This window comes from Agelaius phoeniceus, chromosome 4 (genome assembly GCF_051311805.1).
Source record: "Agelaius phoeniceus isolate bAgePho1 chromosome 4, bAgePho1.hap1, whole genome shotgun sequence".
Classification (NCBI taxonomy): Eukaryota; Metazoa; Chordata; class Aves; order Passeriformes; family Icteridae; genus Agelaius; species Agelaius phoeniceus.
Genome location: NC_135268.1, coordinates 27,498,926 through 28,044,711, shown reverse-complemented (window position 1 = coordinate 28,044,711; position 545,786 = coordinate 27,498,926). Strand labels below are relative to the sequence as shown.

At 40.7% G+C, this 545,786-nt stretch overlaps 7 protein-coding genes and 1 long non-coding RNA gene across 14 annotated transcripts; 6 read left to right on the top strand and 2 right to left on the bottom strand.

Moving 5' to 3' along the window:
- Window positions 1-121,458: 121,458 nt before the first annotated feature.
- On the bottom strand, window positions 121,459-161,359 carry PAPSS1 (3'-phosphoadenosine 5'-phosphosulfate synthase 1). Its single transcript, XM_054632762.2, has 12 exons — window positions 161,047-161,359; window positions 153,560-153,674; window positions 151,155-151,390; window positions 149,628-149,766; window positions 147,404-147,522; window positions 142,851-142,964; window positions 140,834-140,945; window positions 137,691-137,896; window positions 135,420-135,555; window positions 133,231-133,499; window positions 131,211-131,440; window positions 121,459-122,491 (listed from the first exon to the last, which is right to left on the bottom strand). Exons 1-12 carry the CDS (start codon window positions 161,104-161,106, stop codon window positions 122,353-122,355), a joined length of 1,875 nt encoding a protein of 624 aa, XP_054488737.1. The 5' UTR covers window positions 161,107-161,359; the 3' UTR covers window positions 121,459-122,352.
- A 37,267-nt stretch (window positions 161,360-198,626) lies between these two features.
- SGMS2 (sphingomyelin synthase 2) lies at window positions 198,627-229,805 on the top strand. The gene is made up of 6 exons (XM_054633670.2): window positions 198,627-199,138; window positions 220,727-221,361; window positions 222,074-222,191; window positions 223,944-224,097; window positions 226,714-226,880; window positions 227,872-229,805. Exons 2-6 carry the CDS (start codon window positions 220,907-220,909, stop codon window positions 228,073-228,075), a joined length of 1,098 nt encoding a protein of 365 aa, XP_054489645.1. The 5' UTR covers window positions 198,627-199,138; window positions 220,727-220,906; the 3' UTR covers window positions 228,076-229,805.
- A 9,420-nt stretch (window positions 229,806-239,225) lies between these two features.
- Window positions 239,226-253,785, top strand: CYP2U1 (cytochrome P450 family 2 subfamily U member 1). The gene is made up of 5 exons (XM_054633210.2): window positions 239,226-240,112; window positions 245,318-245,950; window positions 249,141-249,302; window positions 250,252-250,419; window positions 250,836-253,785. The coding sequence occupies exons 1-5, from the start codon at window positions 239,674-239,676 to the stop codon at window positions 251,012-251,014; spliced, it is 1,581 nt and encodes a 526-aa protein (XP_054489185.1). The 5' UTR covers window positions 239,226-239,673; the 3' UTR covers window positions 251,015-253,785.
- A 1,849-nt stretch (window positions 253,786-255,634) lies between these two features.
- Window positions 255,635-273,717, top strand: HADH (hydroxyacyl-CoA dehydrogenase). The gene is made up of 8 exons (XM_054633547.2): window positions 255,635-255,827; window positions 258,955-259,083; window positions 260,386-260,543; window positions 265,201-265,327; window positions 266,559-266,648; window positions 268,162-268,234; window positions 271,322-271,438; window positions 272,477-273,717. Exons 1-8 carry the CDS (start codon window positions 255,699-255,701, stop codon window positions 272,593-272,595), a joined length of 942 nt encoding a protein of 313 aa, XP_054489522.1. The 5' UTR covers window positions 255,635-255,698; the 3' UTR covers window positions 272,596-273,717.
- An 11,776-nt stretch (window positions 273,718-285,493) lies between these two features.
- LEF1 (lymphoid enhancer binding factor 1) lies at window positions 285,494-356,606 on the bottom strand. 6 transcript variants are annotated; one of them, XM_054632653.2, is made up of 13 exons: window positions 356,305-356,606; window positions 355,556-355,784; window positions 354,674-354,737; window positions 353,068-353,201; window positions 315,224-315,356; window positions 311,161-311,251; window positions 308,890-308,973; window positions 306,945-307,067; window positions 306,093-306,255; window positions 303,308-303,415; window positions 299,634-299,682; window positions 298,940-298,980; window positions 285,494-286,607 (listed from the first exon to the last, which is right to left on the bottom strand). In XM_054632653.2, the coding sequence occupies exons 2-12, from the start codon at window positions 355,763-355,765 to the stop codon at window positions 298,946-298,948; spliced, it is 1,194 nt and encodes a 397-aa protein (XP_054488628.1). In that variant the 5' UTR covers window positions 355,766-355,784; window positions 356,305-356,606; the 3' UTR covers window positions 285,494-286,607; window positions 298,940-298,945. The 6 variants fall into 6 exon arrangements, with proteins under 6 accessions (XP_054488628.1, XP_077033279.1, XP_054488626.1 ...); XM_077177164.1 differs by lacking the exon at window positions 298,940-298,980 and having other exon boundaries at window positions 355,556-355,787; window positions 356,305-356,605; XM_054632651.2 differs by lacking the exon at window positions 298,940-298,980 and having other exon boundaries at window positions 356,305-356,605.
- On the top strand, window positions 355,881-524,069 carry LOC129120148 (uncharacterized). The gene is made up of 7 exons (XR_013182051.1): window positions 355,881-355,978; window positions 366,510-366,956; window positions 374,181-374,565; window positions 375,381-375,527; window positions 495,988-496,121; window positions 518,076-518,189; window positions 524,048-524,069. It is a non-coding gene; the product is annotated as an uncharacterized LOC129120148 (long non-coding RNA).
- Window positions 524,070-526,579: 2,510 nt separating this feature from the next.
- Window positions 526,580-530,102, top strand: RPL34 (ribosomal protein L34). 2 transcript variants are annotated; one of them, XM_054633578.2, is made up of 5 exons: window positions 526,580-526,685; window positions 527,250-527,323; window positions 527,420-527,519; window positions 528,274-528,377; window positions 529,976-530,102. In XM_054633578.2, the coding sequence occupies exons 2-5, from the start codon at window positions 527,259-527,261 to the stop codon at window positions 530,058-530,060; spliced, it is 354 nt and encodes a 117-aa protein (XP_054489553.1). In that variant the 5' UTR covers window positions 526,580-526,685; window positions 527,250-527,258; the 3' UTR covers window positions 530,061-530,102. The 2 variants fall into 2 exon arrangements, with proteins under 2 accessions (XP_054489553.1, XP_077033281.1); XM_077177166.1 differs by having other exon boundaries at window positions 526,682-526,710.
- A 2,586-nt stretch (window positions 530,103-532,688) lies between these two features.
- Window positions 532,689-537,000, top strand: OSTC (oligosaccharyltransferase complex non-catalytic subunit). Its single transcript, XM_054633413.2, has 5 exons — window positions 532,689-532,734; window positions 532,897-533,159; window positions 533,372-533,465; window positions 535,062-535,259; window positions 536,340-537,000. Exons 2-5 carry the CDS (start codon window positions 533,021-533,023, stop codon window positions 536,356-536,358), a joined length of 450 nt encoding a protein of 149 aa, XP_054489388.1. The 5' UTR covers window positions 532,689-532,734; window positions 532,897-533,020; the 3' UTR covers window positions 536,359-537,000.
- Window positions 537,001-545,786: the final 8,786 nt, after the last annotated feature.

The window sequence follows — 545,786 nt, the reverse complement described above, 5'->3', positions numbered from 1 at the left end:
TCCTTGTACATCCACAACACTTAGAAATTTGAAGAAAACTGGGAAGGAATGATCAAAGCTTTTCAGCTATCTCAGAACAGGTGCCCCAAACTAATTTTGTCAATCAGTCTGGATTCATTGAAGTATGAAGTTCATCAGTCAGTTGTATTCAACTAAGTTTCTGGGCATTAATTTAAATTTAGTGGGAATAGAAATGGGTAACCTTACAACAGGGCAAGACCTATCTTGTGACTCACTGCTCTGAAGGGAAGATATTCTGCAGCATCTCAGAGGGACTGGGAACAGGTATTGCTTTATTAGCCTGACAGACATTTCCCTCCAGAGGAAGCAACAACCCACTTCACTGCAGGGCAGCTGCTGCCAGGCCAACAGGATGCTCAAGACCACAGAAAGCAGAAGTAGATGGGCAGGACACCAAATCTCTGCTAGGGAGGAGCTTTTGTTTTTCTCCCCTTAACAAAAGCTTGTACTTGTAGAGAAATACCTGTAGAGAAACTAGCTATTTGGTAGTTTGATGGGGAATTTTTTGTTTTGTTTTTTTCCCCCACTTTTAACTAGCATTCAACCCCTGCCTTTGCTCCTTCAAACTGGTCAAATACAGGCTTCCAAACTGACACGTAAATTACCTGTGCTCCTCACTTCAGCAGCCCTGATGCACCTCAGTGTCTATATGCAGACTTATTTCACAATATCCACTTAAATAAGGTAGTGTGGAAGCAAAAATATCAAGAAGCATCTCTGTTTTCAGATTTATGACTGTGCCACTGCAACTTAGATTTTGAGAAACATCAAGAACTTCTAAAACATAAAAATGCCCCAGGGGACATTGTGTTTCACCATGGGGCTCCTCTACCAGAGAGCCAAGTGCATGGAGTGCACTAAGCAGAGGTGGTCACACTACAGATCATGCAGAAACACAGTCTACCTCTAAGTTCTCCACTAAGTTTGATGCCTATTCTGGAGAAGCTAAGGCCCACATACTTCGTGTGTGGTTAGTCACACTACCCAGAGCAATTCAGTATTTTGTGTCCAAAAGGACACTTTGCAAGTAACCATACAGAATAATGGAAGCAGCACTACCCAAAAAAAACCAAAACCAGTGAATGGCAAATCCTACAGCACATGTGGGAAAGTCACAAGAAATCTCTCACCAAGTTCCATCCTGAATCTGCTCCTCACCATTGCATACATAACCACAAATCTTCCTGGGATGCTCAAGAGGTGGGACTTATCCCTTGACTCTGGGTACATTCCACATTAACTGCTGTTTCTTCCTGAAGAATTCCAGTAGGCAGAAGGAGAGGCTGAGCTGGTTACAGCCCAGGCACAGAAGCCTGACAGCCAAGAGGGCCACGCTCATTAAATGCCAGTGAGACCTCCAGTGCAAACACTGAGAACTACATCAGCAGGCCACAAGTGTTCAGCTCTCCTTTCATCATAAAAACCATATATATTGCAATACAGAAGTCTGCATTTGTATCTCTTTGGAGCTAAACTAGCATGCTTTCTGTAAGCAACACAGAGTTTTTCATTTGTCTCACTTGCACCCATGGAGAGGAGACACGCCACAGAGATTCTCTTTATTTCTAAAGCCGGTATTCATTCCCTGAACAAATGTTGGAGGTTTAAATGGTTCAAACACATACTTCTATTTCACAAATGCTTTGGTTCTTTTAATTAAACTTGTTTATAAATTTAATGAGACAATTGAGTGGCCTTAAGCAAACAGAAGTTTTACAGAATTTTTCCAGAATTTTTCTTATTCTTGACAAAAAAAGGCATAAAATTTATTTAAATTTGGGGTATTTTCATTCACAGATATCAATATTTTAATGCCTTTTCTACTGTCTCTTTGTTTTTCTTTGCCAGGGAGTTCCATTAAGTTAATTGTCAGCCTTTTTTCATTTTTCTTGGGAGGAGAATAGGATTTGGTGGGGGAGGGTGTCAGGAGAGACATGGGAAAAAGAAGCAACCATTTGTCCTCTTGTTTCCCCCTCCTTTGACTGAAAGTTTTAAAAGACTAAATATTTGGAAAGAGCAGAATCTAGCAGAAGTCAAGACAAAAGCAAGAAATGAAGGAACACAAGAAATTAATAAACCAAATTTAAAGGCAAAAGAGAAATAGGATGTAATGAAGAGATCCTTTACCTGACCTCCTCCAAAGGGGCAAAATTACACACTGTAAATGTAAAATATTACGGGCACAATTACGATCCTGTGTATTTTACAGCATCTATATTTTAAGCCATGTGACTTTAGTTGAACCCTTTTTGATTTACACCAGCTTTAGTTAACTCTAATGTCCTATGTTTTCCTTTCCCTTAAACAAACAAAATTACCTGTTCTTCAAATTAAATCTGTTTTTAATTCTATATAAAGCATTTAGGAATACTTGTCATCCAAAAGACATTCTATTACATAGAGGTGCATTGTTTTTTGTTATTATTTTTTAGGTTTACCAGCTGCAATGAATTTCCATTGCCCCTCACATTAACAATTTGGATATGGCCAAATCTCTCCTAGCATTGCTCTTGGGGCCTATTATGTCTTTTATTATATTTTTGACTAAAAAATTAAATCAGGACCATCAAACAATAAGTTGCTTTTGCTAAGGCTATAGCACAACAATGTTATTTTTTTTAAAGTACATTTAAGGATCTCCTCCTTCCTTTTTTCACCATTTCTATAATTAGCTCACAACCAAACCCTCTCAACAGAAAAGGCTTTGCACAGCAGTAGACAGGCAAGAGTGTGCAGGCACTGCTGGTGGAATGGGGACCAAGGGCAACAGGACGCCCCCACTCCAGCACTTCCAGCAAATGTCTCATGGCTTGGGACTGTGGCCCTAGCAAAGCCCTTGGAGGACAATCTGGGGCCTGAAGCCATGACATGGGTGTCCAGAAATCCACAGTAATGCAACCCATGGCCAGCACAAACCTCTTCTTCACGGGCAACATTTCTATATTACCACCCCTCATTAGAGCTTATGCCACGTTGCACTGAAGTCCATAGGTGGGACTGCTCCTGCCCCAGGAACTGTCCCCCTGCTCCTCTTCCTCTTTCCCACTTGACAGATGGTGCGTGAAAGCCGCTGCCATAACCCTTCGAGCCAAGAGCGCCACGGAAACCCTGCTGTAGATGCTGGGACAGACGGCCAGAGGAGTAAAATTCATCCTCCTCCTCCTCCTCCTCTGCTTTCATCCCTTACTATTCAGTGTGGTGGGACAGGCTGTCGGTGCCCTGCAGGGTGGTGCAGGGAGATGCTGGCAGCGGTGGCACTGCCAGCAGTGGCATTGCCAGCGCTCGCTGGCTGCCACCACAACACGCCTGGCAGGAGCTCGGTGCCGGCTGCGGAGCATCCCCCGGCTGACGTCGTGCCCGGCCACATCAAGCAGCCCCGGCTCACCTCTTCCTCCCCAAAGGTTCCCCTTGCCCCAAAACTGTCAGCAAGCACAGCCACTGCTGTAATTGCTGCCTGACCCGGCTGAGTCGTGACGGGAGGCTCCAGCTGCAGCCCGAGCAGGAGGCACAACCACAGCCTGGAGAGCGGCAGGCTCACAGCGTGCAACCCCGGGCACGGAAACAGGAGGAGAAATATCACGTCCTTTGATTTCTGTATTTTTGGGTCTAATTCCTAGCACCATGCTCCTCTTGAGCAGAAAGGCAAATGATGCAATAAAACTGTTTTGAAATCCTTATTTATATTTTTTTCTCCCACTGATATTTTTTGAAAAATATGAGTACTGAATGTTACAGTTATTCCTCATAAATAACTCATTTTCCTGATTAAAACAGGCCAGGATGGTGTCAGAGTTAATTCACAACACAGTGTGCTGTGACTAGCTTGGTTGCTCGCAGTCCAGGATTTCAATCAGCCTCTCTGACAACAATTAACCCTTTGGAGCAGGAATAACCAACTTCTTGGAAGGATGGCAAAGCACTCCCAGCCCATCAAAATTAATAACCATTGATAAACATTGCTTCAAAAGCCAATGCAATAATAGGTCATCTTAAATTATTTCAAGCCATTTCACTTTTTCTCTGAAACTCCTTTACTATGTCAGTGAACTAAATGCCACCTGACCACATTCCCAAAGCCACCTGTATTTTAGCACTGATCAGACAAAGTTCTTTCCAAAAGGAAAGTCTCAGCCAAACACAATGAAGGGGCAGGTCCCACCCCTGGGAGACCACAAGCTAAACCCCCCAGCCACCTCCACAATCTCCCTGGGGGCCAGCCACACATGCAGCACAATGGCCAGGCAGCACTCCCCGTGTTCCTGCCGTGTGTGTGTGTGAGCAGGAATGCTGCTGGCCCCACCAGAGCTTTCCCCAGCACCAAGAGCCGTGGGGAGGATGTCTGTGAGCGACACTGGGAACGCTCAGCACGTGGTTTTCCAGAAGATCACAACTCACAAACCAAAACATGAATCCGCGGTAGCTCAGAAAGGCGGCTGGCTTGATATGGAAATAGCTGAAATTTCAGCCTCTCTCCCTCCCCCAGCTGCATATGTTGAAGAGTTGTTAAAACAAGAAAAATATCTATAATTAGCAAGCCTACATTCACCCATTTTCTTTGCAATATTTTTAGCAATATTGAGCCAAGTTACTCAAACTTTCCGAAGAAAAATAACCGTAAGGAAAATTCCCTTCTCTGAAATGAAAGCAGTAGAAAATTACAAGGTTAAAAAGAGTTAGAACAGAAACCGTTGTGCAACCTTAGCTATAATAAGTACTGAAAAAACTGATTGTTGTTTCTTACATTTATTTCATGTTGTCTGATAAACAGATTTCATGTAGTCTTCAGCAGTCACAACTGAATACTGTATAAAAGACCAAAAGTAAAAATATGTGCATATTTTGTGCATATGCTTTGGCTTTCAAACCTACCTTATATATGGTTTTGGAGTTAGGATGGTGTATCTAGTGGCTGTAGATATCCCACTGTCAGGGCAACACCAGACCCTCTGCTTTATAAATAACTGTGGTTTCTTCCTTCTCTGTATGACTGTTCAATTTATGGCCTGTCTTTATTTTCAAAAAATAACTAAAATATAAAGAGATAAATATTTTAAAATAAGCTTCTTTACAGCCCCCTTCCATCCTCCCACCCCCCCAGTTTGTGTACCACAAGTATATTGCTTTAGAATCTGGAGATAATATGACAGAAATAATTCCTTGCCCACAATAAAAGAATTTATGCTTAATGGCTAGTTCATTAAACAGACTCAAAATCTGTCCTACTAACAGGTTAATAGAACTGTATTTTATTTTTCTGCTTGCATATCAGAGAAAAAAGAACCTCAAGGCAGCACTAAAGATACCATAGCTCTTTGATCTATCTGTCACTGAAAGTGGACAGCAATAAGACAAGGAGTTCAGTCCATATTGTTTTGAAGACATTGTCTACGCATCTTCTAAACAGAGTAGGAGCAAAGTGCAGGACTATGGTACATTTTTCTCCCTAAAATCTTTGAAGAAGGTAAAATTAGGATAGCCATTTAGTGAACTGTGCAGGCTTCATTCCTGGCTTAATGCACAGGTGATGGAGAGCAACTGTGAAGCTCAATGGTTACAGGTCAGAACAAGGTGCTGCAGTTTTCCTCTGGCCAGTGTATATTTATACACAGCTCCCTGGCTGTAGATATTTCCCCATTTTATTCTTGGTGTAGGAAAATGACAAATAAAGGTGAGGAGAAGAAAAGGGAGGCTCTCCTCTTTGGTGTGCAGCCCAGTTTGCTAGTGAGAAGGGAGCTTGCTTCACTGCTCAAAGCCCAAATAATCCTGGGAGCATCTAAATTTACTCCCATTCTGGCATTGGGTAAGCCAGCTTCACTCACAGCCTTTGGTAATTCAAAGACAATGACTGTGTAAACCTCAGCCTCAGCTTCCTTCCCAAGGCTTGGCTCCATCTATCACTGTGCTCCAGAGCCTGCTCTGTCCCAGAGTTTTCCAGCTGAAAGGGTTAATTGCACCTTTTTGCCAGCCTTACTCAGCTTAACTTCTCTGGGTCTTAGAAGAAGTTAGCACTGGAACCTCAGCTGGTGACTCAGAGACCCCTGCTAAATGAATTCCTGGTTTAAGTGCACTGACACTGATGGAGTTACAAGAGGAACAAAACCGGTCCTTTGCCTTATTTGCTGTTATCCACAATAGGCAGCTCTATTTTTCTACATAACAAGTACCAGAATACTGAATATATTAGCTGCCAAGAAATGCAGAACAAACAGACTTACATGTTTTTCCCTTTATTTCCATCATCTGACCTTTGCTTTTTATGTCTTAGGAGCAAGCTGCAACTTTATTTATATGTATAATCTAGATGAAATGCTAGTTTGTGTGTAGAAAGCTATGTGGACTTTGGTCTTTGAATTTGACTTTCCTTTTTTCAGAGCATAACATAACAAATTAATGGAAACATGGAAATGTGAGGTTTTTGAATGATTCTCATTTCAAGTTTCTGATTCTTTCAGCCCAGACTTGATCCTTTATTCTTCCCTAGAGGTTTGAAGCATTAGTTCATAGTCTAAAATATAAACTTGTGTCCTGACACAAAAGGTACTAAAATCACTCATATTGCCCAGTTCAATAATAATAGCTTTGGAATCCCCATGAAAAGATTGACTGTAACAAAAGGTGCAACTAGCCATCTCAATTTTGCATAAAGTATCAGTAGAGAGAAAACTAATTATTAAAACAGTGGAATTAAAATTATTAGGAAGAGAGAAAAATCTAAGAAACAGAGTAAATATTAAGAGATTTAACATAAAAAGTGAACCAGATAATAATCTAGGTATGACTTATGGGGGATGAGAAGAGTTTAAATGGAATCATACAATCACAGACTGGTTTGAGCTGAGCAATCCCAATTCCCTCATCCTTTCCTCACACAAGAGGTGCTCCATCCCTCCCAATCAACTTGGTGGCCCCTCCTTTGGACTTGCTCCAACAGGTCTATGTCCTTCCTGTGGTGGGGACCCCAGAGATGGACACAGCTCTGCAGGTGGTGTCCCCAAGGTTTCAAACCTGCAGCTGAATACATTGACTCTGGTTTTCTTCACCAGTCTGATCAACTTTGGACATTTAACTTATATTTTCCAAACCTCCAATTTTTTACTTCTGTGTATCTGTGTAGACTTGGCTCTGATTGCTAGTGAGAAAGAATATCTCACTTCTACCCCATACTCTATGTCCAGGCTATGCAGTCTTCCCAATTTTACATACCAAATGAAAAACAATATGGTACCGAGACATGCTAAATCTTAGTCTTTCTTGGTTAGGAATTTTTCACAAAACAACAGTAAGTAGCCCACAACATTGAAACAAGGGGAATGATGAATAAAAAAATAAAGTGCTAATTTCTACTTATAGTTCTTATTAAAGCAAAGCATCAATTCTGACAGAAATATTTAAATTCTGTATATGTTTACTGAAAAAATCCTTTATATCCATGCCTCTATACCTCAAAAGAACACTACTATGATAAAATCACTTTATCTAAAACTGAACAAGAGAAGGTTCTTCACAGGGATTCTGTGCATAATCAAAGAAAAAATAATTTAGGTTAACTGATGTACCTGTTTTATTAGTGTTTTTTTACCATTCACATGGTTTTATTATGTGAGTTTTTTGTCATCTCTGCTCCTACCAGTTTACAGATGATCATCAACTCAGTATGTCCGTGGCAGGAGCCGGGAGCTTCTCTGTGGAAAAAAACACCCTTCCAAATTGTATGGTACTATTTATTAATCAGTGGCTAAGACACTGGTTTTTTTAATTTGCTACCACACACAACCACACACATGGTCAGCAACAAACCATCAAAGCAGTCCAGATGGTTATTCCCAGAGTTAGGTATTTTTCAGACAGGAATGTAAAAAATCTAACAAACCAAAGGAGGAAGAACTAAGGCACTTTTTGAGGGGACACCATTTACAACTCAAGAGCAACAGTGACATTAACTGTAAGGCACAAGCTCAGCACGAAGCATCTGGGTGGTAGAATTCTGCTGCTTCAATGAAAGCCACTGTTACACTGCATTCATTATCAAAGAGAGAAAAATACCTCTCAAAAAAACCCAATAAAATCAATCAAGATGATTAAAACTTACTCACATGCAGTGTCTCTCTGACTTTAACATTATTATCTCTCAGCTCCTAAACACTGAATTTACAGGTGACCAGCTAATCACAGCACCTTTTGATAGCTTTTTCATTCTCAAGCAACAATGCCACCCAAGTTTTGACTTGAAGATTGTATTAGTTTTTGATTGCAGTGATTGAAATTGAAATGAGAAGAAACTTAATCGACTCTAGTTCTAATTCTTTATATGATCATAGGAAATAGGAGTACATTTTCAATAGCTCCAGAAAACATTCATTCCCATAGGCCCAGGGCTTTTCTCAAGGTGGAAAAGATTAATACTACTTCCAGAAGACAAGTACAGTAGCTGGAGATGTGGTACAGCAAACTTGGTTAAAGTCAGTTAAATTCTCAAGTTCAGAAAATTTTGTTTCAAAATACTCCTGGGAGGAGGAACATGGTCTCAAAAAGCAGCTCCCCATCAAACTGGCACATTAAAGCCTCTAGGAACTGTTGAGCAGACCTCCCATCAGCCTGTCAGATACTGAACTTCCCAAGACAAATGAAACTATCTCGGTTTCATAAGACTTGTAAAGCAAGAACGTATGTAACCTGCTTTTTCAAAATACACGTGCTGCAAATACAAATACTGACTGTACTGACATTTCTCCATTACAGCTTAAAATAACATCCTGTGTGATGCCTATATGCTGAGCTGTTAGCTCAGTTTTGCATTTTCTAAACACTGGGTTTGCTTTCAAAGAACAACACTCCAGTTTCTGTACAATACATGAGAGCACACTGGCTCTTCAGCTGGGAAACAAAGTTAAGAATGTGTGGGCTTTGGCTTCAAAATTAACCATGCTTTAGTAATCTAGTATACTAAACTGTTTCTTATTAATGTATCATGCAAATACTCTCCAGTCCTCCCACAAGTCTGACACTTTCCCAACATATCAATAGCAAATGTTCTGTGAAATGCAACTTTTCTGATGTAGGCCACCCTGACTTTCAGTGTGATCTCAACCCACCATCCAAATCTTCATGGCAGATGCAGAATGGGTTCTTTAGTAAGGGAAACAATATAGGGGGAAAAAAAACTTTTGTTGCTACTTTGATACATCAAATTAATTTTCTTCATCAGAGAGACTGCTTTTGTTTACTCTTTTTTTCTTAATTATGGCTGAACAGCATCAGGTTTTTAGTGTTTTCAGAGTCAGAATGTAAAGTAATGTCAGGAGATGGTCGGTACCAGCCCTTCATTAGTGTAACTAGCTGATTTTACATACAATTTTGAAGTGCCTCAGCTTAACCCCAGCTGTTTTCTGTCTTAATGCAGAGGAGATGGAGAATATAACCAAGGAATTTTGTTACATGACAAATACGCTCTGCAGAGGCTGTGCCACCACTGTCCCATCTCCCAGAGCAGATTTTTATGTGACATTGCTGTTGCCAGTGCACCCGCCAGCTTCACATCCCTTCTCCAGGTGGCAGATGTGACAAGGAGAGCACAGGGCAATGTCTCATTAACCAACAAGAGCTATTTGTGTGCAGGCTGGCTGCAGCAGAAAGCAGGGGGACCTGCCCTGCTAGCCAAGAGCCTCGTGGTTTGCCCCAACAGCTGCCCCACCTCGGCTGCTAGCAGCACCAGCGTGACCCTTAGCCTCGCTGCTTCAAATCCACCAGCCTGCAGTCCAGGGCTCACCACAGGTTGTGGCCCAAACAGGAGGCCATTCAAAATGAAGGGTGTGAGAGTGGTATATAGCCACTGATATTTGGTTTTCATATGTTTGTGCTTTGCATCTTTTTATGCTACAATTAAAGCCACAGTGTGAGCTACTCTCCTCTGACTCAGCCACGGCATCTTTCAGGAGCTTTCTGTAGGCACTGCTGAAATAGAGAACCTTGAGAAATTATAAAGGAGGGTAAGATATTCTAAATTTTCACTTTTTCTCTCTCTTCTGCTTTTAACATTCTCTGTTCAGATGCACTATGGTTTTTCCCCATGAAATTCAGAGCTATCCCTTCACAAAGGCTACACTAACAGTGCAGGAGACAAAGCCATGTGAGCTGTGCAAAGGCAGATCTGGGGTGATGCAGTGGCTGAGCAGAGGAGTGAGCTCAGAAAAATAACAGTGCACGCATCTGGGGTGGAAGGCAAATTAAGAGTTTTGGAAGCTTAGGTGGGGCTGGATGCTAACCAGACACTGGTACCCAGAGTACAGAAAAAACAGACAGAAGTGCCATGATAGTGACACGGGTCAAGGAGAAAAAATTAGCAGCTGTGTTCCAACTGAACTGCATTTCAGAGGGCAGCTGACAGGCTCCAGTGGCCACTCATGGACCACATAAACATTTCACCACTTGCCTCCTTAGAAATGGACAGGAGATGCAACAAAAAACCTCAGCAAACAAAGTTAGAGTCCTTCTGCAATGCTTTTCACTTCCTAGTCCTATAGAATTCCTATACTTTTTTTTCTTTGTTTGCCCCTTTCTAGATCCCGGTCTTAGAGCTGGAAGATGATGAGGAACGATGTTTTGGCAAAACACAGGCCACTGCTCAATGAAGTTCTGTTTGTACTAGTAAGAGTTTCAGCTAAAACAAAAAGCTAAGTGAAGCAGTCCAGAATTTGGCCCAGGGGTCCCAAAGAAATGTCCTCAGTCATATTTCATTCTGCATCCATACTTAACTGACAGGTGCTATACCTGTGTCCTCTTACTTCAGCAAATGCAAACTCGCCACACTTGTAAAGGACAAAGAGCTTTGCACTCTTTGAGACACAACAGAAAAATGAAGGGGGAACTGGTTTTGCTAGACTTATTTGGATTATGACTTTTTTACCCCCAAAACTGAAAACAACTGGAAATACATAGGAAATTCAGGAGATTTAGGGGTTGTTTATACAGCAAATGAAAACAACTGACCCAAATGCCTCTATATTTTAAAGCTCCAAGGTAGGGGCATATTAAAAATAACCAGGTCCTCTAGTTTCTATTGCCTAAAGAAAACTTAAATCTAAAATAATTGTTTTTAAAAATTGATTTCCTTTAACATGTGTACAAGATTAAGTGGTTACAAATAGAAATGCTAGATATTCTGAAATATTTATGGCAAATATCTGAGTTGCTTATTCTGGCAGCTTCCATAAGAAGGGATCATTATGGCATCTACATTTTTTTCTCCCAGAGAAACAGCAGGAAAAACAGCAAGGAAAAGAATAGCATAAAATGAATTCAGAGTAAATTGCAGCACATACCTCCGCTTCCGTTCCCTGGTAAAGAAAAGCCATTATATGCATACTGTAAGACTAATCTAAACTTCTTTTCCAAACAATGGACTCGAATGAGCAATTGAAATGAGTGCAATTCTTAACATTTTCTGCTTTCAGTGAAGCAATATCTGGTTCATACATTTTTTTCTCCCCCCGTCCCACCCTACTTAATAAGAATTTCTTTATCTTCAGGATTATAAAGCACGGCCACATGCCCTCTAGTGAGCTACACAGCAAGTGCATCTCGGTAGGTGGAGAGTGGTCACCTCGTTTTAGAGATGCTTCTTTACACTACCATGTGCTGTTTTCCTCACAAAGGTGAGGAAATATGTTTTATGCTTATGTTTTATGCTGTCTCGTGTTTTATGCTTAAGTCTTCTGCACCTTCTGAGAGTTCCTTTTTTGAGTCCAGGAAAGAAAATGTTCTGAATTAGGGAATAGAAATACTTAGTCCAGTGAGCAGCATTTAAAGCAAAGCTAGACTTGGAAACTACTAAAGCCCTGTTGCTTCAGCTAAGTATCAAAGGCTCAGCGTATCAAGAACATTTTCCTAAGTGTTTTCAGATTTCTTTGGGAAAAAAAAAAAAAAAAGATTTCTAACCTAATAAATAAATGCCCAGAAGCTGCAAGAAATGTACTAATATACACAGTACCATCATGGCTTGGCCATGCTCTCCCCTGTTTTGGAAAGAATCTCTCCCTCCTTACACACTGCTGAGTGAAGTGGATGGAGGCATATCTCCTCCAGCATGAGGACCTGGGAAAGGATCTTCTGTATCACGTCCTTCTAGGAGGGCTCATCTGTCCCCTTTTAGGCAGCAGCCATTTGGAAATGGAGCCCTGCTGGTGTTGAGGAAATGGTGCTTGCAGCAAGCAGGTTTGTCCCATGCTAACCCTTGACCGGAGGATACTCCATCACTTCTTCAGGGGGCTCTCAGATATGTGGAGATATTTCACAGGTCACATGTGCCTCCTATGCCACAGACTGGCAGCTCCCCCTTAAAACCATGCTCTTGTTCTAGATAGATAATTCAGCTTTTAGCCATCAGCTGCACCACTCATATGAGCAAAGTTTAACATGTGCTGGAAACTTTACAGGATTCGATTAAAACACAGGGTAACGCAAAGTTTCCTGCAGTTTCTTTTTTGCTTATTTGTGACCCTGCAATTACCCACATGCTTAAAGAGTCTTACTCTGTCATAATCCATAATATTTGGCCTGATGCTAATAAAGCCTGATTCATATAAAGAGAATAAGATTTGCTGTTGCAACTGCCAATGGTAATAATGAAGTTTCCTATTCCCATGATACAAATTAGAGATGCACGGAACATGGGATTCCTGTTTTATGATCATCATTCTCCATAATTAAGAAAAAATGCAGTATAGTTATACCAAAAGCAGCAAGAAATAAAAAGATAGAGGGAAATTTCAAATTAATCCTATTTCTCTAGACATGCTCAAAAATTACATAATATATCATAAAAATGAACTTCTGATTTGCAGATTATATATGACATTTGGAATCCCAGTCTCATCTGAAAAGTATAAAATGCCTTTTTGAAATGTTAATTTAATTTTTCATGTGACAAATGAGGAACTGTTGTATCCAGTTACACAACACAAGTAACTGTCACTCCCTCCTTTGCCATTTTACCAGCTTCATACCAAAAAGCAGCATAGCAAATGCCCTCTCCAATTGTTAGACTTTGGCATATTTTCCAGCTGTTAACTTGTGACCCATTCATTTACCCCAAGTCCTCCTTCAGCTGTGTTAGGTTCAGCTGTGCACTTAGCAGGTGGCTTGAATGTATTTCAGCCTGACATTATGGGCTCACCAACCCAAAGAGATGCATCAGTCCTAAAATCCCCTTTCCATAGGGAATATCTGCAGATTATAAATATGATTTTAATATGAGTCTGTATCCTTTCTGTAAGAGTTTACTTAGAAGTTACTACTGCTGTCTGAAAATCTTGTCATCCTAACTGGAATAGGAGCTGGAATTTCTCCATATTGGGCAACAATAAATGTTCTTCATATGAAGATGTTTATCTGGATGCAGCAAGGCAGTTATTCCAAGGGAAATTATGGTTGACAGCATAAAAAAGTCTGGTTAGTAATCCAAGTGACATCTTGGGATATGTAAAAGATTAAGTAACAATGTCTGGAATGGACTAGATCAAGACAAATCCAAGTTCAATGGGAACTTAAGCAACTAAAAGAGCACTAAATAATCTCAGGAATCCATCTAAAGATTCAAGATGAAAACAACCCCATTCCTTTGCTTATATTCCCTTGGTCTGGTTCACAGTTTTGTTGTTGATGGATGCCTATCTCTTTAGTCAATGTCTAGCCTGTCTCTTGAGCCAATACCTTATAGCAATAAGACACATTATTTATATGAATAAAATTTGCTAGCAACAAAATCTGATCCTTACCAAATATGGTCTACTTTCTTTTTGTAGCCCACCATGGTTCATAACCAAAGGGATAAAAACCCACAAAGTTTTACTCTTCACATTAGAAGCCTTCAGAAGAGATGAGTGTTTATTTCCAAAGCTTTCACCCAGAAGCAGAGATCAGAATGAGTTCAGGGGAAAGTACAACTCCTCTTATACCTGATAGGAAAGAAAAGCTTCTTTCTTGTATTAAAAATGGTCTGTTAAATTTTCCTATCTACCATATATCCCTACTAAACTACAAAGTTCATGATCCTGAGGTAACCCAGGGACCTGGAAATCTGCTCAAGAGAGCCCTGACCTAGTGTTTTCACATGTAATTTTCACAAGTACATTTTTATTTTTAATATCAGTTTTATTGTCTCACCTTCCTTACCTAAGCAAGAAGCAGGATTTTGGAATTTGATACTGCCTGCCTATTAAATTTCTGTGAAAATGTTATTTTCACACTTAAAATTTCACCTGAACCTGCAGACAGGCAACATAATATGGCAAAATAATTAATTTATAAACTGCTAAATAATACAGCCCAACAAGTACCATTCATCCCTCCCCATCTGAAACCTTGTATCCCTTCTCATAATTTCAATATTTAGTTATCTTCTAGAACCATCTCCCCACAGCTGTAAAACACTTATGGGGATGATAATTAAAACAACCTGAGCCTATTAAGCATAATCAATTTGGTAACTGAGATAACTCAGTCTCAACTTCTAAAATAAACCAGCCAGGCAGTTGTATTTGGAATCCCAGAAGAAGACATGAATTACAGCTCATCCTCTCATCCCAAGAGGACTAAATTATGTTACTCCCTGTGTTCAAGTGTGTATATAATTTAACTGCTTGAAGGTAAAGAGAAGTTTGGGGGTCTTGTGGACATCACCTGGTCCATAAAAGAGATATTTTCTGAAAAACTGTGAGCAATGTTAGAACATTTCTTGTATCCACCAAGTGTTTCAGGAACTGTTGAGCTGATTAGAGATGATGCTGGCACAGGCTTACATGGTGCCCTCTAGATAGGAGAGATCATAAGAGCAGATCCTGTACATTTCCTTGTTACATCCCAATAGCATTCCTGCCTAAGTCTTATGGTGTAGGGCAGGAAAATCTCTAAAAACACCCTCCCAGGCAATAAAGGATAATGAAACCTGCTTCAAAAGAAGTTAAGCAGAGCTCTGAAGATGGAAGAAGAAAGCAGTCTGCATACACAGAACTTGCACTGTGTCATAAATCTCATGCATGTCTCTCATTCCTCTCATGAACTGCCACGCTCTTGCTCTAATGAAGTACAAGGCCAACCTATTGTACCCACCTTCACTAAAGCCAGCAATAAAGCTCTGTGTGTGTCTCTGGGCAGCATCAAAACAGATTTCACATTATTGTTTTAAATGGCAAGAGAACTGCATGGAAAGATGTCTGTATTTTCTTAATAGCTGTAACCGCAGTACATAGCACATGTCAAAATTTTGAAAAGAGAACAGATTCCCAACGCTTTGTACAATGTATACGGTTTCCTTGCTTTGATGTCTTTGCTTCTTTATTGTATTAAATTATCTGGATTAAAAAAAAAGAAAAAAAAAAAAAAAAGAAGGTTGTCTTTTGTCTTGTTTCTGAACTGTCAAACATTATTTGAGCTAAGAGAACAGCCAGAGCCTCCGTAACAGTTTTGGGGAGGGGAGGAAGGAAGAAGGAAAATTATTAAGTATCCTGCCTATTTGCATAGTTCAGTATTTCAGCCATGAGAACTACAGTGGGACAGCATTGTTCCAAGTTACTGTAGGTGACTTTTAAAACCCACATGAAAAGGGACCTACCCTATGACTCCCTAGGGAAGTCCTGCATCCCTTCACACCACCATTGTCTGCAGTTCTCCTACCTGTCCTACATTTCTCAGAGGGACAGGATGGAGGATGATGGCAAGTGTCTTTGGTCACTACTTTGGGGATGCAGGTGATATTTTTTGCATGCTTTTTCTTCTAACAAACAAGCATGACAGAGAGAAAAGATCCATTTCTCTTTTTTTAATATCATGGGGAAGATGCCTGCCAACAGGAATTACATTGCTCTGCTGGTGGTTTTTCTTTACCTGAAGCATCCTTGAAATCAGTACCAGCTGTTGCAGAGAAGGATTTTGCTGCCCTAAACAGAGATTTATAACTTCAGGAGAAGGAATAAGTGAGGGGAGCACAGAAACCTCATAGAGAAAAGATTTTGCTGCTATGGTGGAGAGCTGTACATCAAAAAGACCTGTCTGCACAGAGGAGCTGTAAAAGAGTTCCTTCAAATCACTCAGCAACCATAGAACTGGATAAAAAGTGTGGCCCTTTGAAGTCAAAGGCAAAACTCCAGGTGACTTTAGGCTGGCCACAGTTTCAGCTTTGAACTCAAATTTGAATGCAAATTTAACAAATCACCAGGCACAATATGATTCAGGTTCTTAAAAAACAGTCAAGGCACTGGAGCAGAGGTCTCCCCGGTCCTTTGCTCTGGCTTATTCAATGGGAGTTTCCACATGCTCTGCTTGTTACACAGCTCAGTACAGGCACACATTTCAGCCTGTAACCCTGAAAGTAGAGTCAGCTGTCATTGAAATTAGTGTTTCTTTTTGTAAAAACAGTCCCCAAAGTTTACATTAACAGATCTGCAATCTGCCGGTCTGGCTTGAGATCCTCTAGGCCCTGGACACCCACAAATCTCTGTCTATAACATCAGAAATGTCCAAATGCTAGCAGATTGTGATAAATTCCCATTTTGAGGTCACAAGAGGGAGAATTAAGAGTTTAAATGGAAAAATGCTAGTGGAAGTGATGTGAACTTACTTGTCTGCAATTGATCATGTTCAATAAACGTTGATCACATATTTCTTGATTTAGACTCAATGGCTAATACAAGCAGGAAAAAATGCATGCTTCTCTACCCTCCATGTGCTGCTTCTGAGCCATAAACAAAGTGTGACAAAGAGAGGAAATGAAGAAGGTCAATATTTAGTCCTGAATTACAAGCAAAGCACAGGCTGCAGGCAAAAGAGTGCAAATTTGCATTGCAATGTAAATGAATTCCCAGAGGGCTCCATGCAGCAATGGCTGAGGTCCAGTCTGCTGCTCTCCTCAGTGCACAAAGGATTCATTTGTTTTGTAGTTTCTTACATAAAATCACCGATATGTAAAATAAACAAAGCTAGAAGGATGATCACCAGACACATAACATCCAGAGAGCTCTAGTACTTCTCCCCTTCAATACCAGTATTTAGAAAATTCTCATTTTAGACAAAGAATTCACACATGAAGACTCAAAGGAATCCAGACCAATTTCATGTATGCTCTGTATTGAAGTCCACAAGCACAGTAGTTAGTAATGACTAACTCCAGGAAAATAGCTCAGTTGGCACCTGAGATAGGGTGAGTCTCAAAATGCTGGTGGGGCACAGCAGGAACAGGGAAATTGGCTTTGCCAGCTAAGCCACCATGCTATTGACCTATACACTGAAGCACCAGTCCCAGATTTTTGATTTTTAGCATCAGGGCCAGTTAAGGCAACTCCTTCCTCATACTCCCTTCTTCCCATGCCATCTTTCAGCTGAGCTGGTTCTGTTTTCCATAGGACCATGAGAAAAACCAGGAAAAGAAAACAATTTTACACAAACAAAAATGTTTACAAAATTAATCTTACACAAATGAAAGCAGAAAAAGGACTATTTTAGGCCAGGGCTGGCCAATAATGTCACTTGTTCTGCCACATGGCAGCAGCATCAGCAGCACTGGGGGCTAGCATGGGAGCAGAAGAAACTGCTGGAGTCAGAAGGCCAAGCAATGGGTGGTAGAGGGAAGGCTAGCTGTGATCACAGGCTCTCAGCTACACTAATGCTTGTAACCATTGATAAATCAAATCCCAAGAATACCACTGAAAGCAGAGCTGGGAGTGCTGTGAAGATGTTTATCACTGCTAAGGAAAAACTCAAGATGAAAATTTGTAGCTCTAGCTTTGAGAGATGATGGTTCCTCACCCTGGCAGCAATTTTGAGTACACCTGATTATATGCTTTGCTATGTCAGCTGCCACCTATAGCTGGATGTACAGACGAAAAAAAAAAAAAAAGGCTTAAATGCATTTCTAAAGGTGTGTCAGACTGGTGTGCCAGAACTGACCATACCTGAGTGCTATAATTTGCAAACAGAAAGCACACTAATTAAAGCACACTAATTTTTTTTTTTCACTTAGCTGCTAAATTAAAATTGCTTCACTAGACTTCTAATGAGGCCAAGAATTATATAACCTCTTCTAGTAAGAAGCCTACTTAAACAAAGGCTTGAAAAAATGGTGTAGGTTTCTTCTAATATTGTTTAAAATGTTTTTCCTTTTGAATGGCAAGAATTTAATTCTGACACCTCTGCAACCTCATATAAAAGAGTCTGGTTTTATGTTTATGGCTAACACTTGAGAGGTCTTGACTTTATTTGTTATTGGAATAAAGTTACCAATACATTAATTCACATGAGGAAGTCATGTAAATACTGCCTTGTAACTTCCCATGTAACTTCATCCTAACAGAGGCACTTAAGGTCTAGCAAGCATTTTATTTGCCATGAAAAACTGAAAAATAGTGTATGGCAGCTCACACAGAGTGTTTTAGTCTCCTGAAGATACATAAGACACAAAAATCCTAAAAACCTCTCAGCAAAAGCCAACAAAGTGAGCAGTTATCATAGAATCACAGAGTTGGACTCACAATCATAGAGTCCAACACTGCACAGCACAGCCCCAAAAATCATGACATGTTTCTAAAAATTTTGACATTTCTTGTCCAAATGCTTTGTGAGCTCTGACGGGCCTGGTGCTCAACCAAATCATGGTACATCATTGCAATGACACAAAGCTGAGTTCACAGCAGCAATGTTCAGCATTTAAAATCAGCTCTTTACAAAAGCAATTGCTGAATTGAATGTTTTCCTGCTGCTATACTTAGAAGATGGACACAACAGCCACGGGGAAATTCCAAGCTGCAAAATCACCCTTGGTGGTTTTGGCCTCAGCCACATCCTGCTCCAAGGTATAGGATGGAAGCTGAGTGCTGCTGTAGTGAGGGAAGCAGGAGACAGCTGGAGAACAAACCATCTTTTCTCACAGCAAGGAACAATACCAGCAGGGACACCACATGGCATGGTCCAGCCTGCATGTAGGTAAACTGGAGGGGTTTTAACACACAAACAGAAAAACAGGGCAGCAGCTGCCTCTGTAATTTCAAATATCAGAAAAGCAACTAAAAGTGAGTATTTGTCTCATGATTTGAGAAATTGCAACACTTGCAATACCAGCAATTTTGCCCAGAGCATATGTAGGGATGTACGCAGCTGTGGGAGCTCATCCCTTGAGGACTTGGAGGTAAAATGCCTGAGCCATCATTTTGACCAAACAAAGCAACACATGACATGTTCCCTTCCTACAATCACTCCCCAAAACTCAGAAACCTGAAAGTACCACACTCTACCATTATGGGGAGAGAAACAAGTAAGACTGGTTTTTACTCTCTGAAACATCCTAGGTTTCACATGATGCCTCATGTTTAATACCTGAGACAAGGAAAACCATTACTGAACCAGCATCATTTAAAGAAACCTCTCACTTACATCTGTCACTTGAAATGAGCCAGCAGTGTCCCTGTGGCCAGGAGGGCTGATGGTATCCTGGGCTGCACGAGAAAGAGTGTGGCCAGCAGGTCAAGGGAGGTGATCTTCTCCTTTACTCAGCCTTGGTGAGGCACATCTGGGGTGCTGTGTCCAGCTCTGGGCTCCTGAGTACAAGAGAGGCAGGGAGATCCTGGAGCACATCCAGCAGAGAGCCACAAAGATATCTGGGGTCTGGAGCATCTCTCTTATGAGGAGAGACTATGGGATCTGCACCTTTTTGGGACCCAGATTTGGGGCCTGGAAAAAAGAAGACAGAGAGGGGATCTCATAAGGGGATATGCTTATAGAGGGCAGGAGTCAAAAGGATGGTGCCAGACTCTTTTCAGTGGTTCACATTGAAAGGACAAAGAGAAACGGCCATAAACTAAAATGCAAGGAATTTCACCTCAATGTGAGGAAAAACTCCTTTACATTGAGGATGTCAGAGCACTGGAACAGGCTGCCCAGGGAGGTTGTGGAGTCCCTCTCTGGAGACATTCAGAACTCAAGTGGTCATGTTCCTGTGTCACCTGCTCTAGGTGCCTTGGCAGGGGTTAAACTAGATGATATCCAGAGATCCCTTCGTAACAACTCTGTGATTGTGTGAAATCTCTCTTTTTTTTATTTTACAGAAAGCACACAGCCTATTTGGAAGTAAGACCTCTCTGTATGGTAAATGTTTATCCTGTCGCTGCTCAGTCATTTCCACTGCCATTGTTCACACTCTGCTACCCTCTTAAATAAATAGCTCCATCACATATGGATAAAATGTATACATTCTTTTTTTAAAGGGAAGTCAGAACAGAGATCATAGGATTTAGAGTGCACACTGAAGTTTTTTCTACTTATTAAGACATTCCCAACTTTGCTTTGTCTTTCCTTACCTATTTGATTCTTCCTGCAGTTGTACTCTTTGAAACAGTGTTAATGTCCTGACTTGTGCTCCTTCTATTTCATCACATTTCTACTGCAAGACACACCTCTCTGGGATTGGTTAACTCTTATTTAGGGTTAGAGCTACCTTACCTCCAGCATGACGGAAAAATTGACATGAAACATGAATGTCAATGTGACAAACTTTCCTTCAGAAAGAAAAGACAGTCTTTAAACTGTATAAATTAAAATCTAATGCTTAGGGCTGTGTACACATTTATCAATAACACACACAGGAGCTATACAGGAGCTCTGCCACAGGAAGAGGGAATCAAACCCAAGATTACATGGATTTCTCAGATTTGCATGGCAGATGTCATTGATAAAAAATTCAAATGAACACCTCAGGTGCACCTCAGGTTTAGTTCTGCATAACATTTCAGACCTGCTTGTGAATATCATATTCTGAAATCAAGGTATTTCTATAAAGTTAGGACTCAACAGCTGAATGTTTGTGGAGATGTTTTCAATTATAACATTGAGTCCAGCAGTTTAAAGCCAAGACTCCTAATTTACAACAGTACTTGTTAATTTACAACACTGAGCTTGTATAACGTTTAAGTAAACACTGCACTTCTGGATGACAGAAAGCTAAACAATGAAATAAAACTTCAGAAACATATCTACTCCTGCAGTTTTCAAAGAGCTTCCAGTTCTCCAAAAACAAACAGCTCCCAGCTGCCTGACATTTATACTCATGCATCCTGTACTGCCACATATGTAGAGGAAGGGAGCAGAAACCTACATGCTTTTCATTCAGAAAAATCCATCAAATCAAATTTTAAGGTAAATTCTGCTTTCATCCAATGTATTTAATTTTGTTTTGTGAAGGGAGGGAAATGTCAAGAAGAAAATAAACACTAAGTATAAACACGAAATGTACTTTAATTTTACTACTGAAGAGCTAACTCAGTCCTCAATTCTTTGTTCGAATTAAGCTAAATCCTTGTCTTTCTCACAAGCATTCCAGCTGAAGACAGCCCCCTCACATTTCAACCTTCTGTGGCTGACACAAGTCAAATTGCCAGCTCTTCCTTCTAACCATCCATTGCCTCAACTCCTTTCCCACTAAAATTTTTTTAAAAGTTTCAGCTATCCAACATTTTCTTCTCTAAAATGCCACTCTCCTCTTCTGACTCTTGCCAACATCTCAATACTAGGGCTAATCAAGTAAGTAGAAGCTGCTCAGAATGTCAGTTTTCCAGAAAAAATATCTTCAATCTATTTTTCTAAAAGCCCAAAATAAGATGACAATGGAAACTGACTATTTGTCACTGAGTTATTGCAATTGTTGCAAGAGGACTACTCTTCATTTAAAACAAATATTAACTGAAAACCTTATTTTTTACAAAAGACTGCTGTTCAAAAAAATCTACAGATGATCCCCTTTAAGGTCCTATTCGGTTTTCCCCTCAAGTCTATAAAATCAGAACTTTCAGAACTTTGGAGCTTTATCCTCAAATACAGTGGTTTGGAGAACATTTCAATATGGAAGCCCTCGAAGGGGTAAGAATGCAGAAAATGTGTTTCACAACAGTCTTCCATGGTACAGAGTATGAAGAAAGGACTCAGAGACTGGAAAAGCTGAGGCATGTTCAAAGAAGCTGAGAGCCTGAGGGCAGGTTTTGAAAAGCCTAAATAATGACTTGAATAGCACTGGTGAGCCACGGAATAGGACCAAGAGCATCAAAGGCCTCTTAGGGAGAAATGGGACAGGACAGTGGCTTCACAACTGTTTTGTGAATATGCACTGCTCAGGATCTATAATACCACAACTAATTAAAAAGGATTTAATAGACATTATTCTCTGGGGTGGTGGGAGGGTGTGTCATGTTACCAACAACATTTTGTCCTTTGGGAATATTTTGCATATTTGCAAGCAGATATTTGAGTAACAGCCTAGGAAAATGCCCTCCAGACTCACTGCCAGGTCTCTGGAGCAATCTAGTTAGAAACATATACAGCCTCATCTAGAGAAAGGGCAAGATCAACAATTCCCTCTCAAATTAATGGGATTTTTGAGTGTTCAGCATCCCACAGCTGGCTAAGCCCTTTATGGAGCAGTAATTGCACACAGTTCTCTGACTTGGGTGGGGAGAGAAACTTGGGATTGGCAACCGGAATAGTACTCTGTCCAAATGCCCATTCAGCTACTGTCTGAAGACAGAAATCCTGACAGTAATTGCATGGTCATTTTTGAAGAGAAAATTCCCAAGGACCCCAGAGGGATTATGCCTTTGTTATCACAGGGTCCAGCCTCTGAATTATTACTGATTATCACTGATAAAAGCACTCAAAAAATCACAAGGATACTCTCCAGCAAGTTTAAGTATCACAAGTATAGCTTTAAATTTAACATGATAAATTCAATTCCTACCAAAACAAATTAACTAACAAACAAACACCACAATCCAGAAACATGAAAGGTGGAATATTACCTCATCACAATACTTGAACAGGAATGAAAAGCTAGCACTGAGACCTAAAAGAACTGCTATGAGACAGCAGTCTGAAGCAGAAGGCTTAAGCTCGAAAAAGGAAGGGTGCATTCCTACTAAATAGAAATGTTAGTATTTTACAGATATAGATTTATCAGACATGAATCCATGTCAAATGAACCAATCTTCTCTCCTGTAACAGGATACATGCCTAGTGGAGATGCACTAGATGCCATACAGTTTTAGCAGAGCAAGTCTTTTAATACTGTCTTCCTTGACATTTTCATAAGCCACCAGGGCAGACAGACTAGAGGAAGCACTGTATTCAAGAAGCTCTTGTTAGAGGCTCACTAACTGGAAATATGCACAAACATGATATATGTGTGTGTGTGTGTGTGTGTGTGTGTGTGTGTGTGTGTGTGTAGATGCAGCCAAGGAACCTGTCCTCAGTTTGGTATTTCCAGCATTTTTACTAATGGCTTGATTTATAACTTCATTAAGTGAATTAAATAAATGCTCTGAGTGGAAGAGGGCTACAAGGACAATGAAGACAACAAAATAAATGCTCTGAGTGGAAAAGGGCTACAAGAACAATGAAGACAACAACTAGTTTTCATAACAATGCTGATAATGTTGAGAAATACTCCCGTTAAAAAAAAAAACCAAAACCAACATCCATCCAGGGTTGTGACTAAAGAGTGGAAAAGGTACTTTTTTATTTAGCAGAAACGGGAAGCACATGAAAGAGCATACAGCTGATAAAGTCTACCATCAGTCAGACACACAAAGCAAGGAGCTTAAAAAAAATTGCCAGGAAAATATATCATCTTCTTAATTAGTGAGAACTTGTAATAACCCATGGGGCTTCAAGCAATACCAGAGCAGCACAACGTGAATGCATAAATGACAGCTAAAATTAAAGAAAGAAAGAGGCATGAAACAGATCTGTGTTGTCCTTCTTGCCTCCTTGTTTTCACACTTGTTATTATGTACTGTAAGCTCAGAAAGAAACTGCATCATCCAGTTCCTTGTATTTTGCCCAGGGGTGACCCAAGGTCACACAGAAGAGGGTGGTGTCAGTGAAGGGCTGGGAACAGCTGATATAATATTGTGTAGGGATGCCACTGGCAAAACAGAGAAGAGGCTCAGTATGAAAGTGTGGCACAGCAAATTCCACCACTCCTACCTCCCGCAGGGAACAGCGTTTCCATCAGCCCGGCCTTCTCCTCACTTGCCCTCCCTTGGGCTCCAAACACACTGCTGGGATGCATATTCCACATTCCTCTGGCATATAAAAGAGATATTAATACATTCCTAGCATGGCATTCAGGGGAAATAGTATGCCCAAGAGAAGAAATTATACTCCCAACTCTATCAAAGTGAATTACAGTTCATCACTATCAGGAGATACAGGCAACACATAGGAAGAAACACTCACAGGTGATAAAGACAAAGTGTGGCTCATGAAAGTGGAATTGAGAATACCTTGTTTGAATGGCTGGTTTTAATTTACACCTCCTGGAAGCACCAATAAACCTTGGAGATATGCACCAGTGCTGAATCCTGGGGATGTCAATGAGGCTGTGAGAGTCTCTGACTTGCTCAGGCTGCATGCTCAGAGATAAAAGAACCCCTAAGTGTCTGCTTGGATCCAGAACCTGTGGACCTTTAACTTCTACAGACTGACAGAAAAATGTCCTCTTGCATTAAATCAAAAGGAGCTTTGTATCACTCTGAGGGATAACTTGCTTATCAAGTATTGGACACAGGCCCAGCCGCTGCGAGGAGAGCAGAGCAGTGCAAGGCTTTGCCATCACACTCCTCAGGGAAGCAAAGAATCTGCAGGATTGCTGTGTGACTCTTGAAACACCAAACTGAACTCCACAGCCCAGCAAAATAAAACATTGCAGGCAGATTACTTTTACAGTTGCCTTACATTAGCCTTTGCACAATAAATATCTCTTTGCTGTTTCGTAGTTACATGAGAAGGTTTGAGGTCATACAGAAATGCATGAAAACTGGTTTAAGGAAGATGATTCATCATCACAGGCTATGAAATAAGGCTCTGATAAGGCCCCTTCCCAATCTGTTGTTATGCTGGAATTTTGCTATTGAGCACAATGCAAATAGGATTTGGATTCAAAGGGTTTTCTATGACACCCAAGACTGCATCTGGCAGTGGTCAGGATTCTTCCTTTCCTGCCTCTCTAGTTTCTTTGGTAGTAACAGCTGAATCTCAGTGACTTTCCATCCTTATTTCCAGGTAACACAGTATGACAGAAGTTCCCACATCAAACACTTCAGGCATCTTTCCCTTCTCCTTTAAAAGGGGTTTTTTCTAGACTGCAGTAACAGACTTTTCCCAACAGAATATAATCTGCCTCTTAAAAAACTCAGGGAAAAGAAAATTAAAACTGATGTAACTACAGTTTATCTTTCATGTTTCAATATTCCATTCAAAACTGATTGGAAAAGCCTGCTCATTAACAGCATTTGTTCTAAAAACAACAGCATTTGCAACTTACAAGCACTCGAGTTAAGGAACTAGAAAATTTTACAAGCAAGCTTTTGACTTTGTGGATTCCTAAGTCGTTTACCATTATTAAAAAAAAAGTCTACTGAGGATTTTTAACTCTTTAAAGAAAACTAACAGTATTCAATGCAAATAAATATCATTTTCATCTCATCTATCAAAACACACAGACAGCAGAGGACAGAGTAGGCATGCATGATATGACCCTAGTTTACTCATTTCCCTAATGCATCCCAGCCTGTGTGAGAAAAGCCTTCTGAGGCCCCACAACAAAAACTCTGTGTGATTTCTCACTCAGAAAACCCTAGCACAACAAAATGAGCCTTCCAATGTGACCCAAAGGACACAACGAAAGTTCTTGGCAAAACGATAAAAGATTGAATTTCCCAAGCTATGGCCCTCTCAACAGCATAGATTAGATTTTTGATTAAACCAACTATGAGATCATCTCCAGCACAGAGCTAACAACTGCTATATTGTCATGCCAGGAGTATGTTGTTATTCACACTAGGGCAGGAAGACTTTCTACTTAACACTTAATTTATTTTTATTTAAACATTACATAGCTGTAACATAAAACAAGAAGAACCTGGTGCTGATGGGTGTGATGATCTCTGCACTCCTGCTCTCTACATCCAAAATGGCTTTTGGTCTTTTCAGGCATACCTAAAAAGCACAGTCACTCCACCAAAAGAATGAGGTGATTTCTGAAGCAACATATTCCCAAAGTATTCAAAACTAGTTGCAGATAAAACTTGCACTTAGTTAAAAAAAATCCTCCATTTTTCATGCTGTTTGTTATCTTAATTAAAACAACCCTTGGGACAGATATTTTTAAATTAAATTGTCTTATTATCTTAACAAAGGGGTTTAAATAGCATATTTTAATTGAAGTTCTCTCTCTGCTAAGACACTGACATAGGCGGTAGTGTAACAGTCCATAGAGAAATCATCAACCAAAGTCAGTTTTATAGATGCAAAGAAAAATATTCTTCACAACCAAAAGTATGGCTGAGGAGGAGAAAGCTAAACAAAACCTTGAAGTCCTAAACTGAATAGAAGATACAATGTGAATGAACCTGGACTAAACTTACTCTCTCACAGTCTTCCAGTGATGTGCATAGAGCAGCTAATCAGATGTGGTATGATCTAAGAAACATAATGATCGTTGATCCTTCTGTTAATTTCCAAGAAATAATGCTACTCTTTCAGAAAATTAGGCAGAAATAATCCAAAGATACAATTTTACATTCAAACACCATAATTTCTTAACTTAGTAGCTGACACTTGATAAAAAAATTGACAAAAGGACTAGAGAATTTGTTTCATGCTAATGTGTTTTCATCCATTTTCATCTCAGATCTTAAAAAAATCCAGGGGTTGTGCAGCTCAAAATATGTTTCAAGTGAAGGCAGAGACATCTGTGAGAGGCAGGGTGATAAATGGTTTTTGAGCAGATAGTCTCAGAATTGCTGCACTCTAACTCCATTGCAAACTTGTGCAAGGTGGCACAAGATTAGGAAATGGAATGGATTTAGCAAACAATGCACACTAACAGACATCTGCACCCTTACTATGGATAAAGAGTCATGAATGATATTTGTCTCCCTCCTCAGTCTTTTTCTGTAAGCTTTCTATAATCATCAGCCACTTCTCTCCTGTGCAAGAAATGCAACTTTGATTAAGAACAAACTAGAAGTTAGAACCTTAAAGAGGACCCAAATCACTGAACCTCTATTACCTCAGCTTCCATGAGATTTAGATTCAGAATCCCATAGCCATGACATCTTTCACTTTGAAGAAGAACACACCAACAATTAAGATTCTGTTCAGATGCACAAAGTCTCCTAAAGCTCTAAAAACTCACTTAATGATCCAATTATGGGCAGGAAATAAAAGATAAACTGCATTTTGTCCAACCAGAGCAGGAATGCAGCAGTATCGAAATAGCTTCCTGGATGTGATCAGGCACCATATCAGGAGCAGTTAATGTCTGGTACCTGTACCCCAAAAAAGGTTTGATTGTCTAAGAGTGACTCACAGGACTTTGGAAACTTGAAATATACACTGCCTCATCAGCATTTAATGCCATTTCCAAATAGTAAAGCAAAAGAGAGTCAAAGCTGACAGAGGAATTGGAAGGGCACTACTGATATCAGCATTGCTAACTGCAGTATCTAAATCAGTTTTATTTGATCCCTTTCCCATAAGTAATCTGGGCTGGCAGAGAAAAGCCCTGTGGTGTTTCAAGCTGTGATACTTCAAAGCTCTGTGCAGTAGCTACCAAAGAGAATAAAAACACAAACTTTGATCAGCAGCTTCAGCTCAGGATGACGAAGGTAGTCACCAGCAAGCATGGATCAGAGACTGACCCTTGTAGCTGCCTCCAGCCTTGCATGGAGAGCCCCTTCCCAGTGGCCAGACTGCCTGCAGAAGGCATCTTTCACAAATTTCCACCAGGACCAAAATTCATTCTAATTCTTGTTCTCGTGGTGCTTTTCCCTGCAGAGAACCTGGTCTCTGGGAAAGACACTGAGTATTTTACTTAATACCCTCCTGTGGAGTGACCACTGAATTAATCACATTCAAATGTGAATTACCATTGCTAAAGCAAAAAGCAAGAGATGGAAGTCTTCAATCAAAGCCTCACAAATCAGTAAAAGAAATAAGCAAACAAAAAAGGTCAGTTGCAAATATTCCTCTTCCAAGTAGGAGCTGCAACTAATTTGAAGTACACATTCAAAAGAAATGTACCATCTTGTTTACTGAGACCAGCAATGCAAATAAAGGGCTTCTGAGAGAGCGCTAGTCACAGATAGCCAATAATTCCCAGTTTTAATCCATCACAAACAGTGACATAAAATGTATCAGAATAGTTTGGTCTCCCTTTTTTCTAATTAAATTTTACTAAATGGATTAAGCATCTTAAAGAAAATATTGTGTTTGTTCATATTAGAAAACTCAAAGCATATCTAAGGATGCTCCTTGCATAAGATTCTATGGCTAATTACAGTTGATTTGTAAGTTGAAAAGTATTTATACCTTTTGAAAGTGTGTCCATTTTGCCCTCAGAAAGAGACTGTAAGACAAATATTTAATATGCCCTTCAGCCAGACCTCTAAATCAATGAATAGGAATTTCAAGCTGACCTTGAAAGCTCAGCCCTGTGGACACTTGTTCTGAAGGACAGCAGATGTCAGGAGAGCACTTGTGTGAAATTCCCACTTGATAATGCTCCCAAGTTGGCTGCAGCTACTGCTTTGTAATTTTATTTTTTTAACCCAGCTGATGAGAGTAACTCGTTGCAGAGGCACCTAGCCTGAGCTGGGACTTTTCACATTTCATACTATTAGCCTATAGGGAGAATAAGGAAGAAGAAATTCCTTTCTTTGTTGGTTTCATGCTGCAATAATATAACTATATCCCAATTTTTTAATCTGTGTTACTTCCAGTAACATTAACAAAATATATTCCAGGAACACTAGCCAAAAAGACACTGGTTATTGTTTGGGGTGGGTTTTCTTTGTTAGATTGGATCTTTTTGGTTTTGTTTTGGGATTTTTGGTTTTTTGTAGGTTTGGGGCCTTTTTGAGGCCTGAGGCTTATTTGCAAAGAAGCTGTACAATTTTGTATCTAACTTTGCATGGAAGATGTCTCCCAAAATACAGGGAAATTGAACAAGGGTTAAAATAATGGATTAAAACCTTCAAGAAAAATGAGTGCCCACAGGTTACTATAATTCAAATGTCAAATGTATTTCTTCTCAATAGAAATAGGTTTCTGCTACATCCCAAAGAAAATCATATAGTAATGTATTTTTCTAAAACAAATAGTAAGCTAACCACCTCCATGGTTAAGTCACTCTTTCTTGATTAGACATACAAGTCATCATAAATGACATTTTATTAATAAAAAGATTGCAAGAGCAAAGATTTTGCTGAAACAATGCTATGATTTTTTTGTACACTGTATACAAATAATTTTTCAACCAAGAAATAAAGGAAATGTGAAAGTCCAAAGTTCACCTGTTAACTCTACATCATAAATTAAAATTCTATGTCTGTGTTGCCACACTTGAGGCAGCAAAGCTACATGTACACACATAACTTCCAAGTGAATATGCTAAAAGTAATTCACGGTTGCTACACTTATATTTTTTTCCCCCTGTAAACACTTATTTGAACACTAAATTTACAATTTTACATCACTCAAAGAAAGCAACACCTCAATTTTATGAGGATATAATCCCTAATTTCCTCATTCTTCACTGATAGAATCATAGAATAACCTGTGCTGGAAGAGAACTACAAGGGTCATCGAGTCCAGCTCCTGCTCCTGCACAGGACACCCCAAGAGTCACACCCTGTGCCTGAGAGCATTGTGCAAACACTTCCTGAGCTCTGTCAGCCTTGGTGCTGTGACATTCCCTGGGAAGCCTATTCCAGTGCCTTACAAACCTCTGGATGAAGAGCCTTTTCCTAACATCAAATCAAATTCCCAATAATCTATGACATTTTATTTTATTTTGTTAGGTTTTTAGTTCTTTAAATAGGAATGGATTATACAGGCCTATACAGGAGTTTGGTTTGAGTTCTGGCACTTCCAGGACTGCGAGGCTTCCTTGCAGCTCTGGCATGTCCCTCGTTGGGTCTGGATTACAGAACAAGGTGAGCTGGAGGGGACCCACAAGGATCACTGAATTCAGCTCCTGGCCCTGCACAGCACATGGCTGACAATCACAGCCTGGAACTGCTCGGACTCTGTCAGGCTGTGCTGTGACCTCTTCCCTGGGGAGCTGTTCCAGTGCCCAGACACCCTCTGGGAGAAGAACCTTGTTCTGACATCCAGCATAAACTGCCCCTGACACAACTTCAGGCCATTCCCTCGAGTACTGCCGCCAGTCACCAGAGAGAAGAGATTACCTTGATCGGCCTGTCCAAGGAACCAGCACACCAGACACCTTCCCTGATTGTCCCCACACCCCTGGGGATCCTGACAACACCGGCGGCTCCCACTGGTTCCATTTGACAAGAATGTAGCTCTCCAACTTTGCTTTAGGGCAGAGGGGGGTCACGGCTGTGGGTCTCACACATCCCGGCCGATCCCGGCCGGGGCCGCCACAGCGCGCAGTGAGCAGCGCCACCTGCTGGCGGCCGCGGGAACGGCAGCGCTGCCTCCCAGCCCCGGGAGCCCCGGGAGCACCGGGATTCCTTCAGAGGGAACGGCAGCTGCGGGGATGGATATCCAGCGGGAAGCCGGGCAAGCCTCCGCTTCTGGCCATCAGCTCGATCAATATCCTTCCAAGACGCTCGCGATAACGTATTTCTTATTCCCGGCGAGAAACTCGAGTCAGTTCAGCAAGTTCCTAGAGCAAATCTGATGTGGACGGTTGGTCTGAACTCCAGGGGACAAATATTAAAGACAGAACAGGTGGACAGAGCTTCTGCATATGGGAGACTGGACGCCAGAAGCTCGATAATGCTGCAGTTTGTTCTAGATTAGTCTTCGACCAAAGACAAGTCATTTGCCTGATTCTGTATCACCAGTATAAAGCTATGTTGTTGGCACAGATTTCGGCTGTAAAGGAATGCTCACAGATTAGCATGTGCCTTTTCAATGAATTTCCAGCTAGCACTTAAAAAAGCTCTGTTTCTGTTTCAGCTCCCTGCCAGCAGAGCACCCAGCCTTGCGAGACATGATGTGGTCTCAAACGCTGATGCTGAACACGGGCGTCAAAAGGACTCAAGCCCTGCACAAAAGGGCCAACTCTCCTTGTTAGGAAGAAACACAAGATTTGTGGGCACAACTGCTGTCATTCCCACCTATTTTTGTTCCCTGTTTCCATATCTTCTCCTGAATCTCTGCTGCAACATTAGGGAGCTTTTCTCGTGCAGAGTCTAGACGGATAGTACATATTTGAATTCGCATGAGGAATTTGGAACGAGGTTTGTTTACCAGCCTGCAGTTCTATGTCCTTATCTGAACCAAGCTGCTCATGCTTCTTAGCATCAGGCATTGCTGCTCATCAGTAAGTTCTCCCTCCAGACAAGGCACATTGCTCTCAATTTAAAAGAGTTACCAAACACATTTTGAAACAGAACAAAATTGGAACACGCTAACAAAAGAAGTACAACAATTATTCAAGGTTTCACAATTTAGCTCACTTGCTTTCTTCAAAAGGAAGGTTAGAGAGGAATACGTTGATGTTCTTGCATGTCTATTTGAGCAGAAGAGGATAAGGGCTATTGGAACCAGATAAAACACAAGATTCAGCAGCTGAATCTGTAAAAATTCAGGTTAGAAATCAGAAGTGTATTTTTTTCTGAGTGAAGGTAAACCATTTAGCCAGCCAATACACAATCACTGACTGTCACTTGAAGCCTTCAATTCAGCATTGGATATTCTTCAAAAATACATTTTCTATGATCCCACACAGATCCTGAAGAACCATACAAAACACAGATTAATGATCTGCAAGCTGAACTGTGCAAAGAACCTGACTAGATAATTTTAACATTTTTGTCCTTCACAATTCAAAAATACTTTGTATTTTAATACTGAGCATGTGAACAATTCCTTTTCTCTTTACTAATTTTATTGACTTCAACAGGAGAACTGAATGGCTTGGATTTGAGCATGGGATTATGTGTTATACTGACACAAGACCACTGTTAGAATTATAGGAGGTTACAGATGTCGTTCTCTAAGTTGATCATACAGCAGCTAAAAACCCTATAGCTTTCTCAAGAAGAACAGGGAACATTGCCCAGCTCTCAATGACTCTCAGGAAACCCTCTTTAGAGATGTGGATCTGCCTAACAGCTGAAAGTAAACCACTCTGTACAGGATCTGTTATAATCAGACATTTTAAATACTTTAAAAATAAAAGAAACTTGGAAAGTTAAATTATGTTTCCATTCATCTGACTTCATTCCAAGCCTGTAATGCCTATTACACATCAGCTGGATTATATTTGAGACTCATTTCAACTAGTTAGCAATGTTTAGAGGTCAATATAATTTTTGACCTGATGCATTAAAAGGGGGAGATTTATAAACAGTATTGACTAGCTCATACCTAAGACATCACATCAAAACTATGCCATGCTTTTTCTCAAATTCTTCCTCGCTTTCTTCAAGTCTTTTAAAGAGTACGTCATTTTATGCTACATAAGTCTCTCATTAAGGGCCTTAGAACTCTTTATAAGTTTTCTGTCTTCTCTACAAAGTTCACCCACAAGTAGGAAATAATCTGCCCCAGGCTGGAGTCCAAGTACCATGTTTTACACCCCACACCTTGCAGGGGAGTCCCACAGTTGCCACAGCCACACTCTCTGTGTGATATCAAAATCCAAATGTCTGCCATCTCAGAGCATTTGCTACTGCAAAACAACTAAACAGCAAAACTAAAAAAAGTCCAAGCACATACTTAGAAGTCACTTCATCAGAAAAACACAGATTTCAAACCTGTATTTCTGTTATTTTAATACTTCTCTATGCAGCTTACAGCACCTTTGAGGAGGCATAGAAAAAGCAGCAAGGCATGAGTGTAAATATGAGGGGGTGTGCATGTATTTAAATACATAAAAGCCCCATGTCAAAAATCTCAGGAAGGCTGAGGAGGAAGGCCTTCTAGTCTTCCTTGTAAGAGAAGTGTGAAGAATAGATTCCAGTCAGAAAGAAATAGATTTGCAGAAAGATCCTGCCTAGTACTGCAGTTTCTGAGGTGGATTTCATACTGAAAGCAAGAATTCAAATCCTTTGCCTGACATATGTACACACATGTATGTAACACACACACACCACATGTGCACTTCTTTTGCATTCACAGGGTGTTCTGCATGGATTTTCTGCTCTCCTTGCCTGAAAGCTGACCAGACACCTGGGAATATCTACACACTGACCTCAGCAGTCTTTGCACAGGTCTCTCAAAAAGCACTGTGGGACAATCTAAATTCCAGAATTACATTGCTTTGAGCGGTTTCCAAGAAGGCAAACGAGAAATGGGTTTTTTTCTTTCCTTGATCACAGAGAATTCTGAACCTTTTGGGAAAGTCTTTGAACTTCCATTAAATGTGATCTGTTTAATGTTTGGATCTGTCGAAGGAGAGGCAGTCAGATAAACTGGGCCAATGTTGAAATGGACTTGCTTCCAACACCTCTGCAGTGTAATCACATCTCCCTGAGCACCTCTGTAGATAATTATTGGATTAGACATTCAAAGAGGTGATTGACAAACAGAAATCAGGCAAATAAAGATAATCTACCATTTTTTCTACCCTTTTCATCCAAAGGGATTTAGACCTACAACAAAGGAGCTTTATGTGCTCCACTGCCTACCGTAAGGATTAAACTCTTCATGGCTGACATCTTTGGAGTTGGAAACTGTTGGTAAAACATTTCTCATCTGTGTCTCAGCCTAGAATAATGAGATATTTTTTCTGTATTCAAGTACTCTGAAATGAGTCACCTAAAGCAGCCTAACCTGCCATCTCCATTTGGTTACAATAGAGCATACATCAATTTTCAATCTTATCAGGAGTCACCAGTCCCTAAGTATTAGTGGCGCCTACTGAATTTTATCCAGGGACCTAACAAAAAACATCTGTTCTTGTACTTCACAGCAAATCAATAGATTAAATCAACCTTCTCTTTTCTCCTTTATTCTGTTCATTAAAGGCATAGGTTTTCTTTCATTTTTCTTCTATTTCTTTTAATAACTCACTTCTCCTTGCAAGTCAAATCCTACTATATTATAGAGATTTCTATGTCTCTTTCTGGGCTTACTTGGGGAGACATGTATCTCTGCTCTAGCAAAAGACAAGCAGTAGAGATTATTTTTGAGGGACATATTTACAAAGACCTTGGTTAAGTTATACTTAGTATTTGGACCAAGGCCCAGCAATACTTAAAAATGGAACCCCAAATATTATTTACTGCCTTTTCTACCTTTTTCCAAGTCCAATTCATGCTGCAAAATGTGATGTGGTAACTAAAAAATCCACCTCTAACCTCATACATTTCACCAAATGTGCCAAAGCATCACAACTGTCAAGTAAGATGTGCTTTGTGGAGTCACCCACGTGACAACACTTACTTAACTCAGTTTTGAATCTGGTAATGAATTGTCAGTGTTTGCACACATCATCCCATCAGTTTGCATCATCCCACCAGTACTGTACATCAAGTTTGCACCAGAACATTCTAACATTCTAACAATGCAGCCCAATATCCTGCATGCTTATAAATGAAAAGCACTCTTCACCTAAATAGTAGGCAAAATGAGGCACTTCTGGACTAAGAGGGAGAGAGACATTAAGGCAGAAGTGATCAAAAAAACAGGGCTGAAAAATGTCATTCTGCTATAAATATATAAATAAATAAATGTATGTATAAATACAGGAGTATTAATATTAGAAATTTTCACCAAGATAGCAGAACTGAGATTTTTTTCCACTTGCGCTAATTTTAAAAATGTCTAAGTATCGTCAAAGTATTATACTTTTTTTTTCCTGAATAAACATCTGCAGGTAAAAATCTTCAACATTGAAACCGGGGGAAAACCCCTAACATGCAGAGTTTTCTCCTTTTCTCTTATCTGTGGAGATTTCACATTTTTTATGCAGTCTAATATGAAGCCAAAATATGATGAAGTGTAAATGAACATACCTTACTTTTACTCCAATAGGTAGATGTAAATAAAACACTGGAAGGCCAGGTTTGAGTTGAGTTGAAATCATATTATATTCCTGATATGTATTGCAAAGGTGTTATGAGAAGTGCATGAGAGTTTTATTTCTTTGTGTATGAGAAACTGATAAACAGAGCTGGTGCACAATAAAGCAATATATAGAATATATGAAATGCTTTAAATCACCCAGCAAGGATAAATCCCTGCCTGATCTAGATAACCAGGGTTCCACTGGAACACTCCATAGCACATTGTGCATGTAGTGCAACCTGGCAGCAGCTCCTGCATAAAACCTGAAACGTGGCAGGGAGGCAGAATTGCATCCAGGGCCTTCCAACAATTGGAATCAAGCTTTTTGCCCCATGTCATGACTGAACTCAGTCACAGTAAATCAAAACTCCTTTTTTGGGTCTGTAACAAACACAAAATGTAGCAACCTCAGAACCACCTCCTTTAGGACTTTTCTGTCCATTTAGTGCAGCACGATGAGAACTTTGTCACTGGGACTATTGGCTGTCAGTAGGCTGCAGCTTGAGGGGACTTCTCCCCACAGTTTGAGGCAAGGATTAGGAAAATTTTCTCTGGGGAAAAGAAAATTATTACTGGAAATTAATTTTAAATGGTGTCAAGGTAAAAAGAGATGGAGATAAAGAAGCACCTCTTAGGATAAGAAAGAAGAAGAAAAAGAAAGAAGCAGTGAGAGTAAAAAAATTAGACAAGTGGCAGCCCACAGCCAAGCAAAATTTAGTCTAGAATGGTGCAATGGCTGAACACCCCAGACTTGGGAAACCTTGTCAGTCAGGAAGAGAACTGATTTGACTGTCCTTTGATGAATGACAGAACAGCCAAGTTGCTCAAAAAGTGAGATATTGTCACTTTCTCAGTTCCTATGAAGAAAGCAGTTGGGCTTTTTATGAGATTTCTCTTTGTTAGCTATTAAAAAACTATAGCTCACTTGCTACTGAATAAAAATCATAAGAGGTGTGGGGACCAAAAACCAACGGATACAGAACTCCATAAAATAATTAAACTTCAGACCTACCCAAATGCTGACATCAAGTGTGTAAAAGTCATTGATAGTTCTCTGTCTCATGGGAAACAGAGATTGATGAAACACAGCTGTGTTCACAGCAATTGATGGCATACATCATCATTTCCACAGCATTCACATTAAATTACTTAGCAGCTATAGTGCCAGCATAGATTATGGGATAACCCAGTTCTTTCTTTTAATCTCAGGCATCTGGAATTTCAGGGTCAGAGGAACCTTTCTTCCTTCCCCCTTATTTTTTTTTCAAGTCAGGATAGATAAAGTAGTAATACCAAAGGCATGAGAATACCAAGTCTCCTCTAAGCAATATTTATTCACATTGCATTCAAAAATAACTTTTAGAGTAATCCTAAATTTTAATATATATTAATATCCAACCACTGGAGCACAGGAAAAGGGAGAGAAGCTTAGACTAACAAGAAGTTCAAAAAACATCCTGTAAAAGTATTGGCAATGCAGCATCCTTCTATATGAACCACAGCTGTGCAACTTGCCCTATTTTCATTGCATTAGCAGAGCCAGGAGCCTCATACTCTCAGACAACCAGCTGAAGTGACAGAAGGTCCAAATGATCCCTTTTAACCAGAACTAGAAGGTACTTAAATGCAAGAATATTCTGGACCATATGAAGTTGATCCTGGAATCACAACTGAGATGCTTAAACACAGGAACTCTAAGCTCAAAGAGATTTGGCTGAAGTCCAGCTGATGTGATTAAAACTGGGCAAGTGCTGTGCTTGCCAGTTCAAGGATTCAAAGGTAGCCTCTGTAGCTAAAGAGCTTTTACTTTGAAATCAGATGCCACCACTAATAAGCGCTATGATTCAACTATGTTAAAAAAAAAGTGAGTAAAAAGCTACTGAATGTTCATTTAAACAGGAGGCCAGGGACAGACTAAGAAAAAGAAAATGCTGTGTTTGCAGGTTATTGTTCTCAAAAATTGAACTCACCATGGTATCTAATAGAATAATAATATGAGGAAGCATCAAGAAAGTAAAGAGAATGTCTTCCAAAACTGGCAAGGGGTAGTTTAATCTAAACCACGGTGTAAAGTGTGAATAATAAAAATAAAAAACTTGGAATATTCCCTGGCCTAATCTCTATAAACTAGAAGTGGCCCCAGGAAACCATAAGAGTAAAACCACTTGACCATATTATTGGTTTTATGAAAATATATTCCAGAAAATCCACAAGTCAAATCTATACATATTTCCATGACATAGAGATCCCTTTATGTTCTGTAAAATTTGAGTTTCTCACCATTTTATTTTGCTAAACTTTGAAATGATTGTTACATTACAGGGTTTTTTCTTTCCCTGATGCAGGTTGTTGAGATTTTTTTGCTTGTTATCAGCTCCATTTGCAATAACATTTTTGAAAACTATTTAGGAAAGGTCATAAATAAACTACTTGCTGGTTCAGTAATCAAGAAAGTAAATAATTCCACCTAAAGTGAATGAAAATTCAAGATCACTAAAGACTCTTATCACTCAAAGCACATTCTGGTTTGTTGTTTGGTCATCCTATTTGTGTAAAGGGAGTTCACATTTATGAGTTTATTTATGAGTTTCATCACAGTCTCAAGCTACAGCTCACTGTCCTGAGCCTAACAATTTAAAAATATTCCATATCAAATAAGTAAATACTCTGAAGTCTCATTCAGCATCACGTGTTTAAAGCCCTCAGTCATTTGAACAAAAGGAAATAAATAAAACCACCAGAATATATTGTATTTCTTGCAACTTTGTTTCAAGATGTTGTTGATGTCACCCAATGTCTGTGGCCTCACCGGTTGTGTTATCTTTATTTCCAGAAGAAAAAAAAAAGTAAAAAACTACATAGCACAGCTACAATTTAACCTGAGATCTGACAACATCCTGCTCAACTTTTCATTCTGAGCTGAGAAGTACATCAGTTAGGAAGCTGCAATAACTAATCCAGCACCAGCATATCTCAACAAAGAGCCCTTCCAGCCAAGGATGACTAGATACTTTGCACAGTTCATCACCTACTGCAGTCAGTCTGCTTGTAACAAGACAGAACCAGGTAACAAAATAAGAAGAGAGGAAAGAGGATGACTTCTGGGATGTCTCAGAGAGAAACAAATACAACTATTGAACACATGCCATTTCTTCCCCTTAGTCAACATCACACAGGAAAATACTGCAAAAGAGCACGACTACTGAGGGAGGAAACACAAGCAATTCCTTCAGGCCAGCTGAGATATTCTCCAAATGGGAAGGCAGGGCCTACCCGGAAAGTAGGCACTTTCTCTGAATGTTGGGGTTTTTCCAGTCTTAATCATCTGAATAAAATCATATACTGCAACTCATCAATTCCAGGCAATGCTTCAGCTGCCTTAGCCTGTTTCAATTGTCCCAGAGCACTCAGGAACCCAAATGGTCTAGAGGAGCCAGAACACATTCCATCAGCCCATGAGAACAAAATAAACTCATTGAACTATTGTATCTGTTTGCACACATACAAAAATGCAGCTCTGCACAGCTTTCCTCAGAGAGAGAGGAAGCAGCCTGGACCATTTTCCAGGCTGGGTGGTAAGATTTCACACTCTCCACTTTAGCCAGGTTTCAATGTGTCACAAGGACATTTCTGTTTTCTGTCAAGGCCAGATGTCTTTTCTTTTTTTCTTTATTGTCAATATTTGGGGAAACATCTCTCTTTCCTAGGAACTTGTGCAAATTTTTTCCCACCTAAAATATTTGTCCTGTGTGAAAAGAAATTTTTCAAGTCCCTAAGTCCCTGCTCTAATCAGGGGTCCCAAAGTTTGGTTTGTGCAAGTGATAATGGAGCCTTATTGCACTGTGATAAAGCCATTCAGTAGTCATCCAATGCCATAGCAGCCTTGTTTATGGCTGGTTTTAAGTGTGACTCTTCATTCTGTTGGTCAGATGCAATGGCAGAGCTAGGGGAAAAGTGATGTATAGCAGTAGGCTGCATTTTTACTTCTAATTAATTTCTGATCCTCTAGTGAGCTGAAGCAGAATGTGCATTTGCTGTTTTAGCTAGGCTGGGCTGGACTCTAACATTAGAGATATTGATAAAAAAGAGAAAATTATTTTCTGCATCCATTTTTTATGTGTTTCCATGTGCTGTTGGAAACAACAGGAAAAAATTAAGCATAATTGACTGACAGTTCACACCTATGAGTAATTTCTCTATGCCTTCAGCATCTCTATGCTAACAATTAATTTCAATTTCTCTATGCTATCATCATCTTCAGTGCCGTTATTCAGAGGACTCACCACAACTAAATCTATGTTTGACCACCGTGGCAGAAAACTCCTTTAAAGATCTTTGCAAAAGGTGCTAGAAAATTGCAAAGACCATTTCCCTTTCATCTCTTTTCACATCAAGAACAGTGCCTGTCCCTGCTCCACAGGATCAAGTACTTGCTGAAGAAGTTACTGTACTCTCAAACAGCCATAGCTCTAGCTTCATCTGCTCCACTGTGTGCCTTCTGTGTCATGTGCCTACGTGCCTCAGATGAGCCCAGGAGTCATAACACCTCCTCACCTCCTGCTGGAACAAGTACACAACTTGTTCAACCCCAGAACATAAAAAAGGGAAGCCAAAGTTGAGCACCACTGCTGTGAGTGAGCACCAGCAGCACTCTTGGTGTGTTCTCTCCTCACCTTGTATCTTGCATACCTTAAGCCGCACCTTTGAGAAACAAGTATTCAGTGGTTCCATCTATTTTATGCTCCCTTCTTGAAAAGGAAGTATGGGAGCAGGTGACACTCTTTGAGAGTATTTTTGATAGGCAATTGTCTTCAGGAGCAGCTGACTTGGGTGGGCTGTCTCCAAGATGGGAAAATCCCCAAGATCAGCTCTGGAGAGGCCAGCAGTGCTTACACAGGGAGCAAGACAGCAGCAATGGATATTACAGAAACTGCACTGGAAAATTCCCCCTCCTCCCCTGAGCATCTGTTCTGCATGTGCTGAACAGATCTTCTTTGTCTCTTGTCCAGCAACATGTGAACGAACTCGAGTTCCCTCCGGGAATGAAGGGATACGAGAGAAGTCAGCATAAAGATTTGTGCTGGAAGGATAAAAGATAACAGCCTGTCAAACTGCAGACCTTTAAAGCTTAACACTTTCTTTCAAATTTGCTCTCACACTGCTATCTACTGCCAAAATATTACAAGTTTGTGACCCCAACTTACATTTACTGCTTCTTATCAAGACATTTCAGATGAAAACAGAGTAGAAAAAGTACAATGTATAAACAGAAATATTTAATTGGTTAGTTTGTATCATAAAATATCATGAGATCTGCTCAGTTTTTATCAATCAGAGCTGTGCAAGACAGCCTGTGGTCTCAGGCAAGTATTTCCTTTGGTCACTTCTTTGCAGAAGTGATTTTATTACTTCCCACACATGCAAACCTTCCTCAGCCCCCCCCCCCCCCAAAGTTTTCATTCACAGTTTAACCCTGATATATTCAAAATGCCAAGACATCAGATCTTGTGTAGTTGAATGTTCCAGCCACCTAATCATGTAAACTTAATATAATTTCATGTAGAATCAAAGAGTAATCCAAGATCACTTAAAAAACCACGAACTAAAATGTTTGAGGTTTATTTAGCTCAGGGTGTTCCCACAGAAGTGCTGTGCAAATTTTCCCAAGTTTCCTGTAACAGAGTTGGCTTTAGTAAAGTACATTTAAGTCAGAGCAAGACAACCATTGAAAAAAAAGAACTTCTACTGACACCTAAAACATATCAGCACAGTATTGTAACAAGACCATGTTGGTTTAAGACCCCAAGTCCTTAATAAGTCCTTAAATAAGATATTTGGTTGGTAGCATTTGTTTATATTGTCCTCCTGGAGTCAGCCTCATGCTTCAAATTTCCAGTGCAGACAAATTTACCCATTTTCAGATTATAGCACATGTTAAAGCATTAGCATTTCAGACTTTGATTTGATTATTTCACACAGTTTCTGTGAGCAGTTTTAAACAGGGGAAGAAAAATGGCCTGAAAACTCTTTTTGTCACTCTCTGAAAAGAAAGGAGGCAAATGCACATCCTCAGGAATTTGAACCATGTACTGAAGCGAAAATACTCAGCTACTTCACCAAAGAATTGGGAAAACTGAGATGTAAAAATGATGGCACAAATTTTTAAAATTACCAGCTATTTGAATTAATGAAAATGCTTGAGTTAAACTCTATAGCACAGTTGTATTTAAATGTCTGTCCAGTCACTTCTCAGCTGCCAACTTAACTGAGACAGGTGATACATTTCAGAGCCTGAAAGGCATCTTGCTTCAGTGAAGTGGTATTTAATTAAGGTAGTGCAAATTATCAGTATGAGAAGCACTAAAGAGGGAACAGTCAAGACAAAGGGGTAATTTGTGAGAAAGACAACTTGGAGAGATGAGATGGCAAATCAAGGAAGGGCTGCTCCCTCCATGCCCTTATTTCTAGCTGCACCCTGCATTATTTGGCTTCCCACACAGGATTTCCATGGGATGGTCCTGGCAAATAAGACACACTGGTGTTGCTGGGAATCATCCCTCTGCTTGCACCTGGACCCTGCAGCTGCTGTATGGGAGACTACAAGGTTGGCTGCTCCTCACACACAGTTTCTGGCGAAGGTGGGTGTAGGAGAGCAGTCCCAGTTCCTGCAGAACCACCTGTGGCCCTCCTGGTGCCCCCACAGAGGAGTGTCCAGCATGTCTCTGGGATCATCTGCACCCTCCATCCCTCAACCTGCCTCTTTCCTCAGTGCAACTCTCTCCTCACAAAGGCCACCCAGGAGCTAACAGGAAAATCTATTAGCTGCTGCTCACCTGGTCTGGATTTTGAAAGGTGAACAAGAGGGTACATTTCCCTTTATGAATCCCCCATGCTCCCCAGCCCCACGGGCTGTTCCATTATTGCATTTCTTGTTGAGTATAGATCCACATTTTGATATTGTGCACGATGGAAACTCTCTTGGCTTTCTGGAATTCATTACAACCTTGATCCACTTCAAGCATACTGGTAAGCATGAAACAATAGAAAGAGTCTTCCAACTGTCACCTTGGATTTGTCATCAAATGTGGAATATTATGGGAAAATTGTCAAGAGGTGAAATAGATACCTTCCAAACTGGCAAAATAAGCAAAGCATCACTTCATCATGTTTAACTAACTCTCAGGTGTCTCCCTACTCCATTTTTACTGACTTGCAGCTAGCCACAGTGATCCTGTCAGAATCTTCATCAAGGGTCAAAACCATTCAACAAAAAAATCCAGGAATTTTGATATTATTAGAGTTGCAGATAATATATTTTATCACACTGTGATAAAGCATGATCTTAGCAGTGTGTATGCCATCCACTTAGCCTGCAGTGCATCTTTCAGTACAGTGTGGATGGTTAAATGTAGCAAATTGTACCAGCTCACTGAAGTCTACCCAATGGAAGTTCTGAGGAACTTACAAGGGAAGTTCTGTTATACCCCCTATGCAAAAATCTGCTTTATTTCTGCTGCAATATGATCAGGACTGCTCTCTGAATACTTGAAACACAGCCATTGGCTCATGGTCTGAAGTAAAATATAGGCATTGCTGTAATTTAAAATGTGCTAATTGGAATATATTTCTAAGTTTAATATGTGTTAGTTATGATATTAATCTGTGTTGTAATGCAGTGGAGCAAGCATTGGCAGAAACCCAGCATGGAATTTTTGACAACTCCTGAACAGCTAAAATCACCAAAACAACTTTAAGTGATCTGCATGGTCAGTTAGGTAAAATTTGTAATGCAGTAGCCATATAAAAATGGTAAACAATTGATTCAGCAACTATTCCTCATGCAATCATTTTTGTTATTAAAAACAAAAGTATAGCTGCAAGCCTTCTTTTGTTGGCCATTTTTCTGTGGTATGGAAGCACTAAAATCAACAATCTCTGCCCCTCAGTAATAAAAGTATGGCCCTATGTATCCACATATCAATACTGTAACACTTGAAGGTTCTGAGTCTTGGCTAAAATGAGTCCATCTGTTGTGCTTCAAGTAAGATATTCCCATAAAATACAGATGCAATAAGAGATGTACACTTGCAGTCTCATGGCTTGGGGTTTAAGTAAAAAAGTTAAACCTTCTGCCTTGAAGAAAAAAAAAATCTGAGGCAAACGAACGAAGCACAAATGGCTTCATCTTTTGATGTTGCTGGATCAAGCATGCTTTGCTGGCATGTTCAGAATCAAAAGAAACATCCTGATAATGAGACATAGTGTTTTTGTGATCTTTTTTGATTTCCTGTATTAACATTAATGAAATAAAGAAGGCAACATCTGAAGTCTAAGGTCTTCATTCTTGCATAGCACATAAAAAAATCCTTTGTGGTCAAAAGGAAACTTTAAAAAAGCAGAGATGTTTCTTGTACATCCCTCAGACAATAACCCTATAAACTTGTTTTGTGATATGCAAACCTATTTCTCATTAAGTTTACTGTTTTCTACTTGCTTTCCTCATCTGTTTACTGATGTTCCATTTATGGGAAAAGTCACATTAATGGTCAGGCCATTTGCATTGCTCACATCCTCAGAACCTGAAGCTGACATGACACACAGGTATATACTGAGCAATACACAATAGGATTTTCACCTGTTTGTACATTTATGATCCTTCCTTAGAAGGAAGTCTTAACAACTCTCTAACTCCTTCACCTCCTGGAAAAATTGTTTTGGGAAAAATAAAATCTCATTATCCATCCGTATCAGATGTGGTTTTCTTTTCCTGAGTATCAACAGTGAAAACTGTCTTCCCCTCAAGTAGAGTCAGAATATGACTTTGGCAAGTCCCACTGCTCTGTATATCACCCCTGAACTAATTTCAGAGGAGTCATTATTTCTGGTTTCTGTTCATTCCTGCCATGATGAAAATACAATTGTTCCAATTTTAAGAACAGAAACTAAACACGGCAATTTAAAAATTCCAACTAAATGTTTTTAGAAATGCTGAAAGTTTTCAGTGCGCTGAAGCACTTAGACATGTGCATAACTTTAAAGACAGGATTTGATTGCATTGGTTTAAAACAGAACTATTCCCAAACTGGAACTTTAGGTATATGTAAGTTTCCTCTGATGTGAGTCAGAAAAACACCTTCTTTGACTTCAATTCAATAAGATACAGGAAATATGTGCTTAAGGGTGGTACCTTCTGAGTTGGCCAAAAAAGGCAGCCAGTCCTGGCACAGCAGCATTCCTCATTGTTTAATGAGTTCATCTATGCTGGAGAAAGAAATCACTGCTCTGTGTGCAGCTTTGAGAGAAAGGGTTCTGAGCACTACCATGGTCTGGAGGAAGTGTGTGAGCCTCCTGTTAGCCGTCCAGGATGTCACAGAAAAAAATGGAGCCACAGGCAGTTTTCAGTCCTGAGCTCTCTTTGAACACACAAGTCAGCAATACCAGGCCCAAAGAACCTGTGATCTCTCCTATGCTGCCAGGAAATTAAACCCACCAGGGCAAAGTTACCCTCTTCAAGCACATTTCAACGAGTAGAACTATTCTGGGTCAGTATGATCCATTATAATGCCTACCAACAACATATTTGAGCCTATACTGGGGACCCTAAAATTGGATTTAGCATCTTGTTTAACCACTCCTCATTTTTACTTCTTGGTCTCCAACACCTATCAGCTTTGAAGTCAGATATGATTCTGAGCAGAGTACAGACTTTGCAATGCTCTAATTGGAAAAAGAAATCTTCTTGAATTTGTTTTATGATTATGTAAATTATCCCCACATGGGTTTGTATATCCTTATGAAGCATAAGACACGTGAGATATGAGAACAGAGGCCAGTTACAACCGCCTCACTAAACTTAAAAAACAAGTCAAAGGACTTCTAGGGAATTTTCAAATTTTTCATGTTATGCTCTCTAAGAAAAGTATTTTTCACTTAGGTATTAAATAGTTACAGTAGTGATAAATGTTAGATGAGCACTGACTGGACCAGAACATGTTGAAAAAGGAGCATCTCTCTTCATACTTCCAGTTTAGTTACTTCATCCTTCCTATTAAAGTCTTATTATTGAGTATCTAATTTCTCAAAGCTCATGCCTGCATAAACATTTCAGCTTCTTATTAATATAGCTGAGCTTATTTCTTTTTATCTTAATATATTCAGTACCTCAGAAGGCGCCACAGCTGGAATGCAGCTCTTGGATGTGATCTTAAGTGCTTCAAAGGGAATGAGAGAGGTCAGCATGCCTGAAAGAAAAGATATCGCCACTGTCAAGGACCAAAGAGATTGTGACAAGATGGGAATACAAAAGTTAATATAGAAAACCAGGGACAGAACCATAGAGGTTCTAGTGGCAGAACAGTTAAAATTCTTTGCTTTTCAAAAAAAGAACCATGGAGCATAATCAAAAACCAGAAAAAGCCTTCCCAAGAGGCAAATGAAGTCTGATAACTCACTGCAAGGCTGGAGCAAAGAGATTCCTTACAGAAATACAAAGGAGCTTAGGTAAAATAAAAGCACTTTGTAAATCAATGTTTTTTCTGAGAAATATCCCAGACTTTTTTTGTGAAGCCAAAACATCAGGTTTTGGCATATTTGAATAGCTAATTGGGCTGCTGCTGTGTGTGTATTCAGCCACTTTGGAAGTAGTGAAGCACCATAGGAAAATGCTTCTTGCAAAAGAAACGTAAGACATCAGTCTTTTGAAAGTAATATTAGTAAAGCAGTGTAAATGAAATCAGCATTTGGCCCCAGTTGGCTCAGAGGAAACAAAATTCTAAACTTATTAAGGAAGTTCAAAGGAAATATGGAAAGGAAAAGTCTAATGAAAAGGAATGTTTATATGGAGTTTCAAGTAGTTTGAGTCCATATACAAATATTTGTTCAGGGATTACTGTTAATAAAAGTTCTTCTTATGGAGTTCAGTCTTCATAACATTTTTCAATTTTCCTGAAGTTAGTCACATCCAGAAAAACAAGCATTCCAGATGTTTTTATGATGCAGACAGACATCTTACAGGTAAGATCACCTCATCCATTTCAGTTCTGTATGTTGTGAGTTGCATTGCTCTTCTCCCAGTCATTTCCCTACACACAAGTTTAGCACTTTCCAGGTAAATAGTAAAAAGCAATGAAGAAGATCTCAAACTTCACACATTAATTTTTTATATAGTCCAAATAACCACGTACTCACACATAAACTCACCATCCCAGCATGTGCAACAAAATTTCACATACCTCTGTGAAAACATTGTGTAAAAAATGCTGAATTTGATAGGCAAGGGTGAGGACAGGCTGACAAAGATTGGTCAAGGACAGACAAGACAGAAGAATCATTTTGTCACTGAATGAATCAAGGGAACATCAGTCATGAGGACTTAGCACATGCAGGAACCTGCAACTGGTACCAGCACCAATTCAGCAATTGCAGCAATAGATTCCTTGGGTTAGAGACCTCAGTAGCAACATAAAAATCCATATATTCAAAATATCTCTTTTACAACAGGTACTATTAGTTATCAAGTACTATTTTTTGGGGGGAGGTCCTTCTCCATTAGTGATGCATTGGTGCTAAAGCACTGCAACCCACAATCCAGATGCAGAACACATCCAAAATTTCCGTCAAGGCACTTTGCCTCATGACAAATCAATATTTGCTTCTCACATGATGACTCAAGAGCTACTGAATGGACACACTTGTTTTACCCTCTATCCTCTCTCCTTCTGAGGGAGAGTAACTGAAGGCTGAGCAAATCACCAACACAGCCAGGTGGTGAATGAAGACTGCAAAGCCCATGACAGAAAATACAGAAATTACCAGCAATGGTTACTCAGGCCTCAGTGCTGCTTGCAGAGGGTGGGAACTATTGGAACTGGCACAGAACCATCAGAACAGAGGAAACCTGGAAACAGCTCCATAAGTAACCTTTTGTGAAGCCTTGCAGAGCCCCCTCCTGCAAGCAATTTCTATGAGCAGAACATTCCAAGTGCTGCAAATTCCTGGGCCAGGTCCTTCTGAATGGTGTGACTGCTAAAATGAATCTGATTTTTTCACCATAGCCCATTTAATCTCTTTTCTTCTTCGTCAGATCCTGAACCTCAAGATAACTAGAAAATGCAAATATCACTTTTCATGTATGCCAGAGACAGAACCTTTCCTTCAACATATTTTCACTTGTGTTTTTTTAAAAAAACAGCTCTAAAGACTGAGGGTTAAAAACCAGTATTACTAAAAGTCACAAAATTTAGCATCGAAATTGCAAGGGTTCCTAATCCTTGTTTTCAACAAATTTGGACAAACTCATTTAGGTTTGATATTACAGTGTTTACAGGTTAGGTTTTACAGATTTTCATAAGCTCTTGAAAAATATTTCAGTTCTTGATTTTACTTCAGTTAATTGCAACCTTGAAGTCTATATTAATTTGGGAGGGCCACAGAGAGTAAAACCCCTCCAAGCCTCTAGTGCTCACACTGAGAATCAATGCATCTATGCTTTTTCCTGACTGACATCAGTCAGGAAAACATTACAATTACACATTACAATTACTGTCATAGTTTTGAAGGCAGTGTTTGTAAATAAACAGACTGCTGCAAACAAATTCACGTTTTCTAGTTGCAAGCATCACAGTCATTTCATGAAAAGAGGAGCAGAGTGCTTTCTAGCACAACAGTGGTGCAAAGGTTGAATAACAGATGGCCAAATTCCTCCACCAGTTCATTTAAAATAATATTTTTGCAGCATTTCAGTTTTGCTTGTTGACTTTACACTTGAGTATTGATCACAGTTGATTGCACTTAGTTCATAGTAGGTTGATCATCTCCTGCACTCAGGCTGTCCCTCTGCAGTGCAACACACAGAACAATAATCCATTTGAATTGATGAGTCCTTTGTAAATGGAGCCAAACCACAAGATCAGAACACTGTGATTGCATAGAAGGGCAACGAGTGACATGGGTTATTTACTGATTGATACTTCCCTATAGTAATAACACAGCTTCTATTGGAAAACATCTGGAAACATTACAGTACAATAGTTCTTTTAAAATAATGAGGTCTATCAATCATTTGTATGACCAATGAATGTGAAAGATCTTCATGTTGTCCATAAAACAACCAGAACTGAAGCTGCTCACTCATGACTGGTGATTTTGCTTTGGCCAGGGCAAACAGGTATCTGCAGAGCAGCTGCTGTAATCATAACAGAGAGTATCTTCTCCAAATGGATGCATGTGCCAAGACTAGGAAGTGCACAATGTGGAAAATAGCTCACCAAAGAAGAGAACAAAGCCACAACTACAAAGGTAAATAAGTCAAAGAGACTTAGCTCAGTAAGATTTACAGATCTTGAGCATGACTTCAACCCTAAATGCTAACAAAAATCAGTCATTGGTTGTTTAATTATTTCTTTTTTAGTTATGCCATTTCAAAGAATACAGGTAAGCCATGGTATTATTAATTCTCTCTCCGCATAAACCAGGTAATAGTAATGTGTAAGAAGGAAATGTTGCCATATAAGATAAGTAAAGACAGACCTGGAATAATAGAAGTGGAATTCAGCTTTTTAAGAACCTACTGCTCAGCAGAGGCAGCGAGATTTCAGTAAAACAAGCCCAAATGCTTGCACTATTCATTATAGTAATGCTTCATTCTGCAAAGAGGAGGCAAGAGATCTATCAAGTCCTGCCAGCTGTTTCTACTCTCCACTGCTGCTGAACTGGTCAGCCTCACACCTCCTGCTCACATTGCAGTGCATTCTGGTGAGCCTGAGCAGTGCAAGAATGAGAAGCTAGAGAAAGGGAGGAGAGGAGGAAATGGTGCAGATAACAAGGGGGAGAAAATGACAGTGAGAAATTCTTACAGTTGCAGAAAGGGACAGAAAAATTAGAGTCTGATGTGGCTCTGCATTGCTTGGGGCAAATCAAATACACCTAGGTTTTTAGTTGGAGAATTTTCCAATGTCTGCCAAAAATATGGGATTCAATCTCAGATGTCACAAATTAGACCCCTTATCCAAACTACTCAGACCTGTGCAACATTAGAAACTTCTACTCATATGAAGGCATCAAATCAAAGGTCTGAATTTCCTTTGCATCTTCTACCAAGTGCAATTATTCCAAATTCCTGGGATTAAACATATGTAGAAAAGCAGTTACTTGGATCCAAAATATGGTCAGCTGCCTCTTTCCATAAATTTTTCCAGGAAAACTGAAATATGGGAAGTATTTCTCATTTACTACCCAAAATAGCATTTCAAGATATCCTTTTGCCTAGAACCTTGAGTTTAGGCAACTTTTAAGTTTGGTTCAGAGTCCTTTACTACTTCATTATTATTTCCTCTACTGTTCTGCCTCGACTTTTCTCATTAGCTTTCCTTTTCTTTGTCTGGGTGTGGAGAAAACAATTGATTGGCCAGAGTAATCAAAGCTACATGAGAAATGCACTGACTTCTATCAAGCTCCAATCCACCATTTCAGCAACATTTTTGTAACACTATATTGCTCACTATTCCAATAATTTAGTCTCTCCTATCAAAAAGTTTCGTGGAAGAAAATGATGGAGTTTGATAGAACAGTGCAAATTACAAATGCTGAGCAAAAATGTACAGAGCACAGAATACTGCCAGGCATACAGAAGACCAAGAGTAAACAATGTCTGATCATCAGTTTCTCTATTTTATCACCCAGTTTGGGGAGAAAGAAAGATCTGCCATCAGCCATTTATATTAATAATATATAACATTATCACAAACAGCAGGAGTCTGCAAAAGGAGGGTCGGTAATGAATCTGTTTCTTAAGCAGGCAACTGCCTATACAAGTACATGCACTACAAACTAGTACTTTAAAAGTAGCTATTTATAAGCAGAGAGATTAATTAGGTTAAATTCTCACATACATTACGAGACAGTTTCCCAAGCCCAGACTGAGGAAAGGGGTGAAGGCTGAGTCTGAGGCCAGATGGAATATTACCCTTTCAGATCAATGCAAAAAAAGTGTCTTTTGCCATATAAATAGACAGTGAAAAAGAAAGCAAGCCTAATTATACCAACCTTTCTAAGAAATATTTCCAAAAATACTCATTGGCCTTATCCGGAGTGGAAAGTTTCAGAGGGAGAACCAGAGGTGTTTTATTTTAGCTTGGCATAAGTAGGGAAATTATTAGCAAAGATTTCTAAGTGTGGCAAATGCAGCTGCTTCTCAAAGACAGAGTTTAAGGGTTCTACATAAAGCCATAAACCCTCAGAGAGACTCGTAAGAGCTGGCATGGTTTCATTTGAATTTAAGACCTTTTTTTTCTAAAGAGTCATTCTGATACTGTTGTAACAGAGCTCAAGACAACATCATTAAGATAATAATGGGAATACAGTGATCACTTGCTTCCAAGTTTCACCATGTTCAAGGGTAGGCCCTCTAAGACTCCTGTTATGATTGCACCAATCCAAAGATTTCAACCAACCAGAGCAGAAATCTTCCCAAGGATTATAAACTCCCCAAGTTCTAGCAAATGTATTTTCTGTATATTATCTGTTCAGCAACAGGCAGAAACATTTCAGAAGAATAAAAAGGTTTAATACCTCATTAAATCTTACCAGACTTATTTTGCAACTACAGGAAACATCCCTGATGTTTATGAACGTTGGGTGGGGACTGAGAGAGATAAAAAAGGTGGTGGGTCAGCCACAAAGAGCTCTTTGGACTAGACAGAAGCAACTTTTCCTTTTAGGGGAGTCCCACTGGCCAGCACAGAGATGGAAGAAAAAGCCAATACATAAGCAGAAATTTTCTCAATTTTCAGCGGGAAATTCTCCAAGTATAAACAAGGAGAAATGATAAATTGAAAACTCTGTTGCTGAAAATATGTTGGCCATTTGTGGTGTTGAAACAACTGAAGATGCTCCAGGAAGTACAGCTCAGGTCTGTTCTGCAAATCCACAGGGCACCTTGCACCTAGGGTAACAGATTAGTATTTAATATTTGAGAGACTATTGATGAACATGGGACTTAACCAACACCATCCCACATGCATCAAAAATCCTAATTCCTCTCCTTTAAAATTTCCAGCACATATTTTAAGCTTCTTTTCCAGTGCACACACACACACAGTGTTTATGGATTACTAGGAAAATTCCTATGTGGCAGTCAGCAACAGTGCTGCTTTCTGTCACATTTATAAATCCTTTGAAACCTTGCTTATTATACCTGCATTTTCCAAGACTGCAGGAACTATTTAATACACTGCTAATATAAACTCAAAAATACAGTTCATCAAGAAAATAAAAGCAGGCGTTCCATACATTTCAGAGATTTATCCCAATCCAGCACTGCTGCACAATGCAGTAGAACCATTCATCCTCATATTTCACAGAAAGATGAAAGATTGTGGTTTCCACAAAGTGAAGATGTCAACAAATGTCATCTCTGGCAAGCAGGAAGGAAATCATAGCACCTGGACATAAAGTGTTTTGCTGAAAATACCCTCTCTTTTATAAAGTAAGGCAATTTTAGTTCAAATATGTCAAAGAGCACTAAAATTGTTGCCCAAAGGGTGTAAATGACCAATATTACTAAGCACGTTCATCCAGTAAATATTAAAAGAACTTCAGAGAAGATCACATGCAGAAACAAAGAGAGCCCTTATCTGTAGGAAACATCAAGATGAGGAATAAATATTTTATAGTTATATTTTCAGGTACATTTTAAGTACATCTCATTTTGCATCAGATCATTAGGCAAGGAGCATGCTGTTTTAAAACCAGGTTCCCAACATTTTTCTTCAGGTAATTTTGAATATTGAATTTTGAACAGTTCAAATCTTCCTGTGTGATAACATAAGAACAGAAGTATGCTTAGAGTATTACAACTCTGTCATTTCCCCCTATTTGCAGTTCTTCCTTTGGTTTCAGCAAGCAATGGAACTGGCCTGAAGATATGGGGTGTCACTGGTTTTTCTCTCTTTAAGAAAGTCTAGAATTTCCTTACTCTACTGGAATACTATATAATGATTTAAAGAATAATCTGCATATTGCTTCTTTTTTTTTTTTTCTTAAAAGCAGAGAGAAAAAAAGAAATTAACCATTAATAAAGGTAAAAGCATATATTTCACTGAGTGTCCCTTTGATGTTAAGGATGAGGATTGACTAAGATTAGGCATATCAGCTGCTGAACTTCTCTACTGTGACCCCAATGCCCATGCTGAACTTCCTAAGGCTAATTACAAGTCTGTGATTTTCCTCTCAAAATTATGTTTCTCCAAAAAGAGAAAAAGCAGCCTGGCTATATTTTATGCTAGCACTCAATCCCCAAGTCACTGGTTTTATTTTCAGACTATTGGTTAGAGAATTAACCTGCCCCTGTTTTTCTTCAGGACAGATAATAAGTAACTGTTCATACAATGGTGGTAATAATAACCAATTTCTCTGGCTCTGCCAAAATGAAATATGTCTGTAATTTCCTATTTTCTGAGTCCTCTTTTTCTCCTGTCTATCCAAAGCATCAGCATCAGCTTTCTTCACTGCTTTGTTTCACAGTTGAGACTCTGCCAAGATTCATCATTTCCTGCTTACACTGCAATCTAAACCAGACCTTTTAATCAGATTCTCTGTTATGAATATCTTTCCTTTTCACTTTTACCTAAGACTCATGAGCCCAGAGAATTAGAGAAGTGATGGTTTGTTTCCCTCTTCTCCTCTCATTTCCTTTCTTTTATCACATATTCAAACATGATTTAAAGGTGAATATAAACAAAAATATAGAGAGTGTATCTGAATTCATATCATTTTTATACAAGTTGAGGGCACTGACTTAAGTCAGTTTCTTTCCAGAAATTTCTAGCAAGGATCAGTTGAAGCCATCAGTTCAATATAGAACCTATCAGCTACAGACCTCAAACCAAGAGATCAAGATTTCACATAAAAGGATTTTTAAAAGTAGGCTGGTATTTTTTAGGAAACATTTTTCCCAAATTCTTGGCTAGTAGCAAAAGAGTGAGAAATATGATTTCACCATCATTTCATTGATCCAAGAATTATCAAGTAAGATAGGAAAATAAATGTACCTATTACAAGCTCCAAGCAGCCGATTTTCTTATAATATTAATTATTTTTCATGGAACAGAAGGAAATAAATTTTCTGTATTTCACATACATCAGTTTTAGTATAAACAAAAAATTATATAACCATTGGGATAAATTTCTCCTATATAGGAGATTCTGTTATCCTCAGTAAAACATGATAATAGTTCTGTTGTGAGCTTATGTCTTGTATTACTGGTTAATAAATATACACTAAAATAATATTGTTAACACAACACATATCATAGTGGTGGATTTTTTAAAAAGCATAAACTGGCCTATCTGTCATTGGCCCAACAGGAATGGCAGATGGGATTTTCCATTGCACAAGTTTATAAACTGTCATGCAATTAACTGCAGACAAGATGGGGTTAACAGAAAAGAAGTCCTCTAACATTGTTCATCTTATTAAGTCACATGTGAGCAGCTCTGTCTCCTATTAACTTCCCAAAATTAGTAATAATTTCCAGGAGTCTTTCATTAATGATATTAGAGATTGAATGGCTTAGGAGATTGGCTGGAGCTCAGTGTACACAGCCCTTTCCATCCAGAACAAGCCCACCTTGTCACTCAGAGCCATGGTTATGAGTGACATGACACTCAGAGTCAAGTTAACTTCTTTGTGCATGGCGGGGACCCAAAGACCTAGATGAAATGGGATGAGAGGAAATCCATACTGCTTTGGAGAATCAGACTCCATTCCATGTACAAGCCATCTGTTCTTACAGCTGCAGAGTCAGAAGCAGAGTGTTATTCCCAACCAACAAGCCGGACAATTTGAGATACATCTCAGACTGCTACACTGGTAAATCCTGAGCTCACACATTGCTGTTGCTGCCTTTATCCCATGTCATAAAGCAAAACTTTACAATTCCTTACATATTTTATTCTTGTTAATACAATTGCGGCTATTTATGTTCACTGTGGAAATGTTTCACACTTCTGTTTTTATTGCTTTAAGAATATGGTGTCTCTATCCTTCACTTGCAAGTTTCACAGATTTTTTTTTCAACTTTGCTACAGGAGGAACTCTACAGTCAGAAGATGAGTATTTGAGAGGAGCTGGAGCCTAAATAATTTCTTTGCTTCTCACAGCTCAAGTTTCCAGAGGAAGCTGGAAGAGGTGGTGGTTGCTGAATGCTGCAGAGAAAGACTCAAGGACGTTCTCCCTGGCACCAGAGTAATTTCTAAACACAAAATCATTGTGTATCACAGACTCGGTTCTCTATTCTCAGTTTGTTGTCTAGCTCCCTAGAGAAAGACAATAACTGTATGTTTAAAAGAACAATTTTTCTGAATAAGCAACAGAATTTGCATTGAAACATCTCATGGTTATTTTGCATTGAAACATCTCAAGGTTACATTCCAAGTCTACCGAATGCTCTTTGAACTGCAGCCCTCTTGCTTGTAACAATTTTGGAAAAGCACAAAATACTAACCTTGAGGTTTCTCCTCACCCCATTCATAAGAGATTATTAGCAGTTAGTACTTTAAACAGTTCACAACTTTATGGCACGTTGTAGAAACATTCTGCATCTGACCCCATGATCAATGTGCAGTAGGCAGTGTGTTATCAGGGGCCTGGAAGGGACATGAGACCAAAAAGTGAGAGCTTGGTCTCTGGAAAGCTGATACTACTAGCAAATGTCAATAAAATAGACAAACGATATGGATTTAAAGTTCTTCTTAAGGATGCAAAGTCCCTTGATGTTTTAAAAACACCCAGACTCCTCAAGACTTGCTTAAAAGGGAGAAAAGAAATAATGTTTTTCTAAGAAGTCTGGCTTTCCCAGCTGTTTATATGAATTCACCTGTTTCTACTGTGCATTCACCCTTGTGTTCAGCACTTGTTGGTCATAAAAAATGGAAATGCACTACTTTGTAAGAAAGAAAAATGTGATAGGATGGGAGCAGTTAAGCTAAAAGTTCTTCCCTACATCAAGAAATTACTTTTGTAGGAAAAAGGAGATTTCAAATTATTATTGTCAAACTCAATTATTTTTCCAAGTTTCTTTAAAGAGACATGGTTTTTTAAGTGGTTAGAGTATTAAACAGTTCAGATTATAATAAACAATATATCCTGACACTAAAGAAATGTATCACATAGTAAAGAGAGCAAATTACATAAAAAGATGAATGGTTGTTTGAAAACTCTTCCTTTTCACATCAATGCCAAAATAAATGCCTGAAAGAAGCATTTTCATCTTCTGCAAAGTGCATGAGAAAACCATTCATGTACTTAAAACACATGTAAAAAGTACAGCATTCACAGAGTTCAATACATTAATTAATTCCCACAATTCAATACATTAACATCAGCTGGCAAAAATTCTTTTCATGTTACAATCTGTATAAATACACAGGAGTCCCACAGATACTACTGCTTTATCAGGGAATGATTTAGTCCAGATTTATTTACTTGCTAAATACACCAGAGATTATACCAAAAAGATGGTTAAGTCATGCCATTGCATCGGTCTTTTTATCTTCATTAAGCATCCTCTCAGGTGCTATTCATCCACAAACCTTTACCAGGTTAATCTCATACTCTCCCAAAGCTATCTTATTTTGGTAATTTTGAGAAAAACAAATTACTCAGGCACAAGTTAATTATACAAGCAAATGCTTTTCACCTAATGAAAAGGTTTGGCCAATAGACATGGATTACTTTGACAGTAATAGTTTAATATGTCAAAGTAAAATGTCTTGCAAGATCCATGGCACCTATAATAGATGTTATTGGCTTGCAGTTCCAAAACTGCTTTGTCTTCCCTAAAGAATTATCTAAAATTTATACTCTATTCATGGATGAAACAGCTTCTCTGGCTCAAGCAGACAACAGTTTAAAAAGAGTCTTTTCCATAATTCTAGACTTGTTGTCAACTAAGTATAGAGGTGGAAGATCTTAGTCATACTGTGTTGGTCCCTTGCTGTGTTTAAATGTTTTTGGATAAAAGTGATGAAGAACTGACAATGCTGCAACCTCTGTGACATTAGGCCGATCACCATGCTGCACACAGCTCACCAAACTCTGGTACTTATGAAATGATAAGTATTTCTGGGGCATAGATTCTCTCCTGAGATCTCACCTGAGGAAGGTCTTTGAGGCAACTTCAAAGTTTAAGCTAACGCTTTTCTGTAGTTCTATGCCTGAAGGAGAATCTGAGTTATTCTCCTCTGTTCCACTTACTTTTTTGGAGGACACTGCACACATAGACAGTCAGATATCCAAACAGATATACAAACTGGCTCCACACAAGATTAAAACACCATTTCTCTTAACTCACTATGTTTCAATATGTTTGAGAAAGTCCACCAATGATGTGAAACCATCCCAAATATTTAGAATCAGTTTTCAGAACAAGAGAGTTCAGCCGACTTCAGCTCACTGTCTTTGACCTTGGTCAACAAAACCACCTCCCGTCCTGTAAGCATGCCTAAATCTTCTCTCATTCTGCTGAAAGTATTTTTTGAATCTCCTCTAGTGCCTCTTACAACATCTGGCTTCTTTGTTCTGCCTTTATAAATTTTCCACTACTTCAAAACTCCTGCCTGCAGATAGGAAGCAAAAAAGCCTTGGCTTTCTTAGCCCATTGTCACAAGTTATTTCCATCTTAACAACTGACTTCTACAAGGTATTCTGCAGGGAATGTGGTTAAGCCCTGGTCAGCAGCATCAGAAACACAATCAAAAGAGATTTTTAAAAAATTAAAGTCTTATAACTCCATGAAGTCAACCAGAATGCACTAGATACACACAGATTCTGCAAAGTTATCAAAATCATAAATACCCATATGTGGGAAAGTTCAGCCCAAAAATGGTTGCACACCCTTGAGAAATGCTGTTGATTTCCTTCCCAACATTTTTGAAAGCTTTATCCACGTGGGCATGAATTAACATCAATTCATAAATAATGAATAGTGAAAGACAATTTAAATACATTATTTGGAAACAACTTATATGCCCAAAGTTTTTGCTTGAAACGTCCTTTCAGCAATTTCACCAAAGAAAAAAATGCATAAAAATCCATGCCTTGCACTTAAATAGACTGCAAACTGGAAAAAAGGCAACATTTGCATATTTTTTACTACAAATGGACCACCCTTCTCCTGATGCAGCTCCAGAAAGACTTAGGATAAAGTGAACTATCAGGCATTTTCAGCTTCTTCCTTATGGAACAGGGAGCATTTTTCATATGCTTTAAGCAAAGGTAACTTTGGAAGGATGAAAAACCAGACTGTCTGCATGGAGACAAATACACAAAGAATGTTTTTAAGGTAGACTGCACAACATTCATCCAAGTAGAAAGTGATATGTGCCTGTAGGCACACACCTGTGTTCATGCCAGTGTGACTCCCAGGTGGATATATGTGCACCTCACTCAGCTTCAGCATCATGTACCTATAGGAAACAGCCAAATCAGGCACATGTGCCTGCCTGGGACACTGGAATGTGGATGGAGATGAATCCTGAGGTATAGAGTGTCCATTCAGCTCCTCAAGGATGTATTGGAAAGAAATATGAATTTCTAATGCAATATATTACTGTTGTGTATTAAAAACATATTTCCAGCATTTACAATCTCTTGTAAATATGAGTCCGCCATTTTTAAATAATATGAGTAATGTATTGACAATGCTGAATGACACATGTGCTTCCTATAGACAAAAATAAAACATAGCTGACAAACATTCTCAACTGGCTCCCTAACTCCTCTACAGCTGGCTAAGTAATGATCGCAATTAGTGGAACAGAACTGGACCAAAAATAGCAGTATGTAGATAATTCTAAGGAGGTGTATAGATGTGATACCATGAAAAAATGGACTAACACATTTGCCTCTTTTTGCCAGCTATTGGGTACTCAATAATGTCAGTGTAATTGTCAAAAAGTATGACTACATACATGTATTCTTAATATCTTAATATGAAGCACTCTCTGGAGTGCTTCAATAATGGCAGGGGATAAATTTTAGGAAAAAGAGACTCTGAAAGAAAAAGTTCTGTACTTTTCAAAAACTCCCCTAAAAATACAAAACTTCAGAAACATGATATTCTTATTTTTGTTCTTATGGGAGAGAAAGACAGCCCCAGTGGGAAAAAAAAATGGGTGTTTCTTCTTTTTTTTTTTCTGAACCAGTAAATCTATTTGAGGTAGAGGCAGCTTTTATAAAGACTAATGAAGGAGTGGAGATGGAGGTGTAAAACAAATTAAATGTGTTATAAGGGACCTAAGGCAGACAAAGACATTGAATTATAAAGACAATACAGCTCACCACCAGTTCTTATGGTGCTGAGAGACTATTTGAAGAAGGAAAGACTGGGAATCATGTCACTGAAGTGGTAAATGGTAAACTACACTTCATAATCCACAGTATGAAGTAGGATTAAAAATAAATAAGAAGAGTGAGAGATGAGCACCAATTAAGATGCAGAATTTACACTTCGAGTTTTGCAAGATCCAAGTCTTGCTGTTTAGATGCCAGTTGCAACTGGTTGATTAAAAAAAATAAAAACAGTAAGAATAATTTGCTAAATAATTCTTCTGAAAAGAGATTATTTTCTATGCATTATTTTATGTGCCAAGTTTTATACCACATTCTATATAGTGATATAAAGTGATATAAAGTGCTAGTTAAAAGGAAACAAGAAAAATAAAAAGCCAACCCTCCAAAAAATCAACAACCAAACAGAACAAACAAAGAAAACCTCCAAAACCAACCAGATGAAGAAACACCAACAGGAATACAGGGGGAAAAGTGAAAAACTTTTTTTTTTAGGGGATATGAAAAAAAAGGAGAGTTTTTAGTCAGATGATTAAGTAAAAATAAAATTTAAAAAAGAAAAATTGCTCAACTTTTCTCCTTTGTGAACATACCACTTTCTTTACTAACATTTAAATTTGAAACAGAAATCCAAGATTAACTGGATAATAATCTCATCCTAAAGATAGCATTACTTTATGAAAATTCTGTACCAAAGAGTAAAATTCTGGCATGGGCTTTTTTTTTCCCTACTTCATTTTTTACTGAGCTGATGAGCATTTAGAATCCCTGAAATCTGACTGCAAATGTTGGTCACATGCTCACCCACCCTGCTCCTGATGAACCTGCAATGTGCTCCTGCCCAGACAGAGGCTCACAACATGCTGGTAATTTTGGGTGGTCACAGATAGACACCCAAGCCTATATGAAAAAAAATGATGTATCACACACACCAGGACTGTCCAAATAAAATATCTTAAACTTTCCATTTTATATCTTAAGTGATCATACACTGCTGTGTGCTACATTACTGTACCAATTACATTATGTCAATTCCATTTTTCACATTAACAGTGTTGACAGAAATGTATACTGCAGCCCTGAGGCTGCAGAAATGTGCAAACTCCCAAATGGAGCTTTTATTTTATTCATATTGCTTTTTGATTAATTTGATGTTTGGTTCCTTTTTTTTCTCTCCAGAAAAAAAGTCCAGTATTTTTATTTGTGCTTGAAGTACAAATTCCCAGCCATTAAGGAATTAATATTCCTTACATGAGAAAACAATTAATCCAGGGAGGAAGGTGATTACATAAAAGACATCACTGTTTTAAGCTTAAGTGTTTGATTGAAGGCATTTTGTATCTAGGAGCTATAATCTTCATACTTTAACTAGCTAGCTTTTTAAAATAATAAATGTTCTTTGAAAAGTCAATAAGTTACAGTGAATTGAGATTCTATTCTTTTCATTGCTGTCTTGTTTGTGCTGCACAAAGCCTAACAAGCAAGCATCTATTGAAATCATTCAACTCTATAATCACTTTTGTTACCATGAAATTTAAAAAATGTTGAACTATGGATTTTTATTTATTTTTAATTTGAAAAACATTAGTGTAATTTTTCTCTTACTGCTGTATCTTTAGGTGTACAACAGTCTCTGAAATAAATGAAAGACTGTCAGTAAGTATGTTGCAAGTTGGATGGGATCCCATACCAAGGTCTTCACCTTATTTTGATTTAGAGGAAACAATTGATTTGTGACTTTGGTTTTGTGTGTGGTTTTAGTGTCATAGTACATGAAGAACAAAATGCTACATTCAGTTTTATTGCAGTATATACTCAGCAGGTGACTTTGAAATGGAGGATTGGACCCAAAATCCAGTAGATCTGTATCCCAACATTTACAGTCACCAGCACCTCATAGAGCAGGTTGGTCCAAAATCCTGAGTAAGGTCTATATGGGATAAGTGTGTGCCCACGAGATGGGCAGGTAACAGGTAACAGCTCTGGACACCCACAGGTGGTATCTGCAGCCTCTGCTCCTCTGTCTATGCCCTAAGACAGAATCTAAACTTAGGAAATGTTTACACTCTGATTTCTTTCTTTGTCTCTCGTGCATTGTCTCTTGTTTCTTTCTTTGTCTCAGATATTTGAACCAAAAGAAGAGAGGCCTTCCATTCACAAAACCTTAAGTCCACTCCTGCTGAAGATAGATTTAACAGATTTAAAATATTTTCTAGAGAAGAGGAATGCTTTCTGCCTACTATAAAATAGAAAAGAAGTTAGAGAAATTACCAAAAATATAGGGAAACCTTTCTTAAATCCACTCATTAGACTGGGGAGATTCAAACTTACACTTCCCATCACCCAGCAAAGTGTCAAAACACTTAAATTAGGAGTAAATAGGGGAAAAAAGTTCCATCTAGGCACCCTTTCAATCTGGACCTCAATTTAGTAAAGAACACATCCAGAAGGTTGACAGGCAAAAAGGAAAAACAATAACTGGGCATGCAGATGGCTGTGCTGTGTCCCGGTCAAGGTTCATGCTCCCAGGATCTTTCCATCCATTTACTCTTTCACACAAAATTGCAAATAATCTCTGGAACATGGAACAGAACAAACAGAACTTTTGCAGTTACTAAAACCAGTTCAGAAAATTAATTTTTCATCTATATAAAACATTCCATTCCTTTTTTGACTCTCACTCAATTCTTGCTTTCCTTGACTTATTATGGTGGAGTTTCCAGTCTAACCACACATTCTGTTGCTATTTCTTTTCATCAGTTTTGAATTTGCTTCCTTGAATTGTCATGAATGTGCCCTTGTTGCACTACTCTCTCTGAAACCTTTTTTTACAGTTTTATGGCAGCTTTTCCCCTCTTGTCTAAGGAAGCAATTCTAGCCTTTCCATTTTAATTTCTTTTACTTGCATGAGTAATTTTTTCCACAAGATAACTAGCTCAAAGAATTATTCTAAATGATACAGCATCATATGTTTCTATGAAGGCCTTTAATATTTTCCATATGATACTTCACCCTTATACATTTTACCATATAACTTACATTTTAAAACACAGCTGCACACTAAACTGCCTAGAGTGAAATCTTGATGTCCCTAGACCAAGTAACACAAGCTATTAATATATGTATTGAATGCAGCTATACCTTGTTATAACTCTCTGGGAAATATTCAGTATTTGATCAGATTCATTAATTAATCCATTCATGCCTATATTTCTTGCATGTTTTGTTTTTCTTCATCTCGTCAGAAATTGACTTTTACCACTCTATGGTACAACCACACTTTGCCTGTTGGTCCTGTCATAGAATTCAATTGAAAAAACATAGTGTCAGCTTGTTAAGCTGAATATACATCCATTAGGAAGTGCAAATGGAGAGGGAAGGACAGTCAATTAATCCTTCTTTATGTGTAGGCTGCAAATGCTTAATTAAAAGCAGAAATCTGCTCCAGAATACAGAAAAGAGAATAGTTGAATCCCAGAAGTAATGGAACTGTGTTCCTTGTACACTGGAAACACACAGAGTAGGAGGACTCGGGGGATGAAAGAATGGTTTGTGCCACTCTGGAGCTATTCAATCGTCAAAGAAATTCCTCAGGAGCCATTACAATTGTGTTTGCTGACCCTTTTCCACAGGGCAGCTAAACAAAGAATCAGGCTAATAAATTATGTAAAGCATATTCAGCTGAAATTGCATGTTCAAAGATATGGGGAAAACACAAACATTCAATGGAAAATGGTGAATGACATGAAATCCACTACAAAGAGGGAAGGCCCACTTGTTCCTCAGCTGCTATTAACCAACAAAAATCTTTGCAGAAGGGCATACTAGGAAGTATAACATATTTCTTGAGTTCAGAAAAGATGAAACAGAGGGAATTATTGCCAAGGCTTCCCTTCAGAGCCTTGGAGCACCATGCAGTAAATGTTTTGTACAAAAAGCAAAATGAAGCCTAACTTGCCCTCCCTGCTCGTTCCTAAGTGGAGAACCACGAGAGTTCTGGGCTGAACTGGGAGATAACTGTGTGCATTATTGCAATAGTTGGCTTTGTAAAAGTTTGATGAAAGGCTTAGAAGAAAGTGAGGGATTTTTAATGTCTGATTTCAGCTGCTAATGGCACTTTTCACAAAATCCACCTTGCCAGGAGCCAGAGCTTTACAAGAGGAGCTACCAATTCTAGCCAGAGTAAAAACTGTATGAAGCCTTTAGGTATCTCTCTTGTAACCATACATACTGTTTTATCATGCTCTCAAAAACAAAAATAAATTTTTTGTTTGCGACTCATTTTTGCAACTATCCCATAGTCAAGACAAGCCAGTGCCTCCAAATTCTGTATATTTAGAGTAACCATCATACATGAGAATTTTCTTAACTCTCTGTGAAGGATGAAGTGCCTGACATATCCCTGAGGTACCAGAAGAATTGTGAACATCTATGGGAAAGATGTGTAAAAGAAAATTATCCCATCAACTAGTGGAATTTACAGATCCATATATACAATCAACTTAGTAGAACAAAACCCTCAAGCAGCTACCTTTCAGAACACCACCCATGCTGCTATGGATTCAAGTCAGTGACACAGAATTAGATGAACAGTGAAAACTTTTAGAAGCACATCACTTCGGTAGATTGCTAAAGCCAGATTCTACTTGTGTTATTTTCCTTGTGACATGGTAAGTCATTGGACCTGCAGATAAGTGGAACACAAATTAATAAATCAATCTATTGAAAAGTATCAGTGTAAGAAAAAAAGGTGTAAAGTGACCAAGATAAACTGAAGAGAATGCACTCAGTTAGATTAATGTCTAAAGCGGGTACAAGGCCACGTTCTATTTTACCTGAGCTCCTCAATTACAATTTGGACTATTCTAAAACCATAAGCAGGCAAGACAAGAGGTTTAGTTACAAGCTATTCCGCTGGTACTTTGGTCCTGTGCTCCATTTTATTACTGTACCATAAATACTGAATTATCAGTAAAGTCTCCATTTTCTTCTCTTGTCTAGAGCTCACCCAATCAGGCTTGTGATGCCCTGTGACTTCAGCTTCTTGTGTTAGGACTTGTTTCTGCTACCCAACCCCAACAACTTTCTTGCTTATTTTCCCCTCTGTTGTTCCTCATTAATGGACACTAAGCAGGTCCTTTTTCAAGAAAATGTTACTGCTACAGGCCTGGAACTGACCAAAATGAAGCCATTTATTTCAGAACATAAATCTGAACAAATCATAAAAGTTAGCTTTACAAGAATTTTTTCCAATACATTTGACCAGATGTGGTCCTAAGCACAGAAGCCAAATATCAGCTCTAGCACTTAGGAATACATAAGAGATTTTGGTTTTCAGACCCATCTCTAATAAATTATTTGTTGCACGCATTTCCCTCAAACTTGCATCAAACCCAGGAAGGATCTCCAAAAGCAAAGTAAAATCCCAAAAGCCATGCACAACATAAGCAATCCCCAGTTCAGTTGCTGAACAATTACTGTTGCAATAACCAAAGAGAGGAACACAGATTTGAGAACAATAATATTCAGCTCTCAAGAGATAAAGACAAAGAAAACATCAGTAAGTGTGTTAAACTCATTCTCTTCACTCAGGGAAGCAACCACATTTGTCCATGGCTTTTCATTACTCATATCCTCTGATGTGTACACATCCAAGCAGAATTTTTTTTCTGAAGACAGTATGCTATTTATTAATGGAAAAGCAGAGACTTCTTAGTAAGTGAGGTTGCACTGCTTCCTGAATCTTCCTGAACTGTCATCTTTGCAGACACCATATTCTTTGAAAAAAAGGAAACAGAGTAGAAAAAACAGTTTCAAGGACAATGAAAACCTTTGGACTTAAGCTGTTGGATTGCCTTGATTTTGCTAAACAATTTGATAAATCATTAGTAGTTTTAATTTTTTTCAGTGTGACTGGTAATCAGGTAGATTGAACAGTGAAATGGACCTATAGCTGTTCATCAGGGACCACATATCTTAAGAGAGAGCTAAGGTGTATCCCTTGTGTAAGCTGCTTGTTATAGAACTATAAAGGCATTTGAGGAATACAGGTGATGCTAAGAGAATGGTTGTGAAGAAACTGGAATGTTGCCATTTCCACACATTTGGGGTGGTATTCAAACAAACTGGAACATCAGTTAATCCAAAAGAACCAAATAAATAATTAGAGGTGGTTGTGGATCTTCAATAATTTAGGTTATTTGATGCAGGGATTCTTAAAGAAAGAAAATTATGTACAGATTACTTTTGTCATTGAAAATTATGTCAATCTTCTGTACTGCAGATTACAACAGTTTCTTGAAAAATACAAATAGAATCTCCTTGTTTTATGAAATTATGTATTTTTTTTAAACAAAGGATAAATTATTTAATCAAACTGCAGAAGACAATAATCTGGTAAGAATTTATTAGAATATGATGTGTGTTAGTTATTAGGGCATGGTAAATCCAGAAGTTCCAGGCTGGCTGCTTTGCATTTCATAAATGAGCTACATTTTCAAAAGGATTATTTCTCACCCTAAGCAGGTTGTTTCAAATAAATAGGACTTACAACAGGAAGCAGAATGGATGTGTCAGTCCCTAATCACACTCTTGTGCCCTGAAGAAGGATGGTTGGGAAATGTTTTCTTGGTAATACTTTCCATTCAACCTGCCACTGTTAATTGAAGGACACTCTATTTCATTATGTCTCTCTTCCTGGCAGCCTGCACAGTAATTGCACACAGTAGCTAGAGACAAGTGGAATAAAAATTCTGGAATTGTGAATAGGAAAGATGAACAATTTTTAAACTAATCTCTTCTTCTCATAGTAATGAACAACTGAAGTATTTATGAAAAAAAAAAAAAAGCAGTTTTATACCAGTTCTGTTTCTCTGCATACTGAATAATGTCAACCTATTATGAAAGGTTTTGTACTATTCAAATAGTAAATGAGCTCCAGCTCCTTCCTGGAGTTCATTATTGTATAAACTTGACTTTTAAGGGGGTCCAAAGGAAAATAAAAGGATTTTTGAGGAAGAGATGCCAAATTCATCTGGAGATTAGTGTGCTTTATTCCCCTGTTCCTATTGTACATGACATTGAAGAAGAAACTCCTAGATCAATCCCAAAATGTGGTTTGTTAGTGAGGTTGGACTGCTTACAGCATGTAGCATGAGAGTCATAACTGAGAGAGGAAAAACACAACCCACAGAATGTGGACACAGAAACTGTTTTTTCCTTACTATAAAAGTCAATCTTATTATTGCCATGACAGCTGCTATTTTTTCTTTTGTTTTTCTGAACCAAATCTTCAGAAAGATCATACTAATGTTTAACTGCAGGCAACATTTTTTTTTTTTAATGGAAAAAGGGTTCTTGTTAAAATGCAGGAACATTTTCTCACTTCAACATCTAGATAATTAATACATGTGAGGTGCAGAGTTCTTCAGAAAAGCCATGTCTGAGAGTCAAAACAAAAGTCCTCTTTAGAGACTACATAAGAACGTTATTAATAGTGTACAGCAGGAGCTATGCTCACCTTTCCCAATAACATTAAAGGAGATATTAAAGGAGTGTTCCTGGCTCAAGCACTGAGGCTAATGTTCTGAAAATTAACATTTTTAAATAACATAGCTAATTAACTGTGGCATAAATAAGGCACTTGTAATTTTTGAGCATGTACAATTAGTGAACTCTCAGGAATCTGGTTTGCAAAGTTGTTATAGGTATAAATAACTGCATATTTACTGTGAGAACGATGGCAAGCAACACTGAACAACTGGACCAATCAGCCCAATCTGGAACTCCTAAAAATGTACAAATTAGGTACTAATTCAACTGTTGTTGTTATTTATTTTAATTGGTAATTTTCTAAATTTTATTTAAATAAAGGAAAACCTCTATAACAGAATTTAACCAGGAGAAACTACTCCACAGCATAATATATATCTCATCACTAGGACTTCTTTTTCCCCTACAACTTGGATTCTTTTTGTTTTTCCCAAAAAAATGTTTTGGCTAGAATTTTTCAGTTCCACTTTCCCCAGTTATGGTTCCCTTTTATCCAAGGCTGAGTTTTTCTCCCTCCCTGGAATTGCCATGTAACAAATCCAAATCAGGTTCCAGATGATTCATATGGGAAAGTGGGTGCAAGAAACAGATGGATTCATAGTTCTAATGTGCAGCAATGTGGATTGAGGTTGTGAAACTAACATGAACTTTGTGCCAACAAGAAGATAGAGGAATATTCACATTAAAACTAAGGAATAGCCATTTTGATCTTTATGACAGAAGAGCAAACTGAGGAGTGTGCCCTGCTGGTGCCATGTGTGTTCTCCTAACAGCTGTCCATTTAGACTCAGATCCAGTTCACTTGTGAAAAGCTGCTGTTTCACTCAGTTCCCAATAAAACCACAACACATCCTTTACATGATGGGAGGCACAAGAAACATTCCCATATCCCAGTTAATTTCCTTGAACACGGGGATTTCTACTTCCCACATCTAAATTGATCACAAAATGTTAAGATTACCACAGAGAAAACTGCACTTCATGTATTTTTTGCAGTAATAAATTTGCCAGCGTGGTACAAGACTGTTTTGCAAGTGGGCAGAGTTTAACCCCAGGGTGATGGGCCACATTGCACTGGTAGCCTAAGACAGAGCCAGTGCCTGCAGAACATGACATTTCAACACGAAATACAGTGCATGATGATTCTTATTTTCTTTCCCAGGCTGAAGACTACACTAAAAGTAGTAACCAGAGATAAGAGGACTGTACTTAGCAATATACAATATAATATATATTTTAAAGCAAATTATTTTAGGTACTTTACATCTAATATGACTCTCTCTGAGCACCAATCTCAGACATTCAGCACTGTGTCAAGGGTTATTTATGCTAAAGCAGAAATCCATAAAGATAAGTCAACTTAAAGTACTTTATAAATAATTTTTTGAATGACAGGATCCTGAATTCAATCTATTAATACATTACAGATGCAGCCCCAAAGAGATTAAATGTCATTTACATCTCACCTGGAATAAATTTTAAACATTGTTAGAGTGTGTTAATTCAGTACTTCAGACAATTAAAGCAGGAACAACTGTGCAACAAGAGGAGGAGGAGTCATTTCAATAGATACAAGACATGATCTTCATCTGCCATGAAGCAGTAAAAAACTTTCTGCATTTCCAAACTTAGGACCACCAACAGGATAAACACATGGCATGCAAGTTAGGAACTTAGAGAGCAACTAATATATTAAATACATTCCCATACAGGAACTAACCAGATACACAAATAGAACAGGGGAAATTTTGAAGATCAGACCACAAACAATACTCTTATTTACCAAGAACAAAAAAGACACTTCAGAAGACAATACACTAATAAATAAATAAACACAACCATGGGGATTCTCTGACTTATGACATCTGGTTGTTGCTCTTGAGAGATAAGATGCAGTTCTGTAAATCCATCACAATACTCAAATGCAACCACAGGCAGGACTAGAGGGATTCAGAACATGACCCAGTGCTGAAAAATAGCCTTGTAAATCTACAGAATGCTTTTATCACCTTTTCCCATATTGGCATCATGTACAAGACTGTAGTGTTATGCACAGATCTAAAACTCTTTTTAGTGTCACTCAGAGGTCCTTCTCTCACTGGCTTTAAGGTATTTTACCGATTCTGTCTTGAAGAGCTGTGCAGAAGACAACCTCAAAATCAACTTGTTGGTTTCAACCTTTCTGAAATCAACCTTTTCTACTGTTGGAGTAATTCACAAACCAATATTACAGCATCAAAAAACCTGAAGACCACCCCAATTTTACAACCCAGCAACTTCCCCCTTCTCCTCAAGACCCCCTCAATGTTTGATGGCATATTCAATTACAAGATCAGACAAGACCCATGAAGGATTCATAAAATGAATGTTACATGTCTTACATAGCAGTATGAAGCCATTCAGTAAAAGCAGATGTATCAACAACATAAATGCAGCTGTTTGAAAAAATAACACACATTTTTCTCATTTCTGACCTGTAAGCTTTACCTGCCAAAAGACAAGAGTTGGTAAAGCACCGAAGGAACTAAAGGACACTGCTGATCAAGAGAGTGGTAAAATAAAAGAACAGTAGAAGCTTTCAAGTCATGAGCATGAGCAAGACTTCAAGTGGGAAAACCAGAGATTTTCAGTAGACTTTTCTCAAAACTAAGATAAAGCTGTGATTAGCAAAGCATCGAAGATACACATTAAAGACCCCTTAATATGATTTTTCTGCATTAATAAGATCCAGGTCAACCTCAGCAAAAGTTTTGTTGGTTTTTTTTTTGTTAATGCAACTTTGATTCAAAGCAATTGGAAAAAACACTGTGGTTTCTAGAGCTATTTAGGATCTGCCCAAATGTGGGCAGATCCTGCTGATAATAGAATGATTTAAGTGAAATGAATTTCTATAATCAGAAATAAACTAGGGTAGAGAGCTCTAGACCAGTCTGAATGAAAGAAAACTTTAAAAAACTTCAATTATTTGTTTCAGCATAGTTAAATATTAATGCATCCTCTTTATACTCCTTCCAGTCAATCACTTTTAAAATGTCAAAAGATGGGGTGAGAAAGGAAATAAAGTGTAATGTCTAGCTAACTTCCCCTTTGTGTCATATCCAAACACTGAAAAGGCCCAAATAACTTACACAGATGCAAGAGGACAAAACCTGAACCTCAGAAATGAATAGCAAAATCCAGGTTTAGGCCAGACTTCAGCCCCTCTTTGTGCTGTCCTACTGGAGCAGGTCTTAAGGACAGCTGCTTAACTCAGTTCAGTGGCACAAAGAGAAACAGCCACCTTTCCACCACCCACAGGAATCCCAGGGGAATTAAACAAAAGCAACACTGGAAACCAACAGACCTCACCCAGCACATGGGGGAAGCCTCTCCTCCTCCTCCCAGCTGAACTTCCCACACTGTACAGCACTGCTGCAGCTGGAAGTCCTGAAAGAAGATGGGAAACACCCCTCCCCAGCTGAACCCCATCCAGCCTGACTGCAAGGACACCTGGCTGCTGTCTTGTGAACATTTTAGAGATTCTTTCTGTGCTAAGACTTGGGTATTTTCCCCTCTTCCCCCACCTCTAGACTACTCATCCTAGGAGCTCCCAAGAGAGGGAGAAGATTGAGCAGGAGGGTTTAAGGAGGTCAGTGCAGGATGGTACTCCCTTAGAATTATCTGGTAGGAGGTATCACACCACTCCTACACTTCAGGAAGCCTGACAGTTTCTTGGTGATGTTTGTAAAATGATCAGCCTTCTTCAGCTTGCTGGTTACATCACATTTGCAGGAGACAGCATCTTCAAAGCATTCCTTACCCTGTGAGCTATTTGGCAAAAGGAGAATGATGACAACCCTTCTTCCGCTGGCTAGTTTGAGAAACCTCTGTTTCCTTTGCTCTTTGGATGTTCTGAACAAAATAATAATGAAAAAAGAGTACATTTTAATTGTTCCAATGCTCTTTTCTTCCACCTGCAATATCTGGGCAAAATCTAAAGTCAATTAAGACATTTATAAGGCATTTTCAAATATATATGTTTTGTCATCTATAGTATCCTCTAAATACAAATATTGCACAGATTCGCCTATACTTTCCTCATTTTCATGTTTGGGACTGTGTGCTCCAGCAATGTTCCCAATAACAGCCAGTGCTCCTAAAATCCTTCTACTTGTGGAGCATCCAGCTTGTCCTTCCACAGTCAAGTCACAGGAAGAAGGCACCTGTGACATGAACTTTTTACTTCCCCAGCCATCTCTTGCTTTCAGGAAATTCTCTGTATGTACCTCTGAGGGGTATGTGTAGATAGCAACCCAATTCAGAGGGCATTCTTTTTGTTTAACCAAGAAAAATTCTTCTATTCCAGCCTTCCATTTGTCTCTGGCCACTGGGACAAGCTGCAGCTTTATTCCATGAGGCATTCAGAAGTTGCCTGCAACAATAGTCAGGGATGCCCCTGGAATGGAGACTGAAGTGGAACATAAGAGAATTTTTATTGCACTTTGCCTCCATCTGCTGCCTTCAGCAGCATTGTCCTCACATAAACCACTGCCTATCTCATCTTTTGCTGCCTCACAAAATCAGAGGGGGAAACATCTCCCTGATGGAGGTCTCTGACTGTAGAAGCATCTCCAGGACTCAACTGATGGATTCAAATAAAGGAAAAGATTATTAAAAAGGTTTGCAGAAATACAAATAAATGCAAAAAGAAAGAAAGCAATGAAAACTAGAGATGTTAGAAAGAGGTCCATTTTTCCTCCCTGTGCAGTAATAATGATTAGACTAGACCATTGAAACTTCACCTAGAGTGGAGAAACTCCTCTCTTTTGCCACTAAAGTTTCTTGTACCAGCTTACATATTCATGGCCATTTACAACCAATAAACATCCCCTTAACCTGAAGGATCTTCTGACATAAAAATTACATTTGTTGAGTCTCCACAAACACTGAAAGTGTCTGCCTTCTGGATCACACTGAAATTGCAAATTCCTTTGGTTTAAAATACTGTAATAGTAAAACAGGGCACATTCTTCCTCAATTGTCATTTCTGCAAAATGACAATAAACACACAAATGCTTGAGCAATACTCTCACACTGAGCAGTGAAGGCAAGCTAGGTTCTTATATAGATGCAATTGCTCACTGAGAAAGGAGTCATTGTCTTCTTTCTATGTTTCCAATGTCATTTATCATCCTTAATGGCTTCCTTAAAACCATTTTTGTGCAGACATGACCATTAATAATAAGCATTCTCCTAGCACACCTTACAACACTGCAAAATTATTTAGCTACAGATCATTATTATTAACATCAGACACCACATAAGTGCATAAAATTTGAGCTGAGCTGAGCTTTCTTTGGGCTTTCCATCTTCTCAATGACATTATGCCTGAACCAGACAAAGAAGCATTTTATATTTGCTCCTCTTCTATTTTGAGGATAAAAAAAAGTAGCATTTACATAATGTGCTGTCTCATAATAGACGTTTAACAGTATATTTTGCAGGATACTTTATTCTTTTATAAATTGAAGTTGCAGCCTGTTGTACATACTTTTTCCTGAAATCTTGGTTGTGTTGATTATAATGAAAAAGACTTCCTTTGGGGATTTTGACTTGTTCCTGTTAATTTAATCCAAATTGTTCAAGCCATTTATTTAACACTCTTTGCAAATAACTTTGCAAATGTAAAGCTTTCTCAGCTAGACATGCCAGTGTTTTTCCAATATAGAGACTCCATCTTACACTCAAATCCATGTAACATATAGACAACTTAATCATTTTTGTCTCATTCCTTCAATGTCCAAAGTTCACATCTCGTACATGATGACAGCTGTATTATTCTATTTCTCCACAATCTGTACACATCTCCATAAATACTAACATTCATTCATATAAGATGCAGCAATGCAAATATACACACCTCAATTTGTACCCAGTTTACCATATTCATAAGTCAGAATTGACACAGTCACCATAATCCTAAAATCTAGTAAATGCTTTGAACAAGATAAATTTAGTTCCTGGCCTATCTTCCTGTTGTGGTTTAAGCTTAGTTGGAAATTAAGCACCATGCAGCCACTCACTCAGCCTCACTTTCTTCCTCCCACCTCAGTGAAGTGGGAAGAAGAATCAAAGTGAAACTTGTAGGTTGAGATTAATGGAATAATTGACAATAAAGTAAAATACAGTAATAATGACAAATGATAATAACATTGGTAATGAAATAGGAAAAACCAGTGATGCACAGTGCAATTGCTCACCAGCCACTGAGCAATGCCAGGCCTGCTTCCCAGACCCAGGCTGGCCTCCCTTGCAGGTAACTCCCCCAGCTGATGCTGCCCATGACGTGGTGTGGAACATCCCACTGCTCAGTTTGGGTCACCTCTCCCAGCTCTGCTCCCTCCCAGCTTCTTCTGTGCACCTCCTCACTGACAGAGCATGAGCCAAGGAAAATGTCCTTGACTCGGGATAAACACAACTTAGCAAAACCCCAAAACATCAGTGTTATCAACACCATTCTCATTCCAAATCCTAAACATGTACTGGAACAGCTACTGAAAGGAAATTAACTCTACCCTAGTTGAAACCAGGACACTGCCACAAGTCTTCAGATCAGCTTTTTGTTCTTGTAACCACATCATCATTTTCCAAAGTGTTTTTTCTCTTCTGCTCTAAAGAAGATCCTAACAAGCATCAGTGAAAACTGAGTATTGTTAAATACCTCCCTTTTATGATATGACTATCCCTAAAACTATCCTGTAATTTGTGAACTGCTCCATCATACATGTTTTTAACAGTATCTAGCCCTGAACAATGTTGGACTAGAAACAAGAAATTTCCTGGTTTCTGGAGCAGCAGGAAAAGGAAGGTATACCCTTAACACTTCTCCCTGGAAAGCACAGGTATAAATCACTCCTTGACACAGAAAAGGAAGGAAACTCCTTGCTATTCTAGACATAAGAATGATTATGAAATAGATCCAATCACTAGAGGTTAACTGTAAAACCATAGGGGTAAAAAACCAACAGCATGATTTTCAAATGGACAGCATGAGATAGATGAGGTATTAAAACAAATTCCATAGCTAAACAATTCTTAAGAGGTTTTGTTGCTTGGAAGGCAGGTGGGTTTTTACAGAATACAAGACACCAATTATGGAATATGGATATTTTTGACAGTGAAACTGGAACAGACCCAATTAGAAATAGTTAGCTGGGGTTTTTTTTTAATTTAAAAATCCAGAAGTATTGACATGCACTTCAAAAGGAGAGCAATTTGGAAGGAAATTGTCTTTTTGTAATTGTCGGAATCTCAAGCCCAAAACCTTTAACATGGAAAATCTTAAGGAAATTTACTGGTAATTTTGACCTTAGAATTAGAAATCCTGTTCCCATCTGAAACACACAGGTTCAAGGTCTTCAAGTTCCAAATAATACTGTAATGAAGATAACACTTGAAATGCTTCTAGTAATGAATAAGATTACCAATTATTTCACCTAACTGCCTTAAAAATTCTATTAAAAGATGAAAAGTACTGTCTCTGAGGTAACAAAGATTGCAGGAGGTGAGACAGGACATTCACTGAGAGGCATTAGACAAAGTTCTGTGTCTTCCTTGTAAATCTGATGCTTCTCAAAACCCAGACTTCTCCAGAAACCTCTATCTCACTTTCTGAATCTCTAAACTCCCATTCCCAGGGAACACCACTCAGCCTTCTTCCCACAACCTTCAAGGAGTTTGTAACTTCACTGTCCTAAGTTACATAGTGATATAAATATATGTATTTGGCTAAATATTCCATAGCATAAGGGGTTTTTTTCCATCTTCATCAAAAGCACCAGATGTGGAATACTGCCAGAGACAAGACACTGGGCCAGGTAACCTGATTCCCTGAGGGGAACAGGGAATTTTCTTACTTACATCTCTAGTCTCACTTTCTGTTTCAGAAAAAAAGTACTGGGTGCTGCTCTTCCCAAAGCCCTCAGTGTTAAGCTGTCTGGTTATAATATTGCACCTAGATGAAAGCACTCCAGAGAAGCAGAAGGAAAGTCATAGTCAGAGAATGTTATGCAGGCCAGTCATGCACAGAAGATGTAGAGCCTGTCAAAGAACTCACACCTCCAAAAACTGGGACTGCCTTTAATGGGAGGAATTTCTAAACTGCTTCCTGAGTAAGTTAGAGACAATTTCCTCGCTGAGAGAGAATTGACAGGAGACTGAATGTGCATGATGCCTCTAAATCACTTTCAGAAAAAAATATTGGCTAGGAACTCCATTAGGAAGGGCTCTTTTCTGAGATGAGAGAATTGCTGACTGCCTACATCAATTTCTTCAGATGAAAGAGATGCTTTACAAATTTTATGTTGGTACAAAATACCTGAGATTTTCTTACACTCCTCAACCTACATTTCTAAAAGGCCTTCACACGTATTGTCTCTTTCAAATATTCTGTTTGCATATTACTTCATCACAGTGTGTTAAAGATAATAAGGATAATAATAACAAACCTAACTACTTATTCTTCAGCCAGCAGTATGGCAGGTGTGAAACTGTGTGAATTTGGACCTATTACTAAGTGTTCATCTCCCCTTCACATCATCCTAAGCTGTCCAAAAGCTAGCAGGCTCTAACCAAATAGCATCTGTACTGCCTGATTTTCAAGCTGGTATCCCAAGAATCATGTGCACAAAAAGAATTTCCTAGTGGCCAGCATTAGCCAGGAAAGTCTATGAGCACATGGCAAAGATGTAAAGCACACTTGACCTTACAGACTCAAATGGAAACTTATATCAATTGAATTCTTGGGACCAGGGAAACCACTAAGTTTGATGTCATAAAATTATTCTTCCCCCAGGCTGGACTGCGAAAGACTGTGGGAGAAGTTCTCCTGCCTCACAGATCACTGAGGAATATAGTGCTCACCTGGGTTTCTCTCACCACAGAAGCCTCAAACATTGCTTTCTTTCTGCCATGAATTCATCTCCTGCTTGGTCTGAAGTTCTTTATACAAAGTGGTTGGATTTGAAAAGGGATATTTGAGTGAAGTGCACCTCCTGTGATAAACCACAGATAAGGCACAATATTTTAAAAATTCCTTCTAAGCTGGGATTTCATAAAGTCCAATCTACTCACTATGAATCCATGAGGCTGCAATGTCTCCTCATCTTCCTCTTTCCAGGCTCCTTTCAGCTTGTGATCCTACCTCCATTCACACACAGCATGTACACAGTATCCTTGCTGGGTACTCTGAGAGGGCAGAGAGCCAGATAAATGGCTTGAGGTGTTATTGCTGCAGGTAGTGAGAATTCATGGTCACCAATTGTTTGTAAGTATGGTCTCATTTGGGAATGCAGCCCATGTGACAGCACCTGACATGAATGCATCCTATTTTTCAGCTTATGTTGAAACATTGTACACAATACTGCACAGTTAAAAAAAGAAGCTGTCTTGATGAAACGCTGCTAGCTTAAAAAAAACACAACAAAATAATGGACTTGCTTTCCCAGAGTGTTTGACAATGGAAAAATTTCTGTGGAGTTGATTTCTTAGATAGGGTGGATGCTTTCCATTTCCTCAAAAACCCTAATGGCTTAATGGTTTAAGCATTATTCATTCCTTTCTGGATTGGGCTGGTAACAGCCTAGTAATGTGAGATCTATTAAGATTCTCAAAAAAAAATTCCTGGATTTTGCATTGTTTGAACTCTTAATTATGAATTCATTTGGGCTGAATAATATCCATGATATGCTTGGAGATTTTGATGTGGAAAATCCCATTAATAAAGAACAACATCTGAGACCTTGAAATATACAGGGAGATTTTTTTGCAATCCCCAGAGTACAGAAAGCCTTGAATGCTTACCAAAGAGGGTGATGCACGTCTATTCTGTCTCCTAAAAACACTTCCTCTTTCAGATTTACAGTCACTGAGAACACAGAGCAATTTTGATCAAAAGAAGCAGCAGCAGCAGCTGTAAGGGAAAAGTGTTCATTTCTGATTGCCTCATCTGGACTAGAAGGGGGTAGTAGAATAATTTTATTACACCAGATGCAGTGGAAGGCTTTATTTCATTTAATCTGGAGAACAGAGGAATTTGTCACATAGAGAAAATGAAAATAATCTTGTTCTTCTTGCCACCACCCAGGCATGATGGTTATTGGCTGAGCTCACAGAAGAAGCTGGAGTTTATGATGACTATTTACCAACTTTCTCCTGCATGACTGTCCTAAAGAGCTGGTATTTTTCTACACTCCAGAGACATCTTCTGTTGAAAAGTTATTTTTGTTTGGTATTTGCTGGAGAGCATTTGTTTTGGGAATGTGAGCTTCTGAGATTTGTGGTAGGCTCAAAGTTTCAACTGTACACCATAGAATACTATTTTTTTCCTTAGAACAGACTTAATTATTAACACTTAGAACATTCTGTATGCTGAAGCCTTTCTTGACTGACAATGTGCACTGATAACAAAAAACAGGCACAGATTTTGGGGTCTGCGTGTTTTTTTAAATTCTATATCCTTTTAGCAGTAGAACATGTACAATGCTATTTATTTGTTTGAGTTTACTTTTGAGGGTTGTATATTGTGTAATTGTTTCTACACCATTAATACTATAGCTCTGGGTGAGGTGCTTTTTGAACAGGACCTTTGAGCAAAGTTACTAGAGTCATCCATTATTTATTTTTTTGACAAACAGGTTTTAAGTGTTACTCTTGTGACCTGGTAATATATTGCAGCTTCTCAGGACAAAGGGTAATATCCATACAGAATGGAAAGCAGGGGAGGATCGAGCCTGATACTCACCAATGATGGAGGCCAGAAAAAGGTATTGAGCCCATTCTTTAAAATACAGAAAAGGAAAAGAAAAAGTTATTAATTCCTTTTCCTCTAAAAGGAGAATGATAAGCTATAATTTGTCTTCAATGGACTGGCAAGGTCATTAGGATATATTTGTCAACAATGCAGCCAGGAAATTGGGGTTCAGATCATGTCCCTTCAGGTAGAGTGTCCAACGTCTTGAGACCAGGCTGCCTCCATTCCAAGCCATGAGTGACGACACAGCAGTAAGTATGGCAAAGTTAGACACAAAAAAGTATTGTGTGTCTCCAGTCTAAAAGTACACAGACCAGAAGTACCAGACTAATTAGTTATCAATATGATAACTAATCATATTGTAAAACATACTTGATCATCCACCAGATATCTGATATCTTTCTGGAAAGGAATCAGACTTTATGATGATGACTGTGTAATGACCTTAAGTGGTTCTAAGGAAGTAATTACACAGCACTAAGTGAAAAGAAGAAATATTCTTGCAGAGAGGTTGTATGGAAGTCAGATTCCTGACTGAATTCAGCTCTGTCACCCATCAGTAGAAACTCTCTTACTGCTCTGTATGTTTCTATTACACATTTCTCCTTTTTCTGGTGACTTGACTATAGGTCTAGAAACCAGTACTTGTGACAGAAATTAAATGTAAACCACAGGTTTACAAAAAAAATCCCTTTGACCCTCACACAAAACATGGCTAAACATACTTCTTTCTTAATCTTTTTATATCTCAATTTGCAAGAATAATCCTGCAATGCACTATTATTTTATAGCTGGAATCCTCTTTGTTATTATGGTTAATGTCATAGGAGTCACTTCATTTTTTTGTATCTTTACAGCACTTGCAGTCTGCTCAATTTCCTTATTTTCCAAGGCCACGGAGGTGAAGCCTGACTTCACCTTGGGACAGCACCAGGATGGACATTTGATGGACATTCCTGTCAGTGCTTTTGTCATTGACTCTGCTTGCAAATTATTTTTTTAGACCCAGAAAGACAGATCATCTTCTCTCTTCACCCTTTTTTTACAGAGATGTCTAATTTCATTCTCTTAGGGCTTCTCTATTAGCATTTACTTCTTCCCACCAGTTATTTCAGAACATTTTCATTAAAAAGAAGGGAGGGGATTATCAAGCACTGGGAGGCAGTGAGTGCTAATTCAAAGAACAGAAAACTACTGCCAAAATGATGCTTGTGAAATATGCATTCATGGTGCACAGCATCCTGTGCCTGAGGAATTGCATCTACTTTCTCCATTAACTGCACAGAGAGCCAAAGCCTACCAGATCTGCATTATTAATGCTGCAAATCATTCATTAGGGCCCTAAGTATCTGAGATGCCTAGCCCTGTTTTAGTCACTAGAGGAGGCAGTCAGTACAAAAGCACTGCCAAATTCCTTGTGTTCTGATAAACAGGGTGAAATGAAGTCATGCTGTTGCTAGATTGAACTGAAAAGTGAGCAGCGTGTTCCTGAAAGCCTTTTCTGCTTGGCACAGGAGAACTGGTCGCCTCTCCTGAAGAAAAAAAAAAAAAAAAAAAAAAAGAAGAAGAAAGCAAAGATAAAGAGCATCAAAAAAGCACGCTGTAATTCAGTAATACCATTGGCTTTTGTGTAAAAAGCTACAACTATTACTGCACATCTGTAGCTCAGTTATTTTCTTGTGTGGATTTCCATCACCCCATGTAATTTTTTTTCATTATAATTGAATGTATTTCTTAGGTATGCAGCTCCCTATACTGGAAAGGGCTTCCTGCTAAGAGCAGGACATTAGGAATAGTAATCACATCCTTTCCTGGATCACAGACATTCTAAGTGAATAACCAATCTATACCCAATCTACCTTCACTGATGCCAAGACTTCCTTCCTTTTCATTATTTATTCCCCATCTCTCCCGCTTCGTCATCCGTTTGAGGACACTGACGGTACCCGGGCACGTTCCCCGGCCTGGGCAGAGCCTGAGGTGGAAATCCGCGCTGGGAAAAGGCGAATTCCAGGGGCTGGGGCGCCATCTGCTGCGGCGCGGGGCTACGCGCGCCCTGGGGCCGGGAGAGGGGCAGCGGGCAGGGGCCAATATGGGCGTGCAGCTGGAAAAAGTAACCTTCTGTGTTATAACAGATATAAGGTGGTAAGATGTAACAGTTGTAAGGTTATTAAATAACCTGCACAGCTTTAACTGGTTTGTTCCTTCCAGGGACAAAGCGTCCAAGCAAAGGTACTCCCAACAATGACCAGCGGGTTCAGGAATAAATAGAGCACCTTCAAGGGAAAAAAAAAAACAAACAACTAGTAATTTCTTCAGCTGAAGTTTTTCCATGCTGTGGATGCATTTGGATCCCACCTTCATTTCACCTGAGGACCTGAATGAAGCCACTGAAAAGACTCATTACAGTGTCAGAAAAAGTAACGCTTTTGTGCCTCAATGAAAAAGAGAGGAGCAACAGAGAACTCGTTTAAACAGAGAAATATCGAGCAGAAGGTAAATTCAAGCTAGTGACAACAAGAGGTGCAGTCCTTGCCTTGGGGGGGACTCCACTTAGGTCTCCCTGAGTTGTCATGGGTAGTTCCCATTTCTCTAGTTAGACACATCCCCCATGGAGAGAAAAATGAAACTGATTGACATTAGAACACAAGGGAGACTGGAATGGGATTTCCAGCTCTCCTACAGGCAGAAGAAAGCAGCTGATGATAAATTGTTTTAAGCACTCAGAAAAAGATGGAAGAGACAACCATAGACTCATTTTGAATTAGCTGTCTGACATGCTCATAACACTTTAATCTCTGGTAAACAGGCCTGAGAACAAGCACTGCATCACTGCATCCCACTCAGAGAGTCAGCATTCTGTCCCCTCACTTCATGTTTACACCTCAGACGCTCTCCTGAGGGTGGAGGAATCCCATGTGCCTTGTTCCAGTCCCCTGCCAGTGGAGAAATTTCATTCTGCCCAGCAAATGTGCCTTGTATCCCTAGGCATGGAGCAGCAGCTCCCACAGCTGCCTCAGCAGGAGTTGTTTGTCCTGCTCTTCAGGCTCTGAGGGGAATATTTGTTTGTCTGGGTAGCTCTTCCCCATCCCCAAAAGAGCCACTAGCAATCCTCAGGGGGTGAGCAGCAGTGGCTGTGGTTAATGACACCAGAGCTGAGGAACAGGCTGTCCTACCTGCTGGAGCGGTCATCCAGCAAACCACTCGCGCCTATTGCAGATGCTAAAGCTTTACAGCCGCGTTTGTTCTGCCCTCCCAGCAGCAAGCTCACGCAGCGTGGGGGTCTGGAGAGCCACGGGGGACCGAGGCATGAGCAGTGCAGAGGATACAATGAAGGATGTCCAAGGGATTGCTACTGTGCCACCCGCAGCAGGCTCAGCCCAGCCCTCCGCGCCCGCCCCGGCTCCGCGGCTGCCCTGCAAGGAGGGAAACAAAGCGAAGGGACGCGGCTGGTGCTGCAGCTGCATGCTCCTTGGTGGTGCATTAACCAAGGGACTGGGTTGCTGGTTTTCAGCACTGATGGTGGTTTATGTTTCTGAAAATGCGTTTTAAACCATTGCAAAGTGAGCTCTCGGTACGTATGAGTCTGGTTTATGCTATTTCACACAACTTCACATTTAAAAGCCTTACAAGATAGGCAGGTGGGAGAAAGTCATAAAATGTATACCCTGGTTTGCATTTGCAGGAAAAGAAAGTTCACAATTTCTAATGGTATTTGAGTTGTTTGTTTTAGGTGGATTTATGTCTTACATCTTAGGAAAAACTTTAATGACAGACAAAGACACAAAACAAAGAGTGATAAAAAAGGAGTACAGAAAGTGTGCCTAATCTATTTTAAAGTGTCTGCCCCAAATGTCAGTGCTGATAAAAACACTTTAGAGCTTGGTCTGAATACCACTGAAGTCTATGGAGATCACTATGAAGGGTCTAAAACAAAGCTAAAGGGATATCATAATTCATGCTATTATTAATTTGTATCACAGTAATACTTAGGAGCCTCATTTGTCATCAACAAACTGTTTTAGAGTAAGGAATCATACACAAAGAAACAAACCTGACCCCCATATTAATGACAAATTATCTCTGCTTGAAGTATATGTTGAATACTTGCTACAAATTGCTTCTGAGCAAGCTACTCTGCAGACACTGTTTGGTGAATAATACTGAACAATGAATAAATTCTGGAAAATTGCAAGCAGAAACATACAGCACAAACCAGATAATTTTTTCCTCATGCTTTGTTCATCCATCTCTCCTCAGCAGGTATTTCTGGGGCAGGTTGCCATGGGTGGTGTTGATTTATTTGATTAATAAATGTCCGTTCACTTACTAAGCAACCACTGGAATAAAGTCTCCCTGCAATAAAATTATTTTATATACTATGGTAAATTAAATTGAGTCTTTTAATGCCTCAGGCAGTAATGTCTTTTTTTGTAATCATGTTACCAACACATAATTTTAATGTAACTAGATCCATCTTTAAATAATTTCCAAAATAAGATGAGATAGAATTATAATGGGCTACACTTGGTAAGAGAAAAATTCTTCTTTTCCTTCCATACTAAGACAGTATGTCAGGGCTTCAAGCATGACACAGGGCATACTCCATATCAGCTAAGTATGGCACAGAAGTCAAGCCATAAACCCAGTGCAATAGGTTGTTTTAGCATCAAAAGCACTTGCAGCACTTATTGTCCACCACTCCAAACTTTAGCAAAGTCCCCTCAAAATCTTTTACTTTACAGTGTTTTTCCCATAAAAATGCAGTGGTATATCACAAACTAGAGATAAAAAACACATCAACATTTTAAAACCAAAACATTTTGGAGGAAGAAAGTTGTATTGAAACTAATCTGCTACACATTTTACACATCCAATACAAAACTGAGTTTTCACAACAACATATGGAAAGTATCTAAATCAGTAAGACAATGACTTTCATAAATCACTTCAGGTTCCAGCTTTAAGTTATGTTATGTTCCCTCTCTCATGGGATAGTCACTGCATCTCATACAAACTCGTGGTTATGTGTGCACTGTATTCCTACCTTTATAGGGAATGATGTCATATCAACACATAGAGAATATGTAAAATGAAGAGTAAACACTGCTTTACATGACTCTGACCAGATGAACCCACACACTCCTCATCACTTCCCTTTGGCTTAGGGAATTATTTTTTTTCCTTTTTACATGATTTATTAAATGGATTCACCAAAACTTTGGGGGATTCCTCTTTAGACTATATTTTTGCAGCAGTACACAGCAGGTTGCAGTGTCCAAGAATAATGTGGGTCAGAAATCCCATTTTCCATCTCTGGTACATAAAGGCCTCAGGCTCATACAAGACAAAGCAGAATTGCCAATGAATACAATGAAGATTTATGGGATTTTGATCAAAAGCCTGTTAAAATCCATTTAAGACAGCTGCTTGTGACTAGACCTACCTTTCCTTCAGGTCACAGACAGGTTTACTGGATAAACTCAATTTTTAGTACCAGCCTTTTGTTTTGTCTTCAGAAGCTACATCCATGCATATTTCTCTCCTGAAAAAATGTCAAAAGAGGGTATATGACAAGTAAGTGCTCCAATTTTATCTTCTGTTGTCAATAAATGTCCACATGTTCATACTGTTTGTATGGTCTCAAATTACTATCTCAAACTAACAGAACTTTGCCCAGTGATTTCAGATAATAAAAATGTAGTTTTAATATATTTCTATTAAATCATCCTTTAGTGAAGTTTTAGTGAAGGCAAGATACAACAAAAGCAGAAGTTTTACAGTGCTGGCATTGGAACATACATGTAATTGAATCTCATATGATTCCAGAATTTGTATTCTTGAACACCTAACAAGAATATAATCCTTTGACAGGATGCTGCACCTCCTCCTACTACTACTCCTACTACTACTACTGCTGCTGCTGCTGCTTTAGTTATCTGGGAACTAACTGAGCTCTGGAATACTGTCACATGATAAACACACAATCCTAAACCTCAGCTCACATGAGGATCATACTTCAGTAGGAATCACATATCCATCTGTATAGTTCAGTTGAATGTGGTAAAATAAACATTCTTTCTCCATCTCTCTAATAAGATATTTATTAATTAATGGTGCCACTCATTTGCTTCAACATATATATATGGTTCCACCTTTGACTCTAGCAACCACACATTGCTTAAAGTGGTCAGAACAAAGTGCAGTAAATTTCTACAGGACCATTTTCAGTAAAATATTAACTTGCTTATTTCCAGTGACCTGGATTTCAATCCACTTTTAATTTGAAATTATTATATAGCTGACAGAATTTAAAGAGAAAGAAATGTGCTGTCAGTCTGCATTCTAGAGATGATTCTGGTTTTCAACCTGAGACCACAGATTGTCATAAAATAGCATTTTCCCTCCTTTTCAAATCCTGAGCAAAGTGAAAAACATCAAAGCTCGGGCAAAAAAAACCAAATACTATATTCAGCTTTAATTTAAGATGATATTTGGATATACAGGACCTAGGCATAGCACAGTCACATTGTAATAAAGGCAAATCACTAAACCATAACTATATAAAAAGAGAAAGAAAAAAACCAGCAAAATATGGTATCTTTTACTTTACTCCAATAAAAAAATGCAGGTTCCTCAAAGTTTGACATTATCTGTCTCATACTTTCAGATCAACTTTCTGGAAGCAACCAACAGCTTCACTGGAAGTTTTGTGCCATCTCCCAAGAGGAGTACACAGGTGAGTGGACAAACACTATGTGCAGTTAGTGGACATAAAACCAGCCACTTGAAAATAAAATTTCTTGTTCATGCAGGTGCATATAAATGATGTTCTGAAGCACAGCTTTAAAATTCATGCTACAGACCTGCCTCTCTGGTTTTTGTGTGTAGAGCCAAATTGAATTCCTTGGATAACTTCCTTTGCCCTCATTAAACTGTGTCAGCTTGCACCATAAAGAATGAGGTAAGGAACAATTTTCCCCTTTTTAACCTAACATAGATGAATTTTCCTATATAATATCACTCAAATATATAAACTGATTGAGTAGCTAAAATGTAGATGGTGGCTTTACATGGCTAAAGGGTACATATATAAGCAACATCATATTAATTTTTATTACATTTAAATTAATGGAACTAGAAGATTATTATTTAAGTCATGACAAAATAAAATTGCTCTGCCTTTCTGATGTCTGTTGCCCTTCATTGAGACTAGCCACATGAGTGCTGCCAAATTTATCCCTTATTCCTGGAATGTCTCTTTTGCATCCTTTTCTGCTGATGGATGTGCCAGAACAACTGGATGAGGGCTTTCTCCACCAGCTCCTCCAATGCAGTCAACAAGTTCCCTGAGCAACCTCACTTCCTTCCCTAAAGTGGAGGGACCAGAAAAATTCCTGGATGTAAGAAATGTAAAACCCTTTTCCAACCCTTTATTAGGAGGTCATGCCAATAATTCTATAGTCAAAAGGTAAGGGCTTCCTTTAAACCACAACCCCAACACTGGATTGTTACATTCCTGTAATAGAGGGAAGGAAAGGTGCCTTTCCATTTAAAATATCTCCTGTCTAGCCTGTACCCAGAGGATGATATTTATCACAAAACAATCAGACAAACAAATTTTTAACTCTAGGACACTGAAAAATCTGAAAGTTTCGAGTTGTGGGGGTGCTGTTTCAAAGTTATACTCTCTTTCTTATTTCTCTCCCCTCTTTCCTATTCAAAAGCTAAAGAATTCAGAGATTAAAAAATTCCTGTGCTAATGAGCCCTCAATGGGCATAAAGTGCTATTTCCAAAAAAATTAATTATTTGGATATATGTGAAATGATTGGCACGGAGTTCAAGAACTTCCCTGACTCAACTGGTGAAAATTACAGTCTTTGCCATGCCTTATGAAAAATTTTCATATTGTTGTTAGCTTTTCATTATGGAAGTAAATTATATCATATAACCAGCATCTCAGCTTGTAAACCTGTCACTGATTTTTTCTATTTCCCCTAAGAACCACAGATGATTCAAGTGACCAAAAACAAACATACTGAATGAAGTCTAAGAAATTAGCCCAAGTTCTATAGTTTTTTGACAAACTTGCAGGACAGTTACCACATGTTTAGTAATTATTGAGCAGTGGGTGTGATCAAAAGGTTTTGTACCCATAGACACAAAGGACAAGTTTCAGACAATCATTGCTCATTATCCCAAACAAAATAAAATAAACAAACAAAGCCAAAAAAAAAAACCCCAACCTAACAAACCAATTTTGTTTAAAGACAATAACCCAAAACCATCAGGAGAAAAAGCTGGGGACTTAAAATGCCCTCACACAGTCCATTATCCCTCTTAAAATAAATGTGAAACACAAAATATCTCATTGCACATTCAAAAAGAACCTACTTGACCTTGTACTTCCATGCTACCTTGGGCCATTGATAAGCATCCTCATAAACCACCCCTCATCAGCAACATCTGGCAAGTTTTACAGAGCTCTGTAATAAAAAAAAAAAGGAGGGGTTGATCAATTTATTTGACACTTAAAAATAAATCTTATTCACCCAGGGATTAATGGCAGAATTTTTAGGCCAAAGAATTTTGCCAGCAGAGATATACAAGGTAAATACTGGCAAATCAGATTTCTAATGAACTCTTAGTCCTAATTTTCATTGTAGAGAAACTACCACATTTAAAAACCTCATTTAAAACCCTTGACTATCACAGAACCAAAAAGGGTTTCTTCAATGAATGGTTGGTTTATGTATCCCAGATGAAATATATTTTAGTTTTATTTTAAGTCCAGGTTTTGACAATAAATTAAAACCCTCACAAGTTAGGCATGAAACATGCTCACTGAACTTGTAGGCTCTAGATAGCCTTCTTAGAGAGCTGTCAACCTCATGTGAATTTCTGATGCAATTAAGGTCTCACTACATGTAGAATTGCAAACTTTTCAGTCATTTTTGTCAATTTAGTGTCAAAGTAGAATTTTAGTAAAAATAAAGTCATTTCTTAAAAAGAATACTCAGGTAAAACAGAATTAAAATTAAGAATACATTGTTATTTAAAATACACATCTCTTACATGTCAAAAAATCTGGAAATCTCTAGTTAAGCTCCTTATGTTTCATCCTGTAACTTTGCTGAGTTTCAGACTCCTTATGCCAGCTCTCTACCCCAGCTTCTGGCTTCCACACTGGACAGCAGATTACTCTCCTTTGGTGTCCTCAGACATTGAAGGGAGCTTGATGTCTGGAGCCAGGCTGCTCTAGTGGAAGCAGTATGGATGGGACAGACTAAACTTTGGCATTGGACTCACTCTGAAAATGCAGGCTTCTACTGAACTTCCTTAACTGCAGGCATAAACCATTTTCAAAGAGATGAAGAGTAAATCTCTGCCTAAACTGCTTGGATATCTTCATCTACGTGCCAAGTGATTGCAGAGCCAAGAAGAAAAAACATGCCAGAGTTAAACAGAATGAAACTGGCTACATATCTTGTGTAGTTTTTGCATTTTTCTCTCACTGTCTTTGCCACTGATTGCTACCATTTGGTTTCAGCTGCCTTGCGCACTGCTCCATTCAGTTCCAAATTAATTCTCATAGTGGCCAAAATTTTTCTGTACTGGGGTCCCCTGTTTGTTTTAAGAGATTCAATACATTCAGACCATCATCTGCACTTTTTACAGCTATCCAAACTAGAACAAACCTCTGGATATTTTGAGATTCACTCATCGCCATGTTATTAATTCTCACACACTCAGCATTAGCAGTATAACTAAAACAAACTTTGTTACCTATTGTTATGTGTACCCATGAAATACAAGATAAAGTCAAAAGCAGAGAATACAGCTGCACTCACTTTACTTCTAGGGGTCTATACAGTTTTGTCAGATTTGATGAACTCTAGTTCCATTGAAATATTCTTTCTCTTGTTCATGGTGAGAAACCTTGCCCATGCATTTTTTAAACACACTGCATCAGGGGACAGAAGGTGGATGACAGCTTTATCTTTAAGCTGCCTGTCTGTCCCAAGAGCTGAACAATGGTCCATATCACATTGCAAACAGCAGGTTGATGGAAACAGGGTGATTTCCTAGCCTAGTGGTAACATAACATTTACCTCAGATTTCTCAGCCGTAAGCATTAAATTAAAAAAGTCCAACAACAGTAATTTAATTTTCCACTACTTTGCCATGCTGAGACACATGACACTACATAGCTTCAGCAAGGAATGTTGCACACATAAACCAAAGCTATGTGTGATGGGTAAGTAGGACAACTCCCTGAGAGGTGGCTGTAGTCAGGTGGGGATTGGTCTCTTTCTCCAGGCAGCACTGACAGAATGAGAGGACACAGCCTTAAGCTGTGCCAAGGGAAATATAGGCTGGATATTAGGAAAAAGTTTTCTACAGAAACAGTGGTAAAGTTCTAGAATGGTCTGCCCAGGGAGGTGGTGGAGTCACCATCCTTGGATGTGTTTAAAAAGAGACTGGATGTGGCACATGGTTTAGTTGAGGTGTTCAGGCATAGGTTGGACTCTATGATCTTTAAGGGCTCTTCCAACCTTGAGATTCTGTGATTCTGTAAATCCACAGATTCACAGAATCATGGATCACAGGGAAGCCTGGTCTGGCATGGGGAAAGCCCAGCTGAACAGTCAAACTCGTTTTGTCTCAAAACCAGAACAGGATCCCACATGGGTGTATAGCGATTTATTAACTCACTAAGCCAAGCATGTTGCCTTAAAGCATGATAGGTGGGTCAGCACCCAAAAACCTTAGAATTGTCCTCTCATCTGCTTCTCTCTTGCCTGTGGGAGCAAGATGCACCTGGGGGCAGCAGGAGGGAGTTTGCCCTGGTTCCTGCTGAGGACAGGGCAGTTGTGGCAGGATAGGGCAGCAAGGCTGGGACAGACACACAGACACACCTAGGTCTGAGACCCCCCACAAGCTTGCTCACACATGTGGAGAGCAGCAAGTGCATGGCACTGACCTGAAGAACACTGCACAAGTAAACCAGCAATTTAGAGAGGGCAGGGAGGGAGTTGTTTTGGGATGGAGGTTTTTCTGTGTGTTTAATGGGTTGATGTTTGTTAACTTGTTTGAAAGTGACACTTCATATACAGAAAGCAAGGATTTAATACTCCTGAATGAAGTTAAAAGGTCTAAATCTGTTGACTTCTTAGTAGCAGCATCAATTTACTCTGACCAAGAAGTATATAAATCTATTTTTATTAAAACTGTAGTAGCTTGTGCTATAGGATTCCTCTTGTTCCCTGTGATCTTATTCTAGTTGCTGGGTCACTGCTGGATCATTTAAAGTGTTACCAGCCTAGAGTTTTTTACTCTCCTTCTATTTCTAACCAAGATGATAAAATTAAGCATAGTCAAGGAGAATATTTTTTGTAGTAAGTAAATGTAAAAGGTTCTGAAGGTCTAAAAAAATGTTATAAAAATTAAGACAGACATGCCTATATCATCTAAATTATACATCTTTTTCTACCCTAGCTTATTGGTTCAGACATGGAGGCTGATGTTAAAGAAAGTGGAAGCAGTTTGGAAGAAGGGATGTCATAACTGCAGACACAGAAATTCATTTCAGTCTCACTGAATTTTGTAGTGATTGGTTTGATCTTGAGGTGTTGTGTGTACAGTAAAAGTGGACTGAAAGCAACTGAGGCTGGTTTAGACCTAAAAAAGTTAGGAGATCTTCACACGACCCTAAAAAACAAACAATCAGAAGACTGAGCTTTATTGTGAAAGGAACACAATGCATTTCTCATAACCTTGCTTTAACTTTATGAAGTTTTCACAAACACTTCCTTTCATTTTTCAGCAATATTAAATATGCAATAAATTAAAACAGCTATTTGGAAGTGCTTGCATTATTTCATGAGGGTATGCATTAACAGTATCTTTAAAAACAGGCTATTTCTGGTTGCATTTCATTCTCTTGAAAGAAAGTATCAACATTTTTTAGGCTTAACATAGCTTTTTCTCAACCTCTCATAAGATCAATGATAACGATAATAATAACAGTAATAATAAAGCTTACCCTCATTTTCTCTTGCTCCTCCAAACTAAAAGAAAATATTACATTAGCCTCCTCCTGAACTCTGTGGCTGGTGAAAATAGCCAGGACATGTCTCTAAAATTTTATTTCTTACAACTGGTGCACCAATAGTACTTTTATGGTTGTAATAAATTAAATTATTTTGCCTGACACAGTCTTCATAAGGATAGATCTCCTTCCAATTTGATTGTGGATAGCATAAAAATGTCCTTCATTCTATAAAAATTAGGGGTTTTTACAATTAAGAAACTTAAGACTCCATAACAAAATGAAGATATATTCCTTCACATATTCACAAGACAAATATTTTGGAAGAATATCCAGATAAAACTGGAAACACATCTATTTTTCAAAGTTATTTATAGATACAAATGAATATGCTCCATTTGAATTACTTATGCATTCTGTATGATCTGTGTCTAATTTAAAACATAAAATCACTAGCGTTCCAATCCAGCTCTTTTCCATTCCCTTGAATGCATTCACTCTGCTCAAAAAGTCAGAAACTGAGCAGGAGCAACTGTGACTTACTAGTGATTTCTAAAAGATACCTGGCAGAAAGATTAAAAAACATTTAGAACCATACTCATTGTCACAGATAGATGCAGGAATTTATTCTTCATTGTTTCAGAATATTGTGGTTCATACTTCTTCACCCAGAGATTTTCCTTCTCCACCTTTTCTGGGAAAAACACTCATTAGCACCAATAGTTTTTTTCCTCACTATGTAGTTACATTAAAAAGAAGAAAACAAAAACCCTACAAAATGTATTTTCCTTTCACAAAAAAAGGTGAAAAACTCTTTCCAATTTTAATTTCTTCAGTGTGTTTGCAGTGTGTAACAGAAATTGTATGGACTTGATTGTCCAAAACTGAAAACACACTGGAACTTGCAGACTCTTAGCAAGGCATTCAGAATCACTGTGGGAAACCAAAAGTTGTTACATTCAGCACCTACAAAGTAAAACCAGCAAGACAAGACAGTGCAACTGGAACTAATCTGAGACATCATGATGAGCCTTTTTAAGGTGCAGCCCTTCCATGCAAATTCTGAAGTGGGAATTATTAATGAGGATGGATGCAAAGATTTTCCATTACTGGATTGCAACAACCTGACAAAGACTGCAGGGTGGCTACAGAACCATTCAGAAGCAATAAACTTATCTCTCAGTGTTGTAAAAGACATAACAGACTCACTCACTGGAAGAAAACAGAAATAATTTTTGGCATTTGAATTTGGTTTTTATGTTCAGTTAACAAGGATACTACTTTTTATTTATATATAGATATCACCAGAACAGACATTTAAAAAACAGATGGCCACAAAAAACACTACACTCTGTTTAACCAGTATATTCCAACAAAAAAACCCACAATGTTTAGAGAAACTGCAAACAAAGTCAATGCTTCTTTAATAACTGTATGTGAGATCTGAACTAAAAAGTCACAGTGCTGCCACTATTAACATACCTACTCCAAACAGATTGAATACCAGCAGCAAAAATTTGCCAGAACGGGGGTTTTTCTACCATTCATTGTTGGAATGTTGTTTCACTCTCAGAAAATGGCTCATGGCACCTTTTTGTCTTTGTATTAAACTAAGGACCTACATTTTGGAGTTCATCTCATCTTCTAAAACCATGCTTTTTTGTGCAAACAAAAACCAACTGTATAACATGAACACTGTAGCCAAGAGTGGTAAGGCAACCTCTGGGAGGTCCAAACTATGTAAGGAATGGGACAAGCAAAGCACATCGTTGCTCCACTGCACAAGGAGGCCTCTTTATCTCACCTCTGGCATGTCAGTCTTTATAATTTTTACTTTATCCATGCTTCTATATCTTATCCAATGCTGTATGAACACAGGTCCAAGCAATGTTTTATGCCAGACCCAATTCTAGCCAGACCTAATGAAGGCACACCTGGAGAAGGCATTCAGCTGCCTTGTCCTTCTCACCTTTCTTTTCCCTCTGTCTCTCTCTTAAAGTTCTATTCTTGTCACATCAATCTCCTCTTCCTGGGCTGCACATTACTTCTGCTGTGCTGTCCTTAGCCAAAGAACATTCTATTTTCAGCAGGCCAAACCTCAGCTGAGCACAGGCCCTAAAGAAATTGGAAAGTGCAATTGGTCATGCAATTCACAACCAAGAGTGTGAATCCAAAAGAATAGTTTTCTGGTAGTATAAGGCCAGAAAATAAAGAGGGAGCAAACATTCCTATGAGATGATAAGGATGAGAGAAAGGGCCTGGCAGGGGAAAAAATGAGAAAACACCCCAAATCTACTAATACCTGATCTTACTTCTCTGTCATAATGGGCAAATTTGCCAAGTGTGGTGCTTTTAGTGACTATCCAGACATTGCTGAGCAGCTGAAAATTTAGTATCTGGTTGGATTAAATGGGGGTGGGGAAGTAGAGGGGTATGAGTTCTCAGTTAAATTTTGGCATTTTAACCTAACAAAAAAATTAAGACATATTAATTTAGAAAAGAATAAAACAAGAAATTTGACCATGCAGAAAATCAAAATACTATGTTTTGGGAGTATCTACTAATACTTCCCAACATTTTGCACTATTTACAAAGTCATAAGAAATTAAAACAGGAAATTAAAAGTAAGAAAGGAAAACCAATCATCTTTGACTGAGATTTGAAAGCAAAGAGTATACAAGCAGAAGAAAAATACAGTTGGTAATATTCTATCAAAAGAGTATTACATGTGAAGCTATTCAACCAACATACCATAACTGGGGCTTTTGGAAGCCAAATTGTAAGTATAAACTGAAAAGGATATTCTTCTGCCATGGACAAAGAACAAAATAAAAGAGTGAATTGTTTAAAAGATGGATGCAAAGAAACTATCATCAGATTAGTTGTTGTCTTTTAATCATCCACTACTTAAGAAATCAAGAATAATGTGAAGCAACATTTAAAAATTAAAATGAAACAAATATTTCTAATGTGCCCTTCAAGAGATGGTGAAATTATATATGTGTATATATATTTAATTAATCTTGGGATCTTGATAAGTGTCAAAAAAATCCCTGAAGACTTCATTCACTATGTATTATATAGCAGACAAGATACCAGTAGGCCAGATATCTTGAGAGGACTCCAGGGCATTAAACTTATTTGGATTAACTTAATGGAGAGCTAACAGGAGTCTTCTGCCTTTTCTAATTTTCATATCCAAACATATTTTACAATGACTTTCAGAATCCTTGATAGTGAATCTAAGACCCTAAAAAAGTGCTTAATTTCTTCTTAGTCCCTCTTTTCAGGCTGTCCTAATAAATTTGTGTACAGTTGACATCTACTGAACCTATAAAGGTAACAAATGCCAGTTGATAGTGCTTGAGAAAGGAATACTCTTAACGAAGACACAAAGAATTCTTTCTTATTCCAGAAAATGTAACTGCATGGATGTAACAGATACAGAATTTTATGACATCTCTGATTTCATTCTACATCACATTCAGTTTAAATCTTGAGCAAGAGAAAGGCATCTTAGAAGGCTTAAAATCAGTGTTAGTGTCAGTATTAGAAAAAACATCAAACTGCATTACTCATGTGGGGTTCTGAAGTACTAAATGACACTCAAATAGGCCTTGTCTACACACTCCAGAAGTCCTTAAGGATGATGACAATAGTTATAGTAAAATACAGCAGTTACAAGGATGACAGGCTTTCAAGACAAACAGTCCTGAATTTCCTAGTAACCTGGTAACCTGCCTCCTTTCAGATTCTTTTAATTTCTTTTATGGGAAATATGTACTAATGCATTTGGACTATGACATGCAGGCCATACCTACAAGACAGGGACCAACAATCAGGAGAAAACTGAATTAATGAAAACCAACTTCTCAAAGCTAGGCTATGACTTAAGAAACTGTCATGCCTTTCAGATGTATTAAGAAGGGAATACAGGGGAGAGCCAAGACAGGATCTCAGCTCTGCATGGAACAAAGCACAAGGGAGCACCTCATCCATTTTTGGTATCCATGTTTCCTCTGCATTTTTCAGAATTGTTCATAAAGGCATAAGTACAACTGAAAGCAGATTTTTTGTTTCCTATTCCAAAGTAGAATACAACTAAGAGACGAATCAGTATTTTTGGCCAATTTTAGCACATCATACAGTATTTCTAGGAACTGTTCTCTGGGTTCTCAGTCCATCCTACTCTAAGCTTTTCTCAGTGTTTGAATGCTGCTGACTATGTGAATGACTTACTGACCTTCAATCATGCCCATCCCTGCCACAGATGAAGGATTTTTATGTCCAAGTTTTGCAAAACACTGGGGACAGCTTATCTATATACTCATGTATAGGCACACATTTACATATATTTATATAATTAAAGAAAGTGCCAGAAGGCAATGCTGAAAAATTTCCATCAAACTTTGTTCAGGAATGAAAAGTTCCTTGTTCTAATATGTGTTAAGATAACTAATTAAAAGGTCCAATTTCAAATCCCTGGAGTAAAATAAAAGTAAATTAAAATTAAGTATTTTATTCAGATGCCTGTATCTGTAATAAAATTATTTTGTTTGGAAAAGACTTTTAAGGTCATCAAGTCCAGCTGTAAAACTAACACTGCCAAATCCAGCACTAAACCATTTCTCTAAGTGCCACATTGTTACATCTTTTAAATATCTCCAGAAATGGTGACTCCACCACATCCCTGGGCAGCCTCTTCCGATGCTTGACCACCCTTTCAGTGAAGAAATTTTTCCTAATATCCAATTTAAGCCTTTCCTGGTGCAAGTTGGAGCCATTTCCACTTGTCCTATCCCTTGGCACCTGGGAAAACAGACCAAAACCCACCTGGCTACAGCCTCCTTTCAGGCAGAGGTAGAGAGTAATAAGCTCACCCCTGAGCCTTCTTTTCTCCAGGCTGAATAACCCCTTCTCCCTCAGCTGCTCCTCAGAGGATTTGTGCTCCAGACCCTCCCCCAGCTCTGTGGCCCTTCTCTGGCCACACTCCAGCACCTCAGTATCTTTCTTGAAGTGAGAGAACCAGAACAGGGCACAGCCCTTGGGGTGTGGCCTCACCAGTGCTCATGTATTGTGTGACACCACAGACGCAAGTACACATAGAAAATCCCTTCTGCTATCCACCATTTGCTTCTATTTTCACAGGTAGTCTAGAATATGAACCAGGATAATAATTCACAGGGATCATTTCTCATTCATTGTGCTGAAAATAGCTGGATGGAAGGGGACCAATCACATTACCTCTGCCCTTCATGCAAAAGTCTAATAAGGGAAGAAAAGTGGTTACATTACTGTGCCAAATATTATTTTACCATTTTCTACAAAGGAAAATATAAGAGAACAAATGCATATGCTAGCTAAACAATGCATGATCTCATTTGCAGTTCCAGCAGCATATTGTTTGGACATATGGGTCACATTGACTTCTTGACTGCTTATCAACAAATGACAAACATGGGCCTGCAGAATAACATTTGCTTCTTTCATTCTCCAGCTAATGAAAAGCATTCCCTGTAGGTACTTAAAACATAGGAACCTTAAGGAACACAAAAGGCTTCTCCTACTGCAGGACCTGCTTTTAAAATTTATTTTGTAATCTAAATATCTTGATATCTAACATGCAGAAAACAAAGAAAATATGAATAGAGGTCTCATTTCTGATTAAACATATACCAGCTAAAGAACACCCTAATTAAGGAATTTGTCTGGGGTTTAAGGACATTCCTATTTTCTAGATTATTTTTTTAATCTCCAGAGTGAACAGATTTAACTGCATACAATAGAAAATGTTAGCAGTTTGCAGCTTATATGCATTGTTTGGCACCATTATTTTCTACCTATGGCCTGAGTTGTGTTAGGATGTCAGTGCATTCAAACAAGATTAGTGGGAATCCTTGCAATTTTTCAGCTTCTCTAATGCTCCCTTTTGAGCCTGTTACCTTTTAACTTCATACTCTGTGAACATAAATACATGAGCATAATTCTGGTAGTCTTCCAAAGGATAAAATACATTCATATCTTTCTGATGGTCTTCCAAAGAATATACCCAGTGCTTTTGGCACGTGGCAGATCACAAAGTTGATCAAATGAAGGGAGATATGGTGGCTGCTTTTTTATTCCTGCCTGGGTAAAGTGAAAGAAGTGGTGGCTGGAATCCACTTCTTCATTTTATATATATATTTCTTCTTCTCAGCTCAGTTTCAGATGTTTAAGGAGAATTATTCTTCTCACCATGCCATCATTTATAGAACAGTTCATTTATGGCAGTTTTTCTACATATTATACGGCACCATGTTGGTAAACATATTTATTGTAATAAATTTTTTACAACTAAGAACTTTGTGATACAGTAATAAGACTTCCTTCATTAAAGTACAAACCTTTACTACTCCAGATAATGCAGAATCCCAGGCAGCACGTGACAGCTACACAGTTGTATCCAAGCCCAGCCATAATTTCCTGCTGTTCAACAGAATTTCAGTCTCAAATATGAGTAATGTTGTGCCTTTGTGAACATAATAAATTAGATTTCATTTCTCATATAAAGGAGGAAAGTTTTGTTTGTTTTCTTAACATAAAAAGTAATATTCCAAGGCTGTCTCAGAGCATTTAGTAAGGACCTAAGCAATTAAGTTTGGACCTTTACTGCAGGAAGATCCTGTATTTTTTTTAGATTAATTTGCATTTTCTTTCCAACTGACTTTAGTCAAATTAAACTTTTTATTCCTCAGATCTTGTCTGAGTTTTCTAAGAGCCTGTGGAAAGCAAGACTTACATTAATAGAGCATACCTGGCTAGACATGAAAGCAGGAGGGAGGAAAAACCAGCAAAAACAGCATTGCAGATTTGCATTAAGAAATTTATATCTGCCTTATTCATGTGGTTTCCATTCAGCACTAAAACATAACTCTGCATGGAAAAAAAAAGAGGCTTGTCAGAAAGTTTTGCTGTTGCTAAATAAGGTCTAATTTGCATCTGCTGACAAAAGGTTTTATTAGCATAACACTAGAAAGCCAATGAAACCAACATCAGCAAAATGGCAAACTGTCCAGACAACTTTATTTTTGTTAATGACAAACATTAATATGAAGAAGACAAACATTAATCATGCAGAAATAACGGCATGATTATTGTCAAACTAGCTCTGGGGCTGATTCAATTTTGTCTGATGTCTGCTAAATTTCAGTATTTGACTTCAAGAAGAATGCTATTATGATCCAAGTGTGTTGCATTGGCAAATATTATAATTTTTAAAAATTCTGTCAGAATAGTTGGCTGTGACCTACATTTGGTAAACCCATTTTGTACTTAATTCCATTCTTCACTTACCTTCAAATTATCCTTTCCTTTGGAATGCTGGATTGGGTTTGCATGGCAAGGTTTTGGTAACACAGGGGTAGAGGGAGGTACAGGAGTACAGGGCTGGCTTCTGTGAGAAGCTGCCAGAAGCATCCCCCATGTCTGACAGAGCCACCAGCAGCAGACTCCAAGGCAAACCCACTGCTGGCAAGGCTGGGCCATGCCACTGATGGTGGCAGCAGCTCTGGGATAAGAAGAAGGAAACAAAAGTTATTGCCTAGAAGTTATTGCAGGCAGAGAAGAGATGAGTGAGAGGAGCAGCCCTGCAGACCAAGGTGATGCAGAAGGAGAGGCAGGAGGTGCTCCAGTTGCCAGAGCTGGGATTGCTCTGCAGCCCATGGTGCAGCCCATGGTGAGGCAGCTGTGCCCCTGGAGGTGCATGGGGGAGCACAGACCCACGGACAGTGTGTGGGGCACAAATGTGCTCTGGTAGACTCTGGCAGAGTGCAACAACAGGCACAGGGGGTCACATCAACAGGCCATTGAGCTCCTGTCTCCAAAAGTGGTCAGACATGACAAGGAAACAGTGCAAGAACACAGCAAGCAGCCTGGGACACTGCTCCACAGCATGATTTCAGCTGCTAATGTTCCTCAAGTTTCAGAGATTTCACAGTGCATTTTCATGAGTGACACCATGGTTTACAGCAAATAACAAAGACTCACTGACCCTGTTGACTAATGCAACTGATCTGCTCAGTGGTTATGCTGAGAAAAATTTTGTCCTGTATTATTTGCATAGTACAGACATCACAAGCCTGGATTTTATGCTGTTTCTTCCATTATAAGAGAGTAAGGCTTGTTCTCAGGCACATAACCTCCAATCTAAATGACATTCTAAGCAAGTCTCTATCACTGCAATCAGAAGTTTTCAAGGGAGCAAAGAAACATAGAAACCACAACCACACAAAATATCACAGTAGATAAGAACACTTTATCTCTCAATTTTAAACTTAATAATCAAAATCAACAACAAATATGAAATATTATATTGATCTGGGAAATATTCTGAATATTAAAACCAGAGATATAACTTACAAAAAATAATTTGTAAATTGATTTGTAATAAACATAGAAGGGGAATGGTAGTTGTATAAAATTTAAATTATAACACCAACGATCAACTGGAGGAAGGATTTATCAAATGGAGTTAATGTTATTGTGTAACTATATTGCAACAGTGCCTGGAAGACCTGCTGAGAACATTGCCCTAATGTATTAGGAGTTGTGGAAAAATAAAATAAAACAAAACAAAGCAAAACAAACAGCTTGAGCTTGGTCCCCAAAGACATCTTTCTCTGAGAGCAAAACAGGCAAGAATGGCACAAAGTTACATCAGGTCAAGGACCAAAGAGGTGGTCCTCTGCTGTTAGTTATGTTAAAGTCACAGCTGTTAACAATGTGCTCTTATACTGTGCCCTTTACAGTTAGACTACTGGAAAAATATAATGGATGGAGAGAAATTTAGATATTATAATTACAAAGACGGAAGAGAAATTTAGATATTGTAATTACAAAGAAATCAATAATAATTAAAATATTAAAAGTAGGGCCTGGTTAAAATTAAAAGTAGGGCCTTTTCAATTACTGACAGTGAAAACATGGAAATTGGAACTGAAAGAAATATCAGCAGTATTTTTCCAAGTCAGAGAGAACACAATTATATATTATTAACATGACTGTAATGTCACCTACCCTCAAGGGCAAATATCTACAGTATTAGCACATCATAAAGTGATTGCATTTTTTTTCCTTGTGCAACAAGATCAACTTCTTCATGTCCAAGAGTAGAAAATTATAATCACTTTACCAGATAGGTAACATTTCCTCATATGACTTCATCGCTGGAATAAAGAAGAAAACACCAAAATGTAACAGAATCTGCTTCAATCCACAGAACATCAAGTAGAACTTACATTAATAGAAATTTTCATTTTTCACACACTACCAGAGATTCCTTTCATGTGCCTATGTGTATTAAAGGAGGTATCAAGAAGCTTTGCTTGGTTGTCTGTTATACAAATGACATATAATTATTTAATGCCTAAGCAGTTTTAACTCACTTTGAAAAGAGCCATTTGCTTTTGGAATTTTGTTCATCATAGACTCAGACACTGGTTTACAGAGAGATGTTTATTTTGAGTTTTACTGTCATTGTAGTTTTCACCCCTTTTAAGGCAGGTCCTATTTTTTTCTGCCAGAATGTGCAATTATTTGAAAAGTAGAAGAGGCTGACTTAAACTTGCATCCTCAGTGCTGACCTCCCAAGGGGGGACCATGATTAGACACTGGAGGGCAATTAACCCAACAACATCCCAGCAAGTGCTTGCTTATCCTGTACTTGTCAGAATGTATATAACACAGCTTTCCTGTCTGACAGGAGTCCTTAAAGCTCTGAAAAATTGGAACCTCCTGCTTCAGCTGGTTGTTTGGCAAATTATTCTTGTAAAACATCTGAGTGTAGTTCTTTTGACTGCAGATAGAGATTATTCTTACAATTTTTAAAAACACAAACCACTGACAGATTTTTTTTTTAAATACAGTTTACTGTTGGCTAGTGGAGTGTCTTTATGCAAAGTTCATTCCAGCAAAAAAAGCACAGTTTATTCCAACAGTTTGGATCAAGACTGAGTGAAAATAAAAGATTATTATTTGCTGAATTGCCAGAGATAAAAAACACTTCAGTGAGGTCCATGCTCTGATATAATCTTTCATTAATAGAATGAACTAGCCAGCCAAAGTTGCCATTCTGATGCAAGCATGTTATTAAAAGGAAAACCTGTTGGAAACAACTCTGAAGTCAACATCAAAGATAGTGTTGAGTTTTAGCACAAAAGATGTCCTATCCTCCAGTCTTCACTAAGAGGAACTGCAGTGGAATTTTTTTCTGAGAAAGCAGGACTGTAATTATTACTGCTCTTAGGATCCATAACAAGTTAAAAACTATTAGGGATTATCTGCTTTATCTCAAACACTGACAAGACTATTGATGGCTTTCTGGGGCCATAGGTAGTGTTGTCAAATTTCTGAAGAGCACTTCAGTATCTGATGAATTTTCTGATCCTTTAAACTACTCTTCATGTCCTTCATTAATACTGTGAAGTAATAATTATTAGGCCAACAGATTAGAAAGCAAAGTATCTGGGATTAATTCTGACCTTCAACCTCGCTTGCTGTGCATTGTCAGTAAATGACTTTTTTCCCTGTATTTCTCACTCATTTAGTTCCACCATTGAGGAATGTTTAGAACCATTTACCACTATTAAATGTGTTCGTATGGCAGGGTTTTAGTTTTTCACTGTTCATCCACATTGGATTGTTATGCAGTGACACTTTTGGAGATGGCTCTGAATTTCCATAATGTTGTTTATGATTTTCTCTGCTTAAACATGAGGCCCATATTCCAACATGAGTCAGTGAAGACTAGGTACTGATATGATATTCAATACTACTTCACACTTGGAAATGTAATTAAATAGAGTCTAGAAAAGTTTAAAATTATCCATTGAGGAGTCAGAAATAGTACAGAGAATATTTATTCTCTGCATCAATTTTGACAGAGATGTCTTTTAATTCAACTCCATAAAGACATTATTATTTGCATTATACCATTCACTAACAGCTACAGGGAAGTGGTGTTGGGTTACAATAAAACTTAATATTTAAATAGAAAGGAAGAGATTCCTTCTAGAGAAAAGATCAACAGACAAATAATGCAAGGCTAGGAACAATGAAACCAGAAGGAGCTAGAAGCCTACGAAGGGGTGGATTCACCAACAAGGCAGAAGCAATAGCTGTGGTAGAACAGAGAAGCATGAGGTCTCCAGGGTGTGGGAAAGCTGCAACCCACTCAGCTGGACACCTCTGAACATCAGGTGCAGTTCCTTGCTCCAGATCACAAGGGAAGGAGGCAGCGAAGCCAACGGTGCAGGTGCACCAGTGGCACCATCTTTCTTCCAAGACACCGTCTAGCTCTTAATCGTAAGAGAGCCCTTCTTTTGGAGGGTGAATTTACTAGATTTAGAATAAGAGCAGTGTACAAACAACCTTGAGACAAGAAGCACGAGTGCTAGGACACAGATGCAGCTCCCCCTCTCCTTGCAGTAGTCATCACTGCAGTCAGAAAGTTTGGGCGTCTTTTGTTTTGGGACTTCAGTTTAGTTGGGGAGGGTGGAGGTTGAAGGGGTGGATGTGAGCTGTTAATTTGTTTTTTTAACTAATGCATCTGATCCAGAAGACATCAAGCATTAAAAAGTACAAAACTTCAGTTCCAGATTTCCTATGTCAAAAATAAAAAAATTACACTCACTATCAATTAGTAACCACATCAAGCAAATAAACCACTGTAGAAGGTTACTCCAAGTTTTAAGACAGTCTCAAGTTTGTTAAAAACCAAATTAGTACTATCCATGGTATTTTCTCAATTGCTTTTTTATGTGAATACTTTCCGGGTTCCACCCAACATCGGGATCTGGCAAAGATGTTGAAATAAAGCCAGGACACTTTAATGCTCTTTCCAGCTCCCATTGAGCTTCTGGCATGCAACTTGCTCAGCTGTCTGTGGGATGAGAAGAAGAAAGAGTGGCAATGAAAAGAGCACAGGCATGACAGCAGTTGGTGAAAGACAGCTCAACAAGGAGACCATTTATGGCATTCAAAGCATCAGGCAGAAATGGAAAAGAAAAGCGCATCCTAATCTGGCACAGTCATGCTAGATGTGATCATTCTGATTTTACCTATTGCTCTATAGCATGAACCTGCACAAGACCTAAGCTTTTGGCTGTTCTGTGAAATAAATATGTCCATAATTGACATTCAGAAGACACATTAGCAAAGGTCCATCTTGGATATAATCATAAATCTGAATCTGCGTGGTACTGAGTGCTTTAGCAACCCTTGAGTTCATTGTCAGTCAAAAATCTCCAGTGCTGCTCTGGAGCAGATGCAAGAAGGGCAGAGATTTTGGTTGGAAACTGGTAGTAATGTCACACAGCTGCTATGTAACAGCTCATTAGTGGCTTCTCACTGCTCCAAGGAAAGTTGGTAGATACTTATTTAGAATGAACACATAAGGGAACAACAGAATCATAAAAAAGGCTAAGAGAAAAATAAAATAATAAAACAATATGCATACAGTTGTTCAACACAGTTGAGCCCTGGTACAAAACACACTTGATGTGTCCCTTTCCTGTAAAAATAAGAATACAGATGAAAGGAGTTATCTCTCGAGTACAATGAGCTTATAGTGGAAAAGAAGGAGCAAAATATTCATTCCCTCTTGACTTACAAGTTCAAGAATCTAGAAACTCAGTTGTCCAACAACATAAGTAAACCTTCAAATCCAAACTCCTTCTTCTGCCCACAGATCAAGATGGTAGTTTAATATCCTTTCTCCTTCTCCATGGGCACCATACCATGCCTTCTTACAAGATGTCCTTTACAGAGAAACTCATAACAAGAGAAACTTGATTTATGCCTAAACCTTGTGTGACAGACAAGACCATTATTTTCTTTTATTTTTTCTACATTTCATTGCTCCTCTAAGAAATTAGGTGGACTACATGAAGAGGGGTGTAAAATACCGTGCTTGGCAGACACAAGGCAGGATTAGTGGAGGAAGGCCAGAGGGATTACAAGATGCAGCAGGCCAAAGAGTTGCAGCACAAAACTTCATATAAGGGACAGAGACACTGAATTGACAATGGTAGGGACAAGCCTGTAAAAACAGAACAGACAGAAGAACTAAGAGGGAGTGGGAGCAGGGGAAACCTTTGAACCTGTCATGCCTCTAATTACCAACCATCTTTCATTTATTCAAAAAGTTATTTACTCTATTTTTATTTTTATTACTTGGGGTTTTTTTATTTTATTGTAGCAACACCTTGCCTTGGTCTTAAAAGCATGTGAGTCCATTTTATGGCAATCATAGGAGGTCTAAGGCAATCTTTGGTTACAAAGTATTTTCTTACAATTTGCAAGGACAACTTCCTTAAGTGTGAGAAAGGCTACAATGAGAAAACAATCAAGAAAATGTTATTTTTCCTAGGTTTTTTCTGAAGTTCATTTTTTCTTATCTTTTTTCCCTTTTTTCCCATCTGCAGATATAAATTAATGAAGAGATGGTAACTCCCATTGAACAGATGTTCCCTACAGCTGAGGAAGGTGAAGAAGTACAAAGATAAATAACTCTGTTGAATTGTAGGATGGAGGAAGAGTTCATCTGGATTTTTTTTCCATGACATATCTCTCAAAATGTCCAGATTTTCTTCCATGGGTCAGTTTTAACACTGCAACACACAATTCACATCAGAGTCATAAGATTTCTTTTTTAAAGAAACCCTTTTGTTCTTCCCTTTTCTCCTCCAGGGTTCATAGAATAATTTAGAAAGGATCTCTGAAGTTCATCTGATTCCTTGCTCTTAGCAGGTTACTCAGAACCCTGTCCAGGGGAATTTCTAATATCCCCAAGGATGGATATTTCACCTTCTCTCTGAGCAACTTGTTTAAATATTTGACTACCCCTTGCTGTGAATATGATTTTTGCTAATACCTAACAACTTCATTTGCTGCCACTTGTGTCTGATGCCTCTCAGTTTTTGCTAGGTGCCTGTTTGTCTTCTCTAAACCCTCCCATCAGGTAGCTGTGGACAGACTCAAGGTCTCCCTTTATCTTTCCCAAAGGCTGAACAAAGCCTGCTCTCTACTCTTGTGCTTCATGTGCTACAGTTCTCTGATGATACTGGTGGCTCTCCCATGGGCTCGTTCCAGTGCATGGCCACACTTGCTTCATGTCCTCCTTCATCTTTCCTAGGAATCTCAGGTCCTTTTTTGGAATAGTTGTCACTTAACCTTAAAACAACAACAACAAAATCATCATTTTAGGTAGGCACTCCTATGAAAGATCCTACTGCTTTTCTTTAGCAGGGTCTTAGAATTCTATCAGTTCTCTTCCTGAAAAGCTTGTATCTGGTCTGAAATTGTGGAAAGCTGACTGGGCAAAGATTCAAAGAGTCTCAAAAATGCTCTTAGAATACAAAAACTACAATAACAGCACTCCTGCATGTGTTATTTGGGCTATTCTACCATAAACTTGCACGATGAGTAATGAATCAGGTATCTTTACTTACAGTTCAATACCATGTCTTAATAATCATATTTCTATGGAAAATTGAATTGATTCAATGTGGGTAATAAATAAGTGCAATAATTTCATTTGTTTCATTTACAAATAACTTTGGGCTGAAAAAAAACTACTTAAAATGTTGACTTAAAAGGTCAGCTAACCAATACTTATTATAGCCAAGGGACTTTTATCTTACATAATACGAAGACGCAGGAGGAATTTATAAAGAAATTATTTTGACAGAAAGGCCTTCTGGGGAAAAGATTATGCTATCCTCATCATGCATTGAAAAAAAAAAGTATCTATAATGTATTAAAATATTTGGACAACCTTTACAAAGCAACCTTTACAATTTTTTAAACATTTTCATCTAACATGTTGAACATTTACATTCCTATGTTCACTTATTCAATTTTGCATGTCATAGATAAGTAAGTCTTCCCAGAGTTGACTTGCATAAAAAACTATGATACTTGTAGTAAAACTAATGGGGCCAGGTGGTGTTCATATGAACCTTTGACCTCCTCCCACAACTGTACCTAGCACTGCTTATCAAAATTAATCAAATCACCACCTCAGGCCTTGCTCTGAGGGTAAACAACAGTACAGTTTTCTTTCAGGCATGGAAATAAAATAGAGGAATTCAAGAAGTTTATAAATCAGAAATGTACTCTGCATTTGTTTTTCATCACAGGATGCCTTATTACCATTACATTTTCTTATCTTGCCACGTTTTCTTCTTGTACGATACTTAAAGGCTGAAAGGTCTGGAAGCAGACTGCTTCTCATTTCACTCTAGAGCACAGTGATCATTTCAGTGGGCATGTGCAATGTACACCAGCAATAAAACAGCCCCTGAGATCTCTGAGATTCTTTTCACCCTCAATAATGGAATGAAGTAACAGCACACTTTGGACCATAAGATTTTAAGAAGTTATTTTCATTTCAGTCGATTTAAAGGCATCAATAAGTATGACAACCCATACATCTGAAGGGACTCCCCAGTATACAGAACAGAGAAGAAATATTTTATGTACTTGCACATCAATAATATGCAATAGTTTATCTGGATTTTTAGAGTGATTTTACATATATTTTTCTTATTTTCTATATTTTAGACAGATATATTCTAAGACTCCACATTTTTAAGATTACAGTCTGTGGCAAAATAAGTTTCTTTATCAGGATTAGCAGCACATTTAAACATCCAAAATATTCTATACAGTAGAGTTGGTACCAATTTGTGTGTGACACCACTGTCCAATGGTGACATCAAAATCCATTCTTCAGAGCCCTCAGGATTTTGATCAAGGGCTGAAGTTGGGGATTTATTTAAATTACAGTGTTAGGCTAGCCATGGAAATGCTTCCGTTTCTTGTAAACAATGTTTTCAATGCAAAAAAAAAAAAAAAAAAGCTTTTGGTTTTTGGTTTCATCAATCAGGAAAGGTATTCTGACCATGGCAAGGACAGGAGTTACTTTTTTTACTAATCTCTGTCTTGCACCTACTTTATACTGCTACTGCTCTCTGTAATATCATCACACTGGCATAACAGAGCACATACATCCCAGGATTTTTATATAAATGTTTACTTTCCACTCATTTTCCTACCATCAGATAATAGTGCCCTAGGTAGGGGCTGGACCGTGTGGCTACAGCAACTCTGCTGTTCCAAAAAAACCTCTGGATGTACACACTTGGGTTATTCCTTCTGAAAGAAAAGTAACTTACCACGAGGCAGTAGAGGTAAGAACTTGCACACACACACAGTTTCCAGGGGCCAGCTTGTTCCCTCTGTGATAAAATCACTCTGCTACCAGTCTGTGAGTTTGCACCACTGACCTCTGGGAGTGAATCAACTCTCTCCTTTTGAAAACACTCTGTACACCAGAACCTGTCAAGCAGCAGTTCCGCAGAAAGTCATCAGTAAGAACAGTATGTTAAGAGGGCACTATTTGATATAAAACATTCAAGGATTTTTATATTTTTTTCAGCCACAATGGAGAATCACTTGCAGTTTATGAGCATGGATTTTCCAAAAATGAAGAGTTACAACCCTCTCCAAGCAACAAAACAACACAGCACTCAGGGCTGGCAGCCACCATCATAAATTTCAGCTGGGTAAAATTAGAAATGCCTCACATGTGGGAGCTTTGGAACTGACATTTGCCTGGTAAAAACACTAAAATTCTATGGACTAAAATTCTATATACAAACACTTGTTCTAAGAGGTTTTAAAGTGCCTCACTACCACAGACATTTATTTCCATCTTTGCAAACTACAGTGAACCTGAATTTTTTGTTCAAGGCTTGTATTCATACTGTGTTACAAGAAACACTAATTTTCATAAAGGTGTTTTGGGTTTTTTTTAATTTGCAATTACATTTTCTGTTAGAATTAGATGAACATCCAACCTAGAATTACCTTCCATCTTCATGTATTTCTTGCCGAAAAATCAAAGTGTGTCTCTCCTAGGTTCTCTTGTTTCTCTGATATTCACAGCAAATGGTTGCTGAGAGTAGTCACTGGAAAACAGCAAAAGGTACAGGTGCTAGCTTTCAAACACAAAGCCAAAGCAGTGTATTAGAACCATCCACACACGTGCATTTCACACTTGCCAACCAGAAGTGTAGAACGGATATTACTGTTTAATAATATGCACATTTTCAAACATCTAACAAGCCATTACCAACAACGGTGGGTAACAAAAATTCAAACTTAACAATGGTAAGCAGCATTATCTTTTGAACAAAAACGAGCTAAAACACAGTTTAGCAGTTTTAACCGTGAAATGAGTTCTCACTAGAACAGTCAGTCTGCCTGCCTGCTGTTTATGACTTCCATATTCCAAGAGGTTTTCTGTAATGAAGCCACAAAACCACCAGGCATTTACCCCTATTGGCTTTTCTGGAGTTCATAGATGCATAATCAGGAAACAAATTGTTCCACTTTTTACATCAGTATCCTGCTTATGCTCCCCTCAGCCTTATAGGGAAGAAAAATTTGGTCACATCTCAATGTTGCTGCAAGTCTTGTTCCTTTGTCACTGCAGTCAGAGTGACAAATGCAATCTGTGAACTTCTCATTCAGGACAAATTTTAGCAGAGATGAATATTTTCTGTGGAGTCTTTCCTGTGGATCAGCTCTATGCCATTGTATAGCTGCTCCTCATACCTACACTATTTCACCTGGATTCTCCTACATCAATCCCTGTTTTGTCTAAAGCACCTTTCAAAGGCTTTTGGCCTTCTTGTGAAACAAAAGAAAAAGAAACCATCACATCTCTAGGTAATCTAATTCAACTCATAATCATGCTAACTAAAAAAATGCATTCCTATTTCTCATCTTAATTTCTTTGACCAACACAGCATGCCGGTGCTGTGTTTCTCTCTGTTCCTTCACAATTTTAACATAATTTGGGCATAACTCAGTTTCTTTTTGAATTAATTGAATGAATTACAGAGCATTTAAAATGTACTTCTATATCATGTTTGCCAGTTTTAAATTTATTTTGATCTTATTTTGATATTTTTTTTTAATTTTTCTCTTCTTTGCTAATCCATGATAGAATCTAATTCCAGTCTTCATGGTTCTGTGGAACACCAGAATCCCACCCCTGATCCTAACACTGCTCCTGCTGCCTGTTTATAAAAGTTAAGAACTGAAGCAGCCAATATAGCCACACTGTGAATAAAGTTGCAACATATTTTTCGCAACAACACAATAATAGCTTTTAGTGATCACACTCTACAGCATTTGCATGCTATATTGATCATCCTATTATTTGAACCACAGTGCTTATGAGGCAAAAAAACCAAACAGACAAAAAAATTCCAACAACATAAACCCATAAGATGAGCCTCACTGTGCTTGGTAACAATCAATTATGAAATGCTAAGGACTTCCAAAGAGTTATTTTCTGAAACATAAGAATCTTGCATTTTGTCATTGCTCGGTGGAGAAGGAAGGTCAGCTTTATTTTTCAGAAGGCAAAAATCTAAACCAGGGTTATTAAATAAATTACTAGAACTCACAGTTTTGCATTACGGTAAGACCACCTTCCAAGGCTCACCTTGTACGTTATATTTCATTTATTCTGAGAAACTTATCTCTCCCAAGCTCTTCATGAAGCAACTAATGTCTTGATACTAACATCAGCTAAAAGACAAACTAGAGCAATGGTGTTTAAAAAAGAAACCCAAAACACCACACTCCTCAATTGCCTTCCCGATAATTTTTAGCAATAGATAGAATTAATATCGTATAATCAGCTCCATATTCTGCTGCCTTGAGCAATACAGGTGCCCAAAATGCAGATGAAACTTCAAGTTCATGCATACTTTCAAAGGTCATGTGTTGTGGGGTTGTTCCTTTTTTCTCCTTTCTAGTAATCTAAAAGACCCTTGGCTATAAATTGTTCCTTCTAGCAACCACATGCCAGGATTTTGCTGGCTATTTTTATTCATTAATACCAGCTGCCTCACAGTGCCTGGATGTAACAGCAAAAATATGTATATATGTTTTAACCATATGGCAAAAACTGATGAAGACCTTTCATGTAGGATAATCCATATACCCAGAGTGCATGAATCTCTTGTGCACAGGCCAGACCAAAAGGCCTGTTCTCCACTTGAACCTTCAAGGACTCACATCACTACAAGTTTCTGAGCCAAACCCATAAGTGCCTGTTTGTAATGCTCCCATGAAGTCAGAAGAGCAACTCCAGCTTCCATCAGTGTGTTTTTTCTGCTCAAGTGGTGAGCAGAACCTTCTGTCCAGAGGTAGATTTTACCATTGCACTTAAAGATAAAAAAGCATAGGCTTCCTTCTAATAACCATTTGTCATGCTGCACTTAGGTTCCAAAAGTGTTCTATTGCCATCATTGCTAAATAAATAAGATTCACTTTGACATTATCTAATACCAAAGTTTAACACAGATAAAAATTATAATAGATGAGATAGTTGCCAAAATCCTGTATTCAAAGCACAGGTTCTAATAATCTAACATATTAAATAGAGTCAAGGACATTAAATGCTAGCACATAATCAAGTGCAGAATGCTTTACTTCAGCTCATAATAAGTTTGCACAAAATAACAAGCTCTGTACCTCTTAACCATAATAGTCCTGAACACAGAAGCATAGCTGCACATCAGAACAAAATAAAAGAGGATCAAATTAGAGAAGCAAATGTGACTGACAGAATACTAACAAGAAAAGATGATGAAAAAAAGTCATTGATTGATTTTTCAAAAGGTTACAGACTATTCTACATGACTTTTCTTTCCATTATGATCTTCCCTTTCATTTAATAGATTATTTTCAATTCATGACATTTATATTATGTAACAGTAGATCAGGATTTTTTTTTGTATGCACAAGTGCATATATTCATGAATTTTCTTTTATATCAGTCTCCCATTTCCTCCTTTACTACTGCCTCCAGGTATAAAACATTTCTTGTTAATATACCCAGCATAATCTCTAGCATAGGAGAAAAGGACATTCCAGACTTATGAAGTCTTGAGTATTCATTTTGCTGCAACTTAATTAAAAAAACAGACACTGAGAAAATGCTTGTATCATCTGGGACATAATGTCTTCAAGATTTTCCATTCCTAAGTGTGGGACAAAGCTATACCCACTTGAAAAGTCAATTACAGAATCATTAGATCATTAAGGTAGGAAAAAGTGTCCAAGATCATCGAGTCCAACTTTTGACTGAACACCACCATATCAACTAAACCATAGGACTAAGTGCTGTGTCCAGTTGTTTCCCAAACACTTCCAGGAATGGTGACTCCACAACTTCCCTGGGCAGCCATTCCAATGCTTGACAACTCTTTCAGCAGATAAATTCCTGCAGAACTCCTCTGTCTTATAGACTAGAATTACTCCTTTTAAATGACACCAAACTGAATTGTAACAAATGATTAAATGAAAGTTAACTGTATGCATTTTCCTCACCATACTCTCAGTGAATACTAAGCTAATTCAAACCAGGATTCTTCTGCTCTGTGTAGAAGAGGAAAAAGTGGTAAGAGCTTTGCTTGAAGCATTTCTGAAATCCTGAACAATAATAAAACCCAATAGTGGTGAAAGATTTTTACTTTTGCTTAGCAGGGAAAGCTTTTCTCAGTGGTATTATCTATTCTGTCTGTGTCATTGTACACACATCATGAAGTTAAAACTATTGCAAACCCACATTGAGTGTGCTTCTCTGAGCTGGGATAATGCTATCTTGAATTCTAAAAATTTTCCTTTGTGTGTCAAATCTTGGCTTTGCTCTGTAGTGGCCATATTAAGAGGCCTACGAGGTTTGTCAAGGTAACTTTGACAACTGAATTGAGTAACCTGAAAGTGCTTAAAATAATATTATGCATAATCCCTTAATATCCAAGGAACATTCCAACTCTGGAAAAGATACTGTTTGCCCTTCCTTCACTGATTTTCATTCTACTGGTTTGCAATAGTCCAAGTTTCAAGCTTAGTTGCCTAGCAAGTATCTTTTTCCCAACTGTTAGCAAAGAATGACAGAATCTGAAAATTCATGTTATACTGTTTCTGCCAGAGACTATGGCATCTGTCCTCTGCACAAAATAACAGACTAACCAACCACTTGGCTAATTAAGCAATATGGCATCCAGCTCATTCTTCCATAGCTGTGTTAGCCTGCAATCCCAACAGGGATAATCAAGTGGCTTTGTCACTGAAGAAAACAGATGAATTTCCAGAGAAACATATGTTGTGGTTAAGACGCTTTCTCTCTTTTCCCAATCTCTCTCTCTCTCCTTCTATCTCTACATGGATAAACAAACATTTAAAAAATACCTTGGTATTCCTTGAATGGGAACAACATTGAAGAAAAAAAATGCTGCTCAGTCATCACTCCATGTAAAAAAAAAAATTATAAAAAGGCAGAGCTTTATTTTAAAAGGTCCCTTGTATTTCTCAATATGTGATTTCTTCTAAATAACACTTTGCACTAGAACTCTACAGAACTAATTCTGCAAGCCAAAAAACATCAGTAACAAACTCACCTCTTGGGCCTAAATTAGGAGAAAACTCACCTAGTAACATGATTTCACCACACTGAGTACATCTTACTCACCCATCAGGCATATTGTCCAGTGGAAACAGACCAGCATATCTAGTGCACTTTTCTAATAAATGAGAAAAACATCACAACATTAAAAAATTCATGCAAAACTAGTTCGAAAAATAAATTGCTTCTAAAAATGGCTGAATTTTTATGTTTATGGTTTTAACATTAATTGAAATGGTTAAGCCACAAGTAAAATAGTTTGGTTCATGGGTGACAACTATGGTTTAGTAGAAATCCAGAGAAACCAATAAACCAAAATTGACAGAAGTTAGATTCGACAAGTTCTCCTGAGAAGCAATAAAAAGCCCTATCAAATTTTAGAAAGATTAATCTAGTCTGATATTACCCCCCTCATGTTCTGATGAAATAGAACCCTAAAAAATTACATACCCTAAAAATGAAAATGCAAATTTTTTTGCTTAGGACTTACAATGAGAAAAAAATTATTCATTTAATGCACTATTTTCTTTATGACAGAAGTACCCTAATTTCATTACACTAAATGTATGTGTATGAAACAAAACACAAAAAAGCACACATCAGATATCTCCTTCTGCAGAAGATAAAATGGAGAGAGTAGAAAGGACGTTTCATAAGTTCTACTCTGATAAATATGACACTTCATGATTGTCTCCATAAAACAAAGCTCAAATAAGCCTGTAATTAAATCCTATTCAGTTCCTGCTTTTTTATTTGGGCAAAAGATCAGAGAAAATGCAAATAAGCATGTCACATATGAACAGCAGGTCTGGCTGGTATTTCATTTTGAGGAAGATTGATACAGTCCTGCTTATTCAGCAGAACTTTGCAAAGAGAAGATTTTTATAAACAGAGAATGTTCAATTTTACTAAGACAGAAAGGGAAAAAGAAATCCCTCATCAACCACTAAGTTTTCAACAATATTCTATTCCTCCAATTAAGTCAGTCTAATATACAAGACAGCAAGGCTTGTTCAGCAGTGTCAGGAAAACACCAAGTACTGACTCCTGCAGTGAAACCACAATGCACTTTCTTTGCACTTACAGAATTACTTTTCCAGGGACAAGATTCACCTCTGAACATAAGAGGGCATCTGCCAGCACTGGCTGCCACAGAAAGTCCAAATGGCTTGAAAGCCTCCCAAAGCAAGAACATGCTTAAACAGCTGTTCCCATAGTAGCCTGTTTTCACAGAAATCTATGTAGCATTTTGCACTTCACCCATTAAATTAATCCCAGAGCACGAGTGCTAAGGGCAGATCTGCTGCTAGCCCACTGGGAATGACATCTTCTAATTAGTGCAAGGTCAACAGCCCTCAGAGAGGCTCTGACAGAGCCCAGAGACATGCTCATGTGTAATAACCATCAATGTGCAGATTAAGTGTTGTGTTTTCAGGCTGGGTTGAAAACAGTCATGGTACCAGAGACAAAGGAAAAATCTGAAGCATTAAGAAATTTATCACTTTACAAATGCATTTTTCTGTCCCCCTACAAGTTAAAAGTGTTATTAATTAAAACAAATGTAGTAGCTCTTGGATAACTGAAAATCAGTTTAAAAACAAAAAATGGTGATACTCAGTTCTTTAAGCAAGCTTAATCTTTCCACTTTTATGCAATCATCTCTTTAATAAAGAAATCTGATTAAGAAAAGTATCACTGAAAATACTAAATTCTTTTAGTGTTTTGTCTGTATTGATTTGAAATTTTTATGTTCTCCCATCCTCTCCACTTACTGCAGGATTGGCATGTTTCAACTTGGAAAAGAGTGGGCTTCTCTTTTGCTCTTTGTTTCCAGTGAAGCCTGTAAAAAACAAAGACTTTTTGACTATTCCCCAGGTTTTGCATCAGTTCCACAGATGGTGTTAGAACAGTTCTGTGAACACTTTGCAAATTAATTACTACTAGATGCAGGTTAATTATGTCCTACTGCAAACAAAAAGGCTCTCCTCATTACCATGGTTATTTATCATTTTACCTTGAAGTACTGACGAATCACAGCCTTTGTGTCAGATTAGTAGCACACAAGGTTTAATCTCTTTGATCTATGTTGCTCGTCAGAGAAGCATTAGAGAGAGCAAAATATAGAACAATAAAGAGGTCAAAAGAGGAGGTATGTATTATTTAGAGACATTAAGAGAAAAAGGCAATTCAGAGCTCCTTCCTTCAGTTCAACTGCTTCCATATCACTTGAACTTGTAGTGTGTTTCCTCATTTTTGAGGAGAAACCACTCTCATTGTTGTACCAACAAAAGGAATGGCAAGAATAAAAAAACTACAAATAAATGCAGTGTTCTGCTTCCAGATCTGGCACAAGTTCTTTCAGCAGGCTGCACCCATGCCTTGCCACTAGGTGTTCCACAGATAGAATCTTTCATAAACAGAGCTAGAAGCAATGGAATTAGACCAGTCACAAGTATTGCAACTGCCTTTACTATGTGGCTACATCAAAAGAGCAGTTTCTGCCAAATATGGAAATATCCCAGGATATCTGGAGCTAAAGCTGTTCCAACATTCACAGCTCTTGTGAAGAAACAAAGGTTTACTGGGTTTGTTTGGGAGGGAAATACCTTTCTTTACACTAGCTCCTATGACACTGTATTTTGTATTTGTAACTTAATCAGCATTGTAGCACACCAGTACTATCCAGCTGCTGCTGGATAATGTGTGCATTCGCTGTTTCTCAGCAAGTAGGCCGTTGACTGGAAGCTGCGACATAAAAAAGAGCAGCAGAGGCAGAGAGAGATGGTAAATAAGGACATTTTGGTTTATACTACAGTATCTTGTTTTCAGCTTCACATGTATGATGAAGGAGAGGGGGAACCACATGCCCAAAACCACAGACCACAAAAATATGCTCCAGAAATAATAAAAATAGCAAAGCTCACTGAAAAGCATGCTCAGGAAACCCAAAAATTCTGGCTGTGAGAGGGCCTCAGCAACTGCCACAGTTAGGAAGCAGATGAGTCCAAAGAGAAGCTCCTGGAGCCCCTTCAGTCCAGGTAAAGCCAAAGTATGAAAGGTCAAGGGAATCAGGTCCAAGACCAATAATCTCAAAGCAGCCATGATTAATGTGCAACCACACAGCAGACAATGCTTGCTTTTCTAGAGAAAAGCAAATAGAACAACATGAATACTCTACATTTTCTTCTTACAATGACAAGGCTCAACACATTGTGTAGACAAGACTATTCTAGATGAATATTCTACCAGAGCAATAGTGGTATTTGCTTTGGCTCCAACGCAGTAGGTAGTGCACAAGAGATCCAATTCCAGAGTTCAGGGTCTCAGTTCCTCTTTACAAACATGCTAACCCTTCAAATGCTGCCTACTCAATTTATTTTTTTTTTTTCTTTCTCTTTGTTCTTGTTTCTTTGACATTTGTACTTTGTAATTTTACATAGGCAAAATTAATGACAACTTGTTAACTTTTCTTGTAGAGCAATGGTTTAAAACTTGTGAGCTGCACTTCCCCGAAGGGCTCATAGACTACCATTAAAAGATGACAGGCTGACTGATGCTTACTAAAAGAAACAGAAACTCCCAAACAAACAAAAAAATCCCAACATAGCTGTAATAGACTGTAAAAAACCAGACTGTATGTTCCTTTTATATTGACCCTGACCAACATCAGAAACTCCATTGTCACAGAACACTCTCCAGTTCTTTCTCAGTTTGTACAGCTGACCGATGAAACTGCATGAGTTCCCTTTTAAACTGTGATGTTTCCCTCAGAACATCTGAGCTGAGAAAATTTTCAGCCAGAAACAATGATAGTATCTTATGAGAGAAGGAAGAAAAGAATTCAAGAGGGGAATGTACGCTGTTACAATATCTCTGAATGTACGACGTTTCGTTAAAATCGCACGCAGAGATGGAGCAGACATTGAAAATTCCACAGGAATCATGAAATCCATAATAAATTCATACTGCAAAAGATCCTCTTCAACGCTGGAATTCTTGACATTAGCGGTAGTCTCCCTGGGGAGCATACAGTCACAAAACTCTGGGGTTTAGTGGGCAGACCTTCTTTAATTTGTACTGATCATTTTGTAAGCTGCATTTTTGTCTTTATTTGGCTTGTTAAGATAAGTCTGTTTCTTTGGAAAATGCAATTGTGTCTCATTTTTAAAAAACCAGTGGCTAACTCCTTGTCTGTCAAAATAAAAGCTCTATGTAGGCCAACATTCTGTCGCAGCCTGAAAAAGAGAAGCTCAGGAAGCTCTCAATACAGTCAGATGAATTTTTTCACAGGCAGACAGATCTTTCTTCAGCTTCACATTGATGAACATCAAACATGTCTTCCAGATTTAAAGTCAGAAAGTGAACATGGAAAATAACCTACTTCCTTAGCACTAGCTTCAGGGGCCACAGACATGTAGGATAATAATCAAACCAAGAGTGCATAGAGAGGCTGAATTTTCTTTCAGTACTTACATGGTTACATAGGAAAATCTCAAATGAGGAATTACTGCATACAGGTGAAAAAATTCAATTATTTATTTGTTTGCTTGTTTGAAACTGTCCAGTGCAGGATTGGTCTAGATTGACCAGGATTTTCAGTCCTTTGCCAATTCTCATTCAGCAAGTTCTCAAACTGAAGACTATGCAAATGGTTGAATAAGAGAGAGAAAATACATTGGTCCCCTATCAAGAGGGGACACTTGCATAAATCAGAATTTCTATGTTTAAATTTTCAAGCACATGAAAAACGTGCACATGTTTTAGGTAGAACATGCTGCTTTAAATTTTCATTTGAACCTTAATTGTGATTATAGGAACAGCACTATATTATTTTGAAGTTGTGCTGGTTGCTATCAGCCCACCAGTGGGGAGGTTAGGGGTGCACAAAAAGCTGTGAGCAGACACAGCCAGGACATCTGACCCCAGCTGATCCAAGGAAGATCCCATACCATATGGCAGCATGCTCAGCATAAAAAGCTGAGGGGAGAGAAAGGAAGGAGGCTTACATTTGCAGTGATGGTGGTTTTCTTCCCAAGAACCCATTACACAGGATGGAGCCCTGCTTTCCTGGGAATGGCTGAACACCTGCCTGCCCATAAGAAGCAGTGAATGAATTCCTTGTTTTCTTTGCTTTTGTGTGTGGCTTTTGCTTTAGCTATTAAACTGTCTTTACCTCAACACACAAATTTTCTCACTTTTACCCTTCTGATTCTCTCCTCCATCCAGACATGGGGGGAGTGAGTGAGCAGCTGTGTGGGGCTTAGTTGCCAGCTGGGGTTAAACCACATGTTACAAGATGTGGGTTTTTATTGTCAGTGCTTGAATAAGGTTATCCTGGAATTCTCCACCACCAAATCACCGTCTTTAAATATACTTTTCTCCAGCCCATAAAGTATTTGACAAGAAATCCTCATGAAACGAATGAATCCCTGAACAAAAGGCTAATATGAAAAAGGAAAGGGTTAGAGTTGCTTTGATAGTTGATGAAAATTCACCAATCTCTACATGAGATTGATGTTTAGAAGACAACTTTGTACAGAAGGGAAAATTATCAACTACAAAAGCAAAATAGCCAAGAATAATTACTAAGAAAAACTTTAAAACCTAAATGTTCTTTGCAAATCCATTTCATGGTAGAGCTCAGAAGTATCCATATATTTAAAAATACTTGCAGCAAATCAGAAAAACTACAAAGAACCACTGCTATTCTGAGTGTCTCTAACTACCAAGTAAGGAATACCCGTTTTCTGTTTTCAGGAAGAGGGAGTATTTTTCCTTGAAGAAATGAGGAACAAAGGAGTTATAAATAACTGTCTCTAATGAAGAAGTGTCAATAATACTTACCATTTTGCACTGTACTTACGATGTTGGCTCTGATGGTATGTTTATTGCTCTGCTGTCACATAGTATGATTGATAGGAAATTTTTGCTCATATAACTGCAACACTCTATCTTTCAGACAGTTTATATTTAAACTAGGATGCAGTAATAACACTAAACACTTTTTCCTAGTGGAAAGTTAAACATGAACTTGCCTCATAATTGTCTTCATTGTCTGGAAACAATTGAATCAAATCATTAAAATATTGTTTTTCACAGGTCGTAGATGAACTATAAACAAGGCAGAACTCAATAACACATGAGCAATCCTGCAAATAACCTTCCATTGACTAATCAACTACAGTTTTCCATTCTACAGCAGGCAGCCCATTTGAACCCAATCTTTAAGGGTAAAGGAGTTTCTTCTGCTTCCACTTAAGTCCTTGAGAGAGCTGTCGATGAAATCAAATTAATAAAACAAAGCCTAAATAATTTTGCATTCTCTAAGGAGCACTATTGAAATCAGAGAAATGTTTCCGTGTTAAGGGTAGGTTTGTCCTGAAAAAACTGCCATGTTTTATAACAAATAAAATGTATCAACAATGTTCAGGGAACATTAACACATGGATACTGCTGTCTCTCATCTGTCTCATGCAATTTTTGCAATGAATTTCAATATCAAGCATTACAAAAATAATTGATTTAGATCACAACAATTCAAGCACAAGTCATCTGGGTAGAAAGCCTGGAGATCTGCAGGTGCTCAGTAAAATATAAAAACTCACAGCTTAGACTGAAAGGGTTTTTTTTACATGCACCATAACTGCTGCTATGAGATGAAAATAAATGGATATGGCCAAAATATTTGTATTCCTCTCATATGATGGAATTTATAGTGATGAATGTAGGACTCCACAGAAAAAAACAGCTTTGCTTGCAGAGGATAAAAGCAAGATTTGGGCACTATTTTCAGCCCTGTAAAGTTATACTGAAACTGATATTTTTTCCTCATTTTATACATAGACAGGTATCACTCTTCAAAGCATTGTGTAGATGAATTTTAACATGACAGTCGGGTGACTACTCTTATACTGGATCCAAGGCTACTTGAGTTTTATGGCATATAAAATCTCTGTACTCTCTGCTTAAAGTTGGAGCCACTAACAGTCTAAGAATTCCAGATGTGGCTTTAAAGCTGTGTTTTCTAGCTTTCAGTGTAGTTGCCTTTCCCCCTCAACTTCAAAATTATATCAAGATGGGGTTTCTAGGGCAAACAGTTCTGGAAATACTGAATGCATGATTCTGGCTCATGAGCATATATAACCTCCATAGAGAAGAAAAAAGTGATTTTAATAAAGACTAAATAATGAAAAGGGATACAGGTAAAAAAAAAAATTAATACCACAAGAACAGACACAGAGCTTGAAGGAGAAACAAAGAAACCCCTTCAATGGACACTTCAAAAGCCTAGTAAAAATCCAGCTATATTCATAATCAAAAAGTTTTTTGTGAATGAAAAGGCTAATTTAAAAGAGGCGCTGGTATTCCAGCCCTCAGGCTTTCTTCAAGGTAAAAACAACACAAATGAGCAGAAACCTCTGCACAGTCACCCTTTAAATCACATGTTTACCTGGCACTTGTTTAGCTGCTATCAAGGAACTCTCATATCCATTAAACTGGAAATTTAATTTTCCTCTTTGCAGTCTAGCGTCTCAGCTCCATCTGTAAAAACCCAAGCATGGGAAAAAAAAAAAAATGGAACCAGAGTCACTCTTCTTTTTAATAGCATTTAAATCAAGAATTTTGGTAAGTAAGTTTCAAAGACCAATTCAAAAAGACAAACAAAATGCTTAATCTGAGCTGTCAGTTGCTTTTATTGCAGTGTTTAATTTGGCCAGCTCATTCCAGGCTGAAGTGCCTGGCTTTTGGTGATGGTGAAGGGATTCTATGTCAGGTTTGAGTAGAATGCCACCTCTACACATTTCTTACAAACATTCTAACATCAAAAATGTTAGAATCTAAATCTATCATTCCTATAGACATACATGCAAACTTAGATGAAGATCCAGTTTCCATCTTCTTTCTTCCCTATCCATTCTCCCATATTAAGCGAAGGATTAGTTTTACCTTTCCCTGTTTTTGGAGATGGTGCCATAGATGGAAGTAACAGATCTTCCGACTCTCAGGAAAGCAGAGTTGAGAGGTTTTTTCTGGGTTCCTACAATCCCTAGCACAATAACTTTAAGGTTCATGACTAGAGATAAAAGGAATGTTGAAAGTAATACACACACCCACTTGTTGAAGCTGTCAACATTTATAGGGAAAGGCTGTAATACACTGGTTAGCACCTTTAAACTGTTGGGAAGGAAAAATAATCTTTTAAAAATCTATTAATATTTGTTTGGGATGCTCAGAGTAACTTTTATTCTCTGTCTAGCATGGAAAGACAGGAAGTTTAATGCTTTGAATGACCCACTTATGAAACTTTTTAAAATTACAGAAATTTGAAATGCAAGAGAGGGTTAAATTCAGGCAAATTAGAGTATTGACTGCCCTTGTCTATTTCCACAACCACAATGCCAGGACAGCCTCTCATTTCCTTCCCCTTCTGATTTCTACTGCATTCCAGATGAAGAAGCTTGATTGGCTCCAAACTGCATCTGAAAAACAACTTGGGACCTAGTCTGCATTCTCCATTTTGCATCTCTAATGCACTACTGAATTGCTAGTGCTCAGATTCCCTATTGAAAGAAAAAAATCAGAAATCAGCATCCTCAGCATTTATCTACTATTTTTACATCACAACCTGTAGATCCTTAGGTGAAAAGTTACCCTGAATATTCATGCCAGTCAAAAAAAGGCATAAAAGAACTCACAAAGGAAAAAAAATGAATTCTCAGTCATAAGGTCCTTTAGAAAAAGTTTCCGTTTTCTTTAGTTGCTTATGGGTACTGCAGGAATTACTTCACCTAGGAGATGCAGTAATTTTGTACCATTTATTTTAAGGTTTAGGGTTTGGCAATCTCCACCTACCTTGCTCATCTTGTAATTTGAAAAGTTGACTGTGTTTGTATTGGCCATACGGATCAAGAGAGTTACTACTTTCATAGATCACTTGCCCAATACATCAGAATGATCCTCTGGAAAAGAATAATTACCTCAAGACTGTACAAAAAGTACAGGATAATTGCCATAAAGTATCCTGTACAACAGTAGCAGGTAAAGAACCATTTATAAGGTAAATCAATGTAGAGGCAGAAAATATCAGGAAGGGGGAACACTTTTTGACATTTGTCATCTTCATGACAACAGGGTAAAATTCCTCTTGACTGCTAAATAACCTTTAGAAAGATGGCATGCTTGGAAGTTTGATTTTGTTGCTCTTTGTAGCAACACACCTATACAACTGCTTAGATACATGATTCCCATACATACCATAATTTTTCCAGTTTAAAAAAAAAAATTATTTTAGGAAATGAAGAAGGGAGACAATGTAGCTTTTTAATTTTCCAGCTGCAAAATTAGGTCCTGCTTACATTGATCAAATGTAATCCTATCAAATGTAGTCCTACCATCATATGGGATAGGATTACATAGTGATCCATGGATCACATTATTGCTTTTGCATGAAATGTCCTGAGGCCACAGCTCTTTGGTGCCCGAGCAGGTGGGAAGGCACATGTTTGGTGCAATAACCCTCACCTCATTAGTCCTGCTGCTGCCTCTGGAGAACCCCAACTGCTGTCTCAGAAGAACCTCAAATGCCATAGCACCCTTAATGAAGCTGAGCCTACTGTTGAAAGCAGAATGTGAGGACTTGTCAAGTGATAATGCTATCCACTGAGAGAAGACAGGCAACAGCTAGAGACACTGGCAAAAGAATAGTTTCTGGTAGGATAGCCCTTTCTTGTAAGTATGGCTTCCTTAAATGTGGAAGCTGCAGACAGGAGGAAAAATTTGAACTCTACAGTGAAAATTCCTATAATACAGGAAAATATTATTGTATAGAGCAAGTCCTGCCTACAAATTGATCAGATGCTCCTGTTCCCAATAGCATTATGCTGGAATGCTGTGGCTTTAGGTTCACAAAATACTGCAGCTTCTTTAACACAGAGCCCTCCAAGAAATGCTTTGCAGAGGCAGTGTAACAACAACATGGGCTACATCTAGAAAACGAGATCTGCTTGTTATCACTGTTTTAATCTGCTTGAAGGCATTTCTGCTTCTAAATTCACTTCACAGGATGATTCAAATTCATGTTCATCACTCCCATTTATTTTCCAGGCTTCATATAGCATTTTAAAAACATAAACTTCTGTAGACATTCACCTGTGTTTGCTATTCTGTTAAAATATTATCTTTCATCACAGCTAGCAAAAGAATCAAACCTGACAGCAAGAGCCCAAACTGCAACTTCCAACAGCAAATCCCATTTTAGCAGCTGACAACTCTAGTTCACCTTCATGGTTAAACTTGAAGTTTTCCATGAACAGCTGCACATGGATGAATGGACTCTTTCTTCTGGATTTTATACATCCTATATATTGATACAACCTAAAAAGAAAGCCAAGTTTGAAGAAAATCTGTTCAGTCATTCTGAAGAAATAAGCTTGACACTACTAAAACAGTCTCAAGCAATTGTTGTGGTTTGCTAATAAACAAGCCTCTTGTTTTTCCCAATTCCACCTTACTGTCCATCAAAGTAAAGATTCCACTAAAAAATACATTCTACATCTCTTCAGAGACAGAGGAAGAAAAGAGGAGGTCAGTCTCAAAGAATTTGTCTTAAATGCTACTGGGAACAAGTAAGCAAACACTGCAAGTAGCATTCATCCAATTCATTACACAGATGCCCTCATCACAACCTTCCTGGCATAAAAAAATTAATCTAGATGAACACATGCTTCATCCAGTATCAACATTCTAACAACAGTTTTGAGCTGGTTCTTCCTATATACACTGTTCAACAAGAAAAGTTTCTGTGACAAGGATATGAGGTAGTTTCTAGCTAAGAGAGGTTATGACTGCTCCACTGGTTACCTGCAAATGCTTGAAAAGACACCTAAAGACACCAGTGTTTCTTACTACACATGAAGAAATGTTTTACTTTTCATTTCTTATGTTTCTTCTTTAGGATTTTTGAAAAATCCTAAAAGAACATGTGCTTTGCTTTAAAGCAAGCAAAGCTGACTCACAAGATTACTCTTTGGAGACCTTGAAAAATAGACAGAAAATTAATATCTGAACAAAGCATATTTACCACAGGAAATACCAAAATCTAAGGATTTTCTTTATTTTTCTTGCAATTATTAAACATGAAATTAAGTTTGGGCTATCATGCTTTTTAAAAAGTTGTAGTAGGCTGATTAAGTATATCTGGACTCAAAAACCAGTAAGTTACATCAAATGAAATAAAACATACCCTACTGAGACCTATGGCAGCAAGCATATACAAAAACAATATGTGAATTTGTTAACAATTGAAACTGAAAACTAGGTATTTTCTTTTATTCATTACTTGGCCATCTTTACAGGTCCACAGCAGAAGAGAATCAACGTACAACTAAATAAACTCCAAAATTAAACAAAGAAAGCAAAATTTTCATTATGCTACATAAAAAAAACCTTCTGCTTTTTGATTACATAGTCAGAAACAAATTTTAAGTGCTTCTGGAGATGATAATAATGAGATAAAGATGAAGACACTTTTACAGATATTTTGAAACATTCTTTACTTTTTTGATTTTTAGATAATCTATCCATAGTTAAAGGATTAACTCTTACATTTTCTCCTACAAACTACTAAAACTAGACACTACCCAGCAGCTTAAATAACATATGAAAAAGCTGCATCTATTTAACAGCTGCAGAACTCAGGACAGAGGCAGTAAAATATAAAAAAAATACAGGAGTTAAAAATCCTACTGCAAGAATATTAACTGTAATAAAAGAGAAGACATTAAAACCAGCAGCTAGTTAGGTGCCAGGACATAATAGAACCCATAAGGGCAGGCAAAGAATGATGCTAAGTTAGGAAGAAAGAGTCTGTTTTCAGAGAACTTCCTGACAGACACCACAACAAAGCAACATGAATGGTGACTGTGTGGTCCCCTTCTCGTAAATAAATCAGGCGTCAAAGGTTGATCTGCAGTTAATAAGAGGCCTAAGCCTTCTCCAAGGATTTGTAGTATTCTGTCAGCACAGTCCAAGCCTTGGGAGCCATGAAGCCTTCCGGCGGGTTTTGTCCTTCCCGAGCCAGCCTGCGCATGCGGGTCCCCGATATAAAATCAAAGTCTTCATGGCTGACAGGGTAGAGGTGGAGGAAAAGGGAAGAAAAAAAAAGAACATACATTAAAGGCAGGCAAAGTTGCTCATATTCCTTCTACTTTCTTGATACTTTACACATTTTTTTCTTGGGAGTATAATGCTGTATAGCAGCTGCCATTTCAAGGCCAGCAATGCCAGTAAATCTCAGGAATATACATCCTCTACAATATTCAGCTTTGGTAACTCCTGAGGTTTTAGCAGTGTAGCCCCATTTCTCTTCACAGAGAAAAGCAAGGCACAATTCTTCCCAAGAATATTTCTGGGTTTCACATTCTCTGAACCTCAGAGAAAGAAAAAACAGCTCTTATCTCATTTACTGCTCCCGTGTTTGTTCACAAGTGGAATGCATCGTGGAAGATTGTTTACCTGAAGGGAATTGATAATTGGATTCTGGTGTGAGTGCTTTGATTCACTGACCAATTGGATCCAGGGGTGTGTATTGGGACTCTTGGCTGACAGTCACAAGATTCAGTGCAGTGGAGTGCTTGGCTGATTCAGTTTAGATGTAATGTAACATAGTGTAATATAATATGGAATAATATAGTATAATAAAGTAATTAATTAGCCTTCTGATAAGATGGGAGTCCTCCTCATCATTCCTTTCCCTCATCAGGGGCAAACATCTACAATACAGCAGCATGGTGCAACTGAACCCCTGTGGACTGAATTCAGTCTGTGCTTCCATTGAGCCTGGCTTGCTCTCTGTGAGGAAAAAAACTCCTGTTGAAGGAGTACCATCTACTCTACCTACTGTCTGAGCCCTCTGCCAAGGCAACAGCAGCCATCCTGATTTACACCTTGCCTTGCCAGGGCAGGAGACCAGCCTGATGAGCTGGCTGAATATTTCTGTGCTGGTTCAAGAAGGTCATTTCAGTGTCACTAGAGAACGTGTAAAAAAAAATTGTACATCTTAGGGAGGCACTGTTTGGAGAACAGAGAAGGTAAAAGCCTCAGTAGTATCTAGAGGCAAGCTTCTCAGCTGTGCCTCTGCAAGACACTGAGCACACATACACATATTTATGCATATTGACAACGTGGCATATACAGTTCAAAATAAAGAGAAAAGCAATGGAATAATAAAAATACCTTCCCCTAAAGACACCTTTCCCCTAAAAAACAAAATTCTGTTGGACAAATGAAAAACTGAAGACAGACTAGGATTGTTTACCATTGTTTACATAAGATTCTAAATTATTATTAACTTCTCAGGTATGTAGTCATAAGCAGCAAAAACTCCACAAATTAAATTACTCCTCACAGGACTGAAAGTAAAAGCAAGACAGGAATGCCAGAGTTCTATCAAATGTTCCAAAGGAAAAAAATATGTATTTCTAAATTAAATATGCAATTTTACTTATGCCATTTGCTCAATTTGCAACATGTATGCATTACTCATTCTTTACTTGTCTGTTTGAAATAAAAACCAAGTATTGATCTCAGATGTACATGCCTTAGACAGAGACAGGAGCCAAGTGTGCACATCAGAGGGCAGAACTTGGCTCTAAGTGCTGGTCTATGCTCAGTGGGGTATGGAAGTTAGCAAGATGCAGAAAGCATTCCACAGTTTCCTTTCACAATAACACTAGCCCCATAACTTTTTGATTTGGACTGTATACATTTACACACCAGCACTGTCATACATGCTCTTTTCTTGTTGCTCTAAATTTGGGACTGTGGGTTCCTGAAGTGTCACAAGACAAAAAAACCCTACTGTGCTTTAGTCCTACAAAATAAAAATCACATAAAAATGAAAAATTAAACTTGGTGTAGCTCCATGGGAGAAAAAGTTGGCACTGCTATTTATAACATCTGAAAATTTTATGCCTTAGCAGAGAGATGTCTGCTGTTCACTAATGCTGCCTGAAGGTAACTTGAGTGCTTTGCAAAGAACTATTTATATAAAATATATGTGGGGAAGTGATAAATCTGGTTAATTCTGTCAAAATTCTGTCAAAAAAATACCAAGTCTTCATATGATCAGGAAGAGAAGAGTAAAGCAAGTACTATGAAGTTACTCCATGTGTGGTTTCTCCACACTAAAGTTGAAGCATTTAAAAAAAAAAGGTGTTTTATTTCCACTTGTTTCTTAAGTTTTCAGAAAAGCACTCAACTTTATCCCATCCCCTGCAAGTGAAATAATGCTACCAAACTACTACATTTAGATATGTCATAGAAGTTTGCATCAATAACACATACAACTCCTTTAGCTGCTTCTCATCTCTAGTAGCACAAAAAGCAGGTAAGAAGCAGAGATACCAAGGAAGAAAGAAACATGACACTAAAGAGATCTACAGAAATTATAAAAAATGAAAGGAAAAAAGTGAGTGAGCTTCATATCAGAAACATAGTACATTCAGCATGTCATAATATTTCTAGAAATATTTCCAAAACGTTATTAAAAATTAAAAATGTACTAATGATGCCCACACATTATCCTAAAGGTCTATTTTGAAAGGGTTTTTCTTTAAAAAAAAATTACTCAAATTAGTAATTGCTAAAGTAACTCACATGGAGCCTTGGCAATATATAAGCAGCAAAGACAAGTATTTTTTGCCTTTTTAAAAAATTACTGCATTTACAAATTTCAATAAAATTTGAGAAACTGAAATTCTTGCTAAGGAGAAAAACCTTATCAGTACTGTGACCACTGTGGCATGATGTGACCCACAAGTATTTTGAAATAAAACATATCAGTATGAGTAATTTGCTTTAGTAGAAGGAAATAGTAAAAGGAGACACCAAGAAATTTCGTTCAGAGTGAATTTTGAGGACATTAAGAGTTACTCTATATAAGGTGGATTTGAGTGGAACATGAGAGGAGGAAACACTTCACCATTAAAGATGCTATAAAAAAAGTCATTCAAATTCCATTCTTGTCAGATTTGAAATGACCCTCAATGAAACTTAACACAAGCCTTTTCTGCATATGGCATTTAAGTGCCCTTGAAAATTTTACTCAGTAGCTGCTGGAATCAGCTTTCTTTTAGCCACACTGGATGCTACTAAATACTTATAACATTGACTTGACTTTTTACTGCCAATTGAGTTTGACTGATACTAACTTTAGTGCCAATTGAGTTTGACTGGTACTAACACAATACTTTGTGCCACTGCAATTAAAAGCATTCTCCAAAAAGAAAGAGGAAAAGAAGGCAGAAATAGAACCACAACAAAAATTTGTCAACAGAAGAACAGTCCTGGAACATTTCACACTGAGGATTGGTATTTGCTTTGTGGCATAGCATCCTAGAACTCTACTACACTCAGAGTATGGAAAAACCCATACCTACACACAATGTGAAATCTTCTTACTGATGGAGGACAGGGACTACAGAGACCTTACAGGTCCTGGGACAAAACAAGGACAACATTAGTTTGCAAGGAGGAAGTGACTGCCACGGGCCTACAGGGAACCTCCTGTGCTGGACCTCTGAGGTGTCAATACAGTGCATTAACACAGTAACTGGAGAGAACATTTCTTCTGCTTCAGTATTCTCTACAAATTTAATCTAGGTATAGGCCACATTACAGAGTCGACTTTTCATCTGGGAGATAGACTAAAGATGACTAAAGATCAGTCATAATCTTGGGAACCCCGACCTTCTCTCAGGTATGTGCAAATGATCTTCTAGGAATTCCCATTCTCTGTGGAGGCAAAGTCTGGTGCTCTCAAGGTCCTGAAGAATTACACTTAAATACAAGACTCATGATAAAAATAGACCATTCATTCACAGTTTTGCCTTTTGCTTTTTTAGGTAAATAGAACAATAGGGAAATAAAACGATAACATGACTTATTCACCCTGGTCTGCCTTCAAAACAACTGTGATATTCTACTCAGGTACTAGACTTAAGGCTAATTTCTGGGACAATTCACAGCCTCTCTTTCCGGGGTCTAATTCTAACCTTAAACTTCTTCCAGAAGGACTTTCTCTGAATTTAAACTTGCCCTTGCAGCATCAAGTCATGACACCATAACTCTTACAGGAAGTCTACACTGTGCCTTGGGAATCAATGTCCCATGATGCTGAATGAACCAGCTAGTGCCAGCTAGGTTCAAACCCCAACCAGCTTGGAACAAACTGTTTGTGAAATTAGAACACAATATTGTGATTAATATCAACATATGAAAGCAAATCCTTTGCTAATTCCTTTCTGACTGGCTGGGTTTAAGTCTCGTGGCCTGATGCAGAGTTTCAGTGTATCCTAGGTTATGTACTAATGGTAATTGAAAAACCATATTTTACTTAACTAAATTAAGGAGAACAGTCAAGTGAGCTTATTGCAGCCTCTTACTACCACTTTAAAAAACAAATTTGAGAACAGTATGTACTTAGTTGGAACAGCTCCCCCATAAGTATGATTTTATAGGATTAAAGCAGTAATGGCAACCATATTAAAGGTCCAGGGAAAAAAGATATAAAGTTAAAAAATCTTCTTCACAGATACCCATGCTTCATTTATATTTTATAGATAGCATGAACAATCTGCTCCAGTCACCTAACTTATGGGTTTCTTCTAGCCAAAATGTTCTCTTTGGTTTTCTTTCAGGAAAAAAAAAAGTAATTTAATTCCAGACAGTGTTGTGGCTTTTTTAATTGCCAGACTAATTTCCTTTCTTAATTGAGTTTTTTCTCAGCAGCAGTCTGTGGCTGCATTTTATAGGACTGATCTTCCATAAAGAATTGGGAATCTCTGCTCACAAAACCAACTTCTATTATTAAGCCACCAATACCAAATTACACTTGTCTGTGGTAACTGTTTGTGAGGCCTTTTTGGCTGAAGAAGCACACTAACTGATTTTCTGAAGGAATTTCAGCATTGGGTAAGCTTTTTTTTAGGGGAGGTGGCTGGGTAGGGGTGTTATTTGTTGGCTTTGGTTGTTTTCTTTACACTTCACTCTACCAGTTGTTTACAGGTCAGACATTCAATTTAATTACTCCATTATAACTAGAGTTTTTCCTATAAGCTTTTCTAAAACACATTTGTATATATTCAATTACAGATAAAAAAATTTATGAAATATAATAGTGCAAAAACTTTGATAAGGACCATAATAATATTCCTGCTAGCTTTTATATGCATTAATTCAGAATTCTATGCAAGTGGAAACGCTCAAGCTTCCCACACAGAAAGTTAGATTAGGCTTTCTATCTGACTTGAGCAACAGCAAAAATGGCAATTTTATTTTTATCATCCTCATTTTGACCAAAGGGAATAGAAAATTAAATTAGTTCTACCTGTGCTGCTATACATCACTTCAAATGCATTCCTCAAATCACTCTCCTAGATCTAAGTTTCAGACAAATTGTTTTTCAAAAAATAAGTTTCAAGAGTTCAGTTTCATGAGGTGCTAAACCTAGTTCTAAGATGTCCAAGAAACAAATTTAAAATTGTGCTGGCTTCATGAAGTAAAACATTAATATAATTCCAAGTCATTGGTTGTTCATCTCTTAATGTTCTAAAGGGTAACTTTATTTAAACAATTTATAAAAGTTAAGCTTTGTGCATCTCTTTGCAACTACACTTGCTGTGCAGCTGTTATAAAGGCTTTCAGGTCAGTCTTTCCTTACTCCCTTTCCTCACAGACAATGCTGTTATCCTGAATACAACCAGGATATTTCTGCCTTTCCTTACTGACAGGGGCCAAGTGACTTCAGCTCCCACACAGCAGCTCAGCACTGCTAAGCAGCAGCATGAGGTCCTGACACACCAAGTCAGCAGTCTCCAGACTGGTCCCAAGCAGCCACTGGATCAACTGAAGCTCGAAGGACAGCCCATGTTCTGGAGGGTACTAACAGAAGTGAGAAACAAACTGACCTTCTACACCAATTCCACAAAACTGTGCTTGCATGGTCACCTCTGGGAGCAGAAGACTTTAAGCACAATAACCTCTTGGAATCACAGGCAGCACACCAGAGCAGTGAGGGCCTCTGGCACTGATTTGGAGGCAGGGCCAGTGTAGGCTTTTTGGTGCTTCCCAAGGTCATGAGCAGCTCAGGCACAGCCAGGTCTCACACAGTTGCTCAGCACCTTACTGGAGGCAGCTGACCAGTGGTGACACAGCCTCTGAACCCATCCCCACAGGCATACAAGGATTGCTATCAGCAAGTGTTACACCTTTCTCAAAAAAGCTGAGCAAAGCAACTCTCTGCCACCGTTAATTCTGCAGCCACAGCTTTTCAGACATCCCTCTGGCAGCTGGACCAAGCTTTTGGTAACCTCGCACCATGAGCCAAAGATTCATCTCCCACCATCCTCATGTTAGGACTTCCTCAGAAGCCAAATGTATTTCACTAATGGCAGCAAAGAGCCCAGCTGCAATAACCTCTGCATGTCTTTGCTGCCAAGCTAGTGTGGGTGTGACTCTACCAAATTACAGACACACTCAAGGTAGCAGATGGGGTCTACTATGGTCTTCTCACAAGCACCTTCCCAGACAGAGGAGTCCAGGAGGCCTGAAAGAACAGAAGAGATGACCACATGGGGAAAGAATAACTACACCCAGCAGCTAAGACACATGGCCAGCTATAGCTCAGTCTGAGGGAAACCACTTTGCCATAAGCTTCCACACATTCATTAGTGATGTAAATTCTGGAATTGTCTAGCTGGCTGTCAAATGTCCAAGCCTCAAAAAACTGAGAAAGGTGCAAGAGATAACCAAATTACCCTTTTCTGATACAAGTCACAGCAATGCTTCTATGCATACAACCCTCCTTCCACATTTTCATGTTGTGTTTTTCACCTAGTGAGCTCGGGAAATATTTCCACAAACATCACTATTTCACATCCAAGGGTCTTCCACGAGTACTGATCATCTCATGTTTCCAGGCAATCCTCTCTTCCCTGCCATCCTTCTTGCAGAGTCAAACACCACATGGTCCAGGAGTCTGCCACATTTTCAGCATTACACAGACTATCTTGAAAGGCAGCCAGCTGCACCCACCCAGGCTCTAACTCTGTCTGGAGCCTACCACAGTGCTCCGTCTGGCAGGCAGGAGCAGAGGACCCTGCACGTGTCCGCATTGCCACCTAGAGGATTGCTGCACACACCAGCCCATCTACAAACAGCATCCAGGGAGAGACAAAACAAATGGGCAGCACCAAGGCAGAACTGCACATTAGTGGCAGCATGGCCTTTTTTCCATGACCGTTATAGAACCATGGAAAAAAATGCCCCAAACCAAGGCTTCATAGACACAGTGAAAGGATAAAAGGGTGTTCATGATGTGCAGTCTGTGACAGAAGGCAAAATCTGTTCCCACCGCTTTTCATAAAAAAATCTCCAAGAGTTGTTTGGGTTCTCCTTAATCTCTTTAATTTGCTACAGATAATGACAGAGGTATAATTTTACTAATTTTACTTGATTCAAATTACTATCCTGCTAAGAGTGCAGTATTGATGATCAGAGAATCAATATTCTGAATTTTGGCCTGTCACATACTCCCTTACTATTCTAATTTAGTAAGAATTGATATACCAATAAAACTACTTCACTTTGATCTTTCTGTATTGAAGCATGACCAGCAAGTCCAGGAAGGTGATGTTTCCCCTCTACCTCACTCTTGTGACAGCCCACCTGGAGTACCGCATCCAGACCCTAGGGACCTCAACACAGAAAGTCCTTGGATCTGATAGAGTCCAGAGGAGGGCAAAAAATTTTATTAGAGAGCTGGAGCACCTCTCCTCTGCAGACAGGCTGGGTGTTGCAGTAGTTTAGTCGGTAGAAGAGAAGGCTCCAAGGCAACTTTATAGCAACTTCATGTTCCTAAAGAAAGTTACAAGAGAGCTGGAGAGGAACTTTTTGCAAGGGCATGTGGTGATAGGAGAAGGAGGAATGACTTCAAACTGAAAGAATGTAGGTTTAGATTAGATATTAGGAAGAAATTAATTCCTGTGAAGGTGGTGAGGCACTGGAACAGGTTGCCCAGAGAAGTTTGCATTTCAGTACCAATTTCAACTGCAGTTTGATGTAAAACAAAAGTACATGTCAATAATCTGAATAAAGAGAGTTAAATTAAAATGACAAGTCATCTTCCCAGTATTATTCATTGTCACCAGAGCAACACATACACAAAGTTTTGAACACTGCTATCCCACACAAGGGAAAAATAACATTGAAGCATGCATACAAAAGATTAAATGAACTGTTCTGTAACTGGATTAAAAATAAAAAAAACAACAAAACAGCTGAAAACCCTGGGACACAGAATATTCTTAGGGCATCATTGTCCTTTATTACTAATAGCTATTTGTCACCCCATCTTGTCCCCTTTCTTTTCCATGCTGCACACTCTCACTGTGTCTCTTCCCTCTTATCTGATGCACACCTGACACCTGAGAAGCTTATTTAGAAAGACAAAGCAGCAGAGAGCTAATTTTACCATTATAATAAATAATAATATCTTTCTCTGGATTTACCAATCTGTGCCATTATGTTCCAGAATCAGAGAAACCCCAGTACCTGGGGAGCCTTCATGTGGCAGCTGAAGTTAGATCAGGTAGCTGCACTGTGAACCAAATCATGCTGAAATCAAGCTACATTTGTCTAAAAGCTACATTGATCTAAAATCACATCTTCAACACTGCCCTATTTGAGCAATATAAATTTAATTATAAACACTTTTTTTTAATGTGGGCAGGGGTAAGAGGCCGCTATTGCTCAAAATTTTCTTAAAATGAAAATACAACTTACTGATCAGAGTCATAATAATCCATGCACTTCTTCTTTTTATTATAGGCTGCAACCCTGAAGGGTACAATTTCCAGTGCTCGGAGGCCTGGAGCCATTGTGAGCACTTTGGCACCATGGGTTGGTTCATACAGGTCTTTCCCAGTGTCAGGGTGTGGCATCCCTGCTGGATCTCGCCCTACAATGTAGAAGTTAGCTCCTGCAACCATCCGGGATCTGCAGTGCCACTGAACCTACAACAGAGACAGGAAAAACAATTAACAGAAGAAAAGGCTCCAAAACTGCAGCTCTCAAAATGGGCATGCACTCTGTAACTACTACATTTTCCTTAATCAGGTGTGATTTTTGCTATGGAGCCACAACATAATAAAGAACCAGTTAAGTTGATCACCATCAAACTTACAGCTAAAACATACTGTCGCCTTTTTATCTGCACAGTAGGTACTCAGAAAGTTACTTCAGCACCATCTACACATTCAGAATGAAAAACCACCCATGTTCAGCATTTTCAACTTGTACATGTGGCAAGGATATTGTTCAAGGTAGAACTAACACTTTGTCTGCATGAGTATTAAAACCCAAAGGACATATAAACCAGGTACACACTGCACATGAATGCTTGTAATAGATTAACTTTCCTAAGCAGGTGAATTTATTGCATTTTGACACAGCTTTCCCTTACAGAACTCTTGATTTTCTTCAAAGGCACTTGTCAGGAATGTTAAAAATACAAAACAATCCTAAACTGATATTTATTAAAGCTGTCCATTTGGATTTTTAAATACTGGAAGGACACATCCACCCTGTAGATAACCATATTACCAGTTGCTTGTTCTTCTGTAAAGCACTTATGCTATAGAAACAGATCTAGTACCAATGACTTTTAAATAACCATGGAAAATTATTAAAGAAAGAATCTCTCTTATTACTTGAACAAACATTACTTGAACAAACATTACTGTCAGGCTGTACTCTGAGGTCACTGGAAATGACCTCATAGGTGATATGAGGAGAAAAATACATAAGGAGAAAAATTTTATCCTGTTCAGAATATGAAATGTGGATTTTGCTCCTCCTCACACATACAAGAATGAGGTAGAAGATTTCTGTTAATTCTCATAAAAGGCCTATGGAGAACAGCAGCAGATTCCCCACATGAACTCACTCACTAGATCTGAACTGCAGTTCTTTCTCTGGACTGAAAAGCAGTAAAAGCTCTGTTTGAGCAGTCAACTGGCCAGCAGAAAATAAGTGGCATCTGTCTAATTTAACTTCACTGGCAAGATCTCCTATCTATAAAAAAAAGCTCCCCCAGAGTAACCTCAGAGCCTGGTCAGAACTTGAACTTCTGTAAGTCAAGGTGGAGGCCAGCAAGGAGGGGGGGAAAAAAAAAAAAAAAAAAAAAAGAGATGGAGAATAAATATCCCCTCAAGGAACTGTCCTCAACTAAGAACATTTATTCTTTCTGCTGCCTCCCACAAACCTCTAGGGACTCCAACTCGAGACCTGGCTCCTAAACAAAGTGTTGCCAAAGAATTATTTCATACAAAAGCCTCGAAACAATTCTCTCTGAATTAAGTTTGCCAAAAAATAAACAGACTGCTTTTTTCTTAATATGTGAATGCCCCTCCAACATATAAATTTCCTGCTTAACAATCATAAAACTTAGGTATTTTTAACATTCAGAACAATCACTTGGTATGTTAACAGATCTTATAATTGCTTCTGAAAAATACTGTAAAAAAAGGAGGAAGGATTAAATTATTATCATATCCTTGTAACTGTAAAGAAAGGAACCTATAAACACAGTATTTTCTCCAACCATTTCCATCAAAATCCTCCAATACAGAAGTTTCTTCAGAAGATAATGTTTTGGTTATCTGACAGAAATGTGATAATCTGCTTTCCCAAGCAAAATTAGTCCCTCTCTCCCTCCATTAAAACAACACAACACACAAACATCAGACGTCGCACGAAAATATCAAAAGGGTTTTGTTTCACTTTAAACTCCTGATGTATTTACCTCAGTTGGTCCTGCATACATCATGGGGGAAGGGAATATAGCTACCACTGTCGTTTCTGGATTCAGGATCCCCTCCTCCAGTACTGCAGCGTGCTGCTTCATGCGCCACATGAGAGGAACATCATCCTCCTTTGTCCAGCCCCCGAGGGGGTGCAAGAGCAACACTGGGCGCCGGTAGCCGCGTTCCAGAAGCTGCTTGTGAGTATCCTGCATCAAAAGCGCGTGCCCGTTGTGCACCGGGTTGCGTAACTGGAATGCAAAGACAGCATCTGGGAGGAAAAAAAAAACAAGACAAAAGGTATAAGGGAAGCAAGTTATTTTATCAGGAGGTGTACAGGCACGGAAAAAACTTCAGTATATGTTTTTCTCTGAGGTCTATTAAACAAGTGTAATAGCAGTGCTCGCAGGTCATTAAAGAATTATCAATTATTACAAAATCACTGTTCTTAGTGTTATAAGTAAAAGTTAAGTTATGTTAAATTAGGGTATAGTTCAATTATATTATATTAATTATGTTATATTAATTGTATTATGTTAAGAGTGGGGGGGGGTTATTAGAATGTTCTAGGAAAAGGGTCCAGGGTTTGGTGGAAGGGCAGTCCAATGGGGCAAGACGAAGTCGAAGAGGGATTGGATGGAAGGTCTGACCAATCATTCAAAGCCCTGCAGAAGCGATTGGTCCAGAATGGATGGCGTTAAAGACCAATGGGAAACCTGGAAATGGACCAATGACCATGCAGATCCAAAATGGACCAATCCTGGATTCAAAGGCAGCTATAAATGGGGGAAGTTCGGTTGGCTTGGGGTTCTTCTTTTTGGAAACTTGTTTTCTGGGGAGAACTCAGTGTGCTTGGGGGTAGCGCACTGTTCTGGTTTTGGCTCGCTGTGTGGGTGCTGGGGCTTATCCTAGGTACTCCATTCCTTGTAGCTATTTTAATAAACGAGAAGCGCTTTCTCCAGAGAAAGTTTGGTCTCGTTCATATTCATAACACTTAGTAAGAAAAACTAATTAAAAACAACTGTACAAAAAAAAAATCAGCTTCCTTAACTTCTGAATTTTCTGCAGAATTACTCTAGTTTCTCCGACTTCTATTTGGACTTTTCACTTGCATAAGGGTATTGTATTCTAATAAGAAATAAAACTATGCTACCTATCTTAAAGGTTAAATATATCATCAAGAGAACAAATGGAGCTGTTTGAAACAAAACTCATAAAAGGGGATTTAATGTTTCTTACTAAGTTTCCTTCACCTTAGTTTAGAAGATTTTAAGCACGGTAAGAACCAAGCAAAACTAACTGCTCTTCCAGAGTATTACAAACCCTTCAATGAAAAACCCTGCCACAGGATTTCTCTCTCTCCTGCAAATTCAGATGAACTTAAGTGCCCTGAAAGACAGCAAAACCACTGTAATGAGAGATTTTCCAATATGGAACCAATGAAACCTAGAGAATAGGGATTTTTCAGATCTCAAATATGTGTTTGTTTAGGGGTTAGCCAAAAGACTGATATTGCAGACCTACAGCTCCTACATAGAACCTACAGATCACACAGAACAATGACAGGAGCCCAGGACCAGTTGTGCTTTGCATTCTTAATGTAAATCTCTCTCCTCACATTTACAAGTGCAGCTGCCTGCCAGTCACTGCCACAGTGAAAGCAGCATGTTTGTTCTCTGCTTTATGACATTCCTCAGCCTTTTACTTATCTGCCTAACACAACCACTTTTGTAAAAAAAAGTGTTTTATTTCTTATGCTGGAAAGAAACTTGGCACCAGCCTACCTGCACTACTTTCATAAGCCTTGTTTCCCAGAAGCAGCATGGAACAGACTTTAAAATAGCAGAGCATGAAAGTGCAGCATTCAACCATACGTCTGTAGTTTTGGCCAAACATGATCTTTAAATCACAACTTACCACATTTTAACATTATCTTTTCTTGCATTACTAACATGTCTACAGTGCATGGAAAGATAAAAGTTCAGAACCTCAGGCATTAGCAGCTTCTGTTACGTATTTAGGCAATGCAATTCCTCAGATCATAGAAATAATTTCTATTAAAAGCAAAGAATGCCACATACAAGAGCATTCAAAATTTTCACCCTTGAAACAATGCCAGCCACACTGGTGGCAGCAGACATTTGGATAAGCCTCTGCAGGAAGAAAGAAAACAAAAAAAAAATTTACTCACCAGCATTCATTTCCTTGAATTTCTGCCTTAGTTCAGCCGGAGTGAGGCGGTATTGATCTAGTCCATCATTCCAATAAATACGATCGAGGACCTGTAGATCTCCACCCACAAGCCAGTTCCCTTGCTCCATAACCATCTAAGAAAAAAAAACAAAGTCCATGTCAGGATTAGTTACCAGCTTCTCTTATCAAGAGCATTGCAATGGGGACACATCTTTACCAAGGACTGCGTTCCAGGTTAATTTTGATAGTTGGAAGTAAAGCATCAGTGTTAAAAAATGAAAAAAAAAAAATCACTGGAGCATGGTCTAGACATGTTATCCCATGATGCAGGAGAGACACACAAACCTTCAGTAGGCCTTTCTTTCAAAATTGAGATAATATAAAGAAATGCAAATAGCCAATATTCTTAACCAACACTGCATGACAAACAAAGATAGAGTCTTGAAAGCCCTGTCTATTACAATTTATCTAGCATATATTAGCATATACTTTTATTAGTACATATTTTAAAATTTAATTACAATATAGCAATACAACAAAGTTGCACACTTAATAGTTATTGGTAGAAGCAAATGCTATTGAAGCTTTTGTACTCTGTAATATACAAGATTTACAATGCTGCAATACAAGTTATTGCAGCATTTGAACTCTGTAGTTTACAAGATTCTAGTCAAGAATTAAGTAACAAACATAGCAATTCTGATTAACTATTCACCCACTTTAATCTACAAATAAAATCACAATCTTTCAAGCAGAAAAGCTTTTGGACTTGTTTCATGGTAGCAGTTTACCCAAGTAACAGATGTTGGACAGTCACTACACTTCTTTTTATATCTTTCAATATCACCTCATGCTTTATCAAAAAATAATTATGGCAAGCTGCTTAACATACTCTACAAAGAGACATAGACATTACTGTGAAACTTTTAATTTCTAAGAATGCATTTTCTTTTGAAGATGAAATCAAAAAACTTTCAAGTTTCATACACATTTCTGATAACTGTTTTAGCCTTATGCAATTTAGAACTGATAATAAATCTTGATATAACAGAAGATACTACATACTAAACCTAAAAGCCAAGGTGTGAAAATTAGGTGTGATTTTTCAATTTATTTTTTCTTTGACCTGCAGGAATTAAATGATCTCACAGTAACCATTCCCTTCCTGAAGAAAATGCCAGATCTTGACATCTTACAAAGGTGGAGGGAAGGTGTGATAGTAGTACAAGGATGAGAAAACTCTGCACTACAGAATCTCTCAGATACCCAAATATTTCTGATTAAGAACAGCCACCAAATTAACATACTGTCATGTTACTGCTATACACCCCAGTACAGGCATAAGAACATAGTTCCTTAACTTCTATAGAAGCCATTCAAATTTTGTCTGCACAAGATTTTCTTGTAAGTTATTAGATCTATGTTAATTTTTCAATAAAGGGATAATCTTATCTTCAACATCACAGAATACATCAAGGGCTTTAAAAACCTTTTATTAGTCATACAGATACTTTTACAACTTTTCAGAGGCTTTCCCTTTTCAAGAGCAAGCTCATAATTTGAGGTATGCTTGATTTCTCTTTACCTAATTTTATGTCATACTTGTAAACAAAAATACCTCAGAGACGAATGGGGAAATAAATATATTTTGGCTCTGCAGAGCTGAGATGTAACATTCACATCAGCTTGCATAAGCCAACACAGCATTGTGGTGAGTGTGTTACAATTAGAACATTTCAGTGGGACATACACATAAGGCCAAGATAAAAAATCATAACAAACACAATGGATGGGAAATTACTCCCCAGAGAGCTAAATGATGAACTCTCCAGGAACAGGGCCTGTTTGAAAAACATCTAAAGCAGGCAGGTTTCACGTGCACCATATGCAGGCAGAAAAGAAGTTTTCTATCCTTCACAATGCATATATCCACTGATTAAGGAGCTTTGATGATCCATCTGGTGACACAGAGGGATGTGTTCCCTAGGCACACTGGAGGGCAAAGTTCCCTCTTCTGTAGCACAGATTCTACAGTACATTCTAAATTCATTTCATGTGTACATATTGACATTAGATTTTCACACTAAGTACAGACTATTCAACAGCTGCACAGAAAAAAATTGCCTTTGTTTCTGCTCAGATATTTTAACTAATTTTCAAAGTATTTTTTTTGTCAAAGTACATCAGTCAGAGACATGCACTTCAATGAATTTGCAGCTCCACAGCGGTACAGCGAACAGGACTAGATTTTCAACTTTCAAACACACACCTTGATATAGGGATGTTCCTTGCATGTGGTTCCCCACTGCCTAGCACAGCGTTCCTCTTTCCTGTGCTCGTAGAATTCGGGATTACGGAGAATGGCAACGCGGCGACCTTCGTACACCAGCGCAATTGCTGTGCACCCATCGAGCCTTTCTTTGTCTTCTTGAGTAGCTGTTAGCACTATAGGCACTGACAGATTAATAACTCCCCCTGCAGAGGGAAAGAAAAAAACCCTTTATCCTTAGTAACAGTCATCAATGTTGTTTTGAAAATCTACCTAACAGGTTACTTTTAAGGCTGTAAGTGTACTACATGACAGGTAGTTGAAACACTTAATTTAACAGGGATTAAACAACTTTTAGAATGAACTCATTCTTCCATAAGACACACATGCTATAAAATTGAGAAAACATTGAGGTTTGAGAAAGAGTACACTGAGGTTTGAAAACACTGTACTGAAAATACAGCTCAGTATTATACAAGCACAATACACAGCAAGTACTTAGAGCTGCACAAAAATATTTAAACTGGCAGGATACTAGTTTTTGGGAAACTTAATACCTTTCTTAAGAATCTCTATAAAAAGTAGAAATACACAAATAACATTTTAAAATAGATCATCTAAAATATCAGACAAGATTGTTCCTGAAGTGGATAATTAGGAGAAAGGAAATCATATTCTCAGTAGACACAATTTGGGCCCCTAAGAAAAAAAACATTGCAATAGGAGCAGACAAATGTACCTAAGTAGTTAACATGCATAACTGAACTGTTGCAAAAGGTAACTTTTGTTCTATACTTAAAACTGTATTCAGATTCAAGCATTTACCTTCCAGAAAAAAATGGTGAGTCAGGCAAACATTCTGCATAGTTTGTTCAGCTGGAAGTTTACCAGCTACTTCACTTCTAAAACTAAGCCAATATAGCTGAATTTTAAGGTTGTGTGGTCCTTCTTTTTAAGTACCTACTTCACTGCCAGATGCTGAAGTCTTCTTTTTCTTTTCTACAAGAGTGAGATTTGAGAAACCCAGCAGAGTAAATATTGTAAGTCTTCTACAAAGGCCTGGGTTCTAAACTTTTTTGTGGCCTCCAGGAGAAAAGTCATGGATCCTTTAAAGTTAATGGAGGTTTTGGCATTTGCAAAGACTCTAAAATAAGGCTAATTTTGCTATAATTTAAGCAATACATTTTTTATTAGGAAATTAAATTTCTTAGGAAATTAAAAATTATAAACCTAGATGAAAAGTTTAAGAGAAAAATAGATCCCCCTTCTTTTATAATGCAAAATATATAATGCATGCTGTGCATCTCCTCCTAAATTCAGTCTTGGTGCCCAGTTATTTTCAAAGCAACTAGGTCATAAAATTGAATTTGGCAGCAGTCACAGAGAGTGGCTTGACACCCCAAAAAGGATAAAAAATTGCTTTGCAGACAAGTAAATAAATATTTCAACGTATGAAGAGATGTCAAACCTGTTGATTATTTTGTCCATGACCAGCAAATAAATACATAATATCTTCTACATTTTTCTTCAGCGACTGCACAAATAAGAAACTGAGGCAAGGCAGTGAAGCAAAGTTAAATCACAGATGAGCACAGTGTCAGGATGAGACTTTTCCAGACAACTTAATCTTTAAAGGAAGACTATCAACACATCTGCACAGCTCAGAAGTCAGTCACTATGAACTCTGCTTCTAAAGCCCAAAGGATGAGAGGCACTGCAGGTAATAAAGCATTTCCCTCTCTTGAGAATCAAAGCCCTGCAAAATGACTGCTACTGTAAGACCCAGAACTAACATACAAGCAAGGAGGAAACTTTGAGGATGTTGTTTTGACTTAACTGTTGCCATTGCTGCAAGTAGCAAAGCAGCTTTAAGGCAATCACATTTTTCTAAAAAGATTTGCAGATGGAAGTGCTGTAGTAGATCCCTAAAAAGAGAAAATCAGGAGCAGGACATCTAGAGGAACATAATCATTTTATCCAAGCTTAGGACTGAAAATTGTTTCCATCAATAAGTTGCTATTTTTCATTACTTGTATTTTTTGCAGCACAGACGAAATACTCAAAACAACAGCAAAAGAAGTTTAAAAAATTGTTATATTGTTATATCCGAAACACTCACCTATACAAGGTCTTAAATGGCTTATAAAAATCCTGATTTACAGAAAATTACAGGACAGGATTAGGACCTACAAGCTATTTTAGCAGCTGAATGCATTGCATATCATCTGCAGAGGACTTTTCACCTGGATGGATGTACAGAAGGCAAATGAAATGAGAACAAAACTAGCAGCCCAAAATTATACTGCAAAGTAACAGGATGGCATTATGCTTTATGGGAGAGCACCTAGGCAAAAGGAAATTAAGAAATATAAGAAGGATGACAGATTTCTGTATTACAGAATTGAGAGAAAATTGACTTCTTTTTGTTCTGCTATTTGGTCTCTAGCAAGACAAGAGTGATGCAAAAGAAAGCATGAATATAGGAAAAAGGCTGGAGTAAAACAGCCTTGAAAGAGGAATAAATGAAAAATGACAGAGGATCACAATCAAACTCCAAAATCGGAGGATGTTATGACTTATTATCTTAACAAAATTCTTAGCCAACTGGTAATGCAAAATAAAATTCATTCACTTAAATCATCCCAGGAAATTACTAAATCATAGTAATCCAAATACATGTGACAACTGTTCATACTCATATTCTGATTTCATACTTGCAACAGCTCCAGAACTCAAGTCAGTTTGTTGTCCTTTCCTTCATTACTAATACCAGCAAATCTTTTGGTCACAGAGCTAAACAACAATTAAACTGCAATTCCAAATTCTAAGGTCAATTTCTTCAACACAAATTAGAAGTATGCACTTTAGAATTAAATGTTTTTCAGAAATTAAGATATTTGAAAAAAAATGTAAAGGCAAAAAGACAAAATATTCAAATTCTAATATGATAGTAGGTACAAAAAGAATAAAACCATCCCATTTAAAACTGGTTATTATAATATTCTATTCCCTTATCCCAGACCTGAAGTTGTGCACAAGTCTGATAACGTGTTACCACACCACCACTAAGAAGCAAAGCATCAAAAATATTTTGGAAGTATGATTAGTTTGTTCAGTTTTACAAATGGTGTGCTTTACCCTACCATCAAGGAGACAGTCAAAGTGAAGGCACTGGAGGTATTCTCTCTCTCTCATAAAGCCATTCAGGGGTGTTGCCCAACCTTCTGCTAGCACTTGTACCCACTGCATATCCACCTTGTAAAGAAATGAAGAGATAGGCTTAGAGCAGATAAAAGTTGCTGCTTAATTACTGGCATCAGGTATTAATCATAATAGATCATGCTTTAATTCTAAAATGCAGGACAGTACAAATGGAAGATTTCTCAGTGTTACCATTTTTAATCACAAATAATTCAAAGTTTCTACAAGTAAGGAAAAAAAGACTTGTTCCTCACTGTTCATATTTTTGGCTATTTCCCAGTCCCTACACTGGATCAAATTTCCATGTGTTAAAAAAACCAAACCAACAAACACACAACAACAAATTTTATTTATAAATCTTGATAAAGTTCATCTTAGCAAAATTAAAGAATCCCACTCACCTTTATCTAACAAAGCAAAATAACAAAGATGTTAAAAAGAAAAAGTAATAACAATACATATGACTACCACAAAAAAAATTAGAATTATGAAGGTAAATATTAAGAGGTCTAATCTTTAAACAAATGCAAAATAATTCTTTTTCATAAATTAGTGAGACAATCCAGAACTCAAATTCTCTCTGGACTAGTACTTATTTTAGCATGAGATATCAGTTTGCACAGAATTTCCTTCCTTAGCACTCAGTCACACTATGACTTAGTGTGTGGTCTCCATTATTTCTGCATGTGCATTACTAAGACTTGGTGAAGTTTTTGACAAGGACAGGCTTTGCTTGTGCAAGTCTCTTTTGCAAAGGGCATGACTAATTTTATTACACTGTTTAATTATACTGAGGCAAGTAGAAAACACAGTTTATTCCCAAACTTACATCAGATACTTGATAGATATTTAACAAGCCAGTGGTTGGGGGTGAAGGGAGAAATTATTTGTTTTTCTAGATAGGGAGCAATTTAGAATGGGACCCTACTGAAGTTTAATAATGGTGACCTTAAGTATTTATTCCTCAACAAAGCAATTAATAGGTCTAAACAGATTTATGTGAAAAAAACTAGTAAAATGTGGTGAAAGGAAGTATCAATATTCATTACTAGTAGAAGACCAAGAAAATTTTAAAATTACTTAGTTCAATGCTTAGTATGTCACCCCAATCCTTCAAAGTCTACTCACAATAGATGCTGAACTCTGAGCTTAGTCAGCTCCTAGATCAAATGCTTAGCTTTAACTTCTAAAAAAAAAAAAAAAAAGCCAGTGCAAAAACTCATGTCCTGTATCTGTGTTTAGGCTTAGTTATTCAGAAAAATGAATGAGGTAGAACAAAAACACAGCCAGAAGCAGCTTCATCTAATTGATCTGAGTTGAAAAATAATGCATTTAACCAAAATAAGAATAGGGCTGATCAAGTTGTTCCATGCTTTTCTATATTCTCTCTGCTGGAAACTAGAAACACAGCACAAGTATGCTCTAATCAGCAAAAAAAGCAATAAACTAGATCTGGTCTTTGCAACTGTTTGAGTTTGGTATGCATATTAAAAGTTAACGTTGTTCAGCTGAAGGCTACCAACAGGAAGAATCAAGAAGTAGTAATTGATTTCCCCTATATTTCTAGGCAATTACAATTCACAACAAAATGATTTATGTAAGTAAACTAAAAAGAAAAAGGAAGCAATCCTTCTAGAAACAATTTCTCATATAAGACATTCCAGGCATGGTTTCATCCATGGATCTGGAGGGAGCGTGGGAGGAAATCACTGTAGATTTTTGCTCCAGGGTGGGGATAAACTAAGTAACACTACACCAGACATTATTCATGAAATATTATCTCTGGTAAGTAAACAAAGAAACCACAGATGCTGTTGCTTTCACACAGGGAAAGAGGGAAAAAGTCTATCAAGGTGTATTCTGTAACCAGTGCAGGTATTTCTGCTGCATCTATTTACACTAAGCAACAGATCAGACTGTCCTTCAACTGCAGGAATGAGACAGCTGAACACACAATACCTTATTTATTTCCAGGGTTAACAGAGACTCAGCATCAGTTTTGGCCAACTGTAGCTTGTTTTCTGGCACATAAAGCTCTTTCACCTCATAAGAGGCATCCACTGGTACAATGTCCTGTATAGAAAGAATAAACAGAACTTAATGTTTGCTCAGAATGCCTCTTGGGCACTGAACACACATCAAGAAGTAAAATTCTAATGTTGCACTAGACAGCAGCAAGAATTTATTAATTATGCAATTTTTACTCATCTAAAAGCCAGCACTGTTCCAAGATTATGATATATTGCTAGTTACTCAAGCCAGCAGACTGGCTAAAGTGAAACATTCTGACAAGAGGTTTTTTTCTAAACCTTAAGTAACCCATATAACATTTATCTAGTAAATATTTAACTATTGAATTGAATGAAGTTTTTATGACTTCTTAATGCCTACATTATCTACAGTAGAAAGGCAGACTCAATGCTTTTACACATGCTGAAGAAGTAAGAAAAGATTTAGGGACTAAGCATTTATGATTTTAAGTTATTCACTATACAAGGCATATTGGAAATGGCAACATGAAGGCAAAATACATAAATCTCCTTCTCTACTGAAAATTAATACAGAAGTACACATTAAAAGTATTTCCTACAGCTAATGCCATTACACCACTATTTTCATTTATATACTAACTCTTAGAATATTTAAATGTGACATCATGTGTGCATATATATGCAATGAACCAAAATCTAGCTCTATAATCAACATATTTTTATTTGAAAAAAAATTCAGTGCTTTTACATGTGTATTAAACAAGATATTATCACTTCCACAATGCTTAAGACTTTAAACTTGTTGGAAGAGATCAACACAAAGATAAAACCATAATTAAAAGAAGAGAGAAGGTCATCATAATAAAACTGTTAAGAGTCTCCTCCAGCAAAGGATGGTGTAATATGTCAAAACCCAGTCAAATGTTCCAGTGATGTTCAGTAGCAAAAAATCAGTGAAAAGAGGCTGACTATTCTTTTTAGAACACATTTTTCAGTGTTTGAGAAATCGTTGTAAAATAATGCTTTACTTTTGGAGAAAAAAAGCTCACTCTTAGAGCAACAAACAATAATTAAATTATCTTGACTTTTCCAGTATATGCAGAGTAGAATAAATAGGTATGCTTGAAGAAAACACAAAGTTAACTCAGGAATTTTAAGGCACTTATCAGACCTTAGGCACTACCTCCATGGAAAGTAAAACAAAGGCAGTAGAATAGGCTGACAAGTGAGAGATAAAACGACTAAAGGAGTAACAAGATGTGATCAGTCTCACTGCCTGTTGCATAATTCATATGCTCAAAGACACATCAAAAGAAGACAAATTAAACTAGCACTTAGAAATTGTGTTTTATAAGGAAAAGCTTGGTCCATTACACATCAGACATCATTTTGGAAGCAGATTTTAATACATTGTAAGTTAGGCAAAATCAGCCTTTTGTTTTCTCTGCCTGAGCAGCAGCTTGACAGCCCAGGAGAGCTGCAGCAGACTCCTGTCACAACAACAACCCCAGAATCAAATGAAGGTGTTGCCTCCTGTAAGCAACACTGTAATGATGCAGTGCACATTAACCTGTTTCATAGATTTCCCTCTGGACCCTGGCTCATTACCAGGCTAGGATGTCCTAATTTTACAAACCATCAATAGCTTAAAATAAACTTGCCTATTAAAAAGATCTCTTCAAATATTATCCTGGTTTTAGTGTCCCACTAACAGGCAAAACAAAGGTTTCACAATGCAGTTTCTGTCAACAATCTGCTTCATTATACAAATGTAAACAGCTCGAAGACAGTTCTAGCAACTGACATTTGGAGAACTTGTAGGATTAGTAAACCTAGACTCCCTTGCACACATGAAAGTGGTACTTAAAACATCAACTTAGACTACAAAAACATCAACAAAACAAGAAAACCAACAACAAAAGAAATCCATGCATCTTTAAACTGCATGAATTTTAGGAATTAGGAAAACGTTAGGCTAGCAAGCCATCTAGTGACCATTCTGAGGCATCAGTTTTACTGAAAGCTTAATTCTACCAAAGGACAAGTTAAAGAATATTCCACAATATCTCTTATTTCACAAGGCATTCATATAAAAAAATTGGCAAAATAATTTAAAAAAATAAACTAGATGCATTATGGAAATGTGTCTCATCACACTGGGGTGGTGGGTTCTTTGCTGATGCTGATTGCCTCTGGAGATCATCTAGTCCAGCCTCCTGCTCAAAACTGGTCCCACTACAGCAGGCTGCTCAGGACCTTGGCCAATCAAGCATTTAACATCTCTAAGACAAGAGATGTTAAGACAGAGCATCCCCAAACACTCAAAGCAACCTGTTCTAATAATTGACCATGTTTATAGCAAAAGGTTTTCTCCCCTATGACTAATTTTAATCTCCCATATTTTATCTCATGTCACAGAAGCACATCAATGTCTGTTTTCTTCTGGGTGAAGGAGAAGGGCACAAACTTGGACAAGGTATCCACACAAGGTCTTACAAGTGCCATATAATAGCCAAATTGCTTCTCTCAAGCCCCTGGCTATGCTCTTGTTATTTACAGTAGAGCATGCAGGTAGCTTTCTCTGCAGCACAGGCACATGTTTCCATAATGCTGAAAAATGTTTTTATAATGCTGAACAATTTATTTCATAGAAGCACAGAATGGTTGGGGTTGGCAGAGACCTTAAGAATCATCTAGTTCCAACCTCCCTGCCTTGGGCAGGGACACCTTCCACTAAACCAAGCTGCTCAAAGCCCCATCAAACCTGGCCTTCAACACCTCCAGGAATGGGGCATCCACAGGTTCTCTGGACAACCTGTTCCAGTGTCTCACCAGGCTCAAAGTAATTAATTTCTTCCTGATATCTTAACTAACTCCTGTCAGTTTAAAGCCTTGCCCTCTCCCTAAATGCCCTTAAAATGTCCTTCTCCAGCCTTCTTATTCAAACTACAGGAAATCTACAGATAGCACTGCATTAATATGGTGCCAGTTAAGCCTTGCTTCAATTTCACTGTCTTCCACTGAACTAAGCAACCACTAAGATATCTTGCCATTCATTAGACTGTTATCTTCAAAGAAAAGGAAAAAAGTGCTAGATGTGCCTTAAACAAAGCTGACTGGGCTAGGAGCCAGCAGTCTGCACTGTGTACCAATGCAAGCCTTCAGGGATCATTATCTTGGCACATGTGACATAGGTTTCTATAACTATGAATTGTTCTGAGCAGGAGGCACAGGACCCCCCAGTCAGGAACTGCCATCTCTCATAGGTAGGACTCCTACACAGCTCTCCCTCCTATTTTCTTCCCAAAAAATAATCAGATGGAGATTTGGGCAAAACTTATCCTATGGTTTTCTGCCCTGTCACATCTCCTGATGCAATCCTGAGCAAGCAGTCATCCTTGAGGAATTTTCTTGACAATTTCAGTACAATCTCTCCAGAGCTGTACTTACACAGAGGGTTAAAATTAACTTGTACTGGCTGCATGATGAGGTCTTTTGCTTGTGTCAGCTTCAACACTTCATAGAGCTTTATTAACTCAAACTACTGTCTATACCCAAAATTTCCAGAACATCCAACTCACATAAAAAAACATGAGTTATTATCTGCAAGAGTACCTCAATTAAAAAGAAATAGTTGTCTGGAATGTCATCCACTACCCACTGACAATAGATAAGAATGTAAGGAAACACATTTCTTCTACATGAGGATTAGCAAATTCTGGGGGCATGGTTTCAAGAGGATAAAGCCATCTATTCACTGCCTTCACTTTTAGTGTAGGGTTTGGGGTTTTTTGTCTGTTTGTTTTGTTTTCCATGTGGCATTTGTTGGGGGAGAGTTTTTTTAGGTTGGGTAATGAGCCAAATCTACTTATCGGGCAACAGGAGAAGGCCTGGAGACTTCAAAAGGGATCATGTTGATTGCAGGCATGAACAAGGAAAGACATCTACCTTTTCAGAAGCTATGGACCATAAATGCAACTCAGCCATGTCAAGAAGATCAGCTTTCTGAGCTGGTCATTACACAACTGCAGGACTACTTCTACTAGTACAAGAAAAACAGTGGAAACAAGGGAAAGCAGACACAAGCACAGCAGCCCCTATTTAAGTGATATCTAATCACTGTGTAAGTGCACTCCTGTATCTTCACATGTGCAGTATATATTAATTTGTACACTATAGAGACAATGTAAAATTCAGACTCTTTAAAATTGGTTGCTAGCATTTTTAAGTCAGCATTCACTGTTGGTTCTGTAACAATTGAGACAGCCTCCTCTCCCTTCCAGTTATTGATATCAATTAATTTTTCACTTGCCAAAATCTTATTTCACTTGGAGATCAATGCTGTGCATTGTTTATATTTAAAAAGGAAACACACAATAGGATAAGTTTAAAAGTTTGAATTGAAAGATGCATAAGCCTTTGTCTCAAAAACTGTCTTTGTTTTTCCCAGCACCTACATTCAGATTGCACATAAAAATACTTGGGAAAAACGTTTCTAAGATATGTCTCATTTCTGCTCACCCTCTCTTGAAGAAGTTCCACAACTTGTTGTATACAATCATTCACATCACAGGAATCAGTTTTCAGCACAAGCTCTGGGGCTTCTGGTTTTTCATACTCAGAGTCAATCCCAGTAAAACCTACAGAACATAAAACAAAAATATTAGGTGACTTCTTCCAAAAGATGACTTGACTTTAATGCTGTTCACAGACAGTTTTCTATATATAAATGAACACAACAGGCAGGAACATGGAGTTTTAGCTTCCTTAATACAGGAATTCCTAGGGAAATCAGCAGGTTTTTTCTTTATCTTCTTTGCTAATCATAGTATCTGACAGCATCAAACGTCAGCATTCTGCACTACACACATAGCACTTACTTGTTGGTGAAGCTATTTGATTTTTACTGTGAATAAAAAAAAGAGCATTGACAGAAGAACTGTGCACATCAACCCAGAGCTTGTCATGCTATCAGCTGATTGTTACTCTTAAAAAAATAAATAAAGGATGAAAAAATATTACGAACACCCAGTATATATGTAAATTCACACACATACCACCAAGCAGTACCCTGAAGTAAAGAATTCCAACACCTTTTACATTTTAGCTAATATACTCATCTCAAGATAGCTGCTAATGTAAGATTGATGACTGTGTTTATTATAATAGCTGTCACAGACTGTGCAAGCTACCAGTGACACTTGCTCTGGCCTACTTAGCTAGCAACCTGCTTTGAAATTGTGGAGATTCTACCACCATGCATAAACAAGGAAAAAATCAAGCCCAAAGGCAAAGGGTATCAGCACTACAAGTCAGACCTGCATCAGGAATATCAGCTGGGCTTCAGCAACTCAACACCTGCATCCTCCACAAATGCAAATGCAAACATTAGAACTCCAGTTTTTCCCTTTGGATTTAAATACCCTCAAAATTAATAGTTTAGTTCCTCCTCTATGAAAAATACCAATTACTGCAGTACCTTATGTGATAAAGAAAGGCTGGTACCTTTTCCAAAACCTGTATACTTTAGAAGGATCTGATTACTGGAGGAGTGGGAACATGAGACAAAGAAAATGTTTCATAACCATTTCCAGAGGAAAACAACAGTTGCTCACTAATCTTATGAATTGGCAAGTTTGTTTAAATTTTCATCCTTCATATAACAGATAAGTCATAAGATAAAGCCACTGCTACAGCCACTTGTATCTTACTCAGGCACTGTTTACTTCACTACCACTTCTTCAGGAACACAGTTCCATTATGTGGCTTGTAAAATTAACAAAATACTAAGGATGTTCACAAAATAGGCACAAATAAGGATTCTGTACAGAACTGTATCTTTGTATCATGTCAGCTCAAGCCGTCTTGCTTTGATTTTGAACAAATCTTTGTTCAGCTTTATTTATTCCTGGTGCTTGCACAAAATATTTTGTAGTACTAGAAGTATCAAGCAACCACTCACACAGAATGTCTTCAACTTCTTGAATTTTGTATCACTTCTAATTAAAGTGAATTCATACAGCATCTGCAAACTCCACCCCCAGAAGTGATTACTTTAGAAAAACCTGCTTTGCTACTAAATACAGAGCTATCTATCATCAGTTTGTGATACTATAACATAACAGAGCAAAGCAGCACTTGAAAAAATAAACAATAAAACTTGCAATGAATGATTGCATAGTTAAGCTTTTTTTATTGCAAGTTATACTTAAATCTTGACCTGAGGCTGGGAATAGGAAATAATGTTCATGGGCACTAGAACAGAACACAGATTTAAAAGTTAGTATCTTCAGAGATGTTCTTAATGGTATTTACAGGTGGCAGTGGCCATGTTTTACTTTTTAGAAGAAACTAGCAGGTTTTATGAATGCAGTTCTTTAACGACCTTAGAAAGAATTAGGCTCTTTTTAACTGGTAAATGGACACACAAAGAAGACAGACTAATCCTCAGTCATTATGTGGTTTCTATTGCAACCTTTAATATGCTCAAGGCTTTTTCTATCTGTGGTGAGCCACTTCCTCCCTTTTACTGTCCTACACACTTAACTAATCAGTTCCATGAGTTAGAAGTCAATTTCTATTTTCTTCTCAGTCCTGTCCTGAATCCATGCTCTTTTTAAGGGTGATACACTCAGACTTGAGCACATCCACTTACATGGAGTCAAATTATACCAATGTTTCACTAATTACACCAATAATTACACTTATGTAGAAAGGATTACAAAGTGATTACATCTAGGTTCACCTTTAATTTCTCCAGCCCTGGCTTTCTTATAGAGTCCTTTAACATCTCTCTGCTCACAGACATGCAATGGAGCATCCACAAATACTTCAAAAAAAGGCAAACTTGCCCCTTCATGAATTCGTCTGGCGTTATTACGATCCTGCAAGAAAACAAAAGAAAAATCCTAAAAGGTTGCCCCCATATATTTTTACTGGTTTTTGCCTTTGAAATTCATTTTAAAGAAGATGATGGCCCAATGTAAACAAGCTTTCAAAGTTTGAAAAGAGAAATGTGATTTGATTATCTGATTCCCTGCAAGGTACATCACTTTGGCTACAGTACATCACATGGTAAAAGCTGACAGGAAGATGTAAGATATTTTACATTAAACTTGATTTATAAGGAAAACCCACAACCAAACCCAGCCAACAGAATGCAGGGTTTTCTATATCCATACATATATGTCTGAGGAATAACATCTGCCTAGTTGAGTACAGCAGGGAGGAGGTGCTATCTGCTGCTCTTGATATAACCACCCTTCTCTCCCAAGCACCAGTTATCCCTACTGTTCTTAATAAGTAAGTTATCCTTACTGTTCTGACAAGACTTGTGTAGTCAAAATATTGTATTATTTGCATTAATTTATCATATTATTTTTATGACTTGCCAAGCATTGGAACAATATTGGTGACTTTCACTGAGAGAACAAAAAAAATCTTCTGAAATCCACTAAAATCTTCTCTTACTAAATATTGTTTATTAGTTATTTTTCTCATAGCTACAGACTTCTGTTATACTGTAGGGTTTGAGTTCCCCAAATTATTATCAGAAGAAGTGTTTGCACCACTCTAACCAAAGAAGTAACACATTCTCATGCTGTGAAACACCTAAGCTAAAGTCCCTGGGTCATTCTTCAAGATACTTGGGTGTTCACACATCCTTTTTGTCTCTCCTCTCCAAGTTCTTATGCACAGATGAAAACAGTCTTCACACAACGATGTGAACATGGATTTAAATAATTTTCAGTATTATATAACGTCATTTTGTATACACAATATAAAGTAAAGTAAAAAGAACCTATAGGGAATTAAAACACTTTTCCCTTAAGTCACTTGGTAAAAATTAAGTTCTCACCATTCATTCACTAAAAGAAAAATTGCTTTTAAAAGCAATTTACTTAAGCCTTCAGGTTACATGTACACCTAGTCTTCATATTTATAAGGTACTGCAATCTACATGGATCAAACAAGATATTGCAATTTTAAGAGTCTTTCTTGGAACATCATTTGAGCTTGTTTGTATAATTCTGTAACAATTCTGTCTAATGGACTGAAGGATAGTTCCAGTTATATACTAATGTCAGCATTTTATGTTTTAAACTAATATTTCTGTTTTGGGTAATCACCTCCATGAAGCACAAATACCACTAAAAAAAAAAAAAAAAAGTATTTGATTCTGGCTATGCTCAGAAATGGATCTCTGTAACTAGGATTCTGAATGATATTTTGCATTTTCCCTACACTTCATCTAGATGTTTTTCACACTTACCTGAGCATAAGGAGAGATGAAACTAGTAATGCACACCAAACCAGCATCTGCAAACAATTTAGCAACTTCAGCAATACGACGCACATTTTCCTCTCTATCTTCTGGTGTGAAACCCAGGTTCTTATTAAGGCCTTGGCGGATATTGTCACCATCCAAGGTGTAGCACGGAATACCATGGCACACTAAATACTCCTCCAGTGCCATGCTCACTGTAGTCTTCCCAGCACCAGATAGACCTAAAATGGTCAATAATAATATAAATATATAAGCATAGGAACAAGTTAAGGCAAGTTGTAGCACATGTATATTGTGAAAATCCCAAAGTGACAGGCATCAGCAGCAATGCCTTCTGGATAAGCTTACTTGGAATATAAGCCAAGTGGCTTTTACACAGACAATAGGTAAAGAGAGAGTAAGGTAAAGGGGTTTCTCCCTTTTTCTCCCTCTCGTGTATCTGGGAGGAGGCTGAGGTAAGTTCACTGATGATTTCCTAAGTTGAATCAGCTCAGTGTTGAGTTGGGCAAGAGGCACAGACTGTGCAAGGCAAGAGAAGGAACACAAGGCAGGAAACACAGAACGGTCTTCTTTTGGCAGCAATTACGTACACCCCCATCAGAGAAAACAGGCACAACAGTCCAAAAGAAGATTTCAGCAACTTCTTCATTTACTTCTCACTGAGGTCTTTGGCTTGCCATTTTTGTCCCCACATCTAGCTTGCTATTCACTCACATGCTCTGTCTTTTCACACATCATTTGGTCTCCAACATGTAATGAATTGCAAAAGTTAAGGTTATACATTAACGTATTTAAAAACACTCCTCAAGCTGACAAGTCTTTAAAATAACTTACACTCTAAAAATTGTATATTATTTTACACATGAAAGCAATGGTTTTCCACGTTTTTGCTAAATTCCTCAGTTTTCTTTACTAGGACCCTCTGACTCAACATTCATTTAAAAAGAGCTCTCAAATAAAGGTTACCTTGAAAAATGAAAAGTGATCCCTGAAAGATCTTTCTATACACTCCAACTCTATGAGTGCTGACAAAGTGAGAGAGTCTTGGAGTGTCCCAATATTTCAGCTTTTATTCTAGTACCTATTAGAATTTTGAGACTCATGTTTGCATGGTTCTAGAATGACTAATATTGCTTACTTCAATGCCTACAGTCCTTTTCACCCTTTCACATTACTGCTCAAATATCTTCAATAACCTAGCTTCCCACACATATTCTTGATATCTTACCACCACCCTCCTTCCTGAAAAAAAAGGAAATTGAACATTAAGATTACATTTGTTTAAAAAGAACATTGACTGGAAAATGTTGCCATATAGATAACTGAGAACATACTTTTATCATGACCTTTTTCAAAATTAGATTAATGAATTACCAGAAGAAACAGAAAGGCAGCCCACCAGATCATTCAAGCATTGAGAGAAGCTGGAGCTGTGTGATGGAAACAGGGAGAGAAAGGGCTCCATTCTTTTCCCAAAGAAATACATGACAGCAAGAAAATCCGCTTGGAATGCCTCTCAGCAGTTTGTTATCAATGACTGCTTTACATTTCACACACATTTACTAACAGTAGTGGAAATCAGTTTTACTTAATGTAAATGCAGTAAGTTTCCCTAATACTCTGTGAGGATCTTTTATGTTGCAATACAACAATGTTCTAAATGTTTACAAGCCAATTAAATTATATATTTTGCTATTTTTTAAAATTACCACACTAACTAAAAATAAAAAAAAAACAAAACAACTTTACAGGAAGTATTTTAAAGCTTCCAAAAACTTTGAAAGACAGAAAAAATTTCCTCACTGTTACGAAATAAAAAACGTCTTCCAGAATGTATTTATCTTCTCTATTTACAAAAAAAAGGCCCCACAGAGCTGACTTCAAAAATAACTGCCAGTATGCATTGCCTAAACATGCAATTGCTGTCCAACGGCACAGGTTTATGTTGAAATGTTATTTTAAACCAAGGAGACAATAAGAATCCAAAGAGAAGAGGCTTTTACAGAAAAGATCCAGAAGTACAGACTCTTACAAAAACAAAGCTGCATTGCATTTCATTTCTAAATAGATAAAATGGACAGTACAAAGAGACAGAATTGGTTAAAACAAAAATAAAGGAAAAAAAAGCAACACACACAAAGAAAACCAGAATTAGGTAGCAGACAGTATCAAAAAAACAACCTTCTCAGAGCACTGAACAAAATATATTCTCAAGTTACTATTTGTCCCAAAGCAATTTCCTGCTAGTCTACCTAAAAATAGTAATAAAATTGCATCAAGGTCTTAGATTACACAAACATTCAACTTTGCATGCAAAACAGAGCTACAGCTAAGTAGCTTTTCAAAGGAATAACTAAAACATAAGGATCCTCAGAAATCCATGGCTGTACCTGTTAACCAGACTGTGCATCCACGAAAACCACTTCTTGTTCCTACCACTTGGCCTCTCTTATTCCTGCTGACGTGATGAGCTTGGTAGGTAACATTGGTTGCCCTTTGCATTCCCTGGAAAAGAAGAAGTCGATTAAGTCTTTGATAAAGGGTGAGTTGGCAAAGCAAACAAATTCATCCACAGGCACAAAGAAAGAGTTGAGGACAGAAAAATGAAGTAAAACCAATACCCATTCCATCAGCTCCAGCACGGACCAAAGGCAGCACATGAAATTAGAACAGTCAGCCAGAGAAAACCATACCCCTTGGGCAATTTCAGTGAAGCTTGGGACTGACAGGTTAATCAACTTCTACTTTCAAATAAAAGTTGCTTAAGAAAAATCAACTATAAGAAAGAGAGATGAACTGCTAGAGCTGATTGAGTTGACTTTTATTCAAGTAATGTTAGGGATCTGCTTGGTAGAGTTCCATGGAATAAAGACCTGAACAGAACAGGGGCCCAAGAAAACTGGTTAATATTCAAGGACCATCTTGTCCAAGATCAGGAGCGATGCATCTCAACAAAGAGGAAGTCAGGCAAAACCAGCCAGGAAACATGCATGGATGAACAAGGAACTCCTGAACAAACTCAAACACAAAAAGCAATCCTACAGAAAGTGGAAGACTAGGGAAAATATGGGCTCTCTCTGGATGGAAAAGGGAGACGTGGTTACCCCAGACATGGAAAAGGCTGAAGTAGTCAATGACATTTTTTGCCTCGATCTTCACTGACAAGTGCTCCAGTCACACCACCCAAGTCATGAAAGGCAAATTGAGGGACTGGGAGAATGAAGAACCATTGCCCAAGGTAGGAGAACACCAGGTTTGAGGCCATCTACAGAGCCTGAAGGTGCACAGGTCCATGGGACCTGATGAGATGCATCCACAGCTCCTGAGTGAACTGGTGGTGGAGGTGTCTAAGTCATGATCCACCATACTTGAGAAGCGCCAGCAGTTTCTATTGAAAAAGGAGGAACATAAGCCTGTTTTTGAATAGGAAAGTAAGGAAGACCTGGGCAACTGCAAACCCACCAGTCTCTCTTTTCTGCCCATCAAGATCATAGAGCAGAAGATCCTGGAAACTATGCTAAGACACACAGAAAAGGAGGTGATTTGTGACTGCCAACTTGGCTTCACCAAGGGCAGATCATGACTGTCAAATTTGGTGGCACTGGCTCTTTGGGTCATTTTTAACTCCTCAGAGGCCTTTTCATTGCAAGCTATGTACATCTCTTCCAAATTTCAGTTAAGCAAGTGCCTTTATTTGTGGTATCATCAGTCTCCAGACAAGAGATAGTTATCATTAATTCTAAATGTTTAAAGAAAGTATTATTTCAAAGAACTTTTAAAAAAATTTATTTTAAAGATAGGGGTTTTAAAATATAATTTTAATTAAAATAAAGCTGGTTACCGAGTTTCTTAAAACTATTCATCATAATAACCTGCTCTACAAATAAATTCAGTAAGTAAGATGAGCCTGCTGTCAAACACATTTCACAATCTGAAGTGAGAGAGCCCACAGAAGATCAGCCTTGGCATCATCCTAGACTTTAATAGTATCTGGCTATGTGAACTTTGTTTGTGAAAGATCAAGACCTTAGATTGTCAGACCATGCATGAACAATCAAACAAAAAAGAAGACTTTAAAAAAAGAGAGAGAAGGGGGGCAGGGGATGAGAGGGATTAGTGGTATCTTTAATGCTGCTTTGGCTTCCCTTGCTTGCAAATATATTGCCACTATCTTCTCTTTCATCATTGTATCAGTACCAGTCAAAAAAGAAAACATGCAGTATATTTAATATAAAAGACAGTAGGGACTATATTCCTCTATGGAGTACTAGCAGAGAGCTGTTCATAGTTTCAGAGAGGGACACCACAAAGCAGAATTAACAAAAATATGGTATCTACTTGTGGCTTCAAGGACTGCTGCTACATCACTCTCCTATTCAAAGTTTATCTATAACTTATTTGGAAATCATGAAGTTGTGTGATTTTATGCCCCACTTCTAGACACGGCTAGGCTCATAGTTAGTACAAACAGAAGCTCAAGGTAAGAACCTATGTCCAGTTTTAAACACAATAACTCTGTAATTCAGTGGTGATAGTCCAGCAACTAAAGTTAGATGAACACTGAATATCAACCCAGAAGAAACCACAATCTGCAAACACGTTATAACCATACAAAATGATGTTACCCATGCTGATCATGTTACTTCAAATAATTTATCTCCTAAAACAAAGCTGGTTTTTGCACAAAGTGCACGCAGTACAGCTGACTAAAACCAAAAGTCAAAAAGTCAAAAAATCAAAATCTTTTTTCTTATAGCAGGAACAATTATGCAGCACATAAAATTAGAGATCTCAGTGAGCAAATTGTGGAATTAAAACCAACACAAATAATTGAAGTGCTTCAATTAAAAGCTATATAGTGCATAATGAATGTACACAGCCATTCAAACTAACACAGTAATAGCTACATCCTCTCTCATTAATTGCAGTTGTACTGCACTGTACCAGGCACTGGATAAACAGCAGTCTCAAAGCACAAATCCCATGCCACTGTCTCAGTAAGCTCTCTTACATTAAGACATAAACCCACACATGCTTTGCTTTTGAACCCTGGCAACAAGTCTCTTATCAGACTCGTACATTAGAGGTCAAATGTCTCATTCAAGGAGACTTCTTCAAGTCCATATTCCATAAGTTATATCAGCTTCCTCTCTTTTCTAAGAAACTAGGAAAGCAGCAATGAAACTAATCAGGGCATTACACTAGGTTTAAAAAACTCATGAAACCCTGAGGAAGCAGGCTGGAGGGATTCTTAAAATATGAAAAAGACACAACATTTATGAAAAAAAAGTATTAATACCTACTTAGCAGAGATGAGAAATCACAGCAAGGAGAAGGCCTTGCTAGAGGATGAGGCACACATGTGCAGTGGAGCAGCCAGCGGGCTGAGCAGAGGGACAATAATCCACCTGCACTTCAGAAGCAGGCACCTAAGACTAAAGGTTAAAGTGCCCAAAGAGTCTGCATGCACTCAAAACAAACACACCTGCCAGTCACCAGCTGACCCACCTTTTGTATCTGTGTACAGGGACACAAACAAGGCAGCTCAGTTCTAATCCTGGGCAAAGCAGTACCCAAATCCCCCTTATCTTCCGAAAGAAAACCAATTTTAAAGAGGTGCTCTAAAAAGTTAATAATTTAGCAAGTCATTCTCCGTTGCTGAAAAAAGAAAAAAAAAAGTAGTTCCCGAATTATGTTCACTTTCCTATTAAATAATTTGCTTCCCTATGATTTGCCCACACCACTGAGCATAAATAGCTGAACAAGCTGAACATTGTATCTTCAACAACCCAGGTTTTTAATTACTATCCCTGACATACACACTCACTTCAAATATTGATGTGGCACAAAAAAATAGTCACTGGCACATATTGTTTGTGCTCTTGAATTATTTAGCCAGTCTTCAAATTCTTGTATATAAAATTTGATGATTATCAACTGATGAAATTAAATGACCAACCAAAATGATACCAGACATAAAGAACAGTCATTTCCTTTCACACTATATTAAAGCATCACTTTGGAGATCTATATTAAGAATGTTAAAAAAATGAAACTAAGGAAACATGGGATAGAAAAACGCAGTGTGATGAGCAAGTTCTCTTTTAAAAAGCTATTTTAAAATTCTAAGCCCAATTACATTCACTATAGTAGTCACTGCTGTAAGGACACACTACATTTTTGTAAAGGGGCTAATGAAAAAAAGGGCATTAATCACCAAGGTTTACCTACATTTTTAACTGCCATTGGATATTTCCACTCTGACATTCCCATAAAAATATGTCTTCCACCCTGAAACACACTTCTTCTGTATTCTGTAGACAAACATTTCATCTTAATATTTTCCCTCCTACTTTGCCACATAAAACAGAAGTAGTGCTTCAGTCCACTGTGTTTCATTATAGCAGTAATGTCAGTTGAGAATGCTGATCTATCCCTCCTTTCTTCTCCCCCACCATGCTGGTTCATTTCTCACAAGAAACCTAAATTGCTCCAACAGGCAGACATCTTGGTATTGAAGTAAAAAAAGGTACTAGAGAAATCCTTTCTTGGATGCACACTGAAGAGCTGCAATGATAAAGAAGGAAGGATAATTCCACTGTTTACTTTTCCTGCCATGAAGGTAAATTGTAGCTTTGCAGGTAGTTGACCAAGGAAATTAATGATTACAGACACCTTGGAACCATAGGAACAAAAGAAAGAAAGAAAAATGATGGGGATCAAAAGGAAATACTAACTCTGTAAACTTTTCTATGTACAGACTTTCTGAGATGACATTTTTTTTTATTATTTTTCTTGATGTTTTGCCCAGTTACAGCTATAATTTTTTACTGCCAAAACCAAATCAGACTATCAGTGCCAAACACCTTTGATGGAAGAACACAGACAGGCAACCAGATGACGGAAAGCAAACCCAAGTTGCAATGCCAAGATCAAAAGACAGCCAAAAGAAGAGATTATATCTTAATTGTTTTATGGTTAACAGACAAATGGCATATACACTGGCATAAGCTGAATTTATTCTTCATTACTTGCAAGCAACAATAAAATATTGTACTTCTACGATCAATATCAAATTTTAAGTTTCACAAAGCAATTTACTCCCTTCCGGGGAAGGACGTAAATCTTTCCATGGCAAGCTGAGACTCCCCAAGCTGCATCATAAATTTGGGACAGCTTGGAGCTGGAAGGATCAGAAAACAGACATGGTTTCCATATAAACCACATACACTGAAGAAACTGTAATTCCACATCCTTCTGCTCCAAGATGACAGTGTTGGTTCCTCAAGCTAAGAACCCCCATAAGTTAGCAAAAGCAACTTAAGCAGCCTCCCCTCTGAATTGCAGTCTTACTTTCAATGCCTTTCTCATTTCCCAATCATAACAGAAGTAGTTTAGTGGCTCTTATAAACCAGTGACTCCCTGATAACAACACATTTTTATGACATTAATTATTCAGCACTGATAACTAATTGGTACTTTTCTTTTTATTCCCTGCAAAGTGTTCAATAGCTGCTCAATAGCCAAATAGAAACTCAAACACATGGAACAGTGCCCATCTTTTTTGTCTACATACAAACTCAAATAAGGAAAACATACATGGTTCCAACACAAAAATTCAGCTACCACAGAGGTTATACCTACATATTTATATGAGATTTCACGACTAAAAGGTCTGTCAGGACTACCTTCCATTAGCTACTTTCTCAAATTCTGGTTTGAAAATCTGTGCTTTGATTCAGACAACTGTGCTTGAGAAGGAAGGGCAAGCCCAGAAATTACATCTGAGCAATGATATGTTTTACTCTTTTAAACACATAATTCCCCAATCCATATTCTGCCATAGCTTATAGCATTACATTTTCTCCCATCTACAACAAGAATTCTTACTTGGATCCTTACAATAGCCCACCAGAGAGCAGATTGCCACAGTGACAATAAGGCACTTAAACACAATAAGGCACTTAAACACCTCTACATAAAGCACCACCCGAGCTGCCAAATCTATGGTCTCGACACAGACTAGCTCCCCTTTGCCAGGTGTTCTAAAGTTGGACAATTTGAAAGATCAAAGCAGCAGAAATCACCCAGAATCTTCCCCAGTACTGTGGATAGAAGAAATTCAGTGCTAAAGATATTATTAAGGAGTGTGTCTTTGCTTGCCACCTGCTGCCATACCAGTATGACCAAAAGCAGAGACAGCTCATTGTCCAGTGCTGGAGGGGACTCACTGCCTGGCATCAGAGGGCATGGATAAAAAATGAAGCCAAAACTACCCTACTGAATATGCTCTCAGAAACAAGAATTGGAGCAAGTTCTCATTTGGAGTCACCTGCAAACTGACACAACAGCTGTTAGGAATGTTAGGAATCCAAGCCACTCAAAAGAAAGTGTTCCACACATCTCCCTATCAAGCTGTGTTCTCCACACTTAATGGCAGTGAGTGTGGCTATGCTGTGGCCTGTAAATGGGGAGTAACTGTTTGCTGTGCTCAGAGGTGGGCTTGGCAAGGGCATTTCCACAGGCAGAGGTGTATTTTGAATCACACTGAACACACACAGAGAAATTCTGAAAGACAGGGCTCTGCCTACTCTCCTAGGGGCTGCCAAGTCCATCAGGGTAAGCTGCTTTGCCTTCGCTCTCAGCAGAGCCAGAAGTGCCAAACATTTGCCTGTGGAGCATGTGAATCAGCAGCACTTTTGTTCCTGGTGCAGCTTATTGGTTTATAGAGAGCAGTTGAGGTCTTCTGAAGAAAAAGGGAGAAGTGGAAGACTTCCTCTGCTTGCCACATAGCATAGAGGGGGTTGCCAACTTCAGCTGAACTCATCAAACACTTACTGTCCGTTAAGGAATTGCCCCTGTTTGGACAAACCTATCTTGGCTTTGCTTACGAGTAAGGAAATGATACAGAGTAACTTTTGCATACACTTTATTAGCCCCACGCAGACATCGTCTATATCACTATCTTCTAAACATCTGATTTTGCTTTTTCCTAGTGGAAATTGAAAGAATGTAAATTGCCTATTGCTCTCCTATGTGAACAAGTTTGAGCTTGTACACGGTGGAAGAGGCTTAGACAGGCACAACATCTACCCAGCACTACGACAGCAACTTCCCCGTTTTTCAGGCAACAGCTGCTTTTATCAAGAAAGCTGTGGCCTGCACTACTCACAGCAAGACTTCAAAGACTGATTTACACTCTTACATTCATATCAAATGTTTTCTGGATCTTATATCTTGCCTGTTTCAACTCAGCATTGATTGAAAGAAATCATATTTTCTTTTTCATTTCTTTTCGCTTGTCTTGCATCATCAGAGGTATCAAATGTTCTCAAAGGCCTGCAATGTCTCTTCTAAATAGCTGCATTTTGGTCTTTGCTGTAAACCGATCTTCCCCCATCTTTATGAACAAGAATGAAGGCTTTGGTTAGATTTTTTTAAGCCCAGTCTCGACAGTTTTCCACATAACACCCGCTATACAAAGAACCCCAGTCTCTAGCCAACCCAGGTTTATGAATGGCCACATTGTACATCGCATTCTTAAGTCTTCCTTCTTCCAAAAAGCTGGAAGCCGAGGGCTTGCGGCGGAAGAGGCAGGGATGAAGCCTACAGAGCTCTCTGGAGGGGCTTCCTGCCCTTCCCCGCAGCCGCCCCGCGGGGCTCCCCGGCCGCGCTGCCCTCGGCGCTGCCGCTCCGTGACCGGGCTCGCCCCCGCCCCGCATCCCTCCCGGCCCGGCGGGCAGCGGCGCCCGGAGCCCCCGTCCCGGCTCCCGCTGCCGCCCACTGCCACATCACCCCGGCGCTCGGCGCTGCTTCCTCCCCGCTCCCCTGCCCCCGCACGCCCACCTGCCCCCCGGCGCACCGCCCGCCCGCTCACCCAGCTCGGCACCCTGTTGCTCAGCTTGACTTTCTTGCACTGGCTCTCGGGCAGCTCCATGGCCGCGGGGGCAGCGAGAAGAGAGGCAGGGGAGGAGGACGCGCCTTCCCGACTGATGCTCGGCGCGGATGAAGCCGCTGCCGCCGAGGAGCTGTGCCGTTTGCGCACTCCCGCGACTCGGCCAAAGGTGGTGCAGGGAGGAGCCGCGGCCCGGCGGCCGGAGGGAGGAGGGAGGGACGGCCGGAGGGAGGGAAGAAGGGAAGGAGGGAGGCGGCTGAGGGGAGCGGGAGCCACGGCAGCTCCGCCGCACGCCTGCGCCGCGCCGTGACGTGCGCGGGGGGGGCGGCCGCCGCCACTTCCGCCACCGCCGCCTCTGCTCCTGCCTTCGCCGGTGTCCGTGTCCCTGTCCCTTCCTAGCCCTGCCCATGTCCACTCCCCTGTCCTTGCCAATGTCCATGTCCCTGCGACCCCCCGCGGCCCGGCCCTGCGCCCACGAACGCAGCTCGCTTCATTCAAGAGGACATAGCCCCTAAGCTATGACGAAAGGAGACAGCCTGAAGCTGCGCCAGGGGAGGAGGTGTAGGTTGGACGCTGGGAGCAATTCCTTCCAGAAGGGGTGGTGAGACACTGGAATGGGCTGCCCAGGCAGCGGATGGAGTCACCGTCCCTGAAGGTGTTAAGGAAACCCTGGATGTGGCACTTGGTGCCCTGGTCTGGTGACAGGGAGGTGTTCGGTCACAGTTGGACTCGGTGATCCCAGGGGTCTTTTCCAGCCTCGCTGATGGTGCGCTGCCCGCCCGCTCTGCGCTACAGCGTTCCGCCCGGGCGGCAGAGCGGAGATGTTCTCTCCTGAGCGTGTCCTCCCCACCTTCTGCACTTCATGCACACAGGAGAGAGAGGCTGATAGCGGAGATGTTCTCTCCTGAGCTGTCCTCCCACCTTCTCCACTTCATACACACAGGAGAGAGAGGCTGCTGCGCCCCTTGGGAAGAGCTCGTACGGGGAAGTGGCTGTCGCATTACTCTCTGACAAAAATTTCTGCAACAAACAAAGCTTATCCCGTGCAGCGCTCTAGGAAATGTCTCTTACTGTGGATTTAGAACCAGAAGTTCTTAGGTTCTTATTTCCAGAACGGAACTGGTTTAGCAGTTAGGTGCTAATCTTAAGGTGGAGACGATGCCATGCTAACAGGAGTGGCATTTACTGTATAAATATAAGTCAATTTACAATAGTTAAAGAAAGTACTTTAGCACTTAAGTGTTATGGGTGGAAATGGTGCTGTAATCACAGGAGTTGCATTTACTGTAAAAACATTAGGCTAATCAACATCTGGAGCATGTTTGTTCACTGACAGTTTAAACAGGAAATAAAGCTTTCTTTGTGGATCAATGTTTACTCCTGCTATATCAGAAAGACATCCCTACAAGGAAAAGAAGGTGTTGGCTTAAAAGCAAGTATTAATACTCTGATTAAAGTCCTTATGCAAAGTGGATAATGTCTCCGAAACCAAGAAAAACAGTTAGAAATGCTCTCAGCCAATTTGAAGGTCTGATGGAATTAATACAAAGTCACTAAGAAATTTTAAAAATGCAGTTATTTATTTAGGCTTGATTTGAATGCTATACCACATATTTCCCTGCACGTAACTGTTCAACAGATGGTCCCTGGCTGTATTCTGATCATGACAAACAGTGACAGAGCCAGGGCAAAACCTCCTATGCAATGCTCTCCCAGTTATGGAAAGAGAACCAGCACACTGCTGTGGAACAGTGACTTGAGAGCTTCCACCTGCTGACTATTCAGTTATGTCTAGGGTGTGCTCAGTTCGTGTGCTTTCACAACATGGATTTACATGATTTAAGAGTAATTCTCAGTGTTATTTGTGGTCATGATCTTTTTAAAATTCTACTGTTATTTTATTCTGATTGTATTGATATAAGTTGGTACTGTTCATTCTGCACTCTGAGATACAATAGTGGGAAAACCATAGTTTGCAAGAGTTGTAAAATCCAAAAACAAAGGCAGCCCACTTAACTATGCATCAGTGATTTCTTCCAGGTCCATTTGGCTCTCCTGTAATACTCACACATGGGCTGGGAGCAAAACACTAGATTTTTTAAAATAGTCTGCATAGGAGTTTAGCCTTGGTCAGCTCTTAGACAGCAAGAAGTCTCATCCCATCACAGGATCTTTTCTGCTACCTACCTTCTAAAGAAATGTTGCATTCTGATTTGAAGGTTGAGAAAACAAGGCGTTGAGCACTGGTGAAGTCTTAGGCAACGGTATTTACGGTTTGAAAAACCACAAGAGAAGAAAATGCAGTTGTGTTGATCAGCATGTATACACAATACTGCCCAAACAGACTGGAGGTGGAGAGCTGCATGATTCCTTCCAGAAACTGCTGAAGAAACCCTGATGAATGAACTATATACAAGTGAAATGTGAAGTATGTCTGCAAATGTGGACACTAGTGGTCAGACAGATACCATAATCTTAGAGGTAATAAAAAAATCCATTTCTGAATAGCAATTCCTAAAACAAATCACCTTTTATGATTACACTAACATTCTAAAATAATGTCTACTTACATATGCATATATAGTATAGTAAAATATTAAAGGCTCACACTTGGATGTGGTATATCACAAAACAGGTAAGTCTGGAAGGGAACACTGGTGGGCTCATCTGGTCCAACCTCCCTGCTCAAGCAGGGAGCACATGACACGTGAATGCATCTAGGTGGTTCTCGAGTATCTCCAGTGAAGGAGACCCCCCAGTCTCCCTGTTCAATCTGTTAAGGGTTCACCTGCACAATAAAGAAGTTCTTCTGTATAGAATCAGAATCACAAAATGGCTTGGGTTGGAAGGGACCTTAAAGATCATCTACTTCCAAGCCCCCTGCCACGGGCAGGGACACCTTTCAGGGACCAAGCTGCTCATATTCAAGTGGAACTTGTTGTGAATCAGTTTCTGCCTGTTGCCCTGTGTCCTATTGCTTGACACCACTGAGAAGAGCCTGGATCCATCATCTTGGCACCCTCCCTCCAGATTCTTACAGACACTGATGAGGACCTCTCTGAGTCTTCTCGAGACTGAACAAGCCCAGCTCCCTCAGCCTTTCCCCCTCCTAAGAGTGATGCTTCAGACCTTTGACCAACTTAACAGCTCTCCACTGGACCTGCTCCAGGAGCTCCATGTCCCTCTTGTGCTGAGGAGCCTGGAATTGGACACAGCACTCCACATGTGCCTCAGCACGGCTGAATAGAGGGAGAGGATCACATCCCTTGACCTGCTGGCAATGCTCCTCCTAATGCAATATATCAGACAATAACCAACTTTTACATATTTCACAGAGGCTGTTGTCAAAAGCATAGGTCACATCAGCTCTTTTCAAAGCTGTTTCACTGGATGTAAGTCCATCCAGTGCTGCCCACACATTTTGCATCTTTAACTTCTTAACCTCCTCAAACTATTAAAGAGGGAGATGAAAAGATTTTTCTTTAAACATAGGAAGGAAATATATATTCACTTGTACAAAGATCTGGGGAATGAAGTCTTTACCTATGAATTCTCTGTAAGGTAATGTGCAAGTTCTGCAGGGCTATTAAGGGGTAGGTTCCAATTCCACTTTCCTGAAATCTTTCAAGATTGGATTGATTTTGATATGCAAAATCATATGCAAAAGTTTCTGAACTTTAAAAGCACATTTCTGTGGGAGCCCTTAGTGAAATTCAGGTCAATATGAATTGCTGCTATTTCTTAATCTTCACCCAATCTGAATTCAAAAACTCTTCTCATGACAGTGCTCCTGCAACCTCTCTCTATGGAGTAACAGGGCTGGATATGGAGCTAAGGCTGTGCTATTGCTAAATTTTAAATTCAGCTCAGAGAATGAAGGCAGAATTGAGCTAAAAGTTCATGAGCTATATTTCCCCAAAAAGAAGACCTACTCAATCTCTGAAAGAACCACCAGGATTTAGTATCCTTGAGCTGATTTTGATGCTGAATACTTCTGTCAAAGAGCTACTCTATAAAATGACAATAATAAATTTGGATTTAATGTCTAGCAGGAGCAACAAACCCAAAATATCCACTGATTTTGGGCTTAGCTTCAAGGAGGAAAATTACATTAAAATTGAGTTATTTGTTAAAATAAAAATACTAGAATCTTTACAGCCAGCACAGGGACTAGTTAAAGAAACTGTTTCAGATTTTGATATGAAGGTTGGGAAAAAAATAGTCTTTGAGCACAGATGAAGTTTTAGGCAAAGGTACATGCACATAATACCGCTGAAGAAGGACTCTCAGCCAGAGCAAACTGTACACACAGACACGCTGACCAGACCAACTTAGGGAAATCCTTTCAATTCTACATAGGGCCACTTTTATAGAAAATAATTTTCTGCTGAGTTAGCTTTTGCAAAGCAAATTATCTAGTACCAATCAATCCCAAACATATAGGAAGAGTCCCAATGTGTATAATTTAAAATTACTGAGGAGGCACATGGTACCATACAGTTTCAATCTCCACTAAAATCTGAGCAACTGATCATATTAGGAACAAGACAAGATTTCTTCTTATGTTATATTCCAAAGAAATGTGCAAATTTTCAGCAGAAAATTCAGCATTTCAAAGAAAAAGTATTTAATTACAATACTAAAAAATTATTTTGCCTGATACTTTTTACTACATTGTTTCACCAAACAACAGAGATAAATCAAGCTGTTTCAACAGAGATAAATCAAGCTTTAGATGTTCAAAAATACTGGGTATTAGAAAAAATATTTTGAGTAGCTTCTAGACATCAATTCTAACATAAGAAGAATGTTTAATTCAAACTTGACTACAGATTAGAGACAAAGTATACTCTAATACTTTGGTTTAATGATTAAAGACTGACCATCTACTTGTACATGACTTGGTGTACAAGCCCAGAAATGCCTTGGCTATAAATATCACCTTTAAGATGCATGTCCTCTTATTTCTAGGAAGAAAAAAAATATTAATGAAGCATTCTCTAGAATCCACCTACTGTTGTCACTTACAATAAAATGAATGAGAAATGAGGGAAGAAATTCCTTTAATACTGGAGTTGCTCCTTTGGTAAGCATTCTGATCAAATTGTGATGACATCTTATGCTCATCTACAGATCTGTTCTTTTGGTTTTTTTCCTTGCAAAATATCCAGAGCACTAAAATTCAGGCAGTCATACAAGCTGTTCACAGTTTTGCTCCTTTTTTCTTTTTTTGAGAAAAAAACCCATCTTCAATGTAGATTATGCTGCCTCCGTAGAAAAGGCTCCTCACTGTTCTGCCAGCATAGTTTCCAAAGTCTATTTCTCACATAAACCATTCTTCTTTTGACACTATTCTAGTAAGCAAGAATCTCAGAATGCCTTTTAAACAAATTAAACATTTTGTTCAAGTTCCTCTCAAGTATCTCTCAATACTGGAAGTAGGGCTATGAAACAATTTCTAAAGGCTTTTAACCATAAATTCCTTATTCACTGATTTCCTGTTGGAGGTGCTATTCTTCCTCTGTTACCAGGTTTGTGAAGTGGAAAAGATAACTATCAAAAGCTGCCTGAGATTAACAAAATTATCATATGGATACTTCACCTGTAATGCAGCTTGCATTGCAGATATGTTCATTTACATAAAAAATAAAATATAAGAAGTTCTGTATAAGAAAGATAGGAATAGAGGTGATATTTCTCAGAACCTGTTTTCTGTCTTTTACAAAAGCTTTTAATAAATTCTTTAAAATCTAGACTGATATGCAAGTCCAGCAGGACAATCTGGCCCAACTGTTTAAAGAAGCCACAGAAACATCAGTAGAAATGCTGATAAAACCCCTGAGTGATGAGAATACCATTTGTTTTCTGACATATTGCTGAATGTTTAGCTCAGACTTCTTTTCATGTCCCACAATACTGAGGATTAGAGCTCTCTTCCCAATTATATTGCAAGTATTAAATCTGCTGAGTTTGCTCTTCAGACAGAGAAGCTCACTCCGTGTGCCATCTGTGTTCAGAATGAAGTGGTCTGCTTTGGCCAGCAGTGAGAGGTGATGCTTGGTGGCCCTTTTCAGGTAATACAGTGATGTTGTGAGAAGCTCAACAGAGGTCATTGAGGTAACAGAATACACTCAAGGCTGTGTTGGACAACAGAAGGGTGTCTCTGACAAACTTCAAAGTAGCTGAGGGAGATTTCAAAGATTGAGGGAGGCACTGGCTAGTGAAGAGAAAACAGCAAGGGGCAGTGCAGGTGCTAGAACTCTGGCTTAAAACTCCTGCAGAGCTCCCAGGGCTCACTGTATAAAGTGAAATAAAATATAATTTTAACAGTGCCAGAGGTAGAGAAAAAATTCATAATGCACAGTTTTTAAAATAATTTATTCTCATGCTCTATATTTCACCAGAAAATGCTTATCATGTTCCAAGCTGGCATTTCATGCTGTAAAAGCCGTGATGAATGACCACTAGAGGTCATTCAATGAATAAGAAATAATTCAGGCTTTCTGTCGAGTGATGTTCTTACTTGGGGTTTATTTTATTTTGTTCTTTGTCACTAACAACATAAAGAATTAACTTTACAAGAGAGCTAAGTACTAAATTTCTGAAGATAAATTACACTCCCTGTGCTCTGTAGGTACACAAGGATTTTAGGTAGCCCTATGTCACTGCTTACACTTTCACAAGTGCTATTGAATTTGAGAACTAGACATACACTTAGAAACCTGAATACTTTGCTGTGTGTCCTCTGTGTATTTAGGTTATTAACACCCCAAAACTCCTAATTCCAGTGTTCAAAACTTCAAAAATATTTGTCTGTATGACAGATATCTTTTTTCCACGTGACTTGGTCTATTTTGAATTTAGGTGCCATGTAGTCACCCTGTCTTTGTCAGATACAAGAAAGGACATGTGTATTGTTTATTTAAGCAGGAGTAAAACTGATAAACTCTAGACAGAGGGACCTCTAGTGAAGCAGAACTAAAGACAGTATAACTTTGAAGGTGTTTTCTCTCCCTATTCCTATTAAAGCCTTTGTTCAACATTGGAAAAAAACTACTTCTTTTCCTTTCTTTTTCCACATCTCTGCACATGACATTAGGTGGGAGTAAAAAAGTCTTGTGGCAAATCTGTAAATAAGCTAAACCTGGTGGGATCTCTGAAGCTGGAGTGGAACAGAAGAAGGTTATCAGGCAGGAAGATCAGAAGTTGCTTAGGGAAGTCAACAAAGAGAGGAATGAGCAGTTAAAGCTCCTGTCAGATGAGCAAAAGATGAAGAAATTACATGTTGCAGTTCTTATCCTAAAGCCAAAGAAGGAACAGACTTTTTAGCTATTCTCCTTGTAGGAGACTCAAGCTGAGAATGAAAGTGAATGTGAGCTATCAGTTTGTTTTCTTAGGAATGAAATATACAGAAGACTTTCATGCCTGTCAACAATGTCAGGACACAATGTCCCCAGGGCTGTTTTTGCCAAATCACAAATGTTGAAAAGAAAGTTCCTTCCAAGAGTAGATGGTTTTCAATTTAAGTAAATGTATTGTATATAAATATTTGCAAAGTAATTTCTAATGTCTATTATTGAATTGCTTTCTCGCCAGCTAAAAGTTTCTACCACTTTGTTTGCTACTCACTTCATACATCATTTAACTAAAATACCATTTTTGTCATAAAAATTCAAACAAATTTTCTTTAATGAGGAAGACCCCTTTCTCAGAAGTATCTGTAGTACAATTTCAAATTTTTTTTTATTTGTTACAAATGGGAAGTGTACTATTAGAGTTCTTTTCAATAATTTATTCTTCTCAACATGCAAAGTCACCTTCTAAGAATAACATGTTTGGGACAAAAAATATATATCTCATCTTGAAAAGACCTTTGGACTGCTGACTAGAGGATTGTATCATGTGAACCTGTTGGAAAGAGCTGTAGGAGCCACACTATCTGATTGCCAATGCAACTGTGGCATATGTTGAGAATCCAACTGATATTTACCCCAGGAATTATTCATTCTAAAGAAATTTTCAGAAAGGTTGTTTTAGTTGGCTTTAGCAGTTTTGAAAAAAAAATACATGTAATTTAAAGTTTTACTTTTTTTCTACATGGAGTAAGTTCCAAGATAATTTTTAAGTAGAATGTTGCCCACAACTTCAAAAGATGGGAAAAACATTCTGTAGGAAAGTGATAAAAGTGTTGTGCTGGTGGATACTGTAAGATAGATGGTGAGTTGCTGCAGAACCATTAACTTTGAAATGTAGCTTTGCATTAATCACCACTGAAAAAGTGAAACATTGAAGGTTTCCAGAAAAGAATAGTCTGCTTGTTGGAAAAGAGGACTAGGAGCATGAAATGTGTACTGGAAGGGAGAAAAGTAATTTATACATTATACTTCCACTATTTGTTCTTCAGTATCAGACTTGTTGAAATAAGTTTTGGTGGACTACACAGAACTACTGAAGCCATGTAGATGCCAACATCCTTGAAAAATGAATGCTTTAAATAGATATGAAAAATTACTACACGACTTATTTTTTAATATGTTTTTTGGCTTGTCATTCTGTGTTTCAATTTGTCCTTCTGTAACATAGAATAATCATTCTTTTTACCATAGCTGCTTAATTTGAGTAAAATGCCTTGAAACCAAAGACTCATTATGCACCCAAAATATCATTATGTCATATACATTCAATAAAGTTATTCTACCATGGTGGCATTTACTAGTACAGAATTATAAAATGTAATTTGGTGGAGAACACCCAAAGGCCAAAGTTACCAGAGACTCTAAACACATTTCTAATTCAGTTTAAAAGGTGCTTCAATACAACAACTCAAGAGCAGGGAAAACCCTTTTCTAATCTAAAGTATTTAATTAAACTACAGACATTTTCCTAAAAGCTAAAAATATTGAATTATTTGTCAGATGTGCAACTCTGAAACAACTTTAACTGAAATACTTTCTTTGAGTCATCTCTAAGGAATTCAGAATTCATGTTTTCCCAGAATAACTGCTTCAATCCCCAGTGGGATACAAAACCAACCTGAGTTTAGAGCAGAGCTGCTGCACATTGTCTTGGTGACACCTTGACCCTAGATCTGGTCACTTCCTGTCCCCTCTTCAGGTTGAAGGTGGCAGCAGCAGCAATCAGTTGGCTGGTTTGTTAACTAAGAGCTGACTTGGTTCCCAAGGAGCAGTTTCTCACCTTGGTGCCTTGGGCAGGTGCTGGTCTCAGCCTGACTTTACTGTGGCTTTGTGGTCAGAGTGACACAGGGAACAGCTTGTGAAGTGCTTGTACTTGGATCTCACACTGACTCAAGCTGAACAGATGATTAGTGCACTTAATCAAATCAAAAGGAGCTGAAGGTTTTAGCCCTTTTAAAGAGGCTTTCAGCCCAGTAGCTAACAGGAGATGACTCTCTAAATGCTACAGTAATAATTTATTTCCTTTTATTCCTTTTGATGTCCAAGAACAAAACTATATGCTATGCTGACCTGAAAAATTGAAATAGAAGAAAAACAACAAAAAAAGAGCTGCCAGTTTAACTGTTCTTTTCCATAGGCACAGTCAGTTTTGGTTAGACCCATTTGTCTTGTGACCTTGACTCCTCTCTAACTCCTTAAAAATTCTCTCTTGTGACTATAGACAATGTAAAAAATGGAGAAATCGTTTATAAAGGTCTTGGAAACAGAGACTTTTCAAACTTTTTCAACTTTAAAAACTCATGGGAGTAATCTTTTGAGTCACACGTATTCCCTAACTGTGGAGCTAAATGAGATGTCAAGGGACACCCATGGAACAAGATCAGGGATTATTCTGAAAGAGACTGAAAAATCTTGGGCAAACACTTCAACAAGTAGACCAGATGGGCTTGCATCCAGAATCTGACATTTCATTCATCAACACCAGCTAATGGTTCCAGGCTAGTACCTGGCTGTTCAGAAAAGCTTAAATTTTGAACTGAGGGAAGAAATGCTGAAAAAAAATATAATACCAAGAATGATGCCTTGGAGACATTCAGGATATACTGGGGCAGGAGAAGAATAAAAAGAGGTCCTTTCATTATCATATGAAGAATGGAAAGAAAAGGAGGCAAAAAACTAGGAGAGAAGACATATACCTTGAGGAAAGTTACTCTGAAATTTCTATCTGTAAAATGTCTCAGTAAAAATGAATCATTACTTCATGAGCACTGTAATCATGTGTCCTTATCATGAATCTTTCTTTTTTGTAATATCTTTCTGTCCTAAATAGTTCTAATCATATCAAGCTTCCTCCCAATATAAAATGGTTCATTTGATATAGAATCCAATCAGATAAGCCGGATGACTGTTATAAATTGTTATAAATATACTGAATATTCTATGTCTATGTGGAAAACATTTGTACTCATGTACCTGTTATAAAGGATTAGAGTAACCTCATTATGATTTGTGTTATCTCAAACTTTAAACATTGATTGCAAGCCCATATGCCATTTTCATACCTGCATTTTGAAGCAGAATTCCAAGGGAAGCTGGTCTAGGATTGTAACATTTTGCATATTATCTTTTATACAAGGAGATACTTGTTTTACAGGGCACCCTTTCTGGTCTGCAGCAGGAGAAAAGGATGGGGTATTTAAGCTACAAATTACCTGGTTGCCTAAGGTGAAAACTAAGATGAAGAAGTCTTTTGGAAGAGGGGCTGAGAACTTAAAGAATATTAAGAGCTAACCTACATGGGCATTTTCACCCAAAGCAGGTAGAGAAAATGCAGGAAGAAGTCCTGTCACATTGAACAGACAGACTTCTAATAATTTGAAATTTAAAAGTGAATTGCATTTAGATACTGATTTTTAACCAGTAAATCTGCTACCTTGTAAATAGAGTTCATATTTTAGTTCTTTTGTTCTTTTGCAGCTCACCAAGTCTTTTCCTTCATATGTATGTATGCCCCAAGAACTGAAACATAGCCCCAAATGTCAAATTCTTCTTGAAAGTGCACTTAAACAACAATAAAAAAAAGCCTGAAGAGCCAACAATAGGCATGGGAGTCAGACTGTTGAACTGTATGTTCAGTTTCAGAAGGGAGCACTAAAGTTTGTACCCCACAATAAAAACCCAAATGAAGCACCTGGACTCTCTTCAGACTCCAGAAGCTCAACACATACCAGGCCCCGTGGCAGTGGACAGGGAGCAAACAGATAATCTGGTAGGTGTCCAAGGGACAGACTGACCTGGTTTGTGGCAGCATGAACTCCTGTGTTACATTGTGTTTCATTTGGTCATGACAGGTGAGCCTGCAGTTGGTTCAACATTTCTAAATCTTTATAAAGATTATGTCTGTATATGGCCTTTGAAATCCATGGTTTAATATGTATTCCCTTGCAAGCTAATTCCCACAAAGGACTCTGGTAATGTTCAAGAGAATGCCTCATAGTAATTAGAGAAATCTTATGAGAGTTATTTATTGTGGTGAATAATTTATCATATTAACATTATTGCCCAGAGTTGGCTTCAATGATATAAAATACAGTCATGCAGGAAAAAGAACGTTTCAGTAGTGTGCTTTTGTTCTCTAGAAAACTGTGCTGCAGGACAATTTTTCAAGATGTTACAGGACAAGGAAAAATAAAGCTCACAGTAATTTGGAAAAAAAAAGAGAACATTTGAATAGGAGGAATATTTGAATAGGAAGCAAAGTGGAAGAAGTTAAATAATTAGAAAACAAAGAAAGTTTTGAATTTGTAAAGCAAGGTGTACCTTTTGCAGAATCATATCTGTATTCCTATCCAAATTTTCCTTTATACAAAGCCTCCCATCTTGTTAGTCTCTAAATAAAAGCAGATGATCAATATTAAATTGATATCAATATCAATATCAATATTACTTGAAATAAAAGCATTCATATACAGAATCATCTTTCAAGAAAATTGTTCTTCCTGAGCTAATTTTAGAGACAAACATCACTGCTCCACAAACATCATCTCAACACTTCCAGTATTTACACATTCACTGATGATTAAATACCACAGGTGTTTTGACTAGGAAAAATGGCTACACCAAGGTTTAGCTTGCCACATGTAAATATCACCTATATATCTCAATTGGCAGTTAATAGAGTGCTACCTAAATTCAGTCTACTGTACAGAGTACATAATAATCTACTGTACAGAGTGGCAGAAGCATGATTAGTTGGTTAGGTTCTAAGCCAAAGGCTTCTATGTAGAGTTTTAATTTCAATAACTTACCTGAATAATTACACCTTGAGATAAGGCAGCTTTAAAATCTTTCTCTGTAGGAACTGGCTAGCAGAGCATAGTGGAGAGCATGATCTTTCCTAGAACAAGGTAGAGTATTGCCACAGGATTGTTTAATGCATATTTCAACTAACTTTTTTTTTCTTTTTTTTTTTTTTTTAGTTAGTGAGGGTGAAGATTTGAAGAATTTTGTCATAGAAAGGTAACCTGCAATGATCAGAGGAAAGGATTGTGACAGGAAATACACATTTCTTGTTTATGTTACTGTTTATGTTTTCAATCTCCTCCAACTAACCAAAAATAAAAAAATATAGCTTGGACAGAGATAAAGGTCATTCTAACTGAATCATTCTAATTTTGCTTAAAAAGCTTTTCTTTATCCTCTAGAGCATCTTTACTGCTTTATTAAAATTCTTTTATTTAAGAATAGTATCTTCCCAGCAAACTCATTATTTCGTATATGCTCACATTGATTTGAGTTGCTTAGCTTGGTAAAGTTCTTACTTGACTTCATCCAGAACATGATTTCAAAGCCATCTACCTACTGTGGGGCAGGCTCCATTTGATCCTTAGCCTTTATGCTTAGTCCCTTTGATCTGGTTAAACTGACCTGTCCTATAAAATTAATTGATTTCTTGCTGCTACTCAACGTTCACCTTGCGTAATGTGCTGGTAACCATCTCAATTCCACTGCATTCTAAATGTTTGTCTACACATACAGCTTTTCAATAGAGTTAGAGTGACCAGTCCCCATTGTGGGGAGACAGGATTTACCAGCAGAAGTTCTTGTTTCTCAGTCTGGTTTACATACCAGCTGTTCTGTCCTGATTTTTTTTTTCTTTTTTGAATTGGTAGAGCTAAAAATGAATGAGGGGGCCTTTGTGGAACCTGTCATTATGGCACTCAGTGAAAATTGCACCAGATGAAAGCCTAGAGCAACTATTACGAGAAACCACATAAGAACTACTGTGTATATTTACACAGCAGCCTATAAAATTTTATTCAGATCTGAAATCTGAGTATGACCTTCATAATCTTCCTGTATAATTTGAAAGCATAGAAGTACAGTTTAATGCATCTTTTTTAGCTCAGAAAACACATTCTTCTCAGAGAATTTTTTGGGTTTCTTGGGAAATTTCCCGAAGTTGTAACTAATGAGGTATGGGTTAACCTGTCAAAAACAGATGAGAAGAAAGGAAAAAGCAAAGATAAGCAACTTACACATCTCTCTTTAAACAATCCCTGTGTCTGTGTATATCAGGGAAGTGTAGAACCTGAACTTTGCATTAAACCAAACTATAAAGCCAGTCATTTCTTTTTACAGACACTGTGTCATGAGAGGGCTCAAACCACAAGGCTTGCTGACAAATCTTTCGTAAAGAAGAATAATCTGTTCGACATGTAGAACACAACTTCTCACAGACTTTCCCCTGCACTTTAAACAGTGCAAGCTTTTCAGGTTATTTACTCTGAAAAAATGTAGCTGAGTTCCAGCAGGTGGTTTTTATGGCCTCACACCACATAAGAATCATAGCATAAGGAACAAAAAGAGCAAGCATCTTGTACCAAGATGACACGGTGATGTATCTTCTGACTGAAGTAAAACATGAGATCGACAGTCTCCATACAATGTAACTCACGCCCTCCTCCGCAATCCATGCTCCTCAGAGCCTATACACTTTGGCAGATTGTGATAATGTCCTCTACTCCCCACTCCAGCCTCACCCTTTCCATCTAAGACTATAATTTTCAGGCCACTGGCTTGAAGGGCTCTTTTGTAGACCTAACATTTATAGCAACTCGCGTGATATATCTGTAAAAGCCAGTCCTCTCTTCAGAATCTGTAATCTCTCACTTCAGAACTCATATTTGAAGCCCTTGATTCACTGTGATTTAAAATGAGACTTTGAAGCAAACTGCATTCTTTGGCAATGAGGAAACCCACAGGCTTTGGGCCCTTTTGATCCATTTGTCTGGTGCCTAGCAAAGCAGAGGCCTTCTTCTATCTTAATAGCTATGTCCCTGAAATAGCAGACATGGTACACACTGACCTCCTATTTACATTTCAGGACATTAACCAAAGAAACCAGCCATCAGGAGACATGGTGTTCAAAGATGTAAAATAAGCTACTTCATCTCCTTGAATACCACTGTTGAGAAAGGCAGGCATCAGACCAGGAGAGCTTCCTTTTCATATTCTCTGGCTTCAGGAGAGACAGCTCCAGATTTGTGGTTAAGGCTTTGTACCATTACTGTTAACAGAGCAAGACAGAAAAATATGTGAGAGAGTCAGAACCTAGTAGAAAATATTAAGTCCTTCCATATTACCAGACAGTGGTCAAAATTTAAATGCATGATCTTTAGAAATTCTAACTTGATATGCTTTCTTTACTAACTAAAAATCAGATTTCTCTGGAGTTATCACTGGGAATGCTAAGTGGCATCATTTACAGTAGGTATCTCAAAGAAAAATGCAGTTATCTATGCAAGGAGTAGAAGTTCAGATTCCTTCTTGAAAATTTTGCAATTATCCTTTTTCATTCCTTTTTACAGCATAAGACAAACAATGAAATTATTGTTTCATCCTAGAATAACATGTTTATATAATTTTGAGATAAATGTTGTAAGAATCTAAATGAAAAGTTTTACTGTTCACATTAAAAGATATAAGGATGGCAGTTTCATATGTCTGGGCTCTGCAGTGGTCTGTCAACACAGATAAATTTAATTTTAAATATTTGCTACGGAGTAAGATTTGTACCATATGTACTACAGCTGATGAGAATACCCTAACCTTCATTTTCACTTGTGCTCCTTGGAAATTCCAACGAGATTCTCCAGAATGCTGGCCAGTCAGAACACTGCACATCTTTCCCGTTTTGGTGTAGATACAGAAGAAAATATCACATGTTAATTACGAAATATATTTGAGAAGGTTAAGATAATATAAACAACTGAAAAAAGTATTACTTTTTAAGAATGTAGCATATGAAACTGAAGAACGATTCAGACCAAACTGATTAGTCATTCTTATGGTAAATCACAGTGACTTCCAGTAACAAAGATTAGGAAAACCAGGCATTTCAACAATTAACTTAAGTGAGATACAGTTACAGGAGGCTCCTCCTTCTATTCCCCCGTTTAGATACAACCCCTGTGAATTTGCTGACCATCTGGCACACAGCCAAGTGAGTTCTGTATAGTTGTTGTTTCAGGAACACAATTCTGCTCCCAATAGCACATTACTCCTCACAAAGCTTATTTTTGTAATGACAAAATTTTGTAAAAATCTGTTCCTTTGCTTGAAATGGTGAACTGAACAGCAGAGGGTTAGCTAAGTGGATGAGGCAAGTATTGCATCATGTTACTGAAGATGAGCAAATGGAGTATGGAAGAGGAGAGGAAGTAACTAATTAAACTACAACCCTCTTAAGATGACTTTAATATTATGAAAGGTTTAAAAACACACAGCATGGGAAAGAACAATTAACACATCCATGTAAATGGAAATTTGAAACAGTGAAGGATAAATAATCCTTTTATGTCAAAGAGACTATGAGAGATCTACCTAGTGGCCTTCTACCAGATAAAAACAATTTTCCTTTTTTTTCAGTTTACCTTATTAAACCATTTATACATTAGCCCATCAAAAGTTAGCCCACAATAGGAGGAAGGCTTCACTGTGAGAGAAAATAATAATTTAGAGGAATGAAATTAACTGAAATCAGATCAAAATTACAAAGAAAACCACAAATTCCTTGGTGTTGGAGTGACCCTACTGCCTTCACAAATACAAACAGATTTCAATACAATCTATTGCATTGAAAGGGGAAGTGTATGTTTGGAGTAGTTACCAGCAGAATTTTCTAGGATTAGCTTGGAGACTAAAAATAGCAGATAGTATCATGGCTAATTTTGGTACAGCGTAAGCGTGTGCTTATGACATTTTCTGATGACAAAGTCTGGAGGCAGTGTCAAACTAGAAAAGGCTTGGAATATCATACAGGTCATTGAACTCCAGTTACTGAAAGGGGATGAGGTTAGAGTGTACAAAGGGCATGGCTGCAGCCTCGGAATTAATAACAGGAATTTTCTATTACCAGATGATAGTTCATAGTTTAGAAAAGATAATAAGGCAAAAAAACTAGTATATACATCTGTTGCAGCAAAACTACATACTATGAGGGAGATGAAGCTATGAAATCCTCCCCTAAAAAGGATTTTTCTTATTTAGTTTATTACCTTATTTCATTTAGCTTGTTACCTTCATTTCATTACATTATTGAGGCTAATTAATTAAAATCTGTTAAAATGTTCTTTTATTATTTCTCTTCAGTTATACTGGGGATAAAGAAGGACAAGAGAAACATGAAAAAGAAAGATACTTGAAGTAGAACTTTGTCACAACATGAAACCATCTGAGAAAATTGCCATGAAAATTCATCACAGAGATTCAAAAAGTTTCCAGTTGTTGGGGACATACAGTGCTGCAACAGCTTCCTAATGGGAGTATGGGGGCAAAAACCCCAAACCTGTTTTAAGATGAAAGCTTGGTAAATTTACAAATGGGGTTGTATGGCCTGTGTAACTGCTGCAGGGAAGGAGCTAGGCTCCATCATCCATGAAATATTTTCTGATCCTGTGTTCTGTTTAGAAATAAAGCAGATGAGAAGGCTTCAGCAATGGAGGAAGCACAATGCAAAATGGACATTTCAGTCCAAACATAAAGGAAAAAAATTTAAATGAAAAGTAGCTGTGATCTGATCACCTCGACCAAGGTTAGCTGGCAAAAAGGCAAACTCTCTTACTTGGAATTTTGGAAAATGTTCCTATCCTGTTTCCTTCACAGCATACCGTGCTGCTTTTCCAACTGCAGCTCTGGGATGTTCCCAAAGCTGCTAAGGGAGATAAATTTTTGTCTTAGCAGTTCTACTTTTGTTTCAGTTATAGTGTTTTCTTTACACGGATAGTCCAGAGCCAAAACCTCTCTCAGTAAGTCTCCTGTATACCTCGAACTCCCCCAGTTTGCTCCCCAGGCATATTCCCTCTGCAGCAACAGTTTTCAAGTCCTAGACCAAGCGTGTTTGGCAACAGGGAGAGGAGATCCTGTAATTTATGTACCCATGACACCTTTCCACAGCTGCACAAGTCTGAAGGTTTTGTTTGCCCCAAAGCTCAGCCGTTTTTGCCAAGAAGTGCAGTTAGTCCAATAAAAAGCAATTCTCTTTATAAACGTTGCCTTGAGCATTGAGTAAACAACAGGGCAAAGTCGAGACCTAAAAGCAGTTCTCAAATACCCTTTTTTTAGCAACAGAAGCAATTCTCAGGTAACTCCTGGCCAAATTTTCACCCTCGGCCTTGGGCTCTGCATTTTGGTGCCCTTATTCTCTGAGTGCTCGTCGCTGGCTTGGCCAGCTGGCACAGTTGCGCTGCCAGTTGCACTGGATTCATCCCCTTGCAACAGCCATGCCCTCACAGGAGTGATTTCCCCTCGGACAGCCCTTCCTCTCGTCTCTCCAGTCCAGAATACGCCCAACTCCTTGGGGTCGGTGCCTGGCTCGGGCAGCGGCTCGGAGGGGGCAACTCTGGCCGAGCTCCGGGCTCGGCGGCGTCGCCTGGCCCCGCTGCCGGCCCGACCCCGCTGTTTCCGGCCGGCCTTGGGCGGCCCCGCGGCGGCTGCTGGGGCACGGCCGGGCGCAGGGGCCGAGGCACGGCCGGGGCCGCAGCCCTGTCCAGCCCGGGCCGGGGCACCGCCGGGGCCGCAGCCCTGCCCTTCCCAGCCCTGCCCGGCCCGGCCAGGCCCAGGACACCGCCGGGGCCGCAGCCGTGCCCAGCCCTGCCCGGGGCACCGCCGGGGCCGCAGCCCTGCCCAGCCCTGCCCGGCCCGGCCCGGGGCACGGCCTGCGCCGCTGAGAGAGAGTGAGTGGCGATCGCAGCGCCTCAGGAATGAGAACCTCACCCCTTCCTTCTTATCGCTAGTTAAACCCTCCAACTCAAAGCCGAGTTATTCGTTCTGCCCTCAAAACATCGGCTGGTTTATCCACGACTGCTCTCTGTGTGTTCGTGCAACTTGTGCTTCTCCGCAGAACTATTTCTCTGCAAGGTCACGGCTTGTAAACTCTTCGGGTGGTCTCCTCAGGCAGCCAAATGTGCAGGCTGCACATTTATTTTAAGGAGAAATGGGAAAAGCATTTGATTACAAAGGATGCTCAAGCTGGCCTCTTTAATTTTGATTCCTTCCCACTTGAAGCTATAAATACAACTGAAGATTACAAAGGGTTGTAAAGTAAATACCAAAAGACAACATTTACAATTTTCCACACAGCTACACCCTAAACCCATAATATAAGGGAATCTATCCAAAACTTTGAAGTGCTCTTATACTTTATTTTATGACAAAACACTGGGATTTCTATGTATTTATTTAGCCACCTGCCACTCCCTCACCAAGTTTTCAAATCCATTTGTTTGCTATATAGCTAAACAGTATTAAGGGGAATTGTATTTTCAAGTTATTTGGATTACAAAAGCAGTAACCAAAAGCAAATTCATGCTAATGAGTATTTCTGACTTGTACTTTTTGACTTGTACTTGGGTGATAAAATACATTTTTAATCTAATTTTTTTTGGTGGGGAGAAAGAAACCTTCAATCTGATACACCTATTTTCTCCTTTTTTCCTCACACTTGATGTTATTCCTATGACTCCACCAAAATCTTTTAAATTTTAAAAGTAATTTTTACCTCAGCTCCCATTATTAAAAAAATCAAAACACAAAAAAGACAGAATAGTAGTACTTCTGCTCTTTTGGGAGCACATTGAAAGCAGCAGTTGCTACAGATCTAATTTTACCAAATGATATAATAAAGCAAAACTGAGAATTAGGAAGATTTCCTTTCCTTTCCCTGTTTAAATTCGCTGTGATCCAGACTGTAGCATGTCATGTCTTCCAAAACCAGACTCTAATATTGCAGCTGATAGAATTATATTTGCAGACCAGATTTCTGTTGTTGCTGTGTTAAAAAATCATCAGGTTACCTACTTTGTGTTTTCTAGTTTTTACCACAGTGTATCTCATTTGCAGTTCTCTGTGATGTTCCCAACTTAAGCAAAGTTGCACACTTTGATAAACTTCCTACATTGTGATTTCACTTTAGAATATTATCAGCATATTTACCTCAATATGAGGTAAATCTCAGAGCTCTTCCAGTATACTTTGGTCTACTGAAGTTTATGGACACACCTTAATGGATCTGAATTATCTCAGCAGGGAGCTGGCTGAAGGATGCTATCTCCCATACAAATTTTTCCATTAGGAGAGGACTTGATACTTACTGTGTGACACAACTTTTCTTCTTTGCTACATTTATAAGAAGGCTTTTTGGTTTATAATGGAAAGCTTGAGTAGAATCCACTGAAGTCATATGAAGCTTGGCTGCTAGGGATATGAGAAAAGCTAAAAGAAAACGTTTGGCTTAAACACTGGATTGCAGTGGTGTGTTCTTGGAACAAGAACAAAAATATTTAGCTATTAAATGAAAATATTTTTAATTACAGAAGAAACCACGCTGAGTTTGTGATGCCTGTTTGAAGCCTTGTGTCTACAGAAATGCACTAACAGTAAATTTCAAATGTTTCCATCAGAAGGTTACTATGGGTTTAAAGGAATTCTTAGTGCAAATAATTCTACTGTGTTATACGAATTCTTCCTAATAGGAGCTGTGTGGCTGCATTTCAAGCAGTTCTGACAATTACTCTCTTGTCTCTGCAGGTAAAATTTGTACTATGAATCTAAAAATTACTTAAATCTTAGTGCAATGTGCATAGGTATGTGCCAGCATTGATAGACATGTCGTGCAGACGTACCCCTATGTTATGGTATTTTTTAAAAAGGAGGTATTTATAGGCAAGCTAACCTGAAGTTTAATGTTTCTGCAATAGAAAGTTGCAGCTGGCAAAAAGCATACAAATTCTCTCTTCTGCAATTTTAGAAAAGAAGGGAGTAATACTAAACCAGTTTAAACCATGAAACCAACTGCAATTATTCAAATAATTTACTGAGATTATTCAGGAGCACAAGTGTGGGTGCTTGTGAATGTGCCCTAGGATTTATCATACCCATCAGGAGTTCTAAGCTCTCAGTTGCCAAGGAAGAGAGTAGAATTTTTCAATAGAATGGCTCTCCCTAAAGCATGTATATATTATGTATATATTATTAATGTATAATTAAACTCAACACTGAATTAATTGAATTGTGGCATGCTGCTAATACTGCATATCAGATCACCATCTAAGATTATTGAGAATATTTGAGCTTTAATAAATGTAGCTATGAAGATGGAACAAAGATGACCCTCTATGGAGCTCAAAGAAAGAATTCAGGAACAATACTTTCCTTATGTCTTTCAATGTTGCTTATTAGCTGCCTGAATAAGGTATTTTTTGGAATGTAATTCTCCTCCAAATATTGATCCTGCCTAAAAGCTTCTCAACTTGGTAATTGGTGCAGCCAAAACATTATTCATGTGCACACTGAACCACTTTAAAAACAATCAAGAGAAATGTTTTGTGTTGAAGAACACCAGTGACAGCAATCCAGATCGTAAGAGTCCCCTCTCAGTACCAAAAATTGAGTGGGTGCTACAGACTGTGAGGAAAAAATAAGGCTCAATTCAAAGTGAGAGACTGTTTGCTACTGTTCACTAATTTCAGTGCCAGATTATTTTAAATTAAAGCTGTACCTCATTGCCTCTTTCAGGACAAAGAAAATAAACTGCTTTTGACATGTTCTTCAGAAAACCCAGATCTGTCTGATAGGGTAAGTTTCATCTCATTTAACTTTGCTTGGGAACATATCAGAACTAAGCTAGTTGCTTGCTCTTCTGCTATAGTTACAAGGAAGAGAACAGAAAATATTTATCAAAGCTGGTTTTGAATGGCATGTGTTAATTTCAGTCTTTTTACATTGGGTAGAGAAAGCCTTACAGTAAATACCAACATTTTCAAAAGCCAGACCAGGCAAGGTGAATTTCATAGTCTGCAACTTGGCTGCATCTCTTTCATATGAAGAGTAACAATTTTGGAACGCAGCTTTAATCCTTCAAGAGCTAGCTGCATGAATGTCTGTCTGTATATATATAAATATTTAACAATAAATAACAAATATTTAATATATACATGTTTAGGAGTTTATAGTGAAGAATATGTAGAACCAGGCAATACAAGGGAAGTTTACAATAGGGCATTTAAGTCAAATTATAAACCATAATAATTTGAACAAGGTTGATCTATTTTTATCTTGATAAATGTGATCTATCTAAAAGCAAGTTACATAAGAGTTTATGAAGTAACTGAAAAATGGGGGGCTTTGTATTGTAGTAATTAACATTAGTTTTGTTCATCTCTTCCCTCCTTGCAGGTCTTTCCAGACATGCTTCACTAAAATGGAGGGTGAGTAAAAACAGCTGGGTTTGGTACAGAGTAGTGAACAGATACTCTTTGTCCAGCATCTCATCCATTCAACAGTTTAACAGTGCAGCTTTAACTGTAGTAACATGAATTGTATTATGTTAAAGCAGTAGAGGGGGTTATGTTAGATCTGGAGCAATACATACCAAGAAAGTAAAAAAAAACAACAAACCACCAACAAAAGGGAACAGTACAGACTATGCTTGCAGATTCTAAACACTAAAAGACTCTCTGTAGCACAAATTGAAATCCTGAGAAGTTAATGGTGTTAAGACATCTTGACAAACACCTTTAAATTCAGCTTGTTTTATAGCTTTACCATTGTCACAGAGTAATAATGTTTTATATGTAAGATTTTGTGATATATTTAACTTAATCCTAATCCAGTGTTTTACATGCTGTAGAAAGTGAACAGAAAAAATTGCATATTGGTGAGTAAGGTCACAAACCTTGTAGAGATATGGAGAGATAGCTGCAGAGTTTTAAAGTGAAACTCAAACTAGCTTCAAAGGAACTAGCTCAGCTACTGGAAACAGCGTAGCCATGGCAGCAAGCAGTTCATGTCAGCTGTAAAAGCTGCCTGTAAAGGTAGGTAAATATTTGGACAACTTGCTGGCACAGAGCTCTTGTGCTACAACAGCTACATTACTTCAGCCACTCAGGATGACCTCAGCCTAAGGAGATGGCATAGTTATACCTGCTGGCAGCTCAATGCCTTGCACAATAGGCTTGGAAGCACTCATGAAAAGAAAAACAAATTTAAAACTCTACCAGTTCTTTATGAGTATCTGTGTAGAAATCTCTTGGTCAAGAGAAATTAATAGATGCTTATTCCTGGTCTCGAGTTGTCAGTGCCTTTTCCCTCCCCAGTACTCAAATATCTGCCATTACAGAGTAAGTGATAACAATTATCAGTGTATTCAAATAATATTACCACTTCTTGTATGTATATGTTTCCCATAAACAATTTATTTTACATATTCATCTCATCATTCAGATGAGCACTCCACAAACTTGGTTTTGTTTCTGCACTGTTAAACTGAGGAGCCCAAGAAGACTGTTGACTTTGGCCAGTACTGTTTCAGAGTGCCCACTGAAACAGTGGATCCCACGGATTCCATTTCTTTAAAAAATTGCAAACATGAATAATTTCTTCAAGTTGTTCAATAGTACAGCCCCTGTTCAAAGGAACAGATGTGATAAGATACCCTTCAATGTGTTGAAGGGTGTTAATCTCAAGGCTTTAGGTCTGGTCATTTATTATCCACATTGGTTTTGTTTCCTGCCCTGAAAGAACATAACAGGCTAGTTCTTCTGAGATAAAGGGATAGACCATTAAGGTTCCTTCTGAGGCCTCTCATCTAAACTTACTTTGCACCACTGCCTTTATATTCAGTGGCTGAGGGTGGTTTTTACCCTCAGTATCTAATACCCTCAGTATCACTCTCAGTGACTGGGATACTACTAGCAACCGAATGATTGTTAGAAATCACTATAGCTAAGCCAGCTGACCTCACAATTCTACTGCCCTTAAAATAGATTTCACTAAAGGTATTTTTCTAGAGTTGAATTTGGTTTAGACATGAATAATTTAAAGAGGTCTTTTACAAGACACCACAAAAGATCAATTCAGATATAAACATACCCACTGCTGTATATGCCAGCTACTGCAAAATGCCCCAAGTGTTCCTTTTGCAGAACAAACTCCAAACATATGTACCAATTCAATACAGATTGTTTTCTTTAAATCATACAAGCTATCCATTAATTAAATAGTTAATAGTGATTTTTTTTTTTAATTTTATTTTTCTTCTAGTTACAGAGTTAGATACAAGTAGAAAAGATTAAGCTGCTATTCAGTGCTCTGCTTAGGGGACAATAATGGCTATTTGTTTTTCAGGGTTTATTTCTATTTTAAGTTTCTATAAATATGCTAATAGTTAAAAACTGTATATTTGTAATGAGAGTAGCAAGATTTTTCATACATACTTTGTCATATTTATGCTTTTATGTAGTTATGCATAAGAGAAAACTGGACATGAGGAAATGCCGTTATTTAGACGGCCTACACTTATTTGGCTCAAATGGCTTACTTGGTTACAACCAGGCAGCAAAATGCATAGGAAGGCCTTTGTCTGTGAATATTCATGTTCTACAAAGTACATAGATTAGTCTTTATACTGTTATGATTAGACTTCTAAAATTAATATTGATATGAAAGATGATAGATGGCTCTGTCTAGAATTATTTGGATCTGAAGTTCTACCTATGAGATTTAAGTTTTATAACTGAAGCAACTCACCTAAACAGAATCCAGGAGAATCTAGAATACAGTGATGCCCTAGTATTTAACCTGAAAATTTAATTGACATTAATATCTAACTGGAATCTAACTTACTGATCTTTAAAAATGGGCAGAAACAAGTGTAAGTGGTTAGTTGCAGCTAACAGCAACATCTTAAGATAGAGTATATTTACCACACACATTCATGTTTTTTACTGTGAAACCTCATAACCAATTTCTAGAACACATATATGCAGTTTACCACCCATCACTACAAAATAATGTCATAGTAAAGATTTGCCTTGTTCTAAAAAGAGTGTGAAATATACATTTTTAACATGTTTTAAAGTTCAGATAAAATAAATATAAGACTAGCCCAGTTTTGACAATGGGTTGGATTGCATGACCTCCAGAGATGCCTTCTAACCTCTGCTATGATTTAAAGAGAACTCTGTGGCCTAAATTACCTTATGTTTCAGTCACAGGGAAAGATAGAAACACCTTAGACCAGAAAATTTATAAGAGAAAATGGATATTCCATACAAATTTATGTTTTTGTTTCCATGCATACTATTTTAAAACCTGGTTTCCAGACTGACTGATTTAAAATATATTCTCTGATGTGTCTGTAGCTGAGCTGCTCTGTATTAATTCTAAAAAAAGCATTTCTCATGGAAAGCTTGACCCAGAGTTAATTTTAGAGGTGCTAGCAAATGCTGCTGTTCTAAAGCCTCTTTTCCTGTTTATGGTAAGAATGATCTCCTCTTTTTCTCGTACTTATTATCTTGCCAAAACCAGAGGTCATTAGCAAGGTGAATCTCTGTTTTTTCAGTGCTGCTGTCAATGTAAGTTTAGGAAATATCCACAACTGCTGTACAAGTTTCAGATGGAAAGCAATGTTATTTGAATCCACGTTTTTTTATTCCATTGCTGATATTGATGTTTGTACTTAGTATAAGGGATGTAAAGGTGTTTTTTAAATTTTTATTTATTTATTTATAAACCATACAGGAGATACTGTTTAAACATAGAGGTTCCTGCATTTCCCCTTATAACAGTGAATTTCTGTAAACTGAGAAGGGGTTCTTTAAAAGCTGTAATGATTGCAACTAATACAAGTGTCCATCCATTCAGGCTTAGGATGATATGGCCCATGTCTTAGCTGAGCTAACATTAGCAGTACTTACAATACATGCAATATACTTGCATATTAAAAAAACAACCAACCTCTTTAGTATATACTTATGAAATAGCCTGGGAAGTCAAAAAAATGTATAAACTTTATCCTCCTAGTCAGAAATACAAGTACAGACATACAGTAATTTTTTCCAGATCTTCCCTTTTAGGTGACATTTCAAAAGTATTTTAAAAAATGGACAGATTAATGGGAAGAAAAATTAGGGGATGGCTCCCCCCTCCCCCCCCAAAAATACGTATTAACTTATTTAACAGTTTCAAAATACAGTCACAACCCATCTAAATCTTTGATAGAGGAGGCTGGTTGCAGTCCCTGGTAACTGGGCTGTCAAAAACCAGTGAAAATATATGTAAACTATAATTAGAAGCAACTTGCCAGACATTGCAAAGCAGACATAGAAATAGAATTCCAGTCTTATATTTGAAAATCCTAAGACAAATACTAGATTTGCACTGTTCCCTATCTTTTATGAAGTTTGGGATTTCAGTGTTTGGCAGGCTAAAAAAGTTTAGCATAACACTGTGGGCATCTGTGGCCTTCTTTTCTGCTGTAATATTCTTGGAATAATATTATAATATAGTCATGTTAAAAGGATTACTCCAGCACTTTGTGATTCTGAAGTTTCTTCTCGTACTGCAAATACCAGAGGCGTGATCTGTCTCACAGTGCAAGCACACACACAGACACTCCCCCTGTCTCAATATGTTTTAATTCTGAGCTTATTTCAAAATTTCAAGATTTATTATTCTAGATGCACTAGATTTCCCACTGATAAAAAATTGTGTCATGTTTGCTTGTGGTATATAGATAATTGAGCTGCAGTCAGAAAACCTCATCCTCTTTCTGATATGCAGTTGAATGTTGGAGAAGTCAATACTGTACAATCCCATTTTTATCTAGTAACTAAGAAAAACATACATACTTTCCTTTCTACAAAAGCCTGGATGCCTGAAGATAAAAAAACTGAATATTTTATTGCTAATAAGAAATTATTAGAAAAATCAACTGAATATTCATTACATATCAGTATTTGAAGAAAGATTGAAAACATTAAAACTATGTGAGACTTAGGTTAGCACTTAAAGAAGACACCCTTACAATATGTAAAAAAAAATAACCATATCTTAATTTTCTTACTGACTTAACTGTTTAAGTTATTCAACAAAATCTTAATTTTTTGTCACCCTGAGAGTTGTGTAAAGAAAAGAAGGCAGGTCATACAAACTTTGAATGTAAGCGAGAATATACACAGAGCACCTCAGCCATTCAAAAATCTGCAGAGCACAGGGAAGGAATAGCAGAGGAGGATGATGAAAATAATAATGAACAGGGAAAATTATAGTAAATTTAGGCGGAGGAGAAGCAGTCACAATGTATATCCTTCAAGGCTTTGAGCTTGTGCATTAATGACTGCCTTGGATTCTACCATCAGACTTAAAGTTTTTTGTAATTGAACAGTCAATGTGAAAATGAAGTATTTATAACTATTATTCTCATACTACAGCTTCTATTCTTGATTAAGAAAATTTTAGTAGTCATTTTAAATTCTGCAGAAGAGAAATTGTTGTTCTCAACCTTTTTCACATTATCCCAGAATACAGAAAGAGATATATGGGGCTTTCTTCCATTTTATTTTGGAAACTCCCCCTAGATCAACAAAGAGCTGGCGATTATGACCCACCACTTACTTGGTTGCTAAGGACTGAGATAAAATATGATTCTGTATTTCTCTTTAAAATGTTGGATTTCTCCTAAAAAATTTTAAGTACATAAACATATTTCTGAATATTTTATAATATATAAATTTTGTAAGATTTCGAGAATATTATCAGTAATCTGCAGAACTTTATGGAGTTGCACAGAATTTTTTATCCAGTACCTCCCTAAACAGTTTACTGATTTAGCAGATATTCAGTTAAAGTAGATAATAAGTTTGTCAGAAGAGAAGCCCTAGTGAAGGCTTAGAGCAGCCTTCCAATGTTCAGGAGAAAGTTACCAACCAAAAGTCTGATGCCAGGCTCTACAGAGGGACAAGAAAAGAGAATGAGAAACAGCAATCAGAAATCAAGAAAGGGAGTTCCACCTAGATACAAGGAAAATGTATTGGAGCAGGTTTCCCAGAGAGACTGAGGTCTCAGGGGTTTTCAAGACCCAACTGGACAAAGCTCTTCTGGGCAGTCTTGTCTCAACTGTGTTGACTCAACTTTGAGGAGGAAGTTGAAAGGACAGAAAGCAAGATGGAGCTCTGTTAGTCTCAAGGAAAATTTAGCTAAGTAGAACAAATGTACTTCCTTCAAGCTTCATTGGGCAGTCACAGTCAGCAGTTTTTGCATTCATCCCTTCTGTGCCCTAGCCTGCTTGGCATTTTTTAAAGGATAGTGGCATAAAACCTTCACCGTCTATGAAAGTTATTGCCACAAATCCATTATAAGATGTAAAATGTAATTGTACAAATGACCAGTAAATAATGCAACTGTTTTAAGACAAATATACAGGAAACAAAAATTATCCCAGGAGCTGATGTCTGTATAAAGGACTGCATGACCATAAACCTGTAAGCATCAGGATGTGGACTGCTGTGATGTATAGGAAAAGAGTGGAATATAAGTGGTTGACACTGGCCACTGGTGGGCTCCAGTTTTTCTGTTCCCAGGATGACCACTGTAAGTTAGATCATGACCTCTTAGCCAAGAGCTCTCTGGTTCAAAGGCTGTTAATCCCCAGATGATTCCAGAGATAGGAGGAATATAAGACACTTGTATTTCACCTTACGTGCCAGATTTAATATTTTATGCTGCTGGAGATGTCCTGTGCCTAATTTAAAAATCTGTTTTCCCTCTCTTTCTGTCTATTACTGGAGTCAGAATCACAAATAAGAATACATATATATATATATAAGGGATTGTTTCTAGTTTGTCTTTCTACTTGTCTCCAAATGACAGCAAAATAATAACACCTTAAGATGTAAACTAAGGCATTTCAAATTAAGTAGCAATAGGTTTTAAAAAGAGAATTTTAAAAAATCTCAGTACCTCTAAATACAATGTTTAATCAACTTGTATAATCACCGCAGCATGAAATTTTCAGGAATCATTACACAGACTCCACTTAAAACTCTTGGGTGATGTGAAAATACTTTTCTAGTGCTGTGGATTGTGCCATCCCAGCTGACGTGTTCCAGGCCCCGGCAGAAAGGTAAAGAAACAGGTCCTAACTAGCTGGGGTCCCAGTGACCACAGTACTGTGTTTAGCCATGACTGCCTACTGTGGCATAGTTCTCTGTTGCAATATTTTTCTGGTATTCTCACTAGCCAACATTTTTGTGAAGAAATGAACAAAGTTATAAAATAATATTTAGAAAATACAAGTATCAAGCAGAGTAGAAATAAGATATATGAGTGAGAGGTGCATACTGGATATTTGCAGAGGGGTTTTTTCTTGGTTTTGGTTTGTTGGTTTGTTGGATTTTTTTGCCTTAGAAGAGACCACAGGTACTGCAGGTTTTCCTGATGGGCTAGAAAAATGCTTGCCTGGAGTTATTTCTATAAGGTGATCGACAAAGGCTGCTTTTGGTTCAGGCAAACATGTTTAAAAACTTCTTCTTTTCATTAATTACATTTGGTCAGTAACTTTCTAGGGATGTTATTGTGAGGGCAGTGGCTGCCACCATTTTCTCATTGTTAATTAATCAGAAAGAAGTACTACTGTCCAGTCAGAGTGTAATTCATGCTTTGCTTTTCTTCATACTCTGAAAGGAAGCTAAGGATCCTCATATTTCTGGTTTCAGTATAGTTCCTTCTTCAAAGTCTATTACACTGTGGATTTTTAATGCTTTTGTACTTTTTATGTCTATCCCTGAACTGGCACAATGCTAAATCAGCTTGGTGCATAATTAATCAGTATCAATTATATTCATACTAGGTACAAGATTCCCATCAACATCAGATTGCTGAATATACTTCCATTTCCATCATACTCTCTATTGCCTTTCCTAATGTGTGCAAACTTGGAGACATTATATTTACAACTCCTTGTGATTTATTTATAAGTGCAGAACAAGAATCTAGACTCTTAACAATGAAGACATCTCAGAGGTTTGCCCATGTATAAACTTGAGCACCTAAAAGTCAAGACAGTGCTATTGTGTCTTCCATTGAGATACTTCATGGAAAACAATCAGCCTCCTCACCTGTTCTGAGGTCTGCCCCTCTTCTGAAGCTAGACACTTGAGAAGATGCTTCATCCTTTTTCTTATCACATAGGAAGAACCCCTCTCCCTGTATTATAACTCACTCCTTCTGCATCCTACTCCAAGTCAATTTAAAAACATGAATCAAAGGAAAAGACACTTGAGAACATGTTTTTACAACAGTAATGCACATTTGGCAGGACATAACAATACCTGGATCCCTTGGCTTCATGCCTTCAGAAGCCATCTAATCATATCTGTCTGATGATACATAGAAACTGGCAGAAAGACTTAATGCTTTTCAGTCTAAAAAAATCATCCATTAAACAACATTTTCTTGACCTTGGCCTTTGTGCTAAATCTCATGGCCACAACTTTAATAAGTGACACTAGGGCATTTTGCTTCCAAGTAAGAATAAGCACCAAATTACTTCTGAATATATTTCAAATACAGTGGAACAAAAGTCTACATATGCCTTTTTACCAAACTCATTTATCTTTTGGGTCCTGTGGAAAAGAAGACATGTTAATGTCTAATGAGCTAATACAGAGCATGTCAAAAAAGCATGTCATATTTAAAATTCAGAATTGATATATGAGTCAGTTCTGTCTTTTCCTTCTTTACCTTTGAGGTTCATGACTCATTCACTTACTTGAAGGACATCTGTCAGAATGTCTTTAGGCATTATTTCAGAGTTCAACTTTATTCTACAGTTTAGTGCAAAATAATAACAAAATTTCTTTTGACACTATTTTGTACACCTTCTGGTATTTTTCCTCAAACTTTTTAAACCCTTAGACAAATAGGCATGGGATTGTATTAAGGTCTTACATAATTGAGAAGTATCACAACTTATCCACAAGAAAAATGCACCAAAAGCAGCAATCTTCTGGTGTTAAGTGCATACTTCATTAAAATTTACTTGTTGGTTGCTGGTCTTTTTATTTAAAAGGAGAAAATGCATTTCCTGTTATGCTAGGCAGAAAGTAAACAAAAGGAAATGTCCTCAAGTTGCACTAGAGGACGTTTAGCTTAGATATTAGGAAAAGATTTTTCATGGAAAGGGTTGTAAACCATCGAAATAGACTTCCCAGGAACGTAGTGGAGGCACCATCCCTGGAAGTGTTCCAAAAATGCGTGGATGTGGTTCTTGAGGACATGGTTTAATGGTGAACATGGTGGTGGTGCTAGGTGGATGGTTGGACTTGATGATCTTAGAGGTCTTTTCCAACTTTAATGGTGCTATTCTCCTTTGGAAGGGTAAGTAGATAAGCACCTAGGACAGAAGGATGCTTTATGCCTTTCTGTCCTTTTCCGAGCTTTTACTGATTTTGCCCCTCTTGGAGCTTCTTGCATTGCCTGCTATCAGAGCCAGGACAGCAGATTAGACAGGAGGTTACCCTAGTACATTAGAGCTCTCCATGTGGTTCATACTGAATTTACATTCAGATGATAACAGCAGTCACTTTTTTTTAAAGTAGGCCACCTGTCCCTCATGCAATTGTGTCAGCTGCTTAGGTTTAAAAATAATTTTTGCGTAAAAAAATTCCTCACGCTAATAGAATCCTCAAATGTAAGATAATGATACAAAAATTATATTGCTCCTAAGCTTCAGTGGGGAGGGGTAAGTCTTAGCAGTTTTGTATTGCTCATTCATGTTACAGTCTTACTTCCTTTTCCCTCTATTTTTTTTCTCCTTTTCCAGCTGAATCAGATAAAATTTTCTGTCATAGAAAAAGCACGCACAGAGAGACAAATAGAGATCATCTATTGATCTGCTCAGCTACTGTTCAGTTTATAGTAAAATTAATGGGTTTCTGTTTTGCATTACTGGGGAAAAGCCCTATAAACTTTTGGTTGAAGAGGATGTTGTCTAGTAGTCAGAGGTTTAGCCCAACTATTCTGTTTCAGAATATGGGTCTGCTGCAAAAAAAAAATCCCAATGGTGAGAAATTAAAAGAAAGTTACATAGGAAGATGGGATCAGAGGAGTTAGAGAGGAAAGCTGTTCAGGAGGATGAAGAGAAGATACAGTAGATAGGCTGAGTAGCAAAGAAAATGGGCTAATTCACCTGCCAGTTGATTTTGTGACAATTGTTACAGTGCAGCAGTCTTGTCTTATTTTTCATGCATTTAATATCATATCCAGAAATCCTTATGATGTTACAGAAAAGCTTTAATAAGCCTTTTTAGCTGCCTAGCATCATTCTTCTGATCTTCTACTTGTTGCCAAAAGCGTTACCTTTTTTCTGAAGGAGACTGAGAATGTTTTCCATACTTCTGTTTGATGCAGCTTCATGGAATCGTAGAATAGTTTGGCTTGTAAGGGGATCTTGAAGATCCCTATGGGCAGGAACACTTTCAATTAGACCAGGTTGCTCAGAGCCCCATCCACCCTGGTCTTGAACACCTCCAGGGATGGGGCATCCACCGCTTCCCTGGGCAGCCTGTTCCAGTGCTCTACCACCCTCACAGTAAAGATGTTTTTTCCTAATATCTAAACTAAATGTACTCTATTTCAATTTAAACCCATTCACCCGTGTCCTTTCATTACATGCACTTGTAAATAATCTTGCCTCATCTTTTCTGTGAGTTTCTTTCAAGTACTGGAAGGCAACAATTAGGCCACCCTGAAGCCCTCTCTTTTCCAGGCTGAAGAATCCCAGTTCTCTCAACCTTTCCCCACTGCAGATGTACTCCATTTCTCTGATGACTTGGGGGCCTTCTTGACTTGCTTCAACAGGTCCTTGTCCTTCCTGTGCTGGGCACCCCAGAGCTGATGCAGCCCTGCAGGTGGGGTCTCACCAGAGCAGAGCAGAGCAGAGGGGCAGAATCCCTTCTCTGCCCTGCTGCCCACGCTGCTCTGGATGCAGCCCAGGACAGGTTTGGCTCTCTGGGCTGTGAGTGCTCATGGCTGGGTCATTTCCACCAGTACCCCAAGCCCATCTCAGCAGGGCTGCTCTGATCTGTTCTCCCCCAGCCTGTGCTGGTACTGGGGGTTGCCCCGACCCAGGTGCAGCGCCTTGCTCTTGGCCTTGTTACACCTCATGAGATTCCCATGGACCCACTTTCTGGAGCCTGTCTAGGTTCCTCTGGTTGGTATCCTGTCCTTCAGGTGTGTCAGCAGCATCACCAACTTGGTGTCATCTGCATCTAGTTTCCTAGAATCACCTTGCACACATATAGAGGTGATAAATTAGAATTTATTTTCATTGTTCCCCCTCTCCCATTTCCTCCCTACAGCCTCTGTCAAGTATTTCTGCCAAAGCCTTGCTTTATACAAGAAAAGCATTTATTGTATGCCACTGTTGTGTATAGAAAGCTCTCTGAAACTAGATACAGAGATTTTGGATGCACATATTTTTAGATAGAAGATCAATTTTTGGCTTCAGTTTTTAAGAAAACTGGTTGAAAGACACTGAACCAAGATCTCTTTATTTCACAGCTTCTAAGGCATGTCTGATTTCATATAGTTTGAATACTTAAAGAATGACCAAAATCAAACAAGAAAACACACACTCCCCTACCCTTTCCTATATATATTAGGAAAAAAATTCTTCCCTGTGAGGGTGGTAAAGCACTGGAACAGATTGCCCAGGGAAGTTGTGGGTGCCCCATCTCTGGATAGGGCTTTGAGCAACGTGGTCTCGTGGAAGGTGTCCCTGCCCACAGCAGGGGTGTTGGACCTTAACCTTCAAGATCCCCTTCCAACCCAAAACCATTCTATGATTGTATGATTCTATGATCCCATAATATATCCAAAGGAAAAAAAATAGGATGAATTTGAGGTACAGCTTTTTCTGCTTCCGAAAGTGAAATAGTGACGAAAAAGTAAAAAGCTTGTTTTAACTTACTGCTTTGTTAAAAAAATCTTTAGTCTAAATCTGTTAGGTTTTTTTTCCCTCATGAGCTTTAGCAAGAAGTATAATTCCACAAAACTTCATTTTTTTTCCCTGAAACTATCCAAGGATGTTCTCAGTAACACATAAGCCCTTGAAAAAATAGTTTTTAAAACGTAATATCTTTGCCTAGCTGTTGGTTATGAAAACAAGCTAATACAGCAATTTTTGAAGAATGTAAACTGTAAAGCACCAAGGTTAGGCAAATAGGAGACAATAATCACGGATTTGTAGGTCTCGGGAAGTCGAAAGAAAGTGGCCGGAGGAAGCATTTGCTGTCTCCAGAGATGCCTCCAAGCTGGACCCCGCCGGCAGCGGACCCGGAGGCGGCGGCGGCCGCTCCCTCCCGAGCCCGGCCGGCACCTGCGGGGCGGGCGGCTCCCGCTGCCATTGGCCTGGCGCCGCTTCCCGCCTCCTTTGAAAGCTGGGGAAGGGCGGGCGGCAGCCGTGCCTCGGCACTCGGGCAGCAGGGCCGGGCTGGGGCGGCACGGGCCAGCGCGGGAGGCCGCAGGTGAGGCCGGGCAGCCGGCGGGGAGCGCTGTCCCTGGGGGTCCCTCGTGGGGATGCGCGGGCTCCTCTGAGCTGAGCGAGCCTCACGGGGGTTCCCTTGCTCGTGGGTGCTTCGTGCAAGCTGGTAGCGCTGGAGCGACGTTTGTGTGCTTAGTGTGGCAGCGCTTGGCTTGGCAGCTTAGTGCTTCATAGTAACTAGTAGTCTTCTTTGTTTGGTGGCTGTTTTGGTTTTTTTCGTGGCTTTTTTTTTTTTTTTAATTATTTTTGGGGGGTCGACCTGTTAAGGTAGGCTTGCTATCTAAGCAGCTGAACTTGTGCTTCATCCAGCTGTGGTGATTTATAAGTATGTTTCTTAAGGCCCCAGTCTCTCCAGTAGTAGGGCAGGACTGTGTACTTTGGAACTGGTGCTTATGAAGGAATGATGGAAAAACTTGTCTTGTGATTTCTATTGTGGTTTATCTTTTCATCCGCTTGTTCAGTTGCCAAAAAATGGTGACATTAATGGTGAATTTACAAGGTAAGCTTTCTTCTTGTTCTAAAGCCCTTGAAGATGAAGAAGAGTCAGTGAATGGATCAAAGATAATAATCTGGAGACCTAGAATTCATGTCATTGCTGAAATGCATCTAATTCAAAAACTCTGGAACTTATTTTTGTTAGGGCGCGTTTAAGGATTTAGGAAGTGTATACTGATGAAGAATCTCTTTGTGGTATAATCCACTTACATTGGGCTTTTGTGTGTTTTGCTCTTTCTTAATTGAGTGGGAATAATAAATCATTCTGGAGTTACTCCATCTGTTTTCAGGTAGAAGTATCAACTAGCACCTTCACAGATATAATAGGGCTGTCATGAGAACCAGGGTACAGAATAAAATGTTAGACCTGACTAGAAGTAGTTGGCAGGATTACCCTGATTTATATGCTACTTGAAGAAAAGGCAAGGAAGAACTGTAAGTGGCTATAATTATGGCAGTGTATGGCATACTTCAGTATTAAATATTTGTTTTCATCTGCCCTTAACACACCTGCAATAAAGGCTGCAAATGTATGTGAGCACCTAAGAACATATGTACTTATACAGTTAATTAGTTATGAAACTACTTAGGCTGAGCACAGGTACATAGTTTTTGCCTATCAGTTTCTGCACAGAATTCTGCTATGGCTTGGCTACACACAAAAAAAACAGCTTTTTTTTTTTTTCTTTTCCTTTTTTTTTTGTAGTAGTAGTAGTAGTAGTACTGTTTATTCTGTCTATAAACTGTAAAGTCAGCTTGAACTAGAAATTTCTGTATGGTTCTTGGTCCCCCCCACCACAAACCCAATCTTGCAGCTTCACTTCTCCCATGGTAGGACTAAGCAGGATTCTGGTGGTAGCTACTTCTGAAAACTGCCCAAGTGTCTCTTTGGAAATAGTCAGAATTTTAATGCACAAGCTGGCTGTGTTCGTTTATAGAATTACTGTTTCCAATAATATCCCTGCTGATCTCATGAAAGGGGGAAAAAGTAAACAGTAATGAAAAAGATGCTGGGTTTGTTCCAAGTGAACGGAACAGTAATTTTTTTTCCCCTCAAAGCTCTGTTTCTGTATTCTCTCCTTCTCATCTGCCTCCCTGGGAGGCAAAGGGGAATGTGACTTGTATGTGAGTCTCCCTGTGGAATCCTGTCTGTGTGTGCAAGGTTTCTTTTTCCTCAAAATGAGTTATCATTTTGTAAGTCTTGTTATCTCTCACTTAACTCCTGTCTGAAAACAATCTTCTGAAGTCAATTTAAAGTAAAGGCAAGAGATGTGCTGCTATTTCCTCTAGCAAGTTTTGTGACTTCACAAATTTGCTGCTTGCTTTTGAAGGTTTGTTGTTATGCAGGAGTTGCAAACAGTTTTTACCAGATTAGTTAAAGACCCTCTCCTGGAAGCTGCTCCTCACAGATCCACCCCTGAGCTCTACATTTCAACCTCTCATCTGCATGCTTGTGGGGTTCGGTGTGAAGTGTAGTCTTGAACAGAGTAAGAAAATGTACTGCTACTTTTTACTTACTCAAATGCTTCAGAAAATATTATTTTAGAGTAATGCTGGTGTTTCAGCTCACTGATCTATCTAAACAATTTGGAAAAATGCCAGTAAAATTTCCAGTCTTTGCTTTTAACCTTTCTTCAGTGGCTCTTTTTCAATTACAGAAGACTAGGGGAGGCCTCTTTGCTTTGCCTGTAGATAGATGTGGTTTTTTTCCACTTGCATTGCTGTTTCTACTCTTGATCTGTTACTCTGTCTGTTATTATCCTCTCTGTATAACAGCCTGAAGTAAGATATGATTCTGCAAAGGCACGTGTGTGATTGTGTCTGCAATAAGGCATACGTAGATATCTCTATAATCAGTTAAAGACAAATGCCCTGGCCATGGTACCTTTTTTTTTTTCCCTTTAGATTTTATTTTAAAGGAAGCACTACCTACTTAGGAGAATTGGGGGGGGGGGGGGGGGGGGGGGGGGTCGGGTGTGGTGGGAGGGGAGATTACAATGGCAGTAAAGGGAGCTGTGAGGTTCCAGCAAACCTCTTTGGTTCAGCACTACAGGTGTATATGTGTATTCACCTAGCAACAGGAACAGCACTAGCCTTGCTGAATTGTTTATCTGGTATAAGAGACTGTTTGCATTAAGCCTCCAGGAGATAAAACTTGGAAATCCTGGCACCCTGTCTGTAGCAGTGCCCTGGCTGTCACTGTTGGACCAGGGCAGTTTCCCTGTCCCACAGAAATCTGAGAGTGCGGAAAATTTTTCCACTCTGTGCTGGAATAAAGCAGATTCTCTCTTCCCTTCCCCCAAGCTTTTGTGGAAAAAAACAAAGTGTGAGCAACCCAAGCAGAATAGCCAATAGCTGGGTGAAGGGGGCTTTCCAGGGGTGTGACGAACCGAGGGTCAGGTGCCTTCCTCGAACCCAGGCTTGTGTGCCGGGTGTGTGCTCTGCTCTGTCATGTGCCCGCTCGGCGCGCAGCCGGGTGACTGGGGCAGGACAGGTGCGTATCGGCCGGAGCGAGTTTCGGTGAGGATGAGTTGACACCTTCTTCCCTTCTTCCCCGCCCTTCCTCCCCCGCCAATCACGTGTTTCTTACACTGGAAAACTCCCAACAAAATCTGGCTGCTACGTAGTGATGGGGGAACTCTTTTGAAAACAAGGAGGGGGGAATACCTCTCCACCCACCGCAAAAACAACAAAAAAAAGCCAAACAAAAACCCAAGGAAAGCCGAGACCAGAGGCGGGGGTGAAACACTTGACAAGCAGGGGGTTTCAGTGATATCAGTGGTAGTCCTCTGTCACGTGAGCAGGACTGGGGAAATCAAATCCCCCGGCAAAACCGGGAAGCCCGTCGCTGCGGAGGGCGGCGGCGCTCGGCTCTGGCCTGGCTGCGGGGCGGCCCCGGCACCTGCCCCCGCGCTGGCTGCGGGGGCGGGCGGTGCCGTTCCCGTAGCCGGTGTGTCAGGGTGGGCAGGGCAGGTGTCGGCGCCCCCTTTTGCGGGCTGACGCGGCCGTTGCCCGGCGGCATCGGCTCCCGGGGGAGCCGTGCGGGGCGGAGGAGCGGAGCGGGGCTTCGGGCCGGGATGTGCCCGCCCGGGGCTGCCGCGGCCCCGGCGGAGGCGCGCGCCGGGGCGGTGCGGGCGCGCGGCCCCGCCGGGAGGGGGCGGCGGGCGGCGCGCGCGCGCAGAGGCGCGCGTCGGGGGGGCCGCGGGCGGGCGGGGCCGGCACCTTGCGCGGCGGGCGGGGGCTCCGGGAGGGCCGGGCGGGCCGGCCCCGGACAGCGGCGGCGGCAGCGCCGGGTGAGTCACTGCTTGGAAATGGAGTGGGCGGGCGTGCGCGTAGCAGAATGAATGATGTCAGGGAGCACCGCGGCGAGCATGAGGCTCGCGGCAAACGCGGCGGCGGCCGCAGCCCCGAACGAGCGCTGCCCGCGGCGCCCCCCGGCCCGGAGCCGCCCTCCAGCGGGAGAGCTCTTCCAGCTGCGGCACTGCTGAGGCAGGAAACCTCCGCGAGAAGTGTCGCCTCCGCCGCCGCCCTTAAAGCCGGTCCCTTTCGCCAGGAGGGAGAAGAGGCTGAGGCTGGGAGAGGAGCAAATTGCAGGGGAAGGTAGAGATTGTGGCAAACTTTCTAGCTGCTTCTGCGTGCTGCTGCCTCACTGGTGGGAGTGTCTGCCCGTAAGGAACTGCAGAGCCCAAACCCAGGAGCCCTGAGGCTCCAAAAACGACTTCAGCCGCCTTTGGAGGAGGAACTGCCAGCAGTGCAAGATTTTGCATATACGGCTGAGTAGGTAAGTTGGGAGCGGCGTAAGTGGATTGGAAGCGTGGCGTACCACAGGTGCCCACTTGGAGACCCTCTTTCACCGGAGACCTACAGCTGTCAGCTGGATAGAGACTGGGAAGAGCAGTCCCACGCTTGTGGTCTCTTCCGTTTCTAGCGGCCCCTCTAGCTAGGGAGGGCACCTGCTGTTTTGATTTCTCTTGCCAACGTGGAACTTACCTAGTTTGAGAGTAAAAATCTATCGTTTTGGTGCGGGCAATGTGTACATACCTCTTAGAGCAGTACCACATACCTAGCTGCTCAGGAGGGGACTTCAAAACGTGGAATTTCAGCTCAGGAAGATAAAGTATTATTATAAGGCGGTTGTAAAGGTCTTTTGTTGTAGGTGGTTTTTTTTCCCTTATTGTGTGTCTGCTCTGTTCAAGCCACTCTTAAACTTCCCGAACTGCTGCTAAACTAAACTTTTGACTTAGTGGCAAGTTGCATTTCTTTTAATGTTGTGCGGTTTCTGGTGTAAATTTAGCTTGAAATCCTTGTGAAAAGTAGTTAATGCATAGTCTTCTGGCAAAGTAATAAAACTAGGATACAATGTAGAATATCTCTTGTTCAGTTTAGTCCATTTCTAAACATTTTATTTTGTTTCATTTGAACACGTAGGAAATCCAACATCTGTCCTCAAACCACTTGACAGCTTTTAATTTATGCACAGTTAATTATACAAGTGAATGGTTCCGTAGAAGTATTAGCATAAACTGAGCAGGTGCATGGTTCTTCATCTGAGACACCAGGCCTTACAGGAGTTTTGGCAGGTTTCACTTTAAACCACATTTATTAAATGCTTTGTCCAAAATCAATTTGCTTTTTAAAATTATATTTAATGTAGTTACTTAGATGTATTATTATTTGACAAGGCAGGTTTTTTGAGGCTCTATAGCCTAAATACTTTCTCACTGTGAAATTAATAACTTTTATTCCTTATTTTGCCCTAATTTAAATAATCTAGGGCTTAATTTACTAGAAAGATCAATGTGCTTGCTTCCACATTTCTTTCCTTTTAGATTGCTAGTTCAAAATCAGACAGAGATTATCACATTCTACTGAAAAACATATGCTTGTCTCTGTCCTTCACAAAAATATTCCAGTGTACCCTGGGTAGTATGTCAGTCTTAGAGAGCATTGGACAAATCAAGTGGTGATCAGGAGAAACTTAAGGTGAAAATCTAAGGGGACAACAATAGTAAGGTGATAAAGGCCCCTAATGAAGTAGATTTCTGTGCTGTCCTTGAAGTGAACTTACACAATAGAGAAATGACAACTTGAAGATAGCAAAGACAGTTTATTTTTTTAAGTCACCAGTTGGTAATCTCAATATAGAATGCTTTGACTCCTATATTTCAAATATTGAGCCATGGATGGCATGTTGATAAGCATCTCCTTTTCTGCATTGTAAAAGTGTGCTGTAGTTGTAATACTGTAAGACAGAAATTAATTCAGAACTGAATGTTTCAAGTAGACATCAGAAGTGTTATATCAGGGATACTGTATAGTGAAAAACTTAAGATTTCCTTATCAATGCAAAAAACTCAGCCCACACACGTACCTCCCTGTCTCTGGAAGAGCTGAATAAGAGACTTAATCTTAGGTATTTTTAATTCTAAAGCCTGGAGTTATTTATTTACAGTGTATGAGTATAGCATGTTAAAGGTATGAAGACAAAAGTAGTGTATTGATTTTTAAGGATTAACAAAATAAGTACTGAAACAAATGATGGATTTAAAAAATAAGTAGCCTTTTTAAAGGAGCAGAAAATGTAGATGAAGGTTTTTGAAGAAATGGCTCATTACTCTTAAATCTCCTGGAACAGAAATGGTCTTTGAAGATAGAGGTATTTGTAATAAAATGGCATGCCTTTTCTGTTTGGATTTTTTTTCCTAATTTTGGTGGGCTGTTGGCCTATGCTAGTTTTTGATGCTGTTTGTGGGGAGTGGACAATACAGATGCTGTGACATATTATTTAGTATGGCTGTGGTATTGCACTAGTCTGCACAGATGCTGCGAAGATTAATGTAACACTAGGTCTACTGTCTTCAGAGATCTCTCCCTGCTGGGAGAATTGTTTGTACCATGGACACCACTGTCCCCAAAGATGCTGTGCACACTAAGAATGTCAGGCATCCAGGCACCACTGTCCCAGCTGATGCTGAAGACCTTAAGAGCTGCTAATGGGAAAGTTTTATGTAACACAGATAGCTCTGTGTTATGTTTCTAATAGAAAGTCTATTCTGGACATTTCTTAACTCTCCTGAAACCCAGCTGTTCTAGTGAGGCTCCAGGACGTTAATAACCACAAGCATCTCCTGTGTGAGGATGCTTGCTTAAGTTAACACTAACAGCTACCACTGTTTCTCTTCTCCAGAACAGATCTTGTGGGGATATGGGTGATAAAGAGAATGAAGTACTTCTTACAAATATAACTGGTTTTGGAAGTCTGTGGCTGTTGATAGGAATTTTAATAAGACCAAAATATGAAGTAAAAGTGACTCAGCTTAAGGGAAACATGGTACTTACCCTCTAGCTAACATACATGCAGTATCTCTAAAATAAGGGGACTACTGTGCTTTGAGGTCATGCTTGTGGTTGCTGAGTAGAACTTTCTGCTTACTGTCTGTCAGGTGGGTCCTGCTTGCCGTCTGATGGCATTTAAAAATGTTGGAGTCGAGTCTGTTGTACAGAAGAAACAGTTTGTCAGTGTCTGAGGCTGTTGAGGTGATCATTGCAAATAATGAATCATTTCTTTCTTAATTCTTAATGAAATTTCATTAAGGTCCTTAATGAAACAGTGTTTGGGTTTAGATCATCAGAGAAAATAATGAGCATCATTAATCAGTAGAACTTCACTGCATTCATTCTGACAAGAGAATTTTATGGCAAAAAAGCATGTATTACTTATTTTTTTTCAGAAAAAAATAGTTTCTCCAATATGTAACTCCAGAATGGCAGAATGTCCTGTTTATTTGAAGGTACCTGAACAAAAAAATCAGATGGCACTTACCCTTGCTGTCACTTACCCTCCCCAGTTGATACAGGTTAACTTTCAACTGCCATGTATAAATTTTAAGAACATTTCACTTATTATTGATAAAATTTGTATACAAAAATGAAGTTGCTGATATTAGTAGATCTGTGAGGGTTCAGAAGTCAGATCTTGGCAGTCACACATTGCAATGTCTTCCTGTTCCTAGCTTTTCTCCTGGCTTTTAGAGTTCATCTCTTTCTTCTCTGTTCTGTAGGCCTTTGTTTCTTTTTCTTCATAGTGATTTCCTCAGGCTGAATCTTACTGCATGGCACAGGATCCTGATTCAGTAAGCTTTGCAGTAAACTCTGCAGTGTTGCTGTGTCTGTGGTTACTGATGCAAATTAGGATTAGGGTTGTACACCTGTTCTTCCTTGAGGAAATGCTGAGCCTCTTGGACACAGCACTGAATGTTTTCAAAAGTTGCATCAGCTTAATTTGGTTGATTTAAGCTGAACTGGTGCAGAGCATTTAGGAATATGTTTGCTTAAGAATAGCTAAATTTAAAATAAATTCCCTCTGAATTATTCTTGATTTAGAAGTAATCTGAAATCTTAAATGGAATTAAGAGATTTGGATTCAGTTTTTCAGATAAGATGTAAGCATATCATGGCTGAAACTGGGAAGAAAGTTTAAAGTACAAATAATGATTAACTGTATCTTCAGTTACAGTAAGGTTACTTTGATGGTGAGATTGCTCACTTCCGTTGATTTCTTTTGTGATATCAGTAAACCGCAGGAAGCTACTTATGTTTAAGGTATTTTTTTCTAACCCCCCATCTGAGAATTGCAAACTGCCTGCAGCAGTTTATGATCACTGGTTTTCAAGGGTTCCCAGGCAATTGATCATGTTCTTTGTGAAATGTTTCAGACAGGTTTACATGTTAGTTGTCATAAACCAGTTTGGCCCCTGTAAAGTTCTGTAACCTCCCTGCCTTTGGGAAAGGCCTTTTTGCCTAGACTGCCTGTTGCTGTCTTAGGCCTATGTCAGTCTTGTTGCTGCTGTAAGCTTAAATATTCAGAGTGAAGTTTTAAGTACTAATATGGACTAAATACATATAAATAAAAAAGCCCAATATTAGTTACATTTGTCTAAATTAGTTATTTCTGTCTTTATGCAAGTTCTGATAGGAAAGTGTCACTAAGAGCTATCGCAACTAACTAGAGTTTGTGTTTGTAGTGCCTAACTTAGAGAAGGATGGGTTTTTTGTTTTGCTTGATCATACATCCATGATCATAGTTCATGCCTCTAATAATAGAACTTAAATTTGATTGGGTTTTTTTGGTTGGTTGGTTTTGATTGTGTGGTTTTGGTTTTTTAAAAATCTAAGTTAACTATAAAATAAATGGGAGGTTTTAATCCTATCAGAGTGCAGAAGTCTGTCCAGCCTCTAAGAACAGGCCTCTTGGATCTCATAAGACCTAGCTTAAAGCCCTAAGCACAAGGTGATGTTTTTAATTTCTTGAAGTATTATTAGAAGTATTTTGGCATATGCTACCTCCTGAGGAAATCTTTAATGGAACTCCTGTGTCAGTAAAAGTCCTTTATTAAGAAATCACCTGGTCTCACTACTTGTTTTTTAATTTTGAAATATGTTTGCATTTTCTAATCTTTCTCTCTTTAGAGTGTGTATTCTGCTTAGCCTCCTAAGATATTAAACTGTTGTGTGATGAGTGCTGAATGACTTCTCACAGTTAGTTTCAGCCATGTGAAAGGTACATAACAGTGACAAAATGTTTACTTATGCACACACCCAAGTTCCTGCTTATGTTCACTCTAGTGCTGGCCAGTTGGTTAATGGAGCAGAGCTAAATAAGGAGACAGGGTCTCCAGACTTTTTTTATCCAGTTTCAGCTGTGTTATGCTTATGTCCTATCCAGGAAACTGAATTCAACTCTATATGCTTCATTTAATATTCCAGACTACTGCTAAATCAGAAATAATGAGGCAGTCTCCTTATTTAGGTGACATAATTTGCTGAAGAGAAGCAGCAGTAGAGAAGGTCATGCCTCATAGTCATTAATTCTGTCTTTCATCTGGAGGGCATGATATAATCCTGTAGCTTGTTGATAGTTATAGTATGCTTCTAGAGTAATTACAGTTTATTTGATTATTTTTTAAATTTCTTTTTTTACTTCCCCACATCAGCCTTGCAAATGGGAAACTGCACTTGCTGTCTGTAGATGCTTTATGCCAAATACTACTGCCCATGTCTTGGTTTGAGACTGAACACAGGCTGTATTGGAGCAAAGTGTTCCCATCACTGCAGTTGCTTAAAAAGGACATCTTGAAAGCTGTAATGCTGTCTTGCTGTCTTAACAGTGCTAAAACAACACTTAATGTAGAATTCTGTTTCTGACAGTTATTCTGGTTCAAATTTATGTACTGCAGTTTCAGTAAAAAAATCAAAAGCATTTAAACTGAAATTCTGAAAGCCCTGTTTTGATTTGGTGGGATTTTTTTTTTCTGTAATACTGAGAGATATTAATTCTTATGACTTTCATTTGGATTAGTTCATTGGTGCTGTTTTTTTCTGGTAACTTAACTTTTTCAGGAGTGTATGGAAACTGGATATGTTGTAGCATAAAAAGTTAACTCGTATTACTTTTAGTTCCTGTTTTTTAGCAGCCTGACACAAGTCCTACCAAAGCTTGTGGTTTTTCTTGTTTTCATAATACTGTACTAACCTGTAAGGATGCCAGGTATGAGTTCCTTACAATGCCAGTCTGAGAACCATGAGCTTGTCTTCATTTGATTTTACTCAGATTTTATTTGTTAGAGTGTCACTTGACAAGAGTTCATTCTTGTCTTCTGGCATATCATCTTGGTCTTTTAGAGGCCAAAACTTGGCTCTAATTTATAAGTAAAAATTAATACACTTGCTTAAGCTGTGTTACTGAAATGCAGATGCTGTTTTTCACAGAATTGTTTGCAAGTTACTTTGAAAGCATGTGTATGCTTTGCATGCGGCTATAGGGAATGATCTTGAGATTTTTGGGAAAAAAATCAAGTCTACTTGATGTGGAAAATGTGCCAAAAAGCTAAAGCTGGTCCTCCAAAGTGAATCTCTGTTTATTTCCATTCTGTGAGAAAGCACGTTGGCTGAAGTTGTTTGAATCCTATTATTACTATTAAAAGTGCTCATGCACTAACATAGGAAAACAGCACTCCAGTGTTTTTGTTTTCCGATAATTTTTTTAACTTTCATGGTGGACTTCAGTCTTGTGAGGAAGGGCTGTGGCATCCTGTTTGGCACTGAAGCAAGAATTATTAAAGGCATTGTTCCTTCCAAGGTGCCACAGTGAACTTAGAAGTTAAATTGGAAGTTAATATTAAGGCATCTTATTGAAGAGTTTAGTGTTATGAGTTTGAACTTCTGTCCACTGCAGTGATTGTATCCTGAGTTTTCAGATTATTCAAAATTTATCTTTTTAGTGATAACTATGATGTGGAAACTGAATACTACACATGCTGCACAGCTGAATGGCTAGTGCTTTCCAATGAGAATGATTTTCTTGTTGGCCTTTGTTTTGTGTTCTGCATAACCATAGTCATTAGCTTCCTCCATGCAGGTCTTAAGAAATGGCTCAGCTATTTCCATATGTGCAAACAGGCCTAAGTGTTAAGATAAGTAACATTTCTTCATTCTTCTGTTTGGAACAAACTATGTAATGTAGGGTGGAATAATGTGTCTCTCTCTGGTAAAGTCAGTAACTTGTACTGACTTTTAAAGGTTAAGGTGGATGAAATAAATATCAGCTGACCATCAACATCGCAAGACACAATACCTCAAATAGCAAAGCTTAAATTGTTAGGCTAAGTAAGTATACTTCTTGCTCTTAAAGTATTTTTCTTTGATATGAAGTGCTTGGGGTTTTTTAAAGTGTAATTTTACAGATTGCAGGCAGTTTATGCTTTGTGTGCATTACTCCTAGTCACTAGACAATCTGAACTAGGTAAGGTGCATGGCTTAGTTTTACTATGCAGAATGTTCCCATAAAAAGTTTCTTGTTTGGTTTTTTTTTCCTTTAATTTGTAGTAAGAGGAAGTATATATTAAAGTCTTAAACATCATAGAGGTTGACTAAACTCTTTACCTCTTCTATATTTGAAGAGCTCAGAACTGAATGACAGAATTTAAAATGGGATACTATTCCCCTTCCAAGGCCTGGAGGGCAGAAGAGAGTGGTAAGAAAGCAGAAGCTCTCTGTTCTTTTATTCTGCAGCAAGGGCAAACACTAGAACCATGTTCTCCTACCTTACTGTAACTCTTGAGTGTGCACACATATGTGTTTTCTTCCTATTCTCCCTCTGCATCCTGTGGTAGTAGAATCGGGAACAAAGCTTTTAGCACTGCAAGCCTTTCTAGAACACGTGACAGAGGCAACACAGTTTAGTCAAAATGTGACTGTGATGTGTGTAACATGCAGATAAAGTTCATTCTTATCAAAGTCTCTATTGCAGTTACAAGGACAGCTACAGGAGGAATATTGTACTTTGGCTTCCATAATTTGCTTGAAGAACCATTATCTTGATTCATCTTCCATAACACTATTATGAAGATGCGTCTGATTTTAATGGTTTGTGTTACTCAGAAGGTTTTAGTCTGATGTACTGTTGAGATGGATAGCTTATAATTTGGTCATGCACTGTTGAGAATGTAGCATGAAAAATGTCCTGGTGTTTATGGTGATATTCTATAGTTGTTTTATAGTTTCCAATTAGAATCAGAGAAAAAGGCTTTCTCCTTTCATCAAAAGGCTTATAAACTGCACGATGATGTTTTTAGTGTTGTGTATTTGTCATAGTGTATGGATGGAGAAAAAGACAATCTTAGTGGACAGAAAATGTATTGCTATTTAGGATGATGTTTTTGTCTTGTCACTATTATGACTGTTTTATAACACTGTTTGCACACCTCTCATCTCCTCTTTTCGTGAGTCCTGTCAGTCTAGGAGAGTTCAAAGGTCTGAGAGGAGCTTTGTGTCTGTTTACCTCTCAGCCAGGCAGTGCCCACCCAGTGCAGTGATTGCCCATGAGATACGTTTGCAGATAACCAAGCTGTAAGTCAGATTTTCATGCTAGTACATGTCAAAGAACATGCAGCTTTTTACCTAACAGTTACAGCTCTAGGAGTCTGTGAAGTGTGTGAGCCCCTTGTCTTGTGATTTTCTGTCTCCTGTAAATGTTAAGAAAGTGGTTTGTGTAGTTAGACTGAATAGTACCTGTTCCAGTTGGTGTCTGTTGGAAGCTTTTGTTTGCTTGTTCTGTGTTTGTTTTTTCAATTGCCTGCTGTGAAGTCTGCACATTAGCTCAAATGTTGAGGGTTAGTGGCAATTCAGCTTCTTCCTGGAAAGTGTCTCAGTATGTGTCTGTGAATATTCAGTGTTCTGGTGTCTGAATATGCTTAAGGAATTTTACTGCAAGTTTTTATCCTGGACACTTCAGGTGATTGCCCTGACTGCCTCCTTGTAGAATAAGAGATCAGTTTGTGCTCTTGCCCCCAGAAGCAGAACTGAACAAGTGTCAGTTCTGTCTAAATCTGTTTTATAAATATTACTGTCAGACATGAGGAAGCTTTGGGAAGCCATGAACTTTCTCTGAACAATCCTTTTTAGATTAGGGTAGTTACTCATGCTGTTGGATTTAAACTTCAACACTTAATTTGTTTGAGTGTATTCTGTAAAGCTCTCCCAGGAATATAGGAAAATGTAGGCTATGGCAGATGCCTTAATTCTAGAGATGTGGCACTTCTTTTCTGCATCAGACCCATACATCTGAGTATTCAATACTTAGGGCAGCTCAAAATGTGCATTATGTGAAAAGGCAATCAGATTTGTTCAGAGGTTGGACTTATTTTTTAGGCTGATTTGTTTACAGTCTTGGCTGGACTGTAACACTGCTGTGTTTAAAACTTGTTTCTTTTGTGCTCTTTGTCTTGAATGAGATATGGAGCTCATCTGGAAGGTTTCAGGGAGGAATAATATACCTACTGTAGGGCATAGATTCTCTTCTGAAGATCTTAAACTGAAATTCTGACTCAATTTTTGTCTTATGCTAGAACAGTATTTTGCATTCCTTGTGTTAAAAGACTCTTTTAAAACAGGGTTCTTTAAACTTTTTTCATGTTAAAGTACTAGGAAGGAGAGAAAATGGATCTGCTCTGGAATTTCAGGTAGATTTCTTCTGTTCTTTACCAGCAAAACTTACCAATGCATGGGTAACCTGTGATCCACTGTTGTTGTTTATACAGGTGTACAATATGGATAACTGCACTTCATGTGGTTCAATAAAATTAACATTGACCTGTCATATAAGTTAAACATGCATGGCCTAGACTGTTTGCACGAGCTTAACTAATTAATTCTGCTGCACTGGCAGTGGAACAGCTTTACATTGGCTGGAATATGCTAGTACCCCAGCCTGGCTTCTGCTTCCAAATAAATAAAATATGTCTTCCTGGGTGGCAGCTTTTATGGCCAGTCCTGAACCATCCCCATCTTTGTATGTTGTCTTGATAAAGCAGTGTTAAGAAATTCCGTGAGCTGGGATTGGTATGGAATTTTTCAGGCCATCTTGGTCTACCCCAGCTGTCATTAACATCTTAGCATGCATCTTGAGACTTACGGTTGTAACCTAATATAATGTGGAATTTTGATTTCTTCCTAGTTGGGTTGCATGAGTCTAGAAGGCTGCTGCCTCTCCTCTGCAGACTGTAATTGCTCCTGTGGGGGTGTTTCTTGTTATACAATGTCTGTCATGCAGGGTGTGGCATTCACCTGTTTAATATTGCCATGTGCGAGTTTTGTGCGTCAATTGTGCACCTTTGAAATGGTCAAGTTACCCACCTTTTATAGTGGTGCTCAAGTGCAGCCGATGTGGGGAATTCTAGGTTAAATCTGTGTGAGACTTCCCTTTGTTCCCTTTGCTGTATGTCTAGAATTGATGTGAATTTAGGATATTCTTGGTGCCACTGATAGCTGGATGTGCCCTCCTCCTCCTGGCAAGATGATACTCACCCAGAGGAGAGTAGCAAAGAGACAGCAAAGACACCTGCAGTGGCTCTAGCTGCAAAATGCAGGAGCAGTTCCTGCAACAGCTGATTTTAGCAGAGGTTGTGTTGTGCAAGCCCTTGTCCTGGCCTGCATCTAGCCAGGTAAGTACCTTAAAAATGGCCTGGCTTGCTGTAGTGCTGTGTTAATGAAAGCTCTTGAAATCCAAGCCACTATTGGGTCTCGAATTCAAGCTATGCTCTAGACAACAATTTTCTCAGATTATGCCCATTTGTCCTAAATTTAGAAGGCTACTTGTAAAGCCAGAATGTGATCTGTTCTTGCTTATAGATGCAGATCTTTTGACATATTTGGTATTTTTGAGGAAAACTTATGCAGGAACACAGCAGAAATAGCAGTATGTAATAAGATAGTGTCCTCCTTCATGGAAAAAGACAGTTGGTAGACCAGAATAATTATTTTTACTGTGCCCTAATTTTGCCAAGTTCTTCATTCTCTTCTTTTAAAACTGCTTGGCACTATTTCCAGTTGAACACTTAGTTCTGTCCTTAGACTTTTGTAACTGATCACGTGGTATTAGTTGATTCACCACTTATTTATTGTACACCATGGCTACTTAGCACACATTCACATCACTGGTCTCAGGGAGTCTAGAGATGAGACTGACTTTGTCCCAAACAGTTTTTTCAGCTGCAGTTCTGACTGAGGAACAGTTTACAGAATCTCTTTGGCCCTCCATGTTTCAGATAGTCTACATAGCACATCTTTGGCCTCCCTCCCTCTTCCCAAATCAATGTGTATCTAGATGCCTGCTGGACATTGGGATGAGAATGCCATAAAATGCTTTTTGGATAATTTCTATAGAATACTTTCTATTTTAAAGTAAGCTTTAGGGCCTCCCATGAAAATGTGACCAAGAATAAGGATGTATGTTTGGAAATCACTTTTTCCAAATATACTTCCTGAAACATCTTTTTTGATCACTCATTCTTTACTTCTTCTGCCCTAAGATTTTTTGTGGACAATAAAACAAAGGTCAGAAGTGATCCTGGTTTCCAGCCTGTGGGTTTTTTTTTCCTGTGTAAATAGTCTCTTGACTCAGAATTTTAAGTTAAGTCATGTTACTTAAATGAAGAAATGGAAGATAAATAATGTTCAGTGCAGCACATTGTGCTGCTGGTATGAATGCCATTTAGCAGGCAGTTTGATTGGCCAGCTTGTATTTCTACTTCACATTCAGCCTAGATTGATTTGAATGATCATTTTCTTGCCTATGCTTCCAAAGATAACAGGTTCAGTGGTGACCAGAAGCCTTCCCTGAGTAAAACACAAGGTTTAAGGTGTGGAAGTTGCTACTTGAGGTACATGATGATACAGTGTAATATACATCATCCTGTGTAGATTGAGAGTCACTTCAGTACTTTCACACCAGGTTTTACCAACTGGTAGGATAAGATCAATGTAATTTCAGTCATTAATTTAATTTGTTCCTTTTTAGTTATGCTGTGTGTGCATGATGTGCAAGATGTAGGTGTTACAAAGCAGTTGTGTGATGTTACAATGAAAGACTCTAATGATAGCTTTTTAGGAGCAATGATGACTTTTCAGCTGAAGATGCTATTCAGCTGTTTTCTTGCAGAAATAATTTTAATCTTATATTTTTAGTAAGTGGGAATTTGAACATCACCAACTTATTTCAGTCCTTTCTAAGTTGGTTCTTTAAATCCTTTTTAAAAGCTCTTAAAAAGGCAAAAAGAATTCTCAAACTATTAGGCAAGAAGGGGAAGACAAATAAATAAAAGTACTGATGTGAATGGTGAAAGCCTTTATGCTGAGTCTCATGAGCTGCTTGACATGAAGGAATTTCGTTATTGGCCTGGTGTTTAATGCTGGGTTGTTCTTACCAAAGGCTGCAGTTCAACAGGGAATAATGAAGAGAGGTTGGAATTATTTTGGAGATGTTTAGTTAGGTTCTTAAGTAGTAGCTCTGTGAGGGGCAGTAAAAACACATTAATAGGATTCTTGGCCTCTTTTTATGACCTGTAGGGTGCGGCTGAAATGGAGATAGCAAAATATATGGGAAAGGTATTACAGAAAGATTTTAGATTATAATTGTTATTATTTTTCATTGCTGCCCCACTGTTAACATCCTCTCAGAACATTTATTCAACAATTATATCCTGTGTTCTGGGGAGTTAGGATAATCACTTCTTCTGCCTGGCAATCTAAGGAAACAAGTGTTCTGTTCATCAGTCTGTGGCAGAAACAAAAATGAAGAAGGAAGTGTTGAAGTGCATAGTACTTAAGTGTTTAGTATTTAAAGCTAAACACTGTCTTTTCTTAATTAAATAATATAAAAAGGAAATATTTTTTCTTGCCAGCATAATGTGGAAAGTATTTTCTTCTATTAATAGAAAGCTTTGAGCTAATGGAATACTTGTTGAAGTTTAAAGAAAAGCAGGGGACTGCATTGGAAGCTTAGGTTGTGATGCCTTTTTTTAACTGTGTAGTGCTTCAAGTTGGTGCATAGAACTTCAGTGAGAAACCCAGTTACATATGGAAAGCTTAATATAATTTTGATTATTGCAAGCTGGAAGCTTGAAGAGTATATTATGAAAGGGTTCTTTGCTGCTTTTCTAATCCCCTAAGTAAACATGTCTGGATTGATTTTGGTAATTGCTGAAATTGCTCAGTATTCTTGACTTGGTGTTAGAATTAAATTTACCAGGTTTTATTTCTGAAAGTGTATCAACAGAAGCTGGGGGTGGGGGGGGCAGGGAACTGCAGTGTATGAGCTAGATGTAGATTTGGATGTCTGAGCCTGTAAACAAACAGCTTGAATGAGTGATCTGTATATTCCCAGCTCTAGTTGACAGGGGTTGCTGATTGTGATGCACAAGCCTTAGGCTGCTTGGTGGTAGGTGTGGCAAGAAGGTAGAGGGGAAGACCGAAATAGGAACTACATCATGTTTCTTGGTGAGTTTTAGTCACTCTGTTTACTGTGAGCATCATCCCTCTTAACTAATACTCATAAAGTTTTCCAGGCAACTACATCGAGTTGAGCAAGCTGAAAACTGTTCTTAGGGAGAAGAGAGGGGGAAGCAAGTCATTGATTCTTTTCTGACCGGTTTTAACAGTGTGCAGTGTGCTAGTCCTCTGTTGTTGGCATAGAGGCTAAAACCCTGGTCAGAATGCCACCCGACAAGGGTGTGTGTGGGTGTGTAGATATGGGTGTTTCTGCAAGGGGATGTTTCTGCTGCTTGAGTCTCTGAACAGAGCAAGTGTTGCTGCTATGTACAGAGTCACAATTTGTAATGTGCCACATGAACTGAGGGATATGTGAAACCAGCTTGTAGTATGATACTAATTAGTTTTAAATATGCCCTGTCTTAAGAACTCATGTGGGGTGAGGATTACAGTCCTATACTTTTCTAGGACTATTGTCTGTTTCAGGCTTTTAAAAAGCGAGTTATGAGGGAGGAGCCTCTATGTACACCTCAGTGCTAAAAAGCCTTTTCTCTGGATTGTGCAACTTTTATGTGTTACTGCTGATATTGTAAAATGCTGTGCAGATTTAAGCTATAACTGTACTCTCACTTTAAACTTCTAAGGAGGAGGGTTCTTGTTGCTGCAGAAAGTACACTAGAGTGTTCTCAGAAATGTGACCTCTTACTTGCATGTGGGAAAGGCTGTGGATGTTGTCTGTTTGGACTTCAGCAGGGCCTTTGGCACTGTCTCCCACAGCACACTCCTGGAAAAGCTGCAGCCCATGGCTTGGACAGGAGCACTCTTTGCTGGGTTAGGAACTGGCTGGATGGCCAGGCCCAGAGAGTGGTGGTGAACAGTGCTGCATCCAGCTGGTGGCCTGTCACCAGGGGTGTCCCTCAGGGGCCTGTGCTGGGGCCAGCTCTGTTCAATATTTTTATTGATGGCATGGATGTGGGGATTGAGTCTTTCATTAGTAAATTTGGTGCTGACACTAAGCTGGGAGTGTGTGTGGGTCTGTTGGAAAGTAGGAGGGCTCTGCAGAGAGACCTGGAATGGTTGGATGGATGGATGGGCAGAGTCCAGTGGGATGAAGTTTAATAAATCCAAGTGCTGAGTCCTGCATTTTGGCCACAATAACCCCTGCAATGTTACAGGCTGGGGACGGTGTGGCTGGGCAGTGCTCAGGAGGAAAGGGACCTGGGCGTGCTGGTTGGCAGCCAGCTGAACATGAGCCAGCAGTGTGCCCAGGTGGCCAAGGAGGCCAATGGCATCCTGGGCTGTGTCAGGGATGGTGTGGCCAGCAGGAGCAGGGAGGTCACTCTTCCCCTGTACTGGGCACTGGTGAGGCCACACCTTGAGTGCTGTGTCCAGTTCTGGCCCCTCAGTTTGGGAAGGACACTGGGATGCTGGAGCGTGTCCAGAGGAGGCAACGAGGCTGGAGAGGGGCTTGGAGCACAAACCCTGTGAGGAACGACTGAGGGAGCTGGGGGTGTTTAGCCTGGAGAAAAGGAGACTCAGGGGTGACCTTGTCACTCTCTGCACTCCCTGAGAGGTGGCTGTAGTCAGGTGGGGGTTGGTCTCTTTCTCCAGGCAGCACTGAACAAGAGGACGCATCCTTAAGCTGCACCAATGGAAATATAGGTTGGATATTAGGAAAAAGTTTTTCACACAAAGGGTGATAAAGTACTGGAATGGTCTGCCTGAGGAAGTGGTAGAGTCACCATCCCTGGATGTGTTTAACAAGAGACTGGATGTGACACTCAGTGCCATGGTTTAGTTGAAGTTTTAGGGCATGGGATGATCTTGAAGGTGTGATTCTGTGATTTTGGTGTTGGCACAGCTGCTTTTTGGAAGTAACATAGGGGAAAAATTTGACAGGCAATATCTTCTTAATAATTACTCAAATATTTTTAGGGTATATCACAGATCAATTTACTGTTATGTAACTTCCTCTTCTAGCTGCCTGATGCCTGATAAGCTGCCACACAGTCACTTTAAAGCACACATTAGTCACTGTGACTTCTCACTGCCCTGTACTGAAAGTGGTGACTAATCTCTGGGTCTGACTTTCCATTATGAAGTGCAACCTTTACCCTCTGTAACTAGGTGGAGGACTTCACAAAATAGTCTAAAACATTCCTGCCTCCTGTGCTGGATCCCCCTTACCTCACAGCCGGTGTCTGCAACTTTTGAGTCAGCTAGGAAAGACTTGAGGCATTTGTTGTGCTGCTAGGCTCTTAACAAATCTTTAGACTTTGCTGTCTCTTTGAGAAGAATCTTGGTTTGGATAGTGGTGCTTAAGCAGTGTCTCTGAAACTCTAGCAGAATGAAGGAAGCCAGCCTGCACATAAAAGCCCAATCCAGAGGCTTATTTTGGCACTCATTTTTGGCATTTTGTCTGATGAAACTGAGGTAGAACAGTGACTTCCATACTTTGTACAGTGTTTATAATAGGCTTTTGTAATGAATAGGAGAAGGTTATGAGCCAAACAGTTTTTTTGCAATGTTACAAAATATGCAGTGGTAGAGAACCTTTTTGCCTTTATTCAAAAGCAGCTGATTCAGAGCTAAATATCACTTCAGGTTAGCAGACCTTTCTGTGCAGATCTGAAATACTGAAGCTGTCTCATTTTAGAGAGTATGGGTTAAGCAGGAAGAAGACTTAATCTTATTTTTCTGGTATAAAAAAGTTGTGAGGGAGTCTTTAGGCTTTAACATTGGAATAACATTAATACTTTCAGCTCTGTTGAAAAGGGATTTAGCAGTGTGCATTGTCAGTGAAGGCAGACAACATTGTCCTGAGCTGTATTTAATAGGAATATCGTCATTATTTATAGGGAAATGATTATTCCTCTCTGCTCAGTACTACTTGGCTGTCTAGAATACTGTATCTGGTTTTTGGTCCTTCACCCAGGCAAAACATGAGATGGCCACAAGGCCAGCAGAGGGACCATCAGGGTGGTCAGGAGGCTGGAGCACAGGCCTGGGAGGGGAGGCTGGAGGAGCCTGGGTTGCTTCAGCCTGAAGAGGAGCAGTCTCAGAGGCACCTGACTGCAGCCCCTTCATGCCTGCAAGGATGCCATCGGGAACATGGGGACCAGGCTCTTCAGAGCACTGGGGAGATACAAAGGCTGTAACTTCTAATAAGAAGTAGATACAAAACCAGTAGATTTAACAGTTAAAAAACAAGGAAAACAGCAAAAATAAGTCCAGCTTTCACTGTGAGAACAGCCATGCAGTGAAACAAGCTGCTTGGGGAGGTTGTGCTTCTTTGTAGGCATGGAAAGTACAGCTGGATTGAAACCCTGAGTCACTGCTGATCCTGGCCAGAGGCCCAGGGACCTCGTGAGGTTTCTTCTAACCTGAATGATTGTTTGTTCTGCTGGTTCTACAGATGTATGACTGACCATTCTCAAAACACTTGTTTTAGGGAAGACTGTTAACCTGCAAATAAAGCCAACTTTGTCATGTACATATGGTTTATTTCTAGAATGAGTTACGGGAGCACTAAAAGATAACAAATATTTGACAGCTATTGTGATATTGTTTCTTGAAAGATAAGGGTAATACTACTCACAAGGAAAATCTAGCTATGTCATGGTGTCACCTTTAAAGGACATGAGACTCTTAGTTACCAAATACAGTCCTTCAGAGCCTGGGGACCAAACAGTTCAAGAGTTTGAAGATCCCTTCAAGCACTTAAGGCGAACCTACTCAGCAGTGTTCAAAATGATAAAAGAGCTTAAAGATACTTTTTTTCCTTGCTTGTTTAGTTTCTGAGGACAGGTTGGATGGGGCTCTAAGGACTTGCTCTAGTGGAAGGTGTCCCTGCTCATGGCAGGAGAGTTGGAACTAGATGACCTTTAAGGTAATTTTCAACCCAAATCATTCTGTAGTGCTACAAATGGGGGTTTTTTGGGTGTTTTTTGGGACATACTGTTTCAGAAACCTGGCACTGTCTGTAGAACACACTGGGACTGGGTAATGAATTTCTAGGAAAATGAAACCTAACATACTTTTTACTATTAAGAGGTATGAAGAAACAGAATTCCACAGGACTGGTAAAACTTGGTTTCTACAAATGGAAAACCTGTAACTTTGAAGCTTTTTCTACTCTATTTAGTGTAGGGATTTAGTCCTTAAAGATGTCTTCTAGTATTAAATCTAATACTACATATTAGTAATCCTAAATGAGGGACTTACAAAATCCCCCTCTCAGGGTAGACAGAGTAACTACTCTGTCTACTGCTGAAAATAACTGTATATGATGTAAATAGCTAATTTTTTTTATAAAAAAGCTAACATTTACTGCAAGTGATAATGTGATGATAATGAACAATACTTCTGTAATCCAGCTTTGTTTTACTTGCAATTCTTTAGCATCATAGCAGTTGTCTTCTGGAGGTTTTGGGTGGTGGTGGGCTTGTTTTTAATTCTTTCCAGCAGCCTGCATGCTGTGAGATGAACATATAGCCTGGAAGAAGGGATAGTGAGATCTGGAATGCTTTCAAAAATCAAAATTAAGGAGAAACCCCTAAAAGGAAGTTTTTATTCATTGCTGTCTAGATAACAGTGGTAATCTGGCTTTTTTAGTTCTAGTTCCATAGATAGTCCTAAAAATTTAACTGATCAAAATACAAGCTAGCAAAAAATTGTCTGCCAGTAACTGCGTGATAAGTTACTTCAAATTGTAATTTGTTTGCAAACCCTTTTTCTTCAGTTACCAAATACAGCTGTATCAAATGTTTGATTGATTACCAGCCTTAGCAAAAAGCTTTAAAATAGTACTATCAGAAGTATTTTCTATTTTGTATATGAAAGTATAGCTTCTCTTTATGTCAGAATAGATCAGTCTCACTGTTTTGGATATTCTTGTTCAAGTAGTATTTAAACAGTAGGTTAAAGAACTGCTTATTTGAAAACCCTGTGCAAATTGTGACTATTCAGTCCTTCATAAATTATAGAAATTAAAATATTTTGAGAGATGTGCAAGTTCCAATACTGGATGAGAAATACCGTTTGGGAGCTAACTTTATGTGAAAATGACCTTTAGATGAAAATTGGATGACTAACAAGCTAAATAAAACTCTGTTATTCTTAAGTTCTAGCATAAAGAGCCAAATGCAGACATGCTTTCTGATGCTTGTCTCAAAGCTGTGCCCTCCCATCAACTATTTTCTTTCAAATGACAGCCTAATGGGGATGAAGAAAACTAAGGGATGCTATTTGCATGGGAGCAGGTCGGAGCTCATGATAAAATATTACGGCACTTCCTCTTTTAGCATCTTGTTAATTCTAAAGATTTTCTTTGAAATGTTGTTCCTTGAGGCAGTTATTATTTTTGCTGTAAAGCTGCTGCTTAAGAAACTCTGCTTCTTGATAAGGTAACATTCATTTTTAGAAGGTATAGAAGTGGTTCCAAAAGGAAAACTTTTTCCTAAAACTTGGAGGTATCCCTTATAGGAATTTTATTTATCCTTTTGGGTTACTTGGCCAGTTTTTTGTGAGTTTGAGACTTCCCCAGTAGTTGCTCCCTATTTTAGAGCAATTTAGTATGCTTTTCAGACCTAGGTGTTGGCAGGATGGCCAGATGTAAGCATTGCTGCCTGGTTGCTGAAGGCCTTCTACTAGGCAGTTTGTGGGCATCTTCTGGTTTTGATATGGGGATGTTTTGGATTTGACAAAAAATCAAATGGATATTTTATCAAAAGGATCATAAGGACAACATGAAGCTGAAAGGAACCACTTTGGGTGGTGAATTATATTTGAATTGAGGACAGGAACTTGGCAGAAGAACCTGTGGACTTCTAGGGAGTTCCTTTTACAGCCAGTTGCAGAGGATGATTAGGCTGGTGGTCCTCTGTATCTGTCACTTCTCTGGCCAGTCAGATTGGCAAGGGACTGAGGGACTTTTGTCTTTTTCATCAATAGAGTTGCTAATTTCTTTTAGAATATAGAAGAAAGAGATTGCAAAGGTACTATAAAGGAAAGCACTTACCTTCTTACACATCACTCATCAGATGATATATAGCACCTTTAATTATCAATGTAAACAAACTTTTGGCTGCAGTATGCACTCTGCTTGAAATAATCTTGATGAGCCATCAGAAGTGGTAGATCAATATGCCTTACAATCCATTTAAAAGTACCAGGAAGGAACACGACTTTCTCCTGCAAGCTGTAGCTATAATTGTTTTGCTTAATAGGTTAATATGAGAACATGAGCACCACTTGACTTTTTAGGTTCTTATGTTATTGTTCATCTGTACTTCAGATACTCTTTGATCTTTAAAGCTTGGATGACATTAAATATCTGAAAGTAAAATCTTTCACTTATGTCACTAGGCACTAGGTTAGGTATTTGTGGGGAAGAGAAGGAAATAACTAAGGTAGTTTGCTCTCAGTTAATGCATAATTCTAATAATGTTTCAACTGCACAGGATGTAATATTTACCAGGTTTTGCTGATTGCTGCCTCAGTGGCTGCTATATGTAACAGAATGGTGAGAAGTGGGGTCTTGACTTAGTAGATGAATGTTAGGTACATGCATTCCAAAACATAAGCAATTGGGTTCAGTTTTTTTTCTCTACTGTCACTGAAGTGTTCTGTCATATGCTTAACTTTAGTAGTAGACAGAAGGAATAGAAGAGTGTGTGTATGTTAAGAAAAAGACTTGTGAAAGCTGAAATACTATTCTGGTATAGTTTTGAGTAAGGCTGTTGCTTTTGTAGATACTCTGAAAGGGTATTTTTAGTTGTAGGAAGCATCAGAGAAGTTCTGGTCTGGCTAATGGGTTAAACATGCCCTTAGAGATGCAGAGATCCTGATATGATTGGTAGGAGGGAGAAAAAGCATCAAAAATCACCACTTGTTTTCTTGGGTGTCTATTGTTTGCATGTGTTGTGTATGGGTAGTTATCATACACTTGTTGATCAGGAATTTAGAGAATGTCAACTAATGGCAGTGGATTTCAGAAACACTGCTGAGTGATAAATTTAGAAATGCTTCTCAGCTATTTCAGTTTTATTTATATGAATCTCATATTTGGGATCTGAACTTTTACTTCTCTTTTTCAGTGGTTGGAGCAGCACCCAGAAAATCAGTGAGATTTACGTGCTGACCATGTTAAATGTCTTCTCTGGGTGGGATGAGGCTGGAAGGATCAAAACATAATCACTTTACTTTCCAGGCTCTTTAGTTTAGATTGTCCTGTAAGCAGGTGGCATGTTCTTAAGCAAGTCCTGTGGTGTATGGTTAGGGAGACTGGCAGCTCCAGCTGCCATCATGGTGAATTAATTGCACACAAAGCATGGCAAACTGGCAACCTGCAGTTGGCATCCAGAGACTTGAGGGGGTAGCAGTGTTGAACTTCTCTTGCAGGAACCACTAAAATAGGAGAGAATCACAATTTACTGGTAGATGGGGAGCAATTTGTACATGGTAATACTATTTTTGTCATAGGAGCTGAACAGAGTAAGAAAAACAGGTACATCACAGCTATGGTGAGTAAGTGGTTTCACAGAACTTTAGAGATGGGGAAATGGCCTTTATTTTTACAGCAAGATGTCTTTGCTAGAGATGAACTTCATTCTTTGCTCCTTGTAGAAAAACTTGTTATAAAACATATCACCTGGTTTTAGCTTGCAAAACTTTTATGAATTAGCAAATGCAGCCTGAAATAAATCCTGAGTAATAATGACTCTTTCTATTTGTTCCTGTTTAAAAACCATCTATATAGATTTGTTTTTAAAGTAGCTAAAGGACAAACACAAGTTCATTTGTCATCTGTTCTGTGTGTAGTGTACCATAACTAAGAATCGAATCCAGGGATATATTTCTCAATTATCTGAAATTTCAGACATTTAGTGGGTATTACAATGGCTATATAAATGCATTTTTGACTTGATGGAATATTCATTTAGAGCTAATGAAATTTAATGGAGCTATCTATTGAGTAGATTTTCTAGATGAATCTAAATTAATTTATGCCCTACAAAGTTGAATTCTGTAGTACCCTAGTACCCTTCTGGTTTTTTTTCCCCATCACCTGAACTGACAGGATTTGTCTGATGGGTTGTCATATAATGACAACCCATATTAATATCTATTAATATCTGTAGCAATCCTATGGTCAAAATCAGGATGTTTTGCATAGAAATCTCTAAGCAGTAAAATTCAATGTTGCTGCAAATATGGAGCAAATTTGGATGTTGCTCCAAATATGGATTAATTCTGATAACTGATAAAGCAAGGGATGTCATGATCATTAAAGTCTGTGGATCTTGTCCTTTATAAAAACCCCAAGCCTAAGTTGGTACATATAGTTCTTAAACTGATCTGAGATTTATCAAGTAGGAGTTTGCTTGAATTATTTCACAATAATTTGCCTTTTGACTGTGTTTCTGAGTAGACTTGGATGATGGAATTGAAATACTTAAAAATGCCTGTTCTGAGAATATTTTGTTCACTGCTGCATTACTAGTTATGAAGGCCCTCAGTATCTGTTTTGGGATTTTTTTTGCAGATGATTCAGCTCTAGAAGAAAGATTTGTCTTTACGAATTCCTTTGAAAGCACAATGGATGCATTTTAGAGTTCTACAGAAGTCATCTAGGAACAAGAACATTTGACTTTGAGGAATAACAGAGTTCAGAGAGCCCAGAAATTGGTCACTAATAAAGCCTCCTTGGCCATACAGCTTGGAAATGAATACCATTGAGACAGCAAAGCTTGAAGAGCACATGGAGGGTCAGCCAAATGAGACTTCTAATGGCTACTCACGACCTACTCTCTCTGTCAATGAAGAGAACCAAAATGGCACTAGCAAACCAAAGGGCTTGTCTAATGGCTTGCGAAAAACAGCCAAGAAGTATCCTGATTACATCCAGATTGCTATGCCTGCTGAATCTAGGAACAAATTCCCTCTGGAATGGTGGAAAACAGGCATTGCGTTTGTCTACGCTCTCTTCAACTTGATCTTAACAACTGTCATGATCACTGTGGTCCATGAGAGAGTACCTCCAAAGGAGCTAAGCCCTCCCTTGCCTGACAAATTTTTTGATTACATTGATCGTGTGAAGTGGGCTTTTTCTGTATCAGAAATAAATGGAATGATACTACTTGGATTATGGATATTCCAGTGGTTGTTTCTTAGATACAAGTAAGTTAGCAATATTTTTTTTCTCTGCTGTATGTTTACATTGCTCATTTTGGAAAGAAGTCATACAGTAAAATACTTTACAATATTGTAAAATAGGGCTGGCAGGAAAATAACAAAGGGATGGCTTGTTTACCAAATGTTCTAGTGTCTATGCCAAATATGGAAATACAGGTTTTCTGATTACTGAATAATGTTTTTGAATTTTGAATTTCTGACACCTATGTTGTACTAGTCAAGTTAATTCTGAGATTGGGCTTTTCAAAGTGTGTTTACTGAAGTGGGGAAGTTTAAACTGGGGAAATCATGTTGGTTTAAGAAAACCTCATCCAAATTTGAGGAAGAACCCACTGTCCTCTACAGCTAAATAGAAGTTTTCTCCTGTGTCTTTCTTAAACTACATATATTTAAGTCAAGAATGGGGTTATAGTATGGGACTAAAAAGGAAAGGTCACTGAGTTGAGGAAAACTGCCTGGCCACACCTGTAAGTTAGACTGAGGCCATCTTAAATTGGTGGGAGCTTCACAGTATAAGGAGCTAACAAAACTAAAAGTGGACGAGGGATATTTTAATATTTGATTCAGAGAAGTGTGTGGTGAAGAGCTGGGGTGGAGCTGCTCTTTCATTCTAAGGATTCAGCTATCAAATGTAACTGTTGAATATCCTGCATGTAAACTTTGTACTCAATCTGTTTCCCCCTTTGCTTACTTTCAGATCAATAGTGGGACGCAGGTTCTTTTTTATAATAGGAACTTTGTATCTGTACCGCTGTATCACCATGTACGTTACCACCTTACCTGTGCCTGGAATGCATTTTCAGTGTGCACCTAAGGTAAGAGTCTTTGCCTCTTGCTTCTTGCCTTAGTCCCTGCATCAGTCCTGATGGCTCCTTAGATCAAATAGAAGATAATGTTTCAGGTATTACTAAATAACACAAATTACTTTCAGTTGATGTCTTCAGAAACATATGTAGTGATAAACCAAAAATTGTGTGATAACAGAGCCTCAAATTGTTGATGGATTTAGCTGCTCCCTTTCAGAACATCTTAGGTTGAAATAGTGCTGCTACTAAACAATCAGTTTGCTTCTGAGGCTCAAGCTAATCACTCTTAATACTGTAGCAATATCTTTTTCTTATGTGGTAGGATACTCAAGGTCAATACTGTAATTCATAGCCTGATATGCAAGCTTTTGTTGCTGTATCCCTGTAAAAACCCACACTGTTATGTGCTTTGCCTAGTTTCTCACACTATTTGGTCAAGAGCTATTACAATACCTGAAGTCAGCTGCCTGTCTTGGTTTCCAACCTGCAAAATGGATAGGAATGTGACTTAAACAAGTTCAGCTGTACATGAACTTGTTACAAGTACATGAACTGATACATACAGAAACATGGATGTACTAATAGTTTTACAAAAATATTTTAAAAATTTAATTACACTGGAATTAAATGGTGACATAAAGGAGTTGTTACTCCCACTTTAGGTTACTAATAAAAAGTTGTAGACTTAAAATTCCTTGGAACAAACTCTGTTGTGTTAGCTGTACTGAAAAAAAGTATTGCCAGTTTAGTGGGGGAATAAATTTGTCACCTCTTGGATAAGATCTCTAGTCTTGAGTTACAGCATCATGGCTGTTGTCTTATACATTGAGACAACTTGGGGATATAGTGGATGAAATAATTCTCTTGCAAATCAGTGTCTTTTTGAAAATGCTTTATTTAACTGCCACTATTGTAAAGATTTAATGGTTTTGTTCTAGCAGCTTGGGGAATGACTATGTAATAGACTGTATTGAGGAGTGAGAAGAGGTAATCAAAGGAAAATGCAAATGTGTCTGCTGAAAGTGCATTTTGCTAGCATGAAACCAGGATTAATTACTTAACTTTGGAAAAACAGTTGATGGTCATTCTTCTGGATTTTTTTAATATGTGAATAGTTTTCTGATTGTGGAAAACAGTTATCTGTTTTTCTTGGATTTTTTTTTCTAGAATTAATTTAAAACAGCTAGATAAAACTGCCTAATATCTATAAGAAATCAAAAGCTGGTCCTGATACATGCTTTAAAAATGTACATCCTCCAAATAGGAGTTAAGTCCTGAATGAGTTTGTTATTAAATCTAAAATGGAGTGAGTTTGAGGGTTTTACTCAGTAGAAATACTGGTCAGCTCTGGACAGAATAACAGAATTTGTATGCAAGGTTGTTACTGGTTTTTAATGGATTTCATTGATTATGTCAACTGCTGTGATGAGAGATCTGACCTTACAAGTTTTTTATGTTTACCTTTTCAGTATATTCTGCATTTCATTCTCATACAATGCATATTTTAAAATAGCCTGGGAAAGTATAGACGGAATATAGACTGAATATAGATTGAAAGTATAGACAGCATGCTAGTGTTACCAAACTGATCTTTATCACCTGTCAACTTGGAAATGCATGCTTATTTGTTTAAGAATATGTGAAAGAAACCTGAAGAAAATTAAGATAATTTGTCCTTTTATCCCTGTCTCCCTGACTCTACATGTGTTTGGGCAAGAAGTTTATTTGAGTCACTTATGATACTTCTTTCTGGTGTTCTAGTTGAACGGAGACTCTCAGGCAAAGGTTCAGAGAATCCTGCGATTGATTTCTGGTGGTGGTCTATCCATAACTGGATCCCACATCCTGTGTGGAGACTTCCTGTTTAGTGGACACACTGTAGTATTAACGCTGGTCTATCTGTTCATCAAAGAGTGTAAGTGATTGTACTTCAATGCACTTTCTTGTTCATATTCATTGTACCAGGAAAACGAATGACAAAAGTATGTGTAAAACTACTGCCCTCCAAAAGTTGTGTGAGTTGTACACAGACTGTATTTATATGGGTTTGAGACACAAATTAAGTGGAAATGGAACTGTGGCTCTGTAATAAAATCATAAAATGGTTAAGGTTGGAACAGACCACTGTAGGTTATCTAGCCCAAACTTTCTGCTCAAGCAGATTTCCATTGAGCACATTGCACAGGATTGTGTTCAGACAGTTCTTGAATATTTCCGGTGAGGGAGACTTCACATTGGTGAGGTTTCCTCTCACACTTCTCCAGTCTAAGCAGGCCTATTGTCCTGTTGTTACTCATAAGAGAGGTGCTCCACTTTCCTAATCATCCTCATAGCCCTCCACTGGACCTGTTCCACGTCTGTCTTGTACTAGGGAGCCTGGAACTCCAGATGTGCCTCACCGGGCTGAGTAGAGGGTCAGGACTACCCCCATCAACCTGCTGGCAGTGATCTTACTAATACAGCCCAGACTACTCTGCCCTTTTTAGCCATGAGGGTGTGGCTCATGGGCAGCTTGGCCACCAGGACCCCCGGGTACTTCTTGGCAGAGCTGCTTTCCAGCACGTTGGCCCCACCCTGTAGTGGTGCACTTCTGTCCCAAGTGCAAGACCCTGAACCTGCCCTTGCTGAGTTTCAAAAGGTTCTGCCCATGCCCATCCCTCCATGTGTGAGATCTTCTGAAGGACAGCACAGCACCACTCAACTGAGCTTTGTATTCTCAGCCAACTTGCTGAGGATGAACTCTATCCCTTCATCTAAGTTGTTGATGAGTAAGTTAAACAATACTGGGCCCAGTATGAAGCTTTGGGTTGAGGTAGACTGTGCCACTGATTAAAAACCCTCCAAGCCCTGCCATTCAGCCAGTTCAGTCCACCCTCACTAATTGTTCAGCCTTGAATGTGATAGACTCCAAATCACAGATTTGAGATATTCTTCTTTGAATAGTGATTTAAGATGCTGATTATAGTCTGATGATTCTTAGACTTAGGTCTAAGAATCATCGTTGTTGGCCTTGTTTTGTCTGCTACATTGTATTTTAATCCTACTTACATACTCAGTTTTACCAGGAAAGATGAAGACAACCCAATATTTTCTGGGCTATTTTCTCCTGTACTTTATAATATAAAGGGGTTGGTGCAATTTTATCATACAAATTTTTGTAATAAGCTCTTTGACTGCTGCCTAATTGTTAGGCATATATTTCACTGAAATTGTGCTCTATAAGTGAGAAATGCATAGCTTTCCTTTTTTTACCTCCCATATAACAATCAAAATGTTATCTGAACCAGGGCATAAGCCCTATAATTGCTGTGAATTAGAGGCTGCTTGGGGTGGTCTTTTTTGCCCTTTCAGTAACATGTCTTTGGTATAAGATGCATTCTGAGGATTTTATGTCTGGCTTAGCGGAGTTTTTGCTCTGCTCATCTCTTCCTTCCATACTCTCCCATTTTTTCACTTATTCTCTGCACACCACATTTTTTTCACCAGAATAGTTATTCATATTTTTAGCCTTGGTATGTCTGACTTTCTCAATGCTGTTTTCATCAACTTCTTGAGATTACTTGGCTTCTTATCTTAAAAAAAAAAAAAAATCAGTAGGTGGAGATCTGTCTGCAGGGTTTTGGGGAGAGTTAAGAGAATATTTTTGACACTTGCACCAAAAAGTGGCACTGCAGTTATTGTTTTAAACAGGCCTCTGAGAGCCTACTGGGTAGGCTTGTTGAGATCAGTAACTTTTCTGCTGGTATTGTGTGAAAGTAAAGGCTGACCATTGCCCCACAAGGCAAGAGGTGCCAAAACCTCCCACTGTGAGTGAAATGAAGCCAGTTAGCCTGTCAGAAGTTATGAATGATCACTCAGGGCATTTTTCAATAGGGAAAGAAGTACAGGAGAACTTTTCCACTGAGGTGGCTGAAATGCATTTTGAATAGCTTCGCTTCCATTTGTTAAATCTTTCATTAAAAGGTGTAAGTTCACATACTGCCCTTTTCTGCACAGTGCATTTTGTTTCATAGAAGTGAGGCTTCATGCAAATTAATTAAAACCTAAGAATTAAAATGAATGTCTTTCTATTTAATTTGTGATCTCTGCTCAGGTTATATCAATTCTAGAGACTTGAGTTTACTCTAAAACAGATTGTGAAAAGAAAAGATTAAATACAACCAAGTTAAATAACCAAAGTGTATGTTTTACCTCAATTTTGTCTCTTCCTCTGCACCCTAAATTCTAGAAATTATTTAACTGGAAAACTAAATTTGACTAGAAAATAGGTGGCAGTATTGTCTAGTGCTCTTTAAAATGAGCATCTTGTGCTCACTTTAAAAAGTAAGAACACCGCAGTAAGTTTGTGTAATTCATTATGTAGATTCATACAAATCAAAACAGGGGATCTGTACCAGTGTGATATGAGTTATGTTTTCAAAGTTAGCAGTCTTAAATGAATTTTTTTATCTTTTCCCCTTGCTTTTGTGGATTGCTAGAATAACAGATGACTTTTTGCTGTGTTTTTCCCTGTCACTTCCCTGTCTCACAGACTCACCACGTCATTTCTGGTGGTATCACTTAATCTGCTGGCTGATGAGTGCTGCTGGCATCATTTGTATCCTGGTTGCTCATGAGCACTATACTGTAGATGTCATCATTGCCTACTATATCACCACGCGGCTCTTCTGGTGGTACCACTCCATGGCTAATGAAAAGGTGAGTGGCCTTCACAATCCATGTGTAGCCTGCATTTGTTAAAATTGCCTGAAGGTTAAAGTAAGTTCTTCATCTCAGAATAAAAAGATGTTCCATATTGAAGTTTAATCAGAATTGGCAACGAATTTTGCTTCATTATTATTTAAGTAAATAATATTAATTTGTCTTTAAAATATTTTTGAGTTTTTGAGGTTTTAATGCTAATCTTTTTTGAGCTAATGAGGTTTTAATGTAGTTGATGTATAGAATACCCCTTCTTTGTCTCAGCTTATGAATAAACAGTAGTTGAGTAATAAAATTTCTGGATAACTGAAATTACCTAGACAGTCTCAAGCTGCATCAAGGGAAATATAGGTTGGATATTAGGAAAAAGTTTTTCACACAAAGGGTGATAAAGTACTGGAATGGTCTGCCCGGGTAGGTGGTGGAGTCACCATCCCTGGATGTGTTTAAAAAAAGACTGGATGTGGCACTCAGTGCCATGGTTTAGTTGAGGTGCCAGGGAACAGGTTGGACCCGATCTTGAAGGTCTCTTCGAGCCTTGTGATTATGTGATTGCTACAATTCTAATGACAATTCTTGTGTAAATGTCGTTAAAGGTACACAAGGTTGCTGCTGCTGTTGTTTCAACAACACTTTCAAGTAGAAGCATACCTCTTTAGCCCATTTAGTCTAATTCTCAACTATTACTTATCAGTGGAAAGATGACATGCCTGAAAGCACTCATACTGAAAAGTCCTGAGTGCTTTGTTGCCCCAAATTTTCCACTGCAACAAAGCATCTCTTTGTGGTAAAGATGCTCAGTTTGTAGTATGTATTTGGACTCTAATGTCTGTCTAAATTCTGTGTTTTTAGGCTAAATACTCAGAGTCTTTGCAGAAATGCATGCACATCCATTGCATTTTTGCTGTTGTCTTCACTCAGTGTAATTGATTATAAGCCTTTAAACTGACAGTTGCCTTTTCCTCTTTGCATGCTTGTGCCAATACAGACTTTAAAGGTGTCTTCGCAGACGAATTTTCTCTCTCGAGCATGGTGGTATCCAATATTTTATTTCTTCGAGAAGAATGTGCAAGGCTCTGTTCCTTGCAGCTTTTCCTGGCCAATATCTTGGCCTCCCAGCTGCTTCAAATCTTCATGCAAAAAGTATTCAAGGGTTCAGAAGACAGGAGAGGACAATGAAAAATCTACCTGAAGAAAAGAAGGAAAGCATCTGCTCTGGTTTTTTTCATTTTTGATTTTTTTTTACCAAAACATTAATGCTGTAACCAAAGTTCTTAAGAAGACTGTAACTGAAGAAGTGGACCAAGCTTCTGTGCAATTGATAGAAAGACAATTGTAGACACATATATTGCATTTCAGATGTTTTCTTCTCATCCAGCTGTACAGACCTATTCTACTCTTCAGTGCTAATGAAATGCACCACTGATGGGATTTTTTCTATTAAAGAAAAAAATGGAGCAGGATTGTGCTTTATTAATGAGGTAGAGGTGCCAAAGACCACAGTAACACTTCCATTACTATCACTCATCCACAGAAGCACCCAAAAGTCTCCTCTTCAGAGCTCTGGAGTGCGTAAGGGCAAAAACATGCTAATATGTAAAGGCACGACATTGGCATACTGAGGTGTATAAAAAAATAACACAATTGTGGGAAGTGGTTTGTTGCATTATTCTTGCTAATGAAGGTAAGGCCTTTGTGTGACTGGTACAGCTGGAAGCAAGTCTGGCTTTTTTACACACTCTGGGTATGAATATCTTAGGACCCTAAAATACTACTTACCACCGTTAACTCCCATGTATTCTACTATATACCGATTTTTACATTTTTATTAGTAATTTTATATTTAAATAGTTGTGTTACCTGATGAATTTGAAAATTAGAAACAGCTGCTAGCATCTGAGCTCAAGGAGCCTAAAATTTTATTTTTAGTAAGAGACACAGTTTCAACATATGAATCTTGAATTACAGCTGGCCTTGTGTATATAGCTCTACAGTGCCTGTCAGTGTATATAGATGCAGATATACACAAAAGCACATACCTTAAACAAAATTACATACTGGGAAGAGTAATCCTAGAGTTCTTGATGCAGGCAGAAGTTGTACAGCTCTCACCTGCTTGAGGAATGCAAGGCCAGGTCCAAAATGGGGCTACATTTAAAATAAACATTTTAATTTTAGTAGCAACCTCTTGCTGAAGCTATGTAGCAGGTTTGCTTGGGAGCCATAGTTCTCCATTGAATTTCTTTGTCTTTTACCTCTTGACACGTTTCTGTGACTTACTTTAAAAAAGCAACCAAACAAAAAAGTGCTAAGATAAAATATCTACAACAGCAGCATTTCTTCAATTATAACATAAAATAATTTCATATTAAATGACACTGTGGTAGACCTCAAAAATAGATTACCTTTTTTCCCAGGGCTGCAGTCCAGCTAAAATGGCTATCTAAACAAGTTGGCTGAGAATGGGGGAAACTACCTTGGGGTGAACATGTAACAAAACCACAGATTAACAGCTGCCTGTTTCTTGTTGGTTTATGTTATGTATTGTTGTGAAAGCAAAGTAGAAAATTAGCACACCATGTTTGGCCATTTATATTCTGTATTAATTTCTGCAGTTAACTCAATATTATTTTCAGATACTCACTAAAACCTAATGAAAAGATAAAACTGCATTGTTTTGAGGTGATACTAATATAAACTAAATGCTGCATATTTTAAGAATGTCTTGAACTGTGACAAGTGTGAACACCATTTAAATAATGACAACTTGTTTTTAAAAAGTCCAGAGTTAAAGTTATAAAATGAAATAGAGTATTCAAATATAATAATTTTCAGTTAAGGGGATCTTTTCTCTGAGTTGTACATGAGAATATTTTTGTGCATTATCAAAATAATACAATAAAAAGTGTTCCTTTCAATACATTTTTGGAAAAACTTAGTTAAGAAATTCTGCTGCGGTTTGGTTGTATTATTTAAAATGAGTTTAGCAGACTCTGATAATGTGCCCCTGAAGTTCTGTGTATGTGGGCATATCTGTGCTTTCATTTGCTTGCTTCTAGCAGACCTTGAACAGCTACAAAGCCAGTATCAAAAAACTTTTGAAAATCCTTTTTCTCTGTGATATAAATGAATCTGTTCAACACCAGTCAGTAGATCTCCCGAGATACTTGTTATATCAGTACTACTTCATAGATCATCATTTTTAAAGCTAAAATCTAAGCTTTGTGATATGTTAAATATGGTCATGTTAATCCCCTTGTAGTAATACTATCTTTTAGGAGTTATGAATGGATTTCATTAGTAGTCACTGTGCCTTGAAAGTAGCATGATGAAAAGCATTATCTAAGGAACTTAAGCAGTGGTTTTCATCTGGTGGCTGAAAAATAAACACTTTGACAGTGGGATTTCTGTAATAGATCTGCAAAGCAGGCTTTCTTCATGCAGGATGAGGTGTTTGGGGTTTTCTACACTAATTCCTATTTCTGAAGGAAAAAAAATGTGAAAGTGATGAAATAGAACCAAGTAAAGACTCTGCTTTCATTGGGCTGCTGAATTTGATAGAGACTTCTATTGTAATACAACAGGAAAGTTTGAGTAGCAGCTCTAGCTCAAAATACTTGATTCCTATTCTGGCTCAGTCCTCCCTTAAGTACTTAATATTTACCCATTGCAAGAAAGCTCTCAAAGGGGTATGTGTGTGTTTAATTAACAGAAAGCCCCAGTTTTCTATCCTCTCAATAGCTTTTAAGTGCTTTTACCAACTTGGATGGTATAGCTGTATTTAATGACTCTTTAGACCTATATGTAAGGTGATAAAATGGGGTAAGTAATGATATATTCTAGTTCTCACTGTTATAGTAATTTATCCAATATAAACCACAACTGCTATGTAAAAATTAATAACTGTAACATCTTGGTGATCATTGTGTACAAATACCATGAAGCTTAAAGTATAGTTTCATCATAAGAAGCAAGAGATTGCAGTAAGGTAAAGAGGAGAAACTTGGACTTCCTTTAGGCCTACCATCCAGTGGTCAGTATATCTGGTCTGTATATGCCCAATACTTTGCAGTGTGTCACTAATTATTTTTTCCTAGTTACAGTAATATTTCTCAGATGTCACATGAGCTGCCCCTTTCCTGTGACTATAACATGCTCCTCTCGACTGGAGAGCATTTACATGTTGAAGAACATTTACAGACACTTAATAAAAAAACCCCACTACATACATATCAGTATGATTTAAATGCTAATGCGCTTTCTTAAAATGCCTAACATAAATTTAAATCTGGATTTTAAATGTTAACTTGAGCATTTAAAGAAATGTGTTGCGAAGTGGTCATGCTACAGATGCTTACTCCTAATGCCAGAAATTGTTAACATCTACTTGAAAGCACTGTAAATGGAACCTTTTTCGGAACGTGCTTAGCACTCCCGTGTGGACATAAATGGTACTAACTGTTAGTTATCATTCACTGTTTTCTTGGAAAGATCACCACAGGTGGCGCAGTAGCAAAAATAGCTGTGCTAAACATTGCTATGAACCCTAGTACGGGATTTGCTGCCCTCCTTAAAAAAAGCTAGTTGGGAGAGAAGGAAACGAAAGAAAGTGTTTGTTAAAATGCACTACCTTTGTGTAATAGAGAAATAAAGCTCAGCAACAGAGACAGAACTGGGAAGTCTTAAAAGAGATGAGAGACCATTCTCTTAATTGGATTATTACAAATCTGCTTACTAGGGTCTTAAATCAGAATCTGTTCAATCTCTGGCTTTCTCTTATCAGTAGTATCTGGCTAGACAGTTTATCCTAAATTTTTTGGTACTAACCCAAATTCTTTTTCTCATTTCATTAGATGGGATGTTCTAGACACATATCCACTAGCTTCAGTGCAAGGTGAAGTCTTTCTCATTAACTTTAAATGAACTTTCCCGTGGCTCTATGTTACTTTTTATGTTTGCTTGCAGGATTTTTTTTCTTTGTTAGTGGGGTTTTGGTTTTTTGTGGTTTTGGTTTTGTTGGGTTTTTGGTTTTTTTTGGTTTTTTTTTTTTTTTAATGCATAAACCTTGAATCTTAAAGATTCATGGGCTTGTTTTGAAAATGGGTCCAAGCTGCCATATGGACTGGAACCATTTTGCCTTACTGGCAGATGTAATAGTTGTAAAACTCCATTGTCATCTTGATATTTTCACAATATATATGTTTTGGACTTAGCTAGAACTCTTTACATAGGCACACAACATTAGAGTGATGCTATGAGATTGATTTTACAATGCCTGGAATAGAACACTTCAATACAGAAGTGTTCAATGTCTTAAATTCAGTTACTGAGAATAGGGGTCTTAAAAGTAAATACTCCTATTAGGCATCATTCAAATGGGTATTGCTGCTTAAGTACACATGAGAAAAATATCCTAACATGCCATTCAAGTAACTCTGCTCACAAGTAAGCCTTCATGTGCCACTCTATGATGCTTCTTAGAATCCAGAGAGAAGTGCTGTGAACCAAAGGCATTTGTTGTAGTATTTACAAGGAAAAACAAAAGATGAAAACACTGAAGTAGGTGGTGATCAGATATTGCTTTTTGTATGAAATTGAGCTTAAACTACATCTAACTTGTAAGAAGTGTAGATTTAAATTGTGTAATAGTTCTGGGAAAAAACCCTATAAGGAAGCAGCAATATTAAGCACATCATTCTGTGGTACAACTGTGTGTCTCTGCTGGCTCTCATCCGTAACTTATAACATAAAAACAAAACCCAACCCAGTGATAAATGCTTAAATGTTATTAGCAGTCTTTTATAAGTTGTTCCTGCAAGCTGTCACTAATAGTTTCTAAAACAAGAACAAAGTGCTGCAATGCTTAAAACATACTGAAGCTTTTTTCTAGTTGGCTTCAGTTTCCATGGATTTAACCATAAGATTAAATCTTATTAATCTAGAAAGCAGCACATGAGGATGCCAGGCTAGATACAGGTAGTTAATGTATTTCAAGGAAACTTTCCAGTTTTGAACTCATCTTTCCTAACTAAACACTCAATGCCTGAATGATTTTTAAAGATGAAGTAACAATACTGTGCAGTCTCTAATGTGAATATGAAATACTGGTGTTGAGGATTCCTTCTTTCTACTGTAAGTCAGTGATTAAAAACCCACAAAGGTTTGAGTTGTTTTCAGTGAAATTTTTTTCATTGCAAAGGACTTGGAATTGAGCAAATAGCTAGCTGTTTTTTTTCTGTGGCACTTGGCTGTGTACTAACCTTTAAGATGCAAACTAGGAAGGAGGAGAGGGCAGACCGCTTCTTATTGGGAGGAGCAGTGTGTTACTTTTTGAATTAAAATTATATTGGCTGCATGTTACATGCAGTCTTATCTGTACTACAGTTGAAAAAGATGCTGAATTATACTATTATAGTTAGTGTTTGCACTTTTAAAAATGATTCTGTAGTGGTTGACCCAGTCCTTTTGCTGGACGAGGAATGAGTGTTTTTGTCTTTTACTTGCTGTCTGTATGGTGAAATGTAACTGGTTTTAGTTCTGGTAAATGTCAATGAAAAAATTGCAGATCCCTTGGATACAGTACCTAAGGTGTTTTAGGGTGTCTGTGCATGGATTTCTTCTAGGAGAAATATTCTTCTTTCAAGCTGTGCCTAAAAAATAATAATGTTAGCTCTTGCCTTTTCTCTCAGCATAATATGATCTTTAGGAGGTTAGCATTTGTGACACTGCAAAGAATTACTACAGAAGAATCTCCTTTGTGCCAAACGAGTTCAATTTTCACAAAGTATCTCTGAACTATGTTTGAAGATGACTTTTGGGTTGTTTGTTTTTTGGTTTTGTTTTTTTTTTTAATTAAGAGAAAAAGTGGTCAGAAATGAGTCTGAAATAAAAGCATCTCAAGCAGTTGGGGTCAGGCACCATGCAGGCACATGGGTGTGGAAGGGGTTTCTCTGGCATAAGCAATATTGGATTCAATACAGCAGCTTCCTAGGAAGGCAAACCAGGCTGTACTTGTACAGTACAGATGGCTGGGAGCCATCTCCACCTGTCCTTTTGAGCTTCTCTTGGACTGACAGTGCAGTACTAAAGGTGGCAATAGTTAAAAAGTGCTGTCACTTAAAAATCAAAACTATAAATGAGGCAAAACCACTTACAGGGAGCTGCATTCCAATTCAATGGAGCATACAATTGGGTGTTACTTCAGGTGTTGCATTTAAGATGAGTGGGACTGTTTGCTTTCTACTTTTTTTTTTTTTATTAAAGGTGGCAGGTGTGCTGAGAATGCCAAGAGGAAATTTATCTCCCTGCTTACTTTTACCTCTGCCATTGAAGTGTTTGTGCATGAACCTTAAACAATATTACTGAACTCCAATCCCTCTTTACATTTGGAGTAACTTAGCAGTGCTTAGTTACTTCTGTAAAAACTGGGTTTGCATTCCACTTGTTTGTTTGTTGCCACTCAAAATGCTGCTTATGCTGAAGCCTGTGCTGCTTTAGACTCCTGTCTACCTACATCTGCTTCTACTAATTGTATTTTCTAAATGGCTCAATACAGAAGAGTAGAATTACATTTGAGAAGGCTTCATAATTAATCCTAAAGCCAAAGGCATTCTTGTCAGACCCATCTTTGCGCAATTTATACTTGATAATAATTTCAAGTTTTGAAACCTAACATGCTAGGACATACTTCTTTTCCCTCAGGAATCAATTCTTGCTTCTTAAATGTTTAGCACATTTGTTTGCGTTTATTTTCATGATTCAGGAGAGCATATGTGAGATGTGAAAAAGGTTCTGCTAGTTTTTGAGGTCAGGGTTGTACTGAGGAACCTGAAAGTAAAAGCAGAAATAATGGTTTGATGGTTGTGGTTCTCATGCTTTGTGACTTTGAAAACTCTCAAGACTTCCCTAAAAACAGCACAGGACATCACTTTGGCTGCAACATGGTTTCATCCTTGTCAGCTGACAGCTTTTCTTGCACGACTTCTCCTAGGTTGGATCCTAGGTATCCATAGCTCTTTATGTCAATTGGAGCTGTATATCCAACCTTGGAAAAACTAGGCAAAAAAAGCCATTGGCTGCTGAGGAGCCCCCCAAGGTATTATGAGAATGCTGTAATGCGTGCATGATAAGAAGCTGATAAGGTGGCATTGTTCTGTAGCCTCAGGGTCCAGTTCTGCAAACACCACGCAGCAGACTACTGCAATAACAAACTGAGAAACCTTTGGTGCTCTAGTTTCTACTGATCTTTGCAAATTGGGTGTCATTTTCATGGAAATTCTTCACAATTAGCAAGAGTTGGCTTTTATGTTGTAAAACTTTCAGAATGACACTATAACATACTTTGTCAGGTAACTGAGTGTTATGGTTTTCTGTATACGTGCAAGAGGTACTAGAACTAGAGTTGTGATTTGTGCTGCAATCAGTTCACTGTGTTAAAACAACCCAAACCAAAACCAACTATTGCACTAGCTGTACTTTAAAAAAAAGCAATAATGGGAGCATCTTGTAGGTTTCCCTCCAGAGGTGCTGTCTGTCATGGTCACTTCACTGTCTGTCACTTTACCAACTGTGAATTTGGTAAAACATGTTGAAGAAATTGTCCTATGTGTTTTACTTATTTACTTGGCACATACAAGTTGAAAGTTTTTATTGTCAGCCTGTGTACTAATGAGTACAGGTGGACTCTCTACATAACCACCCACATATTTAAACATCAAAAACCTTATATCTATTTATGGTGCTAATAATCTCAAATATTATAAAGAGCTGTTATTCTCTTATTAAACATGAACACTAAGGAAAGCTGGTGTGACACCTTTCAATAAAATAACATTTCTCTACATTTTAAGCCTGTTCCAAATGCTTTTTATATAAATACAACACTTTTCTATTTCTGTTTTATATAAAAATGGCAAAAATAGTATTTTAATGCAGGAAAATATTAGGAGTGTATATTGTTCTAAATTACATGTCAAATTCTAAGTTTTCATACATTTAGGATAGCTAATCTTCTGAAACTGTGTAAAATATAAGAATTTCACTAGGTAGGATTAAGGGACAGGCTGGTAGTTTAAATAAAATAATTCTCTGGCTTCATCATCTCTGTTGAAGCCTTGGGGACAGAGGGAGAGGACGTGAAATGGACAAAGCTTTCTTAGGAGGTCCCTGATTATATAGTGTAGATGTGTATTTTGCTAAAACTTTAAAAAACCCCAAACAACTAGTGATGGATATGACCATGTAGCTGTCTAAAGAACAGAAGTGAAACAACATAATTGCCAAGGCAGTTCACAGTAGGACATTATAAAAACATGTGAAAGAACCTTAAACTAGATTGTTTAGGTAGTGAAGCAACAGAGTAATTTTCTAGCTTTGTTTGAAAGCTTCACAAGCTTTTCATTCTTAAGATGAAAAACTATCTCGTGCCTTCTGTTGCAGAAGTTATTGTTGCCTTGCCCCCCGCCTTTAGTTGTGATTTTATTGTATATAATGGACAGTACACTTCCAGATCTTTCCAAGAGGCATTTTTGGGCAGCAGTACCTACACTTTCTATCCACAGAGAATACAGAGCCTTTAGTTCTTGTTCAAGGCCCTTACTTGTGAGCTTAGCAGTTGTGAAGTATCTGCCTGTGACAGGTGTGGCAGTCCTGCTGGAGTCAGCTCCTAGATGAGCATGATGCCCTTAATTCTTCTGGACACATGAACGTGCAGAGCAGGTGCTGTGCCCAGGTGCACTGGTGGCACTGAAGCACACCCCTCTGCTCTGAAAGGGTTGTACCCCACCCTGCTGTGCTTCATATACTAGAATAAATTCTCTTTTATCACTTCCATCTAGTACGTCCAGAAGTAAATGGGCTTCTCTAAGATCTATTTGATGGAACTTCTATATTAGTGTAAAGAATAGTCCATGTTTAGAGTAACTTAATTTAAAGCAGAAGCAAGCCCACCATGTAGGATAAAACCAGGGCTGGGTGGGGTTTTTGTTGTGTGAAGGTGGGTAGTCTGGTAACAATAGTCTGGATTGTCTTCCTACTTGTCTCCGTGCCTGCTTTTATAGTAGGACCCTTGGAAAAGCCAAAGATTGAACAAAGTCATCCATAATAGTCCTAAGCCACATTGAAATATAATTTTCCTGTCTTAATTACAAGATGCTTCAGAGAAAATGGATTGTATTTTTTTAATTTACAAAAAAAGTGCAATACTTAGAGAATATTAAGAGGCAAATGGCTGCATATTTCAATGCCCTGCAAAAACAAAACCTTTATGAGCATGTGACATGCACTTCACCAAAAGTGGGGTTTTTTAGCTTTAGCTGCTGTTTTACAGAAACATGTTTCAGTGCACTAGTGTAACTCAGAACTTTCAAATACTTTCAATGTGCTTTTGACAAGGAGAGTGTTTTTTATGAATAAAGTGCCTGTGGAAGTAAAAATCCAAAAGTTGCATGCAAGCTCAAATAAAGCATATAAAACCACAGCCCATACTTGAAGAGAATGGGTGCTAAATCAGCAGCTGCAGAGAACAGCTGGTCAACAGTCCTAAGCGTTGATAGGATTCAAAGTTTAAGTTTGAGCAAAGATTATGTTGCTTTTGAGAGTTTACTCTGTTAATTAAACTTCCAATGCTTCTGCTTGGGCCTTAACTCTGTAACTTGGTTATCTTTAAGGAAAAATTAGTTCCTTTAAACTATTCTATTTTTAATGCTTTTTTCATTATAGTCTTTACTCTGGTGGGGATGTTTGTTTGCTTGTTATATGGAGCTATTTTTTGACCTGTTAAAAGTGGAGTCACCAAATGCTTTGATTACTCAGTTAGGGGTAAAAGAGTTTGAAGAATGGTGTTTCCTTAAGTGCAGAATTAAAGGGGGTGTGTTTTTTATTACACTGATGCTAGGACTGAACAGGAAGGATTTCCATGGAAAGTACTGTAGTTTGTATATGTAGTTATTGGAGTATGCAGAATATTATTGAAGTACTTGGATATGTTTTGCTGTTAATTTCATGCTTTAAAAAGAGGCTATTTGGTTCTAATTTAAATTGCAGAAACTGATTTTAATGTTGCAACAGCTATTATTTTAACTTGATAAAGATTAACTTGATTAAAATATCCACTTATCTACTGGTATGTTAGAGGAAAAGTTATATTTTATCACTTAACATTTTTAAATTAATCACATTTTCTATCAAAATGAATGTGCAATTTAATCTTTGGACATCCTAGAATTGGCTACATGCCATTGAAACCAAACTTTCAGCTGCATACATAGGGAAGGAAGGCATTTTTAAAATCTAGTTCAGCTTCTTGACTAGACTGAGAAGAAGTGGGGCTAGATTATTCTTGTACAAAGAAAACAGACAAAAACAGTAATATGTTTCAGCTGTGCTGAATACCTTAGCTTCTTATTTTCACACTACAGAATTTAAACTTTTCTGGAGACTCAGATATAAAATATCTTTAGTTCAGCTAAATTTTCATCTGTTTTTATATATTTTTTCTAATAGATGCATTTTATTTGTATACATTGTAATTAGCTGCTGAATTTCTGCCAAATATGGACAAAATAAAAGCTGAATTCTATTCTGCCAGTCTAAATCTGTTCTTAGTTTTTATCTTTTGTTCAATCCATGGCTGGTAAAATGTCCACTTGCTGTTTAGATTAAAGAGACAGTTGCCTTAATTGCTCAGAGGAAAACTGACCTTGACTATTTAAAGCTTTATGTATTTCTGAAATTGCTGTAACTTCTGTATAATTGCAATAAAACCTTTTTAATGCAGTTCAGCCACTATTTTATGAGCAACTTGTCACTATCTTTACTGAATGTTCAACTGTTTAAAAAAATAGATGGTTTAGCAATACCCTTTTTATTGGGAAAGCTCCCTTTATTCTGTCCATTGTTTTGTTTTTTGGGGATCACTTTATAGAAGGAGCACTGTGGGCAAAACATGAATACTTTTCTCTGTTAGTGAGGGTATATCAAGAGCACTTACTAAACCCACTGATGCTGCAGTAAATTATTGGGAAGATCAGAAGTGGCAGTTTATGATGTCTAATTACCTCTCTAGGGGTCACATTTTATATTGCTGATCAGCTGGGAAGAGTGCACTAAGGTGTTTACTAGAGGGAGGGGCAATTTATCCTCAAAACCACTTCTGGGTAGGCTTGGGGGATTGGGGTGTTTGGGTGTGTTTTGGGTCTTTGTGTCTGTGTTTGAGTTTTTTATTACTATGTTATTTGAGGGAAAGGAGGAGAGCTACATGTCTTTTTCCTCTAAAATTTAAGTGCCTCTCTTCGAAGCCTCACTGTGCTGTTCTGCATTTGCCAAGCAGGGGACCTAAAGCTGGGACACGGTTCTAGGTTCGTCCTTGGCTCTGGAAACAGAAAGTTTCGGTGTTTTCCCTGGAACTGCCGGATTTTTGTGTTTGGGAACGGAAAAAAGGATCATCTCTATTTCCTTCCCTTCTAAACAGCTAAAAAAATAGACATTTGCGTAAGGAGCATTTGAAAGCAAGTGCTGCGAGGGGCGGTGGGGAGGAGCGCTCACTTTTGTTGTTATTGTTGTTTTTTTTCCACGAGCAGGACAGCGGGTTATGTTTAATCCTTTATAAACCGGGGCTCTGTGGCGCCTTGCCGTGCGCGGGGCGGTGTCGGGGCCGGGCCCCGCTCCCCGCCCAGCGGCCCAGCGGGCCGGGGTCAGGGCGCCGCCGGCCTCGCCTCCCGCCCGCCCCCGCCATCTTAAACCGCTACGCGCCGGCGGCGAGCCGAGGCCGGCGGTGCAGCTGCCCGCGGAGATGGTGGGGACGAGCACGGAAGCTCGGACGTGGCTGCTGCGGCCGCCCACGGCCACCGAGCTGCTGCTGGTGGCCCTGTGCTGGCTCGGCTGCTACTGGCTGCTGCGGCGGCGGCCGCGGGTGCTGTCGGGGCTGCCGCCGGGCCCCGCGCCCTGGCCGCTCGTGGGCAACTTCGCCTTCGCCCTTCTGCCGCCTCCGCTGCTGCGCAGATGGGCGGTGGATGTGAAGGGCGACCGGCTCTCCCCCGCCTTCTCGCCCCACGTCTTCCTCACCGGCCTCACCAAGATGTACGGCAGCATCTTCCGGCTCTTCGTGGGCAACCGCCTATTCATCATCCTCAACACTTTCGGGGCGGTGCGGGAGGCGCTGGTGCAGAAGGCGGAGGTGTTCAGCGACCGGCCCTCCGTGCCCATCGTCCTCATGATCACCCACAACAAGGGTAAGCGCCCGGGGGCACCCCGAGACCCGCCCGGGGGCACCCCGAGACCCGCCCGGGCAGCTGCCGCACGCCTGGAAGTGCCCGGAGTGATGCTTGGAAGCGATGCGGAGCGGGGGCTGCTCGGGATCGGGGCTGCTCTGCCGAAATTTATATCTAACTCCCACGAATTGCGGACTGTTTACTTGCTTTTTGCTCTTCGCCTGTGTCCCTCGCCCTGCTGCTGACAGAGAGAAACTCGCCCTGCCTTGAGGTGCAGCATCCCCGCGAAGTTGGCAGTGCGATGCCGTGCACCACGGAGCGTCTCTGGGTGACTGAAGTGCCCGGTGCCTTTAGCTCCGTGTGCAGTAAAGAGACTGAGGAGCTGCTGGGCTGGTTTAGGCTGGAGAAGGGGAGGCTCAAGGGGAGGCCTTATCTCTCTCTCCAACTGCCTGCAAAGGGCTTGCAGCCAGGGCGGGGTTGGTCTCCTGGGTACTGAGGGATAGGACAACAGGAAAGGGCCTCAAGTTGCTCCAGGAGAAGTTTAAGTTGGGCATTAGGAGGAATTTGTTCACACAAAGGGTGGTTTGACAGTGGGATGGACTGCACAGGGGGATGGTGGAATCACCGTCCCTGGAGGTGTTTATGGGAAGGCTGGATTGTGGCACTCAGTGCCATGGTCCCGTTGACACAGTGGTGTTCGGTCATGGGTTGGAGTCAATCTCGGTGCTCTTTTCCAACCTCATTGTTTCTGTGGCTGCCATTTGTGCGGGGGTTTAAGGCAGAGCTGGTCTGTCATCTGGGGGCTTTCTGATTTTGGCTGTGTGAGGGGAAGAAATTTTGAGTACTTGGGCAGTGGTATGAAATTGGGCACTCCCCCAGCTCTTACCAAGGTAGCAGTGGCAGAGATCAGGCTTCTGTGGAGTCCCATGGCTGCGCAGTCCACGCTGCCTGTGCAGCTACTGTGCCTGTGCAAGCTACTGTTGCTGAGATATTTGCAAATGTGTTATTTTGCTTGTCAAAACTTACTGAGCACGTTTGGGTTTGGTTGGCTTTTTTTTTTTTTTTTTTTTTAGGAGTCCAAAGGAGAGTTACTAGCTTTCGCAGGAAAAAGGCATGGAGGGTTTAAAAACATGCTAGCAATACTGCAGGTAGAATTTCTTCATGTTTAGTTTTTCGGGCATTACTGATCTCCGTGTTTATGGAAATATACTTACCCTTTTTCAGTTTAGGAGGTGGACCCCAGAAGGCTTGTTAGTGTGCTAGCTTGTGTGAAACTTACCTTTTTTTTGTTTTTTCCAAGGCTAGGAAAATCTGGTTTTTAAATGCATGAATATTTATTTTTTCCCCCCCATACCAGAATTGCCCTAGTAAAGAGAGAAGAAAGTGAGGGAACTAGATCATGTTTATTAAAATGCTATGAGGTACCATTGCTGAAATCAGTTAAAAGAATTAAAAAAAAGATTAATTGTGTTGGTTTAATGATATTGTTCCAAGATAGATCTCACGGGCACGTTGTTATCACGCGTGAGTATTTTTAGGTGCAGTACTTCAGCAAGAACTGGAGGAGGAAAAGGGAAGAGAAGTTAGATAATTTTAGCAGTGCTGTAAAACCTCATGTTGAGGCTCATGGTAGATTTTTTTTTCCTTGAATGCTGTGAATTTCATATGTATCTTGTTTTTTATCAGACTTTTTTGAATATGAAGAGTAGCCAGGGCAGTTGGCAGCTTCCACCAGTGGGTGCTCCAGGAGAGCTGGACGTACCAGGAACCTGCTGTCCACAGGCAGAGCATGCTGCAAGCAAGCCCAGGGATGGTGCCTGTCTGTGTTGCGCTGTGGCAGGGACATTGTGTTGCTCTGGGTTTGGTTTCATCTGTAAGGTCACCATAGGCATGAGGACTGCAGCATCAGGGCTGCCCAGGGGTCCATAAAACATCCCCAGCTGTTCTAAGGTGCTCATGTTAGCAGCATGCTGGATTGCCCCAGATGCAGGAATATTGTAGAGTGAACCACAGGGCTGGTGTGTTCTGAGTGCACAAAGGGTGAATGTGGGCAGTGGGGCCACTGCCCCCCACAAGCTGGTTCTCCAAATGCCAGTGGAAGCTGCAGGTGCTGTCCCTGTGCTGCCTTGGGTTTGGTGGTGGCATGAGGAGATGACTGAGCCTCTGCCATGCTGCGTTTGTGCTAGTGAGCATTGCTTTTTCCGTCTGTGGTTTATGGGGGAGGCAGACGGGTTACAGCACTCAAACTGGAGGCCTCTTAAGATTGGTTTGGGTGATAATTTCAGGGGTTTGTGGGTGAGATGTTTCTGCAGGTCAGGACAGCAGCAGTTGTTTGTACTAGGAAAGGAAACAGTAAGGGCGGGATGATGGGTAACTTCAGCTCTACCACTCACAATTTGGGTTCTACAGCTCTGGGAGGTTTAGTGTCCATTTTGGGTTCCTGCATGTCCTTGGGTTCTTTAGGTTCCTTCATTCTGTAAGTGAGCTATTGTGGTGACAACTTATAGAGATATTTTCTTGTGAGCTACATTTGCTGGTATAATTTTGTCTTTACCTTGAGCTGCCCTCCCAGGTATGGGATGGAAGCTGTGTGGTTCTATTGCATATAAGATGAAAAGAAAATAATTGTGCCTGGGGGACAGCAGGTAGAAGTATCAGAAATGGCAAATACTACATTTCAGCAACATGATTAGCAAGTGAGGGAGGCCTTCTTGGCTTGATAGAAAATGCCATAAGAACTTAAGGGAGAAGGTAGTAGTCAATTCTTAATTCATCATCACATATGTTTGCAGAAAGAGAAGTAGTAGACTGGGGAGAAACAAGACATTTCTGTGGTCTTATTTTAGTATTTTAGTTTTTTGTATTCTGTAGCTTTGAGAGGTAGCAAAGACTGAATCTGCAGAGTACATGGAGTCAGAGTGGTTGTCTGCCTTTATAGCCCTGTCCTGTGCATATCCACATGTGGACATCTGGCAACACAGAAGTTGGATGTTTTTAAATGTCGTGAGTGCTGTGTTTGTCAGTGTTCTCAGGATTGTAGCAGCACTAGAGCTAGCAGTAAAAAATGTGGGGGATGGAGGAGGGTAAGTAAGCCTTTGCTTCTTGTGAGGATTTTAATTTTTTTTGTGTAAAAAGGGGGAATAAAATGAACTCTCTGGTTTTCTGAGTTTGTTGGTTGTATTGAAAGAGTTTCATTATCAGCTCATAGAAATTAGGCATCTGTAGTGAGCATGAAGTCCTGGTTATTGTTGCTTCAGAATTTATTATTGTGTGGGCTTCAGGGTTTTCTTGTTGTTGTTTGTTTTGTTTTGCTTTAATTTCTTTACAGGGGAGGTTGTTTTTTGTTGTTTGTGGTTTTTTAAAGAGTAGAGATGTCTGTGCTGAGTAACTTGGCTTTTTAGGGCAGGCAGATTTTCTTTGAAATCAGCAAAGGACTATTGTAGCTTGCTAGGGATGCAGTTGAGAGTTTGCTTTCTTCTCTTTCCTCTGTTCTGTCTTTATGCTCTTCTTCTTCCTTAATCTGTCTTCTATGTAATTATTTCCCAATTTACAAATCAGTTGTTAGTATTCTGCAGCAGTTTGGGGTTTGGGGACATCAGAAAACACTGATGCTCTCTGCAGGACTGCTGGAGAGGCTCACCATGTGTGGGGACATTTGTTGTTGGTGTCAGCTTTTCTGTGGGCCTGGGCAAGTCTCTTTTACATTCAAGACAATAGATCTGTTTTGTTTTATTTAATGTATTTGGATCCTAAAACTAATTTTCCTAACCAAAAAAAAAAAGGGAAGAGACTGTGGGTGCATAGCCTGTTTTAGAGATAGTTGTTGTGGGATAGAAACAGTGATAACTTTGTTTTGTTCCAAGAAATCCATGTTTCTTTTGCAACCCAGCCACAAACCCTGGAGACCCAGGGTTCTTGGTTCTTGGCCAAATTCAATCCAGGTTGGTTCTTGGCCAAATCCAAGCCCCAAATACTCCTGTTTTTTCACTTAACCCACTTGAGGACACCAGTGCTAACAGGAAACAGTTGAGAAAGAAAATCTGGAAAGATTTTGGTTCTGTTTTTTGAAAGGCCAGGAAGTGGGCATTTGAATAGATTGCCTGAGGAATGTCTTCATGCAGAGAAGATGAAATTTAGCTGATTCTGAGCTTGTCCTGACTCTTCCTAATGTTCTCATTTAGGACGTTTGAAGCTAGGTCATGTGTTTGTATTCTTTGAGCATTAAGAAGTTGGAACATTAACTTGTAGTAGAAATGTAAGTAATGTTAAGTATTGAAACTTGATGCATCTTCTAGTACTTATGTACTACTTCTATTTTCTTATGGCCATTTCTCCATTTAAATTCAAGGTTAAGGTTTGCAGTTGACAGATGAAGAACTGATGTTGCTTTTACAAAGTAACTTTTGTTTCCAGAAAAAATAATTTAAAAAAAGTGGTGTTGTTTTACTAGAACAAATCCAGAACTAGATCATGTTTCATGACTAAACTTTCTCAGGTTAACCATGGAGTACATTAGAAATTGCAGGTTGTGTATTTGTTACCCTGTGGTGTCTTTGGTGTGGTCTTTTAATTCAACATAAGAGATGTTTCTGTTTGAAAGTGAGTAATTGGGAATTAAATGGTGTTTCTTAATGACACAATCATCTAGAACAAGTGCCTGCAGGCATCAAAACTGTTGAGATGCATATCAAGCAGGATTTTGCCAAGTGTCTCTGAACCTGCTTTCACCTTCCCAGTTTTCTTGCAGTGTGAGTATCCTGTATTTTTATTATAACTTAAAAATAAAGCTTGCTTGTACTAGACACACTGGCAAAAAGTTTGTATAACACGAAGGGGAAAAATGCAAATCAGTTTGTGTTTTGATGTCTTCTGTTATGTCTTGCTGAAAAAGTTCATGTCTCAGGATACTGGGGAGAAAAGGCTGTATCTAACATATATCCCAGACTAACTGTTCCCTCTTCTCCATCTATTTGTTTCTTGCAAAGTCTAATGAAACTAGTGATGTAACTTGGATATTTGTTTCAGTGATGAGAAAAAGGAGGGACAGGATTTCCAAAAGCTATGATAAAGAACCTTGTGTTTTTCCTCTAGCTCCTAGATAGGTGCTTGGGAGAGATTTGCTGTGTGTAATTTCCTTCTTTTCTGGCTCTTGGGTTGCAGGCATGGCTAACTATTTCTAATTGAAAGTTGGGCATTTTGGTTTCAGTCTCTCCCTTTTTCTTTCAGGTGTTATTTTTGCACCTTATGGCCCTGTGTGGAAGCAACAGAGGAAATTCTCTCTGTCAACACTGCGTCATTTTGGAGTAGGGAGACACAGCTTAGAGCCTAAAATCATCGAGGAGCTGAACTTTGTAAAGGAGGAAATGCTGAAGCACGGGAAGGATTCATTTAATCCCTTCCCAATCATTCGCAACGCGGTGTCCAATGTTATCTGTTCCATGGCTTTTGGCAAGCGCTTTAACTACGAAGATGATGAGTTCAAGACGATGCTGAAGAACATGGCCCGTGCCCTGGAGCTGAGTGTGAACAGCTACATGATCCTGGTCAACATCTGCCCCTGGCTCTACTACCTTCCCTTTGGGCCCTTCCGCGAGCTTCGGCAAACCGAGTTGGACATTACTGCTTTTCTGAAGAGAATCATTGCCCAGCACAGGGATACACTGGATGCAGCAAACCCCAGGGACTTCATTGATATGTACTTCATCCATGCTGAGGAAGAGAAGGGCAACAAGGAGAGCAGTTTTAATGATGATTACCTGTTTTTTATCATTGGTGATCTCTTCATCGCCGGCACTGATACTACTTCCAACACATTGCTGTGGTGCCTGCTCTACATGTCTCTCTACCCTGAAGTACAAGGTAAGATTACTTTTATTCCAGGTGATTTATTCCAGACTGTAAAGCTCCAGATGGATGCTCAGAAACAGAAGCAAGCAGCAACAGCAAGGAATCATTTGGAGAGCCAGCAGTTTGTGTTGTATATGTGATTTGAAAGGCTGGTATGTAATCAGGCATCTTCTATCCTGCTGTTCTATGATGATTTCTGGGTTAGTGCTATATATTAAGTGCTAAATAGCCCTTTAACCTGTGAATTTCTTCTAGTTTGGGACAACTTTATCTTTCCCAAGCAATTCCAGGGAACTTTAGCATGTTTGAAAAAGTTTGGCAGTTGTGACATTCCAGGCTTGTAGTAGTGATAGAAGATGTGTGAAGACCATAGTGCTAAGGTTTGCTTTTATGGCTCCCTGAGCAGGGAGGTTCTTGGACCTGGCAGCAGAGTCTGGGGAAGTAAAACAGCACCTGCTGTAGAGGAGGATCAAATCAGAGACAGCTTAAGCAAACTGGACTTGCAGAAACGCACAGCACCAGCTGACAGTGTTGTTAGAGGGCCTCTCCCCATCAGTGCTCAGGGCAGTTGGATGGGTTGCTGATGATGAGGGATGGGGGGAACAAAAACAGAGGCAGAACAAATTGGTCTTGTTCAGTGTTAGGGAAGGATGACTGAGGGGGAACCTTATGCTATCTACAACTGTCTGATCAAAAGATGTTAAGAAGATGGAGGCAGTCTCCCCTGAAGTGTGCTGTGGAGGGAAGGGAAGGGAAGCAGTGGAAACAACTTACTGCAAGAAAATTCTGATCAGATACCAGGAAAAGAAATTGCCCTGTCAACATGGCAAAGGAGTGACACAGATTGCCCTGAAAGTTAACAGAATCTCTGGTTTTGGAATTTTTCAAAACTAAGTGGGTCATGACCGGTAGTAGTCTCATCTACCCTGAGTTAGATCTGTTTGGAAAAATCTCTTCAAATAGGTCAAGATCGTAGTTTATTGCACAAAGTCAAACAAACTGCTGAACAGGGAGAGAGTTCACTGGGGACAAATCTGAAACAAACTTTTATTGCATAGGCTTATTCTTCTGTTTTAATGCTGTCTGTTATCACTGCTTGACTTGATAAGCACTTACATGGATTATATGCATTCTAAATTACACAAATGGAATCCAGAAGAGTTTTCTGTTTGTTTTTTTAACCTTTTTTCCTTCTAACTGGTGCTGTGTATGTGCTAGTCAATTTTCACTTTTCTGCTGATCTCTAACAATTTTGTTACCTCTCTGATTTCCCCTTATGCTGTGGCTCTTGTCAAGTAATCTAAATATGCTCAGTAGTTCAGACTGTATCACTTTTAATATCCCATTCCTTATATCCTGATTGCCTTGGAGCTGTGTATGGGCCCCTTTTTTTATTCCTGGTAATACATTTCTCTTAAATGTATTTCCTCCCTAGAGAAAATACCTGAATTGTGTATCCTTTAGAAGTAGCAAAAGTTGCTTGCAGTCATGGAAAGGAAACTAAGGGCTATCAGAGGAAAAAAAAGTATTTTTCTCTTTGGAAAACAGTTTTGCTTTTTACATGGAAATAGAGAATGATGTGGATGGACAATATGGTGAAGCCATGAGGAGTATTTAGTTTGTTCTGTTCCCTGACTTTGTTTTGGTCCTTGACTTCTGAAGATCATTGAGATTTTTAAAAACATGAAAAGTTGTGGAGCAGTTCAAATAACATGCTGTTGCAGAGGCTGCTGGAGTTTACATTTTGCAGCTGGAAATGTGGGCAGCATTTTGGCTGCTCTCTGTATAGTTCCTCATATTTTTAGAAACAATGAACAAATGAGTTCAGGATAAAGCCCTGGTGTGACATTTGGTATGAGACAGTCTCTCTCTTTTTTTTTTTTTTAATATTGAAAACTTTATTTATTTGTTTAGATTACTGTGAACATACATGCCTGAATATAGGGCTATGGCAGGTCCCTAACAGAAGGGAAAGAAAGAGCTTTGTTCCCCACAAAGAAAGTCACACCGTCATCACGTGTCTTGCTGTATTTTTTGTGGTGTTTAATATTCCTCATGCATGAGCTTTTCTTCTGGGGCAAACCCAGTAGGTGGCAGCAGCGCCTCCTCAGACGCAGTTCAGGCAGCAAGTGAGGATGCTGCTCGGGAAACTGGGGCAGTTTTTTTGCATTGAGGTTTTATTTAATCTTGTATCACTGCTAAGGAGAAAAGAGCAAAAATTCAGAGTATCAGCACCCTGGTTGGAAAAGGCAAGCGGAACAACCACAAAGTATGCAGGATATAAAGGGTAAAAATAAAAACTGACTATTATTATTGAATAAAGATTAGTTTTGAGGTGTCCTTTTTCAAGATTGTCTTTTGTGGTGTAGCCAGATTGCAAGTTACCTGCAAGAAAAGGCACATCATCCTGTATATACATAGGTGAAGCAAATGCTGAATCTTGGAAACTTCTATGAAGAGAATTATTTGTATGCTGTGCCTTCAGCATACAAGGAAATGAAAGGGGCAAGCAAATAATTTGATCTTTTTTGCTCCTCATGAATGAGAAAGTTGATAAGCTCATGAATTTTTTTGACTTTGCAGAAGGGCTGCAAAGGGAAAGGAGCATCTGCTGCTGCCTTTGGGGGAAATGGGAAATACCTGAGTTTAGGTTCTGTGAATAGAAAGTAGGAAATGGCCTTAACAAGTTAAATGGCTTCAGTGCTTGCAGTAACAGCACCAGAATTCCTGCTCCAGAATAAGAGATCTAAAGCAACTGCATCCATCCATCTCTTTGTGCTCAGGCACACACTGCACACAGTTCTCTTACTGTTCAAGTTTTTAAATGCAGAGCAGAAGCTTGATCTTCCCATCATTCAAATTACTGTATAATTAAACTCCTAAAGTAAGATTATGAATACATTTGGAGTAGCAACAAGACTTTTCCTGTACTTTTCCAATACTGCAGTGCTAGCAATGTCTGTCAGCTCAGTAGCTTTACTCTTGACTGTTGTCAAGATTGTGCTTGGTTGTTTTCTCTTTGGCTGAGTCTGTTCCTAAGGCTAATGTTGGCATAGCTGTTTCTGCTAGGAATAACATCTTGAAGTAATTTTGAGAACTCTAAGTAAACAGTGAAGCAAGCACAATCAAATGAAATTGCGATTATGTCTTCTCACATATCATGTCTTTTGACTTCTTTATTTTTCTGGCTCTCTTTGAATAGAGAAAGTTCATGCAGAAATCGAAGCAGTTCTAGGACGTGACAAAGTTCCCTCTCTTGCTCACAAGGCTCAAATGCCCTTCACAGAGGCAACCATTATGGAAGTGCAGAGGATGACTGCAGTTGTTCCCCTTTCTATTCCTCGAATGGCCTCAGAAACTGCTGGTAAGCATTTCTAGAGACTTGTTACTACAGCATTTCCTTTGGAGCTGAAGATCTGATGGGATATCTAGTGATAATTTGCAAAGACCTCATTTATGTATTAGACCTGTAAAACAAATATGTAAAATGCCCTTTATAGGAAGCAGGAGGCCTTGACATAGTTCTCTATGTAAGCAGCATGTCTGAGCTGACATCCAGCAGTTTTTCTAATCTCGATTGATTTCTTCTCTAGGGGTCAGCATGTATTGACTAATGTGCTAAAGTTCATAGCTGGCAGCTGAGACTGCAGCTTTGTACCTGAAACAGCAGAGCTGTTCTTGGCATTCTGACACAGAGGTCTGAAAACATCAGTTTAGAATAATTGGTTTGCTAAAGGCTTATACCACTGACCTCCAGAGGTATAGAAAACATTAAGAAATATCATCTTCCAACTCACCTATGTGTTTTCATAAACATAGCTGAGCACTGGCCAAAGTCAGTGTGAGAGAGCAACACTCAGCTTTTAAACCTATTACTGAATTGCTCTGCTTTTCTAAATGTTTTGATTTGCAGGGGAGTGAGGTGCAGCAAGCTGAAATGAGACTAGTAATTTCAAAACCCTTGTGTCACAACAGTTCAAAGTCCATCCTTTGACTGTGTTGGGGCTCTGTGACAGCACAGGAGCAGGAGGAAAGGGGGTCACAATACTGGGGTGCTGCAGAGTACATTTCTGACAATTACTGCTTCTTTCTCTCTGCAGAAGCTGTTGGTGTAATTTGGTGTCTTTCCAGCTGCTCAGGCTTGTGTGATCCTGACTCAAGCAGGGTAGCGGATCGCTTTTGCTACATTTACAGCCCACAGCTAGGGATCAATATAATTTTTTGTGACATCCTCTTGTTGTCTTTTTACTGCTATTTTTCCCATGTTTCCTTCTAGCAACTTGTCACATCTCTGCCTCTGCTTTTGTTTAAAGTGCTCCAGGGATATACTATTCCTAAGGGTAGTGTGATTGTGCCCAACCTGTGGTCAGTACACAGAGATCCAAACATTTGGGAGAAGCCAGATGAATTTCGGCCATCAAGATTTCTGGATGAAAATGGCCAGCTAATGAAGAAAGAGTCATTCATTCCTTTTGGAATGGGTAAGATAATCCACATGGAGTCATTAGCTGGGTGGGTGGGTGGTGGTGGTTCAAGTGTAGGGCCTTGGGGGTGAGAGATGTAAAAGTTGCACATAGGACCAATTATAGAAGTAGATTTATTATTACAGTTGGTGACTTGCAAAATGGTTTGGGTTCCTAAATAGCCAGTCACCAGACAGAAATTATGAATTGTCCTTTGATACTACTTTTGCTTTGGATGTAAATACTGTTAATATGAACTAGAACAGCTGAGCAAGGCTTAGACTCAAATACAGGAGGCCAGAGCTTCACAGGTCATAGCTTAACAGTAGTTTGAGCCTTATTTGGACTGTAGTAGCACAGGGGAATTACATGTGTGTTAACAAATAGGTCAATTGTATAAAACTAGTAATACCTCTCTTCTGACTGTTCTTTAGGTAAACGTGTGTGCATGGGAGAGCAGTTGGCAAAAATGGAGCTGTTCTTGATTTTTTCAAGTCTTATGCAAAGTTTTACTTTTATGTACCCTGAAAATGCTGCAAAACCATCTCTGGAGGGAAGATTTGGTCTAACTTTAGCTCCATGTCCATTCAACATAATAGCTTTGAAGAAATGATACAGTGTCAAAAAAGATCAAGCAAAAAATACTGCACTTTTAAAAGACTTTTTTTTTTTTTTTTTTTTTTTTTTTTTACTATTTCCAGCTTATTTTGTTACTTTCTTTCCAGAAAATAACCCCAACTGCTTAGGCCTTCCTAGTCAATGAGAATGATCTATTTAACCTTCTGGAAAGATTTTTTTTGTCAGCTGTTGCATTCCACAAATGAACTGATAGCATAGTTTTTCATTTGATATTAAAACTTGGTGGGCTTAACCTCTGCCTATTATGGTCAGTTTGTCAAATTTTGATTATGGGAGAATGGTCCAAAACATTTGTTACTGTTCTGGCAAATAGTAATTGTAAAAAATTGTGAAAGCCGCACATAAACATTTCATTTACCAAAGGAGTGAAATACATCATATAATATTAAAAATATTAATGAATTGTTAGCATTTTCTGTGAAAAGAAAGATTATAATTGAGCTTCAATAATTACTTATTTTTTTGGAAATTACAAAATTACATTACTTTTAACCTTGGAGGATTGTTTTTTGCAACTAACTTACAGGTGTAGTAGCTTGGATCCAAATATCCTTGAGATTCAGGGCTCTCTATAAAAAAGCAGGTACCAAGTTGGAAAGGCCAGGATTTGAGGCCAAAAGAATCCTTGAATATGCCATATTCTCACCATGAAATGAGTGTGCAGCATCTGGATGCAGATGTTTTATCTCAGAATACAAACGAGAGCAGAATTCTCTAACAAGAAACAGCAGAACTCCATTCTCTCTGGTGCCAAACGCATTCAAGACATCTGTGCTGCCTCTGGCATTCATTGTTTACCTCATGGCAGCAGTGGCTGCAGGCTGGATGGGACTAGCAGCTGCTCACTGGGGAAAACACAAGAGTCTGCAGTATGTAGTCCTGAAGTCGAGGCTGGTGCTCAGGTTTTTCATCCACAGGCAGTGTGGACGGTACTGCCACAGCCTCTGGCTTTGGGAACTGGAGTCTGCAAATATGGCATCACTACAGCAGTACAGGTGCTGCTTATACATTTACCATGGAACTGGAGGAAGCTGGCAAACTTGAGGTTTGGATATAATGGCTCTCTCTTTATCATTTTCCATATAGAGTAAAAGAATCTGTAGTTCATGCAGCATTGGTGTATCAGTACTTTTGTCACATCCAGAATCTTAGTGCTCTTAAGCACTGTCAAACCCGCTGCCGAGGAAACCTCACGTTGATTGTTTCAGAACAGGACACTCAGTCTTGCCTTGTATTTCAGACATGGAAAGTGATCTTTTGGGGGGCAGTGTAACAACTAACCTTTAAATAGTTGTCTTAATCATTCTGTAATCTCTTTACACTCCTTTTGATCTATCAGAATTTCATATCACATTAATTAAGTTCTTATATATTTCTAAAGATTTTTTTCCCCTCACTGGAGATCTAGAGAACACCCAGAGCCCTCCTAATGTCAAGTTTACAAGACTAGAATGTGAATTTGAATGTAATTTAGAATTGGGTATTCCATAGCAGAAACAAAACTTAAATTGTAAAAGAAGAGACAACTTTTAGCTTTATATTAATGTTTGGTTTTGTCACTTTTAACCTTGAAGTTTTAAAAGCCAGGTAGTGCCTAACAAAGACTGTAAAATGGTTATTTTGCATTTAAATTAAGGTTTTCTGTTACTTGTTTTGAATAACAGAGTGCCTTAATTTTTGAATTACGTATTTGGTTGGTCGGATATCCCACTGTTTGTGTGAGAACTTTCAATTCTTTTCAATTTAATTAGGTTAACTTTGGACTATATAGGCTTGTGGGTTTGGTTTTTTGGTATGAAGTTCTTGAAAATTTAGTACAATGAAAAGTTGATTTTGGTACCAGTGCTAGTGAACTTGCTCTAAAACCTGAGAGTACTGGAGAATTAAGCACTTTATTTAATTTAATTTTGTATTTTCCAATGAATAAATAGATTCTATAGGGTTGGGATTTTTGTCTGGAAATCTTAAAATTATGCTTAATTGAGAAGCTAAAATTAAGTGCTGATAATATTTATCTTTCTGTTGAAATGCCTCTTTAAACAACATAATGATGTTGGTGTGCAACTGATCACTTTTACAAAATACCTGTCCTTTTAATCAATGAGGACACATTTGAAAAGCACTTTAGTATTTTTTTACAGATTCCAAAGAAGATGCAATTCACATAATCCCCTGGTATGTGAAACTGTAGATATTTGTGCTTGTTTTGCCTGCTGAGTTTAGTTTAAAATGCCACCTTTGAGAATTAGCCTTCTACAAATACTACTTTGAGAATGTGGTTTTTGGTGATACCTGTGATCAAATGCTGCAATGTGCCACATGCTAAAACTACTGATTGGAAGTTCCAACCATGTCAAGATGTGCTAGAATACAGGATGCTGTTGGAATAAATAAAGACAATAAACACCTTAAACATCTGTCTTTCATACCTTCCAGGTGCATTGAAATTTTCACAGGATACCATAAAAGTAGCTAAACACTAGCATAAAAGCAGCAAAATCTGTAGTTTTCAAAGTGTGTTGCCATCTTTGGCTGACTGTAAAGAGTGGTAGCAAAGTTGGTTTGTTTTTGTAAATGTGTCCTCCCCCTCTCCTTTTTTTAGCAGGGGAAGCATCTCAAATGCCTTGTTGAAAAATGTATGCTCAGATAAGTGGGTGACTGTTTGTGAATGCTGCAAACATCTTTATTTCTAAAATTACTTTGCTTCAATGTGTTTTTATTTTGAATAAAGTAATTCCCAAGTAAGTGTTTCACAGCTTTGCAAAGTCATTTCAATGAGTTCCACTTACTGACTAAACTTGTGGTGTTTGGCATCTTACATCTTGCAGAAAAAGCTTCTGAGTGAGAAAATGTTAAAAATGCTCTGGATGAGGAGTGAAGGAGGTGGGGAAACAAAGTGAAATTGGGAAAATAAGATTGCCAGGCATGTTATGATCAAATGATAGAAAGAAGTTTTTAAAAAACACTGTTACCTAGAATAGAAGAAGAGGGAAGGGTAGGAGATGAGAAAGATAAAAAAGCAAATGAAGAGGAGGTGTGCATTCTGCAGGAAAGAAAACCTGGGCAGAAGTTGAGGTGTAGTTTTTTTTGGACTCCTGGCATAGAGGGAAGCAGAAGGCAGAGAGGGAAAGCGGTGCCAAGGGGGAGCCTGGGGGAGAAGGCAAGAGCCCCCAAGGGGTCTCAGGGGAAAGTGGGAGATCCTTCCCTATGGAAGAGCAAGGGGCTGAGCAGGAGCCAGCTGAACTCTTTGTGGGGAGGGGGTGGCTATCAGCACTGGTGCTCACAAAAGAGCTGTAGGTGGAAATCTTCTGTCTTATGCCCTGGAGTTAGGTTGCAGGTTACTTGGTATACTGCTATTTTTTTTTTGTTTGTTTGTTTGTTTTTAGGGGAAATTCATTAATTACCACTCCGCTGTCATTTGTATACACAAAGATCATTAAGGGCGAGTCTTTGGATAAAGCTGTTTCCACAACCACTTCCTGCTCCTGCCTAATCCAGGCGAATTCTTTTGCAGTACATTTGTGGTACAAAGTGCAGAGATATGAGAATACAACACTTTATTTGAATAAAACAAGCTGCTTAATGTTTACCCTGATGCTGACTCAAGTAGTAATTGCTGTGTTGTCAGCTGCTGCTGAAGTGCAGGTCTTTCTGGTGATAAATTAATTAGATGGAAATCAGGGCAGTCTGCATCTGATATAATTCAGCTGTTAGTGTTAATAATGGAAGAATTTTTTTTCTTGTTTTTTTTTTTTTTTATTATATTTGTTTATTATTTATCTTGTCCTAGCCTGGAAATAACAACCCCTTCTAATCAGGAAACTTTTGTTGTGGGGAGAGAGCTTTTATTGATGTGAATAGGAAGAAGATTGAGGTGCTGGGGGTGTCCAGAGAAGGGCAAAGAGGCTGGAGAAGGGTCTGAGGCACAGGTCCTGTGAGGAGCGGCTGAGGGAGCTGGGGCTGTTTAGCCTGGAGGAGAGGGGGCTCGGGGGAGACCTTATTGCTCTCTACAACCCCCTGACAGGAGGGTGTAGCCAGGTGAGGGCAGACCGCTTCTCCCACACAACCAGTGACAGAATAAGAGGACACAGCCTTAAGCTGTACTGGGAGAGGTTTAGATTGAACTCTGTGTTCACAGAGAGGGTGGTTTGACACTGGAATGGGCTGCCCAGGGAGGCAGTGGAGTTACCGTCCCTGAAGGTGTTTAATGAAGGACTGGATGTGGCACTTGGTGCCGTGGTCCAGTTAGCATGGTGGTGTTTGGTCATGGGTTGGACTCGATGGTCTCGGAGGTCTTTCCAGCCTCATTGACTCTGCGAGCATGAGCAGCGGCAGCGGGAAGGTGAGGCAAAGGGCGCTGAGGCAAAGGGCGGCCATCAGCGCAGCCTCGGCCGCCGGCCCAGCGCTAGCCAGGGGCTCGCGGGCGTTCCGGCAGTGTTGACCTTGCCCTTGCTGCTTGGCTCTTAAGATATCAGAGGCAGCGAAGGTGAAAGACCCAACGCGCCTCCCCCGTCGGCGGGCAGCTGGGGCGGGCAGCTGGGACTGGCAGCCGGAACCGGCCGCCTTCCCCCGGGGCGGAGCGCGGCCCTCGCCCCGCCCGGCCCGGCCCGGCCCGGCCCCGCCTGTCGCGGCCCCGCCGCTCGCTCCGCGCGTTCGCCATGGCCTTCGCCACCCGCCAGTTCGTGCGCGCCGCCTCCTCCGACGCCGCTACGGCGGCCGCCAAGAAGCTGCTCATCAAGCATGTCACGATCATCGGCGGCGGCCTCATGGGCGCCGGCATCGCCCAGGTGAGCGCGGTGCGGCGGCCCGGCCGCAGGGCGGGAGGGAACGGAGGCGCCATGGCGGCCGGGGCCCGGGGCGAGCCCTGCGGCCAGCGCGGGCCCTTCCCAGGCTGCTGCTCCTGCGTCCCGGAGCTCCGCTGGGGCTCTTCGCCCGGAGCTGAGCCCTGCCGTGGCGCTGCACTCCGCGCTGTCCCCGGGCGGGAAGGGACGAGCTCTAAGGAGTGCGAGCGGTCAGCTGGCGGACCAGCGTTAATAAAGCCCACAACTAAACATAACAACCCTCCTGGCGCTTCTCGGAACTGTTACAGCCCGTGGTCAAACTCCTTCGCGCTTGCCTTCCCAGGCTGTGTTTGTGTGGGAAGCAGTGGCTGCGCCGGCTCTCGGCCGGGCTGGGCGGGACGCGCCCCTGCGCTTGCCTTGCCCGAGTGCCGCGGGTTTGGGCTCCACTGCTGCCGGGGCATTGCTGCTCTGCTCCGCTCTGCTTGCTCAACTCTCACACTTCTCCTGCTGATCCGCCCATCTTCTGGTCAGACGGCTTGGAGGGGAGAACCCAGGCTGACGGCTTAAATTGCTTAAGGTGGTTCTTAAGACAATGCGTGGACTAATTGTTAACAGACAGTGGGTTCTGGAAATAGGTGGAAAATGTCGGTTGGAAAGAAGATTCTTCTAACTTGACAAGGGAGCAGATCTAGTGACATTTTAGACATTTTACATTCATGTAGAATGCTGCAGCTAAAATGAGCATTTAGCTGTCATTCATCTTCAGAATTATGAAGTGGTTAATATTTAAATAGGACTTATTTTCCCAGAGTTTAACCTCAGGCCTTTGGCTTTTAAGTTCACTTTTAGCTTGATAGCTTTAGGACATTAAATTGAAGAGTCCTTTCAGTGATTAAAAATTTCAGCACTTAGTTAATTCAGAGAAAGAACCTGTTGCCCAGGATACCAGGGTAGCTCACAAACTTCACAAAGAATAAGGGGGCAAACATCCGAGTGGAAACTGACAGTGAGGCTGGAGCTGGAGCTCATGAATAGCAGTTCTCCGTTTCAATGAATTAATAGGCTTGCTTCTCAGAACTAAAGATTTCTTACATTCCTGGCAAATCTCTAGCAGATGGAATACAGAGGCAATTTTTTTGGCTAAGAAAATAGTTGTTTATTCACTCTTCTGATAAAAATACTCCTCTGTATCGTGATACTAGAGCTTGAGGTTTCCACTGGAGAACCATCAAAGAACAACTTAGAAAAAAGTTGTTCTTGTGTTTGAGGAAGATGCAGACTATGCAAAGCTTATCATTTTCCAGGTAAGTGTGCTGATCTTGTTCTGCTGGACTGCATATTTTCAGAGAGCAGCTCATCAAGAGAAACGTGTCTGGTATTTGACAGTAACAGGGGTTGCAGGCCTCTACCACTGTCAAGGACCCAGGATTATTTTGCTGACCATCTGCCTCCAATTTATCAATCCAAACTTATCTCAAAGCAGAGGTCATTATAACACTGAGTGGTGTCTCCCCTGTACCGTATTAATAAAGCTGCTTTTCATCCCTTTTTGAGCACTAAAGAAATTGTGTCTGCTCTTCTCTTGGTTTTTCACACTGTCAGGTGAAGCAAGCCTCTGCTAGTGTATGGCTGAAAGCCACATTTTTTGATTTTGCCCTGTGAAAAGCACTTGAAAAAAGCATTAATTGACTCCCCAGCACTTGTGCTTCTTATTACAAACACATTCTTAAGATCATTGGATAGTAGTGTTTAGGCAAGTGTGTGATTGAATTGCAAGGAAATGGTATGATCTTGTCTCATTTACTTCCTCTCTGTCCATGTAAATATGGTGGGAAGTGGGAGATGTTAATTTTTCTAGGATTTTTCACTAGCTGTCACTAGCTGTGACCATATCATAAATGGTTCCTCAGTGAAGCTGAGGGCAGCGCGGTGCCCTCAGCTCTTAAAAATGTGTTTGGTAATGATTTTTCATCTTCAGATCAAAAATCACTGTTATAAATGATCAGCAGCAGATGAAGTGTTAGGAGTAGAAGTACAAGTTTGGTTTAAGTGGTTTTTATGGAATGGCCATAGTGAAAATAAAAAACCAAGTTGCATAAAGAATTGTCTGTCTGCAGACTGACCCCTTGTTAAAGCTCTACTGCTGCTGTCCAGAGACGATCTGGCATTTCTTTATTTGCTGGGTTAGTGAGGCAAATTGGATGAGAATATCACCATGCTTTTCTTCATGAGATAGCTGCACTTTCCATTTCAGCTAGCTGTGTTGGACTAGGTCTTGTGGGTGCAGGAGTCTTTAGTCATCACATATAAGGTTAAATGTAAGGTGAAAGATTGCAGAAGGGAAGCTCTGAAGTTGAGTCACTTTAAAACCATCAGTGGAACTGTGTTTTAATATCTGTTTTACACAGTTACTAAATCACAGCTCTGTTAGTTCAAGGATTCTGGAAGTGAAGAGAGGCTGTTGCTAACTAACAAGAGGAACATAAATAAAGTAAAAGTGAAGTAACAGATAATGAGCAGCTGATCTTTAATGTGCTGATACAGTGTGAGACAGTGATGTTACTTGTTTGAAATTAATTTAAATACCAACCAAAAAGGCAATCCAGTAGTGCTGTAGTGCTGTGTGTAGCTGAGCCAGTGTTTGCACCAAGTGCAGCGTAAGGAGACTTTGCAGCCATTCTTGTCTGTGTGGAATCCTGGAGTGGCAAACATTCACCCCTGCTCCCAGCTTCACTGTCACCTTCCTGTTGTTGCAGGGACATGCTCATGGCCTGACAGCAGAGCTGGGTTCTGGGGACACAGGGTTGGCCATCCCCTGTGGCACCTGCTCACCCTGTTTATTCTGTAGCCATGGCCACAGAATTTAGATGCCTTCAGACACAAGGTTCTGAAGACAGTGTGAGGGAGAGATTTCTTTTTCCTTTTCCCTCAAATTGTTTGAGACCTTTATTCCTTCAGCATCACCCCAGCTATATACAGGGTTTTATGATTTTTCTAGTCAAGTGCATTTAATTCAATGTATTTTAGCTCTAAATTTTTGCCTAAATGCCTGACATATTGTCTGTCAACACAAATCAATATGGTTGGTTATTTTGTGACATTGATGTTGAATTTTTTTTTTTTTAACTTCCAGGTTGCAGCAGCCAGTGGTCACACTGTGGTGTTAGTTGACCAGTCAGATGAAATCCTTAAAAAGTCTACAAAAGGAATTGAAGAGAGTTTGAAGAGAGTGATAAAGAAGAAGTTTGCAGATAAGCCTGAGGTTGACACCTTCTTCTTTATTCCTCTAGGAAAACTTGGAAGAATAAAAACTGCCATAATGAAGTTATGATATTGCAGTTTTGCATTATAGAGCATGTTATTATATTGCTTAAAAAGAAAACTTTTCCCAGTGTGCTCAAGAACCCGGACTTTCAGTTAGTTTTTTATTTTTAATTTAGGGAGGTTGAAAGATGTGCTACCTCATTTTCTTTCCTTAATAAACTTCAGCTTTAAGCTAAAGATTTAAACCAATTTAGCAATCTTTTAAAACAGATGCTAAGTGTGAAATGGAATAAAATTATTCATCGTAACTCAAAAGCAAGGAGTCTTTTAGTGCTTACCTGGGAGTGCATCCATTTTGTCCAAAAGCAAATAGTAACAAAATTGTCTTAATACCTGAGTAAGGAGTCTTTTTTTTTTTTTTTTCTCCTCCTAACACTTGGGCACAGGATTACTGCAAAGGAAATGAGAATGCAAGTGACATGTGTTAGATGTTTAACTTTGCACTTGCATTGCTGAGTCAGTCTTGCATACAGCCAGCCACTGTGCTGCAGTTGGTGAGTCTAGCTTTGCATCCTAAGTTACTTGTTGCTGTGCTTGCTTCTCCAAATTCCTCAGCAGATTAATTTCTTCTTTTGATACATATTAACATATACAATGAATACTGGTATTGATGCTTGCCAGAAAACGATGCGGCAGAGGAAGGAAATAAAAAGAGCCTGTTTGCAGGAGTATGGACATGCCAGGATAAGTAGAGCATACATATGTAATTATGGAGAGCCTTTTAATCAAAAAGAAAACTCTCCACATAATACCTGCACTTTTTGTATGACATTATATTCTACCATATAGTTTATTTTTATTTGTACTGTGTCTCCATTTACCCTTGGCTAAAAGTCTTGCTTTTCTGTTTGATTTCTGCCCTCACAAGCTATATCAACAGATTTACTAGTGAGGAAACATTTTTCTCCACTTTTTCACTGAAACTTTATCCATGATTGACCAACCAGGTGATCACTCAGACTCTTGTGCTGAAGGTTGGACTACAGCAAATGGTCTTCCTAAAAGAATGAGTTTAAAGGTCCCCTCTTTGCTTCAAAACAGATTTGTTTGGCTAGGAAAATTTTGTCAGTGGAAAGCATTGTACCTCTACAGACCTAGAACTTTCTCATTGATTTGGGAATGTGGCAGACTGTCCGCATTTTGGGGAGGTCAAAACCACCAGAGAACATAAGGGGATTCTCATATAAAAGTAAATTAAATCACTGTAAATAGACATTACAGCTGCTTGAAAATGTTTCAGGCTGGTGCTGAGTTCATTAAGAAGACCTTGAAAAACCTCACAACAAGCACAGATGCAGCATCAGTGGTCCACAGCACAGATTTGGTGATAGAAGCCATTGTGGAGAACCTGGAAGTTAAAAATAAACTCTTCCAGACGCTGGATAAGTTTGCTCCAGAGTATGTATATTTTTCCTGTTACATTTTGAAACTTAGACTATTTTCTGTTTTTCCACTCACAGTTAGTTCTCTGTTTTCTTAGCTGCTTTATTTAAGAATGAGTTTTGCTGTCTCAAACTAGCTCCAGACTATTATGTTGGTGTGGAATAGTGGTTGTGCCAGGTGCATATGTTATAAACATTCTCAGGTGTGTTGCATTGCTTCATTTGCTTGTTGCATTGCTTCATTGTTTTTCCAGGTGTGTTTAGTCATTAGGATTGGCTATCTACTTGGCAATTTCAAATCCTAATGCAGCTACAAATGCAGAACAGTAGAATTGACTTGTTCCAGTGGACATGACTTACTGTTAATGTTCTGTTCCCATACTTAAATTGGGAATTTGAATTATAAAGTATTTGTGTCCAGCACACCTGTCATAAACAAGTTTTAAGAAGTCTCAGTCAGCTCAATAATGTCTTAAGTGAACTAACTTTACTTTGTATTACAGGAGTTAGGAAACAGCCATTGCTTGTTATTGTGTGTGATGTAAAAGGATAAATAGTATTTTAGTAGGTACTCATTCAGTTACATGAAGTCCCTGGAAATGTCCTTGAACTATATTTGATAACTGTTGGAAGCTACTGTTGAATATTATCCAAAGCCAAAAATGCTGTTAAGGTGAGCATGCAGTCTCAGAAATTTGAGCCTTGTAATTGATGAGTCAGGATCACAAGACCTTGACTGCTCGTTGAGATTTTAACTAGTGTAGGTAGGTTTGGGGATATATTGGCTAAGAGGTATTCTAGACTGTCTGGCCTGTCAACTGGGCAAGCTATGCCTTGAATATCATATCAAGGGAAAAAAGATTTTATCATTAGTTGACTTCAGCCTGGGGAGATTTTCAAGCTTTCTCCTCCTGTCAGTAATTAAAATTACCTGGTAATTTTGAATACAGTCAATGATCACAAGCAGCCATGTACTGAGCACAGGGTAAACTTGCCATTACCCTGACACACAAAAGTAAATAGATGACTTCAACGTTTATGAGAGTACCTTGTTGTGGTTTTGTGCCTATTTTGTGCAAACAGACCATTGGTTGGTGGAGTATTTAATGAGCAAATTGGAGTGTACTAAATGGTAAACTGTCTAAAACCAGTCAGCAAGGAAATGTGGGCATGGGGATTTGGAGCCTCACTTAAAAATATGTGTGTTTGGAACACCTGAGGCTGTTTTTTGGAAGACTGAGCTGTTTGTCAGCATAGCTGCTGTAAAACATCAAATTTTACATCACAGTGTTAAAAGATACTGGGGGTTGTTCAAATATGCTCCTGCCCATTGCAAAAGGGATGATTTTGCAGAGTTGGGAAAAATGGCTAAGACAAGAAGCCTTCCTTTTTAAGAGGATATTTGGAAGCTATTATAAACATGCAGCTATCATATGTGTAGGATAAAGTAGAAAAACTGGTTGAAACTTAGTAGTCAAGTGTTTAAAATATTAGCTTTGGATACAAAGGGTAATTTGTAACTGTGAGAGCGTATAGAGTTGCAGATTGTGTGCTTAGTGTGGGGAAAGACACAAACCTGTAGTGAGTGTTTTTCCATGTGTTAGAAGGAAGCAGTAGGCTTTACTCATCCCACATGGCACTGTGCTGGAATAGAAATATCTCCCTGTCAGTGCAAGCATTCTACAGCCTTTTCTAAGGCTGAATAGTTCAAAATTTATAAACCTATTGTATGGACTGACTGTTGTGCCAGCTCACTAGGGGTGGTAGACTTCTGGTTAATTGGTAACAAAGACAGGATTAGTTTAAAGACAGTTTTGAATATCAGGAGGAGCTTTGCTTCTGAGGGCCTCTGAGCTTTGGTGGCCCTCTGAAGTGTGGGTTACAGGGAGAGACCAGGAAAGACCAGGATGCTGTGGAGGAATGACTTGGCTTCATTCAAATCTCAGGACTTCCCAGAGGGGTGGATGATAGCAGGTGGAAATGTGAGGGGCTATGTATGACAGTTGTTCTGACAAGATGAATTCTGCCTGTGAAATGCAAGGTGTGTGAAACCCTGCATTTTTCTTCTTTTGTGATGTATTTCATGTTTCATGCATTTCCTCAGCTGCAACATGTACTTGTTTATCTCCCATTTTTGCACTATGGAGACATCTCTGAGGAAAATAAATAAGTCTGGGAACTGCATAAAACTAAAGTATTACAATAGCACAATTAACATAATTCCTTTTCTTATAAAGTAACTGTAATTCCTCTGAAAGTGGATCTAAACATGTAGGGGATGGGAAAGCTATTCTTTTACTGAGAGGAGTTGTATTTGTGAGTGGGGAGCAAATTTCTCATAAGTGTTCAAATCAAATATAATAAGCCAGGAGCATTTGGAAACCCCAGAAAACCTTGGAAACTCAGAGTCTTCCCCATCTGGGTAACTGTCCAAGTGAAACAGTGGATGCTGTTTCTTTGGTGCCATTAGTCTGAGAACATACTGGTTTATGTTCTCAGAGCAAAAATTTATGATCTTGGAGCTTTGCAAAACGTGGAAGGCAGAATTGTATGTTCTATTCCTCTCAGTATTAATCTCAGCATATTTGGTATTTGTTACTGTGTTACATGGTCATCATCTTTGGAACAGAGTAAAGCATTGCTACCCATTCTTCAGTTCTGTTTTCCTTTTCTAGAATGGAGTTAGTCTTGCATTTCCATTTTGAAAAAGGTCAGGCTAGGATTTTTGTAGACACTGCAGCACTTTTCCAAACAGGGTTGTAATGAATATGACAAAAGAACTTTTGCATTTCCAGTTTAAGAACTTTTCTGTGCTTGATTTCTGTTTTTTTTTCTGGGATTGTAGGAAATGCTCTCAATATTCCTTGGTCTAGGATTTGCCTTTAGATGTAGAAACTCAGCTTGGACCTGGCCAGTGTTTTTCAGCTGTTCACTGTGTTCGAATGAATGTGTTATAAAACTGTTAAAAAATGAAGTATTACTCAGTGTTTGCAGTGTAAGGCAGCTGGACTGTAAGAGTTGGATTTACTGGAAATATTTATTAAGGTTTCTCCTGTGTTGGGCTCTGCTTTTGACGTCTTTCCATGAGCCACTAGATGGCACCAAGAGAAAGCACTCTGCTGCAGGAAAGCCATTTCTATGGCTTTACTAGTACTGGCTTCCCAAAGCCTCCCAACTCTGCTGTCATCTGAAGCGTGGATTGAGTAATTCTAAGTCACAGAGGCATGAAAATTCTATTCTAAACTCAGTGAAATCAATTGGTTAGTCAGAGAAGAAAGTGTAACTAAAATTCACTTAGTCACAGTAAATCAAATGCTTTTCTTTTTTCCAAGGCTTTCTATTGTGTGAGGCTACAGAAGAAGTACTGAGGTAAAATCTCTTAAGTGAACTCAGATATAAACCTAGCAATTATATTTCACAATTCAATGTGCTTCTTTTTTATATGAGTATTTTAATTTTTACACACAGTGGCAGATTTTCGGTGAGAGTAAATGACTTTTGTATTCACTGACTTTACAAGGTCAAAACTATGAAATGTAGAATGCTTCTTTTTGTACCTCACCTCAGAGCAGTATAAGGCCACTTTATGGTGGAGAGATAATAAAAGAATATTTGTAAGAAGAATAAGCAGGAATTTTCAGGATTTTTTATTTCCTTCACTATAACAAAAAAGAAAACATAATGAAAAAATTGAAAACAAAGTGGATGTTTTTGTCTTGAAATGTTTTCTTTAATGCCCCTATAAGATGTCACCATGACTTGAACATAACTTTTCTGAAAGCTCTGTTGCAAAGCTCAGTTACATATTAGTACAATGTAAGCAAAATATCAACATAGATAAACATTTGCTGAGTCCAGTAGGATAACTTTTTGAAGGGATGGTACGATGCAGTCCAAACTGAAAGGTAGGCTTTAATCTCTAATTTAGTTTCTGATTTTCTGATTTGAAGAAAAAGCCATTTCTCTAAGTTTTTGGCGTGGTATCAGGGCTGTTGAGGGTCTGAGATATTTCTGGGAGGACAAACCCAAACAAACAAAATACTCAAACCATTATGAATTGCAGTTAGTAAATTTGGTTTATGTCTGGAGGAGGACTTCATATATGTCTTAAAATTCTTGGCATTTTGTAGATCCTTTGCGATGTCCTATGCATGGCAGGTCTTACATTTTCTCTGTTTTTTTTTCCCTATTAAATCTTTGCTCTGGTGGTAGGTTTCCTCGTCATGTCTATCACTTATAATTTCAAAATAAAATAGATTGCAAATTTTCTGTATGACTCCAAAGTGCATTTTTGACATGGCATATGATTGGGTTTCAATAAATGTGTAAATGTGTTTAACAACAAATTAAGATACCCTTAGGTTTCCAGGATTGCTGAAGGAATTACCTAGAATGGATTTGGGGAGTGAAATAAAATTTTCTAATTGCACAGTCCTTTTTTCTAGCCCCTAATAAAAGCATTCAATATAATTCCTCAGGAATCAGAAAGTCACAGAGTCTTTGCAGTGGTTATTCGATTAAATTGCTGTGCTTAGACCTCAGTAAAAGGACCGTGATAAACTGCAGGGATATTTCTGAGAATTCTTGCCTGGTTAGCCAATGGATGTCTATTTATGTTTAGTGCCTCAGTCTCCTACTGTCCTTTATGCAATCTATGTATTTCTTATTCCCAGGCATACGATATTTGCAAGCAACACTTCATCCTTGCAAATCACGAAGATGGCAAATGCAACCACCAGGCAGGACCGATTTGGTGGTCTTCATTTCTTCAATCCTGTGCCTATGATGAAGCTCGTGGAGGTGAGTGTCCTGTGAGCACGCCTTACAGGGGCTGCTATCATCATGTTCCATCAGCTACAGCTGCAGCCCAGCAGTGCAATTGGCAGCAGTGGGATTTCAGTTAGATTGACAGAGCAGATCTCAGTTTGTGGCTGCTCTGATATGGAATTTGCTACCTGTAATGATTAGAGGGTACTGCAGTCTCTGTTGAGGGGCAGGTTTAACAGACAGAGGTAACTCCTTCAGTCTCAAGGCTCCTGAGTTCTCCACTGAACTTCCAGCAGAGGTGCTGTTTATAGCCATCATTTCAAACAGGGAGGCTTATTCATAGGAATTGCTGATACTAGTGTAGAAATAAATAGAAAATGTCAGGAGATTAAATCTTATTGCCTTGTCACTTTTGAAACAAAGTCAGTTGTGTTTGTTTCAATATTTCCAGTGCTACAGGCTGGGGAAGAGGGGCTGGAAATCTGACCAGAGGAAAAGGATCTGGGAGTGCTGGCTGACAGCTGCTGAACATGAGCCAGTGTGTGCCCAGGTGGCCAAGAAGGCCAATGCTATCCTGCCTTGTGTCAAAAATAGTGTGGCCAGCAGGACCAGGGCTGTGACAGTCCCTCTGTACTTGGCACTGGTGAGGCCACACCTCGAATGCTGTGTCCAATTCTGGGCCTTTCACTACAAGACATTGAGGTGCTGGAGTATGTCCAGAGAAAGGAAACAGAGCTGGTGAAGAGTCCAGAGAGTAACTCACAGGAGGAGCAGCTGAGGGAGCTGGGATTGTTTAGCTTGAGAAAGCCAAGGAGAAACCTTATCACTCCCTAAAATTACCTGAGAGAGGGTTATAGAGAGGTGGAGTAGCTGCTAGAACTTGTTCTATCAGGAACTACGGCTGTTTAAATGGGTCTCTAGGGTGGTGTCTTTGTGTTTCCCAAGACAAGAGACTATGTAGCTTTTAGAAATATTTTGATACACTAAATCTTAAGTGTGCTTTCAAAGAATGGTTCCTTTCACCATCCTTCCGTAGTGGCTGAGTGGGAAAGTGTCTTAAAGAAACACAACATTGCAAAATGCTGTATCTATGTGTAAAATAGTGTTCTGTGTCTGTTACATATTTATACATTCAAGGTGGTTTTCTGCAAAATATTTTGTGAATTTCTGGAAGAGTGTTCTGGATTACATTGCTGCAGTGGGGAAATGGGAGAGATTCTGCTCATTGATATGCTTATGCTCTCTCTACCTTCCCTGTACCCAGGTCATCAAGACTCCAATGACCAGCCAAAAGACTTTTGAATCACTTGTGGATTTCAGTAAAGCAGTAGGAAAGAGTCCTGTCAGTTGTAAGGTGAGTACGTTTTGACAGTATACCGTTCAGGGGGTCTGTTCTTGTAGACTGTTAATTTTAAGGTGATAGGTTTTAGTAGATGTATGAGCACTTCAAAAATTTCTAGGCTGCATCTTGTCCAGTTTGTCTTCATAATTAAAAGTAATTTGATAAAGAAAATACCCACATTTACCACAAATTCTTCAAAGTCCAGTGACTCTGGACATGTTGTCTAGAGCAGCAAAACTCACAGGTATCAGAGCTTACTGTTATGGAGTCTTTTCAAGTCCTGCAAAAGTATAGACTGGAGAGTTTAAGCAGGAGCTCATCTTTAGCCATGCTAGAGACAAAACTGCTGCCTCTTGTACTGTGAGACAGTTGGCTGAATCCTTCATGGTGTGTGCTCATTGCAAGGTTTTCTTAAGACTGCAGTAACTAGACACATATTCATCTTAATTTCTTCTCAGCTTTGGTTTATTTTCTCTAGAGAAACACCCTACTTTGAAAGCTCACTTTTTCTGAATCCATTAAGCTGTGGTCTGGATAGCTTGATGCAAGCTACTGCTTTGGGTTTCACAGCCCCCAGGAGACAGTTGATAATAAAAAGAAGGGCCTGCAATCCGGTAGTTACTGGATTAATTAATTCAGCTGCTGGATGCTGGACTCTAATTCTAGCTATGTTCTCTGAATTCTGGCTAAATTGTTCTGTGGCCTTAGTTGACTTTTTTCCTATTTCTGTCACAGTTTAGTACCATGCAGTGTGCAGAATATAGGAAGAATTGTTACAATTTAGCTTGGATAGAGAATAACGCAGTATTCGTGCCTGAACACTTTTTTTTAAGTTCTTGCTTATAGAAGAAACGTTGCTTGGGATTCTCTGGATTAAATGCTGAGATAAAGTGGAATGAATAATAAATATCTGAAACAGTAGTAATATACAAAATAATATTATATTTGCAGAACTCTTTCTCTTGTGTTTGATTGATTGATTGTGCTTTTGATTGATGCTTGTGCAAAAGAAGTTTTGTATTCATTTGTTACCTTCTGACAGCATGTGTCTTTTCATTGTCAGTGTTGATGTTTGCTGTTAAAGCTATCCTAACTTTCAAAAGTAGGATCACCAGTGAGCAGTGGAGGAGAAGCAGACTATTTAGTCAGGAGTGCTTCTGGTAGTGGACACACACAAAAAAAACCTTCTAGGGAAGAACTGCTTTTCTCCTAACTTCAGGAAATTGTATCATTAGACTCTTGATAAAGAAAAGACTAGCCATATTAAATTGTTTTAAGATTGATTGCTTTGGCTTGTAGCACTCTTATTATTCTCAGTCATGATGACTGTTTATATGCCATTGAATTTCTCAATATTTTATGCTTTAATACTGAGCAGAAAAATGAGATGAAAAATACAGATCAGAAAGTATCTTAAGTAATGATACAGTAAGTGTCTTCATCCACTTGTTTTATTTGTCACATAGCATTGAGTGTAGTTCTGGTAAAGAGTGTTTACTTAGAATCCCTTTTTTATTTTTCACAGGACACTCCAGGGTTTATTGTAAACCGTCTCCTGGTGCCATATATGATGGAAGCTGTTCGTCTTTTTGAGAGAGGTACTTGGTGGGATATTCACTTCAAGGGATGTTGACATATAACACTACTAAATGTTACATTGCTTCAGAAGAGCCATGGGATTCCCTCAAAATTTTCAGACATTAGAGGCTGGAAATGAATAGAGAATGTTAAATATGAGCCAACATGTGTAGCTGGAAAGGCCTTGCCTTCACTTTGAAATGTCAGCTTATGCAGAGTTGGAAGGTACTTGTGTGTGAAACTCCTGGTGGTGGAAAATGTTTCTGGCTTGGAGGTGACAAGGTGAGTGTAGAACCATTGTAAAAACATCCATTGCCACCTGTTCAGGAGCTTTCCTCTCTGTGTCCCAGGAGACATTGATAAAAGTGATTGAAAGTCCCATAATGGGACCGTTAGTAAAGTTCTCCTGAGTTCACTCATATGGGGCTTGTGAAATAAACCACCAGTTTCGAGGTAAGTGGTGAATAGTGTCACACTGTGGTACTGGCACTGAAGTGATTTCAGCTCAGCTACTGCCACATAAAACTTCCTGTTCCCCTTCTGTGTTGATTTTTAGACATAGGTTCTTCAGGAGCTCCTGTCTCACTGCTGGTCTCTTTTACATTAATATGTAGGTAAAAATAATTATGAATCCCCAAAGAACCACTGAATTTTTCAAAGCATTGAAGCTTGTTTTGAAAAGAAGCCAATAATGAATGTAGTGGATAAAGATGAAATTACAGACTATAATTGCTTTTATTTCAAGCGCTCTGCTCGTAGCTCTGTGCTACTAAGAATGTCATTTGAAACATTTTGTTTTTGAAATCACTGCCTTTTTACAGATGAAAGCACTCTGTTTTCAGGATTCCACCAAGTATGCTTTAAATATTAAAAATCTTTTTTAAAGCACATGGAAGGGATGGTTTGATTTCTAAAAAAAAAAAAAAATAAAACAACACTACTTGTTTATCCATCAACAGATGTACCTAATTACATCTCAAAGGGAGAAAAGAGCAAATTTAGTGACTTGAAAGGCAAAGGCATGAATGTGAAGGGGCATTATTCTTTTAGAAAAAGTCACAGTTTTGAATAAAGTGTATGGGTGTTTCAGTGTGTTTAAAAGAGGTGCCTTTGTTAAGTGACGTGTATCATTGTGCATATTTCAGGAGACAACAGAACTTTTAATTAAATGCAGAAGAAAACAGTTACTGAGTTTGTATGTTAAAACTGAGTGCTTTTGCCTAAGCAAAACAATATTTTGATTTAATCTTTATTCTTTTTGTATCTTCTCCCGCAGTATATTTACAAAATTGCTAAAGTTCATTTGTGACTTTTTAGCTTGAATGAAATTGATTAAAAAAGCTAGTTGATGTCTTGGGAAGCTTGATGGCTGTCTTAATTCATATGTTTGAGTGAATCAAATTAAATTTCTATCATATCCTTTGTGTTTATTCTCAGAGTAGGCACTTGAGCCAGATTGTCTTCTACATTAAATGAAATTGTGTCTCTTTCTTGGTAACCCCAAGCACTGAAATGCCATTTTATTGGGCTAGTCCTTGTGTTTTTATTTGTACAAAATCTCATTCTGTTAAATGTGCACTTTTCCATAAGCAATATATGTTTAGTGTATTAACAATTACTTAAACGGGGCATATTGTAAATATTAATGTATAGTGGTCTGTACTGCTCTGTCCTTAGTGGAAGAACTAAAAAAGCAGTCAGCTAAGTTTCTATGGAAGTCTGCTTTATACTAGGAGAGACTAGAATGAACTAGGAATATAGCCCTTGTTTGCCCTTTTGCTGCATTTTATTGTGCTGTAATTAGATTGTTGGGTGGCCAAGTCCCAAATTTGACAAAGTGGGACAAATCTGTTGAGAGAACAAGTCTGTATACCTGCATCAGCTGCAAATGAGCTGAGGGTTTAGCTGTGTTTGAATTTGAGGAACTGAAATTATGCTAGAACTAGGTAAGACTACTCTCTGCAGCTTCTCAGAAATTAAATGTGGCTTAAAAAAAACATTGTCAGCTTTAAAGAGTAAAAGGAGGTATGTATAAATCATTAATTCATACAGAATTGTCACTGACGTTGTTACCTTTACAAGAGATTTTGTAAATTTATTTCTAGGGTTCTCTGATCTTAGGCATATAAATTGCACAGGCTGTGTCTGCCAAGCTGCCGGACACCGTGCATGCCTGAGCACGGAGGTTACTTAACAAGGACCTCTGGGGTTTGTATAACTTCATCCTTTTTGTAGCATCTGCAGAGAAAGTGCACTGCCTTTCTCAAAATATGAGTTAGAGGTATGCAGTAGAGGTGCATCTGCTTTGATGACAGTCTAAAATATGTATTCCCAGCTAAAGAATGAGGTTAAAGTTACTGTGACAATATTGCAGAGCGGGATTCGTATTTTTATAGGCTCAGACTGAAGCAGAAGTAACAAATTTCTGATAATTTTGATTATTTCTTTTAAAGTAATTTTGGAATTCTTTAATTCATCTGCACCTGCGCAGTCATTCCAGGTTTCTGTTATCTGCCATCTCTGATGCCAACAGATCTCCTCTGGTGATAGGTGCTGTAGCTAAGCATGTTACTCAGATGCTCCTGCCCCCCACTCCATGCCTGCCTTACCCATCAGCTGGATATCACTTGTGTTCTGGCAGCTGTAGTGTAAGGGTGGCTCTGTCCTGTGCTTCTTTCAAAAGCTGCTGCTGATCTCATGGAGCTGAAACTGAGTTGTTTCCTTACTTACCCTGTTCTGCTGCCTCTAAAAGAAGCTCTTGTTTCTTCACAGTGACCAGTTCTTCCTTTAGTCATTCTGATAGGGTCAGCATGGTAGCTGTGGCTCCATCAGCAGTGCAGTGCTCTGTATTGAAATGCAAGAGGAAACCAGGAAAATAGAAAGCAGGCCTGCAGGGCTTGTTTCTTTTTTTCTTTCATTTTTGTGAGAGGTTCAGCTTTATGCTCCAGCATGTGTATGCTGACTCCAGTTTTTGTGGCTGTGAAACATGCAGAGATTTCTGTGAAGAGCTGCACCAGGGTGAAATAACACCCTGTTAATTATTTATAAGTGGTGCCAAGGAGATGCGGAATCTTCTCTGTTCCTCAAACTGTCAATCTTTTCTCTAGGAGATGCATCAAAGGAAGATATTGATGTTGCTATGAAGCTTGGGGCTGGCTATCCCATGGGTCCATTTGAACTGCTGGACTATGTTGGGTTGGATACCAGTAAATACATTATAGATGGTACTGCATGCTTCTTTTTTTCTGCTTTTCCACTTTCTAGCTAAATTGTAGATGTTTTAATGCAAATGTGACTCTTAATTATTTAAACTGAATGTTTATGGTATAGCCTTTGAACTGTTGAGGAGAAAGGATTCTGCTGTTAGGATTCAGCTCAGAATGCTGTGTGAGTACAGCATTTGTGCTACATGCTTGTACCCTTTGTACATGGGGACAGAACAGTGTGGTGGCTTTGCTGACTTCATCAAGTGTTATTGGAAAATAGTAATGATATTAACATTAATGGTACTTTATATTACTAAAAACAATCAGTGGGAAAGGTGACGTACTGGAGGTGAGGAATTCTGTGAAAATCAACAAATGTTGAGATTCCCTATCCTTTTTCTACCAGCCATATTTTCATTCTTAATTAAAAGGAAATCCAGCAAATATCTCAAAAGATGTAAGTGAACCATCTCCCTGTCACTTCAGTTAATAAGTGGGCGAATGCCAATACAGTAACAAAAACTTACATAATGGTGATGGCTTGTTGATGGTTGTTGTGCTCTTTTGAAAGAGCAGCTTAAACATTCTCTGAGGCAGAATGTCACTTTGATGATGGCATTTTCAGTGGAACCTCTTTGCTCTAAGTCAGTACTGTGGAGTAGTGTTATTATTCTAAGTCACCACGTGTTTTGCAGGTAGAAATTCAACTTGGAATTTCTTTGCACTTGAATTTCTTTTCAGCAGAGCCTTTATTTTATTTCATTCTACTTAACTATGTTTCAAAAGTTCTTAATTGTTTTAAAAAATCCTCAATTGTGGAGATTATAAGGTGTTGGGAGTACACTGAGCCTGAAGACTAATTCTTAGATTAGTGCATAATCATCAGTACTGATCTGGGCTTTATGGAGCTGTAGTGCAGGGTCTCAGCCTAGAATAAGTTCCAGTCCTTCTTCAGTTTTCTGACCTTCGAATATTTTTCTAAGGAGATGCTGATCTCTATTATCTTTGCATATAAACAGAACTGTTACTAATTCATCCACTTCCCTTCCTTTCCAGGGTGGCATTCATTAGAGCCCAACAATCCTCTTTTTGCACCCAGCCCACTCCTGAATAAACTGGTAGAAGAAAAGAAGCTGGGTAAAAAGACCGGAGAAGGATTTTACAAATACAAATGAACTCCAGACCTGAAGAGGTGTTAAACAATCTGTATATGCTATTCAGCATTGCCATAATACAGGTGTTTAAACCTTCCCAAGGGTGGCACAAGCTGCATTTAGAACATAACTCACTTGTGAACTGAGTGATTGCACTAGTTAACTATGGTCAAAGCTTGATTTGGTAGATTGTTTTTTTCTTGTAATTCCAAAAAATCTTTCAATGTACAGTGCCTTCATGAAATGTTGATTTTTCTCAGGTGCAGTACAGAATGACAAGTGAATTTATGTATTTGAAACGTTATTATATTGATGGGAAAAATCCTAAAAATAACCTCATTTTCTTAAAAATAAAACTTTCAACAATTTTGTATTGAGTGTGAGGGCTTGCAGTTATGTCTGGGATGGAGCCCACAGGGTGGCAGCCTCTTCCCACACTGACAAATGCAGCCTGGAAAGGCAGTGGGTTGTTTTGTTAGGATTTTTCTTAAGTGCACTGCTAATCTGTAGATGTAAAATACAGTGCCTTGACCAATAATGTTTTGAAGGACATATTTACAAACAAATAAAAGAATCCCACAAAGGCAAGCTGCTCCCCAAACAAAAGGTTCCCAATAAAACAGTTAAAAGCAGAGATCATGATTTGCATTGGGATTTTCTGTCATTTTCAATTAATGGTTGAGGGCCTACTTTTGCTAGGTGCTGTAGAAACATAATGAAGATTTCTAGGGGATTTCTGGTCTTGGGCATAAGCTAGGATGCTGGTGAAAGCTTCTGAATGTTTTCTAGAGTCCTGTAAATTGGCTGTATTTCAAGTGTCATTTTTACACCATACACCAATACTGCAGTTGAGTACCTTCAGGATTGCAGTTGGGAGTTTGTGCTGTGTAAACAAATAAGTGTGTCTGGCTGTGTGAGGCACCTTCTATTTTGCAACTTCATTTCCTTGGGGCTTAGCAGAGCTGAATTTGTCCATGATGGGAGTGCATCAAATCCTGTCTTTTCTCCAAGTATTGCAGAGCAGTTGGGCATGAGGATTGGTGTTCCAGTTCAACTCAATAGTAGTGTTCCTTTACTTTCTGAACTTAGTGCTTATATACATATTTTTAGTTACAGAAATTATGAATAAATATTTAATGCCAAGTTGCCTCTTCCTCTCTTCTCCATCATCTAATTCAGATTGCATCTATAGAAACTGAGTGCTGACAGAGGTTAGTTTCCTGGACATGATCACATAAGAAATCTCTGAGTAGAGTATAAAATTTTTGGTTTATTGGATCCTGGTCTTTAATTACATGTCATCTAATTTTGAGCCCCTTGTCTTCAAAGAAAAGGGTGTTAAAGAAAAAAAACAGTACTATAAACAGCCTCTTTTCTTTACTAATATGTTGTTAAACTGACTTGGTTTTACTGGAATACAGTCCACTTCTTACATATGAAGTCTGTTTCACTGAAGGTTCTTAATGCTTGTAGCTCAGTTTAGTGACTTTTAAGTACTGCAGGATGAAGATAGCTTCAGTACTACTGTTTTCAGTAGTAATTAAAAATAGGAATATGTATGGCTCTTCTGTCTTAAAAAATGCTGTTTGTTTTTTACAAAAAACATTTAGGTAGAAGTAGTTTGCTACTGCTCCCTCTACTTGGATGATGATCTTTAATTTGGAAAGGGGAAGGTTTATAGCAAGACATAGGCTATTTAATGTTAAATGTGAAAAATATTTTTCACTAGTAAATGTGATATTTTAGAAAAATAAACTTTCTCTAAAACAGTGTTTTCCTTTTAGGAGCTCTAAAAGGTACAGTATGTGTATATGTAATAAATAGAGGCATTTTTGAGTTGGACTTGCTATTTGAGAAGAGACTTTTTTTTTTTTTTTTTAGCAGAATAGGCCCTGTAGAGGTACTTTAATGGTGGGTGGGGATAGTTTATTTTATCAGCATGTGGAGTGCTGGGCCAGGATGAGTAGAGATGAGGTAAAGGGTGAAAACTTCAATGCTCCCTCTTAAATCTAGATCAGAATGCAGAATGGTAATTGAATGACTGTAGTCATTGAAACAAGGTAAGCCTTTTCTTTTGCTCTTCATTGGGGAGGCATGGAGAATGTAGAAGTCCTTTTAAGAGAGGAAAATTAGGAAATTAGCCAGTAGGATATTAAGTAGGCACTCCTGAATTTTCCAAGAATTTCTACAGCTTTGATAGTTTAAAGATTTCTAGCGAGCTTAAAGAATGAATATGTAATGAAATAAAGGAGTTGTCTGTTGCCACCTTTTCCTCAGTAAAGATTATTTCCCATCCCTTGCTGTGGCTGTGACTTGAAGCAGAGGTACCTGAGCCACCTTCCACTGCACACAGTGTGGACGAAGGAGAATCTCCTGCTGGTCAGTACCTCAGATTAGCATGTGGTACATTAGACCTGCTCTCACCGTTCAGCTCTCCTTGAATTTTTATTAATAGTGGAAAAGAGGTTGTGGAAAAAAATGAGGGATAGAAGAGAAAGGAGGGAAGGGTGTTTGCTTTCCCTCACTGCCTACTTTTAAAACCTTTAGTCTTTATTATCCTTTCTGTCAGCAGGCCTCACAGATTTAGAGCATTTGCCCCACTTTGGTCAAAGCTTTGGGATGTATGTTTGGCACAGCTCAAGGGCAGCTTGACAGCCAGCAGCTGAGGAGTCGGACGTGAGCCCAGCGACTGCAGCTGGGAAGATGCTCCAGATTCAGCATCTGGGTCATTTCAGCTGCCAAATGGGCTCCATCTGTGGTCAACCTAGCTGCTGACACGGCAGGGGAGAAAACGGGAGCGCTGCAAATTTTAAACAGGGACTTGAAAGCAGAATCTTTATTGGGCAGAGGAGGGTGCTCTGCAGGAGTGGCTTGTGGAGAATAAAGTGCAAGAGGTGGCAGTAAAGTTTGATTTGGAAAGGAATTAAGTGTATAGAATTGATTGACTCAGCAACTGCATAAAATAACTTGGAAAGGTATCTTTTTTTCTTTCATAGATGAATTGTATTTGTCACCCAAGCCATCTGGCCCAAGGGTTTTGAGGTGACAATGCAAATATCCTTCAAAAACCAATTAACAGAAGTTAACTCCAGCATCTACCATGGGCTCTTCAGAGTCATGAGATCCAGTACTACCAGCCATGCACTTCAGCAGTGAATCAGGTCTCTGAAAAGCAAGGTAGTGGCTTCTGAATGAGATTCCATTGTGGTTTGGGTTTGTTTTCTTAGTGCCATATCTAGTGGCTTGTTCTGTGGATGGGGCTCTTATACACCTCCAGGTATCTGTGAAACTTTTGAGGTTCATCAACCAATCTCTTCTGGAGACCCTCTTAAAATTATAAATTAGTGAATGTTATCAGGGTGAAGAAGCAAGAAAGAAGATATTTGCTGTATAAAGTGAAGCGTAGTGAGATACAATTGTCTAGTTAAATCTGTATCTGTTACTAGAATGAGAAAGGCATCTGAAAAATAATTGTTTTGTTTGCCTACCCAAAAGGTGATTTTGATGTGAAAAGGCCCTGTATGTTCCTGACTCTGTGCCAGGCTTTGGCCAGTAAACAGTCTGCAAGTGAGTTAGGTGTAAGCTAATGCCATGCAGTGTATTCCTGTGGCCAGGTGTGGTGCTAGGAGGTCGGAGGTAGTAGCAGACATTCTGTTGTTTAGTGCATGCTTGTTATTGCATCCAGAGAAAACCCCTTTACAGTACCAAGTGACTTTAAAGATGTGGGCAAACTACACACAGCTTCTGTAGTTTGTAGACACCAACTTTTCCTAAGAATTTACTGCTGACAGTTTTGGAGCTATTTTTTTCGAGAGTGGCACCTCTAGCTGTGGTGCTACGTTCTTTCCTAACTAGTACCACAGCAGTGATCCACATCTCAGTATTTTTATTCACTACAGTTTGTGACCATGTGAGCAATTAGAAAACTGACCTGAATAATGCCTTCTCCTAGTGCTTTTTGGAAGAGCTGAGACCAGTAACAACAGCAGATGCTGTGATTCTTTTGAGAGCTATATCTTTTCATGTTACATGTTTCTTCAGTAGCTTTTTCTGTTATTCACTGCCAGAGGGATGTGCTTCTACTGAATTCTGTTAAAGAAGGGTTAAGTAGAGCCACAATCTGGTAACTCTAAAGATGATTTGTAGAATGATCTGCCTTGAGCTTTATGATCTTCTCAATAGTTCACATCAAAACTGAAATTGCTCTTTATATACCATTTACTATGCAATACTTGTTCATTTATAAATGCAATGCTATGCAGAGTCTTAATTTAAATGTATGAGATCACAGAACAGTCTGTGATGATGTCAGGTGCTACTGATAATATATTAGATTTAGGTTTGTATGCCCATGGAGCAACTTTGCACTTGTTTAATTCACTCTTCTCTTTGATTCCCCTAGAGGCTTTCTATTTGGTTTTCCATAAATTGAAAATAACTCACGGCAGTGCATTTTTTGCAGAGAAACCAGCACCATAAAGCTCTAATGCTGGCTGGGAGTTCTGGTTGCTTCTGGGGCAGGAATAATACAAAACATCAAACCTAGTTATTAAAGGAGCCATTTCTTTTGTCATGTGGTGGCACAAGGCATCGCAGTGAGGCGTGAGGCCAAGCTTTGTTTCCAGCCTGGGGTCAGAGGCTGCAAGTTGGCCACGGCACAGGAGGATATTTTAGCACAAGGCTTTTGCTTGGCGGGCACTAAGGAACTTGTCGCTTACTTTGGCTGTCCCATGCTGCCAGATAACAGGATTTTTTCCTAGCCTGTTGTTTGCTGCTGCTTTGCTTTGTGCATCTCTGTCCTGCCTGGTAACAGCTTCTTCTATTCTGGTCCATTTTTTTCTGCCAGCAACCACTTCTGGGTGGTTTTCTGTAAATGGAGAAACCCTTACAGTATTCGCTAGTTAAAGAATGCAAGTTTTTTGTCATTAGTAACTTAAACCCCCCATTTGGAGTCTTGGCTTCAGCAACAAAAATGTTGTGGATTAACCACTTTCACCAGCAAGAGGCTTTCTGATGAGCTGTGGGAAGAAGTGTATGCTTGGTGGTAGGTCTACAGTAAACAGCTGGAATTTGCATGTGGTGAATTAGCACCAAATAAAACCCCCTTTTTTTTCTTAATTATCCTTGCATACTCAAATGGACCTATTAAACATTTGTGCAATAGGAATTGGTAAAACCACACATTTACAGTAAGTGGATCTTGGTTGGGCTCAGGCTGACATTTCTCTGGTCTGTTGGTGGCAGGACCTATGCAAGGGACCACTCTGACCCCTGACTCCTTGGCATGCAGTGGTGCCCTGACTTGGATTGGAGCACTGCAGTCATTGGAAGAAAGCCCTTGCTTCAACTCAGAATCTTCACCTACTTTACATTAACTTTCTTTGAGACCTGCTGCTTTGACTCCTACACAGCCACAAGCATAAGCAGGTGTAAGATACACTGCATCTGTATTTCACAGGCTTTTCAGTTGTTAGTTTTCTCTAAAGGGATTGTAAAAGGTAAACTGTTTCTGACAACTGCTTTATTTCTCTGAATATGTCAAGAGGGCTAATGGGTTCCTTACAGCTGATGTTGCAATTCTTTTTTCATTGCAATTTAGGGTGAAATTTCTAAAAGCCTTTTATTTCAGTAGGAAGCCTAGTGATGTTTTCCAGAATGCCTAAACAGATGAGGCATCTAGCTTCCTTCATCATGATTTCTTCTCAGCACTAAAATCCCTCTCAGAACTTTAAAAAAGTATTTATTGAAGAGCCTGATTTTGGAGGCCCTAGTTTACTTTTAAATCTTGAACCTAATTTCCAAAATAATGGGGAATATTAGAAAAGAGCTGGCATGGACTTTGATGGCAAGTTCTCTCACCTCCTTTCAGTTCTTGAGGCAATGTGAAAGAAAACAGCAACTTTCATACTTTTCTTCATCTGTTTCCTCTTTGTCTACTTTCTCGAACACAATTCCTTGCAGGAACAAAGTTCTGTTCTTGCTAATTAGTAACTTCAGACAGTAGCAATCAGACTGTGCTTTTGAGGGTTGGAAAAAAGTACTGCCTCCTGATTTCTTCACCCTCCTTTCACTTCCTTTTGAGTCAGAGGGTTATCCCATCTGCTTATGGATGGATTTCTGAGTGCTTCTGTGACATCAGTGTCAGACAGCGAGCAGTGGACACCCCAATAATGTTTTAAGTGCCTTAAGAGATGTCTGTGAGTCCTTTGAGGAAGAGCATGGGTGAAATAGAGTGCAGGGAAGTAGTTTATGGAGAGGGAGCCGATTTGAATGAGGCTGTGGATTCTCAAACCAGTCAGGGTGCTTTTAGGAACATGGCAGTGTGTGTGAAGTGTGAGATTGAGAATGGGCATTTAAATAGCTTACTTTAAAGTAAGAGACAGAAGAGATACTTGCAGAATTTAATTAATTTAGTACTAGAGATTTGAGGGTTTTAAAATAGTATTTTTTTATTTTAATAGGGGGGACAGGGAGAAGATGCAATGAATTTCACATAAGTGGTTTTCCTGATACCATTTTTTAATTGCTTTAAATAAAAACATTACTTAAAACTGAGGAAGAAGTCTTTCTCTTTCTTAGGGACTTAGCATTTTATTTTTGGCAAAGACTGAAAGCTATTGTTGCCTAAGCTGACGCTTAACTGGCAAATCTATGAACTGAAGCCAGTATTGTTATTTGGATCTAAATTTGTAAGGACATTTGGTTGTCATAGATCAAAAGATGAACATATAGTTTACCTCAAAGACATAGTCATATTCAAAATACTATTTGCACATGTTTACAGCTGAAATCATTGCTTAGCCTATTGACATGGGATAGTTGAAGTAGAGGTGGAAGGGGAGAATAATGGCAAACAATGAGTATGCTAAAAAGCAATGAGTCTGTGGGTAAAGATAGTGCCAATTGTACAATCATTTGACAAAGACCAGAGCTTTTCCACAGTGGTGGACATTTCTAACATTACAAGGAGAAAAGTTGCTAGTGAAAACTATGACTTTGAAAAATTGCTTTTATTGTGTTTTTAGGGAATTAACTGTTTCAGTGGAACAGTTAAGACTGGGCTTAGCTGGTATCGGTTTGACTCAGAATTTCATGTCATTCATATTATGAGAGTAGTGCTAGTCCACAGGCACATAGCTCACCTTGCAACAGATTTATATTGAAATTGGGAAATCAATCTAAAATGAGTGCCATATTCTCTACCTTCTGCAGGCAAGGATGTGGCTTTGGAGAACTTGCTGAATCTGCTGAGGAGTGGAGAGAGAAGTAACAAAGTTTGCTATTTGGCAGCTGGAAATACAGCATATATTTAGAGGATTTTAGATACCCTTGACTAGAAATGATTTCAAGATGTGAGTTAGCAAGGACATCCTTCAACCCCAACTCCTGTATGCTGCAAGGAATGTGGCAGGCTTTTCTATTCTGGTTAGGAGTTGTCTTCTCCTTGCTTTAATTAAGTATTGGCCACAATGTCTAAAATAAACTGTATGAAATCTGGTAAAAAGACAGGTGAGAAAGTCCTGCCTAGTCTTCATTGTTCAACTGAGAGTGATGTGTGGTTGGAACTGGTATTTGCACTTTTCCATTTCATCTTTTCTGTGAGCTACTTCTACTTAGTCCCACCCCCAGCCCAAGCATGGGTCATGGCAGTGTAAATGCTACAGTAGCAGTAGTGCCCAATAGAAAATAGTGCCCAATAGAAAAACTCTTAAATCCATGCCCATCAGCTTTCTCTGTGCTTTGTTTTTTCTGTTCTGTCTGGGTTTCCTTGCCATTGCCTCTGAAAGTGAGCTAGCTCCTGCCCAAAAATGTCAAAGGATTAAGATAGTGAGACAACAGCTGGAGTAAGGTGATCTGAAGAATTCTTTGAATTTTGGTTGATAAATACGGTATATTCCATGTTTATATGGTTGTGTGGTAGCTGTTCTGATAACTGTACCTGTAGCATAGCTATATGCATCTCATTTAAATATCTCTCAATTCTTCTGTATGTGGTTTACATGAGTTACAAATAATTGTATCTGATCCTCACAACATCCCTGGGAGCTAAGGAAGTACCATCCTTCAAATGTGCTTGAGGAACACATATGAAGGGAAATTCTTCCTTTACTTGTCTAGAAAATAGTCTTTCTCTCCTTTCTTCCTTCAAATTGTATTTATTTCCAAACTGGACAGAATGAAAATACAGTGTGTTAGACCTGTGCTAGATTTAAGTCAGTTTTTTTAGGTTCATAGGAAATCCAGCATTAGGTCATTGGAAAGGGGGACTGCTTCTGAGTGGGCAAGAGCAGTTAGCAGAGCTGTTCCATCAGCAGGGAACTCCTGCCAATGAGGGCAGGGCAAGAGCAGAGAAGTCAGTCAAACACAGGAGAGAAGAGGGAGGAGGGAAGAGCCCTAGAGTAGAAGTGAAATCAAATGGACTAGAGGAAGAAAGGAATAAACCACTTGAATATTGAGAAATGGCTTGCAATTCTGCTTCAGTATGTAATTTCAGTAAATTCAGACTTACTAAACAATTAAATATTAGTGCCAGTATAGGCAGAATTAGACTGCTCAGTGATTAACTAAGTGCTGTGACTAGTTTGATTTCTGGGTCATGCAGTTATACCAGACCCACTCAAAGGGAAAATTTGACCATAAGTGAAATCTGCCTTTTAAAATTTGAATTTTCAAACAGTGGCTAAAACCATTCATGGTTAAATTTGTTGAGGGTAATTAGATGAGGATGTTTTGATGGTGAATTCTTTCAGGTTATTGTCATAAAAAGTTGAGTACAGTTTGAAGCTATCAGGTCTTTACAGGAAAAAAGCAGTGGCTGTTCTGTCACATGATTTGTTTGCCAATATGATTACTACCTATTAATTTAGCATTAATAGAGTGTAGAATGAAAGAAATTGTTGCTGGTGATGTTAATCATGACAAAATTAAACATTTCACAGAGAAGAGTAAAAAGGAAACATATTTCAAGGTAGCAAAAGCAATGACTAGAATGTGAGAATCTTGTCCATCTTGGGCTTTTTTCAGTCAAGGGATGTAGTCACTGCCATGTTGTGCTGTGTGCTGTCTCCTCTTTTGTTGCCCAGCACTTTGCTTTCACAGACAGGTGCCAAGAACTAATCCTTCTATAGCATTCTGCTTTGTCAAGATCTGAGTCCTTGTTTCTGTGCCTTTTTCTCTGTCTTAAAAGACAGAGATGTCCTAACTCAGCCAAATAGATATCCTGTAGACTTTTTTAGCCACTTTTCTTAGCCGTAGGCAATTTATACAAATTCAAAGAATGGCCTGTCCAAATAACTCTTCTGACCATCATTAAGTTTTGGAGTATGTTATTTTTCTTATTCTGCTGAAGATTTTATTATGTCAGTTACCTTTTCTCAGCACAGTGAACTTCTTGGGTGAGTTGCTCTTCTAGTATGAAGCAGAAATTCTTCTCCTAGCTCTGTTGGTTTATGCTGATTTTCCATAGCTGACAGGTTAATGAACCTGTTGCTTATTTGCATTTGTTGGGTTTCTGGGAGGTGGGATGGGTGAGTTTATCAAAATGTGGTTTGTAGAACAGCGTTCACAAGAAGAAAACCTTGGTTTTCTAAGGTTCCCAGACCAGGTATGCAGTGACTGTTATCTCAGCCAAGCAGACATCTGTGATTCAGTGAAGGCATGGTTGTTGCAGGAGGAGTGTCCAAAGAGAAGCCATCATTTGAAATTCATGGCCTGAAGGTATGACTGTTTATTTAGGAGGATGGGGAGCAGTATTTCAGTCCTTATTTTGACCTGGCCAAAAACTGGTGATTAAGAGGTTCATTTCCCCTATTTCTGGAATATATGTTCCTTTTCCTGGGCAGATTTTCCTGGGCAGAACCCATTTGCTTGCTTGGCTTTCTAAACCTGAGCTTCATATCTATGAGGAGACTCAAAGGGTAAATTCATACATTAATCCAGAGTTTCTCTTCCTGATATGTCGTGGAGAAATGAATGTGTTTGGGCATACTTTCTAGGTTTTTGGTTTCATCTCGGAATGTGTTTATAGCCAACCATTTTCCTGTTACACCTTCTCCTTTTGCCTTCCTTTTTAGCCCAGAAGTTTTTCACTGACCTGACTTAGGAGAAAGGTATTCATAGCTGACAGACTTCTGGCTATTTATGGACTTACTTATTTCCCCTCTACTGTTCTACTTTGTGTTAGGTCCTTGTTCTGAAGGAGAGGCTTCCCTTGCATGTTAGTCCCCTTGCAAATGAAGGGAAAAAACTGCAGCTGCCTTATGGGAGAGGATACAGGGCATTTCTTACATCTCAGTAGTGTCCTTTATTTTCTGCCAGTCTTGCTTTACCCTGATTAGCTGCCACGTAGATGAGAGCAGGAGGCCACCAGGAAACAGAATGGTTGCTTCAAAACCTTGTGCACTGCAGTGGTTTCAAAGGAGTGCATACAAATGCTGTGGATTCTGCTGTCCTAGAGCCTGGAGCAAGCATTGGGTCCTTAAGGTCCTACATTTTCTGCAAATTGACCCAGCCATCCAAAGTGGAAACTACAAGAGAAGATAATTCAGTAGAGCTGGTGAGTCCCTACAAGCACAACTAGTGAATCTGTCATCGCTTGCTGCCTAAGAAGCCAAAGTTAGCTGAAACATTGTTCTTTTATGTAACACAGGGAAAATGGCTCTGGTCCAGGCGATCCAGAAGCCTGAGGAGCCAGACCATCCTGTGATGTTGGCCTGATTAGCTGCAAATAATCCTGGCTCAACTCCCCTGTTCTGTATCTGCTGGTTTTGGTGAGGGGAGGGGGAAGGCTGTGTGTTTCCTAGGCTCTGTGTTTATGAACTGGACTACCCATGCTGTGATCCGTGCAAGAACTGCTTTTAGTGCATGCACAGAACCAAGTGTGGGGGCAGAGAGTGGTTTGTGAGTGCTTGTACAGAAGTGTCTGGATAATTAACTCAGCCATTAGGTAGGAACATTTAAATCCTTGAAGGTCTTTTCTGTGGGAAATACATGATAATCATCTCCTTAGGCACCCAAAAGAGACAAGGTTAGATTCTGATGTCTGCCTAAATTGCACATCAGGAATTCAGGTGCTAGTTTTGAGTCTCACCTGGAATAACTTGTTCCATGTCACAAGGATTTAAACCTAGTCTTACTGCTAGGGTAGCACCATCATCGCTTGGCCATCTTTACTGGCTCATCTGTCTCCACTGACAGCTGGCACAGTACAGTGAGGGCTCTCTCAGTCCAACAGGAACAAATGCCAATTAGCAGGGGAGGGCAGGAGTGGACACAGACCCAAGTCACAGGGGTATTCCAGGATAGCAGGGTTACTCTATTTCAGGTGCTCTCATGGCAGCATCCTAAGCCTTGCATATTAGTTAACCTTTCCCATAGCTGCTGTATGTGAAAGGTCTTTGATCTATGAATGAACCCAACACATGGTGCTTGTTCACTGTATGTTAACAGTAGAGGTATTATTTTTAGCTCCCAAATTATTTTTCTTCGCTATTAGAGCTGAAAGACCTTTCGTCCTTAAGGCAGGCAACTGTTCACAACAGTGTATTGGGGACAATGTGCTACATGAAGCTGACACTTCCATTTGGAACAATTTTTTTTCAGAATGGATAAATGGCTCTTTAAATAGCCATTACAAAATCTAAACAGTAGTCATGTTTTATAAAGTTCTAAAGAGAACTGTTGTCTTTGGAACATGTAATTTGCAGATCTCACTGCAGTAATCCTTGATTTAGAACAATTACAGCACTAAGTGCTTGCCTTTTTTCCCCTTTAAAAAACAAAACCAAACCCCAAACCAAAAGCCAGACAGGTTCCCAGCAAAGGCTGGGATAATTGAATGGAAACATAGCCAAGTCTTGCAAAACTCGAGTATACAGTTGCTATTCTCTCATGAGATATTTTCTCCTGCCATCTGAGAGCCTGGTCACTTGTTTTCATTTTTTAAATTTTTTTTTTAATGTAATCACCAGTTGCTAGAAATAAATATTGCAAGAACTAATATGCTGATTACAGCCTTAAAACTGGGCATGTGTGCAGTGCACACTGGTTTAAGAGGAAGTTGTTTTATAACATTTTAAATTATGAAATTTCTTATGCAACCGAGTTAAAGGGTCATTTATAAACAATCCAATTCCAAAGCTTCCTTAGGCAGTAACTGACCTATGTAATTTCTTGTAGCTTAAGCCTGGCTCAGTCCAGCCTCATGCCAAACAAGATTTGGGAGCTGGAATATAAAGAATGCTGATTCAATGTACAGTTCATAATATTTCTTTCCCACTCAAAAACAGGTGGAGTAGTTCCATCTGTGGCTCCAGAGTCTGGTTTTTTTTACATCCCTTAGTAGAGGTGCTGCTTGCTATGGCAGGAACATCTCAGGCACCACTGGCAGCAGGCAAGCCATGCTGACTCTGGATCTCAGACCATGAAACCAGGCCTTGCACAGCTGATTCTGCAGCCAGCTTCAGTCCCTGACTGAGGAACAATTTATACAGCTACAAGAAATTTAACTGCAGGCCTCTACCTCTTGTGTGGGCATGGAGCATATCCAGAAAGAAGCAAATCCATGTTCGTAATCATCAGCTTAAAACCACTGTCCTTCTCTAAGATTTTGCAAGGAAAATGATATGGAGGGATACTTAATACTTCCACTTGGGCCAAAACTAACTGAGCAGCACAAGGGACATCCCCATTCCTTCTTCCTGGTATGGATGTGAGACTTCTGCTCCCTTTTCAAAGAAAAGGTAATTTTCCCAAATCACTTCAGGTGAGCAAACAGCTAAACAGATACATTGTATTTCCTACCACAGAAGACTGAGCCAAAAGTCTTCAGCCTTATAAGTGACTGTGCCTTCCTGACCTTGTTTCTACCAAAACCCATTTTTGGTTGGTTTTTTTAAAGCCAATTTTAAAGACAGTTAAATTTAATTTTATTACAAAGCTTTTATTAAAAAACAAATGCTCAGCACATTAACTCAAACTGGAATGACAAAAAAAAAATTGGTTGACAGTATTTTTGGCAAAGGCTGTGCCTTACTATTTTAAAAAATGGGTACATCAATGCTCATTTCAACAACTGGCATAAAATCCCACTAACAGGCTAACAAAAACAGATACAAATACAGAACAATTGAAGTAATAATTCAAGTGCTGGGCTTTTTACAAGGAGAAGGGGAATGGGTGAGAAGGAGAACTCACTGCAGTCATATTTGCTGGATGTATTGCTTATGTTTACAGAGTAGATGATGCAAGACTAACATGTCTACTGACCAGCTGACTGTTGTTACATTTATTTAGTTCTATAGGACACTGTATTATATAGACTGAGAGGCCACTATTTGTTACAAATAGTTTAACAAAACAGCCACCTTTTTTCCATACAGATTTTTTCTCTGGCAGAAAAAGAAAAAAAAAGAAAAACTCCTTTTATTTAAAAAGTATTTCAGATTTTTGACACTTGTTTAAGCTCATACCTAGTAAAATATACACCAAAGAAATTACAAACTAAAAGTTAAAATATAAAAGCATTCAAGTTTCTTAAAAAAAGCTAAAACCAAAATTGATCCTGTCGCACCATTAAATAAAAAGAAGGTTGAGCGCGTCATCCTGGTCCAGGCAAATTCCATCCCTCGATGTGCTGTGTGGGGCAGCTGTGGTCTACGGAATTCTGCTGGCTGAAGCAGGCACAGACAGCCATGCTATTGTGTTTGCTGACTCAATATGGACACAGATGAGATGGGGGCTTAAGAGTGCAAGGCAGAGGTGAAGACAAAAGCTGCTCTGCTGACCCAGGAGCTCATTTGCTCTATTTATATCAGGGCTGGACCTCGTGATAGTGAAGGATTTTGGCAGTGATTGTCTTTATGATTCAGTGTCTCTAGCAGTGACATCAGGGTGAATGACATCCTAGACAGACTCCTTGGGGTGGTCTGTGTGGATGAAGGACACACCTAGGGTTTAACAAGCTTCCATCTCCAGAAGGGGTCCTGGTGTCGCCGCCTTTGCTTTGCAAGTTGAGAAAGCATTTCTTTTCCCACCTACAGGGAAGGGGAGGAAAGAGAGAGAGGAGAGTGTGTGATAAAGACTATCTGAAGCCTTAAAAAAAAAAAAAATTCTTCAAACAAGCTGGTGATGGGTCACTGTAACTCTTACAGCTCTATTAGTGGAATGTGAATTACAATGTCAAAGTTAAATGCAGAATTTATTACTACTTGCTTTTGCTTGAAGTTTGCAACTATATTTATGGGAAGTACTTTGCATTGTAAAGAGATACCAACTAGAAAGGTGGGGTTTTAAACATCCAGCATATTACAGAATTTCTTCCCTTTAGTAGTGGATTTCATTTATCTACAACATTTGACCCAGATACCATTACAAAATTAGACATCCTCAGGCTTTAGTACTGCAGTGCAGTGGTTGAGGTCAATTAAACCTCTGTTTCAGAGCCTCAAGCTCTACTCCCTGCAGACATGAAAAAATGCTGTCTTCTGCAAGCAGTTTGGTAGAGGAATGTGGTGGATGAGGCTTGTGTGAACACTGATTCTACCATCCATCCTCATGACTGGGGAGGATTTATTCTGCTCATCAGTGGGGTAGGGAACATCTTCCAGCTGTGTAAGACCCATGGGCCTCCTCCCTAGCAGTAAAGTTCACTAGATCTTGGAAGGATTTATATTCTTAGAGCATGTGAAATGGCCCACAGTACAGGCCTAATAGGAATTGCTGATCCAGAAGAGCACAGTCTAGGTCTCTGGGTTACATCACAGCTGATTTATGAAATTGCCAACTCAACCATCACCCTTGCCATTCTGATCCAGACAAGTGGGTTATAACAGGGTCTCCACCCAAAATCTCTCTAACAAGTTAGACATTATTCCATACATGGACACATGCTCTCCAGTAACTGTTTGGGTATTATTGGTATTTCAGAAAAATCAACATTAACCTCTAGGTCTCCATGTACTACTCAATTGCCTAACAAATAGAAGGTTCAGTGAGCAAAGCTTTTGAGAGTGATCAAAATTAGCACAAGAATGCAGTTCAGTGGAGAAGGTAAACGAATTTTTACCAGAAGAAAGACAAAATGCTTAGTCACATAAAGATACACTGCCAGCACCTTGAGTCACACAAGGCAAGACAGAACAAGTTCATGAAGAAATGGTTTAAACCACAAGTCAAACTTCTTTTAGACTAATCATGATAGATAGACTGCTTAAGCCTGCAAGAGCCACAAGCTGAGTTAATCAGCAAAATTTACATTACATTACATTTCAGCAGTATTTAAACAGGGCCATTTATAACTAAGCACCCACCTCCCATCCGCTACAGCTTCCGTGTAAACCATTACCACACAAAGTGTTTCACTCTTAGTGGCTGAGGAGCATGGCAGCTCCTGAGTAAGGAGTTACACTGCTTCATGTAGTCCAGGCTAGAAAGCCTATAAAACTGATTTTGTACCCTTTGAATTTAATCAGCATAAGCTGAGGTCCGAAAATCGTATTAAACAAGTTGACTCCTTATCAGAGGTCACCCATGTGGCTATTGTTACAGCAGAAAGGAAAGTTGAGGACACTTAACTTTAGCTGCAGACTAAGGTAGAAAAGACCAGCATGTATTGATAGCAAACTGCTCTGTATAGCTTAGATTTAATGCAGACTCCCTTGTTGCCTACATAGTGCCATCCCTGATTCATAAGGAATAGCTTACACCTGCTGCTGGTAGCCACAAAAGCACATTTAAAGCCACTGAGGCCTCTTAAACAGCACAGCTAAAAGTCCACTGGCAAACCAGCAGTTTCAACAGAGGTGGTCTGTATTGACTAATTCAATTCCTATTTCCTCATAAAACCAGCCCATGTCCCAACTAAAAAAAGCCTCCTGAGCTTCCTGCCTTTTTTTATTTTTTATAAAGTAGCGCAGTGCTCCGTAACACGTGCGGATCAAAGAGCTACGAAGGGCTCTACCTTTCCAAGGAGCACGAAAGAGAGGCCAAGCAAACAGCAGAGCAACACTGGGGAGAGCACCCTGCAGCTTTATATTTATTTTGTGCCTTTTCATCCCAGATTTTCAAAGGTTTGGTCCAGGTTGTTCTTCCTGGGAAGGTTTTCCTCTCAGTATTACATGAAAACATTCAGCTTCCTGTTGAGGAATGGCCTTGAGGCGCCAGGCCAGTAGTTCACAGCAGTCTGATACAAGCGCTGTGATTCAGAGCTACTCCCCATTAGCAGCCAGGAATGTCTACTTCACTGAAGGAAATGAAATGCTCTTCTGTTGAGATGGTTCCCTGCCTCCTCCCCCCTTTCCTTACCAGCAAGCTGTCTTTGAAGTCAGGAGGTTAAAATAACGACCGTGGCCTTGCTCTGGTCCTCAGCTTTTTCCAACAGCAGCCATTGCTTCTTTCTCAATCCAGAGGCAGCACTGCAGTGCCTGCCTCCTTTTCATAGCTCCTAACTATGCCCAGCTCCTCCAGAGAGGCTGCAGACAGCATGGTGATTCTGGAAGGGGACAGGCACAGGGAAGCCCCACGCATTTTTATTTCCAAGCAGTACAGCAAATTATAGTGTAGCTATCCTGAAAACAGCATCTAGAACGCAGCCTTTCCCCTGCTGCACATTAAGGCTACACGCTGGAAATTGCTTCTACTGCTGATAAACCAAATAATACCTAAAAAATATGAGTGATGATGGTGTTGCCTTACAGATATAAAACAGGTCAAATCAGGATTCTTTTCAAGAAACCACAGGCATGTGCTAAGGAGACTGAAGACTTCCCACATCTAAGGCTTCACTGGGGGCCTGCAGCTGAAGTCTCGCCAGGCGAGGCATGCCCTAGCAAAGCCCAATCCACAAGTGAAGTCGGCACAAATCAAAGACTGCAATTACAGCTCCCTGGCTGTGGTTAGGCTTCAAAGAAAGTGCTGCAAGTCACATTTTACATATGTGAAGTCTTGAGCCTGAGCCACAATAGGAGGCACTGTCTGTGCCATTTGCAGTGTACATCTGACTGCAGGAGGAAAGGGGAAAAAGAATAAGAAAACAACACCTCGAGTAAGAAACAGACGTAAGATTCAAGAATAATGAAGTGCAAAAAGAAAAGCCTTACTATTGAAGTGATAAAACTAATTCAGGAATTGCTACAGTAAAACTAAATTCTCCTGGCAAGCCTGGGCTCAGTGGCTGAGGGGATCACAAGGGGATCTGAAGTCCTCCCCATGCTTCAGAATGAGATGGATGAAGGGTGGGTCTGCAAAAGTTTTGTTCTCCTCCTCTGGTCTTATAACTTTTCTAGAACAAGGGAGAGAATTATGCAGCTTCATCCAGGTCATGCTAATCAGAAAAGGTTATTGAAGAAAGTCAGGAATGTCCGGATCAGTACAGGAATAAGTACTGAGTAAAAGAGATACCTAACCCTTCACAGAGGGCAAGAGATATTAAACATTTAAAATGAAGTACTTTTTTTCCTACACCTTTCCCTATCACATTGTTTGGATACAGTTCTAAGGAGAGACAAGACTACATATAACAGGCAGTTACATGTATTTTTTTTTTTAAAGAAAAAAGTTCATATCCAAACCTGTCTTTTAATACAGTGCTTCAAACAGCATGGCAAATTCAGGGACCCAAAAGCTGAAACTGTCATTTTCTTTTTAAGTCCAAAATGGACATGTTCAACTTACTGCCAGCCGTGGTTTATTCAATACTCCCAAAACCCGGCTATGCAAAACCAGGTCATTATTTATCAGGGCAGTTCATGGTGTTTGTGAAGTCCCTCTGTATTTTCTTTAACAGCAGAGCTGGAGAGGGTTTCAGGCACAAGCAGATAGAAGCCAGCGCTGCCGTCTGCTCCTCTTCCTGCCCAGCTGTGCCATGGTTTGTGGGTTTAGCCCAAACCAGATCCTTGAGATGTTCAGGGCAAACACAAACAAACACTCCACAACCCTTGTTGTTTCTAAACAAAAAAAGCACCTCCCAACAAAACCCCAGTCATTTAAGTAATCCAATTTGCTGCAGGGTCCCACAAGCTGTTACAAAACATGGATGGAGAGACCTACGGGAGACAGGAAAAAGCCCTCTCTGTAAGAGCTGGATACCAGCAGGCAGCAGAGGAAACTTTTAAAGCTGCCTTTGTATCCAAAGAAATGACATAAAATTGTACCATAAAACTGTAACAGATGCTGCCATGTTGAAACTATGTTAGTAAGAAGCTTTTCTGGGTCTGTCTAACCCCTCCATCCCCCTTGCTACTTTTAACCTCAGTCCATTGCTGCTAACTGTGAATGGAAACTCCAACAGCAAATTATTCACTGTTGTTTTAAATGCCCTGAATTAGCTGCCCCTAAAATACCTCTTCATTGACTACAGGTGGAGCCTGGAGTCCTAACTTCTGTGCTCATAGTTTGGCCTCAGCTAGATGCATTAAGTGAGCAGCAGGAATATTCCTCCCCCAGCCTTCCCAAGCCAGAGGCCTCTTCCAGAGCAGATTAGTTTCAACACAGAAAATGCCCAGGTATTTTAGGGCTCCTGTTTTGTGCAGCTGACGGCAATGGTGCCAAGCAGGTGTGGCTCTTATCAAAGGCCCCAAGTGTAGGCAGCACAAAACTACCAGCTCTATCACTTAGCTAGAATCTTTTAAATTATCTTACTGGAAGACCCAAGACATGTTTTTCCTGTTGGGTGTGGGAGGGGAGAGAGGCTCCATGTTTATAATAAAAACCAGATTGCCTCTAGACAGCTGTCTCTAGCAGCTTCTTAAAGAGGAACAGTATCCTAAAGGCGAGGAAGAGGGAGGAAGAAACAGGCTTGTCTCCTTTCGTATCTTTATGGCATATAATAAATATTCAGGAGACTATTTTTAAAATTATTTGTTTTCTAGACTGAGAGCTAGGAGCACTGAAATTGCTACTTCAGTTTTCACCTGCTGTAACAGAGAAGAACATGAGGTACTGGTAAAGCAATAAGTGAAGATTCTTTCAGAAGAAAGAAATAATGCAGGTACAGTTTCCTCTTTAGATCTTTTTTGTCTGCCACAATTAAACATAGGTTAGAATTTACAGTACTTTGAAAGACAATCTCAACAGTTAAATCTTCTGATATATGGAATAATTTAAACAGTTGCTTTCATGAAACCAAAGGCAAGTCAGATGTAACCTGAATAACTTCTTGAGCTTCCATCAACTCTTCTACGCACAGGCAGCCACAGAGCAACACTAAAAGCATAAGACAACAGTGCACAGAAACCACTACAGAATTCAAACATACCAACTTCACTTTGATGCAATTAACTCATCTCATCATAAAATCTCTACTGGTCCAAAATACACAACAGGAAGTCTGTGTACCTCAAAAGACCCACATATGTGAAGAAAACCAACTGTTCATCAAAATCTAGTCCCACCTAGTGTGTGCATTTGCCTTTACACCATAGAAACCAATTCTGTGTAGTTATTTTGGCAATAATATTTTACCACGTGCAATTTCAGGTATCCCTGAGATGAAGGATAGATAAAAGGCTCTCATAACTCATAAACTCTCAGTTTAACTCTGATACAACTTAGTATTAATGAGGGAACACATATCCTCTAACTTTTGCAAGGAGGAAGCAACTTCAGAAATTATGTCTCTCTGCTCACTTAAGCCTACTTAATTCTCTTCAAGGCCTGATCCCACTGTACTGATGCCTGTGGCAAGAACAGCAATTCAGAGATGGTCACTGGTACCATTTTCCTCAGTTGCCTCTAACCCTGCTCACACATTACACCCCAGTGCCAGTGACACCTTCACTGCACAAATGCTTCCAACATTTGCTTCTGCCCATGGAGGGAGGAGCTGAAAGCTCTTGCTCTGAAAGCTCTCACTAAAGCCCATAACATCTCACTGACTCACCAGGCTCATGTTTTAACTGGCCAGACAGTGGTGTTTCAGCTGGTCATGCTATAAGCTTCCTTCCTTGTACAGCTTTCCAATCTGCAAGCTTTCAAAACTGTTTGCATGGTGCAGTCTTAACAAGCAGGTAAAGGGTCAGAGATTTAAAAGATGACTTGCAAAAAAATTCTTAAAGTAGAGGATTGAGGAACTGACTGGTATAAGAAGGTTTGATCTGTTAGCAGTGAGTTTTGCAATATCATGGTTAACACTGTTTGGTTTTGTTCTGTTCTTTTGGTTAGTTTTGTCTTCAGGATGGCTAGGTTTGCATTCATGTATATCAGAAGAGCTCTTTAATCATAATCTCTAAAATCAGAGGCAAATGGAAGCAAAACTCAGTGTTAGGGTATGCTAGGGTTTGCTAAGCTTTGATAGAACTGCATTTGAATACAATTCTGTTGAAATTACAAGACAGATTTCACCCAAGCTTAGTCTCCAAGCTTCTCTCTTAGAAACAAAGGGGAAAGACTTTGACAGTGCCATAAAAACTTGCTTTCTAGCTCATCAGGAACACAGTGTCAAAAACTCATTTTGAAATTTTTCATGTAAATACACTAAAAAAAGTGAAACTGCAATGCAGACCTGAGAAAAACACTAAAATTCTGAAGTTTGCTTCCAATTGGAAATGAAACAACATTTCAAAACCTTACATCTTATTTATGAAACAGTTTGTTTCTACAGAGTTTTTCTCATGACCTTAGACTTCTCAGTCTGGTGGTGAGTTTACTAAATCCACCAAAATATACCGTTTTTATCCAGAGAAGAATGGTGCACCAGCAGTCAACTCCCTGTCCCCACCCTATCCCACAGGAAGAGTTAGAACAATAGTTGTCCCACTGCTCTCCTTCATTCTAGCCCAAGCCACCTACAGCTAACACCTCAGAAGTGAAACAATAAGGGGTTTTTTAATCACTTGTTGATGTGGTTAAGTTCAAACTTCATTCAGCATCTCTAATTTCACAGTAGGTTCTGCAACTTGAGTATCTCCAACAAAACAAACATATACATCAACCTCCTGAATTACCTATTTTTTCCATTTGTCAGTGTCAATTTAAAGTATGAAAAGCTTCATAACTGACCACACTGCATTTATTTTGCAAAAATCCTTAACATTTTTTCTTATTTCTCTAACCCCATATCTAGTCTAAAGTGTTGCTCATTATCTAGTCTAAAGTGTTCTGTGTTCTTTAATTTGTAAAACCTATGCTTTGCTACTACCCTCACTTATGCCTCCCACAGTGTGATTGCACTGAAAATAGCTCTTCCTTCCTTCCTTCCTTCTTTCCCTCCCTTCACAAGGGCCCTCCACCAGGATGATAATGGGAAGCAGGGACCTGGGTCTGCTCTGCTGCACCTCTCCCAGCAGGTGTCAGTGCCCCTCTGTACCTACCACCTGCATAGTCAGAAGAGCAAACCTATGGCTTCTCTTCAGGTTTGCTCTTCTGACCTTTTCCTTGATGTCAGAAAGCCTGAAAGAGAGGAGGGCTTCTGTCTTTCACCCCAGCAAGATCATTGTCAGATCAGAATTAAGTTGCTGGAGGGACACACAGAAGGGACAGAATGCCATCCAGAGGGATGTGGGCAGGCTTGAGAGGTGGCCTGTGCAAACCTCGTGAAATTTGACAAGTGCCAGGTCCAGCAACTGGGTCAGAGCAATCCCAAATACAGGCTGGGTGGAGGATGGACTGAGAGCAGCTCTGTGGAAGTGTTAGTGGAAGAAACCCAGCCATGTGCACTCACAGCCCAGAAACTCAGTTGTATCCTGGGCTGTATCCAAAGTACCTTGGCCATCAGGGCAAGGGAGGGGATTCTGCCCCTCTAATCCACTCTAGTGAGACCCCACCTGCAGTGCTACATCCAGCTCTGGGGTCCCCAACAGTAAAAGCACACATACTCATTGGACTGATCCCAAAGAAGGCCACAAAGATGCTCAGAGGGCTGGAGCAGCTCTCCTCTGCAGACAGGCTAAGAGAGTTAGGCTTGTTCAGCCTGGAGAAAGTTCCAGTGAAACCTTACAACAGTCTTCCAGTTCCTAAAGGGGCCTACAGGAAAGCTGGAGAGGGACTTCTTACAGTGCCATGTAGTGACAGGACCAGGGGGAGTGGCTTTAAACTGACAGAGGATAGGTTTAGATTGGATATTAGGAAGAAAATTTTTTAATGTGAGGGTGGTGAGGCCCAGGGAAGTTGCCCCATCTCTGGAAGTGTTCAAGGCCAGATTTGATGAGGCTTTGAATAACCTGGTCTAGTGGAAGGTGTCCCTGGCCATGGTGGGGAGGCATTGGAACTTTAAGGTCCCTTTCCATCCTAGCCAGGATCTGTCTGATTGCTATACTCATTTTCTATGGAAATTTTATACCTATCTGAAATAATACAAATATTTTGATCAAGAAAATTTTCTTCTGCTCATTCTGTCCCTCTTGCCTGTGCTGAAGGCCACTATTCATAGGCAAATGGGGAATAGGGAAATATGGGTCACACAGGAAACAATTTTTAAAGCAAATCAGGACAAATCTCTGCACCACCATCACCACACACATTCTCACAGAGACTAACTTCTGTGCAAGTTCTCCAAGCTCTGTTTAAAGCTTCTGAGCAGTCAAGAGCTATGGAAAGGGGTGGAGCATGTGTTTCAATTTGAACTACTCCAGCAGCAATTTCAAGACAACCCAGGTTTGAAAACATGCCTCAGAAAGGAAGGTACCACATCCTCTTTGCATCTCCTTTCTCAGATGCTGGCCAGAAACCCATGGTCAACCACAACCACAGTCATCAGACACTTCTTTTCCACACTATTCTGGCTGGTCCATTTTATAGTCTGCTTTCACGGCCTCACTCCAGTTTATTTTTACGTAATAGGGAAAACATAATCCAGTCATAAACTACTGCCCAAGAATCACTTCTGTGCTGAAATTTGGCTCAAATTTCCACATAGGAAGTTTGAAATGTTAAGATAATTCATTGTTCAAAGTTAAATGGTCTTAATCTGATCCTTTTAAGTACTTCTGATTGCAAATCAGTATTAGTCAAGTTTTCTTGGTTTTGAAAGCTTTGCTAATGTAGATGCTAATTGTCATGGAATTTTGCAAGCCACAAATAAACTTCTCACAGGTTTTCAGATGTCTATTAAGCTTCTCTATCTAAAAGCTACTCTTTTTAGCCCTTGAAGATATGCCAAAACACAATGTTAAATTATGTAGTTTCCCAATTGCATCCTGCCATATGTTGAATGATGAGCCTTTTGGAGTTCTGTACAGAGCAAGTCATAAGAAGTTAAGTACTTCCATGCTGCAGAACAATGAGGAATTTTTCTTAGTACCCTTCTATTTCCTTGCTGATTTTAAAATACTCATGAGATGCTAAAAATCACTGGGTTTTTTTTCTTCCAAAAGTCAGACTGGATAGGAAATTAGAAATCTCCACTTCCAAGACAGAATTGGTTCTATTTACAAATCTCCTAGAAGGCTGTGCTTAAAGTAAAAAAAAACCACCACTCACCTTTCAGAAAGGTGCTCAACAGGTGATCTCTACATTGTCCTTTACCTTAGCTTTTCTCATTTCTCCTTCCCTCCCTGGCCTCAACTCAATTTATTTTTTAGCATTATCAAGCTTAGTTCCACTCTTGGTTGATTTCAAAAGAAGAGAATAAATAACACTTATTTCTTCAAGAAATCAAAGTTATTTCAAACAGTTTGTTGGGCCACATCAACTGTAAACAAAATCCTTCCGGGGACAGTTCCACAACTCTTGAAGGACACACTTTGGAGTAACCCAGGATAATATAGCAAAGACTGGTGCAGAGGGTCACAGTATTCCTAGTACATTCTGAAGTGTTTTACAGATTGGCCCTTCAGTAGGTTGGAGTTCACAGAACTCTGTTCAATCCTAAGCAGTGAAGCCATAAGATGCCTCCCGCTGTGTACAACTCTTGGAAAAGGGGCAACTTAATGCTACCACCTTGACTTTACCACTCTATTCATGTTCAAGTCATAAAGCAGGATTAGAGGTCCACCTTAAAAATCAGTTACTTGCTGAATGTTCATGGACAAAAAAAAAAAAAAAAAACCAACAAAAACCCCACACCCAAAACTATCACAGTATCTTAAATCATGTCTGTTTGCATGTCTCTTCCGTTACTTTCCTCTGAACATCCCACCACACAACCCTCCCACCATTTCATCCTTCTCACTTACATCACTGTAATTACAGCCCTGGTTGATCTCCTTTGTGCTGATCTTGAGATTCTTTCTTTGGTCTTGCCACCTACTCATTTCTGATTCTTCTCAGATAACAGAACGCTTGTCTCCTTCCCAGACCTCCCACCCTCCTTCTCCCTCTTCCTTACACCATCCACACGAGTAAGAAAGCTATTCCCAAACTTATTATCTCCATCCAGTAAAGACTACAACAGCTCTGCTGTGGGCCTGGTAAGATATTATGCTTGTGGGCAAAACATTCTTTGGATTAGGCCTGCAGAGGGCAAGAGCCTTAACCTTCAGAAGTTTACTTTGAAGTCTGGTTGATTCAGGTTTCCTAAATCATTCTGTGCATCTACTTCCAGCAAGAGCACATCTGCACATCTCCAGTGCAGATCATTCACTCAGCATGAAACACTTAAGAGAGGCTGCCTTCACATGCATATAGAGTCAACAGCACACTTCCCCTTCCCTGAAGAACATACTACTGTTCTCAGACTCTGTGTTACAAATTGCCTGAAGACAGAGAGACAGATATTGCCAACAGTTTCCACACTGTTACAAAGCCTAAGAGGACACAGGAAGGCAGCAGTGTAAAGGTCAAAGGGAGAGAAAAAACCTCCACACTCAGAACATTCAACCTGTAATACCGAAAATGCAGAGAAACTCCAACAAAAGTAGGTCAGCATAGGCAAGACTGTAAGACATCCAAGAAACCAAGTATTTCCTGGTTTTACGCTGTCACTTGAACCTTAGTTGTATTCCAATCCCAATCAAATACTCTGCATGAGTTCAGATAAAATTATGAGTATTTTGCCTACTGGTACTGTGTTAAGATCAAAGTGAAAAATATTCACAACAGTCATGGACCTGGGCAACTAAGCTGAAATATCCATTATAAAACTCAAGGTTAAAGCACTTTATTTTTCAGTAGGTATAATGCTCTAAGTAACAATATTTTACAGCTACATTTGTTGTATAGGCTACAGAACCCCAACACTGCAATCCACATCTCAAAGCAGCATGACTCAGGCACATTGCAAAGGGTAAGGCTGCCTGCTTGCCTGAAAAACTTCTGCTTATTAGGAAGAAAAAAAGAGCACAAATTTTGTCTTTTCACTTTACTTTAGCTTAAAAAAACCCAACAAACACACCACCAAAGTCTTGTCTTAAGTTTAGACTAACCAGCATAATGGCATAACTTCAGAAGAGGCTTGAATCATGCTGACTGCTGACTGACACACCGCACACAGCAAAGTGAAGTTGGCTTTCTCAGGCCTAGAAAGTCCAAGCAGAGCAGAAGACCAACAGGAGCCTGCTTTGCTGGCTGCTCTTGAGTACCACAGGGAACCCGTGGCCAAACAAGGCAGAGGAAGAGGACAGAGCCCGTTTCTCATACAGCATGTAGGTGATTTGGAAAAGTCAGGGTTTTGTTGGTTTTTTTGTATGATTCCTGGAATTCTTGGGGATCTCCCAAGTGCAATATAGGTTAGTAGCTTAGAAGCTACTATTACTTCAAATTAATGCCATTCCTACTAGAAAACACATCACGCTGACAGAAAGAGAAGGACCAGCCTTCCAACACAGACACTGAGAAATTAGAATCTCACTGTGGTACTGTGTGCACTCACAAGCTGACTAGATGGTGTTATTGCACATGTGTAATCACTAGGCATTCCACCCTCAGTGCAGGTAATATGATATAAAGAAAGAAAACACATGCTGGAAATACAATAACCACAAAAAACCCCAACCTGCACCACAAATGAAATATCACTGTTACAGCTGTGGGAGAAATTCTTGAAACAACTGAAATACAGTCCCATTTTCTTAGCAGGTGTTTTGTTAGTATACAGGTGAATAAATTATTTTTAAAAGGTGTACCCAGCCAGCCAGAATCTTGTTGATGTCAGGACATAAAATGTGCTTCAAAGCCAGCATTTACCCTGCTCTTATATGAGCTGTGACAGTCTGGGAGGGCTTGCACCACTTAATAAACCCAGCCCTGGTTCACAGGCAGACTTGCATTGAGTCAGTGAGGTGTGATCAATTTGAAAATATTACGGTTAAGCAGTGAAATGGTGAACATCTAATAGATAGCCGGTATAAAAACCATCAGTAATCAAAGTAACATTAGCTTTGGGATATGGTAGTTTTGCAATTTTTGCTAAATCCATATTATTGCATAAAATTTATAAGAAGCCATATTTTACAATTCAGTTTTATCAGCAGGAAAGCTTTAGAGATGTTCTTACCATGCTTCAGATGTAGGCAGCTGTCATTCTGGGGCCTGTACCTGTAGAAGATTGTTTTCCTTTAACAAATTTCTGTTACAGAGTTTTTGCACATTCCAAGTAAGTTTGTTTGCTACAGTGTTACATGGAATTTTTTTGTGTGTATTTTTTGGTTTTGTTGTTTAGGTTTTTTTATGGTTCTTATACCAGCCATTTTTTGTTGGGGAAAACAGGATGTTTCTTTATACATATTTTAAAGACAAAGAGGAAACCTCACTGATGCTTTTAGCCAACCTACTAGGCAGCTGTTAGTGTACAAAGAAATGTAAAATACAGTGAGATAAAATACAGTTACTACAAAAGGTCTGTGTAAAGCTTCCAGTGTCCAAAAATACCACACAGTATTTGAGCCATAGTTAAGTCTAAAGATGACACAACACAGATTGAGGAGAAAAGCAAAGGTAAAACAGGACAGGGTTTGCAGCAATGCATAAGTTCAGCCAAAGATGTTGATGCCATCAGGACTCAGAAAGTTGTAAGGGAAAGCAGGCATGGGTTGTGTGCATGTTCACAAGCTTACATTCCAAGTGAAATATCTTCAAACATCCATCAGAAGCAAGTGTTAGACGAAAGCTCGTAAAAATTAAATAGCGCAAGCCCTGGTTTCTAAAATATACCTGAGGTGAATGGCAAGTACGAGGTGGTCATGGCCTACCTGATGCTGATTCCTGCAACTTTTCTCTCTTCCTCTTCTTTTTCTTCCCCTGAAAAACAGGAAATTTTATCATGCCATTCACAGAACTTCTTTTTTGTCACTTACCTCACAGCAAAAGTCATCTGGACACTGAAAATGTTAGGGAAAAACCCAATTATTTTCAGGGTAGCTTTTCTCTCCCAATTTTAACGAGTTCAATGGTAACAAAGTTTGCTCTGAGCATCTATGGAGAAATATGCACATCAGCAATACATATATTTATATCCACATGGAATTACAATTTCTGGCAGTTTTTCAACTAACACTGGCAGCTGCAAGCACCGAAAAGACTTCTCACGCTCAATAATCTGATGACACATATGTTGATATCATAATTTATGGCTCTTACAAGAACTCTGCACACATTCAGATACTTACACTGTCATACATGGTAGGAGCAGACAGGGTGTTGAAAGTACCTAGGACGACCATCACTTGTCTCCAGGGTGCAAACCAGCCAACAAAAACTGTTCTGATAATGCTGGTACCTGAACCAAAGCCAAGTCTGGTGTGGCTGTGCCTAGAGAGCACGCTCTGCAATAACCAAACAGCAGAGACTGTACAGCAGAGCACCCTTAACATGGCTGAAGTGCAGAACACAAATAAGTGCCTGGCAGCTGTCTTTCTGAGAGACCACACTGGCCACAGCCTGCCAACCTACACACTGAGCCTTCTCCTGCACCCCATCTATGGAAATGGCCATAGCTCCTGCTTCACACAGTCTATCAACTGAAACAAAAGGTCAGCTTAGACCCACAATTTTAAACCTCAATCATCTTGCATCACCTTAACCACCACTGATATTCCTCCATATGTCTTGTCTTTATTGCCCTCTATAATCAGTGAAAGCGTTTTGTGTGTGTTTTAGGAAAAAATCATATCCATTTATATTTTAAAGAAGCCACCAGACAGGCTGCAACAGATGAGCTCTGGCAAAGGCTGATGCAGTTGCTGTGAGCAGGGCTGCAGCCTGCTGTCCATCCTCTGGCCCCCACTCTCAAGGCTGGCAGCTGCATGTCCCAGCACAGAGCATGCCACACACACACAGTGGCCTCAGAGGGGAAGGGCTGAGGTGCTGGGACACATCTTTCCACAAGCTGGCTCTGCAAAGTACTGGGATGGACAGTAGGTGATGTGAGAAACCACCTCAAACCCCTGCAGTGCTCACTGATTGATAGGACAGCAAGGGAGGACTCCAAATACAGACTGTGGTGAAGCTCCAGCACATGAACTTAAGTAGCCTCCACTCTGCTCTGACAGTCTGGGCCTGCCTGATTCTCAAGCTCCTGTCCTTATTTATCCCAAGGCTGGCAACTGGGCTGGCCAATGCCTTGTGAGCAAGATTCCAAAGTCAGGACCAAGACTACAAGTTGGAAAACACATTTCAAGGGCTCTGGGGAGCTCCCAGCAATATGCTTTATCTCTTAGGCACCAATGCAATGCTTTTTTGAGAGAAAGTGCATTAATGCAGATGTTAACACGGAAAAGTCTTGGGAGGAAGATTTGTTTTGTTCTCTATGTCAGGCTGACTTCAAGTGCTAAAACATAAACTGAAAGCTGATCTGAGATCTACCTATGAGATAACACAAGTGAACAAATAGGAGGCTGGGCTGAAAACTAGTTGTCAGCATTCCCAAGTAAGATAGTTTCTGACAACTGCAGCACACATCGACCCTCACATTGTGAAAATATTGTAACATTGTGCTTCTCATGTCTACCACACAATTTTGCATGACTGCTTTGGGTACCAGTAATAAAAAGATATGAAAAAGATAGTTTCAACAGTTGAATAACAATGTTTAACATTTTCTTCGAATTCCTAAAATCAGGCAAAATTCCTAAAACCAGGCAAACCAAAATAGAAGAAGTAAAACCAAACAGTACACTTCTTTCACTTGTACTGTTTTGTGAAACAGAAGAACCATCCCTAAGTAACTTCCAACCCTCAAAACACTGCAGTAATACCTGTGATAAATAATTAAAATTTCACTTTTTGACGGCCTAAGTTAGGAAAACCAAAGAGAAAAAAAAAAGATGCCATATATCTGAAAAGGTTTCAGTGATAAACTGTGCTCTCCTATGATCACTGTCTGACCAGCACTGCAGAGCGTGTGCATTCCTGGAGAGGCAGAGGGGAGGGCTGCAGGAGGAAGCCAGCAGAGTTCTTCATTGTAACATACAGGACTGGAGTATGTCAGAGCTATACTTCCACACAGGATGTAGGCTGGAAGCACATCAAAGAGATAACTCATACGTGCCACCTCACACTCTCCAAATGTCTGTCAAGGCATTTCAGAAAGCGCAGGTCCGCTGCTCGTGCTGTGTGGCACAGGCTGGGGCAGAGCACAGGGTTTCTCAAAGCCAACATGACCAAACAGCACAGGAGGACCATCCTGAAGCCTGATGTCCAGTAAGCACGAGCTGACAAGACTCCAAAGTGGTGTGATTTTCCAGCAAGTCAATTTGAGACAAGCTAAACCCCCTAGTTTCCAGGGAGTCTTTCCCTAAGACCCTGTTTGTTCCCAGCTATTCTTCAAGGCAGCTCTGTTGACACGGTCTGGCTACTGGAAATAAACCCTACCTGTGTAGTGTCAGGACAGTTTATTGGCCATATAAAAAGGACAGAAAGAAGGTGCTAGGGCTTTCAGCTGTGGCTGTGCTTACAAAACTAGGCATGCATGTCAGCAAGACCAGGGCATTTCCTTCAGAGATAATCACATAGTATCTGTGTCAATGCATTCTCTGCTAGTTTCTACAGTTTCTGTTAACACTGAGTTTAGATACCTCAATCCTCAATGTCCAAAGACATCACTGAAGTTGAGAAAAACTGCTGTCACCCTAATACAGAAGGAAAATTGAGCCAAATATAGCATGTACATTTCCTATCCCAGGAGGTGGTGTCACATCTAATGGAGGGACAGAAAGGAGCTCAGAGCTCAGGTTAGGATCAGTCTCTCAGGACTGCAGCTTCTGAGTTTGATATCATCACATTTGGCTACACTGACAGCTCATTGTAGGCACCAGAGTGCAACCATGCAGTGTAGGCTATCTGATATTTAATTATAAAACAAGAGTAACTGTAAGAAAACTTATTAACATATACATACATACATATATATATATATATATATGTATAACAGTAGGCTCTACCATGAAGGTTACTTACACAAGATTTGCACAGATGGACCATTCTGAATTAATTTCAGCTGAAGTTTAGTCTGCATTGAGACCCCTAAGCTTGCAGTTCTCTTGAAAATAAAACATCCCTTTTTTCACAGGTCTAAGAAAGATTTCTGGATAAGTTATCAGATAGAAAATGAGGGAAAATTCAGAGCTGTACAGTACAACATGAGCTTCCAGACAGTACTGGCCATTGTCTTAGGAAAAAAACTTTCCATGCTATTTTTTCCCCTCAAAAACTGTGAATTTTGTAAAAAGCATCTCAACAACAAAATAGCAAGTTTTCTGGGTGCTTGAAGTGAAAACAAATATAAAGTTTATGTTATGTGTATGTCCACCATCGCTTCATCCAGAACTTTCCACAAGTTGCAGAGAAAAAGAATAAACAATAATAATTTTAGAAGTTACAAAAAGAAAGTGAATTTTAAAAAAGAACCTTCAAGTGAGTGACTTACATAGTTGTCTCTTGCAGACCAGCCTGGATAAAGCTGCATGTGTAGCTGCCTTTCTTTACGAGCTAGTTCATAATATTTTGCTTGTTCTTCACGGGAGAGAGCATGCCACTGCAAACAAAATAAACACACCTTTAGACTAGGAACTAACTTATACCTAGGCAACAGATGACTTGAGCAAGTGTTTTAGTGACTTTGATTCAGTCCTTCCCCACTGCAAAAATGAAATCCATTAGCAATTACAAGCACCTGTGTTTATTAACGACTTTCAGGCATTTGTCAGCTCTGTAACTGCCAAGTGCCTTGAGCAAGACAAAATTATTTATGGAAACAGGGCTCACCAAATAATCTGCTCACAGAACCGTTCTCTCCCAACACTACTTAAAAAAACCAACAAACAAACAAAAGCAAACCCCAACAAGAAAACAGCAACAAAACCCAGCCTTTAGCTGCTGACAGAACTGAGGGAGTTTGTGCTGCTTTTAAAGGGCAGCAATCTCCCCTTGACAGAAGGGTCTGCTCTCTTGGTTTCAAGCAGCCCCTAGACACAAGTTTTCAATGCCAACACAGAAGGCTTTCTGTGCACCAGCAAACCTGTTCAAAAATCAACTTTTGGGTATTTCTAAGTATTGAACTTTAAGGTACCTGCTTTCTGATTGAAAAAGGAAATGACAACTGCAAAAGTTTCAAAGGTAAAGAAATCACAGAACTACAGTCTTACAAATTATATGAGTTGACCTCTGTAGCCAAGCAAGAATAAATCTCCTGGTTTCATGTACTTAAAAATAAAAACATCCCCCCCCAAAAAAAAAAAGCAAACAAAAATACCTCACAACCTGCACATTTGGAAAGGTACCAGCTACATTAGTATCTAATAATTTTGTTCTTGTTGAAACACCTATCAAAGCCCTGAACCAGAAAGAGTAAAGGCCTTTTATTTAGAATTAAGTTCCACTGCTGCAGCATTAGATACATCTTCTTGTTTGACAACATCCATGGGGAAGTAAGAAGAGACATGTTATGAAAGAAATCCAAAAGCCAGACAAACAATCATTAAGAAATCATTAAGACATTCATACAAGACTAACATACAGAACTAAGATTTCAGATCACATCACTTTTGTATGATTTAATATGTTGTTTGGTTACACAGCAGAGGATGGCTCTTGTCTGCCTTGACTTGGCAAATTGGATGTGTTGTTGAGAGCCCAGGAGCTCAGACTGTCTGTAACTCTCAAACTCTGCAGGCACATTCAAAAACTGAAGGTGCTGAACACAATGCTGTGGCATCAGGGAGCCCAGCAGCATGCAAAGTGTCAGCTCAAGAGAACAGAGGTGGCTCCTCCTCTGGGACAGCACAGGGTAAATAATGACCAGGATGACTGAACACAAAACATTTGACAATAATTAATGCCCAAGCAATTGGATAACTCATGCCCCGTTTGCACCACAGGAGAAGTGGAATTTGAGGTACTTTCACAGAGAACAGTAACTTGAAAAGAGGAGTCCAAGCTGCAGAAAAAGCACACAAGACTGAGGCTGATTCCTTACCAAAACAGAGATAAATAAGCCACTGCCCTGGTTCAGGCCAAGAAAACAAGGATGACACACTAAGCAACTAAGATCAGTCATCTGGGACTGCCTTCACCTGTAAGGGTAATTCACAGATCACAGAATACTGTGAGTTGGAAGGGACTCTGGAGGATCATCAAGTCCAACTCTTAAGCAAATGGCCCATACATGATACTAGAGACTTGCATGAAAGCATGGAAAAGGCAAGCACCAAGATGTCCTTTAAGGGGAGGTAACAAGAACAACAGCAGAAGACTGCATGAACTGGGACAAGTACCAGTAGATTTCAGCTCTGTTTGGAGGGGAAAGTCTTCCAACTGTAATAGAAAAGGAGCACTTTAAGGTCATGTACAGATTTCCCACTTAAAAGTACAGGGTTTTCAGAGAGTCACAGTGCCTCTCAATAGTGCTTTGGTCAGTCATCAAAAGGAAGTATTCACGGGGAATTTGAATAATCCCTACTCAAACTCAGATCAATACAGAAGTCACCCCTTTCCTCATTTCTGGGAGTCAATTGCAAAATGAGGATTTACCTCTACTGCCTTCCCTTGCAAGAACAACACTGGCAGAGAGCACAAAGGCTGTCTGTGAGTTGGCCTGCATAGGGTTTTTTGTGAGCTTGGAATGCACAAAACACACCTACCATGCCACAGAAGCATACAGCTCTCAGCATGGCTCTGCTGCATGAACTGGGATCATCAGTACACAGCTGATGGCTTCAGAGACATTCAAAACTTGGCTGGGAAGGTTCCTGAGCAACCTGATGTAACTGGACCTGCTTTGTGAAGATGTTGGACTACATGACCATGGCTACAACTGGACCACGTTATATTCACTTTTGAGTTTCAACTCCAGTGGCATCCAGTGTTCATCTCTGAATGATCCCTTCCTGCCCTGATGGACACTATCCTAAGGGAGGATCCAGAATGTGATTAGAATGCTCCTTCCATGTGTGACTGAGGGTATTTAATGTTTGAGATGCTGACACCATAACATGAGTGGAACAAACGCAAATTTGATGATGTTGCTAATGCTGAAAAAAGAAAATCAAATCAAGATACTGTTTTTATTTTTGTTGCATGTTTTATCTTCTATAGCTAATTTGATAGTTGCACATCAGTTATCACCTCAAGCAGAAAGCCAGGCTTCACACCCAGCTAAAGGGAAACACAAATTAGCAGCACACGTGAGCGCTCACAAACCCTGCTGTACATACCCTTCTGCCAAGGATCTGGTTGATAGCTGCACTTTCTTTCAGAGTACACTCTGCTACAACGTTTGCTCTCATTTCTTTCATGTACAACATGAAAGCATTCAGAGGTTTCTTAATATGAGGTCTTTTTGGCTCTTGTTCTTTTCTCTGTTCGTGCTGAGGCTTCCTAAAACGTGGTTGGGAAAGGGAAAGGAAAGGAAATAAAGCATTAATTTGCTTGCAACCTAAAAAGATCCAATGGAAAATTAATAACTTGTGATTACAGTAGCACTTAAGTAGTAGGAATGAGAATTTCAGTGGTCATGTCCCATCCACGTTCATATCTTTTAGTTTAAAATTCAGGGAGGACGTCAGGTTGACATTCTCTAGCAAGTAACATTTAACTTGTGAATCTGCTCGAAACTTGTCTCAATTCTCTTTTTGAAAGGCTATCCCTGGTACCCTAAAAGACAGGCAGGAGAATAGCTTCTCATCCCCTTCTTTCCTAGGTCTTTTGCCTTGAGTACTAAGCAATGAGACTGCTTTTTACTAGTGAATTTTGCAGGTAAGAAGTTCTCCAGCAGAAGTTCGTGAGTTCACACTCAAGCACCAGTCAAATCTGGACAGGTCCATGATTATGGCTCAGTGGAGATGGTTGTTGCCAAAAGCTTAAAAGTGCTGGACTGGAATGAAAAATGGCTTCTCATTACCCTTATCAAACAGCAGCCCACAGTCCCTGTTTTAGTTATAGGAGAAGAGTTAAAATTCAAAGAGGTCATGAAAGGCACTTTTTTAAAGCATCCTTGATTCTTCTTCAGATGGAGTTAGTTCTCAAACATTTATTCATCAAGGGCTAGAGCAGAAAGGCAGACTCACACATGCATTAGCTCACTGTCGTTGTGCAGATGTTCTTGTTTTACTTGAGGTGTTACAATAGCTGGGTGAGGGATTCCAGTTGTGTGAGGGCCTGGAGGACCAGGAATCATGTGATGTGAAAACCTAAAAGAGAAAACAAGGCAAGGTCTGTAACCCCACTGAAGACAGCATCAAACATGTCTGACAGCAGCAGGACACTCCAAGAATGCAAATGCTATGGAGCTTGCAATTAAGACAACTCTTAAAAAGCACACCAAAGATATTTGGCTAAGATTTGTGCATTGTAGCCCAATTATTCAAGAAAAACAAACAAAAAATGAGTCAACATTTTGGTTGCAAAGAAGTTGTTTTATTACCTTTTGGACAAATGCTTTTAGCAATGCACACAAGAAATATTTAATATTTGTACTGTTGCACTATCTTGCAATAAAAATACACATTTCTTAACCAAAAAAATGTATTACCACACCAAGATATAAACATCCTTGAAATATCCACCACCAGCCAATGCAAAGGAGGAAACTGCCATGCAGAAAAAAATAAAATGAAAGAAGAGTCTTTTCAAGAAGTCCCTGATGGCTCTCTTTACTTTTCCAGGTACTTAAGGTAAAAGGTTTTAACATCATTTCATCTGAACCCACTATTCTTACCACAAATGCTTAAAATAAACTTTGAAAATCCTGCATCCTGGATGAAGGATGGGAGCAGGGAGAGATTTTTTTTGTCCTAATTAAAGCTTCCTTTCATTTGTACAAGAAGGAAAATGAAAAATAAAACAAAAATACCACTAACTGAATAATCCCACCTTACTAACCCAGGTAGTTCTCAAGGACAGCTGAGACAGATCTTGAAGGTGCTGAGCATTGCAAACTCAGGCGCAGCAGAAAACCTGCATGCTGCATTTTAAACTGGTGGAAAAGCTCATGCTCTAAAGTTTTGCTGAAGGATTGATGGCTAAGGAATGCCATCCAGCTTTTCACCATTCCCTAGTCTCCTTGCTGCCCTTTTCCTTCATGTGATCAAAATAAAGGAAACACAAAGCCCTGTAACTAAATCAAGTGATTTTATCATGGAGAAAGAATGTGTTTTCTTCCCAATCACCCTGACAGGCACATGCTTATCATTCCCCTGTAAAGAAGTGAAGGGACAGTGATAATCCAAAGGAGCCCACACACGAAGAGGTAAGAGGACCTACCACTTATCAAGTGGCCTGCCTTAAATCCCTGTGCAGGAGGATGTCTCTCTACAGATGACAGAAAAAAACCCCAAGAATTGTATTTTGCAACCTCTTGTACACCAAGCACAGGATGCAGAAGCTGTCTTAAGAATGCAAAAGCAGAGCATAGGAGGTCTGGAGTGTGTCATGGCCAAGTCTCAATTAGCATTGCTTGCTTGCACTTAGGCATAAAGACACAGTGCCTGAGTCACACACCAGTACAGTTACTGTGCTGGCATCCCCTGCCATTAGTGGCTTTGGGCTATGGAATACCTACTTGTGAGCAAGATTCCACACAGAGCATTACCTATGTGATTCAAGACTAATTACCAACAACTTTGAAATTGGGACTAGAGAAGGCAGACTAGAGTGACAATCCACCTGGCTGCATACTGACATGAGCAAAACCCAAGGATGCTATGCACAACACCATGTGTTGCATCTAGAAATGAACTAATGACTCATTTCAGATGAAACAGCTCAATTAATTGTCGACAATTCACTGGGTGCTCCTCATTGCAACACTTCGGAGACTGACAAGAAAATTCTGAATGAGACCAGTGTGGGATCCAGGCAAACTGCATATACACACAAAAGTTAAATAAAAATGCATAAGGGTTTAGCTGACTGAAAAGCAAGCAAAGGCAGACCAAGATGCAAGCAGAAGAGCAACTTGCCCTCTAATGCCAGCAGTTACTCCCCAGTCAGTCATTCACCTCCTACACCTACCTGGACATGGAAGGGTCGACTGAGAGTGAGGATGGATAGGGCTGCCTGAATCCACTCGAGATGGGATATACAGGCTGACCTTGCCTGAGGTCACAGAAGAAAGGAACCCATCAATCATATGATATGGTATTCAATCGTTATTCTAGAGTTACAAGCTCTTGATGGGAACTCAGTACTAGTCACAAATAAATAGTAAGAGCTAACACTTTCAAGAGTTCTGCTAATGAAACTAATGAATGCTTAAATGCTTTGAACTTTCTCCCTTGCTATTGAAAGATTCCCAATCTAAGTTTCCACTGGGAAGGAAAACAAAACAACCAGCCTTCCTCCCCTGCAAGGCACACATACTCATGCACACTTCTCTATCTCCATCCCTCTCTCACCTAGTTTTAGAAGCACTGGAATCAGATTTGTCAAACAAGCTCTTAGAAAAAAGCATCTTATTCTGAATAGTTCTACTGTAGATCAGAGTGAGAACACCAAATGGTGAATTATTAAGCTAAAAAGCCTTTTGAACAGTTTTATTAAGTCTTTGAAAACTTATGACTCTCTCCATTAGCATATGCTATAGTGAGGTACAAGTGGACAGCTTTTCTAAGTAGAAACTGATTCCATAAACAAACCCCAACCCAACCACATAAAAACCCAGTGACACAAGCCTGTCTTACTACTTAAAGATCAAACTTTGCAGTCCAGTAAGAGAAGCTTGTGTGAAGTTTTTGTCTCCTTTGCACTCTCACCTATACAGAATATTTTGCCACCAGTCCATCACTTGAGGTCTTTAATTTTTACGTTTTGATTACTTGATGACTACAATGAACCCCCTGAAGTAGCATGCGATGGTAACATGAAAAAATACCAGCCCAAACACCTCTGCCAGCCAGAGGGACACCACACACATCAGTCCTTTTTGAACAGTTGCTTATCGACTAGTCAATCAGCTCTCAGATGAGAAAAAATGGAACCAGGCCTTTGTAAGGCTCAGGACACAGATTTCAGTCTTGGGGCATATTACTGGAAATGAACAGTGCTTAAAGGGAAGAGGAAATGAAAAAAAAAAAAAAAAGTTGAAGGAAGTCTCAACAGTGCTACCTCACAGCAGGGAGCCATAGCATAAGGGACAGCTGAGTATGTCCCACTGTTGGTGAGTGCTGCTGAACACATCCCTGAGCCTTGTAAGGTTGCATCTTGCCTCTCCTCTTCTTTCTCTTTTCCCTCTTCCCTCCCCCCAGTTTCTGCACTGAGAAACCATTCAGAAGAAATGACTGACCACATCTGGAAAATGCATGCTAGCAACTGCCTGGTGGCAGTGGAAGTGAGGAGTCAGCTAAGCAGCAGAATGGGGAAAGGGGGGTGAAAGATTAAAAAATAGATGGTCAGATACTTCCATATTTTAGTTTGATATCTACTAATTATTTGTTCCAAAAAGGCATGTGGCCTTTCCTGAAAGATATGCCAGCCATACAACATTTCACCATCTTCTGCTCTCTACTTTCTCTGCCTGTTGTCATCTGGATCATGTTTCCCTCCCATGGAGACATTAAAAAATAAAAAAATCTGTATCCCTCATTGAATGGGCACAGACTAGTCACAACACAGATTCTAAAGCACTGAAATTGTGGCTGAGTTGCCTTATTCCCTGCTCCAAGAGAACTGAAGGCAAGTACATATCCACCCCAAGCAGACATGAAGCACCCTGCCAAATCTATTCCTCCAAAAATACCACATTTCCTCCAAAAGGAAAATGACACCCTGAGTGGAAGCAAGAGATCATGAGAGCATTAGCAAGAGCAGCAAGATCTCCCAGTGACAGAGGCTTCTCTCTGTACAGAAACTGTAAAAAGCAGCTGGTTACAAGTTTGTTCTCCATTTGGGGCAGTTTCAAGATTTACCCCCCCCTCCACTTCAAAGTTCTTTCTTACCTCCCCTCTCCTCAGTAATTGAAATTTTGTTTATTAAAATTTATTTAATTACTTGAGAACCATTTGCTGCTATCTTTCTGAAAGCTAAGAGCCACAAATCTGAGCCATAAGAAACATACAGACTTCAAGGTGAAATCTACACACTTCAATTCCTATATGTGTTCAAAAAACAGATTCATTTAATTTCAAAGATCAACTATTTTTCATCTTTTCAACTAAAATAAAGTAGCAATTTCTTACTGGAATGACATTATTATTATTTTGCTGCAATTGTAATTGCTGCAATTGATTCAACAACAGCGAATGGTGTGAACATGCACCTGTCTGAAAAGAAGCTAAAAAATCTTACCAGCCAAGAGGTGGTGTTATCTGTCCAACCCCCCCTGGAGACAAGGGATAGAAGGTAGGGAGATCAGGAGCTGGAGGATGCCTGGACATGCCTGTTAAAAAGCACAGAAGAACAAGTGAGCTACTCCTCAATATACTCCATATATGACCTATACAGTTCCCAGCTGATACTACAGTGGAACTAGTGCTGTGGATAAGGAATAACCACCTTCTTGGTTAGTGTTAAAAGCAAAAGGCTCCACGGGCCACCTTTAAAACAATTTGCACACATTACTGCAATTCAAAGGGAGATATCAGAAAAAACAACATGGAAGGAGGATATAAATGTATGGGGAAGGACCTGTGCAAGTTTAGATCTCCTGTGAAGTGCATTAGGTGCTACTGTCCTCTCGATGCTCTCACCAAACCCAACAGGATCCTGAGGACCTCTTCTAACACATCATGAAACAAGGGGAAAATAAAGCGTTGTCAAAGAGGCAGCACAGCAGAGCTATTAGATTAGGTAAATTGCTACTTTTATATTTTCACGGGTTCCCTTATGGATTCACAGATTTTGGAAACTTGCTACCACAGAGGATCAGTGGTTAATTAAGAATCATTTTCAGGCCTGTAATGGTCACACTTGATATGATTCATTTGGCTTCCAATTGTCACTCCAGTTCCAACTAAGCTCTTCATCAAGTTGACTCCTGTGGGCTCCAAGGTCAATCTGTTTTGCAATGGTAGTATTTCATGAAAAAATAAGAGTCCCATCAGGAATGATCCATCAGCTCACATTCCCCAGAACACAGAGTCCTACAACTGCAAGAATCACCTCAAGATTAAAGCTAATCCTTATCCCAAAAGGGTCTGTGGTCTCCATTCTTCACCTAAACCTTGTGCCCCCAGGAGACATGGAATTACAGTTGCAGAGGCCACAAAGACATTGGTTTATTTAAATGTGTTTGGGGAAGAGGGGGTGAAGCAGAAGGAATTGTCAAGTCTACTTCACATGTTAAATCAGCTGCTTTAAAAGGGTATTAAATATTTATATGGTGACACTCCAAAGGTCCAAGACTGAGCATGTGCTACCTTGAGACTTAGTTTATAGACTGATATTACTGATTTATTCCCCTGCTCAGTTTGTACTTAAATCTTCTGAATTTAATTACAAGATTTGAAGAATATCTGTCAGGACCGTGTACAGGAAAGCATAGAAAATAATACCAGTGGTGTCATTGTCTCAAAAAACCTGGATTTTCAGACTTGGAACCACAACCTACGTGAGGATCGAATTTCTGGCCAGCTGTCTTTTCAAAGGTGTAAAACAGCTGGTAGCTGACAGGAAAGGAAACACTTTACATATCCCAGGGCTCTTACATGTGAGGGAGCACTCTTTCCGAGTGCTTAAAAGAAAAGAAAACCAAACAAGGTGTAAAAGAAGCCCAGTGTCTCATCTCTCACATCTCTGATGATGACTGATGCTCCTGAAAGTGATGACATCACCTTGCCCCAGCCAGACCAGGTTCTGCACAAGGAGCTGGGCCACTCCTTCCCCAGGATCTGCAGTTCTGACCCATGGAGACAACACTGTTCTCTCTGAACTAATGCACAGTTGTTATGGCTGATCCAAAACTTCTGGCCCGTTATGGAGGGCTACCAGCACCTAGCACCCTCAGGAGCACACAGAGCTACCACATGGCCAGTGCCCTCCAAAGCAAGTTCTCTTGAGAGGGTTAAGAAAAAAATTAAAATTAAATAAAAATTAAAATCAAAAAAATAAAATAAAGAAGTGACTGCCTTTAGGAAGGCAGTGCTGTGTGTCCATCCCAAAGTGCCTTGGGTGCAAGAGGCAGTCCTGAGGGCAAGCTGCTGTGGACCCCCTTGTCAGAGGATTTTGGTGGGAGGAGGGCACCAGGGCTAGGGCGCCAGGGCAGTGCCTTGTTCCAGACCCACAGTGGGAGGCGAGGACAGAAACAATGGTTGGAGGCGTTTGGCAGAGGACCTGAGGAAAAAAAAAAATCCTCTCTTTGCAGCAACTGCATGGGCTACTTCAGTGCGGCTGCTCCCACATGCCAGTGGCGCCGAAACTGGGAGCATGGACGGAAGGACCACACACATCAAGGAGACCATCCCAGACAAAACCAGTAGTCTCCAGCCTGCATTATCCACATCATCCATCTCCATCTTTGCCAGACACTGAGCAAAGGGATCAAGAGCCCGTTCAGGAACTCCAGAGGGCGATGAGCTCTGTGCCTCCTGGCAGAGGCCCTCAGCAGGCTTGCACTCGTGACTGGTGGGATGCTGGACAGGGGAGAGGGTAGAGAAGAAGCAGAAGAGAGGATGTGCAGCAGAAACAAAAAAACCAACAAACCAAACGTTGTTGAGTTGGGGTCTGCTGTACAGGAATACAAAAATAAACTGGGGTAAAGGCAAAAAGATGGGGCACAGAAGGGCAAACTCAGCATGCAGTAAGCAGAAACACCTTAAGCTCACAAACTGCAGCAGCGGGTTGTGCCCCAGCTGTCACAGCCAGCTTCTGCAAGAGGTGGAAATCCCATTCTCTTATCGCGTGGCACCCCTGGGATTTCAAGGAATGAGTGTGAATATCCTTCTCCTGGACACTGATGCAAAGGAGGAAGACAAATGAGGACAGGAGGTCTCCATTTGCTTCTTCCAAGTCTGAAACAGATATTGTATACATATTTACAGGCCAGGCTTTCCAGGCAAAGTGCTTTTTGTATTCCCCCTCCCTAGAAAAAAACAAAACCTAAACAACAAACAGCAAAAACCACACAGAGCCACCAGGCCATAGCATTTTCTGGATGTAGCCCACGTTATTATCTCCATAGCACAGCCAAAATAAAACCTAGGCAGTCAGGGAAAGACAGAACAAAAAAAAAGTCTCTCTCCCTAAACAATGATGACTAAAAGCCTCTTCAGATAAATGGGACAACTGTGCATATGGATGTGTGCCCAGGTAAAGCAGAGCTTCAGGATTTTGTCAAATGGGTGCCATAACACATGGTGGGACATACAAGCACAGAGAGAGGCAGGGAGATGCACCCTCCAGGACCAGTTGTGGCACTGACAGGCTTCCTGCCCATGCAGAGATAACCAGACTACAGTGAATGCCTTTGTAAAGCCTCTGCTCTCTCTCCTTCCCTCCTCACCACCAGCTCTCCCATGCAGGCTTTTTCTGCTCAAGTTCTTACCAAACCCTGGCTCAGACCTGTGATGGCCATCCCCTTCCACCTCCCCAGCTTCCATCACATCCCTCCCCAGCTCCTGCAACCCACTGCAAGCAAGCACACCCTTCCCAGGAATCCCTTGTGTTCTCCTGGGTACTGGGCAGCAACTCTTGGCACAGGCTGCGATTGACCCCTTGGAGACTGTCCGCTCTTCCCTGGGAGCCTGCAGACTGACCCTGAGCAGGGCTGGTCTGACATTCCCAGATGTGGATCTAAGAGGCTTTTGTGTTTGCCTTAAGGGGTCCTAGAGGTGCAGAGAAAACTGACATCCATGACTCGGACATCTAAAAAGATGCTTTCTGTAGAAGGCACTCACCACAAGAAGGTTAAAAAATGTTGGATTTGTAAAGCTTTTACTTGCACAGGCTCAAAACTAGTTTTATGGGCCATGCTTTGATTATGCTAACTGACATATGGACAGCCAGAATACAAGGACATAAAATAAAGTGAAAGAAAAGCTTCCAGTAACACCACTACTGAAGCACTTGTCCCCTGTTTTCGAGAAGGTGAGGGATGGTTGCCCTTTCTGTATTTGCATGCCGCAAGCCTTGGGCACCACAGGAGATGGTGAAGACTGGCTGCTGTTTACTGAGATTTTGAAAGACTTTGATGAGAAAAGCAAGCCCAAATTATCACATTAGAAGGAACATAAAAATTTAAGCAGCCAAGTTAAGCATCAGCATCATGACAGAATTACCATGTCTGAAAGTGGGCATATGCACCTGGAAGCCTCCCTCTAAAATATTACAGATTGGTAATATTGGCTCTGTCAGCAGCACAAAGGGCACCAGGGCCACCCTGCATCCGCACTGTGCTGGGAAAGGATGGGCTCACCTTGTTTGGAGCTGACATCAGAGGGGACGTGAGACGGGTGTGACCCCGGGGAAAAGTGCTCATCGCTGTAGGTGATTAGAGGGGTGAGGGGGTGAACCGCATGAGAAGGCTGTACCACGGGCACCTTGTTGGACTGCAAGAGAAGAACAAAAAATATATTGTGTTAGCGAGGGGAGGCTTCTGCTTTGAGGAAAAAAACCAACCACCCAACATTTCCAAAATGCTATTTTTAAATATTTGCATTACTAAAGCGGGGGAAACAGATGGACAGACATGACATTGGGGCTAGTGGATGGAAAGCAGGTTTGCTGCCAGAATCGGCATCCTCAAACCACTGGCACCCAAAGAGGGATGCAGATATTGAGGAAATGCAGGGAAATGGGTGGGGGCCGGGAGCAGGAAGAAAGGCATTTGGGAGCCATTGAGACAGGGCTGCGGAAATGGCAAATGGAGAGCTGCAGGGCAGGAGAAGCAATGTGCTGGGCAGGCAGGCACTGTGCACCAAGGACAGCAGAGTCAGCAGCAGGGCTGGAGAAACCCTTTGGTTACGGGAACAGCATTTAAAAAAAGAAGGCTTAAAGTACAGGTTTGCCATATCTCCAGCCTTAAAAGCTTCATCAGCTTCCCTCTTCCTTCCCACTGCTCTTCCTGCATGGCTGTGGCATGGCACAGCTGGGACAAACCCCTGCCATCACCAGAGGAATGGCAAGTTTGTCCCTTGCAGTTTTACAAACTCTGGTTGAAAACTCTTGTCCGTCTACTGGGTAACTAAAGGGTCACCCTTAGAAGGCTGATTTCATATAGGAGCAGTTGGCAGTGGCCTCTCAAGAGGGTCAGTTAGAGGGGAGGCACGGGAGCGCGAGGAACAGCTGAGAGGCTGCTGACTCTATCAAGGAGAACTCAAAGTGCTACAAACGCCCACAAGGGTGCTGAAATGGGTGCCATAAGGTGATGTCCTTGCAGGGCAAGATGCACACTTCCCACCAGCACTTCCCGGAGTTCAGAGGCACATGGGAAGAGGCAGGCAGCATGACAGAAGGATGCTGTCCAAAATTACTCCCTAAGATCAAGGTTGCTAAACAATGGAACTCCTCAATCCCAGTGAAATCCTGCATTATTAATGCTGCTTGAAACTCAAGTTGCTCTTTCCACAGTGGGATGAGCCACAGTGATGATGCCAGTATGTAACAGGCACTCCTCATTTGTGCCCTGCCACTCTACCTTAGCCTTGGCCCCTTAGCACAAAAAATTATGGAACAAACAGGTTTTTAATAACACCCCTCCCCCCCCCCCAAAATAAAGCTATCCTTCAGACAGAAACACTGACAACAAGGACAGCCTGTCAAATATAAGGAATTAAAAAAGAAAAAAAATTAAGAGGCCAATGAAATTAATTTTCATTGCGTTCACTATTGAAATTCTGGCACAAAGCAGACATTAAGACATAGCTCCATGCACAAGTCCATGATTTTTCTGGACTTCTGGAAGCAGATGGGTTATTAAATGGACAACTCAATTTATTGTTAAGGCTGGTAGGAGTAGAGGAAAGGAAGCAAACGGGAACCAGTGCAGCATTTTCTGCTTTCCTTGTTTCCAGAGCACCACCTTAAGGAACTTGCATTAGCAGGCAGTATCTTCTTAATGTCTGACCTATCCCTCCAGTCATATAGCTCAGAATCTGGTGCCATGAATTTTTGCTAAATTATGCTATCCTTGCTCTCCTCTTAATTTTACGGTTTTCAACACAGATTTGCTTTCCTGTGGGAAAGAGATAAGAACCTGAGGATTTTAATTTAAGCTTCGGCCTTGTCTTATATTTTGCAAGATGGAGAGAGAAAGCAGCACTAGTAGGTGTTTTAAAGCCAACAAGCATTAGGTCCATTTTTGTGACCAAATAGTAAAAGCAATATGAATTCTCAATAATATCTATGAGTTGAGTTGTAAAGGGGATAGCTCAGACTGCTATTCATCTTCCCCATCCGTATAAATTCCACAAAAAACAGATGCCAACAAATTTCAGACGATTTACAAATCGGGCCTCAGTCTTTAGCTATGAGACTCGTGGGCCAGCCCACCATTCAGCCATTACTTTATCAACAATAAACTGTATATTATGAATAAAGATAAGCAATAGATGTATTTAGGTCACACACACACACAGCTGCTAATCAGCATTAATTTCTCAAAATTTAGTAATTAACATTTTGTATTGTACTGGATGTAATTGTCATGCATGCCCCTGGTATCAGGGTTCCTTGCTTTCAGAAATCACCCATTTATACTTGGAGCATGCCAATCCCTGTACCCCCTCGCTCTCCAGCATCCTGCAGATTTTATTTTATTTTCTAATTCTTGGCACCTTATCCCCTAAGCCATGGCAGCGGCTTTCAACGGGCGAAGGAACCGTGAGAAGTCAGGAGAAAAGCAAACCGCTTGTCAGCGGGCTTAAAATTAACATATAAACGGGCCATATCTCCATTAAGAGCATTTGGGGGTCTGCAGAGCCAGAAATTGGGAGGGAAAAAAAGTAACAATAAAAAATAGCAATAATGCAAAGCTTCCCAGCCTGCCTGCCCCACACTGCTTTGTGAAGACCCAGGGATCTCTGGCAGCTAAATCCTGCTGGACGCCCCAGCGAGACAACAGAGCCAGGGGGCTCGCTGGGCACAGGCGGAGCCTCCCCGAGATGGCCACAGGGATCGACAGCAGGAGGACACACGGGGTGACACATGCACAATGAAACCAGGAGGAGAAAGGCCTGATGACATATTTTCCAAAAGCTCTATGGACTTGAAATGGTTCTGCCACGGCACCTGCCCTACAAGGCAACCCAGATGGGTTATCTGGGCCTTCCTCACAGAGAGGGTTCAGGGCAGGAGACCAAGACCTCATATGCAGACACCTGGATGCGCCTCTTGCCACCCTCTTAACCCTCCCATCCCCTGCTGCAGCAAAGGATTGGCCCCAGGCACCCCATCCAGGCCATGGACACTGCCTTGCACCCTTTCCCCTGGAGACACCTGGACTGGGGATGTTGCCAAAGCCCCTTTCACCATCTACTGTTCCCAGCGGGCACTACTGCTTTCCAGGTATGTGAACCATGGCCAAATCCTACCTCACACTGAGGTACAAAACTGTGCTGATGAGACAGCTTCTACTGCTTCCCAGTCTTTATCCAGGCGGCCTCTTCCCACAAACATGGCATCCCTACTACATTTGTCTCCCCAAGTCCTCCAAAGACAATGCACACAGCTGCAGAAACATTTGAGAGACTGACAGAGATTCAGTCTTGGGCAACATGACCTCCATGCAGGGGGAACTCCATTCCCCATGGCTTGCTAAGCACCTGCTGACCAAGCTCACAACCAGCTCCTCCTGGCACACTGGTGACATTTATATCTAATTTGAGCATGGTCCATAGAGTATCTTTTCTTTTCTCCTCAGCACAGCCTGAAAATCTGCAAAACCCCATCAGTCCACATGCCTTCAATGAGACAATTACATAATTATGCACTGTCCTACGTGAGGTTCTTCGGTATTTCAGTACAGAAATTATACTTCATCCACCCACCAAAACATAGCATTTTGGTGCAAGTAGGTACTCACGTAGCTTCTAAAACCACAATAAAGTGAATGAGGATTAAATTTCCATTTCTATTCTCATTTCCAAGACAATCTGAAGAAGCTGAACGTTTGTTAAAGCTATCCCTAACACAGCTCTGATGCCACATAAATGGTGTATTACCACACCAGTGAAGTTCTATTCTCTTTGCCTAAGGCTCTTTACACGACCTGGAAAGTAAGGGAAATAGGACATACAGCACAGCACAAGATATGCAATTTGAAAAAAGTAAATTACTAAAAATGAGCACCTGTTGTTTACAACCTGAAGACCTCCTGTTCTGTTTTAGGACACCTTATCATCCATGTGTTACCTGTAACAAACACTAAAGGCTAATGGCAAAGGGACAGCCTATTTCTGTTGGCCTAGGGACACACAGCTGTGCCCCACAGCACTCAGCTCAAAGGGACACTCCTGAGTGACTCAGCCTCAGTGCTCTCCTTCTCAAAGACCACACGGCCACCAGGGATCCAGTCCCAGAGCACAGTCTTGCAGCACAGACCACACCAGCATCCTTTGGGAGCTGGCCTCTGTGCAGCCCTCCCTGGGACACTTTTCCTCATCAGCTTGGCCTTCCCAGTTGGTATCTTTTATTTCTCCCAAGCATGTGGTCTCAGGCTGAACTGAGGCAGTGCAGGCACGGGACGGTCCCCTGAAGGACACAACTGTACTGGAAACAGCAGGAGCCAAATTATTTGGCCAGTTAGGGCTAAGATGAAACTGCTATTCAGTTTTATGACTGACCCCAAAACCCCAAAATCCCCAGTACAATGTTGGTGGGCAAAGGGTAAGAGCTTGCAGGGAAGAGGGCCCTGACCCAGCAGTGAGCATGATCCCAGCAGGAGCTTTGCTATGCACCAGACACCTGTTTAAAGCTATTGCTGAGTTAAAGTAACTCAGGAACAGGTCAGGACAACAGCAAACACTTTCCTTGAAAACAGCAATCACGGTCTGCAAGTGGTAAAGCTCGAACTTAACTCAGGAATTTTGGCCAGGGCAAGGAGCAGAGTGAGAAATCCCCTGGCTGCGACACTGGCACAGCTGCTGCCACATGGTTGGGTGACCCCTGCGAGTGCCCTGCACTGGCAGTGCTGCACCTGCACTCACAGAGCCGCTCACCATTTCAGACATGTGCCTGCCCTCTCATCCGAGGAGCACACTGTGAGACAGTTTAGATTAATCTCTGGTGAGTTCATGGTGAAATGCTGCAGCACAAATTCAGTCTGAACCCAGTAAGTTTTCCCTCATTTTTGAAATGCTTCTGAAGAAAAGCAAGAGCCCAGAAAAAAACAAACCTCAAGCCCTGCCCAAACAGCCAGCTAATGCTTCACTGAAGGCCCACACCTGTAAGGCATCTTATATGCAACAAGTGTGCAAAAACTATAAAAAGCCTGAGACAGCCACGGCAAAAATGCCTGTAGGTCAGCGCTGGGCGAGGCAGGCAGCTGGGAGCTCCTGCTGGAGCTGGGGCCACCATTTGTTCCAGCTGCTGCACAGAGAAAGATATTAAATTAATGACCCTTCAAAGGACACACATCTACAAAGGAGGTTGCAGGCAGGCAGGGAGCTTGCAGAGAACCATGAGGCCAGCAAGGCTCCGCACACAAGACCCGAGCGTCCCTTGTCAACATCCAAAGAGGTGCTGGGTTGGTTTTTATTTTTCCTCTTTTCTTTAAACATGAAGTTGCTTCTAAAAAGCCAAAAAAAGGCCCCAGCCTGTCTACTCTTCCTATTCTGTCAGTAAGTTATGCATTAGTTACAGATACTAGCAGATGGTCTTCTCAATTAAGACTAAAATAAGTCAACTAAAAAAAAAAAACCAAACCAACTTAAGGATGAATAAATGCACGCATTCCCTTTCACTCCTGAAAGAGGGGGTCATTTGAAGAAACAGCTTCAACTTTTTCACAGCAAGCATTAAGTTTAGGGGGAAAACACAACAGATAGCTCCTTAAAAAAGAAACCCATCACCAAAACATCTCCAAACCCTTCCACTACTGCTATTGCAGTACCTCAAAATAAAAGGACTAAATGGTCCTGTTATTGTGGGAGAATTTGAGGCTACCTTGATCTAAAGAGACAAGAAAATATCGTCCCTTTTTTACCCTATTCTCATTTCTGGAGCCCTAAAATCCTTTGGCTGAAGGTTTCAGCAAACCCAGAAGACAGCAGTTTCAGCTGTCTGGTCAAAATACCAACAGCATTTTAATGGCTAAACTAACTCTGTATTTATGCCTTTGCCTACCAGCTGTTGCAATAAAAATGCAAGATCAAGAAGAATGTTATTTTGGAGCAATGTCAAAACCAGGCCCACGTCTGGGTTCATCATGGACAGGCTGCAGCAAACTACCAGTGGTGGAAAAGGAGGAGGTAACTAGTTATTGGCCAAAACTAGTTACCAGTAGAGGAAACAAGCTCATCAGCACCAGCAGTAATAGCAATCACAATCTGCCACCTCCCTGGGAGCAATTGTTTTCATTGACAACTTCTCAAAGATGCAGCAAGGTCAATATAAAGAGAGCTCAGGTTACTCCCCTGTCCCTAAACCACTGTTAGGAGATAAGAGTTTTATGTCCAAAGCCAGCTTCTTTCTAGGCTCTTGACAGCAGAGATAATTTTATGCTTAATTTTCAAAACCTTCTCCAGTCCTTGGACAGTGCAGTTGGGAAAATGCCAGAATGGGTATGGTGGGGGGTGGCTTGCAGCATTGCTTTTAGCCTCACCTGGAGCTAAAAGGAACAGGGATAGGAAAGCATGCCTTCAGGAACACACTGCTCACAGGAAACAGGGGCTTAGGAATCCTGTGATTTATGAAAGACAAATAAAAAAGGTGCAGTCTTTTAACCCTGCTTCACAACTGGGCAGCAGGAGGCCATTTATCTCACTGACCTTTCATGCTTACCAGCAGCAGGGGGGACACCCCAGGGACTCGCCATTTTAAGGAGCTGCAGTGAAAAGCTGCCATCGATGCTGATGTGAAACTTTCAGCTTCACAACTGCTAACACTTAATCAGAACAAAACTAAAATCAAAACCACACATTTCAGGGGGCAGACTGATGGCTTGACGAGGTCAGAAAAAAGTCCTCCTTTTCCTCATGTACTGTATTCAACTCTTCACTGTGGAACTAAGTTGCACTTAGTGCTGGGAGTCAGGAAAGGGCTGAACAAGAAAGTTACCTAAATCAGTTATTGAAAGTTTCCCCATCTCCCAAGGACACACTGCATCATGAAACCAGAGCCAGAGCATGCCAGGAGCCCTCAGAAGTTGGAGAGAAGTTGACAGTACATCATCAGCAGGTAAAGGAGGTACCCAGGATGCTTGCTAGAGCTTCCCATGGTTATTTGTGAGCAGGAAAAGTTTGTGACCTTTTTCCAGTTGCTCACAACACTTTCCTTTTTGGGAAGTCCAGGAGCTGTGTCAGCAATGCACAGGAAAGGCAGTTTCATGGCCAACAGGACCATGGCACAGTCTACAGGCACAAGGATCAGCACCTGAAGCAAAGGGGTGTCATGGCTGAAAGTGCAGGAAGCACTCAAGGACAGGCAAGAGGAATTGGAGAAAACTGCTCTGCCTGAAGCCCAAAGGGTTGGTGTGCAATAAAAAATTCAGTGCAACAGCCAGGGGAGCACTGCAAAAGAAAGTGTAAATGTGATTTGACAAAGCCTAGAATAAGGATCTAGCTGGATAGATGGATTATAATCTGTCACTAAATTCAGGTTAATTGCAACATTAGTGAGAAACCACCACTACTGGCTTGTCTACATTTTTGTCTTTTTTCCAATTTTTTCATCCCTCCCCCCCTTCAATCTTGGAAATTAATATAGCACAACTGTGATTTTTTTTTGCTGAAAAGTTGTAATAAGCATTTGAGTTCCCTCAAGACAGCTTTAAAAACACGGGTGTTGAATATCTGACAGAAACATGCTTTATTTCAAGTGTTCATTAAGCACTGCCATTAAGTAAGTGATTAAAGCACACCCAGTATTAAAATAGCTTGATTAGAAATCCCCTGCTATCTCCATTTTCTTCTCTCCCATGACTTCTTAATTTATTTGTTCTTTCCTGCTCAGGAAGGCTGTCAGGAGACCTGGAATGCTGGTGAACCATGTGGGGAGCCAGGCAGGTCTAGTAAGGCTCTGATCAGGGGAGGACAAGCCAGGTCAATTTCTGCACTGTGAGTTCACATATACAGAGATTACACCCAGTTTTACACAGCCCATTTGTTTGGGAAATATCACTGATAGGGTATTTAATTAGCAGAAAAGCCACATGCTCACAGAAAAGACTTTTCCTGTTACAATATTTTGCAATGTCTTATTTCACTCTCTAAACTCAGCAATGAGTTCTCTTAGATGAAGATCAGCCACCAGCAAACACTCCATAATTTGAGAGCCAATGCTTGTTTTGAGCTCTGATTACTTTTAAGCAAGAAGGTCCTTTAACTTTGGCTATCCTGAACAGCCCATCTTTCTCCTGATGTAAAGACGAGCCCCACACCCAACAAGCAGGAACCTGCATCATCAAATCACACACTGAACCCCAGGAGTCTCATAGCACCCCCAAAAATCTGGTAAATGGGACTGCTGCCACTACAAATGCTCTGGATGGTGACACAGCCCACGGGCCTTTACCCTGCACAGTATCCCCTCTTTAGCCTAGTGCATCCTTGTCTCATACAAGCAATTCCATCAGCTGGAAAGATGTTTTCCCCATTGTTTCCTGACCTGTCCAGAACACTTTCAGTTAGTTAGTTATTGGCTAAAGAGAAGAGAGGCCTAGCAATGTTTTAACAAACCCAAACCTGAGCCCCTGGGTTGCAGAGTTCTGGCTTATTGCTTGCTTGGACAATAAGGACAATTGTCCTAAGCCACCAGAGAAGCCCACTGGACATCAGAGGAGCCAGTGCCCAGAGCCCAGCAGCTTGCCAGGGGGGAGCAGTGGAATGTGGCCAGGGACCCCCAGGGGTTCTCAGTGGGGGGAAGAGGCTGGAGTCTATCCTGGTGTCACCTCTTGTGCCATCTTCAGCCGTTTCCTAGGGACAAAGCTGCTCTGGTTTCTGTCGCCAGAGCTGTCTGCTGAGTTGAGACAAAGACATGAGCTTGTTTTGCTAGCCTCAAGGTTATCAGGATCCCTTCTCACAACAACTTTGGCATTTTCTCCAGCGTACTCAGACTCACAAGATCATGTGCTTCTCTCACAGGCAGAGGGATGTGCTTCAGTCCAATGTTCAAACCTTGGAAATGGCTCAGGCAAGCAAAACTCCATCTGCCACATAAGCACACAAGTGTTGTGTGAAAGCAGGGTGTCCCACAACAACCTCTGAAGCCCAGCATTTCTGTTGTGGCAGACAACGTGCGTCACAGGATGGGATGACTTTTCCTCATCGGCCTCCTCAGGTCCCACAGGATACAGACCCCGGCTCCTGGGGGGAACCAAGAAAAAAATCCATCCTGCACCCTGGTGACAGGAAGATGCCTTTCGGCACTGCACACACATTGGATCAAAAGTGCTTGAAATAGGACCTCTCTTAAATGTATTTATATTAAGTCTACATTACAGCCTATCCAACACCATATGTCATAACAAAGACTATCAGAGGCCCAGAAAACTGAGAAATGGGTCAACTTCTCTCTGAGCTGCAGTTCTCAAGGTGCACTGAATAGAGATGTTCTCAATTAAGAAAATGCAAGAGTATGACACATATTGGGAAAACATCTTAGCTCTGTCACATAGGAGGCAAGGACAAGGGCTCGACACCTGTCCGAGCACCTGGCACACCTTTACATTTTCAAAACCTCTGTCTACCATGGCTAAGTCTGCAACTTAGAGGTTGACCAGGCAGCATCTTCTTCTAGCAAAGCAGAGATCACACTGGGCTGGTCAAGCTACCCAACCTGACTGATGTTTTTAGAAGCACTCTTGCCACATCTGCCCTCTAAAAAACCAAAGACAAAAAGAAAAAATATAGGAATGGATGTGATGGTAGAGGAGTGACAAATATTTGATGACATCAATGACTCCTCTCAGCTGGCCTTTGCTCCTGGCAAGCCCTGTTCCCCACCACACTGATGCTGCTTGAAGACTCCTGCAGGGAAACGAGTGTTGAGGCCAAACCCCCTCTGGCTCCAAGGTGGCTGCTCCGATTAGCCACGAGGTGAGGAGATCTTGCTGCTGGGATTTTAGCTCCTTCAGGGAGCAGGGGATGCAGGGGCTGCTGCATCCATGCCCTCAGAGGGGGCATTTTCTCTGAATTCAAGGCTCTCAGGCATCACTGACCCTGAGTACGCACTGTAAAAAGTTTTCAAGTAACTTCCTTGAGTCCGGCTAAACCGTATTAACAGATTTATCCAATAACATGCAAATTCAGGTTTTAATGAAAAGTCTTAAGTCCCAGCTCTAAGTGATTTGGACTTTTCTGCTAATGGCATCGGCTAATGACCAAAGATTTAATGCATCAAGTCTTAGCATACATCAGTGCAAACAATATAACCATTTAGCGGAGGCAAAAAGTCATCTCATTAGACATCCATCACTGGATGTGGGCAAGATGGTCCAAAGGCTTAAAATAAAATATTCATTTTTAAACTAAAAATAAAAAAAATCCCTAAAAATGTACGAATGATTAGGCCAAAAGCAGCAGTCTGCTAAAGCTTCACTGGGATTGAAAATGCAAACTGCAACGTTTATCTGGAGGTAAAACGCATTTGCAAGTACTTAATTTCGGCAGCACTGTTCCACAGAAGACAAAACCAATTTTAACAGGAATTAAAGCAATAGGGCCCTCCAGAAACAGGATGTCTCTTAGACAGGTTATTTGAACCATCAGTAGAAGGTCACAACAGGAATTATTTCTCTACCACATTGTGCAAGATGATTTCAGTACAAACAAAAGTGTTGAAAAGCTACTAACTTAATTTTATAGATCATTCCCACGAGGGTTTGTCACATCAATGAGACACAAAAACATGCCCTAAAATTACATCTTTATGTTGCTAAAAATACAAAAATCACAGCAGACAGCTAAGACCCGAACAAGGCATGGGCTTAAAGAAGCAGGGCTGGAAACACTTTTTTTGGCCCAAACCATTGATGCTGAATGTTTCATTTGGACTCTTGAAATAAGGAGGAGCAATAAACCTACCACATAACACAGCTGGATGCTGAGCCACTGACATAAATACTAAATGCTCATTATTTTTAGTCTTGTTTGCCAAATGGCATCTTAAAAGACATAAAAAAAATCCAGACTGATGCCTCCCAGCCATGGGCTGATGGTGGGAGATGACTGAGGTAAGGGGAGGACTGTAATTATAATAGACCTGTGCAAGCTGCCTGTTTGCAGGTGGAGTGGAAAAAGGATATCCACATAAGATAGAGCACCCCACTTTTGTGCCCGTGTGCATCTCTCCTAGGGCAGCTTAGGAAATGTTTTTCTTCCACTCCCCAAAAAGCAGATGGCAACCTCACAGCAAGCCCTGCTTCCAGACACAGAGGGAAACCAACAAAGGAGCCCTAGAGAGATGCTCCTACATCAGCTTTGGAATTAGATCATCCCCTAACAGCTGCCTATCCCCACTGAAACACACACTTATGACCCAGAGAGTCCTCAGGACCCTAAAGCAAAGCTGTGTCAGGGGACGTTTAGGTTGGATATCAGGAAAAGGTTTTCCACCCAGAGGGTGATTGGGCACTGGGACAGGCTCCCCAGAGAAGTGGTCACAGCAGCAGCCTGACAAGAGTTCAAGAAGTGTTTGGACACAAACTCTGACATGCGGTGTGACTCTTGGGGTGTCCTGTGCAGGGCCAGGACTTGGGCTTTGATGATCCTTGTGGGTCCCTTCCAGCTGAGGATATTCTATCATTCTAAGAAAATGCATCTTTCCCTGTGTTGGTGGCATTGGCTCTCCTCCAACTCTTCATTAGCCCTGTGCACCACCCATCCTTGCCTCTGCTCCATTGCCCTGTACTCACCCCTGGGAAGCTTCCTGGGCCTCCTGGCCATGCTTGGCTCATTTAACTGCACAGCACCCTCAGGCTCCCCAGAACCAGGCATTTCCTTCAGCTTTCAGGCCTTACCCATGCAGGTGCATGGCTGTCCTGGGCACTGACCTGAAGACACTCTGGTGGCTGGGGTGGCAGCCCATGAGATGGGGGAGACAGGAAGAAACATGGGGCTCACCACCCCACACAATCTGGTCTGTTACCACTAAGCTTCTTCACCCACTTGGCCACAGGGCTTAAAAAGGGTTGCTGGTATGCACAAGACACGTGATGCCTTTTAAATCGTGCACAGGATATTTCTGCCTGCTGCTAGACTTGAATTTTTTTTTTTTTTTAATTCAAGAGCTGGCTTTAAAATTTAAAAATTACTCTTAAAAACAAAAAAAATACACTCGGCCCACAACCTACGTTCTGTGCAGCAGGCACCTATGTCCTCATAAAAGCCCTGGGCTGTGCTTTATAACATGGGTAGAAGTCTAAACATCGTAAAAAAGAGCCTAAATTGCCAGATTGCCCAAGCCTCCAGTAAATCACCCTTCCAGATGGGCTTAGAGCTGCACATAGAGCCCCACTAGTAATAATGGGTCACCCTGCAATTATATTTCAATCCTACTAAACTCAAACAACATTATATGAGAGTTATGCTTGACTGCATTAAAGAGGCACTTCCAAAGTTTACCATCACCCTGTCATTACCAACAGTTTGATTTTTCATTCAATTAGTCTTCCCCTGTGCAATTAACTCCCCCCTCAAAGCATGGCAGAGGCTGGGATGGACAATTTCTTATCATAACTACATCCCTCCTTGCTACTTTTCACTGCAATAAAGGCTGTGCTTGGGAGAAACACAGTGTGTTAAGAGTCTGCAAAACACCACTAAACAATTTATCAGGCAAAAAAACAGCTCATGCCAGGAGAGCTTGGGGAAGCACTCAAGCCCTCACCCCCCTCCACTGCTAACAGGGCAAATGGTCAAGAGTGCCACAGATGCCCCAATGCAACTTTAATCCTTTTCTTTTTTGGTGTGGACACACAAGGGATCTGCATGAGACCTGCCCATCCTACAGTGGCTGCCATGGGGCAGGAAACCCTGGAGATGCTGCAGTGCCCAGTCTGGCCTGGCACAGGGGCTGGGCAAGCTCTGCCAGCACTGCTCCCACCCAGCAAGCCCTCCAGCTGCCACCCCAGCCAGCAACGTGGGCAAGGCTGGCAATCACATACTGGAGACAAGTTTTTATTTGGTTTTTTTTTCCCCTGCTCCTTCCTGCCCTCTCTGGCTTTCCCCTGCTCCTACCAGACCAGGCAGACTCCTTCCCCATTGCCATCATTTCAGAGGCAAGGACCAGACCCTCACCTCTCCCCTGCAGAGGGAGCAGAGTTTTTAGCTGGATGATCTGAGGATCATCTGGCAGTCAGGCAGGAGACACAGGCACTCCTGCTGCAGGCCCCACAGATGCTGCACACAGACATTTTGAGTTTGCTCCAGAGGCTGCATGTCCACAGCCGGCCACACAGTTTGCCACGTTTATCTGCAGATGAGGCAAATTTTTACAGCCCCCTTTTTCAAGAAACAGGCTGGGAGACAGATTAAGGGACATTCATTTAAGCCTTTTAATCAAGGAATCAAGTGCTCTGCTCTAAAAAATTAAATTTATTTTCCTATTTATGACAAAAGTACCCTTTCTGATGGAGAAAAATTATGGTCCCTCTTACTTCTATCCTACAACTAGAATAAGGATACCTTAGCCTCATCTGAAACTGAAAATTACCCCCAATTTCAGGCAGTTAACATAATTCCACCATCTCACTACTCACACTATGAAACAGGCAGAGTCTCCCTTGCCCTTCTCAGAGTTTCAGCATCCAGGCCTGAAGACAAAGATGCCAAATACCCTCTGCCAACCAACAAGGACAGTCAGCCTGCAGACAGCCAGAGACAGGACCATGAGCCATGGGGTGAATCCCTGTCACCCCTACTCAGGGGATGTACTTCTCCCACGCCACTGAACCAGCACAGATGCAACACTATAGCACCTCGTGTGCGGAAGCAGAGACAGACAGGATTTGCCCATCTCAAACACCTCTTCCTTCTGCTCGCCCTCCCAAACCTCCCTGTCCACGCACAAGCAGCTTGTGGGGGACAACAGCTCAAAGTGAGAAATTGAATGCCAATCTATCAAACAGAGTCCATCAAAAGTCTATCAAATCAGTGAGAAAACAATATCCTCTCACTGGAAGGCACTGTAGATGATTTCTCATCTGCCCAGGATTTTGGCACTCACCGTTGTTACCAACTGCACAGAACTGGGAGCTGAGAACATGAGGAGAGCAGCCCCTCGGTGCAGCACAGACAGAGCACAGCTTTTATCGGCATTAACTCTCTCGCGCTAAGTCAGAGGAAGGAAATGCCGCCTCCCCCACAACATTATTTTTTTTAAAAACAACCACCTTTCCTCTTCAGAAGGCCCAGGCCAGGTGTTACATGCTCTCCACATCAAGCTAAGGCTGGGCTGGCTAATCTGTAGGTTCACTCGTTAACAAGATAAAGGATTTCAGTTCGGTGCCACGGCCGGGCTGTGGGCTGGAGGAGCTGGAGGAGCGCTGCCGGCAGGCAGCTGAGTGTCACTCCTGGAGGAATGCCTGACCTTTCCCGGGGCTTTGATCATGCTGGCTCACAGCGTGAGATAACCAGCCCTTTGCAGAATCCGGAGGTAATAAAAAAAGCAGCTTTGAGGCCTCGTGTTTTTGCAGGGAAATACTTACCTGTGTTCCCAGCACACTGCCCAGTCCCCTCCACCGTCCTCCCCAGATTTCAGCCACTTTACAGCCAAACCCATTGCTGTCAACTAAGGGAATCATGTAAAGCCTTCAGATGAGAGTTTTTAGCTTCATTTAGCTTGTTTAATTTCTCTTAATTGAAGAGGGTACTTGTGCACTGTTCTTAGGGAGGATACAGAGACTCAAAAAAGAGCAGAGCAATAGAAGTAAGGTCCCCAATTAGTATGTGATTAAGCTGTAAGTAGGATAATAGGAGGAGAAATTTTGTATCTTATACAAACAAGATAGCAAAAGAGATAGATAAAAGCATGGAAGGGGAATAAAGCTTTATCCCCAGTTCCCCTCTCAACACTCAAGCCATACAGAAAGGAGTGGATTTGCTGAGGGGTTTTTGTTCGCTTGTAATTCTTTTAAAGGTGGCTGTCTTTCTCAGGATAGTTCATGGTGGGCAATTTAAACAAGCCAGTATAGCACCAGGATAGTAAGGCATGAAATACTTGGAACCCTGGGCTGAATGTACTGAATCTGTAAGTGATAATTAGATCAGTCTTGAATACTTCCTTTAATAAGTCTACACAAGCACCTCATCCACCCAGTCTGCTTTTGGTTACCAACCTAGAGAAGTTGAATGAGAATGATTTTCTCAGGCTGGGGTGGTTTTTTGTTTTGCTCTGTTTGGGACACGGCAGCACAGTCTCTGAAGTGGGGCTACAATTGCTTGATGCTCTCTGCAGGCTGTATATGAGGCACAGGGCTTGCTCTGCAGCACTCCTCAGCTGCAAGCAGGCTGATGCCAAACCGAGCAGACCTGGATAAGTTACCCCTCTGGGGGGGAAAAAAGTTGTACTCAGCTACACTGTCTTCCTCACGGGGTTAACTATGTAGATTTCTGATGCAAATTTTACTTCAGGGCAGGCTTTATGGTATTAGGAGTCTCTTTTTCAGCCTTCTGAAATTTCATATGTATACATGCTAGAGCTCTCTCATCTCTCTTAATTGGGTTTTGTGGAATTTCAAGGCCCGGGGGCCAAGAGGGGAGGGCTGCTGATTAAAGCACGCCATGCAAAAGTGGATGCAGAAGTGTTGCACAGTAACAGGAGGAAAACAATTTCTCTGAGCTACCTGCCTCCATGTGCAAACCCCATCTGCCACTCAGGAGGAACCCCATCTTTTGCCCTGGTCTTCCTGAAGGTGCAAGGATGGCTCCTGTCCTCTGCAATGGGCACTTCAGGGAGAATGTTCAGCCTTGCTTCACTGGATGTGCAAATCAATTTCAGAGGTTTAGAGGCAGCTACATTTGTTTATTTCACTGGAAATAAACCTGTGTGCCTGTGTCCTCACTGCAGATCCAAATGGGCCTTCTTCCCACAGTCCTAACCATGACTTACACACTTCAGGACCATTAAGGAGAAATTAAAGGGTATTCAATCTCCCTTTATCCCTTTTCATAACCCAGCACACACATGTATGTCAGAATTTGTTAGGCTGTGATTGTCTGAACTGATGAGATGACATGTGTCTGTGTGTCCCCACAATGAGAGCACAGAAAACACCCATTCCTGCATTTGGCCAAACTGTATTTCTCCACATACAAGGATTCAGTCCAGGAGCCTGCCTGCAGCAGCTAAATACAGATATTCACACACCCATTATAAATGCAGTCTAGTTTCATTTTTAACCCACAGGAGGGTGTGGAGGGAGAAGACATCAAAGCATGGACACAGGCTACCCTGGCATTCTGGATGTGCAATTTTATCTTCCCCTCATTTCCCTCCTCTCCAAACCAGCTGCTACAACTATCATGATGCTTGCCCTCCGGCCAGTAGGCTGGAAAACTGGCTTCCAAGGCAGTCATTAATCTCTCCCCATTGCCCAGCTGGCACAGGATTTAGCTTAGATGGGAGAAGAGTCAGCCCCGTGCCCTGTGAAACACCAGTGGCAGCTCCTGCAGCCGCGCGTGCCAGGCACCCGCTGCCCACACCGGCACAGCCTGGCACCGCTCCCCCTGCCGCGGCAGAGGGGTCACCACGCACGGAATGAGAAGGGTACAACTCAAGCACAGGCTCTGCAGAGCACTGAAAGAGGAACTCTGAATTATATAACCCCCTCCTGTCAGCAGTGACGGCGAAAAGAAGCGCTGTGCGTCTTTGGGGGAAGATGTCTTGGCTCAGAGCTAAGTTTAGAGGCTGACTTGTGGCATAGCAATAGCAGCAGAGAGTAGCCCCTACATATGCAAGTTATGCAAGTGAAATGAAGATGCACATGAACCTTTAGCAGGAGAGCACAGCTCAGCAATGCTGCGCTTTTCATTCGGCCAGCAGGGTTCAGCCCGTCTGAGGTAACAGGGCTGGAAATACACAGAGGTGTATGCTGAGCCCCAGCAAGGGCTGCTCCAGCGCAGCCAAGCTGAAACGAGAGTAAAACAGGCTGACCAAGTACCCAGTGCACCACTGCAAGTTTGTCAGGGAGATAAAGTAACAAGAAGTGTGTTTCATGTGACTATAGCCTGAAACATAGCCATTTTACTGTCCCCCACCACGCACTGCTCTGACCCAGCAACTTCTGAGGCCACGTTTGACCATCTACTTGAGTCAAAAATCATCTTCACAGAGAATACTTGTTTCCTGTGTTGATGGGGTGATTCATAAACTTGTCATATCCTCTCAGTAATGTCACTAATTTGCCATTTTTAGAGAGGGAAAATGGGGCCCACCAAGGCCCCATGAATACACACCTAAAGCTGCATTTGATCTGTCAGTAGTACTGTAGGCTTCCCCAAGAAGAAGAAACATGCAGGCAACTTTTTGATCTTCCTTAAAGCACCGCTTATCTCAGCTTTTGTTTGTTTTCTGTTTTTCAGGTGTGGGGTAGTGTCTGATGTGAATGCCACCCACTGTAAGCTATCTAGGCAATGAAACAACCATCATAAACCACCACTGGAACAAAAATAGCAGCCCCTTTCTCTCCCCTGCCTCCCCCAGGCACAGGCCACATGCAGGACAGTGCTGACAGCATGTGCAGCTACAAGCACACTTTGCAGATCACAAACTCAGAGGTGCTAAGCATGGGTCTCCCCTCATGTATCTTCCAGCCACTTGTTAGGGAAGCACCGAGTCCTTCTGGATGGCTACCAGAAAAGGCAGCTGTTCCTAACAGCTGTGGAGCAGAGAGGGGTAGTCCCCCAAGGCTGCTTGTGGGTTCAAACCCCTGCTTGGCCCAAGGAAAGCCGGTACCTGCAGTACAACCAGATGAGTGAGCACTTACAGCAACACAGTTCACACACAAGAAGCCTACACCACAGTGAGCTGAGCCTTTCCCACTGCCCAGGCTTTCCTCTTCTCACCCCCATCTCACTATCTAGAGGGAGTGCCAGTCCACAGCTAGACATAGGACAGGGTGCAACAGCAATGGTACTAACTAAAAATCCTAACTTTGAATGGGGAGACTCATCTGAAAGGGATTTACATGAGGCTGTAGGTTAAACCAATATTCATCCACACTTATGGCTCAGTCCCTTTTACCTCTAGAGCAGGCTGGCCAACCACAGCCACACCTGAGAGCTTGGAGGAGAGGTTTCCAAGTGGCTACTATGCTCCTACCAGCTTTGGGAGAGAAGAGAAACAACAAAACAACCCAGCAGCCAGGTAGAGGAAGCAGCTCTTCCTGAGCAGGAGGCAGCAATCCGCCGCTGCACCGCCTGTTCTGCAGCAGCCGGCCGGGTGAGCATGCGGCACACGGGGCCACTGATGTGCACCACATGAGCTCTCCATCCCCAGCACATCCTTCCTCACTGGGAAAGGACAGAACCCCTGGGACACCCAGATGTGGGGTCTGCTGCTGAAATCCTGCAGGGCTTCTGCTGAAAAAGGCACTTAAAACTCACACTAAAAATAGCGCCTGCACTGATGCTATATTTAGCAGGAGGGTGCATGCTTTCAAAAAAAGGCTGTTGCCCCCTCCAGCAGCAGAGGGAAGGCAGCCAGGCATGCCCCTGGGATGGTCCTGCATTCCAGCCCTGCTGCAGCAGCACGTGCTGGCGCCCCAGCATGAGTGTGCCTCAGGAGAGCTGCCTTTTCCTTTGGAAAGGTGAAGACGGGGTGCACAAAACCATTTGCGAGGTCACTGGGTAGAGATTCCTGTTCCACAGAGGTCAAGTGGGATGCAGGACCCTGGACGTCCCTGGGAGCTGTGCTGCTGGCCAGTCCCAAAAACAGATGATTCCTGCCCTGTGCTGGGGTTTTTCTAAGTGCAAATAATGAGCATTAGGTTTTTCATAAAGCACTTACAGATATGTTGTTTCATCCAGGAGAGCCAGGCATGGCCATTGAAAACTTGTCAACTAGTGAAAACACAAAACCTCCCGCTTTGCCTGTCAAGCCAAGTATCTAGCAAAACCTTTGACTAACTGTCTCTCAAGTAAAGGGCAAAATCCTCATTCCCTGGCTGGACTACTTAGGCTATGGGGACAGATCCAGAGCTGACACAACACAGGCACCAGTGTCTGCACTGGCAAGCCCAAAGGGGCAGGTTTGTACTTTCCACATTTTGTGCTGTGTTTCCTCTCCCACAGAGCAAAGCTGTGGGGATGTGCAGCACAAGAGAGGATGCCCCATGGTCCACGCAGATGCTGCATGGGAAAAAGTGGCACTTTGTCCCCTTGACTCGCTGAGACCTGTGGGGTGGCAAGATGTGGCAGGGGCGTCCCACCTCCAGGGCCCAGGAGGAACCACTGAAAGCCAAGCTTCTAATTAAGACCACAGCTTTGGTTAATTGAGTCCAATTCACCTGTGACATGAAGAGTCCCAATCCCATCAACAATAATGGAACTGCATCGGCTTACACCAGTAATGACTTCAAATCAGTGGCATAATAAAGCTAATTCAATACTTTTCCAGGTCCGGCTGAGGAGGCTGCTGAGGGAGAGCCGGAGACAGCCTTCCTCCCTCAGCACCAACACCTGCTCGAGGGCAATGTGATCAGCCCAAGGCTTGAAAAGACAGGAAATGTAAAAAATAAACTGTGTTTCCAACAAGACCAAGGCTTAGTTTCAACGCTGAATTACTCCTGCAGGTGATCCTGTGCAAGTGCTGATGACAGAGCAGCACACAACTACATTCCAGGAGGAGGAACTCTGAAGGGCAGCCACAGGTCCCCAACCTACCGTGTGCTGCTGAGCCACTCCACCAAGCTGAACCCACCAGCTCGGGGCACTGGAAACAGGACTTGTGTCACACGCTGGATAGCACCGGCCAGGGCATGGGAAGGAGCTCCTGAGAGACTGTCAGGCCTGGGGAGGAATGTGGATGAACGTGGAAGTTGCCCGATGTAGGCAGACATGCAAATCAGCAGCTGCGGGGCCACACCGACAGCCTCCTAATTGCCTCGGCAGCCTCCTAATTGCCACGGCGCCCCCAGCGCTCTCGGGGCAGGGACTGGGAATAGCCAGGAGGAGCGGGAAGAAGCGAAACCCTCCCACGGGAGCAGGGGCTGTGCTGCCAGGTCGGTGCCGCCCTGGGACGGCCCGAGTGCCCCGAGGGATGGGAATGGCCCGGCTTGGCCCCCGGCCGCCCCACACAGGCCACTGCCTTGCGCACACAAATTTGTCTCTGCCTCGAGCCAAAAAAAACTAAGCCGACACTCTTTAGAAGAGACGTGCATTATTTTAGAGCAGTCAAGTTATGACTGGTCTGATTTCCATAATACACGCTCTGCAAACATCTGCCTGTTATTTAAGGCTCATCTCCACTGGGACAGAACTCAACAGCACAGACCTCTGAGCCGGTGTCTGTGGAGGACTCCTTGGTGCCAGAGATATCCCGGGGCAGCAGTGTGCCCAGCAGCTCAGGCTGGTCACTCCTCACTCCCACAGCCACATCCAGCTTCTCGTTTCTGAGCCTTTCCCCACACACCCACTGATGCTCCTGCTCCCATCAAAGGAGAGCTCCATCCTTCCCCTCTACCAGAAGTGTCTGCTCGTGCCAATGAGCTGGTGTCACCCCTCAGAGGGCCCAGCGATGTGTCTCTCATCGTGGGCACCTGGCAAATCACCTGGCACCTCCAGGCCATCTGCCATTGTTGCAGGCCGACTGCTGAAAAGTGAGTGTCCCAATTAGATGAAGTTAAAATGCTGCCCTGAACAACAAGCGTTGCTGGCAAGAAAGTTATCCCAGCATTATTAGACTGCTCCCTCCCTACGAAGAGACCGCAAATTGGTGTTTACTTCAGAGGCCAAGTAGGCCAGCTTTGAGAAAGCATGCCTGCCCCGCCATCCCACAGGTTTCCCATGGGCTCCTGGTTCCTCAGCACACACCTCCACACCATGGCCGTGCTCTGCATTTAGCCCGGGCTCCATCCTGGCCTGACACAGCATTCAGCTACTGGGTTTATCCCCTGCATGCCGTACTGGGAGAGCTGAAACAACCCCGTCTCTGTGCTGCAGTCAGTTGACACAGGCTAAGTCAATTAGCTGCTATTGCTGCGATGCTCAGCTAGGCCAGATCAAAAGACAAAGAAAGAAAAGCCTCACACTGAGAGGAACCAGGTCCAATCAACACATTTGTCTTCGATACTTCAATCAAAATATTTGAAATGGGAAAGGGAGATGGCTGATGCTTCCCAAAGCAACTAGGTACAAGCTTGCTTTCCTAGGGCAGGAGGGGCAGAGGGGCCAGGCAGAGCATTGCAGTTCCCATTCACCTCTGCTCCAACCTTTGCTTCCATTCAACAAATCTTTCAAATAAACTCACAAAAACCAAAATATATTCCGTAAGTTCCACCTAAGGCACTTTCCATTTCAGAGTGGGCTGCTCAAGCCCTGTCTCATCCTGACTCAAACCAACACTCTTTGCAGCTTGTGCATAGCATTCTTCAGGAAGGACACAAAAGACAACAATGCACCACAGGCCTCGCACATCCTCCTGCTTTGGGCAGGATTATTATTTTGCAGATCTCTGCTCTGTATCACCCATCCCAAGGACCACTGGTCTTCTCACTGGCTTTTGCAAAACTACACCAGTCAGCAGGCATGATATCCAATACCAAGCCTTGTGAGTACCAAGCCCATTTTTGCCTCCAAAAACATTAATTTTTCTTTTGACAGGCTGACAGTTACTGATGACAAGGCTTCACCTACAGCTGAACTGAAGGAAATCAGAACTGGTAAAGGACAAAAGCAGCTCCACAACACTGAGCTGCAGCTGGGCAGCCTTCAGCTTCAGCTCAGCTCCTTGTGTAGCTGCTGCTGTTGTATCATGCCACGCTGCCCCTCACTTCAAAGAGGACAACCATAAGGAGAACTATTAAAGCAATTAAAAAAATATTATCTTTAGGATGTAATCTACCCAGAGATGAATGGGAATAATTATCTAGCTGCAGATTTTTATGGGTTTTTTTAAGGCAATAACTGGCTGAACATTCATTCTAAGTAGTTACCTACACTAACTGCCACCTTATTGAAACAAGAGACTAAAGATACCATTTTTTTCACAGCGTGGGCCACGTATTCCATACCATATTTCACAGTAACATCTATACTCACTAACCCTTTTTCCATTCAGTTCAGAATCCCATAAACACCTCTGTAGCAGCTCATGCAACTGTTCATGTAGAAAAGGGTGCCTTCTGTTTTTCTCAAAGCAGCAAAGGCAGCAGTTCAACAGCCTGAAGTGAGAAGATCCAGCTCCAGTTTACCAGGCAGCTGTCTGAAATCGCCCCCTCAAATTCTCACTGAAGAGCAAGACCTAACATCAATAGCCTTGCCTTAGCATTCTTTAATCTGCATACCTTGAACCCTTTATTCTTCCTCTTCTGCTCTGTTGCCCCACCTCTGAAATGGATATTATGCCATACTCTAGACAGGGAAACAGGCCCTGAGATACCAGCTACTGAGCTGAAGTTGTGCATCAACAAGACTTCCCAAAATCCTTTGATTATCTGTTCATTCCAGGTATTTTTTGAAGGCAATGTACAACCTAGGTCTGTTACTCACTTTTGGTTGGATAGATATGTTTTCTGTAGCTATTGCTTGAAGCATTACCATCTCCTGTCTGCCTCTTATGTCTCCATGGCCAGGTACCAGCACCAGCTGTCCTGATGCCAAGGGACACTTTGAGCTCCTCCCAACAGTACACAAACACATGCTCACCCCTATTATAAACACGCCAAAATATGCAACAAAGCAGAAAAAGGTCAAAGCCAACAGGCCTCTTTAAAAAAAAAAAGGCTTTTTTTTGGCTTGATTAGACCCCTGAGATGTCAGCCCTGAAGAGACAAACAGAGGGATTTGGGTTGCATATCACAACACTGAGGTGCAATGCTTTCCTCTTTATAGGTTATGGCTTAAGCCACACACTTGATTCAATAAAGGCAGTTAACTGACATAGAAATTTTCACGAAAGAGCTGTGAAAAATTGTTAAAGAACTCCAATCAATTTTAAAAAATCTATTTTAAAAATTCCTTTGTAATTTAAATTTACTGGGAGGTGGGTTGGGGGGGAAATAACCCCAGAAGGAAACAGTTTTACTTTTTTTTTAGATTATGCATCTTTCACCAAATACTGAAAAAGAAATCTCAGCTCGTATTTGTAATAACAAGAGATTATTAGAGTCCTTGATTTACTGTTGAAGTCTGCAGTAAAGTTTCATACCTTGAGTGAGGTGCAGCCTAATCCCTGCATGTGATTACATTTAGGAGTGAGAGGGAGGTATGCGGGGGGTAGGGAGAAGCAATTTTTATTGAAGACAACGCTTCAGGCAGCCCTGGAGCAGAGTGGATCCAGTTTGAAGAGAATTGGCAACCCTAAAACTTTTTGATAAGATAAAAATTCATTGATGTTGGCTCACACTAGGCCCACTTCAACTCTGCACTTGTCCTCTGTGTTTCCTTGGCATATCTGTTCCTTTCCTCTATCTGCTTTAGCATAACTTTATTTTTCTCTTTTATCTTTAGCTAACTGCACCCAGGGACTGGAGGGATTGATTTTTTGTTTTGACTTATTGTTTGAAGATCTGTAACTCAAAGCAGCTTCTTGCGCCTCTGATGTCTAAGCCCGAGCAGTATAAAAGGTAAAGCTCATCCTGTGTACCAAAGTGAGCAGGGATACCATTTTATAATCAGTCATCTGTGTTTTATTTTGCCTTTTGGGGAGGAAAACTATTTTGAGACTTTATAAGCAATAATACTTTAAATAAATATTCTCATGGCAGATACTGCACATGCCAGTTCCCTTTTTAAAGACAGACAGCTAGTGCTTACCACTCAGGGGAAGAAAAAAAAAAGTTCTTCATTAAAGAAGGCCATTATACATCAGAAGATATTTTGAGCATCACGTCACACTACCAACAGCCTATTGCAGCCAAAATGTTACCATGCAAATGTAGAAATGCTCTCGCTCAGAGATGCGCTACCATGAGGCCAGCGAAAATCCCCGCTGGGAGGGGAGGGCAGGAGACAGAGCCGCGCTCCTCGGTGCTGCCTAAACAGCCATCGCTCATTGCCATGTTAATACCACCCCGTCCCGAGACATGGAGTGATGCAGACGGATTTCTGGTTGCTTCCTCTGCCTTCTGAGGGCCAAACTCTGGAGATTTCTCCTTTTCCCAGGCAATTCTTCCCTCCCCCCACCCCCCGGACAAAAATGCCTCCGGGCTGTTTTAAACAAGCAGCTCCTCGGGACGTGGCACAGGGGTTTCTCACTGCAAATGCACATTTCCGTATCGTGGAAAGCCGATAGCCATGGCACACACGGACTTTGTTTACAATCGCCAGTCTCTGCTATTCCCTGAAGTTGCCCAGCTTGCTGAAATATGGTTACATATGCAAACATTATCTCCCAATTGTAACCTCATTTTCTGCTCTGCTGGACAGCGTGACCAGCATTTGTCATCTTGCCGCCCCCGCCCGCCACATCATTCATGTGTCTATAATTGTCATCAAGATGTGGCATGTCAGCAGGACTCCCGCGTCTGCTGCTCCCCATCTCCACGCAGTCACTCAGGTAACAAACCCATAATCTCACCCTGTTTTCATGATGGTTGAATTACACATAATTGTTTCTGCACAGTGATTGATTTCTGCCTGAATAGAGACCTCTGCCTTTTTTCAATGCGAGCGAGTGGCAGCCAAGTCTCTCCATCTAGGAGGAGGCAGCAGCCTTTGAAGAGATCAAAGCCAAGGCCGCGAGCAGTTGTGCGCCCTGGGAATATGGAAAGCCTTTATGCTCTCAACCCCATTTCCAACATCATGTTGGATTGCAGCTGCATTACATTCTGCCAGCATTCTTAATGCTTTTAGTATTGACTCTGACATCACCGATAGCTGTTTTAAAGTAACAAAAGCTGAAGGATGACTTATTTTCACAACTCCATAATTGGAACATGCAAAGTTAGGGGAAGGGAGCATTTGTTTTTAATCTGAGATACAAAAGAAAGCACAGAAAATTATATAAGTTCCCCAAAATTAAAAACACGTTTTTCATATGGAAAGAACAGAGGGGGCATTTTTATAGCCTAGACCACACAAAATGAACTGATTATGCACATGCTTTTTCAAGCCTAAAGGCTGAAGTAAAAATACGATTGGGCAAGCGAGTCAAATCGGGAAAAAATATTGTGACTCACAGTACGTTTAGTGACTTTTAGCACCTGATGCAAGGGAAAATAATGCAGATGCCCAGGCTGTTGTCTCCCCTCTGCAGGTCCTTGTAGCAAACTGACAGTAGTTCACTTACCTTAAACCAGACACACAGCACATGGCAAACACTAAATCTCCATTAATTAATCTAAAAAGATAGATAATGACCTAAAAGTATAAAATACTGCAAAGCTTCATTTAAGCCTCCCTCTCCTCCAGTCATACAGACAATCCTTAAAACTACTCTTGCCACAACATGGTTTTCAGGGGCATCAAATGCTCCCATGCTCCTTCTCTCTCCTCATCATCTGGCTTTGCTGATGAAAACAAAAGCAAATTTCTATCAAGAAAAGACTGTCCTGAATTTTAATTAAACGTACATCTACATTACCCTGAAAAAATATTTCCAGGAAACTTTAAAAAGCTATCAGCAGAAAGGAGGGAGGATAAGGAGGATGTGAAAAGCAAGAGCCCAGGAGTGCACAGCAGCTGAACCACTCTGGTGCGTGTGCTGCCCAGTCTGAGCACCAGGGCAACTTTGACAAATATTTTTATTCATGGTAAAACCACTGAATAGTAGCCTTTAAGAGCAGTAATTTTGAAATACGGTCCTGCCGCTACAGTGTGCGGAGTGCTGAGGAAGGAAGAATGTGCAAATAAAGCATAAGCTGTAAAGAATTAAACATTACGAGCACCCATGTATTAGCAATAAAAATAATTTCCTCTTAGCTGTATCGTTTTTGTTCTGCTGTACTAACACTCCTTTCCTCCCTGTAGTCATTAAAACCCCAACTCAAAGACAACAGCGAAGGGATCTGGCCTCCCTCCCTATAGACACAGAGCTTATGTCCCTGTCATTTCAAGGCTGGGAAACTGTCTCATTTTCACTTTGACTGTTCCTTTACACACTAACCACACTGACGCTGAAATTAGAGTCAAATCTAGCAAGCTCTTTTCCAAGATGTAAAAGCTTATAATTTTTTTAGTATCAAGACAGAAGTCTTTTCTGATGTAATCCAAGGTTTTGGAGTTTTTCCTCCCTCTACTCTCCTGCCATCCCTAACAAATTTACTGCTTCCTCTGCACAGCCTGCTTTTTAAAATCAGGACTAATTCTTTGTGGCTCTGGTGTTCATTCTGATAAGCAAAGGGATGCTCATAAAGGAACACAGAGGAAAGAGTGGAAAGATACACGGAGCTGAAGCCGTCACTGTAAACAGAAGGATCTGCTGCCATTATCTGCAGGACAGCTAAATCAACTTCTGCCTATATCCCAGGAGGAGTCTAAAGTATCTGGAAACGAATGCCAGCCTCCAAAAACTGAGCAAGTAACATGCATAGCATTGCAAAGGTCTCCAAAACACTCACCACTATGAAGACACAGCAGAAAAACAACTTTTACATGATGCTGCAACCCTACCTTTCAACATCAAACCATTACTATGATGAAAAAGTATGTTTTACTGTAATTACTGCTAATTTTTCCCTTCCGGGGACTTTTGTGTTCGTTTACAGAGGATTCACTTGCTACTTGATCTTTTTCTCGAAAGCTTGCTCCTATTTTGTAGCTATTCAGTGAAATTCAAGAGACACTATTCAGCCCAAAAGAGGCACCTGAAGGCTGTCTGCCAGGTTTTCACCCCGTGTAGCCCACTCCATAACCTGCACAGGCGGCATTCCGTGCCCAGGCAGAGGCACAGCTTCTCCTCATGCAGGATCCTTTGGTAACCACATTAGAGAGAGCCAGCAACCCTGAAAACCAACCTCACCCGCTCCTGAAATCAGGAACTGAAATCCCTTCAAGGTGACTACCTGCAGGACCACAACAAACTGAGTTTGAAGCGTGGCTGTGGTGCTGGGGACCCTGCAGCCACCAGCTGTGGCCACAGTGTATCAGCTGTGGCTACAGAGGTGTGAAGAAACAAAAGAAAACGCCACAGATGACCTGGCTAACCCTGGCAGGGCAATGGCGCCAGGGAACACCGTTTAGGGAGTACAGATAGGAAACTGAGAGCTGTGCTCCAGTGAACACAGCCTGGCTGCACTGTAGTGTATTAAAATAGAAGATATTTCAGGATGTCCAGGACAAAGTTTAAAGCTTCCAGCTGCAAATGAGCCAGCACCTCCTTGCAAACCATTCTTCCCACCAGAGGCTGCCGAGGCACAGGGCTCGGACATCACTGAGGCCTTGGCAGGTGCCCACCACGGCTGGAAGAGGAAGACAGATGCCATTGCTGCCAAGTTGCCATCCCAAAAAGCTGCTCTGAGGTCTTCCCATCCCTACAGTAAACAACAAAAGTCCCACCAGGCTGGTGCCAGGGCAGCTGACAGAAAAACCCTGGCTGGTCATTCCCAGCACATTGTGTGCAAGGGCTGTGAATCAATGGCAGGTTCCCAGGAGAGAGAGCGCACTGTGCTCGTTATCTAATTGTGTTTGCACTGAACTTCTGAGAGGGAAGGAGACAAAAGTGGGGGATGAAAATAATGATGCTGAGGGCAAACAGCCTGCTCCCCTGCAGGGGAGAGAGCAAACAGAAAGCCAAGCGAGAAGATATGGGTGCTATTGTGTGGCAGGGAGGGAAAATGAGAAAAAGTCTGTTTCTTGACAAAACCTTTTTTGGGCTAATTTTCTTAGGCCACTTCTTGCTTTCATTTAGAAACTTCAGTAGATTGTTTGCTCCTCCATTCAAAGGCTGGGTATGAAATAGAGCCACAGCCAGCACTGACACAAACTTTCTTCCTATCTGCACTGGCTTCAATCCTTTTATTTTCCCTCCCTCCACCACACACATCTCGGTTTTTACTTTCTTAGACTTCTCATTAAAAAAACTAAAACCAAAACCAACCTAAGAAACATATGTTTAGAAGTGAGCTGCCTTTCAGGTGAATTCCCAAAGTGAACTCAGGAAATACGGATTTTATTCCCACCTCTGCCATCATCTTCCTCTAAGGCTCTGAACAAATGTTGCTTTTTCAGGTCCTCATTTGCAGAAGTCTCCTCCCAGACTGTGCTTTGCTTTTGGGAGTGGAGTGGGGGGAAGCAGAGGACATCCACACACACAAACACACACATAACCCCAGTGCCAGCGTGGGCACCGGGGATACTTCCCAGGAATCTGCCGGCAGTCACTGACGCACTGCAATTTCCACGGGTCACGTCCTCATGCTACACTCTAGGCTGGACAATTATACACAGAATTTACCTATTTCATGCTTAATTGCACAGGCACAAACTTTTCCTCCAGCCCCAAACAGCTATAACTTACCGGCGGCACTTATGTTACCACAGCACCTCTGCCAGTCCTGGCTTAACCTCCTAGGATCAAATCTTGTCCGCTGGCTTAACCAGCCAACCCCTCCTGGGAGAACCCAGCAGAGGAGAGAGAGGAAGCACAGGTAACACAACAAAGGCCAACATCAGCTGTGGGCTCCTGGGCTGTGACACGCCACCTCCAGAAGAAAAATGAAACACCCACCTGTAGGCTCTTCTGCTGACTGAACCTGAAAAATAATTTGTCCACTAGATGCTGGCCAGAGAGATTCATTTAATGGAGGAGGGCATGTTTGTGCAGTAAGCACTACTACTACTACTGTGTAACTATCTGACTGTATTTACTTGGAGTCCTGGAAGACAAGCTTCACAAACCCACCGCTGAGATCTCCTTCTCCTAGGAAGTCTGCCTGTGCCCCAAACACAGGGGTTTCGAACTGGCTTTGATTCAACCACATTTCCCTACTGAACATTTATCGTTCTGCCCCATTAGCCTGCATTATTCTCACTTACACACATATCCTTGGAAAGAAAAAGCAATAAAAGGAAGGATTTAAAGTGTCAGAAAAAAGAGGAAAGCTCCCTACACAAGTTGTTTTGGAAGCACCCTTGAACTAAAAAATGTTTCAAGACAGTGTTTGACCAGCTCTTCCGCAGTCTCTTAATATTTCCTTATTACAAAGTATGAAGTCATCCTTTTACAGGTCACTCTGATAAGAAGATTATATTTGCCAGTTATAAAAAAAAAAAGTGTTTGCAATATTGCTGTCAAACTGTCTGGGGAGTCACCTAATAAATTAGCATTTTTTGTGGTTCTCCTATTCCAATCTTTCCTTCTGAAGATTTACATCTAAAACAGGATCACTGCACTATTATCTTAGAAATATTCTCAAAATAACTGAGATAGGGAAAAAAGTCTCAACAAAACCTGAAAAATCCATACACTTAAGAGCTAAGCTTTTTAAAGTTTTATTTCTTCTCTTTTGCGTTTAAATCCACCACAGCTTCCTTTTCTTCCTATAACAAGAGTATTCAAGAGACAAAATAAAGTGCAAGAGAGAAGGGTTTGAGTAACATTTTTTTCAAATCAAATATGTTCATTTGAAACCTATTTTTTCAAGTTGAATTTCAGTTGTGTGCAGGAGGTAATTGGGCAGTAAAAACCAGACCAAAATACAGCCCAGCATGCTACTGTCAGATGGCACCAAAACAAGGGGAATCCTAAGGGAGTAAATTATTTTAATCGCTTGAGTTTTCAAAAATGTATTCCAATATGTTCGATGTATGGCTTATTTCCTCAAGATCTTTACTGGCTCTCCCAGTGGCAGCTGGGTGAGCTCATTGCTCCTTCCCATATTGATCTCCAGCAGGCTGGAGGGGACCTGGGCCTCCCCCATCACCCTGGGCTCCCACCCTGACCCTCACTCACCTGTGAGCTCCTGCCCCACTCCCAAAAGCTTCCCGAGAGGCTGAACCTGCACATACATTTGTATTTGAAAAAGGAGGACCTGGATGTGAGCACATGGACAGTTTTTACACTTGGCAGGGTCTAATTCACATGCAGAAGTTCAGGGGAGAAATCAGCCTCCCCCCAGTTTAGAGGAGTCCCTGCACTGGGTCAAGCCCAGCTATTCTCCAGCTTCACCTCAACTTTTCTGTACACAAGTGTTTCATCAGTTTAAGATACAGAAGTGCTGCTGATCAGACCGCAACGATGGAACAAGCTGCCACAAAGCCTAAATTGAGGAGAGAGCACAGATGTGAGAATGGAACCAGCATGTAAAAACTAATTGAAGAAGATATACAATGGAATTTTGCGTGGGACAGAACACGGGTTGGTGGCAAGAACCTTGCTCACTGTGAGGGCACAAGGGAATGATACAAAACGGCAATGAAGGAAATAGAGGACTGGCAGGGAGCAAACTAAAGAGCAAGGAAAAACACAATGACCACTCATAACTGCAGCTTCCTGAACCCAATACAGCACCACTCAAACTTCAGAAAGGAGAGACCCTAACAAATCCCTGGATTGTGGCATTTAAACAGAGTAAACACATTTGCGTTGCCGGACACAGTTTATCTGCGTTTTAGCACATCGGCAGGCAAAAGGCCTTCTTCTCCCAGCCTGTGGTCTGTGTTTGACAAGTGTTGACACCTGTAATCATCACCTCCACATTGTACTTTTTTTATGCTAGACAAAGCTTGCCAGTGCAAGACTTGATAGGGATGAAGAAAGATCAAGGCAAAAAGATACGCCAGAACTGTGGAGAGACAACAGACGGCCACAAAGATAAACCTCTGAGACAGTTTTGAAACACAGAAAAAGGCAGAAAATTGAAGAAATAGAGCCTTATAGCATAGCTAAGTGACCAGTTACAGAGAGAGAGCTCTGAGCAGCCAGTGTCACTAGGATGCCTACTCAGAAATATAGAGCCTACAGGGACAGCATTTTAGAGCTCATCGCTCTCCACCTCTGAGCCAACAAAACTGCCCAACCAAAGTCCAATGATCCTTTTCCCTGTTTTTGAACATACATGATGAATCAAACAATTTCCAGACTGGTTTTCTTTGGATAATGACTGCAACCCCATCCACACCTTCGTTCAACTCAGCTAAGGTGAAGCTGAGCTGTCATCAGTATCCACAGGATTTCAGCATCACGCCTTGCAATTCTGTGCAATCTCACTCCTTGTGCTGACACTGTGAGGTTCATTGCAGCTCACACACTTTCAAAGTTTCTCAGAGCAGGGCTGCTGGTTATATGCAAAGCCTGGCACTGTGCTGGATGTGCAGCACCAGCCTGTTTCAAACTACTTTAAAGCTTCCCCGCTCAGAAAGCAAGGAGAGGAAAGGAAAAAAAAAAAGGTCACACAAGCAGCTTTCTGCTGCTCTTTGCCAAAGCAGCATTACCAGGGCTGCCTCACACCATGAGCACTTGCCCATGTACCCTGCTCCTTGGCAAACACTTGCATGAAGTCCCCTGCTCCCAAGGGACACCCTCCCCTGCCCTGGTCTGGGTGAAGCAGACCTGCCCACTGACTCGTGCGGCACTGTCTGAAGTACAGGGCTGGAATACTGAAAGTGCTTGGATAGACAGGTGCTTTTGGGAATTAACTGCTCTCTGGCTTGCTTAATAACTCCTAGCCAAAGCAATTCTCTGGTTTATGTGTTACAGCTGGTGACAGCACTACACTCACTTTTTAGCTGCCCATTTTATAAATATTCAATAGAAGCCCTGTAACTTTACACTTGTAATTTTTGCTGACTAAGCTCATCCCATTGATTTTATGCCTCAATCTTAGCTATATCCACAGCCATTTAAAGAAAATAAACAATCATTGAGTCAACCTTTCAGCTCTCTTAAAATGCTCTTCTACACAGGGGATTTGGTAACTTTGAAGATCACAGGCGAAGATATTCCAGTTCCTTCATCCTCCATCTGAAGTCCCAGCAAGCAACACCACCACCAGAAGCCATGGAAGGCCAGCCACTTTTCCTTGGGCAGTTCAGGCCCCTTTTCTTCCCCTTTAGGAGAGCAGGCAATCCCTGACTGATTAGCACAGTTGGTGTACATGTTAACTCCCTATTGCACTTTTAGCTCAATCCCGAAGATTCAATGAATACGTTTTTATTTAAGTGCTCAATCACTTTCTTGCTGAGAGGACAGATTCCTTTGAAGTGGGAATCCCAAACTAAATAAACATATCCACAAGATCCAAGTCTCAAATAGAAGCCACTGGGTTGCTAGATTAAGTTATTCTGAGTGCAATTTTCTTAAGTGAATCTAATGCTTATGAAGGGCTGAAGCAACAGAGACACTAATCCCCAAGTCTGGGGCAGGAGCAGCATGCCAGTGTCCTGCAGAAAGGGACCAAACCCAAGAGCCAGACAAGAAGTGTCCTCACCCCAAACACGTCTTACAAACCAAACCAGCTTGGAGAGAAATGTCTGCTATCCTGGACAGAGCAGTTTGGGGTAAATGGGAGCCACATCTGCACAGCTGGAGCATCACAGCACATGGCTTCCCTGCAGCAGCGGGACGGACACAAGCTGAGGACAACCTGACTTGACCAGGTCAAGGACAGACTGCCTGGCTCCCAGCAGTGTTTCCCTTGAACCAGACAGACACTGGATCAGGGTCCATCCATGTGAGAGCAGCACAGGAGATCACGGCAGGACACACACACAGAATGTTCGGTGTCTGTATTAAAATGGACTCTTGCACGTTTGTCTCTTTGTCTTCCTGAGAGACATAGTGTTTTACTACTAGCAAAAAAGAGAAAAAAGCACATGCCTCTGATAGGACTTCAGAAATATTAAGCAGCAGTAAAATGCTTTTGTGTGGGTTATTTCCTTCCCATATCAGGAGGCATTTTCGCTAACTATAAACAGAAGTTAAGTACTCCAGAGAAGCCAGGCCTGCGGTACCCAGGCTTTTCAATGCCTGCAGGCATGCAGCGCTGCAACTATCTGGAAAAAGCCTTTTCCTCTTTTGATGCCTGAACCTGTGGAGCTTCAGGCTTTCTTCTTGAGCCATATCCTCCTTGGCACTTGCAGCCCATAACAAGCTATTCTTATTAACATTTTTTCTGGGCTGGGATTAAGTTGGAAAAGAGACAGGAATGACATTTTGCTTAAACCACTTTAAAAAGTAAGCAGCAGCTCTACCATTTAAAGTTTATATTGAATCAGCTCCTAGATGTATAGAAAAAAAAGGGATCTTTAGGACATAGGACATAAACACAGACACGTATTGCTATACAAAAGTTCCAACTTTGATGATTTGCAATGGGTAGGATTTTTGATAATGCCTCAGCTCAAGCCACACACACACACAATTACTGCCTCTGCACTGACACACCAGAACATTTTGTTTTCCCCTTACCCATCCACAATTACATAGATTTGTTAATTGCATCAATGTGACAAGGAGGAGGCAACAAAAGCTGAAAAGGTGTTCTCTTCACTAGTATGTGCCAAAGATCACGGTAACAAACCGAACTATGAACTATATACTATATAGTTCATAGAACTATACCGAACTATGAGCTATATACCTAAGACTCTGCCTGGAGCTCTGATCAGGAGCAGCCAGACCAAACTCCAGACAAGGACAACCTAGAGCCAGTGTGTTAATTTCTTCTGCCCCTTTTCCGAATGGAGGATTCATCTTATTACATGGGAGAAAGAAAACACCACCAAAACTCATCCCATGACCATTCACGGCTTGGGTTAATGTTTCACAGTGGCCTGACTAACTTAGACTGATCAGCTGTGATTACTTGAGTCAGAGCAGCTGAGAGACACGTTTGTAGCAATGAGGTGCCACTACTGGGGCTGAGCAGATTCCTGTTCTTTCCCGGTGCTGCCATTTGGCAGGACTCACTGAGCTACTCAGAAAATAATGCTAAAATTCCTCCCTGGGCAAATGCTAATACACTCCATCAAGTTCTGCTTCCATACAGCCAGGAAGCTCTGTGCTCCTGTGTGCTTGATTTCAAAGTTCTTTAAGGAGTTAATCAGCATCATTCAGCTGCACGGGGTAAAGCTGCAGAGCGTCGGTGTTGGATAAGCAGCTCTGGCTTGTGGAGCCCCTCAGCTGCCCATTTCCTCAGGCACAGGCCTGGGGTTGTGGAGGGAAGAGAGACATCTGTGGCAGGACCACAGCTGCCTAAAACTCCAGAGCATCCTGCTCCAATGTCAGCTTGGGAACCAGAGCAAAGGTTTCTGGTGGGTGATATGGGAGCAGGAGCCGAGCCACAACTTCTGCACTGTGAAAGCCTAGTTCATATTGGGCCAGGGAGGTTTCAGCTGGCCACAGCTCCCAGCAATTCCCTACAACTGCACAGTGAGAAGAACCAAATTCTCAGGAAAAAGACAATACAATGAAAAATCAGGTTTGTGTCCTTCTGCAGCTCCCATACATTCCCCTTGGGGCTCCGAAATTTCCCCACAAGGAAGTGAATCAGGCTGCTTTCAGAGGAACAGAAGATAAAGCTAGGGAAACAAAACCCGCACTGAGGCTCTATAGCCTCTCATTTTTGCTATTTCTACCCTCATCCTTCCTTCTGCCCATATTATCCTCTGAATCTCCTGGGACATCAGCTCTTCAAGATGGGAACTACCTCCATACCCCCTGCCATGCAGAAACACACAAGGAATATATCCAAAATCTGGGCTAGTCCTGCGTTGTTCCTAGCAATCCAACTCTCTTGAAAGAATTCCTCGTCATTTTCAGATACGCCGCATTGTGCAAGTTGCCATAAAATGTTTATACATTGTATCCTCCGACCTATTTAACACATCCAGCTGCTACAGAGAGGCAGGAAGAAAGAAACCCAGACCCCAAGAACACAGACAAAAAGTAGGTTGCAGAAATCCCCTCTCTTTCCGTAGGAAGTTTAACTCATGGAGAATGAGAAATAAATCCAAAATTATCTACGGGATGAATTTAAAACATGGAGAAATGATCTTTCTTCAGTCACTTCCTCTGTTCCCACGTTCCCACCAAACAGTCAAGAAAGCTTTGCCACCCCAAAACTAGTCTTGTTAACCAAAGGGAAAAACCCCCACACGTTAGAAAACAAACAGCTGCCTCCATCTCCCATCTTCAGTGCCCTGCGAGGCTCAGAAACCACCGAGAGCTATCTCAGCACACAGGATGCACATTCACCAGGTGCTCCTGCGGTCTGGCACCCTCACCTGCCACTGCTCCTGCAGCCGCCCCAACCCACTGCTGCTTCCCCACTCACCCACCCATCTGATAAGAACACAAACTGCGGCACCAGGCTCCTACCTGAACTTGCAATTCACACTCTCCTGCTCCTACTAATACAACTTGGAAATAAATAGCAAATCAGCTGCCAGAAAAATAAGAAAATTAAAAAAAAAATTGAGGAGGAGAATGGGGAAGACGAGACCTCTCTAACAACAGCAGGACAGCAGAATTTGGAAGATTTTGAATCCTTGTCAAACACCCTCTTCCTTCCAAAAGCTGCACTGAAATTAGACTTCCATTTTTTTTTTTTATTATGGTTTATTAGGCAAGTTGTGTCTGACTATAGATTTCTACTTTTAATTTTGCAAAGCAAGCTTTTAAAGCATGTGCCTTTTTTAAAAAAAAAGGAAAGGCTTTTTTTTCCCCCCCTCTCTACATATGGTGATGAAAGTAACTTTTTTCCCTTTCCAGGAAAGCTTTGCTCTCCCTTCTCATAGATGGTCCTTGCCCTGTGTCTGGACGCCGTTCCCCAGGGGTGCATCCCCGGGGCAGTTTGCAGTCAGCAGGTCCTTCCAAGGTGGAAAAAAAGATTCAGCGCCCCAGGGCGCCTTTTTAATCCCGGCTAACACCTCCAGGCAACAGATGCATCAACAAGAAGCGTCTTTGTCATGCAAATAGCAGGGCGCAGGTACACACCAGGCACAAATGGCTGGGGACTAGTGACACCCCAGGGGAGACCTCTGCCTCCGGTGCTTGCTGATCTCAGCTGCTGCTTGCCCTGGGAAGGGGAGGCAGAGCAGACCTGGAGGGCAGCGGCCGGGACCCCGCGGAGGTGAGCGCGGCGCCGGAGCCGCGGAAAGGCACGGGGAGAGCGAGCGTGTCACCTCCCGCATGCCGCGTTTTGATCTTGCGCGTATTAAAACCCAACTGTCAGCAACGAGCCTAGCAAAGATTACAGTTCAATTAAACAAAAAAATTATTTAATAACTCAAGCGTGTAGCCTTGAGGTTAAACTGAAAGAACTCCGGGCTTATGTCAACATTGCAGCCCTGCAACAGCACTGTTTTATTGAAACAGTGGTGCTGCTGTAACACGCAAGAGCAGCACTGAACTAAATTAGCCCCTCAGATGTTCAGCAGGCAGCTTTGCAATTAAAAACAAAACACGTTTTCCCCCCTTCGTCCCCTCCACCACACCCACAAAGGGCAGTTCCTCAAGAGCCTCTGCAAGACGATATTCTGAGGGCACTGATGCCAGATCTGTACAGAGTGGCAGCCTCACGGCATGCATATATGGAGAAAATCCTCGGAGTATAATTAAATTGGATTTTGCTGTTCTAAGCCATGCACCAGCACTCAGGACTTTGTTAGGAAGGAAACAAGGCAAAGAGGGGGCAAAAAAAAAAGTCTGAAGTTTTCTAGTCCTCCAAAGGGTGGGTTTGAGCCTCGATGCCCCTCTTGAAAAGCTGCATGCTTTTCCCTATGATACATCCAAAAGGAAGTTTTATGTAGAACAACGTTTACAACAACAAATATCAACAGACTGTGATCATCATGCTTCACCCTAAATGGCTGTAGGCCTCTGAACTGGAATTTATACACAAAAAAAAACCCCACAGCTATAGAAAGCAATATATTGCATGAGTCTTTGCATCTTTCAAATGCAGATCCATGTGTTTTGCAGTGCCAAAGCACCCTGTCACTCTGACTCCAAATATACACTAATTTAACATGTTTCACTGCTGTCAAATTACCAGCACAGATCAGGCCCCCTTCTTTTTGTTTTTGAAGTCGAATGCCACAGTCCTGAATAAAAATCAAGAATGTCAAAGAGCACAACAATGCCATGACAGAGTGGCATGACAGAGACCTCCAAGAAAAAAATCTAGGAGCCAGTAAGAGGGAAAACTGCTTTATCACAGGGAAGTAACAGCATCCAACTCCTCCTCTCACAGCACGCACAACGGCGGCGGCATTTTTCCAGCACGATGCCTACAAGCAAATTGTTTCCTGCTCCACTCAGGTTCTACTAATATAATTTCCACAGCTCATTTTAACACTGCCTCTCCATTGCTCTATATGTATACCAAGAGGCTTACAAAAATAAATGGGGATTGACTATCCAGAATTAAAAGTACATTTAATTCCATTAAACATGAATCTACACCAATGGAAACAGAGGGACCAACCTGGAAGAATCAGTGCTCGCCACAATGTAAGGGAAAGCTGTAACTACTGCATCATGGTTGATATTAATTCCTAAACGACCATTTCACAATTTCTGGCTGAAGATACAGAGTATGTTTCAAAGCAATGCTGCCAGATAGATAAAGCCTTCACACAGACCAACTGATGGTGGAAATAAATATCAATCAGCAAAGAGCAATGCCACATCTGAAGCAAAGAAAATAAAAAAATCCAATCTTCTCATCTTACTGTCATGTAACTTTAGCAGATCTGCTTCCAGCCCTTGATTTTCCTCAACAAACGAAGAGTTAAAGCCAGAAAATTCACATCTGTCCCAGTCATTACAAAGACAGCATTTACATCATTCTGCCATACATTATCCTACAGTAGTAAACCAGAGCTCCCTCCACAAAGCCCCCAGCCCTGTTCACAGACATTAATCTCAGCTTTTCCACTGTGATCACGACCAACACCTCTAAGAGCTCTCAAACTCCACTGGACAGAGGCTCTGAACAGCAGAAGCTCAACCTTCACTGTCACTGAAGCTAGCCAAAAGACCCCATTGTAAACAGGCTCTGCAGACCAAACAGGAGGAAACCCAGCTTGCCAAAACCAGCTTTTGGAAGAGATAACTCACTGTTCTGGGGATGGGTGGCGACAGAGATCCATTAGGCATGTATGGGTCGTTATTCATATTTGGCATCATGATATACCCAGAATAACCAGAGTACGATGGTCCCTTGCTGTATAAGCCATTGTCTGGATGTTTTCCTATGGAAGATGAAACAATGATTACATGATTCCCCATGTATGCATTTCTCACAATTTAGAGCACTCAAACAGGTACTGTGCATATATAAAAATGTTCTACATGCAAATGTTTCTTTACTCATGGAAATTACTGCTGACAGAAAATTGATACAAAGCAATTTGTAAAAACATTTTTTTTTTAGGAAGAGTAAATTGTTAAAAGAGCAAGTATTCTCAGTGAGGAGTTTATGTTTAAAATACACAATAGCCCCAAAATAAACAATTTTGCTAGTACTCATTGAAATCAAAGTAGACACATCAGCAATGACATCACATTTCTCAAGTAGCAGTTTTACCTAATTTTATACGTGCCTCTAGGATTTGTCAATTCAGAATTATTGCCACTATGGGTTTCCAACATCATTGTTAGGAAAGGGAGGACAAGGCTGTGATAACTAGATATAATAATTTCCTTCTCTTGCTGAGACAGTGTGTGCAGCAAACAATTCATTCTGACTATGCTCATAGGGAACAATTAAAGGGCAGGGGGTGGCTTGGAAGGAGATCCTTACAATTTGGGAGGGAGGCTGTTAAGCACACATGGTACTACAGCCAAGAGGGAAACCCCATGAGGGAGGCTATCTGGTGGGGAAAAAAAAAGTGTTTGGGTCCAGGTCCTGCAAATAGGGTGAACAGGTCTCCCACCTACATGCCCACTGACAAGGATACTACTTGAAAGTGAGGTTTTAAGAAGATGCAGAGCTGAAAACTATCCAGAGCTGAACACCTCCCCCTCACTGCCCAAATGCAATGACCATGGACATTATTGCTTTGAGGCTATTTAATTACAAATTTGGAGGAAGATGGCCACAGAGTCCTGGAAAGCACCAGGACTGAACTCTCTCTGTCTTTATATGGAATTTATAATCTGGTTTAGTTTGTGATGATAAGCTTTTGATTTTAAACATAATCTCCCACCCTTCACAGCACACATTCTTTGCATGCGTGTCCAGCTTCCTAAATGATATTTGATGAACTCTGCTACTTCCTCTGTCCTCCTCAATTGAAATTAACCATTTGAGACATTAAAAAATGCAGGAGATCTGCTCATACTTAGATTTGAAAAAAGGAGATTTAAGTGACAGACTTTGGCTATGGGGAAAAGCAGAGGGTTTCTGAACACAACTGTACACTGTATGAGTGAAGAAATAGATGTATATAAGATGATATCCTAAAAATAGTTACTTCTTCAGTGAAGATCCATTTGGCCTACTTATCAGTTTCTAAACAACTGGAATACCATTTGGTCACTCTAGATAAATGCACTGCACGTTCGTCTCCTTTTTAAATGCACTTTGAAAACACTTTGGCATCCCTCCCCCCCTAAAAGATATTAAATTTATGTTTTCCAAAAGAAACCAAGTTCCAGTTTGAGGACTGTGTGGCGGGTCACAGAGGGACAACACTGCAAGACGGGACTGTGCGAGTCTCACCTTCCTCGGGGTGTTCTCTGCCTTTATCATGGTAGGAATCCTGTGCTTGAGTCTGCCTGGAAACCTGACCACAAGGAATCCACCATCAGAAAAGAAGAAAAAGAAGAAAAGTCATTGTATGGATTGCTGTTTATCAAACACGCTGCTACAGTTTCTTGAAGGAAGAGAGGATTTCAGACCACAAGATTAACATCTTTCTTTTTCCTCCTAAGTCGCTTGGAAGGCAACTGTTCCAGAATCATTTGTGTAAACTATTGTTTTATGACAACGTGAATAACTACACGGCTTTGCAAAGCATTTCTAGCAGAAGCACCCTGAATTTAATGGAAGTGGATCATTTCTGGAAAATATTTGGCACTCTGGCGGTCAAAACGCTCTTGGTAAAAAGATACCAAAAATAATAATGAAAATCAGGTTGCCCTCCTTAGCAGATGTTTAGGGAAAAAGAAAGAAAAAAAATTAAAAAAAAAAAGAAAAAAAATTAAACAAAATTTTTAAAAGGCAGGTTCCCCGCTCGCCCTGAAGTTATTTTACAGTCGGGAATGTCTTCCCTAACAGTTTTATGCAAATCCCTTAAAGAGTTTACAGCTAACGCTCCGACCCCGCTGATTTTACTGAGAAAATTTCATGGCTGCTTGAGGTCTAATACCACCGCACCGTCGGGGAACTCGCGGCAACTTTCTCATCCCGGGCCGAAGCGCGGAAGGAGCTCTGCCCGGCGCATCTCTGGAGACAGGATTTGGGGTAGAACGAGCTCTTTTCCTATGGGAAATGTTTCCCCGGTGCCCCTCCGAAGCTCCCTCCCCGCGGCGGGGCCGGAGCCCGCCGGCACCCCGCGCCCCCTCCGGCCGCGCTGCCCGCGGAGCCCCCGCGGCCGCGCACCTCGTGCCCGTTGGCGCCGGGGGCGATCTCGGACTCGTTGACGAGGGAGGACTTGATGTCGGCCAGGTCGCCCTCCTCCTCGGGGTGGCTGATCTCGGCGAAGATCTTCTCTTTCTGGGGGTCCCCCTCGTCCTTGAAGGGGATCATCTCGTCGGTGGCGCAGAGCTCCGGGTCCCCCCCGCCGCCCCCGGCCCCCGGCAGCTGCGGCATCCTCACGGCAGCGCGGCGTCTGCTGCGGCCGCCGGCCCGCCGCGGGAAGGGGAGCGGGCGGAGCAGCGGGGGGAGGAGGAGGAGGAGGGCGGAGGAGGAGGAGAGAGGAGGAGAAGGAGGAGAGAAGAAGGAAAAATCCCGTGAACTCCTCGGGGCTGCTCTCGACAGCCGGAGACCCCCGCCCGCCCGTCCGCCCGCCCCCTCGGGGCCAAGGTACCCCGTCTTCCGCACGACACCGACGTCCCGGGACCCTCGCCCCAACGCGCCGCACGGCCGGAATAGGTCGAAATACGCTCGCCCGTGTCCCGACCGCGCCAGGGACCGCCCCCCAGGAGACCCGACCCCCCTCCATCCCCCCGGGACCCGGGCTCACCCCGGGGGCGAGGATACGCGGAGGGGAGCGGAGCCCGCCCGCGTTTCCCCTCCGAGCGAAGTTGCCACCACCCTGGCGGACCGAGTTAAAATGGCTGGGGGGAGGCGGGCAGGGGGAGGGGGCGTCCCGGGGGAAGGGGCCGGCGCTGCCCGTGCCGCGCACCCACCGGGCCTTTGTCCGCCGCTTCGTCCGCGGCTCCGGGCACGGCTGGGCTCGGCTCGGCGGCACCGCGAGGGGCGGGGGGCCGGGGAAGAAACAGCCCCGGGAGGGAGGGAGAGCAGGAGGGGAGGGATGGAACGGGCGGGGAGGTGACCCCCCCCCGCTTCCCTCCGCGCCCGCGGGCAGGGGAAAAAGTTGCCGGCACGGCGCCCCCGGCCGCCTCCGCGCTCAGCGCCCGGCGCGGGGCCTCCTCCTGCCGCAGCCGGCGGGCGCGGCGCCCCACGGGGGGCGGCGGTGGGGCGCGGGGCGGCGGCAGCAGCGCAACTTCAGCATCGCTCCCGCCCTCCCTCCCTGCGCCGTCGGGGCGGGGCGGGGCGGGGGCGGCGGAGATGAAAGGGACCGCCGCCGTGACTGACACCGTGTCCGGGCCGGGAGGGCCGAGCGGCGGGGGCGGGGAGAGGAGGGGGCTGGGGCCAGCGCCAGCGGGGAGGGAGGAGGGGGCGGGAGGGAGCGGGTGCGGGGCTGCCCCCGGGCAAACTTTGCTCTGGCTGCGCGGAGTAGCCTCTGTGTCCGTGTGTGTACCTACACGCACATGTGTGCGTTTGTGTGTGCGTGTCCGCGTCGCGGGGGTGCGCCGGGTCGCTGCCGCTCCTCTCCCTTCCCAGCCAAGAGCCCGCCGAGGAGGGCACAGGCACTAGCTGCATCCCCGGGAAGGGCGGACAGACCTGCTTTTTTAGGGCTGCTTTGTTGAGCCTTCCCCATCGCCACATGGCGCTGCTCCGGTGTGGGAAGTGTGCGAGGGGTTGACCAGGCTCTGCCCGTGCCCGCATCGGACCAAGGGCAGAATTAAGACATCCCCATTGAGTCCAGCAAGTGCCCGGCAGAAACGAGTGGTAGCCCCTGAGAGACGGGGAGAAACCCGCCGGGGTGAGCTCGTCCCAGTTTCGGAGCGGTAAATGGAGCCAGAGCAGTAAGGGATATTTACCCCTCCACCCTGTCCCGTTCCTCCAGCACCGCGCTGCCCCGTTAGCTCCTGGCTGATCCAGCATCAGCCGGCGACAGGGCACGGGTGCAGTAAAAAAAAAAAAATCATCCAGACAAAAGCAGGCGCTGCGCTTGGGGAACGTCAGGATCCGCAACTTTTATTTTGCGAACACCATGGGCGCACATTTTGCAGGAAACAACTTCCCAGTATTTTGGCATCGGAAAAGTGCGCTTTGTGCTTTGCACATGCCCCGTCAGGTTGCTAAACCTTCAAGCGCCGGGAGCCGGAGGAACGGGAACATGTGGATGCTCAATCCGTTTTCGGCAGATGCTGGGTTCGGCACGGCGGCACTGCCGGCCGGGACACGGGCGGGCTGAGCCCGGCTGCCCACGCCGCCGCCCGCGGCTCTCCGTAATCGTCCTCGAACGGGTAATTAAAATCCAGCTGAGAAATTAGACCCTCCAAACCCCGAGAAAGGGAGCGAGGTAGCGGGAAACGGGGGGGTGGACTTGCCAAGTCGAACAAGTGCGTGAAATAAATGATCGAGAAAGGAAGAAATTAGAAATGTAACTTCTGGGAAAGGGCTTAATTGTGCAGTGCTCCCCAGATGCAGGGAGCCCCCCTCTCTCCCGGAGACGGCTGCAGAGAGGCGATGGAGAAGCGGTTGTTTGGAAAACGACAGACAGCTCGGGGATGGTTCCTGAGCGGAGATGCGCATCTCCGCATCCCTCCCGCCCCTCTTCCCTTTCCTGGCGCTCGGCGGGCACCGGACACCCGGGGCGGGCAAAGCTGCCCCGGGACGCTCCCGTTCTGAAAAAAAGACCTTCGCTGAGAGGCTGAGGTTTGGAACCCGCTCGCCCGACGGGGCGGCCCGGGAGCAGGCAGCGTGACCACTCCTCCGTTTCATTACCGTGTCCCTCTGGAAAAGCAGCCTCCCCCCGCCCCTCCGCCGTGCCTTTACGTGGGCTGGAGTCTTTCCTGGATCGGTTTTTTGGTGGAAGGATTTGGAAGGCAAAAAAGGGCCGGGGTGGGGGCGGCGGGACCGGGGCGGGGGAATGTGTGTGTGGAAACCGTAATGATTTACGACAAAAAGATAAACTCAGGAAACGTCAACTCCAACGTCAGATTTGTCTGGAGACAACGCAAAGCTGTCGCTTTACTCGCAGTCCTTGGGGCACGGCCGGAGGCGGGGGGCAAGGCCCGGGGTACGGGGACGCCCCACGCTGGCCCCGCTCTCGCCCCCGGCGGGACCCGCCGCCCTCCCCGGGCCACCGGGAGCGCGCCCGCCGCCGTGCCCGGCGCCCGGCTCCGCAGCGGCTACCGCGCCGCTCGGTACTTTCGTAGCGGCGATTTTTGCGCTTTAGGTGTTTCTTATTTTTTTTCTCTTTTGCTTTAAGCGTGAGTTTGTATTTTCTCGTGGTTTTGTTTTTGTTTTTTGTTTGTTTGTTGGCTTTGTTGTTTAATTCTGGACAGGTTTTGCTGGGGTTTTTTTGGTCGTTTGAGTGGGTTTTAGCGTTTCAGAGTGAGTTGAGGAGTTTTTGTTTGCTGGGTTTTTTTGCATTTTCAGCGTTGAAGGGACCCGCACTTGGAGCACTCCCCGACGGCCAGCCCGGCTTGCCCGGGCTCAGGGCGGGGGGCGCGACCGGGGAGGGCAAACCCGGTCCGGGCGGGCTGGGCTCCAGCGCTCGGGACAGCGGGACGAGCCCGCGGAGCTTCAGGGGGGCTGAGAGGGGGGACCCGGGGTGCCGATGCCGACCCCTCCGGGGGCAGTGAGCGGGCGGGGGGACACAGGACACTCTCGCGTGCGAAGCGGCGTCCGCCGGCGGCGCCCCCTATATAGGGGAAGGGCGGGAGTGGGGCGGGGCGGCGGCGCCTTTGATGTCCCGCCGGCGGCCCCTTTCATCCCCCCCCGGTTCCCCCCCCGAGCTCTTTGTGTGACTAAATTTGGCAGGAGCATGGAGGCGCGCCAGGGCGCCCACGTGTGCGCCGAGCTCCCAGCTGAGAGAGCCGGGGTTTTCTTCCGGGTAAGGAGACAGCGGGGGAGATCAAAGAGTTTGGGGAGCTGGAGCCGAAATGTGCAGTGGAAATAAAGTGAAATTAAATAAATAAATAAATAAATAATAGAAAAGGGGGGGAAAAAATAATTCCTCCGTCCTGGACGCGTGCCAGTCAGAGGCAAGGGGGAGCAGGGGGAGCACATAGTGGTCGGGGGGACCGGCGGGAGGGAGGAGGGAAAAAAAATATTCTCGGAAAAGGGGGTTGCAGTTGTTTTCTGAAAAGAAAAATAAAAGAATAAAAAGCAACCAACGAACCAGCAGACCAAGCCTTTTGTTTAAAGCCGCCGGGCTGTGGAGCCAAGCGGGCTCCGCCGGGAAGAGCCGTCCAGGAGCGCGGCCGGGCCAGGGCTGCGCGGCCGCGGGGCAAAACTCCCCCGTACTGCCCGAGAAACGCTGGGCAACCAGCGGCAGATATCCCCTTCTCCCGCCCGCCAGGCCCGTTCCGGGGTTCCAATGGAGTCTTTCTGGGCAAACCCCCCGCGGTTTTTCCTCCCCCTCGGAAGCGATGCCGAGGATGGTCCCCCGAGGGAGGGGTGGGTGTCCCGGGGGCCAGGCGCCCTTTGCGGCAGCCCACGCTGCTCCCCGCGGCTCCCCGGCGGGCACAGCGCTGCCGAGGGACAGCGGCGCTTCTCTCCGAGCTGGGCTGGCACCGCCGGGCTGCGCCACGGGAATCCCGGGGCCCCGCTGCCCTGCACACCCTGCCCCCCCGGGCCTGCGGGAATGCTCACCCGGCCCTCGCTGCTCCCTCAGGACTGCAAAGCACAACAAAGAGTGTTAGGTTTTAACATTTCTCCAATCGAGCCTTCTCGGTGCCTTTTCAAGGCAATGTGACTGAATTATGCGTGTTCCCCGGGTCTGCGTTTGCCACCCCGTTTAGATAACACCCGTGATTTATGTGCAAGTTGAATGTATAGGCTGAATTCCCAAATTCCTTCTGAAGCAAATAAATCCTCCTCCTTCAGGACATGGGGTGAGCAGGGCCAGAGCAGGGATGTGATGATTAGCCCTGGCTCTGCAGAGTTATCGCTGGTGTCCTGCACATCCCGCTGCTGCACAGCATCACTGGGGAGCCAGCCCCGGGCTGCCTCAGCTTGTATGGATGTGTTTGCAAATGTGGACCTGTCCTGTGCCTCTAAAACAAGGATAATACCTCTAAGGCATTTTCTACCCTGTGAGAATAAATGCATTGTTGTGTTTAAAGAGACTCTTCTGATAAACACCATAGGGAAGGCTGTAAGTAACAGTTCAGGATTTTTGGGGGGAAAACCCAGTGTCCTCTCTCACTCTTGTGTTGTACCAGGCACAATACCTTTGGTGGTGCAGTTCCTTTTACAAGCACAGTGTCCAGATATCTGGCATGCCTTTGGATTTGGGGCAGGTTTGGACTGCAGGCACTGTGGCTCACACTCCATGGCCTATGCCCAGCTGTTTATGGGGTGGGTCACCTGCCGTGGCCTCCAGATGATGCTGATGCCAGTTCCTGGTAACCTCGAGGGAACTTGGGTGTGGTGTGGAAGGGACTTCTCATTGCACTTAGGATCATTCCTGTCATGGTGGCTGAGAGGGATTCCTTCCAACAGTCAAGTCAAGAGGATTCTGCCCAGTGAAGGGAACTATTCTGTATTTGGTGCAGATTTATATTTTAAATGGAGAAAAAAACAAATAGGGAATAATATCTTCTGGTTTTGAAGGCTCATTTATTATGAGCCTTTATGAAATACGGGCTCATTTTTCAAATTTATAACAAAGGGCATCCTGGCTATGTTTCCAGAAGCTATATCAAAGAGTAACTGCACTTCTCATTTAAAGCTACTTTGAAAGAGATCACATGTAATAGGTATTAGGATATTAAGAGTGTATATGTGCTTTTTGCTTTTTAATTTACACATCCAGCTTTCCAATTCTGGGATGCCATTAATGTTCTTAGCCCAGAATTACTCTATTTAAAGAGCTAGGTTTTCTTAGCTCTTGCAACAACATGGACTTTATGAGATTTGAGTGGGAAAATCTTACCAGTGCATTTTTACTGTAAGAGCTTTTGTTTAGAGGAAGGCATTGGTGGCTCAGATCTCATGAACGCGTTGTTATCTTATTTTGAGATTAAAATAGTTGGTAGTTAGTGGATGTAGTGGATGCTTTCTTTCTTTTTTTTTTTTTTTTTTTTTTTTTTTTTTTGTTCAAGATAAAATACAGGGCAAGTGGCGTGGTTTATTGAAATAAGTGATGACACAAAGTAGCTTGCAAACTAACCCTTACATTAGGCTGTGCAGTTGCAGGATTATTTCTGATGACTCATCAGATCAGGTAATCCACAGCATGTGGATAAAAGGGGACGCAGGACTCAGAACTAAACCCAGAAAGCCACGCTTGGAAAAATGCAAAATCTGAGGTTAATGTTGTATTAAAGGTAAGACCTGAAAAGAGCACGGCAATGTGCTGCCCCCCAGCAGGGATTTTTAGCCTGGCATTTTTGAAAGGACCAAAGAGATGTTCAAAGGGAGTGCAGTAAAATATCCCTGAAGGGGCCTTTGAAAATCCAAACTTTGGTAGTTTTGTGGGACGCCACATTAATGTGAGATTCTAGCTGAAGAAATGTGTTTTAATTTCAGAGCAGCAGTTTTGCCCATTTACGTCAAAATTTCCTACTTTTTTGGAGGGGGAACTTCTGCTCCTGAATAAATAAATGTTATACGTGTCCCAGAACAGATGAGATTTTCTCCATCCCTGGAGCCAGGATGCCACACCCAGGGGCAGTGTCTGTGGGCAGGCTTTCAAAGGCCCCTCCAACCGAGTCCTGCTTCTGCACCTCTAGCCTGGGCTCAGGAGTGCTGGCGAGTGTCTCACGCTGCAACTTCTTGGATGCACCAGGGAAAGCCCCTGAGGGCCTTTTGCTGGGGTTTTGTGCACGTGTCGTTGGAAGCCTTATACTGAAAATGTTTATTTCTATTTGTACTTGGTTATACAGTGCAAAATTAGTATCTGGAGCCCTGTAAGTATATGAGGTGTTTTGTAAAGCAGTCACCCTTTTACAATAGCCCTTGGCTTGGCTCTAGCTTGGCCTGTTTTGGAATTCAGCATACACCAATTGATATATTCTGTCCAGTATATAATGACCATGCAGAGCTGACTGTGCACCAGTGTTTCCTTCTGGCTTTTGAAATGGCGATCGCTCCCGTTCTGTGCTCCCAACGAAATCAAAGCATCTTGTAATCCTTTGCTTGTTTTTAAGTGACAGTAGTCCTCTGTTCCCTGACAAATATTGCCAGCAGAAGCCTGGTAGCTCCAGACAAGGTCCTTTGAAAGAGGTGGGAGGGGAGAGAGGCTCTGCAGGCAACTTTCCAGCAGCAGCTGTGCACTAACGGCATGGGAGTGTGGGAGGCTACTCCCGGGTTAGGAAGACAGTTCAGCAATGCAGTGAATGTGTGCTCGCAGTACATGACTCCTATTTACTTTTTTTGAATTCCCTGACCTTTGTGTGACCAAATCCATTGCTGAAACGCAGCTGGATGGGGAGGGGGAGCAGCAGCCAGGCTGTACCAAGGACCCTGCTGTGCTCGGTGGAACACGCGGCGCTCCCCCAGGGAAAATGTTTAAGGACAGTAATGAGGTGGCGAATTTTCCTTCTTGCTGAGAAAGTTATTCGGAGTTGGGTCTTATTTTTCTGTACCATCTCTCACTTTCCATGGAAGTAAGTGCCATTAATTTGCCTGGCAGAGGTATTAAACTGTAACAGCTGAATACCAGTCAAAGGCAGCACTGTTTGATAGGGAAGTGCCAGAGAAAGAGAAGTTTGCAGGAGTCTGGGGTATTGTTCAGAGCCTTGTGATCTCAGCTTCATCACAGCTTCACAGTTTCAGGTCTGGTAATGATCTGAAAATACAAGTCTTCATGGTGACTGGAAGGCAGAGAGGCACAACCTATAGGGACAGCAGTAAGGGTTCCCCTTTTGATGAAGAACAAGATCAGTCTGAGTTGCAGCTGGCCATTTCACCTTCAGCTCCATTTTCCTTTGAGTGGGTCTCATGGACCACTTGTGTCCACGTCCAGGGGAAACAGGCAGTTTTGGCTTGGAATTAAGAGTTTCAGAAAGACTCTCTAACACCGAGGGAAGTAAATAAATGTGAGCAAAAGTTCTGCAAGTTGTCAAAGGAGAACATCACATGCAAAGAGATTTCAGTCAAATCCTGCAGAACCTGACTCATAATTGTGCTGGAGCAAGGACCTACAGATGAGACCCCGTGCTGAGAAAGAGCTGATGGGGGTGACGCTGAGGACGGTGTGGGGTAGAGGAGAAAACTGTAAGTGAATGGTGTCACATAAAATTCCAAAATTCCCTGTGTGGTGTTGCTCTGAGTCTCCCAGACTGCTTGTGGTTACTGCTGAGCTCAGCCAGAGCATGGATGCTCAGGCTGTCTTCAAGTAAGCCCTGCCTAAGGAGGAGAATGGTTTCTGCCCTGCTGGAGAAGGGTAATGAGAGAGGGGGACCCTTTAGGCTGGCTGGGCTATTGCAGAGGGTGGAAGCAAGGGTTTGGATTGTGGCCCTTGTTGCTCATCTGCCAGGTTACACCATGATTGATCAGCCAGCTTCTGGCCTGTACATCTCCACAGAAAGCTGTGCTTTCCCTCCTGTTTCTACCTTGCCTCCTCTGCTGCTTTGTGCTGGTCAGAAGGAAGGAGCAGCTGCAAAACTTGCACGTCTGGGTGAGCCTCAGTCGTCAGCTGAGCCACCAGCCCTTGCCCACGCAGCAATGCTTTTCAACAAAACAAGAGACTCCAGATGAAAATACTCTTCCTGGCTAAAAGACTTTAATAACTTTTACTAACTTCAGCACCTTTTTAAACAATGTGTAATTAAATTATGAAGTTTCTTGCTGCAAGATGTTATGGAGTCTGACAGGATGAATGGATTCAGAAAAGGATTAAGCAAATTCATTTTGTCTATGAAACAACTGGTTGGATACAACTTCCAGCCTAAAAACTCCCTGAACACCCAACTGCAGGCAGTCATTCTGGGCACATGGAAGGTGATGCAGCACAGGAGTGCAGATTGGAAAATCAAAAACTGCAGAAAATTACTCAAATGCATGCTGTGATGGAAAAGTCAGAATCTGAATTTGCAGCATGCCGTCAGTCACCGGCCTCAAGCTATAACCAAGATTGATACCAGCTGATGTATGCATGCTGCTACTTATGTTGATAATGAAATAAAACTTTCCCTGCTTTATTTGTCTGTCCCTTGAGGAATTCAGTTTTTCAGACCTCTCTCACAGCCAAGACTACTTTTTATTACATTTATTTGTGTTTGCTGGCTGTGAAGCATCTAAATAGTGTTTCATTAAAAAAATCTTTATACGAGAAAGATCAGAAGTGTTCCGTGGTATTTATTTTTCTTTAAAGGGGGTATCTTTGGCATGCAGACAGGCTGTGGCTAACTTAACCATTATAAGTTAGCAAAGGATCATCCATCAGATATTAGCCATAACCAGAATAATATTAGATAACCAGAAAAGGCAGCTTTTAATGGGATTTAATTTAATGTAAAATATATTATTTTGAATTTCAGTAAAGTTTTTCCTTGAATGCAAACAAACACCTTGTTATTTTGAGTTCTCTTCCTCTTAAACACTGTGCATTTAGCCCTGATATGGGCATAGGATTCACCAGATTATTTTGCATTAGAAGAGTGCTATCTTTAGTGAGAGCAATTAAGGCAAAAGGGCTGCAGGCCAAAGCACTGGAGCTGTATAAGGATAGCAGAAGCTGTAGATTAAGCTGTATATTAATTACTTGGTTCCCTACTTGGAGCTATGAGCAGTGAATTCTTTAATTTAACGTTGCATTTTTTAAGGTAGTTTGTGGTTCACTAAAACCCAAAGCATCGGGAGGTTTTGCAGGTGGATATTAAAATGGTGAAACTACTATGGATGTTTTGAAAAATACAGTTGAAGCAGACTGCAGAGGTGGATCCAGAGGGCACAGGACAGCACTTGGAGTTGCCCAGGTACATTGCTTTATGCAAGCTCTTTCACAGGGCTGCAATAAGATGGGTTTACTTCATCCACACCCTGAGCTGGGCTGTGGATTTGATGTTGTGTGACTGACTGTCTGGTTTGGGCAGGAAGGTCTCCCCTCTTGCTCCACTCCATGGTTTATGGAGTTGCCCACACAGCCCGTTACACATGGTGTGCTCTCCAAATTAACAGGTTTCTGCCCCAGAGAAGCTTATGCTCTGGAGGAAGTTCATATCTTTGAACTTATCTGAATTATCCTCATCTGGGGAAATGAATTCCTTCAGCTCATTGTCATCTCTCAGAAGCTCCTTGTCCCCTCAGTCACACTTTAGTCTCCCTTGCTACTGCTGCACATCCTCCCTGTGGACTCCTCCCACAGCTGGGGAAGCCTGCAGGATCCCCTGGGGCTGCTCCTGATTTCCTGCCAGGCTCCAGGGCAGCTGCCCAGTGTCCGAGCAGGGGAGGGGGCCCTCTTAATGTGACTTTGTTCAGTTGATCTGGGGCTTGTCAAACATATGTGCCTTCAAAAGTCCTGCCTCTGACCTGGGAAACAGGTGGCACCTTATTAGCCTTTTCAAAGGGAGCTCTCCTGATCTGCTGTGTAATTTAGGCTCCTGTGTTAAATATAACTCAGTGTGCAGCGGTGCCTGTAACCATCGTGCTTGGGCCAGTGTCTGCCTGTCAGCTCTGTGGGCTCTGCACAAGTGCAAGAGCTCCCACTGGGCATCCTCCCACCAGGCTGAGGGTCTCTGCCTGTGGTGGCTGTCATCTGTCATGCAAGGAAAGGATCCTTTGTGCCTTACTCCCATCAAAAGCACTCCTCTATATGGTAGAGGAGGAAATGGCAGCAGCAGCAACACTCTTCACGCTGATTCTGAGATCCATCCCTACCATAGAGCCACAGAATCAATGATGTTGGAAAAGACCTCTGAAATGATCGATTCCAACCTATGACTGAACACCACCATGTCAACTAAGCCATGCCACCCAGTGCCATGTCCAATCTTTCCTTAAACACCTCCAGGGACAGTGACTCCTCCAGCTCCACACATAGCCTACTCCAGTATTCAAATTCCCTGATGATAGACATTAGTGTAGTGTAACTTAGGAAGTGTGTAATAGTTAACATTTTACTTCTCTGCCCTTTTTCTTCTGTCAGGAGCCTAAATGCCAGCCATCACCTGGGTGATGTGGAAAATGCATGGCTTGAGATTGACCCGAGGGCTGAGCTTCCTTCAAAACTGCTGTGTGGCAGCAGGATCCAGAGAGAGACATGGGCTGCTATCAGGCCAAGGAAGGAAGAGACCGTGCCCAACAGGATTGTTGGAGGTGGTTTCCACATTCTCTCCCTGCCAAGAGGCAGGCAAACCAGGACCTTTTATTTGTTGTTGCCTGCTTGCCCAGCCTGAGTTCAGACCACATAGCTGTGGGACAATGTGAGCACACCTAGCTGGGCTGGTGTGGTGACTGCACTTTCCCTCAGCAATGAAAGGTTTTCTACTGTGCAACTTAGTGTGCTGGGCTGTGCCAGTAACCAAAGTGCTTATCCCAGGAGGGATAAACAGTTCACCATCTCTGTAAACAGCTCACCATCTCTTTTGTAAAGGTGAGTAGGTCTGGCCAACCAGTATAACCAGAAGGTGTTATCAGTAGGCATTTTTCAGGAATACTGATTTATTTAATTGACATAAAAACTATAAGGACAGCTTTCTAAATTTGTAAGGCTTTAAAAGCTTAAACCAAGTGAAATGGCTAGAAGAGCACAAACCTGCTCATTCAACTCTGTCAGCCCAGCTTCTTCCTCAGAACCCACCTCTGCTGGATACAGCCTAGGAAGATGTGATTTACAGTCCATGATGAGCCTTTGCTGATGCTGTCCTGGGGAAGATGAGAACTCTCCATAAAGCTGAAGGAGCCTCACAACAACCACAGTACCCTGGAGCCCTTGCTGTCACAGACGTCTTTTATGAAAAATCTTTTCCTTAGGATGTTTCCTCCTGAGAAGCTGAGAGACCTCAGGAACAAAATGTAAACAGTAATTATCTGTGGCTGTGGAATGCTACAGGTGGATCTTTGATTGGCCCATGTTGGCTGTTTCTAATTAATGGCCAATCACAGTGAGCTGGCTCGGACAGAGAGTCTGAGCCACAAGCCTTTGTTATCATTCTTTCCTATTCTATTCTTAGCTAGCCTTCTGAGGAAATCCTTCCTTCCATTCTTTTAGTATAGTTTTAATATAATATATAAAATAAAATAATAAATCAAGCCTTCTGAAACATGGAGTCAGATCCTCGTCTCTTCCCTCATCCTAAGACCTCTGTGAAATCGGTCACACCTTGCTCCTTCAAATTTCATAGCATCTGGCACAAGCAGCTCTGTCAGATGTGATGGCTATGGACTAGTGCATGCAGAAAAGGTGTGAGCCATTTGGAGCAAAGAAAAATAAGACACCTGAGAGTATGATGTCACATGGAAATATCAGGGGCATTCAATAGTAATTGCACCTGCATGTTATTTATCAGCCACGTTTTGGGGTTGTGTTGGCCTTTTTCTTTGTGTGCATGAGGATCTGCCCCACTTCTCCATTGCTACCAAATTCTTAAGTTGTTTGACAGGATTTGGTCAAGTACGCCATCCCCTCAAGTTTGTGTGGGTTTTTCTGTGTTTCAACCTAGAAGTATTTTTTTTCAGCAAGATTTTGGAGCAAGATTTATTTTCAGTTTCTTTGAGGCAGTTTGGAGCCAGAAAGGAGTATAAAAACCTCCAAACACCAAAGGAAATGGTGCCACTGAACAAAGGGTGTCTTGTTTGTAAACTTCCATTTTAAAGTGTTGGTGCATATTCTACTGGAACAGTTTTTCATTTTTCACCTATAGAGTCCAATGTTTTAAATACTAACCTATTCAAGAGTCGAGTACTTTTTAGGGCCCTTTGGAGTGTCTTTTCAGTGCTGCGTCTGTTTCTGAGAAAGCTGAGCTGTCTTCACTCCTGTGTATCGATCCTCTTAGATAATGTATCCAAAGAGAAAAAGGAGAGAGAGAAGCGCAGCTGAAGAGAGGGAGCTGAATCTGTCCTGTAATCTGTCAGTTGCAGAGACTTCATCACTGAATGATCCTCACCTCATGTTTCTTGCAGCACAAGAGCAGGACTCTATTTCAGAAAAATAACAAGCTAGGAATAAAATAAATTTAAAAAAACCCCCAGCACTTCCTTGTTCCCCCCTCAATTTTCCTTTGAATCTAGACATGGTTTAACCAGGAGAATTTTTTTTCTCTGCACTTTTACCATAATATTTCTGTCTACATTTCTGTGCCTCTCTCTGCTGCCAAAGCTAAGTGTTTGCTGAATTAAATAAACCATGCTGCATTGACAGAGCTCGTGAATGCTGCTATTGTCACCAGAATCCCTTTTGCTGGTCTGACCCCAAATCCTAATGCCAACAGTGGTGCAGTTAAAGTGAACAAGAATCGATCATGCTGACAGGACTAAGAGACTCTCCAAAAGGTAATTTTGTAGGCTGGTTTTGTCACCACGTGGCAAAACTTTGGATATGTTACATCTGGCCTTGTTTGGAATCACTCCTGTCAGAAAAGGTTTTTCAAAAAAGTAAATGCCAACACATTCAAGAAAAGCTCTTGTCATATGGCTAAAAGCCCCCAGGTAATCATTTCAGTTACAGGGTCGTTAATAATATTGGATTTAATGGATTTCCAGTGTTTGCATAATGCAACAGGGGATCCACAAGGAAATGGATTCTTCCTATCTGTATTGTGGAGAAGAACTTAGGGCTGATGCAATATAAAGTCTCTAAGATGAAAAATTGGAGTAATTTCAGACAAGATAGTTTCTTAAGTCCTGAACAGGAGAGGTCTGAATTTTGAAAGCAGAACTGTAATAATTAAAATATCCTAATTTTGTATGTCTTAAATGCCTACATGCTGTTGTATATTCCAGAACCACATACTACTGAGAAATTCATTTAAAATATTGGGTCTACTCTTTTTTGTGTGAGGTCTAGAGACAAACATGTCCAACTTAGAGTCCAGCTGGTCTTTGTCAAACTACCCAGGAAAAGAACATCCCACCTCAAATCCTCTGCCATTATTTCCTCTGGCTCCTGTTGTTACTTCTCCTTTTGGACACGCTGAGCAGCAGCTGCAGCAGAAGAGTTGCTTTGGGTAGCTCTGGTGAGGAGCTGATAGCTCAGACCAGTATTGGAGTTCCAAAAGTGATATTCACCTGTGGGTTTCAATTTCTCTTCCAACACATTTGCATGAGGCAGCACGAGAACCCTTTTCAGCAATGTTTTCCTCTTCACTTTGTCTTCCTTTCTGACAATAGAGCACAAACCTACAGAGAGCTGCTGCATGAATGACTCAAGCTGTCTACAGGCACTGTGTTCCACTGGCACATATCCTCACCTGAGAACGAGGGTTTCTCCCAAAATGGACACTCCCTGTGTGAGCTTTACAGAAATAAGGAGAATTTTCTTCTTCCACCTTAAGGCATGAGGAGAAGTGTCCTAGTCTGTAATAGTTTTAGGTTTGTGAGCAGAAGCTCTGGGCCATCAGGGCTTGCTCTGTTGGGGCTCTGGTGTCTCGGAGGATTGCAGGAGTACCAGCTCTCCTGAGCTTTGGAGGCACTGCAAGAGCGCGGCAGGAGGAAATCCCTTCCTTCCTCAGCCAGGGGAGACAGAGACCTGCAGCTTGTACCAAATCTCTTGTTCAAACAGTGATGTCAGCCTTGCCATGGCAGTGATCAGCAGAGCCCAGGTTACCATTTGACTCCTGCTATGCAAGCAGAGGCTAGCAAAAACCAAACTGATAATTCACATCCCCCAGAATTCAGATTGCACCTCAGAAGTGACTCTTTAAAAGCTCTGGAATAATTATTTCACCTGTAGTTGGAATTTTTTTTTCTCCAGGCTCGACTTACAGTTTATAAATATGTGAGACAGGCGATTGGTAATTCAGTTTATAGTTTGTATGAACCCTGAAGCTTATGTCAATGCTGTTATCTATTATAGAAATGCAAACATGCTCTTTGATGTGTTATTCTCAGTGACTTGGGAGGATAAAGACGGAATACTCTATGGGCATTTGTAAAAGAAATTCAGAAATTGCAAGTCTACTAGAACCTAACAACATATTTTCATTTATTTTTTTCTCCTTTGCAATATACTTGATTACAGTAACTGAAAAACAAGAGAAATATTGCATCCATCTAGATTTCTGCAGTAGGAGAGCCCAAACTGGCTCCCCTGCTATGCCAAAAGCCCTTTTTGGAGTACGCCAAATATGTTTTGTATTACAGCAGAAGGGAAATTTGGTGCCACAGATGTAGGATTTATTCTGTTGGACAGATTTCCTTGCTATAGGAGCACCTCCTGCTGGCTCTGCACTGCGCTGCCCTTGCACTGCCCGTGTTTCCCAGACTTGGGAATAAAAAAGGAGCCACGTGAGGTTTCTGGAGATAGAGGAAAACGGTCAGGTCATGGTGGGACCAGTTCTGCTGCAATGAAGGGTGAGAGAGAAGGCTCCAGTGACTGACACTTCCCAGTCTGCTACAGATATATATTTCTATAGTCCCTAGTGGGGTGTTTGTACTCCACTAACTCAGTTTGGGGGTTACACACTGTCTGCTCCCACGTGTCTGCAGTGACCCAGGCAGCTGGGAGTCCACAGAACAGCTGGGAGTAAAACTTGGTAATAGTGGGGGACAGAGAGCAAACAGACATCGTGTTTGTCCCTGGTAACTTCAGTTTCTCCATGAAAAATAGCTCAGAATGCTTTTCCACACAAAATGCCTTTTTTTTTTTCTTTAAAAAAGAATGTATAGTGGCTTTGTGGTCATCTTAGTGAATTTTATTTCAAAATATAAAAGTAAGATATTAATATGTCCTTTTTGATTTCAGTGGTTTTTTCCAAGCAATTTCTTCCTTTAAGTTTTTTTGTTGGGTTTTTTGTTGTTGTTGTTTTTTGGGGTTTTTTTAGGAGGCAATTATAAAATAGTTTAAAAAAATAAATAAAGTCAGCCTACAAATGATACGTTAAAGCTAAGTGAAATAAGCTATCCTGACCAGAGTGCTTTTCTTCCTTGGAAAACTAAACCAGTTGAAAATACTTGCTGTCATTCTGATGCACAAGAAAAATAAGTCCAAAATATCAACATTTTCCCCAGAATGAGAGCACTGCCAGCTCTGACATGTTTCCTTTGGTGATCAAAGCTCTTGGGATGGCTGGAGATGACATGAAGAAAACGTGGTTTGTTCGTTTAAATGCGGTGGGTGAGGAGCACGAGAGAGCAGCGTGTTGTAGGGAGCAGGACTCAAACACAAAATGAGCAGCAAAGATGTGTTCATCAACGCCTTCTCCTCGTACTAAGCATTAGCACCGTAGTAAGGAGCACTTTAAGGCTCCTGTTATTGTTATTCCTGTAGTCTAGAAAGGGGCTGTTGAAGCAGGCACCAATGAAGAAGCACAAGGAGACACAGACCTTGTCTCTACAGCAGTTAAACTTCTGGTCTACAAAGGGATGACCCATGGTTTATTAAAAAGGCATTTTTTTCTTTACTGCCCTGTGTTAATATTGTGACACACCCTGGTGAGAGCCCAGCAGGCCACTGCAGTGCCGTGCCCTGTTGTCAGGCGCTGTCTGTCTGCGCCCTCCGGCTGTCCCTGCAGCCCCTCCCTCGGTCACTTGTCCTGGGGACGGTGCCACCAGGGTGAGCAGCAGGGATCCTGTGACACCCACTGCAAATGCCCCAGAGTCAGCCCAGGCAAGTGCTCAGCTGGGACAGTGCCCTCGGTCCTACATCCTGCAGGGCACACATTTTACAGGAAGAAAAACTGGGGGAAAAAATTCAGAAATACTGTAGAAAATGGTTTAAAACTTCTCTGGAACTACTTTGGTAAATCTTGGTGGTGTAAAGCCAGACTCCTTTTATCTCATAGGAACTGAAGGGCAGAAGAAAATTATGACAAATATGTTTTTAAGAATTAGAAAAAAAATACTTAACCCCACATATTTGGAATATCAGCATATTACCATTTAAGGCTGTGATTTTCAAAAGAGCTTATGGGATTGTGGCACCCAGACCTACTCCTGCCCCCATGGAAATGCATATTAATTTGCTATCAACTTCCATGCGAGGGATCAAAACTCTTCAGCTCTCACTGCATTTCCCTGGGAGGCTGGTGACTGTTGCAAAAATCCCAGCTCAAACCTCCTCACTGTCACTCTTTTCAGCGGAAATTCAGTGACTATTGCAAAAATCCCAGGCTGAACAACCCGATAGCTCCTGGCTTTCAGGGCAGGAAGCAAACTCTGTGCATCCCACCCAAAACCAGCAACAATCTCTCTTCTCCAGTTCAGAGGGGTTTGACACTTTTGCCTTTTACATCCCTCATGCTGGACAAACAATGACCTGATTATTGAGCCTGACGGTGATCAGATTGTGATGGGTTTCTGTTATTTGGGCACTGAGAAGAATCCATGTCTGGGCAAGAGAAAGCAATCCTTGATCTGGCTGTAGGGACCCATTTCTGTTAAGTAGTTACTGTTTGAAAGTGTCCAAAACCAGGAGGTCTCATGAGCTGGGGCTGTGGTGCTTTCGGGGTCCCCCGTGGCAGGAAGGAAATGATGAATCTGACTCCATGTTCTCAGAAGGCTCATTTATTATTTTATGGTATTGTATTATATTAAAAAATACTACACTAAAAATATACTAAAGAATAGAGAAAGGATACTTACAGAAGGCTTAACAAGATACTAATGAAAAACCTGTGACTCTCCCCAGAGTTCCTACACAGCCGGACCATGATTGGCCATTAAGTCAAAACAATTCACGTGTTGGATAAACAATCTCCAACCGCATTCCAAAGCAGCAGAACACAGGAGAAGCAAATGGGATAATATTGTTTTCCTTTTTCTCTGAGGCTTCTCAGCTTCCCAGGAGAAGAATCCTGGGCAAGGGGATTTTTCAGAAAATGACAGTGACACTGGGGCAGTCATAAACACACATTCCCAGCCCATTCCAGCTGTACCAGTCCATTTGTACATTTTGACTGTGTGTGTCTGTGTGTGTCTGTGTGTGTGTGTGAGGGTGCTGCCATAGGGGTGCACATCCTGCTGCGTGCCACACGTACAATTTCTTCTGCTCACAGAAGAAACAAATCTGCTTTACACCAACAGCTCTGGGTCTCTGCTTGTTAGACAAAAACACCACTTACAAACACATAAACCAGCTGTGCTTGCCTGTGCTCTCAGAGCAATGGTAATTACATTGATTTTTGGTCAGTCCTGTCATATTTACTCCACCAAATTGATTAACCTGTGTAATGAGTACAGGACTGTGACCAATACTGACCCCACATCAAAGCCTGATCTTGCTGCAGTGTGCTGACCTGAATTTTAATTGTTCAGTAGGTTTTGTAATTAAACCGTAAATGTGCTAAAGAAGAGATTAGGCATTTCAGCTAGCAGTGTGTCTATTTTTTCCCAGGTGTGCCAATTGTGTACATTATAAAATGTCCAATGCCTGCCTCAATACACAAAGATCTAACAACATACCATTTCATAGATGACTAAAGCTTCTTCTATTATTTTTTTTCTTCATATATTAAAATATGGAAAAAAATGTAATTTGTATCCTACAATTTTCTATATACATTATTGTATGGCACTGAAGCTCTTGCATGTAAATGTATGTAAATAAATCAACAATGAATAAATTAGGACTTCAAGTCTCTGTGAAGTTCCCACAGGCTTGTACGCTTGGTCCTCAGAGTCCAAAGGAACTACTGCAGACAGATGTGTTTTTGTTCTTCAGGATCATCAGCGTGGTACATCTGTTGCTTCAGCCACTGGCTATGCCAGACTTGAGAGAAGACACGTTGCTCATTAAATGAAGACAACTATCATAAATAAACTAGAACATTTGGAAAACTACCCATGCCTCACTTTTGTTTGAAAGAAACTTCTCTTTTGGAAGTTCTCGCAACATAAAAGAGAGGAACTGCACTGCCTCATTCCACATGAGTCTTTCCTCTTTCATTTTTCTGGAGAAAAACACGTGTTTCAACATCTGGGCTTCCAGCAAATGTTGCCTCCTACCTCATGTGCCTGCTCCTTTGGCAGGGAGAAATCCAGTGTCTCTGTTGGTGCAGCTCCCTGCTTTATTTTCGACCACACAGAGGAGATGGAACTAGAAGGAGGTGGGTTAATCTGGAATTGGGTGGGTTGTGCTAGAAGGGAGCAACTGGGAAGAAGACCCATCTTTCATTCATAAAATTATGTTTGAAACACATGGGGAGAATTAGGAGCTACATTTTCATCTTCATGAGCTGGGATTTGGGAGCCTGCCCTGAGATTTATTCAAGACCATGAATCTGGTTTGAAACTGTTCTTTGTTGGTGTGCTTGTACTTCTTCCATCTCCCTGTGATTTAGTCCATCTTCCTGTGATAAGTGAACTCAGAAAAGGTGATTGACTCTGTGGGTTTCATTGTGAGCAGAGAGCTTGGCTGAAGGAAGGGCAGGACCAGGTTTCTTTCTTAGAGGTAGACTGTTGTGCATAAAGAATAAGGAGGGCAAGATGATAAAATGTGCTATGTTTGGGGAGTAGCAGTCTGAGACACAGGCTATTTGTCTCATAGATTTGGTAGCCAGAGTTCATCTAGAATTGGCAAAAAAAAAGAAGTCATCTATTGATACTTGGAAAAAAAAAAAAAATTGAATGTAGATATGTAATTTACTGGAATGGTGAGACAGTCCTCATCTTATCTTTTTGATTAAAAATAATCACACTGCAGACTAAAGAGTACCCACCTAGCACTGAATAGTGTCCTGTAGGCACTGATCTTTACGTAATACTGACAACTTATTCTCCAGGGACAATCTCTGCTTTCCTTTCCTGTGCTCTGCCCAGAAATCCCAAAGGCATCTCTGGGAAGATTCTCCTTTCAATGGGGAAGTGTTTTGTTCAGCCATGTAGTCTTGTTCACCAACTGGATGTGTTTTTCACTTTGCAGTGTGCTCCAGGATGCCTTGGTCCACGACGAGAGCCTCAGAATCCAGCTGAGCATTGCTTGGGTGTGAACTTCCCTGCCTGTTTCCCTGCACAGGTTCCTCTCAGGCACAAGACTCTGCAAGCTATTTTGGTTGGTCCTGCCATGAAGGTATTTTCTGCATGCTGGAGTTCTTAAGCATGGGTGTTGATTTATGTCATTTTGGCAACAACGTGCTGAAATTTTTCTACCATTTTGCAACTGTTATTCATCCATTTAAGCACGTGACCAGCCTTGATAAATCAGTGAGGACTCTTAAATGCTGACTGTGGGAATCTGTGAAGAATGATGCCTTCATTATCACACTTGAATATGCACTGAACCTTGCTTCCCTGTCCAGAGGCACCCTCTCCTCCACAGAAAACACCCTACCTGCCATGCCTGACTTTCTTGAAAGTATTTGCAAGGACTGTGCATTAAGTAAAACCTAAATAAAACAATGTAGCCCCTCTAAAAACACCAATGTGTTGTATTCTTTAAGAGTGAATTCATGCATCTGTAAGATCAGATTTTAGATTGCTAACAAGACCTCCACATTTTCCAGCTGTGACAAAAGACCTTGCAGTGCATAACCATGAGTCCAAGCAAAACTATATAAATATGCCAGATAAATAAAAGTTTTTGCTTGCCAGAGATGTCAAGGTCTATGAAATAGATTTGGACTCTTAAATTGAGACAACAGTTTTCAAATAAAATTAAATGAGTTAACCAAAGACTGAAATCCTAATATAAGAATTAAGAGGCAAGAAAAGTCATAAACAAATTACTGATATATAATTTTAAGGTAAATATGTTAATTTAAAATAAGTTTGCATACCCATTTGAAAGATGTAATTTCAAGACAGAATAACCAGTTTAAAATTAATATAATTTATTAACAATTAAAAATTATAACACAAGCAGAGCGAGGTTGGAGGTGAAATATTGAGTTTCCTTTGATAGGTAGAGTAATTATAAAGTATGCTTTTGAAGTTCAAGAAGAGAGCCTTAGGACACAACATTTTTTAAAGTAAAAATTGGCTTGCACTCTGTTCAAGTGATTTATTTTGCACTAAGAAATGGGTGTGAGACATGATGTGATTTAAAATGTCATCCCTTGATGGAACTGCTTGAGGGTGACATCATTTTTTTTCTTTTTTTTTTTCTCTACTTTTATTTATGTATTTGGCTGCTTTAATTCTAAAGTTTCCTATCTTAGGGAATCTAATGAAATCACGTAGATATTTAAAAAACCCCAAGCCATCAACACCTTTGCCATCCCCCAAATAAAGCTTTCCCCTAAAGCTCAGGAAGCTAAAAGCTAGACTCTGGAGGGAGCCACTGGGAAGGAGCAGAGTTTTCAGCTGCACCTATGGCATCTGTGTTGTGGCCAGCTTTGAGGAATTCCACATGGAACAAAGGCTGTAGGAGTCAAAGGAGTCAAAGGCTGTAGGAACAAAGGCTGCTGTCTTCAAGACCAGGCTGTCCCACACATCCCTGGACAGGGAGGGCTGCTCCTCCTCTGTCCTCTCCCGCTTTTTCTGCAGGGACCTGGACATTGCACCACCTCTTACAGGTTCTCTTAGAGGCAGTGCACTGTGCAATACATATGGCAGTCAACACCATGGCTTTTGGGACATCTTTGCTTGCACTGGGCTTCCCTGCCAGGGAACCCTGCTGGTTCTTGTGGAACAGGCCCAGAGGACAGAGGCTGTGCTGTGGCCAAAAGACACCCTTGCTTTGCAGACCTGCCTCTTGAGAAGTTTTTGCTTAACCTCAGTGGTGTTTTCATATGCCTGGTGATTTTCATCATAAATCTCACAAATTTTGTTCAAAGCCCTAGCTGTTGGAGGTAGAGGATTTATGTGAGAATGTCATAAATTTAACTTAAATGTGAGTCCCATGATGTTTTGCCTACTGGTAGCTGAATAGATCTTGAGAGTTCTGGATGGGACAAGATTCTGGACACACAGAGTGTGGTTAGGCAGCCATAGGGCAGATCCACCTGTGCTTCTTATATACAGAAATATAAAAAAAAAAGGCAAAACCCAGACAAGCAGCAGCACCACCACCTCCCCCAAAAAATCCCCCAAAAACAACTCCCCTAGGAAAAAAAATCCAAAATGGACAACAAACCCTTCAAGTTTCATACAGATGTGCTCTGGAAAGCCATAGGATATGGATGGTCTCTCTCTGAGCTCTGCAGGCTGAATGACTGAGAACAAGGGGACTGTGTTTTGTCACCAGTGTGAAAACATTATAACCTAACACACACAGGCACAGATCTGCTGAGTAAGAGAAGCCACTTTTTTCCTTGTCATTTTTTCAGCTGAAATTGCCATCTAATCTAAAACATGGCAGTCTTGCTGAAAGTCTGTGAATTCTCTTTGTGTGAGGAGCTGTAGCAAAGTTCATAGCCAGACTGGTATAAAAAGACAGAAGTTAAAAATAGCTGCAGAGTCAGGGAGCAGGATCCAGCTCTGAATGGGTGGCCCAGTTTGCTCTCACAGTCAAGTATCATAAACAAAAGCCAACCCTTTTGTTTTTAGTCTGCTGCTGATAGCCTTTTCTTTTCCATGGGGAAATGTTGGTGCTTCCCTATAATTTGACAAGTTTCAACTCTTTTTGTGGTCTTTGGGAAAGGTCTGTGCAAACAAAGTGCCAGGGCCCTTTCTTTGGGAAGGTGTTATTCATGGAGGAGAGGGAGTAGCTTTTTTTTCTTTTCTTTTTTAACTGAAGAATGTTGGAAAGATTTCTGCAGGAACTTTGCAAGGAGCTCACAACACTTTTCTTCTGGGCCTGCTGCAGAAGTTGCTGCCCTGGTTAGCAGACAGAATTACTGCTGCAGTGGGAAATGGATTGCCTCCTTTTCTGCTCTGACAGCCATGAGGCTGCATGAATTCCACAGCCTGGTGTTCTGGGTGGAGCAGTTCTGGAGGATTCTTCCCAGCTGGGTCTCACACCAGGTGGCAAAACAAACTATAAAGGGCTGAGGGACCGGGGTCCCTTCTTTCCTGCTGTGCTGTGAGCAGGGATTGCTGTGGGTGAGTGCTGCCCTCCTCGAGGCACAAGGGAGAAAGCTGAGCCTTTGAAAAAGGAGGAGAGGGTAAGCGATATCTAAACTGGTGTAAGTCTGTTATAACTGGAAGTTTGGGGCTTTTTAAAAATGCTTGCTCAAAGAACTGAGTCAGTTCTGTGTTTTCTTACTTGTGTAGATCCTCAGCCTGGATAAAGCCTGTGCTGTATTACTTTGCAGGCTATGTATATTTTTTAGTTTGTTTTTAACTGTAAACCTTCTGAGGCTTGCTTCTTGTCTTGCTGTCTTGTCTTGTGACTGCTTGGTGCCCAGCAGAGATGGTGTTAAAGGCAGACTGTAAAAAGTGCCATAAAATCCATGGATGCATGGGCTAAAGAATGAAAGGTCATTCCTTTATTTTAGCTACTTAAAATGGTGACAGTCCATGGAAAGCTGTAGGCATGTTCTCCATTACTAACTCATATTTTAATATGTGGTCTTGTGGGAGCAAAACCATCTGCTGTTTTCCTAAAGCTGGTATTCCTAATACTTTATACCTCTGATGCAGTGTGAGGGATAAAGTCAAAATATGTATCTGTTGCCCAAGATATATTTGATGATATTGTAGCCTGTGATGTTCTGTTGCTGAATCAGCTCTTGCAAGAAGCTTGGAAATCTGTTACAAAGCTGGGAAACACACGGCTAATCCATAAAACCTTAAATATATGTAAAGCAATGTGCAAATGACACCTACTAACTGGAAATTGCTGCAGATAAAAGAGATCTGGCAGCTGAATCACAAAAATATTATTCAGAGTAAATACTTACACCAAATTAATAGCCTAGGAACAGTTCCACCACTCAAACAGCCTTCAGAAGTATCAACTGGTTTGAAAGAGTGGGCTGCTGTTAAAGTAATAATGAATCCAGCCTTGTCCTTTCTCCTTGGTATTCTCCAGGCTTTCTCTGGTTTTGACTGCTGTGAGGATTTAAAAGAACTTTCTTATCACTGATAAATATCAAAGCTGGTGAGACTGCTGTGTGTGGCAGAGGGATTGCAATATGAGACCATTAAATACTGATGCTATACTTGATGCTGTAACAATTTCTGCTACTTCAGCAAAAAATATCCAGGAAAGGTGTCTAGTCCTTTCCCAGAGGGGAGTGGGCACATTAAAATGAATAACTAAGAATGTGACATGTTGTTGGCATAATGCATTTGCAAACTTGGCTAATGAATATCTACTTTTTCAGTTTTGGTGAGGCGTGTGGTGTCTTGCTTGGCAGCTCAGGAGGTATTGCCCATGCAGTGTGAGGGAGCTCCTTCCCTCTGGGTCAAGCCAAAGTGATGTTCTAGACTTTAAGGTGGTGATCTAGGGCATGGCAGCTTTATGTTCACCACTCTGCTCCCTGCCTGTGCAGTGTTAGGTTTTGCCTCTCTGTTGAAAATAGTGAGGATACAGGGGTGGTGTCAGATTGCTAAACGTTGCTTCTTGGTAGTACAGTGGTGTTACAGGTCTAACATCTACTTGCAGAGGAATATAATCTACCTTGTATATATTAATGTATAGAAAGATTGGCACTGGGTTGAACAAAGGCTGCTCCTACCATTCTGGAGAACAAGTAACAAGAATGTTACTTTAGGTTGTTTTGTTTTTAGTTAAGGACTTTTGATGTGGTAATTTGAATAAAATTATCTGAGTTCTGCTTATTTTAGGTCTCTTCCAGTGTTGATAGAGAGGTCATCTGCTGAGCTTGATGCTGCCTAGTCTGGGCTGCTTCTCTGGGAGGTGATTTGCTGAAGGTTGGGTATCTGCCCTGCAGTGCAGGGTGCACTGGGCACATGCCTTCAGTGTGTGATTTCCAAAGCACTTCTCCCTCACATATGGCAGATATTCCTGGGTGGATGCTATTGCTTCACAGCCTGTGGCTCAGGTTCAGGTATGCAACTTATAGATTGGGCATGAGACCTATAAGAGTATTAGATAGTGCCTCTGAACTCCATTAACTCTGTGAAAGGCTACTGGTGTCTCACAGATTCATAAGTTGCATATTCCTCATGCATTTCTTCCATTATGTGGATCCAGTGCTCAGCATCTCTAAGGACCAGGTTAAAAGTTAAAACTCCAAATTTCTTAGGCTAAAAACCTATTATTACTATTTGACCTCATTATTTATTGAAGAACACTGTCAAATCCTAAAAAGAAGAAAATAACCTGTATTATACCTGTCAGAAGGGGGAGAGATACCTCCTGGCACATCCATGTGTATGTGAGCTGGTGGCTCAGCTTCTCTGAAGCAGAGCTGAAGAGCCCCATGGTGTCTCTGGGTGCTGGGTTTTGTACTTGGAGCTGTGCACTGACACCCCCATGGAGTGGCAGCTCGCTATTGGATGCACATCTGAAGCACTGCAAGGGTGCAAATCATTCCAGCGGGGGTCTGCTCTAAATTACATGTGCTAAACTGCCTCCAGATAAATCTGGCTTGGCTCTGGAACGTGAAGAACTCATGTGGTGTGCTAAGGTCTCCTGTTTCTTGCTCAGACCCTGCCTTTTTGCAGGGAGCTGCCTTGGCAGTCCCAGAAATACAGATCCTGAGTCTGGCAGGTTTGGGATGGCCAAATCCTCCTGGATCACCTTTTGCACAGAGGCTGCCATCAGCCTCCTGGGCTTATTGCTTAACTGGGATGCAGGCAGTGGGATCTAAGAGCTGATCAGATACTTCATTTAGCTGTAGCAAGTTGTCTTTAAGTGCCAGATTCATCCTGATCTTAATACATGCAGGCTGAGATTATGGAAGAGGTAGACATGGTATAGCTGTTATATAAACCTCAAAATATGTTTTAAATAATTGATTTCCATGCATCTAAAGTAAAGATCAGTTATTCAAAACATATTTATATTTGAAAAAAAAAAAACCAAAAACCAAAACCAAACAATATGACAAAACAAATACTTATAAATAATTTAAAACATATTTTGAGGCTTTTAATGTTGCAAAATATGTGTCTCCAACAGTGGTAAAACCTCAATAAATATGATTTAACAATTCTTTGTATTTAATACATAATTGTGCTACTGAATAGAAGAAAAAATTAGGTTCAAGAAAAAGTTTGACGATGTGGTGGATAAGCTAGAAAAGCCAGCCTTTAAATTGACACCTGTTTAGTGAAAGGCATGCACAATTAACAGTAAATGGGAAGAAACTGGTGTTTATTAAGAATTCCTAATTATTGATCCAGTGCTGGGTGCAAACAGTGCTTTATAATCTGATAAAGCTGTGTTGGGAGGCTTCAGGCTTAACATTAGGAAGCTCAGAGGGTGGCCAGACACTATAATCAGCTTTCCATAGAGGTGATTTGTGTCCCAAGGCTTTCCAGAGAGGTGATTTGTGTCCCAAGCCTGTCAGTGATAAGGGGCATTTGCACAATGCTCTTAATGTGTGTTAACTTTTGGTCAGGCAGTTGGGCTGGAGGATCGTGGTACAGCCATTCCAGCTGAATTTTCTGTATCAAAGGATGAATGTTCAATGAAGTTCTGCAGGCTATTAAGATCAAGAAGTGCAAAGGGAAATTTAAAATGGCTGGTGGTATCTAGAAGAGACTTTATCTCAGCTGCTGAGGTTTTGACTGGTTGCATCCCTTTGCCCCAGGGAATTTCAGTTCTATGCCTGAATCTTCCTTACTGATGCAAACAAAAGGTGAGGTATAGATCTTGTTTTATGATACTAGAGGCAGGGTGGCTGCCCTTCCTTGGGCAGAGCTTCTTCTGGCCTTACTGGCTGCTTTCTTGGAATAAAGACAGCACAGCATGCACCAAAACAACATTTAGGTACCAAACAGTGGGCTTCAGTCTCACTTGTAATGTAATCAAGTTACCTGCCTGTAATTTCCCTTCCTTTTGTAAAACAGCTGTTGTTTGAAATCCACTTCAGATACTGATGTTCCCTCACTATAGTAAAATCAGTTCTGGCAAAAGTAAAGACAGACACAGGAGTTGTGCACTCTGTAGATTTTGAGCTGGCTTTGACTGTGTGCCCATCATAATGTCATAATGCAGCTGGCTTCTTTCTGAGGAGTTGCTGGTCTCAGTAAGTTGCAGGCTTGCCTACATGAAGTGTGTTTAATAACTGAGAGTGTGAATGAAACTGCACTAGCTTTTCTTCATGTCTCTAGGAGGATACTCTTTATCAGGCCACCTTAATAAAGATTGGGCTAATCCACATCCAAAGTTACTTAGCACATGAATCTGTTCTATGCTATCTTTTCCAGTGCTTGGCAGGCTCATCAATCACCTGTCTCTCTCCTTTCTTTCATTCACACGTAGCAGTGTGCTTATGTACTCAGTGTTTCTGAAGTATTCTCAGCCTGGTGTTGCCCAGTTGGAAGCTAAAGGTTTCATGTTGTGCTCTCTGTGAGATGATGGGGGTGCCTATAAACACGTGGAACTCCTGGGTCTCTGCAGGGAGGAAGTTCAGGTGAGCACCCATCTCCCATTCTGCTGTTCCCTGTGCTTTTATGGAGAGGGTAATGCAGCACAGAGTGCTGTACATGGGTTCTTCCAGCTCTGAATTAGTCTCTTTCATCTGTCTCTGACCACAACAGATGTTGGCAGCCTTTCTATTCCATATCCTTAAGTCAGACTAAGAATATAAGTTCCGCTTAGAGAAGCTGTTAGGGAAAAAAATTAACCCTTTCAGGAGGATTTTTACTGTGTTTTTTTCTTGAATGTTCTTGACTTAATTTAAAGGGGAAAAAAGGTCAGCAAATGTACAGATTGACACAGTCTTTGAGGCGTACTCAGATTATATTCCCTAGAAATGCTCATTGGTCTCTCTCGACTTCCCTCTTACTGGGGACACAGGTACAGGGTAAAAAGAACACAGTAAATATTTCTAACACAGTTTGCATAAGAATTTGCAAAAGAATGGTAGCAGTTCTGTAAAAGGCTTGTGAATATAATCTTTAGCATAAACACCAGAGACAATACTGGCCATATCTATGGAAAATTAGCCCATCTGACCCTTCTCTAGCAATCAGTCAGTTGGCTCTATTGCATTTATTATGGTATGAAACATCATTTAAAAAGTTTGAAGTTTACCTTTTCCCTGCAGGTGGAATTAACAAAAGCTTCACGTGCCTAGATCCTCTTCAGGATAACCTTGGGCTGTTTGCTTTCATCTTAAAACAAACAAAAGCAAACAAAAATAAATCTATAATTTAAAACAATCACAAAATGTGCAGGTATTTTATTCCTATGGTTTACTAGGAAAAAAGCTCATTAGATTCATAATTATAAGCAAGCACTTTCTCTCTTTATATATATATATGTATGTATGTATTTATACCATAATAATTTGAGAAGTGCCCATTATATCTCCAAAGAGCCCATGCAGGCTGTTCGCTGCTGCTCTCCAAGATGACCAGCTGTTGGAAAGACCTTGGCAAGGGCAGAACCAAGCCAGCATTCTTCTTCCCTGCCTCTCTCACTGTGCCTCTCAGAGAGAGATGACCTGTACAGCCTGATGTGTAGCTAGTTACTTGTCTTCAAGGGAGGGGATGTAAGGATCTAATTTTCCTGACTGACATGGGCTGCAGAAGCATACACAGCTTGCTCATATCCTTTGTGGAGTTGGAAGTGGAGTCACCTTTTTTTCTTTTTTCCTTTATTTTTTTTTTCCACCACACAGAGACGCCATCACATATGTTCAGAGGCTGATGAGCTGAAAAGATCTGGGAGCCACATGTGACCAGCAGAACCAGCATCAGCCTAGAGTAGAGTTTCAGTGGGAGATGGCTTTTGGGAAAGTTCCCACAGAAATACCATGGTAGCATTTCCGTCCTTGCTCAGCCTGGTTTCATTTATTCTGAGGCTACTTTACATGTCCCTGGAACCACAGAAATACCATTAATCAGGCATAAGGAGCCCTTGAGGTCCCATCAGTGCTCTCTGGCATCACCAGAAGGGTGCCAAAGGGTTGTCTGTGTCAAGGTGCAGACCTGGTCCAGTGTGTTTATTTATGCAGTAGCTTGTGCTGAGTCACAGTGCCTGCCCTGCAGCCAGGAAAAGGAAGGGCTTGTTCTCATTAGGGGACAGAGTACTGGGGTGCAGAATGTGCTGAGGGAGGGTCACAGAAGCCTTTTTGGAATGTCAAAGCAGGAACAAGTCGCTGTTGTCAGTGGTAGAGTTGGAAGGCTGGTATTTTCAATAATACAGCACAACAGTCTGTCCTTTAGGTCCTTTAAGGTTTGATCTGTCAAGATTATTGAATCATTATTGAATCTGTTTGATGCAATAATACAGCACAACAGTGTGTCCTTAAGGTTTGATCTCCCAAGTGTAGAAAGGGGAGTCTGCTCCCTCTCCTCTCCCAAGAGAATAGAAGCAGAAGGCCTCAGGAGGCTGGGATGACCACACAAGCAGGAGAGTCCCCAGCCAGTTCACTTGGTAAAGTGTGGGCATCACCTTCTTCAGGGGAGGCCTGCAGGCCCCCTGCCCTCAGTTTGCCTCCAAATTAGCTGCCCCTTCAGAGAAGGGAGCACCAAAAGCAGACTGGAGGAAATGTAGAGGAAATGCCATATTTTTCCCAGGTTAGGAGTTTTTGGTATCCTAGGTAAAGTTTGTTATCCAGCTTATAATGGACTTTTTGAGTAGACAGTTTGTATGGCAGGAGGAAGTGGTGGTTGGGGTGGCAGTGGGGGTAAGTGCTAAGGGGAGGGCTGCTCTCGAAGGGTTGATTTTGTTCATCTTGTTTGGTGTAGGAGATGGTGCTGTGGAAATGCCAACCTACAGCTCCTGTCCTGCTAGATGTGGACAGGAGGAGTCAAGAAGATAAGCAAGGGCACTCTCCTCAGTCCTCCTTCCTGATGCTAATAAGATGTAGTGATGTCCAGAATTGAGAGTTTCTATCTCTGGGGGAGCTGTCCTGACTCCTGACTGAGGGAAAATATCAGATTCCACTGATTACTTCTGCTCTCTAAGTATTTTATATGTGGAACTTGTAATGTGGGGAAGACTGCAAGCTAAGAATTCCAGAGGCAGCCACTCCCACCACTGTGAGACTGCTAAGACAGAGCTGGTCTCTGCCTCCATGAACTTGTTCCCTGTATTGGAGAGTGAGTAATCTCCAGCAGCACCTTCCTGGGTGTCCATCTCCTGGAGTGCCAGGGTGGCACCAAGGGCTTCTAAGCCATCCTAGTGCTGTGTACATAATGAGTATTTATCCATTCATTCATGGTCAGACAGAGAAGGTCTGGGACAGGCTGAGTGCTCCATCCACTTTTAAGGAAGTCGAACATGCAGTGGGAATGCCTTCTGCAGCTCTGTGCATCTGGCCCTTTTCTTCACTTGATTCTCCTCCAAGCTACTGCAAATGAAACTGAGAACATTTTGTGCCCAATGGCTTGCTTTCACTGTTGTAAGAAAAATGCAAGTTTCAGAGGTTGCAGTCAAGACCCTCCCCTGCTCCCCCGTTTTGTTGCCAACCCAAAAAATCAGCTATTCCTGTAATGTGGGTGCCAGGATAATGTCAAGTGTAAGGGACATATTCTGAAATGTCTTATTTGTGGTGAGGGCTTTGGAGCTTCTCTCAGGAGACTTTTCTTTCTGGGAGCTGTTCTCTCATGCTTAGTGTGTGTTTTAAACAGCAACATATCCTGCAACTACTATAAAATAATGTTAAATTATTTTAGATCATGCCAGGCCTGCTGGTAAATGTTTTCTAATAATTGATTGTTGGAGTGTTTCTTAGTTGCTTGTGGCAGTGTGGTCTTCCTCTTTGCAGGATTATTGGTCTTTTAAGTGCTATCCAATGACTTTCCCCAAAAGAGTGGAATTCTAGATTCAGCTAGGAAACACTTTGAAATTATATTTAACCTAAGGCTGCCAGTGTTATAGAACATGAAGGGGTAATATTCTTTCTCTCTTCTGCAAATTCACATGCACATGATTAATTGCATTATTTATCCATGACTAAATACTGTATAAAGCTCTATCTTTCTCAATCTCCATTGCAATTCAGAAGTGATATATTTATAGATGCTATGTATAGTCTCTGCTAAGTGTTGATTTTTCTGTTTCATTAATATGTACTTTTGCATATACATGGAATTCTAATATACTGGAAGTCTAATAACTATTCCTTTAAAGCTTGATAAACCTGTAATATTAATTGAAGAATATAGGCAAAAAATGGGATATGAGCCAAATGGCACAACTGGGAGCACTACATTGACTTCCTGATCTCTTGCTCTGTGTTTGTGGGGTGACTTTCATAAAAGGATTCCTAAAAGCATCCAAAGTTGCTTCTACCTGCCCAAGAACATGGAGAAGTCCCATGGACTCCAGGTTTGCTTACACTGCAGTGTGGGACACACAGGCTAGAGATTAGCTCTAAATAAGATGGATTAAATTCTAGAAGTGCGGGAGGCAGTCTGGGAGTCCTAAAATTGGTCTAAGAATAACACTTAGAGATAGGAAAGGTGTAAAAGAATGAATTAGGTACTCAAAGATCTCTAGTCTCTGTTAGTACACTCCTCTCTGTGGCCCAGTCCAGTATAAACCTGGAATTGATGTAATTCTTCCAAATTTTTTTTAAATTATCTTTTACTAATTAGGGCCAGTCCATTTCTGTGAAGTAGGTTATGGTGTCAGGTAAACAGGCCATCAAGGCTGCTCTCCTCCAGAGGTCTGTGAACCTGGAAAAAAGGCTGGTCTATCATCCAACAGGTAGAGATTGGAAAAGTACTCATACAAATCATGTTAAATTCCTTGAGCACTTTTGTGGTGTTGGAAGAACTTGGGTCTGAAGCTGCTGAATATTGGTTATCTGCCTGCAGGCTGATATTGGAGCTGAAGAATTCTATCAATACTGGTGCATGTTCACATGAGATTTTGAGTTGTATTGCAATCACACATCATATTGATCATATTGCATCCTCTAAAAAGGCTGTGAGTGACATATACAAAATGAGATTTTCTGTTCTCTAGGTTCTTCTGGCTTGGTCTTTTGAACCAAGTTTTCTTGTAAAACAGTCCCTCAGTTAAAATCTTACTAAACCCCTGTGGCAGTTTGATAAACTGAGACCCTTATGGAAAAAAATCTGCACTAGTTGACTCAGAGCAGGCTTATTTTTGTAAAATCATGATCCTCAGGGATATGGGACTTTTAAACAGTGTTGCAGTTTAGTGGGCTTTTTCTCTCCTGCATAATGTGCCTTTCTTGTCTTCATATTTTTATTCTGAGATGTGTCTTATATTACAATATATTTTGCCTCAAACAATGACTTCTGTTGCTGTCAAATGTAGCTTTTCTAATATTTGACTTTCAAGGAGTGTCCAAGAATAGGATGTAGAGAATTCCTGAGTCTGTCCATCTATGATCTTCAGTAACATTTGGCCACCTGAATCTGTAGATAGGATTTTCATTCTGCCATGGTCATTTTCTTTTATCTCATGCCTTGAACATTGCCTCCATCTTGTTGAAAAAATAGGGGTGGAAGAGAAGATCCTTTTTCATTGCCATCTGATGTTTTGGCTGCAGATGGTGGCTGACTAATGATGAACATCCTGTTCCCTTGTGCTGCAGGAAGTCCACACAGGAGAGGTAAGAGCACAGATGCAAGGGCAGCCTGCTGGGCTGCCCACCCTTCAGAATCTGCAAGTGGCAGCACTGTGCTGAGCTTCCAGAAAGTGGGAATGACACAAGAGATTGCCATGTAACTCCTGATGCTTTGTGGGTAATTGGAATGGTGATGCACCCGACTGTTTTTTATCTAATTGCTGCAGTTTTCTGAAGTTGGCCATTTCAACCCATGGTCTGAAAATTTTATGGGTTTTTTTTGAGAAAAACAGGTCCCTTGTGACCATATCTCTGCTCAAATGTGATTATTCTACTGAACGAATTTGAGTAAAAATACAGTAGATATTCAAAGCAACACAATTCTTCAACCTGGAGAAGAAATCCCTGCAGATTTCAACTCCAAGTACTGCTGTGCCTTGTCTGGGTGGATAGAATAAAGAAATAAGGAGGCTCTGAAATGCTAAGCTCAGCTGCAGCAAACTCACCAGCTTTTGCCTGAGTAGATGCTGCTTCTTGAGCTGTACAGTGAGCATGAGCTATTTAGTCTCCCTTGAGACAGGAAAGCTCTGAACCTTCCAGATAAATCCATACTTTAATCCAGTCCTGGAGTAATTGCAAGGGCCCTGAGCAGAACTTGAAGTTGTCTGGGCTGGGTATGCTGAGCTCCTCTTCACTCTTTCTGTCTGGGCACCTTGGAAACGTGAGTGTCCAGTTTCAGGAATACTGATCCTCAGAAGTGATAGAGCCTTAATGCTTAGGCCATGTCAGAAAAGGTGTACAAGGATTATGCTCATCCTAGCACAAGGGTTGCTCATTAACTAGTTGCCAGTTAGCATTATTTAATGTATAGGAAAAGATACTAAATTTGCAGGCTAAGTAATTTCTCTGTTTTAATGCTCCACGGATTCCAGTGTTTGGCATAGTAAACTTCATGTGGTAAATTGCACTTAGGTTTCTTTTCACTTGTTTTGCTTTTGCAATTGCATTAATGAAGTCTCCAAAACTTACCTGTAAAATCTTAAGAAAAAGAACCTAAATATCTAGCTGAGAAATTGTAGCCTGAGTGATCTCTTCTTTCTCCTACCTGCCCCTCTACTACAAATGCCTGATGTTGAAAAAGAAAAAAAAATTAAGGATAAACTGAAACTAGTTTTAGGAAGCTATATGTCACAAGCAGGTAGATCTAAAAATAGGGTATATCTGCTATTAGTGATAGCTTTTCTAAGCCTCCCAAAGCAGGCTAAGAACTCCTTAGGGCTTCAAGGAGCAAGATGATGGATGTTAAAGTACCATCATTTTTAGGCATTTTTCAAAATAAGTGGCTATTTTTCTTGCCATTTGGTGCCACAGAGCAGTATTAGTGGTAACTAATGCAGTGCAGGTTTAGACAAAAAGTAGTCACAGCAAAGCAATTTTAAAAGTCTCTCCAACATTATCTGATACTGTAAATAAATAGAAACACATGATCACATGGACTGATTCATTGGCATGACTGTGGGATACTCATGTTGCCTTCAAGTAGCATATAATTTAAAATAATTCAAAGAAAAAGGTTTTCCAATGTCTAGTCTCAAGTATTCTGTATGTACTGCCTTTCAGTGTTTTGCTAGATATTGTGCAGTTTTACAAGTCCAGTCTTTCTGGCAAAGTTTATCAAGAGTTAGACATTTTACAAGTATCTGGTGGTTTGTGATCCTTCTGATATATTAATCTTACTCAAGGTCACAGGGGAACCATTGTTTCTATGCCTTGGGAAAAAGCTGTAAACCTTATAATAGGATTGCTTTATAAAGTATTTGCAGCTGTTGATTTTTATCCAGCTCCCTTTTCTTCTGTTTTTTGACACTTTCTTCAAAAGGTTAGTAATTTTCAAGAAACATCATAATTCTATGGTACATTTAGCTCGTAAGGTAAAATTTGGCAATCGTAACTTCAAGTATCTCCTTTCCCTACAAAGAGGGAAAATAGAAGAAGACTGATTGAAAGAAACGTGCTAGGCAAAAATTTGCAAATAAGACTGTTGAGAAATAGTGCCATTATTGATTTAGAAAATAGAGCTATTAAACAAACAGTGAAACAATTTTCATTGTGGGGCAGCTATTCTGTGAGAGTTGCAAAAATGAGGATAAGGGTCCACACTCAGGGAGGGAAGGGGAGCACAGACAGAGGATGTCCTGTTGCAAGTCAGGAGAATAATGACACTTCAGCATGTCTAATTGTCTAATGCTGCAGCATGTATGAACTAGGGCAAGCTGTATACTATAAAAATTAAAAGCAGGCCAAGGCTGACAACTTTTTCTCTGAGTTCTGCTCTGAGTTCTGCAGAGGAATTGGCTTTGATGAGAGTTGTGTTTTCTGCCTTGCTTGCTGCTTGGCTCTCTCAGCATGGAAGTGGGGATGTCGTTCAGTCAGCTTTGGAAAATGCAGTTGCAGCAGCAAGGTATTGCTGTTAAAATTATGCCTTTGAATTATCTCCAACAATCCCTCTGCCTTGCCCTCAGAGATTTAAGCTGGCAAGTGCTCAGCATTGCTCCAAGTCATGTCTTTGGATGTGAACTGAGAGTCTTCCTTGTGACCTTCCAAGTTGGCGTGTGGAGTTCTGCGCGCACGATGCACCAAAGAGAGCAGGAGTTGTGCTGCAGCAGGGAGGCTTTGCATCATCTGGCTTCAGGCTCTGGAATTGTGTTGACTAGAAGCTTAATCTCCCTTGTAGTGAATGCAGAGACAGACTCCTCAAAGGAGAGACTCAGAGTCTACACTAGAAGCCTATCTTTTGCAAATATTTTGAGTTTTGAATTACAGCATCTGGAATAACTCTCCTAAATACATTAAGACCTGGAAAACTCCTGTTTGTGAAACTGCTGGAAGAGATGGGAGCTGGCACTGAGAGAAATAATGGAAGCTAGTAAAGTGTAAAAGATTGCAAATGTCAAGGAATAGTTAGCTTGGGAACTTGTGTTTTCCCTGTCACAACATTCTGCCTTCCAAACTCACTATGCTATGTCACAAAAACTGTTCCTCTGTTGCCTCCATGGGTATTTGTCTACTAATCATCACTGTCTGCTTTTTTATTTTGGATCTATCTTCTAATCATCTCATTAAAGCTCTTAATTTAGTCGGTATATTGTATTTGGTAGTAAAAGCTGGCTAATGAAGAAGTTAAACTGAACTGATTTTTCTGCAGTGGGAAGGACTTGATGTTTGTGTCTCATCATGTTTTCTTGGACTGGGTCATTCAGAGTCTAGCTCTGTTCAAGCTTTTCCTAGATTAGGGTGCTGTCAGCTGCTCCTGTGGTATGCTAGTGAGCCTCATGTAGCTCAAGGGCTGAAACTATTTTGGCTCCAGTCTGAGCAAATATTATTTAATAGTTTTTCCATTGTAACTTAATTTACATTAATTTTTGCACAGATTTAACAGGTTACTTAATGTGAAAGAAAATTACTTAGTATGGCATCTACTTATGGAACAGAAAAAAAGAAGAAATTTGGCAGCATAACTTTAACTGGTGCTGAAGCATGGAAGCAGTAGTGGTTCCATATAGGCAGCCATCCTCACAAAGGATATTAAAATATCAGGTAAATAATTTAATCTCTCAAGAGTCAAGTTCAGATTTTGGGTACTCTGCTGAAAACTAAGTAGTTGCTGCCCAGGTATCACTGTAAAAACCAATACCTTGGAGAGAGATAGGAGCATGGACCCTGTAGAGGGATTTGCAAGATTCTTATGCTTGAACAAGGATTAAAGCACTGCCTCTGCTCCCAGCTGCAACAGAACTGAGTTTATCTGTGTTTCGAGTCTTTATAGTGTCAGGCTCTTTTTGGTTCTCTTTGGGACTGGATGTGTGAATGGGAAAATGCTGAAACCTATGAGAAGGCCTTAACCCAAGGGGTTGCCTGGTTCAGGCTGAAGGCTCACCAGACAGAGGTTATTAAGCCATCAAATTGCAGAGTATTTATCAGAAGTAAGCAGGCTTCTGAACTGCTGGAAGTTGTTCTGTGAGGAGTTGAAGGTCACAGGTCAGATCCTTCATTAGCTTTCCCTGCAACAAGCTTTCCAAGGTGAGAGCCAGCACTTTGCAAACTGCCAACATAAACATCTTCTTTCATATGATGCTGGCGGGTGTCTGTGTATGCAGATATATGCATATGTCTCCAATTACTAACAAACCTTCCAGGGTCAGAGTAAAAAGAAAGCCACAAATCTGTATTTTTAAACACCTTGATACAAACCCATGGATCTCAGCACACGTGAGCTTTGGAGAGTTTGAAAACCTTATACAGATTTGGATTTTGTCTCTAGCACATCTCTACTCTAGTCAAGTTCAGTGTGCTCATGCCTTTCAGTAGTTATGCAAGAAAATACCCAGAGACAGATTTCTGTAATTAAAATCCTGATTACTGTGTAGATCAGCATGTGATGAGGCAAGAAATGGTGGCTAATATCTGATGCTATCTTGCAAAAAAGAGAGCCCTAAGCTTGAATTCGTTTAATGCTCATTTGGCTTCCCATATACAAAGATAATGATCATCTTTTGACAAGAACAGCTGTGATAATGGGTGAGTGCAGGAGCGTTGCTTGCTTTGGTTTGTGTTGCCGAGCATGACATTTAAAAGCAGGGAAAGACATTTGTTTTAAGCCTTTCAAGGAGCATTTTCAGAGTCACGCTTCACCTTCTCACTTCTGTGGCACTAGGTGCCAGAGAGCTGAGCAAGAGTGACCCAGCATCACCACCTGGCTGCAGGCACCTCCTCTGCTGCTGCTGCTGCTGAAGGACACCTCTGTAGCGGGCACAGTACAAATCTGTGAAAAATGTTCAGCTATGTGTTTGACTTCTGGAACAAGGGACTGGATTTAATGACCTAAAAAACCAACTGAGAACAAGATACACTTGTATATAGTCAGCGTTTCTCGTGAATTGGGAGTTTTGCAAAGACGACGACCAAAATTACTTTATTCCCTCTGAAATTTCAGTGCTTCTGAAAATCACATCCATAGAGAGCTGTAGTTAGACGCTGACAAAGAATCCTTGCCCTTAATTAAATTGTAAGTATTTCTGGGTAGTGATTACAGTTGTTTTAATTATTTCCTCTAAGTACAATTCTACTGGCTCACAGTGGAGCTTTTCAAAATACATCTCTCTACCTAGAAGGACAAAGCATATGCTCTGATCAGTGAACTCACGTGATTTGGAGATGCTGTAGTTAACAGGGATTAGGGTTTCTATGATTTTAAAGATTTAGCTGTCATCTTCCATTTACTTTTAAATCTCACTTTTCTTCTTTTTATCCTGAGGGTATTACAGAAGGAGTTTCTTGCTAAATTTATCTTGGAGTTATGAAACTGAGAAAAGAAAATTAAAGACGACTCATAGTTCCCACAAAATGTATAGAGATTATTCAGCTTTATTGGGAGGGGGGAAAAAAAGGCAAGAGAAGAATGAAGCAGATAAAGAATTCTACCATGTAGATCAAGAGGGCATCCCATCATTGAGAATATTGTGTGGAGTGGAAAAATCATCCTGGTACCTGTGGGGTGGTGGGTATGACTTGCTGGAGCTCCCTGTTGAGCAGTTCCCTGGTCATGCTTATCTATTCCCTGTTGCCCCACCTTGAGAACTGTGCAAATCCCTTCCTGTCCCATGATCAGGGGGATCTGCTCCTGCTTTTTGAACAGGATGACAGCAGTGCTCAAATGAGGAGCCCGTGTGGTGCCATATAATGGAACAAGTTTTTCTGTGATAGGTTGCCTGATCTGAATTGCCTGACAGTCCTTACAGTCTCTGCCTAGGGAATGTTTGAGGTGGGACCCAGGGAATATCTCTAACTGGGTAGTACCTCTGATCACATCCTAAGGGATGTGTCCTGCTCTAGACCCCATAAATATGATGGCCAGTGTGTATCAACAAATTATCCACTTTGAATATAGCTTTGCCACTAAATTCAGTATTTATGCTAATGCTGAATTATTTTTATTATTTTTTCCATGGAGAGAAAAATCACAGTGTAAATTTCCAAATGCAAACTAAAAATCATTGCAAGAAACCAACCCCTGTGGAATGCCACTAGTCACTGCTCTCCACTTGGACCTTGAGCCATTGATCACAACTGCCATACAGCCAATTTCTTACCCATTGGGTGGTCCATCTGTTAAATCCATGTGTCTTCAGTTTAGTGACAAGGATGTCTTGTGGGCCAGTGACAAAATTGTAACATCTATTTAACACCTGAGGTAGTAATTCCCTAACATGAGGAACTGGAAAGTCCTAGAGCTGGTTACAGGTAATGGAGGTACCACAAGGCACCATGAAGCATAGTAGATGGAGCAAAGTTTCCCAGAGAGAGAAAGAAGGGGTTTCTTCTTCAGAGAAAAGACTTGTGGAAGAGTCCTATTTCAGTTTGTATTAGCTCCCCTAATGTCCTGTGAAGTACTGAGTCAGTGAGTATGGTGTTCTCTCTGAGGATTGGTCACCAGTATTAATTCCTGTTATTTTTTTCTCAGTGTGTGAAATTAAAGTAATTTTTAAGTGCTCTGCTGGGTGACAATTCCTATAATCATTTGTTCTTGTATGTTTTAAAATTATTGTATCTCTGTTTTCTTCCTGATATTTTTGTACTTCCCAAGGGGTCCTCTAATGTGCTTCTCAGAGGTTGTCTAATTGTCCCTGTGTCATAATCCCCCAAACCATTTATTTATGAAAAGAAATGTCACCCTAGTTTTTAACACTTCCATATGTAGCCTTGCCTGTAAAATAACTGAACAGAAATCAAATACCACTTTCCACTTATGCAAAGTTTGTTTCTCATTAGAGCGTTTCAAAAAGACATCTATTATGGTAATAATTTTAGCTATTCATATCAACTTACTCTCAAAATTTGTGCTTCACCTCTTTCAAAGACTTGCTGAAACCTTTCTTCTAACCCTCCTCCAACTCTCATCTTTACTCCTTTTGATTTCTTTGTAGTTTGGGTTTTTTTGTTTGTTTTTTTTTTTTTTTTCACCATGCAAACCTTAACTGGTTCTGCCTTCTCATTTAGTTTCTTCCTCCTCCTCTATTTCCAATACAGATTATTCTATGTCCTTGGAGCTTTGAGTGGTCCCAAGTGAACACTCATCCGTTGTTACTGCTGCTTTGCTGACATGAGTGTTGCAGTGTGCAAAACAGGAGAGTCAGCAATGCTTGGACCTTGATTAGGAGAGGACCCTCCCCCTGCTACTTAAAACCTCCCTTGCAAACACTGGAGAGGAGGGGAAACACATGGTGGAGCTGATATATTAATACACATACAATAACACCAATTGCCTGCAGGAGTAAAAAACCCTGAACACCTAACTTGAGAACAAAATTAATTTTAAAATGTAGGTCATATGCTAATACAGCTCCCAGTGTAACCTGTGTAGCACCACCGAGCATAACACAGGAATTGATTGTGCCTCGCTTCTCTTGCTTGTTCTTTTTGCCACTTCCTGCTAGTTTACAACTAAATTAGCCGTCAGACTCAATGGCCACGTTAAAGAGAGGATTTTTTTCATCTAATGATCAATAAGAAAATGCTTTGCATAATTCTTATGGGTGGGTTGAGAATATTCCTCCTTCATTAATGGTGAGTGAAGAGAGACAAGTAAGGATTTCTCCCATGGCCACAGTGATCCTGGTGTGCAGGCTGTGTTATGCTGCTGTGCCACTTGCCTGGTGCTCTGCAGCAGCTGTGCCCAGATGTTCTGGCTGGGGGGCTGATGAGCTCTGACCTGCCAGCCAGAAGCTGGCTGTGCTTTGTGGCTGCTTTCTGTGTGGGGTGAGCAGACTGGGAGTGTGTGCAGGGTATGACTGGATTTACACACACCAGAGTAGACCCAGTGAAGCTGGACATCCCCTTTCCTGCCTGCCCCTCAGTTTGTCTCTGACTGTTGGCTGGCTATTCAGGTCCATCAAGATGGATTTTCTGCTGCTGTTGAGGTCCTGTCTTTATCACACGGTTCAGACTTTGGCAAAGTTCAGGTCATTTCAACAAAGGCAGTCACAGATTTGGAGCTGCACAATAAAAACTTATGAATGCCATATGCTGACCTGGGTTATTGGGCTGTTTACTGCATAATGATATTGTTTAATTCAATACAGGGGGATGGAGAGAAATAGGTGGTAGAAAAAGATGCAGTAAGGGGTAATGCCAAAAGAAGAAAGAGGCAGAGCTCCTCAAGAAAAAGCAAGCAAATGCAAGAGTGGAATTTGGGGTAAAAAAAGCTCAGCATCTCAAGACAGAGAGGTGGCTGGTTCTTTGAACCCCTGCAGCACCTATCTGGATCAAGACTGAATATCAGTGTCTGAACAAACTGAGCTTGCCTATGTTAGTGTCTGCAGGAAATGAGCATGTAGGCAGACAGTGAACAAATCAGCTCTGCAGGGCTGGGTGTAGCTCACAGTGTGCATTAAAATGGGTATTCAATGATGCCAATTAATATTATTTTTGTCTTGTTTGGCTGTTTAAAAATATTTGTAAAAGAATGTTTTCTTCTAAGACCATTTTAAAACATTGCCATTTTGTATCAAAATGCTTAAGAAGTGTAAGTCAAGCCAGACATTGTTTCAGGCAAGTAAATTTATTTTTCCTTGGCTTTTGCTTTTCACTTCAGTAATAAAAATAAGGGGATTTATGCAGAGCAAGGTCTCTCGGTTCTTCTAGCAAACAAGCAGTTTGTATAGCTGTTAATAGTTGGTTTAGTACTTTAGAAGCTGCCTCCTCAAAAAGCTACCACGGATTTTGTTTTAAAAAGACTTGTCAGACTGATCACTGGCTAGGTGTGGTCTGACTTTGATGGAGGAGCAGGGACCTAGACCTGGTAAATGAGAGCAGAGGCTTTAATGGGTGTTTTCAGCTAGTACACCAGTTTTCAGCAAGTGCACCAGAATAAGGCATGTTCCCCATGCTGCCAGCACTGGGCTGCAAGCTGCTTGGCTACCTGATATCCCAGGGGCTGTGGCCCCTGCTGTGCACATAAAAGTTGGATTTCTTGGCAGACCTGCAGCAGCCCACCTCGATCTCCATGTGTTTGGATCTGGAGTAGTTTGGTGTTACTGCTAGTGTGTCATAGCTGGCACAGCTGTGCTGGTGTGGACACTGCTGAAAGCAGCAGAATTGAGAACTATTGCCCTGAAGAGATATACCCAAGACCCTTGGAAAAAGAGCAGAGAAGAGGGTGGCCTAGCTTCCCAGAGTCACAATAGAAGTTTCAGTTAGAGGAAGGACTCCTTAAGTTTTGTGATTCAAGGACTGATAGCCATTGTGTGGGGCTCTTCCTAGTAAAGGTGAGCATGTGGCTCCTGGCACGGAGCATGTGAGCAGAGTGTGAGAGTTCTAGTATTTCATTTTTGCTACTACAACAAGCAGTTGTTGCTCTTAATTTGTGGAAGTGGCTGGATAAAGGAGGTTTTGAGAAATGGCTCAGGTGTTGTACACCCAAATGCCCACCCTTCTGAATAAGCTACTGCCCATTTAAATGTCTGCTCAATTATGGTGGCGCCAGCTTGTCCCGTGTTTGTAACAATGTGCCAGCATTTTTACAAGAAACCTTCATTATCTGAATTTTATATTTGTCCATAAAATCTTGCTCTAGGCAGGTATGTGATGTATAAGATAGGAAGAAGGAAAAATGCAAATACCCATTACAAGTTAAGTTAAAAGTGGGCATCATGATTTTGAAGAAAAGATTGTGGCTTGGCCTTACCTAGTGGACAGGAAATAAATGTGTGCCTGCTGTTGAGAAGGGCTGGGACCTTTGTTCTCCTGAGTGGGAAGCTGAGGGTCTTTCACCTTGCTGGTGACTGGGGGGTGGGGTGGTGTGCTGCTCAAAATTGCTGTCCTGGACAGAAGGACAGCTGGCAGCAGTGCCCTGCATGCTTTGGTGTGTTAGCCCTCAGCTGGGCTGTGCTTGCCACATCTGCTGTGATACAGCCCTCTGACCAAGTCATTTCATGTCTCCACTGCGCTGTTGTACCCTCAGCTCTTGCCTGAGATGACATGAAACATTTTCCATCCCCTTTAGCTTCTTTTGTCTTTTCCCTCTGCTTTTATAGTTTGTTTTTGACTTTGGTTTTCTTTTTCCAAAGTAGGCAAAACAAGAATTGCTTTATGATGTTTCTCAGCATCACAAGAAGGCACAAATGAAGTATTCAACAAACCAGAGTTACCAATTCCCACACACCTGTGTTTCTCTGTAGCTCTCAGCTCTTTTTCTTAGAGGCACAGCTTTATGTGCTCACTCCAGAGAAAGAAGTAATTCAGAACAAGAAGCTCTTTCCCTGGCTGTCATCTGCTTGACTCTCTTGCCTCTAACTCAGCTGTCCAGGTGCTTCTGGAGTCCCTTAAACCCAGGTTTGACTGGCTCACATCTGTTGAAGGGCCTGCTTCTTTACAGCCCTCTGGTGACATGGACCCATTTATTTGACTAAAGAGAGCCCAGGTGAGGTGCAATGACCTGCTCAAGGGACAGGAGCACAGACAGCAAATGACTGTCATAAGGAAAAGGCAACTTCCCTTCTCTTCTGTGTTACTCATTGTTTTTAAAGAAAAATTTGAACAAGATATAGTCTAGAAAGCACTCAATGTTGTGAGAATACCATGTCATACCTGAGTTTACAATCCTACCAGTGGTATTTTCAGCTTTTTATATGCAGTTTAAAAGCGTGTTGTCAGTTTTGCTCACTGATTTTTTACACCTGCAAATGTTCACATTTGTGTAAATCAGGCATTTAAATGTCAACACCCCCAATACAATGATGTCTTTGGTTCATCTTCTCCATGTGGAGGTAACTACAGGGACCTCTGATTATTAAGTAATGGCAATTAGCAAGACAAATGTAAACATTTGTTCAAAGGGATTGTATTTGGAGACCTTAATTAGAGGGCATGGAGCCATTAAAGAGTAAAAGCCAGCTGGCCTGGGGCTGGTGGGGAAGGCTGGCCTTCACAGCTATAAGCCCAGCCAGTATCTCCACTCTCTGCCATTTTATTTGTTTTTACGGAGATACAGCTGGAATATTCTGTTTTTTTCACAGTTAAGGCTCAGACACTTTTTTTCACTTCATACCCAGTTGATTACTTTGTGCAATGTTTGCTTTCAGCTGTGTCCTAGAAATACATCCACGTGCTTCTTTCTGGCACTTGGTCTGGCTGGCACTGAGGTGAAAATTTTGTGAAACTTTTTTAATTTCTTTGCTTTATTTACCTGCATGAATTTTAACAAAAGCCATGGAAATTTTTAATTGCGTTGGAATAGCACTGAACCTCAGTGGCTGGTGACTTCTCTATTTTAAAACACACATCCTAAGGAATGTTAAGCAGAATATCTTACGTGTCTTTTTCTTGATTTTAAAGAGCATGAAAAAAGGGGAAAGAAAAAAAAAGTCATATGTTTTGCAGGTTGAAAAACGCCCAAGCCACAAACAACAAAAAATCTCCAAGCAATATTACAAAAACCCTCCTCAAAACCTAGTAAATAAATTCCAAATGAAATGAAGAGGAACTCTGCTGTTAGTATAATGCAAATGTTACTTTTGTGGTTAAAAAGGATGTTTATTGGGCCTGGATGGTCTAGAGTTAGGTGGCTTTGTAGAAGATTGTGTGGGGCTATGTTTTGGATCTGTGAGCTCTTGGTCATCATAACAATTCTTTTTGCCCTGTGTTTTCTTCTGCTTCCTTTTCACGAGAATTAATATGCAACAAAGGCTATGATCTGGTTATTTTATTTATTTAATTAAAACACAGAAATCACTCCTGTTGGGGTTCCTATGGGATAAAGACTGAATCCTTCATTAGGGTCTGACCACTGAAGCTGTTAGCCTGATCCAAAAAGTTTACTCTCTGGTACCCTTGCAGGTCTAAGTGGTGGTGCTGGATGAGGAGGGCTGTCTGTGTAGCAGCGTTACTGACAATGCTACATGAGGGCAGTCCTTGGGGACTGTGTCTAAAACACACAGTGGGATGAATTATGGCACATGACTGAATGGAATGAGTTGGGTAAAGCTACTTTGATGGCAAAATTACTTGAAATGCAAGCTGCCTTCCTGCTCCAAAGGCTTCTGCACATCTGGTGTGTGAGCTGTGATCCACACCCATACCCTGCAGGGCCATTTGTCCACCTTGTTGCTTGGTGGGAGAATATTCCCTGCAAAGTTTCCTTTCAGGTGTCCTTGCAGTATTGTGTGTTAGAGATTCAAGAGGAAAATCCAGCAAGTGCTGCTTGAGATTTTCAAATGACAGGCAGATAGCTATTAGCATTAATCCTCTTTCTGTATTCTCCAAAGAGCTCTTTGACAAGGGTGTGTGCAGGACAGGAAACACTTGACAGGATTCAGCTCCCACTCAAATCCCTGCATTAAAAATGAAGAAAACAGAGACCCTTTCCATCATCATTCCTGGCACTGGTGCAGACAGCCTGCCCTGGAAGGCAGTCTCTCCACTGGGATAAGTGATGGGGGATGTTCTCCAGCATCTGCCTAAAAGGCCACCCAGTAGTTGAGCAGGATTGAAGAGCAATAGACACTGAAATTTTTGTTTAAGGAACAAGCCTGCATCCAAGAGCCCCTGGAACATCACTGAGATGAGCAGTGAATGGGGTCATGTGAGCTCTGTGACACCAGCTCTCCAACTTTCCCTCCTCCTTGCTTGTCTGTGATGGATTGAGGTGCAGTGAGGAAGTGCCTCCTGCCACTGCTAAAAGAAGGGTGATCCCCAGTCAGTCACATGGGCCCCATCATGCCCCACAGGGTCTACCCAGAGCTGTTGGCTCCCTGAGGAAAAGGGGAACCTCAGGGGAAGGGTTGTCTTAGCTTGAGAAATTCTGCACCTTTGGCCTGAGGGGAGTGTGGGTCAATGTTAGTTCTGGAGGACTGAATAGGTGCTTGTGCTGAGGTTTTGTAAGTGGCTTCTAAAGAAGCATAAAGTTATGTGTTTTCTTTAAAATGTATATTGCTTATAATCTCTACCTCTTATAGCTAGAAAAGGAAAGGAGTTTGCCTAATGGGTTGGTTGTGGTGGAAATAACCTGTGTTGCATGTGTATAGCTAAGTGTACTGTGGACATGAGCAACTAGAGGAGTCTGATTGCAGTTCAGCTTATGTCAGTGAAGCTACAGATTATTCAAACAAATCAGAATTTGTCTTGCTATGGTCTTCTTTGAATCCACACTTCCTTGATCAATAGGTGTAGCTGATTTGCAGTTAGTCAGTGACTTTACAATTCCAGACTTTTCTGCTGAAACCCATCAGCCTTCCCCATGCAGATCTAACCTTTTCTTTGGGAAGGAAATAATTTAGTTAATTTGCTGGATAAGTATGTGGTAAAGTTTTGTGGGAAAGCCTAAGGGAGAAGATTAAAATCACAAAACACATTTGAACATCAGCTGGCTGTATGAAATACAAGACAACAAAAGTCAAGACAATGACAACAGCAATTTAATAGTTTTCTTAGAAATCTGTAGTATTTTGCTACAAAACTGCATATTGATCAAGGTTCTGAAACACCTGTGTGTATGATGAGGTACAATAGCACATTCTATAGGAAGGCAATACAACAAAAATAGCAACTGGAAGAGCACTAATTTGTAGGAAGTCAGAGGATGCTCTTCCCTCCTTTGCTGTCTCATGATCAGTCTGGCTATTGCCACATTTGAACTCTTAATATTACATCACGTCAAGGAAATCTGCACTCAACATTTGCATTAAAGGATCACTTTTAAACAAATTCTGGCATTAACTGTGTGATAAATCTTGGCTTTCCAAAAGCTTGATTGTTGTCTGCTTCTGACTGCTCCACTGGCATTGTATCTCTCTTAGGACACTCAAAGTGTGGTTTCAAAAACAAAAATTTGGCTACAAAAATGTCACCAGACCATGTAGCTGACTTGAGCAGGTTTCACCATCCCTTGCAGGAAATTCCAATCTGAGAAACAAGATTGGAAGAGGCAAGAGAGTTCAGGTTCTCCAGGGGGAAGGAATATTGTGAGACCACCCTATTCCTTACACTGCACAGGATTTAAAAAAAGAAACTAAGCAGAAAATTTCTGGGTAGATGGAGCTACTTACATTAATGTTACTTCATGAAGATCCAGTAAGTGGTTCTGGCCATGCAGTGATTGTTAGCATAGGAACAAGGCTGAAGTTGAAAGATCAAGCAGCAGGTCCCAGGAGCCTGAAGATGCATCCTGTTTTCATTACGTTGCTTTTTGGATGTACTTCACAAACAGTGATGCACTCTTATCCCTGCAGATGGACACTATCTATTTGGCTTTACCTTGCTCATATTCACAGACCCTTCTGTGAAATATCTCAATCTCAGCCTCAAGGATGCTACAAAAATCAAAAGCAATTTTTTGGGTAGTCTAGGTAAACTAGCCCTTCTAGGGAGAGAAATGAACTTCCCCTGTTTGTAAAATTACAAAGGTGAAGGAAATGGGGCTTTGAAGGGCTTCAAGAACAGGGTCTTTTGTATTTGGCCTACTGAGGATAGGTAACTCTCTGACAAACTGGAAGCATTCTTCATGTTATCCTAGTAGATAAGATTTGGATTTGCAATGTTTAGGCCTGTTAAAACATGAATTGAAGTTGTGACCAAGACTTTTCTTGAAATTGCTAGCAATAACAATGCCTCTCCTTTTATAGTGTCTGTTTAAAGCAGGATGTTGAAAGGGGAAAAAAAGCTAAACACTCAGATGCTGTGCTTTTCAATACTTGCACGTATCTCAAGTTTATCACAAAAAAATCACAGGTAAAGTAAAAAATAGCTAGAAGACTTGGTTTGATTTAGGGATCTCAAAACTACTTCTCTTGTATGTGGTATTGTAATCTCTGTGTTCAAAGCAAGTCAAGCCCTTAAATCAGATTAGTTCATAGATAATGTGGCCACCTCTCTAGCCCTCCTGACGTTCAAGGCTCATGGCATCACGCTTTACAACAAAGGAGGACTGAAACCTTTCTTAGCTGGGAGGTCCTTCATAGATTCCTGTAACTTCAGAGAAAGCCGTAAGAAACTTCATGTGCAGGACTTGAGATAATTCAATTTTGCAGTACTATTGTATTGTATTCCACTCTGTGGTCAAAACAAGGCAGGTATATTTCATCTGCCTGTGACAGAGAAGCTGAGACAAGGCACAGTTGTGTTGTTCCTCTCAGGCAAACCTCACTATTCCTCACTCTGACCCTGTTGCATTGGCTACTGAACTCAAGGATCTGCTGTGCTTAGCTAAATGATGCTTTTAGTTACCTGCTGATGCAGATAGGAATCTCTTTGGTGTTTTATCTTGGTTCTTTTGGTGCTTATTGTGGTTTACATTATCAAGATTCAGAGTGCGTGCAAGTGGCACTTTGTAACTGAAAGGTGTTTTCCATTTGCATTTCCATTTTGTTCATAGCCCTCGAATAAAGTCACCATGGAAAAATGCCAAATAATACACCCTTTTTTTGGCAAATAAATGTAAAAAACTTGATGCCTCAAGCATATTACATGCTTTGCAGGAAATTCCCAGCCTCTTACAACAAAGAGACAGCCAGGCACCGTATCAGCTCTTCAGAGCAGATCAAAATTGCAGTTACTTGCAGAGTTATGGGGCTGAATGTCAGAACTCGCCTCTCTGAGCACCATTTACATGCACCCCTTTCTAGGGGCCTGGTATCCACATTGAATTCTGTGGCCACTGTTTGTCTTTAAGGGGCATCATTAAATGAACCAAATATCCGTGACACTTTCAGAAAGCTAAGAAGAAAAATAGCAGGTATTTGTCAGTTATCTCAAAGTGCAGACCCCAAGCATATAGCAAGTTACCAAGGTACTATAGTGCACATATTTCACTAGTAATAAGAGAACTCTTTGTGCTGGAATACTTGAATGTGTTTGGGGTCAATAGGTAGCTTCCATCTCACTGCAAGGAATCTAGGAGTTGGACACCCTGTTATACAAGGGTTATTTGATCTGTATCTGTGCAGCATATGCTGATAAGGCTAACTGCATTTTGGTGAAAAATGGCTTATGTGTGATCTGACTGTGTAAAGCAGAACTGCCCAAGACAAAGGGCTGAACCTAGAAGACACTTTATTGATAAAGTCACTTGTGCTGCAACAGAAGGATGTAAATAACTCAATCCATGTCCTCTTTCTGTTACATCAGCTTCTACTGCTTGGTTTTGGCATGGCAGTAAAAATGTGGGGAAAACTGGGCTCCCATATGGAGGCAGTTCAAGACACAACAAGGACTGAGCAGTTTGCATATGTCCAACCTCACAGGACATGGCTTGTCTCAATTCTCTCCTCCTGATTTCCTGGGTATTACAGTCTGAAGGGTGGGATTCTCCCTAGGGAGATGGGAGGCCTTTGTGGTGTACCAGGGCTGAGCTCTTCTACACAGGCTTCAAACAAAATTAGAGTCCATTTCTGAACAGCTCTGAGTTTTGGGAAAAAGTATTCAGAGCCAAAGCTGGACTTAGCAATTCAAGACCTTAGGACAGCTTGGAACAATGGCTGTGCTTGCACTGTGACTCATGTTTGGGGTGTGGGTGGATGACGCCCTGTGACTGAAGAGCAAAGAAAAGCCAGGGGCAGGACTCCTGACCTCATCCTGGCATTTCATTCCCAGAGAGCAAAATCCTGTTCAGAGGCTCAGTTAAGCTGATGCAAAGGGACCAGTGGGCTTCAACTCCTGCCACAGCTGCAGTCCCCACTGCATATTGCTCTGGATCAGTGAGGCTCATCCCCAAATGTCACCTTTGTTTAACACCAGGGAAAAAATTTGGATAAAGCTGGTCAAAGGGAAAACTTGATTTGCACATTCCACAAATCTCTCAAAACTAACTTCTGTAATTTTTGTTTTGCTGTTATGCCCTCTTGAGTTACTAGAGAAAGTTTTTTCTTGCATTATGGGTAAAACAGGTGTCTGGACACTGCAGAATGCATATTTTTTTTTCCCCAATCAAACATTTTGTTCAAAATGGAATGACGTTATTTTGCTCTTCCTCTTCACCTGAACCTGATTTCATGTGATTGGGCACTGAGGTAGCACATGACGATGCAGATCTGTAACTTCCTCCTCCTTAGGATCTCCATGCTTTTTTTGTGTACTTGGATTACAATCCCTTGCTTCAGTTTATTTTCCCCTGCCACAACTCTTTCAAGACCCTGGTAAAATTTGGACTTTTATTAGTTTCTGTAAGGTAATATATAATTTTATCAGATAATTGTGGATATTCTACAGAGCCCAATGATGTAAAGGAAGGTGCCAAGAGGTGCCAAGTCCAGTGTGTGGATATTAGTAGCTTTAATGACAGAGTTCATGGTGGCAACCCATTGTGAGTGTCCTATGTCACTTAGACACAAAACTTCTTTGGCAGTAATTAATTTCGACTTTTGCAGAACCAGGACTTGCAGTTTTAGTTTCATAAAGGAGTTGAGAGCTGAGTTACTGATATCTATACATATGATCAGAAAGTTACATTTATAGCTCAAAGACTTAATTGGAAATGTGGAAAAAATGCTCAGAAAGGCTGTGAAAAACTTTTCTTTTCCCTCACCGTTTACTGCCATTTATTTGATGGCCTGTGGAATAATGTCTCTCAGTTTTCCATCTAGGAATGCCTAAAACTTTGAGCCTTCTTCTTAGATTCAAAATTTGCAGAGCATTGTATGGCTCCAAAGTCAGATTTTGCTGTTACTTAGTATTTGTGTGAAGCCATGGGTGATTTGCATGGCCTCTGGCCCAAAGACATTGCAATCTAAATGAAACTCTACAATACAAGGTGCTCAGAGAGATAACAGCAAGCAAGGAAATGGAGGAGGAGTCTACTGGACAGGTTTATTGACTGTTTGGGATACATCATTACACAGCATGTCAAAAACTTTGCATTTCTAAAAGTAGGGCAGTGATTAGCCTGCTATTATGTGGAACAGCGTTGTGGATTATGGAGCTATAGGAAATAGTCTTAAGGAAAGGGTTGCATGAAGCCTGTGGGAGCAGATCCGTAATAATCAGACTGTGTGCTGCAGAAATAAATATCCTATTGGAAGAGAAAGCCTAAGTTTGTTTTTTTTTCTGTACTGAAATGGGCAGTGCACTGCTCAGGAGCATTTGAATCTAAAATGAATGTGTGAAGCATCTAATACACTTGGATTTTCTCTTCTAGTTGCTTTTGGATTTTCTCATCTACTTGCTTTTGAATTAACCATTAGCTAAATAAAAACCCTGCTTTCTCCTGTCCCACAAGCATCAGCTCATACTCAAAATAATTATTTCTGTAGGTTAAAAAACTGGACCATTTTATTGTGTATTTTTAGTATTTATTATGTTTTGTTTATTAATTTTGATTTCTGGAAAATCTTCTGATTTTTGAAAGACTTTTTTCCTCTGAACCCTTTGCTGCCTTGCTTCTTTATTTCCTATGTCAGGGTTTTTTCCCTACATCAACTTTTTTTCCTCTATCTGCTCTAATTTTTGGTGGCAATTACAGGCATTTTTTTATCCCATGCTTTTGGACTGATGTCTTCGAGAGCTCCAGCCCCTCTAAACACTTTTCTACAGGAAACTGCCAGTTTTGTCTTCCTTCCTCAGTTAGAATATCAAGAATTATCTGCACTGTGCTGACACTCTTGGTTGCAAGGCAAGATGAGTCTTTTTAAATGCACTCATAGTGTTCAATTTTAATGTTTTGTGACTATCTGGGATTGATAAAATTGCTTGATAATATAGAAACGTACATAAAAAGCATATATGTTCTTATTTTATCAAGAATTTATCATGCCTTGTAATCCTGAATACTTACAAAGTATCAGTTTTCAGACAGGGAAAAAACTTGGGTATTGTTAAATGAAAACAATTACCTTTTTAATCTGAAAAAGATGGTACACATAGAAATAAACCAAAACCAATTAGTATTAAAGATACAGCTCTAACCTGGGAATGACAATGTCCTGGTCAAATTACACTTATAATCAGATCCAAAGAGATTTCCTAAAGCACTGAGCATTTTAATTCTCTCACAGATGACTGAGTTAACTCCTTCTCTGCTATTGACCCTTATTTGTTCTGACATCTTTTAATATGTCTCTTACTCCAGAGTGCTTAGATGTAGCATGACCTATGATATTCCCAACAGTCTGACCTCCTAACAAGGGCATAATGCTCTGCAAGTTAAGTAGGAATTCAGGATAGTTTATCTACCTTGTTCTCACATCTAGCCAAGGCTTTGATTTTCAACAGGAAATTCTGCTGGAAGGAATATCTTACCTACCAGTCATGTAAAAATTCAAAATGTGAGAAACTTCCTTCTTTATTTTGATGACAAAAGCAAAGTTTATTGCTGATTTGCAATGGCAGCTTTCTGTTACCCCAAAGTAAGTATCAGCATAATACTCTGAAATAATTTTCTGGTTCAGGCAAGTTGCCTTTCCATTATTTACTGGATGATATCACTATTCTTATTCACTGTTAAATCCAATTTGGGCTTCTGGGCTGAGGGTGCCAATTTTAACTAATCTGACACATTCATTTTACTGTACTGCAAAATATACTAAACAAGTATGCCCCTGGCCACCCTAGTAGTGCTGGACTCCATCAGAGATGCTGCAGAACCAGGCTGGCTCTCCTGTGGCTGCAGCCCAGGGGAGGGGAAGGGAAAGGCAGGTAGAGGGTGATAAAGGTAGTCTTGAAAGGAGATTCATGCCTTCAGTTTGCCAGCTGCTCCTGCCAGTCTCCTGGTATCTCCTGATGCTTTGTGTCCCAGTGGGATGGCCCAGAGTGGTCTTTGGGAGCGTGTTCTGTGGGCCTTGTTTCTGGCCCTGCAGCCTGTGGCATGGGTTTGTGCTGGGGCTTCACGGGAGCTTGCATGGGCACAACTTGTGGCTGTGCTGTGCAGGGCTCAGGCAAGGGAGTCTGCACTATCAGACATTGCCCTGCTTGCCTTACCTCTGGGGAGAACTCAGGCATTTGTACCTACATTGGCAAAGTTTACACAAAATTTAGACTGAAAATCATGTCCTCTGATGTAGGTTTTTGTGGAAATTGCTTTTCTTGAAGGATGCAGAGCCAGTCAGCTTTGCTGCTTTACTAGGTTTGTGGATGACAGTGAGAGTTCAAGCTCTCACACCAAACCTTCAGTATTTGGAGTATGCAGTAAATTGCCAAGGGCCATTCAAATGTCACAGGTTGCCTGGGTGCCTCTGTGTGTGAGACCAGCAAGCTCTGTGCTGGTCAGAGCACTGGCCCACCACAGCTCCATCACTGCCCTTCACCTGGGTTTCCTTTTGATAGAAAGCAGGAGGTGTCAGGTGGACAGTGCACTTGAGGCTCATCAGCATCCAAGGGAAAATGTCAATCTGAAGTGGGAAGTGCTCTTAGGGTTCCCTGAGAGTAGCCAGACCCACTGAGACCAGTGTTTGGTTGGTTTCATTATACCATCCTCAGCAGAGACTTGTAAATGTAGGAAGGAACCACTCACTGATTAGGGAGCATGAAATATGAGCACAGCCAGGGGTTTTTCTCTTCCTACTGCTTCTGCTTGGAGCCAAAGCAACATTATCCTAAATTTCAATTTATGGCTGTTCTTTACAGCAACAACAACAACAAAAATAGGAAAGAAGCTTTCTGGCACTATTTGCTGAAGTACTCTTTCTCTTAACACAGTCAAATGATTCATAATTAGAAAGAGTAGTGTACTTTACTCACTCTTGTCTGATTATACAGAAACTCATTAAGCACCATGCATCCAAGTGCACTGTTTTATGTAAACAAGACCTCTCAGAGAGATATAGATGTCTGATAAAGATGAAAAGAAAAACAGACTAATACCAGGCCACATTAATAATGGCCATGTCATGTTCTTAGAAAACAAAAGTCATCTGCTGTGCAATTATGGCACATTTCACAGCAGGATGGGGGCAAGGTAAAGACCAGAGATGTATAAGGAAAAGACAGCTATGGATTTTAGATCCAAATTATTTAGTTGCAGCTAGGTTTGAAACTTTGCATGATTTTTGTTCTGTGGTGAAATGGGACAGTCTCTGTTGTGCTTCCAAGTGCTTGAGACTGGTATTTTGTGGATGTTCTTTACTGAGACCTTCAGGATGCACTTGTAACTCATACTGAATTCATCTACCCTTCAGCAGTTGAAGCTGACAGCATTTCTCTTGTTGTGTCTAGGTAACGTTCAGGTTATTGATGCATTTAGCTGTGGCCTCTGCTGTTAATAATGTATTTAAACTAATTGGATGGTTCAAGCTTAAAACTGTTCCTCTGGCTGTGTTCCCTGGTGCTGTGTGGACTGAGCTCTGAGTAAGTTTAGCTTTTTCCATAAGAGGCACAGGCTTTGACCACATGAGCTTCACAGCACTGCCATGTTCTCTGTGGTTTATGGAGGGGGCAGCTCTTCCAAGCTGAAACCAAAATTTGCTCTGCTCCCTTCAGCTTTTCTTTGCCTACGCTCTGATTCTTCCTTTTGGAATACAGAAAGCAGAAAAACTACATGAGAAAAATGCAAGTTGAGATGGCATGGAGAGGCTTTCAACCCAGTTTTATGGAATTGAGAGAATGAGATTTTCCCTGTGTAATGAGTCCTTGGATTTGCTTAAGTATTGAAAAACAGAAGTCAGGCCCCCAAGCTCCACAACCTGTGGAAGATCATCCAGTTTACATAACTCAAATTAGCAAAGTCTCAAAACCATGAACACCTCTAAAATATATAGCTATGCTTGCAAAGTTTAATATATAAAAATAGTTGTATTATATAAAAATAGATGCATATGAAGATGCACTGAATAAGCAGTATGCTGCTTTCTAGTAAAAGGCAGGGGTTTAGGATTGACTGGTGTGAAAAGATGTACTATGTAACTTCCACCATATGGTTTGCTCCATTCCAAAACAAGCAGAATTTAACTTAAAATATGTCATTAACAGCAGATTGCATTATCCACTTTAAGCAACATAAAGGTCAGGCACTTCCACTGAGACTAGATAAACATGCCAGAAGTATAATTGCTTGCATTTCAGCTGAGATATTACAAGCAGAGTTTACATAAATATTTGTACTCGTGTACTTTTATGAACAGAGCCATTGTAACTTCTTCCACAGATAATCATATAAACTCAGTAAACCCTGGGCTGTAGGCACTTATGCCATGCCTTTCACTGCCAACACTGCTCCTGTGTAGCATACTAGGCCTGATTGCCACCAGCACTGAAGGAAATGCTTCAGCCTCTCTGAGTCTCTTTACAACTCTCCAAGATGTTTTCTGAGTAAACTGCTAGTTTCTTTGTTCCCTTTTCCACACACTTAGTGCTGTGGCTGATGCTATGTGCTCATGATCGAGGGCTCCCAGAGCTCGGATTCCATGATCACAACATTTCTTCCAAATGATAATAAAACCTCATAGGGCAGTAGGGTGTTAAAATAAAGGCCAGATGAATATGAACATAATTGGTAGATTTGGACCTTTTTGTGTAAATTACCAGTTCTTCAAAGTAATTTGGTGAATTTAGTTGAGGGGGTTTTTTTTACCTCTTGTGGGAGAATGGCCTGAAGTTGTGGCATGAGAAGGTTTAGGTTGGATATCAGAAAAAGATTCTTCACCCAGAGAGTGCTTGGGCACTGTAATAGGCTCCCCAGGGAAGTGGTCACAGCACCAAAGAGCTACAGATGGATTTGGATAATGCTCTCATTTTGATAATGGTATGATTCTTGGAGATGATCCTGGCAGGGCCAGGAGCTGGAGTCAATGGTCCTCGTGGGACCCTTCCAACACCTCATGTTTTGTTGGTTCTGTGATTCTTAATATTGTTTTTCAGCTCTTTTTCTACCTATTAAATTTCTGGTGGTGTCTAGAAGTGACCACAGTGCTCTTGTCTACAGAAACATCTTCTGTTGAAGGTACTTATCACTCTTTCTATATCTCTGTGGTCAGAAGCTAATGGTCACAGAGGTGACAAACTATTCTCAATAAAACTGGATGAGTGTCTGCTTATGCCCTGGAGCCAGAAGGGTCCAAGTTCCTGAAACAAAGATGCAGTTTTAAGGAGTTTTCCCTCAAGGAGTTTGGGACTCAGAATAGATGTTTGCAAGAATTGCAGTGCAACCCAGTTTGGGATGGGAATCGTAGCACAAGGCATATCTGCATCCTGTGTATTTTCTACTATTGAAGATGCATGAGCTGTTGATTCTCAGCTGTTATACAAATGCTTCCATAAAAAACTACTAGTTCTCCAGGGCTGCCTTTGAAGGACACTCAAGGAGAGAGCTGAGATACTGCTGGGGTGTTAACTTGAATGGGTTGAGCAATGATAAGATAATATTTGCTAGGTAGGAAAAGTACTGTGCTGGTGCTAAACAATTATTGGACTTTTTTTTACTTTTCATAAAATAAGTCCTTCAGTTCACACTTGCTCAACTTACATGTAAAATTGCATTTTCCTGCTATCAGATGTCAAATGACACTCCTGTCATTCTCAAGAACTCTGACTGAATGGAGATATGCACCAAGTGAGTGCACTTAAAAAAAATGAATTAACTTTCCTCTCCTGATGAACTGCATACCAAATTTGTCAAGTGGCTGAGAGCCATCCATCCTGTATCTTGGAGACCCAAGGAAGGGGAAGCAGTGGGTGAAGTTCACTAGGTGGTCATGACTGTGACCTCTCACTGCAAAAACAGAAATGGAGGGCATAAAACCTCATGTCAGAGAAACTTGGCAATACTGGCCTGTGCCCTCCCTGCTGACTGATGGCCCACTCCAAATGCCGTTTTGGACTGGCACAGGATTTATGATGGCCTGGTGGTGTCCCTGGACATAGGATTCATTCTCAGCCTTGGGGGAGTGTTTGAGCTGCCTGCAAACTGCACATACTCAAAGGGCAGAGCCCAACAATCCTTACATTAACCTATGTCTGTGCTTATGAGACTCATTACACAGAGTCCCCCCTCAGTGAGGCAAATCAAATCAATGCTCAGTGTGTTTCAACATCCTCCTTAGTCCCCAGTGTATTCACTTTCCACTGCTCCAAAATGCAGCTAACACAGAAGCATTTCTATGTCTTCCTCCCCGCCTTGTTTTGTTGTTTTTATTATTCTTCTCTCCATGTGTTTCTATCATTATGCTGATTGATCATCGATGGCATACAGTTTTTGGCCTAAGCTTGATAAGTTGGATCCTGAGGATTTGTCTTGTTCATTGAATATCTGTGACTCATGTTTTTGGGGGAAATCTACTGATAAATTAGGCACGATAAAGTATTACAGATTATGGGTACTGTTACTTCAATGCAATGCTATTATGGAGCATGACACTAAAAGTATAATTTTCCCATGTTGAATACTTGCAGACATAGTCAGGTGGGTTACTGGAAAGATTGTGAATGAAGTACTGATGTGGTCAAATTGAAACAGAAACCCTCAAAAGTTGATTGGTCATTGGTTTTGTTAATTGTTTCCAAAGATTGGGGTTGATTGAAGTAATCAAAGTGCCAATGTTCTCTATTGGAGGAATTGAAGTGGGCCAAGTGCCTTTCATGAGTATCTCCAGAGGATTTATTTCAATCACAAATCAAGCATAACTAAAAGTAAGAAATGCTGCATGCCCATAAGATCCAACCACAATGGAGTTAACAATGAATTGATTTTGTGCCAAACTATGTTACATCCCAAACCAGCAGCAGAATTCAAACCCACTGCCACACTGGGAAACAATGCAGCTGCCTGAATAAGCTTCTTCCTCCCTCCATGGTTGCAATGTAGTGTATGTTTCAAAAGACAGGGGCTCTATTTTGCCAAACTGTCATTTTTCTTTGCAAGTTTAAAGGCCAGAAAAATCAATTAAGAAAAAAAAAAAGTAAACAGGTCATGCAGAGGCAGCAGAATGGCCTTTCATACATACTGGAAAGCACCTGGCACAAATCAGAGCAGGAGAAATGCACTGGTGACAGCTTTTAGGGTAGCCCTCATTCCCTGTCCCAGCCCCTCTCCTCCCTGTTCTGTTGGATAGGGTCTTGCGAAACACTGACTTTTTCATACAGTGTGCTGAAATCCAAACACCCTTGCATGTTTGACAGGTATGTTGCTGCTAATCTTACAGATTTGAAACTGAAAAAGTGAAAGCAGAGGATAATTGGTCAATTTGTAGCCAGGAGGTGGTACTTGTTTGAGATACATGCAGATTGTGCTGTTCTGTATCAGTGCAGAAATCCCAACAAATGATCTGAAGGAAGAGCTGGGGTGAGGATGTGCGTGTGGTGTGCCTGGTAGGGTTTTTTACCCGCTCTCGCAAAGCACAGGCCTTAATGAGTTCCAGGGGGACAGTGGCTTGTCAATCACAATATACTTTTCAAGTAATAGTCATCTCTGCCCCATCACAGAACCACAAGGCATGAAATAATTAGAAAGCCCAGAGTAACTGCTCTGTTTTACAAGAGCAAAATCCTTGTGTGGATCATTTACATAAACTTGTCACTTCCCATTATGGTTCTAATGCAAGCTGGGTAATAATCATGGGACCAGGAGAGGGGAGGTCAAGGTATGATGCTCCTCCATGTTTGAAGCACAAGGTACGCATGTGCCCAGCTTTCCATCCCCCACTGAATTAATGTAAAGTATCTTTTATTTTCCATTAAATAAGAACTATTCATGCTGCTATGGTAGCAGACCATGTGCAGCCTTCTCTTCTTAAGAGAGAAAAAAGGCTTTTGCGTCAAGCCATTGTTAGGGGAGAATTCACTTTGAGGAGCATTTCAAAGCTGATCCGATTGGGGAAGGAATAATGTTAAATATTTGGTATGAAATATTTATAAGATGCACACATGAACATCTGACAAAGTAGCCTGGAAAATACACATTCTCATCTTTGACAATTTTAGCTCTTTCCCTGTGAATGAGAGGGTGGGGAAAAGGAGTGTGCAGAGGGAGAATTTTGTGTGTGTGTGTATAAATGCATCTAAACACTCGCACACATACACACTCAGGGCAGACACACTTGCATACGAACGCCTGAATGGGTTGATGGGATTTAAGGCAATCTGCATCTGAATACTGCTCTCCAAAGATGGTGGCAATAAGGGCTTGCTGAAGTCTGTTTTAATAATTGTAAAGGAGGAAGCTCTGCACTAATGCCTATCATGAGGGGTATCCATAGAGTGATGGAGGTGATGGCTGCTGTTGTTGCTGCTGCTGTTTTCCAGCAACCATTTTCTTGGTGTTCTTCACAACTGTTGTCAGGCACATTTTCCTCACACGAAAACAAGACTGCTTTTTGCACAGATTGACTTTCCCCACCTGCACCCCTGCATGGCTGTTTCATTTCACTTTTATTTTAGAAAAAGGTGTGTAAAGAGAAAATTTACTTATAGGCAACCAGTATTGTTGGGGTTTTTTTACATTTTCATCTCTTTCAGATAAAACAAGGCAAAATATTTTGGTTTTTTTTTTCCCAAGGGTCTGGAAAGGTTTCAGAAAAATGGGTTATCACCTCATTCTCAGTCCTTATGACAAGGGATAAAGAGAGAATGTAATGACTCACTCCTTATGGCAGTCACAGTGAAATGCACAGGGATGGCATATATTAAATAACCAGGATAAAGGCAACCATGTGATCTGCTCTCCTTGTAAGGGGATCTAATAGCTCTCTTTTAGAAACCTTATTTCCTTTTCCTTTTTTTGTTTTTCCCCTTGTCTCTTCTTTGCCTACCCCACTTGTATCAGCTATATGATGTTGTTATTCTCTGATGTAAATGCCTGCTGGGTTCAGGCTGTAAACAGGTTAGAGCAAGACCTTTGTGTCTGTTAATAGCCTTTTTACACATCAGTGCTAAACACATATTAATAGCAATGGTCTTGATGAACTACTGTATATTTCTCTTCCTACAGGCTTGGGGATTTATTCTCTCCTTAAAATTTGCTAGATCAAATGCTCTGGTCAGGCTCCATGCATTGTACAACATGTTTTTATGTGAGCAGGCGGCTCAGTAGCAAGGCAGCATCGTTTGCCCTCATCTGCCAGCTTTTGTCTTTGAGTGGAAGTGTGGGGCCTGGTGAGAGGTAGGATATGAACTGTGTCCAGACTCTGTTCCTTATCTCTGAGATCACCAAGAGGGAGGGCATTGTTGATGGATTTAAATCAGCTTTTTCTCCCCTTGTGCACAACAAAAGTCTAAATCCCTTTTCAGGCCAGATTGCTCCATTTCGCTGCATGGGCTAGGCAGATTGGAAACATGTTTGTCACTCAGCTTTTCTCCCAACCTAATCAGTAGACACTGGGATGGTGGGATTTTGGTGCTCAGTGTATCACCCTTTAATCTATGGAGTTGGCCTTTAAAAGCTGCTGATGCTGTTGCTGCTATGTGTGAGCTGCTGCTGTCTTTCATTTCTGAGGACAGATATAAAAATAATGTTAGCCACGAGCACAAGCAGAGGGTTTAGCAGGGATTTGAATCTAAAATGTGATACTTAACACTGACCAACTTGATTTGGTCCAGCAGAGCATAACCCCTTATTCTGTTATAATAAAGTGTGTTGTATGTGGAGATGATGGCAGTGGGATTTACTGTGTCTGTATTTTAGTTCTACTGAGGAGTGGGCCTAAATGGAGAATAACCATAGGCCACAGGAACACATGGCTGGAAAAAGGTGGCTTGGCAGATTTGTCTTTGGGTTTCAATGATCTCTGATAAACCTACAAGCTCACCAGTGTCTTTGCACTTCTGATCTCCATGGCATGCCATCCTCATCTGTGCCTGGCACCACAGTCCTAGAGGCACAAATTGTCACAACATGCAGGTATGAAGAAGCAGGCCAGCTCTTGGGAGTTGGCAGAGGTCAGAAGGATGTTAAGAGGGAGAGTTGTGTGGTAGGTGTGATGAAGGATGTTAAAAGCACTGAAACAATGTAGGCTCTTTGGGGCAGAGGCTGCAGCTCTGTTTACACACAAACAAGTCTGAATCTGCTTGCACACACACTGCTTGTTGTGTTAAGCACAGCCTGAATCAGATATTGACTGAGGTCTCTAGACAAATACAAGATAATTCCTTCCAGGAAAAGATATTGACTAGGTGTGCAATAACATTTCTAATTCTTTTTCTGCCACTAAAATATTCTGCATGAATGACCTTTCATCCTCTGGAGCCACATTTGTACTGTAAGGTACAGGTAGCATGCAGAATTGCATCTACCAGTCCCAAGTAGTGCCTTGTTTGGCCATGAGAGCCAAACATGAGGGCCAGCTACAGAGGGAATGTAGAACTCTGCATTTTTGAAGCAAGGATGGTTCAACAATTCAGCCCAAATGTTCAAATGTAACATTTTGCTGTGAGGACAGGCTGGCTGGCTTATTCAAAACACCATTTTGTTCACTGATAGATGGGGAGGAAGGCTTGCTCCTGCCAGTCTGGCATCCCAGATTCCCAGCATCTTGCCCCTGGTGGTGTCAGGTCCCTGCTGGAACTCTGACCAACCTGAAAGAGTAGGAAACTTTTTAATTTCTTCTTTCTCTTTTCATCATTTAAAATACAAAAGAGTTTTTGACTGGAAGTTCCATTTTCAGCAAGCTTGAGTTCTTTCTTTTTAGTGGTTGTGAACTATGCCAATTGTTTTGTTTAAATGCTGAATAACTCAGTTTAGTTTTGGCTTCCCAAGGACAGCAAGAAAAATACCAGTCCTCTTTCTGAAACCCTCTTTTGTTTTTGGGAAAGAACACAATTTTTTCAAGACTTTCCAGATTCTCTTTACTCATAGTAGAGGAGAGAGGGAATATAAAACAGGACATAAAAAGGCAAATTTCCCCAGATATTTCTACTGGTATTGATTGTCCCAGCCCTTATTCCCTCTTGACTTAATAAAATGGGAATGTTTTTAGCAACTTCCAGTATCCAAGTACAAAATTTCCAATGAAGTGGACAATGTCAATATCTACAGTAAGAGCCTGTGGTCTTATTGTGAATTAGTAATGATCTTTGTGAAGATGCCATTCCAGTGGGTAACTCTAGGAGTGGGAGCTGAGGCCCTGTATCTTAAAGGCCTTTTCCAGCCTGGAAGAGTTTATGGCTTCCATGTCTTGCTGGATGGGTCAGTAGCAAAGGATAATTGAGATAGATCCCAGGTAGGGTCTCTGAAGAGATGAGAGACTGTGATTAAAGTGCTAACGATGAGAGAAAAAATGAGAAGGGGTGTAACCCACATCTCTTGAAAAAGGAACTTTCCTGCTGGACATAGTATAGTTAATGGTACAAGTCCAGTTGGCTGGTGGCAGAGGTTTTTTAACCCACTTCCCTGATGAAACAAGTGTAAGCAGTCCATACAGGGACTGGACAATAATGAAAGTCTGATTCCAGCAATGGGAAGCAGGGAAAGCAGGTAGGCTCTCTTTTAAAGCAACATGTAGATATGTATTTATATATTTCTAGCCAATTAATTAAGCAAAATTCCTTACAAGTTGAGACTGCAGAAGACAAGATTCACTCAATAACTTCCCTTTTTTTTTTTTTTTTTCAATTCCCATGTTCAAATGAACTCCCTGAGAAAGGAGGGCTGGATATTCCACACAGAAAAGTGTTAGTTTTTCAAACAGGTTGTTTACAGAAGGTTTTAGTTAAATCATCTCATTGATTAAGAACAATTTGATCTCTGCCTATGTGAATTTCCAGTTGGGCTGGCAGTTAAATGAGGAAGAATTAGGAAAGAAATTCAGCTCGCGTTAACTGAAAGCTTAAACAAAAGTTTTACTTCTGCAGAATAATTTTTTTTTCAACTAGGATGTAAATGGATTTTACTTATTCAGGACAAAATAGTGTCAAATGCAACATTTTGTTTAATGGCCCTTTTAAGGAGAGGAAATGACAAAGTAAGTGTAATCTTTCATCCAAGAACTTGGTGATTAGGACCCTTATTTTGTGTGTGGGAGGCTAGGATTACATTTTTTCCTCACCTTGAGGACATTTGAATTGATATCACTCATATATTTAAGTGGATATTAAGTGGGCATTATTTAAGTGGAGGAGAGAGTTCTTAACTCTTCTTATTGCTGTAATTTTATTGGGAAAATAATTGAAATATTTTTGAGGCCATGGAATGAATAATTTTGGGGCTTAGCGCACTCACCTGGGAGGAATAAGATCTATGCTCCTGGCTGCATTACACCAACTACTTAATTTAAGAGTGTAAATGTCTCCTGGAGCAGGGACTGAAATCCTTTTTGCTCTTTTTCACCTTGACTCATCTAACTTTTTAGTGGTGAAGTTGTTTTGCTCACTGGGCCCTGAAGAGGGTTTTATTCTATGTGAAACACAGATTGAGTAGGAGAGACTGTGACTGTGTGAGCACAGAGAGGCAGCCTGGCAGGTGGGTTAATACCTGCAGAATGTGGCTCAAACTCTGTCCAGGTAAAGGAGAAATGGTACCCAGGTGTGCCTGAGTCACAGCTCTGCAGCTACCCTGGAAGACTTACAAATGTAGCAACAACTTTTTATTTCTCTTTTTTATTTTCACTAGACAGAGCTAAAAACACTGATCTGTTGTTCAAAATAGCTGTGGGAAGACAAGAAACCACAGTTAGCCAAAAAACTTGGTTCTTTTTTTGACATCCTAGTCACAGCTGCAACTTGAAAAAGATAATTAATAGTTACCTTGATTGCTTGGTTGTGTGCTTAAGAAAAGAAAACTGAACTTCAGTAAGACTCTAGACTTCTTTTCAGATCAGACAGTGTATGAAAAAAACATTGGGACTATAAAATTAATGCAGAAGACAAAAGGTAAATGAGCTTTCCACTTAGAGGAGGACACTTGTATTTATTTTCCTTGTTTCTTGTGTTTGGGGCTGAATCTTGGGGGATAGCTAGAGGAGTCAGTGCAAGTAGCATGGTTAAAAATGTTTCCATTGCTAATATCAGAGATATATCTCAGTGATAGCACCAATAAATTGTTACTGTTTCCTTCCCCTTGAAGTCTGAAGGGAAGGAGGGACAAAATACCTGAATTGTGGGAAGAGCAATCCTATGTAGTCAAAGAGATAATCTAGATGAAAAGGACTTTCTTGCAACTTTACACTTTTTATTCCTTTTCTTGCCTTCTTGTTCTCCTTGAATGAAAAACATTGAGTCAGGTCAATTTTATAATTTTTTCCCTGCTATTGCACTGTAAGACTTTCTTCTGCTCTCATGTTAGTGCTTACCCTGCTCTCTTCCACAGCATAGGTCCTTTCCAGAGTGACTGCAATCAAAAGATTCCCTAGCTGAGAAGGATGCCAAAATAAACTGCTTGAGGTCCCACCTCCCAAGACTTTCAGGAATCCTAGCAGAGACTGATGAGTTAGATTTGGCACCACTTTCGTATTTTAAATATATTATTTTTCCCCTCTAGGTCATGGATATTTAGACAGATGTGTTCAGTGATTTGCAAAAATTAAGGGAATTACAAGGTTAGTTTTGTGTTGTGTAAGTGACCAAAAACCCCAGTCATTCCCACAGCAAGTGAGGAACTCATCAAGGCCCAGCTATTTGAGGCTGTGATGGAGTTTTTCTTCTTTCTGATAGTGACAGCTCTGTTCAACAGAGGTGTTAAGACCCTTATGACCTGAATTCTTGCCAGTGTCATTCCTTTACAATAACTCATTATACCTTTGTATTACCTGAGTTGCTAAAGTGTTTGCTTAGGCCTCATGAGAGACTGAACTGGGCATCTGGCACCGCTGTGAAAATCCCACCAGTGATGGGTGGGATCACTGCTTCACCTCTGCACTTCTGCTGGAAGCAAAGCCCTTTTCCTAAGCAGAGGTGTGACTCTCACTGCTGTGGCTTCAGAGGAGGAGAGCCTTTTAATCAAAGAGTTACACCTGAATGACTGTTATCCCCGCAGGAAAAAGAAATAGAACCCCTCTCGTGGGACCAACAAATAACTCATGAGTCTTTCTACAGAGGAACAGCAAGACAAGTATGTCACCTTGTCTTGTTTGGCTTGGCAGAGCCAGCATGCTCACAAGAGGTGAAGCTGCTAGGACTTGCCTGCCCTGCTCCCAGAGCCACGCAGCCTTGGCTGCCAGAAGCGCTCTTCCGTCCCAGCCGCGCGGCAGGTGAGCGTCTGCCAAGTGACAAAACACAAAGCTGCTAATGAGCAGCTGAGGGTGGGGTGGGGATTCCAGATAGAGACAAATCTATGTCCCTCAGGAGATCTGGTGCAAACCCATCGGTATAAGAAGTATTTCGCTGCTAATTAAGTTTTGATCCTTTGGCTTCACTTGAAACAGTTTGAGAGTATATCAAGTTGGAGAGCAGGTGCTGACTGGCTTGAAAGTGCTGGTCCATCAAATCAGGTAAGGGTTTTATGTTCAGAAACTCCCCTAGAAGGGAGACTCTAACTTGCTAAGTGATAGATATAGCCAGACCCTTTCAAGTATAATGCATTATTGACAGAGTTATAATGCTTGTGACTTTTACTCCCCCAAAAGCATTGCAAAATTCCCCTCTGCTCTGAAAAAGCCTCCTCTTTCTCATGTTCTGTCCTCTTCCTTTGTGTGTATGGAATGAATGCCGAAGGAGATAAATAGCCAGGTGCAGCTTGGAAATCCCAGGAGCAGTTGCTTCTGGTCTTCCTGCCTTGATTTGGAATCCGAATTCGAACAGGAAATTCTGATTTTAGAGGACATGCCACCTCTGTTCCGCTGTCTTCAAAAATTCTAAAGGTTGAGAGCAAAAGAATGTTGGATTCATAATATGTCTTCTCCCCTGGTGCCAGGATATTTAGAGAAGTGGTCACCTTTTATTAGTAGCTCTTAGGTATTCTTGACTGACCAGAGTAAAGGAAGGCCCAGCAAATGTGCAACTGAAAAATAATTGGCTGCATATGCAGGGGGGAACTGAGATAGAGGTCATTAAAAATTTGGGTTATGTTTTTCTGTATCTGAAAAACTTCTTAATGATCTCTGTGCTACAGAGAACAACAAAGCAGATTAGAATAAATAAAGGCTGTACCGTGCCTCCCTACTGATACAGCTGCCTGAGGACTGAATACAGAATGGTACATACTTACAGCAGGTTGCAGTATGACCAGCTCCAATTGTTCCAAATTATAAGTTGCCTTAGAATCATGGTTGAAAGTTTTTTTGATGGGTTTTTTGTGATGTTTTTGTGGTGGTTTTTTTTTTTTTTTTTTGTAGTTTGCTCCCTGAAATTTGGGTCTAATGCTCACTTTTTGAAAAAAGAAAAATTTCCAGCGTCATAGTACTTAATTTCTGGGCCATTTCTCTTCACCCACCTCATCAGTTGAATGAAAGGCAAATTTAAGAGACAGAGAAATATTTGCAGTTACAAAAGTAATTCTTTTACTATTCCCCATTGCATAGTTAGTGAACTGGAAGTAAACATTTATTAGAATTTCTGGTACGCCTTCAAATTTATGCTGTTGACACTGAGAATAGTAGTGTGCTGGTGATCAATAATGGTAGATGGATTTCCTTTATCGCAGTAAGGTTTTGAGTAGGGTCTTTCCTCAAATGTTGTGGTAGTGATGCAGTTATCAGCTTGTTTCCAGCCTTGTGGAATTTGGCAGACTGCTGACAGTAGGAAACTTCTTAGAAAAGGCAAAAGAAGCGGCTCTGGGATGTTTTCCTCCCTGATAACTTGCCTTGTCCTGAGAAACCTTTGCAGGGCTTTCTCTTACAGTAGAGTAGTGCCTGTCGATGGCTCGAGATGTGTGGTGCTTTCAACACCTTGAGATTTTTCACTCCACAGTTCCTGAACAGTTAACATAAGGCTGTTCCATAACAGTTAACAACAGCTGTTGTCTAAATCAATAGCATTTTTTGGATGTAATTGGAGGCAAAATTTTACCCCGCAACAGATAAATTAAGTCTGCTGGACCTTGTTCTGAGCAGTAGATCTATATTCTTCAGGCTCCACTAGTAATGTGTCAGTCAGCAAAATCACTTATGCTGGTTTTATAATGGGGACTCCTCATGTCTGTGCTTCAATCATAGTCCTTTCCTACCTGAATAAAGAAGTCTTCCTGTCCAAACAGAAACAGTGGAAGGATTTTTTTTTTTCTATCAACAGATCTGTTGTAAACCATCCATTAATTTTTTATGACAGCTACAGTTGCTGAGAAGTATTTCACTGAGTCTAAATATCATATGTAAACAAAGTTTCTCAGTGTTGCATGGATAAGAAGTGGTTGAAGTGTGGTATGACAGAAATTACAACATATGGGTGCATATCCAGAGCATCCCTGTTGCTGTTGGAGAAAAAAATGCATTGATGTATGCCAGTTGTTATGTACTACCTCTGAAATAGATGTGTGAAGATTTCCTAAGAAATTGTGCCTAAATAGTTTGCAAGGTGAAGGGTCTGTGGAAGAGTCCTGAGAACTTCTTTCATCTGAACCACAACACTACAGGCCCAATGTAGTTGTGTGAATTTGCCTTTTCCTTTCAGCAGGGGAAGTGAAAGAGAGTTAATAAATTAAGCAGAACATCCAACAACACTGAGCCATCAGCTCTAGTGGCCATACCTCCCATTTGCTCTTATTTGGGACTTATGGGTGTTTGTCAATGGTGTGAGCCTAGAAAGAGAAGCTGGAAAGGAAATAAGAACCTAAGATTGTGTGTCTCCAGTTAAAATGTGTTTGTGATGGTTGTTCTCCATCCTGCTGTAGCCTTTTTGTGAGGGTGAAGCAGTGAGGATGAAGGCTGCTTAGTGTTATTCTTCCTGAGCTTGGTTTTGGGGTGTGGTCATTTGAACATGAGGCTGTAGTCAGGGAATGTGGCCCTTCCAACCCATCTCCTTTGAGGCAGCATCCAACTATTTCTTCTCAAAGAGCACCATTGTCTCCTTTCTCAAGGCCCTTCCAGGTGAAGCTGGCACAAGAGATCCTGGAGCAAGAGAGAGGCTTGGTGTCAGCTTCTGGAAACATAAAATGCATGTGGATTAGGGCCTGAATCTTGTACACAACAACTGAAACATGTAAAGTGATCTGGGCAAGCCCCATGAAGGCATCTTCTGAGCATGATCTGCCAGTCTACTGTCCTTTTTTGGTGCTGCCGCCACACAAGCAGTAATCTACAGTGCCTTGCACTCTTTCTGGTTGCTGGAGACCCTCTTAGATCTAGTTTAAGTTACAAGTCTATTCTAATGTGAAAGGGGAGAGATAAAGGCCCCAGGTTTGCTTAGTCTTTTCCTCTTTTTCTTCATTCATGCATTTGGTAGAGCTTGGCTGAAATGGATTTCAGTGGCTCTGGTGCTTTCTGAAGTTATTAGCACGTGGGTCCAAGTTTTGGCATGTTTAAAACTGACCCGTTGATTCTAAGGTGTAGCCACACTGAATGGCTCAGCCAATGCTGTGTCAGATATAAGGAATAATAAAGATATAAGGCAGCAGGAATAAGGCACAGGTTATGCCCACCCATCCCTGTATTGAAATACCATCTCATTTGAGTTCATGGAATTGTCTTCTGTGCTAGTTTCTCCTGCACGAGGCTGAAAAAAAATAATGCGTTCAAATTAGTGTTAGGGGCCACTGTCTTCCCCAGCTAATACTGCCTGAGTCTTTTAGTGCTGATCAGGGTGTGGATAATTCCTTGTGGAAGAATTGCAAGATGCTCTTCAAGTACCGAGAAGTAATTTTTGAGTTGTTTCTTTCATTCCGTACCAGTTTTAAAACGATGTTTGAAGCTGGTGTGCTGGAGGAAGAAAGCTAAAATAATCTCAATTCTTCTTTGCTTTAAATGTGACCCTTTCCTTGAAAGGGGAGGAAACCCCACACACTGAGGTACTGCTGTCAGTTCTTGGAGAAGCCTGACTAGCTGGAAAAAAATGTTGATGCAATCAGCACTCTCCTCGCTGCTGCCTTCCGGCCTCTCTGGGGTGGATATCCAGCACCTCCAAGGTACGGCAAATGTCAAGTTGCTTGCGAGGCCGTGTCCCCGCGTCTGAGCTTGGAGCTCCCAGCTGGCAGTGGCAGCAGCCCTGTGCAGCCCGGGTGGTTGCAGCGCACGGCTTTGAAGTTCTGCCCTTCAGCTATCTCCTGTTGCACGCAGCTTGTGATACATGAGTCTGTGTCCTGCAGCTGTCTCTGTTTAAGACAGCAGGCGTTTGAAGCAGTGCTGGCCACCCCGGGGAAAGGGGCAAGAGTTGAACAAAGTGTTCATCTTCAATTAAACCGTTGGAATGCCAGTGCAGAGTCTGAGTCCCTGCCACTTTCTCCTCTAAAACCAATGCCATGTTTGAGCTTTTTAATAGGGAAGAGCAGAGGCAGCTGTCAGGGTCTGCTAGTCAGTTCAGGTTTGAACCAAAGGGAAAAATCAGTAATGGTATCGAATGGTTTGTAAGGGGGATACAGTGAGTTTTAGGCAGTGATTTCATCATTCTCTAGCTCCCCTTCAGACTGCTGTCTTCCGTTTGAAACCTTGCTGCTGAATATGTCAGAGGAAACTAACAGGGTGATATCCAGGAAGCTTCACCAGCAGGATTTAAAAATGTTTCCTTGCAGTGAGCCAAATTCAGCTCCAGTGTAAGTGCAATTCCTTCTAAAGTCAGTTCTGAAGCTGCTGCTGCTGATGGGCTCAAACCAGGAGGTCTTTGCCTTAAATTGAGTGACCTGGTTGTCTTCACCAGGAAAGATTTAATTATGGAAAAGATAAGCTGAGGAAAACATGACCCACCTGGCTGCTGCACCCATTTAGTCCTGGGCTGAACTTGCTCAATTATCTCTTTTTTTTTTTTTTTTTTCTTCTTGCATATTAAGTATGGCTGTCTGTTTGGAGCCACAACAAAAGCAGTAACAACAGACTTTGACACCTGTGTTTCCTCCAGCTGTGAGCCTCATCTTTTTTTCTACAAACAACTTTATCCGCTTCAGAACGTGGGACCAGTTCTCAGAATTACAAAGGCTGCTCTACAACAAATGGTCTCCTAGTTTGCTTTATCTGTTCCAACGTGTGCTTTTTGGTCCAACTTCACTTTTTCTATGAACTTTACATGCTGCAGGGTATGCTCCTGACTTATGGAGTGAGTTTGATACAAATTGCGTAACAAAACAATTTACAGTGCAGGCTCGTATGTTTAAATCCATGGTTATGTTCTTAAGGATCTGACTTTTGCCTCTCCCTTACCAGCTGTCCTCTTTTAGAGACTAGTGCTGATAACAGCCCTGCTGAGAAAGCAAATGGTAGAAAGCAAATTGCTTCTTGAAAAAAAAATGCAGTGGGGGGAGTGAAGAACTAAAATGAAAAAGAGGGTCAGAAAAATTTATTCTAAAATACAAACTACTGTTATGCCTGGATAACTAGCCTGGCAATCTTTGATATGGCTGGAATCATTGCCACTGAAATGAACAGTGAGTTTTGTTGTCATTCACAGCAGAAGAGTAGCAAAGGAATTTATGGTATGAAAGTTGTCTGTCTTCTGGTGCATCTGTATACACCATGTGCTGGGCCACTTGGCCGGCCAGGAGATTATGTAAAAAAAAAAAAAAAAGAAATCTTGGAAAGTCTGCTGTCTTTGTTTACTATATCAGAAATGCTATTCTTCCATAACCAGGGCAGCAGCTTGGTATCAGAATTTTTGATACAGGGTAGGGAATATGTGCAGGAGGAATGAAAGCTGTCCTGTTCCCATTTCGTGAACTTTCAAAAGGATGCTGAGGGTAGAATCAGAGTGGTGTGGTGGGGAGTAACAGAAGAGTAATTTCTATAATTTCTCATTCTGTAAAAGTATTTTATGATTACAGGAAAAGGAGACAATCTAAATAAAATTACATTATGGATTTGCCTGCTCTATTGCAGCAGGAAAAATAGTGAGGATGGAAGAAAAGTCACTGCAATGCTCCAGAGGGTGCAGTCAGGAAGCCAGGAATACAGTATGTAGTTGAAACCTTTTGAAAAGCTTTGAAAATCTGACCCTTCATTTCCAACACTGGATGAAATTTAGGTCATTCTGATCCACCTGCTTCCCCGTAATGGGTCTGAGAGAGGAATTCTGTCTGGGTAGACACATCTCCCAACCTAGATAATTAATTACATTCATTTATTTTAATTTAATTAAACCAGGAATAATTTTACATCACAAATTAGTTGTCACTATTTTTTTTTTTTTTAGTGTTCGTATTTAAGTCAGCTGGAAAGATCAAATAGACTTGTTCATTTCCCTCCTCGCTTGCAGTTGTTTTTCAGTCTGCTTCCTGTTCAAGTTTTTATGCACATTAGAGTTTGCTTTTTATTTAAACTCTACTGTATGTTTTCAACAATATTACTGAAACCGTGTCTAATGCTGCAAGCTTCTTTCAAGCCATTTGTGGTCTGCTGGACTTTCCAGTCTCTTTCATAATGATTTGGAGCCTTAAGCATGAATTGGTAACTTCAGATGTGCAAAAGAGCTCACTATTCTGGTTAGGACTTTTGCTGTTTGAGATATGTCTGTAGGACACCATTTCATAGCCCAAATAAGCAATTTAGAATATGAACAGATAGGAGGTGATTAAATTTGAAGTGCTGCATCATTGTTTTGAGAATTAATAGGCAGTCTGGAACTCTCATAAGCCAGTCTTTAAAATGCTTTGTTCTAGCAAATAAAAAAGGGTGATCCTGATGATTTCTCGGTCTAGTCTAAACCATCACCTTCCATATTTTGACAAGAAAGAAACCAAACCTTGCAAATATACTTAGGTTAACCTGGAATATTTGTGCATAGGTAATAATAATCTCATTCCCAACCTATATGCATCTTCTAGTCCCTTTATATTACTTTCCTATATAAAGTGCAGAACCCATACCAAGCTCAAAAATGTGTTTGCAAAGATCTCATGGTCTTATTGTGACCGTGTTTTGTATGGGTCTTCCCCCAACAAGCAGAACTCATTTGTCAAAAAGATATTAAGAGAATTTTTTCCACAATGGGTGCCTCATGTAAGCCTATACTTAAAAAAATACTGGTTTTCATTTTGACATACATGGTAGAATTATCTCATTACACTCAGTCTCAGCCTCCACAATTTCACACAGTCTGTCTTCATATAGAAGCTTATGTAACATGAGCAGGAAAATATTGAGTCTATTTTTTTTTAGTTCATGTGCTTTCTTCTCATTTTAATTTTGTAGGACTTTCCTATAAGGACAAAATATCTGTAAAACATTATGTTACAAAAAAAAAAAGAAAGGGGATTTTCTGCTTGAACTGTTTTCTGTCAGGGCTAGTTCAGATAGGTTGGGCAATGAAGCTATTGTGAATTACTATTTTTGCCTGTGCCTTCTCAGCTGGTTCTGCCCATCTCTAAAGGGCAGTGGTATTGAGGGCTGTGCACTTGCCCCTGGGTCTGTCATGAGGCTTGGCTGGAGCTGGACCTTCTGAGAATTGGCACAGCACACTTTCACACGCTGCAAAAATAATTTCTTGTGCTAATCCCTTGTGGCATTTACATATTACACAAGACCCTCTTTATAGAAGAAAAAACCAACATTTTCCCATGACCATAGTTAATGTACTGTAAATCTGTGAACTGTTGGATCTGTAAGCCACATCTCAGGATACTTTTTCCTCTAGAAAAGGACTTGGAACAGCAGTGTGCTCGCTATCACAGAGGAAAGTTCTGGTGTGGTTAAAATATTAGTTCTAGACTCTAGAGGTCTAACTTAGAATATCTGCTCATCTACTGGTTGCCTTGTAACTAGATGTTAGGGCATTACACGAACAGAAGCCCAGTATAGGTTATCTGTGAAAGACAGAAAATTCAAGAGTTTAAGAACATCTGTTTGCCTCTGTCTAAGGGTTCATTGGGCCCTCTATCCAAGTGGTTACAAGAAGGTGCACAGGGAAGAATAAAAGTAAGGAAAGAAATGTACTTTCTCCAAGTACACTCCCAATTCCTGACACTTCATTAACCTGATGTGTGTTTTTTTAATTATTTGATAGCTCTAAAATATTGGTTTCTTCAAGTTTCTGGTACAGGTTCCCTATCAACCTGTACAAACTTTTTCCATCCATGATATTCTTTTCCAAGGAGTCCTGTAACAGACAGAACTGCTGTCTTTCGTTTTTCCTGAGCCTTGTTCTTGCACTTTTCATGTTGTGTCCCTTAGTTTTTGAGCTGAAAGACTCAGCATACAGTTAATTTTTATCCAGTTTTTCAAAGACACTCTTTAATTTGTTGACCTCTGTCATGTGTTACCTGTTCAGGTTGTCTCCTCTCCAGGCTGACAAGTCTCAGCCTGTTTTGCTGTCCTTTCAATTGCATACAAGGGGGCTGTAATGCTTTTTCCCTAGTGGGAATCCTGGAGAGTGTTTGGCAGCAAAATCATGTCTCTGTTTGCATATATGGATATATATATATATATCTATGTATATAGAATAGAATGAAGGTTTGAGAATGGTAATACGCAGCACAAGACTAGTAGTAGATAATTATCTCAAAGCTGATATTAACAAGATAAATCTATATCATTATAATCTTTTGAAAACAGGAAAAAAGTGACCATTATCTTGTAAATGACCTTGTAGCTTCCTCCTGTGTGCCCCCTCTTTTACCTGAAAGCTTAAATGCCCATTTATGCACAAACTGGAGCTCTGGCAAAATGCCCACTGAGGGCAAGTATGCAACCAAGCAAATGGCCAGAACCTCTGTAATGCATTTATTGAGCTTGTCTCTCAACACAGTCTCTTTTGTTCAATCTTGTTGAAGAAAACGAAGGCTGAATCTCCCTGCTGCACAATGACTTCTCACCATTCAGCTCACAAGTGAAATCCCAGATCAGGTGGGCTGTCAAGACCTTATGACCCTCCTGCAGCCTGCTTGTGTGCTCAGGCTGAGTGCATCATGTGCATCTCTGTGGCTTTGGGGACAGCTGGGGAAATACCCACTGAAGGCTTTGAAAGACACTGTAAACTTCTGATGCTTGGCTTGGTGCAGGTACCTGCCACGTTCATGCTCTGTGTCAAAGGCAAACAAGTTCAGAAAAATGTTACAGAGGCTTGGAAGATCCAGTTTCCTCCCCACTGACCCCAAGGTAGACATCCCCCTGATTCCTCACCTGGGTTTATCATTGCTACCTTTGCCTGAGCTGTGGAACCTCTTGTTTTTGCACTGAGAGGATAGCATAACCCAGAGCAGGTAAAGTGTGAGAAAACCTTAAATTTATACATTATAATGACATATATAATGGTGTTCTTTGCTAGGAACTACAGAAAATCCCAATATTCTATTTGCTTGGTTGGGTTTTGTGGGGTGTTTGTTTTTTTGGGTCTTTTTTTTTATTATTCTTGATACTGAACTGATGTTTAGGAAAGGCAGTTCATAGTATTTGCTACCCAAGTGAAAAAAATCTAGACCCAGTGTGGGTAGTGGGATAGAGCATAACCCATTGGAACCTAATGGAGCAAATGAATGCCTGTTCTTTGAGAAATAAATTGGGTTTTGACAGATAGATCTTGACTGAATTAATGTAATCTAATAAAGGTATTTTTGTTGGTGGCTTTGGCTAGGAAGAGGTTGTATGAATGGAAGGAAGCCTTAAAAGGAGGGGCAAAAGCCTACTGGTGATGCAGATGAAATGGGGCTGATGTAGACTAATGGAAAGAGTGAAGCTCATGTAAGGATTAGGGTAATTGCCTGTCTAGCAGCCATAGAGAAAGTCCTGGCATAGCCTGAGAAAATCATCTACCTTGGCTCCTTATGCTATTGCTCCTATAGGCTGAAGAAATTTCTTTTTTTGTGCTTGTTTGCCCAGTCTCTCTTCAAAATCACTTGTATGGAATTCAAAAATGGAGCTCAACTCCTCATTTCAGGACTAGGGTATAGCAGGGAGCAGAGGTGCTTGAGTACAGTCAAGTTTTGCTTGCCTTCCACATGTGTTTGTTCAACCATCTCTGCCTTGCTTGGTTCTGAAACTCTTTCCTTCTGAGATTGCAAAAGGCATCCCCTCTCCATTGCATGAGTCCCACTTATTTACAAATTATGTATAAGGTTCTGCTCTGCTAAAGCAGGACAGAAATAATAAGAAAAGTATTTATGTGGTTTTTTTTAACTGCACCTGTTTCAGGAGTTCTTTTTTAAAATTTTCTTCTTTCTCAGAACCAAATTACAAATATCTTAGCCATTTGCTTATTCAGGAATGAAGCTATGCTGAAATTCTTTCCTCCTCTCCTTTTTTTACTTTTGCACAGACAGAATGAATAATGCTGTGCATTTTGTGCACAGAATGATAGATGAATAAACTAGTTAGGTGCTTAAATATTTTGGCAAAAGGGTACTAGATGAGCATAGAAATTAGTGAGATTAATTTTCTCCTTTTTTTTCTTAAGCTCTCATTTTTTATCTTTTTCCTACACATGCATCATGACTTGCATGCCTGTAGGCTGCCTAAATCTGAGGTGGTCAGTGGAAATGAGACCCTGTAAGATCAGATAAAAGCTGATTTTCCTGTCCATCAACTTTCCTGTCCATCAAAGAATTTTGCTTGAGCAGCAGACAAGGAATGATCCTACAGTCCACTCTCTGGACTGGCTCTGATGGAAAGTCTCTAAATCTCCAGCAGAAATTCACCAGCAGACTAAAAAAGGGCTACTTAATGATGAAAGGGTTTTTTCAGGTCCTCAGTCACTGCTAAATGCTTTAGGATCATCTGTGCACGAGTGTTCAGAGTGGTTGTGGAAGTGGCAACTGGCTTTCACTGCAGTGCTCCTGTGCTTCCTGTTCATGGCAATTCTCTTTTCTAGAAGGCTTGAGCAGAAAAGCATCAAGACAGTGAGATGCTGACTCTGATCCTCCTGAGCTGTTTTTGATCAAACACAGTCTTAGGCCCATGGCCAGGAGTCTTTTTAAAAAATTAACTAAAATAACAAATAAGAGATCTCTTTTAGAAGTAAAGGTCCGTGTGACTTCTAGTAAAAAAAACACAGTCTGGAAATTTTACTTTCCCCTGCAGTGGAACAGTTTCAGCTAAGGAACACAACCTTTCACAATACTCAAAGTATGTAAAATTACAAGCCTATGTGGTTTTTAATCTCCTCCTGCTTCAAGTATAACAGTAAGTATAACCTGCATATGACTCCCTTTGCTGGCAAGCTGCTTACAAGAAGGCTGCCATTTCTGTTGCTGACATATCTCTTACCTTTTACTCCTCCAGACTGTGTAGCATATTTAATTAAACTCTGCAGCTTTGGTATGAAGTTTAGGAAAAGACAAAGATAATGTTCATGGGGAGAAAAAGGAATTCTTTTCAAGTCAGCTTCATTAACTATTAGACTGTAGAGTGAGGGTCACTTTGCCCAGACTGAAATAACTGGATCTCCCTAATTGCATTTTACTTGAATTATTTCTTTATTTCAAACATGTTATGCTTGTTAGTGATTTAATATGACTGCAAGCACAAATTAATTCTACCTGGTAGCTAATTGTAGGAAAGCTATGGTGATCAATGTTTATGCCTTTTTTTTAATGTCTACCCTTAGTATACATACTTGGATCAGCTCCCTCCCAATCATGAATAAATATTTGCTGCTTATATGTTCCCATGCAAATTGGATTAATTTTAGCATATTCATGGAAGAAGGACATCACTGCCTACCCTCAATATTAAGCTAGCTGAACAAGCAAAGGTTGGGGTTTTTTTTTCCCTACTTAAGTAGTGAATGAATGAGACAGACAGAAAACTCAGCACAAGTTTGCTTATCCCAAATGGTTTGGGGGCATCCAGGGTATTTGGAGAGATGGAGGTAAAGTCAGTCAAAGAATTGGCAGAGAAAAGCAGCTCTTCCTGGGGCCCTGACCTTGAAGAATTTCAGTTAAGCACTGCTCAGCTAAATGAAATGGTAATTGGATAAACAGAGTGGTGGCTGTTTGGGTCTGGATATGGACAGAACTCTGCACATGCCCGTAAGGTTTTCTCTTTACACTTTCAGCATCTCATGCAGCCTTTGTGTCTTCTTTCACACCACTCAGCTGCCTCACACTCTGTGGTGTAAATGCACCACAACTTGGGCATCCAAGACTCTTATTTCTCCCCATTTAATCATGTGCCATTTTGGATATACTTTTTTCCCATGGTCTGTAAGGACAAAGGAGCTGTACCTTTTCTGTCTGTCCCCAGGCACGCTCAGCCCCTGCACGCTGGCTCTGGGAACTGATCCTGTGTGGTGTGACTCTCTTCTTGTAGTGGTAACTTTTTTCCAGAGCGAAGTCTTGATGATACCCTCTAAGTTGTATCCTTTTTAGGGGTTTGCTTGTCTTTTCCCAGTTCTCCTAACAATATGGGTGGGTCATCCCTTACTGGAAACTGCACAGTTGAGAAATCCTCATCTCTGCATTTGTCAGCTGAACGGAATTGTGGAATAAGCCTTGAAGTGGAAAGCCTTTTTAGTTAGAGATGTGACTTTTGGCTTCTTTTTTCTTTTTTTTTCTTTTGGCAGATTGACTGGTTGTAGGAGTGCTGTTCCCTCTGAGAGGGCGAGTTGCTGAGGACTTGGACATTGTTCTTGTGTTGTGATATGGTATCAGGAACAATCTGGAGACAAAAGCACAGGGATCAGGCAGTGCTACAGCATGAAAGTCAGCAGCCAGCTCTGTAGGCTCTGTACTGAGGAGACTCTTATTATTCACTTATTATTGACTGAGAAAGGCACTGTCATGCAACAACATTTTGGGTGTTCAGCATTTAGATGAGGTGGTGTGCATAGGAATTTTAGCCTCCTGGCTCTGGGCCATCAGGATTCAAAAACCTCAGCAAGGATTCTGAAAATATCTAAGAAAATACGGGGATTTTTGTAACTCCACTCAGACTTAACCTTTCAATGGTTAAAGCAGCTGGGTACAAAGTGTATTTACTGCCTTGGTTCCTGGTGTCTTAGAGGATACAAGGCCTCTAGAAAGGGCCTTGTATCCTCTAAGAAGGATAGAATGGAAGAAATTAATGGAAGAAAGGGCAGGAACAAATTCAGATTTTGATTTTGAGTCCCTTAGACTTGATCTTTCACACCAAAACAAAAGGATCAGTGCTCCTATCTTCCTACAGGATAGGAAGATACAGAGCTGAGTGATGTTGAAAAGCTCAGCAATGAAATGGTCAAGACATCATAACTTCCAGTCCTCCTCAGAAGAGCAGATCCAACATCTCTGTATGAGCATGTGGACATGCACATGTAGATCATCCACGCTTGTGCAGCTCCTGCAGTGTGTCCTGTGCATGCCTGCCTCCTGTGATGTTTGTGCCTCTGAACTCCTGGGATGCAGCAGAGCCTTGTGTGATGTGGAGTTGGTTTTTGCATGGTTGGTGGCTGTTTGTCTGGAGATTTCCAGATGTTACAGCTGTTAATTGTCTGGAAATTTGGTGGAATACTGCCCAAAGCAGTTGAGTTGGCCAGCGTGAAATGTCTTTTACATGTCTAATTAATTTAGTGTGCATGTAAAATATCTTCCCATGCAAAGAGGACCAGGGAAAAAAGTGTGAGTTACTAATAAAAAGGCTATAAATTAGAACTCCAGACCTTCATTTTCACATTTCTTATATCAGTGCTACTGTTCTACCAACATGCAATAATGAATATTCAGCGAGTGTACTTGTCTTTACATGATGTCTTCTGCAACATTTTGTGTATGTGTGTTAAAATTCAGTTGCTGACTGTTTCCTTTCTGTCCCAAACTAGAATTAGATATTTAGTGATGACCCAAAGGAGCACAGCAGATCCACACCGATTACCATTGTGAATGACATGAGATTGGCAGGAAAAAAAAGAATTAGGAAAAGGCCTGTGATGTAGACCTTACTGTCTATGAATTGATAAGGTAAAGGAAATGTAATTATTTGAATGTTTATATAATCAAGATAGGATGGAACATGAAGGTTAAAAATATTAAAGCTCTGATAGCAGAATGGGAGACTCCCTGAGAAGTGATGAGTTTAGAGTGTGGTGGAAGTTTTCTAGCAGAGAGCAGTGTAAGAGTGACTTCATGACATTCTCTAAGATGTTAACCATAGTTGGAGACACGAGCAAGGAAAGGTAAAATATAAACAGAGAATGTCACAGCAGATCTAATTGGGAATTCTCTGCAGTGTCACGTTCTGCCATCAACAATTCAAAGAAGCTGATGATAAACTGGAGATAATTCAGGGAAAAGATGAGATTGCTCAAGGAGAAAAACTCCTGTAGGGTGCATAAGAATGCTGAAACTCACTTTATAATTTGCCAAAAGGCAGATAATGTGAATTATCTTGGTCAGTCTGCCAAGACCTAATGTTGTACTAATTTTGGAAATAGACTGTTCTGGATCTAACTGCTGGAAATTGAAGCAAAACATGTTTTAACTAGTGAAAATGTGTGGGTCTCTAACCAAGAGGGTAACATGGGAACATGTATTCTTAATTGAGAAACTGGTACAGAGCATGCAATTCCTTTAAAAAAAATAATAAATTGGCACCATTACTTTGGAAACAAAACTAAGGGGAATATTGTTGCCTGTGAAAGGGGACCCATTCCAATTTTACAAGAATGCTTATTCTGCTGAGTTATTTTATCTTGACCAGAAGTATATAAAATAAGGGGCTTTTTCTAAATTTTCTACTGTCTTAAAAATTCCTGCAAATATTTAATGAATTCATGTAGTTTGACTATTGTGTATATTTTGTGCCTTACCACCACAAAGCATTGAACTATTATAGGGCTTTAATGAACCATGAAATTTGGTCTAGGTATGTCCTCCAAGTGTCTCTCTGTGGCCAGCATTTCCCACTGGATCTTCAGCCACAATGGAAGGTTATTTCTGATGCCTGTTGTTGTTAGGCCATTGTGAGATCCTGATATTTAGAAAAGAGGAAAAATAGTGACCTGAAAAATCCTGCCCTACATTATTCTGGAAGGACTTTGTATTCCAAAGCAACTGTATTTAAGGGAGATGTTTAGCAAGTGCACATTGAAATTTTTGGGGGGAGGTCAAGAAATATAATTTTAGATTATTTAGATTATATTTATATTTAGCTTTATTTAATTATATTTATATTATTTTAGATTTAAATATTATTTTATTCTGGTGGGAACCAGAATTTCAACAAAATGTGGGAGGTTTTTTTGCATGTAGTTAACGTGGTGTAAATGATAGAGATGAAAAACTAAAGAATTTAGAATCTTCTGAGTGAAAATCAAAATCTCATTTATGATGAAACTTTTCATAGTCTCTCTTTAAAAGTAAACACTTCTAAAATGAATTGAAATGTGTATTTTAAGCCACATTTTCTAATGCTCAGTTCATGCTGACTTCTCCAGCAGTCTGCATATAGAATCAGAGATTGTACATTGTCTTTTAGAAAACTGTAAAAATGTGTTGGAAAGGGGTGTGAACATAAGACCAGAACCATGTTTTCTGTGCTCCAGTCTATTGCACCTTCAGAGTTGATACGCAAACAAATGCTTTTCCTGGTAGGCTGGCCTTGAAAATGCAGTCTGGATCAGAAATCCAAAGAGACTTTTTTCTTTTACCCCTGCCTTATTATCTTGTTCCTCTTTCGTCCAAATGGGGGAGGCAGAGGTGAAAAGGTTGATTTAAAAAAAAAAAAATTAAAAATACTCATAAAGTAATTAAAGATTCTTCTAAGTAGACCAACTGTCCTGCAGAAAAATCAGCAGAAAAAATGTTTCATACATTTGCATTAGAATGGTTGGGCTTGCTTTAACTTCTGTGACCCTGGCATGGATTACTCAAAACTGCCTGGTAGCAGTGGCTGATATTAGATGTGGGCATGCCCTGCTGTGCAGCTGGCAGTTATCAGTGTGTATTGCCTGGTGAACTGTTCTATTGGCAGTCTGCTTTCATCTTCAATTTTGTCAGAATTTTAACAGGACATTCAGTGGGTGACTCTGGTCTGGAGGGCTGTGGTGTGAGCATCCACAGCAGGAACCTCACTGCTGTCAGGTGACCACTGTCACCACAGGAGCTGTTTTTGAGGTCACTTCTGTGGCCACAAGGGTTAGAAAGTTGTTTTAGTTCTAGAGTGAAGAAGAGTATGTCTCATAAATAAGGGGGTCTAAGGAGGAGGAGTGGAAAGGAGACATCAAATATCACAACATTTACAACAAAACTGTGCAGGGTGACCACACTGCTTGCTCTCACTGTAGAGTTGGCTGAACCTGGGATGACTGTGATTTCTGTTAAAAAGAAAAGGAAAAAAAGGCAGTGTAGGCTGAGGTAGACCTTGTATTTCTTTCCACTTGCCATGTTTTTTTTTTCTGCACATGTGGGTGATTGCACTGTGCAAGAGCAATCTTGCTTCCCTCTTTTTGGCAGGCTGCTGAGTGTGTTTTCCTCCTCCTCAGTGACAGTGCTTGTATTCCTGGAGCTGGTTGTGCACTGGTACTCCTCACAGAGGGAATGGCTGAGTTCCACTAATGAGGCAGAGGGGATGGCCTGCCTCTGACTCCAGCCCTGTGGTTTTGTTCAAATGAATGCTTTCCCAGTGATACACCTGCCCATCAGATAGCTTCCACCAGGTCTGGGCTTGAGCCATTGTTCCACCAACAATATAGTCAGTTCAGCAGTTAATGCATGCGTGAGATGAAAGCTGAAAATAAATATCTCTGCCAGATATAGTACATGTTCTAGTGCTCTGCTTGCTACAAAGCCAGCATACTTTACAGTATTCAAGTTAGAAGCTGTAGGAGTTGCCACAATATTTTTCCTTGCCAAAGGTCGTGTCTTTTAATCTTTCATGATAACAAAACTAGATTAGCCCTTATGAGAAGAAAGTGGCATCATTTTGCCCCAGTAAATGAGCTTTTAAACAGGTAGAGTTCAACTCATTGTTGGCACCAAAATGCACAGCAAGTGATAAAATTAAAATTTTAGTATATACTTTTGAGTCAACATGAATAAAGAAGAATAATAAAGAGGGCAAAAATAACATATCAAATGGGAGGTAGTTAAGGCTAGACTTACATGATGTTTCAAAGCATGAATTGTCATATGTTTAAATTATGACTGTTCCTTTATTCTCAGAATTGGGTTGGATTTTGAATGTGGAAAAGAACTTTGCCTTTTTCAGAAGTTGCATTCTTAACAAATGATTCTTAAAATGAAGCTGTTTAATGAAATTGCTTTTTAACTACTTGTATAAAACCATGCATTATTAACAGATGACCATGCATAATACAACATAACACTGCAAGGTAACAAGAGCTCTGCTAGCCTTGTGCAGTTTTGAATTTTACCGCTTTTACTTTACAATATAATGGGTTAAGCATAGTCTTTGTTGGAGGTCAGTGACATGTCTAAAGCACAACCCTTTTGGCTCAGCCTCAGCTCTGGGGAGTTCAGGGTGTTTTGCAGTGAGCAGGTGGGCGAGAAAGGCGTACACTGCAGGGCAGATTGCACAGCTGTAAGATGTGGAATTCCCCTCAAAAGGATCGGCATGTCTTTGAAAATGAATTCAGCACTGAAATAAAAAAGATTTCTGGGGCAGGGGAAGAAAATGGGGTTTGATTAGTTTCAGATTAACTCTTTGTGTTTATTTTGTCTTAATTTCTCTCTCTGTTCCATTTTCCCAAGAGATGGTTTTCAAGACAGAATACAGGGGAGTTTTCATGTTTAAAAGGTGGCACTGGACTGTTGGAATAAACTCTTCAGTGCAGCCTGCTTCTTGTAAACACAGAGCCTGCTGGAAGGTAGTGCATATGGAGTTTGCAAACCCCATGTTTTCTCAATATCTATTAGGAAATATATTCATTGCTTATTTCCTCCTTAGAATTCTATAAGCAAGTATTTTTTGTTGTATATTTTTGTGAATGGTGGCTAAACAGGGCACAATTCAGGAAGAATGACTGCAAGGATTCAGTGCTGCATGCTCTAAAGGGACTTGCCTATGTGCCGTACCTAGCAGGATTTGAAAAATAAAAAATATATTTAGCACTATAAAAATGTGTTCTTACTTATTAATACATTGGCTGTGAATGAAAATACTAGGATTTAAATGCTAGATTTCTTTCCTTATGTCCTTGAACTTGCCTGCCATCAGCAACAGTCAAGTGATAGTCAAGACCTCAGTAGACACACTCTCCAAGCTTTTGGCAAGTGCCATTTCTTTCTGCCCTCAGAAACTACCATAAGGTGGGAGCCGATGATGATAGGCCATGTGGAAACAAATCATCTGCCAAGAATTTCAGAAGTTCTTATTTTATTTTGAAACACCAGCATTTTCTCTGCTCTTGCTGATCAATGTGAATAGTTTCATGGCAGTGCAAGTCAGCCAAAAAAAAAAAAACATTTCTCCTTTGCATCTGATAAAAATTTTATTGCCATATCAAGCTCCAAATAAAACTCCTACTCTTTAAGCAATTCCTGAAAAACACAAATTAATTTGGGTTTGAATAATACCCCCAACATGTTAAAGCTGCCAACTGAAAAAGGAACAGATAATTAGGAGATGACAACAGACAGTACAGAGCCAACAGAGGAAAAACAGGAACACAGCTAGACAGCAACACTGGCCATCTAATCCATTAACAGCCTCCTATAATTGTTTTGCTTTTGCATTAAATTGGTACAAGCACAAAAAGACATTACTGAAATTTTAATCTCCAGCAAAAGAGATCTCCTTCTGCCTAGCAGCACGCAGCACACACACAAATGTGACTTCAATTAGCACTACCGTAAATTTTAATTTAGCACTTTGTAGGAGCATTCAGTAATGTATGTAAGAAACAGGGGCTGATGCTCCATTGAAGACATTCCATGCAATTATCCCATTGATCTGTTGATCCCTTGATTCACATTTGTGGGGTGAACAGGAGGGGGGGGAGGGTTTAGGAATTTAGAGCTTATGAAAAATGCTAGAAGAAATTTTTCCCCTGAAGTATTTTGCACCTTTTCCCTGTAGCTGCACTTTGCCTGTTAAAAATGTGTCACTGCCACCTTCCTGATGCCTGGGGACTCAGCTGTCCTGTTTCTGTAGAGGCTGGGATGGTGGGGGAATAGTAGCACAGGCTCTCTCCTCCTGCCCAGCCAAGCCCATTGCCCTCTCCAAGTGGAAAGCACCCACCCAGCCTTCTCTTCACAACTGCTGCCATTTAATGCCCTTGAGGTTAGAATTCTATCCCAGGGACATGTTTGCTCTAAGCATGACTTGGATAACCCATGGCACACGGAAGCATTCTCATTTAGGTTTGCACATTAGCCTGTGGACCTGACAGCAGCCCAACAGGTTAACAGTGTTAATTATTAACAGTGGTGTGCATTTCAGTGGTGCTTTCTGATTGTGACCCTGCAGAGCTGACTTGGAAAGCCTCCAGTATCCAGCTCTGTCATGGTGCACCTGGCTCTCCTTTTTTATAGGACTGTCTTGTGTGGGTAGCATATAGGTTTAATTCTAGCAGCCAGCTGTGATTTGGGTTTAGCACATTAGAGCACCCAGAACTTGTTTGTTGTTGTATGAAGTTATTCCCTGGTGGCAATGCTTACTTGTGTTTAAACTGCCAAGGCCCGCATTTATACAATTTGCATTGTTTAAAATGTCACTATTATTTGTTGAAAAAAAATTCTGTTAGGCTTGACAGAGTGTATCCTGTGATTTATACTACAGCCTTGTGTTATGCCATTTTAGTGAGGATCTTGAAACAGGGCCCTGTGGTTTCTTTTCCCCTTTTGCTGTTTGTTCTGCTCCTTAATTACATTCATATCAGCTACTTTGAAGTTAATGAGACTGTTGGGATATGTAAAAGAGAATCCTGTATTGATTTCAGTCCTAATATCTTATCTTTGCATCTTTTTCTTCCTGAGTGTAATGTGTTCTGAGTCACAGTTGCTGACATGTTGTGATGGGTGCAATAGTTTTGGCCTGACACAGAGCTTTATCTCACAATCCAAATGTAAGAGGAAATAGACAAGCAGGAGAATCCAATCTGCCTTCTCATTTGCTTATTATAACTGGTCTATAAGTTACTGGGTTTCCTATGCATCCTAGGCTATAAGAATTTATTTTCTTGTTACTTTTCAAACAAGCCTCCTCCTGACTTGTCTTCCTCCCCCGCTCAGAAGAAAAAGAGCAGTCATACAGTACATAGCAGGTGATAATTACAATGATCAGATATTGATTTCGTACAATTAAAAAAAATTGTCCTTATGCCCATTGGCTAGAGCCAGGTTCTTCAATACAGTCAGAAAATGACAGAAGAGAGTCTGCTAATGTGAAGGGTATAAATCGAACACCAAATGTTCACATAACTGTTTTGATACCTTCAAAAGAATTCTGTAACCCATTAGATTTTATCTGGATTTTTTTTTCCAGTCAAACAAAGTAAATAGTCACTTTGTGGTTTTGGAGGTACTTCTGAACTTAAACCCTTCATTTAAGCTCAAGTTCACCTGTTCCATTGCCAGATGGAAATCCCTGCAGAAATGTTACTGAGTAACTCTCTTCCAACTGCTTTTTCTTGGTTTTATTTGGCAACCCAGAAATGCCAGGCACCAGGAGCTCAATACACATACATTCCACTCCACAATTGGCTTGACCAGCTGAAGACAGTGAAAACTAATGGTGTATTTTTAAATCAAAGTCTTCATGTGCTTCATAGAGAGCACAACTCTACTATGCATGTGCTCTCACTCAAAGAGACTGTCCTATTGCATTTTGGGTTTGGTCTCATTTACAATTAAACTGTGATTTACACTTGTGATATCAGATCATTTGGAGCTAAGGGAGAAGCCTGTGTTGGCAGCAAAGCATCGTAGTGTTCAGCTTGGTTTCAGTTTACAGAGCATTTCCAAATTCACCCTTATTAACTTATTAAAACATAACTCAGGCAACAGAATTTCATCCTGGCTCCCACCAGAAGGTTAACTTTGGATATGAAATAGTATCAGTAGTACCTTTTTTAAGTGTTGACCATGAAGTGTTTAATGACACCCGAGGCTGTTTCAGTCCTGGTGTCTACTCCAGACCATTCACCACAAGGCTTATTCTGTCTTCGTAAAGGAACAACTTGCATTGTCTGTATTAGAGAACTCTTTATTTCTTTTAATTGTTTTACTAGCATATTGTATGGGAATTAAAAGGCAGGAATAAGGTTTAGAAAGTTCACTCCTGGCTGTAGGAGTGTTGCAGAGTGGCCAGGACTCTGTACAGGAGAACATGAGCAGAGTCAAGAGACGACTGGACTGTAGGGGCCGGTAACAACATTCTGTTAAATTCTCAATCCAGTAAAAGATGTAAGGAAATTCTCAATGAGAAGTAGCCAAGGATTTATTGTTTATGTTCTTTATAGAGTTGTGCTCTTCTAGTGCACATACAGGCAGAAATGCTTTGTAATATTGGCAACTAAATGTATGTTATACCCAAGGTTTGAATACAACAGTCAAGTTCCTTTCTTGAACACTTCAGTGGCATTTCCAGCTTTACTTTTTTTATCTCTGCTGTACTGAAAAACTTTGTCATATTTCAGGAGGGCGCCTAAAAATTATCTGTGGACGAGGACGACCTACTTAATAGTCAGTGCCGAGAAAAGCAGTATGTTCAAAATCAGTTTCAAAATTAAGTGCAAAAATCAACTGGCCCTAACATGAAAGTATATTTTTTTTCCCCTGTGAATAAGAAGTCTTCCTCTAGCAAAATGAAGTTGCTTCAATTCCCAGAAAAGGCAGTATCAGCTGGAAACTAGGGTAAGAGTCCCTATATTGCAATGCATCTGTGTTCTCTAGCAAGAAAAATTCCACACACTCAGTACTGTGTATTTGCTGTAAGCTGTATATTTTTGATGCATGAGACCAAACTGTGAGGACAACTCTTTTATATCCTGTACTTTTTGACCATGCAGATCACTTGAAAGGCCTCTTCCCTGGATTCTGTCTGCCTTGCTCCCTTGCAAGATGATGTTTCCCATTTCAGAAAGCTCTCTGAGATGTCTGGGCAAAAATCTCTTCCTCAAGTCTAAAGTATTTTCAATTATGTATTCACACACTTGCCATGTGTATTTGGATGGTACAATGTTTTACTGATTTCCTTCACTGCAGATTTCTATGATTTCGTTATAATTTATAAAACTCTGTATTTTTCTATTCACAAAAAACCCCAAACCAGCCCAACCCTGCATAAAGTCTATTCATCCATTTATTTGTTTTTCATTTAAAATAAGATGATGCATACTAAATTCCATCTGTAAAAAATGTCTTGGCATGTCCTTTTAGAATGAGCTTATCTAGCCTATTAATCTTTTCTAAAATTCAAGCCTTTCCTACATTATTTTGCAGTAAAAATCTATTTTAACACAAGTGAAATTCCCTCAGTACAAAGTGTTTTATTCTATAAAATTATGTTGTCAAGCAATGATAGAATAAAATTTCCCCAGATAAATTGGGCCATTGTGACATTTTTTTCCTATTTCTATTCCAAAATGTGGATTTTATGTATGATAAATCATATTTTTGTTATGTAGTGGCAGGAAGCTGGCCTAAAGTTCTAAAATAAAATATGCTTCATTGTCACAAGGAAATCTACTCACCACCTGAACTGCTTAGGATTTTGATTCCTATACAATAAATATGAGGCACTTGAGGCAAGAAAAATTATGACATAATTGGCACAAGTCCCATCTCCAGATGGAAGAACTTCTAAGACTGACACATTAGACTCGCATAATTTATGGGAGAAATAAAATAACTGAACCCACCTCTGATTACTCCACCCAGAAGCAAGGTTTAAGCAGGCATGTTCTTTCAATTAAACCCAAATTCTTCCCTGAAGTCTTGACTAAATACAGAAAACCTTGTTCTGAAAGATACAAAAAGGGCAATTGCTGCAGTTAAGCCTAAGCTGTTGGGACCCAAGAGCAGTTCTCAGAGCCATTACAGATTTGTTTCTGCTCCTGCAAATGCATCTCAGAGATTCACATTTCTCCTGCTCTTCTAATATCAGACTTCCTACCAGTCTCTATTCTTTCAACACTTAGTGCAGAGGAAGAGGGTTATTCCTCAGATGGAGAATGGCAGGATGCAATAATGGAGTAACTTGTTAGGGAGAGGGAATTGAACTTGTCTCTGGTGTACAAGACCCTGCTGTCTCCTTTGGGCAGCAGCTGTTCTGGTTTATGCAGAGCTTGGGCTGTGTAAGACCAGGCTGCCCCAGCACAGTGATGTAAAACATTCGTGTGCCAAGCCAGCTGGATGTGTCTGTGCACAAGGATGTGCTTACTGGAGGTGGCAGGCAGGAGAATGTTTGGACTAGCTGGGCACTGAGATGATGGTTTAATGAAAACATCTCATACAACATCTTTTGAGGATCATTTGACAAATGTCAATGTTCACTTTTCTTCCCATCTCTGACTCTCATTGGTCATAGAGAATACTAACTGAAGAAGAAGAAACACAAGTATGAGTAAGGGTTGGGAGGCATCTTCTGATAACTGTGTTTTCCTAATCTTCTGTCCTCAGTAAAGGCTGTTCTTGCTTTTGTTCAAGACAAAAGAGACTGTTAAATATTTTCCACTAGCACTCAATATCTCCAAACTTGGATGCCAATAGCCTTCATGCTAGATTGTAGGGTGCATTTTCATGACAATTTTTAAATAAAGGGTTAACTAATTTGTTAGCTCATTTAAGAAGCTGTTACATTCCTAGCTTGCCTCAATATCCATGTAGATATAAGGAGATGACTCTTTCAGTATATGCTGCTGCTCACAGCAGACACTAGTGTTGGGTGGGAGGCCAGACATGGGCTCACAAAGTCTACTATTCATCTGCTGCCCACATGGCAGTCTTGCAGTTGAATACGGTCATTAGATTTTAAAAAGAAATTTCCTTGTTTCTGCTCACTGGCCTCTGAAGTATCAACAGTTTGAATCTATTTATGAATGTCCAAACTAAAGGTGTGACGTGCTTTGTCTGCAAAGTGGCAGGAAGTTGGCATTCTGCCTAACTTTCTCTATGTTCCCAACTTTTATGTGGTAAAGAGATTTATGGGTTTTTCATTACTGGATTGTTTGATTTTGGTTTGGGGGTTTGTTTTGTTTGTTTTTTAACTATTTAGGTTGTGCTCTTAGCTGAAGTGTGACACTTTTTGTTGGAAGGTGTACAGGAGTAAATGAGATGGCTTTGGTTTGGCCCACCCTGGTAGCTTTCCCACTATAGTCACCCTGGAGCACAAGTGCTGTGGTACTCAGCCACCCCCTGTCCTGTATCCTCTTGGGATGTAAAATCCAAAAGAAGTTTTGGGTTTGGAGGGTTTTTCTGCCACACCATCACTTGCTTGCAGAATTGTGATGAAGGGGAGAGTCACAGCCTTCTGGGTCTGAGCCTGAAGAATGGGAAAAAGAGGAAATGAGGAGGAGAATGGGCACAACTAGAGGGATGCTTGTCTGTCTAATAGGAGTTTTAACAACTACCTTGGGAACCACCTGTTATTTTAACAGCCAGTTCAGCTCAGCTGTACTGAACTGCCTCCAGAAAGCTTTGGCAAACACCTTTACAGAGACATTTGTGGGATAAATAGACAGCAGAGATTTTTCTTTTTTTCCTAATCTTACCATTTAGAAGTTGGCTTATGCCCTAAGAACTGGCAGATTTGTACTCCCTCCAATCTGATCTGTTTACCGTAATAATGACATTTCATTTTTAACTCCTGCTGTAGTGATTCTTGTCAGCCACAAAGCTCTCTGGTCTCTTCTAAAAATGGTGTTTGGCTCTTGGTCTCTTGGAGGATACAGTTGGAGGATAGGAAATCCTGTTCATCTAGGGATCTTACTCATGTGGAAGTTTCTAAAAATAATGTTTATTTCATCATTTAATGTTTGGCCTTACGCAGATCTTCTCTCATCTCCTTTCTACATGCTCCAGTAATTTTATTTTCATAGCATTCTTGGAAATAAAGGCTGTGAAAAGTCTGAACTAACAATCTGCTTGGTCAGGCGTTCTGAAAATTTCATCTGTAATATGGTGCTAGTCTGGATCATATAGTACCCTCTAGGGGTCCTGTTGTCCAATCCTATTGTTATTCCTGTAAAGACTTACTGAAAGGTCCTCTACTGTTGGGAAAGGACTCCTTTGAAATGGATTCTTTAAATATAACTCTGTATTTGTAGAATGAAATATGGAACATAATATTCTATTAAATTCTGTGTTCAAATAGCTGTAAAAGTTAATCCTGGTTTCAATTATAAAATACATTTCTACATGGTAACAAGTACCAGAAAAGTGAGCTAGCTAGAAATACCAGGAGCACACCATTTGTTGGATGTCAGAGATCAGAGATTCCAGAGTTATTTCCATACAGTGTGAATGCACTCACTTCTGGTCTGAGCAAGACATGAGCAGCACAGGTTGCAAGTCTTTTCTCCATGATATGAAGAGAAGGGCATGAGGTCCTTACAAAGCCATTTATACCTCACTCCTGAGCTGGGCAATGGGGAAGGGAATATAGCATGGCTGGGTGGTGTGTATGGAGATCATGGCTGTAGCCCAGTGAGGTAGCCCTCATTCAGTACGTCTGACACCACAGCAAGCGTGTCTGCTAAAAGAGGAAACGTGCCAGCCATGGCAAGGGAATGCAAGTGTGCCCTGAAGGTGGTTTTCTGCAGCCTCTGTAGCGTGGAGCATGTTATTGTGGGTTGCTCTTTCATCCTCAGTGCTAATCAGGTCAGCTCTGTGCAATCCCCCACAGATGCTGTGACTCATGTGTTTGTGTTCTCCCTGTAGCTCACTTTTAAGTTGGCTTGAAGTCTAATTTGCTTAGTTCTCAGTCTCTTTGGACACATTAAAACCTGGATGGGATTAGCATACAACACAAATATGACTGCTGTCTACAAGAACTTTCGTACTGACTGCTTGAATGGAAGATCCTTGAGCTCTTGCTATCTACCTTCCTGCAGTCCCTTTTTCTTGCTCTTTCATGGCTTGTAATTCTGTGATGCTGGTAATGCATACACTGAAAACTACCAAGAGACCTCTTGTGAGCCTCATTAAGACAAGACTTAAAACTTCCTTGAGATTAGTTGAAAGTCTGATGAACACACCCCTCCTGAAAATACCAGCATGAATTTTTTTAAATCTTTCTCCATTCACGCTTAGGCACCTGAGCTGTCTGTCATTTGGCATTTTTCTTTGCTTAAAATTGATGAGAAAAAAATTTTATGTACAGTGAAAAGTAAGTGTATGGATAACAGAGAGAGGCTCAGGATACAAGCAATGCTCTTCTGTGTGTGAACTTTGTTGGGTTTTGGAGGGCAAAGTTGCTACCTGTTCCTTCAAGAAAGGAGTCACAGCTGTTTCATGCAAAAATTCAAAATGAATAATGTGTCATCTGTTGACTTCCCTAAAAACAAAAGGCCTATGAAGAAGAAAATCTACATCTAGTATTGTTGGTGCTTCTGTAACACATCGACTCTTTAGACTCTTAGTACAAATATTAATTCATTGGCATGATTGCTTTGCCCAAGGTCACTTAACCCTTTGCTTTCAGTTCTAGAGCTGATGTTATTGAATTGAACTGCCAAACACTCAGACTCAAAGCACCCCATGGAAGTTACATCCAGTAAACTATCAATCTCTTGGATGATGATGTGGATTGTGTAAGATTTATGAAAATTATAGAATCTCTGGAAATTGTATAAGATTACTGTAGCAAATAAGAGCAGGTAAAAAGATAACAGAATGCAAAGTAATTTTCTTTTTGCTGTCTGGGATGATATCAATAAGCCTCTTATTTTCATGAGGCCAGTTTTGTTAGAAATTCTACTCAAAGGTACAGCTGGCAACAGCTGTCTGTAGTATGGAGCATCTATTTCAGCACTTCTAATTCTCTGGTGTCTTAAGTTAAAAACACTGCACATTTGTAGTTTCTTTTGCATGCAGGCTATAAGGAGTAGTTAACATCTCAGGAGAAGGGCTGTCAATTACATTATGTTATTGCACATCCTCCCTGCCAGACAGTGTCATACTAGATGTGCCCTAAATAAGAGCAAAAGCACAGTCTTAAAGTGTTAAAAAAGCACTTATAAGTAAAGAGAAAAAAAAGTGTAGGCTGAGAAGAAGGAAGAGTTGTGAGAGCAAGCAAGCAGTAGGGTGGCAGGCAGAGGTCCTGATGCGGTAGCTGTCAAACCGTCGGCGCTCTGCTCGCGGTGCCCTGATAATGATCTCGCAGCAGTTGTACCGCTCCTGCCACAGACACATGCTGTGTTTGATCACAAACGGGTGTCAGCCTGCTGCACTTTCCTCCAGGACTTTTAAATGTGAGTGTTTGTGCCCTAACAACACAGGCTGTGCTTCAAGATCCTTGGTCTGTCTAAACTGGTGGCAAACTCCTTGGGACAGAGGGAGCGATAGTGGCTTGTTCGTACATTGGCAAGAAAGAGGAGGGAGGACTCTGCAGTGCTGGCCTTTGTGGTTGAGGGCTGATGTGCTCATTACTGGCTTTTTTACCAGCCTTGCCAGCATTCTGTCTTCCTGGGGTCAGGAGGAGGCACACTCTGATCTTGGAGAAACACTCAGGAAATGGTTTAGCAAAGGCAAAGAGGCCTCTATGAATTTCCATGTTAGAGAGAACTCTGAAATCAATACTCTGGCCCAAATGAATGGAGCTATTCATTTTGGTGGAGTGTGGGTGGGAAGAGACCAGGATTTAAAAGACTGCCAGATTTTGTGAAGGCTCTGCACTATTCCTGCAGTGTGTGTCAAAGAGCCCTGGCCCGCCTCTTCCATGGCAGGGAGGTACTAGTGAGTAGGCATCCTCTGAATCATGGCTGTTCTCCCATCCCACCTCTAATTGTTATGATTCCTGCTTTCCTTTACAATCTCATCTGAAGCTGCCTTTGCCTTCTTGGCTGACATCCTGCTTGACCTCCTAGCGCCTTGTCTTCTTTCCTTCATCCCCCTTGACTTACAAGCCCAGAGCAACACTCCCACTCACTGAAAGAGCCTTGCTTCTGTTTTCCCAAAACACTGGTCCTCCTCTGATCGGTTTGAGCACGGCTTTCTCTCTCACCTCTTCACTTCTTTCAACAAAGCATATTTACCCTCTGCCCCTTGCCTCACCCTGCCCTCTTGAGACCTCAAATCCATTAATGTCTGTCACTTTTTTGTCACTCTCGGCATCCTCTCCCTGCTCTCTGTTCTCTTAAGTCATCTCAGCTATTGCTTCTCTCCACTTCAGTCTTTCCTTGACCCTCCCTCTTTCTGCAGTGCCTTATCAGAAAATCTGCCCCATGAACCCACAGAGCCCAGCTTCATGACAACAGCTATCACCACACTGTGCTTGTCTTCTTCCTTATTTGTTTTGCTTCTTCTTCCCTCTATGTCACTGGCCATCACTTAAATTCAGAAAACACTTTCCTTAAACTGTCCTGTCACCCTATCGCCTATCTTTCCTTCAGATCTTCTTCTGAAATCTCCTTATGTTTTGATACAAGAAACATTTGGAATAGCAAACATTGTTTGATGGTGAAGATGTTGTTCCTCTAAACATCTTCATGTGATTTGTTCTTCCCTTTATTATCTGTCAAGTATTTTGGTATGTTCATTCATACTTCAGTAATATAGTCTTGCTAAAAACACAAAAATACAACAGTGCATGGATCCATCCAGACAAGAGAGCTGAACTCTTTTCTTGCTGTCTGAACGGAAGAAAGATGCTATACTTTCCTCTTTCTAGGAAACAGGGTCTCCCCAGTTTGGTAATTTATCTATCAGCTTGACCACATGCAGCTGCTATTGGTGGGGATTGCACACTGATTTTTCTCTAAATTTACCCCAAACTGTAATTTCTGTAAATACCTTCTGTGCTGTGCTGGTTTTGACTGGGCTAGAATTAGCTTTCTGCACAGTGGGAAGATGGGGCTAAGTTTTTGATTAGTGCTGAACACAGGTTTGATAATATAGAGATGTTTTTGTTACTGCTGAGCAGGGCTTACACAGAGCCAAGATGTTCTCATACTGCCATGTTTGCAAGGAAGGTGGGGGTGCATTGGAGGTTGGGAGGAGACACAGCCAGGACTGGTGACCCCCACTGACCAAAGGGATATTCCAGTCATGACATGATGCTTAGAATATAAAGTAGAGGGAAGAAGGAGGATGGAGTGACATTTGGAGTGATGGCATTTGTCTTCCCAAGTCACTGTTGCATGTGATGGGGCCCTGCTCTCCTGGGGAAGGCTGAACACCTCCCTGCCCATGGGGACCACTGAATTAATTCCTTATTCTGCCTTGCTTGTGTGCACTGCTTTTACCTTTCCTATTAAAATGTCTTTATCTCAGCCCACAAGTTTTTGACCTTTTAAACTTTTTGATTCTCTTCCCCATCCTGCTGGTGAAGGAGTGAGCAAGTGGCTTTGTGGGGCTTAGCTGTTGGCTGAGGTTAAACCATGACATGTGTTTTGCGCTGTTTTGCTCAAAAATATTTTTTAAAGCCTTCGCATTGTCTTTTCCACATTAGCAAGTGAATCAATACTGCCAGCAGCTGATTCCTGAAGAAGGAAGGCACAGTTGGGAAGCACTGTCTATCATGTCCCCAGTTGGTTATTGTTTTAATATCCTTGAAACATTACCAAATTTGCTAACAGTGCTTAGCAGTGAGTCCAGGAAGCACATACAATTTTCTCTGTTCATAATAGGTTTATTCAGAAGCCCAGCAGCAGTCTGGAAAGGGTTAATGGAGACTTGTGTACCTCTGAGAGCTGTTGCTGCAGCCCAGGCAGCATGGGGCAACAGGTAGAAGGCAGGAGGGTGTTTCAGTCCAGTTCCTCTGAGATGTAACCCTGCAACAGGACAACTGCTCAGGGCTGGCACAGGGCTGCAGGGTGGGGGCCCACCTCTCATCCTCACTGCAGATGGCTCCAAACACTCTTGTCATTCATTCTTTGTAGTCAGCATTGCTTGTAGTTTAGCTTTATGCTACTGTATTGGTCATGATGCAACTTCTCTGACTCTTTACAGTAGAAACTCTTCTTGTTCACTAACTTAGGATGAGTTTCCTGTATCTCAAATACTTCTACCAGGTACCTAAATGATTTCTTTCTCCCTTTTCTGGGGTTTATATCAATTACATTTTATGTACTCTTAAACAAATACGTGTAGGATTTATATGTGTTGCTAGATATATTCAGAACCCTGAGGTTTTTGACTGCCACTTTCCATAGAGCTGTCTTTAAGTTTAAACCTGGAACTTGTTCAGGAGCTAATTTTTATTTTTCCTTAAAAAAAATTATTGTCCAGAATTCTCTGCAGCAAAGGAAGAGCATTTCTCCTAGAAAGAGTCTTAGTAGCTGAACTTTGGTTACAGTATTTGCTAGGAAAATTTAGCTGAGTTAGTGTGAAAAATTAAATAATTTTAAATTAAATTATATTTTTGATGCAATCATAAATTTGAAAATGATTCTTGATTTCTACTACTGAAGCTGAAAAAGTGAATAGCTAGAAATAATGCTGATTACAAGGACTGTAGAATAGGCTGTAGAGCTCCCTAAGTAAGCCTTGATTAAAGACAGCATTAAGCTCCAAGGAAAATGGAGACTTGGAAAAATCTTTCAAAACTTGTAACTTGAGAGCGTTTGCCTTTATGGAAGGGAAGGAAGATGGATGATGCTTGAACTGTGCCTGAAATAAAAGTGCCTTTACCCTCTCCTCATGATTAAAGCTTTTAAAATTTTCCTGGAATACTGTGATTGTGCTTATATATATATTTGCTTTTGAAACTTGACTAGTTTCAGGAGGTTCCCTATCTTAATTATAGAAGATTTGTGCTCAGTTTCTCAGGTCACACTCCTGTATTATAAAAAAAATAAATGCTGGAGCAAATCTTGCTAACCTCTTAACCCAGGAATTGAAGAAGTCTCTAAAGCTAGTAAAATGGTTAAAAAACCTAAGAGAAACTAGTTTAAAAATGAGGAGGATTCAATATTTTCACTTGCAAGGGCACTCCTCATGAAGATGCTGGTCCAGCTCTTCGGGGCTCCATTCTAGTTGTGGCCCTGGCTGTCGAGTTGTTGCACCTGCTTTTCTTTCTGATGCACAATAACTTGGAGCACTGGAAGTAGCTATGAGAGTACAGGAGATTGTGGAAAGCTCAAGCCTTCATACCCAAAGCTCAGCTACATCTGCTTCTCTGTTTTACACCTGGCATAAAGAAATCTTCTAGAACAGCCTGTCCTTCCTTTGGCCTGGCTTCATGGTCCTGTGGGAGTCCTAACAGGGACTGCAGGCCTGGGGCTCCTGTCTCCTGCAGGAATGTGTACCTCAGACTGCAGTTTGCTGTTCTGGTCTGTGCTCCATACTTCATGGTGTTTGTCATCTGTTCAAATCACCAATGAATAATAGCTACAGTCAGCAAAGGTGTGATATGCCCTTCCTGTAGCCCTTGCTGCTGCTTGTTTGGATGGTTAAAGGGTTTCCCCTCCCTTTTGCACCCTAGAGACCTTCTCCCTGCCACTGCTGCCTCCAGCCAGGAGGGCAGTGAGGGTTTGTAGATGGATGTGTCCCAACCTAGACCATGGTGGTTTCTCTTTGAGCGAGCCAAGCCTCCTCACTGCCTTAAGAGGAGAGCACCTCCTGCTCCCTCCTACCTGCCAAGCACAGGCAGGGACAAAAAAATGGCACTGGGGCAAAACCAGAAGACCCTGTGCATTGACTGTAAGAAACACAGACTGTAAATTTCCACTCTCTTGATTATCATCTTTAAAAAAAAATTGAAACACAATATAAACAAAAAAAAACCCCTCTAGCCTTGTACAAGTTCTGCTGATTTGTGTTTCATGTTTGGAGAGAATTAAAAAAGAAGTTATATTGAGGTGCCAGTGAGTGGCAGCTTAACTGAAATAATCATAGTAGCCCAGACAAAGACAGTAGTGCTTAGACTTTGATCAGCACCTTTTAATCTCTTCTATGATAAATTAAAAAGATTTGTTTTCATCTCCAGCTACTGGAGTTGGATCCAGTCTGGTGCCCAGATGACTCAAGTCTGGTGTCCTGTCAACTTTAAGGAAGTTTGGCTCCAGGACTACTTTTCTATTACAGTCTAGGGCATAGAAAAACAATGCAGACTTTGGATACATTTCATTTTGATCTCTGGAGATCCAACAGACTAGTCATGACTGTGAATGTGGCCAGTTTGTAGGAAAATTGTCTCACATGCTGATTGTATATCTGATGTCCAAATCTACTCTGTGGATCAAAGGGATATCTGCAAGGAAACAAGAAAGGAAGTAAATCTGAAAACAGCCCTAAAACTTGTACACAACATCTGAAAGGATTTGGCCCTCTTATGAACTGCTGACAATTTTGCCACTGCAATCTGTGTGAGAGCCATCCGGAACACTGGAGGAAAGCAAAAGTCTAAGACCAAAGCAGAAAAGACTTTGCCTTAATTTAATGAACTGAAAAGGGAAAGATTTCATTTCCAAAAGCACATCTGCACGATGTGAATTGAGCCTGTCAAAGACTGAATACAATGGCACATACTGAAGGAAGACAGAGTAATTAATTGGCACATTACCAATTTCTCTTAAGAGTAATTTTAGTGACACTGGTACACCTTATACTTAAGTGACTTTGCTCCCAAATAATGATTTAATTTGATAATGATTATTAAAATAAAAGTAGTTTCACAGGACCTCTTTTATGAAGTCGTTGTAAACAGTGAATGGAGAAATCAAAGCCTCACTTAGCAGTTCCAAAAGGTATTAGTTGGATTGATAAAAATAAAGCATTTGTCTGGGGCCTAATTACAAGAGAAATCATGTATATCTGAACATCTCTCAACCAACTATGGCAGAAAGCAGTAACATGAATATTCTTCAGAAACTTTTTTTAATATTTCTAGGAGGAGATGGAAAGCATCTAGGTTCAGCAGGTCTTGATTTCCATTCTTATAAGTAGGCTTCCTAAAATTTTTTCTTCTGGTCTATAAGCAGCTGTATGGTGTAGGTTTACTCATGTTTTCTCTCAAAGTCATGTCAAATTGATCTGGTTTCCTCTCAGGTACAGAAAATACACCTCATAAGAGGAACCACCATTTAACCTTACTTTGCCTTTACTAAAGTGTTTGACATTCTCAAGGGCATAAATGTCATTGCCTTAAGATGAAAAAATGGGGGCAAAACTGTGCTCAGAGAATGATGATCAGTTCCCTGTCAGACGGAGGAATAAGTAAAGCATAGCTGAGATTTGAGATGAGTCTTGTTCTGCTTGATGGCTTTCATTGCTAATGGTAGGCAGTTACATGATGGAGTACAGAGAGTCCTTGCTGCAGTGACAGCAAGCCAGAAAAGAAGAGTGAACACTTCAGAGATGAGCTTTGGAGTTTAAATGGTCTTGATGAATTGACAGCATGGTCTGGAGGAAGCAGGATGTTTTTCAGCAGGGGTAAGGAAGAAGACAAACTCAGCACCAGGAGCAAGAGCTGCTGGAACAGGGAGAACAGAACTGGGTAGGTAGCAGTGCACTGAGGGACTTGTACTCCATGGTTCATGTGCCTCTGGGCAGCTGAGCTCAGAAAGCGTCAGGTTTTTTAAACTGTTATTTGGTTACTTGTGCATGTTGTACCTGCTCTGGGCTGATTTCTCAGGAGAACTTACAGACCCAGCTTCAGTTGAAATCAGTGAGAGTTTTACTCATAAATACTTTTTAAGTATCTAAATCCCTGTTCCTCATCTGTAAAATGCAGAAGATAATATTTCCCTCCCTCACAAGTGTGCTTTTAGCATAAATACATTAGAGATTGTAAAGAATTAAGATGCTCCGGTAATGGGGATCATATAAGTACTTTAGATAAAGCTGTTTTTCTTTCCTCCTTGCACCTCTCTGCGTGGCAAATTAGACTAAAATTAATCCAATATAGCTTTCTCATCCTTACAGTATTTTTATTCAGGCATTTATATGCTTTATATTGCTGGGGTTTGGCACTTCTCTCCTTTAGGGCATAGCAAGGAGAAGAACTGTCTGAGAATTGTGGACTAGATGGGACAGAAAATCTGAGCATGTGGACACCAAAAAGGTTTCTTGGCAGCAAAAAAAATTGCAGAACTCCCAGAACATTCCCTTCTTCCATTTGACAGTCTATTTTTCCTTATAACTTCATAACAGAGTATCTCAAGTTGGAAGGGACCCATAAGGATCCTTGAGTACACCTCCCAGCTTTTGAAAAGTGGGATTCCCCTTCCCAAACTTATTATTAGGGTTCAAATTAAATCCCCAATAGCCACCATTTGGAAGTATGCACTTTTAAGCATATTTGGTTAAAGCCTTGCTATTTTCAAGCCTTACCTTAGACTGCAAGGAATATACAGGAATATACAGGTGTGTTATGTCTCCTTGGATTATAGAGTGAAATGATGCAGCTCCACACATGGTTCTTCAGGAGGATTTGAACCAGCAGAGGACACCCTGTTTTTAAGTGAGGAAGCAAAAAATGGATGGAGGGAAAAATCTGCATTAAGTATGTCCAGAATCATCCCAGATAAACATTCAAGAATTGAAAGAATCCATGTAAAACCAAGAGAAAGGGCAATTAAAAGAGACGCCCAAGTCCACCTCCCTTTCTTTTGATAGCAGAAGAGTAGGAACCTGGACTTGAACATTTTGAAGCACCTTTTGAATTATGGGACAGTTCAAATTTTGATCCAAGATTCAGTTCCTCAGCTGCTGAGGAGGGATGTAGGGTAATGACAATCAGTATAAAACAGCACTGTCAATTTTTGGTAGGGGACTTGCAGAGCAGCAAACCAAAATGCTTTTACTGCTTACATATCTTCTGTAAAGACAGTTAACATCAGAAGCAAGGTCACCAGTGGTGACTAACAGTAGTGCTGCTAAAGTCCCAATCTATTGGCTCTTCCTACTCCACTCAGGAGAAACAGGTTGAACTGAACAAAAGAGAAGTTTTATGTGCAGTCTCAGAAAGTGCAGTTACAGCAAGTAATGTAGTTACAGTTTTTACTTACCGTTTCATCAAGTGCAATGGATGGCTGTGCTTGAATTTGGAGCCAGAGGAACCAAAGGGAGAGCATGGGGAGGGAGCAAAAAGGAAGTGGTGTCTGTCTGTTGCACAACTGAAGTGGTGTTGCCTGTAACACAAGCAGGAACCAAGGTGTGTGTTGGACAGAGAAGTAAATATTTGTGGTGCTTTGGTTTTCAGGAGGGTTAAGACTTGAGACTTTACAAATATGGTGGAAGAGTCAGGTTCCTTTGATGTGGAAGTAGTTCTGCAGTAGGTCTGTAATGGGACTTGTGTTCTGTAGTTTCCGAAAGCAGCTTTAATAAATAAATGTTTTAGGGTGGCCTATGGAGAAAATTTTCCTCAGGATTTTAATATTAAAGGAGAGTCATGCCTGTGAGGGCCCTTCAAATGCACTTGGTCTTCTTGGGCTGTTTCTGCTCCTGTGACTGGGCTCGCTGTTAGCACAGCACCAAGAAGAAATTCAGGCAGAGCGTTCCAGGGCTTTATCTTGTTACTCTACCACACTGTGATCCTGTTCCTATGAAGTCTCTTTGAATTCACTGGCAGCAGATTCAGCAGCCACAAGTGAGCAAGCATCAGACCACCAGACAGAAGCAACTACCCAAAGGTTTTAGGGTTTGCCCATGCTGGCAGGATATATGAATAGCAAAGCATTACTCATGTGCAATTTTAAGTTGCTTGTGACCAGATGTGCTTCTAGCACTGCACAGTGCAACTGAGGCTGCAGCCTCCTGGGAAGGCACTCAAATTTGTTGTTATTATGAATCCAAGCCCAGTTAGTATGACCTGAGGCCGTATCATGTTCACTGCACAGAGAATTCAAGCAGAGCTTTGCAAGAAACACCTGCATGGCTTTTCCAAGTGGTTGCCAGAGTATACAGTGGTCGTCAACAACTAAAAGATCAGGGAGATAAGGGGCAGAATGGACTGCAAATTATTCATAACTTTAAATGTGTTTCAGAGGCAAAAATGTGGTTTTTCAACATACAACACCATTGATCATGAGTGTCAGGAGTGTTACAAACCCTAGAGTTTACAAACCAGTGTACTAGGTTGTTTTTTCTTTAATAAGTCTGTGCAAGGAATGGGAAGATAAGAGGGTTAATAAAAAAAATTGGAAACATCCTAGGAGTTTACATATATTTTCTGAAGGAAGATTAGGGATCTTCCTTCACAGAATTTAGCTTCTCATTTGATAAATGTTTTTTCCTTAAAAGCAATTTTTGTGCCATCCTTGATTTTGAAGCTGGAGCATGTCTGTGACTGCTTGTTTGTGAAGGCTCTTCATGCTTTCTCACTATACAATTGTGAAATGTCTGAATGTGCTTTGATTTGCATTATTTCTTTTCTGTCTTTCTTCTCATCCCGATTTTCAGCTCTCTTTTGTCCTGAGAAATTAAATAATTTTCTTTTTTTGGCAGCAAAGCGGCTGCCTTGTTGGAGTAAAGATGTTTTTTCCAGCCGTGTCCCCAGGCCAGGCTCCCTGACAGGTCACCCTGTGATGGCAGTAGGGCCCTCTCGGGAGCAGTGGGAGCGCTGCTATTCACGGCAGTGCCAGGGAGGGGATGCCAGGCCCGGCTGGCCCCCTTGGTGCCCCCAGGGCAGCCTGGGCTACGCCACACACAGAGCGCCTACGTCAGGAGGTGCAAGGCAGCCAGCAAAGAGCCCACAAAGCAGAAAGGCAGGCTCCTGCCGCCAAATATCGTGTCCTTATGCTCTGCGTGCCTCATCGGACGCCCTGCAGCAAGGGTTCAGTATTCAGCCCCTTCCTTGCCCTGCCACATCAGCAGGAGGTTTGCTGCCAGGCCTGGTGGGCCCTCACTGCACCAGGACCCAGAGCCCAGCCCGGGGGAGGTGAGGGCCCGCTCTCCCCATGTGGAGGGCAGGGAGGTACCTGGGTGTACAGGCAGGCTCTGAGGACCTCCATGTTTTGAAGGGAGGGAACAGGGCTGCAGGAGCAGCTGGAAGAGGGGCAGCAGCAGACCGGCAGAACAGACATGTCCTGTGGCTCTTGCGGTGCCACACTGCCATGCATGAGCTGTCTCCCCACCCTCACCCAGATGTGGCCATGCTGGGCAAGCCACAGCCCCTCCTGGGCTCCATGAGTCACTGATGGCCTGCGGTCTTGCTGTCATATTTTGTATTTGGTTGTGGTCCCTGTGACTTATAGGTGAGTCAGGGCTAGCTGTTCTTGTTTTCTCTTGCCCCAAAACACAAGGTCTGGTGAGCAGCAAAATGCCTGGAGGTGTCTGAAATCTCAGTGACACCAAATTGTGTGGGAGTGTTGATCTGCTGTGGATGGGATCTGGAGAGGCTGGACTGATGGACCAAGGCCAATGGTATGAGGTTCAACACAGAAATGCTGGGTACGGCTCTTTGGTCACAGCAACCCCAGGCAGTGCTACAGGCTGGGGAAGAGTGTCTGGAAAGCTGCCTGGTGCAAAAGGACTTGGGAGTGCTGGCTGATAGCAGCTGAATATGACCCAGCTGTGCCCAGGTGGCCAAGAAGGCCAGTGGCCATCCTGGCTTGTGTCAGGAACAGTGTGTCCAGCAGGAACAGGGCAGTGACTGTCCCCCTGTACTTTGCACTGGTGAGGCCACATCTTGAGCGCTCTGTACAGGTCTGGGCCCTCCACAATGAGAAGGACATTGAGGTGCTGAAATGTGTCCAGAGAAGGGCAATGGAGCCGCTGAAGGGGCTTTAGAGTAACTTACATGAGCTGAGAAGCTGAGGGGGCTGGGAGTGTTCAGCCTGGCAAAAAGAAGGTTCAGGGGAGACCTTATTGTTCTCTACAACTACCTGAGAGGAGGCTGGGTCCAGGTGTGGGTTGGCCTCTTCTCCCAGGCAACCCGTGGCAGAATGAGAGCAACGGGAATCAAGCTGCACCAGAGGAGGTTCAAGTTTGATAGCAGGAGGAATTTCTTCACAGAAAGGGTTGTTAAACTTTAGAATGGATTGTTCAGAGACATGATGGAATTACCATGCCTGGATGTGTTCAAAGAAACAACTGCTTGTAGCATGTAGTGCTCAGGTCTAGTTGACACGATGGTGATCGGGCAAAGGTTGAACCCAATGATTTTGGTGGTCTTTTCCAACCTAAATGATTCTGTGATTCTGTGAAAGTACCTGCAGGGTAAGCAGGGTTGCAGATGAAGGCACTTCAGCACGAGACTGATTGTTGGGATTATGCTTGGAGAGAATTTAAAGGACAGTGAAGGCCATCTACAGAAGGTAGATGGCTCCTGTTTTTCATTCAGAGTGGGAACTGTGCTCAAAACAAGGTGAATGGAAGCCAGAGGACAAACAGTGCTCATCCTTAAATGCTTCCAGGCATCTCAAACCTATTGTGTGTGGTCTATTTGTGGCTCTTTTGACCAGTCCTCTTCAGATGAGCATAAGCCCTCTCCTCTGAAAAGATGTGTCAGGCTTCCCCAGCTCTTGCCTTCCTAAAGCCCCTTGCTTTGAAACATGACCCTCGTGCAGTTTTCAGTAAGGACCATTCCACTGGGGAGGCTGTTACCTGGTGTAAGGGTAATGCCTCAAGACCCTGGCGAAAGTCCCATTCTGGAGCACTTGGATTGCTTCTCTAGCAGCACGCCTGCCCCACAGCCCATGGAATGTGCTCACTGCTGTGTTAAGAAAAGCCAAGAGCAGAACATTTGGCAGATCCTTTTGGACTTTGTCTCCCCCAGTGCTGTGGTGTTCATGTGCACCCTGTGCCTTTTGTGCTACACCAGTGGTGGTGTCTCCGCTGATGGGCACGTGTGGGACAATGTGCTCTTGTGACAAATGGCTAGGACAGTCGGTCACCAAAAATGTTGCTTTTAATAGGTAATGTGCAGAAAGCAGGAGAGCCTGTCGTATGCAGTATGGTTTCCCTCTCTGTGAGTTGTTCCAGGGGAAGGTTAGTGCCTTGTGCTTCTTCCAGTCCCTTGCCTGTCTTCTTGTCCCTCTTCCAGTGTTCCAGTCCTTCCACAAGAAAGAAACACAGTATGGGGACAGGATGCCACTGCTATGAGTGGATTGCTGTTGCTGCATGGTCAGGCTGCATCTGGGGAAGGGGAGCACTGCCTGCTGGTTGTGCTGTAAGGCTGGAGAGTATGTGTGTCCCCTTCATGCAAACCCTGACAAGCTGGGTGGTCTCAGTGGAGACTTTTAACCTCTCTGCACTTCTGCTTCCTCAGTGTATAAAATGGGGAGAGTAATAATTAACTCTTTCACAGAGGTGCCATGTTTTCATATCCATAGAGTGCTTTGAAGGGGTAAAATACTTAGCACTATTGTAGCTTTTCAAATTTCAGCTGTATTTCATTGCAAGTATAACAGAATGATATATTGGTTTAAAAACATATTTGAAACTGTTGGTAATTAAGAAGTCGGGCAATGGCAATTAATGTTCTCAGACATGGTGTTACTGCTCTTCTCCAAACTATAGCTCATTTAAAATGCTAGCCCTATAATTTATTAGCAATATTTAATACCTCAGTGACCATAAAACTCAGTGTTTTATTACCACTGATTAACATATGTTTGATGTTCTGCCCAGTGTTACACAATCCAAAACAAATTACTCTCAGGAAGCTGGATATTATATAAATACAGAAAAGCAATAAATAATGCATTGAAGAAACAATTTTCTGTGGGTTCTAACATGCCACAATCTCTTCAAATGACTTAGAGTTCTTAGGCAGTTTCTCAGTCCTCCAGGACTATTTGCACCAAAGAACCCTTTTCACACCACACTATCTACTACCTCTGCTGCAAGTTTGCTGGTGATTCTTGGCATCCTGTCAGCCTCTGACACTTCAGTCTGGTCATGCCCTACCAGAGGAAACCTGGAGTTGCTTGGTCAGAGTGTCTTCAGTTATGATAGTCTCCTTAATAAGCTACAGATGTGTGAGAAACAGAGAGGCTCTTTCATATTTCAGGGTGCTTTATTTCCCCTTCTCTCAATCTGGTGTGAAGAAAAAGAAAACTTAACAAACACATGGATTTTTTTGTTTTGTTTTCTTGAGCCCCTTTAAGGCACAGCTTGGATAACAATAAAGAGTGAGGAGAGGGAAAGCTGATGGACTTAGGGAACACAAATGGACCAGAATCAGATTATTCTCAGCTAGATTTGATGGTGCAGCTGTGATACATACCAGTTAAAAATTACAATATCTGGTTAGATTTTCATTGAAATATTCATACTTTCAGAGATTCCAGTTAGAACTAACAAATCCAAATGAGAATGGTCCAATTATGTAGTTGATTTATACCTGTGCAATTCACAGTTTATTTTTCTGAGGACCTGAAGTTCCACCTCTCCTAAGACCAGAGTTCATATGAAGCACTAGTAGATGTGTGCAGCAAAAGCCCAGACTCAGGTCAATAGTGTCTTTATTCAGTAGTGCAGGCCTGGGCTTCCCCTTCCGTTTTAAAGAGCTAGACGCTGCAACTTGCAGAAAATGAGAATTTTACTTTTGTTAAAAGTAATATTTTAACTGTGAGAAGGGGGAATAAAATTGTTTCAATCAACTTGTCATATTTATTTTAAGAAAACAAAAAAACCAATATTGCATTTGAGAAAAATAGCTTTTCCTGTGGCAGTACAGGTTTGTGGCGAAGAGCCTTTACAATGGACCAGGCATATACTGCCCAGGCACAAAATAAAATATTGCTTGCTATCCTGAGGAACTTGCTGTTTAAGTCTGTGATGCAGAAGTGGGAAGCAGGGAAGAAGAAACAGTAAGATAATGACAGAATTTCTGGCTGCTGTAATCCAGCCCTGGCTCCGGCACTGTGAACAGCTTAATGGCTCCTTTCACACTTCTGCTCAGCCACACAGTATTTGGAACCTCAAAAAATGTACTCAGAGCTTCAGCCTCAAAAATGTACTGACTGCACACCCTTCCATTTCCTTAAAACTTATTCTTGCCCCCAACATGTTCCAGCAACAGGAGGTTTTAGTCATTTGGCCAAGTTGGGTCAATAATGGATATTTTGTTTCGGTGGCTACCTTAAAATTGGGTTAGGCCAAACAAAATGGTTTATTTTCTTTCTATTGGTGTAGCAGCAATATGAGAAAATTCATGTTAAAGTAAATGTGGACAATTTCATTCATCTTCAAACAAAAAGATTTATTTCAGTTTTTGACTATTGAGCTTTCTTTCTTACTCTTACATAGGACAAACTTTAAATAAAAGCGGCATTGCACAATGACAATTGAAAAATCTGTTTTAAAAAGTTTGAAAAAAAATTTCAGCATCTTTGAAGTGTGAAACTTGTCAAGTTTTGTTCTCTGGCTTTTGAACAAAACACAATTTTTGAAGAACTTACTAAGAGATATGTCTTTTGAGTATCTATTCATAAGCCATCTAATAAACCACTTCCAAGACCAGACCTAATATTCTCTTCTTCAAGGAGGTTTCTGTCAAGTCAGTAGATGAGATCAGAAAATGAAGTTTTTGGAATGGTGTTGCAGGCTGTTTGCTACATATCCTAAAGTTTTTGCTTCTTTCTTGGCCCTCTGTCAGTTTTGTGTTGTCACCAGGGACAAGGTTCAAACTTCTGTCTTGCTGTGACCTTGCCATGTACAAACTAGAGACTGGGTGCTGCAGATTCCAGGTATAAAACCTAACACTCCCACAAATGTAGGCAATTTCAGCCCACCTTTTTATACTCCTGGAGAGTATTTTCAGAAACTGAGAAAAGCGAGAAGGTTTTATTGGAGCCAGTGTTACGTTAGAGGACATCCAGCTCTTTCTCAGGCTCACCCCTACCCTGAGAGATTTCTCTCTCTAAAACTCCTCTCATGAACATCTGCTAATTTCTCTTAGAAATATCAAGAATAAGGTTGTGAAAACACCAATTAAAAATTTACAAAGAATTGCTAGTGACTTGTTTAGCATTTTCTGAGGCAGATGAGAGATTTGGGTGCCAAAAGATAAAAGGATTTTGACACTGTGATTTATATGTTAAGAAGCCTCCCCCCTCCCCCATTCTCTTTTTATTTTTTAAACTCCCCTTAGTCCTACTGCCCTGCAGCATTCATTTTGAGAGAGGCTAAAGCAACTTTTTATTTTCTCATGACTGCATGTCAGTGCCTGTTCTTAATTCTACATCTGGCTTAAGTGCATTCAGGTGACTCATAACTTTGGGCTTAGTTTTTTCTCTTTCTTCATTCATCAACAACAATAATATTATGTGGGAAGATTTTTTTTTTCCCTTCTTATTCTACTAACCTGGAGAGCTGTGTGAGTAGCCCTGATATGAGCAAATAATAAACTATTAGACAAGATGGTGAGGGGAAATGAGATTGCTCTTTCCTAATAGTTTGGTGTTGAGTTAAGCTCCCTCCTGCTGTTATCTGGATTTATACTCATCCATGTAGACTAAGTGTACTGTCAGGCTCTACTGAAGTGACTTATTTTTCTTCCCTCCCTCTGCCATGGCACAAAATTCTGTTCTTGCCAGTCTTGATGCCTGAGACTAAGGAACCCAAATTACAGATTTTGTGCCATGACAAGTCATAGAATCATAGAATAGACTGGGTTGGAAGGAACTTTAAGAATAATTTACTTCCAGCACTGCTGCCATAGGTCTTTCACTAGACCAGGTCACTCAGGGCTCCATTCAACCTGGCCTTGAACATTTCCAGGGATGGGACATCCATAACTTCTCTGGGCAACCTGTTCCAGCATCTGATAAATTTCATAGTGAAGTATTTTTACCTGTATAATCTAAACCTACCCTCTTTTAGTCTGAAGCCATTCCCCCTTGCCCTGATACTGCATAAAAAGTTCCTGTTCATTTTTCTTACGGTCTCCTGTAAGAAATGCTGCAATTAGGTCAGGAATGCTGCAATTAGGTCACCCCTAAACCTTCTCTTTTCCTGGCTGAACAAACCTATGAATGGACCAGAAAAACTCACTCAGCCACAGGTGTGCACTGGGGCTTTTGGGAAAGGGAGCAGTGGGAATAAACTCCAGGAGTTGTTCTTGTTCACGTGACCCACAGTGTTCTCTCCCACCTGTAGGATGAGTTACTGCAACTTATCTGTGGAAATTGCACATAAAACCTGTGAGAAGCAGGAGATCCTGTGATATCTTGCACACTTCCCTTATCTCAGGAGCAGGCATAGCTGGATCATACTGAGATGTTCTGCCAGACAGGAACTATCATTTGCTCTTTTTCTCTATGTAATTAAGCTCAAAGGGTCCAGCTGAGGTCAAAATATGCTGCTGTAGCATCAGTATGTAATACAAAGCTGTCATCAGCTTCCAAGACAGTAAGCAGGGCAGTTCCTGTTTTTGTGTGACTTGGAAAAATTCACTTTTAAAAGGAAAAATATATGTCTCTGTTCACAAGAAGTGTTGTTGCCACTATTGCCAGAAGCACCCACTATCACCAGCATGTTCCAACAGCAAAGCCAAAGTGAGTTTCCATCAAAATTTAGATCAAATGTTTTCTTGAGAATGTGGAAAACAAGTTTGTCTTTGTTTTTCAGTATCTATACTATAGATATGTCTGTCTGTACTCTTGTTTGCTTAGATAGATGCAGGTGTCCAGGAGCTCAGCAACATTCATTTACTAACAGTACCTCAGCTACTGAATTAAATTGTTTTTCAAAGTACAGGGAGAGGAATACTTTAAAAAGATTAATGCTCCATTTCACTGAGTTGCACTTAATGTAGGATGTGTATATGTTTGGAAGATAATGGAAAACAGTGAGCTTTATGCCACATCTTTTCCTTTCTTGTCTCAAAGCAAATTTGTGCCCAATTACACCAACAACAAGGATGCCTTTTGCTCGTGTTCTGTATGTTCCTTGCTGCTGCAACGTTTTGGTCTTCTGCATCACATGTCCTAGGCTGGAAGAGTGACTGAGAAATGTGTCAAATAATTGTAGTTTCTTGAAGTCAGTGTTTAGCTAGTCGTGTTCCTAAACATCAGAGTTTAGGTACATATTCCAGAAAAGTGTCAGCTGCACTTGCTGGGTAGCTGTAGTATTGTTGAAGTATCTGATGATGTTGGCTACTGTCAAAGTGAGGCGACTAGTCAGATGTTTATGGCTGTTCTTATGTGTGTATATGTATGTGCATAAATGGTAGATGCATGTAGGGTAACTTGTCAAGGGCTTCTTCTAGAGCTCAATATGGAACAGGAATAATGCTTGGTTTCTGATCTGGAGCTGCCTGCTCCAAGGCCCTCTGCCAGGTATGGCTTTCACTCTGGTACTCAGTGTATAAGTTTATAAGTGTATAAGAGTAGAGTTTGGTACTCTACTCACCCATGATATTGCCTCTTCAAAGAGGTCTCAAGAGGGCCCCAGGCCTGGCCTGAGCTGAGAGCATACCTTCTTTGCCTGCAAAAGGCTAAACAAAGTCAAATGTTCCTGTTTCAGTTATTCAAGGTAAAAGTTGTACGTGGGTTGCCTTTCATGCCCAATAGTAAAAAGGCTGCTGTTTGTTTTTGTGCCTGCTGACGGGGATCTCACTGGTGGTTTGCTTGCCATCCTCCACTCCACTCCGCAGGTGAGTCATGTGGGAAGTCATTTGGGAAAGTCAGAAGCAAGCCAGGTGCAGACACTATCTGGTTTTGGTATCTCTTAGGTACAAATATAAACAGAAGGAGATTCTCCTTGAATGATGCTGGAGAGCAAGTTGACTTTGAACTGTCTGCTCTGTTCATTCCAAATATGTCTTGGCAGTATTGTTAAGGATGCATTTTGTGTGAACGTTATGCCATAATCTATACATAATACAGACATGGCTTTCTAGAAGTTTCTCCTTGCAGGCAGTGTGCTGCAGGCTATGTCATCTCCCAGGTGCATTGCCTAATGTTATCTTCTGAAATGAAAAGTTCACAAATGCTTGACATATCCCTATGTGCAAAAAAATCACACCCTGAATCCAAACAAATACCTGTAAATAGCAGTAAATATAAGTTGTCATCTGCAGCCCCAGTACAATTACAGTATACAAGTCAGACAGAATGAAAATTACAGTGAAGTCCCAACCACTGGGGAATCCTGAGCTCAAGCCAAGTCTCCTTCCTGTTCCTGCCTTCTTTGTGTGTGTTCAAATATAAGACTGAACATTGTGAAAAGACCTTCTGAGAGACAAACATGCGGGGTCTTTTTTCAAAACCCAGCCACAATCTGGCAAAATGTCATACTTCAGAGAGCTTCAGTCACTCTCTGGAACTGCTATCTTTCATGGGACTTTTAAAGAAAAACCTTTTGATCCCATTTTGTAGAACAGATAAGCAACTATTCAGTCTCATCTGGCTTACAGTAGCAGAGAGATCGCTCTTATCTGTCCTGTATTTTGCAGCCATTCTAGGCAGCATATTTCAAACTAGATTGTACAATATGAAATTCAGAGAGACAGAGCACCATAATTCCATTTTTGTGGTAACTGCCAATATTTTTAACAAGGGGCTCCCTCAAGAGACTTCCAGACTTAGTCTGGGATAAAGCTTGTGGCTAGAATTTCTGTCTTCCCAGGGGAGAAGGAGGGGTTTGGGTGATGTACTACTTTGTTTTTCCATTCAAAATAAATGCTGCTTCATAACCCAATCAAGGAAAGAAACAGCACCACCCAGAAAAGAAACTGCTGAAAATTTTTGGAAGTTTTTGGAAGTTGCTTGAGTATGTTGGAGCCAGAGTGCTTGGTTTTCCTAGGTCAATATGGCACCCAGAGAGACGTCAGAAAATGAGAGGCAGTTCTTCTCACTGAGTACAACCTGGTCTGTTCCAGAAGCATATTTCAATAGCCCTTTTGTGATTCCCTGGGCTAAATCTTTTCGGATGTAGGTGACTAAGCAACTTCAGAAAGGAGGTGAGCAGCAGCAGTGTAGAGGAAGTTCCCTGTTGACTTTTTGGCAAATTGTACCTGTAAATTCAATTTATCATGCAGCCAAGATCATCTTCACAGCAGTACATTTTCAATGCAGAGAACCATTTTAAGCTTATTTTATCACTCTCATTTTTTCCCTAAGCACACATATCCATAAGTGCCTACTTTACTTGTGAGTTTACAAAATGAATATGAGGGACGATTTTGCCCACCAAGTCAAAGTGGTCGTATTATCCCTATTCATTAGTGAGGTAAGCCATTGTTAATGCCTGCAGAAGCTTTCCAAGCTCAATTAAGTTGTAGCACTGTAAAACAAATGTTTGCAATAGGGCAAACTTGTTCAGCTCACATCCGGCCAAAACCGACAGTGAGTAGTCGGCAGACTGCCCATATTTAATTACATTATCCTCTGCCTGCAGTGTACCACAGGCCTCTGGAGGAAATCCAGGGCCATATATATTTTGTTTATATTTGCTTGTAATTTTTAATGGTTGATTGGAGTTTTGGAAAATCATTATGTTTAAAAAGCCCCAGCTTTGGAGATAGATGTGTTAAGACTCTTTGTCGTGGCTTTAAGGACTTGCACTACGGTAAAGCTGCCATGAAAGAAGATGGGGAAGAGATTCCTGCCATTTACACTAACACAGCTGCAAATACACTTTGTTTTGCTTGTCATCAGGTCTTGGTTTTTTGTGCCCTTAGTGCATGCTAATCTAATTTAGCTGATGTGAGAAAAGGATTACATTAGAAGTATGTAGGTTTGAGGGAAAGTTGAATAGCTTATGAATCCCAAGGAAGTGATAGGCTGATGGAGACAATTCAGACCATGGAACAGGTGTTGCTACTGACCCCAGCTATCTGTCCTTCTCAGTCTTGTTCTGCTCCTGAATGAGTGCCAGAACTGTTGAAATTAGCAGTTCTGATGAGGAATTCCCAGTGACTGCCATGTTCAGATCACACTTCTTCCCTTGTGATGAAAACTGTAGGATTTTGGAAACTGATTCCTGAGCTACACACACCCTGTACAGAATGGGACCAGCATCTGAGGGTGGTAACCTGGTTGGGCATTTCACTTGTCAGTGAAATATGTATGTAATAAAGGGGGAAAGAGAAGAAAGAACTATTGTTTTGAGTAGTTATTATTGAGTTATTCAGTCATAGTGGTCTGGAGTCTGATTTCCAACTAGCATTTATTGGTCCCTCAGCAGACAGATTCAAAACTAGACTTGTCTACATGTTGGAGTCTGTTTCTGCTGAATATGGGAAGACAAAGCTCTAAGTAGCCTCTGTCTAATGATACCATTCAACTTCACAGAAGTCATGTGTAATTAAGCATCATGGAATAGGTTACTTCTATTCTGGAGTTGCAGTATTATCCATTCTTCTGAATATAAAGATTTAAAAGCAAAATTTGGAAAAAAAATATTGATTTTCATTTCCCCCCCTAGCCATTTTGAGGATAAATTTGTTGGTATGGCATTAGTGGATAAATCTATGAAAATGGACATTTGCATATGTAAAATCCAATAACAGAATGCACATATTTGCATGCAGAGTCACTAAAATTGCATGTGCTGGTGTGCCATTCTGTGGTCACCATCACCCGTCTGCAGGAAGTGCAAGCTCCTTGAAAGATGTGTCCTTCATGCACTACTCAAAATAGTCTTGCTCTATTTCCATCTTCTCACAGAGTAAATTGTCAAAAGGGGTGAATAAACCTGGTAAAGTCAATGCCTGGCAGATTGGCATATATTGGATAGCTAAAACTGTGCTAGAAGGACAAGAGTTCCTGAAACAAATTTTGCATGAAGTGCTTCTAGGTCCTCAGCTGGAATTTGCTTCTGAATAGCTCTTAAAAATGAGGGTCTATAATGATTTTGAAATAAACTTTCCAAAGTTGTACATCATTTTGTTTATGAGTAGCCTGAGGGAGAGAAGTTCAAGAATCCCTTTCTGGGTTTCTCAGATTACCTGAATTTCATCATACGTAATAAGAAAATTATTTTGTATTAAATATAAAAGGTGGGTTTCAAAAGTTAGAACTTGCAATAATTTTATTATGCTATAGCTTTAAAATTTTATTGTGTGCATGTGAGTAAGATTTCCATTCTTGTTTTTTTCTTAGACAAAGGGATTTGATGTTGTTGCTAATATCACCATGTGATGCTTGCCAGGACTAGAGCATTGTATGTTGGTGCAAAAGAAACATGTAGAAAAATCCATTCTCTGTCTGTCAGTTTGGTTTTATCTGTCTTTGTTATGGGTAGCGTGGGTCATGGCACTGTACCTGGTACAGGGCGTCAGCTTTGGCTGAATTCCATGACAGCCTTCTGGGTAGGTTTCAGTAGGAGCCTGAATGAACTCATCCATTGCACAAAGACAGATTTTACTTCTTGAGGACTAGCAAGTGTTCAGTTGTCAGCAGTGACCATGTGTTACCGACTTCAAAGAGATCCTGAGATCACTCAGTTTATTTAGAACTACGTGTAATGCCATGTCCCAGTAACAGTTGCAGAAAATATTTTCTTCATAATCTTATTTATTTATTTGTTTACTTGGATTAATCCCATCCATTTGAACAAAAATAAATCCCCAGAGGAGGTTGTTTGGATGTGCGTGTCCTTGTAAAACTTGAGAAAGCTTCTGGAGTTTTATATGCAGACAGGCAAGTGGGTGCATGTGCTGGCAAATGGAGAGACGGTAGTAAAGCAAGGGTAAACTCACATCCTTGAAAAAGTGGAAAGTGAATATAGACTATATTGTGCAAAATAATCCTCCCTTATATAATTGGTTCTTGCTTCTAAATGGAGTTTTTCCAGCTGTCTTTCAGTACATTATGTATTGCTTATGTTCTTATGCTGTTCATGTTCATCAACTCATTAGCTTTCTAGAATTCAAAATGAATCTCTTAAAACCTTGCTTCAGAGGAAGCTGACTGTCTAGAAAGGATTTGGGATCTTATTTTAGCTATCCAAACATCAGCAGGCAGAGAAGAGAGATTTCTACAACTTTCAAGTGAGTTTTGGAAGCGCCCATTTGTCCATAGGGTTGTACATGTTCTTAGGTGCAGAGATGCTCCAGATGAATTGGTATGAGCTAACAGGCAGCAGGACAGTGCACAATGCAGTGTGACCAATTCTGGCCCTGTAGGTCATGTTTTACTCTAGTTATGAGTATTTACCCTGAACTGATTCTTCAGATCTCCTGAGAGAAGGGTCTCTGGCTCATGTGTATCACCACTGAAGTATGTGGAGTTGTGCACACAGTAAAACAGATTTAACTGAATTTACTAACAAGCCTTGGGTATTCACAACAGCACATTTTGGTCTAGAAAGAGCTGGTATGCTCCAACAAGGGCTCTGCAGTGGCAGTACATGTATCCAAAAGGTGCTGAAGGAGATGAGTTGCTCTGAGGGGTCTGTAGATCTAGAAACCCCAGACAAATCTCCAGAGTTCTGAAATTCTACCTCAACAAGATTTCCGCGATGAAAAGAAGGGTGTGTATCCAGCAGAGCCATACATTTTGTCCTAACATCTTAGAGCATGGTGCCTCTGGACCTTCCTTAATATGGTTGGGATTCAGGTTTGAATACAGTGTGAGGCAAGTCTAGGGTGAAATATTTGGTACCTAACTCAGAGGGAGTTAGGTACCTGAAGCCCACAGCTGTTGCACTGATGAAAATACCGTGAAGTGGATTTTGTTCTTTCTCTTAGTGTGCTCTGTTTTCCCTCTTTTAATCTGCTATAGATTTGTGGCAAGGGTGTTTTTATGACCAGTTCTCTGGCTGGGATGAATAAAACAAACAGAGGTCAAGTGACTAATTCAAACCCAAACAGTGCACCAGCCCTTCAGCTAGGTTTTTGGAATGAGCTTAATGAGGTTTAACTCCTTGTTGTAGCTGCTGCTTTAAAGTGTTCTAAGTTCCCAGCAGATTGGCCACCAGGTCTACCAAGCTACTAAGGACAGCAGGCCTGTTCCTTGCTGTTTAAACCATCATAGTACAAATTACCATAAACCCAGGGAAAAGTTTGCACCAGTGCATGGACAAGTGTATTGCACAATTCTGTGTGTAACTATTCTCCAAATGATCCTGGTGTCAGTGTTCAGGGCTGTGCTGCCTGAGATTAGTCATCAAAAAGGCAGAGTCTGCCTTATGTATGGTGGCTGTGTGACTGATCCTTGAAACTGAGGTGGTTAGCTGAAGAATATAGTGACACATCCAGAAACAAATAGATAGTGCTCAAAAAGCTGCTCTTGGCAACCACAGAGGTCTGTGAGAGGGGCAAGGAGGCAGAATTAAAGCTGGGAGGGTTAGAGTGTTAGACAGCTGACCAAAGCTGATGTTGTTTCTGTCACAGTTGGGAAAACAATGGCCCCGTATGCCACTTCACTTTCATCCCTTCTTCAGGAGCCTGGGGCTTTTTTCCATGCTTTTCTTGGGGTTCACATCTCCCTCTCCTAGACATGGCTATCTGGAGGGATAGGGATGAACAAAAATGTCTTCCCCTTGCAATGCTGCCTTTTCCTTTTGACATAGGAAGGGTGTATTTCCTGCCCACTCCTCACAGTGAATTCAGCACTCTGAATGAAATAAAGTGAAAAGCCACTAGCAGGCTGTCTTGTCCCAGATTGGCCAGCAGCGTGGGGACACAGAGACAATCTTTTACCAGAATTAGTAACTGTGAGGCCATGGAAGGGAAAATGCCTATAACAAGAGGGCCTTCTACATGACTCCCACCAGAGGGTTGAGTCTAAATGACACAGCTGTGTCCGTTGCAACTTGTCTGTTCCAGTTTTATGTGATTCAACAATAGAGTTTCCACTGTTTCCCTTGCAAGACTCAAAAGAAAGCAGGTCTTACAGACCAGATAACCCTTCCTTATTCATGTGGAATAATCCCACTAAGAAGTCATTCATGGGTAAAGCAAAGAGAAGCTGTCCCTAAAACAGCTTTCTGCATATATTTGAGCCAGTGGATTCCTGCATGTACACTGTTGTGCTTGTGGAGCAGAACACACAGACTAGGGGCACCCTGTGTATGTGCATGTAACTTCTCCTCAGCACAAGCAAAATACCCCCACAAACAACTTTCCCCTTCTTCCCCCTACCCTGCCCCCATCTTTCTGGGTTCTGCTTGAATGGAGAAGTAGAGAAACAGGTCATGGCAGGAGTTGTGCTTGCACAAACAAGGAACAGTATCCCCCACATACAACACAACAACCGCTGGTAGGTGTTTCAGACAGCTTCAAATCTTGAAGCCTCTTGTTATAGGTGGTAACTCTCCATCCGAAGGAAACAAATTTAGCTTCACTCTCACTTACACTTTTTTCTCTTAAGAGTGGTGAGGTCTGTGACTCATTATGAACCCTCAACAAGAAAGAAGTATTACACATTTGAGTCTGCGAACTTTGCTGAGCTTGGACTATCAGGTTGTGAATGCAATGGTAGTCCCAGACTCTGGAGAGAGGCCCGTGAAGGGCTGAAAGACAGGTGTCTTGTCAACCACTTGACACAGCAGTTCCCACTTATCATTTGGCAATCTGCACTTTGAATGAGTCAAGTGCAGTGGCCTTGATAGCAGAAGGGACTGCCTTTGGCACGGCTCTGTAGCTTTGAGCAAATACAGTCTCATATACACTGCAAAGGGATGCCAGGTAGATGATGTCAGAGATGAATCCAAAACCTGTTCCTGCTTGCATTGCAATCCTTCAGCTAGATTGGGACTGCGACGGGTGAGGCATGGTTTGATAACTTGTCCAATGGGACAGCTTCAGGGGCTGTGTGCAAGTCAGATGAGGAGTGACATGCAGAACAATGAGGAACCCCGCAAGCCTCATCAGCCAGTCTCCCTGAATAACAGCTTGAAAGGATTAAATCTTTGGCTGGTTGCACCTTACATTCAACCAGACCATGTGCCTAGAGACAGCACAGCATGATAGTGACAGCTCAAATTAGTGTGCTTTTGGTGAAGTTCTTAAAATCACCAGAGTTAAAAGGAGATCCTAGGGTCAGATGTGACAGTATCCAAGAGTCTGTAAAGTTTCATAGTTGATAAAGAGCAGAGGAGAGGGTTACACTGGCTGTTTGTGAGGAGAACAAAATCACCTCAAGCCTTCTCTAGATAAAATTTTAAATTGATTTCCAATAAATCAGTTGCGTTACAGTATGGGATTTGAATCAGGATTTCTTGGGCATTTTCAAAAGAAATAATATTGGAGTTTTTGTTTATGCCAAGGATCCTGGTAAGTAATTAACTCCTTTAGGACTTTTTCAGCTGGTCTCATACACAATATCAGGCCAATACTTTCATGACAATGTTGTCTTGGAGACAGTATAATAAGATAACAAAAGTGTCAACTAGTTTGCTTGGGAATAAGATAGTGTCCCCATGCATTATGAGCAGCTAACTTTTTTTGTCATGTTAAAAATGAAGTGAACTTCTTGGACAATTTCTTGGCTGGCTACTCCCTAATGCCGGTGGGAACCACAGAGCAGTGTTGATTATTTGACAGTCAGTCTTGCTGGCTGAACGGTCAGCATGAACAGACAAAGAGAGGAAATATTCCAGCTTGCAGTGACAATGAAGCAGCACAGTCTGGGACCACATCTGCAGCTGCAGGTTGCTGGGAACATTTGTGTTTGGAGTTCTTACTGGCTTAAAAACATTATAAGATCTAGCAAAATATTTCACTTCTGTAATTCATATGGGTTTAATGAGGAGTATTTTAAGAGAATCACAGGAGTGACCTGTGGCTTTCACAAACCTAACATGGACAACTGTATTTGATTCCTGCAAGGGTAGGAAATGCTTCTCTGTCAGTCATGTGCTATTTTACCTATTAAATACCTTGATTGAAGCATTGGGGACTTCATTTCTAGACTGATGTATATCAAGGCATTAATATAGCTTCTCACAATTAACTCAGAATTACCACTGAGTTGAACATGACTTGTCAAATAATTTAAAAGCCTCTATGTACTAGCAAGTCTATTGCCATGAAAATCCCATGGAGAAAAGGCCATGAAGATCAGCACTTCAGTCCTTTTTCTGTGGTAGAAGCTGAGCTATCCAAAGTATGCCTGTCTGGATTTTGGCACAGAGGCTTACTGGATTGTTCCTACCAGTATCTGAAAGTGATGCCAGCTGCAATGATGCAGCAGTCTAAGAAGGAGGGCACTAACCCCACCAATTTCATATTTTCTCTTTATAACTTGGATACTCGGTTCCTTAATAATTTCTAAAGTTGCTCAGAAGCATGCAACAGGCAAACACATGAATGCACAACATCAGGCAGAAACTTTGCTGAAGAATATCTGGAAAGCAGAATACTCACAATTCATTGCAAAATTTCTGATGCAGCAGAAATTTCAGATTGCAGATGCCTGACTCTCCACCAACTCTAGTAGTCTCCACTGACTCTAGTAGAGTCAGTCCTCTAAGAAATGTGGTCACATTCATAAGAGTACATGGATAAATATGATCCACTGAAAAAGTACCAGTGTGGCCACTGTGAGGGGAAGTCTGATAGCATTCTGTGGAGTTTCAGTAAGTCTGCAGATAAAAGGGATCCAGCCAACATGTTATGCTGGGATGTTCAGAAGATCAGTGTTCATGTTCCACAAGAGAATATTTTAGCAATATAAGATTGTTGTAGGGTTAAAGGAAAGGCTCATTTTCAAACTGAGCTGATTAAAATGAGGAAGCTAAGAATCACTTAGTGGCCACTTTTCACAATGGAGAAAAGTCGGCAGTAGCATCCTTTTGAGATCACTGCTGGGCCCATTTTGATTCTGGAACATCATCAATGACAAAACTGAGAGTGAAAAGTTAAATCTGTAATTTTTGGATAAGCATTTTGAGTAAATCAAATGCTAAACCAATGGTGAAGGACATTTAATGAACATCATAAAACTGAATGAGCAAAAAGCTGGTGGATACACTTCACTTCAGGTAAATAAGAGGAAATTCATTTCATTATTTAGGAAAAAGTGACCTTAACCAGGCTACGTTGTGTTGGACTTTAAACTGTATGTTATCACTTCCATAAAAGAAATTTTAAAGTCATTACCAGGGATTCCCTGAAATTCTTGGCTTAATATACTGAATCTGATAAAAAGCCAATGAAGTTGTGGACATCAGAAGCAATGATACTGTGAACATTTTGCTCCTGTGTAAAACTGATGTGTCTGCATCTTGAGTGTTGGGCACAGTTCCAGTCTCTGCACCTGAATAATAAAATAGTGGAGCTGGAAAATGCCCAGAAGAGGATAGCTAAAATGATTGACACAGGAAAGCAAGTGTCTTCCAAGGAGAGATTAAAAATACAAAGACTCTTCAGATTGGAAAGAAAAAGGATGAAGTGGTATATGATTGAGATGTATATTGGGGTATGAAAGTGATGTCTGAACTAAATGACAAACTGCTAGTACATCTTGTAACACTAAAGCTATGAAGCTTTTTGGGAAACTAGTAGGAGATAATTTAAAAGACAAAATAATCCTTGATAAGGCAGGTAATGAACTTCTGGACTTTCTTACCCAGGATATTTTGCAGGCACGGTGTCAGCAGGTTCAAAAGGTGATTAGACAGATTCACAGATAAGAAATCTATAAAGAGATATTAAAAGGAACAGGCAAGGGAGTATATAGCCTCTAGCACTAACACCACTGCAGTTCCTGAACAGATAAGAGGAAAAGAGACCAGAGAAAGTGGTCTCCCTAAATAGCATCACTTCACGTCCTGCAGTGCCCTTGCCAATGATCTGCTTTTTATATGCTTGAGTGGGTCTAATTTCATGACAGGTTTTCCCTCAGCAGTAACATTGTATGGCCAATTTACAGCAGATGCTGATATGAAGTGTGTGTTGAGATTGGTGTTAGGGCACTTATGACTACCACATGCTGCATTATACCAACTGACTTCTGACTTGGTGCAATTGGTGTAGCATGTTTCTTTGTGGGGATTGCTTTGGGCTTCTTGGCCAATGAGGGGCTCAAGCTCTTTGTCAGGTTTTGGGTGAAGGGGAGGAGATGTTCTATATGGACCAGCAAAGGCAAGATACATTCCTATTTGCAGAAAGTACTTGTGGGAAAAAGAGTGATTTCTTAGGGGTTCTTGACTGCAAGGACATTATTAATGTAGGAATTACTGTTTGAACAGAGCTATAGCAAAAATGTAACCTTGTAACTTCCAAAGGTATCACTATCATGACTCCTGAAGTGTCAGAGATAGGACAGAGTGGTATTGACCCTACTAAACAGGCTGATGGAAAAAAAGGTGTCTCCATTGGCAATTGACACCTCTCAAACTGGATCTCACTTCCTTTATACAGCCTCTTTCATTAGCCTGTACAAGTCACTTCTATGGACATGAAGTAAAAGTCTCTTCATTTCTTGCTGGATAAAAAAAGAACAATTGTTGTGTTTGGATCAGCAGGCTTCCGTATTTTCCATGGTTCTTCTCCTTTCCAGAAATGATTCTCAGTGTCTTGGAATGAGTGTCTTGCTAAATAAAGACTATTACAGATGTTGTCCCCTGCCTCAGCAGGGACTTGGGTGTTTGCTCTTGGCAGATGATACTGATGTGGCTGAGTTCCCAAAGTTCCAGTGGATTTCTCAATGACAACTGTGATGACAAAATGTGCTTGTAGGGTTTTCCAAAATATAAATTTTCTTTCTATATATTTGCATTCATTCAGTGAAAAAGACCTTTTCCTGGGTGTCAGTGAAGTAAATCATAGAATCACAAAATGTTGGAAAGAAACGTAAAAATAATCTAGTTCCAATCCCCATGCCAAGGGCAGGGACACCTTTTACTAGATTCAAAAATCCCCCTCCACCTCATCATCTCCAGAAGAGACAATTTCTCACCAAGCTACCAAAGTTTCATTGTTCAGATATATGATGCAGTACAGTAGGCAACCCAGCTAACAACAGTCACAATAGCTTTCTTGTTCTGCTTGTGAAATTGAAATCTGTGGCCAGTGACTAATGATGTAGTAGGCAACAATTGTGCCTTCAGCAAGACTACAGCTCTGCTGTTTCTCTCCATGTGAGGCAAAGTGAGAACTATGAGAAACATGATGATGACAAATGTCTTAGTTCCAAACAACTACAAAGGGAATAGCCCGTTTCTGATTTGGACTGTCTATCTTGTTGGCTTCAAGGTGATGCAAAAGTCATGCATAAGAATCTCATGATACCTCTGGAATTCCTCAGTCCATCCCAGAGTTGTCATCTCAAATTGTAGGAGAGCCCATTTGTTTGTATCCCACAGTGGCAAAGCTTTTAGTGCAAGGGCTTCCTGGTTGAAAGCCTTCTTTCACTTCTCAGTGGCTCCAGAAGTCTTGCTGCTTGTTCCTATTCCTTAGTAGAACCCACCCCTGATTAATGGAAATTTGACAGCTTATTTATGGGAAAGATTGCAGAGACTTGAAGCACCAAGCAAATGTAACTTTTTCACTGACAGCACTATGAAGTACAGCAGTGAATGGCTGCCCTGATTCCTTTGGCTGTTGCTGGATGAAGAAAGAGGAGAAGGAACAGAATACAATATGATTTTTCATCCTTTGGTATAAACAAGAAATAGAGCACCTCAGATAGATAGGCATTAATGCTCCATAAAATTGAGGTGCTCTTAAAATGATGCATATATTACCTGAAGGGAATATGGAAAGACTGTGAACCAAAGAATTGATTATTGCTGCTTTGAAACTAGAGCAATTCAAGTGTGAGCCTGCTTAAAATACCTGTTGGAAACCTATTTCTGACTAGAAACATTTAGAGATAATTTGTCACATTGCTACACACATTCAAGAGCCAAAGCAGAGAGAGAGATATTTTAACCTCTTGCCTTCCAGAGGGAAGTGCAAAGGAGAGAAAGGAGAAGAGGGAACTGCCAAGATCAGTGTTTCCGTGAACAAAAGAGGAACTTACCTTGGACTTTTGTGATTTCCTTTCAGCTGCAAAACTGTGATGAAGCAAAAGCAGGAAAACTTGTTCATGTAAATGTGAGGTGGAGAGGTTTGGTTCCTGCCTAGTATGTGTTTCTTGGGAAAAAACCACAGGAGTGACTTTACTTGCTATCTAGATTGTCTAACCATCTCTCTGTACTGATAAGTTGGTGCACAGAAAATGTGTGGGGGATGATGCTGACAGAGGAAATAGAAGCAAAAAAAGCACACACTTTATTTATGCAGAAAGAGTAGGCCCTCAAAGCTACAAAACAGGCTAATTGTTTAATTTAATGGGAAATTGTGGGAGAAAGCGCTTATTGAGGTAAATTGCCACTGGGAGAACAAATTTAGAAAATTCTTAAGCGCCTTGCAAATCTGGCTGATGCTGAAATACAGCCTTGGAATCTAACTTGAAGATACCCATTTACCTTGATCTGAATGAAGAATTATCACACAATACCTAAAGCTCCTGAAGGAAAGCCTTGAGGAACACAGAATGCATTCGTTTTGGGTCGTGTGTGTTTACAAAAGTCGTCAGATGCTCTTCTCCCAAATACCCACTAAGTTCCTTCTCTAGCTTTTGTCCCTGATGCATTTCCCAAACGGTTGGAGAAAATTAGGCAGGATAAGAGTTTCAGTCTCCTACACTCTTCCAAGATATTTTTAAAGGAGCACATGGCAGGAAAATTCCTAGTAGCTCACTGTAGTGATTTTTATCCAATGTCTAAAGGTGTTTGTTTATTCTAAGTGGTATTACTTTCATCCGCTTAAAGGACGTAATAAAATCCCTAAAAACTATTATAGCAGCATCCATCTTAGCTGATTAGCTTTTGGCAAGCAGGACTGCCCATTGTCACACAGACACCCTCACCTAATTGAGCCCCCCCATAAACAGTAAAATATTTGGTCATTAAAGCCACAAGAAATATCTCATATTACTCAAATAAGACGGTACTTTCCATTTTAGTTTACCTCCGGCAAATTAAACAGGCCCCCTTGAAACAGTGACAAGAAGAGTTATAGGAGCTTAGCACCAGGCACCAATTACAATTTGAGAACTAAATGCCATAATTAACAAGACGTACACTTTAATCTAAAGCAACTCAAATATGTGGCTGGATAAAGAAAAAAGGTGAGGGTAAACTCCGTAATTATAATAAATCAGTGTACTGAGAAAGTGTGTACCCTTGAGGTATATTCTTTTATTCTGCAATTAACTTTCAAGTGTTTTGCTTAATAACACCCTCTTCCATGCACACATAAAAAAAAACTTCCTTGAATTCTCATATTCCCCAGTCCTCTGAATAAGCATTCATTTCCACAGACACATTTCCTCCTGTCTGTGAGTGATAGGTGTGTGCCAGTAGTGCTGCCTGGCAGTTTCCCCCCTAGCTCTGGGCTTTTTATGGATGCCCTGTAATGGCCCAGTTTTGCCTTTGTGGGGAGGAGCAGAAGCAGCAGGAGCAGTATTTGTACATCCTGCTCAGTGCAGAGCTGGGGCAGTGCTGAGTGCTTTTGAAAATCCAATTGCAAACTTCTTTAGCATAAAGGAAGCTTTAAAAAAAATGAGGTTTCTCACTAACATATATAAGTAACATGAATTTGTATACTTTGTTTTACATTATTATCTGATAAATAAAACCATGCTACTGATATTTTTCCTTTAGTGTATTTAAAGGACAGCCTCCCAAGAGCCTTATTTATACAAACGTCTGCTTTTGCCATATTTCTGTCCTCTGCAATAGAATTCTAGGATATAGTAATCGTCTAGAATTTCTCCATGCTCTTGCTAACAAAGATAGGTGAGAATTCCCTTGCTTTTTAAGACAGAACAGTAGCCTCTTCTAATTTAGAAAACTATGTGCCAGAACCAGACAAGTGAAGAGGAAAGAAGTGACTGTTAAAAGTGAAGCTTTGTGAGTATAAGATGAATGTGTCAAGGTTAAAGTATTCCTCTAATCCCAGAGTGAGGAAGGAAAGCTGTAGCTAATAAAGTCCATCCATGCAGTTTTATCCACTTGCATGCACTTTACTAGAGGAAGAGGTGCAGTCTGGAGACCAATTACAAATCACTAGTCTGATTCTTTTAATCCCTTTATTTCCATATCTGATCAAAATAAAGATTTAGTTTTTTCCTGTGTCTAAGAAAAGAAAAGAAATCCCAAATTTGTCTGCAGTACATTGTTTTCTGTTATTGACATGCAGCCTCATATTTTATTCTGAAGCTTTTCTGTTCCTCTGACTCTGAGTTTCTCATGGCTATGCATGGGTCTAGATTTGTGTTTGTTCATTGTTTTTTGCTGGTTTGACATGGTTTGGGGGAAAATGGGACCATAAAGCTCAATTCCATTAGAAAGTCCCTACTTTAGATTGACCCAGGGCAGCCCCCACTGGAACCAGAGCTGGAAATTCGAAGGGCAAGCATATGCACAGCAGCAGACAGAACTGATTCCCTAGTACTGTTCTGGTTATGCAAATGTGTTTCTGTTTTCAAACTACTGTAGTCTTTTCTAAAACTTTGGCCATGAATTGTGGTACAGCTGCACCCACAGTTTCAGCTACGGGCAGAGACAACATCAAGGACTTCCAGAACTTTGAGTAAGAGCAGAGGAGGTCACTGCTTTACCACCTTCAACAGGTCACTTATTTGGGAATGGTATGGGGCAAGGTAAGGGGGGAGTTCCCTCTTCTCACCTAAGGGGGTTTTAGCTATTTCTGGTCATCAAGGAAGGCAGGGAATGGTTCAGAAACTCAATGTGTTTTGTTCAGCATGATGAGAACTGAGAATGTTAACAGAAAATTCACAGCTTCAGGGAGTTTGAATGCAAAAGTCTGCAAAAGCCTCAGTGTATGTGTTGCTGTTTGGACATAGATACTTGTTAAAGAAGGTCCTGTCTTGATTGTAAAAAGGTAGAGCACTTACTTGAACCTCTCACTTATTAAGGATATGTAATATTATTTTCCATTTTAGAAATTTGTTTTCTGCATTTCATTAGTCCTTTGAGTGATCTCTTATGTGTTTTTTCCTAATCAAGCCTAACAGCCTATATTATCCCTAAGTTGAGCAATGTGAGTGAACATGACAGTTACTTCTGGCATTCAGTGTGGTAGAACATGTATTTTATTCTCTTAATCATTACGCTCCAGATGCAAGAAGTGCCCCACATCAATGAAGTGAGCTTCAGCTACGTCTGCTGTGCAGGTGCTAACTCTGCAAGCTCTTTCTGCTCCTTATCACTCATTCCCTCCCTGTTGTTCTTTTACTCTGAGGCTGTGTTTCTAATGCTGCTCCCCAGCAATGAGAATAAAGTGGGTGCCTGCAAGACAACAAACCCTCAAGTCTGACTGTTGCAGTGCTGGTGATAAGATGTAAACTAAGATTGTATAACTCTTCCAGCAAAGAAGTCTAGCTGCGAGTGAGATACTCTGAGCAAAGCTCATGGGGTTTGATTCTGTCCTCAGATAGGGAGAGCCCCAGTGATGCAGAGTGTCTTATCAGATCAACCACCTGATTTTACAAGATTTGCAGAATGCTGTGCCCTTTAGCTAAGGTAGATGCTGAGCGCTGGGTATATGTTGCACTTTCATTCAGTGATGGTGTAATTTCTTAATACCTTCTCTGTCACTTAGGCACTTAGTGACAGAGGCACTAAGTAATTTCTTAATACCTTCTCTGACACTTAGGCACTTAGAAACTGTGCCTTGTGTTAGAGGAATCCAGCTGTAGTATCACACCCGTCTCCACTGCTGACTGGGCTCTGTTGAGAATTCTCCATCAAGAATTACCTGAATGTTGTGAATTGGTGAGAAAAAGCCAGACAGGGCCTGTTTGAATGCCAAAGAAGAAATTCAGAGTGCACAAAGGTTTGTGTGCGGTGGCCAGGTGTCTACTCTGGGCTGATCTACTCAGCAGAGCTTGCTTTACATGGCCAGGAACAGAGAATAAATTATTATTTAACTGATGTGTTTATGGTGTTATTGAGTAGCAGTGAATGCTACTTAAAGCTCCCATGCCATGGCTTGCTAAAATGTCTGGAGAATCCTCCTCTTGAGATGTTTACCTGTCTTTTTGCTATTTCTCTCTGTAGTACCTTATTGACCCAAAGGAACTTTGAGCCTGGTCCATTGGCAGAATTGAGTTAACAGGAACTGTCAGCACTACTGAGCTTAATCCATTTGTATGGGAGTATTGAATACCTTAGTTAACTTCTGAGACTATTTTAATTTTTTCTCTTAATTTTTATTTATTTATTTATTTATTTTCATTCTTGACTTGGATTTTCACACTACTCTGACAAGTATGAACCATTCCTGATTTGACATTACGAGGCTAAAATATCATTACTAAAACATGTTAGTGACGAACTGGTCCCTCTTTTTGTGCTTATATTTCTAAAGTGTCTTTTGTGTTTAGAGAATGAAGTAAGTTTTGCAGGAGAGCAAGAAAATACACTCGGTTGGTTACTTCTGAATTTGTAGCCTGTATTGTTACTTGTAGGGATAAATTTGGTCTCAAAACTATGTGGAAAACTATTCCTTTTTGAACACATTGTCTAAATCTCTGCTAGAGGATTGATGTTCTCAATTCACATCTTGAAGCACTTGCACAAGGTGACAGGGCTGAAGCTCCTGGTCACTCCTTTCATTTTACATAATCTCCTGACAAAAGTTTCTTAGAACCCAAACTGGTTTTGAAAGTGGGGTGACGACCTAAAATCATTTAGATGTCTTTGTTCCCTGTCTAGTAATCAGGCAACAAATTCTGAAAAATCCAGATCAGCTGTACCCAAGGCAATAATTCTCTGAAAATCTTTTCTGTGTGCTGCTTTCTTGCTGTTTCTGCACTTGCTCTCAAGCATCTGGGTTGTCTTTCTGTGTTGGATCATGTAAAGATGCTTTCCTAGTCCAGTAGATCTTGCAGGACATCTTGTGAAAGGGCATTTGTAGGCTCACATGATCTTCCTCTGCATTGCAGAGGCTGGGTTTCTAGAGAGGTCAAGGTAAAAGCCTCTACAAGTTGTGGTTTTTGGAATACGATTTAGGTGTAAAAATCAATATATGCACTTGAAAAAAATTTACCTTTGCTCTTCATTATTAGAATTTCCAGCATATTTTTGAGGTGTGTATGATTTCTTTCCTTTGTGTGCATGAAATGCCTGCCCCTATCTTTTCATGTATCTGTATTTATACATATACTACAAATAAAAGTAGATTTGAGGGCAAACGCTGTAGAATATTGCCTCAGGATTTAAGCTGAGATTGTAATATGTTGCTTGAAGGCTCTGGGCAATACTGCTTGAACAAAGAAATTCTTTCAATCCAAAAGGGTTTGTTTTCTGTAATGACTCTCAAACCCAATCAATATTTGTTTTATTAACCTGATGGGTGGATTCAGTTTAAAGTCTTAGTGTAGTTTGTTTGAAGTGCTTTGTGCTTAGAAGCTCTGTGAGAGGTAAACAATACTGAGAGTCACAGCAACAGTGGCCTATTGTATTGAGCAAGTCCCTTTTGTACAGAGGCTGTTGACCACTTGTGTTGTTTTATGAGGATATCAGCCCATGCTTTTTTTCCTGACACAACCTCCAGCATTCAAACATCCCGAAGGTTGGTAAATATTTATCAAGATGCTTTAAAAATATTTTTCTCACAAGTGTTTGCTGGCTCTGCTGTGCAGTTTTCTTCTCTTTTAATACTGTGATACAGATGCAGGAGGAGGTGAACAAGATCATTGTTTGCCAACATCAAGAGCAATGCAGCTGTGCTTGATTATATTAAATCATATGATGACGCACCATTTTTGACATATGCAGCATCTCTTTATTGTAAATTAATCACCCTAAGAATCTATTTTCATTAGTTAGAACATTAGTGTTTTGCCTCTTTATGTTTTGCATTATTTAGAATCATCATGGACCGAGATGTTTATTTACATAATTAGCTCCATATGCCTTCACTATATTCAACATATGGCTGCAGCTATGCAGGACTCCTGTCCCTTCAAGAAGCTGTGATGGCCCTGTAGGCAAGCCTGGGAGAGATCCTTATGGCATCTGCATGAGCCTTCAGTCTTCACCTTTGAGTACTGGTGTGGCAGCCACTTTGAACCTAAAATATACCTCTCCTCTTTAACTGGGATAATAAAGAATAAAATATCCATGTCTGTGATGGCTGGTGATAGCTCACCAGTGGGAGGTTGTGTGGGGAGGACCAAACCGTTCTGCAAAACCCTGGTATTGTCTTAGCTGCAAGGGAGAAGCCTTTTCAAAAGCTGACTGTGGCCTCAATTCATTATGATTTTGAGGCATCTGTAGTCCTGCCAGACTTTCATGCTCAAAAATCCCGAGTTACTCTCCAACATAATGTGAGGTTGATGGCAAAATCATGAGATTTAAAAAAAAAAAAAAATCAGTTCTGGATTCTTTTATTTTCTTTGATGTTCAAGGCTTCCCATTTCCAAGCTTTCATTTGAGAATATGAACACTAGAAACTTTGCTTTAAATGAAAACTGAGAAAAATCCAAAACTGCAGGATGCCTGGGTACTATGACTTTGACTATGACTTCCCCTGCACTTCAGCTTCAGATATTGCAGCATTTGAAATCCTGGCTCATGGTCATTTGTTGGTTGTTTCCATGAATGCTGCCATGGGTACACCTCATAAAGCAGCCATCCTGCTCCTCTGATCCTCCATTTGCTCCTCAGCTGATCATCAAGGGGATGAAGCCTACGTGCTCTGAGCCAAGGCAGGGAGGTGCCAAGTAGAGGAATAAAGCAGGAGTGAGTTTGTAACTCTGCAGGAAAAAAAACCTGCAGACCTGCATGCAGAAAATGTGTGAAAGGGAAATATTAAAAAGGGAGCAGGCAAAGTTTAAAGAGAAGGAATAGGCAACCTAAGCCTGGTGAAAGAGAGACCCACTTCAGTTTTTAGTTTGTTTCTGGGAAATGCCACTAAAGCAGCCTTGCTCTGGTACTGATATTTTCTACATCCTTATCACAGTTTCCACGTGTGTCTGTGGAGAGAACGACTGTACCCAAGCTGGCAGCACCTAAGGTATCTGACTGAGTTTAGGCATCAGATATAATTGGGGAGCATGGCTCCCCAGTGAATGCTTCAAAACAGTGAAGGGTGCTTAAAGGTGTGCTAGTCAGAAGACGTGCAATTTCCCTGTAGCTGCTGCTTCCTTCTGATTTTATATTCTGTTTCATGAAAATACTAACTGCGAGTGCCCCAGATCTGCAGCACATATGCTGGGTAGTTAGCAAGGGAACTCAGTACAGCCAGGAGAGCTGTGCCAGCCTCCTCTCAGTAGTGGAGCACTGCTCTGTTATTTACCAATTTTATTCCCCAAGCCCTCAGGAATTAGGGAAGAATTATTGCCCCTTTCCAAAGGATATCGACACTCAGGCAGATTAAAGACCTTGCTGATGGTTACACACAAAGTCTGTACTTAACCTGACAAATGAATTTAAGCCTCTAGAGTCCTAATCCAGAATTTTGTCTGCTACAGGAAAGATAGCTAATCTGAGCTCTTGAACTCTATGAGTGTGAGAGCACTTTCAGCAGAGTCAGCATGGGAAGGCAGCAGCCCACTGCTGGCACAGGCTGGCCAGAGCAGGCTCCCAGCTGCAGGGCAGCGGAGTTAGCACTGAGGTGTCCCTCTTTGCTCCTGCTAGTAAAGTGGTGGAATGCACAGAGCTATTCTATTCAGCCTTTAGAGTTTTCCCAAGGTTTCCTATCTGCTGCCCTTTTGAATGGCATCTTCTCAGCCAGAGGTCTGGGACATGGTTGGTGCCCCAGCCGTGTTCTGGCTTTATAAACCAATAAAAGGTAAGGGGATACCCACAGAAAGGAGACATAGGACTGTGGGCCAGGAAACAGCTGGGGATGAGTTGTAATACAGTCTTTCTGTCTTGTAGCTCTACCCCTAGAAGAATTTAACATGCAGTTAGTAAAAACAGTAAATTTTGCTTCGGTGCTCTGAACCACTTTTTCTATCCTGGCTTATGTATGAATGTAGGGCAGCTTTAGCTCATCAATGACTACAAGTTATGAAGTGTACATATCTTTTCCTCCTCCTCCAACAACATGTGCTTCATCCTTGAGCTTCCAACCTGATCCTCTTTTTCTCCTCAGGCTGTAGTTCCTTTGCTCTGTTGCAGTGGCTTTGCAGGCTTGGCTGATAGACTGCTACACGTATCCACAGAGAAGCACATGCATGGGCAATATTATTCATGTTGTGTGAGCGAACTCATCCCGGCAGCTTTAAGCAATTGGTAATTTCCCTCAGGCTCTGCCCCTTCCAGTGTTTGCCACCCCAGCAGCAACAATAAGGCGGCGACGCCAAGAATGACCTGTGTTACACATTGACCAGAAGATACTGACCTGGGCTGAGTATTTCTGTCAATCATGGGCCAACCCACATCTACTCACAGAGAGCACCACAGTGATTGTAGCATCAAATCCTCTCTCTGCAGTTACACTGAATACCATTCATTTTGGACAATGCACAAGAACTGTTTTTGTTATTCATTACTAAGTCCTCTGAGGATATGCCTTTTTTCTCTCTTTCTTCTGGTGATTGTTCTAAAACCCTTGAATCTTTAATTGGAATGAAAATTTGCTTTATTGCTCAAGAGTCTTAACAATATAGCAGTTTGAATGAAATGCTCAGACACGGCTCAGCATGTTCCCTTCCACACTATTCTCAGCCCCACTCTCTCCCATGTGCTATGCAGACATGTACAATTTTCTTGCCTCCTTAAACATCTTTTGTTCTAAGCCTTCCACTCAGAGAGAAGCTCTATAACCCCCACTACATGAACAGCTACCTTCTCCATCTGCAGCTTGTTCCTTTTTCATCATAATTGTTCCATGTATTCTCTCCTTTCCCTAACACCTCCTGCACTGAGGTGCATCCTGCCACTGAGGTCCTGACATAGTGACTGCCACTGTGGAAAAAAAGAGCGCAGCACTTGCTTCTCCATGTCTGGGTTTCACTCTTGGCTGGAGTGGTAAGAAGAGCATCCCTTGAACGATAAATTGGCTTGGGCTTTCAGAAAGAAGAACATTTCCAATGGACTTGAGCTTAGTGTCATGAATCTCTGCATAAATTAGTGGTTTAACAAAATAATGATCTTTATGGAAAACATATAAAGTATTTCCCTTTTTCAAAAAAGTTGTTTCAGTAACTCTACGTGCCTTTATCATCCAGCCTTTAGAAGAAGGACAAAACAGCTAAGAGTCCTCAAGTCTATAGGTCACTCACCTCTTTTCCCCTGTAACATAAGGATTGCTCATTCATCAGATACTTAGTTTTCCCTTCAAGTAAAAAGGGACAGGAAAAGTTGAAACAAAGATGACTTTATTCCCATTTTCTGCTTTCTCAATGCTTTTTGTGCAGGGCTTAAGTGGGAATAGTATTCAGAAAAAAAAAAGTGTGTTTGAGTACAAGCTCCTGTTTAAACAGGATACATTTCAGGCTGCCAAGAGGACTTTTACAGAACTAAATACAAGGTTTCTTAGCAAAAAGGAAAATTAATTTAATATCTTGACAGAGCCTTTTTTATTATTTATTTTTACAAGGGACTATTCATGCATGTGCACAATTCCTTAGCCTTACATAATTGACATGGTTTTTCGCATCTAAATATTCAGGTTTGCATATGCAGGACATTGATTTTATGGGTGATACCAAGTCTTATATTTCGTGCAGAAGGACGGTTCAGTTGACTGGCTCGTAATTATTTCTTTTTTAAATGTGTAATCCGTGTGATTCAAAAGCTGCTTTGTTGTTGGAGACGTGGCCTGAAAAAAAAAGCTCAGCAGCTTGTTATTTTGTGCAACCGGGCTTTCACCGTCGCGGCGTCGAGCAGAAAGATGAGTCTGCTCATGATGTTTACCCACCTTGGGCCCGTGTTTGCCTAATATATATGAAAGGGATCCTGTTATCATCAGGCAGGCATTCCGGAGGAAACACTTTGGGAGCCGCAGCCAGGGAGGGGAGCGGGGGATGCTCCCTCCCTCTCTCCCTCTGTCCCCGCCGCGGTCTGTCCGTCCCTCCAGCACCATCTAGCGGGACCCCCGTGGGTGCCGGGGGCTGGAGATTCAGGGGAATGCTCCGGTGGTCTCATTCATGAGCGTGGATATTCTCTCTCCTTGTGGCTGTAATTTTCCCAGGCTGGGTTGGTTCCTGACCCGCTTGCCCGCGGACACCGCTGGACACCAGGGCTGGCCGGTGCTCCCGCTCGGCTCTTGCTGCTGCTCTGCACGAGCTGGGAAAACCGCTGTGCCTATTTTTGCTTTGGCTTTCCCATCTGTGTAACACATGTCATGGTTGACTAAGGTTAATAGGAGGCATAAATAAAGGCAAATGACCACGAAATCCTGAACTCAGATCTGCTGATAATACAGTTTTGCTACTTATCGCCTGATTTGCTCTCAGCTTTTGGTGTGGCTTTACCATCCTGCTCACCGCACACCAAGGCAAATGCCGTGCCTGCATCCTAGGGCAGCTGTGCTGCATGTGCCCTGGCCAGAGCAGAGAGCGTTTATTTAGAGTTAAAAAGTAACATTTGGCCGGTGGGAAGGGATAATGAGGGAAGCAGACTGTGGCAGGATGATTCCATAGCGGAGTAAATAGGTTGCCTGAAGAGGGAGAAGCTCACCTGGGATAGGGTGGCAGGACAGGGCACATGTGCCAGGAGTATGCCCAGGGCTATGGCTGCAGGAATAGAGATGCTTCAAAGCAAAAACTGTCTGAAAACTGAAGCAGTTACCTTAACTGAAGGGCAGTGTTGCCTGACATACATTGTAGAATAAAACCTGACAGATTTGCCCTGATGTTGCTTTAGTTTTTCTTGACCTGGGCAGGGGGCAAGACTGCCCTGTAGCCTCCATGGGGATTCCTTACACAGGCTGTCCCAGGATAGGAGTGCACACAATTTTCATGCTGATGTTCCACTGCAGGAAGCTGCTGGTTTCACAGAAATATTGTAGTCACTGTGTATTTGCATAAGGCAGAGCTCAGAGACCTTCTGGCAAGCAAAAATAGAAATGTCTTTTCCCCAAATGCAAGCAGCCCTTGCCAATCAACTGGTGTGTTGAACGTTTAGTTATAGCTCAGAGAGACCTTCCCAGTGAACCATATCAGCCTGTTAATAACATAAGGATGCCTACTAATAGACTGGATATAGCTGTATCCTGGGTTAAATATACTCAAAGGCCCTCAGGATATGATTAAACCCTCACCATCTTAAGCTGTAACTCCACCACCTCTCTCTCCTGCATTTCCTGAAGAACGGGATAACAATTCAGAATTTTCTTTTAAATCGCATAAAAGTTCAGATTTCAGTGCATACTATTAGAAACAAAGGCTTAAGTTGGAACAGATATGATTGTGAACAAGTCAAAGTCCCCCCTTAGCTCTCATCTGTCATCTGAGTCATGGTTCACACTGGGTGTCTGCTCTATAGGCAGCAAAGGTGCCTGGTAGCATCAGCTGCCACGTGAGATGCACACCTATGCAGATTAATATTTTGGAGGGCACCAAACAGACACGATAAACTAGTGATCTTAGTTTTAGAACAGAATTAGGTCTTAAGTAGTTCTCAGATTTGTGCCTGGTTTAACAGGGCAACCCAGCAAGCACTGACTTCTTCAGCATAACCTTGTGTTAGATTAGAGAATCAGGCAAACAATCTTTTGGTAGGTTACAGACAACTTCACTGAGGTTTCTCATGTTTTGAGACCTTGCCTGATTCAGGCCCAGAAAGATTATCAGTTCCCTGATCTGTTTTTTCTTTGTTAATTCAGTAGTAGTTTGGGGAGTTGTAAGTTGTCATCCAAAATTTCTACCAAATCACTTCTACCCTGGATTACTGATCTGTGTTTTTGCAGATCTGGCTGAGAATGAAATTTTCTTCTGAGCAGCTGCCAAACAGGGCATCTGTCAAAAAATTTACATACTGTTATATTTCTGTAGTTCCGTACTCTATGTAAATAATGTTTGCCTCCTGGCATCTTCCTCACAGAACTGATTTCTTCCCTGTGGTTTCTTGCCAGAATCTTGGCCATTTCAATAATTGAGTCTCACACTGAGATCTCAGAAATGTTAATACCCAAAAGCACTAAAATCACAGAACACTGCATGATTAAGACTGTTCTAAAAACTGCATCAACAATCGAAACCAGCATATCTAGAGAAACATCGTATTTGCTTGCTCCAGTTCTATGCCCCTTCATAATACAACAGATGGAAACTGGAGCAACACCTGCTCAGTTGATATTTGTATTCTAGGGAAAGGTGGCCAGTGCAGTAATGCCCGATCCATTTCACCCAGCACCAGAATAAGGGGATCAAGGGATGTATGGGAGTGTTGAGAAGGTACGCTCATCACCAGTTTCACCAATCCATATGTAATGCAAAATATCTCCTTACCCACAGCCAGCTAGGACTGTGCTCCCCTAGCTCAGTTCAGGAAATAGCAGCAACCTGAGAGTCAGGAATTTATAACCAGCTCCTTAAGGATCTCTTTAATCTTGATCCAGGAGGGAATGCATCTCCAGCCTTTATCAGCAGGGTCTTCCCAGGCAGGGTCTGATTCTTGTCTCTGTGAGTGCTGTATCAACGAAATCATATGTGCATCTAGGCAGCTAAATAAAACAGGCCCAGGGAGCAAGCTGGACTGCACATTGCCTTTGCTTCCTAATTATTAGCACACTCCTTACACAAACCAGGGAACAGCGTACACGAGGTCTATTCCCAGCTGTGTGGTACATTGAATGCTACACTGTCTGGTTCCTTCCAGCTTCTGTGGTTTGCTTAACTCCATCCATGACACCATCCTCCCAGGCTTTGCACCCTTGGGAGGCCCCCTGGTGCCTGCCTACCTGCCCCAGGGCACGCAAGGTATAACCTCAGCATCTCGCTATGAAATCTCGGAAGCTGCAACACATTATGCACACACTTTGAACTGAAATAAATGGATGAAAAATAGTAATTATGTGTTAGACTTCAGGGCATCTGTGGAGCCTATGAAAGACTCTGGCAAGTGCTATGTGGTGTGGTTAGGCCATAAAAAGTCCCTCGTCCTGTTTGATTAACTCTATAGTCAAAGGTGTTGGTATTAGAAAGAGCGTTGTTATGTTTATCATGTTTCAGACAGTGTAAAAACTTGGTGACCTGTGTAATCCACAAAGAAAAATAGCATCAACCCATCACCATGCCCTACAAACAAGAGGAAGGGTTGTGCAGTATAGGTGTTTCTTTAGTTTTGCATAATATTTCATATTCTCTCCCATGTTAGCTGTCCTGGTAGAGGCCCATTCTGCTTTCAAATGAAAAGTTACTTTATTACTTAAATGCATAAATCACAGTATTATCTCTCTATCTTGATGAACTATGTTTTCTAATGAACAAATACGTGTTCCATATTAATTGACACTATTGAAGGGAATTGGGTCCTCATATTTTTAAAGCTGAACTGAAAGGCATTCATAATTCATTCATTCATCAATTGAATTTGAAATTCATCAATTTAGCTTTGCAGAAAAGAAGTATGAGATAGGAGCTTCTTTGCTTTTTTCATGCCTTTCTGTGGAAAACATTTTTATATGTGATATGCAGTGAGATAGAGGGAACAAGAGTTTAGAGACAGAAGAAATATTACATACATGCACAGAATTGTACTGCTTTGAATTATAGCACTACAAACCCAATGAAAACCCATTGGCTCTTACTGAAGCTACTTTGGTTTTAAAGACTATTTTTTTCTGGTCTACTGGTACAGACCTGTGAAATCTGAATAGGCAAGGCACCAAATGGGGCAAAGGCATAACAAAAATAGCAGGGCATGTGAGGTGGAAGCACATGGCTAATTTGCTCCATGAGATCTGCATCCATGTCCTGCTGAAGGTGAGTGAGACTGGAAGATCCCAGCCCAGTGGGAATGTTCAGGGAGGCAGTGTGTTGCATGATCTCAGCAATAGAACTGGACAGGATCTACTTCATTTTCCAAGTGTCTAAAAGAGGTAGAAAGGTTTTTACGGGGCCTCCCTCCCTCCCACTTCAAGATTACCCTCGCCAGTTGAGCTCTGGAAGGGTCAGCAGATGCTGTTCCTCTTTGCATGACTTCCCAGGGCACAGAAGTTATGCTGGGACTCTCTGAATGAAGTCTCAGAAGCATGCTTTCTTGCCTTATATAATTATATTTTTCTCCAGAGGCTGTTTACAGTAGATTCACATAGAGTAGTGAGCAACTGGCCCTCATTATTTTTATAAAAACTCCTGCTTGATCAGATCATGCTAGGAGAATCACTTCAGTCTTCTCTTTCTCTTAATTAGTTTATTTCTTCAGAAGGGATTTCATTTTTTCTGCAGTTCCACTGCATTTCCTATGTATATTCTAGAGCAAAAAGAAGTCAATTCTTTGAAGAGTTTGCTTATTTCAAGAGGAAAGATCCTTGTTTAAGTGGGCTCCAGTGCATTAAGATCTGAGCTGGATGTTACTAAGTTAACAGCATTTCCAAACATATTCCTCGGGTGTTTAGCAAGGTTTAGGGAGTTGCCATGGAGGCTTATTTGCCTCCAGATGAGTCAGAATTATTGAAATACATCTATCTGAATCAGAAGATTTTATTCCAAGTTATGAAAGGGGTGAAAGCCTTCCTCTTTGAACAGCACCTCCCCCTGCAGCTCCCTTTCTGCCAGCTTGCTGTCACTTTGTTCCCAAAGCACTTTCCCTTTTCAGGTCCTCTCCTGCTCTAGGGATTTTGTGAGGGTGTCTTCTCTGCTTCTTCAACTGCGTTTGAGGCAATGTGCCTTTCTACCACTGACCTGGTGGAAACTTTTGAAATCAATGGAAATCTTTTCTTTCATTCACTCTGCTAGTTGTTTGATTACCCACACCCCATCTGCCACCCTTCAGGGGAATTAGATGCAGTCCCTTTTGAATCCCCAGTAAATGTGTAATGACTGGAATGTTCCCCCTCTCCCTGTGCTTTTGGGCTTCCCAATTTCTGTATGACCTCCTTCTTCAGAACTGTGTTGTCCTTATCCAAGGAAATGTAACTGTAGATTGAAAGAGTGATTTAGGGAAAAATTGCCTTCACTGGGCATTAAATCCATGATTAGCTTAAAAATTTGTCCCTTTATGTTACCTTAAAAATAAATCACAGACCTGAGTGGAGAAAGAAATATTAGTAGAAGAATGATCAAATGTTACCCTTTCTTCTTCCCAAGGTCTGTGAACTGGAATGCATTTGAAATTCTTCAGTCTCATGTCAGCATCAGGAATAAGTGCTCAGACCTGCCACCAGCAGAGCCCCATGCTGTTGTGGGCTTGCAATTGCAACAGCTCCCTTTTGTGTTAGGTGGGCTGTCCTCTGTCTACAGGAATGTTACATCTCCCTGAGCATCAAGATGTTTGTTGTTTTTTTTTCCCCTCCATCCTCTGAACCCTTACAGTATCAGAAAAGATGCTATCAGTCACCCCTTTATGCACTCCCACATGGGTTGGTTTATCTCTGTAGTGAGGAGTGTAATTGCTAATGTCTGCAGAGGTGCACATACAGGTGCAAAGATCAAAATAGTAAGCATATGTCAAGCATAATTATGATACACCTGTGTGCATGTTTTCATCTGTGTGAAAAAGAACAGCACCAAAAACATTCTGGTTGTGGTCTTAACCCAAATTCACTTCACCAGCCTCAGGTTTTTATACAGAATCACTTATCTCTAGTTCTGAGTTACCTCAAAGCAGGGATTTCCTGTGTTACTTTTTGCAATGCCAGAAGCACTAATCAAATGAAAAGAGGTCTGATGCAGCCATATGTAACAGCATGACCTGGAATTGCTTGCTTTTGGCTGTGGGAAACCTTGCTCTACCTTTATGAGGAAGTCTAGACAAAAGGAAGATCGTTAAAGGTCTACAGCTGCAGCAAGGTGAAACCCCTGGTACTGAAGGCACAGAAGAGCAGGCACTCAGCTGATGTCACTGTTCCTAGAGTTTTTCATTAAGTGAAATGAAATTAATCTCTTTTCCCAAATACACAGTGTTTCAAATTCCAGGCAAGACAGTGTGAGTAGAGGAGTGGTGCCTGACTAGAACAGGCGGACACTCAACTCTGTTTCATAAGCATGGATTTTGACACAACATTTCTTCTGGTTAATTCCCACATCACAGAAGGTTAAATGTAATTTTTAGTTTTCATTCTTAACAAAATGATGGAGTAAGGTTTGATAGGAATGTGTCTAGCAATCTGTCTTCAGAGACCATCCCAGGCACGTGCTCTTTGTCTCCTACAGCTTCTGTTGTCTGTGACACATTACTTTTCTGACATAATCATGATGTCAAAGTTGGTATAAAGCATATTATTGCTTCTTTTTTTTATGTCACATTGGTTTGAACTCAGTGGTAGACACTTCCACTATTTATGCAGAGTCAAACTTACTAGCCCACAGCAGCTCACAAATTAGTGACAAAACTGTTGTCATTCATATTCAGAGCCAGGACTGAAATATCTGTGGAAGTGTGCTAAGATTTGGTTGTGCTTTTTATTGAAAAGGTGTCTCACATCTCAGAAGATTATTTGCTCTTAAAAAGCCTTTCTTCTATCAAAAATCTTGTAGCACCAAAAAATATTGTAAAATCTAAAGGAACTGAGTGGCCAAGTTGTTACACTCAGGAAATCTGGGAAGAAGTCACACAAATAGGATCAGCCTGTGATTCTTCCCATTTGCAGCAAAGTGAAGTAAATAGTTAATAGTCCACCAAATGTCTTCCTTCCTTGGAGCAAAGCACTCACTGTGCCACCTTTTGCAGTTTCCTCTAACATGGTCTCACCCTAGTGCATGTGTTCAAAGTGCTAATAGGAACAGGCAGATGAGGTATTCATCTTTCATCATATCCCAAGGGATCTGGAGCATTTGGTCTTGTAACACTTGCAGCCTGTGTGTCTGGGGAGTTGGGACCCTCTGGGTGTCTGGGGCTGACCCATTTGTCTTTCTTCACCAGGATGTGAGTGACTGGCAGCTCATACAGGGCTTGGCAATTGTTTCTCAGTGCAGGCCTCCTCTAGCAGAGCTTTCTGTGGAGATGTGGGACATTGCAGCCTTGGGTGTTTGCCACCACTATGGTCATTATGTTTTCCTTCAGAAATGGCTTCCTGCATGCAGAGTATCATCCAGTTTCTTCTGGAAGTTGTAAGCATGGAGAAAAGCAAGCACAAAACATTCAGTAACTGATTCCCCAGCTGCACACAGCTACTACTTCCATAGATTTTTAGATTTCATAGATTTAAATCAACTGTAGCTGACACTTCTATTGCTTTTAATTTACTATATTCACTCTTTGTAATGACTTTTTTGTGTTGCTGCTAGTGCTAGCTACATTAGGATCCTGTCTTTGTTATTGCTCTTTATTTGGCATCCAAAAAGTACACAGACTTCTGAGCTGTAAACATTGAAACACATTAGAGAAGAAACAGACTGAAGATTTCACTTCCACACAGAAAGATTGTATCACCAAAATTGTTGTAAAATTGAAGGAAATCAAACTTTTAGTTTGCTTATGTTCTATACATCAACAATTTTAGAGAATTTAAGCTACAAGAGGTCAGATACCTACCTAAACAACCTAACTGAGGAAACTTGGCTCCCTCTGTAGTCAGTGAAGAGAAAGAATCATCTCCAGATAGTAGTTCTAGCCCAAGAGATGAAAATTGGCTTATTATTTTCCATGAAGAACTAGAAATCCTCCACCATAAATACAACTTGCAGGTTCTGCATTTTTTTAGCGCTTTCATGCATCTTTCACTTAGTTTCTCACTTACTGAAAAAAGCCTTTAAAAAAGTATTCATGAACCAGAGAAGCTTGCATGCAGAATTTTTCACGTGTTCTAAGTCCAGGTCATGTATAAAGCTTTCTCTTTTGAGAATTTGGATTAAATATTCAAACTTTTAGGAGAGTCAACACCGGTCTCTACAACTGAGCCTTATATCTAGTGTCACACCCAATTAATGCAAAAGCCCCTCAAAGTCAGCTCATCCATGCTATTTTATCTGTATGAATGGGATTTCTGGTAACCATTTCACACACTGTTCTTCTGCTTTTTCCACCTCTTCTGCTGATTTGGCATATAAATATCAGCCTGTTTTCAGTACACACAGAAGAAATTTTGAATATTGATGATGCTTTCTTCTGCTTTAAATGTAAACAGTTATGCCATGTGAAAACCCTCTTTCCCTCTCTCTTTCTAACATGTAACTTTCCACAGAAGTTAAATGACTTTTTTCTTAAGTGACAAATGTGGCCAAAAGGTTTGAGACCCTATAAATCAAGCAAGATTGCTTTTAAGTTTTCATCCATCTTTTGCAGTATAAGTTAGGAAAAAAACATATTGTATTATCTTCCATGACAATGAAGATTCAGCTGGTAGGACTGAAAATATTTAATAAATAAGAGTGTAACACCTGTCTACCTTGCTGTGGGGCCAAGCACAAGTCATCTTATTTTGCTGTTATGTTAGTGGGAATTGCTCATCTGCTGAGTAATTGGCATTGCTCTCAGAAGGCTCTTCCTTCTTTCTCTGAAATGCACACACACACATGTAAACAAACTGCTCTTTTAAACTACTAGGATTTATTGTAGAAGATGTTTTCTCTACAATGTTTGACAAGAAATGAAAGCAAAAATTCCTAAGATTTCTTTGGAGAATTTCAAGGTTTTTAAAACTTGTAAGAATAATGATATTTTGCGCTTAAAATTGTTTTCAGGTTTTCAAAAAAACATAAAAATATATAGAAGCAGTATTTTTCATTTAAAAGCATCTGTCCACATTGAGACTACTTTGTTTGCTTGTTTATTTATTAATCTGACTGTTTCAGGATGTTCCTTTCAACTGATTACAAAACTGCATAGAATGATCCTGTCATTCTTGTAGTAATTTTCTGTGCAATATTACTGACTTCAGCACAGCTATTTGATATTGTGGTTAAACTGAAAGGAGAAGGCATATTCTTCTTGCAACAGATGCTTTATCAAATACATATCCTATATCTATTGCTTTCACTAATTAAATCAGCTTTGCTGATTCATAAATTTTTGGCCAAGCCCAAACAGATCTCCCAGTTATCCTATAAGAAATGTTGCTCCGCTCTAGGATTTTTAAAATCGTTATTCATGGAAAGGAGCAATTAATATTAGTAAAATACGTTTTAGTAGCTAATGCTTTTAGAAGTTGTTCTTTTTCTAATAGGGTTTATAATTTAAGAATGGAATTCACTCATTTCCAATGTATCTTAAACCTTGTTTTGTAGATTACTGCAAATCCACTGAGGTAAAAAACCAAGGAGGCATCAGAAGAATATTGGTGACGAGAAGGATAAAAGCAGAAACCCAGCAACAAATACTTTGCCTGTTTGAGCGAGAGATTTGAAACTTTCCCCAGCTTGTGAGTAATATCAGATTTCCCCCTCCTTGCCCCCACCCTCCTACTGAGATCAAAAGACAATATTCCTGCCTCTTTGTAAGCACTGTGCCATCTGTACAGCTCCATTTGCAGCACCAAAGTCCGACTCACCCTCTGTTCCCCTACTTAGATGTATGGTACTGTCTCTGCTGCCAGAGATCTGATGTGGTAGGAGCAGTTTCCTTATATGTGAGCCTAACAAATTGAAACCTGCCCCCTGTTCTCAGTCCTAGCTCAAACAGCTTTCCACAAAGTCAAACATCAAGATCACAGTCAGTGTTTTGAGGCAAAAAATGAGGAGTGCGTGCTGATTTTTTTTACTGCCACAAGTGTAGTGGACAGAAATGCTGTTTATTAAATATTTGTAGCCTGATGGAGTTATCTATTCTCTTGATACACTGATAAAGGTAATATGTATAGGAAGCCACATGAAATGTTCTTAAAATGGTGGCCTCTCTGTCACCATTCAAAGACCTGTTGAAACTCCTGCTGACTGAGGACCCACCAGGCCCTGGTGGTCTGGAGAACATTGCTTATCTTAGTGCAGCATGACAAATCCAAGCTTCCCATGGGTATTTCCAGCCCTGGTGGTAGTGCTGAGAGAGGACAGATGATGGCTCTCTCAAAAAGTTATGGGCCAAATCAGTTGAAGGAAAGAAATTTTAAAAGGAAGTAAAAATTGTAATTGACAACTGAGGAGAAACATTTCGTCAGATGCCCAAAAGTCAGAACTTAACATTTGGAAAAGAGAATTCTCCTGTTTTTCTAAAGAAAATACCTGCAAGTAAAATTATTCAAACAAAATAGAAAAAAAAATTGAGACATGTATAAAAAAACCCAAAACAACTAAATTGAGGAAGTTCACAATCTGTATAACTTAGACATTAGAAATTTAAGAATTACAGGTGAAAAGGGATTGTTTCTAGAATAAACATTTCTGGTAGAAATAACTCAGGAATGATTTTATCTCTTTGGAATTAGCTTATTGTGGATACATTTAAAAGTATTTTTAATAATACAGAAAAGGTGAAAAGGCTTAGAATTTTTTTTTTACTTTCATGTGGGAGTATTCAGACAATATTTGGGTGAAACCACTAGTAGGTGAAAAACACTTTTCACTCCAAGCAGGAAGTCTGAATGTGGGCATTTACAGTCTGCAGGTTTGGCCACCCTGCTCTTTTGGTGAATGTAGAGCATCTCTCCATGTTATGTAATGCCATTGGTCAGCTTTTTGTGTATATGTGATCCCTTTCTAATGTTTGGACTATTTGAGGACTTCCCATGACACTGCAGGCTCTCAGGTCAGCCATTCTCTTTACTGTCTTGGTAAACCCACACTATTTCTGATTTCAGGTTCTAGATTTTTTCCTTTGATGCTTCACAGAGGGAAGTTCAAAACCTTGAAACCCTTCTGTGCTACATTTCTTCCTGCGATCTCTTTATCATGCTACAGGTTTTGTACCTGCTTGAATTACAGGGAATATATATCTACCTCTTAGAAAGTACCCCAAAAGTGTGGGTGTCAGTAAGACCAAGACATCCAGGTCACAGAAGTATGACCCTGTCTGAGATCTTGCAGTGGAGCTCCAAGTCTGTGGAACTGGTTGTGGAAGAATGAGGTTGTTCACTATCCCTGCATAGCAAAAATGGAGCAGTCTGTTGTTCTTTATAAAGGCTGAAGAGCCAGGCCACAAATATTCAGGAAATGCCTCTTGCCAGTAACAGCAACAGCTCTGAGCAGGTCTGGAGGTGGGCTCTAAGGAGCTGCAGTACTCACACTGTGCCCAGCCAGGGTCTGCTCTGACTCAGCCCCCCTGAGCCAGGTCCTAAGCTCCACCAGCCCTCCCGTTGACAGAGCAGCACAGCCCTGCCCACAGTGCTGTGGCCAGAAGCAGTGAGCTCTGCTGCAGCACTCTCCCAGGGGGACACTTAGGTCTCAATCCTGCAGGACCCAGAGCTGGCTCCTTCCAGACCCCCTCTTTTGAAACAGAGCTGTCATGTAGGACACCACCATCAGTGGAGAGGACCACTCTTGTCCACCTCCAGCACCTGGCTCTGAGCCACCACACATACACACATTGTGGGATTGTCTTTATCTTAATGGCATTTTTAAAATGTGCCAACAGGACTTCCGAGCCTTCAGGATGCACTGAGTTTTATTTTCAATTCATTTCAAATGGAAAACTTAACTGTGTATTGTGCTTAAAGGAAACTTTTCTGTAAGCCAACAGCTGGCTTTTTTAAAATGTGACCCATATTTTTAGCCCAGAATCCCCTCTGAATCACTTTTTCTTGAGTTTTGAGGTTTTACCTCCATTTAGATCTACCAACATCAGCAGTCCTCTCTGTTTCCCCAGGGAAAGGCAGAACAGGACCCAGCCTGTTCTCCTGAAGAAACAGAGCAGGAAGCCAGTGTGCTAAACTCTGATTATTTCTCTGGCTCTGTGTATTTCCTGAGAGATCTTGAATCAGAATCATATACACAAGTTATTTAGCTGGAGGTGAGCTATGAAGATGATAAAAAAAAAAGAAAAAGAAAAAATATTGTGGAGGGAGTAGATGAAGATAGCACATGATGGCTTTTGTAACATCAGACTATAAAATGCTACTATCTTTTAGGATACATCTAGGTGTGTATTACAATCAGAAAACAAATTTCTGTGCTTTGGGCTGGTCTACTTGCTCTGAAAGAGAGCATTTGACAGCTTTTGCTTTGTGAATGGGTCTCTTGGCTTTTGGGTGGGATCCAGGCAGAGCAGTCACAGATCTGTCACCAGACAAGCCTACCCTTAGTCACTGTGATATGACCATGGATGGGCATTTTTGGGAGTGCAAAACACACAGCTCTCTGTTAGTTTTACTGGTTGTTGTGTGTGCGTGTGAATCCTTCAGAAGAGTAGCAGCTGAAAGGGTTTGATTCTCTTCCCATCAAAAATAAATTGCAAAAATTGTATTGATTTCAGAGCAGGAGGATTGGACCCTTAGCCTTGAAGAGGATATTTAATATATTCCATTACTAGCATCTTAATGGGATACAGCTATACCATGCTGCACACGGAGCTACATATGATACAGCTCCCTCAGGCTGCTCGACAATATGCTCTCCACTTCAGAGACTAGTACATAAATACAATTCACATGCTCTGTCTTTAGTCATGCCACAGTTTTGTCAACCACATCACATTTTTCTGCCTCAGGCTGCGGTGTGTGCTGTTAACACATGTCTTTGGACTCAGGTCAGAGAGTGCAGGGACAGCACTGCATTGCTTCTGTTTTCAGGGGACTTTCCTGTCTTTTCTTGTCATGCAATTAACTTGCCTCATTCCTATTTTGGCTTTTTTATTATTGTTATTTCTGCCTACCACACAACAGCTATTTCATGTAAATACAATATAATTTGTAAAATTCGTTCTACTGTATTTTTCAAGTAGATGTAAAAAATGCTGAAGTGCAGGAAAAGACCTCTGTAGCACGACTGTTCTGAGTAAGTGAAATCCACTAATTTTCTCAAATTGCCTCCAAGTCTTCTTTTTCATGTTTTCCTCCAGAAGATTTTCAACCAGTGATTCCTTTGAATTGACTGAAAATTATCATAGGTTGATATCTTGATTAAGCTTTGAACTCTTGAAAATTAGCAAGGGAAAAACCTTTGGCCCACTTACAAAAATATTTTTCCCGGTCACAGAGCTGGTCAACAGTTTTGGAATTTCCATATGAAATTTCATCAAAATGGAGACGAAAGGGGAACAACCACCAATATCTCTTTTTGTACTTAACTAACACCAAACACCCTGCAGCTGGAGAGGCTGGATGGTGGATCATGTCAGGGGTTCTTTGCTGCTCCCTATCTTCATGGGCAGAGTTTCTCCCAGGGTGTTGGCATTATTCTGGGATTTCCTTCCCTCTCTCTCTCTGGACTGATTTTGCCATGGCCTAATGTACACAGCAATGAAGTAGATGAAAGCTGACCAAGGGCATACAGAAGGCAGTTCAGCTTTGCAGTAACTGCAAATCCCTCTTCCTTCATCCTTGTTGACTGACCCCACCCATTAGAAAAGCTTTTGTCTAAGAAAGGCAAAATCAACATAAGACTATGTAGATGGGTGACTCGCTTTGTCTCCATCAGCAGCAGTAGCTGGATGAACAAAGAGACTGCTCAGCTTCCTGTACTTTCTGGATTCAAAATGGAGAATACCTTACAATAACAGTTACTTCTTTCCTCTTGGACACACTTCTTCATAGAGAAAATGTAGCTTAAAAAAATCACAATGTCTCTGTCTGGGTTTTTTCGTAAAAAATTAGTGGCTTGCCTCTAATGTTTCTAATGCTTAAGCATTCATTGCCACCGTTGTAAATCTTTTAGAGCAAAAGAGAGTGAGAAATGTTAATCACAGAAGGGAGAAAGGGCTTATTTTGAGAAGTTTATTTCTCCACTGGACATCAAAACAAAATGTAAAAGGCAAATTTGTCTTCAAAACATGCAGCTGAAAGGAACTCTGGCAGTAGGCAGGCACACATAGCCACATTCTGGCATCCAAATATAGTTCATGTTGTACCATCCAGATGAAGATGATCACTGTATCATGACAGAGCTTCACTCTGGCCTTGTTTCTGTCCTTTCCTTGATGGCCATGGCCTGTTTGGGTGCACAGTGCAGTGGGACCAGAGCTCTGTGGGGAAGGACAGGGCCCTGCCTGAGTCCCCAGCTCTGCCTCAGGCTGGGCAAAGGCACAAGAAGAATGTGGGACATTTTATCTCTTGTGCTGGGGTCAGCTTAATAGAGAGTGATTTCTGGAGTGGTGAATTTCTCCTGGATGATTTGAGGTATGTGTTCAGTCCCACCACTTTGCGTTCATTTAATCTGGTAAAAATAAACTGTAAGGGAGCCTAAGTTGCCCTTGGCAGCAAGTGAAATATGTGTTGGTCCTGTTAGCTGTGGTTCTGAGTTCTCAGTGGTATGAGAAGGGGAGCAGTAAGGAGGCTGGGGGGCTGGTGGACAATGCCTTCTGCATCAAAATCCAAGCAGCCATGGAAATGTAGTGCTGAGTTTAGCGACAGAAACAGGGGAATCATTAGCCTTGATGATAACTTGCATATTTCTTGTAGGCAGAGTAAGGAAACATTGGAACAGGCTGCCCAGAGAAGTGGTGGAGTCACCATTCCTGGAGGGATTTTAAAGACATGGGATCACAGTTTAGTAGTGTATTTGGCAGTGCTGGGTTAATGGTGATGATCTTAAAGGTCTCTTCCAAACTAAAAGATTGTATGCAGCACATGACTTTGTGCTGCTCCTTTATGGATGTGTTATTCCCAGGGAGGGAAGGGCTGGCCAACCGAGCTTCAGGAAACCAGGAAACCAGTCCTAACCCGATCCTGGGCTTTTCTGCAGCTGCTAGCCCCTGCAGGGGCAGACATGACAGAGCTGGGACAGCCATGCCATTTACCTGTGGGCTGCTGGACTGCCTTAGGTGGCTACAGCCCTAGTGCTGTGGCCCTGCCTTGCTCTACCATGGCATGGCTACTTCGGGCCAGGCAACTGTGAGTGTCATCTTAATTCCCTTCATTGGTGACATGACCAAGGAAGCCTTTTAGACACCTTTGCTGTTACAAATCTCTTCCCTGGTGTAGAGGGAAAATGTCCTTATGTGAGTACTGGACAGTGCAGTGGGTCTTGTCTCTAAGCAATAGCATAAGTTCATTAAGTCCATGCTGTCCTGATTTCTCATTCCTCACAGATAGCTCAGCAAGAAGTGTAAGCCTCTCTTTCTGCTCTAGGCACTCTGTGGTCTGATTACAGTCATGCAGTACCACATCCCCCTCCCAGGGGACAGCTGATGGTACTGCAGCTATTAGTTCAAGCCCTGAAAGCTTTGGTTTGGGAAAAGGCACACAAAGACTTGCAAGAAACAAAGGGAAAAAAATACCACAAAATTCTGTGGAGTAAACAAGATCTGGTTTGCAGAGGCTGACTAGAGACAGCTTGGCAGAGGCACTTCCTAAAGTCACAAATTTTCTTTGCTGCCTCTGTGCCTGTTTCCTGAAGGACCTGAAGTGTTTTCATGGACTCCAGATGTAAGACAATAGGTCTTATAATTGAATACCCAAACCAAAATCATATCATAGCTGCTAAATTGTATAGTTAACATCAAAAGTTAGTATTTTTACATCAAAAGTGTCATTTGGTTAGATGACCTCAGGTACAAACACACAGAACAGCCTCTTCTGCCAGGCAAGGCAGGTCTTAGAATCTTAATTATGGAGGTCTTCATGTTGGTTAGGTATCATGTGTGAGAAAGATAAAAGAAGTAATTTTTGTTTTGCTAAAATATGTTTATATTGGCATTTTTCAAACCCACAGATCTTTTGTGGAAACATTCCATTCTCGGTTTAGTCCCAGCAGTACAATGTTCATAAAACCCAGGGAGAAAAAAAAAAGCACCCTAGTATACCATAAAAATTAAGTAGGATGTGGCATTTTATGTAAAACAGCAGGGTGGGGTAGGGAAAAACCCTGTACTAATTCTGAAAAAGGAGCAGTTGCTTGCTTGAGATGCCCTGATGAAACAATGGAAATTTTTGCATGAACAGCTGCTCACTGGTGTGAGCACAGGTTGCTGGATTTGGCCAGTCAGTACCAACTGAGCTTTGTTAAAAATAAGGCCCAGGTATAATTTTTAATATATCCCATGGGCACTCTTTCTTTTGATTTTATCAATGTGCAATTGAAAGGAAACGCATCTAGAAATAAAGAGACTGATGTGTCAGCCCTGATATCATATCCTGATATTAGTGCAGAGTTACATTTTGCGGCCCATGTTCAGTTCAGCCCTCGAGTGATCTGTTCCAATAAGGCAGATAACAGCCAGTAGGATGATTCACCCATCAAGCAATAATGAGCAGCCATTGCATCACCTTCTGTTGTTTATTGTACCCTCAGGCTTTCCAGAATACAGTTGCCTTGATAAAAAGATAAAAGAAAGGAACATAAAACTTGGGTGAAAGAAAAATCTTGTTTAACTGAATCTACTTCTTGTGTCCTCTTTCTCTGTTCTCTTTAAAGTTATTATTAATAGGGTTAGACTGTTTGATAGTGAGCAATGTTTGAATGAGATCCATTGCTTGTGGAGCAACACCTCTGAAGGCCCTTGGTGCTTTAGTCAATGAATAAATGAGACTGAAAGAATGTAGGATGGATTAGAGCCAAGTCCAGCCCAGGAGAGAGACAGGAACATTATGGACCAAATTCTAAACACTTTGTTCCACATATTTGGATTGTCCGGAGGTCAGTAAGAACTCTGCCAGCATAAGAGACCTGAGTAAAACCTGAGTGATCCCCACAGGCTTTGAAGCTATAATAATGTTTATGTCTCAACCTCCTCTCAGAGTTCATAATGAGCATTAATTAAATACACCTCAGGGCTCCCTATGTAAGAGTAAAATACTCTTACTCCCACTAAAAAGAGAGAGGAAACCAGCCCTTGCACAGGAGGGCTTGAAGTTTCTTCTGGCTCTGGGTCTTATTTCAAAGGACTTTGAGTGGTCAGCTAGACATCAGATTTAGCTGTGACCACAAAGATTTAGTTGTGACGTTGATCCTGTGGCTCAATTTTCGGGAACTCCGACCTCTTCCAGCTCGCCATATCTTCAGGCAGAGATGTTGCTTAGAGATCCATATGCCAATATTCTATTTATCTTTAAGAACAGGGGGTAAAGCAGTAATCTATTTAGTAGACAGTCAATGTAAATGATGTTTATGAAGATAGCTAGTGTACTTAATTTATGAGGTAGGCACCAAGTGCAAACTTAGTAATAAACACACCTAATTTGTTAGCCTCAAAGGTCACCAATATGAAGTCCTCTCAAGTCACCAAAGAAATTATGAAACAAATTCATTTAAGTAGTTAAAACAAATACATTGATCTGAATGTGAAACAAGGTGCCAGGCTTCACTCTGGGAGGGAGCACTGACAAAGTCTTTGTCACAGAAATGGCACTGGATGTGTCAGTGTGAGCCACAGCATACAAAGAAATGATGATGTAGAAAGACATTTTTTGCCTGTGAGTGCTGAAATACTTACAGGAACAAACCTTGACCACTGCCATCATAGGGCCATTTGCTTAGATGTGGCCCATGTGCCTAGGTAAGCTCTTCTGATGAAATGATACTTCAATTTCCTAGCAGCTGCTTCACAACCAGCACCCACAAGAACCTTGACAATGGTGAAAACTTGGAGGGTGAAGAGGGACTTACTGTACAATTACAAGTTACCATGGTTCATTCTCTGTTTTGCTGATGCTGAACAGATTCCACATGTTACCATAATCTGCTCATGGGCATGCAGAAGGATTTCTGCTCCTTCTGTCTCAGGTGGTAGCACTAGCAGAGTTCTCTGTTTAAGCTCACTGGTGGAGTTTAGGCCATGACCAGCACTCAGTGGCAGCTGAAGAAAGCAAAGAATAATGTTATGAACAATGTCTCTTTTAAAGAGCTACATGGGAGAATCAGCATAGAACTTTTTATCTCTAGAACATGCTCCTCTTGGGCTGTGAGTCCTGCAATACCAGGCAAGTGTTTACATGCAGATCCCCCACACAATCTGCCTTGGAGACTAATAACCTAAAGCAAATCATCTGCACACTATGTGTGCAGGTTCCCTTCATGTAGACCATATAGCTCCAAAAGCATATGAGTGTGCACACTTTTAAGTGTTTCATGCTAATTCTCATATTTATTTCTTTGTATTAGTCCTAAAATTTTACAGAATTAAATCACTCTCCCTTTTCCCTAGACTAAATCAAATTTGCAGCACTTCTACTTTTCTGATGTTCTCATGGTTTCTCAAGGTTTTGTGTGGTACACTTAAAAGTACTGTTTGGTTTATAAGTTGTGACATTTTCACTTTAGTTTTTTATATCTAGATTATGCTGTAAAATTTCACATTCATTGCTGTGTAAAGTAAAGGAAAAGTTATAAACTTTTGCCCCATGTCTGAGACAAGACTTTCCTTATGGCAAAGTGACGGTCAGGAGGAAGCTAGCCAGACAGTCTGAGTGATGACCTGTGGGGGGGTGATGGAAGCCCCTCTGGGACAATGCTTTTTCCTGCTTCTGGAAGTTCCTCCTATTTCCACATTGGCTTCTGCATCCGGTACTTTACCAGGATTCTCTTTCACATCAAAGCATCTCTCCCCGGGCTACACATGTAGGGGCACAGCCTTAGTTTCCATGGGAAATAGTTTTGTCCCAAAGGAAAGGGAAAGAAATGTTTGGTTTAAACATGCTTAACACTCCCCCTTCTGTATAAGGCACTCTGTTGTTGCACTTTCTCTGGTCCCTTGGGGTATCAACATGCTCTTTACCACACTTATGCTTATTTTCTTAGTTGAGGTGTTTAGAAGGGGCTGTGGGGAAATTTTGCTTTCATCCACATTGGTTAAATAAGCATCATCAGGCTGAAAGCTTGCTAAATTAATTGCACCAAATTATTTATTGTTGGTTTCACCCTTAGGATGAGTTGGTCCCAGTTCTACCATTTAAAAGAACTTCGTGATGTAGACGACGTGGAATTCGCGTTTCTCTTCTAAAGTTATTAGAAATACAGAAGGAGCCAATGTATGGGTGATAAAGCTGTTGCTTAGCTTAGTGAACATATCCCTGAATTTATGTGCAGGGATCCACGAATTTTCCTGGAAGAGGAAGTCAAGGAGATGTTTTTGATAGAGTTCAAGTCAGATATGAGTTGTCTACTCAATATTGATTTCACAATTTTGTTGAGAACTTTGTGTAACTTCAGTCAGCCCACAGAAGAAAAAGAAATCTTTGGAAATGAGACTGCTCTTGAGTTGTGTGCTCCTCTTGAGTAAACGAGCTACCAGCAAAAGTTGCAAGCTCCATGATAGCAGCTACAACATCTTAAGGTTGTTGATGTGATGAGGTTTGTAGCTCATAGTGATCTACAAAACAGATGGGCTTTTGAGTGCACAGTCCCTTTTCTAAGCTCAGCAAGAAGACAATAGCATGTTTCTGGTTTGACTGTGAGTGTGGGATCTCTCAAAACTACACAAGTGTTTGCTGGTAGCCATGACTGACACCAAGGAGGAAACACCCAATGCTTTCCATGGTCAGGATTAAACCAAGCCTGAACACACTAACCACACATGTTCCTCCTTATTCCAAATACTTACAAAACATGTAATTTGGTAGCCCAGTTACTCCCTTTCTGAAGTCTCCTGAATTTGTTTGTTTTCAACTGTTGATGCCATTAGTTCCTCCCTTATTTCCCTCTGTAGGCATGTAATTTCTTTAGGTTGGTTGCTCATGCCTTCAGGGTTGCTGGGTTTCATTCCATGACAGGCTCTTTGATTTTGCCTCTGTTTGGGGGTGGGTAGGTTTTTTGGTTATTTGAAGCGCTTTGAATGCTGACTTTAATTACATTGCCTTGTAAGAGGCTCTTCTACAAGGGTTGCTGACTGCAAGGCCTCTGACTGGCTCAGGAGCCATGCTGCTGGGTGGAGAAAGTACCATGGAGCACATATAAGTGTTTTACAAAGACAGTAGCCACTGAAGTGCAAAACTGACAACTTGCCTTCAAGAATGTGAGACTTTGTGTTGTTTTGTTTGTTTTATTATATATGTATATATATTTATTAGTACTAACAGAAACTAAAATGCTTACATCTACCATGGAAAAGTGCTAAATCTGGAAACAGATCTCTAGCATCTCACTCAGAAGTGTGGCATTTTTCTTAGCAACAGATTGTCAGGCAGGGCCCAGCAGAGTTAAGGATGTAGATGAATTGGAGACTGTCCAGAAGAAAGCAACAGGAATGATAAAAGCTTTATAAAACATGAGTGATGAGGAAATGTTAAAGAAACTGAGTTTGTTTAGTCTAGAGGAAAAAGACTATGGCTGAAAACGTATGAGTTTTTCAATATGTAAACAATTGCTTTAAAGAGGACAGCCATCATTTGTTCTCCATGGCCACTGTGAGAAGGATAAAAAAAACGTCAACATCATTTGCAAGAAAAAAAAGTGAAGCTATGGGAACTAGGTTTTGTCTGGATATTGAGCCCTTTCATTGGCCAATTCAAGAATGATTAGACCAACACCTTACAGGGTGGTTAAACTTTATTCTGACTCATGTGAAGGTATAAGAGAAAATGACTGCAGGAGATTCTTTCCAAGACTTCCAGCTTTATAAATTTATGAAGAAGGACTTTGAAGGGAAAAGACTTGAGCTGGGTGTAGTTGCTTTTTCTAACTGGTACCTCCAGTCACGCTGGTGTCATTTCAACAGTAAGAAATTAGGTCTTCCCTGTTTCAGCTTTTCTGGGAAGAGTTTTTGAAACCATACAGCTACTCTGTTTAGCAGAAGCTCCCATTCTTTCCTCTTTGTTCATCCTCTTAACATTCCTCCACAAGATGTAAAATACATCTTGGTCTCCTGCTTGAAGGATTTGGAGTAGCCTCATTCAGCTTCTCCCACTGGTTTTAAAGAAATCCCCAGTCTGCAATCACAATCAATCCAGTCTTTCCAGCAGGGAAAATGGTTCGTGCTGCCATGGTGGGATAATACAGTTGCAAGTTGTAGGTATCACACCTCAGGCAAATTGTTCTGAGCCCTCAGTGCCACCCTGGGGAAGTTTTCAATGCACATTCCTGTGGTGTTACAATATCAGGCTTGTCAGTGTGCACCAACCACCATTGTGTGGACAGTTTTGTAGCCCTCTTTGCAACAACAGAAGGAATGTGGTGTTTGCTGTGCCTGAGTAACAGTGGGATTAAAATCAGCTGGGGAAGGTGCCTTCTGACCCAGCCAGTTGATGGGTCAAGGGCAAGGTGGAGGAGCAGCTGAAAAAACCGAATGCTTTAATAAGGGTTTTAAAACCATTAGAAAACATTTATGCAGCAGAGGAGGTTAACAGGAAACCTTTAGAAAATGTCTTACTGTGTTTTGTACCTTGTATTTTTCAGGGAATGATAATTCATTTATAATTAATTGCTAATGGATTTATTATTATCAATATTGATTTCACTTGACAAGGCAAGACATAAAGTTAACAAGTGTGAGGCATTGTGTGCAAAACATGAAATACCTCCAGGTTCATTGCCATGCCAAGTAGGTTGATCAAGAGCCAAGCTTGCAAAATGTGGCATCAGGGGACCCCTTACTGCCAGTCTGCCAGAGAGGACAAGAGTCCTGGAGGCAGAACTGCCATCAACAGAGGAGGCATAAGCAGGCAGCCTTGAGCAGGCCATGGGGGAGGTAGTATACTTCTGAGATTAAATCCTATGTGCCCTAAAAGAGACAACTTCTCTCTACAGTATCTTTCAACATTCTGTTAATTAAAAAAAAAAAAAAAAGAGAGGACTAGGATAAATTTACAAAAATAAATAAATTAAAGAGAAAGTAACTTCTGCCAAAAAATGAACTTTCATGTTCAGCTTGAAACTAACTTCCCAGGAGTCAGCTTTCTCAGGGAATAGCCTGTTATCAGATAAAGGAAGGACTGAATAAGAAAGATAATTCCTTTGTTATGAATGTCATCCCCCTTTATCAGGACATTCTCCCCCAGCTTTTAATGCTCACTGAATTTCTTCTGATTTCTTAGCATCTTTATATTTTCCCACCTGTCTGTCAGCTCCTCTGAGGGTATTTTCCTTCTTGAAGCTAAACTGTGCAACACAACTAAGAGAAAGCAAACAGAAATTTCTTCAATCACTCTCATTGCTTAAAAATTCATAATCATTTCTATAGCCAAAGGCAGAAAAGCTAATTATTTACTGTCCCAAGCAGTCTCAGCACCTCCCGGGAAAATGTGCTGTTGAGCCGGCTGTGCTGATGCATCCGCAGCTCCCATCGCTGGGGCCCAAGTGTGCCAGCATCACCAGTGGGACTTCTTCAGCTTTGAACAGAGCTGCTGCAGCAGGCTAGCTATAAGGCAGAGGAGCTCAGCCACCAGGGACTGGGAAGACAGCAGCATCTAGCTTCTCTCTCTAGTGAACCTTCTGGCCATCTTCATATTGGCATTTACAGGAAAGTGAGCTATTTAGGAAAAGATTGTCATTTTTCTCCTTTCAAAGTGCAGCCCATTTAAGCTTGGTACATAGGATATAATGGAAAAGGAGCACCAGTAGAATTCTGGCTGATGCAAGCAAATACCTGTCCGAAATGATTCACTGAGTTGTGGCTTTGCCTTTCTGTTTATGTGTTTGTTTGCCTTTTATGGAAAGATGCCCAGCTCTGGTTACTGCTGTGAGAGATTTGGACTTGCTCTCTATCCCACATTATATTGCTGTCAGATTCCGCTGGAAGATCATCTATACAGGCATCCTCTTCCTCATCCTTTTGAGGCAACTCTTTCCCTCTCTTTCTTATGTGTTTTCACAATCTGCCTCTAAACTGAGTTCTGATCCAACATTTGTGACTTCTTTGTAACATGTTCTGAACCAAAAAGACCTTTCCCTCAAAATCTCAAATTCTTTGAACTGCCCCATTCAAATTCCCAGCAGACTCCTCTTTCCTGTCCTTCTCTTGCTTTTTGCTGTCAGCTGGAGTAGACTTGCTACATTTCTCTGTAAAGACTGAGGAGGATAAACCTGAATACACAGCTTTTACTGTGGTCTCACTGTGGGCTACCTCAGGCACTGTCTGCTGTTCTGCACTGGAACAAGAAAAATGGTCAGAGAGCTATAATATGCAGTAATTTACCTGATCTCTGGCAAGCTTTAATTACCATTGCTGATTAAAAAGACCTGGGAAAGTGAAGTGTGGATGATGGGGATCTAGGAGAGGTGGGCGGTCAGGGGTGATAGATCAGGCATGACATGATGATAGTACAGAGAGGATAATGTGCTGTCAGCACTGGAGCTGCATGTGTCAGAACTAAGAGAAGCAGCAGATCTGAGACAGCAGTGATGGGAAGGGCTCTGCAAGGCAGGGAATGAATATGAGGGAACAAGATGTGAAATGGAGAAGAGGGCATTGGGATGGTAAACATATCAATGATTGGCAGGTGCAAAAAGGTAGACTCATTCCTTTTCACAGTGAATGTTGTGGAAAGGACTGTGCTATTCTTAACCCTTGGAACTAGATTAGGCTATTGTGATATGCATCATAAATCAACTAAGCATATATGTAGTCCCAGCCATGTTTCCAAGACAGCCAAACTTCTGCCAAGGACACCCCACACAGGTGCTTGTGGATTCAAGCAAAAGGCAGAGTCTTCATTTTGGTAATTCAGTCTAGACTTCAAGACATCCAAAGGGCTGCTCAGAACTCTGCCCTACTATTGCTCCACTGTGCCCTTTCCCACCTTGGCTGTGCCCAGCTCCTAGATGTCCCAGCTCTTCCTTCCATCAGGCTTTGGCTTCCTTTCGCAGCCCCATCTCAAGACTTTCTCTCCGTGCCCTGAGCACAGCAGCCACTCTGTCAAGGCCACTCTGTCTCCCACCCTGCTTGTGAGGGACAGTGCCACCTCCTCCCAGCACCCAGCTGGGGTACCTGGCTTGCACAGCTGGGGCTGAAGCCAGCCCAGCTCGCCAGCTGTAGGGAAAACCTCTGGGTAGTTAAGCCTGCTACTGTTTCTGGCAGAATAATGATATACTGACATGTGCATGGGAAGTTTCTACCTTTTCACATGTTTTCACTGAGAGAATTCAGCGTTGTTTCCCAGGGTTACTATGAGCTAATAGACTGCAGGCATGGAGCAATGACAGGATTTTTCCCTTGTGAAGGCACAGGACTAGTGACTTTCCCCTACAAGGACAGCCCTATTCCCTTCTTCCCATGCTTTCACTCTCCCATCCACCCAGCACAACTTGATGTTGCATTGATTGAGTAAATTGTACAGAAGGATGCGAACATCTGGGTGTTGGCAAAGTGTCTCCCAGATGGCCAACACTCTTGCTTCCTTCTTTTTCAAGATGAAAGGGTCCATTTTAAAGCCAGTTAAAAGAATATTAGAGAATTGATCCGAACACAACAAAGCGAATAGGCCGAGTTACATTTTCATCCTTTACTGCCCTCTATTGAGAATGGATACATCTGCAGAAAAAAATCTAAACTGCAGTTAATAACAACAAAATTCAGCATAGAGTTTTATCTCCACAAAAAATCACTATTTTTAAAAGCCCATATGTTCAGTTCCAAACAAAGCTTATAATTTTGCTTTTTGATGTATTTGTTAATGCATTATTTTTAGGTTCCATACATGAAGGCAAAATCTTTCCCTGGGAAATGCTTACGGAGAACCTGTTATATTAATAACCCAACTAATAACCAACCTGTTACCATAACCCAAAATAATCCATCTGGGACATGGTGATGCCAGGTGGAAGCTGCTTGGAGGGCTCCATGTACAATGTGTTCCACATGCATTATGGCAAAGGCCCTTCACTTTCCCCCTGACCTAATCAGCTCAAATGTCAGGGGATGAAAGGGCCATTAGCTATACTAGTCATGCTTGGAAACTAGAATGACGATGCATTTACCTAAAAAAAAGAACTCAGAAGAAAATGTGCCTCTTGACTTTAAAACCACTCTCTGGTAGAGTGATTCCTTTGCAACATCATTCCTTCTTTGGCAGTATTTGTGGAAAAATGTAGAGGAACAGAATGAGTTACAGTGATGCTAGCAAAAAGAAGAAAGAACAGATTATTATGTCCTGTATTTTTCTACCACTTTATCATCTGAAGAGCTCTAAAGGCTTACAAATTATTGTTTACAAATTATTATATTAGCAAAATAATTACGTGGAGGTAATTATCTGAAAAAGCAGAATGGACAAGCAAAGATTAAATTTGGTTTTGTTTTACATAAAGGGAAATTTGAGGAAAAAAAAAATCAAATCTAAACTGTTTAGGTCTAAAGCCTGAAACTAGAATCCTCCATCTCCTCTTTTCCTTTCAAACAAAAAAATGTCCACAGGTGTGTAGCACTTTCAGCTATATAAAGGATGGCAGGGGATTCATATTGGTAAATGACATGACCTAACATTTTTTTGAGGTCAAAGTGTCCCACTGTGATTTCATCTTCATTGTGGAATTTAAGAGTGAAAAATTATGTATTCTGGATAAAGCTGTGATGATTTGAAGATGAATTTGCAAGAAAATACCACCTATTTTGGATGCTGATTCTAGATAAGAGTTGGAGAAGATTCACTTCTCTGGGCTTTCTTCATTTTTCCACTATTTTGATAGGTGCCCACTGATCTTTCAAGGTCCTCTTCTGCCAGTGACCCTAAGCTATGACAGGCTTCCCCCAGCCCATTTTACTTCTTCCTCCCTTGTACACAAAATGGTGTAATTTTTACAGAAGTTGTATTTTCTTAACTATCTTCTGCATCCCAGATCCATAAAATGACTGGCTTACATTCCAGAAACACTAGTCCTTCAGTATAAATCTCAGCACCCTGAATGGGGAGCTGGGATCTTAAAAAACAAAGCCCTCTGCTCCTAGAGCTCTTATGGCATTTCATAAAAGCAATAATCCATCTTTTGCCAAGCAAGGATTCTCTCCCACAGACCATCTATGTGGTTTCCATCTGCACATTAATTGGAAACTGCTTGGGGTAAAAAAGTATTTATATGTTTCGAATTGCAGCTGTTCCCATGCTCTGGCAAGGTGCAAGGGAGCTCTTTTCCCACAGTCCAGCCCTCCAAGGAGGAACCACAGGCTGACTGCAGACCTGGAGCACTGAAACTCTGGGGCATTTGGGTGGTATCAGCTGGGCTGAGGTGGAGCCGTGTGCCAACGCTCACTACACAGAGCAGTGTGCCTGTTTGCTCTTGGGCAAAGGGCTCTCTGCTGGGCACACTCCTGCCTGCAAGTCTTCAGCAGTGTCTCCTTCTCTCTGCCAGATGTGGTTGAAGGAACATGTATTGTTTCTGCCAGGTAAACATCTTTAATGATGACTTCCTTCGGGCACATAAGTCTTGAAACACCTGGGAGAAACCTAAAAGCACAGATGAGAACCCTCAGCACAAAAACTAAGCTGCAAAGCATCAGAGGCTGAGCAGACAGAGCACTTCTGTCTTACTCAGACTCTCTCTGGAAACTGGGACTTGCCCATACAGAAAATTACAGGGACCCTGAAGAACAAAAATGATAACAGGTAGATAGGCTTTGCATTGGTCTTACCTGGAATGGTCCAGCAGTGGCTTACACTCAATCAGTTTATCAAAACAGCTTTTCCCATATGCAAAGGCTAACAGCTTTGGCAACATTCATCCTCAAGGAGCACTCACAGAACAGATCTAAGGAAGATTTTACTCAAAAACTGCTGTGGCATCTCCTCACTTAGGAAATGATAGGCACAAAAAACTGGGGAAGGGGCTTAGATGGCCTGTATCCTAACTGGAAAACTGTTTTGCAGACTTGCTCTCTGTGCTGATCTTCCTTGCAAACTCATCTTGGTATCTGTAAAAAAAAAAACAAAAACCCAACATTTATAAAACATCAGAGCAAGTTTATCCATGACATGAAAAACATTCAATGTGTATTATTATAGCAATGGATCCAGATGGTGATCTACTACAGCTTAGTAACCAGAAAGATTTTTACGCTGCTGTGAGATAAAAATTTTCCTGGGTCTGAAATCAGAGGAATTGACCGGCAGTCTCTCTGCATCAACTAAATAATGCAAAGAGACAAATGGAATATTAATTGTTATGATTAAAGGAGTCAGCAGGTTAATTTTAATATAATGTAAATTATATTAAATAATTTTTAATATTAAAAAATTCCAGGTTTTATGGAAGGGATGGTACATAGCTAAATGCTATGCATCACTTTTCCATTGCTACAGGGATTTCACTGCAATGTACTTAAAGCCCCATCCTATGTTTCAGCAGGGCTGAAAGCCTGCTAGTGCTTTGAAGGGATGAAAGCAAATGAAATTGAATAGCAAACAAAAAAAGTCCAGACTTGATCAGTGATGATGAGAGAATTCCAACTGGGTCCACTGGGGAGCAATGATCAAGAATTAAGGTCTTGATTTTTTTTTAAGCTAACAAATGAAGCTTCTTTATTCTACTTAAATGGGATAAGAAAAGCCCTATTAAAGGAAGCTAACAGTTGTACTAATCTGCAAGCCACATCCCTATTGGCCCCAGCAGGTAAAAAAAGGAAAGACTTCTAAAAATGTTTAACAAAACCCACAGAAAATGAGAAGAGCAAGAGATAACTCTAAAATGTGCAACTTTGTTTCTGTGGAAGAAGAAAAAGGTCTGTTTTCATAGCTGAGTGAAGAGGCAGGAGCATGAGGTGCAGCTCTCATCCTTTGCGCTCCAGCCTCCGGAGTTTACAGTCTGCAGGCTGCCTGCAGAGGGGCTCTTGCCAGGTGTATGAAGGTGGCCTGGGGCTCAGGGTTTTGCCCTTTTTTTTTTTTCTTTGGTTTTGACTGAGGATTTGATCCCCCCAGGCACCTGCCTTACCAGGATTACTTGCATTTCTGGCATGACTGATCTCAGCAGGTGGCTCTATGAGGGCAGCGTGCCCATTCCTGGGCAAGCTGAAATATTGGCCCTCTCTGCTGTCACATTGGCAGCCTTTAATGCATGCTCATCTCCATATAAGTATTGCTTAGGCTCCAGATTTGGCCAGTTTTGAGATTACTGTGCCATCTGTAATCTGTACCCTCTCCTGAATCTCTGGCTGGCTTGCTGGCTAAGGGGATCTTTCAGCACTCCTGCTGTATCTCCTCCATGCCCATGTGCTCCTGGTGGCACCATTCAGTGTCACTGACTTGACTATAGCTGACAGGGAGAGCAATAGCTGTGAAGATGTGTCAACATCCCTGGCTGCCAACATGTGGAGGCAGCCTGAATGCATGCCCAGGACTCCTCGGGAATTAAGATGTGGCTTCTAAATCTTGTGGCTGTCTCTGCACAGCCCTGGTGACCTGTGCTGGCTGGATTAGTGACAGAGTAAGGCTGTGGGGACACTTTCCCAGGGCTGGTGGACTAATCTCTCAGCAGGGGAGGAAAGAGAGGAATAGCACGAGCAAGATAAGAGAGAAGATCCCTTGGCAAATGTGTAGCAATAAGTTAGGAAGGAACCATTGCTCTGAGAATTGAGGACATCATGACCTCATTAGTCTAAGACACAGAAAAGACAGGGGGTGGCATGGGGTGTGCAGGGACGAAGGATAAAACTTGACCCCATTGTAGAATTACATAAAACAATAGTTGAACCAGAGTCTTACTTTAGTCTTTTTTTTATATGGACCAAGCCCAGCTGTGAATTGATAACCAAAGTACAATTTTGTCCTCATCTCAAGTCAGTGTTTAAATGCACGTGATGAGGAAGAACTCTCAGTAGGACCCTGAGCTCATTAAGAAGAGAAGGCTCAAGGGGAATCTTCCCAATCTGTAGAAATACTGAGTGAGGGAGAATAAAGAACCCAAAACCTGAAATACAAGTACTGAAATACGGAAAATCCAATTTATACTTAAAATAAAACATATTTACTATGAGAGTGGTCAATCACAGGAACAGGTTGCTCAGAGAAGTTGTGGAGTCACCATTTCTGGAGGTATTCCAAACCCAACTCCACGCAGCTTTTTGCAAAGTGCTCCAGCTGACCCAGCTTTGAGCAGAGGGATTGGACTAGATGGGCTCTATAGAACCCTTCCAGCCATTTTTTCCCCTTTATATCCCCAATCTCATCATGGTGGATTCAAATTGCACCCTCTTGATGAGACCAGTACAGCTCTTCAACTCCTGCTCCACAAACACATGTGAGATACCCCATGGAGATGCATGTTTTTACATGAAGTTCACAAATCCTCCATCTTACACTTTTAGGTAAATATTTGCCCCTAAAATTTCAAGCTATAAAGTGCTTCAAGACTTACTATCAATGATTTCATTAAACAGAGCAGCAATGGCTAAAATGAGGGGTCTTTCAATGAGCCTCAGAACTTCCAGCTGCTGCACACAAACCCCATTAGTGCAGAATTGTGACACAAAATAATGAAGTAATTTATCCAGGCTAAAATAGGTCAGAGTTTTGACAGTCATTTCAGTGAAAGTGTGGTGAGGTCCTTTGGGTTTGGCTATTTTTTTCAAAGAACCAAACCTGATTCCTAGTACAAGGAAGCATGCCCAAGTTACATGGCTCTATATTTTAAATAGAACTTCTTTTTAATAACCTGGATTTAATGTGTTTTACAATATATTTATTATCTCACACTGTGATATTTTGTAACTTAGATTTTCAGCTAACGAGTAGCTCATCTAATGAAAATAATGATTTTTTCATGCTGTACTACATGGAAACTTAAAGTATTTCAATTAAACAAACCACCTCATTAGTGTGCCTTGATAACATAGTTGAGTTTTCTTTGATATGGTCAGAAATATCTAGCATGCTTTTGGGATGCAATCAAACTCTCCAATAAACTTGTTGCTAAAGACAGCTGCTAGCACCATGTATTTCTTGAGCAGTCAAATGACCTAGTTTAGAAGTGTTTGAAGCCATTTTATGCTCTGGAAGGAGAACAAATTAACCTTGTTTAACAAGTAGTTTTCAATTTGTGTTCAAGCACTCTTCTGCACTCTACCATCTCCGGAGCAGTAGCATGGCCTTATTTCATCCTTCCTCTTACATCTCCTATATACTTAATGCTACAGCTTTGGAAATCACCTCTCATCTGCTGCATGGACCCTGGGAGGGGGTAGTGTCATTGCACTCAAAATGCATTTGAAGCCATAAGTCCTTGTTATCTGAGGTCTGTTTCAGTTTTTTTGTACTTTATGAAGAGCTAAAAGAAAATCAGGGTCATTGTTACTTCTCCCTCAGATTTATTTTGCCTGTTCCTTTTAAAGGCTTGTTCAATTGGATATTGCCAAGATAGCAGAGAACTCTGCAGCAAACCCCCAGCTTTTGGTTGAGACAAGACCAAACTGATCTTTTTTGCAGAAGATTTCTGTGGCTGCAGCTATTTCCATTGGGATGTGGGGTCAGAGCTGTGGCTATTATAAATCAACATATCTCCGTCCAGGGAGCTGTTTTTTATCAGATGGGGATCTGGATTCACATTTCCATAGTTTCTCTGAGAATGAGCATTTCTGGATAATATTCTTTCTATAAGGTTAGTGTACATTGAAGTTACAGTGAGTTGCTGCCTTTTAGGCTACTCCCTTGAAAAACTTGGTTCAGATTTGGATCTCATTATAGGCAAAATGATTTGCAGAAAATATCTCTGATTGTTGAAAGTAATTAGCTACTCTCTCATCAGCTGCAGTAAACCACACATTTAACACTAGATAGTTTCACCATTTCTAAGCAGTCACTATAAAGGAAAAGCAGATGAAAGGCATTTAGTTCATGTGCCAGCTCACCTGTACTAACCTTTCCTGTCACTCTACTCTTTTGTCAGTTCTTTCAAATAGGACTTTAGTGTGGCTTTTTATCACTGTGAAAACCACATTAAGCAACAAACAAGCAAGCTCTGCACACACAAAATATAACTGGTGCACTGTTACATTTGGGAAGCTGCATGGTATCTCCCCATCCCCATTCTTTCTCCCTCAGCAGCAAAACTAAAGTGTACCTTGTTAGTTTTCTATTCAAGTTAATTTTGATGCCCTCTGTTCTCAGCAGATAAGGTCTTCATCCTGCTGCAAAGAAATATTTACAGCCAACTCTCCTCCACCTTTGCCTGCCTGTTATAAATCCTAAATTCTAAGATTAATGTAAATTGGCAGTGTCCCTTTAATCAAAATTTAATGCTTGTCTTCAATCTCCTCAAAGCACTTAAAATCTAGCTGCTTTAGAAGGGAGAGAATCATTAGCGCTGCTGTCCTCCGCTTCCCAGCAAGCAGGAGGTTTGACCATGGGGTGTTACAAAAACGGGGATGTTGCGTTGCCCTCCACAGAGCCCTATTTGGGATCAGCCTGTTCGACTTCTGCTCTTTTTGCTGCTCACAGGGAAGAGGGTGCAGAGCAATCAGAAAATCTGCACAAGAAGAAGATGAAGCCAGCACTTTGATTCAGAAGTTCAGAGCAGGCCCTTCTTGGCACCTGCCATCTCTGTGCAGACAGGTACTAAAATTCACATCTAACTGTGTCAGAAATACTGCATTCAGCTGTCTCAGCTTCTGTCACAGGCATATCTGCTGATCAGCCACTTAGTCTGGGATTTTCATAGGAGATTGGTTTCCATTGAGTCATTCTGATTCCTGGACCTGTGAGAAGCCAGGCTTGCAGCTTGGCAGCCAAGTGCTTAGAAATCTGGCTGTGAGCCCCTCTGAAAGTCTGGCCTTAAATCTGCAAATATGCAACTCGGAAACCACCGGAAGGAGCAGCCAGTCTGATGCCAAGCATAAGCCAAGTTCATCACAGCTTCATGAAAAAATAATACCTTCTGGGTTTTTTGTAATGCACAGCAAAGTACAGTGTTGCAGAAATATTTTGTAGGCAGCTTTTTGTATAGTAACCTGCTGCTCTGCAGGCATGGCTACCTAACGTTGGTCCAGGCATTTCTTTCAGCCTAGTGTCACATCTCGTGTTCTGTCAGTGTGATGCTTTATGATTTAATATGCTATGTTGTTTGCTTCTCAAGCCATTTAATTTTTCTTCCAATTTTCCTTCAATTGAGGTGAATTTGCATTATTTCTGTGTTACAAAACCTCATAAATACAGAGGTTTATGGGTACCTCTAGGCCTTAATTGTTTCTTGCTGAATACCAATAAAAACATATCTGGACAGATACATATTTTAATGAGTCCCTAATTATTAATGTACAGTTAAGATTGTACCTAGCAAGGAATATACAAAGCCCCATGTGCACATATTTACTTGCTTGCTTTCTCTCTGCTTCTTTCCCTTTTGCATCTAAAGTGTGTAGAATTGTTCTAGGCTTTTACCTTTGGAGAATTTGGTTTAATCTGACTTACACTGTAAGCAAAATTGAGTTGCAGAAGATCATTCTAATTATTGGAAGTATTTGCCTAATCTTTAGCATGTTATAGCCTGGCCATTACCATTTACAGTACATTACAGTTTTAGCTTTTAAAATATGTTCACAACTGGGCAGTGCCTTGATAGCTCCTGCAGTGAAATCTGGTGTGAGGGGAGTGTAGGCTGCATACAATAAATACAGCATGACAGTCTAAAGGGCAGGAGACTTGGTCCAGTGAATGTGCAGTAGATCATTGTTTGAAGGTGAATGATTTTACATGTAACTAGCTATTCAGAACACACATCCAAAGGGATTTTTACCTTCATGTCTTCTTGAAGAATGAAGGCATTTATGGAGAAGTAGGGAAAGGAGACAAAGGGAGAAGATAGGAGGCAGCTCATTCATAGACTTAGCATGAAGATATGGATGCACTTAACTGAAGAAGGAAGGAATGATGCTTTCTTCTCTCTTCATATGATGAAAATAAAAAGTGATCAGGATAGATTTTTGTTATCCTCTGGGCATTAAAAGCTTAAATGCAAAATGCATGACTTATTATATCTAGCCAAACCTTAGGGGTAAATAGGCAGTATGGGGAATTAGTTGTTGTTAATTGGACTTCTGAGCTGAATTCCCAGGGTGCTGCACTGCCAGCATATCCCTTTTGTTTTAATATTGAAACAGGGAGAAGCCAATTCTATGATGGATTCATTCCACTATAGAACAGCAGAGCACGCTAAATCATCTTCTTCAAAAGAAGCTGCATTTGTTGAATGTAAATGTTTTAGGGTTAATTTCTGCATGTACTGTGTAAGGTATTTGTTTCTCCATTGAGCATTTTGAAACTGTAAAGTAAATCTTTAAGTAGCAGAAATTGCCTAATTGTTCTCTAATATTTGAAGATATGAATTGCTGTTCCTTAAGCTATTGTATTTAGGTCACATTTTCCACGTAGTTTGGGGCAGTCAATTCTGCTGCTGGTGAGTTGACCTCTTCTGAATTCCATGGCAGTGAGTGTGCTTTCATTGATACTAACAAAACATGCAATCTCAAAAATCATATTTCATATTGTTTTATCAACACTATACACAGTGTTCCTCCTTTAGGAAGTTTTAACAATAATCACAAGAAAAGCCCCAAAACCCAAAGATATCTCACAGATTCAGGAGATCCAGAAAAAATAGTCTTTGCATCAGGCTTTTGTTGTCTAGCAGCCAGTCCACATGCTGAAAAAATTGATAAAGTACAAATCCCCAGAGCCAAGCAGAGGCCACAGGTCACACCTCCTTCAGCAGCCTGTTGTAGTTGATGCTCCTTGCACAGCTAATTTTCACTGGTATAATCCAAAAGGTAACTGAGAAAAACAGGCTTCTATTGCATGTTTGACTTGGTAAAACATCATGGAGAAATGTTCCTAGTACTCCTGAATGCTCAGAAAAAAAATCTGGGAGATGTTTGTATGAATTATAAACTCCTCAGAGAACTTAAGCAGCAAAACCTTCCTGTACAGTTAATATATCTTTAAATCATTAGGACAAATATCATTTTTTTAGAAGGTACATTAATGCATTATTGACCTTTCTTCATTCTTTATCTCTCCCCCTCATCCCTTATGGTCAACATTTGCCATAGTAGGTAGCCCTTCCTATTTTAAAGAACAAAGCAACAGAAAAATGTCCAAAATTCCAGATCACTCTGATGCTTAACCTCTCACTCAGTGGTTTGGTCTCAGTCAATTCAAAGGAGTTTTATTGTTTATTAGACTTAGATAGAAATAGAATCTATCCTATACCTTTCTCACCTGTTCATGGGATCCATGTCAATTTATGGCAGATGGTTTTGAATAATTTCTCGTGGAAAGGGGCAGCTATACAGGGCAGCTAGTATTTGGTGTTCACTACTCTCCCAAAACTTGCACAGATAAAGAATTGTACTTTAATTCTCTTTACAGAGTACCTAAAATTTTATTAAATAGTAACATCAATTACATTTCTATTAGAAGAGGGAAGGCTGGACTTAAACCAGTTAGGGCTAGTATTTAGGGAACTAGATTATTAAGGTATTTGGGAGGTAACACTGAGTGACCTGCAGACATTACATTAAAGATCTCCAAAATCATGGTCACCACCACCAGTGCCCACATGGCTGATTACGCTGCCCTTAATTAAGTGATTGACCCAAGTCTGCCACAGGAAACTGGCAGTGAGAATGCTTTTCCCCTTTGATCCTGGGCACAGGCACATCCTCCCTCTAAGGCAGGGAGAATTCGGCCGTGCCCCTCGCCTTGGGTGGCTGCTCTTGGGGGAAGGAGCAGTGTGAGGTGATGATCCCAAGCAGCTCTGGAGACATTTCCAGTGTGAGTCTTCCCAGAGATGTGAGATGCCTACAGCATAGTACACACTGCTGGGGAAAGATTGCCTCTGTGTCCTTGTGGCCTGGATGGTCAGAAGGCTTAGATGTGAGAAGCAGACAGGGTTTAGCTTTATTTGGCACAAAGGGTGAAATGCAGTTTTCACAGCCTGGAAGAGCTGTGCAGAGCCCATTTATTTTTCCATTGCTCTGTGTGGAAGATGCATAGCCCTTCTTATCATGGCTTATCACAGCTGCACCAGGAGAACTGACACAGGGGATGTTGTAGGCCAGGGACCCTGACTTCAGCCTGGGGGCTGATGAAAAGCAAACGTGAGCTGTCACCATGAAGAATTCACATCTCAGCTGCTTGTGCTGCCCACGGGCTCAGTACCCTCCTCTGTCTTAAACACTTTCCACAGGGGAGGGGGAGTGCACACAAAGCCTGTTTAATTAGGTGTTGTATAGGAAGGATGAACTCTTTCCCAAGTGAGATGGAGGATTGCATGTCTCCTCCAGATGGTGAAGGTCTTTTTTTTCCTTTAAGGCAGGAGAAAATAAGCAGGTGTGAGTATGGGACCTACCTGTATTGGTTTTAATCGGCAACTTTAGGCAAACTTAGTGTTCTCATCAGAAAAGGGGAAAAATAAACAGCTGAGCACTGTGATTCATTTACACTTCAAATATACTTTGAGTTGGTTATTCCTCAATTAATCAAATAACTGGTGTATCCCTAAAGTAGTATAAAGTGACACGCTGTGTGAAATCAATTTTCCCTTCCAAAATCATTAAATTCAGTAGCCTGTGACTACATCCCTGCTAATTCTAGTACCGGTCCTTTCATCCTCCATTAACTTTGGCACGCCTAACAGGCTGTCAAAAATAATTTCCCAGAACGTAAATAATTCAGAAATTAAAAATTAATAAATAATAACAGAGAGCTACTGGGAGATAGACTGGGTCAATTAGTCAGCTCTGCATTCTGTTTCTTCGCAGCAGGGGGGCAGCCACATTCGTTACTAGAATCTTTCCTCCGATTCCTAGGTCTGATTTACGGCTCTTCATTACTGGATCCAGTCAGACACAATTACCTCCATCACTATCTCAGTTCCTAACTTCAAAGAAACACACATTTTCTTGTCTGCTTTTTTTCTCCTTGCAGCAGCCTCAGCTTGACGTCCCTGGAATTTCTTCCATGCGGACTAATTAATAAGACTTTGACTTATCATATTCACTTCTCTTCTTTGATGTCCTACCTTAGTCAATCATCCTATTTAATTAGAATTTCAATGATAACTTTACTTATCTCGTGGCTAGATGTAAATTAAAATAACGGGATTTTAATTCTCTTTCTTACAGGGTTATGACATTTTTGACAGAAAAAGTTTCAACCCAAATACGATATTATGTACTTCCTATGCTAGGACTGCATTCCACTAAATTGTTTTTCCCTTTGCTACAAAATAATTTTGCTTGTTTAACAAGCTCCACTGAAATGGAAATGAACTACAGCTTCTCATAACATAATTTGCACAGGTCTGTGTTGTGGAAGGTTATGTTGATAGAAATTAGTATAATCAGATTGTGACACACACCACATAGTTAACAAGGAAAGGGAATGGGATTTTTAACAAAAAAAATCAGCTCTGGAGAGACAGTGGAGCCAAGGACCTCTTCTTTCTACCCTTTCAAACAGCTGCTAATACTTTTCCAAGATGTCTTGCTTCCTTTCCACATTTACGGATCTAATCATGTTGACTGTATCCAAGCAGCACCTGAGGCTGGATTCTGACTTCAGTGAGACATTTCTAAAACACCTGCTGATACACTGTTCATGGAAATGGTATCCTGCCTGTGACTTAACAGGAGCACCACACCTCTCAGCCATCACATCTTTTCCTCTCTGCAGCACCCAGTATGTGCTTGCCCACAGGCTTGCTTTCCTTCCTCTGCCTCTTAGATTTTGCCAGTCTGGACCGGTACAACAGCAAGTGAATATGAGTGAAAACATGTCTCATTTTTTAATTGAAGCTTATTGTGGAGAAAAGCCCTAGAGGGATCCATGAAGAGAAGTTAACGGGGCAGTAGATCCCTCCTGGGGCCTGGTAGATTCCTGGAAGTGGTACAGAAGTGTGAGGAAAGTATCAAGGGATCCAGCCAGGCTTATGAAGCCTTTTGCCTTTGGGAACTCTCACTCTACTCTGTTGGAACTTTACATGTGACCAAGTAAATTGTCATGCACATAGATAGGAGCTTTCGGTAAAAAGAGAGATCAAGAGAGGACCATGTAGAAAAGGATGGTCAACATACCAAGAATTGGTCTTAAACTGTGAACAAAGAGGTTTTCTGATGCATTAAACAGAATATGGTGACAGCCTGCTGGCTGGTGCAAAATATATTCCATTACTAAACTGCCATCAGAGATGATTATCCTTCCAATTGGATGTGGTGGCAAAGAGGTTTACAGTTTTACGCTGCTGATAACCAAGTACACCTGGAAGCCAGCCTCCAGTTTTCTCAATGAAAAGGCCCACAACCTCAGGTGCTATGCTTCTACTGACATCCTAGAAGGGAAAAAAATGATTTTATAGGATGCCACTGTTACTTTTCTACATTGTTGGGCTGTGCATTCCCTTCATTGCTTTCAAGGAAAGAAGAAAACGCAGAAAGGGTTAACGAGACATGTTGGATGTGGAAAATGACTGGTCCCAAAAGAGACGTTTTGGTCCTGTGAAGAGGTAGGAGTAGCAGAGAACATGAATCACTTGACTAATCTGTACAAAATGGGCTTAGTGAGCTTCTGCTTCAAATCTTATCCCCACATTAGATAGCATTAAACCAGTTGTCATTAAGCTAACATTTCCATATGCTCTGGTGAGCCGTTTGCCTGATAGCCCTGTTCCTCTTAAAAAAAGAACTGAAAATGCTTGAAAAACTAGGCCAATACATCAGCAGAAGCAAATGGCTGGAATTTAATTGGCAGTTTCTAAAACTTAAACAGGTTGAGTTTAGAGCCCAAGTGGAGTAAGTACAAAAGCATATCAATACTATTGTCAATAATCAAATAGTTACCTGTTGCACTGACAACATCTAAACTATTCTATCATAATTTAATAGTGTTGTTCTTTAACAATTGGATTCTGTTACCCTTTTCTATTTAGGCATGATTATTTAATCTAATTTAATTGGCTTTCTTATTCCCCTCAGGGTTCTGGGCCTAGAAAGTTCATGTTAAATACTCTAATTGCTCTGAAATTTTCTTGTCTTCTAAAATATGCTCCTATTTTAAATATACCCTAAAATCTAGTTCATACATATTTTCTCTCCTTTCATGAATTAAAAAATAATTCTGGTGTCCATGATTTGCACTTAAAAAGAGTCAATAATTAACCAAAATAATAATTATAGATTGAAAACAGGGAGGATGCAGTACAACAAACTGTGAGTTACATAAATAAGGCCAGGAGCACACATCAAAGCTTTCTGAGCACCTGCTAATCTCCAAAAGCAGAGCTGAAGCCACTAACGATGGCAGCAGCAGCACCCTACATGCTTAACGTGTGGGTCCTTGAGTGTCACTGTGGAACAGGGCTCAGGTCAGTGGAGCAAAAGAGCATTTGAGGGCTCACAGACAGTGGGCCCAACCCCATCCTCCTTGCAGATGGTGATTTCCCATTGATACTGCACAAAGATTTTGACTGTGCGAGTCAGTATCAATTGTGGCAGCAGCCACAAGGCATTCACACACACCGTGAGAAGGAGGACTTGGTGTGGCAGTGGGAACACCATCACTGCCAGCAGAGGCTGGGGAGCAGAAGTGATGGAAAAGTGTGCTTTAAAACCTCTTGGTCTTTCATGTGTCAGAGCCAGGTGGTGGGATGGGATCCAGATCCATTAGTAAGGTCACATATAGATAGCAGAGGCCAGATGCTGGTTTCACAACACAGAGGGAGCTCTGCTCGTCGACATGCTCCTCAGCTTGGCAGGGACCAGGGCTGTGGGATGGGAGCTGAAACAAACATCTGGAAGAAGTGTAGTTCAGGGAGTGTGTCTCCTTTCCTTCCTATTAATGAAAAGGTAAGGGGTTGCCAGAGGTACCTTCTGTGTATTTAGATTTTAATATGGCAGATCTGGCACCACTGGAATGCTGTTTCTGGCTACTGACAAGCCATCCTATAGTCCCTTAGCTCTGGCTATTTCCTTTCTCTTCTTTTGTCAAGGGTCTACCAGAGGCTATTAAATGGATTTCATAGAACATTCTGAGTTCAAAGGGACCCACAAGGATCATTGAGTCCAGCTCTTTAGACAATATAGGCCCATACAGAGATTGAACCCACAACCTTGGTGGTGTTAGCACCATGCTCACACCAACTGAGATAATCTAAGGTCAGGAAATGTGACCCAGCTCAGGACACTTGGGCGATGCTGATGGATGAACACAGAGAGGATGTATTAAGGGACAGTTCCACTAGCTGTGTCTTTTTTTTCCCCTATGTTTTTCCTAGGTATCTGTGGCCTGGAAATGGGAGGTTGAGTTAATGGACCTTTGATCTGACCAGCAGAGAAAGGTTTATAACTTCATGCTCCTGTGTGAGCACATGACACAGTGAGTACAACAAGGAGGTGTCAGGCAAATATGGGGCAGAGGGGCAGTTTTGGGATCAGCCTGTCTGCCTAGTCCTGTGCCCAGGAAGGCCAGTGCTGGTTAGGAGTGAGGGCATCTCGAGGGGAACGGAGCCTGGCAAGGGCAGCCCTGCAATGCTCCAGGCAAGGCTTTCGAGGGATTCTGTGGGACCAGCCTTTCCTTGTGCAAGTTTTGTATAAGACACACGGTTCCCACGTGTGTCACGAGCCAGTGTGCCGTGGAAAAGCCTGTAGGAGTGACTTGTAATTGAGAGCTTAAACAGCAGGATGGGGAATGGCTTCTGGACCCACAGCTACATAATTACCATAATGAAGCACAAACCTTTCTTTCCTAGGACAGAAGCCGATATTTTAGTCAAAGAGTTTTTCAGTAAAACATACAATAAATAAAACGGAGTCCCCACGGCGCCCATTGCTCCGGCTCCCGATGCCGCCGCCGAGCGGCGCCCCGCCCCGCTTCAGCCGTACAACATGGCGCCACCCAGCACCACCGTGCCGTACAACATGGCGCTGCCCGCTCGCCGCCCTGCCTGTAAGAGGGACCCAGTGCGCAGGCGCCGCTATTTCTTCCGGCCTCCAGCGCGCCGCTATTTCAATGTTGCCCGCGCATTTCCGCTTCCTCTTCCGGGTCCGGCGGCGCCAGGTATGGCGATGGGCGAGCAAGGCCTGTGGGTGCCCATCCGCCTCCATCCGCGGCCCGGCGGGCGGCGAGAGCGATCCGAGGCCCCGGGGAGCAGCGGGGATGGGCCGGCGGCGCTGCTGCTGCCCGCGCGTGGGCTGGAGCGGGGTCAGAGCCGCCCGGCAGAGAGGCCGAGGCCTCCGCGGGTGGGGCTCCCGAGCAGGGCCCGCGTCTCCCGGGGCTGCGAGTGGAGCTTTGTTGACTATAAAATACGGAGCTGCTAAAGCTTTAAGCAGTCTCTTAGGAGAGCGTGACATGATCCAGGCAAGACTGGGATGTTTGAACAGTGTTCGAGTTAGTTCGGGTGAATTTTCATGGCGGATCGCATCGTGCCCGCTGTCAGGCGTTTTGTTGTTCTCTAATACAGTTCTGCTGATGACGCTGATCAGGAAAGGCTTTAGTTTTATTAATATCGGATCGGCAGCTGCTGATTCACATCTGGCTCTGTACGGGTGATCCTGTGAGATGTGAATTCCTGTGTGGACATCCAGCTCTTAACTAGTGCCCCCTTGGTTTTGGTTTTTTTAGGAGTGAAAAATGGTGCAGCGCCTGACATACCGCCGTAGGTTGTCCTACAACACAGCTTCCAACAAGACCAGACTGTAAGTAAGACCGTGTGTAAGAAAACTTCTGTTGTAAACAGGTGATGCTTCACTTCCGATTGTTACTTTAACTGAGTATTTCTCTGCTGTGCTTAGATCCCGAACACCCGGGAACAGGATTGTTTACCTTTACACCAAGAAAGTGGGAAAGGCCCCCAAGTCAGCATGTGGGATTTGCCCAGGACGACTTCGTGGTGTGAGTATGATTATAAACACCAAAGGGTGTTGCTGTGCTGCAGCGTTTCTTCAGAAAAAAAGAGCCTTTCCAAGTATACAAGGGGCCTGTTAATTGACCAGTTCTTGTTGAAATAGCCTTTTTCTTTAAAATGTGCAAATCAAATGTTGTAAAGTTTACTGGCAAAATAAGCCCTGGAAGCTCAAACTTTTTTTAATGCTTTTGGTTTGCATTATTATTAAATATAAACTCTTGTTTTAGAAAGTCTGAAATTTTTAAATCTAGACAGGGCAATTCTATAGCAGATTTAAAAATGTAAATTAGACCTATAAGACTTGCAGAAAAAAAGGGTAAGCCAAGTTTATAAAGTATTTAGAAAAAAGGAATTAATGTATTTTTCTTCAGAAGGTTTTCTTGAAGTAACACCATTGCTTTTAACAGTTACAGGAATGCTTGAGTAATGTTGATCTTTGATCAGTTCCTGTCTTTAAAAAAAGGTCTTCTTTATAACCAATTTTTTTATTTTTTTAATGAACCTCTTGTTGAACCCCTGTGGTGGAATGAAAAGATCAGCTTAGGAATGCTGAGGATGGCCCATGCAATGAGCTGCGACCTTGGTCACTTTTTAGCATCTTGAATAGTAAACCTCAAGTGTTGCTGGTTTTTTTGTGTTTTGGTTTTTTTTTTAACTATGAAAGTGATGTTGGTTTTTACGTGGCAGAGAAAAAAATTTTGCTGTGCCATGACACCCTTGTTTACTTTTTGTTGTCTGTAGGTCCGTGCTGTGCGCCCCAAAGTTCTGATGAGGCTGTCAAAAACAAAGAAGCACGTTAGCAGAGCCTACGGTGGCTCCATGTGTGCCAAGTGTGTCCGTGACAGGTAATTCACACAAAGCCAGCTTTATTCCTCAGGTTGCTTCTTACAGATTTTTACATCTCTCCCAAACTTTGAAGGCTCTTGTCTGACACTGGTGATGGGAGATGGAGAGCGTGAGTGTGGGGCATGTCAAGCAATGATGTGTGTGATTTTTGTCCCTTGGATTTGAGGGAGTTCCTGTGTGTGGAGCTCCTTTGTGGGGACTTTGTGTTATTCAGGATTTCTTAGTGCACTGTTGCATTGATACTAAACAGTCTGCTCATGCTGGATTTTTATCTTTTGTATTGACTGCCCATGAAAGATTATTCTTTTCTGTTATCCTGTTTTGCCTTATACAGATCTAATTGAATTTTTCACTTCTTTGTAGTGTTTTGGGATTCACAGGTGTTGGTTGTGTGTTTAGCAGCTTTATGTGGTTAAGCTTTAAAATGTCCTTTGCCAGGCCTCACTGAACTCGGTTTTATTGTATAGCAATTGCATATCCTATGCTTCTTTGGCAAGTTTGAGGAAAAACACGACCATGAGTGTGTCATCTCTGTGAATGGTAAACAAAGCATATCTCTGGGGTCAGCAGTCTAATGCCAGGGTTTTTTTCATCTGTAGTGCCAGCATTTTTTTTTTTATTTTGGCATGTGTAAGTTTTAAGATGAATTACATTAGGCACCACTAAAGATGAGCTGTTACAGCTGCAGAGCCATAGCATAACTTTTCTGTGTTGAAAGCCACATTTTCACATTTTTTTCTGAGTGTTTTCCCAAACCCTTGATGAGCTTGGTGGGTAGTTCTTAGTGCATGAGTATGTTTTATTCCTACTGTGCCTAAACCAGAAATTACATCCACCTCCTTTCCTGTAATGGTCAGGTTTTCTCTTGCACCTGCTTAGGCATCTTTGACAGGTTTGTACTGCAGAAGTAGCCATGTGTACCAGATACTGACAGAAGGCATTTTAATGTTTAAGGGTAGAAGAGTGTGTAGAAGATGGTTCTGTGCTGTTAGCTCAGAACCATCAAGTAGTCTGTTGGAATGTGAGTGCTGGTGCACAGATCTGTCACAGCTACCTGGTGGCCCTGCATGTCTTCTAGAAATAGTCATATTTGGGCATGACTTGACCTGCTAGGCTTTTCCTTGTTGATGTGCAAGGAGCTTTAATCCTGACAGGGAAAGTATTCCTGGTTTTGATAACTGAATGCACGTAGTTTCCTGTAGTTCTGAAGAAGAGAGCTGACCACGACTCGTCACACCAATTCTGACTTCAACAGAATTAAATTAATTCTCCAGTTAGGAGTTCTTCTTTTTGCCTTTGAAGTTTGTGAGGATGGTAAATTTTCCCATGATCAGCCATCATTGCTTGCCTCCAAGCCACTTACCATAAATTTGCAGGCACTGTAGGCTGCCATCCCCAAACTGCTGCATTCATGCAGTGCTACCGTCCCTCTTTTGCTGCTGGCAAGAACAGCAGTGGGTTCCCTTTTTATGTAACTGTGGAGCTAACACCACATGTGCAATGAATGTGGGAGATGGCAAAACTAATTGTAATTTGTCTTATTTTTGTGTTTATATAGTAAATAGATGCATATCCTAAAGTAGTTTTTCTTTTCCAGGATCAAACGAGCTTTTCTTATTGAGGAGCAGAAGATCGTTGTGAAAGTATTAAAGGCACAAGCACAGAGCCAGAAGTCAAAGTGAATCTATCTGTAGTTTCAGCCCAATAAATGAGATCTCCACTTCTCTTGTGTCCTGTCATTCCATGTGTGACTCAAGGCTGGTAGGACCTGCTGCTTCTCCTAGGTTGTACAGTGCAGAGCTGGGTTTTGCTGCAACACAACCTGTAGGTCAGGATGCTCTGTTCAGTGCTGCCTGCTGAAAGGAAGTCTGGTTCAACAGGACTCTCAGCTCAGGCTCAGTCATGTAGAGGGATTGGAATAATTTTCAGCAGTGCAGGTTTTCTTTCAGCAGCTGTTTATGAAGTCATTGGAGGACCTGGCTCAGAAGAAAGTTAAGACTTTGAAAAACACTAGCAAACAGAAGAGGACAGGTAGTATAAGCTTAAGGTAGATTTTTTTTTTAATTGTATGTGGTATTACTCGAGGGTGGAGAGAATAGTCAACTTAAAGCCAGTGCTGCAGTGCTGTATCCACCAGACAGTTACCTACTGCTCCATCTGAATCTCTGGAAGAAAGCTGCAGCTGCTGTATCCTGCTAGGTCTTACTGGCTCAGCAGTTACAGGTACGATACCAACAGAGCTCTCAGGGTGCAGCTAGGACACACCTGTAAAGGCTTCCTGATTTAGAGTAGCAATTTGGGCCTCTGGTATTGAAATTTGAACCAAAGTTTGTTGGTTTATCATCAGGGATGTAATTGTAATGTAAAAAGTGAAAATGGCTTTGCTTCATTCTGTTCTGTAGAGAACTCTAAATGTGTCTCTTAATGCTGTCCAGGAGTGTTATAATGCAGTCAGGATAATTCTTGCTTTGCCTGTGGAGTGGTGTTCCTCAGCCCCAACTCTGAATTTTGAACTGCTTTTAGTATCTGACAGGCATCTATTTTTACCTGTTTTTAACCAATAACTATTTTTTCCCAAAGTAGTGAGTTCTACCATGAGAATGAGGAAGGAGGGAAAACAACTGAGCACACAGGCTTACTGGGAGCCACTTAAAGGGGTTTCTAGGGTTGCTGTGGAGTCTGCTCAGGCTGTGACTCAGATGCATGCAGGTTGCTCCTGAGTGCATGCTGCCTTTTTACCCTGCCTAGCTGTCAGCTGCACAGGCAGCCAAGGGACAGAGGACAGAAGGCTGAGTTGAAAAGCTCTTCTGGTGGCAGTGAGCTGGTGCTTTGGGTGAGGAGCCTGGCTCCTCTCTCAGCTGCCTCCTGAGTGGGACAGCAGGCGGTGGCTCTGCTCCAGGATCAGTGATTTAATACTGTGCATGATGAAGGGAGTTGTACCTCCCCAAGGATTTCTTCACAATGTCCCAAGAAGTTAAAAAATTGTCAATATTCTCAAAATGGATAAATGTAGCTTGAAGTATGTGAACCATTTCTCCTCAGCTCAGGTGCAAAGGCTGTAGCTCATTAAAGGAGGTTTTGAGCCTAACATTACTACTCTTAACATTTTTGGGTGCTGTTACTATAGTTACTTTAACATTTCCTTAGTTGTCTTACTGTTCCAGTGCAAATTTTAGTACTTTAGCATGCTGGGGAAAAAAAAAAGCCACTAGGGCAGGTGTGTGCAACCTGCCTTTGTTTTGCATTAAAGACTGTGAGAGTTTTCCTTCAGGCTTTTGGAAAGAAGTAGAAATGAAGGAAGAATAATTTTGGAATAATGAGGATAAATGAAATAAACATCTGTTGACAGGCATGCAAGGGAGATTCTTCCAAGCAGGAAAGGTAAGACTGAAAACAGCTAGCTGTAAATGACATGATTGCACCAGGAGGCAGCAGTTAAGAGAAGTGGTATTGCCACTACAGGTAGAAATCAAAGTAGTCCTTAGGCAGTGTTCCAGTGAAATGCTAAAAAGGCCCGTAATTATTTTAAAACTGAGCAGTTGGCTGCTGTGTAGGAGTGGGGCAGACATTTGGGGAAGGGCAGTGCAGTGGGAAGTGGGCTGGGTAGCATGGCGAGGTGGGCGAGTCCAGCTGGTGCGTGTGCTTTGGGACGCGCTCCTGTACCATGAAGTGAAGAGTTCTTCCCTGCCCCTTTCCTTAGAGAGGCTTCCACTGAAAAGGGGGAGTTTTTCTGATGTGCTGCTCTCCGAAGCGAGCTGAGGACAGAGGCAGCAGGGGCCTGGCTGGGCTGGACTGGGCTGATGAGTTGTGTGCACCCTTACAGGAGCGTGTGAGATGGGCTGTAACACACGGTAGTACCCTGTTGCTCTCAGCAGCGACTGCTGTGATGTGCCTTTTCCTTCCTGTGTGCAGCTGCCGGGGTGACCTCTGGCTGTGGGTCAGCATGGGCACCACATCCCATGGTGCACCCAAGGGACACCCCACCCCACGCTCCCCTGCAAACACAGGGGCTGGGGTAAGGCCTACTATGGAACTTGGTCTGCTCGCCGGGTCTGCATCACCCCAGCCCGACTGTGCAAACTCACACGCGGGACGTGGCTTTTCCTTCCCCCCGCCGGAAAACTGCATCGGCACAGGAGTGTCCAAACGGTGCTCGACCCCATGGCAGGGGCGGCGGGAGCGTCCCGCGAGTGACCGGCGGGCAGGGCCGGTGGCACCCGGGGCACACGCGGGGCCTGGGGCGGCCACGTGGCTGCCCAGCCCGGGGGCGGGGCCTGCACTCGGCCGCGCCCCGGGCCACGCCCCCGGCCCGGAGCCAGTACCCAGCGACACGTCAGGGCTGCCGGGTCCTGGCAGGTAAGTAAAACAAATTAGACCCTTCGCCGGCCCACTGGCGGCGTTTCCACTGTCTTTATGTAGAAAAAAAAAATCCAGAATCTGTCACTTAAGCCTGGTCGCAAGTTTCTACTGCTTTGTTTAGTTTGTCTCTTTAGAAAGGGATCCGTTTCCCCCTGTCAGGACGCGGCAGCCCATTTCCGTTTCCGCCTTCGTGTCGGTGTCGGAGCGCGGCCGCGGCGGAGGGAGCGGACAGTGCCGGCAGCGAGGAGCGGGGCCGCGGCCGCCCCGGGACCGCACGGCGGCCATGGAGACGCTGTACCGCCTGCCCTTCGCTGTGCTCGAGTGCCCCAACATCAAGCTGAAGCGGCCGAGCTGGGTGCACATGCCCTCGGCCATGACCGTGTACGCGCTGGTGGTCGTGTCCTACTTCCTCATCACCGGAGGTGAGGCCGGGCCGGGCGGGATGAAGGGGAGGCCCCGCTCACGGAGCGGCTCTCCCTCGGTCCTGCCCCGGTGGCAGAGCCGCGGCTGAGCCCGTGTCCGGGCCCGAACCGCCCGTAAAACATGAGCCTCGGGCAGCCCCCAGCGTGCCCGCGGGGTCGGGGCGGCTCTCGCTGCTGCGAGTCCAAGTCGGTGCTTGCTTTTCTCCCCGCAGGAATAATCTATGACGTGATCGTGGAACCTCCGAGCGTGGGGTCCATGACAGACGAACACGGGCATCAGAGGCCGGTGGCTTTCTTGGCATACAGGTAAGAGCAGGGCCCTGTTCCCACCAGCGGCGTGCTGCAAATGCCGAAGCTCAAGGGAATAAACCCCTCTTGCCGACCTGTGCTCCCTTCCCTTCCCTTCCCTTCCCTTCCCTTCCCTTCCCTTCCCTTCCCTTCCCTTCTTTCTCTGCAAGGCAGGAGTTGTTTTATATCAGTTCTTGGTTTGCCAAGAACTATTTTTTGTTTTTTACAAAAACCCCACCCAACCAGCATTGACCAGTGGAAATCAAGCAACTTAGTCCTAAAACTTTTAAAAATGAAAGGTCTGGTAAAAATAAACTGGTTTGGGCTGGAGGTACTTATTTTTTTTTGCTAGTCAGGTTGAGCTTTATACTGGATGCATTTGATCAATTTTTGTTGCCGAATATGTAATGTTTGGGAAGCTTTCGTTTCCTACGTTTTAAACTCTAGTGTACTTGGGACTCTGGTGGGGAACATTGTTACAAATGTGTATCAACTGGGTCTTCCTAGTGCCCTTGGCTTCTATTACTGAAAATGAGCTAGAGACTCCTAGTACCACCAAACTGGTCTGAAGAGAGTTAAGTCTACTTTTGTAACTGGGGGGGATCTATGTATGTGGAAACAAATAATGATTTTTATTAAATACCAATTCGTTGATTGAATCGGTGAGGTCTGTGACATGGTTGATGTGACAGATTTTGGCTTGGACTAGATGTGTGCTTCAGACTGGGTTGGATTGTTGCAATGTTGATGAATCAAGTTGCTGCAGGGAGTTGTTAGCACTGTCATTTGTCAGTGTAAACAAGACAAGAGAAGATAAACTTGTTTGTTTCCAGGGTATGAAGCAGTAATGATAATCTTCATTTCTGTATGGCCATTCACCGTAGTTTCATCAATGCCAATTTTATGAGGTTGCTATTTAGGAGGGTGGGAAAATGGCTCTGTGACTGTGGGAAGCAGGAGACTTGTGATCCAGGTGCAATATTCTTTCTGCATCTCAGCTTCCAAACTCTCCATCTCTTTCCACTTGAAAGAAGAAAGTCCAGCTGTGTGACAGAGAGCCCCAAGGGGCACGCCCAGGCTGGTCCTGCAATGGATCCGTGCAGGCTCAGCAAGCAAGCAGCAGAACATCCTGCAGGATGTGTGCTAGAACCAGCAGATGTGCTTCCTGTGCTGCTGTAGTGCTTTGAGTGGAATTTGTGCTGAGAGGAGGATTGAGGCAGTCCTGCCTAAACCATGGGGATGGAAATAAGAAGGTGGTGGTGCCGTGCCTTGGGATCATCTGTATAACCAGGGGCCTCCTTGGACTGGGTGGTTTTGCAATCCAGTGAGCTGGGTGGTAGCTGTTGGTATGCACAAGTATGTATAAATCCTCCTGAGTGCTGCACTGGGCACCTTGCAGACTCTCAGTTCTGGACATAAATTGTGTATTAATGTCTTGATGTAATTGTATAACATTTATTACATTTTCCTACTTACTTTAGTTAGAAAGTCGCCATCAATGTTAATCATCCTGTGTGTTTGTACAGCTATAACATGTTGAGTGGATAGGGTTTGAAATGTAAATAATTTCTTTAATATTTTTCTGACTCTTTTCACTTTTTTTTTCCCCTTTAGAGTAAACGGGCAGTACATTATGGAAGGCCTTGCATCCAGTTTCCTCTTCACAATGGGTGGCCTAGGATTCATAATTCTGGATCGATCCAATGCACCAAACATCCCCAAGTTGAATAGGTTTCTTTTGCTCTTTATTGGATTTGTTAGTGTGCTTTTGAGCTTCTTTATGGCCAGAGTTTTCATGAGGATGAAATTACCGTAAGTGATTTAACTATCTTTCAGTCTTTATTCTCTTTTGTGGCTCATGTGTGCTGTGTTAAATTTAAGAATAACAAAAAGTATTTAGCTTGAATATAAGTTGCCTTTTTCACTCTTTTTTTTTGAACAAGCGACCTTGATTGAGGTAGGATGCTTTGGGAGCCAGCTTCTCTAAGATCATGCTGTAGTTAAAAAAGGGTGACAGTTAGAAAATATGATTAGTGAGTCTGACTTGCTCAGTGTACCTTAAAATTCATTGTATGTACTGGTCAGGTAAGTAGCTACAAAGTAGGGCTTTGAGGAATATGGAACTGTCAAAGTACTGTAGCTTTCAGGCTGTGCAAAATCCAAATGCAGCTTTTCCAGTTTTCCCCCCCTCTGTATTTTTTGGTCTATTTAATTTAGAATAGCTGAAAACTAATGTTTAGAGTTACTGGTAGGTAATTTTTGGAGTAGCTCCATGAAGTGTTGAATTAATAGTGACAGTCATTCTTCTATTCTTGAATACTTTTTTTGGCCTCTGCAGAGTACTTTAAAAAATTGTTTCATAACACACAAGTGATGGTTTCCCTGGCAGCAGGTATCTGGATAGGGACCTACCCTATATTTTCTTGCTTCATTGAGGCTGTATGGGATTTTTTGCTTCACTGAGTACATGTGTGTCTGTATAACAGTTCTCATTCTGAAATTCATGAAAAGAACAGAGCTTCAGAGAAGTGGAAGAGAAAGAGACAACAGATTTGTGTGAGGTGTCAGAAAAGATCAGGTTCTATTGATAATCTTACCACTTGTAGTTTGCGTAAAGGGGACACATAAAGAACGTTTCTTAGGTTATAATGTGGGCTTCAAAAATTCCAAACAATTACCAAAGTTGGATCAAGAACATTGCTAATGCATTTTCAGAGTTCATTGAAGAAAACCAGCTGAGGAAGGAGTCTATAGTTAAGATGACCAAAGAGCCTTGATCAGCAGAGGCTTTTGCAGTCTTAAATTTTGGTTTAAGATTGTATGTCTCTTGATTTTTGAGGAGTGCTGCCTATGTTTGCTAACTTTTTGTCTAAATAAATTTTCTTTCTGTAGGGGCTACTTGATGGGTTAGTACCTCTTGTGCTGTGTGAAAGTTCGAGCTGAATTTCCTCCTCTCCACGAAGTGTTCTAAGAAGAAACAGCAAGAAACGAGTTCCATAGTCACTATCAACAGCAGGGAGACCTGGCCATGAGAAACAACTAGGGAAAGAGTGCTTTCTCTGCAAACAAACTGGCACTACCAGTGGCTGATCTGTAGTTTTCAAGCAATGTTTTATCATTTCTGATGTAGAGCTTTTGAAAAAGAGAAAGTTATATAGTTGAGTATTTCTTTTATATTCCATCTCAGTGTGAAGTAGAGAACCTACCTTTAGCTCTACCTGAAATGAGTACTCGCCATTGACGGTTCTTTGTTGCAGGTCTGTCTCCTCTTCCCTGTTTGGGACAATTATGTATGTGAATCAGAGAAGAAACACTCAAAACATTGATTTCCAAGTTGTAATCAGAAAATTAGTAACTTTGGATGCTTTACAGCCAGAATACAATGTGTCTGAAATTATTGTGAAGGCATCTTTGGCCTTGATATTAATGATATTAATGCTCTATGTGAGCAAATCCAGACATGCACTGGGAAGGGCAAACTGTATGAATGTGCATTTTTTTTAAGAAAAAGTGTACAAAAGGAGCCAAATAAAACTTATTTTCTAAAAAATTATTTTAAATTTGTGCAACTTGTAAAGCTTTTTCTTGTTTGTATGGACTGTTCTGCATTCAGACATGAGGTGCCATACCATGACCACGTAATTTCAGCTTTGTTTTTCATTGTTGGATAATGATTTTTTTTTTTTTTAGTATCAGGGACAAGAAACCTCATTTTCCATAAAATTGTACTGTATGCAAACAACATGCTGTTATCAGTAGCCAAGAACACTTACTTCTGAAGCTGCTGCTTTTTTGTGTGAGGCAAAGTTTCAGTTCAATATGTCTTAATTTTAAAAGATTGAGTGTTGCTGGAATGTTTAATTCAAGTAATGTATTGCATTTTGGGGGAAGGAAAGACCCGTCTGCATCACCATAAATGTCTTTTTTTGCAATCCATATGTGTTTGAAGCACTATTTTAATCAGTATAATAATATAAAGTAGAAAAGTTATTTATTCCTGTAATTGTGAAGTAAGCACTACTGTTCACATACTAATCAAATATCTGAGCTAGTTGTTAATCATCTGCCCTCAGGATATGTCACTTCCACTGCCACATCCTTATGAACGATGTGACACTTTTGCATCTGTTCATCTTACATGTTTGTCATTAAGGTCTAAGGTAGTTTGAGCTGTTTTATGAGGCTCATAACTGCAAAATTTCCAGTCTGTTTGACACAGTTATTTTTTGGTCACTCTGGTTTTGGTGAGACATATGCTTACCTTCAGCGGGGAGTATTGATATTATGTAAGTAAATAACTGCATCTTAAGTCATGTTTTTAAATACTTTGAGAGGTAAGTCAAACCAGAAAGTTCACTGACTAAAATCAAGACTCTTCTGGCTCAGTGCTTGTTGTAGTGCAGTCGAGCTTCAGTGTCCTGAGTTTGCAGGTGGTTCTAAATGAACAGGCTCTTGAACATGATTTCAAAGGCACAGTTCAGTGCCTGTGCTCTGTGAAGTGCCATTCACTGTAATTGCAAATTTTAATTGTAACTTGAAGCAACAATTGAAGTAGACGTAATTGCAAGGTAGAGTATCATTTTGGGAGAGTAAAACTAAGTGATTCCCTCTGCAAAAAATAAGGCTGAAGGAACATCACAGTTTTTTGGTCACAGACTCCCAGCTAGGTCTGGTGTGATCATCTGCCCAAGTTTGGCACACAGAGAACCAGGACAACAAATGCAGAACAGAAGACGGACTACCCAGAAATGAGGCACATGGTAGGTTGGAAGATGGCAGAACGGACTACTGGAGATTGGTTAATTTTGAAAGTGGTTTGGAGGCTTGTCACCCAAGGTAAAATTTCTACTGAGTCAAATAAACTGCAAAGAAGTAGTATTGCAGTGTGTTAGATGAATCCCCTTTGCAGGAAAGAAAGGCTGGTATTTTCTGTAATTGTCTGCTGTTCTTTATAGGTAACAGCAGGTGGCCTCTAAGGTAGGGGCTTGGAATAGTAATAAGAATGTTTCAGTGACTGAAAGAAAACTCTAACTGGTGACAATATCCATCTGTGTTTCATGTTCATATCTTCAAGGTTCAACTGAACTGGATCGTGGGTGAGAGGTTAAAAACAAGGTAAAGGTAAAGCAGAGCTTGCAGGAACACATCTTTGCTGATTAAAACCAGAAATTTGGCCTGCTTCCAAGTGCAACAGAGAGTCAGGCTGAAGTGTAGAGGTCTTGATTTTCTGGCTGTCTTGATGGATAAAATACTGAATGCATGGCTTCAGTATAATCTCTGAGAGATGATGCCTAGTCAGTATAGTCAGGAAGACATATATAACTTGTGTAGCTTTTGAAAGTTAGTATATACATTTATAAACCCTTAAATGATTTTATACTTAATCGAGTTAAGTTGAAAAATATATCTAGATGAAAAAGAACAGACATTCGGACTTTTTTTTTTTCCCTCAATGCATTTTCCAGACTGCTGCATGTTGTGGGAGTGTAACAGAATCATAGAATCATTTAGGTTGGAAAAGATCTATGAGATTATTAAATCCAGCTATCAACCCAGCATTGCGAAGCCCACCACCAAACCATGTCCCTGAGTGCCACATCTCCTTGTCTTTTAAATTAAATGCCTCTAGATACAGAGGTGCTGGTAAGTGGCTCAGTGAGCAATTCTACCAATTGCCTCTGCTGAGGATCCTTGGATGGATCCCACCCAGGCCTGTAGATCTGTGTGTGCCCAAGTGCTATAGCAGGTCGCTGACCATTTTCCCTTGGATTATGGGGGCTTCGTTCTGCCCCCCGTCCCTGTCTTCCAGCTCAGAGGGCTGGCTACCCACAGAATGACTTGTTATTAGAGACCAAGGTGAAGAAGCTGTGAAGCACCTCAGTCTTCTCCTCATCCTTTGTCACCATGTTTCACTCCAGATTCAGTAAAGGATGGATATTCTCCCCCCTTAGAGTCTTGTTGCTAATGTATGTTTAGTTGTAATTTTCAGTTGTCTTTTGTAACAGTAGCCAGCTTAAGGTCTAAGTGGACTTGGACCCTTCTAATTTTCTCCCTGCATGTCCTCTTGACATTTTTGTACTCCTGAGTTGCCACTGCTTCTTGCAAAGGTCATAAACTCTCCTTTTGTTGTGATTTTCAGCCAAAGCTCTCTGTTCAGTCTGCTTCCTGCTTGTCTTGTCTTTAGGCGTATCAGGAAGGCCTGCTTCTGCATCTTTACAATTTCCTTCTTGAGGAATGCCAGGCCTTCCTGGACTCCTCTGTGACCCAGCAGACTCTGCCAGTCTGGGCCATAAGCAGGCCAAAGTCTGCCCTCTGGGAGTCCAGTGCAGCAGTCCCACTGACCCCACTCCTTACTTCTCCAAGAACTGATACATATTTGGAAGATTTGTGTTACTGAAACAATTTGTGGAAGAATGAGGATGATTCAACCATTTTGAAGAAATGTGACTAAATATACGTTCTTAGTATATTAATTAGAAAGCACTATGTGTTTGACTTCTTAAGAGATACAGTCTTATAACCTGAGACAACCCTAAATCTCTTCTGCTGCCTTCAGTACACAGAGCCAATGTGCCTATGGGAAAGACAGCAATTCTCTTTTTTTTTTCCCCTGACACATATGGAAATCCTGCATGCAATGGAAACTGTTTTTCTACAGCATAGCAATGTCTGTGATAGTGTACCTGGTATTGCACGTTTGTGAATGTGGTTATTGTATTTTTCCTACATCTTGATGATTTTCCCAAAAAGGGTTGCAGCAATAACTGGCCTATTTTCAGAATTTCTAATTGCTACTTCTCAGCACTGCAGTTTCTTTAGAATATATTTCTTCCAGAACATGGTAAAAGAGGATTGAAACAGTTAGAAGAAATTAAGTGGATCAGTTACAGTAGAAATCTGAGAAGAATGTTTTGTAATACTTTGCAGTCACATTAAGATTTCTCAGCTATACTAATGTTTGGAGAACTCTGGAGAGATCTGGATTTTAGTGACAACAAAAAATATAACTAATGCATCAAACTCTTTTCAAAGGGTAGTGTTTCACGGGAAGTGGCTAGTAGGAATATGGGAGTTTTTAGGTGATTGGATTTCTTTGGTAAAAACTATTTGTGCTGGTGTCCTTTTTGTTTGACATGGATACCTGTCAGCCAAGAACTCGACTGAGACCATGAGCTCATTTCAGAGCAACAGCTGTGGCACTGTAATGGGAGTCAGGCATGTCTGACTTCTGCTGTGTTTTAATTAGAGATGCAGATGCAGGGCACTGCATTCTGCTGTCCAGTGTCTTGAGTCCATAAGGCAATTTGCTGAGCTCCTGTTTGATGATATCAGTTTAGTTACTAATGTTCTTCAGGCATGGGATGGAGTTACACTTCATCATGTAGCTATCCTATATGGGTTCTATAAATGTCAAAGTTCTTAGACTGCTCTACCTGCAGGCAGGAAGAAATAGTATTTATCTCTGAGTAAATTGGATCAATATGGTATCATCTGCTGCCTAATGCTTGTGAAAGACTGATATTTGTAATTTCCTTCTCTTTTTGGTATCAGTTTTCACTACAGAGATCAGTGTGAATGGGGGTACTGGTTTCCTTTGTTGTTGGTGGAAATGTTATGCTTTCAGCTGGAAACAGGGAAAGAAAAAGTGTGAAAGAACTCAGACTGGTTGTATTATTCTAAAATAAACTGTGGAAGTTAAACTTTTTCTGATTACTTTGTAGACAGCTTAAATAATTTAAGAATTTTTAGATATTTCTGACAGCTCCTGGATGAGTAATAAGTTTACTACATTCAGATTTACAGTGCATCATTTATCTTTAAATGCAGATGGTGACTGTGAGGAATGGGGAATAATAAAAAATAAGCATAACTGCAGTTGGAAGAAGAGGTTTTGGGGTGTGGGGGAAGCATTTTAAGCACCTGGAAGAAAATGGCAAAAAGATGAGTAGCCAACTTGGATTTTTAAAAAATAAGTCATATGAAGATAAAGGCATATATGAGAGTTACGGGTTCCATGGATAGAAGAAAATCAGTTGTTTGGGCTGTAGATTTTGATACTGTCTAGAATGTTTTGGAAACTTGGCTTAGCTAAAACAGCTATAACTTGAATTCCAAAGTACTTTGGGAAGCATTTTCAGAGAGTGTTTGCTGATTAGTTGATGTCTTTATATCAAAGTGGAAAGATACCTTACTTTTTAGGTCTGTCTTGTGGCTAGTTTTGTTCAACACCCACTGACCTCTATTGAAAAGAGTGTGCTGACTAAATAAGCAGACATCATAAAACTCAAAGACTGCTGGGAGGACAGAATTAGGATGCATAGTGATCCTAACAAATCAATGAGTGGTCTGAAAAACTAGGCTGATTTATTCCTTCTGGGAACAAGTGCAAAGCATCGATGCTACTCAGGGAAAATAGCTGACAAAATGTGGGATGTGAGTAAGTCCTTGGGTTCTGCTGCACCACAAGCTGAAGAGGAGAGCAGATTGCCTTTTGTGCAGCAATACAGCATCACATGGAGACACTGGCAAAACTTTTCACTTCCAAGTATGGAAGGCATAAAATAAAGCATGAAAATGAACTAAGGAATTTTGTTTCTGCATCAGTAGTAGATAGAGCTTCAATAGCAGCAAGGAGGAGTTGGGGTAACACTAGAAGAATATAAGGGTAAAATAATTTGCCACTGGACTAGATAGTCTGTGCCAATGACGGCATTTTTAAGAAAAGACTTGGCAAATGCCTGTTAAAATTTGCAGATACCTTTGGCTTGTTTTGGGATGAGTGACTGGTTTCTTGAGGTGTCTTTCAGCAACTGCCCGTCTTTATTATTCCATGGCTGAAAACAAAACATTTCACCTTCCAAACAACAAGGCTCTGTGTCTTTAAAAATAGTTGTTGAACTATTTCATAAATAGCTAAATCTGTCCTTTAAAAATATCCCTGCAGTGCAGTTGTAGGACAGAATCCTGCTGGCCTTGTTCAATCTGAAAAATCAAGTGGTTATATGAGCTAGACATGACAGTAGAAAGTAGCTCCATTAACTGCCTACTGCCAGGAAAAGGAATTAGCTGTTGGGGTAAGGAAAGTAGAAGTGTATGGAGGAATGTTTAAAGCCTTGTTCTTTTCAAATTTTCATCTTAGTCCCTCACCTAAAATGTGTTATAATTAGACAGCTGTCAGTATAGTTGCTGTATTAGAACAGGGTGATGAGTGGGAGGAAGGAGCCTGTGATACTTCTAGGAAATATTTTGCTGATGGAGCTTTTTCTCTGTTTTCCCCCTCTTTGAGCTGGAGCAGCAGCAAGATACTGACACATTTCTCAATTACACCAACTTCTCCAGACACTTCCTTTCAGCAACTGTGCTTCACTGACCTATGGAATTTAACTTCTTTTGCATTTTCCCCAAGTGTGTCTACCTCTCTCTGCTACAGCTGGTTGTTAAACCAGCTCTGAATGCTGTGTTTCATCTCCTTCAGTTTGCCTGATGCTGGTCTGAGCTTATTCAAGGTATTTATTCTATTGTCTTTCAGCAGCTGCCATCCCTTGTTTCTTTGCTGTCATTCCAGAATTCTGAGTTTCAGGATGCCACTGTTGGTTTTGATTGCTGTCTTTCTAACTGCTGTGGTATTTCTACCTTCAAAGGGTATTATTTATCAGTCTCCTCAGCTTTTCCACTTCCTTATTCCTCCTCACTGGTACTTGCTTTTTTATCACACTGAAATCCATCACTTAGCCCCAGCAGCCACCTGGCTGTCTATGAGCCCTGCTCCTCTTAGAATTCCTACCTCTGGTCCTTCTACTCTGACTACAGGTCCTTCAGTTTTCCCTGCTGGCCATTGTTTGAGCTACTTTACCCTGCACTGACTCCATACTTCATTAGCTCCTGCTATCTGTGGCAAAGCTTAACCTTCTGGCTTCTCTCCTGCTTTCAGCCTCTCTCATCCTCTGGTTGTTTCTTTGTCTGTTCCAGTTTTCTCTTAGCTGTCTCATATCTTTGTCTTTATTGTTCTACACTCTACACCATCTGTTGTGCTGCTGCCTGCATGACTCATCCTGAAAACAATAAAAATCCTCCTGCATTCCCAGTCATTGCACCGGGGAGCCAACGAAGGCACGCCAAAACCTACATCAACAGCAGGCAAGCCAGGATCCTCATGGAATTCAGGTACATAATTTTTGTTTAAATCAGTGTAAGCTAACTGCCAAATGCATCTGAGAATCCTGCCAAAGCTTCATCACAACTCTAAGGAAAGGAGGCAGTTGTTTCCTGGGGCTGGATTTAAAAACACCTCTGCAGGGATGACCTGCAGGTTCTTAAGTTTCTTAGCAAGTAACATGAAAAAAATGTTTTTCTGCACATACAGTTACTGAGTGTTTTATGAGCATAGACAACATATGGTCTGTACACAATAGAACAAACTAAGAAAAATCTGTCACAATTATCAAGATTCATATATGTAGTAGACAAGGCAATAAATATGAAAGGTCATAAAACCAGGGAAATGGAACATTCCATCAGACTTTCTTTAAAGGTACACATTGCTTAAAGCCACTGCTAAATAACAAAATTATTAACAAGCTATATTTGAATAATAGTTTGGTTTCATAGCCTAAGGAGGAATAATTTCAGATGTATGAGGAAGTTTTTTTCCTCTTGTGTTTTAAAAGGCAGTAGAAACACAGTTACCTTAAATATTTTTTAGTCTCATCTAACACCTAGGTAAACCCAGGCTACACTTCACTGAAATCAATGGAGACAGACCCATGCAAAGAGGGAAATAATGCTTGTAGTATTTTGGATGTGTCTAAGGATTGTGTTTAGCCACTGCTTGTTCACTAGGCTGTTTCTGAACAAGCCCAATTTTACCTGCTTTGCATGGTCAGTACAAGGTACTGCCTTTGTACACCTACATTTGGAAAAGAAATGACTTGTACTTAAACGCTGTCAAAAATATCTGAAGCTGACTAAGGAAATTCCTTCCATCATTACTACTTCCAGCATTGTCATTAGCTACTACTCAACCTTTTTCAACCTTGACACCTTTAAATGTTCCCTTTCTGCAGCTCCAATCCCCTGTTAAGCTGTTGCTCCCCACTGGATGGCAGTCCCTGCAATGTTATTCGTTCTGGGAAGGAAAGTCCAGCTTTAAAGCAGCGAGCTGAATCTCAAACTGCTTTGTAGATGATTGTAGATGAATGTAGATCATTGTAGATGAATACATACACGAAATATTACAGCTGTGAGTATATTTGCATTCTTTTTTCTTGTTGCTACAGTATAAGTGTGTGAAGGATTTTTCTGTACGTGTTTTTTACTCAAATTAATTTTCCAATTGAGACTTCAGGACTTAAAACCATGCAAGAGGGTAACACTTCTGTGGATCAATCCAGCCAAAAATTTCAAAGCATTTCACATAGACTAGGTCAATTAAAAAGCCAATGTGTGTGTGTGTGTGTGTGTGTCTGTCTGTCTCTGTGTCTGTGTGTGTGTGAGTATACATGTGGATTTTATGCATAGCTCATAAAAGGGAAAAAAATATGGAGTTTTAAAAAGTCATATGAATTACATAGAACTAGAGTGCTTACCTAGAAAGATAAAAAAATAAGGCTTCAGTGTTTTGATTCAACATCCACAGTACATCTGATGGTGGGCATGGAGTTCAATGGCTAAAAGGAACAGATTATTTAAACCACAGTAAGTATATAGATCAGAACCACATAGTACTGAAATTATGACTGATGTTTTTAAATTACAAGTCAAAGCCTAGATTGCAGAGATAGAGGAAACCACGTGGACTTTGCCAGGGTTTCTGTGTATATGGTTTTAGAAAAATTCCGGCCAAAACCTGGGGCTGTCTCTGCTGGCATCTGTCTGGAAGCAAAAGGTGAAAAAGAATTGATAGAGGCCCCATAAAATACTTCAGTCTCCAAGATGCACTTCCCTAGGTGGAAAGGTTTTCACCCTAGTATATTTTAAGGCAATAAGAGTCTGCTGTTTCACTTGGATAGAAATTTATGTAACAGCTTATTACAGCTAAGTCCTGTATAGGTCTCTTTAAAAGTGAAAGGGAGATAAATGAAAATAGGAAGGAGAATGTTTGCTTATCAGTGCCTGTAGAAAACACCCTGAGCATTTCAAAACACTACTGTCACACAGGTGGCTGGTTTTGTGCAACTTTTAGAGATGTCATGTTCAAATGGTAAAGTGACTAGCTTAAAGTTATGTGGCAGCTTAATCACCATGCTAGGAATAAAATTAAGATCTGATTGTCAACTCTGCATAGTACTAACAGCACTAGGGACTGTCAGCAGTAAGCATTCACCAAAGTTTTTACTTTTT

What these genes read in the sequence shown, in the direction of transcription:
- PAPSS1 (XM_054632762.2), bottom strand. Translation starts at nt 161,106, where the DNA reads ATGGAGCTGCCCGAGAGCCAGTGCAAGAAAGTCAAGCTGAGCAACAGG. An exon ending in CTTTGACTGTCTCCTTGATG is followed by an intron (nt 137,897 to 140,833) that starts GTAGGGTAAAGC and finishes TTCCCTCTGCAG; the next exon opens with GGGGAGTTATTAATCTGTCA. An exon ending in GATTATTATGACTCTGATCA is followed by an intron (nt 122,492 to 131,210) that starts GTAAGTTGTATT and finishes CTACCCTGTCAG; the next exon opens with CCATGAAGACTTTGATTTTA.
- RPL34 (XM_054633578.2), top strand. Translation starts at nt 527,259, where the DNA reads ATGGTGCAGCGCCTGACATACCGCCGTAGGTTGTCCTACAACACAGCT. An exon ending in GCTTCCAACAAGACCAGACT is followed by an intron (nt 527,324 to 527,419) that starts GTAAGTAAGACC and finishes TGCTGTGCTTAG; the next exon opens with ATCCCGAACACCCGGGAACA. An exon ending in GCCCAGGACGACTTCGTGGT is followed by an intron (nt 527,520 to 528,273) that starts GTGAGTATGATT and finishes TGTTGTCTGTAG; the next exon opens with GTCCGTGCTGTGCGCCCCAA.
- LEF1 (XM_077177164.1), bottom strand. Translation starts at nt 355,765, where the DNA reads ATGCCGCAGCTGCCGGGGGCCGGGGGCGGCGGGGGGGACCCGGAGCTC. An exon ending in CGCCACCCATCCCCAGAACA is followed by an intron (nt 315,357 to 353,067) that starts GTGAGTTATCTC and finishes CTTCTCTTGCAG; the next exon opens with TCCAACAAGGTGCCCGTGGT. An exon ending in GGTCTGCAAGAGACAACTAT is followed by an intron (nt 299,683 to 303,307) that starts GTAAGTCACTCA and finishes CCTGTTTTTCAG; the next exon opens with GGGAAGAAAAAGAAGAGGAA.
- CYP2U1 (XM_054633210.2), top strand. Translation starts at nt 239,674, where the DNA reads ATGGTGGGGACGAGCACGGAAGCTCGGACGTGGCTGCTGCGGCCGCCC. An exon ending in CATGATCACCCACAACAAGG is followed by an intron (nt 240,113 to 245,317) that starts GTAAGCGCCCGG and finishes TTTTTCTTTCAG; the next exon opens with GTGTTATTTTTGCACCTTAT. An exon ending in ATTCATTCCTTTTGGAATGG is followed by an intron (nt 250,420 to 250,835) that starts GTAAGATAATCC and finishes ACTGTTCTTTAG; the next exon opens with GTAAACGTGTGTGCATGGGA.
- HADH (XM_054633547.2), top strand. Translation starts at nt 255,699, where the DNA reads ATGGCCTTCGCCACCCGCCAGTTCGTGCGCGCCGCCTCCTCCGACGCC. An exon ending in TGGGCGCCGGCATCGCCCAG is followed by an intron (nt 255,828 to 258,954) that starts GTGAGCGCGGTG and finishes TTTAACTTCCAG; the next exon opens with GTTGCAGCAGCCAGTGGTCA. An exon ending in CAGTAAATACATTATAGATG is followed by an intron (nt 271,439 to 272,476) that starts GTACTGCATGCT and finishes CTTCCTTTCCAG; the next exon opens with GGTGGCATTCATTAGAGCCC.
- OSTC (XM_054633413.2), top strand. Translation starts at nt 533,021, where the DNA reads ATGGAGACGCTGTACCGCCTGCCCTTCGCTGTGCTCGAGTGCCCCAAC. An exon ending in CTACTTCCTCATCACCGGAG is followed by an intron (nt 533,160 to 533,371) that starts GTGAGGCCGGGC and finishes TTCTCCCCGCAG; the next exon opens with GAATAATCTATGACGTGATC. An exon ending in GTGGCTTTCTTGGCATACAG is followed by an intron (nt 533,466 to 535,061) that starts GTAAGAGCAGGG and finishes TTTCCCCTTTAG; the next exon opens with AGTAAACGGGCAGTACATTA.
- SGMS2 (XM_054633670.2), top strand. Translation starts at nt 220,907, where the DNA reads ATGAATACCATTGAGACAGCAAAGCTTGAAGAGCACATGGAGGGTCAG. An exon ending in ATTTTCAGTGTGCACCTAAG is followed by an intron (nt 222,192 to 223,943) that starts GTAAGAGTCTTT and finishes CTGGTGTTCTAG; the next exon opens with TTGAACGGAGACTCTCAGGC. An exon ending in CTATCTGTTCATCAAAGAGT is followed by an intron (nt 224,098 to 226,713) that starts GTAAGTGATTGT and finishes CCTGTCTCACAG; the next exon opens with ACTCACCACGTCATTTCTGG.